The following is a 576716-nucleotide window of genomic DNA, read 5'->3' as shown; positions in this document are numbered from 1 at the left end:
TTCCCCAATTAAAATATGTACCAGCTGTCACTGAGGCTGGTACATTTGGGTGCCTGGTACCAGGCCCCATCCCCTTTTTGCTATGCTAAGTGAAAGATTTAAGCTTTGATTCAAAATATACTTGCATCTTTCACCTAGTACAGTGCGTAGTATGTCCCTGCAGCAGCATGATTGGAATTAAGCATGTGTGTTGGACCAGGCTGGCCTGGAGTGCAGCGTGGCGTTTGCTTTGTTGGCTCACGGGAGGGGGGGCTCAAATGTTGTGCTACCCCACTGGTCTTTATGAGAATGTTCTGCATTTTTCAACAGGCGTTTTTCTTTTTTTTTGGGACAGTAATGGAATATCTGAGCATAACATCTTGTGTAATTGTAGTTGACAGTGCCAGCACCTTCGAGCAGAGTTGGTATTCCCTTCATGTGCAGTACTCGATAATATAAGTAGGGCTGCAATCCCTGAAAGGATCATGTTATGCTTTCTCTGGGAAGTCGCAATCTCTTTAATAGTTTTCAGTTCCAGCATAGAGGCCAAGGACTGAATGGCTTTGGACTCCAAAATCTATTTTTTGTCTAGTGTAGGCTTAATGCACACTAGTATGGTGGTGGACACTTCCCAATTATACAAGCCTTTCACAAAAGAACTTTGTATCAGCATATTGATGCTGTACTATTTTTGCTTTCATGTGACTGTAATAAAAGGGTGAGTAGTATATTTCTCTGAGCATGCTGGATAAAACAGAGTGATTTTCCCTTTGTTATCACAGGGCTCTGCTTTTAAAACACATGGGTGATTTTGCATAGCTCTCCCTCCCAAATCTGTGCCTACGGTGGGTATTCCATTCCAGTAACTAACACAGTGCCCCACTGGCCAACATTTTTTAAGAGAAGAGCATGTGGCAAACTCCAGAAAAAGTGTATGCATTAGCAAATATCCTTAGATCACAAATACGAGTGATTACTTTTTGACCAGCAAGTTAAAGTTCCCCATCCAGATTTGAAACATTACATTCCTTTCATTGTATAGACCATAGTTCGGGGATGAATATGGGTATTGTCAGTAGCAGAGCATTTGGAGTTATGAAGAGCAGAGCTGTGAGTGATTGTGTGCATTATAACAAATAGAGGTCTGAATGGCTCATTATAGATGGAATAAAGGGCAGTGCTGAGTGTGGCTTTTTGGATATAACCTCCTAGAGTGATATACAGAAAATAGCTCTGAGTGAGCTTGCAGAAAATTAAGAGCTGTCTCTATTATCAGGAGCATAGCTCTGGGTGAGTTTGTGTGCCCTCATGAATCGAACTTTGAAACAATGCGGCTGTTATCAAGTGCAAGAGGCCTTCGCTGAATCATGACATTACAATGAACAGGGTTCAATTGACTTTGGATATTTTCAAGAACAACGATATTAGTGAGTTTTTCCTTTAGAGCAGAATTATGAAACGGTCTTGGTGTCATCATTAGCATAGCTCTGAGTACCTCTGTGTATTATATAGACTAAAGCAATTACTTCACTCGTAAAGAACCTTGAAGGGGATGACCATTTCAAATAACCTACATAGACTAGAGAGCTTTACAAAACAGTCTTTTTCAGCATCCCATATAATGTCCAAAATGCAGTATTACTCTTAGAGCATTAATGTGACAGTGGTGCTCTTTTGTGATGTATGCTCCAAGTACTGTTAAACCGTCTTTATTTGGGCAGATACCTTTGATATTTACTTACTACTGCAGAATATTACAATGCAATGCTCTTGGCATAATATTATGTGGGTATTGCCCCAGCCAGGTATTCTGAAGGGCATTATCCCATTGCAAAGTTCTGCTTTGGGTCTATGACTGTGCAAAACAGTTAAGTGATTTCAAAACATGTTGAGCACTGCAGAATGCTAATGCATCAAGGGAAGTGCTGAAAATTGGTGGGTATTAGATTAATTTATGAGATCCTAATCAGATCTGTATTTAAAAACAGACCCTTTAAAACTGAAAAGAGTGATTAACTCCTCACTCTTGAAATAGTTGTTGGTTATCCATTGGATGTTTCTGTTGAATTCCCAGCACTAAGAGTCCATTTCAATAGATATCATGCTCTCTCTAATAGGCAATAATCTACCATATCTTGTTTTACCCATAGGAATGTTGAAAGGTGCTTCAAAATACACTGGGTCCCATTTTTCAAAGATTTAATAAGGGGAATCCTTTAAGCAAATTCTTTAGTTGAAAACACTAAACTTATTTACTGCTAGCACCAGCATTGTTAACAAGCCTGTAATGTTGGTGCTGCAATGCCACTGGCCAGCACTCTCACTCTGAACAGATGAGCGACAAACGACAGAGTGGGGTATCAGGTGCTGGTCCTCTGGAATGTGTCAAGAGGCAAACTATCGAGCCCTTTTGACACCACCTCCTGGATGGTCACCTGACGAAAGGGACCATGATAACAGGTGGACGAGGCAGCAAATCCATAACAAGGAAGGCATTATGGTCCAAGAGAATTCCAACAACAGTGTGGAGAGAGAACTTGGACCGACCCGACGGAAGTGTGATGGAAGGAGAAGAAACAGTCGAAAGAGATCAGGGCCAAGAGGAAATAATGGGGTACACCCCTGGCCCGAATGGCTGGGAAGAAGAGGCAGAGCAACCTGCCCTAGCTCCAGAGGAAGCCCAGCTGACCAGCACTTCCACAGAGACAGCAACATGACAGGTACCACCTGAGGGCGGCGCCGAGGCCCCCAGGGGAGCTAAGTGGCTATGAGTGTTGATCTAGGACTATCATGTGAAAGATGTTAACTAAGGCCAATTTTTGCATATAATTGTTAAAGGGAAAGAAGAGGCAGTTTGTATTCAAATCACATCACTGCGCAGAGCGGGAGTGGATTAAACGTGACGTGGGACTCCCTCGTGGGAGGGCCGCAGTTCTGGGCTAACTTCGATCCAGGTTGGCAGTGTCTTATTTTACAGCGCATGCAGGCCGACCCCTCTCCGGGCCCTTAGATGCACACTGGCCAGAGCTGTCAGGTCAGCAGCAACTAACAGACTGCTGTTGTAATGCTGCAGAGTAAACAAGCTTGTATGTGGCTCATTCTTGGTGCATATACCTACTTATAGAGAACATCACAAAATGGTTTCTGCATTGCCTGCAAACCTGATTTTGGATTAAACATGCAAGCGCTATTGGGAAAATGTGGCACAAATCCCTGTATTCACTGTTCCCAAATGCAGAGCTGTCAAGTGACTCGCGACTCGCAGTTTTGACTCGCAAAAACACAACAAACTCTCGAGGCCTCAAACGTGTCTGGAAGTCCACAAGCAGGGCAGGCTGTTTCCAACCGATCAGATTTGACAATGCCAGCCTGATCAATTTGGACATCTTGAACCTTTAATATGCTATTAAAATGTCAGCTGTTATTTAGGTTGTTACCTACTCTATTCCCACAGTACCCAATCTAGAGGTTATCTAAACACTTGGTGATTAGTGATTTCGGATAATGTCTTAGACTGTTAAAAATCAATATCAGCGACATGTGAACATGTGAATAATGTTATGTTATGCACTTATTGTCATGAACCGTCGTCTACGTCCTTTCTGGTCCTCCTGGTCCCTGACTCGCAGAGGATTGCTTGCAGTATTCCTTCCAACATGGCCACTCGGAACGGAATGCTCCGGATCAGTCTATGCGTTCCACGCTGCTCATCGTACAAGAGAGACACTCCCCCGCGGCTCTGCGCGTCTCAACGCTACCGCTACCTGTAGTCAGACGTGCTTTGCCGGAGTTCGATCGGGGCTCTCGCTTGATTCCTTGTTCCCAGCTCCTTGATTCCCTGTCCTATTCCTACCCTCTCCAATCTCCTGGAAAACCTTCTGCCTCAAGTCACGGTCCTCCGTACCTCTGAGCGTAACTTGTTTGCTCCCTGGTGTTACCCTGGACTTTCTGAATGTTCCTGGAAACTGAACCGCTATCCTCACGCTGGACGCCGAAGATCAGCGTTCGGGCCTATACAAATCCCGGACCGCAAGAAAGAAGAAATCCCAGAAGGTCGCAAGTACTCAACAAAAACAGGTAAGACGGGGAGAGACTTGTGACACTTATGTGGCAGTTATCATCTATTTTCACATCTATTGTATTTAGCCTTATTGCCTCTCTCCTTTATTTTTAATTTACAGTTCAGAAACTGCATCTGACTCTGGAAGAAGAGAATGTTTTTCTCTAAAACGTGTCTGACATTTTTTTAGTTGAACTGTACTTTCTTTGAACTATAACTACAGTTATTTTAATAGCTGTTTTTTCTTGAACTAACAGACCAAACAGGAACTTATCAGCACATTTTTACTAATTAACGATTTAACCGTCTATTGACAGGATTGTAAGGTGTGCAGAGGACGGGGGGTTCCATCTACGGATCCTCTTTTCTTTGTGTGACAATATAGGTTATCACTTACTAAAGTGATGAGCATTTTACATGCAAAGATCCTTTCATCCCGTACACTTGCTTTACTGAGGTGTGCTTCTGCCAGTGACAGAGCCTTGACCTCCTGTGACCTCCTAAAGTTTGAAGATTTTTGTTAAGAAGCAGCTCCCAGCCTTCTTAGGTTGACTTGGCAGGTTTATTAACAGCTTCATAATTATCTTTACAGGCAGTCATTTAAGTTACTTTTAAGTTACAAGTAGGACATATAAAACATTGGCAGCCCATCACCCAGGCAGAGGGCTCACCGACTGACCAGGTTAGACCATTCACCCATGCCTTCCATCACTCAGGCATAAACACTCCACATGACATCACAACATTCCTTCTGCAAAGCCAAGCCATACACAACACATCTCTTCCCCTTACATTGCACATCACACACAGCAAAGCATTACACAACACATCTCCCCTCTTCTGACAACAGCACAGAACATTACACAACACAGCTGCACACACACCAACATAGGACATTCACACCGACTCACATCATCAGGGCTGGCACGTAACACGTGCCTTGACAAAATACCACTCACCTCATACCCGATGCACTGGCCAGGCACACCAGGGCCATCAACTAATGTCACTGTCACAGTCCGGACCCTGATGAGGGTGGAAAGAGAGTCATAGAAGCGCACACACTACAGCTAAAAACAGCCGCACCGCATGTGCACAGAGAATAGGAGAAAAATGATTTGTGGTAAATACCACAAAGTCGGGGTAATACGTGGCAATGCAATGCCTAATACACGCCCATACCAAAATCAGGGGCACTACCTCCCGTGCACACATACCCATAACCATGCATGACTTATACTGCAGTCACAGCCCTACACATACTGGGGGCGCTACCAACCAGATACCAAACTATTCACCTCGCATGACTGACCACAGTCAAACCCCAACAATTGGTGGCGCTACCACCTCACACAGACATACGTGGAATAACCATGCATAACTCATTATAATCATGCCCGACATATCTGGTGGCGCTACCACCATAAACACACGTACTCTGTCTAACCCTGCGCGACTCATCACAATCATGCCCATACTGTACTGAAGGCACTACCCCCAGACACCCCATCACGTGGCACTACCTCCCAAATGCCCTTGTGACGTACCATTCAACATTCATACTGAAATGACTGAAGGCGCTACCCCCAGAAACCAAATTTGGAAGATAATCTTGCTGACCTGGCACTCATACACCATCAGCACAGCATACTTACAGATTCGGTATAAACCTCACCCAAGATCACCAAACACATAGGAGGTGCTACCCCCGCAATAACCACATGGGATATCCAAATCTATACCATAAAGAACCAGAGGCGCTACCCCAGGCTGAACATCCCATCATGTTAGAACAAGAATCCATGTTTCACACATAGATCGTCAACCCTTTTCCATGCCATACACACCATTTGCTAAAAAACTAAACATTTACCATTTGGAATACCCCTCCATGACACTAGAGCTCATATGCCACAATCCAAGCTTGTAGTCTTGAATCAAAATGTCCATGTAGCATCCTTGCAACGTGCCCTGCAAAGCCTCCAAATAGTTAAGACTGGTTACATATCAGGCAATACCTCCTAACCATACAATACCAAACATACCATACCAAACATTGTAATTGCTAAAAGTCCATGTCGCTTTCCGTGACCCAAAGCTGCAAATCCTCAAATAGTGTTAAATCTAAAACACACTCATCACATCCAAGCCATACCCATCCATGCTCAAAAACGTATCACTGCATACCAGCTGTTAAGTGACTTCAATTCAGCAATCCCACTAAGTCAGTGCCTCGTCTGGGACGCCCAAGGGAAGCCCTTATTTATATATTTTTATGACAAGTTATACTCTGGATGATAAATCCTTATATAACGACCCTCTCTTTGAATCCCCCTGACCTCACTGAGCCAAGAAGTAGGTTTGTTTTGCAATTTAAAAGGTTTATTGAGAAAGTAAACAATATATATATATATCACACCTGTATGAATAAATTTATATTTGATAGCACTCTAAGGCATATGACAGTGATCAACAATGGATGATGTTACACTAGCACACTGATTTAATTACTTAGGAGTTAGTATCGGGAGGATGAGGTAGCTGAGAATACTTTTATGATTTCAAGGAAATGCAATGATGAATAAAACCGGGTTTCACAAGAAATAATATGTTCAGTTTGCCCCTTGTGCCAATTCACTCCGCCCTATGCAATATAAAGAGATGGAAGGAAAGCAAACAGTTTTCAGCAACACAATCAACAAGCGATACAGATTCAGTACAAATTCTAGTGATCTTGGAGCAACCGGTATGCTTCTAAAACATGCAGAAATATTTTGAATGTGATTTGTACTGAAGTGAAAAGATGCTAAAAATGATTTTAATTCCCTATAGGAGATTCGGGGTAGGTGATAGCTACTTAAGATTGGTTCAGGTCAACCCTATCAGTGATTCATAAGGGATTATCAGGTTGAAAACGAACTTCAGCAATGCAAAGCAAAAGATAGGTATTTTTGACAGGTGAAGAAGTTTGAGCTAGTTTCCAATTCACGGCACTTTTTCAGAGTGCGTCAAGCACGATTACAGAAAAACTATAAGGAAAATGTTTAGGCAAGCTTAGATTCTTAGCTTTAAAATGAAAGTTAAATCTCGTTCCTAGCACACGCAGTTCAAAAGATACGGACGGTTTTGTGGAGATAGATTTTCAGAAGTAAAATTAAAGTTTCAGAATGACAGATGCGCTGTGGAAGGTTTTGGATCAACAGGATGGACACACAATTCTATGATGCAGTTCTAGATAGGTGGAAATGGTTTGAATTAGATTATTTTAAACTAAGAGATTGGTTTTGCACAGTTCTGGCTGAGTACTCACACTATACATTTTAAATCGGCCGTCAAGGTCTGGTCAGGTTTGGACTGGACTCCTGGCGGGTGGTTCTGAAGTCACAGCTCTCTGGTCAGCTCTGCTCTGCTGGTCTGGTCTGGTACTCGGCACTGCACGCCGGTCTGGATCTCTGGTTCTGCTGGTCTAAATCAAGTGGATTCTGGATACAGCACTGCTTTCTGGGTACTGGCACAGGGTTCTAGCCAGAATCAAACAGCTCATCCCGGCTGTTTGAATAATTTGCAAAAGATTTTGAGGCCTGCTGAAAAAGGATTCAGCTGGTGGTTCAGGCCTCAATGCTACAAGTTCTGAAGTCTGGATTCTAAGTTCTGGAGATGGTCCTTCTGGATATTGTCTGGTCCGGCAAAGAGCTTCGCAAGAAAGGGGAAAGTGAAGTCTCTACCTGGGTTTCAGTGTTCCTTTTATGTCTTTTGAAAATGGGTGTGTGCGTGGGTATAACTAAGCCTGCCCCTCACAACTTATCATTGGCCAAGCTCTCCTCTCTCCCTTGATTGGGTGAAGGAATGGAGTGTCATCAGGCATCAATTTTATGGCATACAGAAAGAACACTCCCCTTGTCAATTTGCACACAAATCTATTTTTGATCCAAATACATATTTATCTATGTACCATTTTTCTAATATTATATGTTCAGTTAACATATTTTCTGTAGCACCAAACCATCCGATCCCTGTCTTTGTAAGATGTCGTGTCTACTTATAACAGAATTCTGCCCTTTTCATCAAGAACACAACCTCTAAACTTTTCCAGAATTTACACAAACCTGCACAAGGAATATGGGCATCAGATGATAAAGTGTCAGATTTTTAACTTACAGTCAATTGGAGTAATGCCTTATTTTCCGCTACTACCCCCCAGAACATACCACAGAGTCCTAACACCTCTTAAAATGTGCACAGAAAAATCACAAGAATAATGATATTAATTATATAATTTTGACAAGTCCGTACTATGAATTAGCCATCTTTTTAAAATTATTCTCTGGCCCAGTGGGGTGTGGTTTCCCAAAGCACATGGTGGAATTTCTGGTTTGTCCACTTCCTCCAACTCAGTTTGCTCACAGAGGCACTGCTCCTCCCAGTTTCTTGCAAGAGGAAGCCATTTACGACCCCCTTAATTTAACATTTGCCTGAGCCAAGGAAAGCTCATTGTTCTTTTTCCCTACTCCCAGGTGCTCCTCCCCTTATTCAATCAGAGAGGTGTAATCTCCTTTTGGTGGGAGCAGCAGAAGGCAGCCAGGCCTGCAAATGCAGTTGCTTGGGCAAGTTTCAACTCCTGTCGGGGGTAGTTGCCGGGCAGAATTCAATCTCTTCAAGCCAGGCTTCAGCTAAATGTCACTTTTGTTCCAGTTTTCTTCATTCAAATCAAACTTACAATTTTTACACATGCAGCTAGAATGCTGATTCACTCATGGCGTTTCTGGCCCATCACGCTCACACTAGTGGGTGGCATGTTAGGCGACCTTTTTGGTGTGCGCAAAACTATGCGGTTTACCGGGATTCTGGCGCAAATGTGGGCTTTTCAGCCATCTTGGATTTTCTAAACTGACACACCAAATGTTGCAGCATAATAACTTGAACGTGGGTCAAGACACCCAACAAGCCCCCCCGCCCAACTGCACTTTGATTTCGAGTCAAGGGGGAGTCGGGTGCAAAGGATGTTTTGATCCACGCGCTGGTATGTCCGCATCATCATCTTCCGATTCCGCAGATGGCACAGTTCAGCTTCTTTTCTCATTCCGCAGATGGCACAGTTCAGCATTTTTCCTTCATCAGGGTCGATCGATCAGTTCTCCTTGCTGGTTCTGATCGGAGTATTGGGCGGTCCCCCGGGCCCCTCGGATCTTTGCTCCCGGTCCCCGGGTCGTCCTCCTTGGTCAGTCTCCATGGTTTATCTCTCCTAGGATGACAAAGCAAAGCGGCAATACCTATTCGTAGACATTTCTCCCCCACTATCGATATAGTGGGGCTGCATATACATTTTATAAATCAAGAGACATTTGCATTCTCATTTTAAAAAAACAAGATATAATCAGGAGACATTTGCATTCAAGAATCATAATATTTTAGAGACTATGTGTGGGATATTTTAGGGTTGGAACTGAGTTACTCTGGAGTGGCCCCCTCTGGTATTGCAGAGGACTCCTCCAGTTGCTGCAGAGTGTGCCTGGGATGGCAACACTTTAACTGATTTATATGGACCCACTTGTCTTCCCCTTCCGCCAAACTACCTTTGGGGATGCGGATCTTGTAAGCGACTGGGGAGATCTTGTCTACAATTTCAAAAGGTCCCTTCCATGTAGGCAGAAATTTTCGCTGTTTGGCCTGGTTCCTTTGGAAATTGTATAGATAGATCCGGTCTCCCACATTGTATTCTTTCCTGGTAGTTTTCAAATCGTAATGGGTCTTCGTGCTATCAGCTGATCTTTCTAGATTCTTCTGAGCATATGCAAAAGCATGTAGTAGGTGTTTCCTTAAATTCTCCACATACTCCTGAGTTGTGGAGGCATTTATCAATGTCTGCTCTTGGGTCCTGTAAAGCAAATGCTGGGGAAGTACCATCTTGCGTCCAGTCATCAGCTCAAATGGTGACATTTTAGTTGCCGATGAAGGGCTAGATCTAATGGCCATTAGGACCAGAGGTAATCGGATATCCCAACTTGGCCCAGAATCTGCCACAAACTTTTTTAAGATGCTCACAATGGTCCTGTTGTATCTCTCCACTGCACTAGAAGAGGCTGGCCGGTAAGCAATATGTAGCTTCCTTTTATCCCCCAGTATCTCCCACATCTTAGTCATTACTTCGCTGGTAAAATGGCTACCTCTGTCTGACTCAATCCTTTGGGGTAGACCAAAACACGAAAAGATGTGGTTGATCATCAGGGCAGCTGCTGTTTCTGCCTTGCAGTTTGGGGCCGGGAGACATTCCACCCATTTAGTACATAAGCATGTCACCGTCAACATGTACTTATTTCCCCTAAAGGAGCGAATCACGGGGCCTATGAAGTCGACTTGCAAATCTGACCATGGCAGTGTCATCCCCCTCTTTTGGAGAGGCGCACGGTGTGTGAGGGATCTTAGCTGAAATTGTGCACACACAAGACACCCCTTCAAGTATTGGTCGAGGTCCTGCCCCATGTGTGGCCAGTATGCAACCTCTCTTAAGATCTCAAGTGTTGTGTGAAACCCCCTATGACTGGCGGTGACTGTATCATGGGCGCGACTTAACATCAGGCTTCAGAATGAGGTAAGGACCACCCACTGATCATGGCCAGCTTGGGATTTCCTTACCAACAAACCGTCTTGGATTCAGAACATTTTTGGACATTTCATCAACACTCTAAGGTCCTCTTTCCCAATGTATTCGGTATCCGTCAGGGGAAAGTTCTCAGGGTCCTCAATGTGTTGATAAAACTTACTAATTATTGGATCCCCCGTTCTGAGCCATAATCAAATCAGCATCTGGGGTCTCCTTTCTCCATTGTGCAGTTGAAAGATCATTGTGAGCATTCGTCTGGGACCTAGTGATATCAGTGACCTGGATCTCCCCCAACAGGGACTCAATCTCTATTAGATCCCCTTGGATGGCCCCGGTTTTGGCCAGCTGATCAGCTAAGTCATTTCCAGTTTTGTCTGGTCCCTCTACTTTGAAATGACCCTTGATCTTTTTCCAGTAGATGGTCATCCCATTCACTGTGACCAGATCATCAATGTTTTGAATTAACTTCCCCTGTTTCAAGGGTTTGTTATTAGCACATAACATGCCTCTGGTTTTCCAATTAACCAGGTGCTCCACGAACACGTTCCGTACATAATCTGAATCTGTGATTATGACCAGTTCGTGGAGTTGATGTTGGACAGCAGTGAGGATGGCTTGATACACAGCCATAAATTCTGCCACCTGACTACTTCAGGGACCAATTTTGTATCCAGCGGAGGGTTCTGGGGACTCATTCAACCATGCATTCCCTACGCCGGCCACAAGTTCTTTTTCCCTGTTGTTGTCAACATAGTAACAGCATCTGTCTACATAGGCAGTGGGCATTCCCTCACACTTGTCTTCTTCAAAGACTTTGTGTGGGAAATTAAAGTATGCCTCCATGTTGTCCTTGATTTTTAGACTTTCGTCCTCGAGACAGTTTTCTCTGGCACAGTCATGCAAGTCAGCCAGACCTTGCGCGAGGGGACTCTTCTTGTTTTGGCCATATCTGACCTCCACAGGAAAGCCTTGCATTGACAGAATTCAGGAAGTAATTTGTGAATTACTCACATTTCCGACCTGTATTCGGTCACTTTGGAGATATTGCAGAGGCTGTTGTGGAGTCTCCACTATGATGTGTTCCCCCTGGATAAACGGGCGGTAATTCTTCAATGCCCACAATATTGCCAGGAGTGCCTTCTCACAATCGTTGAATTTTTCCTCCACAGAGGTTAAAGTTTTACTCGCATAGGAGATTACTTTATTGACCTTGTCATGCTTTTGATATAATACTGCAGTCAAGCATGTATTAGAGAACCCTGTCTCCAAGAAAAACTCCTTGTTTCTGGCAGGGTAAGCAAGGCAGGGCGCTTGTGAGAGGCTTCTTTTAAGCTGTCTTGCTGCCTCGGATTGTTCTGGACCCCATTCCCACTTGACCCCCCCCTTCAAGAGATGAATCAGGGGTCTAGTGATCTCTGCGTAGCCCTCAATTAACTTTCTGCTGTAATTAGTCAGTCCAAGGAGGCTCCTTAGTTCCCGCAGAGTTGTGGGGTCTTTCAGTTTCTGGAGTGCTTCCACTTTCTTTTCCTGGGGACAGAGACCCTGAGGAGTAATCTCATGCCCCAAGAAATTAACGCGGGTTCTACACCACTGTGCTTTCTGAAAGGAAAGTTTTGCTCCGGTGGCCCTCAACTGTGTCAGAACATAACAGATCTCGCTATGTGTTCCTCCACAGATGAACCTTTGATGAGGACATCATCTACATAAGCCAGGTTACCCCTCGCACCCAGGTCGGGCATGGCCTTATGTAGGAAAATGTTGAATTCATTGCCGGAGTTGAGGTATCCGAAGGGAGTCCAGGTCCATGTGTACTGCTGGCCCCCAAAGGTAAAAGCCAGTTTGTATTGGTCCTCCCTACTGACAGGCACGGTCCAGTATCCATTGGTCAGGTCTATTGCAGTAAATACATGTGACCACTGGATCCGGGCAAGCTCTTGGTCAATGTAGGGAAGAGGCCATCGGGAAGTATGGACCCGTTTGTTGAGCTGCCTAAGGTCGGCGCAGAGTCTCCACTGGCCGTTAGGCGTCAATATTCCCAGCACCGGATTATTGAAGGTGCTGTGTACTGGACGGATTATTCTCCGGGACTCAAGGTTCTTAATTATTTCAATAAGGGACTCCATTGATGCGAGAGGCAAGCGATATGGCTTCACAAACACTGGAGTCATGCCAGGGTCTGTGGGAATTGTTGTTGTATGGATGTCGGTGCGACCACAGTCATATGAGTCTACCGCAAAGAGATCTTGGAAATCCAGAGTCACACAGGCATCAGCTAGGTTGACTCTCTCTTCCACCATCTGCCTGAAGCCTGGAAAGACTTCTGGTTTTGCTATCTCAGCGGCCTCCTCCAGCTGGGTGGAGAAGTCCCTGGTCAGAGTGCTGATTTGGACTGGAGGCTTCAGGTGGGAAAGGCAGCCCTCATGGACCTGGAAAATCACCTCATCCCTCCTGAAGTCACAAGTCACATCTTCCTTACCATAAGGGCAGGAAGTGTACACCAGGAAGTTCCCCCCTTTGACGGGTAAAGATCCTGTCTGGCGTTGTGTTGTCATCACTGTCACTGTCAAAACAGTCCTTGGGGATTGGTCCTAACAGTTCATTTCCTAAATCAATGGAGAAATGTCAGTCATCAACCGCCATTCCAATAATGGTGCCTGCGGCTAGAGTAATACTCTTTGAGTCGCTGTTGTCCACCTCTATTGGAATGGTGTCATGTTCTATGTTGACTAATGGTGTTGGGTTTACCCCCAACCCTTGCTGTTGGAGAGAAGCATTTAGATGAATATAAGCATCAGGGTTTTTCAATTTGTGTCCTCTTTTAACTTTCACTTCCAGGGAGAATTGTCGGGTCCTTTCTGGGATGGTGACTTCCTCTTTAACCTGAATTTCAACTGCATAGGGTAGCAATTGAGCTGACCTAAATGCTTTTTCTGGATAATCAAAGCCCATGGGATTATCTGCTAATCGGGACCAAGCTTTGAAGTTTATTAGGTCCAAACTAATGGCAAAGCGATTGAGAATGTCACTGTAAAAGACGGCAGTGACATCTCGCACGACCCAACAATTATGGACTATGCTCTTGTTGCCAATGGAGATTTTGAGAATACACCTGCTTGGCAGGAGATGTTTGGAATTGGGTGTTTCCAGATCCATTTCCCATTCGTCTATCAGTTCGAATGTGGGAATGGCTGGATCTTTTGGGAGTTGGCGGAACATGGCTTCGCTGATGAAGCTCTTACCGTTGTTCACACACACTCGGGCGAGAACAGAGTCCTTCCCATCATTTAACTGAACAGGGATGAACAACTGCTCTCCAATTTGCTGAATATCAGCCAGACTCTGAGCTGATTTCACATCTTTCTGGACTATCGGAGTGGGAATGTCTGATTGTGGATTAGTAAAGAATTTCAGAGTGTTTCCTTCCAGTGTGGAATACCACCTTAAACTAGAAGGAAGGTTGATTTTCAGAAATAGAGAGGACCCCCCATCACCAGTCTGTTGTCCTACTGCTATTACTGTCACGTCTGAAATTTGGTTGTTCTGGAAGTGAAATTCTACTTGGTCAGATTTTTGTTCAACCATGTGGCATGTGCCATTTAAACTAAAATAGTTGACACTCTGTTTTAATTTTATTGGTCGGCTAGTCTGGGTCCAGAGGACCTTGCTTACACAATCTATTAGGGGTGACAACCTTCTCAGGAGGTCATTCCCTAGTAAACAAGGGGTGCCCTCTGGAGTCACTACTATGACCGGGTGTTTCACCTTGTGTCGCCCAATTTTAATGTCCAAATCTGCAGTCCCCTCGATGGGAATTTCCTTCCCGTCAAAGTTCTGAAGTTGTCCAGGAAGAGAGGTGAGAGGAATTCGGTAATTCTCCCCTCTTCCTGCATTTAGTTCATCAAAGGCCATTTTGGACAGAAGGGTAGCTTGGGATCCCGTGTCGACCAGTGCCAAAATTGTAACCTGCTCCTGTACTTGTACCAGAGCATAGTATCTTCCCTCCTTCTCCTCAAGGGGGCACAGATAATGCACATTTTTGGACAACTGGTGGGCTAATTTTCTGGTTTTGGACATTGAGAGAGAAGAGATTTGGGCAGAGTTCGGCAGGGAGTTTTGGGAATCTGAAAGAAAAAGTTGGCAATTAGATATTGATGCGGTTTTGGGTTCCCCTGGTTCCGGTTCTGGGCCGCCCCCCCCCTTTTTGGAGGCAGTGACCCGGATGGGTTTGAACCAGGGGTTTTCGGTATTGTTGGTTCTGGGATAGAATGATGGGCGGCGACAGATCAATCCCAACCGCTACCCAGTATATGGATGCGGTTTTGGGTTGCCCTGGTTCCGGTTCTGGGCCACCCCCCCCTTTTTGGAGGCAGTCACCAGGATGCGTTTGAACCAGGGGTTTTCGGTATTGTTGGTTCTGGGATAAAATGATGGGCGGCGACAGCTCAATCCCCACATCTACCCAGTCTGGGTTGGAATCCCTTGGGACCCATTTTTTCTTGGGAGGAGTTCCCCCATCTCTGAAGGAGAGGATCCTTTTCCCAGGATCCTCTGAGGGTCCCTCTCCCTCAAATTGGAAGATCTGTATTTCTTCCTCAAAATGGGTCTGTTTGGGTACTTTGTTTCTCCTACCCCCTCTGCTCCTTTGGTGGAAGACTTTCAGTGGCAGGAGATTTTGTTTCCAGTTCCTGGGTTTCCAGGGGCTGTTTACAAGTGGGGAAGGAAGCTTGCTCCAAGGCTTTACACCCCCCTTCTTCTTGTGCCTCCTCCCTGGGAACCGGTGGGTTATCGGGGTGCTGCCCCCGTCATTGTTCTGGAGCACCAGGCCCAGAGTTTGGTGCATTCAGTGCCGGCATGCCCATCTGAGGGTTCTGCTGGGCCCTTAGCACGCGACCCAGCTCCTGTGCCATATTTTGGACCGGGCGCTCAAGTTGGGAAACCCGCTCAGGCTGATACGGGGTTCTGTTTTCTCCCGTGGGCTGATCCTGGGAAGGATAGCTATCCCTTCTCTGGTAGTACCCCGGGTTGGGAAGATCTGGGTATCCCTCCACCCTTGGCCTCCCCTCTCCCGGATTAGGTGGTCTGGGCTCAGGGAAGTGGGGAAAGAAGGATGGATGATTTTGGGGCTGGAAGTTGGGTGGATACCTAGGGAACAAGTTCTGCCCAGGATGTGGGGAATTTCTGCCCTCCTGTGGGAAGTTAGGAGGGAAGTTCCCTGGGTCAGGTGCTGGGCTGGAGGAGTCCACACATAACCCAGGATGGGTCGGTTTCCCTTGTAGCGGGGACTTACATAATATGGGGAGTGAGGGACCCCATTTGTGGGACTACCTCCTTGACTCCCTGTCTGTGACTGGCCCAAGGGCCTTCTGGGCTTTGAATTATTCGGTGCAGGCAGGTTTTTAGGCCCCCCCATCTCCAAATCTAAAATGGGGGCAACCTTTACCTCTGCCACCTTGGCAGCAGCAGGTGTGCTGGTTCATTTGGGGCTTTTCTGGGCGTTATTTTTATTTTCCACCGGTTTCTGCATCTCATAGATGCGGGTGGCTTGCTCAATGACCCAGTCTAAAGATCTTTTCTCGTGAAAATCTCTCACGAGCTGGGTCATTATGTATTTGGGTAAGGCATGGAAAAACGTATTAACAAATTCTTTACTGTCCGTGCACACCCTTTTTGTAGTCTGTGCAAAAGCACGCTTCAATTCCTGCACAAATTCTTGTGGAGCCTGATCCTCCCCACATTGCAAATTGTAGGCTGCCTTGCGAGCCACTTGGGGATTTCTGTTAACAGAAAAATGTTTCAAGATGGCCGCCCTGTAGGTGGACCATCTTGAATGATTTTGGTCCTCCAGCCCCGCAAAGAAACTGGAGTATTCCGGGGAGAATGTCCATTTGACATACTGGATGCAGCTACTGTCCTTCAAATGGAAAGTCTCCATCATTTACTCATAAAGCTCCAAGTGTTCCCAAACAGAATACTTGGCGTTCTTGTGATAAGGTGTGATGACATTCCTTATTGCCTTAATCTGTTTTAAGGGGTCCTTAAGCAAGGCCCTTTTTTGCCTTATTGGCCTTTTTGGTTCGGGTAACCCTGGTCCATCCATCCTCTGACTCAGAAGCACTCCTCCCAGAGGTGCCCGTCTGATCTTCCAGGCTCTCCCGGATTCTGCGAGCCTGGGAATGGCTGGCAGAATGTGGGGACCTGGTCTCCTGTGTCCTGTGACGTTCAGAGGAGTCTTCAGATTCCTCATTACTGCCAGGATTTGATGGGTACCCCCCCACTGACCTAACTGGGCAGAAGTTTTCAGGATGCCCTTAGTAGGCCTACTCTCCTGGGGTTCCCCACTAAATTGCACTGTACTTGGGTGCCCATACCCGGATGCCCGCCCATCCATTCCTGGGAGGTACTGGCCTATGAGCACCATACTTCTAGTTGGATAGTAGTCTGCCATCCCCGTGGCCCTGGGCTCATGTGCACCATGGGACATGGGGGTGGCAGAGTCCAAGTACTGGGAGAGATGAAGGCCTCTGGTACTAGGGCTCCTGAGGTTATGCTCAGGTGTTTCCCTTTCCCAGCAAACTTCATCTCTGTCAGCCCCTGATCCCTGCTGCAATGCAAGAGCCTGCGCTTGTGCCTCCTGGTTGGTCCTGGAGTACTGGGCCAGTCTTTGCTTCAGGAGGGTTACCTCCTGAGTCCCATCCCTACTGGCCTGTTCCTTTCTTGCCTAAGCCTCCTCCACCTTCCTGGTGTGCTCTAACAAGTTCTGATGCTCTTTTTGGAGGTCACCCAGTCCCTGGAGGGCCAAGTGATTTTCTTCAATTTTTTCTTTTAATCGGCAGAATTCCTGGCCTAAGGTGTCCTTTTCCTGACTAAGAGCCTGCATCTGCGCTTCCAGGTCATCCCTCTGCCTTTGAAAGGCACCAGCTTTCTGGCGTTCTTGATCAAACTCTGCCTGGGTATCCAGGTCTTTCAAAATCAGTTTATTGCTCTCTGGCTTTTCCCTATCTAGATGACTTTGCAGGGTGGCTACCTGCTCTGTGCATGCCGTGGTAAAGTCTAGTTGTTGCTCCAGCTTTTTCTGGCTCTGCAGTAGTGAGTCCAAACCTTCTTGGTACTCCTTCTGCAAGGCCAGAATTCTGGTATCCTTGTCAGACCTTTCCTGTTGCAGGATACCCATATCCTCTTTTATTTTAATGATATATTGCCTACTATCATTTTCTGACTCCTGGCTCCTCTGCAGCCTCTGCTCAGAAGAGGCCAGGTCAGATTGGGCCTTCTCTAATGCCATCAGTTGCCTATTTGCCAGCTCTTGGCCTTCAGCACATTTGTCCTGTATGGCTCCCATATATAAATACAAATATGCCGCCATCCTGGCAATCTTGTCGTGCTCACCTTGGGCTTTAGGTGCTATATGTAGTTCACTCAGGGCCACATGTAATGGACCCTGATCTCTCCATATGTCTGACCCTGTTGCAGTGATCTGGGGTGCAATTGCCTGCAACCACGCCGCCTGGTCATGTTCAGACCATTCACCTCTCACAAATAGTTTATGTAAGAGGTGCTCTCTAGCTATCTTGATGTCTACCAGTGTCGACATTCTGGAAATTGATTTCCTTCTGACTTACAGAAGTTTGTATTTTATTTTGCAAAACAGACCGTTTCCTTAGAGCGTTCCTATGAGGGGTGTTTTAACAGCATAACACAGTGTGGTGATCCAACAGGATTTATGTATCTTATCAGTTAGCACACTGTATCAAGCTGCACAAGTGATAGTTCTAAGCCAGAATCCCCGGCTCAAGGCCCCACTCTGTTAAGTGACTTCAATTCAGCAATCCCACTAAGTCAGTGCCTCTTCTGGGACGCCCAAGGGAAGCCCTTATTTATATATTTTTATGACAAGTTATACTCTGGATGATAAATCCTTATATAGCTCCCCTCTCTTTGAATCCCCCTGACCTCACTGAGCCAAGAAGTAGGTATGTTTTGCAATTTAAAAGGTTTATTGAGAAAGTAAACAATATATATATATCACACCTTTATGAATAAATTAATATTTGATAGCACACTTAGGCATATGACAGTGATCAACAATGGATGAAGTTACACTAGGACACTGATTTAATTACTTAGGAGTTAGTATAGGGAGGATGAGGTAGCTGAGAATACTTTTATGATTTCAAGGAAATGCAATGATGAATAAAAATGCAGTACAGAAATAAACTGATCGGGTTTCACAAGAAATAATATGTTCACTTTTCCCCTTGTGGCAATTCACTCCCCCTATGCAATATAAAGAGATGGAAGGAAAGCACACAGTTTTCAGGAATACAATCAACATGCGATACAGATTCAGTTCAAATTCTAGTGATCTTGAAGCAACCGGTATGCTTCTAAAACATGCAGAAATATTTTGAATGTGATTTGTACTGAAGTGAAAAGATGCTAAAAATGATTTTAATTCCCTATAGGAGATTCAGAGTAGGTGATAGCTACTTAAGATTGGTTCAGGTCAACCCTATCAGTGATTCATAAGGGATTATCAGGTTGAAAACGAATTTCAGCAATGCAAAGCAAAAGATAGGTATTTTTGACAGGTGAAGAAGTTTGAGCTAGTTTCCAATTCGCGGCACTTTTTCCAAGTGCGTCGAGCGTGATTACGGAATAAGTATAAGGTCTTTTTGGAAAGCTTAGATACTTAGCTTTAAAATGAAAGTTAAATCTCGTTCCTAGCACACGGGGTTCAAAAGATACGGACGATTTTGTGGAGATAGATTTTCAGAAGTAAAATTAAAGTTTCAGAATGACAGATGCACTGTGGAAGGTTTTGGATCAACAGGATGGACACACAATTCTATGATGCAGTTCTAGATAGGTGGAAATGGTTTGAATTAGATTATTTTAAACTAAGAGATTGGTTTTGCACAGTTCTGGCTGAGTACTCACACTATAAATTTGAAATAGGCCGTCAAGGTCTGGTCAGGTTTGGACTGGACTCCTGGTGGGTGGTTCTGAAGTCACAGCTCTCTGGGTCAGCTTTGCTGGTCTGGTCTGGCACTCGGCACTGCACGGCAGTCTGGATCTCTGGTTCTGCTGGTCTGGATCAAGTGGATTCTGGATACAGCACTGCTTTCTGGGTACTGGCACAGGGTTCTAGCCAGAATCAAACAGCTCAGCCCGGCTGTTTGAATAATTTGCAAAAGATTTTGAGGCCTGCTGAAAAAGGATTCAGCTGGTGGTTCAGGCCTCAATGCTGCAAGTTCTGAAGTCTGGATTCTAAGTTCTGGATATGGTCCTTCTGGATATTGTCTGGTCCGGCAAAGCACTTCGCAAGAAAGGGGAAAGTGAAGTCTCTACCTGAGTTTCAGTGTTCCTTTTATGTCTTTTGAAAATGGGTGTGTGCGTGGGCATAACTAAGCCTGCCACTCACAACTTATCATTGGCCAAGCTCTCCTCTCTCCCTTGATTGGGGGAAGGAATGGAGTGTCATCAGGCATCAATTTTATGGCATACAGAAAGAACACTCCCCTTGTCAATTTGCACACAAATCTATTTTTGATCCAAATACATATTTATCTATGTACCATTTTTCTAATATTATATGTCCAGTTAACATATTATCTATAGCACCAAACCATCCGATACATGTCTTTGTAAGATGTTGTGTCCACTTATGACAGAATTCTGCCCTTTTCATCAAGAACACAACCTCTAAACTTTTCCAGAATTTACACAAACATGCATAAGGAATATGGGCATCAGATGATAAAGTGTCAGATTTTTAACATACAGACATTCGGAGTAATGCCTTATTTTCCGCTACTACCCCCAGAACATACCACAGAGTCCTAACACCTCTTAAAATGTGCACAGAAAAATCACAAGAATAATGATTTTAATTATATAATTTTGACAAGTCCGTACTATGAATTATCCATCTTTTTAAAATTATGCTCTGGCTCAGAGGGGTGTGATTTCCCAAAGCACATGGTGGAATTTCTGGTTTGTCCACTTCCTCCAACTCAGGTTGCTCACAGAGGCACTGCTCCACCCAGTTTCTTCCAAGAGGAAGCCATTCACGACCACCCCTAATTTAACATTTGCCTGAGCCAAGGAAACCTCATTGTTCTGTTTCCCTGCTCTCAGGTTCTCATCCACTGATTCAATCAGAGAGGTGTAATCTCCTTTTGGTGGGAACAGCAGAAGGCAGCCAGGCCTGCAAATGCTGTTGCTTGGGCAAGTTTCAACTCCTGTCGGGGGTAGTTGCCGGGCAGAATTCAATCTCTTCAAGCCAGGCTTCAGCTAAATGTCACTTTTGTTCCAGTTTTCTTCATTCAAATCAAACTTACAATGTTTACACATGCAGCTAGAACGCTGATTCTAAGTTAAAAACTATGACCTTTAAACAGTTGCAACCTATGTGACACTCAAAAGTAGGTCACTGATTTCTTTTAAACATTTCGATTTTAGTGGTTTTAAGTCCAATTTCACTTCAACTGCTGACAGCCACAGCTCAGCCAGTTTTGTTATAAACATTGTTTTGGGCTCTTCATCTTTCCAGAGTTTGTATGCACACAAGACTACATTCTGCCAAATGTCTGCTGGTGTTCAGTGAGATTTTTGAATATCTTGCAGTGTTTAAAATAGGCATTTTTAGCTTGCATTTCAGAGAAACAAAGGTGATTTCAAAGCGCTTTTTGAGCTAACAGGCACTGCTGTTTTTCCTTTGGCACCACGTTTCACTCATGGCGCTTCTGGCCCATCACGCTCGCACTGGTGGGTGGCAGGTTAGGCAACCATTTTGGTGTGTGCAAAACTGTGCGGTTTTCCTGGATTCTGGCGCAAATGTGGGCTTTTCAGCCGTCTTGGATTTTCTAAGCCCACAGCACCAAATGTTGCAGCATAATAACTTGAACGTGGGTCAAGACACCCAACAAGCCCCCCCGCCCGACTGCACTTTGATTTCGAGTTGAGGGGGAGTCGGGTGAAAAGGATGTTTTGATCCACGCACTGGTATGTCCGCATCATCTTCTTCCGATTCTGCAGATGGCACAGTTCAGCATCTTTTCCGATTCCGCAGATGGCACAGTTCAGCATTTTTCCTTCATCAGGGTCGATCGATCAGTTCTCCTTGCCGATCCTGATGGGAGTATTGGGCGGTACCCCGTGCCCCTCGGATCTTTGCTCCCAGTCCCCGGGTCATCCTCCTTGGTCAGTCTCCATGGTTTATCTCTCCTAGGATGACAAAGCAAAGCGGCAATACCTATTCGTAGACATTTCTCCCTCACTATCGATATAGTGGGGCGGCATATACATTTTATAAATCAAGAGACATTTGCATTCTCATTTTAAAAAAACAAGATATAATCAGGAGACATTTGCATTCAAGAATCATAGTATTTTAGAGACTATATGTGGGATATTTTAGGGTTGGAACTGAATTACTCTGGAGCGGCCCCCTCTGGTATTGGAGAGGACTCCTCCAGTTGCTGCAGAGTGTGCCTGGGATGGCAACACTTTAACTGATTTATATGGACCCACTTGTCTTCCCCTTCCGCCAAACTACCTTTGGGGATGCGGATCTTGTAAGCGACTGGGGAGATCTTGTCTACAATTTCAAAAGGTCCCTTCCATGTAGGCAGAAATTTTCGCTGTTTGGCCTGGTTCCTTTGGAAATTGTATAGATAGACCTGGTCTCCCACATTCTATTCTTTCCTGGTAGTTTTCAAATCGTAATGGGTCTTCATGCTATCAGCTGATCTTTCTAGATTCCGCTGAGCATATGCAAAAGCATGTTGAAGGTGTTTCCTTAAATTCTCCACATACTCATGAGTTGTGGAGGAATTTATCAATGTCTGCTCTTGGGTCCTGTAGAGCAAATGCTGGGAAAGCACCATCTTGCGTCTAGTCATCAGCTCAAATGGTGACATTTTAGTTGCAGATGAAGGGGTAGATCTGATAGCCATTAGGACCAGAGGTAATCGGATATCCCAACTTGGCCCAGAATCTGCCACAAACTTTTTTAAGATGCTCACAATGGTCCTGTTGTATCTCTCTACTGCACCAGAAGAGGTTGGCCGATAAGCAATATGTAGCTTCCTTTCATCCCCCAGTATCTCCCACATCTTAGTCATTACTTTTCTGGTAAAATGGCTACCTCTGTCTGACTCAATCCTTTGGGGTAGACCAAAACGCAAAAAGATGTGGTTGATCATCAGGGCAGCTGCTGTTTCTGCCTTGCAGTTTGGGACCGGGAGAAATTCCACCCATTTAGTTAATAAGCATGTCACTGGCAACATGTACTTATTTCCCCTAGAGGAGCGAATCACGGGGCCTATGAAGTCGACTTGCAAATCTGACCATGGAAGTGTCATCCCCCTCTTTTGGAGAGGCGCACGGTGTGTGAGGGATGTTGGCTGAAATTGTGCACACACAAGACACCCCTTCAAGTATTGGTCGAGGTCCTGCCCCATGTGTGGCCAGTATGCAACCTCTCTTAAGATCTCAAGTGTTGTGTGAAACCCCCTATGACCGGCGGTGGCCGCATCATGGGCGTGACTTAACATCAGGCTCCGGAATGAGGTAGGGACCACCCACTGATCATGGCCAGCTTGGGATTTCCTTACCAACAAACCGTCTTGGATTCAGAACATTTTTGGACATTTCATCAACACTCTAAGGTCCTCTTTCCCAATGTATTCGGTATCCGTCAGGGGAAAGTTCTCAGGGTCCTCAATGTGTTGGTAAAACTTACTAATTATTGGATCCCCCTTCTGAGCCATAATCAAATCAGCATCTGGGGTCTCCTTACTCCATTGTGCAGTTGAAAGATCATTGTGAGCATTCGTCTGGGACCTAGTGATAGCAGTGACCTGGATCTCCCCCAACAGGGACTCAATCTCTATTAGATCCCCTTGGATGGCCCCGGTTTTGGCTAGTTGATCAGCTAAGTCATTTCCAGTTTTGTCTGGTCCCTCTACTTTGGAATGATCCTTGATCTTTTTCCAGTAGATGGTCATCCCATTCACTGTGACCAGATCATCAATGTTTTGAATTAACTTCCCATGTTTCAAGGGTTTGTTATTAGCACATAACATGCCTCTGGTTTTCCAATTAACCAGGTTCTCCACGAACCTGTTCCGTACATAATCTGAATCTGTGTTTATGACCAGCTCGTGGAGTTGATGTTGGACAGCAGTGTGGATGGCTTGATACACAGCCATCAATTCTGCCACCTGACTACTTCGGGTACCAATTTTGTAACCAGCGGAGGGTTCTGCGGACTCATTCACCCATGCATTCCCTATGCCGGCCACAAGTTCTTTTTCCCCGTTGTTGTCAACATGGTAAGAGCATCCGTCCACATAGACAGTGGGCATTCCCTCACACTTGTCTTCTTCAAAGACTTTGGGCCTCATTACGACCGTGGCGGTCCGGAAATAACGGTGGCGGTAAACCCGCCGCCACCGTTGTTTCCGGACCGCCTGATCCCGACCCCTGCAGGCGGGAGGTGATGTTCCCGCCAGGTCTGACCTGGCGGGTTTAACACCGCCCGCCTGCAGGCGGACGAGGAAACACCGGCAGCATTACAAGATGCTGCCGGTGTTTCCATGATCCTGATTCCCATTGAGTCCCATAGGACTCAATGGGAATGGGGATTTACACCATTCCGCCTCCGTGATTCCCGGAAAACCGGGGTTGTGATGCCCCGGTAATTCCGGGAATCACGGAGGCGGAATGGTAATACGAGTCCGGCGTTAACCAGGCGGTTTTACCGCCTCGGTTAACGCCGGACTCGTAATGAGGCCCTTTGTATGGGAAATTAAGGTATGCCTCCATGTTGTCCTTGATTTTTAGACTTTCATCCTCGAGACAGTTTTCTCTAGCACAATCATGCAAGTCAGCCAGACCTTGCGCGAGCGGACTCTTCTTGTTTTGGCCATATCTGACCTCCACAGGAAAGCCTTGCATTGACAGAATCCAGGAAGTAATTCGGGAATTACTCACATTTCCGGCCCGGATTCTGTCACTTTGGAGATATTACAGAGGCTGGTGTGGAGCCTCCACTATGATGTGTTCCCCCTGGATAAACAGGCGGTAATTCTTCAATTCCCACACTGTTGCCAGGAGTGCCTTCTCACAATCGTTGAATTTTTCCTCCACAGAGCATAAAGTTTTGCTCGCATAGGAGATTACTTTATTGACCTTGTCATGCTTTTGATATAATACTGCAGTCAAGCATGTATTAGAGAACCCTGTCTCCAAGAAAAACTCCTTGTTTCTGACAGGGTAAGCTAGGCAGGGCGCTTGTGAGAGGCTTCTTTTAAGCTGTCTTACTGCCTCGGATTGTTCTGGACCCCATTCCCACTTGACCCCCCCCTTCAAGAGATGAATCAGGGGTCTAGTGATCTCTGCGTAGCCCTCAATGAACCTTCTGCTGTAATTAGTCAGTCCAAGGAGGCTCCTTAGTTCCCGCACAGTTGTGGGGTCTTTCAGTTTCTGGAGTGCTTCCACTTTCTTTTCCTGGGGACAGAGACCCTGAGGAGTAATCTCATGCCCCAAGAAAGTAACACGGGTTCTACACCACTGTGCTTTTTGAAAGGAATGTTTTGCTCCGGCGGCCCTCAACTGTGTCAGAACATAACGGATCTCCGCTATGTGTTCCTCCACAGATGAACTTTTGATGAGGACATCATCTACATAAGCCAGGTTACCACTCGCACCCAGGTCGGGCATGGCCTTATGTAGGAAAATGTTGAATTCATTGCCGGAGTTGAGGTATCCGAAGGGAGTCCGGGTCCATGTGTACTGCTGGCCCCCAAAGGTAAAAGCCAGTTTGTATTGGTCCTCCCTACTGACAGTATCCATTGGTCAGGTCTATTGCAGTGAATACTTGTGACCTCTGGATCTGGGCCAGCCCTTAGTCAATGTAGGGAAGAGGCCTTCGGGAAGTATGGACCCGTTTGTTGAGCTCCCTAAGGTCGGCACAGAGTCTCCACTGGCCGTTTGGCTTCAATATTCCCAGCACCAGATTATTGAAGGTGCTGTGTACTGGACGGATTATTCCCCGGGACTCAAGGTTCTTAATTATTTCAGTAAGGGACTCCATTGATGCGAGAGGCAAGCGATATTGCTCCACAAACACTGGAGTCATGCCAGGGTCCGTGGGAATTATTGTTGTGTAGATGTCGGTGTGACCACAGTCATATGAGTCTACCGCAAAGAAATCTTGGAAATCCAAGAAAATTTGTTTCAACTTTTGCTTCTGTTCCAGAGTCACACAGGCATCAGCTAGGTTGACTCTCTCTTCCACCATCTGCCTGAAGCCTGGAAAGACTTCTGGTTTGGCTATCTCAGCGGCCTCCTCCAGTTGGGTGGAGAAGTCCCTGGTCAGAGTGCTGATTTGGACTGGAGGCCTCAGGTGGGAAAGGCAGCCCTCATGGACCTGGAAAATCACCTCATCCCCTCTGAAGTCACAAGTCACATCTTCCTTACCATAAGGGCAGGAAGTGTACACCAGGAAGTTCCCCCCATGCCGGGTAAAGATCTGTCTGGTGTTGTATTGTCATCACTGTCACTGTCAAAACAGTCCTTGGGGATTGGTCCTAACAGTTAATTTCCTAAATCAATGGAGAAATGTCGGTCATTGACCGCCATTCCAATAATGGTGCCCGCGGCTAGAGTAATACTCTCTAAGTCGCTGTTATCCACCTCTATTGGAATGGTGTCATGTTCTATGTTGACTAATGGTGTTGGGTTTACCCCCAACCCTTGCTGTTGGAGAGAAGCATTTAGATGAATATAAGCATCAGGGTTTTCCAATTTTTGTCCTCTTTTAACTTTCACTTCCAGGGAGAATTGTCGAGTCCTTTCTGGGATGGTGACTTCCTCTTTAACCTGAATTTCAACTGCATAAGGTAGCAATTGAGCTGACCTAAATGCTTTTTCTGGATCATCACAGCCCATGGGATTATCCACTAATCGGGACCAAGCTTTGAAGTTTTTTTAGGTCCAAACTAATGGCAAAGCAATTGAGAATGTCACTGCCTAAGTAAAAGGCAGCAGTGACATCTCGCACAACCCAACAATTATGGACTATGCTCTTGTTGCCAATGGAGATTTTGAGCATACACCTGCTTGGCAGGAGATGTTTGGAATTAGGTGCTTCCAGGTCCATTTCCCATTTGTCTATCAGTTTGAATGCGGGAATGGCTGGATCTTTTGGGAGTTGGCGGAACATGGCTTCGCTGATGAAGCTCTTACCATTGTTCACACACACTTGGGCGAGAACAGAGTCCTTCCCATCATTTAACTGATCAGGGATGAACAACTGCTCTCCAATTTGCTGAATATCAGCCAGGCTCTGAGCTGATTTCACCTCTTTCTGGACTATCGGAGTGGGAATGTCTGATTGTGGATTAGTAAAGAATTTCAGAGTGTTTCCTTCCAGTGCAGTGTGGAATACCACCTTAAACTGGAAGGAAGGTTGATTTTCAGAAATAGAGAGGACCCCCCATCACCAGTCTGTTGTCCTACTGCTATTACTGTCACGTCTGGAATTTGGTTGTTCTGGAAGTGAAATTCTACTTGGTCAGATTTTTGCTCAACCATGTGGCAGGTGCTGTTTAAACTAACATGGTTGACGCTCTGTTTTAATTTTATTGGTCGGCTAGTCTGGGTCCAGAGGACCTTGTTTATGCAATCTATTAGGGGTGACAACCTTCTCAGGAGTCCGGGTCCATGTGTACTGCTGGCCCCCAAAGGTAAAAGCCAGTTTGTATTGGTCCTCCCTACTGACAGTATCCATTGGTCAGGTCTATTGCAGTGAATACTTGTGACCACTGGATCCAGGCAAGCTCTTGGTCAATGTAGGGAAGAGGCCATCGGGAAGTATGGACCCATTTGTTGACCTGCCTAAGGTCGGCGCAGAGTCTCCACTGGCCGTTAGGCGTCAATATTCCCAGCACCGGATTATTGAAGGTGCTGTGTACTGGACGGATTATTCTCCGGGACTCAAGGTTCTTAATTATTTCAATAAGGGACTCCATTGATGCGAGAGGCAAGCGATATGGCTTCACAAACACTGGAGTCATGCCAGGGTCTGTGGGAATTGTTGTTGTATGGATGTCGGTGCGACCACAGTCATATGAGTCTACCGCAAAGAGATCTTGGAAATCCAAGAAAACTTGTTTCAACTTTTGCTTCTGTTCCAGAGTCACACAGGCATCAGCTAGGTTGACTCTCTCTTCCACCATCTGCCTGAAGCCTGGAAAGACTTCTGGTTTTGCTATCTCAGCGGCCTCCTCCAGCTGGGTGGAGAAGTCCCTGGTCAGAGTGCTGATTTGGACTGGAGGCTTCAGGTGGGAAAGGCAGCCCTCATGGACCTGGAAAATCACCTCATCCCTCCTGAAGTCACAAGTCACATCTTCCTTACCATAAGGGCAGGAAGTGTACACCAGGAAGTTCCCCCCATGCCGGGTAAAGATCCTGTCTGGCGTTGTGTTGTCATCACTGTCACTGTCAAAACAGTCCTTGGGGATTGGTCCTAACAGTTCATTTCTAAATCAATGGAGAAATGTCAGTCATCAACCGCCATTCCAATAATGGTGCCTCCGGCTAGAGTAATACTCTTTAAGTCGCTGTTGTCCACCTCTATTGGAATGGTGTCATGTTCTATGTTGACTAATGGTGTTGGGTTTACCCCCAACCCTTGCTGTTGGAGAGAAGCATTTAGATGAATATAAGCATGAGGGGTTTTCAAATTTGTCCTCTTTTAACTTTCACTTCAAGGGAGAATTGTCGGGTCCTTTCTGGGATGGTGACTTCCTCTTTAACCTGAATTCCAACTGCATAAGGTAGCAATTGAGCTGACCTAAATGCTTTTTCTGGATCATCAAAGCCCATGGGATTATCCGCTAATCGGGACCAAGCTATTGGCAAAGCGATTGACAATGTCACTGTAAAAGACGGTAGTGACATCTCGCACAACCCAACAATTATGGACTATGCTCTTGTTGCCAATGGAGATTTTGAGCATACACCTGCTTGGCAGGAGATGTTTGGAATTGGGTGTTTCTAGATCCATTTCCCATTTGTCTATCAGTTTGAATGTGGGAATGGCTGGATCTTTTGTGAGTTGGCGGAACGTGGCTTCGCTGATGAAGCTCTTATCGTTGTTCACACACACTCGGGCGAGAACAGAGTCCTTCCCATCATTTAACTGAACAGGGATGAACAACTGCTCTCCAATTTGCTGAATATCAGCCAGGCTCTGAGCTGATTTCACATCTTTCTGGACTATCGGAGTGGGAATGTCTGATTGTGGATTAGTAAAGAATTTCAGAGTGTTTCCTTCCAGTGTGGAATACCACCTTAAACTGGAAGGAAGGTTGATTTTCATAAATGGAGAGGACCCCCCATCACCAGTCTGTTGTCCTACTGCTATTACGGTCACGTGTGGAATTTGGTTGTTCTGGAAGTGAAATTCTACTTGGTCAGATTTTTGTTCAACCGTATGGCATGTGCCGTTTAAACTAACATAGTTGACACTCTGTTTTAATTTTATTGGTCGGCTAGTCTGGGTCCAGAGGACCTTGTTTACGCAATCTATTAGGGGTGACAACCTTCTCAGGAGGTCATTCCCTAGTAAACAAGGGGTGCCCTCTGGAGTCACTACTATGACCGGGTGTTTCACCTTGTGTCGCCCAATTTTAATGTCCAAATCTGCAGTCCCCTCGACGGGAATTTCCTTCCCGTCAAAGTTCTGAAGTTGTCCAGGAAGTGAGGTGAGAGGAATTCGGTAATTCTCCCCCTTCCTGCATTTAGTTCATCAAAGGCCCTTTTGGACAGAAGGGTAGCTTGGGATCCCGTGTCCACCAGTGCCAAAATTGTACCCTGCCCCTGTACTTGTACCGGGGCATAGTATCTTCCCTCCTTCTCCTCAAGGGGGCACAGATAATGCACATTTTTGGAAAACTGGTGGGCTAATTTTCTGGTTTTGGACATTGAGAGAGAAGAGATTTGGGCAGAGTTCGGCAGGGAGTTTTGGGAATCTGAAAGAAAAAGTTGGCAATTAGATGTTGATGCGGTTTTGGGTTCCCCTGGTTCCGGTTCTGGGCCGTCCCCCCCTTTTTGGAGACAGTCACCCAGATGGGTTTGAACCAGGGGTTTACGGTATTGTTGGTTCTGGGATAGAATGATGGGCGGCGACAGCTCAATCCCCACATCTGCCCAGTCTATGGATGCGGTTTTGGGTTCCCCTGGTCCGGTTCTGGGCCGCCTCCCCCCCCTTTTTGGAGGCAGTCACCAGGATGGGTTTGAACCAGGGGTTTTCGGTATTGTTGGTTCTGGGATAGAATGATGGGCAGCGACAGCTCAATCCCCACATCTACCCAGTCTGGGTTGGAATCCCTTGGGACCCATTTTTCCTTGGGAGGAGTTCCCCTATCTCTGAAGGAGAAGATACTTTTCCCTGGATCCTCTGAGGATCCCTCTCCCTCAAATTGGAAGATCTGTATTTGTTCCCCAAAATGGGTCTGTTTGGGTACTTTGTTTCTCCTACCCCCCTCTGCTCCTTGGGCGGCAGACTTTCCGTGCAGGAGATTTTGTTTCCGGTTCCTGGGTTTCCAGGGGCTGTTTCCAAGTGGGGAAGGAAGCTTGCTCCAAGGCTTTACACCCCCCTTCCCCTTGTGCCTCCTCCCTGGGAACCGGTGGGTTATCGGGGTGCTGCCCCCGTCATTGTTCTGGTGCACCAGGCCCAGAGTTTGGTGCATTCAGTGCCGGCATGCCCATCTGAGGGTTCTGCTGAGCCCTTAGCACGCGACCCAGCTCCTGTGCCATATTTTGGACCTGGCGCTCAAGTTGGGAAACCCTCTCAGGCTGATACGGGGTTCTGTTTTCTCCCCTGGGCTGATCCCGGGAAGGGTAGCTATCCCTTCTCTGGTAGTACCCCGGGTTGGGAAGATTTGGGTACCCCTCCACCCTTGGCCTCCCCTCTCCCGGATTCGGTGGTCTGGGCTCAGGGAAGTGGGGAAAGAAGGATGGATGATTTTGGGGCTGGAAGTTGGGTGGATACCTAGGGAACAAGTTCTGCCCAGGATTTGGGGAATTTCTGCCCTCCTGTGGGAAGTTAGGAGAAGTTCCCTGGGTCAGGTGCTTGGCTGGATCCCCCCCCCTTGGGCTGGAGGAGTCCACACATAACTCAGGATGGGTCGGTTTCCCTTGTAGCGGGGACTTACATAATCAGAGGAATGAGGGACCCCATTTGTGGGACTACCTCCTTGACTCCCTGTCTGTGACTGGCCCGAGGGCCTCCTGGGCTTTGAATTATTCGGTGCAGGCAGCTTTTTAGGCCCCCCATCTCCAAATCTAAAATGGGGGCAACCTTTACCTCTGCCACCTTGGCAGCAGCAGGTGTGCTGGTTGATTTGGGGATTTTCTGGGCGTTATTTTTATTTTCCAACGGTTTCTGCACCTCATAGATGCGGGTGGCTTGCTCAATGACCCAGTCTAAAGATCTTTTCTCGTGAAAATCTCTCACGAGCTGGTTCATTATGTATTTGGGTAAGGCATGGAAAAACGTATTAACAAATTCTTCACTGTCCGTGCGCACCCTTTTTGTAGTCTGTGCAAAAGCACGCTTCAATTCCTGCACAAATTCTTTTGGGGCCTGATCCTCCCTACATTGCAAATTGTAGGCTGCCTTGCGAGCCTCTTGGGGATTTCTGTTAACAGAAATATTTTTCAAGATGGCCGCCCTGTAGGTGGACCATCTTGAATGATTTTGGTCCTCCAGCCCCGCAAAGAAACTGGAGTATTCTGGGGAGAATGTCTATTTGACATACTGGATGCAGCTACTGCTGTCCTTCAAATGGAAAGTCTCCATCATTTTCTCATAAAGCTCCAAGTCTTACCAAACAGAATACTTGGCGTTCTTGTGATAAGGCGTGATGACACTCCTTATTGCCATAATCTGTTTTAAGGGGTCCTTAAGCAAGGCCCTTTTTGCCTTATTGGCCTTTTTGGTTCGGGTATCCCTGGTCCATTCATCCTCTGACTCAGAAGCACTGCTCCCAGAGGTGCCCTTCTGATCTTCCAGGCTCTCCCGGATTCTGCGAGCCTGGGAATGGCTGGAAAAATGTGGGGACCTGGTCTCCAGTGTCCTGTGATGTTCAGAAGCGTCTTCAGATTCCTCCTTACTGCCAGGATTTGATGGGTACCCCCCCCCCCACTGACCTAACTGGGCAGAGGTTTTCAGGATGCCCTTAGTGGGCCTACTCTCCTGGGGTTCCCCACTAAATTGCGCTGTACTTGGGTGCCCATACCCGGATGCCCGCCCATCCATTCCTGGGAGGTACTGGCCTATGAGCCCCATAATTCTGGTTGGATAGTAGTCTGCCATCCCCATGGCCCTGGGCTCATGTGCACCATGGGACATGGGGGTGGCAGAGTCCAAGGACTGGGAGAGATGAAGGCCTCTAGTACTAGGGCGCCTGAGGTTATGCTCAGGTGTTTCCCTTTCTCAGCGAACTTCATGCCCTGATCCCTGTTGCAATGCAAGAGCCTGTGCTTATGCCTCCTAGTTGGTCCTGGAGTACTGGGCCAGTCTTTGCTGCAGGAGGGTTACCTCCTGAGTCCCATCCCTACCGGCCTGTTCCTTCCTTGCCAGAGCCTCCTCCACCCTCCTGGTGTGCTCTAACAAGTTCTGATGCTCTTTTTGTAGGTCACCCAGTCCCTGGAGGGCCAAGTGATTTTCTTCAATTTTTTTCTTTCAATCGGCAGACTTCCTCGCCTACGGTGTCCCTTTCCTGACTAAGAGCCTACATCTGTGCCGCCAGGTCGTCCCTCTGCCTTTGGCGTTCTTGATCAAACTCTGCCTGAGTATCCAGGTCTTTCAAAATCAGTTTATTGCTCTCTGCCTTTTCCCTATCTACCTGCTCTGAGCATGCCTTGTTAAAGTCTAGTTTTTGCTCCAGCTTTTTCTGGCTCTGCAGTAGGGAGTCCAAACCTTCTTGGTACTCCTTCTGCAAGGCCAGAAATCTGGTATCCTGGTCAGACGTTTCCTGTTGCAGGATACACATATCCTCTTTTATTTTAATGATATACTGCCTACTATCCTTTTGTGACTCCTGGCTCCTCTGCAGCCTCTGCTCAGAAGAGGCCAGGTCAGATTGGGCCTTCTCTAATGCCATCAGTTGCCTATTTGCCAGCTCTTGGCCTTCAGCACATTTGTCCTGTATGGCTCCCATATATAAATACAAATATGCCGCTATCCTGGCAATCTTGTCGTGCTCATCTTTTGCTTTAGGGGCCATATATAGTTCACTCAGGGCCACATGTAATGGACCCTGATCTCTCCATATGTCTGACCCTGTTGCAGTGATCTGGGGTGCGATTGCCTGCAACCACGCCGCCTGGTCATGTTCAGACCATTCACCTCTCAGAAATAGTTTATGTAAGAGGTGCTCTCTAGCTATCTTGATGTCTACCAGTGTCAACATTCTGGAAATTGATTTCCATCCTGATTTACAGACGTTTGTATTTTATTTTGCAAAACAGACCGTTTCCTTAGAGCGTTCCTTTGAGGGGTGTTTTTACAGCATAACACAGTGTGGTGATCCAACAGGATTTATGTATCCTATCAGTTAGCACACTGTATCAAGCTGCACAAGTGATAGTTCTAATCCAGAATCCCCGGCTCGAGCCCCCACTCTGTTAAGTGACTTCAATTCAGCAATTCCACTTAGTCAGTGCCTCGTCTGGGACGCCCAAGGGAAGCCCTTATTTATATATTTTTATGACAAGTTATACTCTGGATGATAAATCCTTATATAGCTCCCCTCTCTTTGAATCCCCCTGACCTCACTGAGCCAAGAAGTAGGTTTGTTTTGCAATTTAAAAGGTTTATTGAGAAAGTAAACAATATACATATATCACACCTTTATGAATAAATTAATATTTGATAGCACACTTAGGCATATGACAGTGATCAACAATGGATGATGTTACACTAGCACACTGATTTAATTACTTAGGAGTTAGTATAGGAAGGATGAGGTAGCTGAGAATACTTTTATGATTTCAAGGAAATGCAATGATGAATAAAAATGCAGTACAGAAATAAACTGATCGGGTTTCACAAGAAATAATATGTTCACTTTTCCCCTTGTGGCAATTCACTCCCCCCTATGCAATATAAAGAGATGGAAGAAAAGCACACAGTTTTCAGGAATACAATCAACATGCGATACAGATTCAGTTCAAATTCTAGTGATCTTGGAGCAACCGGTATGCTTCGAAAACATGCAGAAATATTTTGAATGTGATTTGTATTCAAGTGAAAAGATGCTAAAAATGATTTTAATTCCCTATAGGAGATTCAGGGTAGGTGATAGCTACTTAGGATTGGTTCAGGTCAACCCTATCAGTGATTCATAAGGGATTATCAGGTTGAAAATGAATTTCAGCAATGCAAGCAAGATATAGGTATTTTTGACAGGTGAAGAAATTTGAGCTAGTTTCCAATACGCGGCACGTTTTCTGAGTGCGTCGAGCGTGATTACGGAAAAACTATATGGAGAAAGTCGGTTTAGGGCTTTTTGGAAAGCTTAGATAAATCTCGTTCCTAGCACACATGGTTCAAAAGATACGGACGATTTTGTGGAGATAGATTTTCAGAAGTAAAATTAAAGTTTCAGAATGACAGATGCGCTGTGGAAGGTTTTGGATCAACAGGATGGACACACAATTCTATGATGCAGTTCTAGATAGGTGGAAATGGTTTGAATTAGATTATTTTAAACTAAGAGATTGGTTTTGCAAAGTTCTGGCTCAGTACTCACACTATAAATTTGAAATAGGCCGGCAAGGTCTGGTCAGGTTTGGACTGGACTCCTGGCAGGTGGTTCTGAAGTCAGAGCTCTCTGGGTCAGCTCTGCTGGTCTGGTCTGGCCCTCGGCACTGCACGGCGGTCTGGATCTCTGGTTCTGCTGGTCTGGATCAAGTGGATTCTGGAAACAGCACTGCTTTCTGGGTACTGGCACAGGGTTCTAGCCAGAATCAAACAGCTCAGCCCGGCTGTTTGAATAATTTGCAAAGGCTTGCTGAAAAAGGATTCAGCTGGCGGTTCAGGCATCAATGCTTCAAGTTCTGAAGTCTGGATTCTAATTTCTGGAGATGGTCCTTCTGGATATTGTCAAAGCGCTTCGCAAGAAAGGGGAAAGTGAAGTCTCTACCTGGGTTTCAGTGTTACTTTTATGTCTTTTGAAAATGGGTGTGTGCGTGGTCATAACTAAGCCTGCCCCTCACAACTTATCATTGGCCAAACTCTCCTCTCTCCCTTGATTGGGGGAAGGAAGGGAGTGTCATCAGGCATCAATTTTATGGCATACAGAAAGAACACTCCCCTTGTCAATTTGCACACAAATCTATTTTTGATCCAAATACATATTTATCTATGTACCATTTTTCTAATGTTATATGTCCAGTTAACATATTTTCTGTAGCACCAAACCATCTGATCCCTGTCTTTGTAAGATGCTGTGTCCACTTATGACAGAATTCTGTCCTTTTCATCAAGAACACAACCTCTAAACTTTTCCAGAATTTACACAAACATGCACAAGGAATATGGGCATCAGATGATAAAGTGTCAGATTTTTAACATACAGACATTCGGAGTAATGACTTATTTTCCGCTACTACCCCCCAGAACATACCACAGAGTCCTAACACCTCTTAAAATGTGCACAGAAAAATCACAAGAATAATGATATTAATTATATAATTTTGACAAGTCCATACTATGAATTATCCATCTTTTTAAAATTATGCTCTGGCCCAGAGGGGTGTGGTTTCCCAAAGCACATGGTGGAATTTCTGGTTTGTCCACTTCCTCCAACTCAGGTTGCTCACAGAGGCACTGCCCCTCCCAGTTTCTTGCAAGAGGAAGCCATTTTCGACCCCCCCTAATTTAACATTTGCCTGAGCCAAGGAAAGCTCATTGTTCTGTTTCCCTGCTCCCAGGTGCTCCTCCCCTGATTCAATCAGAGAGGTGTAATCTCGTTTTGGTGGGAACAGCAGAAGGCAGCCAGGCCTGCAATTGCAGTTGCTTGGGCAAGTTTGAACTCCTGTCGGGGGTAGTTGCCAGGTAGAATTCAATCTCTTCAAGCCAGGCTTCAGCTAAATGTCACTTTTGTTCCAGTTTTCTTCATTCAAATCAAACTTACAATTTTTACACATGCAGCTAGAACGGTGATTCTAAGTTCAACACAATGACCTGTAAACAGTTGCAACCTATGTGACACTCAAAAGTAGGTCACTCCTTTATTTTAAACATTTCGATTTTAGTGGTTTGAAGTCCAATTTCACTTCAACTGCTGACATCCACAGCTCAGCCAGTTTTGGTATAAACATTGTTTTGGGCTCTTCATCTTTCCAGATTTTGTATGCACACAAGACTACATTCTGCCAAATGTCTGCTGGTGTTCAGTGAGATTTTTGAATATCTTGCTGTGTTTAAAATAGGCATTTTTAGCTTGCATTTCAGAGAAACAAAGGTGATTTCAAAGCGCTTTTTGAGCTAACAGGCACTGCTGTTTTTCCTTTGGTACCATGTTTCACTCATGGCGCTTCTGGCGCTTCTGGCCCATCACGCTCGCACTGGTGGGTGGCAGTTTAGGCGACCATTTTGGTGTGCGCAAAACTGCGCGGTTTTCCGGGATTCTGGCGCAAATGTGGGCTTTTCGGCCACCTTGGATTTTCTAAGCCCACAGCACCAAATGCTGCAGCATAATAACTTGAACGTGGGTCAAGTGTAACGCTCACCTGATTCCCGTAGAGGCGCCGGTCTTGACTGGGCGTATACCGTATCTTCAAAGGTGATGTGTAACACACGGCTGGCTCTTTGGGCTGGACCTCTGTGCACTGTATGTCTGGCTCGAAGCGGAAGATGTCTTAGGTAAGTGAACGCCGTGCTCTCCATCTGCCTCGAGGCAGGGTGCTGTAACCAGTTTCTTCACTGGATAAGGGGAGCAGGCCTCTTGACTTCAGAGGACTGCTGTCCGTCGTTTACTGCACGAACGGTAAGTTTCGAGTAATTCTAATGTCTTTAAAGTCTTTAGTAATGATGTCTCTTGTTTTGCAGGGTTCCGGCGATGGCGGATGGTGGGCTGAAGTGAGTTGAAGATGGAGCCCGTGTGATGAATAGAAGCGCCTGGAAGCACGTAAGTAAGCGCTTGTTGCCTGCTTCACGATGCGCTCTAACTCTCTTTTTATTTTGCAGGTACAAGTTCGGGGCGGCTGCAGGGTGCCGGAATACCCACTGGGTTAGATGTGGAAAGGAGTAATGGCACGTGAGTATTAAAGTTCCCCAATGTCTATAAACGCACCTTGTTTTGTCTTTCAGATGCGGGATGCAGCGCCGAAGGCCTCCGGAGCGTGCGAAGAGTTGGTAAGCTTTTGTCTTTCAGATGCCGGAATGCAGTGTGAAGACCTCCGGAGCGCACGAAGAGTAGGTAAGCCTTTGTCTTTCAGATGCCGGAATGCAGCGCGAGGCGTTGGTGACAGCCGATGGACCAGGTAAGTGAAGAGCTGTCACTGAAGACCGTAATGCTAACCTGTTCTTTCTTGTCTTTATAGGTGTTGCTGAAGACTGGATTCAGAATGGTAAGCCTTTTTCCTTAGGCCCAGGATCAGATGCAGAAGACACGATGAGCGTTCTGCTGCTGAGGATGCAGAATAACGCAAAGCAAGATTCATCCATCGGGTGTGGTTTAAATAGCCTCCTGTAGTGCTTAGGTGTCTCCTTCCACAGCCACGCCTAGGTAAGAAAAGAGTTCCTGCTTTCCAGAAGAGTTCCAGTGTTCTGAATCTAGGGAGTGGCTCCTGCCCCACCCAACAGGAAAAGTAGTTCCAAACAGAAGAGGATCAGAGACTCAACTGGCAGGCAAGTAAGCAGCATGGTCTGCTGCAGGTAAGTCCACCCAAGCATTATGAGCCCGGCGCTTCCAGCGCTGGGAGTGGGCATATTTATGAGCCTAGTGCCACTGGCGCCAGGACTGGGTCCAAAAGGTCCCAATTGGGACTGGTTGGCACTCGGAACCTGGGTTATGGATCTGCTTCCAAGGGAGTTGGGAAAACCCTGACCTTTTGGAAGCAGAGATCATGACATCAAGACACCCAACACAGCCTGCAATCCATGTATCTGCAAGTAAATGAAATACAGGTAAGCATATAAACAAAATACACACTAATGATGTTCCTCATAGAGCAAGTAACTTCAACTATTTTATCCAAAGCCATAGCTCCATAGCTTAAAACATACATAGTTTTACTTTACCCAAATCCTGGCTCCATGGATCTGTCCTACGCCGTGCCTTGTAAGCGAATTCAGTTACCTGAAGTAAACACTGGTCCGCCTCTCACCATCCCATGACCCGACCTATTCTCACACCGTTCCACCAACATGGATCTGTCCCACGCCGTCACACCATCTTGAAAAGTTCCTGACTATTCCAAACACCGGCCTGCCTCACAGCTTGCCATATCCTAGCACTGCTGTGATATTCTCATAGTTCCGGTTGCTGCGCCACACACTCCCCGTTCGTCCAATGGGGTCCGCATTGGCTGGAGTGCAGATACAACACATTCCAGCTTCCTGGACCATAACTTCCTGGTCACGTCTAGGACGTCACGGGGTCTTTTTCTTTCAAAACGTTCCTGTCCTCTTCATCAACATCACAGCGTCCGTCCACGACACCGCGCACAACACTCCACGCTGACCCGTCACAGGTAAGCGAATTGGGAGCTCTGCAGGGGTCTATGCTTCTGCCAACTCCACGCATATCACCATGACATCACCATAACCCACAAAACATCAGGCCAGAGCGGACCATGCCTCTCCCAACTGTCAGGCTGATCTGTGCCTCGCACACTCAGCGTTTAGCACAGGCAGTCCCCACACGCCGTAACCTTATCACGGCACACTAAAGACAACAGAAACGTGATCCTTGACACTTGGGACATGCTGTCACAGGAGCGTATTCCTGCTAAGGACAAATATGCCGCTCCCACGGAGAAGAGACCATAGTACCATTTCTTGCCAGTGAGGCCCTCCTTTCTCCGTATGATTGAACAAACTCCCTTCACTCCACCGGTGGGTCACCTTCCCCTTTCAGCTTAGGGACAGAGCTTCCCCTTTCAACTTCAACACAACTTCCCTCTCCAGCTTATGGGACCGAGCTGTGCCTCTCTTTCCTGCTGATGGAAACCAATTCCCTTCCTCAACATAAGGGTCAGGTTCCCTTTTTCAGCCCTGGAGTACTCTGCCTACCTGGGTGATGGGCCTTACTTCATTTGGGGGCAGTGTTGTCCTCTTCTTCCTTCCTGCATCCCCCCAGCAGGGCACCAGCTTTACATCAATTTCACGCGTAGATTCTTCTTTTAAAAGACCAACTCATCGCCAATGATAAGAAGCAGCTCCCAGCCTTCTTAGGTTGATGTTGTATTCTGCTGTAGGCACGCGTGTGGAATGTTGATCCATGCTCAGGGATTAACATTCCACACGGGTCAGTTGGTGGTCTGTGCGCTTCCTAGCGAGGTCTTGCTCGGCTGGGGTCCAGATTAAACCTGTTATATTCTTACCTGGTGTCCGCGACTTACTTCATTGGCGATGAGGTATCTGGACCCCCTACCCTACGTGTGCGACGCCGATTCTGTGATCCCGTTGAGTTCGCTGGAGCAGGACTGCGGGGAGCGTAGCCGTGTGCCCTGGGACCGACGCCGTCTTCTGTGAGCAACCCATTTCGGATGCGGCGACGTAGCTGACACTGGCGGTTCTCCTGGAGGTGCCCAGCTGCGGCTGCGTTTTAAGGCGCTGCTGGCGTGAGGTGCCCCGCCTTGCTGCTGCCTGGCCCGTTGGTCCAGGGCAATCCCAAGTGGGGACCGCTGCTGCCCCGGCGCTGCTCCTCCCTGAAGACACTGCTGGGCTGTGGCCGTCTCTGAGGCCTGGTGCGGTCGAAGCAAGGAGAAGAGGCCGTCCTGTCTGAGCCTCGCTGCTGCTTCCAGGAGGGAGCAGTGGCATGTGTTGGCTCCTCGGCTGCAGATACAGTGGTTGCTGTACGTGTGTGTGCTCCGCGGTGCTCCTGGCTGTGGGGAGCTGCGGGTAATTGAGCAGTGACGCACACGCATGAAGCCTCATTCGCCGATCCGGCATCCCCGAAGTGACTGGGCAGTGCTTACAAGCAGCATCCTTGTGGTGTTACGTCTTGCAACGTGAGGAGCGTTTTGGGAGCCAGGTGCATCTGGGCGCAACACGTTGGAGAGTTTGGTGCCCAGCAGCACAGAGGAGGTCTCCTGCCACCGGTGCTGCAAGCGTTGCAGGGTTGATTGCTCTGCAACATCCATCACCGGCATTGCAATTCGTATTCTTTTCCTTCAAGGTACTGTGAGCATTACGTGGTGGTGGGTTGACAGTGTTATATCACTACTGTGGCACAAAATCCGTACGTTGCAGAGTGTGCAGTGACTTCCTTGCTTCCAGGGTCCAGTCCAGTAGGAGTGTTTTGTGCTGTGAGACAATAATCCTGTTTGTGCCGTCAGTTGCTCCCCTTAGAAGTGCTTTGCTTCCACATCTGTTGATCTGGTTTGGAAAATATGTGGCATACCGCAGCTAGACCCCCCCCCCTGCATTCCTGCCGACCCCAGGTGAGCCAGTTGCTCTGTGGGATCAATGGATTGACTCCTTTGCAATATATTTGCGGGCGGCTGGAGGGGCAAGATTTACCGATGATGAGAAAGAAGCAGCACTGCATAACTGTATAGGTACCGAAGGTTTACTAATCTTTCGCCATTTGCCGGGGGAGGAAGTGACTGTGCCTGGCAGTGGCGAAGGTGAAAGGGTGGTGAGCGCATATGAGACTGCTTTGAAGAAATTAAAGGATAGTTTTGGTAGAAGAATAAATGTAGTTTTGGAACGTTACAAATTCTTCTCGAGAGCACAAGGTCTGGTGAATCCATAGACTCTAATGGCTACGTGCAATTTCTCAGGGATTTTAGATGAGTATATCAGGGACCAAGTTATGATGAAGTCAAGTAACCACAAGATCAGGGAAAGACTGTGGATAGAAAATAAACCCCCTTGGAGAAAGTTATTGAGATCGCTGGGACCATTGAAGCTTCCAGAGCGAGTGTGCAAATAGTTACAGAACGAGACTGTCCCAGAGATGCAGTTCAAGCTGTTATGCCACGTGGAAGAGGAGGTGGCGGAGACAATAAAAAGAAACTTAATAAGAGTGATGGTCAAAGTGGGAGGTCACTCGGTGGCAAAGAGTCATGTAGGAAGTGTGGCTGGCCTACTCATTTTGCAGGCCCCAACGAGTGTCCGGCCATAAATGTTGTGTGTAGAAAATGTAAATGTAAAGGACATTATGCCCGCATGTGCAAGTTTAACAGTATGGTTGGCGTGGTTTTGGACGGAGGTGTGTCTGATCAAGAGGGTGAGTCTGTGACTAAAATAGAGCAGGGTGTGATTTTACACGTGGAAGGTGTTTCACGGAAAGGTCTGTGGGTCTCTGTGATGGTGGATGGTCAAGCTTTGGACATGTTAGTGGATTCAGGCTCTCCTTATACCATTGTGTCCCCAGAAACGTACACAGAAAAACTTGGTAAGGAGATATCAGCATTGTGTCCGTCGGATATCAATCCCAATGCTTATGGTCAAAATCCTATTTCTGTGTTAGGCTACAGTGTATCTTGCATTGAATTCCGTGGTCGACAAGCGGTGGGTAAATTGTACGTAGCAAGGAAGGGTACGAGTGTCCTGGGATGGGACGAGCAAGCTGCTTTGTGTATAGAGATCCACCCGGGGAAGGAAGTGCCTGTGTTGAGCATTCACGAGGGTGAGGATGTGAGGGAGCCTGTAACGTCTGAATCTTTGGGAGTGGAGTTTCCTGAGGTGTTTTCGGATAAATTAGGGAAACTCAAAGCATTTGCACATCGAATCATCCTAAAAAGGGGTGTTGTGCCTAAGGTACACAAGGTGAGGGGTATTCCGGTGTTAGCAAGGGATGGTCTCAAACTAGAACTGGATAAACTAATGGCTGCAGGGGTAATTCAACCTATTGAATCCTCGGAATGGTTGTTTCCTGTGGTTTTGGTCAGGAATGGCGACGGCAACATTAGGATATGTGTGGTTTGCGGGAACTTAATTCAAGTATTTGGGTTGACCGTCATCCCTTGCCAAACATTAATGAGTTGCTTCTCACTCTAGGTGAAGCTAAATGTTTTTCTACATTTGCCTTGTCCGCGGCATACCATCAAATTGATCTACACGTTGATTCTAGGCCCCTTACATCTTTGGTGACCCCATTCGGGGCGTATCGTTTTTGCCGCATGCCTTTTGGCCTGGCGTTGGCTTCAGCTGTTGTGCCAATGTTTAATGCAAGAACTGTTTGGTGGGTTACCTGGGGTATGTTATTTCCAGGATGACATTTTGGTGTGGGGTGCTAGTAGGGAGGAACATGATGGTAGGGTGCGTGGTGTGATGAAAGTTTTAAGAGCAAAGGGTTTGACGGTGAAGCTGGCAAATTGTCATGTGGGGGTGGACAGAGTGACATATCAGGGCCATACCCTTAGTTCTCAAGGAATCAGTACCAAGGCGGAACTTGTGTATTTGTTGAGGAATACCCCAGTGCCCACCAGTAAAGATCAACTTAAGGCATTTCTGGGGCTTGCTGAATATTATGTGAAATTAATTCCAAGTTATTCTGACAGAACTGTGTCCATGAGAGCATTGTTAAAGAAAAATGTTAGATTTGAATGGTCAGACAAGTGTGGTGAGGAATTTGAAGCGTTGAAGAGTAGCATGGATCTTGCTCCATGTCTGAGGTCATTCGATCCTAAGTACAAGACCATTCTCACGGTAGACGCCAGCGAAGTGGGTTTAGGCGCAGTTTTGGAAAAAATATGTGAGGGTGAGAACAGAACCGTGGCGTTTGCGTCTAGGACCTTGAGGGGGGCTCAGCAAAGGTATTCAGTGATTGAACGTGAAGCTTTGGCGGTGACCTGGGCGTCCAAACATTTTAGGACATTCCTTTGGGGTATTCCATACGTAGTTAGGACCGACCACAAGCCCCTTGCACATGTGTTATCTACGAAGGGTGTTGGGGCAGTGTCTCCTAGGATTGTTCGGTGGTCTGTGGATTTGCAAGAATATAACTTCAGCATGGAGTATGTGCCTGGCAAACAAAATGTGGTTGTGGATTGTCTATCACGCTTGCCGACGGCAAGTTTGGGGGAGACTCAGTGCAATGATATGGAAGGGGAGGATGAGTCTCAGGTTTCATGTGTCATCCCAGCCATTGATAAATCCATGTGGGTTGTAGAGAGTGAGAACAATGCTGAGTTGGCTTGGATCAAGGAGGGCCTTAGTAAGGGTTGGGATGTGGTGAAAGAAAGGGAAGAGAGCAAAGGTTATTCCCAGGTTCTTGAGGAACTATCAGTGGGTCCTTGGGGTGTATCAAGAGGAACAAAATTGATTCCACCCGTCAGTTTGAGGGAAAAGATTGTTGCATTGGCCCATGAGGGGCATTTAGGTCATTCCCTGACCAAAAGAAGGCTTAGGGAGGAATATTGGTGGCCCGCCATGGACCGTGATGTGGAATTGGCAGTGAAGGAGTGTCACATTTGTGCCATGAGTGACAAAAGCAAAGTTGTTCGCCCCAACCTACCCACTCGGTGGATATACCCAGGAAGTGTGGTCTAAGTTGGCCTTAGACATCATGGGCCCTTTCCAATGTTTAGAACCTGAGTCCAGGTTCCTTTTGGTTTTGGTGGATTACACATCTAAATAGGTTGAGGTGGCTGCATTTAGCAACGTGACTACGGATTGTGTGATAGCCTTTATCAAGGAGGTATTTGATAGGGAAGGAATTCCTGCAAATTTAGTTACTGATAATGATGTGCAGTTTACCTCTAAGGTCATGAAGGAATTTTTGGTGCGGCATGGTATAGAACATAATCGCACTGCGTTATACAATCCAAGTGCTAACGGTCTAGTCAAAAGAGTCAATGGAATAATCAAAAATGCCATTCAATTAGCCTTGACAAGCGGGCTTGAGTGGCAAGGTGTTGTGTCAGAGTTTTTATCAGCTTATCGCAGGACTCCTTCGGCTAGCACGGGGAGGGCACCCTTCGAGTTGATGAGGGGAAGATAACCGGGGTCCACTTTGAGAACCATGGCATTGGGGGGTGGAGGCCCGTGTGAATTGAATTTGGGCAGTGTTCAGCAGAGAATCCTGGATCGCCAGGAGACGGTTAGGCGATCTCAGAGTAATAGGAAGGAGTTAAATGTGGAGGAGGGGGATTTTGTATATGTAAAGAATCCCAGGTTTGTCCAGAAAAGTGGCAGTGTGTTTCTTCCTGCTAGGAAAATGTGTCAAAAGTGGTAAAGGTTATGTGCGGTTAGAGGACGGTTCAGTTTGGAGTAAGAGGAGGGTGGTGTTGGTTAAAAGTCCCAGAACCATCCTAAGACTTCGAAGGAACAGTGATGGTTCGGATGCGGATGGATGTGATTTGTTTGACTATGTTCCAGAAGAGGGGCGTTCCAGTGTTCCAGTGAGTGATCTGGATAGCCAGCTTTTGGATTCCCAGATGGGTGAAGAGGGTCTGAGTAGGTCTGTGGGGGATAGTGTGACAAGAAGAGGAGTGGTAGAGTCTGGGAGGCCTGTGAGAAGGTGTGGACCTCCTATTAGACTCAGAGACTTTGTGTATTAATGTATACCATATATGGTGGTCATGGCAAAGGAACACGTTAGTAATGTTATTAGGTATATTTATATAATGTTGTGCTTATAACTTTGTTATGCCCCCTGGGTTATTTCCATGATGTTTATTACTCAATGTTTCAGTCTTTAATTATATTGTAAGTTGTTGCATAATAAGGGAAGGAGATATGTTGTATTCTGCTGTAGGCACGCGTGTGGAATGTTGATCCATGTTCAGGGATCAACATTCCACACGGGTCAGATGGTGGTCTGTGCGCTTCCCAGTGGACTCCTGCTCGGCTGGGGCCTAGATTAAACCTGTTATACTCTTACCTGGTGTTTGTGACTTACTTCAGTTGACTTGCCAGGTTTATTAACAGCTTCATAAGTATCTTTACAGGCAGTCATTTAAGTTACTTTTAAGTTACAAGTAGGACATATAAAACACTGGCAGCCCATCACCCAGGCAGAGGGCTCACCGACTGACCAGGTTAGAATATTCACCCATGCATTCCATCACTCAGGCATAAACACTCCACATTGCATCACAATATTCCTTCTGCAAATCCAAGCCATACACAACACATCTCGTCCCCTTACATTGCACATCACACACAGCAAAGCATTACACAACAATTTTGCAGATGGGAAGTGTGTATATATAGCCTTGTTGTCACATCACCCAAACAAAAATGCTAATTTCTGATTTCTGATAAACCATGAAGTGTTTACAAAGTGTTTACAACTGCATGAGGCTGATATTTTGAAGTGCTTGTCTTTCAAACTAATCAAAAATCACAACTGTCACCTGTATTAGGGCAAATACACTTTTCTATGCTATAAATAAATTATTAAAAAACGGTAACAAAAGAGAAGTGTATTTGTTTCAAATTCAAAGGGAATTGTCCTCAATGTGATAGCTTCACAGCACATTGTCCGTATAGTGGGGCAGGAGGTGTTATGTAAATTATGCACATGTTTGGAGGGTAGGGAATGAGCAAATCATAAGTGACCCTGAGCCCACGGTAAAAAGTTGGCATCTATGCAAACGCAATCTACAAGCAATATCATGGCTGCTATAACAATTGAGGAGTTCCAAATAAGGTCTATTTCTATTCAAGTGCAATACAATCTTACTAAAAATATAAGCGTTTGTCAGTAAATGTTTCGTTCGGATAGTTCATGGTATTTTTTGTTTCTTTAGCCACGTTTCGGACAGACACAGCTCCTCTCATCCTCTTCTGAATTGAGAGATTACACGATTCTTCTAATCCATTTAACTGAAATAGACCGTGACCGAATGGCCAGTTGCAAAAGACTTGGGTGGTTTCCCACGATTTGTTGCGACCTAAATTACCAGTCGCACACAATGAATATACACTGTGGTACTTTAACAAAATGGCGGCTCTTTCATGAGGGTTATATACATTAAAAGAAAACGCCTATCTACGGGACGTGGTAAAATATTGAGCAGTTTAGCAAACGGGTTCGGGGAAAGAAGGTATACTTTCCGAAATTAAGCTCGTAAGCCTACAGTGCAGACCTGCCAAGAGAATAATGAATAAAGAGTGATGAAGGACAACTAAACTGAGAATTTAGAAGTTTAGAAATAGAAAGAATATACTCTTTCTTGACCCTCTGCCCTTCCTTTTTACCCAATAAGTTCTCCTTTTTACACCAAATGTCTGTTTCACACTTACTCTTGTTCCAAATGTATTTACTGTCTAATATTGTTTATCTGCTAAAGTGTGATTTGGTCAAATTGTGTCAAAATATGTTTTTCTCTTTTTGAGTACCTACCCACACACATGTTGTTGATATATGTTTTTTCTTTAACCAAAAACCAATTTGTTTTCCTTATCTACAATTGAATATATTTATATATTTTACGATATAACTACTGGATGGCTTACAGAATTTTGACTTGGCCTACATCAGCACTTCAGTGAAATAACTATATACACTGTAACAAAAAGAATTACTTATGAGATTCATTTAATTTTTTCTTCATCACAGTGGAACTGTTGTTTTATTGTTTACGGCGCTTTTTCAGCCACATTTGTGACTTTTGACCTGCGTACTTGTGAGGCCGAACAGAGGGTTCTTAGGCAGCTGGCCCATGTGTCATACAGGTGACCAAATCATTTTCCTTTGAAACGGCGCTTTTTATAGCGGTCTCCCGCACGCTAAGCGAACAATTCGAGCAGTGTGCGGCCTCACACGAGCCCCCTGACCGACCCGCCTATCCGCGGAAGGGAGCGAGCCGCCATTCCGCCTGAAAGCCCCTGCGCACAATGGCAGCCTGTGGGCCGCCACATCGCGGGAGGAGACGGCTGCATTGTGGGACGCTGGGAGGCGCGATGCCGCATGCGCAGATCAGGGGCAGAGCTGTCACTTATTGTAGCGGATGTTCCTCGTTTGAAAACATCCCAGCCAATATGGATTGATTTTCTGCCCAGGGGGAGAGCGACATAAAGACTTGGGTCCATTCACATTTTCACCCTTGAAGTTGTGATTACCCCAGCAAATGGGAATTTGCATATTTTCTCACAGCCCAGATTCAACTCCTCAATACACAATGGTGGGTTCTCCTGCCAGAAAATGTCCACATGCTAAACAGTTTCTTTAATAGTTGAAACAGCGCCGTTGTCTTTTGTGTGTCACAGTGCAATATGTATAGGAACGCATTGCATCTTTCCCCGTTGCAGCATTTCTGGGTTATTAATCCGAAACAGGCGACAAATGTGTGACATAATAGAGTGTTTGAAGATGTTTATAGCAAGTGTACTGTAGCTCACACCAAATCATGTTCACTCTCAAATGCTAGCGCCAAGCATAACAGGACAGTGTGTGAGTGTGTATTTTGTGACTTATGAAAGAATGCTAAGAAGAAATATTCAAAAGAAATGAAAAAAAAAATAACCGGAAATATCAATGGGGTCCACTCCAGGAGAGCGCGCCGTGCTATATTGAGCACTGGCGCATTTTTAAAGCTTTTCAAGGATTATATTTCATTTGGCAACTTGCGATTTTATGGGAAAACGTGGCCATGGGTTACACTGATCCAGGGGTGTAGCTTAGTCAGTAATATTGGGTGCGGACTGGTTCTGAAATTTTCCAAACAAGCTATGTTGCAAGCTCGCCACAGTAGGACCAGCACAGCCTCGCGCACTTTTAAATGAAACTATAGCTATACTTGGCTGTGAGCGCTGCGCCGTCAGGTGGTTCATGTGACGCCCTGCGTTTGCAGGAGGAAGCGCAGTAATAATAACGACCTTCCTTGACTCCAGGCCAACATGCTTTATTACGATCTCTGATGCCCGCCCGTCGCACGCCCGCCTCTTGCACACATCCTTGATGAATGGACCACTGCTCACACAAGAGACACGTACGCCTGTAGCACGCACTAGATAAACGACCAATGTTATTATGATGTGCGCTGCAACATTATAGTTTATTAAACTGAACATTGCTGAATCCCTTTGTGTAGTGCCCACCCACAAGAATCACTTCTAGGTGCTCGCAATTTGGTCAGCGGAGTGAACTAAGGTACAGTGAAGTAAAATGCAAATGCAAGAATCACATGTTTTGTTTAAGTGGCAAAGCTGGGACTTTGGTCCAGTTTTCTTGGTTCTATCGTTGGCAATACAAGTAATTGACTTCTCATTCCCATCTTCGATTTTACAGTAACGTACAATGCTCTCTGCATAGTTGCCTTTCAAATGCTACATTAGTACCGTGTTTCCAATAAAGATAAGTTCATATGGATTTTAAGACAATTGTACTAGGCTGTGGGGATTTATTGGACGACCTGACTACTTCCCAGAAGAAATGGATCTTTCGTGGGGCAATGGTGGGGAAGAAACTAATTTTGAGACATTGGAAAACGTCTAACCCTATTACTATTGAGGAATGGATTTCATAAATGCATTCTCTAGCGGACATGGAGAGAGTGTTATATCAGAGAGAGAAGAAAACTACATTATTTAACAAGATTTGGGGTACATTTCTGCTATTATATTAGACCAGTTCATTGATTGTTTTGTGACTCCTGGGGGGGAGGGTTTTTTTTCGGCGGTATATAGTTTTGTTGGCTTTGTTGTCATTACTTTATGATGTAATTTTGTGTACATATTATTTCTATGTTGTGTTATTCTTGAAAATAAATAATTAAAATAAATAAATAATTAAAAAAAGGATAACTTCTAAAACCACCAAATCACACACGATTAAGCAACCTGACAATATATATGATTTTTATAATAACATGAGTATGCATTTGAGAAGGTGACAAACTTAGAAAAAAACACACATTCCATACTTCTACATATAATGTAGTGATTGCTTGTGTGTTCTTTACAGACGCGTGTACAGACGCTTGAACCATCATACACATTCAAGAAAATGGTGACAACATAGTTCAATGGGCTGAGAGCCCGCTGCTGAGTTGTGTGTGTGTGCTCTCCATGCAACAGGTTCAACATTTGGTAGGGCGGACATCATGTTTCATCCTGCTGGGTCAATAAAACAATGATCATGCCAAGTAATCACAACACCTATAGATGACAAGCAGAGATATTAAGAACTTGGCGACTGTTCATGATAATGGGCACACATTCTGCCAGTACACTCCTGCAAAAGGCTTACTGACCACAACCTTCATTCTGCTAGCTCCAATCCCTAGCTCCAATCCCCCATGTTCATTTGGATACAAGAAAGGGCAGGTCACTGGCTGGGGCATACGTTAGTCAGAAAACAAAGGGGTGTCATTATGCAGAGACTTCCCACCTAGCAAGCTGTTTATGTTCTACTGGTTACTTGTATGCATGCCAAGTAATGTCTGTGTAGGAACGTTCTAGAGGCCAATAATGTTGACAAACTACTGACCCCCCTTGCCATCTAAATTCACTCTTTAGGGCTCATCTTTGACTCCATTATCTCCTTCTCTTCTCACATCTCGGACATCTCTAAAAAAGTCCCACCACCAGCTACATCTCCTCAGAGGCATTCTGCCTTTTCTCACTTTGCCCCAGAGGCTCACCGTCTCCAGAGCCCTGGTTCTCTATAGACTGGACTTCTGCAACAGTCTTTCTCAATCTTCCTACTTCTACTCTCCAACCTCTTCAACTTATCCAGAACAGAACCGCAAGACTTATCCTTGGCTTCAAGCCCAGGGACCACATCTCTACGGGACTGAAATCTCTGCTTTGGCTCCCACTGAGTGCAAGGATCAAGTCCCTCTGCACAAGGCTTTCTGGGGCCAGGTCCCGCACTTCCTACAATGCTCTCTCCATAAATGCTCCCCTTCTAGAGCCCTCCGCTCGGCATCTTCCGACTATGCAGGTGAGCCGTTTCTCCAAACAGAGATTTAGGGGTAGAACCTTATCCTCTGCAGGTGACTCCCTCTGGAACAGCCTCGCTACCTCTCTCCGCCTTGAGCCGGATCTCCTCAAGGTCTGGAAACTCCTCAAGACCTTCCTCTTCTCTTCCTCTTTCTCTCTTCCTCTCCCCTGCTAACCCCCTTTCTCCTCTCTTCTGCTTTCCGCCCAACTCTGCTCAGTTTCGCGGACTGGTCGCCTGGTGCACCTCCAGAGCCACAAAGCTCCCAGGCTCCCCCACCAGTCCTAAACTTGCCTCCAGGCCTCTGCACTCTGCACTCTGCCTTGCACTTCTGCACTCGGAACACGTTCCATGTGAGATGCAACCTCTTCTGCACTTAACCCCTACCCCTGATGGGCATGATGCACTTGTTTCCCCCTCCCTCCACCCTCGCACATCCTGTCTGAGCACTTGCATGACCTTGATTGTATTAGGCCCAGCAGGATCGTTTTGTCTGTCCTCCCTCTGTCTTCCCTCCCTAGCTTGGCTGCACCTGAAACACCTGTGCATAGGCCTACTATTGATGATGACCTATCATCATTCAACATGAGTGTCGCCAGGCGTAGCACGGTAGTGTATTGTTATGTATGTCCTTTACTCCCTCCTCCCCCCCCTCATTCTCTGCACCCTCCTTGTCATGCACTTGTACTATCTGGCAAGTCACTTGGCCTAACAGCAGTTTATTGATGGTTTGCTCTCCCTTCTCCCCCTCCCTTCCCTCCTTCCCTGCTGTCATGCACTTGCACTAGTAGAAATGCCTTGACCTAGCATACTTGTTAATTTTGTTAGATCATTCGGATACTTCAAGGCCTAAGAATGACTATTGTTTTCCCTTGTTCCTTTCCCACCTTGAAGTGCTTTGAAGCATGTCACTTATGTATAAGCACTATATAAATATACAATTACAATTAATTTGCACAAATGTTTGAAAAATAGTTAGCACCGGAGCTACTGCATTGTCCTGTGACATGTGTACTATGCTCAGCTGTCTCTATGTTTGTATTTCCCCTCTATAAATAAAGAGCTATAAGTAGCAGATGTATAGGGTGATGTAGGTCTGGAGGTCAGTACTTCTATGCATAGTCTGTTGTGGGTTGGTTGTACCTAAGCGTTAAGTCCCAGTTCCATGGGCCGTACTGGGTGGTATGAATCTCGGGGCTCGAGTTGAAGGCCAGAGGATAGCGAGGGCATTTAACAAGGGCTCTAGGATAATACCACCCGGTACAGCCTCTGCAACAGGGACCAAACGCTATTAGCACCCAAGATTTCAATTCCAAATAACTTCTTAAGTTGGCCTCCATGAATCAGGCAGGCGGGGTCTCCACCGCATTGCCGCTCTCTGCCCCTACTTCCAGTGCTACACGGATGACACTGAACTCATTTTTAGGCTCCCTTCTGCCACCTCTTCTCCTTTTCTCCTCTCTGACTGTCTGTCTGTTATCCAGGAGTGGTGTACCACCAATGATCTCTGCCTTAATGCCAGTAAGACTGAGATTCTCCTCATCAGCACACCTGCTCCCTCCTTTCCTGTCACTCTCTGGCCAGCCTCTCTTGGCCCTCTTCCTGCTCCCACCTGTGAGGGTAAAAACCTCAGGGTCCTCTTCAACTCCACACTTACCTTCTCTCCTCACATCTCTGACATCCCTAAGAAATCACACTACCAGCAGCACCTCCTCAGAGGTATTCTCCCTTTCCTCTCCTTCCCCCTGAAGCGCACTGTCCCTAGAGCTCTGGTTCCCTCTAGGTTGGACTACTGCAACAGCCTCTTTCTAAATCTGCCTGCCTCTACTCTCGCCCTCTGCAACTCATCCAAAACAGGACTGCAAGACTTGTCCTTGGCCTCAAGCCCAGGGATAATATCTCTCCAGGACTGAAATCTCTGCACTGGCTCCCAGTGGCGGCAAAGATTAAGTTCAAAACCCTCTGCTATGTCCACAAAGTCTTCTGTGGCCTGGGGCCTCAATACCTTCAACTTTCTCTTCCTAAATATCTTCCTTCTCGAGCTCTTCGCTCATCCGCCTCCAACTCCCTCAGGGTCAGTCGCTTCTCCAAGCAACAAGTTGGTGGTAGATCTCTTTCTTCTGCTGGGGCTTCCCTCTAGAACAGCCTCCCTGGCTCTCTGAAACTTGAGGAGAATCATCTTCGGTTCCGGAAGCACCTCAAGACCTTCCTCTTTGCTTCTGCTTTCTCTGCTCCTCTCCCCTGCTGATCTCCTGGCTGAAACTGAAACTGCACTGTTTACCTGGCTACCCTCAGATCTAAGGCCCAGATCCCCTCCCCGCCAGTTGCACACCTGCACTGCCCCCCTGGCAACCCTTGCACCCGGGGACTGTTTGTATCCCTACAGTCCCCTACCAGCACTTGACACCTGATGTCTGCACTTACCCCTGCAATTGTCACCAGCTGGCCGCACTCTTATTTATTGTCTTTATTTATTTTACTGTTATTCTATGTACTGCACTGCCCCCTCACCCTTCCCCCCGCTCTTCTTCCTTCCTCCAACCCCTGCACTTGCGCGATCTCAATGTCACTTGGCCTAGTAAGATCATTGTCTCTGTCCTCCCTCTGTTCCCCCTCCCTTGCTTCGTCACACCTTGAAACACGTGTGTATCGGCACGCTATAAATGCTATATCATATCATCATATCATATCATATCATATCATACAAAGTCCCTCCACCATTTCCATGGTGGCCACACAGCAGCAGCACGGCGTCAGCAGGCGCCATCACTGCCGCTGAAGAAATTAAGTAAGTGGGGGGAGGGGTGGAAGGGACAGGAATATTGAAAGGAAAGGGAGGGTGGGAGGAAGATGGCGGTGTGGTAAAGTCACTTACTGTGTTTTGCACTATGCAAAGAAAATGCAGCTTTGCACAAAATGGAAAACAAGCAGAGAGCTTTCTAAAATATTAAAAGTATTTCTCTGATTTTTTATTTCACAAACAAACTAACCAGGCACTGTGCGCTGTGGTGGGGGACTTAGTCTTAAAATGCATATGCCCATCACAGTTAATAATCTGACAGTTGAAGCTTGCGAACACACAGAAGTTGAATAGACGTGCTCCTTCATCCAGCACAGCCACTGGATAGACCCAGATGCTCATAATTTTTAAAGGAAGAATTGTCCAGCCCTGAAGACGGACTTGTTTCCGAAATGCATTGGCTTAATTTGGACACATCTTGATTCATACTGCCTTTTATGAAAGAATAAAGAGACATTGGGTCATTTTACATGGATTGATTATTTATGACTTAAGGAAATTCAAATGAATAGGAGGCAACCTGATTGTTACAAAACTGAAAATAACGTATGGCTGGTTAAGGGGTGACCTTTAACTTCTTCCTGTGCACAATATTATAGGCACATTTAGTGAACATTTCTTGAAGTGAAATATACACATTTAATGATTTTGACCTTTCCCAATAGAAGAAAGTACACAAGAAAAATGAGCATTGGCCTTTCAAAAAATGTATCAACATCTGAAAAATAACCGGAGAGAGGGGATTTTGAAATAAATATGCTCGCAAAGTAGAAAAAGCTGCTCACCTTTTAAGCCCATAGATCTATATTGAGTTAATACCAGGAAAGCAACATTCTGGGAAACTGACGATCTGTGCTCAAATCTTGATGGCCAAACATATGAGCAAACAAACCTTTTTAATGTAGGCCTCAAAAACAGTGAAAGGGGATGACGCACACCCATTGAAAAACAGTGGGCACGATTAGAGCAACGTCCCACCTGCCCCCACGGAACTCAAAGTCATAATTGTCGGCATGAAAGAGAGCTTTACATCAATACATTCAAAACTAGATGACATTACAGCCAACATCTCTGCCACAAACTCTAAACTGGAGAAAGTGCAAAAGAGAATCACAGAATTTGAATCATCCAGAGTGGGCCTGGTGGAAGAAAGGGGAATCAGCTCAAATCACAAAAGGACTATCAGCAATACAACAAAAATGTTGATGACCTTGAATCACTGTCATGCCGAAATAATAAATGCATAATATGCATACCTGAGAGCTCAAGTGCTGGAGACCTGGAGTCGCTCATTGAAGAGACGCTTCTGACTCTACTCAGTCACCCGAAGCTATCATCAGCGTTTCAAGTTGAACAAGCACATCGACTGCTGGCAGCACCTCCCAAACCTGGTGGAATACCACAACCCATCATAGTCAGAATAGTTAATTACTGGTACAGAGCCGCTATCTGGAAAGCCGCCAGGGCCATGGGTGAAATGCGACTGGGCTTCAAAAGAATCCATATATATCAAGGTCCGATGTACTATTACCAGATATGCACTCCTGTCTGTGCCTCAGCACGTGCACGGTCTGGGTTCTCCAGGCCGAGTACAGTAGCTAGTCTTCACATTCATGCTGCTCATGGCCTGTGGGAGTGTCTTTCCGTTCCCCCTCATTGCCTCCCTCGCCATCTAGCGTCTTTGAAGCGCACTGTGCTGAGGCGCTTTGTGGATGAACCAACATATCATATCATATCACTACGCTTATTCTCTACTCAAACCATCACACAATTAGAATACAGCTATACCCCTCACATACAAACATACAAACACTACCCCATGTCCACCCACCAGACTGCACACATTCAACTGATATCATCACCACCACACCTAAATGCTAGGATGCAGCTACCATCAGACAATTGCATCAGCTGCACACATAACTGGTGCACCCACGCACCCTACATCACTTACTCTCTCTACTGACCTGGACTGCGGTCCCCGAGGGCATTCAACCTACCAGCGCTTTGAGGTCATACCAATTATATATAGAGCGCTATATAAATGCCAAATAACATAACATAACATAACATAACATAACAGTATAGCTGCGTCAGAAGTGGCCGGTATGGGGTTTAGTATGGGGGTCAGATGTGGCAGTAGCCTGTCTACTGTGATGTTCTGTTTGTTCCTGGTGAGGAGCAGAGGAGCTAATTGGTTCGTCTTAATGGTCTGTGTACTTGCTACAATCGTGAAGGACAATAGATAATGTGCTGTCCAGGTTTGCGGTTCAATGGAAGTGATAGTTGTCTCCCAATTGAGATCTGCAACCCAATTTAATGTTCTACCTTTGTTGTGGGTAGGTTGATTCACTCTATGCGTAAGGCCTAGTTCGATGAGGGTGTTTGAAAGTGCCAATGCGTGTAGACAGGAGTGCATATCTGGTAATAGTACATCGGACCTTGATATATATAGATTCTTTTGAAGCCCAGTCGCATTTCACCCATGGCCCTGGCGGCTTTCCAGATAGCGGCTCTGTACCAGTAATTAACTATTCTGACTATGATGGGTTGTGGTATTCCACCAGGTTTGGGAGGTGCTGCCAGCAGTCGATGTGCTTGTTCGACTTGAAACGCTGATGATAGCTTCGGGTGACTGAGTAGAGTCAGAAGCGTCTCTTCAATGAGCGACTCCAGGTCTCCAGCACTTGAGCTCTCAGGTATGCATATTATGCATTTATTATTTCGGCATGACAGTGATTCAAGGTCATCAACATTTTGTTGTATTGCTGATAGTCCTTTTGTCATTGGGGTCGTTTAGACCCAGGTTGAAGACCCCTAGCGCTAGTATTTGTGATGTGGGTTTGGCATTGGTCGATAGTATCATAATGATGTCACCCTCGAAAGAGCCAATGGGAAATGGAAGGTCTGTAGATAAGGTGAGCAGTTAGTGTGCAGGAGTTGCTGACAGGTAGTTTAACCGTGAGCAGTTCACATGACTGCGCGTGAGGGCATGTGGATACTCTAAGACCTAGATTGGCCTTGGCAATGAAGGCAATGCTGCCACCTCTAGAGGCTTCTCTGTCTGCTCTCAGGATAATGTAGTTGTCGGGTATAGCCAGTAAAAGAGAGGGACCAGCAGCTGCGTGGGGCCACGTCTCAGTTATTGCTAGGAAATCTAGTTTTTCTGCAATAAGCAAGTCGGCTATGTCTATGTCATGAGCTAGCATTGGTCTTGCATTGATTAGGGCGACCTTAATCAGTGGGGAAGTAGTGTTAGGGGGGATAGGACATGGTTTACTCTGAATGATGATATGTTTGTTAGTGAATTTGGTTTTGGAAGTGGAGTTATTAAGGGACTGGGTATGATTGAGTTTAGTTCGGGGTCTAGACTGTGTAGAGTAGGTTCTAGTAAGTCTAGAGCCAAGCCTGCCATTTCTCACTTCAGTAGAGCATGGTTTTTTGCTTACTGGTTTGGCGGCAAAGTGTTTAATCCATTGGACAGGCATTATGTTTGAACATGAGAGGGTCATAGCATCTATATTGGAGTGCTTGATACCTTCGTTTAGGTCTGGTAAGAAGTCGGTAGGTCTGATGTTTATCGTTTGTAGGCTATGCTTCAGTGGTGGCAAACATTTGGTAGGTTTAATCCAAAGTGGTGGTACTGTGGGAGTAGTCATGATTATAAGCTGACACTCTGAGTGTAAGGCATCTAAAGCTGTGGCATAGTGACTAGTATCCAGTAATGTAAGCATAAGTATTACAAGGATGCCGCCGGTGGCATGCATAATATGGGTGGATAAGGCAGTGGACTTTGGGAGATGGGAAAACAGTATCAGGTGAATAGATACTGTTCTAGGGAAGCTAGGTCCTAGAATGACAAATGACACAGTAGGTTGTGTGCTAGGGAGAAATGAGAAGTAGCAATGCTAGTAGTGCACCCTCAGTGGAATGGCTAAGGCGATACAACAATCATAATATCACAGAACAATAGATGGCAAAATTGGTAATGCGCACAACAATCACAATATCACAGTACAATAGGTAGCAAAATTGGTAATGGGCGGAGACTTACTAGGAGCAATACTAGTGGTGTGGCCTATGTGTCATTAAAACTGGAATAGTGCATTCAGTCACAAAGTGCAGTCAGTAGCACTGGAGGAATACTAGAGGCAATCCTGGTACTGTGTCCTATGTGGCAAGGATAATGCAGAGCAACATACAAAAACACACCATAGTGGCTATCACAGTAGGTTAGGGCTGAATGTATGAAGTACAGTTTATACGCCAATTAAGGAACAGCTAGGAGAGGTGTTCAAGTTTGGGAGTTGGGCGAAAGGGTGCAATATGAGTGGTTACGGGGGTCGAGGAACTAAAGCAAGAGTCAGCTCGGTAGGCATGAGTACAGGGCTTCCTGGCTCAGATTATTGATGGTAAGCATCGTGGTGCAGCCATGGTGTATTTAGTTATAGTCACGCGGTCTCGTGCGACCGAAAACATTTGACCTAATCATATTTGATCAAATGTATTAGACTTTTTTTCAGTCTAAAATGTGGAGGGAGACCCTTCTTAAGTTCCCCCCACCACCCCTCAACTTAATCTATACCCACACCCACCCGCATATATATATATTTAATTACATTTGACCGAAAAAAAGGTCAAAAGAATTTGATCAAATGTTTTAGGTTAAATGGTTTTAGGTTAATTATGCTAATACCCTCACTACCCCTCTATCCTGGTATGACCACTCTCTCCTCTCTTCCCACCTTCACCTCCCCTTTCCCCTGATGATGCCTACGCCTGTACTGCCAGTCTCCTTCTCCGTCATTCGACCGGTGAAGCACGTGTCAGTTGCTGCATTTACCTCTTCCTTCATCCCTCCTCCTCTATCACCAACACTCTGGACATCCTTGCCACTGTCATGAGGATTCGCATGAAGCCTGCCTCCAAATGCAATTCTTGGTATAACTCCAACCTGGCAGCTTTGAAACGCAAGTGCAAAGCTGCAGAGTGGAAGTGGCAGGCAACTAGAGTATCCGCTGACAAGCCGGTCTGCCGCCAACTCCAAAGGCAATATCATCTCACCATCTGTTCCAAGAAGAGGGCCCATGTCCAAGGCCGCATCTCTGGAGCCACCAACAACACGGCTAAACTCTTTAAAATGTGTCAGGAACTTTCCAATTCTTCTGCAGTCTCCTGCTCCCTCCCAGGCCCTCTGCACTCCACCGGCCGCCCACTTCTCCTCCAAAACTCAGGACATCCTGTCCTCTCTCTTTTCTGTTTTAGCCTCAGCCCCTCCCCCCTTCTCCTGCCTCCCTTGGTCCCTCTCACTCCCCTCCATACTCTCCTCCTTCTGTCACATTGCACCAGAAGAGATCTCTAGAATTGTCCGCTCTATGAAAGTCTCCTCTAAACAGGTGCTCCTCTGCTCGTCCAGAACCATCAAGGACAACATCACCTCTCTTGACCCAGCCTTGGCTGACCTCTGCAACCATTCCTTCACCACTGGCTCCTTCCCTCAACTCCTTAAGCACCCTCTTGAGCACCCACCCCTATATAAAGCTGTTTGCTGACCTTCTTGCCTGGCTAACTATTGCCCTATCTCTATCAACCCTTTTTTGGGCAAACTCATGGAGAAGCTGTTCATCCCCCAAATGACCCTCCACACCGAATTGGCTGGCTGCCTCCATGACCACCAGTCCAGTTTCAGGGCTTTCAGAGGAACGGAAACTGGTCTCCTGAACACCTGCGATGACCTGCTCTCTAACCTGGATTCAAACACACCCTCTGTTCTGATCCTCCTTGGTCCCTCTTCTGCCTTCGATACGGCCAACCACTCCATCCTCATAAGCCGTCTCCATGATACCCTAGGCATCGGAGACTGGGCACTGTTGTGGCTGACCTCCTTCCTTTCTAACAGACTCTCTCAAGTGCAAATGGGTCCTTTTCTTTCCTCCATCTCAACATCTACCTGGCCACTCCGGCCCACTCGGTTTCCACCTTCTCCCCCCCATTTCCAGTGTTATGCAAATGGCACTCAGCTCTCTTTCAAGCTGCCTTCCTCTACCTCCTCCCGACTGCTATCTGGGCATGGTGCTCTTCCAATTACCTATGCCTTAATGCCATTAAGACAGAGATCTTTCTCATTGGGACACCTGCTTCTTGCTCCACCATCACTCTCTGAGGCAGCCTCCTTGGGTCCCCTGCCCTCACCCGCTCGTGAGGCAAAATATGTTGGGGTTATATTGACTCCTCTCTCTTTTTCTCTCAACATATCACAAACTTCAACAAGAAGTCCAACTTTCAGCTCCACCTCCTCTGGGGCATTCTTCCTTTCCTTTCCTTCCCCCAGAAGCTCAATGTCTACAGAGCCCTGGTCCTCTCTAAGCTGGACTACTGCAACAGCCTCTTCCCCAATCTGCCTCTTTCCTCCCTTCGCACCCTTCAACTAATCCAGAACAGGACTGTGAGACTTATCCTTGGCCTCAAGCCCAGGGACTGCATCTCTCCAGCCCATAAATCAATCAACTAGCTCCCAGTGACTTCAAGGATCAGATCAAGACCGTTTGCATTATCGGTAAGGCTGTCTGGGGCCTGGAACCTCTCTACATCCAGCTTTCCCTCTCTAAATACCTCCCTGCCAGAGTCCTTCATTCATCTGGCTCCAACTATCTGCAGGTCAAACGTTTCTCCAAGCAGAGAGTGGGAGGTAGATCTCTTTCCTCGGCTGGTTCCTCCCTCTGTAACGGCCTCCCTCCCCCCTAGGACTTGAGCCAGATCTCCATAAGTTCCAGACACTACTCAAGGGTTTCCTTTTCTTCTCCTTTTTCCCTTGTCCCCTCCCGTGCTATCTTTCCCTCTGTCACTGCGACTGGAGCCTGGTCCCTTCAGGGGTCAGACCATCTCCTACCAGTCCCCCTAGCATCCCTTCCCAGCACTTGCCCTCGGCCTCTCTTCCCCAGGCTAGCTCTTACCTGCTCCACGCTGTCCACCACACTCACCCTCCCTTCCCCCACCCTTGTTCCCCGGCAATTGCCCTCTTGCCCCCTCCAACACTTGCTCACCACCCCTCCCTTTGGGCACCCGACTCCTGCACTTGTCCCTCTGCCCCCAGCCCCGCACTTTCCATCTTGTTCTTGCACTTGTACGGTAGGATTGTCACAAGGCCAATATAACTGTTTTCTGTTGTTCTACTTTCGTTCCTATGTTCCCCTCCCCAACTTCTCTTATGGTGTCTGGAAACACTTGTCTATAGGTGCCATACAAATGTCCAATTAAAAAAGAAAAAGAAATAGAGAAAGACTGTTCTTGGAACTCCTTTACACACAGCATCTGGCTAGAACTCACCCACCTGTGTTTCAGAGAACATCTCAAGACAGACCGTGATCGGGTTCCCACTGGCTCCTCGTGCTGAACAGCACCAAGAGGCCAGACAGCTCTCAGTGTATGTTTTGTAAATGATCCCACTTGCTCACTTACTCATACACATTTTTTTCTTTTTACACATGTTATTTTTTGGGCAGGATTCACCTAGTTATGTTATGTTTTTAAATGTAGACCACTAAGGTGCTGACAGGCGGACACAGAGGAAAGCTAATGAGATGCTTTGGGTATAGATGTCTTGAGTTTGAGATGGTTGTCGATAAGTCTCTGGTCACAAAGCAGGGAATTCCATAAAATGATGTAGTAAAGGAGAAACAGTATGCACTTGTGTTATGATGAGCAACCTGTTAGAAAGTGACCAAAGTTTATGCTAAGAAGCGTAATGTGAAAACATTTCTTTGAGGAAGCTGGGGCCCTCACGATGAATGGTTCTATGAACTAGACAAAGAGCCTTAAAATTAATATAAGAGGCCCCCTGGAAGCCAATGACGTTCTTTCATTGCCGGTGGTATGTGTGCTCACATATGTGGGCTACATGTGTTAGGTGCAGCCTGTTGTTAATTGCAGCGTGAGGAGTACCAGACATGTCCTCAAACCGGGCTGAGTCTCTAAGCAGAGACCCGGGGAGTAGGAGTATTTGGGGCACAACTCGGCAGGAGCAGCATACCTGTCCTGCGTATCCACCTCCCTTTACAACATTTTCATGAAACCCTTATTCGACCTCCTGGACTCCCTGAGCATAACCTATACAAACTATGCAGATGACACCCAAATCCTCCTCCCACTCTCTGGGTGCTACGAAACCGACTCGACCATGATCAACAATATTTACCAACCACTTATGCCTCAATGATGACAAAACCGAGATCCTAATAGTGGGCTCCCCAACCATGCTAAAAACACGAAATCCTAAATTCAAAGAATTCACGATAGATGGCATTCAACATTCCTGTTTTAACCACAGTAAAACGTTAGGGGTTTACTTGGATGCATCCTTCCCCCTATCCAGACAAGTGCACGGAATCGCATCATCCACTGAATATACCACCAAACTCCTCAACGCAGCAAGACAATTCCTCAAGCCAACCAACTGCCTCACCATCGCCCGAGCCTTTGTATGGGCAAGACTAGATTACTGTAATGCGCTTTTCACAGGGACATCACAACAGAGCATCCATAAACTCAAAGAAATCCAAAATAATGCCCTACGAGCAGCCCTGAACATCCCAAGAAAGAGCATATCTCAGCAGCAAGAAAAAAGGTTCCGTGGCTCCCTATTAAAGAGAGAATCATCTTCAAAACCCTATCCATTATGCATAGATGCTTAGCTAAGGTGGCCCCTGAGTACCTGTCGCAGAACTTCATGCGGACCACATACTCCAGGCCCGTAAGACCCTGCCATGCTAACCGCCTAGTGCCTCCTACCTTCAAGAAACTCACTGGAGGAGGTTCAAGCTTCCCCTCACTGGCCGTGCATCCCTGGAACGCACTCCCCCCAGCCTTAAGGGCAGAAGAATCATTCTGGCCCTTTGGGAAAGCACTAAAGACTTGGCTCTTTGCCTAACATTCACCCTAATTGACTCTCAAACTGTTTTCCATGACTATGTTTCACCCTACATGTAACTGGTTTTGCAACAGCGCCCTGATGCCTGAGGGCTGAGGCGCTTTACAAATGCAAAAAATAAATATATATATAAATAATGGGACATGTTGGGTATGGCTAAATGTTGTTTGTGGGAAGTGCAGTTTGCGCACTTTGTGTCAAGTGCCACACCATGGAGAGAGTAGTGGTGTGCAGTTAGTTTTCTTTTGGCTGTATTGATGATGGGGAAATAATAAATTAATGTGTTAATGTGTTTGAGGTCGTTCACTGAGATGTAGTGTATCGTATTGCAATAAAAGGTAGATTGCTTGTTATCCAAAATTACATCGTCCTACCGGTGTTAAATGGAGAATTAAGACTTTCATCTTACAAGAGGAGAAAGTCTGTGAGGCTATTAATGTTTCCATCTTTAATTTTTTTGAAGACAATGTGGGTCCGCGGACTGTTTGATATTGTGGGACGCGTTTAAGGCAACTATAAGAGGGGAATTGATTAATTGGACAGCTAGAGTCAGGAGGGAGGGGGAAATGAGTATTAAAGTGTTGGAATTGGAACAGCGGGAGTATGCTCTGTCTGGTAAAGAGTAGGATAGACTGAAGATGGAGGGTGCTAGGAACAAATTAAGAAAAATGGTGCAGGAACAAGCTGAGAAAGGTCTATATTTCATGAGGCATAAATATTGGGAGGAGGGGGATAAGGAAGGGCGATTGCTTGCTAGGCAATTGAAAAGTTTGTCGGATAGGTCGATTGTGCAGAAGATAGAGGATACAGTTGGGGATGTGAAGGTTAGAAGTATTGATATTTGTGAATGCTTTAGATCCTATTATGCTTCTCTCTATGCGGATGCGTCGCAAGCTGAGGATGGTAAACTAGTGGAGTTCTTTGACAGAATAGACCTTCCTTTTTTATCTGAGGAGGGTAGAGAGGTGCTTGATGCTCGGATTGTGGAAATGGAGATTGGGGATGCTATTAATTAACTTAATATGGGTAAATCTCCTGGTTCGGATGGGTTGCCCGTGGAGTTTTATAGAGCGTTTAGTTCAGTTTTGGTGCCTAGATTGTGTGTTTTATTTAATATGTTTCTTTCGGATGGAGTATTATGTCCAACGATGCAGGAGGCGATTATAACCCTCATTTCAAAACAGGGTAAAGATTTGTCAAGATGTGCTAATTATCGTTCTATTTCTTTGCTTAATGTGGATGTGAAAATCTTTGCAAAGGTTATGGCGACTAGGTTGCAAAGATTCATGGGTGAATTAATAGGCAGTTCACAAGTGGGGTTCATGGTTGATATGGCTATGATAATATTAGGACATTGCTGAATGTTATGGGGTTGTCCCGTGCTAAGGAGGAGGACTTTTTTTGATTTTCTTTGACGCTGAAAAAGCGTTTGATTGTGTGAATTGGTCGTTCCTGAATTTTACGCTGCTCCGGATGGGCTTTGGCCCACAGTTCTTGAATGCTATAGGTGCGCTGCAACATAATATTTCGGCTAAAATTTGGATAAATTATGTTTTGTCTCAGGCTTTTCGGTTGTATAGGGGAACTAGGCATGGGTGTCCTCTTTCGCCCCTTTTGTTTAATTTGGTTCTGGAGCCGCTGTTAGTATATCTTCGGCAGGAGCGGAGCATCTGTGGCTGGAAGCTGAATAATGATGAGGTGAAAGTCCTAGCATATGCTGATGATTTGATGGTGGTCTTAAGGAACCCGGAAGTGGGCGGACCTTTATTGAGAAATATGTTGCAGGAGGTGGGAGAATCGTCTGGCTATAAGGTAAATTGGGGTAAAACGGTAGTTTTTCCACTTCAGATGAATCCGTTGAATAGGAGGCTGTTGGATTGGAATTGCCAATGGGCTGATGTTTCGGTAAAGTATTTAGGAGTCTCCTTATTGCGCGATGTTAAGAGAATGGTGGAATACAATGTAGACAAATTGAAAGAAATTTTGCTGAAAGATGTACGGAGATGGGAAAGGTTAACTCTGAGTATTTAGGCAAGGATCAATACTGTTGCCAAAGGTCCTATATTTTATTCAATCACTTCCCCTTAAATTTACTAAACGAATGCTCCGGAGCATCGATAGTTTTTTTATGGACTTCCTATGGGGAAGAGTAACAAGCCGAAGTCGGCTTTGGTTGCTTGGATTCTGGGGTGTGGACAATCCTTGTACTTGTATGCTTCGGCTTCTATTTGGTTGAATCTGGGTCTAACCATTAATGATAAGATGCTTAATCGGAGGGGTTGGGCTAATAGAGGTGTTCTGAAGATCGGGGATGTATGGAGGTGGGGAAGGATGGTTCCGTTTGGAGAATTGGTTAATTGTTATGGGTTGCATAACAGGGAGGCGGGTAGGTATGGGCTTTTGGAGCAGTTACTAGTAGAAAGGATGCAAATGTTGAGTGAACCTTTGGGTGGTAGTCCTCATATTTTTGAGATCTTTGCTACATCTCCTAAGACGGTTTCTTCATAAGTTAAGTTGATGCCTCTGCAGGATTGTAAGAGGAATTCCTGTGACCAGTTGCAAATGAAGTGGGTGTTTGAATTGGGAACTGACCTTTCTGAGAATTTGTGGGATAATAGCTGGAGGGCTTCAGTGAAGGCCAAGGTTGATTTGAATCTGAGGTATGTTCACCAACGTCTTTTGGGTCGTATTATTGGACGCCGGAGAGGATGAAAGGGAGAGGTTTGACTGATGTGGACTTATGCTGGGGGTGTGGAAGCTTGAGAGGGACTTATATACATATGCTCTTGGAGTGTAGTAGAGTGGTAGATTTTTGGAGAGAGGTTTTAGATTGTATTGATATGGTAACTGGTATGTTCTTGCCTCGTACCTTTCTATCAGTTATTTTCCTTTCAACTGATGGTCGGAATGTGGAATTGTGGGACTATTCGGATTGGATTGATAGGGCATTGTTGATGGCCATAAAACAAATAATGAAGGTCTGGTAGTCTAGGAAGGAGCCGCATTGCGAGAATTGGGTGTCGGATATGCGGACACTCTTGGTATGAGAAGACTCAGGCAATTCGACATCATAGGGAAATTGAATATGAGGAAAGGTGGGGGTCATTTCGTGATCTATTTGGATAAGGTGTAGGCTATGGTTTTTCTGTTAATGGATTTTGAGATTGGGGGGTGGGTATGGGTGATTGCTTTGTGCTGTTGTTGGTTTTGTGGCTTTGTTTTGTGTTGTTCTGTCTTGTTATGGGGTAGGAGGGTGGGGATGAATTTCAATGTTTTTTGTTCTCTAGAATTCTGTTAACTTCGTGTGTCATTTAAATTATAATGAACTGCTGTATATGCTGTGTTCTTTCACTTATTCTCACTCTGATATTTCTGATGTTACTCAGTTGTGTTGTTTCATATATATTTATTCAATAAAGTTGGTAAAAAAAACAAATTTTGATGAAAGTGTGGATAATTGCTAAGAGCACACTTCTGAGCACATATGTTTCTTGAGTGTTGATATATGATATATGCTACACCGGTTTTTATCATAGCACCTGGAGGCCTTCAGTTGATACTCCATGTTAAACATATTCTACATTCATTTAAACAAATGCACTCCTCAATGGAATAAATGTAGTAATTCTGGTCCTGATATGATGCAACTTTTGTGTATTCATTAGCTTTTATTTCTTACCTTCAATGTGTTGTCAGTAAATGTAATGTAAATCGTGTTCCCCATTATCTTTCTTCTCTTATTTCACTCCTTCCCATGTCTGTTGGATCACGTTCCTTTGGACTGTATCGAGGTTTTAGTCTTTTCCTCTTTTGGCTGACAAACTACAGACTAACATACCCCTATGCTTGCCACCATCTCTCTTTATTTAAATGTTTGCCTTAACCCCTATCTTCTTTCCCAAACTTTTTATCATCCTCACTTTGACTTTACAATATGTTTACTCTTTTGCAATTTGACCCTTTTGCACTCCATGCAGAGCTTTGGATAAAAGTGTTATATCAATTAAATAAATAAGTGCATTTTAATTAGTCCCTCCTAGGTATTAAACATGTTGACAGTTGAGTTAAAGAAACTGTTATAAAGGAAAATAAAGAGATCTACCAGGCTGGCAAACTGTGGTCTTGTTCAGCATCGTGGGTAGTGCCAAGGTTAATTAATTGATCCACAGTCGCCAACTGAGTCAATAGGTCACATCTCCTGCAAAGCAGAGGCTTATTGGCTTGCAGGACAAACAGGAGTTCCTCAAATGGTGGTAACTGTGAATGTTCCTGGGGCTGAAGCAGAGTCAGTCATGTGACTGACCCACTGTGGTATAAAAGTGAGACAAAGAAGACAAAAGTACCTGCTTTTCCTCTGACCCTCCAGGCTCGCTAGGCGGCTGTCTTTCTACGGGATGCAGGCAAAACAGGCCTGGGAAATAGGGCAGAAGGAGAGAGGGGTCACTCGCTCCTCTACTGCTTCCCTATGACGTCAGCAACTATCAGGGATCTAGTATAAGTGCAATTCCTGATGTATGTACTTGGGAAATGTAATGACAATACATCCTCTCCTTTGTTAGTGTTTTTGTTTCCCTGAAGAATGCTTTGGCCAGAACGGCAGAAACCTGTTAGGTACATAGGAGCGCTTGCTTTGACACCATTACTGAGGATTGACCTCAAGGGAGAGCCATCTGTAACCGATATGGAGCATTTCTTTGGTAGAATAAATATTCCTTTTGCACATGAGCATGTGCACTTTAGGTTGTGTATATATGTACATTAACATTTCTTTTCGAATTTTTCATGAATGGCGGCTGGTCGATTGAAACTGTAGGATTGTGTCAATATGCCACCTTTATTTTGAATTGTTTTGCTCTATGAGTGTTTGCATACTGCTTTATTGTGCTGAGATATAATGTCAACAGCAGGCAACAACAAAATCATTTTCACTACACAAAATCCAAAAGAATTGGTGTTATCAGTGTTTCAATGTTTGTTTTCCGTGTGCTTTGCTCTCCTAACTTCCTTAGGATTGAATGACTGTTCAAAATTTCTCTTAAATCAGAGTTTCATGCCTCGCAGAATAATTAGCTCTTACTTAAGGTTGTGACCAATACAGCATCAGAAGCGACCACCGGATGCGGTGTAGCTTGACGTTCAATGGTGTAGGTTCCGCTCCTCTAGCGTGATCGCCACCTTCGCTGCGGTCAAGTCTGTGCTTTGCCCGGTGCTCCTGTGGCATCCAGCGTTTGCTGAGCTGATGGCCAATGGTGGCGCGGGTCTTTAGCCGCCTGTTTATTTGATGGTAAAGGGCCAGCAGCAGGCAGCAGGTCAAGAAGGCAGCACAGACTACGCACAGCGATGTGAGGTTGGGTAGACCGAGTTGCGTGGAGTGAGGAGGGGAGCAGAGGGGGCTAAAATCTGCATGATAATAGGTTATCTGATATCTGATATCTGATCTGATATGAGCAGACGACCTGATGATACTGCGCAGACCTTGTTCGTCCCTGTCAGGCTCCTTCTTTTAATGTATACACGTCTTCAAATGCATAATTGGTATAACTTGGTCGTGAGTGTTTATTTGGTGGCAGACACTGGATTTAGCTTTTCTTTATCAAGTGGGAGACAAGACAAGCAAGCAGGTGGTAAGCACACCACACAAAGTTTCTAGTCCCGGTTATATATTCGGTGACCACTAGGTCTGGGGGCCACTAGGTGACTCGTGGAATAGGTTCTCTCCATACTTTCTGTGTTGGTGTCATTGTTCATGAGGAACCTATATTACAAATTAGCATTACTACTATTTTCTTATCGGCCAGAAACACAGCCCCAAAAAAAATCAAGCAGAGCTCAATCATTGGCTTTGTTCATAATAGACCCTTGGTTGATACTAAGGTGAAGCAGCTGGCAGAACTCAATTCAGAGCACCTGCTGCCGTTGGGGTCTGCGACCTGCGGTAGCAGTAGGAGAGTAGTGGCAGTGGATGTTGGTACTGCTTCTCAAGTAACTTCACAATTGGTTAAAAGACCACTGGCGGAGCTATGCATAGCTTCAGCTTCACTATCATCACCATTGCTTGCCCAGATGCAGTAGATGCAAATGGTTCCACCAAGTCAGTTCCATCTTTCACAAATATACCATCAACAAAGTTATCCTGAGTGGCAGTGGTAGTCCATGATGGCGAAAGGATGGCAAAGGTGTCTATCGCTGATGGGTGAAGGATAAAAAGTTAACTGGATCCAGATCTAATGAATTCCCCTGATCTTTCTCCCTCCTGGCCTCACATCGTTGAAGGACTGCTTCAGTTTTGGGATTCCGGGTGCTCACGGAAGAGATCATGAGTTGTCATCTCCCCTCAACCAAATCTGCATTCTCAGTCCCGCATGAAAATTGGACGTCAATCAGGTAGCCACTGTGTCTTATACTCCTTATGTTACTTCTGACGACTTAGAGCATGGCTTAGAGCTTGGGAAGGCCCACGCATCGGATTTTCATTATGCTGAGCCAGTGGATTTTAAAACTGCCCTTATGGCCAACTGCCCTCCAACTCCGATATGTGGTGACCCTTTCGAGGAAGCAATAGACAAAAGCGGAGCTAGAATGAGAAATCTGAGCAAATACATAAATCACACTGAATCTGCAGTAGCTGCTAGCGCCCCTATTCCCTAAAGGTCTGGATCTGGCACGGGGTGTGGCACTGACTTGATTAAATCTATAGGAGCTCCAAAGCCAGGGTATGATTCCAGCACAGAAGATAAGGTTTTCCTAACCCGTGCAAGGATGCCCGCAGTGAGTGCATTGCCTCAGGTCTTACATTTTTGTGCACAAGCAGTACTGTGAGAGTGCCAGCTCTATTGATATAGTTCATTCCCATGGCATGGAGTCGCATGAGTTTCAATGTCTGATTATATTTTCTGAGGCATCTTCATGCTCCTCATAGTTTGACACCCTTAACACTTACATACTAGCGTCCAACTCTAAAATAGATCTATGGATCAAGCTCCATCTTGAGTGTCTTAATAAACTAGACTCGGGGGAGGAGCAGAAATGGGCAAGTGATCTTAGGGAAGGCCTGAGTGAAACAGTTAAAGTTATGAGAAAAAGGCCTAGCCCCTGAAGTAGACTTGTTCTCAGTGGCCTTCACAGGCCCTAATATTGCACTCCAGTCGGGGGGTTATGGAGAGAGGCAGCACTCAATATCATCCCATCCAAAAGAATCTCAGACTCTGAGGTCTCACACTACAATGGAGGTGGCAGCTGTATGTTATTAGGTCAGCCCATTTGGTCTGCCTTAGTAGGACCTCTTTTACTGTCTAATTCTACTCAGAGTAGGAGGCCTGACACAGTCCAGGCAAATAGAACAGGACTTTTTATGTGGGTCGGAAAGCAGGACTCTCCATTTATGGATTCCAAGGGTCCTTTGGATTGTCAGCCTATGTCCATCTTGGAAGCGATCGAAGAAGCAAAATTGTACAAAAATGTAGAATATTCGGGGTATTTCACTGGGGAACATGATAATGGTTGTTGTCTTCGATCTTATAGAACCGGAAAACTGGACTGGTCTGCTGAACGTGGTGTATATGTGGATAAGTGGCAAACTTGGAGATGGTACGATCATGAGATCGGATCTGAAACTTGTGAAGAGGTTGAATCTAAATGCTCCTGCAAATGCCCCATTAGCAATCTAATCCTTATTTGCTGTGAACATTCCAGCTTGATACCCTTTAGAAGAAAAGTAGATCCACTCATTAATCCTTTTTCCAACATCCAACCGATTCTACTTTTGAGGGTCACAAGCACTGATTTAAGTCAACTCAGGAGTGTTCCACCTCAAGTGCTGCTGGAAGGGTAGAGAAAGGTGCTACGGTCTACTTCAAAAACCTCCTATTCCCTACACACAAGCACCGCCAGTAGTGCTTCCTGGAGGATGATGCAAGCGGTTCTGCCTAAAGGAAATGGCCCAATCCCCCAAGCTCTAAAGCATGTGAATTTCCAACCAACCCTGCCCAAACAGCATCCAAAGGTCCTATGTCGAAAGCCTGCTTCCCAGAAATACACATTTCTTTGCGATGTTCTACGCTCGATCCAAATAGGCATGGAGCCTTTAAAACATTCGGTTTCTTCTCTAACAGACACCAAGTGACAATCGATGAGCTATTCTTCAATCACGCTTGATCATTGTGACAGGGAGCCTTTCCACGCCCCAAGGCTTGCTGTCAACCTAATGAGCTGGATTGTGGCTGACCTGCCTCAGAAATTGGGGGACCCGAATTTCAAGACCTTTGTCACCAGCTTCGATCTTTTAATACTGCAGGAAACCTGGTCGCTGGAACCATGGGCACTGGGGGATATCTACATTTCTTCAAAAGTTCAGAAAGAGGATCCTCATGAAGACATTTGGGGCGTCCTTCAGATATCCTGCAGGACCAACGTTTGCAGTCACACTTCAGAACTCCAATTGAACTCTAAATCTGTAATGGTTTATATGGTCTTCTTAGATGGGAAAAAGCGTAGAGTCGTTACTGTTTATGCATGCTGCAAAAATGCCAATGAATTTGTATCTCTCTTATCCATTGTAGAGGAGGAGGCTAGTGTTTTTTCAGATGACCAATATGAATTTATTATTTGCGGGGGCGTGAATGAGAAAATGGGATCCTGGGGAGGGATTGATGAAGCACAGGGAGAAAGACTTGCTGCACAAGGGATCGCAATCCTGAGCCTTGGCCAGTCCAAGATCGCTGCTAAAGGGAGGAGGCTGGGAAACGTTTGCACCGACTTGGACTTAGTCTCTGCTCAAAATATGCTTACATCAGTCGTGACTGTCAAGCCTACTTATGAAGCAAGAGGGGCAAGTTCCGGAACTGACTATATTTTGCCCCATATCCACAAGTGTTGTGCATCCTATAGTGATTTTGAAATCTGTCCCAGGTTATAAAGCGACCACAATGCTCTTTGTCTAACTGCATTGTAAGCAGTGATTGGGAAGGGCCTATGGAGGCAGCGGCAGTAGCGGACGTGGAAAATAAAGTAAGAGTCAGATGATGTTCCAGACTGAAGGAGTCCATGGGCCTCATTACGACCCAGGCGTTGGACCATGGTGCTAATAGCACCATGGTCCATGCCGGTAACTTACTGACTCCGCCATGGCGGAATGGGGAATTACCACCCCATTCCGAGGTTGGCGGGGCGGTAATTCCCCATGCCGCCATGGCCCTTCCCCATTCCCATTATTGGGCCATAGGGCTCAATGGGAATGGGGAAGGCGCTAATTACGGCACCGTAAATTACGGTGCCGTAATTAGCTCCTAGGTGCCTTTGCAGGTTGGTTTTTTAACGCCTGCTAAAAGCAGGCGTTAAAGTGCAACCCACAAAGGGACCTCGTAATCAGGCGTTAAGGGTTTAACGGCGCCGACACCTTTTACGGCGCCGTTAACCCCTTAACGCCTGGGTTGTAATGAGGCCCCAGTTGTTCGACAGACTATTAAAAAAGGTGGTTTGCGTGACATTTTGAATGCCCATGGGTTAGGTTCCAAGTATGGTCTATCTACTGGCGTGAATTGTATTGAGTTATATGATCAATTGACAGCTTCCCTACTACCTTGCATGACCAAAGATAAGAGAACTAATAATAACAAGAGACCCCGACAATCGAAAAATCTGGGTTGGTTTGATAAATAATGTGCAGATTTGAAGTGCCTTTTGCAATCTATGGTCAAGCAGGGTGGCGGGCGGCTATGGCGATCGGCATGATTAGGAAAACCTATAAATCCCTTATTTCCCAAAAGAAGAAAGAGTAATGGAACCATAGCTGGCAAAACCTGATAAAAGATGCAAATGAGAGAAATATGAAAATCTTCTGGAGAGCGGTGTCGCAAAGACTAGGGAAACACAAGTCCTGCTTTGGCTCAAACATCTCAGAGGTACAGTGGGTTACCCATTTTTCAGAGATTTTTGCAGGAACGGGAGAGGCGATCACATGCCCCCAAGCTGATCAGTCGGTTCAGGTTTCACCCGACCCTTTTTCCTTACCCATTGGGATGGCAAATCACCTAGTTGGTCAAATTGGACCATTTGGAACATCACTCTTCAGAGAATATATGATTTTGAAAATCCATTGACTATCTAGCATGTGGTCAAGCGCCAGGCCCTAGCATGATTACTGCTGAAGTTTTCAAGTTTTTGCGGGACTAAGCTTTTTAAAGTTGTCTTTCCCCTCTTTGTTAGGAGTGGGATATATCCATCATCCTGGTCTAACTCAACCATCATTCCACAGTATAAGAAGGGTTCCACAAATGAGGTCCTGTCTTATCATCCAATCAGTCGTATCGATATAGACTGTAAAATCTTTTCTTACATGATTTTCCAAGAACTGAATAGGTGGATTGATGAAAATGGAATTCTGGACAGGGCACAAGGCATTTTTATATCAGGTCTCTCAACTGTGGATTAGATCTTTGCACTATGGCATGTGTCATACAAATATGCCATAGCTACGAAAATGTCCCTCCATGGAGCCTTCCCACATTGTTCCTCAGCTCTGGACCGGGTGGCAAGAGAGAGGCTATGGGTGATGATGGCCACCATGGGAATAGATTAAAAAAAACTGCTTGACATCATCAAGGCCCTATAGAACAGTACAGATAAGGTATGTTTCCGAGGGTGAACTCACACAGAACATCCAAACCGTGAGATGCCCCAGCTCTCTTCGCTCCATATATAAACGATGTGCCCAAATTTGTCAAAGAAGCTGCAGGAGACATCCCTAATATCAAAGGGAGGCCTGTGCCTATGCTCCTTTACGCGGATGACTCAGCTCTTCTTGCCAGGACACCAAACACACGTAGCGCACAATTACATGCTGAATCATCCTAGTGCTACCTTAATTAACTAATCCTGAACAATTCAAAGTCCAAAGTAATGGTCTTCAACAATTTGAATATGGGTAGATTATAGCCCAGCTTCAGGTTAGATGGGTAGACCATAGACGTGGTGGACTGCTTCTCATATGTGGGTGTATTATTCACTCCAAATCTCTCTTGGAAAGCCCAAATTGAGTCAGTTTCTAGAAAAGCATCTATTGCAGGACGAGCCATTATAAACCTGGTGCGCAAACACAGGTATAATTTTCCTGCTAAAAATAGAGGCGGTTTGCTGTGGGAGGTTCAGAGTGCCGTTGCCTACGTTGTGGAGCTATGGGGTCTCCGTGAACGCCATTTTTTTGGAAGAAATTTCTGTATCTACCAAAAAGCTTTCATCAGCTGTTGTGTATGTAGATGTTGGTTTTAAGAAACATGAGCGATGGGTAATGTACAATTTGGCTAGATATGCTGTTAAGATGGTGGTCTCTCATGCAGGAAAGCTGGGAGACTTGCCGTGCCACAAACACTTTTCTCAATCCTCATCCCCCCATATAGGAAATCATTTTTGGAGGACCTCACTGTACTGGGTTCTAGCTATACTTTGGATGCTGATCATCATCCAACAGACCATTATGGGCCCCTACTGCAAGAACGTAAAGAAGCCCAAGGGGTAAGACTAGGAAGGGCGATGGAGGAAGAGTTGGCCAGCTTGGCCCTGATACATTTGGCTGACATATTTGTAGCAGGGGGAAGCCATCAATCTTATCTGTCGACTCTTGCCAATCCACAGATCGGATGCCTCCGTGCCCTTGCTTGTGCCGACATCCTACCTCTAGCCTCTATCACTAACAAATGGAAGGGTTGATCGAGCCCAAATTGTAAAATGTGAAAGCCAGAGAGGGAAGACCTGCCTCCTTTTCTCTTTAGGGAGCAATGCATCCACTCCTTAAGAAGATAAGGATTCCTGGATAGCCCTAACTCTGCTCTCTCATTTCTTTTGGGGGACTTTGTTACCAACTCAACTGCAAGTTTTATTTATGGTGCTTGGTGTCACAGGACAAAGACGTTTCGTAGCTCTTGAGTTTAAGGCCTTTGAGATATGGTAATTGTTGAGGCTGCGAGCAAGGATGTAACGCTCATTCCTACGCTCTCCCTTTCTAGAGCCCCCCCCCCCCCCCGTTTGCCAAGAGCAATCTTTGGGCCTTGTTTTAGTTCTAAGGGTGTCCCGAAGGTGTAAATTAAAGCAATCAAGGGAGAGAGAGAGAGAGAGAGAGGGGGGGAAAGAGGGAGAGAGAGAGCAAGAGAGGGAGGGAGAGAGAGAGAGAAAAAGAGAGCGAGAGGGAGAGAGAGAGGGAGAAAGAGAGATGAGAGAGAGAGAGCAAGAGAGCGAGCGAGAGAGGGAGAGAGAGAGGAAGAGAGACGGAGAGAGAAAGAGGGAGAGAGAGAGCAAGAGGAAGGGAGAGAGCGAGAGAGAGGGAGGGAGAGAGGGAGATAAAGAGAGTGAGAAAGGGGAAGAGAGAGAGAAAGAGAGAGGGAGGGAGAGAGAGCGAGAGAGGGAGAGAGAAAGAAAGAGAGGGAGAGAGAGAGAGAGAGAAAGAGAGCGAGAGTGGGAGAGAGAGAGGGGGAGGGAGAGAGACAGAGAGGGAGGGAGGGAGAGAGAGGGAGAGAGAGAGAGAGAGAGAGACAGAGACAGAGAGACAGGGAAAGACAGTGACAGAGGGACCGAGAGCTTGACAAAGCCGAATCAGAAAGCGAAAACGGGAGTGGAACTGATAAAGGAGATGAATATGTTATGTTTGTGTATCCCTTGTTATGCCTTTTATGTGCTGTTATGCCTTTCAGGCTACATTTTGCAATTTTAAGTCGTTGCGAGGAGCTACAGAATACATGGGAGCTGAACAAAGGGGTCTTAGCTTGGCCTATACTTGACGCCTTGCCTCCCCACCCCCACAACACACGTCAAACCTGGCATCCTGCTCCCTACCCCAAAAAAACCAAAAACAGACCTCACATACATCCTGCTTCCATCTCCCACTACCTGACGCCTGGCTTCCTGCCTCTGCTCCCACAGTACAAAGCATACAACCAGCATCGTTATTGTGGCTGCTGCTGCACGGTGTGCTGCAATTATTTGAGCAGGATCACACACTCTAGTAAAATAGGTGAAGCACAGTCTGTACTTCAAACACTTGACCACATATCTTCTCAGATCGAGCTGATCAAAATAGGTGTTCCGTTATTGTGTGAAAGATCTAATATGGGCAGTGTTTTACAGAGAGGGCTTGTAAAGTGCACAAAGCAAGTTAGAAACCAACCTGGCAAATATGTAACTCCTTATGTCAAGCAAACAGTGTATGCTTGCAGCTTTGCTTTCATTACTCTCAATGGAAGACGACAAGTATCAGAATGCACAGTAATGCCAGCCTAGACATCGCCTCTGTGCTTTGCAGTTGCACTTTCAATACCAAAAGATCATCATCAACAAAGAATAAAGCTCCTTGACAGGAGTGCCTTGTTCTGGTCATTGCTTCACGCAACATGTTGTCGTCATTATGCAAAGTGTGATGAAGTGTGAAGTTGCACAAAAAGCAAAGGCTGTACATTTCAAATAAGCATGAACATGTAAGATGTCTTCTTTATTTTGTGACCCTCTTTGTCTTGGAAGAAGGCACAGATTGCTGATGTAACTGGAGCTATGGAGTGCGAGGGGGGGGGCTTTCATGCACACATGGGCCCATAAGGCTCTTCTCACCCAATGCTCACACTGCGCTTGACACAGACAGTGTTCTGCTCCCATCTCACCACTGCACCTGCTGGCAAAGAGCTTCACACTGACGTGCACTGCTGATTATAATGAGAGGTGCAAAAAGGGGGGTTTCAGGGCTCTGCCAGGCGTGACTTCTCAGTGGCATACTTCTCATGAGGAAAACAAGGGCACCGAAGACGGACAGACCCCTCAGGACAGAGGTGCTCTGCCAGGGCACAGGATGGAATGTCAAGCAGATGTCGCATGATCCCACTCAGGCAAGATATTCATTCAAATGTTCGTGGGTGAAGGCAAGCACACCTTGGAGCTCATTATACTCAGTGGCGTAACATGAATGAAACGTGTAAAAGCCTTGCATAATGCGTTTATGCTGGTCATTCATGCCACGCCACATTTTAATTCATGTGTATAGTGGAGAGGATGGGTCAAACACAACTTGCATTTCCGCCGCCTCTCTTGCTCTCTGCATTACAAATGCCCTAGCATTTGCGCCAGCATGCATTTATATGCCGGCGAAAGGCTAGGGATCCGTATGGGGCCCTCTATGCACCAGCATAAAGCAGGCTGACTCCAAAGGGACCCTTTGTAAATGTTGCCTGCTATGCCTGCACGGCAGGCAGGGTTACGTTCCATCCGTGCGTGGCAGGCAGCGTTTATAGTTACAATTAAATGCTACCTACAATGCGAGCATGGTAAGCAGCATTTAATTGTAATTGTAAACGCTGCCTACCATGCGAGAACGGCAGAGTGCAAATGTGTAGGGATCAAGGCAGAGAACTTGTGTGTATGCCACTGTGCAAACGATCAAAATGTGGCTGCGAGGCAACGGCTGCCTGCCACCAAATTACAAAATGGAGCAAAATGAGCTCCCTTGTGGTTTCAGTGCCCTTGGTTAGAAACTTGAGCAGCCAGTTTCACTGAGCCAGCCTGAGGCCCTCCTGGATCGCCAACCCCTAATTTTAAGGAGTGCCACACTATATGACGTTATACTATGCCAAGGTGTGAATATGGCACACACACACAAATGTTTTTCAATTTGCTAGGGCCTCTCTTCAGTCTGCCCACTGACACCTCCCATATATTTGAACCGCAGAGCCACTCAACCTTACATGTGGTGATAGCACAATGCCGCTGGTCATGCACAATGCCAGCCATACATCATATTGTGTCCTCACACATCACATCAGCATTCCCAAGCTGACAAGTGCTGGGCATGGGTAGAGTACTGTATTCCTCTGATTTCTGATTATTTTCTCTGTGCAGTGTGATGATGTTGCTCATGTGCAGAGTATAACGTGGCAAATGCTTACTATTTATACTTGTTTTATCATTGCACTATGTTAAGTTATGCAGTGGTGGACCAGTCGGCTGGAGATCACCCACTAACAGTGCCCTCTTGCATTACATTGCCAAATGCCAATCAGAACTAGCAGCGAACCTATCATAAACCCACCGTGACCGACAACATATAGTTCCACAAAATCACATCCAAGCAGGTAGCATTCATGCACGAACCAGAGGTCTTTAGCCAAACTCAGTCCTGAAAACCCTCATACCAACCACAGGCTTAATGTGAGGCCGGGCCTTAACCAATGGGCACCAGCGAGAAAGCTACCCCCACTTAGAACACGGTTTCTTCAACCCGCGCACGTCAGCACTGCAGTAACAGCTACCTGGCTCTCCACCCCCACCCCACCCCCTTACTGCTACTAATTTCCCAAACCAGCCTGTCCCTTGCAGGTTATGTCACGCCAAGAGGCCATGAAAATAGTAGACGTTGCGCGATAGAAGACCCAGTGACATAGCATAACATAACATGTAACACACGCTCAATCTTAGTTGGAGCAGCGTAAACTCCTAAAGGTATGAATACATTTATTTCTGCGTGTTCTGCGCCGCCTCCCCCTTCTGCCCGTGATGTTGCCGTCACAGAAAGAGTAACTTTTCAGGCTTTTCATCGGCAGTTTGGAGGGGGAACAGTGACAGACATGAATGACTTGGGAGTCTCCAGAAACAGGCTCTGAAAAGTCATTGAAAGTGGACAATACAGGGTGTCTTCAGTTCCTTCGATGACGCCGATCAAGTTCCCGTTTCTACATTACAGTAGTTTTTTGTGATTAAAGGAACACAGACACAATTTATTTTTGGCAATAATAAAAGAGTGAATGAACATGATGATGGATTCAGAAAAGATTCTTTATCCAGAGGAAGATGAGGCAGATGGAGTCCAATATTTACACGAGGAATGAACACATTGGTCTATTTGCAATGCATGCTTTTAGCAGAAACATAATATTAAATTATGAAACATTTCCAAATGTCTTACCAGCGCTACGGTTAACATAAACGTACATTTCAAATAAAAGATTATTAATTTAACTATCTATACATCTGTTTGTTGAACAGTGTAATGTGACTTTTACACGAAACCTCATGTTTTTAAAGAGCGCATGACAAGATGCAATGGACCAGTACACTGCATGTGTGGCAACGTGGCATTCCCGAACTCCCTTGGGAAAGAAGGAATGTGGGTTTGGGTTTCTAAAATAACTCGGAGTGGCCATGGCTAAGCTGCCCAGCACCGGCTCAGTCCTGTTCCCAGTGGCCAGGCAGCTCTTATGGGAAGCATAATATGGCATGTGTTAGCTGGGTGGTCATTGGTATTGCAGGGTGTTAAGTTACCTGGTGGGGTTTAAATGTGCAATGGTGTCGTGCATGGCATTAGAGGGGCTTTGAACTTACCGGCTCTCCCACCCTACACAAGGTCAACGGTCAAGAAGAATAAACAGAGCCAATCTTTCTTTATTTTAGCCTTGCAGAGTCGTAGGGGATCTGTCTGTGAACCTGGGAGCTTTAGGTGGTCTGTTGTGGGAGGTTATGTTATGCGGACTTGTACCACGCACCGTTACCACCACTGGGGCGGCCTCCAGGTGCTTACGTGGCTCTGCAAGAAAGAGGACGGGGTGGGTTAGTGAGAGTAGAAGGATAGAGGAGGTGCAGAGCCAGGAGAAACTGTGTCTGTTTGTGTTGGGTTGATTGCATGCACTGGCTCAGTGTATCCGTAAGGGTCAGGCCCAATGCCTGGGTTTCTTGTATGCAAGTGTTTGTTATGTTGGGTGTGTGTTTTATGTGTAGATTGGCTGGCATTTAAGGTTGTGGTTATGCACACTGGCTTGTTGTATCTGACGGAGTAAGGTCCAGTGCCTGGGATTGTTTTTATATGCAGGTGTTACTTATGGGTGTGTGTGTTTGTGTGTAGTTTGGCTAGCCCATAGGGTGCATATAGTACTTGGGAGGTGTGTTGGAGGGGAGCAGGAGCAGGGTGGTTAGTATATTGGGTACTCTCAAAGATCTTCTAAGTGGCTAATCTTCACAATTCTATCTAGTGTGATGCATGGCTAATCTTCACAATTGTATCTAATGTGACGCATTGGCTAATCTTCATAAATCTATCTAGTGGTGATACCTGGCTAATCGTTACAATTCTATCTAATAAGATGCATTGGCTAATCTTCAAGGTGATGCATGACTAATCTTCACAAATCTATCTAGTGGTGATACCTGGCTAATCGTTACAATTCTATCTAATAAGATGCATTGGCTAATCTTCAAGGTGATGCATGACTAATCTTCACAAATCTATCTAGTGGTGATACCTGGCTAATCGTTACAATTCTATCTAATAAGATGCATTGGCTAATCTTCAAGGTGATGCATGACTAATCTTCACAAATCTATCTAGTGGTGATGCCTGGCTAATCGTTACAATTCTATCTAATATGATGCATTGGCTAATCTTCATAAATCTATCTAAAAATGACACATAGCTAATCTTCACAAAACTATCTAGATGTGACGCATAATCTTCACAATTATATCTAATTTTATAATCTTCACAAATCTATCTATAGGTGACGCATGACTAATCGTCACAAGTCTATCTAATGTGACGCATGGCTAATCTTCACAAATCTATCTATAGGTGACGCATGACTAATCGTCACAAGTCTATCTAATGTGACGCATGGCTAATCTTCACAAATCTATCTAGAGGTGACGCATGGCTAATCTTCACAAATCTATCTAGAGGTGACGCATGGCTAATCTTTACAATTCTATCTAATATGACGCATTAATAATCTTCACAAATCTATCTAGAGGTGACGCTTGGCTAATCTTCACAAATCTGTCTATTGTGATGCATGGCTAATCTTCAGAATTCTATCTAAAAGTGACGCATGGCTAATCTTCACAAATCTATCTATAGGTGACGCATGACTAATCGTCACAAGTCTATCTAATGTGACGCATGGCTAATCTTCACAAATCTATCTATAGGTGACGCATGACTAATCGTCACAAGTCTATCTAATGTGACGCATGGCTAATCTTCACAAATCTATCTAGAGGTGACGCATGGCTAATCTTCACAAATCTATCTAGAGGTGACGCATGGCTAATCTTTACAATTCTATCTAATATGACGCATTAATAATCTTCACAAATCTATCTAGAGGTGACGCTTGGCTAATCTTCACAAATCTGTCTATTGTGATGCATGGCTAATCTTCAGAATTCTATCTAAAAGTGACGCATGGTTAATCTTCACAATTCTATCTAATCTGACGCATGGCTAATCTTCACAGTTTGACTATTGTAACACGTTTCCTGCCCCCACTATACATATGAGTACTGCACATTTCCTGTCCCCCAACATACATCTAGATGTAACACATTTCTTCCCCAGTATACTGCTAAAGAGTGGTGCGCTGGCCCTAATCAGTTTAAGAAGGTAGTGAAGTGATGGGGTTTTACTGGAGTACAATAACAGCTGTACTCCCCACTCGTACCACCTGTGTGATGCGTTTCCCACCCCAACAACTCATCAAAATGTGATAGATTTCTCGCCCCAACAAACCATCTAAGTACGACACATTTCTTACCCCAGCAATCCATCCAAGTGTAATACATTTCCTACCCCCAACAATCCATCCAAGTACGATACATTTCCCACCCCCACCAATACATCTCATGGAGCAGAACCCAAAATGATTCTGATATTACACAGTGCCTACCTCAGGGCGCACTAGCGAGCATAAGGATTAGCTATACGATTAGACCAGGTGCAGAATATGGTTACCCTACAGTAACAGGGTAATTTTAAATATAGCTAAATATACAATTAGATTATATGCAAGATAAGGCTAACCTATACAAGTAGGTACATGATATTGGGTAATTGGAGTGGTGGGGTTTTACTGGAGTGCAGCAATGGCTGTACTACCCACCCACACCACACTTACCATATTAGTCGCTGCAGTTTGTCTGCGCCAAGCTTCCGCGGGCCAACAGCGGCAAACAGGGAGGTGAGTTGCTCAAATGAGTTGCCCTTTGCCTTTGGCCCTTAGCCTGCCCTGGGGCCCACTGTTAAGAGGAGGGCCTCCACAGAGGTGAGCCAAACAGTAAAGAGTGGGACCAGAAAGGGCAGGGATGGCGAACAGGTAGAGGCAGGCGTGGGCAAGAGGTGAAAAAGGTGGCGAGAGAAAAAAAGCGGCAAAAAGGCAAAGGGGAAAATCGGTAATGGGAGAGAGAAAAGAGAGAAAACGTGGCAAAGAGCGAGGATGGAAAGGACTGTTTACACTCACCTGCACCAAGGACGAAGCAACAAGACCCGCTTACAGGGGCCTGCTGCAGGATAAACACCGCCCTGACCCAGAAACCAGCGAGGGCAGTAGGCCTCCACAAAAGTGAGGGGAGTGGAGGCGGGAAACAGGTGGAGGCAGGGCTGGGCAAGAGGAAAAAAAGGCAGAAGAAAGGCAGAGACAAAATCGCTAAAGAGAGATAGAAAAGAGAGAAAAAAGCGGCAGAAAGGCAGAGGGAAAATCGGTAATGGGAGAGAGAAAAGAAAGAAAAAGCGGCAGAAAGGCAGAGGGGAAAATCGGTAATGGGAGAGAAAAAAGAGAGAAAAAGCGGCAGAAAGGCAGAGGGAAAATCGGTAATGGGAGAGAAAAAAGAGAGAAAAAGCGGCAGAAAGGCAGAGGGAAAATCGGTAATGGGAGAGAAAAAAGAGAGAAAAAGCGGCTAAGAGCGAAGATGCAGGGGAGGTCACTCACCTGCGCCAAAGACGGAGCAGCTGGACCCGCTGACACGGGCCTGCTGCAGGATCGAATCAGCGCTCCCTTACAGTAGTTCCATTTATTTATTTATTTAATTAGCGCTAGATGCTTCAGATAATGCATTTAGCTGACAAAATGAAATTGTGTTGTAGTTGTCCAAGATGGAGCTGAGCTCATGCTGGTGTATGGTGGCCTGCCAGGCTGTGCTTAAGATTACATTCACAGAGAGACAATATGAGGCCAATTACACAGAGGCGCTAAATGAGGGGTGGAGGGGGTGGCAGAAGTTGCCACCAACAGTATGAATCCGCCTACTATTAACCATCTGGACTGTGCACAACCCTCTCCACAAGTCCCCTGCTTATATTTCATGACGGGCACCATGCAGTGCATGATGGATCAGTGTGTGTATACCCTCATAGTGTGATGTGTTTATTGCATGCTTCTATATTCTAATACCGAGTGGGTTGGCCCAGCTGAGTAATGCATTAACCTCCTTCCTACAAGTGACTGGCACTTAAGGTCTGGTGCCCTCTGGCCTGTTGTCTCTTGCAGAGGTGTGGATTTACAACTTTTCACTGGGTGATTTATGTCTACCGAGGATGCAAGTGACAGTTGGTGTGATTATTAAGTAACCATGCAAATGGCTGGTTTTGCATTTGTGAGGAAGAGACCCATGATACCAACTACGAGCTGGATCCAGTAAAACTATCCAAGAAACATCCATTTTGTGGCGACAACATGTACACATCCTGCAATGAAACCCCTTCCCTGATGTGGTTCCCCATGCCCAGCATTATTGTGCTCCACGCCTTGTAAGAACAGTTGCACGTTGGTTTTTATTATTGTCCTTGTTGATTATAGAACTGCACATTGTGTCACGCTGACTAATATTACTCTAATACGATTCTCTACTGTGCAAAGCGATGCTCCCACTTCTGTGATCCGTTTCATACTGAGAAGGTGAGGTGACTGGGGGAGATAAGGAGAGGGGGGAGAGTAAAAGCAGGAAGGAGGCGGGCAATAGCATCAAAGGAGGTTCGAAGAGAGAGATGCCCTGGAGCAGGTTGTCCAACTCTAGGCCTCGAGGGCCGGAACTGTGTCAGATTTTCAGGATACCACCCATTCATATTCATGAGATCAATTTGCATGTAAAGATTCAAAATGTATGCAATTTTTTCTCTGAATATTAATGAGGGATATCCTGAAAACCCGTCAGGATTCTGGCCCCCAAGGCCTGGAGTTGGACAATCCTGCCCTAGAGGATAGGGAGAGAGATACCCCAGACATTGGTGAGAAGAAGCCCCAGATATACAGGACAAGGACACCCCAGAAGGGGGGGAGAGATAAACCCCAGAGGTTGAGAATAATGATACCACAGGGGTTGGAGAGAGAGGTCCTAGAGGTAGATGAGAGACATAACCCAGACGTTGGATAGGGGATGGCACCCGAGAATGGGGAGAGGAAGACGCTGGTGGTTAAGAAGAGAGGGTAACAACATTAGCGAAAGAAAAGGAAGGTCAAGGGAGGGGTCCTGACAGGCAGTGACAGAGAGGAAAGGACTCCCTGATATTCCTTTCATCCGTTGAACCAGAGGCAAGAGTATGCACGAGCATACAACGAAGTGTCAAAGCAGTGTATGCACTAAGCCCAAGAAAATAGATAGTGAGGGGACAAGCAAGGGGGGGCTGGGGAAAGACAACCAGGACAGTATTTTAGGAAGTGGCTAAGGATCCTCAGATCCAATGGCAGCACTCCCTCCTCCTGACACCCCAGCCATGCTGCAAAAAAACAGGAAGAGACAGACAAGACGGCCCATAACAATCTTAGCAATTCTGTCAATGGTCGCCCTGATCTGGAGAGTAGCTGGGAGTGGCCATTGGCTTCCTTGCACCCAGGCTAGGTAAGGAATAGAATGACAACAAGAGAAATGGGGTGAAGGGGCGTTTGAACAAACTCTACCTGTGAAGGGACAAACAGCCCCCGCGGATTGCTGGTGCATGGGACCGAGCATTGAGACTATGCTGAGTCTAAGGTGAGCTACTTATTTAAACCTAAGAAGATGCTAGCCAAACATTCGTTTGCCTGTTTTCTACCTTGAAAAAAAGGCATCCTAATGTGTGCCTGAATGGAGCTTTTTCTGTTTGTTAGTTATTATTAAATGTCTTAAGTGCCTCATCGATCCTCACTTGGCTCTGTGACAAGGACACACTATAGTCCTGCCAGTGCAGCTGGTGAATTTTTCAATTAGAGGGGTGTAAATATTTCCCACAAATATGCCAGAGCGAACAGGTGTAGCGAGCGAGCCTGAAACAACCAAGGCTGGTGTGGTGGAGTGGAGGGTGTTTCTGTTTTTAAATAATGGGTTAAAATGGTACATTATACAGCACACTTTCTATGAAATGAGTCAAAAGCCAGACAGTTTGCAATTGGGTTTGTAGGGTAAGTCCAATCTAAAAATGCAATATATCCAAGTCACCAACAGTGCACAGGAGCATTTCCCAATGGATGATTATGAAGCATTTGCCCACAATATATGCAAGTATAAGACATTTCCATGCTGGCTGTGCCCATAAATGTTCATGTTGACTACACCAATACATGCTAGTTTTCCTATAGAAGAACCTACTCTTGTCTGCTTTATCCATTATGCCGGTAATTATACTATAAGAAAACATATCCATGCTGGCTTTAGCAATATATGGCAGTATCACTATGTAAGAACATACTCCTTTTGGTTTTGCCTATGAAAATGCCATGCCACAATCAGAAAACAGGTCAAAACTGGCAGCAAAACGTGGGTCAATCTAGACACATAATAACACTTATCATGTTTGCTTTGCTCTTGATGCCACTGTAAGAATTAGCTAGACTGGCTGCACCAAAATGCCATTGTAGCCATGTAGTAACACTTAACAGCCTTGCTTTATCATAGGGGCCAGTAAAAAAAATGTCATGTTATAGTAGGAAATGGCTAAACTGGCTACCCCAAAATACCACTCTAGCCACATAATACCAGTTATCATTCTTGCTTTATCAAAGCTGCCCAGAAAATAATGCCATGCCACAGTACGAAATGGCTAGACTGGCTGCCCAAAAATGTCATTCTAGCAATATAATACCACTTAACATGTTTGCTTTATCACAGATGCCCAGCAAAAAAAATGTCATACCACAGTAAGAAATGGTTGGACCGGCTGCTCCAAAATGCCAGTCTAGCCACAATGTAATAGCAGAATTATGCTTACTTCTTTTTAAAGAAAAGCATTTTACTGGGCATTTATGATAGATACCCATTAAGAAAGTTGTTGTTGCTCTTCCCCCTAATTCATTCTCCCATGCCCCACCTGCCAAAATCATCTCCAGTACAAATGCACTCACAATCATTCACACAACACCCACTCGCTCATGCTCATTCACACACAGCATTCATTCGCTCATTCACTCACACACCCATACATCATACCCTCACTCATGTACACACATTATATAATTATTCTACTAGAATTCATGAAATAATCTTACCTGCATGCAGTCCCAGTCCGGACTATGCTTTGCAGGAACCAGGAAGGAAGCAGTGCTTCCTGGTCCTTGTACATGCATTAGGGAGTGCTTCTGACTTGACACCCAATCTGTTTGGGTGTGAGGAGAGGCGCAGGAGCCTAGAAATCCAATATTCCATCACCATTGACAATACTGGCTATTGTTGATGGGAGTTGTGGGGGCTGTTCATACAAACTTTGACTCATCAAATGTTTTGGGCTACAACTCATATAATTCTAACCGGCATTGTCAACGAGGAGGGATTGTGGGAGCTGAAGTACAAAACATCTGGAGAGCCACAAGTTGCTTGATGGGAGGTTGCAGGGTGGATGATTCTGTGCAGTGAACTTGCAAGTGTACCCCGTATGTTCAGTAATGTCAATTGAGGTGTGCTTTTTTTTTTACTTCCTGCAGGTCTAACCTCCCTGTTACTCGTGCTCACAGGGATGTACACTGTTTTTTTCTTTATTTGAAACAGAACGTTCACTGTAAATACGTTAATAAATAAGTAAATTAATAAATGAGTCCTGGTTCCATAGGGGTGTCCAGTTAGGGTGGTTTGTGGTGTGCCTGGGAGAGTTGGAGAGTTGAGGATTGTAGTGTGTTAGCCGAAGGTGGATGGTAGTGAGACTTACCTGATTAAGCAGCAATAAGCGGGAGAAGGGTTCCAAACACAGGCGAGGGGAGATGCAAAGATAGCCATTCATGTTGTTTTAGCATCTGAAATAACTCATGTGTCATGTCTTTAATGTGTTGGATGTCATCCCTGTGAATCTTGTTCGGACAAAGGACAGAATTGTAGTCCTCAGATTAAGGAGAAGGGATGCCTAGTTTTCCGATCCATCAAAATTAAATTTTTAATAGTGTTATTGATACTGTTCAAACATGACCAAATATTTTGCGCCATGCAGGATATCGCACAAATGCTAACAATAACCCGCGTCCATGGCAATGGCTCAAAATGGGTTGTAGGGAAACGTGATACCTGTACACTCCTTTCTTGGAACCATGGGTCAGGGAAATGTATCCGTGTTACCATGGACAGCAACTGCAGCAAGGGGTTGAAATTAGTGAACGGGATTACTGGTATGCTGATGTCCACTACACAGGATTAATCTGGTGCGGTGAGAGCTATCACAGACAATGTTATCAAGGGAATAGGCATCATGAAAGGTGACATGAGGGGAAGAACAGTCAGGTCTGGTGGGCAGGATGTTATGGAGAGAATGGGGGCACTGGGATGTTTGCTATAATCCTGGTGGGATTCTCCCACTCAGTGGTGCCAATCAGTGGAAATGCCTCGTCCAAGATGGTGCCCAGTGGTGGAAGCTAAGGTTTTGTACCTAAAGAAAAGAAAAATAGAGCATGTATGAGCATCACCTTCACAAATGGGAGTAACACAACATCCCGTACAGTACCAAACCCTTCCAATGCCAGTAGAAAATTAATGAAACCATCGTAATGCGAATAAAACACCACTCTTTGCTGTACCTCCACACAATATCCAATGCTTCCAAACACAATAGAAAAACGAATGGCCGTGCCTCACAGAACACACAGTACTGGTCCACCATATCAAACTCTTCAAAATCCAAAGGAAAATTGAATATTTTACAGTAGGGAAGAGGCTGGAAAGAGATACATTATAAGGTGCAGCAACTTCGATTCAATGGCACTGGGAATGTATCCTACACTTTCGCGCAGGAGCAAAAGCACCCTAGGGTCAACAAGTTCACCTTGACTCCCAGCACCCTGTCCAGCTGAGCAATTCGGAGCCCTGTGTTTATATCTGTCTAAAAAAAAATGAAAAAAACGGTTTGACATAACAGTGTGCAGGACCCAGAAATACATGATAATAGAGTCAAAGCTGGCAGGGGGAGGGGGTCGAACTGCGAATTCCTGCCCCCAGTTAATTGAGAGTTTCTTGGGCAATTGTCCTACCAACATGCCTATCAGAATGCTGGGACGGATGAGTGCCTCAGTGTGCTAAAAAGGACTACTATATCACATGCCTCAACCCCATACTCTCTATATAAGCGCAGTTGCCTTAGCAGTTCAGGGGTCCATGTGTTAGATTTGGTGTGTACTGTACTTATTGCCTGGAATGGAGCCCTGTGCCTACGTCCTGATTGGCTGTAGAAGCTGATGACACCATAACACAAACATTTAGATAAAAAAAATGAAATACTGTTTTACATGACTTTTTACAAACAGGACCAGCAAATTATTTAAAAAAAGAAAAATGACATGGCCAAAATAAAATAAAACACGGTCGGTAGACTCTACTGTGTGGAGTGAATCAAACCCTGGTTCCCAGGTGATTAATAGATTCACCAGGATCAAAGCCTGTTTCCTAGTTATCTGAAGGCACACCAGACAAGAGATGTTCCTCAGGTCCACCAATGTTACAGGGAATGACCGGCCCTTAAATGAATTTGTGATTCTAAAAAATGTAATCACACCTTTATCTTCACAGTGTCCATGTATTTTGTGGATAGAGCTATGTCAGGGGTCAGAAATGTGAGGTGGACAAGTACAGTTTTTCCACAAGTAGCAATGTTATTAAACAATAAGACTGTGATAAACACCTCGCTTTCCCTAACCTAACTAGGATGTCCCTGCCTATCAAACTGAGACTAATGGAAACCACACAAATAGCAAAAGGTATCTGTCCCTCACACTTACACATACCCAAAAATCATACGAGTTTCATATGGCTGTCAAACCCAACAAAATAGCAACTATATTCAAACATAAACTTAACAACCATGTATTCTTGTAACTAGAGTCGGATCCGCTTTGCCGAGATTAATGCAGGATTTTCCAAATCAAAGTCCAAAAGCAGAAAGTTACTTTCAATATCCAAGTTCTGCTTTACGTGCCACACAAAGTTTGTTTCACTCCATAAGTCTTTCACTTGGCACTTGGATTGTCTTACACTTCCAGTCAATATTTCAATATTACGTCTTCTCTTTGAAGAACAGCTACTTTCACATTTCTTCTTCATAAACAACAATGTTTTGTCTTGATGGTTATTTCACAGTTATCATAAAAACACCAGTGGATTTTCCACTCTCTTTCCACCACAACCTTCCCCACAGTGCAGCACTTCAATATCTTCTTCCTGGTCTACTAACCTGCCAGGACTACCACTAATAATCCCTTTCCTGGTACACTCGCCTACCAGGATAAAAACTCCTCCCATTACTACAAGTGCACTCTGGTGAGGCTTGATTCAAACTTTAGAAAAGGCTTTGACTTTCAACAACATTGAGATTCACAACTACTTCCATAAGGATATGCTACACAATGATGCTGTCTATTCAAATGATTTGTTTTCCACATAAAATGCAGGCTGTGTTCCTCCCCCTTTGATACTTTCTACAAGGAGAACTTCTCTCCTGCCACCTTTGGGTTCCTACTTTCACACCAGTTAAATGCTGGTAATGGCTCTTATTCCAGTTTCTCTGTTAAAGGAAAACTGTTTCCCTGTTTAGTTATAATTGTCCTTCTTTGGCTTAGGCAATGCTTGTTGTCATCTTCCCTTTCAGGTAGTGTCCTTCTTTGTAGATTATTCGGTAAATGGTATCCGCTTCTATTTCTAATTGCCTTTCTTTGGCTTAGGCAATGCTGGTTGTTGTCTTGCTCACATATTGCCTCCTCTTTACTTTGGCAATAATGGTTATAATCATGTTCACTTATTGCCCCCTCTTCACTTTGGCAATGATGGTTATAGTCTTTCTGCAATATTTCCCTCTCTTTACTTTGGCAATGGTGGTTACAGTCTTTCTTAAATATTGCCCCTTCTTTACTTTGGCAATGATAGTTGCAAATGTTCTCCTCTCGCTTCCTCTCAATAGGAGTATTACACCAACATTGGGTTCTTTTATTAGTTCAGTATTCAAAATACTTGCGAGAGGCCAACAGTCTATGCAGACCATTAATATTGAATAGGAAATATGGAAATAAATGCAGATGGTATCCTTCACGGTGGGAGCTCATTGGCTTGAAAGGCTATTTTAGCAAGGAGTGTGCAAACTTAATCATGCTACGCTTACAGTACTTGCATGCAAATTCTTTATGTATTACTTTTTTCCTAAATGTGTTTAAGGGTGCAGTGAACATTCAGGGTTTGGTGCTAGTGAGTGGGCGATGGACAGTGCAACTCTGGTACTGTTTGGATGGTGTGTATAAGTCTCCTGGTTGGTGTCTATGTTTGGGCTCAGAAGCATGCCTAGTAAGATATGCAATATGTAAAGAGTGGATATCTGCGGTTATGCACAGTGTAATCATGAAGTACTCTTCTCTGTACAGGTGAAGGATTCAGAGGTTGGTGTTGCAAATACATTAGTGTAGCCACTTAGGGCTTTTTCAGAAGCAGAGAAGAACATATAGAAAACATACCAGGTATGAGTGTCCTGTCCAAGCTGTATAAATATTTGTGTGTGCATTAGTCATATGTCCCCTGTAAACAGTCTCACTCCACTATTCTGGGAAATTAACAGACAGTGGGGCTGATTCATGGAATTATTTGCGCCGAATAACTGGGCGCAAATCCCCATTTGTTAAACAGGGATTTTTCGGGCAGAATGGCGCACAAATCCCCATTTTTCGGCGCAAATAATTCCATGAATCAGCCCCAATGTATTTTCAAAACTTGAAGGAGCTCATTTTGAGCTGGGCGTACCAGAAACAAAATGCGTAATGGCCTTGCCTAAGGTTATTACATATTTTGTTTCTGGTATGCCCCATTTTCATTCATTTGCCTGGCGAAGTGGAGGAGTGGATTATAACTATGATTTTGAACTTCCTTCGTCTCAGCCATACAAATACTAGAGCGTTTGCACCGGCATGGATTTTCATGCCGGCACAAATGCTATGGATTCCTATGGAGTCCGCCTGCTTTTACACGAGCAAAAACAAGATGGACTTCATAGGAATCAATTGTAAATGCTGCCTGCTATGCATGTATTTGCATGGCGGAGTTCAAAAGGACAGTGTACAAGCACGTAGGCAGAACTTTTCTTTTTACATTCCCTTTTGTACTCTGCTGTGCAAATGAGGAAAATTTGGCAGTTGGATCCTGTATATGCTTAGGTGTAAACCATCCCCACCGGCCAAACTACGGGACCTCCAAAATGTGCCCGATAAAAAAGAATAGAATCAACTTAAACAAATATGGTCTCTAGCTCCATTAAAACAATCAGTATCCAAAGGAGTCGGATACCCAGGTCCCCTGCCTACCTGTGTACTGGAAGAACCACTCAAACACTGTAGCTACACAAATACTGAAATACAATAAATTAAAAAAAAATTCAATCGGATTAGAATTCTTCTTTTTTTCTTTTAACCTGGTAATGTAGGCCCCATGTGTTTCGGGATGGGAATCTCTTCATCGGGATACCATTCAAAGCACTGTAAAGCAATACATATAAAGCAAACAATTAGTGATCCCACACAAATGTATATCATTTTGCAAAAGTCCTTACCATAGTGGTAAAATTAACAATATCATAGCTCATTCAAAAATGATATAAGAGGAAAAAATAACAATTCTCCTTATTCTTTAAACCTATTAATGCCAAATCTGGCAATTTCATGCCAATACAGTACAAGTATCAACTAAATAACAAAACTCTGGAAAATGTTACCTGATATCAGAAAAGAAAACTGTTCTGATATCGATAAAGAAAACAATCTGTGAACAGAACTAAAAGTAAAGGTGGGTAAGTACACTAAACAGCGTGCCCAACTCAAACCATCAAAGTGATAATCTTTGGATGAGATATTATATTGTTAATTTTACAACTATGATAAGGGCTTTCGCAAAATTATACATAGGTGTGCGTGGGACCGGGTATCCAACTCCTTTGGATTCTGATTCTTTTAGTTGACTGAGCAACCTTTGGTGTCAGGGCAGCTGTACCTCCCCTGCACCCAAGCGTCCTTTAATAGTTTTAACCACTTTTAATGATTGTTTCTGCAAATTGCGATGTGCACTAGAATACTGAAAATTGGGGTGTGCACTAGAATACTTGCCTTGTTGGTCTCCAGCTCCATGCCAGGGAGGCCACCACAATGTTGTAGGCTTAAATACAATTGGTCAATAAAGCACATTTTACCTGCATACATGCATTTCACTACTGGTTCGCATGCAAGCATTCATTTCCATATGCATCCCTATATATAATCAAGGAAAAATCTTTAGTTGCATGGACGTTAAGGTGAGAACTATATGCTATAAAACCCCTGAAATTCAGCTAAAGTCACCTTAACTTCGCTGCCCCTGCTGCGCAGCCTATGACCATGATAGATCCCATCACTGATGACATCACTAATTACCTTACAACAGTAACCGGCATTAAGGATGGCCTTCAGCCATGGTCAGTGTGTATGGCCAAATATATTTGAACACATTAATGGGTACTAATCAAGGCCTTCAGTCATGGACACTGTCCACAGTCTTCACCCATGTGCACTGTACATTTTAAAACACTAACAGGCCACCAACCATAGACTTTGGCCTCCAACAGTGGCTACAGCTTTCAGCTGTGTCCATTGTATATTATATACACAAATCTTCTACTAGCCATGCGCTTTAGCACAATACTGGCCAGTGGCCAAAATCTTTGGCTGTGCCCACTATGTATTCTAATATTTAAATGGGCCTCATTAGCCATGGCCTTTAAACATGAGCAGTTTGTATATCTTTTGGCCATGTCCACTGTATATTTTAAAATACTAACATATTACAAGCAATGGACTTTGGACATGCCCACTGTGTATGATACAACACTAACCAGCCCCTATCTATGGCGTTTGGCGGTGCTCACTGTATATTATATATATAATAACCAGCCACTAGCCATGGCCTACAACACAATACTAGCTAGTGGCCACAGCCTTTGGCTGTTCTGACTGTATATTCTAACATATTAATGGGCAGTAGCTATGGCCATTGGCTATGGCCACTGACTACAGCTTTCAACATATTTTAAAACAGTGATGGGACACTAGGCGGGGATTTTACACATGCACATTCGAATTTTGCAACACTAACTGACCACTAGCTATGTTGTTTAGTGATTGCCAGTGACCACAGCCTTTGTCACGGCCAAGTCCATGGCCTAAATTGTTCTTAAGAAAATCAATGTTTTTATGAGCTAACATATAATCATGTTATGTTTAATGTCATTATTGATGTAATCTGTTATATATAATGGAATTAGTGTTGTCACCAGTGATGTCAAAGTGATGCAATTTGTGAGGTTTTATGTGTTCTCCTACAACATGTAATTAGTGATGTCATCAGTGGTGTGATGCGTGGTGTCATCATTGTGGTCATAGTTTGTGCAAAAGGGGGCGCCAGGATAAGGTGGCTTTAGCAGAATTTCAGAGGTTTTGTTGCATTAAGTTCTCACCTTAACGTCCATGCAACTAAAGTTTTTTCCTGGAATTTCAAGGTTTTTTTTTACAATGTATTGTTCAACTTAACGTCCCTGCAACTAAAGTGTTTTCCTTGAACTTCAAGGGTTTTGTTATTCCATACATAATTGACATTAATAATAGAGACAATTGTGCTAATGAAAACAAGGTACCAATGCGTAGAAAGTAAAATAAAACGAAATTGTGCAACCACATTCCGCCCAAATAGACCTATTCTTAAAAAAAACTTTGTTTGCATAGTTAATTAACTTTTTATAAAGTGTTTACATTTATATCTACTGTTGATGAGTAGAAAGTAATTAAAGTGTTATACTAACAGTGTACAAAGACTACACTCAATGTATCCTAAAATAAAACTTTACTAGACTACTGCCCACATATATGTTTACATATGTTTTTTTTAAATGGCTTTATGACCGCAGCTACTTAGGATGCATGCGCAGCTAAATGCGGTAATGCGATGCCTGGGGGGGTTTCACCTGTGGCTTCCACAGTGGACAACTGCGGCTATAATGAAATACATAAGGATATGTCATTTTTTTGAACTCACAGACCCATTGGACCCAATGGGTTTGGGGTGTCGCTATTAGCACCATGCTAGTGGTGCCAAAATGGGTGGAAAAGGGACATTTTTACCTCCAGTAAAAAGCTGGAGGTAAAAGTCTCACTTTCTGCCCAACTCATGATTGGGCCAACCCTTAAATGCAGCGGTAATAGCGTTACAGACGCATTTAAGTGATACCACGCAACTCATGTCAAGGCCCAGTAATGTAATGAAACGATCAATTAAAGGTCTTTGATCCATATATAGAGTGTGTGTTTTTATTGTCCATTTTCATAATGGAAAGTTGGCCCTGAAAAGGATCGTTTTGGGGATAAGGAAAAAAGAAGTAGGAAATGGCAAGGTAAAAACACTAGGATTAATATATATAATAAAAGGCATTTATATTTAGTACATTTGTTTGTGTTTCTTTTCTTCTAGAGTGCAGGGTAAAAAAAATGGACGCTTAAAAACATACCTAGTGTTGGCAATTGGCAGAGCCTTTCCCAAAGCGTCTAGGGTGCCACCTCCCACCTCGATCAAGATGTGACAGGTTTTGCACATCACGATAAAGTTAGAAAGATCAGGTGCAGACAGGATGGAGTGAAGTTGGGTGCTAGTTGTTGGAAAATAGCTAGTAATCGTATTTGAAGCCTGTGGCACAGATGATAAATACTGGTATGCTGAACTTGCTCCATGTGCTTTGACCTTATGGTTCACATGAGCCGTCCTATATGATTCATCCATTTCATCCCAATGAACACGGATAAGATGTTGAATTAACATGGATGATCCCAAGCTTTGCGACGGCTTGTGAGAAGGTCCCCTCCATAAAACATTACCACAGAAATTACACAATATCTCCTGGATCTCCTTTTTTCTGTGTTGGTCCTTTATGCAGAAATATTGCCAACTGTCAGCTGTGGTTTTACACCACCTCATCATCACTGCTAGTCGTAGTCATTTTGAAATGCAGGACCGTGGAGGAAAAATAAAAACTGTAAAAATACACAACACAAAAAGCACTCTGCCACTTAATATCATAAAATTTAAACCACAAAAAACAAGATACAATAACAACAGACAAACTACAAAGCGCAAGACAAAGGACAAAAGTATAGGAAGAATAAAGGGAAAAAAGAATGGATAAATCAAGATACTGCTTTTAAGACTTCCTGAAGGCTTGCAAAGAAGTTCACCCATCAAGAGACAAACAGCAATGACAGAAAACAGGAAAGAGGTGCTTGGGAGATTGGTATAACCACGGTTATGCGATATAGCAAACCAGGAAGTTTTTTCTGTATGCGCGGGTAAACAAAAGCGCAATGACGTGTTTGTGCCTAAATTATTGACCAATCACCTCCGTGAATGAGGAAAAGGGCCTGCACATGGCTGTAGCCGCGTTGGGGGAAGGCCCAATCACTTTGAAAGCTGTGTTCACGCGGCCCCAAAACATTGTGGCTGTTTTCCACAGCCAATCGGATCATGGGCTGACCCCTGCTTAGCCACGTCAACAAATGGCCCAATCACACACTGCAGTATATTGACACGGCTACGCCCATGCTGTATGATGAAATCCAGGCATGCAAAATGACGCAATGGTACGTCGAGCTTCATCGATACAGCTAACTGTCTTCACGCCTGTGGCGCTAGCCAATCACATAAAGGACTGGAGTTGCGTGCCTGCACATGCCGTGTGATGAAATCTGCGCTTGCAAAATCACCCAATAGGACATCAAGCTTCTTCAACGCGGCTACGCATCTTCATGCCTGATGCAGCAGCCAATCATATCACACGCTGTGGCTGCGCATCTACATGTGATTCCTATGCATTCCTATGCATGTCAACAAACAGTCCAATCATACGTTTCAATGTTTTGACGCATGGCGGAATTCGCATATACGAAAGGGACCAATAAGCCCACCCACAAAAAAAAAATGTTATATGGATCACTGCTACTAGTGCTTGTTAGTGAAAGGTTTAACAAGTAAATACACAAACATTTGGCACTTTAACCCTTACATTGTACCTCATTTTTACCCCATTTGAACCTAATCATATTTTCCCTTATCTTGTCATTTGTTCAGTTGGCCTATTTTTTGTTTTTACTTACTTTCATCTTTTAAAAAACTTTTTCATTACTGTGGCATTGTCTTTTTAGTTTTGTGATTTTTGTTATTTAATATTTTCCTCCCCAGTTTGACATTTCAACGTGCCTAACCATGACAACAGCAACACCAGTGATGACAATGTCATCTGGGTCTCCAATCAATCGCCACCCAGGAAGAAAGCCACAGGAATAACAACCCCTTCAGACAGTTGGAGATATTTCAAGGAACACTGCTCTAAAAGGGTGGTGGAGGATGTACGATGCACATTGTGCATGAAGACTCTAAGAGGTGGACAATCAAATGTTCCGTTGCAAAGCCTTGGAACTTCTCTGATGATCAATCATCTGGTGAGAGTGCATTGGGATGATGTACACGAAACATATCGGAAATCGCACGAACACCACAAACTTAAAATGCATGCGGCTCATAGATTACGTGCATGTAAATGAACACCACCTCCAGAACCTGCATCCACCAGTGGGATGTCAGCGATGCTAAATGTACCCTCAATTTCTGCTACAGTGTCAACTCCACCTGTTACAATTTTACCGGCTCCCAATGTTTCAGTTATGAGAGTCATATGTAAACTATGCCTCCAATGGGTAGCCGTGGGAGGTGCCACAACTAAGGATCCAGAGAAGTTAGTATAACAACATCAGATTAACTGTCATACTTAGTTTTCTTTTAAGGTGCCATTTTCTTTCCCCCTTTTTTGTGAAAAAAATAAAAAAATCTAAAAACAAAAAAACAAACAAAAATATGTTCCTTTTATTTTCATTCCCTTTGTTATATGTTTCATCCTTATGTGTTTTCCTTCCCTGTTGCACCCGCCTCCTTCCTTCCTCCAAAACGGCCCTTCAAGGGCCACCCTTAAAGTTACAAAAATAGATGAAATTGAGCACAGACTGATAAAATATATTACAATATTTATTGTAATTTATTTTATGCAGTTTGAGTGACTAAAATCCCCCAAACATTTGCTTATAACCACGATTATAATTTTAAAGGATCGGTCTGTAGCTGCAGATATAATCACTCCAGTCATTGGTCACCTTAGCCGTGCCTGCATATATCTGCATCTCATTGGCTGGTGCTAAAGCCGCGGCAAAAAAAAAATAATATTAAAAAAACGCAAATCTGTGTGTATACATATGTGCATTGTACATATATATATATATATATATATATATGTTGAAAACCCTGAACCTAGGTCCAGGAAAGGCGGAAGGCACTTCGGGAAACAGTCTTGCTTGCAGTAATCACAGCAAAACACTGAGGCAGGACACCAAGTTATGTCAGCCAAAAATCAATACTTTCATTCATCAAATGTCCACGACAGGAGAAACAAACACGAAAAACAACGCGTTTCGCGGTAACAGACCGCTTGTTCACGTTTAGGGCAACAGACACAATCACGTTTAGGGCAACAGACACAATAGAAGGACTATTTATACAGTCATCAACTCTATGACTTCTGTGTAGAGAGTCGTGCACACTTTCTTTTTTGTCTCTTATACAAGTTTGTGATCTTGGAATGGGTTAAAGCGTGTTAGAACTCATTAAGCTTAATAGCATAGAAAAACAAAACATGCTTTTTCGAACATGCTTAGCTAACCCAGGGCGAGCGATTATAGTTATCAAAAACCGCTTTATGTGAGGTAAATTCTAGAAAAAAGAAATAAATAATTTCATGCAGTGTCTAAAATAAAGTGCGTAGTGCACACATTCTTTTAAATTCTTCGATTCAAGTGTACTTAATTTTACCCGTTCAAATACCTTTACCAGTATTCACGAGCTGTGCAAAATTTGCAAAATACAACAGATGTTGTTAAAGTGCTATGTGCATTTGATAACATGAAAATTCAATTTACAATTTATAAAGTGCCTAGTGCATTTAGCAGCCTTACGACATAATTCTATGTCGGAAAATGATAAAATGCTTAGTGCATCCTTAAAAACAAATGTATTTTACACTTGAATCATTTGTTACTTGCATGAATTAAAACCAATTTTCCAAATCATTGTTAGGGCAATTGCTTGCACATAATAAAACCTCACTTACAAAAAGCCCCATATAATGTAGATAACCCTAAAAAATAATGTAGACCAATAGGAGTAAGAGACAGATTGAAAATTAAGAAAGATGTGCAAGTAACTGTTATTCCATTGTGTTGCATTAAAACTTCAACAAAGAATATCCGTTGGTTGCCTTTACAAGAAAAAGAAGTGAAAGAGTAAAAACTAAAAGACTAGAGAGGTCTAGAATTCTTGTGGATCTCGGAATGGTAAAAAAATAAATAGACCCTCTAATCATTGTGATTGTGAGAAAACATAACACCCATGTTTGAAACAGACCAAAAACCGATAACAATCAAATACATTTTACATGTGGGTTGACGCAATCCTATAAATGCAATCTATTATAAAAAAGCAATATATTTTAAACAAAGAGGAAAGTCTTGACTACGCATAATGTTTGAGATGACAGGAACCCAACTAAGCATGCCTCAGTCTGGGATCTTCTTTGGCAGATCAATGTTTTGCTTAGATTGCTCTTGAGCCCTATCAAGTTCCTAGGAATGTGTATAATTCTTCATCTAGGTTGTGGCCCTGGGGTTTCTTTGTCTCATAGTCCAAGATGTATCTGGTTTCCATTTGTCGCAAGAGGAGTTCTCGGTTTCCCCCCCTTGCTGTTTTTTGGATAACATGTATTCCAAAATATCCAAAGCCGTCGAGTTTTCCTCCGTGGTCTTCTTGGAAATGTAGGGCCATTGGGTATGTTGGATCAACATTTTTGATTGCTCTGATGTGTTGCAAAATTATAAGTTTTAACTTGCCGATTGTACTCCCTACATACCACTTATCGCACAGGCAGGTAAGGACATACACAACGTACTCTGTTTCACAAGTGATTCTAGATTTTATGATCACATTATTTTTCAGAACCGGATGTTGGTATTGTTTGATATTTTTTGCAAATTTGCAAATCTTACATTTTGTGCATCTTTGAAAACTCTCTGGGTTGGTACTTAACCAGCTTAGAGTCACAGGTGCTGCTCTAGGGCTCATATAGCTCGATACCAAATTATCTTTCAAAGAGGCAGAACGCCGATTAAGTAATATTAATGTTGGGCCCCAAGGTACGTCCCAGATGCTCATCCTGCCTAAGTACATGCCAGTGTTTGTGTATTATTTGGCGAATGTTCTTGGAGGCTTTGCTGTATGTCAAAATGAGACGTGTGTCTTGTTCTTCTGTTTCATTTTCAATATGAACCTTGGGCATTAGCAAAATCGAGCGATCCTTTTGCCGTACTTTATGAAAGGCTCTCTCCAACACTTTTTTAGGGTAACCTCTTTGCTGGAATCTTTGTGCCATCAGTCTACACTCCTTATCATAAGCTTTCAATTGCGAGCAATTCCGTCTAATGCGGATACATTCTCCATAGGAATGCTCCATTTCAATGACGTGGGGTGGTTGCTCTTTGCATGCAATGGTGTGTTGGAGCTAGTTGGTTTTCTAAAAATTCGGTCACCAAACTGTCGTTGTCCACATTAACAAGTATGTCCAGATAGGCAATGGTGGTCTTACTGTGGCACTCGGTGAACTGGAGATTGTGTTCATTTATGTTAAGTAACTTCACAAACTCCAACCATTTGTCTGCGGGTCCATCCCATATTACAAATAAGTCATCTATATAACGCAGCCACAGGACCACCTTATCTGTTAGGTGACTATTGGAGGGGACCCACACTGCAGATTTTTCCCACCATCCCATCATTAGATTTGCATATGAGGGAGCAAACGTAGTCCCCATGGCTGTACCTTGCAATTGGGTATAAAACTTATTGTCAAATAAGAAGCTGTTATTAGTTAAGCAGAGATTGATCATTTCTAAAATCATCTTTCCATGTTCGAGATAATTCAATGATCTGGTGTTTAAGAAATGCTCACAGGACTTTAATCCATCTGTATGTCTGATCGAAGTGGACAGGGAGACAACATCTAATGTGGCTAGTAGATATGACTTTTCCCAAGGTATGCCGTCTATTTTGTTTAGAAAATCCTTTGTGTCTTGTAAATATGACGGCAAGCTTGTGACAAATTTTATCAATGTTTCATCTACTAGTTTAGACACATTTTCGAATAGTGCCCCACATAAAGTCACTATGGGTCGCCCCAGAGGTCTTGTTTTACTTTTATGAACTTTTGTCAAGAAGTAAATTGTGGGCATCATTGGAAATCTTGGATGCAAATATTTACACATATCTTCTTCCAAAAGACCTTTTTCCTTCCATTTCATCAGCAACTCAAAAAGTTGATCATTCATTTCTAATGATGGATCCTTATCCAGCAATTTATAACATTTCTGATCCCTCAGTTGTCTATTGGCCTCAGTTATGTAATCAGGCCTGTTCATAATGACAATGTTGGTACCTTTGTCAGATGGTTTGATGATATAATCATCCAGTTTTTTCATGCTCGAAAGTATCTCTTGCTCTCGTCAAGGTAAGTTATTTTTAGAAATGTTGGTTTTAGTTTTCCTTATCTTTTTGAGGTCAGTTATCAGTAGATCTTGAAAAGCCTCTATGTTGCCACCAGGGTTGAACATGGGATTAAATTGTGATTTAACTCTCAAATTGCTCTTACTACGCCAGTCAGTGCTAATGTTCATAAATTCCCACTGGGGGTCGCTTATGTCTTCATCATCCTGCCACTCGGTTTCTAGATGAACGAGATCTCGTAAAACATTCATGTCTTCTATTATCAGGGGAGTATATCCCGATCGGGGCTCCTCGTCTTTGGTCTTGGGTGGATTGACAGCAAAGAATTTCTTCAGGCAGTTCTTACGCATATATTTGTCAAAATCTATTCTTGTTTCAGTGTAATTATATGACATTGAAGGGCAAAAGTTCAATCCAAGTCTAAGCACCTCTTGTTCTTCTAACGAGAAAGTACGTGATGTTAAATTTACAATTGACATATCTGTTGATGTGTTTTGTGTCATCAATTCTTTGTCCCAGAGCGTGTCTGTCTGTCTGTTTTGTCCACTGCTCTGGTATCTGTGGCGGTTGCTCCACCTCGTTTTCTTGTGCCTCGCGACTTTGTTGACTTTCCCCGTCCTTGTCCTCTTGTCTTTTTGTTGGTTCCGCCCCTGCCATCCATCCCTAAGAGTCTCATTTCTTCTAAAAAATTTAATTTTCTTTGGGGCTGTTCATTTTCACTTTCCGTGGAATCTACATCAGAGGAAGATGGTATACTTAATGCTGCGTTTTCAACCTGAGATGTTATTGTTGGAAATGTTCTCCGCAGAGTATCAAATCTTTTGGCAAATGTGAGGACTCTGCCCTTTTCATAGTCCTCTTTGTCACAGAGAAATGTTCGTTTTTTACGCTGTTTTATCTCTTCCTCAAATGTTTTCAGTCCCTTTTCTATATTTGCTCAAATGGTTTTGCCTTCTTCACTTGGGTTGGACTTGTTAAGTTGTTCTTCAATCTCATTTATTTTAGTCAGTGCTTTTAGACGATCAATCTTTGCATATTTAATCAGAATGTTAAGGAATGTGACAGAACATCTGTTACTTGATTCACCCCACTCCTCCAGCATGGCCGGGTCCTGCTCCTCAAAAGTTGGTGTAGTTAGTATTCTTAAGCCTCTTGGAATGCGTCCCACATCGATATAATTTTGTAACGAATATTCTTCCCACCATTTACTGATCTCCTTTTTCTGGAGCTTTTCCAGCTCTCTGAGAAGTCTCACTTCCTCATTACACTGGGTGTCTGGCGGTTTGTTGTTCGGCTTGCCTGCAGCAACACAGGCTTGTGTCTTACAAAATAAAAACACTACTTGCTCTTTACGTGCGTTCTCCCTGTCCTTCTGTGTAGACATACTGTGTTATATGATGGCTGACAATGGCTTGCTGTCTCACCAGAGAAAAGATTCTCACTTCCTTTGCAAAAATGTTCAGATAGCCAAAGTGCTTTAAGAACAATCCTTCAGACGGCGGCCCAATTTAAGTGAAGCTTATTTCAATTAAAAACACAGGTAACCAAAAGTAACAGTGTTGGACCTACCATTGCGGTCGATTGCGCCTCCACCCTCCGATGGTAGGATGCCTCCGGCCACAAATGTGGCAAGTCCGTCACTGCATGCTGGAACTGATGCTTCACAGTACTTGCTTAAGTCTTGGGCAAGCCGGAGCGAAAATCCGCAGCTCCTTTATAAGAAAAAAAGCGAATGTTGCGTTTTGCTGCTGGTAAGTGGAGCGGGTGCCTTTTCCAATGCCGTTTTTCCCTCGGCGTGTTTAAATGTTGAAAACCCTGAACCTAGGTCCAGGAAAGGCGGAAGGCACACCGGGAAACAGTCTTGCTTGCAGTAATCACAGCAAAACACTGAGGCAGGAAACCAAGTTATGTCAGCCAAAAATCAATACTTTAATTCATCAAATGTCCAGGACAGGAGAAACAAACATGAAAAATGACGCGTTTCGCGGTAACAGACCGCTTGTTTGCGTTTAGGGAAACAGACACAATAGAAGGACTATTTATACAGTCATCAACTCTATGACTTCTGTGTAGAGAGTCGTGCACACTTTCTTTTTTGTCTCTTATACAAGTTTGCCATCTTGGAATGGGTTAAAGCGTGTTAGAACTCATTAAGCTTAATAGCATAGAAAAACAAAACATGCTTTTTCGAACATGCTTAGCTAACCCAGGGCGAGCGATTATAGTTATCAAAAACCGCTTTATGTGAGGTAAGTTCTAGAAAAAATAAATAAATAATTTCATGCAGTATCTAAAATAAAGTGCGTAGTGCACACATTCTTTTAAATTCTTCGATTCAAGTGCACTTAATTTTACCCGTTCAAATACCTTTACAAGTATTCACGAGCTGTGCAAAATTTGCAAAATACAACAGATGTTGTTAAAGTGCTATGTGCATTTGATAACATGAAAATTCAATTTACAATTTATAAAGTGCCTAGTGCATTTAGCAGCCTCACAACATAATTCTATGTCGGAACATGATAAAATGCTTAGTGCATCCTTAAAAACAGATGTATTTTACACTTGAATCATTGTTACTTCCATGAATTAAAAACAATTTTCCAAATCATTGTTAGGGAAATTGCCTGCACATAATAAAACCTCACTTACAAAAAGCCTCATATAATGTAGATAACCCTAAGAAAATAATGTAGACCAATAGGAGTAAGAGACAGATTGGAAATTAAGAAAGATGTGCAAGTAACTGTTATTCCATTGTGTTGCATTAATACTTCAACAAAGAATATCCGTTGGTTGCCCTTACAAGAAAAAGAAGTGAAAGAGTAAAAACTAAAAGACTAGAGAGGTCTAGAATTCTTGTGGATCTCGGAATGGTAAGAAAATAAATAGACCCTCTAATCATTGTGATTGTGAGAAAACATAACACCCATGTTTGAAACAGACCAAAAACGATAACAATCAAATACATTTTACATGTGGGTTGACGCAATCCTATAAATGCAATATATTATAAAAAAGCAATATATTTTAAACACAGAGGAAAGTCTAGAATACGCATAATGTTTGAGGTGACAGGAACCCAACTAAGCATGCCTCAGTCTGGGATCATCTTTGGCAGATCAATGTTTTGCTTAGATTGCTCTTGAGCCCTATCAAGTTCCAAGGAATTCTTCATTATATTTATGAGATGGCTTACCTAATACCTTTATATGTGTCAGCTTCTTTCTTGAATGATAGTAATTCTGAAACAGAAATAAATGTATTTCATAATAAAATAAAAAGAAGAATATTTATGTTTATTTTTCATAATGGTAAATAGTGAATACTGAATGTTTTCCTAGTACACAACCAATAAAGGTTGTATGCATTAATCATGCTACAGGGGAAAACAACTTCTCGTTGGAGATAAAAAAGACTCTATTCCCTTATTCCCTTTAAAATATTTAACAATATATATATGTATATATATATATATATATATATATATATATATATATATATATATATATATATGCTAATTATATACTATCTCACTTTCTACAAGTATATCTCTAAGACAGGTTAAATACAAGTTTTAACAATTTTATAAATGAACATTATGTCGAAATAAACTTAAAAGAATAACAATTTCAAAGAGAAGGGGTATCTACAGTATTGTATAGATAAAATAAATGCTGTATGATTACCTCAACTACACCAACCATTTAGGTAACTATGAACCTGGTTTTGCATCAGCAAATTCTAAATAGAATTGCCCACAATGTCAATGGTTTGTCACTAGTTTCTGCACCTAATGAGGCATTTCACTACAATGAAGATATGTTTCAATACTGTGCAAACATTATTTAATATTAAATGACAAACAGTCTTGACCTTCTACACTCCCTAACACTGAAAATAATGTACATGGAACCATTTATGTAACCTAGCACTTATAGCGAACACTTGTACATATTAAAATATACACTGATTTACACAATAAAACAGAAGTAGAAGATTGCAGAATGCTGTTTACTCTTTATGTAATCTTCAGAATATTACCTCTGTATTTATTTCAAACTGATTTTAAAATACATCCTAGTAACAATACTTCTACTTTACATAACACACTTATTACCCTATTTTTCCATTTCAAACTTTTATTTTGCATGTTTATTTACACGTGAGAACCTGGGCATCATGGACCAGGCCCTGGAGTGGCTGCCCTCCTTCTTCTTGGACCTCCCAACCCAGGTCCAACTTGGTCCCTTTCTCTCTGCCACCTCTTTCTCCACCTGTGGCATTCCCCAGGGCTCTATCCCCTCACCTTGGTGTTTCAATGTTTACTTATCCCCTTTGGCCCACCTGATTCTGCTCTAACTTTCAGTGTTATGCCGATGAAACTCAACTTTCCTTCAGGCTCCCCTCAGCCTCCTCTACTCTCTCGCTCATTCCTGACTGTCTATCCGCAATTCAGGATTGGTGTGCCTCCAACGATCTCTGATTAATGCCAGTAAGACGGAGAACCTTGTCATTGGGACTCCTGCCCCTGTTTTCCCTCTCTCACTCTGGCCACCCGCCTTGAGCCCTCTTCCTTTGCCTTCCTGCGAGGTAAAAAACCTTGATGTCATCTTCAACTGCACTCTCTCTTTCTCTCCTCACATCTCTGACATCGCCAAGAAGTCCCACTACCAGCTGTACCTCCTCTAAGAGACTTTTCCCTTTCCCACTTCCCCCAGAAGCTCACTGTCTCCAGAGCCCTGGTTCTCCCTAGGCTGGACTACTGCAACAGCCTCTTTCTCATTCTGCCTTCCTCTACTCTCTGCCCTCTGCAACGCATTCAGAACATGACTGCAAGACTAATCCTTGGCCTCAACGCCAGGGACCATATCTCTTCAGCCTTGAAATCCCTCCACTGGCTCCCAATGGCTGCAAGGATTAAGTTCAAGACTCTTTGCATTGTCCACAAGGCTTTCTGGGGCCGGGCCTGCACTACATCCAATGCTCTCTTCTACAATACCTTCCTTCTCGAGCCCTTCGCTCCGCTACCTCCATCTCTCTAAGGGTTAGACGCTTCACCAGACAGAGTGTGGGGGGTAGGTCTCTCTCCTCTGCAGGAGCCTCCCTCTGGAATAGTCTCCTTGCCCCTCTCAAACTTGAACCGGACCACCTGAAGTTGCGGCAGCAGCTAAAACTTTTCACTTCTCCCCTGCTTTCTCTCTCTCCCTACCCTGCTGACATACCAGACCTACCTGTCTGCTGTACTGACTGGTTGCTTGGCTACCCTCATAGTCTCAGTGGTTACCGCACTCGTTCTTTATCAGTCACCCTTGTACTGCCTCCGGACCTACCACGCACTTAGGGGCTATAACTGTCACCCTACAGCCCCTTGTTCTCCTTTCACTACTCAGTGTCGCGCTGCCATGGCTGCACTTACTCAGAGCATTGCTGCCCTGTTTTCCCCTCCCCTCTCCCTTGCAGTTCCTTCCCTCCCTTTCCCCTGGCACTCTCGTTCTTGCACTTGGACGATCTGAATGACACAAGGCCTAGTAAGATCATTTGTCTTGTCCTCCCTTTGTCTTCCCTCCATTGTCTTGTCGCACCTAGAAACACATTTGTACAGGTGATTTATAAATGACTTATATCATATCAAAGAATATAAAACATATTTTTAAACTTTGGTTCTAAAAACATTAAGTAAGCATTCTTTAAACCCTTTGGCAATCTAGCTTGTTGTGTGACTATAAAGTCATTACAAACAAGCCAATCTACGTCTGTACGCACCCTTGTGGTGAAATATCCACAGTGAATCGATCCCCTTCATGAAACATAATTTCACATGTCTGAAACGTTTTCTTACTAATAGAAACTTGACTATTTACAAAATTCATTACTGATGTATTCATTTTCCTACCATCTACACAGTATCTTTGAAACATAATCAATACATACATATTCAAATCTAGTTTGCAGTGTAGATTGTAAATTACAATCACAGTAACTGCATTGCTTGTCATGGAATACTTGAGTTAGAAGATCAGAACATTTACACTTTTCTGATCAGGGATAGGAAAATATAAACATATCCTGAGTAGTGTAATCTTTTGTACATTATGGACACATATGATTCCACTCGTAACTAATTCCTACATATCTATCTACACTGTCAGTTTTCTGTGGTAATAAATGGAAGACAGTCATTACAAATTATTGATTATCCTCCTGTGTATTATGAGAAAAATGTTGATTTCCACTTGCAACAGCTACTACATTTCGGATTGACATTGCTGAATGTGTACTGTGTGGTTTTCTATGTACAGATATTTTAAGAAATGAATGTTCCACACATAGCTGCTTGTCTGTTGTGGAAGCTATTTCTTGCATCAATTATGTCATTTGAAACAACATCCACAAAGCTGTATTAGAATAGCATTCAACTCCTTTTTCATTACTAAATCTGCAATGAGAGTATGTCATAGTTGAATGACTCTCCAACTCAGGTAGATTCTGTTGTTTTTAGTCTTAAGAGGAATCATTTTATTTGAATGTAGTTTCCTGGCTAAGTGCTTTATAGGTACAAGTACTTGTATAAGGTTCAGGTGAGGGGCATACAGTACATGTTAGCTGTTATATTCTTCAATGCAAGAAATGTCAGCTGTCACTTTTCTTTCATCAAAGTTTAAAAATAAAGCTTCAATTGTTACACACATGACAGAACTACATATGACATTCCTTCTTTAAACAATGTATGACCAATGTCAATAAGTGCTGCTTCTAAAGTCAATCCTTGTGATTTATGAATAGTAATGGCATTTTCACAAAGGTATCCTTAAAAAGCATGAAATGTGCATAGGTCAGAGAAGTTACATGAGTTTCCTTACTTCAACATGTTCAATATTTGTGCTATGAGGAAAAGTGTGAAATGCAATCATTCTTCCCATCACTCCATTGAATAGAGCAATTCTTATATTCAAGTTCCTCTTTAACATTACTTGTGCATTTTGCTTCTCTGACAGTAGTATTGTAGAGGCTGTTGCACTCTACAAGGTGCACATCAAAGCAACACTGATGATAGTACACAAGAAACGTTTCTTTCCTGAAGAGTCGACATTACATCAGATGGACTGCAATCTGCATGAAACATGTTAGAAATCAGTCGTACCTTTAAGACTGCTTTTACATTCTCCTCAAGAACATTTATACAAATCTTATTAAGCATTTCTACATGCTCTAAGTCTGCAGATTGCCTCATATTTATGGTAGGTTGCTAAAATTCAAAACAATTCCAAAGGTTAAAATTACTAATACGTCCTATAGTTTTTTGACTATCCTTAAATTGCAGCATTTTGAAAAATGGTTGACCTTTCACAGAAGTTAATTGTAACAAGTCTCCAAAAACAAGGACATGTTTCTTTCCAAACAAAACATTGTAGTCAGTCTTCAAAACCTTTTGCATTTGCAAGTGAATACAAGCTAGCATCAAGTTAGACGCCATGCATACTTAATCTACAATCAAGGTATTTCATTTTCTAATAACTTTTCCTAATTCTTGTGCTGCTCTTGATCCAAGATTTTGATACTCTAGTTTGTTGTCATGCTTTACTGGTAGCATCAACAGTCGATGTAAAGTAACACCTCCTACATTAAATGCTGCTAAACCTGTTGGAGCAGTTACAATAAATGACAAAGAGCAATAAGTTATATTTTGGATAATAGCTTTTATTGCATCGATTTAAAATGATTTACCTATTCCATCTTGTCCACTAACATACAACAGTACAAGGTTGTATTGGACATAAGAACATTCATGCGTGTCATGCTGTAAACCATGTAAGAACATATCTTTGATTTTATAATAAAAATCTTTTTGGTCTATATTAAGTTTACTAACTACATCATAATTTGCATCTGCAACTTTTGTTTGTTGCATTGCACTTTCTACTTCTTCCATGGCAAGCTCAACATCAGTTTGAATAATTGCCTTACCAAGCACATTTTGACTTCCTGCTCCAGAATCTTGTCTTCCCTCAGGAGTCTCTTTTGCCAATTCAGCTGGCAAAAGTTCTTCTTGATGTAGTTATTTCTCCAGTAACTCCAAGTACTGCTCACATTTTGGAAATTTAATTAAGCGTTTTATGTTAGAAAAAAATGATTCTTCAAAAGTTTCAAAACTTCCAAGCAGATCACTCTCTGAATGCCATGGGAAGAACAACTGCAAAAGACAAAAATGAAATAATTCCTTTTTCTGTGCAGTTTGGCAAGACAGTTTCATGTGGTTGATGAAACTTGCCTTCTCATGCCTCACTAGACAACCAGTATATCCATGTATTTTAAACCATCCTCTGTCACTGTTCGCTTCAATATTTCAATATGAGTAGCATTCTGCTACTGAATATAAAAAAGGATCCTTTAACTCTACAGATCGATTTTGATAATATGTATCAATCAAGTTGGTTTTCAGAAGCTCCGTATCGTCAGGTACTGTTTCAGCTAACTGCTGAATTTCACTCAAAGACTTCAGTACCCAATTCCTAGTACTAGCTGGGCTAAGACTTAACCAAAGTACATTTACGCTATGTTTATACAGAGACAAACTAGTTAGCCAATCTGCAGCTGCATAGCTACTAAACTCTCTATGTGAGAACATCTTCAGACCAAAGCTTACACGTTTCTGACTGACTTTTATCTGCTGATAAGTCTGCCCATACCTCAGCTGCATTGCTCATTTCAGCTTTTGTCATTTATGCTGTAACATAATAAGCAACAGCTGTTGTATCATCAGAAATATACTGTACATCAGTATTTGCATTCCAAAGCTGAGCAATGACAGGATTGTAATCATTAATGAATTAGCATTCCTTATCTCTTTTTAAATTATAGGTATTTCTTGGTGACTTCTCAGTAAAATGGTGTTGAACAGATGACATCAAACTATTCACTCAACCAACGGGTGTGACAGGCCTTGGAAATCCAAATCTGCACTGAATATAGTACTTGTCTTTACTTTTGTATTTTATGTGACAGTACTTACCACATGAGTGCCTTTGAAATCTTTCCACCTTGTTCTATAGATCAGCATTCACATGCTGAGCAGGAATGGAACAAGTAGCATATTTTTCTATGAACTCCATCACACACCCATTACCTTCTTTACCAAACTGAGGAGCATCTTTAATCCACAACAGCATAAGTATATGTCGAGCCCCACGTGCCTGGTACTCTTTCCCCCAAAACAAATATTCCACAGTGCCTAGTGGATCATTTTTCTTATTACATATAATGTGTAACATGGCTAAATATCTGTGATGAAAGAACCGCGATACACTTACAGGGTCCATGGAACACAATTCTCCTTGTGTCATGTGTTCTATGTCTTCTTTCTGTGGATTAGTTTCATGAAGATCATCCCAACCATACTCAGTGCAACTTAAAATCACAACCCAAGTTGGGGAGCCCAGGTTTCTGATCATGCATCTAACCTCAGAGTATCTCTTATACCAATATTCCTTGCTCCCTCTCATTGTAGCAAGAATATCTTTCACCTCTTGCAGCATCTCACATGTAGAAAGATTCTAAACTCTAGTTCTGGTCTGAAGTGTATGAGCAACAGCGTAACATAATGTTGAAAATTCACTTTCATACAATAAGTGAAAAATATATTCAACATTGGTGCGGAATCGGGAATCTTCAAAATACACTCTTGTACAACGATATTCTGAAGAAGAACTTGGAACCTTCCGATCATCCAATCTGCCTCATGTACCAGTAGGAAAAAGCATAGGGAAACAATGAGCTTCTACCGTCTTTTCCCAGACACTGATTGGTGCACCTTACTTTACTTTCATTTGATACAATTCTAAACTGTCTCACATGACTTCAAGTAAGTGTAGAGGATGAATAGTGTAATGTTTATACAAACTATTCCCTCTGCAGCAGATAAACATTGGAACTGGCCTTCACTGATTTTGTTTGTTGACTCAACATCAAGCAAAGACAAGTCTGGTACAGTCACACTGCCTTTGTATAAATAATTGTGCTCTGATAGAAACGCCAATGCGTTTTTCACCTTTCCAATACCTATAAATCGTAGCCAAATGTTCTTATCTTTTGTGGCAACACCCTTTACTAAAACAAACAAAGAATCTGCAATGTCATGCTTCACTCCTAGAGTGTTGACATTTTCTTCCAAATTGAGAGGTAAATACACACATTTGCCTCTTACACCTTGAACTAATGAAAATGTGTACACGGATGGATAAACTACATAGACCTGTACAAGATGTGGATAAACCACAATCACAATAAAAACAACAACAAACTGACAATAAAGGTATAAAAACGACCACTACAATAAACAAGCTGGATACATAAACTGGGTGAGAATAAACAAAGAACATTATACTGGTTGGTTGCAGGAGAGAGGAAGGGGAAGATTAAGTAAACCTGGAGAATAAGAGAGAATAGGGTGGGATAAGTAGACTTAGAGAACAAGGGATAGAAAACAATCACACAGGTAGAAATACTAGTACTATCCTTGTTTTTTGCAGTCTTTTCGCCCCCATATATAATCACCTCCAAGAAAACCACTGCAGATAGTTGGAAATATGAATGAACCCTAAACCTCAGCAGCATTGTCAATTCCACCTGTTCCAATTGTACTGCTTCCAATGCTTCAATTATGAGAGTAATGTGTTGCCTATGCCACAATTGTCTTCTCGCAGAAGATGCCACACTAGCCCATTGAGAACTGACTCTCTCCAAACCTAATGTAAATTGCCATCACCAATTTACTAACACAATAGAGGTACAGCAAAAGTATAAACACTGTTACTATAATCAATGAACATACATATATAAACTGGGTGAGAACAAACAAGGGACATTATGCTAAGGAATTACAATAGAGTTAATGTGGTAGGTTAAGTCAACTTGGAAAACAAGAGAGAATGGGGTAAGTTAAGTAAACATGCAGAACAAGAAAATATGGGGTAGGTTAAGTAAACTTGGAGAACATGGGAAACATTTTGAATACAGGTTGACCTTTCACTGGAGTTAACTGAACAACTTCTTCAGTAGCCAGAGCACCTCAAGTACTTGAATCCTATTGGCATCTGCCCACCATAGAAATAATAAAATCCCAATCAGAAAATAAATGCAAAGAATCTAACTTTCCTTCAACAGATACTAAAAAAGTCAGCCACAAGAAAATAAAAAAATAAAAATGACTACAATGAACTTGCAAAACACCATCAATTGTGCTGCCTCACAGAGAGTTCAGGCAGCGAAGAGTACTGCAAAGCTGAAAAAGAATTATAATTACAACAAATACCATCAAATATCCTTCAACCTCGCAGGGGCATGGCTTGCAGCGCGAGGGTGTGGACATGAGCTCCATCCGATCCGGCTTATATCCTGCTTAGACAGCCTGTTTTTTAAATCCTGCGGGTGCCGTAGGGACTCCGATTAGCAGCGGACATCCTGAGGCACAAGTGGATGAAAAATTGAGAGACACCATGGCCGTTAGACCATGTTTGAATCGTGTGAGAATCGGCAAGGAACTCGTAACTGCACACCCAAGATGGCCACGCGCTGAGGCTAATACGACACAGAACGCAAACAGCAGATGCCTGTGCGGACAGATATTGGTTGTCAGAAACGACTCCAATGGCCCCGATTTCAGTTCAGCCGTAGTGAACCTGGTGTAGTGCGGGGAGCGGGGTGTCGTTACACCAAGAGCTCCTGTGGCGTGTCCTGTTCCCCGTCACAGTGAGCCCACTGGACGACAGCACCAACTCAGATGTGGGAGTGCTACGCCTCATGTGCCTGGAGGCACTCTTGGGCAGATTTTGCAGCTTCCTAAACTGGGGTCTTGGACACCGCTGCAAGGCGCCCAACACAAGGCAGACATTTAGAAGGACTGGGGGCCCGGCTCAGCAGAAGCCACACTACGCGCCCAACCAGGCGCAGAGCTGCTGATCACCCCGCCGGGTGACTGAGCGGTGAGAGGTGCCCAGACAGGCATGCGCGGAGACCTGTGGGATGTTTTAACCCACTTCTGCTCTGCTATGCTGCAGCACTGTGTTATGATGGTACCAGAAAATAGCAAAATGGCCGCAGAACCATTGTGTGCGCCAAAACCTCTGAAAATTGCGCTTTGCAAAGCACAAAAAGATGGCTGCCCAATCTGCCACACATGTTGTCAGTGGTGGAACAGAGATCTCACTCCTGGAATATGAGACTGGGCTCCACAACAAGTAAAAATGGAGTACAGAAGGAAAAAGCAGTGTTGCTAAATGAAACCCCAAAATCTTGCTTTAAATCCTTTTTTTCTTTGGTGCTGAAACTGCAGAATGCCAGTACAAAACACCCTCAAACATCCAAAATTCTTGCTGGGTGCTACAATTCACTTAGTTTAAGAAATCATTGTGAACTTGCAAGGTCCTGAAAAGCTGAAAGCATAAAGTAATTTCCACAACAAAAGTGGCCTGTCTGTGGATGTCAAAAATCTCTGTGCAGCAGAAAACTGCAGAGATGAAGCTGTCAGGAGGCTGCCTGATTAAACTTTAAACATGGATAAACTGAGATCAAATGTTTGAAATCTAAGAGGCCTGTTACTGAGAGTAACCTATGTTGTAATTGTTTCGATCCTATGGTTTAAAATCTTGAATAAGTATTGTAGCTGCTATTTTGAAATCACAAGTTTGTTTTAAGCCAAGGGAAAATGCAACAAAATTAACAATTAAATCAAGCCTGGCTAAAAGCTACCAAACTGGAATAACAGGTTTCCTCACTGAAGGAAGGCCTTTCCTTCCAGCAGGAAGTCACACCAAAGAGATAATTATAGGGTTTGGAAACACCCTGGTATACAGAGGCAAAAGGGAACAATGAACAGCTGCTGCTAAGGAAAGGCGAGGTGTGAGGACAGTCGTAAATGGGGGATGGCTCCTGGGCTTCCAGGTAGAGACCAAGGGGTGGAGCTAAAACAACCATTTGTTGCTTAACAAGGGCAAAGAACACATTTTAAAAAGACGGATAACTTACTGTTTAAAATTGTGAAAAATATGAAAATAACAGATTTGTGAATCTAAATTTTGGCTGCACGTTTCAAGAGGCGGCAAAATCGGGTGACATGTTCTGGAAAGAAATGGCAGAAAATGTGATTTTACACAAAATGTATTTCTGCTAGAAGTATGAAACTTTATACACTTATGCCCATGTTAAACGCGCACACTTGTAGAAATTTGCTTAAAAATTGGACATTGTGTTCTTGATGAAAAGGGCAAAATTCTGTGAAAAGCCGAGACACAATTCCACAGCTGCGGGGTTTTGAGAGATAGCTGCTATATAAAATATGTAATCTGTATATGGGATTGTTAGAGAGGTTGCACATGTGTAAATATGTATTGTGCCAAAAGTAGATTTTGTGTTCAAGGGGATAGGGGCGGATTCTCTGCCTCATAAAATCACACCATAAAGGTGACACACTGTTTCTCTCCTCCTATCAAGGCAGAGAGGAGACTCTGACCCAATCACCTGTCAAAAGGGACAAGCTTAAGCAAAACCAGCCCACACACCCCCTTTATGACATCTGTTCATAGCATAAACAGAGACAGCTCACCACTCAAAAAGATAGACAGATTCACTCACTATCCTGATACTGGCAGAGCACCCTGCTGCTGAACTCTACATCTTTCTTGCTCCAGACTCCAGAAACTTGGCAAAGCAGAAACCCATTGCATAGCTGAACCATTTTCAGCTAGGCCTCAAATTCCAGAACCAGAACCCCACAAACCTAAGGGGCAGCATCAAAATACAGCCGGGCTGCACTGTACTGCTTGCCTGCTAAAAGAATTATCATCAAAACCAAGAATGGCAGATCCAATCCAGTCCTGTGCTGTGCTGTGACCAGAGTGCATTGCAGATCCAGTCCAGTCCTGTGCCGTGCTGTGATCAGAGCGCCTTGCGGATTGCAGATCCAATCCGATGTGCCCAGCCATCTGTCCTAGAACCAGATTCAATTCCCTGACCAGAATCCTGATGGACCAGAATCCTGACGGTTCCGTTTAAAAACATATCTAGTGAGTATCTATAGATAGAACTGTGTCACTAGCATATGTACCTTGTTTAGTTAATCCCTATCTTAAACCTATCCTATCGTGTATTCAGAACCTGCATTGTTAGAAGTATTTTTGAATTGTCTGAACTCTCTATCCAAACCATCCTATCTTCCTCCTGTACTAGTATTGCTAAAACTATCTTTGCACTGATCTTTTCTCATCTGAAGAAGGCGAGTCCTCTGCAGGCAGTCATTCTGATCAAGTGGCTGTGTTCCTGTGTGGTATTCATTTTGTTCATAGTCATCCTCTAGTGTAAGAAAACCCATTTGTCATTTTTAAAGTGCATTTCTGTTTTCCGTTCTTGCGCCTATCTCTAAAAAACGACCTCCACTAAAATGCCCATAGCTCCCTCAGTTTTCAACAAAAATGTTGACTTCTGCGTGTAGCTAACTTCCACAGCTTTAAATCGCACCCAATACCGCATCCCAAACCCACTCGGTTCTCCCGTTATCGTGATTATCGCACAGTGAAAAGTTTGCAGCGAATTTCGTTTTTTGGGAAATTCTGACACGTGTAAAACAGCTTTTGATTGCTTCCGACTTGAATTTTAAGATTTCAAATTGTCTCTTGGTATTAAATCATTGCTTGTGTTTGGGTGCAACTATCCAAAGTGGATCCCATAAGAATTTATAGCAATTTCAGCAATTTTGACCATATTTGATGTTTTTGCTCAGTCCATTCTAAGATAACTTTAAAAGCCATTCTGACATCTTGATTGTCAATTCCGTTTTTCTCTTGTGTTTGCTGGGGGAAAGTGGGCTTGATATTTTGTTTGAATTCTGCCATTCCTGAATACCTGCTCTCTCCTCCTATCTCTTTCCATTGCCTATTGGGGGTTGAGGGGTGTGCAGGGGGAACCTTTAACCACAGTGCTATCTGATCTGAATACACACACATTAAAGAGATTATTCTGTGTTACATCACTCCATTGGTGGCTATTGTGTACCCATTAAGCCATAGTGTGATTAAATTGTGAATACATGAATAAATATTTTAACTTTGCAAACAAGCCTGATTCCTGGTTCAGTGTGACCGGGGGAGTTCCAGGAGAGGGGCGTGATATGAGTGGTATCTCGTTCAGAATAAAGAACTTTTAGACAAAAATAAAAAGGATTTCAGTTGTGCATTACATGCTAGGCATTGACTTGGGTGTGTGCCAGATTTAAATTACTTACAGACCAGACACCCCCCCAATCCTCCAACACTGATCCAGTGCCGGAGGGAGCAACACCGCACAGACAAATCTGAGCTGTTGTTGGAGTCGGGCGGGGGTGTCATATTTCGGTTGTGCCGCTCGCCCGCGATAACTGAAGGCATAAAGAGAAGGAATTATGTTACGACACACGCCGAGGTGCGTGCTCCGCCCACAGGCACTGCAGTGCAGCATATCTACTGTGTAAATACGAGAAACTGTTCACGTCCCGAAGGACGAGGTGGACCACGCATCCAAACCTTTTATTAGCACGGTCCCCTGCGCAAACTGCTCACAGCACGAGGCAGAAAACGTAATAGGATCTGCTGCCCAGTATTCACCAGCCAACAGCGTGGTATTAGCTATGAGGTGTGGCAGGGCAGACCGCAGGGGCAAAGCAGAGCCACGAAGAAGGAGGCAATCAGCTGTAGTGCACAGGCTGCTGCTCACAGGTACTACCAACGGGGAAACCCAAAGAGTCTACACTGCAACCACAGTTAACAAACTGAGCTGTTCACGCTCGGCGCACTAGCACGTCCCCATACTTGGCTCACAGATCCACCTCATGTAGCGGCCAGAGCCAGATGCCTGTGCCATGCCGTCCCTAATGTGGTGCTCCACATCAACAACCTGAGGCAGAGACCGTGACTACACAGCTGGGCCCAGGTGAACAAGACTCCACCGAACCGTTGAGAGGTCACCACTGGCCAACAAGCGACAGAAACGCTGCAGATCATCTGGAAAACACTGGATCTCTGGATGGTTCTGAACTGATCACTTCCTGTAAACACTGTAGAAAGGGAGTCACATTGCTCCACAAACACCAAGAAACCTCCTGAGGGCCAGCTCACTACAGAGCCGACTACGCCGCGCACTGCACAAGCTGGGATTAATACACTCAAATCACCAGCCGATCCCGCCAGAAGACAGCACCCTCGCTGCGCCTGATTATCTCGGCCTACCGGGTGCGAGGAACTGGCAACACATATGGGCTAATACAAAACGAGGAAACAATCCACACAAAACAGAATCGACCAATACACAACATCCTCAATGCAGACACACGACACCCACTGCCTGCCTGTTGCAGCAGCTGAGGCAGAGCATACGCTATCCCTGAAGGATGTCATGGCTGCAATAGCGGATTCCCGCTCTTCTATGGAACAAAAAATGCGTGGGATAAGTATGGATGTATCCCTCCTCCGCCATGACCTACAGAAGCTAACTGCACGTACAGGAGAAGTGGAACAGCGCATCTCTGATGCAGAAGACGGAATACACAATCTGCAACAACAACTGTGCAGCGTCATGACCAAGCTGAAGATGATGGAAGAAAGGGTTGATGAGGGCGAAGGAAGATCGAAGCGCAATAATGTGCGAATACTTGGCTTGCCGGAAAAGGCAGAAGGCCTTAGCATGGAACTTTTCCTGGAGCAATGGCTCATGGACCTATTTGAACCAGATTCCTTCTCAAAATATTTCTCAAAAGAAAGGGCACACCGCATGCCAACGGGCAGACCACCCTGCTGCGCACCATCATAGCCAAACTCCTGAACTACAGGGACCGTGAAGCGCTGCTCCATGAGCGCGCGCCAAAGGCACCATAACTTTCAACTCTAAGATACCTTCTTCCCATACTACACGAGGGAGGTGCAGAAGGCCAGGCAATCATTTGACGAGCTCAAAAAGCAGCTTCAAACTTTAGATGTCAAATATGGACTGCTCTTCCCTGCCCAGCTCAAGATATACTATAAGGGCACTACGGTTCACTTCAACAACCCCAAGGAGGATGGGCGCTGGGCGGAACAGCACATAGATGGGGACTGGTCAACATCTCGAGGCAATAGGAGCAGGACTCCCCAAGCCCCTGTGGATCACCTACCGCCATCACTGCAATTGCTGGCACAGCACCCGCCAAGGGATGTAGGGGACTGATCACCAATACAGGCTCCAGCTGGTCCTTCTACACCCCAGAAGTGAGTGACAAGATGTAGAGACTGGCGTATTGTTCGACGACCCGGTAAATTGATCTGTTCAACACATGTTAACACTGTGCGGCCAGGGGAAGGCGGAATTCCCCCTCATTAGAGGGAAGCACTACACCCAAGACCCCCCGTCCCTGGTGGGTATCTGGTTACTTTGAAGTTATATTGCATGTAAGTTGTCCGTTTTGACAACTATTATTTCTGGTTCGGGTGACTGATGCTGTTGGGTGGAGTATAGGGGGGGAGGTACGGTGTTTGTTTAGTTTTGTTATCTATGTGTCTACCGAGCAAGACACATGTTTGGACTTAAAGGCAAAATACTCCACAACGACACAAAAACATGACCTCTCCAGCGGTAACGCATCGCACAACCAGGGCACTCGCTCCCTTAAGCTAACACGGTTTAGCACACTTGCGTAGGAAGCAAAGGCCCCCCTTGGCAGACACTGAGATACATAACACACCCACCTCCAGCCGTCATTGCCACATGTAACAATACCGTCAGAACCCTCCGTTCATGACATGGAATGTGAATGGTCTAGGCAATGGGATCAAAAGACACCTAGTCATGCAGCTTCTGAATAGACACAGGCCAGACGTAGTGTTGCTGGACAAAACACACCTATCAGGCACAAACTATAATTTATTCAAACGTACAAACTATCGAATAGCAGTACATACTGGTTTTAATATGGGCTCCCGTGGCGTACTCATATTAAAACATAAGAAACTCCCCTTCCGTCTAACTAATGCCACCCAAGACACGGGCGGCAGATACACTTACATAACAGGGACATTGTGGGAACAATCCATCACAATGTTGGCAGTCTATGCACCACCAGCCCTACTAACTTCACTACTCACTGACATCTCACCACTGGTCACCGGGGCCACGTCGGATATTATGATTATAGGAGGTGACTTTAATGAGGTTATGAATGTAGAATTAGACCGAAAACATCTACGCGGCAGGAATCCCACCACAAGCACTAAACTGGCTACATTTGCTGATGCCCTGGGACTGCGGGATGTGTGGCGAGATCTGAACCCTGATCACAGAGAATACTCCTATCACTCTGGGGCACACGCTTGGCTTTCAAGATTAGACTATTTTATTCTCCCATCAGTAGACATACATAAAGCACACAAGGCATACCAACTTCCCAGAGGAATTTCTGACCACTCCCCCCTGGTATTAGAATTTAGTACCTCTAGACCAACCCCCCAAACCCCTGCTGGCACATAAATAATATTATCTGGGATTCTCTGACCTAATAGACAGGATCCAGACCACAACTAAAACATATTTTGAATTGAACACGGGGACTGTGACCGACTCGGGAGTGCTATGGGAGGCTTACAAGGCAGTGCTGAGAGGTGAAATCATCTCTTGGACGACTGCACATAAAAAGGAACATCTCTCCAAGATGCACGATGCTGAAAAGTAGGTACAACATACAGAGGGGACCCATCTAGCCCAGGATACACCCCAAACACATGGGGCATTACTACTGACACAAAAACATCTCCAAAACGTAGCTCTGGACAACGCCAGACAAGCACATAGAGCGCTGCATGCTAGAGTGTATGAAACAGGGGACAAGGCTAGCAAGATGTTGGCATGGCTGGAACACAGGGACGAGGGACACAGTCAGGTCAGACGACTCAGTCCAGATGATTCAGACCCACTGGTGTCGGATCAAGACATAGCAGAAGGCTTCGCCACATACTATGCAGACCTATATAGGGCACCCGCCTCCCTCATAGACAATTAGGTCCTGATGGAAATCACCCTTCCCACTCTAAATATTGAGCAGCAAAACCTACTTGAAAAGGAGATCATGGAGGAGGAGGTGATAGCAGCTATCTGGACTCCAATCTGGGAAATCCCCGGGTCCATACGGCTTCCCAATAGAGCTATGGCGTAAGATAGGGGCAAGCAAGATTGTTCTGCACATGCTATGCATGTACCAGAATGCACGGAACCAGAGCTCCCTGTCTCTGGACCTTAGAGAGGCCACCATAATAGTACTACTTAAGGGAAATAAACCCCCTGACAAATACAGCTCATACAGACATATCTCCCTCATAAATAGTGAAACTAAAATTCTTGCAAAGGTATTATCTGATCGGCTACAACAGATCATTCCGTCTCTGATCCACCCGTATCAATGCGGCTTCATGCCACAGAGGTCAACCTGTATGAACATATACAGACTACATTCAGCTTTTGAAAGAGTCAAGACCCTTCAGAGTCCTATGGCATTGCTTGCCATTGACTTTGAAAAAGCCTTTGACTCGGTGTACTGGGAGGCAATCTGGGAAATAATGTACTGCATGGGTTTTGGTCCCCAATTTATGAACTGGGTAAAACTCCTCTATGATCTACCGAGGGCGAGGACTAGAGTTAATGGTGGCAGTCGTGTCCATTTGCTTTATGGAAGGGTACAAGGCAGGGTTGCCCCTTATCGGCCATGATCTATGCAATTGCTATCGAACCCCTTGCAATACTACTGAGGAACGCAGAGTCATGGAATGGCTTTCATTGGTCGGACGTCTGGGAAGACAAAGTCTCACTATAGGCAGACGATCTGTTGATTTACTTAAAGGACCCGATCAACTCCTGCTTCACAGTCACGCATCTGCTGGAGAGTTACTTTGCCTTCAGCGGTCTGCGCGTTAATTGGTCCAAATCTATACAATTCTCGATAGGGAGGGCGAATGATACACTACCAGCAGACTGTCCCTACCATGTTGAAACAGAACAATTCAGATATCTAGGCATACAAATCTCGAAAAACCTTATAGACTATATACCTGTGAATCTACCCCCACTCATCGCGAGCTTCACGGAGGATACCCGCCATTGGGTCTCCCTAGGCAGAGCAGCTCTTTTTAAAATGATGAACCTCCCCCGTTTCTTGTACAAACTGCAAAATGCCCTCTTACACATCCCATGGCGCGAATTTCATAAAATCGATTGCATCCTCCGGAAACTGCTGTGGTGCAGAGGTCACTCGTGTACAGCACTTGCCACGCTCCAAAGATCCATTTGGGAGAGAGGCATTGGACTTCCCAGACTACAAACATACTACTGGGCCAGCCAGATGGCAGTCGTGAACGACATGTTGCATGGGGACGCAACATTACCACACATCAAAGCGATAAACACTGACAATCAAACGCCCCCTCTAGAACTCCTAAATCGCAAGATGGGCCAGGCTGCCCCCATCCATGCTATCGCACATGTCACAAATTTGGGTGGAAACACACAAATACACGGGATGGGATGAAAAGCTGACCCCCATACAACCACTGTGGAACAAAAGATGACTCCCAGAAATAAACAAACTCCCCAGATGGCCCAACTGCATAGTACATGGGATAGCAAAAATTGTAGATGTAGTACAGGAGGGCAAGATGGTCACATTCGAAACCTTATTATACCGTTTCTCTCTCCCGCTCACAGAACAGTATCACTACACTCTGATGAAACACACAATGCAAGCTTACCTCCCAGCCATGATCAACATGCCCGAATACACCCTGGTGGAACGTAACATAGTCTCAGAGCAGATCAAACACAAGGTCACTTTGACCATGTATAACGCGATCACTTCCTTTGCCATGACTGAGCTGGCTAGCCTGAAGGCCAAATGGGAGCGGGACGTGGGAGTGACACAATCAGAGGACTGGATCGCTTCTTTAATGTACCCTTGGGAGGTAGCCATATCGTCCAGACTCAGACACATTCAGTTTAAAATCCTACATCAAACGTATTATCCAACAGTGGTACTTTTCCGATGGGGTAAAACTTTGGACCCACAATGTTTGCGTTGCAGGCGCGAGGAGGGCACCTTCTTCCACATTCAATGGGAGTGTGACCACATACGACAGTACTGGCAGGCATGCTGTGATAAGTTATCGAGGATCATGGGCAAAACAATACCCAGAAAACCAAAACAGCTATTGTTAGGAGTGGACAATGAAACCAATCTGTCATGATATGAAAAGCAGTTTCTGTCGACTGCCACAGCAGTACTCAAGAGAAACAATTCACAGCTATGGGGATCAGATATGACACCCAGTTTTGATCAATGACCCACGGATGTAGATATATGCGCTTCGATGGAGCACCGAGTGTACACAGCGAGAGGATGTCCTGAAAAAGCACATAAAATCTGGCAAAGATGGGAGGAACCCCGCTGACTTGGTTATTGTTTCGTCAAATCATTGTACCACTGGAGTGCGTAGTAACTACGAAAAAGATAGTGAAAAGTCATTTAACATTGTCGTTTGCTTTGCTTTAGTGACCCTTTTCAGTGTTGAAGGTTGGGGGTGGGTTTGGGACGCTTCTCATGAAGCCCGTTAATAGATGTACTGTTTATCTGTGTATGGAAAATCAATAAAATGTTAGATGAAATAAAAAATATAAAAAAAGTTAAATAAAAAGATCCTTCAACCTCACTAACATGAATACAAAAACTCAATGCCTGCATATGAATGCCATTGATTGACAAATCTAATTTTGTAGGTCCATGTTAGTGAAAGTTAATAAATACATACAAAAATACTTGCCATACAATCAGAGCAGATGAACAAAATTATAATGAACCTCATCTGATAGCAGTGGTTAATATAACTAACACACACAACACTGCAAATACAGCATAAAATATGTAAATATTTATTATCACTTACTTTCCCATCAGCCACACTCCACTGCAGAAAATTGTGGCTTTTATAGTTTCCAAAATGAATATAAAAAAGGACTATGTACTAATAAAACTACTAAAATGTATGACACATTTTCACTACAACCTATCAAAGAGAGCTACACAAATAGAATAGTAACAACAACCAATAACAAACAACCAAACCCACATAAATATTTGTTTTCACCACCCACCATCTTTCATAGCCACAGCTATTCGACACAGATGCAGATCTTGCTTTGTAGCCACAGTTACATGTACATTTTATGGCAAACTGAAAAACAAACTAAGCCAACCTTCTAAAATTCAAATAAAACAAAGGAACACCTAAGCACATAAAATAACACACACAAATGACATATGATTATTGTAGAGAAAATGTATGGTTTATTGGACGTGGCTATAATCATAGCCGAGCCTACAGGTACAACTAATACAATGACGAAAAGCGTTGACGCGCCTACGCATGTGCTTTTTTATAGATGTGGTTATAGAAAAGCCCTTTTATGGGCGTTTGCTGTTAGCTGCGGCTATACACAAAAAACTACAAAGAACATGTTTTATTTCCACTCCCCCAAACTCCAAACAAGTGTCCCTAACAGGCCTACCAGCCCCCCACCTCTCTCCATGGTCCTCCTCCACTCGCCTGGTCTCTCCCAATCCCCCGAAAACACTCAATGCATCTATGATGCTACTCCACCCAAAATGTCAGATAGCCACAGCTACCACACCCACAAACAAACAACATGTAATTTACCAGTATATAGCCATGGCTTCACAGAGTGCAACCTATACCTGCGGTTAGTAAAGCAACACACTAAGTGTGCGTGAGATAGCCATGGGTAAACAGACCCAGCTTTTGCTGTTGCTAGGCACGATCCTCAATACACCAATCACTCCCCTTTTTGTGTAGCCGCGGCTACAAGAATTCTTTTTTAAGAAAAAAATATGAGTATGGAATATAAATGACAAAAGAGGCAGTAGTAATACAATGGTACTGAAAGGGTGAAAATACAACGAATGACTGCTCATGGAGTTATTTAAAGTGGATGATGATAAAGTAAACATAGTAGTTAGGATATAGAAGATTGGGGTTAGGTAGGGTGGATAAGGTTCAAAAACAGGTAAAGGATGGGTTGGACACAAACAATGAGAGTATAGTGCACAGAGGGCTCTACAATCAGAAGGACAAAACTGCATAAAATGATAGCTGTTTATTAATGAAAATACTAAAATGGCCAAAACAGACAAACACAGAATTACAAAAGTAACATCAACCAATTACAAACACCAAAACATACACATCATACATACCCTACTCATACAAATTATTAGTAATTCAAACTAGGAATAATTTTCCTAGAAACAGAGAAATCATGCAGATATCATGGCTGGTTTGAAAAATGTGTGGCTGACGGAGACAGTTGGCTGTTTTGGTTACTGGCTTTTTGTGAGAAACTAAATATTAACATGGAACTATTTCAAGATTTTACAATTAAATGGTTTGGAATGCGGGGAATGTGTTGGTTCCAAGTTTTTCCAAAATTGTTCATTCTGAGAATTACAGGGCAGCCAGACGTCATACTAATTCATTACGGAAGCAATGATTTGGGGAATGTACGAGGGGTGCCCCATACTTTAATGATAAAACAAGACATGAGAAAATGAATGGAAGTTTTTCTTCACACCATCTTTATCTTTTCCAATCTGACTAAGAGGCAAAAATGGAGATAGATCACAAGATTTAATAGTAAAATTGAAAAAAATCACAGGGAAATGCTAATAAAGTAGTTTCAGCATTCATGAGAGATCACAACCAATTATGGATTTCAAACAACAACATACAGTTCTACATGGCCAATTTCTATAGACAGGATGGAGTACACCTAACAGATGAAGGAAATACAGTGTTCCTTCATAACATCAAAACAGTACTCCAAATGTGCTAAAATACTACACTCAGTGTACCCCAACTACTTATCACATATAAATATACAAATACAACAAAATAATACCCAAAAGATCTTTTTTATTATAACCGCGGCTAGAGCTCATTGAAATGTTTTATAGCCGCGGGTAAACAGGGTTAGTTAAAGGGGGGGCCCACGTAGGGTTTAATTTTATTTATTTTTAAATTTGTTTATTGGCATTTTTCAGCAATAACAATCACATGACATTCAAAAGCGCCGTGCACATATATGATTGCAATGCATTTCTAACTTAAAATTAAACATTATCGTAAACAACAACTGTCTCCATGTTCTGTTCCTACAATTTCGTACCTTCCATACTAGGGGTGAGTAGGAGGGTAGTCAGATGGTCCAAAGGGGGGTTGGGGGTGTCCTCAGAGGGCTAGCTTCATCTTTAGTGGTCTCGCCCATGTCGTTTCTGATTATACTGCGAGTATGCTTAGCCTGAGGCCTTTAGTTCATGGTGGTTTATCATCAGAGGGGTGGAACATATGTCTGGTGAGTTCTCTCCATGCCTCTAGCGCCCTGCTAGATTCATCAGTGGATCTAGCGACGCAATCCTCCCAAGCCTTGGTCTCCGCCTGCACCCACCGCTCTGCTTCACTGAGCCATATTTTGTATTGTGGTCCCGCTGGTTTTTTCCAGGACATGGCAATGGTTCTTTTGGCCAGTTTGCATACCAAGTTCATGAGTCGTACCGCTTGTTTAAGCTTGGCTAATCTGTGGTAAGTTCCTAATAGGCACTCCTCTGGTGTCCATTTGTATCTGGTCATGCCTGCTTTTTCGCACGTCTGTTTTACTTTGCCCAACAGCAAACTTGCCTTGGGGCATTCCCACAGCATATGTATCAGATCAGCCTTTTCCCCCTTACACCAGGTGCAGTTCTGTTGAGCTTGCTTGTTAAATTCGGCTATTCGGTGTGGGGTCAAGTAAGTTCGGTGCAGTACATTCATCTGTATCTGTCTGAATCTGTGGTTTCTTGAGACTTCTTTGGGGAATGTGAGCGCCCTGCCCCACTCCCTCTCCGTCGTTTCTCTGCCTATGTCCCTTTCCCATTTGTTTTTCATTTCCATACTCCAGGGGTTGGGTATGTCGCTTAAATGGCCATATATTTGTGATATTGGTCTGCTGCCCTCCCCCAGGTTGTATAGCATCATTAAGAGTGGATCTGTGTCCGGTTCTTCAGGCCACGTGCCCCACTTGCGTCGTGCAGTGGTGCGAACCCTTTGATACCATAGGAACTGGCCTGGGTGGATGCCTTCTATTTCTTGTAGTGATGCAAACTCTTTGAAGGTGCCTTCTTCGTAGAGGTCTCCCCAGGTGTAGACCCCCTCTCTTTCCCATAATCTAATTTGTTTCAGATCTGTGGCCGTTTTACAGAGGTCTGCGAGCAGTGGTACTTCTGGTGCATAGGAGTTCTGTGAATGCGTGAGCATCTTTGTTCTATGCCATATCTTTTTCCCCAGGGTGGCTAGGGGGTGTGCGTTTCCCAGTAGTTGTGAGGGTATCCAGACCAGTTCTTTCAGTTGGTACGGGAGGACCATAACCTGCAACAGGGGGATTTCAGATGTGGGCTCATTGGCTAGCCATTTGGTCACAAAGCTTAGCTGGGCTGCAAGGTAGTATTTTTCCATGTTAGGAAGCTGGATTCCTCCCTGACTATATGGTAGGGCTAATGTCGACAGCGCCAGTCTGTGTCTGTTTTTCCCCCATAGGAACTCTTTTATTAATTTCTCAAGCAGTCAGAAGAAGGGTTTGTTATGTAGTAATGCACATTCTGGAACCCGTACAAGTACCTTGGCAGTACAATCATCTTGACTATCGAGGCCCGTCCCATCATGGACAGGGGGAGTTTCACCCAGAAGTTCATTGATTTCCGCAGGGCTGGGAGTGCTGCTTTTGTGTTGTGCTCGTGCATCAGTGCGGGGGTGTGCATTATTTGGATTCCGAGGTATCGGAACGAGGTGGTCTGCCATCTTATCCCTACTGCTGGAAGTGTCTCTGTGTCCTCATGTCTCAGGGCCGCTAGGGGGAACAGGCAGGATTCTGACTTGCTGAATTGATTTCCTGAGGCCTTGGAGTAATTATCCAAGACATCTAGTATGGTGGGCGCATTGTGTTGTGGGTTCCTGACGTATATTAGTATGTCATCTGCGTAGAGTGAGATGATGTGATCTATTCCTCCCAGCCTTATACCAGCATCGAAAAATTGCTTCCTAAAGTAAATGGCCAAGGGCTCCAGTCCCAGTATGTACAGCAGTGAGGACAGTGGGGATCCCTGCCTAGTCCCCTTTGTATGTCCCAGGCCTCCGACACGTATTTCCCAGATTTCACCCTAGCTCTAGGCTTAGCGTATAATATTGTGATCCATCTAATGAACCCCGGTCCAAAGCCAAATTCCTTGAGTACAGCCACCAGCCACTCCCAATATATGGAATCGAATGCCTTTATGGCGTCTAGGGAAAGTAGTGTATACGGGTCTCCATCATTGTCAGTGTGCGCTATGATGTGCTGCAGCCTGCGCAAGTTCATGGATGTGTTGCGGCCGGGTATAAACCGCACTGGTCAGTGTGTATTATATCTCCTATGATTCTGGACAGCCGCTTAGCTAATATTGTAGTTAAGATTTTTATGTCATAATTAAGCATCGCTAGTGGGCGATACGAGTCACACCGGTCCGCCGGTTTGTTGGGCTTTAGGATCGGGACCAACAGTGTTTCTCTCATGCTCTCAGGTAGTATCCCCCTCTCGTATGCTTCCTGATATATCTCATGTAAAAGGGGCGTCAGGGAGGGCTCATAAGCTTTATAAAATTCTGGGGGCAATCCATCGGTGCCAGGTGCCTTGCACGTGGTCATGGACCTAATAGCCTCCGTTATGTCTTCTGGTGTGATGTCTGTTTCTAGTATGTTGGCCTGTTCCGGGGACATCTTGGGGAGCTCTATCTAGTCCAGTGTGTCCATTATCTGTTCCTGGGAAACCTGTTCATTATGGGAATATAGGCGTTCGTAGAAGCATTTAAAGGTATTATTTATGTCCTGCTGTATGTGATGCGTGTTCCCTTCCTCGTCCTGCAGTGTAGTGGTAGAGTGTCTGGGATGTTCCTTTTGGCAGAGCCAGGCCAGTAGCCTGCCTGGTCTGTCCGCCTCTACATGTGCTCTGTTAGTTTTGGCAGTGTAGTCAAACTTTTCTAGCCTGCTCCAAGCGGTTGCATTCTTCTCCCTGAGTTTCTGGAGTTCAATTTCTCTCTGCTGGGTGCCTGTGGGGGTGGCCTCTAGCCTTTCAATCTCCTTCTCCACCTGTTCTAGTTCCCTCCTGAGTGTTTTCCTGATTCCCCCGGCCTTTGCAATGATTTCCTCTCTTAACACTGTTATTAGGGCGTCCCATTCTGTGCTTCGGTGTTCCACGCTGCCCGTGTTGGCTTCTATGTAGTTGTCTAGAGACTCTTGTAGTTCCTCTCTAAAGGCTGGGTCATTCAGGGCATCTATGGGCATTTTCCACATGGGGATAGGGGGTCTTGGGCCACTGTGGTTCCATGTCACTAAAAGTGGGGAGTGGTCAGAGATGGTTCTCCCTAGGTACTGTGCTTCCCCCACTTGGGGTAAGTGTTCCCTGCCTATAAGGAGGTAATCTAGCCTCATGTGTAGATTATGCGGGGTCGAGTAGTATGAGTAACCTCTCGTTTCCGGGTGTGTTTCTCGCCATGCATCTGCCAGGTCCAGTCTGTCTATCATTGTGGCCAGTGCTGTTGTTGCTGCTGATGGGCCTTTCGGATTGGGTATGGACCTATCCAGTGTTGGGTCATGTATACAATTGAGATCTCCCCCCCAAATGAACAGGCCACTTCTATGTTGCGTAATCATGGGATACAGTGAGTTCAAGTGGGCCGGTATGTTGTTGTTGGGGAAATAGGAGTTCATGATGCATAATTCCGTCTGTTCTATGTGCCCTCATAGCATTACGTATCTGCCTTCCACGTCTATCTCTGATTTGGTCAGGCAGAATGGGAGCTGTGGGTGTATCCAAGTGCAAAATCCTCTTGCATATTTGGAGTAGTTGGTGCCAAATCCCTGTCCCCCCAGTGAGTGTGGAGTTTAGCCACAGAGTCTGCCGTGCAATGGGTCTCCTGTAGCAGGGCTATCATCACCCCTTTCCTGCGTAAGTAGGCCTTGATTCTGTTTCTGCGAAGGTATGTTCTCAGACCCCTCACATTCCATGTCATTATTTTGATTGCTGTTGTGGTCATGGTGGTTCAAAAGGGTTGTTACGTTTGCCTTGCTTCCCCCTCTGCTTCGCTTGTGATCGCAGCTCTGGTGTTGAGGGCCTCCCCTGTGTGAGGGCTAAGGCCCAGGTCCCCCCGTCCTCCATCCAGTTCCCCCCGTGCCTCCCAGTCCATCTGGAGACTTACCAACTATAGTAACATTCATTCTGATGAATGAGAACAGCAAACTGTGCAACTTTGACCTGCCCCCAGCAGGTGCTTCTAACTTGCAGCGCTCAGGGGCTCCCGAGCCTTTTGGGCCTTTCCAGGCCTCCGAGTGCGGGTTGTGTGTTGGCGGTCTGCCTCCCCGTTTTCTGAAGGGGTGTGTTGACGTCATTGGCGCTCGTGTGAGCCAGTTCGTCCTGCCCGATGTTGCTTTCGTATTACTGTGGTTCTTAGTGCGGTGCCGCAGATTTTTTCCCTTGTTGTGTGAGCATCTTTCGCTTCCTGTTGCTTTTGATTGTTCAGTGGCCTGTAATCTCCCTCATTGCCCCTTCATTGTCTTCTGCAAGGTTGTTGTGCTCGAGCCACATATTCGCTGCCGCAGTAGTTTCTAGATAGATAGCTTTTCCTTTGTGTATTACTTTGAGGTGCGACGGGTACATTAGCATGTACTTGAGGTTGAGCTCCCGTAGTCTTGCGTTCACTGGGATGAATGAGTTCCTTGCCCTTTGCACTATGGGAATTTAGTCCGGATACATGACTATTTTGGCATCCTGTCTCTTAATTTCCCCTCCTTCTCTCGAGAATCGCAATATTGTCTCTCTGTCGCGGAAATTTAGGACTTTTGCAATTATTGGGCACGGGTGCGAGCCCGGTGGGGGTCTTTTTTGCAGGGATCTGTGGGCTCGCTCTATCGAGAATCCCCGGGTCAGGTTGCCAGCCCCGATTTCCTGTTGTAACATGGTCTCAATGAATTCTGTAGGGTCCGGACCCTCCATTCCCTCCGGGACCCCCAGGATTCGGATGTTGTTGCGCCAGGCTTGCCCTTCCGCATCCTCCGACCTCGCTTCCAGCCGTGCTACCTTTAGTTCCAGTTCTTGGACCTTAGTTTTGAGATCTGTTGTGCTTTCTACATTGTCCTGTAGGGGAGCCTCTGCTGTAGTCACTCTCTCAGTGAGATTGCGAGCATCCTGCCTTATCAGCTGTATGTCCAATTTTACTTCGTCTATTTTTGTTTCAGGAGAGGTGCTTAACTCTTCTATGGCCTGCAGTACCTGCGCATTCGTAGGTTCTCCTTCCTGGGTTGGTAGCTCCTCTGCAGCCCTAGCCTCCTGCTGTAGTTTGGGTCTGACGGTTGTGTAGGAGTCCATCGTTGCGTTTTTTGGTTTGCCCTTGGGGGGTGACATCTCCTATCTCTTGGCACTCAGTCCGCCCCTCGTGTCGGTGGTGCTCGCCCTTCCGCCGGTTGTGGCCCCGGCAGCTGTCGTTTCAGTGTCCGGTGTGTGGGTCCTCGAATATGCGTGCCCGGGACGGTGTTATTCCGGGTTGGCAGCAATCGATTTTACTTTCTGTAGCTGGGCAGTTTTGGCATCGGCCTCTTGCTGTCTCGGCCCTTGGCTGCTGTGGGCCTGGGATGTGCCACCCCTGATGAGGTTTGACTTTCACAGTGTCTTGCCCCCTACGGTGTCTCTTTATATCTGCTCCCCGGTGGTAGTTGTTATGCCTGTGCCTTCCTGTTCCCAGGCCTTCTCAGCGTTTGTGTCGCTGGGCCACCCGTTGGACGGTGGTCAAGGTCTTGGGGTTTAGGGCGCGGGCTGCTCATGCGGCATGCAGGTTAGTGCGCGTGAGGGGCCTGCCTTTTGCCCTTGCGCTGTTGTTGCGGTGCCCCCCCAGCCTCTCCAGACTGCGCCCGGGTCTCTCCGTCCCTTCGCTCTGCTGGGCTCCCCGCTTCTCGGTAGGATGCAGCCGCGCTCAGGCTCACCGTTTTGTGTTGGGCTGCAGTCCCTGTGGGCCGTTCCGGTGCTTCTGTAGATCCGTCAGGCCCGTCGTCCCAGCGGGATTCTCCTTCCAGCCCACTCCGGGGGTTTGCAGCACTGGTTCTCTCCCCGTGCCTCGTCAGCAGGGGCCCCGCTGGGCGACGTCCATTCTCAGCGGCGGCTCTCTGCTGTCGCCTTCTTCCGCCTCTAGGTTTTGCGCCCCTTGGAGCCGTCTCCAGTTCGGCCCGTGTGGCCGGGTGCAGGGTCCCCGAATGTGTCCCTCGGTGGTCGGTGGTGCCTCTCAGGGAGCCGTAGTTGGGTAAGTTGAGGGTAGCCGCCTGCACCATCTTCCCCCCGCGGGCTGTCTGCTCCGTGTCACTGCAGTCTACAGCGGAGCCTCGGGTGCTGCCATCTTGCGGGTCAGGGGGGCTCTGCTTTGCTTTCTCCAACCGCCTGCTCCGGTTGTCCGATTTTTCATGGGAACAGCACCGGGTGTTGGGAAACGGTTGCTTTCTGTGATGCTGTAGTTTTCATGGCCGTTCGTCGAGTATTTATCGAACCATTCGGTCCGTATCAGGATCCCGGGCAGGAGCGCTGGCGAGTCTCGTCCTTACGCCATGCGCGCCGGTCACGCCCCCTGTAGGGTTTAATACATATGCATATTTCTGTAATAAATAGTTCTTAAAAAGGCCTCTTTCAAGTACAAAGAGTACTTTTGCAGCGTATTGTGCTCTAATAGTCATCGGTATGGTCATTGTACCGCGGCTACGACCCCCAGTCGTTGCTGCGATTACCCGTGCCTCCAAATTCTTGCTTTGCGCTGGATGATACGGTAGCCACGGTTATGGATCTATGTTAAAAACTGCATATATGTCAATCAGAATAAAGAGGAGGGAGTATAGTTAATCTCTAAGGTACAGAAGCTGTGAATAGATTCACTACAAAATGAACCATACAATAATATCCTTTTATCTGAAAAAAAAGAAAACATAATATTTTTTTTTAACAGTTTTTTCTTAATTTTCATTTAACACCAAACAAACACAAAACAAATGAATAACAACTCACAACATTGGTCTGGCACTTTCGGGTTTAAGTTCATATTGTTCATTATCAATTCGGGTAACGGCTAGGCTCCCTCCTCCACGATCATGATGTCCTCACGCTGGTCTCTGGGCTGCACACGGGTGCGGGTGGGTCAGTTCTCCACACCCCCCGGGTCGCTCGAGTCACTTGTGCTATTTCCATCGTCGTTTCCGAATAGGTCTTGTACGAGAGTGTTACACGCCAGTATTTTGGCCCCACTATTATTTTCTCCTCTTTGTGAGGCCCTGGTCCAGACCACTGTTTCCGCTACTGCCCATTTTTGTAGATCCGCCCACCAGTCATCTATCGAGAGTCCCGCACTTGCGTTCCATGCCATTGCGATACGGCACTTCGCCAGTATTGTCCTCAGATCTTTCATCTTTGCCACGTGCACCCTCTGCTTATCACCCCTCGGGAACAGGCCCAGTATGTAGGATGCTGGCGACCAGGTCTGCATGTGGATTCCTGCCTTCAACGCTCTTTCCTTTATCGTATTCCAGAAGACTGTTACTCTCGGGCACGTCCAGAACATGTGCACCATGTCTGCCTGTTCTTCCTGGCAGCGTGGGCAGCTCTGTGTTTGTCTGTCCCCCATGTACGACATTCTTTTAGGCGTGAGGTATGCCCTGTGCACTATGTAGAGCTGCATCTGTCTGAACATTATGTTTCTGGAAACCTTCTTCGTGTATTGGAGGGCTCTGTTCCATTCCTCATCCTTCAAGGATTGCTGAAGCTCCTCCTCCCATTTTCTTCGAGTGTTCAGTGCCCTGGTGTTGGTGGTTGGTCAACAATGGGGGTCTGTTCTGACGTGTAGCGTTTTCTGGGGACTACTATTGTACTAAAGTAGGCCTGGGTTATTTCTATTATGTCAAGAGAGGTACATAAACACTTTAAATGTGAAAATGCAGAGGAAGGAATTTCAGACACAAATAGATATTGAGCTGTCAGCTTTTTAAATTTATTTTGCTGCTGGATGCATTTATTAATCATGCATCAGTATTTATTAAGAAAAAAGGTATATTGTTAAAAAGAACAGTTGGAAACTGCAAGAGGTTCAATCACAAAAACAGAGTTTGCAAAACGGTTAATTCTTAATATTTCCTCAAGCAGCTGTTTATGGCAAAACAAATTTGCAAGACAAAATAGTGTTTAAAAAGGAACACTGTGTAACCACCACCTAAAGTGACTAGTGATTAGCATGTAAAACATACATAACATACATAACAACCAAAACAAAAGCAATAAATGGAAACACTTTGGGTTATGTGTATCCAGGCTGGAGGGTGACCTAACAAGTGGTTGACGTCTAGATATGGATCAAAGAAGATGTTAGGACCAGGCGAAGTATTGAGGTACTGGTTGAAGAGACGTTTCGGCTTAGAGCCTTCATCTAGGGGCTGGGGTAGGTCACCCTAAAAATAGAGACAGGGGGACTCCATTAGTGTACGAGTGGAAAGTTAAAAACTTTTGTTTAAAAAAACAAGACATAATATTCTCAGTGAATGTGGTACACCACTCTAAAATCAAGGACAAGGAAGACACGGGACTGACCTTGGGGGTTGCAGATCTGTCAGGATCTGAAGTTATTGTGGCACATGAATGGCAAGAGATGCTAATTAGTTTAGTCTTCTGGCAGTCGGCTGTCGATGGCTGCAAAAATCAAGGGACATGTAGTTCTGGGTAAGATTACTGTTAGTGGAGGTATGTTCTCACCTAGCTAGGTTGTAGCTGCGCGAAGAGTCTCAGGAGGTGCGCAGGGTGCCGGTTGGTTTTGCAACTGACTATTAAAGTGTGGACCAGCACGTAATGGTGGCTGGGTGATAGTTTCTGGTCTGTAGTCATCCTATGAGGGAAACGAGATGTATGCGCCCGTTAGGATGATTTGTGAGGAAAGGGTCTGTATTGTGTGACCAAGTAGGGAAAAGAATTTACCGGCTATTTAGGTCCCGGGCTCGCTACAGACTGGTGTGTGGGGCCGCGTATGCATTTTGCGACTAGCTTGCTGCGTACAGGCTGCCGAACTAAAATGAGCCGAGCACTGCACTGCTGAGCTGAATGCGCATGCGCATCAGGAGTAGTGTTGTTATGACTGGTGAGTGCGCATGTACCGGCCCGCTGTAGAGTAGCGTTGCCGTGGGTGCATGTCAATGCGAGACACTGGTCTCTTGCGCATGTCCATTATGAGACGGAGTGGCAAGTCCGTCAAAAGTTAGCCGGGATCAGTTGTGTTCAGTGTTGGCTCACCCTATATTGCTAACCTGTAGAAACTGTATAGAGGTTGTGAAATACAACTAGGGCCAATATAACCAAAAAGGTGTAAAGTGGAATTTTTTGGGCATGTATTTAAAATTAAGGAGAATCCCAATTGTTATGGATTATTCTTGGGATGTCCTAAATAAGGAAAGGTGGGTCTTGCCAGGCGACTGCGAGGAACGCACCTCAAGTAAAGGAGTGTGCTACGGAAGGGAGGTTGGGGAACTAGTTAAAGACCAGCTCCCCGTGGGCTCATAAAATGGCATGAGTGATGGAGATGAAACAGGGAGAGGAGACTAAGGAGACTAACGCTTGCGTGAAAGTGTGTAATTATCTACAAAGCGCGTGGGATCTATCTCATTCATCCCAGTTGTAGTACTTTTCAATTTAAAAATCCACCATGCTTCTTTATGGTTGAGTGAGTTGGTGGCATTGCTCGTATTAGATACTGAATCTGCTATCCACCATAGGATATCGTCTGGGCCATGGTGGTTTTCAGTGTAATGTTGTAGCATTGGGGCTGTGGCAGATTTGCACCGGATTCGAGATCTATGCTCTCCTATCCTTTTGTGGATTTGCCTAGTTGTTTGGCCCACATAGCGCAAACCACAAGGACATTCAATGATGTAGATTACATTAGCTGTTTTGCAATTTGTGAACTGTCTGAGTTCCCAGTCTTTTTCGCCAATCCTAAATGAAGACATTTTCCTAGTGAATCGAAATACTTTGCAGGTGCCACAGGGGTGATGCCCCTTTATTTCCCGCATATTCCAGAGCATTGATCTTTGTGATTTTTTCTCCAGTCTTGCATGTGATAGCATGTCCTTCAGATTCTTGTATCGTTTAAGCGCCATTCTTGGTGTTTTCTCTTCTGGCAAACTTAATTGTACCAGGGACCAGAACTTTTTCAAGCTCCTTTTTAGTTTGGTTGTATCAGGGCTGAACGTGGAGACAAATGTAAGGGTCTCATCTCGATCCAGATTTTTCATTTTGGGTGTTAATAGACTTTCCCTGGGCGTGTATTTGGCTCTTTTGATAGTCCGACTGACGAGATTTCTGGGATATCCTCTTTCTCGTAGTTTGCTCTCGAGTTTTTTTGCATGTTCTTGAAATGTATTCATTTCGGTGCAGTTACGCAATAATCGTAGGAATTGGCCATATGGGAGGTTATCCATTAGGTTCCTTGGGTGATGACTTTTGTAATGAAGTAGAGTGTTCCTCTCGGTCTCCTTTGTGAAGAGGTCGCATTGTAATTTACCATTCTTGGCTAAGATGGTTAGGTCCAAAAAGTTAATGGCACTGTTACTGTTTTGCATAGTGAATTTTATGTCTTGGGTCTGGGTATTGATCCACTCGAAAAATGAGGTGAGGCTGTTTTCATCTCCGTTCAATATAAGGATGACATCGTCAATGTACCTAAACCATGAAGAGATTTTGTTTTGGAACGGGTTGGATATGTCTATAACATGTTGCCTCTCAAATTCTGTCATAAAGATTATTGCCAGACTCGGGGCAAATACAGCTCCCATCGCCGTTCTACTTGTTTGGAGATAGTATTCGTCATCGAACGTGAAGAAGTTGTTGGTTAGTGCGAGTTCAAGTAGTTCCACTGTAAAGTTAGTGGGAACTCTTGTCTGGATCATAAAGTGAGTTAGATGTTGTCGGATACACTCCACCGCTGCTTCTTGTGGGATGTTTGTGTAAAGGCTAACAACATCCATGGTGACTAGGAGTTCCTGCTCACTGTTGAACTCGCGTCCTTCAAATTTGGAGATGGTTGACATGGTATCTCTGAGGTACTAGGTGTTTGCTGGCTGAGAGGTTTCAGAAAATGGTCTATGAATTTGCAAGTGGGCTCAAGAATAGACCCACATCCTGACACAATCGGTCTGCCTGGAGGGTTTTGGCTTTTTTAATGAAGTTTTGGTAGAGCATAGAAAGCCGGTATTCTGTTGTCTGAGGTATTAAGAAAAGTTTCTTCATGCTCTGTAATCCACTCATGCTCTAGTGCAAATCTGGTTATCTCCTGGATTTTGTGTTTTATGGCGAATGAGGGGTCCTTCCTTAGTTTTTTGTAGTTGCCTTCTTCGTTTAGTAAGTGCATCACCATTTCTTTGTATTGTGTTATACTCTGAATCACAATCCCACCCCCTTTGTCGGCTGTTTTTATAATCAAATCTTTGTTTTTAGCTATGGTGGTTAGGGCCTTGCGTCCCCCTGTGGTCAAGTTCTGTCTTAACTGCTGCTGATCAGTTTGAAGTTTCCTAATTTCTTTTGTGATGCATTTTTCAAATTTAAGCAAGGAGCTAGGTATTTCGTTTTCCATAGGGTTAAATGTGGATTTTATTCTTAGTCCGGTGTCATTTTGTTCAGGGCGAAGGTCCTTGTCCCTGAAGTACACTTTCCTTCTGATACTTCTGAAAAGATTGGATAGTTCAGAGTCCAATTTGAACCAATCAGTATGTTCTGTAGGTACAAACGATAAACCTTTGGTAAGAATGGAGGTTTCTTCTTTAGAAAGCACATGTCCTGTTAGATTGAATATTGGAATTTCCGTTATAACCTGCGATTGGCTCTCCTCCTCTGGTTGCGTGGTCCCCACTGGGGGTAGTTGAAAAATTGCATTGCCTGTGGGTGCGGAGGCGGCCCCCAGTATGCGTCTATGGGGGCCATTTGCCCTAAAAAAGGCATCTGATTAGGAGGTTTATATTGTCCCTGTTGTCTATTTCTATTCCTGTTTTGGCTGGAATCACCTGACGAGAAGTCAGAACTAGAGATGTCTGAAAAAGAGTCCCATTTGCGTCTATTTCTAGTGGCCGCAGTTTGGTTGGCCAATCTCTCCTTTTCCTTCTTGTCCTTATATTCTGCTGAGAGATATGGGTAAATTAGTTCTATTTTGAAATTGCTTATGTCTTTCGCCAATTGTTTGTGTTTTTTCTCCAAAGTGGTAGCAGTGAACTGGTCAAAGGCTTTGTTGATTTCTTTCAATTTATCTCTGGCGTTGGACAGACTATCATCATGAAGAAACTTGGCTTCTTCTTCCTTGAGGTCTTGTTGTATTTTGGTATGAATACGTTGGGCTGTTGTTATCGTCAGGGCCATTAGGTCCCTACTGCCTTTTGTTGAGATTTTACTGAAACCCAGCATATATTCCTTGTCCTCAAGGAATAAAGCTGGTTCGTTTCTGACCAGCAGACCCATTGGTACAAGGTTTACTCTCAGGTATTCCCTGAGGAAATGAGCATGGACTTCCGTACGGAAGCATTTTTTCTTTAGATTAAGTAGAACGTCTCCTGAAGCTGTGGAAGCAATATGTTGCTGTGCTCCTGCCAAGTTGAAGAGAGATGGGCCCTCTATAATGTTGTCTATTTCGTCTTCCGTAAAAGATAGCATTTGATCCATGATGTTGACGTGGGAGGTGTGACCCCTGGAGGGACAGGAACCGTGTAATTCCTTGGTGGGTGTAGGTGTATGTGGGCCTGAAAATAAGGCACCAGTGCTAAAGTTAAAAAAAGAGAATTTTAAAGAAACTCCCTATTATAGCGTGGTGCTATATCTAAATACTGGTAACTGAAGGGATAGCCCGACTACGTCAGAACAATGGGCTAGAAATGCTTGGTCAACAATGGGGGTCTGTTCTGACACCTTTTTGGTTATATTGGCCCTAGTTGTATTTCACGACCTCTATACAGTTTCTACAGGTTAGCAATATAGGGTGGGCCAACACTGAACACAACTGATCCCGGCTAACTTTTGACGGACTTGCCACTCCGTCTCATAATGACATGCGCAAGAGACCAGTGTCTCGCATTGACATGCACCCACGACAACGCTACTCTACAGCGGGCCGGCACATGCGCACTCGCCAGTCATAACAACACTACTCCTGATGCGCATGCGCACTCAGCTCAGCCGTGCAGTGCTCGGCTCATTTTAGTTCGCCAGCCTGTACGCAGCGAGCTAGTCGCAAAATGCATACGCGGCCCCACACGCCAGCCTGTAGCGAGCCCGGGACCTAAATACCAGGTAAATTCTTTTCCCTACTTGGTCACACAATACAGACCCTTTCCTCACAAATTATCCTAACGGGCGCATACATCTCGTTTCCCTCATAGGACGACTACAGACCAGAAACTATCACCCAGCCACCATTACGTGCTGGTCCACACTTTAATGATCAGTTGCAAAACCAACCGGCACCCTGCGCACCTCCTGAGACTCTTCGCGCAGCTACAAACTAACTAGGTGAGAACATGCCTTCTAGGTACACTTGGGTAAATATCTTTCTGTTATTGACCTCCACTAACAGTAATCTTACCCAGAACTACATGTTCCTTGATTTTTGCAGCCATCCACAGCCGACTGCCAGAAGACTAAACTAATTAGCATCTCTTGCCATTCATGTGCCACAATAACTTCAGATCCTGACAGATCTGCACCCCCCAAGGTCAGTCCCGTGTCTTCCTTGTCCTTGATTTTAGAGTGGTGTACCACATTCACGGAGAATATTATGTCTTGTTTTTTTAAACAAAAGTTTTTAACTTTCCACTCAGACACTAATGGAGTCCCCCTGTCTCTATTTTTAGGGAGACCTACCCCAGGCCCTAGATGAAGGCTCTAAGGGGAAATCTTCTTTGATCCATATCTAGACGTCGACCACTTGTTAGGTCACCCTCCAGCCTGGATACACATAACCCAAAGTTTTTCCATTTATTGCTTTTGTTTTGGTTGTTATGTATGTTATGTATGTTTTACATGCTAATCACTAGTCACTTTAGGTGGTGGTTACACAGTGTTCCTTTTTAAACACTATTTTGTCTTGCAAATTTGTTTTGCCATAAACAGCTGCTTGGGGAAATATTACAAATTAACCGTTTTGGAAACTCTGTTTTTGTGATTGAACCTCTTGCAGTTCCCAACTGTTCTTTTTAACAATATACCTTTTTTCTTAACAAATACTGATGCATGATTAATAAATGCATCCAGCAGCAAAATAAATTTAAAAAGCTGACAGCTCAATATCTATTTGTGTCTGAAATTCCTTCCTGTGCATTTTCACATTTAAAGTGTTTATGTACCTCCTTGACATAATAGAAATAACCCAGGCCTACTTTAGTACAATAGTAGTCCCCAGAAAACGCTACACGTCAGAACAGACCCCCATTGTTGACCAAGCATTTCTAGCCCATTGTTCTGACGTAGTTGGGCTATCCCTTCAGTTACCAGTATTTAGATATAGCACCACGCTATAATAGGGAGTTTCTTTAAATTTCTCTTTTTTTAACTTTAGCACTTGTGCCTTATTTTCAGGCCCACATACACCTACACCCACCAAGGAATTACACGGTACCTGTCCCTCCAGGGGTCACACCTCCCACGTCAACATCATGAATCAAATGCTATCTTTTACGGAAGAAGAAATAGACAACATTATAGAGGGCCCATCTCTCTTCAACTTGGCAGGAGCACAGCAACATATTGCTTCCACAGCTTCAGGAGACGTTCTATTTAATCTAAAGAAAAAATGCTTCCGTACGGAAGTCCATGCTCATTTCCTCAGGGAATACCTGAGAGTAAACCTTGTACCAATGGGTCTGCTGGTCAGAAACGAACCAGCTTTATTCCTTGAGGACAAGGAATATATGCTGGGTTTCAGTAAAATCTCAACAAAATGCAGTAGGGACCTAATGGCCCTGACGATAACAACAGCCCAACGTATTCATACCAAAATACAACAAGACCTCAAGGAAGAAGAAGCCAAGTTTCTTCATGATGATAGTCTGTCCAACGCCAGAGATAAAATGAAAGAATTCAACAAAGCCTTTGACCAGTTCACTGCTACCACTTTGGAGAAAAAACACAAAAAATTGGCAAAAGACATAAGCAATTTCAAAATAGAACTAATTTATCCATATCTCTCAGCAGAATATAAGGACAAGAAGGAAAAGGAGAGATTGGCCAACCAAACTGCGGCCACTAGAAATAGACGCAAATGGGTCTCTTTTTCAGACATCTCTAGTTCTGACTCCTCGTCAGGTGATTCCAGCCAAAACAGGAATAGAAATAGACAACAGGGACAATATCAACCTCCTAATCAGATGCCTTTTTTAGGGCAAATGGCCCCCAGAGACGCATACTGGGGGCCGCCTCCGCACCCACAGGAAATGCAATTTTTCAACTACCCCCAGTGGGGACCACGCAACCAGAGGAGGAGAGCCAATCGCAGGTTATAACGGAAATTCCAATATTCAATCTATCAGGACATGTGCTTTCTAAAGAAGAAACCTCCATTCTTACCAAAGGTATATCGTTTGTACATACAGAACATACTGATTGGTTCAAACTTGACTCTAAACTATCCAATCTTTTCAGAAGTATCAGAAGGAAAGTGTACTTCAGGGACAAGGACCTACGCCCAGAACAAAATGACACCGGACTAAGAATAAAATCCACATTTAACCCTATGGAAAACGAAGTACCTAGCTCCTTGCTTACATTTGAAAAATGCATCACGAAAGAAATAAGGAAACTTCAAACTGATCAGCAGCAGTTAAGACAGAACTTGACCACAGGGGAACGCAAGGCCCTATCTACCCTAGCTAAAAGCAAAGATTTGATTATAAAAACAGCCGACAAAAGGGGTGGGATTGTGATTCAGAGTATAACACAATACAAAGAAATGGTGATGCACTTACTAAATGAAGAAGGCAACTACAAAAAACTAAGGAAAGACCCCTCAGTCGCCATAAAACACAAAATCCAGGAGATAACCAGATTTGCACTAGAGCATGAGTGGATTACAGAGCATGAAGAAACTTTTCTTAATACCTCAGACAACAGAATACCGGTCTTCTATGCTCTACCAAAACTTCATAAAAACAGCCAAAACCCTCCAGGCAGACCGATTGTGTCAGGATGTGGGTCTATTCTTGAGCCCATTTGCAAATTCATAGACCATTTTCTGAAACCTCTCAGCCAGCAAACACCTACGTACCTCAGAGATACCATGTCAACCATCTCCAAATTTGAAGGACGCGAGTTCAACAGTGAGCAGGAACTCCTAGTCACCATGGATGTTGTTAGCCTTTACACAAACATCCCACAAGAAGCAGCGGTGGAGTGTATCCGACAACATCTAACTCACTTTATGACCCAGACAAGAGTTCCCACTAACTTTATAGTGGAATTACTTGAACTCGCACTAACCAACAACTTCTTCACGTTCGATGACGAATACTATTGCCAAACAATTGGAACGGCGATGGGAGCTGCATTTGCCCCGAGTCCGGCAATAATCTTTATGGCAGAATTTGAGAGGCAACATGTTATAGACATATCCAACGCGTTTCAAAACAAAATCTCTTCATGGTTTAGGTACAATTTGACGATGTCATCCTTATATGGAACGGAGATGAAAACAGCCTCACCTCATTTTTCGAGTGGATCAATACCCAGACCCAAGAGATAAAATTCACTATGCAAAACAGTAACAGTGCCATTAACTTTTTGGACATGACCATCCTAGCCAAGAATGGTAAATTACAATGCGACCTCTTCACAGAGGAGACCGAGAGGAACACTCTACTTCATTACAAAAGTCATCACCCAAGGAACCTAAGGGATAACCTCCCATATGGCCAATTCCTACGATTAAGGCGTAACTACACCGAAATGAATACATTTCAAGAACATGCAAAAAAACTCGAGAGCAAACTACGAGAAAGAGGATATCCCAGAAAACTGGTCAGTCGGACTATCAAAAGAGTCAAATACACGCCCAGGGAAAGTCTATTAACACCCAAAATGCGAATCCGGATCGAGATGAGACCCTTACATTTGTCTCCACGTTCAGCCCTGATACAACCAAACTAAAAAGGATCTTGAAAAAGTTCTGGCCCCTGGTACAATTAAGTTTGCCAGAAGAGAAAACACCAAGAATGGCGCTTAAACGATCCAAGAATCTGAAGGACATGCTATCACATGCAAGACTGGAGAAAAAATCACAAAGATCAATGCTCTGGAATATGCGGGAAATAAAGGGGCATCACCCCTGTGGCACCTGCACAGTATGCCAATTCACTAGGCAAATGTCTTCATTTATGATTGGCGAAAAAGACTGGGAACTCAGACAGTTCACAAATTGCAAAACAGCTAATGTAATCTACATCATTGAATGTCCTTGTGGTTTGCGCTATGTGGGCCAAACAACTAGGCAAATCCACAAAAGGATAGGAGAGCATAGATCTCGAATCCGGTGCAAATCTGCCACAGCCCCAATGCTACAACATTACACTGAAAACCACCATGGCCCAGACGATATCCTATGGTGGATAGCAGATTCAGTATCTAATACGAGCAATGCCACCAACTCCCTCAACCATAAAGAAGCATGGTGGATTTTTAAATTGAAAAGTACTACAACTGGGATGAATGAGATAGATCTCACGCGCTTTTGTAGATAATTACACACTTTCACGCAAGCGTTAGTCTCCTTAGTCTCCTCTCCCTGTTTCATCTCCATCACTCATGCCATTTTATGAGCCCACGGGGAGCTGGTCTTTAACTAGTTCCCCAACCTCCCTTCCGTAGCACACTCCTTTACTTGAGGTGCGTTCTGCGCAGTCGCCTGGCAAGACCCGCCTTTCCTTATTTAGGACATCCCAAGAATAATCCATAACAATTGGGATTCTCCTTAATTTTAAATACATGCCCAAAAAATTCCACTTTACACCTTTTTGGTTATATTGGCCCTAGTTGTATTTCACGACCTCTATACAGTTTCTACAGGTTAGCAATATAGGGTGAGCCAACACTGAACACAACTGATCCCGGCTAACTTTTGACAGACTTGCCACTCCGTCTCATAATGGACATGCGCAAGAGACCAGTGTCTCGCATTGACATGCACCCACGACAACGCTACTCTACAGCGGGCCGGCACATGCGCACTCGCCAGTCATAACAACACTACTCCTGATGCGCATGCGCACTCAGCTCAGCCGTGCAGTGCTCGTCTCATTTTAGTTTGCCAGCCTGTATGCAGCGAGCTAGTCGCAAAATGCATACGCGGCCCCACACGCCAGCCTGTAGCGAGCCCGGGACCTAAATACCAGGTAAATTCTTTTCCCTACTTGGTCACACAATACAGACCCTTTCCTCACAAATTATCCTAACGGGCGCATACATCTCGTTTCCCTCATAGGACGACTACAGACCAGAAACTATCACCCAGCCACCATTACGTGCTGGTCCACACTTTAATGATCAGTTGCAAAACCGACTGGCACCCTGCGCACCTCCTGAGACTCTTCGCGCAGCTACAAACTAACTAGGTGAGAACATGCCTTCTAGGTACACTTGGGTAAATATCTTTCTGTTATTGACCTCCACTAACAGTAATCTTACCCAGAACTACATGTTCCTTGATTTTTGCAGCCATCCACAGCCGACTGCCAGAAGACTAAACTAATTAGCATCTCTTGCCATTCATGTGTCACAATAACTTCAGATCCTGACAGATCTGCACCCCCCAAGATCAGTCCCGTGTCTTCCTTGTCCTTGATTTTAGAGTGTTGTACCACATTCACAGAGAATATTATGTCTTGTTTTTTTAAACAAAAGTTTTTAACTTTCCACTCAGACACTAATGGAGTCCCCCTGTCTCTATTTTTAGGGAGACCTACCCCAGGCCCTAGATGAAGGCTCTAAGCCGAAATCTTCTTTGATCCATATCTAGACGTCGACCACTTGTTAGGTCACCCTCCAGCCTGGATACACATAACCCAAAGTTTTTCCATTTATTGCTTTTGTTTGGTTGTTATGTATGTTATGTATGTTTTACATGCTAATCACTAGTCACTTTAGGTGGTGGTTACACAGTGTTCCTTTTTAAACACTATTTTGTCTTGCAAATTTGTTTTGCCATAAACAGCTGCTTGAGGAAATATTACAAATTAACCGTTTTGGAAACTCTGTTTTTGTGATTGAACCTCTTGCAGTTCCCAAGTTAACAAATACTGCTGCATGATTAATAAATGCATCCAGCAGCAAAATAAATTTAAAAAGCTGACAGCTCAATATCTATTTGTGTCTGAAATTCCTTCCTGTGCATTTTCACATTTAAAGGGTTTATGTACCTCTCTTGACATAATAGAAATAACCCAGGCCTACTTTAGTACAATAGTAGTCCCCAGAAAACGCTACACGTCAGAACAGACCCCCATTGTTGACCAAGCATTTCTAGCCCATTGTTCTGACGTAGTCGGGCTATCCCTTCAGTTACCAGTATTTAGATATAGCACCACGCTATAATAGGGAGTTTCTTTAAATTTCTCTTTTTTTAACTTTAGCACTTGTGCCTTATTTTCAGGCCCACATACACCTACACCCACCAAGGAATTACAAGGTACATGTCCCTCCAGGGGTCACACCTCCCACGTCAACATCATGAATCAAATGCTATCTTTTACGGAAGAAGAAATAGACAACATTATAGAGGGCCCATCTCTCTTCAACTTGGCAGGAGCACAGCAACATATTGCTTCCACAGCTTCAGGAGACGTTCTATTTAATCTAAAGAAAAAATGCTTCCGTACGGAAGTCCATGCTCATTTCCTCAGGGAATACCTGAGAGTAAACCTTGTACCAATGGGTCTGCTGGTCAGAAACGAACCAGCTTTATTCCTTGAGGACAAGGAATATATGCTGGGTTTCAGTAAAATCTCAACAAAATGCAGTAGGGACCTAATGGCCCTGACGATAACAACAGCCCAACGTATTCATACCAAAATACAACAAGACCTCAAGGAAGAAGAAGCCAAGTTTCTTCATGATGATAGTCTGTCCAACGCCAGAGATAAATTGAAAGAAATCAACAAAGCCTTTGACCAGTTCACTGCTACCACTTTGGAGAAAAAACACAAAAAATTGGCGAAAGACATAAGCAATTTCAAAATAGAACTAATTTACCCATATCTCTCAGCAGAATATAAGGACAAGAAGGAAAAGGAGAGATTGGCCAACCAAACTGCGGCCACTAGAAATAGACGCAAATGGGTCTCTTTTTCAGACATCTCTAGTTCTGACTCCTCGTCAGGTGATTCCAGCCAAAACAGGAATAGAAATAGACAACAGGGACAATATCAACCTCCTAATCAGATGCCTTTTTTATGGCAAATGGCCCCCAGAGACGCATACTGGGGCCGCCTCCGCACCCACAGGCAATGCAATTTTTCAACTACCCCCAGTGGGGACCACGCAACCAGAGGAGGAGAGCCAATCGCAGGTTATAACGGAAATTCCAATATTCAATCTATCAGGACATGTGCTTTCTAAAGAAGAAACCTCCATTCTTACCAAAGGTTTATCGTTTGTACATACAGAACATACTGATTGGTTCAAACTTGACTCTGAACTATCCAATCTTTTCAGAAGTATCAGAAGGAAAGTGTACTTCAGGGACAAGGACCTTCGCCCAGAACAAAATGACACCGGACTAAGAATAAAATCCACATTTAACCCTATGGAAAACGAAGTACCTAGCTCCTTGCTTACATTTGAAAAATGCATCACAAAAGAAATAAGGAAACTTCAAACTGATCAGCAGCAGTTAAGACAGAACTTGACCACAGGGGAACGCAAGGCCCTATCTACCCTAGCTAAAAACAAAGATTTGATTATAAAAACAGCCGACAAAAGGGGTGGGATTGTGATTCAGAGTATAACACAATACAAAGAAATGGTGATGCACTTACTAAACGAAGAAGGCAACTACAAAAAACTAAGGAAAGACCCCTCAGTCGCCATAAAACACAAAATCCAGGAGATAACCAGATTTGCACTAGAGCGTGAGTGGATTACAGAGCATGAAGAAACTTTTCTTAATACCTCAGACAACAGAATACCGGCCTTCTATGCTCTACCAAAACTTCATAAAAACAGCCAAAACCCTCCAGGCAGACCGATTGTGTCAGGATGTGGGTCTATTCTTGAGCCCATTTGCAAATTCATAGACCATTTTCTGAAACCTCTCAGCCAGCAAACACCTACGTACCTCAGAGATACCATGTCAACCATCTCCAAATTTGAAGGACGCGAGTTCAACAGTGAGCAGGAACTCCTAGTCACCTTGGATGTTGTTAGCCTTTACACAAACATCCCACAAGAAGCAGCGGTGGAGTGTATCCGACAACATCTAACTCACTTTATGACCCAGACAAGAGTTCCCACTAACTTTATAGTGGAATTACTTGAACTCGCACTAACCAACAACTTCTTCACGTTCGATGACGAATACTATCTCCAAACAAGTGGAACGGCGATGGGAGCTGCATTTCCCCGAGTCTGGCAATAATCTTTATGGCAGAATTTGAGAGGCAACATGTTATAGACATATCCAACCCGTTTCAAAACAAAATCTCTTCATGGTTTAGGTACAATTTGATGATGTCATCCTTATATGGAACGGAGATGAAAACAGCCTCACCTCATTTTACGAGTGGATCAATACCCAGACCCAAGAGATAAAATTCACTATGCAAAACAGTAACAGTGCCATTAACTTTTTGGACCTGACCATCTTAGCCAAGAATGGTAAATTACAATGCGACCTCTTCACAAAGGAGACCGAGAGGAACACTCTACTTCATTACAAAAGTCATCACCCAAGGAACCTAAGGGATAACCTCCCATATGGCCAATTCCTACGATTAAGGCGTAACTGCACCGAAATGAATACATTTCAAGAACATGCAAAAAAACTCGAGAGCAAACTACGAGAAAGAGGATATCCCAGAAAACTGGTCAGTCGGACTATCAAAAGAGCCAAATACACGCCCAGGGAAAGTCTATTAACACCCAAAATGAAAAATCCGGATCGAGATGAGACCCTTACATTTGTCTCCACGTTCAGCCCTGATACAACCAAACTAAAAAGGATCTTGAAAAAGTTCTGGCCCCTGGTACAATTAAGTTTGCCAGAAGAGAAAACACCAAGAATGGCGCTTAAACGATCCAAGAATCTGAAGGACATGCTATCACATGCAAGACTGGAGAAAAAATCACAAAGATCAATGCTCTGGAATATGCGGGAAATAAAGGGGCATCACCCCTGTGGCAGCTGCACAGTATGTCAATTCACTAGGAAAATGTCTTCATTTAGGATTGGCGAAAAAGACTGGGAACTCAGACAGTTCACAAATTGCAAAACAGCTAATGTAATCTACATCATTGAATGTCCTTGTGGTTTGCGCTATGTGGGCCAAACAACTGGGCAAATCCACAAAAGGATAGGAGAGCATAGATCTCGAATCCGGTGCAAATCTGCCACAGCCCCAATGCTACAACATTACACTGAAAACCACCATGGCCCAGACGATATCCTATGGTGGATAGCAGATTCAGTATCTAATACGAGCAATGCCACCAACTCCCTCAACCATAAAGACGCATGGTGGATTTTTAAATTGAAAAGTACTACAACTGGGATGAATGAGATAGATCCCACGCGCTTTTGTAGATAATTACACACTTTCATGCAAGCGTTAGCTCCTTAGTCTCCTCTCCCTGTTTCATCCCTATCACTCATGCCATTTTATGAGCCCACGGGGAGCTGGTCTTTAACTAGTTCCCCAACCTCCCTTCCGTAGCACACTCCTTTACTTGAGGTGCGTTCTGCGCAGTCGCCTGGCAAGACCCGCCTTTCCTTATTTAGGACATCCCAAGAATAATCCATAACAATTGGGATTCTCCTTAATTTTAAATACATGCCCAAAAAATTCCACTTTACACCTTTTTGGTTATATTGGCCCTAGTTGTATTTCACGACCTCTATACAGTTTCTACAGGTTAGCAATATAGGGTGAGCCAACACTGAACACAACTGATCCCGGCTAACTTTTGACGGACTTGCCACTCCGTCTCATAATGGACATGCGCAAGAGACCAGTGTCTCGCATTGACATGCACCCACGACAACGCTACTCTACAGCGGGCCGGCACATGCGCACTCGCCAGTCATAACAACACTACTCCTGATGCGCATGCGCACTCAGCTCAGCCGTGCAGTGCTCGGCTCATTTTAGTTCGCCAGCCTGTACGCAGCGAGCTAGTCGCAAAATGCATACGCGGCCCCACACGCCAGCCTGTAGCGAGCCCGGGACCTAAATACCAGGTAAATTCTTTTCCCTACTTGGTCACACAATACAGACCCTTTCCTCACAAATTATCCTAATGGGCGCATACATCTCGTTTCCCTCATAGGACGACTACAGACCAGAAACTATCACCCAGCCACCATTACGTGCTGGTCCACACTTTAATGATCAGTTGCAAAACCAACCGGCACCCTGCGCACCTCCTGAGACTCTTCGCGCAGCTACAAACTAACTAGGTGAGAACATGCCTTCTAGGTACACTTGGGTAAATATCTTTCTGTTATTGACCTCCACTAACAGTAATCTTACCCAGAACTACATGTTCCTTGATTTTTGCAGCCATCCACAGCCGACTGCCAGAAGACTAAACTAATTAGCATCTTTTGCCATTCATGTGCCACAATAACTTCAGATCCTGACAGATCTGCACCCCCCAAGGTCAGTCCCGTGTCTTCCTTGTCCTTGATTTTTGAGTGGTGTACCACATTCACGGAGAATATTATGTCTTGTTTTTTTAAACAAAAGTTTTTAACTTTCCACTCAGACACTAATGGAGTCCCCCTGTCTCTATTTTTAGGGAGACCTACCCCAGGCCTTAGATGAAGGCTCTAAGCCGAAATCTTCTTTGATCCATATCTAGACGTCGACCACTTGTTAGGTCACCCTCCAGCCTGGATACACATAACCCAAAGTTTTTCCATTTATTGCTTTTGTTTTGGTTGTTATGTATGTTATGTATGTTTTACATGCTAATCACTAGTCACTTTAGGTGGTGGTTACACAGTGTTCCTTTTTAAACACTATTTTGTCTTGCAAATTTGTTTTGCCATAAACAGCTGCTTGAGGAAATATTACAAATTAACCGTTTTGGAAAATCTGTTTTTGTGATTGATCCTCTTGCAGTTCCCAACTGTTCTTTTTAACAATATACCTTTTTTCTTAACAAATACTGATGCATGATTAATAAATGCATCCAGCAGCAAAATACATTTAAAAAGCTGACAGCTCAATATCTATTTGTGTCTGAAATTCCTTCCTGTGCATTTTCACATTTAAAGTGTTTATGTACCTCTCTTGACATAATAGAAATAACCCAGGCCTACTTTAGTACAATAGTAGTCCCCAGAAAACGCTACACGTCAGAACAGACCCCCATTGTTGACCAAGCATTTCTAGCCCATTGTTCTGACGTAGTCGGGCTATCCCTTCAGTTACCAGTATTTAGATATAGCACCACGCTATAATAGGGAGTTTCTTTAAATTTCTCTTTTTTTAACTTTAGCACTTGTGCCTTATTTTCAGGCCCACATACACCTACACCCACCAAGGAATTACACGGTACCTGTCCCTCCAGGGGTCACACCTCTGGATGTCCTAAATAAGGAAAGGCGGGTCTTGCCAGGCGACTGCGCAGAACGCACCTCAAGTAAAGGAGTGTGCTACGGAAGGGAGGTTGGGGAACTAGTTAAAGACCAGCTCCCCGTGGGCTCATAAAATGGCATGAGTGATGGAGATGAAACAGGGAGAGGAGACTAAGGAGACTAACGCTTGCGTGAAAGTGTGTAATTATCTACAAAAGCGCGTGGGATCTATCTCATTCATCCCAGTTGTAGTACTTTTCAATTTAAAAATCCACCATGCTTCTTTATGGTTAAGGGAGTTGGTGGCATTGCTCGTATTAGATACTGAATTTGCTATCCACCATAGGATATCGTCTGGGCCATGGTGGTTTTCAGTGTAATGTTGTAGAATTGGGGCTGTGGCAGATTTGCACCGGATTCGAGATCTATGCTCTCCTATCCTTTTGTGGATTTGCCTAGTTGTTTGGCCCACATAGCGCACACCACAAGGACATTCAATGATGTAGATTACATTAGCTGTTTTGCAATTCGTGAACTGTCTGAGTTCGCAGTCTTTTTCGCCAATCCTAAATGAAGACATTTTCCTAGTGAATTGACATACTATGCAGGTGCCACAGGGGTGATGCCCCTTTATTTCCCGCATATTCCAGAGCATTGATCTTTGTGATTTTTTCTCCAGTCTTGCATGCGATAGCATGTCCTTCAGATTCTTGGATCGTTTAAGCGCCATTCTTGGTGTTTTCTCTTCTGGCAAACTTAATTGTACCAGGGGCCAGAACTTTTTCAAGATCCTTTTTAGTTTGGTTGTATCAGGGCTGAACGTGGAGACAAATGTAAGGGTCTCATCTCGATCCGGATTTTTCATTTTGGGTGTTAATAGACTTTCCCTGGGCGTGTATTTGGCTCTTTTGATAGTCCGACTGACCAGTTTTCTGGGATATCCTCTTTCTCGTAGTTTGCTCTCGAGTTTTTTTGCATGTTCTTGAAATGTATTCATTTCGGTGCAGTTACGCCTTATTCGTAGGAATTGGCCATATGGGAGGTTATCCCTTAGGTACCTTGGGTGATGACTTTTGTAATGAAGTAGAGTGTTCCTCTCGGTCTCCTTTGTGAAGAGGTCGCATTGTAATTTACCATTCTTGGCTAGGATGGTCAGGTCCAAAAAGTTAATGGCACTGTTACTGTTTTGCATAGTGAATTTTATCTCTTGGGTCTGGGTATTGATCCACTCGAAAAATGAGGTGAGGCTGTTTTCATCTCCGTTCCATATAAGGATGACATCGTCAATGTACCTAAACCATGAAAAGATTTTGTTTTGAAACGGGTTGGATATGTCTATAACATGTTGCCTCTCAAATTCTGCCATAAAGATTATTGCCAGACTCGGGGCAAATGCAGCTCCCATCGCCGTTCCACTTGTTTGGAGATAGTATTCGTCATCGAACGTGAAGAAGTTGTTGGTTAGTGCGAGTTCAAGTAGTTCCACTATAGAGTTAGTGGGAACTCTTGTCTGGGTCATAAAGTGAGTTAGATGTTGTCGGATACACTCCACCGCTGCTTCTTGTGGGATGTTTGTGTAAAGGCTAACAACATCCATGGTGCTTAGGAGTTCCTGCTCACTGTTGAACTTGCGTCCTTCAAATTTGGAGATGGTTGACATGGTATCTCTGAGGTACGTAGGTGTTTGCTGGCTGAGAGGTTTCAGAAAATGGTCTATGAATTTGCAAATGGGCTCAGGAATAGACCCACATCCTGACACAATCGGTCTGCCTGGAGGGATTTGGCTGTTTTTATGAGGTTTTGGTATAGTATAGAAAGCCGGTATTCTGTTGTTTGAGGTATTAAGAAAAGTTTCTTCATGCTCTGTAATCCACTCATGCTCTAGTGCAAATCTGGTTATCTCCTGGATTTTGTGTTTTATGGCAACTGAGGGGTCTTTCCTTAGTTTTTTTTAGTTGCCTTCTTCGTTTAGTAAGTGCATCACCATTTGTTTGTATTGTGTTATACACTGAATCACAATCCCACCCCTTTTGTCGGCTGTTTTTATAATCAAATCTTTGTTTTTAGCTAGGGTAGATAGGGCCTTGCGTTCCCCTGTGGTCAAGTTCTGTCTTTACTGCTGCTGATCAGTTTGAAGTTTCCTTATTTCTTTCGTGATGCATTTTTCATGCATTGTTGGTGGTGCCCAACAGTTGTTCATAGAGCCTGGACACGGTGTTTCCCCCCTCGGAAGCATCATACCAAGCGTCCAGTGACCCTCCCATATCTTCCTCTTCCGGTAGAGTCTCCAACCTCCTCCTTATTGCTTGAACCATGCTATTATACAGTATGAATTGGCCACTGTGTATGTCTTGCTCCTCCGCCAGGGTCTGGAAGTCTACCCAGTGTCCTTCTTGCCACAGATCATCTATTTGGGCCACTCCTTTGTCTTCCCATTGTGTTCTGAACGTTGCCAGGCTTGCGATACGGGTGTCCACAAGTCCCTCCAGGGGGATTTGCCTTGAAAAGGGGTCTCTCATGTCCTGCGCTTTCCACGCTCTTTTCCACTGCGCTCGGCCCATTTGGGCTATGCTGGGAAGGGTTTTTGCATGGGTTGCGTTCATCCACAGGAGTTCTCTTAAGTGGTATCGCTGGAGCGATGGTCGAAATAGTATTGCGTCTATGGAGGTGTCCTCACCCAGCCACCAAACCACGAATTGAAGTTGTGCTGCCAAATAATATCGCTCCAAGTCTGGGAGCTTGATCGCTCTCCATTCATAGTCCCTTTGTAATGTGCTCAGTGCTACCCTGTTTCTCCCGCCCCCCCCACAGGAAGACCCTTGTCGTGGAGTGTAGTTGTTTAAAAAAGGTCCTAGGGATGTTGTAGGGGATGTTGGTGAAGTAGTATAGCAGTCGGGGTAAGACTATCATCTTCAACAGGGCCGCTCGGTCTATCATCCCTAGCGGTAGTGTTTTCCAGAACTTCATGGCGTTCTCTATTTTGTCCAGGGCCGCCTGTGTGTTGGCCATGTGCGTCTCCGTGGTATTGTAGTATATGTTCACCCCCAGGTATCTGAAGGTGATTGGGGTCCATGTGAGGCCCAAGTGTGGCAGCTGGTCTGATGCCGCTGTTCTCAGGTGTGCCAAGGGGAACAGTGAGTATTTTTCCTTGTTGATGATCATTCCCAATAGCCTACCAAATGCTTCCAGTGCCTCTAGTAGGTCCGGCAGGTGGGTGCGTGGGTCTTGGACATAGAGCAGTATGTGATATGCTTATATCGAGATCTGGTGTGTTTCCCCGTCTATCACTATGCTGGCGTCCCTGTACTCTGCCCTTAGGAAGGCTGTGAATGGTTCCAGGGCCAAAATATATAACAGCGGGGACAGCGGGCACCCCTTCTTCCTACCCTGCCCTATGTTCCACTCCCCTGAAACATGCCTGCCCGTGTTCCTGACCATGTTTACCCTTGCCCTCGGGTCCTTGTAGAGCAACTTTATCCAACGTAGGAACCACCTACCTATCCCAAAGTAGGCGAGTGCCCCCAAATGCCAGTCCCAGTTCACCAAATTGAATGCTTTGATTGCGCCCAATGACGCCACTACGTATTCCCCCTCTTCCTGGTCCGTTTTATCAATAACGTGATGGAGTCTCCAGAGATTCCATGCTGTGTTTCGTTCCGGTACATACCCCGTCTGGTCTGGGTGCACCAATGTGGGTATCACCCTTTTGGGCCGGTTGGCTAATGCCGGTGTTAGGATCTCGGAATCTTGATTTATCAGAGAGATCGGTCTGTAAGACCCACAATCAAGGGGCAGATTCCCTGCTTTAAGTATCAGAACTATTACAGATTCTGACATGCTACTCGGGAGTCTCCCATTCTCATATGCCTCCTCCAGCTATCTCTGTAACTTTTATAGAATTCCCCTGGTAACCCGTCGGACCCCGGGGACCTTCCTGTCGGTAACTGAGTGATAACTTCCGCCAGTTCCTCCACAGTAAGGGGGGCATCCAGCATTTGGGCCTGCTCCTCTGTCAGTCGTGGGAGTCTGATTTCCACGAATGCGTCCTCAAGGTCTCCCTCTTCCTCTTCCTGAACTTTGGTGTATAGTTTTTCATAGAATTGCGAAAACACCATATTTATACCCTCCTTCCCGTGCTGTCCACACTGCCTGTGTTATGCTCAAAATAGTGGTCTATTGTGATTTGGATATGATCCTGGAATTCCCCGTCTAGCAGGGTTTCCGCCCTTAGTATCCATGTGGGTATGGGGGCTCTCCTGTATGTGGCGCCCATGTTGCTCCCAGTGGGGCGTGGTCGGACAAGGTTCGTGCGTGAATGTGTGCCCCAGTGAATTCACCTAATGTTTCTTTGCCTGTAATTAAATAGTCTATTTGAGTGAAGGTCCCGTGTGGGGCGCTGTAGTGCGTGTATCTCCTTTCGCCCCATGTACCTTTCTCCAGCTCGAGCTGGTTCCAGTATCTTCTGTAGCACCCGTGCTGGTGGCGCGGCTCTTTTGTGTTTGTCGTCCGACCGGTCCAGCCGGGGGTCTAGTGTGCAGTTGAGATCACCGGCCCAGATGGTCGTGGTGTTCCAGTATGGGGCCAGCTGGGGTGTGAGTGATTTAAAGAAATCTGTTGCGTCGTGGTTTGGGGCTTAGGTGTTCACCAGACACACCCCCCGGTTCTCCAGCATTCCGTGAATGATCAGGACCCTGCCCACGGCGTCTCTTTCCTGTTTGATGAGCTGAAATGGGGTGCCCGGGGTGATCCAGGTCACCATCCCCCTTGCATAGTTAGAGTATGTTGAGCTATACATCTGGCCGCCCCACTTCTTGGCCACCTTGACTTGTTTTTCAGCCATCAGATGGGTCTCCTGCAGCATTGCAATGTGGACTTTTGCTTTATTTAGCCAAGCGTAGACCCTCTATCTCTTGACGTAGCCGTTTAGCCCTCTGACGTTCCATGTGACCACATTTAGTTCATCCCGGTTCTTGTGTTGGCTAATTATGGTGGCCCGCTCATTCCCATCGGCTTGTTTGATTTTTCCTTCCCTGGTATGCTGACTTGGGGAGCCTGTCCATCACCTTTTCTCTGTTATTCTTTTGGTAGTTTCAGGATCCTCTCCCTCTCTTGTCTACCCCTGACCCTACTGACTGCCCCACTACCAATGTCCATTTTTTACTGGTTCTTTTCCAAAGTATTCCTCGCCGGCTTCCCGCATTTGGGTGCAGTCTCACTTGTACTTTTTCGTTGCTTTTGCCGTGTCCCTGTTGCTCAATATGTCTGCTTCCTCTTGTGCCCTCTCTTAACAAACTTAAAGGCATACTCTAGTAAAGAATTTTATTGTCCCTATGGGTCGGCCATGTTTTTTTAAGGCTAAGTGGCTCGATTTTAGAAAACTTTCCTATGGACCTTACCCGAGTTTTCGTCCATTAAACGCACGCGAAAACAAGCACCTGGGAGCCGCCATTTTCTGATAATCCTATCTTTTCCCCGATCTCCCTGGCGGACCTGCTTTTGTGGCACTAAATCAATTCCCCCGCCCCTGAGCCTGTCATCAGCAGACTCGTACCGCCCATTTCCCAACGCCAAAGCACGTCTTGTGTCAACATTCGCTGCGCTTCAGCTAATGACGTGTCGCCATGGAAATGGCAGGACGCCTCTTTCCTCAATAAGTATAAACAGACCGTTTCACAACAAACAGCAGCCGATTATCGATTCCATTCCTCTCTCTGTGTTACTTTGAGTATTCTGTGACTCGTTTCAGTGCTCTGGTCAGCTACCTTCGCCGCTTGTAGCCCGTGTGAACACCTGTACCATCTCGGTAAATTATTTTACTCTGTTTATCACACAATGGCTACATTAATGCCCTACATGTACGAGCCTGAGTATACCGAGGAGGAACTACTGGAAAGGGAAGCACGAGAAAACGATGGGGATTCGGACGGCAGTTGGGAGGACGATTCAACAGATGAAGAGCCTGGGCCTAGTCGCATGGACGGCGTCTCCACCTGGTGCACATGCAATCGGTGCAAGCTAATGCCAACCGAGGAGGAGAACTGCTGCTGCCGAGAAAACTCAGGATGCCTGGCCTACATTTCGGAAGGCGAGCCACGACCGCAATGCATCACCGAGCTGCCAGACTTCAGGGCAGCCTGCCTCACACGGGCCGTGTTGAGATTAATGATGGTGCTTATGCACGAACTTCGAGCAACTGTTCGTCCTCGTAATCCGAGTAACGAGTAAGTATACTCTGCTTGTCATGCCACTCCTACTTCATGTTCTTCTACTATATCCAAAATTACATCTACATATCATTGTAACGCATGTAAGTCATTCAATAGTGTACATTGTCTAGATAGCATTTGTCTGTGTAAAATGCCATTAGTTACAAGAATTGTCATTGACAACAAACGTTTATTAAACTTATCTGGGTCGTTAACAGTTTGTTTCATTCCTTTTCACAGGTGGTACAGGCTGGTGGCCTATCGTTCCTATACATGGTGGCTTCACGGGAGGCTTGGACACCGCGTTCGAAGAGTGATACCCGCCTGTGCCGTTCGTGCCATTAGAGAAACGTTCCCGAGTGACAGCGGTCAGTACAGGGGATTTTCTCTCGCTGTGCTGCAACCTGACCTGTATAATCTTTAAAGTCTTTTATTTTTGTGTCATGAAAATAAGATACAAAATAAAACACCACATTTATTTTAACCACGTTTGTCTCGATTTTTTAAATGAATCACATATATCTATACTATCAATTACCATTGGATTATACAGACCTTCGGGTCTTGGCCACTATAATACACTGGTTGAAGTGTGGGTCTGTGCTTACAAGAATCTGCGGTATGTGGAATTTGTTATTGATAAGCAACGATATACTATCATTCATATAAAGGCGATATACTGTATATTAATATAAAGGCGGTTCGCGCCGGTGGATGCTCGCTGGCATGGGGGGGGGCTGTGACGGGCGCAAACGGCCAAGGTGCCAAACAGCATGTACACTTCAAAAGGTGTCCCACGCCAAGGGACCATCACATGGCCTCCTCAGACCCCGTGTCTCCAGCCAGGCCTCCCCTTGAAGCAGGCCGCCCCCCTGCAATCCACATAAGTGTGTCTCCATTCAGCAGTCTTCCTGTGCCTTATCTGCACGCCCCAGGCCCATCCATCCCACCCCCTCTATCAAAGGGGGTTCGCACCCGGGGATGAGTGCTGGCATGGGGGGCTGTGACAGGCGCAAACGGCCAAGGTGCCAAACAGCATGTACACTTCAAAAGGAGTCCCACGCCAAGGGGCCATTGGTCACATGGCCTCCTCAGACCCCGTGTCTCCAGCCAGGCCTCCCCTTGAAGCAGGCCGCCCCCCTGCAATCCACATAAGTGTGTCTCCATTCAGCAGTCTTCCTGTGCCTTATCTGCACGCCCCAGGCCCATCCATCCCACCCCCTCTATCAAAGGCGGTTCGCACCCGGGGATGAGCGCTGGCATGGGGGGCTGTGACGGGCGCAAACGGCCAAGGTGCCAAACAGCATGTACACTTCAAAAGGTGTCCCACGCCAAGGGGCCATCGGTCACATGGCCTCCTCAGACCCTGTCGGGGGGAAAATTCTGCCCGCGTCGGCCGGGCCATCCGCAGACCTCCGGGCAGGGAGGCCCCAACTCCTCCCGTGTATCCCAGAAGAGATAGAGTATGAGACACACACAAGAAGCAAGGTGACTCTGCTGTTTATTATACAAAAACGGCAGGGATGGGTCAAGGATCGTACGCGTCCGTCCTGACACACACACAATCGTGGGGCTCGCAGGCCCTTTTTACCTTAGTATGACGCGCTACTTGCGTCACCTTAGAAAGTTAGCAAAAAACCTATCGCCACTCTTAATTGGTTGCTCGAGTAGTAGGGTTAGTATAGCATACGTATAGAGAACAATATTAGTAGACAAGGGTTAGTCAGGTGATATATCTGGGTTGTCCCTACAATTAGATACATGAGAATTGTTACATGAAGACTCCTGATGATTGGTTAATGTTAATGGCGTCAGTGATAAGAGCCCCATGTTCTGATTGGTGCACCTGCGAGCTTCCCAGCCTGGGACCATCGCTGTTCCCAGCTCTCGATGTACCTGTCATTTGCAACAATGTTTCACTATGAGTACGTGCAGACAATGTGAGGACTTATTCATGAGCTAGAAAGCCGACTACTCCCACTGTCGCAGATGTCCATTGAGCCTTTTATGTGTATCTGCCTGTGTCTTGTAACGAGGGATCCAGACGCCTTCTTTCTCCTGGGCTTGGCATCCTGTCAGGTTCGGCTTGGTCACGTGAGGTGGGACCGTGTTTGAGGTAGAATTCTGCACAATTAATATTGTTTTCCACTGTGTGCCTGGTTTAATTTGCAGGTGCGACTTTAACGTTGGTGCGCGGCGTGCGAGGTTGCAACATCGTGCCCTTGATGGTCTGCCTTTGGAATGTGGGTTTGCAACATTACGACCTTGGCTGTCTGCTTTCGCCAGGCTCATTCTGCAGGATTAGCAACCTGACTCTTGTTCTTTTAACGTCCATGGGAGCTCTTGCTTGCGGCCTACTTAGGCCTGGTGTATAGGTGGAACCGTTTGGTGCACAGGCGCTTTAGCTTATAGTATCATATTGTCTTATGACCAGTATCGTGTCTTCGTTATACTTTTCATTATGGCACCTGGGTTTAGGAGAAGCGTAAGCAAGCTCTTTAGATGAGTTCATGATGCGTCTTGCGTTTCTGCATTTTGAGAGCCTATGTGAAAAATAATAAAGATGCACGTCCGTGAGTATGTCTGTTGCCTACGTCATAGCACTGAGTATATTCTTCGTGTAGATTGGTGCGGGAGTGTCCAGTGTGTATATTGGCACAGGTGTGCTGACCGTTGGCTAGGTCGACATGGCATCTCTAACGACGTGTAGGTTTTAGTCTAGTTGATCCGTGCCGCAGGTATCGGCATGGGCAGGGCGGGCTGCTGGGCAGGCAGATGGACACATCCGTATGTTCCTGTACCAGGGTATTTGGTCGTCTGGTAGACGGGCAAACTCTTCTCGTGGCGGGTGTCTGGGCCGTGATCCTTTAGGCCAGGCGTGAGAGGGGAAGGACGGGAGCCTGTTTTTCCAATTTCCCACTTCAGTCCCCCCTCTGGTCGACTTGTCGACTACAAACATATCCTTTTCGTTATCTCCTCTTACTCTCCATATCTTAGTTATTCCTCGTAAATGTCCATAGTGGTTAACATGATCTTCAAATGACCAATACATATATTCACATGTTCCTCCAGGAGTACAGTATACCCATTTCCCTATGTAACTCCTGGGGTTTCTTGGGTTCTCGATCTTCACCGATGGTGGGTCCAGGTGGTTGGTGATGATCTGGTTGCGCAATTTCTCTCTCTCTTGTATTATTATGCCTGTGTGCTGGCCGTCATCTGCTGGCATCAATGGGTGCATACCGACCATTTCAAGCAACTCGTCAGTGGTGCGTGCCTTCCGGGCCTTCCAAAATCTTATTATGATCAGTGTAGCTCCAGCCAAAATAGTACAACCAACTATAATTTTCAGTCCATCTGACAGCCAAGATGGCATCCATGACCATAATAGCGAAAACCAGCTCTCATCCTTTTTCACGCCTTTACTTTCATCCATCATTTTGGAGTGCATCTGGGCCAATTGTGAAACTGCTTCTGTCAGTGTACCGTTGTCAGCATCGTTGGCAGGAATGAACGTGCAGCATGATTGTCCTATCTTTGCGCAGACTCCTCCTTCCATGGCTGTGAGGAGGTCCAATACATATCTGTTCTGAAGTGCTACCATCCTTATAGCTCGCAGCTCCTCTTTTATTGCGTTGAATCCATTTACTGTAGAATTGATGGTCATCATTAGTTCCCATCTAGTTATCTGGAGCCATTTTGCGTTTGCGTAAGCCTGCAGTCCCGGATGGATTATTGAGGAGAAGAACATTGCTGCTCTTCTGAATAGTCTGTGTTCTGGCGGAATTGAAGTGAGTGCCGTTTCCGACCTTCCCCATAGGTAATTTCCTGTCAGAGGTTCTCCTTGTCTTTTCCTTCTATTTAGGACAGTGTTATTGCTGTTGGTCCTGTTTCCTGGCTCCTCCTGAGGTGGTGCAGATCTCTTCTTTCTCTTGTCCCCTTCATCCATTTTGGGAAAGTTCGCCACATTCACATGCTTCTGGGGTACCACTAGCGATGGTACATTGACGTGCACCATCGTGCATACACCATTCCACAGAGGGGGCAGTGTGTGGTATGCCTTTTCTCCACAGGCCCAGTAATGGTCCATTATCACTGCTGTTCCTGCTCCCCCCTCAGGTAACTCCATCACGCTTGCACAGTTGGTGTTGTATCCTACGTCCACCTCTCCTTTATGTTGGAAGCATACCTTAGGCGCAGTCAGCGGCAGTATTGTTATTGGGTCTTCATCCGTCTCTATCCACGTGAGCATGGGCACGTACTTGATCCAAGTCGTCCAACATCTGTGGTTGTGTGCATCGATAGTTGAAATAGTTTCTTTTGTTACCATGTTGCTGCTAACCACTCCTATCTCCCATTTGTTGTCCAAGTACACCTTCCCCGTTATCGTCACCAGTGGCCTCTCCCAGCATCCTGGTTTACCAGGAACTTCAGTGGCGTACCAATCACATGGTAAATACTGCAGTGTTACTTTCTTTGTTTCCCCTTTTGCAGGACCACTTGTTATGTATCTGAATGCTTCAGCATGTAAACTGCTCTTCTAGTAACTCAAATAAAACTTGAGGAAGTTGTTTTTGTATGGGTATGAGTCTCGTGTTTTCCACACCATATGCACCACTGTCCCTTGAAATCTTCCTTTCGTTTGGAACAGTGCCAAGTATATTATGCATCGTGCTGTCTTTTCATCTATTTCTGTGGCAACAAATGTTCGAGAAGCGCTCATGGCGTATGGTATTAATGAGCAAACGTAGCAGCTGTCTTCTGTTGTCTGCTTACCAATGCGGGTCATGTGTTGGTACCATATGTTGTTTGAGACGTGTGCTGAATCTTGTATATAAGTGTCAATACCTTTATTATCTGAGTATGTGCTGCATTGAACTCTATTTTGTTTGTGCGCAATTTTACTAGTATCACCTGACGTAACACCTGTTGCAGCTCGGGATGGGGGTGGATTAGGTTTGGGTACAGCAATAATATTGATAGCACAGCTGTACTGCCATACAGAGGCAGCCAAGAACCCGGTGATCATGAAAATCCCTAATATTTTTATTACACATGCTAATTTCACCGGCATTTTGCTCTTACCTTGCTGCAGTCCGGCAGCGTATTCTTGCGACGTTAGAGTTGCCCGCCTGAAAATTCTCAATATGCTGGTTATTAAATGTTAGTTGTTGTTTTTTAAGCTCTCCCTATCAAATAGTCATTCAGTGCCCAGGCGAAGAGCTGTTCCCACGCTAATCTAAGCGATCTATCTCTTAGGGCAGGCAAGTATGGGAGAGGTGGGGCATTGAGTATTCTATGGCCAAGAGGAATGCTGTGTAGTAGACACGTACCCTTTTCCTTTTCAGGTACGTTGGCCTTTTTATTTCATATACAAATTGGTGTGACAATTCTTCTGGGTAGTTATCGTCTGAGGGTACCATCTACTCCTGGGCAGTGAATTTGTTAGTTATCTATTTTCTTAGCAGTACAATAATACGCAGTTCCTGCATGTGCGAGAGAAAAGAAAAGAGAGCATTCACGTGTTTACATGTGTACGTGTGCAAGACAATGTCCTTCAATTCAGGTATTACTGCAATGGGGGTAGGGTCAGTGGCTGGTGGGCAGGGGGTTTGGGCACAACTGGCGGAAGTATCTTTACTCTTTGAGCGTGTGACCATGGGGTGGGCAGTATGGGGATCACCCCTTTCTTCTTCAGTTATTGTCTCTGGGGAGTCTGGGGAGTGACAGGGTATGGGAACACTTGGGCCGTTGGCTGTGGTAGAACTTTCTTCCTCCGTTGGTGATGTTGTTGCTGTTCTCCCAATGGACCTGTCGGTGGCGCTGGGGCGGGTCTGGGGTTTGTAGATCTTTACATCGTGTAGGTGGTTCCAGGCACGCTTGTCCTGTAACTTTACTGCTCTCGTTGATACCTCCTCTACCAGATGGGGGCCAGTGAATCGTGGACTATTCCACTTCCTGTTGAAATTGCGAAGTAGTACGTGGTCACCTTTAGCAATTTTACACAGTCCTTCCTTTTCCAGTTCTTTATCCGCGTCTTCTTGTTGATTGCTGTTAGACCCGCCCCGTGTGCGCTCGAGCTGTTGAGACACAAACACTACACTAGTAGTCAAAGAAGACACATATTGGTACATTTCATCACCAAGAACACTCGCTGTGCTTTCGTGGTCGGTAAATGCTCTTGACATTGGCGTTAGGGGAAGGCGCATTTGACGTCCAGTAACCACCTCGTGAGGGGTGAGGTGGTGGTCGGACCCTGGTCTATTCCTTAGCTCAAATAGAGCTAATGGAGGGCAATATAACCAACTCTTCTTTGTTGTTTGCTGTATCTTTGCGATTGCCTCCTTTAATAGGCCATTCAGGCGTTCACATACACCGTTGGCCTGCGGGTGGTATGCACATGCAAATTTATGCTTGATGTTCAACAAGGATGTGATGTGCTGGAACATTTCGTTTGCAAAATGTGGGCCATTGTCTGACCTTAACACCTCGCACACTCCCCACCTTGGGAAGACCTCCCTCACTAGGAATTTAGCTGCTCTAAATGCATCTGGGTGTGAACAGGGCCCTGCCTCAATCCACCTAGAGAATGGGCATACTACTACAATCATATACCTATTTCCTTGACATATGTTGATCATATCAACATAGTCAATATGGAGATGCCGGGAAGGTGCCTCTGGCCGGGGTATAGTACCTCTTATCACCTTTAGAGTATGGCCGGCCGTAAACTGTTGGCATGTGAGACAATTACTGATAAAATTTGACACATGAGAATTTAACTCGGGGCAGAACCAGTCTTCCCTAATTCGTGCTGCAATTACTTCCTTGCCTGTGTGGGCTGGATGATGTAGTTGGCTCAGGGCGGTGTTCAAAAGTGCCAATGGTATTACAACCTTTCCAGTGCCACCCTGGCGCCATAGTGCATTGGTTGGTGACATTGTACATCCTCTTTTTACCCATATTTCTTTTTCGGCCATTGGTGTAGCAGCTTGTAGCTCCATAATCTGTGTGGCTGGGAGATGGGTGTACCCTTCTCTTATCAACATCTCCTTAGCCATTCCCCTCCCTCTCCCTCTCTGTGACTCTGGGGGGTTCCATATCTCACCAAAGTATGCAGCATACTTCGCATGTGCGTCTGCTGCTGCATTCCCCTTCGAGACGTGGTCCTCACCATTGGTGTGTGCGGTGCATTTTACTAAAGCTAATTCTTGGGGGTCATTTATTACTTCAATTAGTTCAGCCAATAAGAGGGCATGTTGCACTGGAGTGCCATCAGCTCTCCAAAACCCTCTTCTTCTCCATTTCGACAGCCCTGAGTGGACAGTAGATGTAACATATGCGCTGTCGGAGTATATGGTCACCCGTTTGTCAAAGCTTTCCTTCAACGCCAAGATCAGAGCAACTAATTCCGCTGCTTGAGCGGAGTAATGCTGTGGTAATTGTACACATTTCCTTGCCACACACACCGGTACCTCCATCATTTTTACCACTGCAGCCCCAGTCCTCCTTACACCATCCCTTTGATCGATAGTTGATGACCCATCAATAAACAAGAGCTCACCTCCCTCTAGTGCGTTTTCTTCAACCTTTCTAGTACATGAGTACATTTCAGTTATTTGCGTACAGTCATGGGCATAATCTCCCTCCTCAATTACTTCTGCTAGGAACCTTGCAGGGTTGACCGTGCTACATCTAACAATTGATAGTTCAGCTCTGGATAAAATGATCTCATAACATGATGCTCTTTGCGTGGTTAGGGTGTATTTAGGTTTATTCAATATCGCAAATAGTGCATGTTCCACAAATAGTGTAGTTGGGCACCCCATGGTGATTGCTGATGCTTTTTCCACCGCAAAAGCAGCTGCGGCGAGACCTTGTTCGCAAGGGAAGTGATCTAACATCACAGGATCTAAGTGGCCGCTGTAAAATGCTACTGGTTTGTAGCCCATGCTTGTTTTTTGGGCCAACACTGCTTTCATTACTGCTGAATCGCAATGTGAAAATATAAAAAATTGTCGCTCATAGTCTGGGGATGCCAATACCGGAGCAGTTGATATCGCATCTTTCAATTCATCAAAAGCCTCTTTCATTTTCATCGTCCACCCCAGCTTTTTCTCCCCTTTATTAGCTTCCCTTAACGCCTCAAGCAGGGGTCCTATGTACGAGCTGTAATCAAATACCCATGCTCTACAGTAGTTGCACAGCCCCAGGAACTGTTGCAGTTCCCTCACAGTTTGTGGCATTGGAGTGTTTGAAATGGCCTGTGCTCTTTGTGGTGCAATCTTTCTTCCATGTTGGGATATAAATTGACCAATGTAAAGTACCTGTTCTTGACAGTACTGTATCTTTTCCATGTCTACCTTGTAACCTTTTTCAGCCAATATTGTCAACATCTTTAAGGAGTCCTCTCTGCATGTTCTTTCGTTTGTACTGCAAATTATTATGTCATCCACATACTGCAACACTGTGCTTTCCACTTCAATGTTACCCAAATCCATCTGTATGACTCTATTGAAAATTGAGGGTGATTCGCAATACACTTGTGGCAATCTGGTGTGCTTCCACTTTGTGTTTCTGTAAGTGAAGCTCGTCAGATCTTGTGAGTCTGGGTGTAGTGGTATTGAGAAAAAAGCATTTTTAAGGTCGATCACTGTAAATCGTGATGCTTCTGCTGGAATGCCACACAATATTGTGGCCGGGTTTGCTGCTACGGGATATTCCGCTTCTACTATGTTGTTCAAGGGCCTGAGATCCTGTATGAAGCGCCAAGACCCCCCTTTAGCCTTGCGCACTGGGTACACAGCCGTGTTACATGGTGATTCTGAGGGGACCAATATACCATTATTTATAAGGGCCGTTATGGTTTCATATATGCCCTCATCTGCCTCTTTTGATAGTGGGTACTGTTTTACTCTGGGGAGTATTGCACCTTTTTTCAATTTTATTCTTACTCCCCCTATACTTTTTATGCACCCCACGTCATAGGGGCCAGTAGTCCACAATGATTTGGGTACCTTTGACATATCCTCCTTAAAGAAGGGGACTGGGGTGCATGCGGGTGCCTGAAGTGCCATTGCGATTTTCTGTGCTACTTGTTTGTAAGCCACTCTTAGCCATATTTCCACGCTCATCATAAACACCATTTCACCTTCCTCCTTTTCATCTGAGAACAGCTCCTCATCTGACACCTGGGTGAGCCTACATCCTTCTGCTAATGCTATCACGGCCCTCCATGCTCTTCCTTCTCTGTCTTGGGCATGTACAGCAATGTAATCAGCTGTTGCAATAATGCTCTCAATGTCCATTAGAACCACCTTTCCTTCTGGTTCATTAACAGGTGTTTCTGGTCTGAACAGATAGGCTGCTGGCCTCCTCCATATTGTCCCTTCTATCCCTGGCATCCATGCAATTGCCATATCTGTTCCATACTGAAATAGCTCACCATCTACTGGCTCCGCCCTAATCGCTGTCGGTCCGCAGTATGCTTGCATAATCTGTCGTGCTGTGAGCATGTTAATCCCTGGAGTAGAGCAAATTATGCCGTCCTCAGTAAAGGAGATCGTCATATTCAACCTGTTCATTATGTCTCTCCCCAGTATATTTACTGGTGAGGCACTATAATATAGAGGTGGAACTGACAGATCATAATCTCCAATAGATAAGGGAATGTTATCAGTAAAGGGAACCAACCCTCTAGCCCCAGAGAATCTTTGGGTGTTCATGGCTTCGCCTGACATCTTGAATTTACCTTCCCTTATGCAAGACCGGGTCGCCCCGGTGTCAACAAGGAATGATAATTTTTTGTCACCTATCGTTACCTCTATGCGTGGTTCCTCCGCACTATTAGGTGTTACTGACAGGATGGGGCACACCAAGGCCGTCTGTGGGCTGTCCTATTGAGGGTACAATGACTGGCCATTTCCGGTATAAGGGTTGTGTCCCAAAACCGTCACCCTACCCAGTTGTGTTTGTGGTGCTTGGGGTTGTTGTGTCATCGCTACCTGTTGTTGTGGCAGTGAATATGTTTGTGGCTGTTGTTGTGTTAATTGTTGTTGTTGTTCATTTCCCTGTTGCAACGTCTGCTGTTGTGGTAGGCCCTGCTGTTCCTGTGAGGGCCTTGGTTGTCCCTGATCACTCCATGGTGATGTTCCTGGTCTAACTCTACACGTGCGTGACATGTGCTCTAATAGTCCACAGCTCCAACACACTAGTGGTTCCCTACTCTGCCATGGAAAGCTCCCTGTGTTGTCCTGGTATACTGGTTGCCCTGTGGGGTAGGAATTTCTAAGTCCTCCCACCTGCTGTTGGGTGCTATATCCGTATCCTCTCCCTCTCATAATTCCTCCTCTCCCCCTGTTATAATTATAATACCCAGCTCCTGCCATTGTATGTCCTCCCCCCATGTTGGTCGTGTATGGTTGAATTGGCGGCGCCTGTTGTGCTATAGCCGGTGAAGGTGGCATTTGGGAGGAATCTTGTGCAGCCACTACTTGTGTGGGGCTTTGGGTCATTGTTGTAGGTGTAGATATTAGTGCCCGTTCCATTGTGTATTTAGTGAGCTTTTTCTGTACTAGTTTAGCCTCTTCCGTTTTCCTGTCCTCTTCCTTTTGTTTCATTTTTCCTTGCCATGTCCTGCAATGATGCACTATAGTCAGTTGTATTTCTGGCCATGGTTTTGCTTCAATTCCCACTACTTTCTTTAGTTGTTTCTGAACTCCTTCTGGGAGCCCTTGTACCAGTATATGGTAAAATATTGCTGGTGTTTTATCCCATTGTTCTCTAGTTTCCATGCGCCACTTCTCTTGTATTTCCTGGATATAATCAACAGGATCTTCGTTCTCACGCATCTTGCGGGAGGTAATTGCTCCTATGTCTGATGTGTCTGGGTACTGTACCCTCAGTGCCTGCCATAGTGCATGTCTGCAGTTTGCGAATGGTGCCCCATCATGCGATGTGTTTGTTATTGTTACCCCATGGAATCCCGCTCTCTTCCAAATGTCATCCGCTCTATCCCCTAATATTGATATTAAAAGACCCTTTACGTCTCCTACTGCCAGTTTCTGTCCTGCGGTGTGTTTTTCCATTTCATATATCCATTTACCCGCACCTCCACTTAATGATGGGAGCCTGCATTTTATATTTTCTTTATTGGTATGCTTCCAAGGGACATACTGTGGTTTCACCCCTCCTCTCTCCAAAAGTGGCATTAAGTTATGTCTTGTTTCACCTTTTGTGTTCCATAATATCGAGTCCTCACACCCTTCCTCCTCTTCTCTTTCTTCTACATCTTCAACTTCGTCCATATTTCCCCTGCTCGTAACTCTTTCTTCTCCATCTTTTCCCCTTCTTCCATCATTTCCTGTATTTAATGTGGGCATGTGTATTCGTCTTTCCTGCCTGCGACTAGGGAGGTCTCTAAGCCGACATGCATAGGGTGTCAGTTCGTCTGTGAAGGGCGCGAGTTTTATTTTGCGTAACGAGCGTGAGGTGGTTGAACATGTAGGGTGCGATGGGGGAGGGCGTGATGGGGATGGTGCGGCCTCATGTGCCTGTCTTTCCGCTATTCCTTGCTCTCCCTCCTCACTTCTCCCCAGCTCCTCCTTTCTCCTACTGATCCATGGTGAGTCTGTGTTGGTCCGGGTGATGTATAGTTTATCGAAGCTTTCCCTTTCACTGTTTCTTCCTTCCTTTTCCACTCCTTCTTCTTCCTCACTACAAAAGCTAGTCATAAACGGCACCCCCACTCGGTCTTTTTCCCCTTGATCGTTACTGTTTGTAAGTCTATTAGGTCCAGTTCTCCTTTTCCTCCTTCATCAACCGCTCCCCTTTGTGCTGATGTTGTTGCTACTTCTGTGTTTCTACATACATCCCCCCATGCTCCACTCTCCCTTCTCCTATCTTCTCTTTCTCCTTCATTTCTTCCTCCATCTCCCTACTATTTTCCTCCCTTTTCCTTTTTAATTCCTCCATCACTTCACTTCTCATCTGTTCCAATATTCTTTCATCCTCTTTCTTCCTTTCCCATTTCACCCTTTCTCTTTCTACTATACTCTCTAGCACCCTCCCTTCTTTGTATTTCTTAGTTGTTTCTGATAGTAGCCTCCTCTTCCACATTGCCATTTCTTTTTCTTTTTCTTCTTCTTCCCTTTTCTTTTCTCGCAGCACTACTCTTGATACCCTTTCTGCTGCTGCCTTTACCCTTTCAGCTTCTCTCCTTTGCTCCTCAGTTCGTTCCCTTATTTTTTCCAATTCGTTCTTACCTTCTTTCCTTTTCCTCGCTCTCTCTCTCTCCTCCCTCTCGAGCTGCTTGATCAATTAATTCTGCTCATCCCTTAATTTTGCTAGTCGTTCCTCCAAAATCTCTTCCTTTTGTTTTAACAGCTCTTCCCCCCTCATTTCACTCTCCCTGGCATTATCCTCCTCTGTTTTCTTTACTACCTCGATCTCTTCTCCTGTTAATGAACCTCGTAATTTTAATTATATCTGTGCAGCTACCCACTCATCATTTCCTATTTCCACAGTCTGGTCTTCTCCGGTCCACCCCTCCCCTGCTGGCACCTTCCTATGAGCTACATATGGTGGAGGGCTGTATGCCGGGTTCGAGTATCCCTCAGCCGGCCTGAACTGTCCTCTTTCTATTTCTCCTAATTCTCTTAAAGGGTACAACCCCCTTCCCTCTGTTTTCACTCCCTTTGCTAGGGGTATATCGTTGCTCGTTTCCTGTTTTATTTCATCTGTTTTATTATTCTTTTCTCCTCCCTCTCCTCTGTTTCCCGTGTTCTTTTGGTCCTCACTCCCCTGTTTCCCATCCTCTCCTTCCTCCTTAATCTCTTTGTCTTCCGGTATTTCCCCCATAGTGAACATTCCATTTGGTCCTGGTCGGGACCCCTGGAACATCCTCCATAAGTTAAACACCTCCACGTGGTTTGCCAACTTCTTCCCTTAATATGTATTGTGCAGATGGTTTAATAGTGAATGTTGAACATATGGATCGAAGCTACCATTAGGCGGCCACGGTGTCAGTATTTTGTTATCCGTCCCCTGGGTCCATTCTATGCTATACTTAATCAGTTTCTCCCTATGGGGTGGCAGTGTTGTGAATATGTGTTGTAGTGGGGTAGCGAGGGTGTTCCCCCACCCTCCCGATCTTGTCCCGTATGACATAGTAGCGCTCCACTTGCTACCCTCCCCCTATCTGGTAGCAGTTTATCTCACTAGTAGTTTACAATATACATCCTTATATCGTTACCTGGCCCCATAAGTTTGGGGACTTACGATAGTCCGCTAAGGAAAATTATAAAAAATATCGTATGTTACATTTGTACATTTTGTTCTGTCTTCCTTTCTTTATACAACACCCTTACGGCCCCCTGCGGCCGAGGCGCACGTAGCCCCCTGCGGCTGCGTACCCCTTATGATGTTCTTATACAGTCGTCCTAATTTCACGTGCTCCTCCCCCTTCTACACTTGCCGTGGCCGGCGTTCTCCGTGCGCAGCCACGTTCCCTCTTTCGCCTTTCCCCGATCAACTCATTTACCGTTTATCTCCGTTTCCTCTCCCTTACCACACTTCTCTTCCCCATCACTCTCAAAACGGAGATGCCTTGTGTTTGCAATATACTATGAAAGCCCTACTGGTGACGTCACCGATCTCTTCGAGCTACTGGTAAGTTCTTCATATATTCTTTAAGTTCAAAATACACTTGCAATCTACCCCCGTTACCCTTACAGCTGTCTTCCTGTCACTCCTGGAACAAGGTAATCAAATCAATAATATAATCGGACTGCGCACGCTGCGTCGCCTCGCGTGTGATACGCCCCTCGACAGGAGGGCTTAACCAGCCAATTATCTTCCGTATTGGGCAACTAACTAGCTACCGCCTACAGGGAAACGTCATCTACCTATCGAGTGTCTTGCTCGAACAATAGGGATCCTCATCTACTCATTGATCAATAAATGCCAAATCGTAGGAAACCACACACACACACACACACACCCTTACACGTAGTCGCGACCTAGGCCAATCAGTGTCTACGAGCGGCCGCACGTGATGTTTTCGTGCTCCGCCCCTCCCTCGCGTAACGTAGCCGACTGCCCTCGCACTTGTTCGGCTACCATTCATTCCATTTCCAACACTAAATTGTCAAACCTTCGCCGCGCACCTGTGCAACACCTCCCACCTCCCATATTTAATTCCTCCCTCTCCCTCACAATTTCACATTGCTTGTTGTGCGTGGCATGCTCACCAAGTTCTCTTGATGCGGGGCCGCTCGACTGCGTGTACCCCTCCAAGCGGCTCATCCCCTCCCCTCGTCTGGACCACGTCTGGGCACTCGCAAACCGCGGGCGGGATACTTCTCAACCGGCTCCCGAGGGCCAATATCCAGATTGCGCTGTCCGGTCTTCTCGCAGCTCCGCGATGGTCCTCTAGTCCTCAGAAGGGGGCGACGGCAGAGGGGGCCGCGCCGCCGGGCCTCCTCGCAACTGGAGTGCCTGGAAAAAGCAAAAATAAAAAAAATGCCGATCTTAAACAGATCTCAGCAGTGCCTCCAACTTGTCGGGGGGAAAATTCTGCCGGGGTCGGCCGGGCCGTCCGCAGACCTCCGGGCAGGGAGGCCCCAACTCCTCCCGTGTATCCCAGAAGAGATAGAGTATGAGACACACACAAGAAGCAAGGTGACTCTGCTGTTTATTATACAAAAACGGCAGGGATGGGTCAAGGATCGTACGCGTCCGTCCTGACACACACACAATCGTGGGGCTCGCAGGCCCTTTTTACCTTAGTATGACGCGCTACTTGCGTCACGTTAAAAAGTTAGCAAAAAACCTATCGCCACTCTTAATTGGTTGCTCGAGTAGTAGGGTTAGTATAGCATACGTATAGAGAACAATATTAGTGGACAAGGGTTAGTCAGGTGATATATCTGGGTTGTCCCTACAATTAGATACATGAGAATTGTTACATGAAGACTCCTGATGATTGGTTAATGTTAATGGCGTCAGTGATAAGAGCCCCATGTTCTGATTGGTGCACCCGCGAGCTTCCCAGCCTGGGACCATCGCTGTTCCCAGCTCTCGGTGTACCTGTCATTTGCAACAATGTTTCACTATGAGTACGTGCAGACAATGTGAGGACTTATTCATGAGCTAGAAAGCCGACTACTCCCACTGTTGCAGATGTCCATTGAGCCGTTTATGTGTATCTGCCTGTGTCTTGTAACGAGGGATCCAGACGCCTTCTTTCTCCTGGGCTTGGCATCCTGTCAGGTTCGGCTTGGTCACGTGAGGAGGGACCGTGTTTGAGGCAGAATTCTGCACAATTAATATTGTTTTTCCACTGTGTGCCTGGTTTAATTTGCAGGTGCGACTTTAACGTTGGTGCGCGGCGTGCAAGGTTGCAACATCGTGCCCTTGATGGTCTGCCTTTGGAATGTGGGTTTGCAACATTACGACCTTGGCTGTCTGCTTTCACCAGGCTCATTCTGCAGGATCAGCAACCTGACTCTTGTTCTTTTAACGTCCATGGGAGCTCTTGCTTGCGGCCTACTTAGGCCTGGTGTATAGGTGGAACCGTTTGGTGCACAGGCGCTTTAGGTTATAGTATCATATTGTCTTATGACCAGTATCGTGTCTTCGTTATACTTTTCATTATGGCACCTGGGTTTAGGAGAAGCGTAAGCAAGCTCTTTAGATGAGTTCATGATGCGTCTTGCGTTTCTGCATTTTGAGAGCCTATGTGGAAAATAATAAAGATGCACGTCCGTGAGTATGTCTGTTGCCTACGTCATAGCACTGAGTATATTCTTCGTGTAGATTGGTGCGGGAGTGTCCAGTGTGTATATTGGCACAGGTGTGCTGACCGTTGGCTAGGTCGTCATGGCATCTCTAACGACGTGTAGGTTTTAGTCTAGTTGATCCGTGCCGCAGGTATCGGCATGGGCAGGGCGGGCTGCTGGGCAGGCAGATGGACACATCCGTATGTTCCTGTACCAGGGTATTTGGTCGTCTGGTAGACGGGCAAACTCTTCTCGTGGTGGGTGTCTGGGCCGTGATCCTTTAGGCCAGGCGCGAGAGGGGAAGGACGGGAGCCTGTTTTTCCATTCTCCCACTTCAACCCCGTGTCTCCAGCCAGGCCTCCCCTTGAAGCAGGCCGCCCCCCTGCAATCCACATAAGTGTGTCTCCATTCAGCAGTCTTCCTGTGCCTTTTCTGCACGCCCCAGGCCCATCCATCCCACCCCCTCTATCAAAGGCGGTTCGCACCCGGGGATGAGTGCTGGCATGGGGGGCTGTGACGGGCGCAAACGGCCAAGGTGCCAAACAGCATGTACACTTCAAAAGGTGTCCCACGCCAAGGGGCCATCGGTCACATGGCCTCCTCAGCCCCCGTGTCTCCAGCCAGGCCTCCCCTTGAAGCAGGCCGCCCCCCTGCAATCCACATAAGTGTGTCTCCATTCAGCAGTCTTCCTGTGCCTTATCTGCACGCCCCAGGCCCATCCATCCCACCCCCTCTATCAAAGGCGGTTCGCACCCGGGGATGAGCGCTGGCATGGGGGGCTGTGACGGGCGCAAACGGCCAAGGTGCCAAACAGCATGTACACTTCAAAAGGTGTCCCACGCCAAGGGGCCATCGGTCACATGGCCTCCTCAGACCCCGTGTCTCCAGCCAGGCCTCCCCTTCAAGCAGGCCGCCCCCCTAAGACCACGACATACATACGTCATTCATTCACAAACACACCCCTGTTCCAAATACTTTATAAACCACTTGATATGTCTCATGAGAACATCGTTGTGCTTTGCAAGTCAACTCCTGGACTTTTTACCTGGCAACCATTGAGATCTACGCTAATCTGGTCGTCGTCGTGCTATCCGTGAACTTCTGTGACCGCTTAGAGCAAACCCATCAGTGTGCTACCTGTGGCCACCCACCTATTCTCCTGCAACACACTGCTCTGCTTGCTGAATCCGATTGTTTGTTGGTCAAGGTAAGGCCACGTATCCTAGTCATATTTCGCAGATTTTTAAATTTCTATCTATTTGCGAGTAGAGTACACAATAGTGCTATGTTCATTGGTCTCATTGCTATTGACTATAGTTTCCATTGCTATGCTATCAATAGATCCATTTATTTTCATCTGTGTCTATTGTCATCGAATTGCATCCTTCGGGGATCCAGTCTATGATGTAAGCATGTTTCCTTCTCGTGCAATACAGAACATCCAAGGGATGAGTCACATGTTCAGATTTTAGTCTCATCATTTATACATTTCTGCAATTTATGCAAATACTAAGCTGCACATAATGAACTGGTACAGTTCCTGCGACCAAAACAAACCTTGCATTGATCATTGTATGATTCATTTACTTTTGTATCAAATCTTTATTCTTGAAGATTGTATAATAATGTCGATATTTACTTTTCAGATTTATCAACAATGCCTGCCTGTTCGATTAGCGGTTGCCCTTCGAAGACCCATGCGAAATCTGAAGGAACTACAATGCATGTATTCCTGAAAACTGTCGATCGAATAAGAGAATGGGTCAGACATTTCGGATATCCACTGGATGAGCTGGAAAGTAGAGTCCAACAAGTCTTAGAGGACAAGAGGGCCGATCGATACCGCATCTGCAGCCGGCACTTTTCCTTGGACATGTACACAACTTCTTGGGTAACAAAGAAGAATAAACGGCGAACGACACGGATATTGCTCGAAAACGCTATTCCCACTCTATTCGTCCACATTCCGCCACCGGTGAGTCAAGTGTCCGGATTTAGCTTTAGGCCTTGCGGTAGTGTGTAGGTAGCCGAATGGATTAATTGATATTGTAGGTGTTCTATCCCTTGTAATAATTTCGATATTGATATGAGTGTATAGTTTTTTGAATAATGAAATTTATCAATATATTCTTTTTCGATTTCATAACCCACAAACGCAATGTATATATATATGGGGACAGCGAACTGTGCTGTATTGAGCTTTTTTCAAGAATTCTGTCGGCTTACATGGCTATTTTTAATATTGGCATTTCATTATCAATCATTAATTGACATTTACAACTTCTTGACTATCCCTTCAATCTGAAGCAAGAACAGTCTACATCCTTGACGTGGTCGCAGTTATCAACCACTTCTAGCGCGTATCAGGTAATCTTATTAGGCTAATCCGCTACATACTTGTTTTATGCATGTCAAGTAATAGTTTTATTCTATCGTGTAATTATTTTACCGAATGTTTGGTTACTGCTTTCCAATTGATATACACCTTAGTTATCGTCCACTGGTGTTTGTTTTCAGTTATAATTAGTGTTATCCATACTAATGCAAGTACTGTCTTTCAGGGAGATGCTGAAGCGTCCGCCACATCTACAACGTTTCTAGATGTTCCTCACCAGCAGGAGGTATGGCTGGAATTCTTGTCGTTTCATTGTTCTACACAATGTTTCATTCGTGGTTAGCCGTTAATATGTACCTGTGCTGTCGACCCCAGGTGTATGTTATGTTTGCACAATTGTAATCCTCACTAATGCAAGTACTATGTTTCAGGCAGTCGATGGAGCGTCAACCCCTACACTTGTTGCAGAGCCTGACATTCAAGTATACGATTCGGCGCAACAGCTTTCGGAAGTGCGCACTACATTTGCAACATCCATAGATATTCTTCAGCAGCACGAGGTATGGATACTGACAGCTCAATCATGCGTGATCATATAACGTGATTCCATTTGCTATACTTTCTTCCCTATAAACGCAAGTGCTGTGTTTCAGGGAGACGACGGAGCTTCCACCCCAATCACAACATCTCATTGAGATGATGCAGATGTAAAGGGATCGTTGAAATAAGTTGATGAAATGTGATCATATTTGGATTTTCCTTGATTCTTTTGGACAATGCATCTTTCGCGGTTATCTCTTTATATGTACCTGTGCGTTCGACCCCAAGTGTGTGTTATGTTTCCAATATTGAAAACCATACTAATCCAAGTGCTGTGTTTCAGGGAGACGACGGAGCTTCCACCCCAATCACAACATCTCATTTAGATGATGCAGATGTAAAGGGATCGTTGAAATAAGTCGTTGAAATGTGATCATATTTGGATTTTCCTTGATTCTTTTGGACAATGCATCTTTCGCGGTTATCTCTTTATATGTACCTGTGCGTTCGACCCCAAGTGTGTGTTATGTTTCCAATATTGAAAACCATACTAATGCAAGTATTGTGTTTCAAGGAGATGCGGATGCCTCCTCTCCAATACAACCATTCATGGCTGTCCGTGCAGAGCCGGAGGTATGGATACTGACAGTTCCATCGAAATAGATCATCACTGGTCGAATACTTGTCGTTTGATTGTTGCACACAATGTTTAAATCGTATTTGGCTATTGAGATGTACCTGTGTGTTCGTCCTCACGTGTTTTATGCTAACAATATTTTGATACATAGTAATGAAAGTACTATGTTTCAGGGAGACGATGGAGCCTCATTCCTTGCTGTCTATGCGGATACAGAAAATATACTCGTTGCAGCGCAAGAGGAAGGGAGGACATGCGAAAACGAATCGGAGCTACAGCGTGCAGATGTTGAAGGTCGAGTCAAAAAAGTTGCAAAAAAAAAAACAAAAAAGGTTAGTTACAAACAGTTAATAACTTTAAAACATTTTTTGTGGTGGGGACTATTTTATGTTTTTTTCTAGTCAATTCTACTAGACTCCATCTTGTGTTTAAACTGAACATCCCTGTTCCAATCTCTCCTCCAGTTACCCGTGGGCGTCAGAACTATACACACACAGACAGTGAAGCGAATGAGAGATGTGGCTTGCCAGACCATGTACACTATGGAGGAACTATTAATTGAGGCGAGGCGTGTTCAGGCTCGAGATGCTCATGTCCAATGGCCAGAACATGAATTAGCTCTGATTGGAGACTACAGCAAAGTTGCATTGGACCATAGCTACTGTGCGACCGGACCACCACAAGAAGATGTTATTGAATGTATTGGAGATAGCTCTGAAGTAGTTTCAGATCAATTTACACAATCTACACCAGCCAAAAAATTGCCACCAAAAAACATGTCGACATTGTTGTGTTCTCCCATCAATGTTGAATTAGCAGATGTTGAAATGAGAGAGAATGAACCAGCCGCAGCATCCATAGACGCAACAATACTTGATAGCAGTGATAATACTTTCCAATGTGTTGACATCTCCACAGCGTCAACAGCTGAAACAACGTTGACGCAGGATGATAGTCTAATGAAAGAGAGCAAATACATAGTATTCGACAGTTGTTTGATGGATATTATAAGTATGCTGAAATGTGGGCATTCCGTTAGAGGGAAAGTATGTGGGAAGCCATTGATTAATGTGACTCGTAAAATGAAAGGCACTAACGTCAAAATAAATGCCGCCTGTAGATTAAATCATAGGTTCTCATGGTCTGCACAACCGATGCTGGGGAAACTGCCAGCAGGCAATCTACTGTGTGCAGCTGCATCACTTTTTAGTGGCTCCAGTTTTAGGAAGTTAGAGGCTTTCTTTCAGTTTGTGGGACTCCATTTCATTTCTAGTGCGCTGTACTACACATACCAACGTGATTATCTGTTTCCGGCCATTAGTGATGCTTGGAGAATTGAACAATTGTCTCTAGCAAGTACATTCGAAGGCAAACGATTCAGGCTAGCCGGCGATGGATAGTGTGATAGCCCTGGATTTTCTGCCAAGTACTGCACCTACCACTTTCAAGACATGGAGAGTAAGAAAATTGTGAGTTTGGTGGTCGTGCAGGTAACACAATGTACATCCTCAGTGGCCATGGAGAAACTAGGATTTATAAAATCAGTGCAAGATCTACAATCGAGGGGGATGGACATCGAGCTCATAGCCATGGATAGACACGTTTCAATTGCCAAGACAATGAGAGAGCAGTTTCCACATATTAAACATCAATTTGACGTATGGCATCTTGCTAAATCTATCAATAAGAAAATCTCGGCTGCAGGAAAACAAAAAGATTTTGAAAGTATTTTGCAGTGGTCACATTCTATCACCAACCATCTTTGGTGGAGCTCAAAAACTTGCGAGGGGTCAGTGGAAATACTACTAGAAAAATGGCGGTCACTGATGCACCACTGTACCAACGTTCACCGCTGGACAGCAAATGAACATTTCCACCAATGTGAACATGGTCCTTTGTCCCCAGAGGAGGCACGGAAGAAGAAGTGGTTGATTCCATCATCACTGACACACAAAGCCATTGAGAAGATTGTTTTCGACAAAACTCTATCAAGAGATTTGAGAGGACTGACAGAATTCTGTCACACAGGAGATTTGCAGGTGTTCCACAATATGTGCCTAAAGTACAGGCCAAAGCGCTTGCATTTTAGCTTTCGGGGCATGAAACATCGCACTCTACTAGCCGTCTTGGCCCATAACAGCAATGTCGGACGTGAACAATCTAGGACTAGGGGCAAAGTAAGGATGCCTCGCTACACCAAGGTGTTTTCAAAACGAAGTAAGCAATGGGTGATCAAACCAGTCTATGATGAAATGCAGTTCGACTTTGTGAAAGGCCTTATTGTTGCTGTGTTAGAGAAGCACAGATATGGAATTTTGGACGTTTCTGTACAGAGCAGTGATCCATTGCCACCAAACATTGCGACTGTGCCATGCCCACCCGATGCACAGCTGATTGTAAAGTACAAATCGCGGTTTAAATAATTGCAATAGGATTGTATTTTTGTAAATAAATGTTATTGTACAGTGTACCAGTAAACCTAAACCCCAACTTCACCATCATGGGTGGGGAAGGAGCTGGGTGTCATCTTTGAATTCTCTCTATTCACCTCACATATGTGTATGTATATATTTTTCTCCTGTCTCATCTCATGTAAATGTAAATTCTGCGCACTGTTAACGGAGGGGAGGCTTGCGTATTACAAAAAATAAAACAAACAAACAAACAATAAATCTCACTTTTAACTCAACTCCTGTGGTACTTTATGCTTTCCCTGACCTTCCGCAAAAAATTAAATGTTTCAATTTGGGCTGCAAAGCTCGCAGACAACGGGGACCCAATTGGGGCACTTAGAACGCGCCAGCCAAGCAGGCCGTGGCATTTGGGATAGAAGCCAGTTCGCATTTGCACATTGAGGCGCACTACATAGACGGATTCTAAACTTCAAGTTCTCACAGATGCCTATACTACGTGATGTTGCAAATAAAGAATGCGAAGGACAGTGCACACATGAGGCCCACAAGTCGCACTGGAAGTATAAGGGTCTATTGTTTTTTGACCTTGAGACAGGGACCATGCCGAAAGAACTACATTTGAAGGGAGTGCGCAATAACGTAAGACGATAAGGCAGAAAATTCAGAAACTAGAGTTTCAGTTTAGTTCAGTATACGAAAAATCGTTGTCAAGAGCACGGTCCGTTTTACAGACTGCATTACGAAGAGACACAATGGAAATTTCAAATATAATGTAAGTAAATCTCTACACGCTTTTATACCGGAATGAAGATTTAGTGAATGGATGCATGAATAAATGAATGAAGACTGTAAAAGATGTTAACACTGTTCGTAGTGGGCACATGGGCATGCAGGTTCACTGGTGTCACCGATCTCGCTACTATGGCCCAGCCACTTTTCCCTGCACTACGGGACTGTCTCTGTATCCTTCAGCCCCTTGTCCCGGCATTTACCTTGCACTTGCCAATAGCTGGCCCTATTATTTAATTTGTATTCAACTATCCTTGTACAGCCCATCCCCATGTGCGATCAGTATACACTTGACACTCAGTATCACTATACACTTGAGTATACGCGCGTTAGAAATGCCATATCATATATCATATAATTCCTCATGCATGTAGTGTGTCGTTTATCATTGTGTGTTGCCCTAGATTTATCTTGTTACTTTTCGCATTTATGTTAGAGAAGAACATACTCCATTGAACTACCCTTGCAAGAAAATAGTTTCTGATCGGCCGTAATGAATGAAATAAGTAATATTAATGAAGTTCGGCTAGCGAGACTAATTATCATTTATTTGTTTTCTTAACAGGTATTTCTGCAACTGCCACCTGTTTGAGACACCGGCGGATGGATTCTTCAGCAGACACCTGCAGCTTCGTGTCAACAACTGGAGCACGATCACCATATTATGGGGCGATCGCCAAGGGCCCACATGCCCTTACGCTGTACTAGTGGCTAGAAGCAACATACCAACCTTTAGGATGGACTAGTGCCTAGTTGATGGAACAGCCTTGCGGTTCACCGTGCTTCCAAAGTGATTCTTTTTACGAAAATGAACACCCTGTGTGCCATAATGGAACAGCGCGTGACCCAAGATGAAACGGAACAGTTGTTGCGGATACAGATAAAAGAAAATAAATGTCTTCCGGAGTTCATATGAATATTCTCTAAACATTTGATGCCAAATAAATGTACTTTACCAAATGTACCGTGTTGCTGTTTCATTGTAAATTACAGTTTCATATTCGGAATTGTGGCGCGCTGTGTTGTGAGTTGATCAGTGTTGGTTTCCGGGTTCTGTGTGGTGTCGCGCAGAAGACGACTGGGCGCGTTTGCCTACGCAGCACAGTAACGTCACGGGGAGAGGCGGGGAATATGAATGTTTTGATAATGTCAGGCTCAGGGGCGGGGGAATTGATTTAGTGCCGCAAAAGCAGGTCCGCCAGGGCGATCGGGGAAAAGATAGGATTATCAGAAAATGGCGGCTCCCAGGTGCTTGTTTTCGCGTGCGTTTAATGGACAAAAACTCGGGAAAGGTCCATAGGAAAGTTTTCTAAAATCGAGCCACTTAGCCTTAAAAAAACATGGCCAACCCATAGGGACAATAACATTTTTTACTAGAGTATGGGCCTCATTCCGAGTCCGGCGCTAATGGAAAAACGATGGCGGTAAAGTAATTCCGCCATCCTTTTCCGCCGTGGACTATTCCGACCCTTCACACCGTAATTACCGCTGCCGTAAAGTACGATGGCGTAAATAGCGGACCAGTGTCGCGCGCCCGAGACACCACGTCGGAAATAACGCTAAGGCGTAAACCAGTGCTGATCCCAAGTAAAGCGGACACGGTAAAAACGGCCTCCACAAGGGCGCAAAGTACCTTAACGCCATGGCGTAATTACCGGCATTGCAGAGAAGGTGTTAACAACCCTGAACAGTGCCAGAAAGAGGAACAGATGCACCCAATCAGCACAGGTGGAGTCCATAGAGTCAGGCACAGCACAAAAGGAGCACACCCACACACCACACCCCCTCCCACACCAAGATGATACCAATTCGCGCAGCATTCATGGAGCTGGAGGCCCTGCTTGCAAGGCAGCAACGACGACAACATCAACAACAGCAACCACAGCAACCACAGCCCCCACCACAGAGGATACACAGGAGGAGAAGGAGGCAGAGACAGGCCCAGAATGCCCTACCGGTGCAGCCACCATTACCACGCCGTCAGCCCCCAATTCCACGCATCAGACCCACCCCCTTCAACCTCACACCAGAGCAGATACACACCCTGTACCGGCTTGACCGGGACACGATAACCACCATAGTGGCCCTGATACATAACGACATAGTGAGCCTAATAGAAATCAGCACTGCCATCCCCCCTCTACTGAAGGTAGTGTCTGTGCTCCACTTCCTTGCCACAGCGACCTACCAGCATACAGTGGGGAACATGCATGGCATTTCACAGCCCATATTTTCCCGGATACTCAACCAAGTGCTCGATGCCCTCCTCAAGCACAGAAGGGACTACATATGCCTCCCCCGGGACTCCCCAGGAGACATATGATACCAAAGCTGCCTTCCATGCACTTGCAGGCATGCCAAATTGCATAGGTGCCATCGACTGCACCCACGTAGAATTGGTGGTTCCCCATGCCATGGAGGTGCCGTATCGCAACCGCAAGCAATATCACTCCATCAACGTCCAGATGGTGTGTAATGCCAGTAAAGCCATCACACAATGCAATGCCCGATACCCCGGATCAACTCATGACTCCTTGGTCCTGCGCAACTCTACACTACCACGCTACATGGAGCGACATGCTGAACGACGTACCTGGCTGCTTGGTGAGTAACCGGAATGGGCCATGGCAGTCCATTGGGGCTGTGAGTAGGCTGTCAGCATACTCCACCCGGGTGGTAAAGGGTGGGGTAGAGAGATGCATAAGGGTGGGACAGTCAACGCCATTGTACGATGTAATGGGGTGACTGTATCCTGGGACATGTGTGCATGGCCAGTGAACACCTGCTGCAATGTCAGATTAGCCCAATTCTCCACCATGATTGCACGAACACTTACCTTCATTCCACTCTCATGCAGGTGATGCTGGCTACCCATTGAAGCCGTGGCTCATGACCCCGGTCCGCAACCCACAAAACAGGCACCAGGAGGACTACAATAGATCTCATACCCGTACACGGGTGGTGATAGAGCAGACCTTCGGCCTTTTGAAGGCACGATTTCGTTGCCTCAGCCGGTCAGGTGGGGCCCTCATCTACAGCCACGAGAAGGTGGCCAAGATCACCATGGCATGTGCAATGCTGCACAACATGTGCATCCATCGGAACGTGCCACTGCCCCCTGACGTGGGTCTGCTACCACCAGAGGAGGAGGAGGAGGAGGAGGAGGAAGGAATGGCAGGACATTGGGCACTGGGTGTGGGGATACATGTACTACATGCACTGTGAGACATTAAAAGACACATGCACAATGATCAATGTCCACTCTGTTTTCCAGGATACACCAAACTGTGTATTGTATAATCATGTGAAAACGTGTACAAATAATCCTCCACCCTCCCCCCCTTCCACCCAACTCCCACGCACACCCTCACCCCCCTCCCCCCCAACTCCCACGCACACCCCCCCTCCCCCCAACTCCCACGCACACCCTCACCCCCCTCACCCTCCTCCCACAACAGCCCCACAATGGTCCCATCAATACTACATAGGCCACATGTGTGTGGCTTCATAGTCAATGGGCACGCCCCGAGCATGAGGAATCATTTTCGCATTGTGCGTTGTGACCTGCGGACCGGGCTGGTCTGCGTGGAGGAGCACTGGGAGGGTGGTTCCTCCTGCTGGGGCTGAGGTCTGGGGGTTGCTGCCTCCAGGGCATCAGCAATCCTGCCGAGCACCTCACAGAGCCGGTTTGTGGATGTAGTGATGACCTCGCCCAGAGCCTGCCAGGTCATTGTGATGCACCAACCCTGATTCACGGTTGTCCCGGAGAAACTCCTCAATCATGGCCGTGAGGTTCTGGGAGTGCACAGCTTCTGCGGCCGATGTGGGGGATGTGGTTGGCAGGCTCGGTATTGGGCCTGCAGGCCTCTCAGGTGTTTCGGCAGGGGAAGTGGGCTGATGTGAGACAGGTGTTACCCCTTCGCCTGTGAGACCTGGGCCATCACTCGACCCGGAGTCGCTGTGTGCAACCTGGCTGTATGATGGTGACTCAGGGCTGTAGACGTTGGTCTCCTCCACGTTGACCACGGAATAGGATGTGGGGCTGTCTGGCACACTAAGGAGGCACATGGCAGCATTCTCCCCTGACATGCTGGATTCCTCAGGGTGCAGCGTGGGGCATGTTTCCGGCGGAACTGCAGCCATGTCCAGGTACGCGGGTGGGGGTTGTGTACCCTCCATGGGGGTTGCTGGAGCAGGTGGTGTAGTATGGGCCTTATGTCTGCCAGCAGGTATGCGCTGTACCCTGCCCCTGTCCCGGGAGGTACTTGGCCGGGAGCCTTCCTGCTCCACACTTTCATGACCGCTACCTGTGGGGGGCAAGAGAGAGACAGCATGAAAAATGATCTGGGGGTCATCATGACTTCAAGCCTATGGTAACACATTGGGAGAGCAGCGTCTTGGTGATATTTTGGTCGGTGAGTGAACTTGGCTTGGATGGTAAAAGCATACTGTTGGCGGGGTCAATCATGTTGGCGGAGTACTGTGGTGAGTGACATTGACCAGCTTTCTGTGTGGCATGGCCAATATGGGTGTCAGCCTTGCACCTGACATCATCCTGGGTCCCACTTGTTACGACATGGTTGCATGGGGGGGGGCTACGAAGCAAACATGATGTGACTCTTTGGCCGGCCCTTTGCGGTGAATTACATTAGGGATGCATGTACTGTTTGGACCCATGACACTCACCTGCATCAGCGGATGAGGGATCACTGCAATCCATTTCGCCCACACCTTCGATGGCTTCTGTGCCCAGCATCTCCGCACATGTTTCCTCCCAGGGCATCATTTTAATGGGTGAGCCTGGACCTCCTCCTGTCTCCAGGGCCTGCTGATGGTTTGCTGACATGATGGCCCGCACCCTGAGACGGAGGTCATCCCAGCGTTTGTGGCAATGCGTTGTGCTGCGGGGGGTGTTCCCAACGGCGCTCACCCTCTGTGCGACAAACTCCCATATCTCCTTCTTTCTGAGGATGGTGGGCCTACGCATGTCGCTGCAGAATACGATATCTGCATGTTCATGCAGAGTGTCGACCAGGACCTGTAACTCATCCTGGGTGAATTTTTCTTTTCGGATGCGCGCAGCGCCCTTTTTCAGAACTTTAGGCATGATGATCTTCTCTGTTGTATATTTGGTCGATCTGAGTCCTGTATGGAGTCCTGTATGTCCTGTATGGAGAGGATTGCAATGGATTGTGATTTTAAATATGGCCGCCGTGATGCTTCCCGTTCCTGTGCGATGACGTTATTTCCGTTTCCGGTATTTAACGGTGGCCGTAATTTACAGTTAGCGTAAATTACGGTCACCGCTAATTACGGATTCCATCGAAGGCGATGGTGTTAATTACGTCTAGGTTTATGGCGGTAAGGGGTTTGACGGGACCTTTTGCGCTATGCCGCAAGGGAGTTTACCGCCATGGCGGAATACTCGTGCACGCGAAGTCGGAATATGGTGGAAATAGCGCCTTCCGACCACATCGTACATGGTATTTACGCCGTACTGTTACTTACCGCCGGACTCGGAATGAGGCCCTATGCCTTTAACCACACAACTACAACTACTATAAACCAACGCCCAGCCTCCCACCCCCTGCTCGGGCCCCGCTGCATTCCAGCTGCCGCCCTCCTTTCCGCGGGCGCACTCATCGCGGTGTAGTGCCTTAGAACTGACACTGCAAACTTTGTCTCTACTTGGGGTCCCCTCTGTGGGTCTTGGCGGTTCAGTTCCGGAGGCCTGGAGCTCCCGGTTTAAACCATTGGTTTAGGCCTTTGGTTCTCGTTCTACTGATTGTCCTACTATATCTTGTTTCAGCAAGGTGTCCCTAGTTTCTTGTTCCAGCGAGGTATTATGGCATCCGGTGGCCCACTGGAGTGCATTTTGAGTCCCTCTTTGCCCAACCATTAGTTTGTGTCTCTGGGGTATGTATTTAGTCCTCACTCTCATTCCCTGCCTCGCCGGGGTGCTTCTCGGTTCCTCCCATCCCCATCTCTTGGTTGTGGGATCCCCTGTTGGTCCATCCACTCCTGGGCGTCCGCTGTGGTCTCAAAGATCCGTGTACTGCCGTTGTGCAGGATTTTGAGCTTGGACGGGTACAGTAGCATGAATTTCACCCCTGCCACCCAAAGGCACTCTTTGGCCGGCCAGAACTGTGCTCGCTGTCTTTGCACAAGCGCAGTATAGTCTGGGTAGATGGTTATCCTGGCTCCATTGCGCGTTATCACCCCGCCCTCTCCTGAGAATGTCAAGATTTTCTCCCTGTCTTCGAAGTTCAGGATGTTTGCAATAATAGGCCTGGGTGGCGCGCCCGGGCTGGGTTTCTTGATTAGTGCTCTGTGTGCCCTCTCCACTAAGAAGCCCTGGGACAGGGTCCCTGTGCCTACTTCCTGGAGCAATAAGTTCTCTATGTAGGCTGTGGGGTGTCTGTCTTCCTCCCCCTCTGGCAGCCCCACAATGCGCACATTGTTGCATCTGGCCCGGCCTTCCGCATCTTCGGCCCTGCGTTCCAGTGTTCTGATCCGTTCCAGCGCCTCTGACATTTGTGATTGGGAGGTGGTCACGTTTGCTGTGTTGCTCTGCACTTGTTGTTCCACCGTTGTCACTCTCTCTGCTAGGTTCCATATGTCCTGCCTGAGGAGCCATACGTCCACAATCACTGCATCCAGCTTGCCCTCTATCGATGCCCTTAACGTCCCTATGGCCTCCAGGATACTGCCTTCCACCTGTCTGATCTCCCCTTGCGTGGTTCGACGTAGCCGTGTCTGTCCCAGTTGCCCAGGTTGTGGGTCTTCGTTCTTGCAGGAGAATGTCTCTATGCTTGTTTGCCTCCCTCTGCTACCTTTCTGTTTGTCGGGCATGCTGATGTCTGTGGCCTTGTGACTTTGTGCTTGGATATGGGCGGTGTGCGCCCAGATGGCCTCTTCTTTGTGGCCGGCGCTCTTTCCTTCTTGCGGGCTATCTCAGACTCAGCCCTGCTCCCCTCGAGTCTCCGTCGACTCCACCGCTCCCAAGCGCTTCCTTGGGGCTTGTTTTGTGGGGTCCGTGCTCTCTCTTGAAGGTGTGGGCTTACTGGCTCCCGTTGAGCTGAGGTCTCCTTTGTGATCCCGCCCGTATGCTGTCTGCTCGTGGGTGGCCTTTTCCACCTCTCCCTCGCTGTTGCCTGGCAGTTATGTCCGCTCAGTTCAGCTGTTTGTCAGCAACCACACCGGGGAGACTTTACTATCTTCTGTCTCCGCCGTGGAGTGGGGTTTCCCCTGGCTGTTTCATCTGCCCCGGCGTATTGGAAGAGGTCTGGTAGGTCAAGGGGCCTCTCACCGCCTTGTGTGGTGGCCATATTATGTGGGTCGGTGGTCTCCCTGCCACCCCAGGGGCTTCTGTTCACTTGTATCTCCCCCCTGCTTGTCTTCCTCCCTTTGAGAGTCTCTGTTCATTGCCCAAGTACTGTTTTAGGTGGGCTGTGTCCTCCCACGTACGCTCCGTGACTCTTGGGTTAGCCTCCGGGCCCGGGGCCAGGCACCCCTGTTGTTCCCCGGCTCCCCTGGGTCTTCTGCCCCAGTCTTGCAGGGTACCTTTTTTGGTTCTCCTGGCTGTGCCCCTGTAAGCTGCAGCACCGCCGCGGCTCCGGGCCGGTGGCCGCTTGCGTGCCTCTCGCTGTTGGGGGCCAGGTCGCACTCACCAGGCTCTGCAGGGCTCTCCCGCCGCTGCGTGGGTGTGTTCCGGCAGGGCTCCTGGGTGCTGGGGGAGCACCCTGTCGGTGCCTCGGGCCGTGGGTGCTGTCGCCTTTGTTGTTTCTCAGTCCCCCGCTCTCCTCTTCAGATGTCCTTGGCCGCCTGCTCCTCTGCCTGTCTCAGCACAGCACACACTTGTTCTTCGCCCGCGATGGAGTGGGCAGGCGGGCTTCATGCCTCTCTTGGTCTTCCGCCGGGTGGTGTGCAGGTGTCCACTGGGCCTCCCTTCTTCGTCGGTGGTCCGCGCTCCTGCGCCTGGCCATCTCGCGTCCTCGGCTTCCTCTGTCCCTCGGAGCACGGACAATCACTTAGTGGGTCGCGTCCACCATTTTGTATGTGGCAGTCCCGCTCTTCTTTCCTGCTTCATCCTGGCCTTTCCGACTTTCGAATTGGTTCGGGCTTTCGCCCGTGCACGCCCTGGACACTCTGGGTGCCTTTCCCTCAATATGTTCGTGTTCTCCTGCTGATTTTCAACCGTTTTCAAGGATCATGCGGCGGATCACCCTGGAGCTCTCTGTGACTCGCTTACTCTCGCATGGCCGCCAAGCCATGCCCCAAGGAATACATAATTAGTTACAGAACACACACACTTTAAGAAAGACAATTTAATTCTCACATTTTTATGACCATCATATTTTCTTTAACAACCTATAGCAGAATATAAACCCCAACACAATGCTTCTAAAGACTACTTTGTAGAACACGTAGAAACGCAATTAATCAAAAACATTTTTTTTAAATTACACAAATTACATAACCACGGCTATAACCCCAATTGCACTCAGAGGACCCTCCTATAGCCGCGGGCACATGTGCATTTTTCCATACATTGAAAAACACATATTGCACAGGTTTCAGATTTAAATCACACATGCCTTGAGGTGAGAACATCCAAATAGAAAGACACGCACAATTCTGTGGTAAAACATCCATAGAATAATACATTCACTGCATCAAAATACAAACAGTTGTACCGCGGGTAGGGCAGACGGGTTCATACCCGCGGCCACACCAGCCCACCAAAATGCTTGCCGTCCAATTGGAGCGCTGATAGCCACAGGTGGTGACAAACGCTGGTAGCAGCGGCTGCCCGTAACATTTTTACAGATTTAAAAAGACATACTAACAAAGTGTAAAAATTAAAACAACACAAAGGTACACATGAGGGCATAGAGTCAGAAAGACATGTAAAATTGTGTAATGTAAAATCAATGAAATATCATGATCAATGCATAAAAATTGGTATCTCTATACCCGCGGCTAAGGCGATAGTTATAGCCGCAGCTGCACCCACCAGAAATACACAACATCCCATTGGTTTAGTGGTGCCCATGGCTATAACCCCTCTGACAGGGTACAACGTTTCATTGGCTGCTGTCGTAACCGTGGCTATTTAAAAAAAAAGCATCAAAGGTATTTTACTTTTCCAATATACTTATAAATCTCTCTGGGTGGTTTTTAAAAGAGCCTTTTATGTTCTTTTACCAATATATATGTTTAAACTCTTAATATAGTGATACAACATAATCTACAGTTTTATTGGCACACATATAAATCACTCAAAAAAACAACATGCTCTGATAGGTTCAACAGTTGAACAGCATCTGGGGTACTTGACATCCTATTGGCAGCTACCCACCACACAAAGAACAAACAACCAATCAGAAAGTAAATACAAGAAATTCCACCTTACCTTCCTCCATTTCTAATTCTAATATCTGAGGTGACAAGCAGTATTTTTTCTATCACATTACAATGGAAAACTATATGGAATGGCTGGAGGAGAATTACCCTACAGAAGAAGGCATTAAAAAAGAAGTTCAAGAAAAGGAACCAGGTGAAAATACCTTGAATACACATTCAAGATTTTGTAAGTCCATTATTTGTATTTATGTAAAATGAGACTAACAATAATATTTTAAGGAACATGTATCAGTCACCAAACAGATATGATTTATCAGACTATTTTTAAAAGTATATGCAACCAGCACAAACATTCTTAAAGTTTATTAAATCTTAATAGTTTAAAAATATTTCTAATATTTTCAAACAGATGAGCAAGTCATTCAAGTAACACGAAGAATTAAACAAGAATCCCCACAAGAACTACCCACAAAACTAAATTAAAACAACTATTAATGTTCAAAAAGAAGTACAATCAATGAAAAAGGACATTGAAAATGTACTTAAGAAAAATCATGGACAGTGAGAATCCAGATAATTGGGCTAAGGAAGAAGATATATCATGTGTTAAAACTGAAAAAAAGAAAACCTGCAACCACTTCCCCCCAAATAAACAAATAAATTATGTGCGCTTATATGTATTATTAATGAATAAAAATTATAAAAAATGTTACAATAACTGTTTACACATTTTTTATTTTTTTATTTATGGCTAATTATTTATTACAAACATTTACCAACCACATGATTGACAGTGTGTCTATGGTTTCTAGTTCATATTCAGGTGGTTTACAAATACTACACTTGTCGTGACTTGCCACGTAGTGAAGAGTATTGAGCCTCTGTCCACAAATCACCCACAGGGAGAGAAAGATAAACACTCTCTGTGCGAGCTTTGAGGCCACAGGTGGTTGATGGTTCACCGAATCGGATGGCGCCGAGGACCCCAGAGGTTGTTGGGAGGAAATCAGGGTTAGTACAGGCAAAGACAGTGCTGTAGTGAAATGCAAATCGATGATACTCTCTTACCTAAGTTCCGTGGAAGGGAGCCTGAGGATTTGGTGCAGGGGAGCGCCGATGATTCCAACAGTCAAGTACCTGGGGGCAGGTACGGGCTGACCACCTGTAACCCGTAGGTTAAACGTAATGATTTTCCAAGAAAGCGGAATGAAGGTCGTAAACAATCTCAAGATCAAAATCCAGGTTGTAGAAAGCGAGCAGATAGGGAAATCCAAAGCAGTCCGTTATGCGTAAGCCAAAGGTCCAAAGTACCAGTATCTATGCAAAGTTCCAGCAAACGTATCCAAGGAGCAAGAGTTTAACCAATCCGTTAAGTGGAAGCCTGAAGTCGAAATCCGATGGGACCAAAATAACAAGAGTCGAGACGCCGAACAGTGTTGTGAAAACAGCTGTGAAGCGGCGAGTGAATCGAAGCTCCCGGCTTTTATGCGAGCCGCCTCCCAATCACGTGAGCGAGGCTCCGTGCACGTGATCGGGAAGTTGATGTGAAACCCGGAAGCAATCGCGATCGGCTGTTCCAGCCCGATCGCAATCTCCATGGCAGTTGCCATTGGAGACGAGGAAACAAACAACGCCGTCCTCTGCGTCTGATTTGAAACCATCGGTGATGGCGACTCCCCTGCACCCTAGGTGATGGGACAACTGGTGGGTTTGACTGAGACCCGGGGAGCTTGACAGTACTGTGTGTTGGAGTGTTATGCAAGGTGTTGTATGGGCGTGTAACTGACCTATTGTGCATAACAACACTCAATGCATCTTAAAAAAACTTTCCAAGATGACAACCCACACACATGTATATTTTTTTAATACATTTATATCGCCGCAGCTACACAACACATGATGTGCCAGTGGGCGCTTCCTAGCTGCGGCTGCAGGGTGTACCTGTAGGCGTGATGCTCAATACACCAATCGCTCCCCTTTTTGTAGAGCTGTAGATATAAAAAAACATTTCTTTTAAAGTTCTAAGTATGGAATATGAAAAATGAAAGTGAAAGAGACATTAGTAATACAATGGAAGTTAAAAGATCAATACAGTAAATGACTGTTCATGTAGTTGTGTAAGGTAGCAGATAAAGAAAGCAGAATATACATGACAGTAAACTAATGGGTACAATTAGACAAGATATAATGGCATGGGTGAGAATACACAGACTAAAATACAGTGGATTGGGTATATAAAATTAGAGTAGGGTGGCTCCTTTCTGTATTGATTTTTTTAAACAATTTTCTTCTTTTTTTCTCCACAGTCTCACATGTAAGAATGTCTGAAAACACACAGCAAAAATAGATAGGACTCCCAATGACCTACCGTCTCATTGACCATGGGCTATGACCATGGCAATGATTTGTCACCCCCTATGTCACTGTACCTATAAAATATCTTTTAAAAATAACACAGACACCCCAAAATGTATAACCGCGGGCATGGAACTGCTCATCTGTGCCAGCTCCCCCCACTGCCCGGATGGCCTCTTCACCTGACTTGCCCTCTCCCTTTCCCCCCACAACACACGCTGTTTCTGTGACACAGTTTGTGTTGAGATGACAGGCTATTCGTGACTATAGCCCAGGCTACAGAAAGCTTTGTGTTGCAAACTCAACCTCTAGACCCGCTCCAAATCCCAAATTTCACTCTGTAGTCCCCGCCCAACCTCTAACCTGATGGCATTTGCATTTTTATACCTGCATTTAACTTTTTTCCTGCATTTGATTTTCCCGTATCGTCAGCTGTAACCTTGAATATCTCTCACATCGAGAGAAAAACAGATGGCGTCTCTAAATACGTTTTAAATCCCTGAGATATAGCTATGTATTTTAGGGGCCCTTCCCCTTCTTAGGGGCCCCTAAAACACATAGCTCTTAGGGCCCCCGCTTCTCTGACAAATATTTAAATAACAACTGCACGGAATAACCCCAAACCACGCATGGACCGCAAGACAATGCTTCGTGCCCAAGTTGTTTCAGACCTGGTTGAAATCCATCCAGTGGTTTGGGCTGTGCACTTTGCCAAATAATTGACCTTGTTTGTCTATCGAAAAATAAAATGGAAGTAGGCCGCAACTTTGGAAAAAACAAATTTGTCTTCTTAATAACGTTCTTATTTTTTAGCATATCTTTACGAAACTTTGCAGTCTGGAGAGGTCCACGTGTCCCTAATCACTATCAGAATTTCGGTCAAATCCGTGGCTCGAATCAAAAGTTATTAACAATAGAATTGTAGGGGTTCCTATGGGAATCAGACTCACCTTAACTATAGGGCAGCAAATATACATATATGCATGTAAACTTCTTCAATGACTGATTTTATCTAGGCAACACAGTTTACTTCAATTATAACATTGGTGCTTATCAGCCAGCATGTATACATGTTTAAATTGAATTTCAACATTCTACATGATCACTTGGTTTTCTCCAGTTTCAAGACAAGTATGGTATCTGAGAAACGTTACTTGAACAATTGACATTTATCAATGAATATGCATTCCACTTGGTTCCCCTGTTTGGGTGTTGTGAATGCATTGACTATATTCAGGTCATTTAAATGTAGAAAATACCCAGCTTGCTTATAACTCCAACAGGATTGGATTCAGGAAATAATACTCTCAGGAATGTTGCACTCTGCTCTGCACACACATGTTGTCTTGCCAGAATATGTGTGTACAGCTTTCAATTAACACGTGATGACTTTCAATCAATGTTTGTGTTCTGCATTCAATCTGTGTATGTGTGTAGTTTTCAATATATTCCTATTTATTTGTCTTCATCTCTGCATCTTTGGATTGGAGAAGTAATATTCTCTAGAAAGGGTACGTTTTTACAGCACCCTGGCCCTGTCACATTACACATAGGCTTGCTTGTGCATTTAAAGATAAGGGACTGCAGGGGGTTAACACTTTGCATGATTGTCATTGAATAGAAATAACTCCTACACAGATATCTCATGTATGGCTATGGCACCCCACTGCTTTAATGCATGATATCCAATGTCATGAATACACTATGGTCCAAATAATTCTACACCAGTTTAAGGCACAGACTTTATTTTAAATGGTACTTAATTTTACGAAAGCAGTATGCATGCATTTAAGTTGTGCCAAAATTGTATTCACTTTGAATTGCATCTCTCAATACATTATGCATTGAGCTTTAAGGAAATGACATGTCACTTTATGTTCAATGTTAATGGGAGACACAGAGTAGTATATATAATACTGCACTGTGTCTTTGTCATACTAGGGTTCCCCTCTAATTCCCAGACCCTTCGATTTCTCCGATTTTAACCTGTATAATATAGGTAAAATCTGGGGTTAACTCATCATTCTAATTTCTTTTTAAATGTGGATTTTAGTTTATGGGGAATCAGCAGGGACCCCTGCAGTCTGGAATTACTCCATCAGCAAGGTCCCTTTTTAGCTGTCTGACTGGAAACCAATTGGCTGGTCATCACCTCTCAATGGCTTCTGTTTTCAGTCTGCATGGTGATAAGTCATCCAGATGGGTTCAGTGCTGGTCCCCCTGGCCACTTCCTTCAAGAACTATTCTTCAATATTCCTCTCACAATATTAACAATCAATTTTGTGTGCATGCTATTTTATAATCCTTGGCTCCACCCCAGCCTTGTGACTGGGTATTGCATCCACCAGTCTCATGGTACAGAAGGGAGGGGGAAAACTCACTCCTAAATTTATGAAGGGACATTTTGTTAATGTCAAATATTTCTGGATGTGAATATTTGAGATTAATAAAGTCAATATCATCACATTCTGTAGATCGGTATGCACAATCAAATGCAAAAAAGTTCATGGTGTGCAAAATATGTCCAGAGATACTTACTTGACATGTTAATCGCAGTTGAAGTAAACAAGTTCTTCAACTTGTGACCCGGTCTATTCACTGAATTCCTTTGGGTGGGGGCGGTAGAGGGGGGTGAATCAAGTTATTTGTTCAGAAATGTTCCATATTGGGTTAAATAATATACAGTGTGATTCAAAGTGAAAGACATGCATGGCAGAATAAAATTAGACTTCAAATGCTGCCCATTACACTTCTCAACATTTTAGTTAAACACAATAGATATCAAATAAAGTCAATGAACACAAATTGAGTTCTTTTAATACACAAGTGCAATTTCATTTCTCTCTTCTTGAGACCCAGGATATCATGGCCATGTTCTTCATTAAATGTTCTGCAGCCCATTCAATTATTTTTGATGTGGCTGCACTTCAATGTTCTGGGCCTTATCTTTTGACATCAGGCACAGTTCCTGTTTGGTTCTCGGATTGTCTTTAGCATCAACCAGCCAGTCTATATTCAATTAAAAGGCCTTATCAATGGTCACAGTTCGTAGGATTCACTTTTACGCTGTTAGAAATGTTCTTGGGTGCACACGCATTTAGCATTTTGCACTTTACAGGAACACCCTTTTAATCATGGCATCAAACCTACACAAAAACATAGAGCCCTGCTCTCATGCTCTTTTAGAAAGGCTTTCTGTAGTCAGTTTATTTGAAGAAAACTTTCTGCACTGTATTTTCTCCAACGAAGCACTCTGCCTGTCCTACCAACCCCCCCATCTCTCCTCCAGGACATGTTGCTGGAAAAGATCTGTGTGCTATTGAACACAGTTGAACCCTTTGCCGAAATGACTTGCCTCCCTCTCAGGCACTGATACAGCAGGATAGTCATCATAGCTATGACCAGTTGCAAGCAGGATATGGCAGGTGAGGACCTTATGTGGTGAGGACTGTTTTGTTGAAGACTGTGGGGTGAGCACGAGGTAAAGTAGGAAAACAAGAAAAGGGAGAGGTGCACAACTAATTCCTGATAAAGTTAACATTTTGTAAATATCACATCAAGTGCAAATGGGTGGTGTCCTAGGCTCATAGAACACAGAGATGAATGCATTAGTGAAGACGCATGTGTCACACAGGTAACCCAAAATCATGCCAACATACCTTTTTCAAGCAGTTAAGAAAAGACTTTAGAGTATTCAAATAAAAAAACCGTGAGTCTTGTTTTACATTCTCAAAATATTGTATTAAGAATAAAGGTGTTTTTGTGTTGAGAAAAAATATTAAGAAACAAACAGTAACAATGGCTTTTCATGTCAACACAATATTTTTGCCATCTTAGGCTCCAATACAACCACAATAAATCAATACATTCAGTCCACAGGAGATATAGACATTGAGTTCCCAAGAACCCCTCTAACAGCCTACGTCAGAATCACAAGTAATCAGCACTTCAATGTGATTCCCCTAGCATCCCAATGCGTTTTGGATAAATAAATATCCTTCTTCAGGGTGATACACAGCTGTTATTCCATACTGGCCTACAAAAATCATTTTCATGATTAATAAATGAGGTATTAAAATCTTAAAGATTATTTTACAACTTAACTTAACAAACCAGGTCAAACTAACTTCATCAGAGTCCAGATATCCAGAGCACAGGAACCTACAACCAAATGGTATACCAATAACCCCTTATTCTCTTTCACAGTGCATCCACATACTGTTAACAAAAAATGAGATAGCACAGCGGGTAGAGCGCTCGCTTTGACATCTATGCAGAGCCTGCTGATGTAGGTTCGAATACCGGTAGGGCCAAACTCAGCCTTTCATCCTCCCAAGGTTGATCAATGAGCACCACACATTGTGGGCAATAATAAGCAGTGCTGAGATGCCTGAGGGCTTGAAGTGCTATATAAATGCTCCATTTTTATTATTATTATTATTATCGCTTACCCCACTCACATGTACAAATGTCAAGCCATTCATTTTAGTCACAGTTGACTAATCAAGGATCTAAACAAATCACAATTCCAAATCATAACCGGCAAAGCCTCTTAATGCTACACATCCTGGTCAATATATGACTATCCTGACACTTACCTAAAATCATTTCAACACAGGCCGTTGGGCCAGAACTGGTAGCAACCTGCTCCGTGCTCCACGTCCGAGTTATACAGCCGGCTGCTTCAGATCCGCCCACTGGAACAAGACTGTTCCCGTGAGGCACTCGCAGTTGGCAGCCATCTTGGATTGGTGACAGACCCAGTGTCTCCCAATTAGTCTAGCCTGGCAGAAACCGTCACAGGTAACAATATATGTTAACATTCATTGTAGATAATTCACAAAACTAATCTCACCAGTGCCTTGAAAAATTCACTGGCTAAATCAATGTATAATACCATTTAAAACTTTTATGGGAGAATGTTCATTGTGATGGTGCTTCCCCTCTGCAACTCTCAGTAAGACTCTTAGTACAATGTTGAGTGATTTTTAGGGGCTACAACTCCAAAATCGCCCACTCTTTTAAGAGCTATTCACCTGCGGTGCCAAAATCCAGCAGCCATCTTTAAATTCAAAGAACCCAGTCTGTTACATTGAATCTCGCCTCGCGGTAACTGACACCGCTCACAATCTATGTAAACCTTTATGATGTCACAATCACAGAATGCCATTTAAGATTTTCATACATGTAAACAAGTTTACAAGTTAATAAAAATAATGGTCATATTTTTACCCTTCATGAGGCAATATTCGTAATCATGGTACTAACCCTCTATGAGACTCTGTAGATTAGTTACCCTAGTGTGTTACGATTTGTGTAGACAGCCATAAGTGATTCAAACATGTGTGCACCAACTCACAAATGAATAGACACAATGACCACGATAAAATGCTAAAATATGAATCCTGTTGTCCCAGTGAAATCTCCTTCGCAGTAAAGACCACTAACCATGGAAATGTTCATTGCAGTTAACTCATTTACTCCACAGTTACTCAGAATTCCACATATTTTTTAACAACATCAAATTAATACTTTAACAATGTCAACCACTTTTCATACAATGAATAAGCAATGTATTCCATAATGTCACCGTCAACATGTGCATCTTGGTAATACAATTACTGCATTAGTTGAAATCCAAGATTGTATGTGTGTAAATAGCCCAAAGCATTCAACAAAAATATCACCAGGTTGAAAATAACACCAGCCTGCTCACAATCTAAGAAATAACCCTAGAATACAAAACAATTACTATACACAGTCATGCTTCCTGCCAGTGCAGTATGTCGCCTAGATTACAAACCATCTCAGGATAAACAAGTGTTTTGTTCAATCATCCCTCAGTTACAATCCATAAGAAATCTAAAGAGCAATCTAAAGGAAACTTGAAAGGTATCACTCGCTATTCATGCCCTTGGGTGGCATAGCATCCATCGCATCAATCCAGAATAGCTTCCTTTGTCTTAACCTCTTCTGTAGTTCTCCTGTTTTCACAACCATTACTTGTTCTAAAATTATGCATTGCATTTGAGCAACATTGTGTCTAGCCTCGACAAAGTGCACAGCTACTGGAGACTTAAGATTTTTTAGTGTGATATTAAACTTATGCTCAGACCAACTGGTTTTTGCCTTGTGAGTTGATATCCCCACATAAAAATAGTCATATGTACAAGAATGTTTTAAGGAAATCTTTCTTCCTGAGTACAGATGAGTAACAACCTTCCCTTTGAGGATGTTACTACAATGTTGGCAGTTGAGACATGGAAGTTTGCCATTGAACCGAGATTTTAATTTCACAATTTTATCAAATTCAGCTTGTACTACAATGTTCTACAGTATTTTCTTAATTGCTTGAAAGGGGTCTGTTGGCCCTGAGTGGAGTGTATTTGGGTTACCTGTCTGACACATGGGTCTTCTCGTTTGTACCTGGAAAAGTAGCTCATAAGGTAACAATGGTTTGTGCTACTGCCAAATACTCACAGTCATTCCCAACACTGATGCTAAAGTTGTTTGTTGTTTAAGGCCATCCACTATTTATTAGACAGTATTATAAATGCAACTTGCATCCTTACTCTTTCTTTGGTGCTGTCTTACATCACCCATGATCACCGATCTGCCGTGGCACTCTGTGATCTTTGTATTGAATGAATTCTGGTCAGTTCTTGTGAATATGCATCTCTGGGGAGGAATCCTTCATTGTATAGGGGTAGACCTGGGGAAATTAGCATGCATTGGGGGTGTAATCAAGGGAGTCAGCAATAGGGCCTTGGCTCTGAGTATAGGGTAGGGTGGGTCCTGTAACTAGTCAACTACCTCAGGAACCTCAGTGGGAGGGACGCATTTTTCACGGTTTATTGGATGGGCACTCTCAACCCAGGGAGTCCCTCACTCCAAGCCAGGTGGCATACAACAAAACACTTTATAGATTCTACTTTCGTGAGGCCTCCAATCCGTATGATACCATTCAGTAAGTATCCTCTTGACCATCAACAAGCCAGGAACCAGGCTGGTGTATAGTAATAATATATATTTTTATTTTTCCATGAAGAATAATAAAACAATCAAGAAGCATCAGCCACCAATGCCGTAGCACTACACAAGGACACAATTTCAAATCATTTGCATTCAACTGGCTGGCATATATTTCAAAGGAACTTTCAGTTGCTTCAGCACACAGGTAATATTTAAATATTGGCAGTAACAACGCACAGGATTTACTTACACCTTAGCAGATAGACCACTTGAATAACACACAGTGATGGCTTAATTTATCACAATGCTCTATTCCCCGAGCAACCCCCACCCTCCAGACATCAATTATATATGACCTTTATGGTTGGAAAGCAAGGTACAGGGAGTGGAATACAATGATGGAGAAAACAAAATCATTTTATCTTTTTATTTGGAATGCAAGGTATGGAAAATTAACTTACTGGAAAAACAATTTTTTGGCTCTTTATTAGGAAGACCGGGTTTGGGAAATGAACACAGGGAAAATCGTTTGTTAACACACAAGAAATGGAAATGCAAGGCTTTAGGATTCTGCTTTGAGTATAAAAGGGAATGAGTGGGGAATTTTATTTTTCACCCCTTACATTCACATGAAATGTAAGGTTGTAGGCTCTCTTGTTTTGGAGATTAAGGACACCCCCTTCGGTACAGAAGGCTGGGGTGTCAGCAAAATAATCACCCACGTGCTTTATTGTCTATATCGGCTGTAACACGCTGGGCATGAATTTTGCTGGTTTCGAACTCCAACAATCACTCATTCTGTGATTTCTATATGGAAATTAATTGAATTAACTTTTTTTTATGAAATGTGCTTAGGGTCTACTCAATTTCACCCCCCTCCTCCACACTGAAAGGTAAAGGATTAAGGTAGGCAGTTCCCAACACAATTAAATTTAAATGGATAGGATGTTTTTATATAGGCAATTAATAGTTATATTTTTAATAAAATGTGCCAAGGGTCTATCCAGTTCCACACCCCTAGCCGTTATGCGAGATGGAGATTATGGCTAACAGATTCCTCACACACACTTTTTTTGGCATTTGGATTCATCTATTTACATGGGAGGCCTTGGTTATGGGTCATCCAGGGAGACAGCAGGGCTCCTCTGAGGACAGCACAGATATGGTCAAAGGCTTCGGTCAAGGATAGTCCCCAGCACCCAGTCCTCCTCTGGCCCCTCACATGGCAGGCCCAGCTAGCTTCTAGATTTCCCAGTCTCTGTCTCCTATGGAAGATGTAAGGCCTTTCCAGGTAAACAGCTTTTCTCCTGGCAAGGTTGACCCTGATGTCCTTGGTAGCTCTCTTTGGCTTTCTGCTAGTTGTTCCTTGCAAGAGTGCAGAGGTAGACTACGTCCAGGAATAGAGTGGAAAAAGTCCCTCTCAGATTGAAAACTGATCTCTTATGGGGCTGATGACACTCATATATTAAAATAATTCCCACAATATGGATTGGCTAGCTCTCTTACTGCCCCTCCCACCAATACGCTCACTGCCTGCTGATAGGACAAGGAGTTGGGAGGTGTGGATGATAGATGCTGAGGGAGGAGAAAGATTCATCATCCCAAATTGACAGGTGGGTTTACTTTTTCAGTGTTCTTAAAATCTCACAACATGGCAGCTACCATAATTTTTCAGATAACTTCAGACACATATATATTTTGGAGTTTTATATTTTAATGGCGAGTTGGAAAATACTAATCTTATTTCAGCATGCACTTCAAGGGAGGAGCTACTGTTCTTCAAGATTTGCGACTGCGCCACACTAGTGAAAAATAAGACACTCCACAATTCACATCTTAATCTTACAATCTAACACTCTTCCAATTTTCTAGTTCCTCAGAATTATGAGAATGTTAGAATCATAATTTTTTCAATACTCAAACTTTATACATCACACAGAATGTATATGTACATGGTACCAGTGGGCTTCTTGTCCCCTTTAATATGAGTCTGTGATGAGCTCAGTGGAACACACAATGTTCTATTTATTAAGAAAATGTAATCCTATGTTAATCCGCCAATGCTTCACATGTGCCCCTCAGTTTCACAATAGTCCCCACCTTTGATTAAGTTCCATTTCTCCATTGTCACATGACCAGGACATCTGACTGGCTCATGTTATTCTACCCTTCCCTCCGTGGCTTCAAAAGACCCTGTTCAAAGCTAGTAGACAGATAATGAGGAGGTTTGACCTAGAGGTCAATTCAGCTTGCTCTGTTATCTATGCAACCGCAATTCTGATTTCACTCTCAACATTTTTTTGTATTTTTAACTGGAACTCCAGGCCTGTCCTGCTAATGTGCCCCACCAAAGGTCCGTGGGTCATAGTTTCAGCTCCGTGAGAAAAACAAGTTGAATCCACAGTTCTGAAAGGCTAGAATTTTACATTAACAAAATATGTGTATATGTAACTTTCAGTACTGCACCTTGGCCTGTTGTTCACAATACCATCTTTCTTTACATACTGTTTGAACAGTTATAAGTTCACTTTTGGTATTATTCACACAGATAGGCCTTAGTTACATATGAAACCAGTGTTCACTTTTACACAAAACAAAATGGGCCTTTCCCTTTAAAGGTTGCCATTTTATGTGCTGAAATTAAGTCCCTTTATTCCTGATAAACACAACCTGCCACTCGACTTTATTTCTTAAATGTAAGGCACCATTCCTCCTTTTTATCTTCCAAATGCGCAGTATTTCAATGTATCTTTTCTTTCCACGTGCACTACTGCAGTTTTAAATCTGTCAAAGGTGCCTTTTCCCAGTTTACACATAGTCAGCACCTGTAGCACCACATGTTTTTTTTTTATTTGACTTTATTGTATACAGTTAACAATATTACAGTTCTAAGGCACGCTCTCCTTCAACTTGGTGCCTTTCCATTTTACAAAGTCAAAGGAGGCGCCTTTTCACGTTTCAATAGGCCATTTGTCGAAAATCAATGTTTTTAATTAGCTTGCATCTTTCAATGGATAGCAGCTGTAGCCAGTTTCATTCTTATAGTATGGCCTTGAATGGCCTCTCTATCCCTGACATTGTAGGGCTATATTTTACCCCAGAGATTCCCCCAACCCACAGGATCTTGATTCAGGTAACTCAGAGAAAAGAGCAAGAGAGAGTGGGGTTTCTGTTTTCCTTTCTCTTTGGCTAATGGCTTTCTGATTGGAGCACGCCCACTCTTTTTCCCATCCTGAGGGAGTGGTGCTCTGGTCTGCACTTCACTCTTTTTGAATTTTGAGGTCTTTGGTCCTGGCACCCCCCCCCTAAACTCCTACTACCTGGCTGTGAAGGTAAGGAGTTATTGGGCCTCATTATGAGTATTGGGGTAGCCATGCCACTTTTAGCGGCATGGCTACCCCCATACCGGGTACTGGGTACCAGGTCCCGCAAAAGGGGACCTACCGGGCCATTCTGACCTTGGAGGGCCCAGTAAATCCCTTTCGTGAGACCCGGACCCAGTACAAACCCATTCCTATTTGAGCCCCCATAGGGCTCAACGGGAATGGGGAGGATGCTAACAACGGCCCGTTAATGACGGGCCCGTTGTTAGCATCCTGGTCTGCTAGTGGGTCACACTAAGGACGCCCAGGTGTTACTTAGCCGGACCCGCTGCAGACCTCATAATAGGGTGGCCCGGAATGAATGGTGCTGGTCCCTTACCGGCAGCATTCATTCCGTGGCTGCCTGGGTCATAATGAGGCCCATTGAGTCTGTAGAGAATAAAACAGAGTTTAACTATATTATACAGACAGTACTTGTTTCCCTGGGAAATCGGTGTACAAATTGAAAACATTACAAAAGTTTATACATTGATTTTCAACCCCATGAACATTCTACAACCATTATATCTCTCTAATTTTGGTAAATTAATTGTTTTACTCCCTGTAAATATTTAATGTTCTAAATCCGGGTTTCCATTCTTTCCTTTCATTCGTCAGATCATTCCTGGGCTATACCCTCACTAGGCTCTTCAATTATTCATAGCACCTGTTTGGGGTGACAGCTCTTCAACTGATTAATATGGACCCATTTCTCTTCCGTATGTTCTCCTTTAGGGATGCAGATCTTATTGGCAACAGGTGAGATATAATCGACAATTTCAAAGGCACTGCGCCAAGAGTGAAGGAACTTCCGCTCCTTGGTCTGGAAATTGTACAGGTATACCCTATCACCTACTTCGTTCTCCTTTTTGGTAGTCTTTAAGTCATAGTAGGTTTTCATCCCTTCTGCCGACTTTTCCAAATTATATTGAGCATAGGCAAAAGCATGATGAAGGTGTTTCCTTAAATTTTCAATGTACTCATGGGTAGTGGACGCGTTGATCAGGGTTTTCTCTTGAGTTCTGTAGAGCAGATGTTGAGGTAGCACCATTTTTCATCCAGCCATGAGCTCAAATGACGACATTTTTGTTGCAAAAGATGGCGTGGACCTAATGGTCATTTGGACAAGCGGTAATCGGATTTCCCAACTAGGTCCCTAGTCCACCACAAACTTCTTCAAGATGCCCACAATTGTTTTATTGTACCTCTCAATTCCCCCGCTGCAGGTTGGGTGGTAGGCAGTGTGGAGTTTTCTTTTTACCCCTAGGATCTCCCATATCTTGGTCATCATCTCGCTGGTAAAATGACTTCCTCTCTCTAACTCAATCCTCTGTGGGGAGTCCCAAATGAGAGAAGATGTGGTTGATCATTAGTGCAGCAGCTGTCTCCCCCTTACAAACAAACATGTCACGGTCAACATGTACTTGTTTCCTCTAGAGGAGCTAATCACTAGCACGATGAAATTGACTTGCAAATCCGACCAAGGCAGTGTCATTGCCCTTTTTTGTAGGGGAGCTCAGTGTGTGAGAGGACCTGGCTGAAACTGAGCACACACAAGACACCCCTACAAGTAGATGTCGAGGTCCTGACTCATATGGGGCCAGTATGCAAACTTGCGGTCGATTTCTAATGTTGTATGAAACCCACTATGAGCAGCAGTGGCCGCATCATGGGTGTGACTTAACATCAGACTTTGGGATGAGGTAGGTTTTGGATTCGGAACATTTTGGAAAACTTCATCAACACCCAGAGATCCTCTTTCCCGGTATAATCTGATTACATCAGAGGAAGGTTCATGGGGTCTTCAATATGTTGATAAAATTTCCCAATAATTGGATCCTCTTTTTGTGCAGTAATCAAATCTGCATCTGGGGTTTCTTTACTCCACTGAGCAGTTGAAAGTTCATTGTTGACATGGGTTTTGAACCTGGTGACAGCAGTGACCTGGATTTCCCCCAACAGGGATTTGGTTTCTATGAAATCCTAGTGAGTGGCTCCTGTTTTTGCCAACTAGTCAGCCAAGTAATTTCCAGTCTTGTCTCGCTCCTGTTTTTTAGAGTGACCTCTGATCTTTTATCAATAGATAATAATCTCATTAGAGGTTACCAGATCAACAACTGATTGAATTAATTTCCCATGCTATGTTTATTGTTTGGACACAGCATGTCTCGATTTTTCCAGTTAATCAGGTGTTCCACAAATCCATTCTGGACATAATCAAAGTCAGTGATTATGACCAGTTCTTGGAGTTGGTGGTACATGGTAGTGAGGATGGCAATCAACTCTGCCACCTGACTACTTTCGAGGACCTAGTTTGTGCCCAGCAGATTGTTCCAGGGCATCTTTCTACCAGACATTCCCAATGCCCACTACTAGTTCCCTTTCCCCATGATTGTCAACATGGTAGGAGCACCCATCCACATAAATTGTGGGTATCCCCTGTCACATGTCTTCCTCATAGATTTGTGCTGGGAAGTAAGGTATGCCTCCATATTGTCTTTGGTCCTTAGACCTTCGTCTTGAGCACGGTCATGCAAGGCAGCCAATACTAGAGCTAGAGCTAGACCTAGAGCTAGAGAACTTGTCTTGTTTTGGCCATATCTGACCTCCACCGCAAAGTCTTGCTTGGACAGAATCCAGGAAGTGATTCTGGAATTACTTACGTTCCCTGTTCAGATTTGGTTGCTTTGCAAGTATTGCATGGGTTGGTGAGGAGTCTCCACTATGATGTGCTCCCCCTGGATGAATGGGTGGTAACTCTTCCATGCCCACACCATTGCCAGGAGTGCCTTTTTGCAATCAATGAATGTTTTCTCTACAGGGGACAAAGTCTTGCTCGCGTACAAGCCTGCTGCTAAGCAAGTATCTGAGAACCCTGTCTCCAAGAAGAACTCTTGTTCTTTATGGGGTAAGCCAAACGAGAGACTAAGGAAAGGCTTCTCATTAGTTGTTTTACTGCCCGGGATTGTTCCAGACCCCACTCCCACTTGACCCCAGCCTTTAATAAATGGACCAAAGGTTGAGTGACCTCTGCATAGCCTTCAATAAACTTTCTACTATAATTAGTAAGTCTTAGAAGGCTTCTTAGTTCTCACAAAGTAGTAGGGTCTTTCAATTTCAATAATGCTTCCATCTTTTTCGCCTGGGGACTGAGAAATTCAGGGGCGATTTTGTGCCCTAAAATGGTGTGGGTCTTGGACCACTCTGCCTTCTGAAAGGACAGTTTTGCACCAGCTTTCTGCAACTGGGCAGAACATAGCGTATTTCTGCAATATGTTCCTCCACAGTTGAGCTCTTGATTAAGACATCATCTACATAGGCCAGGTTTCTGTTTTGCCTCAATCGGGCATGGCCTTATGTAGGAAGATGTTAAATTTGTTGCCAGAGTTTATGTATCCAAAGGGGGTTCGGGTCCATGTCTATTGCTGCCCCGAAGGTAAAGGCAAGCTTGCACTGGTCTTCCCTACTCATGGGTACTGTCCAGTAACCGTTGGTCAGGTCAATGGCAGTGTACACCTGTGACCTTTGGATCTGGTCCAGTCCCTGATCAATGTAGGAGGGCCATCTCGACATGTGGACCCATTTGTTTAACTCCCTTAGGTCTGCACAAAGTCTCCATTGGGTTTGAGTATCCCCAGTATCGGGTTGTTAAAGGTACTGTGGATTGGATGAATTATCCCACAGGATTCTACGTTTTTAATAATCTCTGTGATTGACTCCATGGATGTGAGGGGCAACCATTTTTGCTTCAGAAATACAGGAGCCATCTCATGGTCTGTGGTTATGGTGGTTGAATGTGTATCTGTGCATCCACAGTTATATGGGTCCATTAAAAAGATATACCTAAAATATAGAAACATCTGTTTCAGCTTCTGTTTTTGCTCCTCAGTCTCACAGGCCTCCGCAAGATTGATTTGTTCTTCAACCATCTGCTTAAAGCCTGGAAAGACCTCTGGCTGGGCAATTTCAGCCAAAGACCTCTGGCTGGGCAATTTCAGCGGTATCCTCCTGTTGGGTGGAGAGATAGCTTGTTATGGTGTTGGCCTGGACAGGAGGTTTTAAGGATGGGAGGTAGTCACTGTTAACTCAGAATACCACCTCATCCTTTCTGACGTTACAGGTCACCTCTTCCACATCATAAGGACAGGAAGAGTACACCAAGAAATTCCCCCCTTGTCTGGTTAAAATGATTTCAGGAGGGATACCGTTGTTAATATTGTAGCAGTCATGTGGGATCTAATTACCTAAATAAATAGAATAATGTTGGGCATCAACCGCCATTCCAATAAAGGTGTCTGCGCCCAAAGTGATACTTCGAGGGTCGCTGTTATCCAGCAATATTAAAAGGGTGTTGTGTTCTAGATCCACTAAGGATGCCAGGTGTAAATACAAGCCTTGTTGTTGGAGATGATGATTCAAATTTATAGAGGCATCCTTATTTTTGAGGTTCTGTCATTGCTTAACTTTTAGGGCCAGGGTAAATTGTTGCAGCTGTCCTGGTATGGTGACCTTGTCTCTCACTTGAACTTCAACTGCATAAGGCAGCAATTGAGCTAACCGGAATGCTCTCTCGTTATTGTCAAAGCCCATGGGGTTACTCCCCAGTCGGGACCAGGCTTTTGTTATGAGTTAGGTCCAAATTAATTGTGAATCGATTGTGGATGTCACTACCTAAGTAAAAGGCAAAAGGGGCATCTCTCGTGACCCAACAATTATGTTGTGTGCTTTTGTCACCAATAGAAATGTTTATCATACACCTGCTAGGCAGGAGATGTTTGGAATTTGGGGGTTCCAGTCCTATGTCTCACTTACCAACCAATCTAAATGTGGGAATGGTTGGATCATTTGGGAGTTTTCTGAATAATACTTCACAGATGAAGCTTCTGAAGAACAGGCCCCTCCCCCTCATTTATATGAATGGGGAAAAACAGCTTTTCACCCTTTATCTAGAAGTCGGTCAAATTTTTAGCTGGTTTTTCACCTTCTTTCATCATGGGATTTGGGTTTTCCTCTGATTTTGGACTAGCATAACATTTCAGAGTATTCCCTTCCGGTGTCGAACGCCATTTAAAACTAGGAGGAAGGTTGATTTTCAAGAATTGAGAAGCGTTCCCACCACCAGTTTGTTCTCCTGTGGAGATGACAGTGGTGTCTGGGACCTGATTGTTCTGGAAATTAAATTCCACTTTGTCGGAAAGTTTTTGTTTGTTTGTTTGTTTATTTATTTGTATAGCGCTCCAAACCCGGGGCTAGATGGGCGCTTAAAGAAGAAGGTTACATTTTGAGGTATACAAATTGCAAAATAAAACAATTTAAGAAATTCAGGATATAGCAGTTACATATTGTGATATATACAATTGTGAAGTAAACAAAACGCAGAGCAAAATTGCAGACATGGTTAGGTAAGGGGATGTGTGCCTTCCTAATTGGGTGTTACTCTTTGTTCAGGAGCCAACCGATAACATTTTTCCTAAAAACCTGGAAGCACTCAATGGTTTTTATGTTAAAGGGTAGGGTGTTCCAGAGTTGGGCGGCAAGTACTGTGAACCTGGTTCCTCCCACTCGTTTTAATGAGAATCTGGGTACTGTTAAGCATAGGGTGTTGGATGATCTGGTGGTTCTTGTGGCAGGTTTTAAGGTAAATTTTTTGGACAGATGGGGGGGGGGCTAGGTGGTTTAGAGCCTTATATGTAAGGCAGAAGGTTTTTAAGTCTATGTTTTTGTCGAATAGAGAGCCATTTGCATGACTTCCTAGTATTGGAAATGTGCTCTTATCTGGGAATGTTGAGTGCTGCGCGAAGAGCGTTGTTTGGTAGTACCTGTAGTTTGTGAATTGTGGTTTGGTTAGCACCTAGGTACAGACTATTGCAGTAGTCTAGTTTAGACTGTATGAGGGCTCTGGCAAGCGTGAGGCAGCTGTTGGTGGAAAGGAAGGGTCTACTGGACCTAATAAACTTGCCGGTGTAAGCGGCGACAGAGGCGATCATGTTGGTCTGTTTGTGAAGGTTAGAATTGGCATCAAGATAAAATCCAAGGGTTTTCACATTTTTGGCGACGGGGATGGTGTGACCATCGATCGTGATATTGATGTAGTTGGGGTTAAGTTTGGACAGGTTGCTGGGAGAGCCGACAAGGAGGAGCTCCGTCTTCTCATCATCCAGGCAGAGGCCATGAGAGGCCATCCATGCCTGAATGATGGAGAATATTTTGTTAATCTGGGTGGCGTCTGTGTGGTAGTTGCCTGTGATAGTGAGGAGTATCTGGGTGTTGTCTGTATAGTTCGTAGAGGTGACACCCAGGCGGTCCAGTTGATCAAAGAGTGGATTTGTAAATATGTTGTACAAAGTGGGGGAGACACAGGAGCCTTGTGGGATCCCGCATGAGATAGGTATAGGGTCTGCTGCAGCTGTTGTGGAGAAGACTCGCATGGTTCTCTTCGCCAGAAATGATTGTATCCAAGCAATGGCAGGAGGGGAGAAGTGAGCTGCGGTGGCCAGGGGATTGCAGAGGATATTGTGGTCGACCAAGTCAAAGGCCGCTGAGAGGTCTAAGAGGAGAAGGAGTGAAGTCTTGCCTTTGTCTTTGATTTCATCAATCTGGCTTTTAAGATCAACAAGGGCAGTTTCTGTACCATGTTGAGGTCTAAAGCCAGATTGACGTAATCCTGTCCAGTATTTTTAATAGGAATGGGACTGTGGTGATGGGTCTGTAGTTAGTGGCTATGGTTGGGTCTAGGGATTGTTTTTTCAAGAGTGGGAGAACCCAGGATTGTTTTAGGTTGCTGGGGACAGAGTTGTTAGTGAATGATAGGTTGATAGGTTTGGTGATGAAGGGGGATAGGTCTCTGGCTGCGTCTTTTATGATCTGGGCGGGGCAGCTGTGCCCTTTGCAGCTAGAGGGTTTTAAGGAGGTGATGATTTTTTGAACTTCTACTGTGGTTACTTTCTTGAAAGTGAAGCTGGATATGGCATCGAAGGGCGTTGGTGGGTTAGGGTTAGTAGGCTTATTGTTGGCAGTTGTTGGCGTTTGTCCTTCATTTTGGTTTGGATTCCTATGATTTTATTGTTAAGGGCGTTTTGGATGCTAGTGCACCAAGGTTTGTCTTTCAGACATGTGTCCGTGGGTGGATTGGGGTATTCGAGTTCTTTTAGAATTTTGAATAGTTCTTTAGTGGAAAATCCTGCTTGATCGATTCTGACGTTGTAAACTTCTTTTTTGCTGCAAATTATTTCGTTTTTATAAAGAGTGATTATATTTGTGAAGTTTAGTTTGTTTTCTGCAGAGGGGTTGGCTTTCCAAGTGAGTTGAGCCTTAGCTTTCTTTTTCCTGAGTGCCTTAAGTTCAGTGGTGTACCATGTGTTAAGGTGCGCTCTTGGTTTATCTTTGCGCAAAGGGGGCAATGGTGTCCATTGCTTTGGCCATGGAATTGTTGAAGGTGTCGATTAGTAGGTTTAAATCAGTGTTAGCTGGGAGTGTGTTAAGGGTGGGCAGGACCAAGGGTAGAAAGGCCTCAGCAGTGATGTTGCGTGGCAATAACATGGCATGTTTGCATTCAAACTCACATAATTTGTGGTTTGTTTGATTTGCCGGTTAGCCTGAGTTCAGAGGACCTTCTTCATGCAGTCAATCAGGGGTGATAACCTCTGAAGGAGGTAATTCCCCAATAGACAAGGTATGCCCTCTGGAGCCACTGGGTGTTTCACCCTATGTCACCCAATTTTTATCTCTAGATCTGCAGTACCTTCCACGGAAATGTCATTCCCATCAAAGTTTTGGAGTTGTCCAGGAAGAGGTGTGAGGTGAATTTGGTGTCCCTCCCCCTTCCTGAGATCAGTTGATAAAGGGCCCTTTTGGAAAGGAGGGTGACTTGTGATCCAGTATCCACCACCGATGATAATGCATACTGACCCTGTACCTTGACAGGCGCATAACATCTTCCTTCCCTTTCCTCAAGGGGACAAAGAAAATGTGCATTATGTGCCAGCTTGGCAGTTAACATTTTTATATTGAACTCCAACCCTGTGTGATCTTGGACAGTGTCGGAGTCGGGGAATCTGTAAAAATGATTTTGCACAGAGAAACAGGTGGGATTTGGAAGTACACTTTCCCCTCTGATTGTTTGCTGTCACCCTTTTTTTGGAGAAAGTGCCCCAGACCTGTTTGGGGGAAGGATACCTCTGTGATTTCTGGATCCTCTGGGTGACATTGTTTGAGTTTAAGAGCTTCTTGCTCTGGGGCGGTTTCCATACTTACCCTGTCAAAATCAGAGTCTTCTTGGACCCATTTTTCCTTGTGAGTGATCCATCCATCCCTGAAAGAGAAGATTTTCTTTCCTGAATCCTCCAGGGATTCTTCTCCTTTGAAAGGGATGATGCAGACTTCTTCCACAAAGTGGGTTGTCTTTGGCTTTCGATTTCTCGTACTTAACTTCTGTTCTTTAGGTTCCAGCTTTTCGAGGTAGAAGATTCAGACTCAGAGGTTGCAAGGGGTTTTGTTCCGGTGGGAAAAGAAGCTTCCACTAGGTATTTGCATCTCCCTTCCACCCAGGCCCTCTCCTCTGGAACCTGATGGTTGTCAGAGTTTTCTTCCTGTCATTGCTCCCCCGCGACATCAGACCCGGGTTTTGAGTTATTCTAGGCAGCAGTTCCAAGTTGAGGGTTCTGCTGAACCCTCAACATGCAACCCAGGTCTTGTGTTAATTGTTGGACTTGTCGCTCCAGTTGTGGAGTAGCTTGGGTATTGGAAGTTTCCCTGATAACCTTCCATCCTAGGTCCCCCTTCTCCCGGATTCGGGAATCTATTGTCCTGAAACTGGGGAGAGAGAGGTAGATTATTCTGGAAATAAGGGTTTGAATAGTGTCTGGGAAAGAAGTTTAGGTTGGGGGGTGGAGTGTTACTTCCCTCCTGAGGGAAGTTTGGAGGGAAGTTTCCCAGGCAGCACTTACCAGGTCAGACCCCCCTTTCTGTGCAGGGGGAGTGTAGACATACCCCAGGATGGGTCTGTTACCATCACATCTCAGACTGATTTAGGTGGCAGGGTCAGGTGGTGCGTTGGTCTGGTATCCTGCGTTGCTACTAACCAATTGGGGTGGATGCAAGGGTCTCTTCTGCCTCTCGTTCTGCCTGTTGGTGGGAGGAGTGTATTTAGGCCCCTCCTTCTCCAAGTACAATGGGGGAGTATTTTTCACCTCTGCTACCTTTGCAGCTGCAGGTGTGTTTGATAGTTTTTGGGGCTTTGGGTTATTCCTATTTTCAGAGGGCTTTTGGACCTCATAGATCCTGGTGGCCTATTCAATCACCCAATCAGGGTCCTACACTCATGGAAATCCCTTACTAGTTGGGTCATTATGTATTTTGGGAGCACATGAAAATATATATTTATGAACACCCAGCCATTGGTGTGCACCCGCCTAGAACTCTGTGCAAATGCTTTTTCAGCTCCTGTATGAACGAAGCTGGAGTATTCAGGGGGGAATGTACACTTAGCAAATTCCATGAAAATTCTATAATTTATAATACCAAATGATGTCATCATTTGGTTATAATGCTCTAGATGCTTCCATAGAGAATAGTTGGCATTCTTATGGTAGGGAGCCATGAAGCTCTTTACGGCCTTTATCTGCTGAATTGGGTCTTTCACAAGACCTTTCTTCTGTTTTTCAGACTTCCTTTTCCACTGCACCTGAGTACACTCATCCTCTGACTCAGAGCTGCTACTGTTGGTGGTCCATTCCCTGTCCTCTAGGTGCTACCTACCCCTATGAGACTGGGAATATCTACCCGAATTAAGGGGTCTCGACTCTTCTCTACTTTGGTGCTGTGGGCTCTCAGGGTCATTTCCCTCGTATTCCCCTTTTTTGAGGCCCAAAATCTGTTTTTTCTCTTTCTGCAAAGTGGGCGAGGTGGTCCCTTTGTAACTTCATCTTTTGGCAGTCCAACTCCCTGATCTTTTCATCATCGAAGCCCTTTTGGTCAGAAGTACATGCTGGGGTATTTTTAAATTCCCAGAGCCCACTGGTCCAGCTATCTTCCCTTCTATTTGGTGACCCTGAACCCTCATCAATGTTGGATAAGGAATTGCCTTCTGGATCAGTTGGACTAGGCCTGGGTGAGTCCAGCTGCCTCATGTTTCCCTGTTCTTGAGAAATGGTATGCATGAAGTCGGCTGCACTCTGTACATATGAGGTGGTGAGTTGGCTTGAGGTCCCTGGTAAAGAGATCATCACTCCGTAATCTGAGGGCGCTTTTCCATACCCTGACTGGTCAGGGTGCCTTAAAGCCTGTTTATATTTGGCTATTTCCATTTCCAACCTCTCACATTTGTTTTCAGTCCCTATCTCTTGGTGGTATGCAGAGGCCTGAGTTTTCAATTCTGACACTAGTGCGTCAGTGGCTTCTAGCACTTTATTTTGTGCCATTAATCGGTCTCTTAGCCCCTTGTTCTCTTCACAATGGGATTCATTTTCTTCCTGTGAGGCTTGCATCATCTACACATATTCAGAGTGTTTCTTTTTTGGGAGACTAGTCTCTTCCCCTTGTATAATTTTGGCCTGTGGTGCCTGCTCTAGGTTAATCTCTGCTTGCTTCACACGTTCCGTCAATTGAGCATCTTGGAGCCTACTGTCAGTCAGTTCCTGAGACCATGGCTCATTTTTCTCCACGTCCATCCTTAACTGATGCACTTCCTGAAACAGGGCACTATTCTCTTAACTTAATGTGTTATTTTCTTCCCTCAACTGCTCTCTCTGCTGTTTTAAGGTGTTCAGATCTTTGTGCATCTGATAAAATTCACCTGGAGAGTTAACCCCTTTGATAATTAAATGGCCATTTTCAGCCTTCAGTTGTTTTACCTGGGATTGAAATGTGAAAATGTCCTCTCAGCATATTCTATTATGAACAACCTGATCATTTAATTTTTGTTGACTTGCGCTCAGATCTTCAACACATTCTTTATACTCCCATCTCAGTGCAGAACATTGAGTCTTGCGCTCTGCATTTGCTTGCGATTGTGCTGTTAACTCATCTTTTAGCTGTTCAATAAGATCTTCTAGTTTTGACTCTACATTTTGGCTCTGTTGCGCTTTCGCTTCTAATTGTTTCAGCACTTTCTGGCCTTCATTCAAAAGCTCAGACTGGTTTTGCAAAGAGGCCAGACTATTCTGGTGTCTTTCTTCCATGATCAGCATATGAAAATACATATATGCTGTGAGCTTAGCCATTTTAATTTGCTCATCTTTGCTGGTTTATGTCATGTAAATTTCTGTCAGGGCCTGATGTAACAGACCATTATCCTGCAAAACGTCAACATTTGGAGAGGTAAAATCTCCGGTATCATGCTGGCTTCCAACTTTTCATGTTCTTGTTCTACCCATTCACCTTTAATAAACAATTTGGATAGGAGGAGCTTCCTGGCCAAAAAATGTCTACGGTGCTCATTTTGAAGTGTGTTTTACAACCTTCTCTATGCAAGGGAAAACATCTCAACACTGTTCCTGCTTATTTTCCACCCACAATGATAACTTAAAATCAACACTGTTTTATCTATACACCGCCCTGGAACCCAGGGTACAAAACTGAATGGCACCTTAATAATGCAACACAACTTTCTATTCAATGCAATGCAATTACACTCAAATGAATAATCTGCTGCTACTGCAAATGTCACACGTGAAAACTCTACATGAAATCCCAGAACGAGCCCACAATTTCTTCACGGTTTATTGGACGGTCGCTCTTGATCCAGGAAGTCCCTAAACCCCACCCCCCAATCGAGGTGGCATACAAGAAAACGCTTTTCAGATTCTACTTTCGTGAGTCCTCCAATCCATTTAATACCATTCAGTAAGTACCCTCTTGACCATCAACAAGCCAGGAACCAGTCTGGTGTATAGTAATAATACATATTTTTACAAAGAATAATAAAACAATCAAGAAGCATCAGCCACCAATGCCGTAGCACTACACAAGGACACAATTTCAAATAATTTGCATTAAACTGGCTGACATATATTTCAAAGGAACTTTCAGTTGCTGCAACACACAGGTACTATTTAAATATTGGCAGTCACAATGCACAGGATTTACTTACACCTTAGCAGATAGACCCCTTGAATAACACACAGTGATGGCTCTATTCTCCCAGTGACCCCCACCCTCAGGCATCAATTATATATGACCCCTTTGGTTAGAATGCAAGGTACAGGGAGTGGAATACAATGATGGAGAAAACAAAATCGTTTTATCTTTTTATTTGAAATGCAAGGTATTAGGAAGATCGGGTTTGGGAAATGAACATAGGGAAACTAGTGTTTTAACACACAAGAAATGGAAATGCAAGGCTTTGGGATTCGGTTTAAAAAGGGAATAGTGGGGACTTTAATTTTTGCACCCCTTAAATTCTCATGAAATGCAGGGTTCTATGCTCTCTTGTTTTGGAGATTAAGGACACTCCCCTTATGTACTGAAGTCTGCAGTTTCACCAAAATAGTTACCCACATACTTTATTGTCTATACTGGCTCCAACACAGTGGGCATGAATTCTGTTGGTTTCAAACTCCAACAATCACCCATCCCATGAATTCTAAATGGAAATTAATTGAATTAACTTTTTTGATAAAATGTGCTTAGGGTCTACTCAATTTCACACCCTTCCCTCACAGTGAAAGGCAAAGGATTAAGGTCGGCAGTTCCCAACACAATTCAATTTAAATGGATAGGATGTTTTGCAATAGGGGAATTAATAGAGTTCTATTTTTAATAAAATGTGCCAAGGGTCTACCCAGTTCCACCCCCAACCTGCTATGCGAGATGGAGATTAAGGATGGCTGATTCCCCACGCACATGTGTTGGCATTTGGATTAATCTACTTACATGGGAGACCTTGGGTATGGGCATCCAGTGAAACAGCAGGGCTCTTCTGAGGACAGCACAGATCTGGTCAAAGGCTTTGGTCAAGGAGAGTCCCCAGCACACAGTCCTCTTCTGGCTCTTCAAATGGCAGGCTCAGCTAGCTTCTAGATTTACCAGACTCTGTCTCCTATGAAATGTTTAAGGCCTTTCCAGGTAAACAGCTTTTCTCCTGGCAAGATTTACCTTGATGGCCTTGATAGCTCTCCTTGGCTCTCTGCTAGTTGTTCCTCGCAAGAGTCCAGAAGTAGACTACATCCAGGAATAAAGAGGAAAAAGTCCCTCTCAGATTGAAAACTAATTTCTTATAGGGCTAATGACAGTCACTTATAATAATTCCCACGATAAGGATTGGCTAGCTCTCTCCCTACCCCTCCCACCAATACGCCCACTACCTGCTGATAGAACAAGAAGTTGGGAGGTGTGGATGATGGGGGCTGAGGGAGGAGAAAGATTCATCATCCAAAAATGACGGGTGGGTTTACCTTTTCAGTGTTGTTAAAATCTCACAACATGGCAGCTACCATCATTTTTCAGACAACTGCAGACACATTTTTGAGTTCTATATTTTATGGCGAGTTGGAAAATACTAATCTTATTTCGTCATACCCTTCCTGGGAGGAGCCACTGCACCGCACTAGTGAAATATATGACACTCCACAATTCACATCTTAATTTTACAATCTAACCCTCTACCAATTTTCCAGTTCCTCTGAATTATGAGAATGCCAGAATCATCATTTTTTCATAACTTAAATTGTATATAGCACACATAATTCATATTTACATGGTACAGATGGGATTCTTATCCCCTTTAATATGAGTCTGGGATGAGCTCACTGGAACATGCAATGCTCTTTTTATTAAGGAGAATGTTATCCTATGTTAATCAGCCAATGCTTCACACGTGACACTCAGTTTCACAATAGTCCCCACCTTTTCTTACATTTCTCCATTGTCACATGACCAGTACATCTGTCTGACTCATGTTATTCTACCCTTCCCCCCTTGGCTTCAAAAGAACCTGTTTGAAGCTAATGGACCTTAGGGTAAATTCTGCTTGCTTTGCTATCTGTACGATCGCAATTATGATCTCCCTCCCAACATTTCTTTGTATTTTTAACAGAACCTCCAGGGCTGTCCTGCTAATGTGCCCCACCAAACGTCCTTGTGTCATAGTTTTCGGTCAGAGAGAAAAACAAGTTGAATCCACAGTTCTGAAAGGCTAGCATTTTACATTAACAAAATGTGTGTACATGAAACTTTCAGTACTGCACCTGGGCCTGTTGTTCACAATATAATCTTTGTTTACATACTGTTTGAACAGATATGAGTTCACTTTTGGTATCATTCACACAGATAGGCCACAGTTATGTAAGAAACCAGAGTTTACTTTTATACAAAACGAAATAGGCCTTTTCCTTTGAAGGTTGCCCTTTTATGTGATGAAATTAAGTCTCTTTATTCCGGATAAACACAATCTGTCACTCGACTTTATTTCTTAAATGTAAGGCACCATTCCTCCTTTTTATCTTCTATATGCGCTGTATTTCAATTTATATTTTCTTTCCACATGCACTGCTGCAGTTTTAAATCTGTCAAAGGTGCCTTTTCCCAGTTTGCACGAAGTCAGCATCTGCAGCACCACATGTTTAGGTTTTTGTTACCATTCATTGGACACAGTTAACAATATTACAGTTCTAAGGCACACACTCCTTCAACTCAGTGCCTTTCCATTTCACTAAAGTAGATGGAGGCCTCTTTTCATATTTCAATAGCCTTTATGTTTAAAATTAATGTTTTTAATTAGCCTGCATCTTTCAACGGGTAGCACCAGTAGCCAGTTTCATTCTTATAGTATGGCCTTGGATGGCCTCTCTATCTCTGACATTCTGGGGCTATATTTTACCCCACACTTGTTCACAAAGCCTGAAACAGGAATAGCATCCCAACCCTGAATGGTTCCCCTTTGTCAAAGCATATTGTGACACATTCTTGAATGTCATCACTTCTCCCTGAGGAGGAGCCCCTTCCCATGAGGCAAAGGAGGTGAGGCTGCTACTGGATAGTCCCCCTGGGGGTGGTTCTCAGTGGGTGGATCCCATGGAGAGGAACCCCCATGGGAACAGGGACTCCAAGGAGAACGTGGGAAAACACCACTCCAACCCCCCTCACCTACCCCAACCTTACCATGTAAGCCTTGGTGCATGTGTCATGTAATCAAACCCATGTGTACTATGACAAGAAAGAATGTAGTCAACCTAAGGGAGAAGTATAGTATAAATACTGAGACGAGGAAGAGTTTAGTGTACCCAAGGAAGGAATATAGGACAGTGCAAGGAAGGCATGGTATCAACAATAAGACATACACAAGTGACGCCATTTCAAGGGTGTTTATTGAACTTCAAAAAGGGTTTGAAAAACGCCCATCTAATCATAATTCTATAGATGGGAGCAAGCTACGACCATCAAATAATAATAACACAGTTCTATTGGTGTCTTCTCAAAATAAAAGGGCCTATACAAATAAACGTATTGCCAATCCTTACCTCTAAATACAAATAGCGTGGGAAACAGTGTTACGAAAAAGAAAGAAGTGTTCACAGAATGTTATGTCAGGATGTTCAGGCCGTTGGCCTCCCTTCCCCTCATTTTCAGCACGGGACAAGGCAGGACTCTCGAGCTTAGCACAGTCTCTGGTTTTTCTAGCACAATGATACAGTTCAATCATTAGCATCAAGGCATTCTGTGCCCAAGTCTTTTTACCTTTCAAAGTCTCTTCTTTCAGAGGGCCTTATGCTACAAACAAACAATAAGTTATTTTCTTCTTAGGATTTCACAAGTACTCATTTCTCAGGCGATTCGCTATTCACCTCGGATCCCCTCAGCCGGGTTCAGATCCTCTTAACACAATGCTTGTAAAATGAAATGAAATGAAATGATATTTTATTTATATTGCGCTCGTACACAAGTGTTTCAGAGTGCGACCAGGCAAAAAGGGAGGGCAACAAGGGAGAACAAAAACAAAAACAGCAATCTTACTATGCCCAGTGACATCTAAGAAAGCACAAGTGCATGGAAAAGGAAACAGGGGGAAAGTGCATGGAAGGGGGGATTGGAAAGTACGTAGCAGAGGAGAGGAATGAGAATACATATTAAATAAATAAATAAGAGTGATAAAACCATGGTAGTGCAGTGAACAAGTGGCAGGTGAAAGTTGTTCAGATAAGGTACATCTGATAAGTGCAGAAGAAAAGTGGGAGGGGGGCTGTATGAGTACAGATACAGAACCCTAGTGCAGAGGGTGGCCTGGAGGCAGTGCGGGAGAGTGGCATGATGAGCAGGTACCTGGGCCCAAATGACAGAGGGTGGCCAGGTGCACGATGCCAAGAGAACAAACAGATCAACAGGGATGAAGGGGGGCAAAGGCAGAGGAAAAGAGGAGGGTCTATAGGTGCTTCTGGAACCAGAGATGGGTTTCCTCAAGTTTCAGAGTGGCAGGGAGGCTGTTCCAAAGGGAGGCACCAGCTGAAGACAGAGATCTACCCCCAGCTAGTTTCTTTGCAAAATGGCTGACCCTGAAGGAATTAGAAGTAGAGGAGCGAAGGACTGAAGAGGGGAGGTATTTACGGAGGGATAGGTGAAGTTATTTTGGTCCCAGCCACCAGAAGGTCTTGTGGACAATGCAGAGGGTTTTAAATTTAATCCTTGCATTCACTGGGAGCCAATGAAGGGATTTCAGGGCTGGAGAGGTACAATCCCAGGACTTGAGGCCAAGGACAAGTCTCACAGTCCTGTTCTGGATTAGATGTAAAGGGCGGAAAGTGAGTGGAGGCAGGTAGATTTAGAAAGAGGCTGTTACAGTAATCCAGTCTGAAGAGAACCAGAGCTTGGGAGACAGTGAGCTTTTGAGGGAAGGAGATGAAAGGTAGAGTACCTCTAAGGAGGTGCAATAAAAAGTTTGACTTTTTGGAGACGTCAGAGATGTGTGCGGAGAAGGAAAGTGTAGAGTCAAAGAAATCCCTGAGGTTCTTAGCTGCGCAGGTGTGGGTAGGTGGAGGGCCAAGGGAGGCCGGCCAGAGAGTGAGAGGAAAGGATGGAGATGGTTTACCAATAAGTTCTTGTTGGCATTTATACATATATCGTTGGCGGCACATCAATTTAGAATGGTGATTAGACAATCAGAGATGAAGGAATGAGATGAGGAGGCTGAAGGAAGCCTGAAAATTAGTTGGATGTCATCAGCATAGCACTGGAAAGTTGAGCAGAAAATGGAGATGCAATAGGTGAGAGTTTCCAGGTAAAAAGAATATGCCAGGATATCCATGCATCCAATTTCTTGGGGGATTCACGGTTCAACCCGGATCCCCCTCAGCCGGGTTCAGATCCTCTTATAACAATGTTCAATTAGTCTCCCTCCATCGTGCTCAAACTAATTTCAATTTAACTCAAACTTGCTGATCTCCCTCCACCGGGCTCGGACCAACTTCATTTACTTTGTCATTAACTCTCTTTACGCTATTAACATTGAAGACTTTCGATTGTGCACAGGATTTTGCTTGACCCGTTGCAGGACCACTTTGATTCACAATTTGATTTCTCAAGAGAGATTGTCACTTTTTCGCTTTTGGCACCTTTCCGTTGGATACCTTATAGAGACTTCCGAAGGAGCACGTACGCAGTGCCGGACCACTCTCTCTAAGGTATCGTATCTTGGCTTCAAAGTTCAATCACTCATCTGTTGTTCAATTTTACTCATGTTGATTATCACATACGCTTGATACACTGTTCACTTCAGCGTTCACTATACAATGTTGCTGCTTGCAACCTTGGCTTCAACTCAGACCGGTCTGGTATCAGTCTCCCCAACTCAATGGCTGTGCTGACTTCACTGACGCTGCTTTGTTATAGGAGCCAAGGACTGTACCATGGTGGCAGGTAATTCTCCTCGCCTTCACTATCAATGTGGGAGAGCCCCGGGCACCTCCGACACATAATGCAGGATTCTTCAACCTTGTTTCCTGGTCTTACGATTTCTGTTCATGAAGGTTCAGGAAAGTAACCGTTCCTCATTGAAAAGGTCATAGGCACCCTTCTGTTTTGCCATTTTTTGCCTTGCATTAAACTGCCATCTTGGAACTGCTGCTTCCTCGTGTGCTTTGCTTGCTCAGAGTGTGCTCTCCTGCTCTGCCTTTTATCCATGTGGGGAAGTGTAATGGAAGTCAGGTGTATGTAATGGTCAGTAATTCCCTGACCCTGCTTGACCATTGTATTGGGACATCTCAGGTACACGGCTCTGGCGTTAGCCCGTTTTCTCTCATAGCGGGCTGTCTGGAAGAAAGTGTTTGTGTTGGGAAAGGGTTGGGGCTGAGTTCCTAAGTATCCTACTTGGTAGTATTGGGTAAAGGTGTTACGGTGAAGGAGATACTGTGTCTTGCCATCCAGTGTCCCATTCCCACTCCCCAAAGACCCCTCACCAAGGTGATCCTCCTGTACTGGTCCACCCCCAGGAACTGGATCCAAAAGCGATAGCCACCTGGATGACAGATTCCCGGGGACTAGCAGGTGAGAAACCTTCAGGTTTCTCGCAACAGTCACTGAGACAAGGAGGCAATGGGGAACCATGAAGAGCACTCCTGGAACCACTAGTGAACATTCTAGTGGTTCCCGAATTCCGATTGGTCAAATCACATTCAAAACAGAAGACGGAAAACAGGAAAAAGAGAGCAGACCTCCTGAGAGGAACCGCGATTGTGGAGAACACTCAAGCTGCTGCCGAACAGAAGGACTTATTATTATTTTATTTTCTTGAGTGTTTGTAATGCACCTACAGAGCAAAAGGTGTTTCAAAGTGCAACAAGACAAAAAAGGTGGTGGCGGGGACAGGGTTAAAGAAAAACAAAAACAATCCTATTAGGCCTTGTGTCATTCGGATCGTGCAAGTGTAGTAACAAGAAGTGCGGGGGAGAGAGAAGGGGGAAGTGCCAGTCAGGGTGGAAGGGCCCAGGGTATGCAAGTGCCAAGGAGAGGCCAGATGGACAAGTGCCAAGGGAATGCACAGGGACAGGCTAGAAGGGCTCAATGGGGTGCAGCCATAGCCAGGCAAGTGTAGGGGGAGGGAGGCCAGAAGGGCAAGGGCAGGGAGGACATTCCAGATGGAGGCACCTGCAGAGGAGAGAGATCTATCTCCCACTCTCTGCTTGGAAAAGTGTCTGATCTACAGAGAGTTGGAGTTAGAAGACTGAATTGCTCTAGCAGGGAGGTATTTAGGGAGAGAGAGTTGGATGTAGCGGGGTCCCAGGACCCAGAAAGCCTTGTGGATGATGCAGAGGGTCTTTAACTTGATTCTCACAGCAATCAGGAGTCAGTGGAGAGATTTTAGGGCTGGAGAGATGCAGTCCCTGGGCTTGAGGCCAAGGATAAGTCTTGTAGTCCCCTTCTGGATTAGTTGAAGGGGCGATGGGAGGAATTAGGTAGATTTAGGAAGAGGCTGTTGCAGTAGTCCATCCTGGAGAGGACAGGAGCTCTGGAGACATTGAGTTTCTGGGGGAAGGTGAGGAAAGGGTGAATGCCTCTGAAGAGGTGCAGCTAAAAGTAGGCCTTCTTGGCAAGGTTCATGGTATGAGAAGAGAAGGTGAGAGAGGAGTTGAACATGACACCAAAGTTTTTTGCCTCACACGCGGGAGAGGAGAGGGGGCCAATGGAGGATTGCCAGATTGTAAGAGGGAAGGAGGAAGCTGCAGTCCCAAACAGAAGGATCTCAGTTTTACTGGCATTAAAAAAGAGATTGTTAGCAGTGCACCATGCCTTCTAAGGCAGTCCAGAGGACCAGGGGTTCGCACCACAAATCACACTTTAGCAGAGTATCCACAGCAAATCGAACTCTCCCCTGGAAATGATGGAGGACTCAGCCATGGGCCAAAGCAGAACAATCTTTTATTTTCCAAAACAGACAGGGGTTATACAGGAAACACAAAATCTCCAGCAATTACAGTCCCTGAGCTTGTGTCACAAGCTTTTATCTCATGATGACATCATAATCTTTAACCCTTCCCCAAAAACCTAACAGCCAGCTCTATTGGGTGGCTTGGGTAATAACCCCTATGGATGTCCCCTATATGGGTTGCCTAACTGGGCCATCCATGTCTGGTGGGTTCGCCTGAGATTTCCCCAAAAACTATCAATTACATTGTTGCAGGGTTGCAAGACTACCATTAGCCTTTGCCCCATTACACACCACCACAGGATTTCTGCACCCTGATTGGCTGGATCGGGTCTCCTCAGGCGCCCAGTGTACCTTTTCAAGGTAATGAGAGACTGTGTGTCCCTATTGTTGCTACTGGTATAGCCGCCTAGCCTGGGAGAGTGCCTGCATGTTGCAATGTTTGGTGGACAACACATGTAACAATTTTGTCTGTGTTCGCTGAGAACCGCTTCTTTTCCCACCCTGGGTAAATGGCCATTGTTCGGCTTGGCTGAGTCACGTGGGTGAAGACCACAAAACGGAGCTTTTCGGTCTGCAATTAGTGAGGATTTTTTCTATTATTTTAGAGGGAGCTCCCTGCCCCGGGAGCCAGGAATGTTCCACCTACCCTTGTCCTTGGCTGCGAACACTGGCCCTGTGCTTCGTGCTGCAGAGTCTGCATTTATTTCTCAGTCCCTTATTCTGAGGCCTGTGGCTTCATGTGAATTCACTACAGTCATTCTATGGTTTCCATACATATATATTGTATTATTCTCCTCAGGGGTTAGTCGTTTTCAGCTCTTCCAGGTTCCTTATGTGTCCCTGTAATTCCATATGGTTAGTTGCAATAAAGCGCTTGGAAGCCTGCTTTGTGTGACTCTTGCTTTCTTGCGTTTCTGTGTTTGGCTAGTTAAAAGGAAAGGCTTCTAACAGTATGTATATGTATCTGTCCTCTGTCTACATAGCTGTGCATGCATGTTCTTCATGTGTGCACGTGTTTATCTGTGTAACTTCATGCAGGGATGCGAGTTTACTTTGTGACTAACGTTACTATGTTGTGTTGTCCCTAGTGACACCAGCACAGCTGGATATTTATCATTAGTCCACCTTGTTCAATGATGGGGCACCTGTATCCGTGAAGACATCAGCTGGATAGAGTTTGAACGGTTGCCTAAGAGAATATCTGCTCACATACGTGGAATGCACCGGTCCACCTGGGGTTTGGCCAAACAGCGACTGGCATCTGTCATTTCTCGTCCTTCAGGCAGTCATGCAAATAGGGGGCACAAGGGCCATTCCAGGGACCCTCTCTTCAGCCTGAATAGCAGACAGTCAGGAATGAGAGGAGTTGAAGAGGAAGCAGTGGAGGGAAGCTTCGACAGGCAGACAAGTTTACCAAACAGGCAGAGGTGTCCAGTGTGAAAGGACCATTCGGCCAAGCAGAACAGCAGAGGTCTAAATGGGAGTAACACGGAAGTCGCGTGAACAGGTGAAGACGTGCATACTGTTGCCAACCAAATGCTGTAGACCCACTGCAGCATCCAAAAAGGCAAGGGAAGCCATGAGAACCCGAAAAGGGAACACAGACCAGCCCAAGACCAACCGTAGAGCGTCGGCAAGCCCCAGATAGGTACCAGGGTTGCTAGCACGCTTGGTGGGACTGTACAAGGGGGTGGAAGCAACAAAGCTCGTGTCTTGGACCCACACCCACAAGAAGGGAAGTTCAACAGTCATCTTCATAGTCACAGTACCCGGCAGGTTAGTGAGCCAAGTCTGCAACATTACTAGCAGAGAATCCTATGGGTCTGGGACCCACACCCACAAGTCTTGAAGTCATGTCTACGTTGGGGAGAAGTGTACAAAATCACAGAAATAGGCCAGGGGAAGGGAGTAATTCCTTCTGGCATTTCTGAACTGTGCCAAAGCTGAGAAAAGGCCACGGGAAGAGAGACATTCCTCCTGGTGTTGGGAACTGTGACTTAAGCCTGAGAAAAGGCCTGTGGAAGGAAGACAGTCTCCTTGGTGTTGTCAACTGTGAAAGCCAAGCCAAGAGAGCTAAAGCCAAGAGAGTGTCAAAACAAAGCCAAGAAAGGACAGGGGAGGGAGTAATTCCCCTGGCATTGTGGACACGCTGAGAGAAGGATACCTGGAGAAGGGAGGCATTCTCCAGGAACCCAATAGTGAAGAAACAAATATGGGCAATAAAAGAAAGTTCATGTTTAAACTGAAACTTTACCTTTTGAGTTTGAACTGAGAACTTTACTGCTTTACAAAATGGAACTTTATTGTGTGCCTTGAAACAGGATTAAGACCTGGGGAAAGGGGTAATTCCCCAGGTAGAGACCCCACCTAACCATGGAACTGTAGTCTGTTTTCCAGAGGAAGAGAGCCATTCTTCTGGACCAAGAAGAGCCAGTACCTCTTTAGTTTAGTTTTAAGTGTAAGGGACCGAAGAAGGGTTTTGACACCAGACTGTGGACACCTGGTTTACATGGACATCCTGACTGTATGCTTAGTATTTTGGTTGAGGTAGGGAAACCCCTCTTAGAGATAGGGAGAGGTAGGTGTTTTCTTTGTTTTTGGTATAATAAAAGTATATGCCAACAACCATGCCACATGTGTGTCGGTCTCCTCCTTCTGTACCCTTACAATATAATAATAGTGTAGCCTGGAGAGTTTATGGCCATTTGATACAAACAAATTCAATGATAAGGGGTTACTGATATGGTATCCATCACCTTTTTTGTGAACTGATGTAAGACATGTGCTCGGCACTGTTCCCAGGGTTCTGCTGCAATATGAAATAATGTATTGAACTGTTCTTTCATGGTATTCTTTGGGGGTGCCCATGTAACTTGTATGATATTATAAGGCACTCTAGCTAAACTCATTGGCTTTACCTATTAGGCAGCACTGAAAGCACCGCCTATATGCCAAAACGACTGCCATGGGAAGTGAAGATAGGGGAGAGATGTCATGTGATGTGAAGAGGGTTTGTATACTCACCCATTGACCACCCCTTGCCATGATAGTTCATGTGTTCATTCCCACCTACTACCTGTCTCTCCCTGGCCAAAAGAAACACCCCCTGGGATCTATTTGTGTCTAGCTCTAAGCAGCCTTCTGAAGGGTAATGGCTTATTTGCAGCTATAAACCAGTTGATGTAACACAACAGTTGTAATCAAGAGTGATTTCAGCCACTTGATTTATACACAGTATGTAAGTCCTTACACCTCGTCCTTGTACTGAATTCCTGTAAAAACCAAGCGTTAATGAATTCATCTTTTATAACACGTTTAAGCGCGGGGCCAGGATTTGAAAATGTTGCTCTGCATTGTTTTTCTTCCAAGACAAATGCGATGCCCCTGAGTTATCCTCCCGACTGTTGGCGATGCCAACGGTTCCGACTATTGGATAATCATTAGATAGGCAGTCGTCAGGTATTGCTATAACATGCAATGGTACTGGAACCATTTTCCAACTGTTGGCATCTTATGGCAATGTAGCACCATTATGACAGTTACAGGAAATTGTGTACCCATGCATACTCAAAAAAATGGTTGGCTTTGCCGATGCTTGTTGCTTCATGTCAGAGGCGAATGGTTAATTAATGGCATCTTTCATGTTATATTTTCTTAATGAAAGTGTCTTAAATTACAATCTTTGGGAATAGCGACCATATCTGGCGTCCAAGCATTGATGTTTTTAATGTATTTCTGTTTTTACAAGTATATTTTTCTTCTGGAAAAGGTGACAGGTTTGTTCCCTTCTGCGTACACTCATTTTACAGTGGTCCCATCCTAACTGTGAGCCTTCTTCTGCTTGCAAAGCAGTGTGTTGCAAAAGGATTCACACAGCACAGAGGGCTGTGGAGTGCATGGTATCTAAGTCAGTACCAGAGGGGAGATGTCTGCTGCCGCTATGAATGCATGTTTAACTCCACAACACAGCTTCACAATACCAGACCAATGGTGTGAGTACCTGGCCGTATGTCAGTTGGTGAATAATTGGCATATGCATTTACACAAACCCAAACAATTGACTTGATCAATACGTGTTGTAAACGGTGTTCTTTTCAAAGATCTAGCACCCTTTTTATTGTATTCAAACAATACATGAAACACAATTAGACGAAGAGCAAGAACAGAGTCGCCTAGGTTCTGCCTAGGAATGTTCTGAAGAGCAGGGTTTTCCGTTCTTTCCTGAACTGCCAGAGCACTGGAGCAGTCCTGATTGCCACCAGTATGATGCTCCAGAATGGCGGGGCAGAGCAGGTGAAGCGCTGTTACCTGGACGTTTCCCCACGGACTCGTCTATTTCCCGTCTAGCCCAGTGGTATTGAAACTGTGGGTCGCGACCCCCTAGGGGTCCGCGGGTGCATCCCAGGGGGGCCCTGAGAGCTCAGCATGAAAAAAGATTTTTTTTTTTTTTTTTTTTAGATTGGAAGAAATGGGCAGGGGTGGCCCACATGGGCGGGCTGAAGCATGAAACTGTCTCAGGCAACAATGAAAAAGTGGCCCACAGTTGTAAATGGATATTCATTCCTTTAGTCACAGACTGGGCCTCATTACTACTATGGCGGACCAGTAACAACGGTGCTGGTAAGCTACCGGCACCGTTGCTACCGTTCCGCCATAGTAAGAGTTGTGCGCGTGGGTGCTTGACAGCCCCCGCCAGGTCTGACCTCAGCTCGTCGGATGCACCGGCACCGTTATTAACGGTGCCGGTGCATCCGAGCTCCCCATTCCCATTTGAGCCATATGGGGCTCAAATGGGAATGGGGATCTACCGGCACCTTCGAAAGGGCAATTATCATGTCCGCCTAACTCGGCATGACCTAGTAATTGCCCATTCGCGGGTGCCAGACCCGGATGCAACTCCAGTGGCAGCCGTGCCGGTTTTACCGGCACAGCTACCGCCAGAGTAGTTATGAAACCCACTGTTTCAATAGTACCCAAAGGGGTGCTTTGTGTTAAAATGTAAGTAAATTGTGATATATTCAGCAACAATGGTCAACATTACTAACTGCATAGTTAAGTAACTCATCAAAATGGTCCACATTGGCCAAAATGGTGGCCCATTTTGATTGGCCCAAACTAGCATTTTACATTTTTGGTACAGGCATTGCCCTATAGGCCTGTCCGAGCCTGGCGGCTCATCCATAATGGCAAGAGGCGCCCACCCAGTGGCCCCTCACCCATTATGGAGGAGCTAAGGAGCCAGCCCAGTGAAACAGTGAGCACTCCCTCAGCTGCTTTATCCAGCTAATGGAGTGCTCCTGGGCTGGCTGAACTGTCAAAGGGAAACACTGTTTCCCTTTGACAGTTCAGTTTAGTTCCCCAGCCGCACATGCTCACTGAGCCATGCAAGTGCTGGGGCGTTTTGCTTCGCCAGCATTGCATAGCTCATTGGAAATGCTGGCTGGGGCACTGCATGTCTGTATGTCCGAGGGGGAGCTCCTGCGCCTCCTCGCACATACGGACAGAGCAGCTGGAGCAGGCCGTTTCAGCACCCACACACAGGCCAATGCAGAAGGTACGGTTATGTTCATTGTTTTTATTTAAACATGTGTATGGATGCGTTATGAGTGAGTGTATGGTGATGGATGCTCATGTGAATGATAGAGTGATTGCTGTATGAATGTGCAGTGCCTTGCATATACACATAATCATGTTCATTGTGTTAGGACCAGTGGGGCCCAGGGGACAGGGATGGTATCTTGTTACCGGACATCTATCATTCAAAACCCTCTGCCTTGTCCACAAGGCTTTCTGGGGCCTGGGTCCAAAATACCTTCAGCTATTCCTCCGCAAATACCTCCCCTCTCGAGCTCTTCACTCCTCTACCTCCAACTCCCTCAGGGTCAGTCGTTTATCAAAGAAACGAGCTGGGGGTAGATCTCCGTCTTCGGCTGGGGCCTCCCTCTGGAACAGCGCCCTGCCACTCTAAAACTTGAGGAGAACCATCTTTCTTCCTGCACTTATCAGACCTACCCTGTCTGCTGCCTTAAACGTAGCACTTGCAAATTGCTGGCTGCACTACCACTGTTTGTTGCCTTTATTATTTATTTATTGTTATTTATCTGTTTCTCCTCTGCTTCGCACTTTCCACTTCTCCCCCCTTCCATGCACTTTTCCCCTCACACTTGCGCGTTGTCAATGTCACTGGGCCTAGTAAGATTGCTGTTTTATTCTCCTCTGTTCCCCTCCCTTGCCTTGTCACGCTCTGAAACACTTGTGTACGAGCGCGATAGAAATAAAATATCAATGCCTGCCCCCTGGACTCCCAGCAACAATTGCAAACTGTTTGGCTATTTACCAATTTTTTGTTAAAAGTATGCTCTACAATGCAACATTTTAACCTATTATTTAAAAAAAAATTCACAGGGGGAAACCCCCCCGAACCTCCCCTTAATGCCCCTCCACTTAAAAAAGATTCACCAGCCGCCACTGGCCCTCAGACTGTGTTGGGAACGGGATGGGGGAACCGAGGGACTATGGTGGGAGCACAATGGGCGGGAACCATGGGATAGTGATGGGAGCAGAGTGGGGAGAGCCCTGGGTGTGTGATGGGGTGGGGAGAGACCAGCGACTGGGTAGGAGTGGGATGAGGGAGCCCAGCGACTTTGATGGGAGCAGGTGACGGCGCGCAATATATACTGTCCATTTGGCATTTCTGGGGGGTCCCGACCTGCCCAAATTTTGCTCAGGGGGGCCCTGGCCAAAAACGTTTGAAGACCACTGGTCTAGCCCCTAGGGGAGCGTGCACCACCCATGCTGCTCCGGTTGTGTGCAAGGTAGGCGGACATCAAGCATCAATAATGGCCTTGTAGATGATACAAGCAATTTTGTTCAAAGGATCATGGCAGGGGTAAGGAGCCAGTGTCTTCCGTACCTGTCACGCAAGATGAGGGTGATGTGGTTGAATTTTTTAGAACTGGTGATAAGGCGGACTGCGACATGATGAACAGCTTTGAGGGGAACCAGGTTCACCGCGGGTAGCCCGGCAAGCATTACCCGATGAATCTGTGCAATCACAAGAACCTGTACCACAGTTCAGAGGGGGGGGGAGGAGATCTCAATCTTGTGGAGCAGTGTGATCTGGTGCCAAGCGGTCTGGGCTTTCTTGTTCATTTGCTGCTCAAACTAGACGTTGCAGTCCCTGATGAACCCAAGGGCTTCGTCGCAAAGGGCAAATTGAGGGGTGAATCCGTCCAGGTGCATCTCAGTCAGCCATCCTTGGATGGTTTGCTTCTTGGAAGGGAGCATGGATTCCATTTTGGTCGGGTTGAGTTTTAGGTATGTGCTTATCATTAGTTTATGAATGGTGGCAAGGCATTTCCATAGATCGTGGAGCAGTTTACTTTCAGGTACAGCTGGGTGTCATCCTTCTACTGGTATAACACGATGTCTGGGTTGGCAAGGATTGTTCCCAGCGGTTACATCAGATCACCGAGGAGAGGACTGAACGCTGTGGCACTCTGCCGGTAACCAGGTGGTGGTCATATCTGAAGCTGCCCATCTGGACAGCCTAGTATCTTTCCGAGAGGCAGCAGGAGAACCCGATCCTGCAAAGCGCATTCTTTGTGCGCGGAGGATGATCAGCGGCTGATGGTCGACCATATCGAAGGAGGTGAATGAGCCCAGGAGGACATGGAGGCAGGAATCCCCTTTGTCCATTGATCTGGAGAGCATCTTTAATAACCTGGGTGCAAGGTGTGTTGGTGCTTCATTGAGAATGGACCCCAGTATGGTAGTCCTGGAGAAATGCTCACTGGTTGATTTGCTCGTGAAGTTGATTTGGTGCTCACTTCTCAATGTTTTTACCAAAGAATAAGGAGGCTGGTGATTGGATACTTGGACGCTGTTCCTTCAAGACTTTTGTAGGTCAGGCAGAGTACTTTGAAAGACGCTTTGGTATGCACAGGGTGACGAGTGGGGCTGTGGGGAGTCCACTGATCTGGTTTTGCCTGCAGCAATCTGTACCTTTTGCAGCCAATGCAGTTGTTCTGCAGGGAGGCTGGCATAAAGTGTGCTGGTCTATCAGAGTCCCTTTTTACTCTCTATTTCCTCGCCCGCCCAACGGCATTGGCATAAAAGTGACAGCATCCAGTGGGGGCCCACTTCCTGCTCCATTAAGCACGACTATATTCCATAGCTACGTTTTCTCAATCCCCTCGATAGCTTCCACTGGCACGAAGCTGAAGTAGCGCGCATGCGAGGGGCATAACAGTGACCACGTGTGATTCGCATTTTTACAGTGAATAACTCGGTCAATGATACTGAAGGCAAGATAGAAGGCGCGAGGCAGGTTTTAACCTCTGACCCTGACATTACTGCAGCCACTTCATACTTGGAACAGCTGGTCTCATTTGGTCAGATATGTACTGTGAGTGTCAATATACTAGGGACTCTGGGCAGCATGAGGATTGCATCACATGTTGGCATGATAGACACTTCCCTCGCACCCCATCCTCCCTGTCCCTTTCACCTGACTAGCCTATGTCTTCTTTTTTTATTTTTTTTTATTGTATATGGTTTATTTAAACCTTTACAAAATACACTTTATAGCAAAAGAGTAAAAAAATATACATATACAAAGTAAAACAGTATTGAATATGAAATAAACATTATTCTATTCTAATCAACACACAACTATACAAAAATAAGCATTTTAGACCACAAATCAAATTAACCAACATTACATAATTATTAAAATGAAAAAAAAGAAAAAAGAAAAAAAGAGAAAGAGCAAACAAAATGATAAACAAATCAAGAAAACCTAAAATCAAAACTCTTAAAGTTTCTAAGAAGACATTTCTTAAAGTTTCTAAAAAAACATTTAGGATAAACCACAAACGATTTTTAAAAAGGCAGTCACTCTAATCCTGAATGCAGTGTTATGACCATGTCTCATTTGATGCCACAGTAATTCTCTATCTGCACAGTGTAAATGTTGTACACATTGTGCAAAGTATGAGATACGATATTGGAGCAGAGCTGGACAAATGAGTAAAATGTGCTGCAATGTTTCCTCCGTACCCTCTTTCCTACAGAATCTGCACCAGACCCATGGGTCTGTCAGCAAATTCCAACTCTTGAGAATACTATTAGTTCTCATCACATTAAATCTAAATCTCATTAAGACATTTCGTAAACTTCTGCAAGGATACTTTCCTAAATAAGCTTTCACACCAGGAAACAATTTCCAGAAAGAATATGCTTGATTAAAATTACTTGAGCGCGAAACTGTACATGCAGTCTGTAACCAATCATCACTTTTTTAAATCATTTTTACCTTTTGCGGGTTAGATTGCAACATTTCAACTGAGACACCCAAATTGGTGAGACAAGCCTCTACCTTAGCTTTTAATAGATTAGTAAACAAGTTAGAAGGGTCAGTACCTGCTATAGCATAAAGATTGTCTGATGAATTTACTAAACACTTTCTCCATAGTAGGATCTTTTTCCACATGATAAACGATTGCAAGGAGTGTAAGCCCAACTCGTATCTTATAATTTCCATCGGAACACTTTTAGGTAGAAAGTATAAGATTCCTTTCCATATCAGACTTTCTAGGGACTTCACCAAATCCGTATTTTCAAAATCAAAAAATTCCATACCAAACATAAACCTTGGAATACCCTTCATGATATAGAAGGTTCTTAGCGGTATCAGGGTGAATTTACAATATTTTATCTCTAGTTTGCGCATATGCCTTAGGGCCATCTCTACCTTAGTCCTCAATTGTGTTTTTATTATGGTTGTAGAACCTGAACTAATCACATTATAACCCAAGTACTTAAAGGCAATCTGGCACTTAATACGTTTGCCCTCGCAGTGCCAAGTGTGACCAAGGATATTTTTCCCAGATTTACCCAGGCACACAATGGTAGTCTTGGATGCATTTATTTTTAAGTGTAGTTTAGATACAAATATTACAAATGCGTTTATCATTCGTTGTAAACCCACTTTGGTACAGTCCAATAGCAAAAAATCATCAGCGTACGCGAACCATTCTATCGCTTTATTACCCAGTTTTGGTGCCACCAACCGTTTTCTAACGCTTTATTGGCTCCACAGACATATAGATTAAACAACGTAGGAGCAAGCATGCAGGCTTGTCGGAGCCCATTAGGGATGTTAATCTCTGAGGTAAATTGACCTTCTGAATTTAATCTCACTTTGATTTTAGTCTCTGAGTACAATTCTATTATAATTTCCAGGAGATGTTTAGGTATATCCAGGTCTCTCAGTATAGACCATAGGGATGGGCGATCAACCATGTCGAACGCTCTACTGAGATCCATGGAGGCAACACAAATTGGAACTCCATTTTTCATTAGTGCTTTGGATTGTAGACTTTTAAGTATAAGTCCCCCGCAGTCCGTACCTATGTTTTTTTTTTAAACCAATTTGTTTGGCATCCAATATGTTATTGCACTTAATCCAGTCTTGCATTTCTTCCAGTACAATAGAAGCAAATATTTTTGACTCCGGATCCGAGATAGCTATGGGTCTGTAGCTTTCTAGAGCATACCTGGATCCTTTTTTATAGATCGGGAGTACAAGTGCTAATCTCCAAGACTCTGGTATAGTTTTAGTGCTCAAAATGTCATTATATAGGATATGCAGAACCTTAGCCCATACATCAATGTCAGTTTTTAGGATCTTATTAGACAAATTATTTGGACCAGGAGCCGCCGAATTTTTAGATTTGGTAATTAGGCGAGAAGTATTCACGACAGAGATGTTCAATTCCCATGTAGCAACCTTATTAACAGTTCCACCAAAATTGGCCATATCACAGCTATACATTTTAGAGAAATAGTCATGCCACCTTCTCTCACTAATTTGAGTAAGTAGCATTTCTTTTTGAGAAACTTCAACCTTATTAATGATTTGCCAAAAGTTAGATATGTTATTTCCTTTTAGTGCATTAATCATATTTTCCCCATCCAATTGCGCTCGCATGGCCTTAAAATTTATTAACCAATTTTTGTATTGTTGCTTGATTTTTTTAATCTGCATCAATATATAGTCTGCGGTATGGCCCATTTTTTTAATTGAGCGAATTTCACTCCTCATCAATTGCCTATGTTTGTAAACCTCCATACTGAAGCAATGTGTATGACTCCTTCTAACATTACCACCAGGTATCAAATTCACTACAGATTTCAATATTATATCATTAACATGTGTTGTAAACTTGGCCACAGACAGATTACAGACCCGATCTTCAAGATGCATCTGTTCAAAATTCTTAACCATAACAGAGGAAAATGTCTTTGTTTTAGCAAACGACCGTCTCACTCTGTTCCCTTTTTGATTCACTAACAAGCCCTGAGTATAGCATGAAGGTGGCTCAAAAGGGGCTAGATAGGGAAAATCAATATGTAGTAAATTGTGATCGCTAGTAGGCATTTTAGCTATGGTAAGTTTGGAAATAACTTTATTAAATCCAACAGACACAAAAATGTAGTCCAAAATAGAGCTGTAACATCTAGCATTCCAGGTATGGCAGTTGTTATCCATCATCGTTAATCCCATAATTTCCACAAAATTATACCATATCGCTCCCGAAACTTGGGGTTCCCTGCCGAGATTTTGGCATTACATTTATTATGCTTGTTTTCTAACAATAAGGCATCTGCCACCATAGAATCAATATTGCAATCTGAATTCAGGTCCCCTGCTATAATTATGAAACCATTCACATTATCTACTCTCCATTCATCAATTTTAGAGGTCAAGTTATTAATTTCTTTTACTAATTGAGAATCAGAATATTTTAGCGGGTTCCAATATACATTGGTGATGCAAAGTTGGATATTTGTCTCACCATATTTGATTTCATAAGTCACTGTTAGAAAGGAATTAGAACTAGACCATTCGCTCAATTTTGTAGTCCCAAGAGATTGTTTACAGACCATTAGGAGCTCGCCCATTGGTCGCCCTTTAGCCCCCTTTACGGCCTTTGTTTGAACTATATCATATCCTTCCCATAAAATATCACTGGTAGCCCAAGTTTCTTGCAAGAGTAACAAATCAAAAGATTGTAAAACATTGGTAACCTCACTATTATGGATCAAATGTAAATGTCCTCTTGCGTTCCAACTTGCCAAAGATATTTGTCTAGACTTGCTAGAGTGGTTTCCCCAGTTCCCTCAGAGAATTAATAGATTCTCTGAGGGAGAGAGCCAGCCATCTCCACTCTTGATTGTCAACATTGTCCATTGATAAATTCTTACTCCCCATGCTGGGTTCCACCCCACTCCACTTTCCGCACCATTTGTAGATTGAGAGTTACCACTCTTTGGGGGGAAGGTGTGCTCGTATTGAAGTAGGTCAAAACCCCTGCGCTGTAAAGATTCAGCCTCCTTTAACAGCAGATTTCTTACTAAAGGAGATGGAATAACAAGACGTACATAGTCTAATCTCTGTCTATGAATGAAATCCACCAAGACTATATCAGCAGATGAAATTAGTGCTAATTCCGGAATTGCCGCAAACAATGAGAGAATATGTGGACAGTTTAAAGAGATTCGATTGCCCTCACAGAACAGTGTTGTCAGTATGAGACTTGGAAGGTCACTTAAAGCAGGTCTTCTTAAATCAAGATCATTCATTGGTTTATCAAAATTGTGTGTGTTAGTACTGCACCTATTTGCACTTGTAGACTCTTTCAAATTATTGCGTGGAACATGCCACCCATTCTTATTCACCAAAAAGGTATCCTCTAAAATTTTCTTGACCATAGATGTAATTTCATCCTCTTTACTAGATGTATGAGTAACATGCTTATTCAATGGGACCTCCGGGTTAGACATATCAATGGTCGTATTCGAAAGAAGCTCATTAGCTTCAGGCAAAGGCAGCACCTCAGAACTAGTAGCAGAAGTGAGTACAGAGTCAGTTAGTGTAGTCTTGTTTTTCATGGAAGGTGCTACCCCAGTGGGGGCCAGGACAAAGCAACCAGTATGGGATAAGGTAGTACCGATCATCTTCTCCTTATTAAGCCATTCACAAAGCCCCAACCCAGTGTTAACTGAGCTCGACGGTTGACTCTTGTCTTCATTTGGGGCACAGACATTAAGGAGTGAATCCTTACCAACCTTGTTATCACATGAGTATTTCGCAGCAGTCGGCCCGCTTGCCTGATTGACCGCTTCGGTACCTATGATATTTGGAACAAGTGAGCTGTTTGCATTCAAAGAGTTAGTTTTAAAAATTTCAAAGATATCTTCTAACCCTGTTTTTAAAGATGATAGCTGTGAGGCAATCTCACACATCTCTCTTTTTTTTTCTTCATTGCATCCGAAATCGAGTTGCCAGCCTCGAAATATACTCCCAAGGGATGGCTAACCTCCTTCAGAACCCCAGGCACAGACTGGACCTCGACCCCCTCATTCGTCAGAGGTTGGTCATCAGGGCCGCCTTCCAAATCCTCCCTGGCCTCGAGTTTTTGAAGGTCGAGTCTCTCAGAAATTTACGAGAAGATTTAGCCATGTTGTTTGTACGCATCAGTTTAGTTTGACGTGCTCTTTTTTTTTCTTTTTTATTGTTTAAGATGGCTGTATTTTTGGATTTGTCAGCAACAACTCCTTCCAAAGCAGGGATGTTTGGAGTAGCCAACTGTTCCCGGGTAGCCTCCATGACAGTTTCAACCGTTTCTGTCACTCTCTTACTTGCCTGTGTATCAGAAATGACAATTACTTCTACAATTTCTTGAGCGATAACTGAGGTTTGAGCAGCCCTAGGCTCCTGATCCGGCAAGCACATTTTTGTCGCCAGTACAGACTTCAAATCACTCAGCGAATTAGACAAAAGATCATTCACTTTCGAGGGGAGCTGTTCCATGGAGGTATTGATTAAACCTAGGACATCTGTCTGTCTCCTAAGTTCATACAAAATTAGTCTGTTGAAAATTCCTAGCATCGTACCAATATCAGTATTTTTGGTCGCCTCAACTCCCTCAATGGGCGGAGTGTCATGGGTAGTTTGGTTGCCTATAAGTTCTAAGTCAGCCGTCAAGAAAACACTAGGAGGATCACAAAAGGAATCATCATTGATAATACAATTAGTCAGTTTCTCGGTAACCTCCCCCCACTGATGTTTTAGAACCTCTTTCCCCAATGGGACTGAGTATTCTTCCACATACAGTGATTGGGCAGAATCAGTAAATTCAATCGAGTTTGTAAATGATTCGGCATTGGATTTAAGCTCATTAGAGCAAGCTTGAGCACATTCAAGTAATTCATCTTCCTCAATACAAGGAGACGGCAGAGGTAAAGCCGCGGCACGCGCCAAACTAGCCCTGCGCGTTGGTACCGCCGAAAAAAAATCGGCGCTCGGGTCTTTCGTCATAGTTGTTGTTTTGACAATTTTGCCCATATTGCAAGCATAAACTTAAACCACCCCTAAAATTCTTTAGAGTACCTCTTGAGCGATAACACCGCTCCCAGCAGAGTATCCTAGTCACCTTACCAACTCACAGATAGAGAACAGTATGCAAGAAATATAATAGTTATCACCTGTACCCCACACCCCACACCCGAACAGCCAAACAGCCAGGCACTTGGTCCACTTGGGTGCGCGCGCGGAGCGCAGGCATGGGACTAGTTGTAGGCTGGCGTGGTGTGTGGGCGGGGCTTGCAGACGCAATTAACTAAAGAAAGAGTAAAAAAACAAAAAAGAGCGTAAGTAACGTTAGCCAGGAAGTCCACAAGTAAGAAGTAGGAAGTCCACAAGCTAGAGGGGTGGAACACGGTCCCAAAGTCCAAAAGCTCACTCACAGGCACAGCAGCACGTTTGAGCTCGAAAAATGAGTCGGAGCCTTCCTCTTGCCGACGGCACTTCTATCAAGTAGAACACGGGCAAAGTCTCCCCAGCCAAACAGCCAGCCACTTGATCCACTTGGGTGCGCGCGCGGTGCGCAGGCACGGGACCAGTTGTAGGCTAGCGTGGTGTGTGGGCGGGGCTTGCAGACGCAATTAAAGGCACAGCAGCACGTTTCAGCTCGAAAAATGAGTCGGAGCCTTCCTCTTGCCGACGGAACTTCTATCAAGTAGAACACGGGCAAAGTCTCCCCAGCCAAACAGCCAGCTACTTGGTCCACTTGGTGCCTATGTCTTCTATACCTTGTCATCTTTTTACCCTGCCCTTTTACACTTTCCCTTGTACTGCTCCCCAGTAGACTGCAGTTTGGGGACCCGTGCTGTAGGCATAATATGCCACTTTCCAGACAAGCCTACACACTCTGAGACCCCCAAGGGTTGTGAATTGGCACAGTACAAAAACGTTCAAAGGTAGCTTAACGTTCATTATAAATGATGTATTTGCGTAGGTATGGAATTTAAAAGTAGCTCGTAAAAGAGCGGGTGCATTGCAAATGGACATGAGTACAGTCAATAGAGTAAACGGGAAGAAGAGGGGGTCGGCGGGGGCTGGGGGTATCATCAGAACCATCGGGTAAAGCTGGGGTGACATTGGAGAGCAAGTGAAAAGTCTGGAATACATGCTCTGCCACAGAGAAAAGAAAAACAGATGCCAAAGAGGTGTCATCCCAACTTTAAGTTTCAGATGAAAAAAATTACAATAAAGTAAGCCAAACTTTTCCAGAAAAAAATGCAATGATAACCTTCAATGTTGTTTTTCATTTGAAATGTGGTTCTTAAATGTAATAATTAGGTTCTGATATTTTAAAGTTGCCTCCCGGCTGATAAAGCCTCAGACAAAAGATCGGAATTGTGTATTTTTCTTTTTAAAGAAGCACTCTCTCACTTCACAAGCAAGTTTGAAACTGTAAACAAAGCAGCCGGCAGCCATATTGAAGAAGAGATTGTGATATGTAAACTGACACCCAAATCCTTCTTCCACGTGCGTGCTGTGATGGCAGTAGCCCCTTCTGAGGAGGAGAAGCACACCTAAGGGTGCAGGGCTTGTCCCATCCCTTTCACTGAACACCAACTTCTCACGCAGATCATGTTGCCGTGGCCCATTCAGTGGAGCGCGTGCTGAGGCGCAGAATGCCAACAAGCGAGGCTCTTTCTCGCTCCGTGTGCGACAGGCAGTGAGGAATCTGGCGGGAGTCTGGAGGAGACCCGCTACTGCTACCAGCAACAGCGAAAGTGCATGGCTGTTTAATGCCTAACGAAAGCACTTGTGTTGTGCTAGGGCTGTCCAAGCTGAGGGACTTCCCCACAAGCTTTGTACTTCTCATTTCTTTGTTGTATGAAATAAGTAAGATCTACAAAGTTACATTGACAAAAGCCAAAACAATAGAACAGTGGAAAGTCAGGATTCATCTCGAGTTGGTGTTTTCCGTGTTGTTTTCTCTACACACTGCCATATGGCCATTAGAACATGTGGATATGATACACCCTTGTTTACATCTCCATTAATTTATTAAATATTTTCTTTTTTTTCTACGATTTATGATTACATGAATAGTTCACGGAAGGCTGCCACTTTAACGAAGCACGTAGAGAGGGGGGTCCGAGCAGCCGGACACAGTGATCCGGGGACGGTCTGCAGTGCTTTCACCAACACAATTTTTATAATGGGGTTTTTGTTCTTGACAGGTGGATCACCACGATATGATAGATTGATAATATATGAATGTAGATATGGGGCAGCGGGAATGGAGAAAAGTGACAAAGGGGTCACGGCGACCCCCATTATTAAAAAAAAGGAAACTGTCGACTGTGAACAATGTGAATCTGGATCCTCATAAAGTGACTGTCTCCTTCTGTTCGCTCTGAGGGATGATCAGATTGTACATTGGGGGCGGGAGGGGTGAAGAAATCTTGGCCACCCAGGGAGGGCAGCCATATTCTGGGTCATTGCACGAAGAGCTGTGCCAATGACAGAAGCGCACTGTCTGATGCATGCAAGATGGTTCAGTAAGTTGGCTTGTTGCACTAAACTTCAAAGTCGACAAAGGGCGAAGTGTTGACCCTCCAATGCAATGTGTACATTTAGTGGACCAAATGAGCGTGGCCATTTAACGAAGAACAGTGTTGTACACTCTTTGGCTGCAGGTTCATTTGTGAAAAAGGGCGCATTTCAAGGCGATTGAAGCTTAAAATCATCACATGCTGGCCTCAACCTCTTACAAGCTGCCTAACACTATGTGCCACGATTCTAATACAGAACAAAGCTGTACCTCTCTTTCACCCTAAAGTTCACATGCCTTACTTGTTGGCATAACAAACCCCAAATCTAAGACCCCACGGCCATATACTTGGATCAAAACATGCGTTTTGTTCAGGATGTCACATTCCCCATAATTCTAGGCCTGACAGCCCTCCTCCGTGGCCTAACAGCCCAACCTCGATAACACAAAGACTATACTGCTGGGCCCAACCTAACAGGCCCCATACTTCAAGGCCTGTCGGCCTTGGTCCATACCTTAATCGTTCCACCCCTATGACCCAACAGTTGTACTCCTGGACCCAACCTAACAGGCCCCATACTTCAAGGCCTGTCGGCCTTGGTCCATAGCCTAATCGATCCACCCCTGTGACCCAACAGTTGTACTCCTGGACCCAACCTAACAGGCCCCATACTTCAAGGCCTCTCGGCCTTGGTCCATAGCCTAATCACTACACCCCTATGACCCAACAGTTGTACTCCTGGACCCAACCTAACAGGCCCCATACTTCAAGGCCTGACAGTCCTGGTTCTTGGCATAATGGCTCCAGCTGCATGACCCAACCTTTATACTACTGGACCAACCTGTCTCCATCCTTCTAGAACTCCTGCTCTTCCTTGTGTCACTATCATGACCTAATGGTCCCACCCTTCCTCTTGCTGTAACAGTCTTTTGGTTAATCTGCCCACCCCAATGCAATGCCAACTAGCTCTTCACCTGATCACACCTTCAAGTAATATTTTCCTTTCACATACGAAAAATACCCAACCATCAACATTTGCATTGTACCCCAGCATTTTCAGATTCACCTGAAAATACCACAGCCCCTGACCCCATAGTCCAAACAGCTTTTCCTAAGGGTGGGTAGGAATGTGTGGGAGCCCAATGAAACATTGCCCAGTAAGTCAGCTGTAGCTCGTACATGGCACCCTGGGCATACCAAATAAGGGGCCGGGGGAGTCCATGATCTGTGCATGACCATCCCACGCTCCTAAAAGCCCAGGCGAGAGAAGGGGGTGGTCTCCCTTCTCCCATTCCCACGCCCTCCCCTCCCAATAGTTCTGTCTTCAGAATTGAACTCATTAGTACCAATCCTAGTGGACTGTTTGCTACATGGTGTGTATTGGTTCATGCAACGATATCCAGCCAATCAGAAATGTGTACAGCATCGTCTGGTGCCCTCCTTCACCACTGGCCTAGTCCGCTATTTGTTTGTTTGTTTGTTTAGTATTTATTATGCGCACCGGACCCTGGGGTATAAGGGCGCAGAAAGTAAGAATATGTACAGCTTAGAGCATAAGTTACAGGTTACAGTTACAAGTTACAGAAATTACCAGTTACAGGTGCAAGTTTACAATACAAGTTTACAATCTTATGGTGCAGATGCTGTGTAGCAAACAGGCGTAAGCATTATCATAGGTTCAATTAGCAGTTACTGTCGTTAGCCAGTTAATTACAATTTGCCTGAATTTGGAAAAAGAGTGTTCTAGCCTCGCGGTAGTGGGTAATTCGTTCCACAATTGAGCCGCTTTGACTGGGAAGCTAGCTCCGCCTATGGTGGTCAGTTTAAAGCGTGGTACTTGTAGGCGATTGGTGTAGGCAAGTCTGGTTTGTCTTGTGGGGTGTGATCTGGTGAATCTGTCCTTTAGGTATTGAGGGGCTTTGTTATGTAGAGATTTGTGTGTGAGAGATGCAGTTTTGAGTCTGATTTTCTCATGGGTGGAGAGCCATTTGTGTTTCCTTCTTATTGCTGTAATGTGTTCTCTCCTGGGGATGTTCAATGCCGCTCGGAGGGCCTTATTTTGCTGTATCTGGATTTTGTTGATGATGGATTTAGTGGCTCCTATGTATAGTGCGTTACAATAATCTAGTTTAGAGATGATAAGGGCTCTGGCTAGTGTTAGACAACTGTGCTGGGAGAGGAATTGTTTCCCTGCTCTAATGAGCTTACATGTGTAGGCTGTTGAGGAAGCTAGGGAGTTTACCTGTTTGGAGAATGATAAGGTAGAATCAAGGTAGTTCCCTAATGTTTTAACTTCTTTTGCAACTTGTATGCAGTTCCCATCTATGATAAAGGAAGAGTAATTTGTGCTTAGTTTATTGATGAGGGGTGAGGTGCCTAGGATAACAAGCTCAGTTTTATCATCGTTCAGGCATAGGCCATGGGTTGCCATCCATGCCTGAACGATGCTGTATATTTTGTTCACCATAGCTAGATCTTTTTCGTAAACCCCTGTGAGTGGGAGGAGGATCTGGATATCGTCAGCATAATTAGTATACGTGATACCCAGATGGTCCAAATCATCAAACAGGGGCTTAGTGAATATGTTATATAGCGTTGGTGAAACGCATGATCCCTGTGGCACACCGCAGGTAATAGGGATGGGGTCTGCAGCTGCTGTAGGTGAGAAAACCCTCATGGTGCGGTCACTAAGGAAGGATTGTATCCATGCTATAGCCTCAGTGGAGAAGTGTGCTGCTGAATCTAGGTGGTTACATAGGACTTTATGGTCCACTAAATCAAAAGCGGCCGATAGGTCTAGTAGTAGCAGGAGGAGTGCTGGTTTTCCAGAATCTCGTACTTTGTCTATTTGGGCTTTCAGGTCAATCAGTGCAGTTTCTGTGCCGTGAATAGGGCGGAAGCTCGATTGTCGGGAGCCTAATAGTTGGTTTTGTTCCAGGAAGTTCTGGATTTGGATATATGCCACCTTGTCCAGTATCTTCAAAAGGAACGGAACCGTAGTAATAGGTCTATAATTAGTGGGTATCGTGGGGTCTAGAGTAGCCTTTTTTAAGAGTGGGAGCACCCAGGACTCTTTTAAGTTACTGGGGATAATGCCTGTGGTAAAGGAGGTACGAGATTTACTGCCATTTTCATTAAACTAATTTCCTCAGAATCCTTTCAACATATGCTAAGGGTTTGTACGATGGACGCATATATAATTGTGACTTGTGTTTACTTTTCCTACTCGTACTTTGATTAGGGGCACCATCTTTGGCCCTCATTACGAGTGACTAGATCTGGAAAAAAGTGCCAGTAACAAGGGTTTCCGGCAACTTTTCTGGACCACGTCACTCCGAGTCTGCGGTAGGGGCTGTGAACTACCGACAGGCTGACCTGCCCGTAGTTCAGGCCCTTAACGGCATCTAATTCACTGAAGCACCGGCTCTGTTACTTACGGTGCCGGTGCTTCAGAGTTCCCATTCCCCTGGAGTCACCAGGGGCTCTATGGGAATGTGAATTTACCCTTCCGTCGCCGCCAATAATACCCCAGTATTACCGGGATATTGAGCGGTGGAAATGGTAAGCCAAGGCTGCCGGCAACCTCTTAATGAGGGCCTTTGTATCACTATATGCAGGTAAGCCGCTGGAATCCTAAAATCGAATATACCATCCCGCCTGGGATACAATCCCACTTTTCTTACGAGAATTTTCCAAAATATCACTCAATGTAAAGAAAAAGAAGGTTTGTGGTCTCCAAGCCCACAGCTTTAATAGAGATATTTGACGTGTCTAAAGTCAGTGCTGTGACGCATGCAAGGCCTGGCTCGAGGCTGTAGGCTCTCCTGCGTGGTAGGTCTCATGGTGGGCAATGCCTGAGGCATACAAGGCCTGGTTCGAGGCTGCAGGCTCTCCTGTGTGGAATGTCTCATGGCGGGCAATGCCTGAGGCATACAAGGCCTAGGCTCGAGGCTGCAGGCTCTCCTGTGTGGTAGGTCTCATGGCGGGCAATTCCTGAGGCATACAAGGCCTGGCTCGAGGCTGCAGGCTCTCCTGTGTGGAATGTCTCATGGCGGGCAATGCCTGAGGCATGCAAGGCCTAGCTCGAGGCTGCAGGCTCTCCTGTGTGGAAGGTCTCATGGCGGGCAATGCCTGTAGTGCTGGGTGCCAGTGTCGCCAGAGGGGCTAACGCCTATGGGTGCTATTTCACTCTTATGGGCTGTGGATTAAAAACGGCGAATATGCACTTGGACTGGAATTGGCACTGTTTTATTGACTATTCAACTATGTACATTGTATTCTACCAATTAAATAAAAATGTGTAACAAAAAAATAAAAATGTGTCCAGGCCCCAAATTGGTAACTTCTAATACCTGTCACAAACCTTTTCAGTAGTACCCTAGAGAAGCTTTTTGATTTTAACAAAATTGTGTCAAATGAATCATTTTAATTAATTGAGGGTCAAAACCAGTGGTTACAACTAAACAGCCGCACCGTGCACTACTTGGTCAGACTGGCTAGGACTGAGCTGCAGCAGTGGCACATGCCGGCCAGCTGTGCCAGCCGTCCGCACTTTGGCCTGTTCCCCTATGGGCCAATCTGAGTCCTTTCCAAATGATGAATGATTGCATCCCTATGAGAAGCAGGCGTGCGCATTCGCGCGAAGACACACGCGCACCCACACACCGCTCTTGTGTTGAACCAAATCACTGCACCCTGACCCACAGGGCAATTTTTTATTTTATTTATTAGCATTTAAAGAGCAACCATCAGCCCTTAGGCATTGTGGCGCTGTTACAGAAATACTTGTGAACACATAGGAAAAAGACATATCATTTGTTGTTAACAGGGTATACATAAGTACAGCACTTGGTTGCAAGATCCTGTTGTTTCATAGAGTATGCTTAGACCTAACTTGGTTACAAGTGTCAGAGGATGGGTGGAATGAGGCTGGAGGATAGGGTTGTGGGAGGGGAGAGAGGGAGAGGGTCTGAGAAGGCTGTATGAACAGGGTAGTTGTGAGGGTTTTGCAGAAGGTGGAGAGTGGGAGTTCAGCAGCTCTGAGTGCATTGGGTAGGGCATTCCATAGCTTGGGAGCTATGCGAGGGAAGCTGATGCCTCCTGCGTTGGCTCTTTTGATGAGAGGTACTCGGAGTTGATTGATGTGATTACTTCTCTTGGGGCGTGTGGGTCGGTCTCTGGTAATGGTGCCTGCTAAGAATGAAGGGGCAGTGAGGTTGATGCATTTATGTGTTAGACTAAGTATATTGAATTAATTCTTTCCTTGACTGGAAGCCAGTGGGCGGCTCGTCTAGCCTGGGTAATGTGTTCACTTTTGGGGATGCTGAGGGCTGCGCGAAGCACGTTGTTTTGTACAATTTGCAGTCTGTGGAGATTTTGGTTTGAGGTGCCTGCAAGGAGCGCATTACAGTAGTCTAGTTTTGCTCCTATTGTGGCTCGGGCGATGCAGAGGCAGTTTTGAGTGTTCAGTTATGGTTTTATGGCATTTATGAGTTTGGTGGTATGGGCAGATGCCGAGGCAATGGCGCTGACCTGACGAGTCACCGAGAGGGTTGAGTCTAGATAGACTCCTAGTGTTTTTACACTAGTGGAGACAGGAATGATGGAGCTGTCAATGGTGAAATTGTTATATTTATGATCAAGTTGGGGTAGTATTTCTTTGGGGCCTAGGATGATGATCTCGGTTGTGTCCCCATTTAAGCAGATTCTGTTGGCTGCCATCCAGGTTTGGATGGTAGTGTAGATTTGAAGGCGGGCTGCTGCATCCTGGTCATATGAGCCAGTGAAAGGGAGAAGTACTTGCGTATCGGCATAATTCGTGTAGGCGATGCCGAGCGAATCCAGTTTGTCGAAGAGAGGCTTTGTGAATAAGTTGTAAAGGGTGGGTGCGGTGCATGACCCTTGGGGCACTCCGCAGTGGATGGTGGCAGGAGGTGCATTAGCTTGGTCGGAGAAGACCTTCATGGCTCTGCCCTCTAGGAAGGAAGTTATCCAGGCGGTGGCTCTTGTTGAGAAGTGGGCTGCATTGGATAGAGGTAAGATCAGGATGTGATCAACCAGGTCAAATGAAGCGGAGAGATCCAGGAGTAACAGGAGTGCTGGTTTGCCTGTGTCCATTATTTTGGTGATTTGGTTTTTTAAATCTAAAAGGGCAGTTTCTGTGCTGTGGCCTTTGTGGAAACCTGACTGTCTTTTTCCTAGGATGGCGTTGGATTCGAGGTAGTGTTGGATTTGGGAGTGGGCAGCTTTGTCTAGGATTTTGAGAAGGATAGGGACTGTGGTGATGGGTCGGTAGTAGTTGGGTCAGGTAGGATCTAGAGACGGTGCAACGGACCGATAATCACCCTCTTTGTTGCACTATTATTAACCCTGTCCCTATCCATGATCTCGTGTGATGCTGTAATGCTTCTGAGTGAACCGAGGTGGAGGCAAGCTTAACCTGGATCTATCGACACAACCCTAAACCCCTGTGGCAAGCGGCCTGGAAACAATGGATGGCCAAGCACGAGGCAAACACCAGGAACCGTGCAGTGCACGTCGAGGGAGCAGTAGCCATCTTGCACTGCTCAGTGAGTCAGCAACCCGCCTCACTCCCGGGGTTTAACGTGGCACAATAGTGCGCGTGCGGCTTGGGATGCGGAATACACTGCTGTTGCGGATATTCTGGAAGATAACATGATCGGCGCATGGAGAGCAAAACACGGGCACGCGGATGGGGGCGAGTTTAACCAGGACAGTAACAGCAAAGTAGGTAGGAGGCAGGGCAGCGTGACAGCTGTGTGGAGTAGCAAGTTACCTGCCACCTGTCTTTGCAGCATTGTGACTAAGTGCAGAGCTAACAATTGCAAAATAAAATGCAGAGGATATTCAATGGTGAGTTCATATAATTAAATATCATTGACTTTTTTAATAATAGTTTCTAAACAAACTCAGTTCAATGGCAATAAATCAGCGATCGCCGACGGATTAAAAGGCTGAATCGACTCGCCTGTATCATGACTTGCAACATTCCTTTCCTGCAGGGTTCGCTGCAGTAAGTGCATTATCCCACTGGGGTGTTGACGGCCTTACTTCCTGTGTGTAGGTCTCGAGGTGTGTCCATATACCTACTCGCATCGCGTCATCATGCGCCCCCAATGTTTTTTTGAATCACTGGTCATTCCCCATTATTTTAGAACATTTACAGAGCAAAGTAAGTACGACTTCTACTGGTGTAGATGTGTCATTGCATGACGATCTTTCACTGAACGTGCACTCACACGCATGCTCTAACACGCACGCCTCAACTTGCATGCAGACACAAAGCGCGAACACACATGCACACGCAAACACAACCCCTCACACTTAGGAAGGGGATGCGTTAAGCTGTAGTGAGTTCAGACAGCTTGGAGGTGGGGGGGGTGGGGAGTCGTACCTATGCTAGGTTAAAAATCATGGACTCTACTCCAAAATATGCACCCTATGACCTCAACGTTGGTGTATTGTGCCCCAGCATAGGATTGGGAGGGTAGGATAAGGAAGAGTCGAAAGCGGTGGAGGAAAGAGGATAAAGATAAAACAACATGGTGGTGCAGCCAAAGCAGGTCATAGATCGGGATTACAAAAATCAGGAGTGTAAATTCTAAGGTGTCTGAAAAAGAAGGGATTGTTTATGGGAAGGCAGCTCCAATGAGATACGTACTTATTGCTAACAGCAGTGTGTGAAATGATATGATATATATCATGTCATTTATTACGCGCCTATACAAGTGTTTCTAGGCACGATAAGGGAGAGAAGACAGAGGGAGCACAAGACAGACGATCTTACTAGGCCTTGTGTCATTCAGATTGTGCAAGTGCGACAACGCAGTTTGCAGGGGGAAGGGAGAGAAGTAGTCAAGTGTAGAAGAGGTAGAGGGTACGGGTAGTGGTGGACAGAAGGAGGGTTGGAGAGGGAGAGAGAGGAGGGCTGTGAGAATTACACATTTCAGAGATTTTAGAGGAAAGGTATTGAGCAAAGTCATAAGCATAAAGGGAGAGGGCGATGGATATTGGCTTGGGAGGTGTGAGCAAAGATTGGAGGGTAGATTATGGATTGTGGGGTTGATTGCAAAGGGCAGATATTAGGTTTGTGAAGTAGGTGTCCAGTGCATAGGCTAGTACAGCGAGGGCATTTTTGTAGGCTAGGAGAGAGGTAGGTGTCTGTAATTTTCACCTGCACCATAGTACAAAGAACATGTTTGTTCTGAGGGTCTTATTTTCAGAGGTGATCCAAGGCTCAGAATAGGATCATGAAGGTGTACATGTATGAGGAGGATAGTGTAGGTGCAATGGAGTCATAAGTGCTTAGTGAAAGTCAGAGAAAGCATGAACAGGAGGAAAGAGACGGGAGAGAGGACTTCACATCATCAAGGTAAGGGGTAAGAAAGGCCTCCATGAATCCCCCGAGCTCCTCTTTTAGGGTAAACACATGATGGGCGTCTTAGCATCACCAGCGAGACAGTATCAAAGGGGACTAGATGGTCTGCCTTGGACCTTGACAACATAGACCTAAAAATGATAAAACCTTCTTGGGTACCTCAGAAAATGTATTGGACACAACCACGATGATTCCTCCATTCTTCCATATGTCTGAGGATCTCAAGGGAGGACAATGGCCCGTCCTTATTTTAGAACACCCCAGATAGTCAACCAAACCAAGTATTCACTTTGATGAAGAATGCCCAGTGGTAAAGCATGGCCTGGCAAAGGATGAACTGGGTGTGGATAAGAGTGAGCTGAAGACATGAACAGGTGACAAAAGCTAGGGTGAAGAAAGGGGTTATCTGCATGGCACGTGGCAGGGGGGTACACAATGGCTGCTGCGAAGTCCAAGGACAACAGGACATTTCAGCCCATGCTGGCATGGGGCGTTAAGAATGTTTACCCCCACCTAGAAGGCACATTAAGTGCAGTTTTCTGGCAGTACAGTTTCTCTGCTTTATACGCAACAATGGGGCCTTTAGGGCCGGACAAACCTCATTGTCCCTTTGTTGCTACTTGCAGATGATGGCCTGCTCATAGCTCACATTGAATTATCAATACATAAACTGCTGGGAGTCTTTTGTGATTGCTGTAATCACAATTCGAAATCATTGAGAAGAGGCAGGCCATGGTTTGGGGTGGACTGAAATGCCCAAAGACTGTGTTTGCCATGAAAGGTGGTCTCCCACTTCGATTACCCGGGTCTCCGCTTTGATAGTAAGCACACAGATGATGCTAGCGGTGAGATGTCTGGGTGATTCACCCTATATCTCCACTGGGGGCCCTCAACACTGGGCCATTGGTGGTTCCCAGCCACTAAGGTCACCTCAGCCCCATCCTCTAGCCTCACACACGGGACTTCATCACACCACCTAGAAGGATCTGTATAACAGGAAAGACAGTACCAAGATCAGAGGGGTCGCCATAGAGACCAAGATGAAGACGCTCGCCTCTAGGGCAACTTTCAAACGGAACTGCGGCGTACATTTACACCAATTGGGCAAATTATATGAGATGCCGTCTTTACATTTAAAAGTCAGGTGCCGTAAAAAACAAACACGTTGCTGATTGGTGCAGGGACAAGGGAATGGAGGATAAGAAAACAGCAGCGATATCCGTGTGCTTAGTTAACATAATAAAGGAGAGAGGAGTGCTGCTAGGGGGTTTAGCACGCATAAAGCAACAGCAAGAGGTGGTTTTGAGGGTGCAAGGAACATGGGCACAATCCAGAGTCGGCAAAGAGTTAAGGAAGGGAGATGATGTGTGGGAAGGGTAAGAGTAGGTGATGGCCAAGAGAGGTACTGGAGATGTCTCCTGTAATGGCTTCTTGGGGGGCAGGAGGTAACTTTCAGGAGCATAGTAGGCGGGAATGTGTAAACCAGGATTGCACATGTGAACAGGAACAGGCATATTTGTGATGATATACAGAGGTATCATTCGTGACATTGCAGTTGGGAAACTCTATATTGTGAAGTCAAAGGTCAGGTGTACCTCATAGATCTGGGAATTCATGGCAAAGATAAGAAGATGGAGATATTGGGGATCTATGCCCCTAAGAATGTTAATTTCTTGACAGTTCCCCTATCCCAGATAGAATAGAACATGAAGACAATGAGAAGCAACATGAGGCGTCCAATTGTTTGTTTGTGGAAGTGCGGTGGGGTGGGGTAGTTCTTCTGTAGTGTCTCAGGGATTGGTAAAGTTCCTCCTCTTGATCTTTCTTATGTGTGATTTGTATTATCTTATTCCAAGTTCTTGTGAACCACTTGGCATCCCCATTGGCCTGGGGCCAAGAATGATGATGCCAACCTGCCTGATGTCTAGCCTCTCTAGGGACAGAGGGAGTGCACTATTGTATTGTGAACTTAAACCTTTCAGAAAACTTTTAACATCGAAACTCATCACATAAATTATTTAAATTATTTAAATTATTTAAATCTACATATCATTTATACATCAAGTCAATTAAACTAATTGTGATTTGTCACAAAATTTAAACTCAGTTGTCTACAATCTTAAAAATCAATTGACCACATTTCAGGAGCGCAATTGATAGAGGAGTGTGGGAAGCCTCCAATACGTGGCACCAGAGATCTTAAAGACAGAGTTGGATAGTTTAAAAGCGGCCAAGAATCGTATAATGGGTAGCATTTACAAAAGGGCATGTGACCAACAAATGTTCAAAGTCTCTATATTGTTGGTGTCCCTTCAAAATCTGCATGTTCGTTGCGCGAATGAGGGCCTTGATCGAATTCCCGGAAACTTCATTGTAGGCAGAAGATTCAGTCCATATTGAAAAAAATGTTCTCGATCCTTTCTGTTAGAGATCCCTCCCTTGGAATGGCCAGTGTCACGAGAATCTTCTCTAGGTTGAGTATCGGGGTGACCAGCATGGACCTATGTGCCTCTACTTCTGGGGAACAGGATTTCACCTCAATCAGTACCAGGGGATATGTTGAAAGTGGCAGACGTCCTGCTGATAGACCTGCCCTCTTCCACCTCTACCCCCTCTGCGCCAACTCCAGTGCACACGTGGTCTCGGTTTGGGCTAAAGAGTATTTGTGTAGTTTTGAAATGCATAGTAGCAAATAAGCGTTCTTTTATTACTTGCATAAAAAAATGTACCTCAACAAAGAATTTTCTCCAAGATTTTTAAAATTGAAAATCTATCATCAATTTATAACTACATGGTACAGAACCAACACTTCAGACTCAAATAAATATAAACAGGCCAACCAAGGGTTTAACTGTGCTTGAACCCCAATAGGGCAGAGGATGCAGATTATCATGTGTATGTAAGGGGGGCTTGGACATCGTGCATTCCCAGAATAAAAGATGGACTACACAGCACTGAGCCATCCCATGAAACGTTATTGCATGAACACCAGAGTAAGCTGGTGTCTCATTTTGGTTTTGCCCCTGAATGGGGTGGGATGCAGAATATCGTGGATAAGTATTGGGCTTTGATATTGTGTAGCCCCAAAAAAGAGATATGGCAAGACGGAGGAAGGGGCTAGATTGTGTGAAGCCATCCCTTTTGGTGCAAACAAATTCAAAACATGCTAATCTGGTGATTAACTGTGCTTTGTCGTTCATAGGGCCGGGGGTGTGGACTACCATGGGTGTGGGTGGGGCAATTATATCTTGCACCCGTATATATCTTACAGCGTAGGAACATATTTTGGAACTCAAATAATTGTAAATCTAGCTAACCTGGTGGTAAAGCGTGTGCTAACCCGTATATGCGTATATGCGTATAAGGATGCTTGTGTATAGGGCTGTAATACCATGCAGTCACACAATACAAATGGTGACGCAGAGAGGGTCTACCCAGGGCAGACTCATCATTTGGGGCAGACCACCAAATTCTCACCAAGCACCTTAACATTTTCCACTAATGCATCTGACTGGGTTAAATCCTTGCTATCAAACCGGACCACCAGAGTCTTCTCCTCGTCGGACTCTGCAGATCCCACACCGATACTCTGTGGTGTCCCTCTTGGATTATGTGTGTCACCCACATTATACAAAATATTTACGAAGCTACTCTTCGACCGCCTGGACTACTTGGGTGTCATCTACGCTAACTATGCAGATGACACTCAAGTACTCATCCCCCTCACTGGCTGTTACAACCAAACTAATAAAAAATTAACCTTGAAATCCAAGCCTGGATGGTCGCGAACAGTCTTTGCCTCAGTGACGACAAGACCGAGTTAATGATCGTGGATACTCAGGCATGCTTGAATAAACTTGGCACCAGATACACATCTTTTGTCATTGACAGTAATATAATCAACGTCTCTAAAGAGATAAAAACACTGGGGGTCTATCTCGATTCAAATCTTTCTCTTAAAAAGCAGGTCAGCAGTGTGGCGTCTTCCACAGCCTACACTAATAAACTGATCTACAGCTGTAAATCTTACTTATCTACAAGCAGTTGTCTAACGCTAGCTAGAGCACTCGCTTTATCTAAACTTGACTACTGAAACACATTATTACTTGGCTCTTCTGAACACAATCCAAATAGACTCCAGGCACTCCAAAATAACTCTCTGAGAGCAGCACTTAGTCTCCCCAGATCCTGCCATATATCCAATCACAGACATAACACCAATTGGCTGCCCATCCGTGACAGAATCACACTATGCACCCTGGCCATCACGCACAAATGCCTCACAAACGCAGCCCCGAAATATCTGGCGGACAAAATTTGTAAACACCAACCAACACGCACTACCAGATCTTCTCACTCCCACAACCTAGTGGTACCAAGTTTCAATCTAAAAACAGCCAGAGGAGCCAGCTTCCCTGTCCAAGCTGCCAAATGATGGAACTCCATTCCCATCCCTCTTAGACAGGAACCCTCCTTCCCCACCTTTAAAGCCAGAATAAAAAACTGGCTGAGCAACAAGCCTCATCACTAAGGCATCATCACCATGTTATCTGAGCACTGTCTATTTATGTTACTGTTCTTCATCTTTGTTTAGTTATAATACTGTACATCATCTTCTGTCTTCTGACCCACCTGTAACCAGGGTCCCATTTGCTGTCTCCACACTTGATTTTAAATTGCTGCCTTATTATGTATGTAACCTCTAATTTTTCAAACACCAAGCTACCTCAGGGTTTGGTACATGATATAAATAATATACAAATACAAATTTGGGACTCAATTATAAAACAAGTAACCTGGTGTTAAGCTGCAGGTTAACCCCTGAAGGTCAGGGGTTGCACATAACATCTTGATATTTTGCAGCATCACAATAAAAAGTGGTGCGGCAGAAAGTGGATAAACACTGCTGATCTTTTTTCAAATTTTATCTTTTTATTTGATACAGCTGAACAAGTCAACTTTTAAATTATAGCAGATCAATTGTTTACAAACTTCAATTGTACAATCAAAGAGAAGAATCAATATACAACATGACATTTTCCCTGGGTGACAATTCTATTTCACGTTAGAGAGAAAAATACTTAAAAGGAAATGCACAACATCACAAATTTTTTGATGAGGTTATTGTAAACTAATACTTTGTGGATCCTCTGTCAAATGAATCATTCTTAAAAAGTTTTAAACCGCTAGTTGCATAGAAACGCCTGTACAATTCACAAGGATATACCATAAGGATTCTATTGTTACTAGACGATTATGTTTAAAAAAGTGAAAAAAGCAAGCAGTTCTTATTTCCAGCAACCCATAGCATTCAACTAAAAGATGTTTCAAAGTTTCCGGTTTATCTCGCTCTTTGCAGAATCTACAGTAATCATCTTTTTTAGCAATGATCTTTCGTAGGGCCAATACGTTACGTGTGTGCCACAGGTTTATCCTGAATCTCAAAACGTCATTTCTTGCATTTGCATTCGGAAATTTGACCGAACTGCTGATCTATCTCTTGCAGCTCAAATAATTATAGCACAGTCCATCCTGGTATTTAACCTCTGCAAGTCATGGGATACAGGATATCATGAGTGTGTATGAGGCTATGACATCTTCCATCCCAACAATAAAAAGATGGGGGCCAATATATGTGACCCATCTCTGGCACTCAAGTAATGAGACAACAGGCTAACCTGGCATCTCACTCTGGGTTCATCACTATAGGGAAGCGGATGCGGAGAATCAAAGGTGTGTACGGGGCCATGATAGCTGGCATCCCCACAATCAACATTAAAATGGGGGATTAAGGGAGGATCAACACAGTGTGTAACTATCTCCTGGGACTTAAATGAATGTAAAGTAGTCTAGCTAGATATTTAACTCTCGGTTAACCCCTAAAAGGCATGGATGTTAAATCTCATGGGTGTGAATGGGGCTAAGATATCTTGCAGCACCGCACAAAAAAAGGTGATGGGACAGGGATTGGCTACACAGTGCAGAACCATATCTCGAGACTCCGATAATTACAAAAGAGGCTAAGCTGATGTTAAACTGTGGTTTATCCCCTATCGGCCCAGAGATACCCGTTATTACGGGTGTTTATGTGACTATGCTATCTTGCACCCCCACAATGAAAAGGATGATGGGATGGAGGAAGGGGCTAGATGTTGCAGGAACATCCCTCCCGACACAAACATGTGTAAAACAGGGATGCTAGGAATGTGGATTTTCACGAGGGCGCCCCTTCAAATACCCAGAAATGTGTTCCCCAGAGGGGGGAGGGGAGGGGAGGAAAACTCAGGTCAGTTGAAGTGGGGGGGGGTAAACAAAGTGAGGCTATGGAGCCTGCTGGGGACAAATGTGAACATCTGTTTAAATCGAGGGAATGTGTTAACAATCTTTTCTGAGATTCCATCCTTAAGCCTACTTTCCTCCTTCGACATAGATAGAGAGGAATTTTTGAATCGCAGAGTGGTTGATAACTGTATTTTGCACTTTCGCTCAAGGATGATTCTAGACTTAGTATTGTCCAAAAGATCTAAATTCAACTCCTTGGACTTCGACATAACACACTTTGAAGTGTCAGCCCCAGTTGATGTACGGGTGAGGCCAGATAGGGACCTCAAAATCACATTGGACACGGATGGGAGAGGCTCGTTGGCTCTTAATAACTCTGATGAAGACGACTGGGGGTGAAGTGGGGGCCAAAGTAAATACTTGTTGTAAGGGGAATGGCAATGATTTAAAATTAATCTCTTGGATTTAAAGGGGACACTCTCAGCTATTAAAGAACCCTCTGCTGGTAAAATCGGTAAGGCAAGCAGATTGAATCTGGTAGCAGGAGTCCTGACTCTTGAACGATCCTTTATTGGATGGGTATGAGGTTCTGTGGCAAACTGCTAAACCCAGTATTGGAGGACGACGCTGTGGCGGGTTGATTATTGCAGTCAGATCGACCTTAGGTTTCACAGTGGTAGATTTGCTGACCTTGCCTTTTGGAGCGCTGGTGGTGGCTTCAAGCAATGAGCTGTTAGACAGCCACCTCCTTTTGATTTATGTTTATTGGCACCCCGGGGTGGCGGTGTTGGATGAGCTATTGTTGCAAATCTTGGAGTGCATCATGAATTGGAAGAGCAACCCAAATAGGGTGACTGTTGTCTTAGCAGGAGACCTGAATGCTAACTGTTTAGGAGTGGGAGTGGTTCTTTATCCAGGGGACCCAGTAGTCGAAAGAGAAAAATATGTCTCAAAGGTGAGCGCTGGTAGAAAGTGGAACCGTATGCTGAACTCATTGGGCTTGACTATGCTAAATGACACGTTAAAAGGGGCAGAAGGTGGTCTACCTACTTGGAAAAATGCTCTAAATTAAAAATTGTGAATAACGACTTTAGCAATCATAGCATGTTGGCTGCAGAGATTGGGGTAAAAAAGCTATGCCACGCTGTAGGGGGCCCGGTTGACTTGTGTACTAATGCAAGGGGGAATAGTTTGACCCGGACCTTTAAGAACACTCAGAGACTTTAAGAACACTCAGAGACTAAATCCATTTTTTTATACCCTCTAAAGGCAGTCAGATTTGTCCTGGAAAATGGAAGTATTTTGTACACAAGAGTTTGAAGAGCTCCTGAATAATTTTCAATTGGAAATAGATTAAAAAAGATCAAACAGAAGTGGAAATAAAATTCTTGTGGCCAAACATGCTTTTGATGCTGAACTTGCCAGGAAATAAACTAAGATGAGAAAGGACACCCATTTGGCACTGGACTTGTCTAGGGACTTGGAGTCTCTTTCCCGAATAGTGAAAAAAATAAAACAAACATATAAGAACTAGTGTAAGAGTCACCACAGGGCAGCTATGTGCCAGAGAGACACCAAATCTATGTTGGGTGTCATGATTAAAAAGGATTCGAGGGCCGTCTGGCATCTGGTGACCTCAGGAGAAGTGGGCATTACATTTAATCAACTCAATGCTGTGTCAGAACAAGACTGGTTTAAGTTAATTGGGAAACTCTATGGAAACACCAAAGAGCATGAGCTGGGTAATGTGGGTGGGGAGAAGCATGTGCACCACGATCATTTGTCTCTTCTGATTGACTTAGACTCCATAGTCACATTGATCAAGGCCTGCAATAACTCTAGAGCAGCGGGCTGAATGGCCTAACCAACAGTATCTTCAAAGAGGACCCTGATATGTGGGGAAGATCTTAGCCGTAAGATTTGCTGGCATTGTTAGTATTGGTGTGTTGCTTGCTCTTGGGAATTGACAGACACCAGTAATGCCCATATATAAGCGAGGGCCTCGAAATGAGCCATCAAACTATAGACCTATCTCGTTGATAGACGCAGACTGCAAATTATTCTCATCTATAATGCTGGGTCATTTAAAGCAATGAGTTGAATCGACGCACCGGACCGGTTGTCAGTGCTTCTACAGGGTTTAGAAAAGGTCACTGAACATCCTTGAATGGTATGTTCCTTCGCTTTCTCCAACAACAAGCCTGGCAGAAAATGAGGGGACAGTCTATGTGGCTTCAATTGATCACTCCAATGTTTTTGAACAAGAAAATGTAATAATCGTTATGCACCCCTATGTGGTTTGTTTTAGATTTCTGAAAAAACGTTTGGAGTACTAAAAAATAGACTTCAGGTGCAGAGGAGATAATAAACAACCCTGGCATATGGATTGTAACTTATAACAAAACACAATTAAGTTCCCAATTGTTGGAACTCCCGTCCTCTGCACACTATTAAAGGCTCAGAATGAATCCTAAAGATTCTGAAAAATACTATTTGTTGTATATATATTCATCAAAAAACACATATAAATTTATAAAGCATCAATTGAACAATTCCTGTACATTTAAGATTCATTTGACTATCCAAAAAATAGATAGAATATGATTACTTTGGTTGTTTTTAATGGTGGCCCAACGTGTTTCGTGAACAATCCCTTCTTCAGGGGCAATAAAGCAACGTTTTCAACACTTTTTATCTAGAAAAAATATTTAAATGTAATACATTAGTAAATTGGTAATGACAATTTGCACAGTATCTTGTTTACAAAAGAAAACAGAAAACAGGTTATTAAATGTTATCATTAACTTTTTTCATAACCTATCAAACACAAGGTTAATATCTCATTCAAACAAACCCTTTTGTTTTACACAAAAAAAAAACTTTTTATAAACAATAAGAGGACCTCTGAGATGTATGTTTGAGGTTTTTTAGATTCAAACGTGTTTTTTGTTATAAAGTATCAAACTTATTTAAAGAAAACTGGATGCCTACAGGCCTATTCTAAAAAATGCAGCGAAGTTTCATAGTTACACTTACCAAAATTGTATCTAGTAAGGTCCATCAATGATGGATGGAGAAAATGTAGGAGGATGAATATCCATTATGGCATTTCAAAATCTTTGCAGTCAACCCAGATGTTGATGACTGAATAGCAGGTTTCCTAAAGTATAAAGTGTCAGTGAGATTTGGAAAGTTTTGATTAATCAGAAAGAGAGATAAGTGAAGAAATGGATTTACCCATAAATGGGTTCTATTCAATAAATAAATTTGGTCAGTAGCGTCTCATGTCTGATTTGAACATCCGAGTATGGAAGACTAAGATGGGTCAGACCTTGGCAATTGGAATGCAGGTTGTATTCCTGGGTTGGAGTAAGTCCTCCTGTAGGAGGATAAATACTATCAGTTATAATAGTAGTAAAAAAACATTTCCAAAGCCTTGAAAAAGACCCCTTGATTTACTTAGTAGAATAGCTGGTGATTCTTGAGATCCGGCGCCACCATCCACAGGAACCGCTTCCTGTTGAATAATGATGCTAGCGAAGGCGGCTGCATTAATTACTTGACGTCATTATATACATGGATTGATGTCATCGCGCCTCATTGCGTGTAACGTCACAGTGTAAACACTGTGACATCACCAGGCGCATGCACACAAATGACGTACAAATAACACTCGCACACAAAGTAAGTGCGGCAGAGCGGTTTTAATTGTATTAATTTAATAGGCGTTCCAAGTGGTATGGATATTTTAGTTTATACTTTTAAGTTAAACCAAAAACTGGTCAAGGTCACTGCTAAAGTTTCTGATATTATATTGGACAATGTCCCAATTAAAATGGAGTAAAACGTACAACTGACAAATGTCAGAGTAAGAAATATATACTGACTGTGCACAAGAGAAACAGTGCAAGCGGAAACAAAACTCTAGGACAACTTAGGATCACCAACGTGAAAATGTGAGTTAATTCGCCGTTAGTATCCAGCTACAATAAGTGGATATTATGTAATTTCAGCTAGCCTTGAATGGTTTAGGGGTGTCAAAAAGACTATAGGCATGTAAAGGTTTCTATCAGTTGTGATAACATAGTTGAATGCGTACTTTTTTAGAGAAGTACTACTGACAAAGACTGTCCCAAGAGAGAGATCACATTCTGAGCATGTAAGGTTTTTTTTGTTCAGACCAGTCTGAAATACTCATTTTTTTAAAAAAACTGTAAATAGTTAATTACGTACTATTGACAAAAACTGTCTCCAGAAGAAGTTCACATTCTGAGCATATAAGGTTTTCTTGTTGTTCAGATCAGTCTAAAATACTCAAGAAATCACTCTTGAATTCAACATCTTTGACTAGTATATCCTAGATAATGATCTTAAAGAATCTTGAAGATCTATAATTATGTACCCATAGTGTAGATGGTGACTGTAGTTTGATCAAATGTCAATTATTACACATTTTTACAAAAAAGGACCCAAATAGAAATCTTCATTAAGACCTAATGGTGCCAAGGAGTCCAATTTGTGGATCCAGAATAATTCTTTCTGCGCAAGACGTTTTGGAAGGTTACCACCTCTTGGAAGTTGCTTGATAACTTCTAATACAACCGATCTTAGCTGTGAAAGATTATGTCTGTTTTCATGAAAATGTCTGAAAACCGGGGATTTGTCATTGCATGTTCTGATATTTGATTTGTGCTCATTGATCCTTTCTTTAATTTTCCTTGTGGTTTTACCGACATAGTATTTCCCACATGGGCACTTAAGGGCTTATATCAAATTTTTGCTGTCACATGTTGCATAGTCCATAAGTTGGACTTTCTTACCGCTATTGGGGTGACGAATATGATCTCCTTTTAAAATGTTTGAACAATTTTGGCAGTTCAGGAATGCAAATATTCCTTGTTTTTGTTTAGCAAGAAATGTCTGGTGTTGTTTTTTTGTTTTTTCAGCTCTGATGAGAGAATCTCTAAAAATCCTGCCCCTTTTGTTTGCTAACATGGGTGGTTCCGGGAACAATCTATTGAGGTTTGGGTCAGCTTTAATGAGATCCCAGGTTTTATTGATTATTGTTTTGATCTGGAAACTCTGACCAGAATATTTCAAAGTGTGGATCAGTCTTGGATTGTCTTTTTTATGTTTTTTTCTTTTACCAGATCTCTTCTCTCAAGCAATCTTGTACGTTCTATAGCAGTATTCATTGTCTGTTCTGGAAAACCTCTTTTCTTGAATCTTTCTTTCAAATTATGCATTTCGATTCCCAATCTTTTAGAGTCTGATGTTATTCTTTTGACCCTAAGTCACTGACTGTAGGGTAAATTATGTTTGAGGTGACTCGGATGAAAACTTGAAAAGTGTAGTGATGAGAGAATCTCTAAAATTCCTGCCCCTTTTATATGCTAACATGGGTGGTTCCGGGAACAATCTATTGAGGTTTGTGTCAGCTTTAATGAGGTCCCAGGTTTTATTGATTATTTTTTTGATCTGGAAACTCTGACCAGAATATTTCAAAGTGTGGATCAGTCTTGGATTGTCTTTTTTGGGTTTTTCTTTTAATAGATCTCCTCTCTCAAGCAATCTTGTACGTTCTATAGCAGTATTCATTGTCTGTTCTGGAAAACCTCTTTTCTTGAATCCTTCTTTCAAATTATGATTGTTCATGACACGCGTTGGGCCATTAAAAACAACTAAAGAAATCATATTCTGTCTATTTTTTGGATAGTCAAATGAATCTTAAATGTACATGAATTGTTCAATTGATGCTTTATAAATTTATATGTGTTTTTTTATGAATATATATACAACAAATAGTATTTTTCAGAATCTTTAGGACTGAGCCTTTAATAGTGTGCAGAGGACGGGAGTTCCCACAATTGGGAACTTAATTGTGTTTTACTCCAATGTTTTTGACAGGGTAGACCCTAGGAAGTTGTGGGCGAAACTCCAGGAGTGGGGCTTGACCGGGGGCCTGTTGAAAATATTGATGGGTCTTCATAGTAGGTCCGCTATACAGGTTAGAATCAATAAAGATGGTGACCTTTCTTACTGCATTGAGGTACTCAAGGGTGTAAGACAGGGGTGCGTATTGGCCGCCTGTCTTTTTAAACTCTATGTAGCTGACATCAAGGACCATCTGGATCGGTCAGCTTTTGTACCTCCGAAAATAGGGTCATTTACGGTCCCCTGTCTATCAAGATTGGGGAGAAACCATGGATCAGTTTCACAAATATTCCTCTATGAAACATCTTTCAACAAAACACAAAAAAAGAGGAACAATTGCGTTAAATGTATTTCAATTTCCAAACAATTACTGCCATCGCCTCCTGCTAAGGATGAGATGGAACTTATTGGCATCAAAGGAAGTGCTTGTAAGGGGTGGCCTAGTACAAGCAGATGACTCCATATGTAGGTTCTGCGGGACGCCTAGAAAAGTTGAAACAACAAGGCACATCATGCTGGACTGTAGTGCATTGGAATCCGAACGGAGGGCCCATAAGGGGTGTCTTTGTTCCACCTTTAGCTTGTTGCTATGGGATGATCTGTGGCATCACTGTACTTGTGTTAATAATATTAAGGCTGGGTTGGAAATTGCATCTTTTATTAAATGTTTAAACTTATCTAAACCCCAATTAATAGTATGATTATGATATTGAATTGGTCCACTGTGATGTGTTTTATTAGAAAGGTTTGCACACAATGAAGTGACATGGATTACTAATGAGGATTGTAATGTTGCATTTTAGCATATATGATGTGATGTATATTGTTTTTTTCTCGTTTTTTGTGTTCTTTGTTTCTCTTTATTTTTCATTCTTCTTTTTTTTTCCTCTTGATTTGATCTCGTTCTTGATATTGTGCATGAGAGAATTGTAAAGGTTTGAATAAACCAAAACAATACAACACAAAAACGGGGATGCAGATTATCATGGGGTCTAGGGGGCTATGATATCTTGCAGCCCCACGATAAAACCCTGCCAGGATCCAGGGTGGGTGTACATGGTACAAAACCATTGCTTGGGACCAAAATAAATATTAAACGTTTTCTCCTGCCTCAGCCACCGCCTTCAATCATTCACAGGACTAAGGGGTAGTGATCCCCACATAGGAGCCCCGCTTCCCTGGCTATTTTTCAGCCTCTGAAACTGAGCAGCCTTAGAGCTCATTAACATTTTATTATCGTCAACCTGCTGGGTGGATACATCCCATTCTGACATCCAGAACTGGCACTCCAATATGAACCTCTAGGGCTTTAACCCCCAGCTGATCACCTGCATCAAAAGAATTCTACATGCAACCTTGGGTTCTACATGATCGCACACCTCGCCATCAAGGAGCATATTGCAAGGAAAACACAAATGGCTTGGTACCAACATTCCTGCCTTTTGGAAAAGCAAGCCCTTCATTCCAGCAAACAACTTCAGAACTGCTGTCCCATTCTTGGTTCTCACCCAATTGGATGGTGGCATGTCCTCCTGAAAGTCCTTCCTGCAACCACCCTGGCACCCATCAGATGTGGACTACATGATGCAGCTTGACTCATCAAAGGACTCCGCAAATTCGACCATAGCACCCAACCCTCATAAAACTCCCAGTACAAGAACATATAACTTTCAAGTACTACTGCACCATCTACAAGGCTGTCATCCTCAAGTCCCCAAGCTGCCTCACTGAGATACCCAGCATCTCCAGGGGGATGTGATCCACCAGCAGTGGGCGCATGTACAGACTTGAACTCTGCTGATGCAGAAAGGAAAGAACCAGAAGACAGGCCTTCACTGTCTACGCTCCCAGATTCTGGGACCTCCTCCCTGTCAACACCAGCCCCCTCTTGCTTCTACATTTCAGGAAGCACCTCAAGAATCTTCTCTTCAAAGAATGGCACCTAACTCCACAAACACTGTCTACTCCCCACCTAACCTGAGACTGGGCGATCTGCTACACCTCGTTTCCTCCCCTGGTTGCTTTTAGTTCCCATGCTGCCAACTTGTCTGCCTCCCACCCCCTGTTGTTAGCCTCTGTTCTCTTGTATTGGTCCCTTGCCATGTGCTTCCCTCTCTGTGTACTTTCTTCTATGACTTGCAAAGTGCTCCATTGGTTCCCGAAACTAAGTCTGCGCTCAATAAATTCCCTAATAAAAAAATCATAAAATGTAGAAAAATCTCACAAGAACACTGATTAAGGAAATTACTTGAAAAATATGATTTTCCCCTGCTGCCCATCTTTGTTTTCTCTTCAAGATCACTGTGTTGGTCAGGCACAGTGGGTTCAGGGTTGGCCTGCGCCTTGAGATGGCAAGAAATATACTTTATATAAATATGGACCGAGTTGCGGTGTATGGCTGGAGATAATGTGGATATTTAGCTAGTCAAAAATGAGATTGGTATTTTGGTGGGTGGAGATGAGTTGAGTGTTGAGGTTGCCAAAGGTGAGGTGGCTGTGAACACACAAGTGATGGGGGTGGCCAGAGATACACTGGATGTTTAGATTGAGCTGGGTGTCATTCTGGCCAGCATTAGTCAGGTGTTAAGGTCACTGAAGATAAGTTGGTCATCAAGGTGCCCAGAGATGCTTGGCACGTGGAGGTGGCAGGGGGTTAATTGGCCACAGAGTTGATCATGGTATAAAGGTTATGATATGATAGGTTATTTATAACGCGCTTTCTCAGCGCGGATCCGTGTCGTCTTGCTTTGAAGGCGAGCAGGTTGCCCATGAGCTATCCTCCCGAGATGTGAGAGATGAGTTGGGTTTGGAGAGGAGCAGAGGTGACTTTCTTCTTTTCAGCCAGCAATATGTAGGGTGCTGCGGTGGACAAAAATAGAGTTGGACAGATGAGTTGGATGTAAAGGCGTTATGTGAGACGAGTTTTGCTATCAAATTGTCTGGAGTTTAAATGTTCTTGAGATGGTCGGAGAGGTGGTCAAGGTTGCGCTAGAAAGGCTGGGCACCCAGGAGTGGAGGCACAATTGGCATAGAAGCAGCTGAAGATGAGTCAGGTGGTAAGGGGTGGGGCGATGAGGTGAGGTGAGACCAAGGCTGACAGGGGTTGGGTGTGGAGGTCGTAGGAGATTAGCCTGCTTTCAAATTTCCCAGAAAGCTTTGCCTGTGGTGCGATGTGGCTTTTGGACAGTGCAATGAATCCCTAGAGAAGCACTTCACCCAGGATAGAGCATCAATGGGGGTTTTCTACCGGCTCACGGGTTCTACTCCCCGCAAATACACATGGGGCATCTGTACCAGCTCACGTGAGCATCTGAACCTAGTCCTTCCTGAAGACCTTTGTCCCAGCTCACTCAGGTGACTGACCCAGGTCTCTCTATAAGGCACGCAGAGACATAAGATGCCTTCTGCGCGTTATGGTACAATATGAGTGGATATCGACTTCACAGAAACTCCCCGTAGGGGTGTTGATTTGTGACGGACTAGTCATTATTTGACGCAAGAGATTTCCAGACGGACCCATACACGAGAAAGGTTGACAGGGCTGGGACATGGTCAAGTGGCATACTGCTGCCTGAGCTACACTGTTGGACTGGATGATTCAGTGACGTGTCAGACCATTGTTTCGAAAGTCTGGTAGCGCAGGGTCATTGTCACTCGGTCACGTCAAGCCAAGAGGATAGCTCAGCAAGTTTGCAAGTTGGAATCCCATCAGGGCAGCCCTTCATCCTTCTGAAGTTGATAAACTGAGTACCATTAAATTGGGTGATAGCACTTAGAAGCAGGAAGAATCTGGTCTCTAGCGCGTTAAAAAAGAGATATTAGACACATTTTGTATTCTCTCCATGGAGAGTCTCTGTTGTAGTGGACTGCTCGAGTGCAAGAAAAAAAGGTTTTTAAAACGCAAGTGATGCAGAGTAGTGTGGTGTAGCTGAGGAACCCCCCAGGGCAGCCCTATCCGTTGCCGGCTCTTTATAAAATGCATGGTCCCGGGTGCGAGCAACAGTGTCCACCCTGTCCACTTTATGGATTGTCCTGGACATGTGATCACGGAGAGCGTCGTGTCTGCGTGGGGTGTGGCGCATGGGTGTCTTGCATAAAGAGTGAAAGGCCGTATTAAGAGGGACCCTTGTCATTTGTGTTGGAGTGTCAGGCTGTGCTCGCGGCTGGGTGGGGGCTGAAGTCCGATTATTAATGGGGGTCTTAATGATTGTCCTCGAAATGACAGACTTAAGCGCTTCCAAAAATGCGGTTCCTCCAATGTGTCTCTTCTCTCAACACGCTCAGAAGTGGAGAAGAGCTGTCGAGATGGTGCGTCATTATAATGCACCTGCTGCCGAAATCCGCGTGCATGGGCCACTCCAGGGTATGACGCATGACCATGAGTAGTCCGGACACTGTCCTCATTCTGAAGTGAACAGCTCTGATGCCCTCATACTACAGTGCTGGAAATGGAAACATTGTACTGGGGGAACCCTTTCATCATAGGTGGGGCTAACCTGCAGGCAGGAGAGGGCAGGGACGTCACTTAGGGGTCTATCTTGCGACCTATGTGGTCTCCCTTACAACCTCTAAAAAAACGTGTTTTTTTGTAATGCAAGCTCCTGGGCTGTAGCCAGCACCATGTGGCTCTTTACTTTGGGAGTGGCTAGATTTCTTGTTCAGGCCCCTTACAAATGAAAAATTTGAACAGGAGTGCCCAAGTCTAACACTTTCAGCATTGACCCTAAATAAGAAAGAATAGGAATACCAAATAATGTGTCTTTCTGGAATTCTATACAACAATTGCTAGACTCATTAAAGGTTTATTTCAGGCACACTTCAGGGGGTGAGTCACTGATTTAGTCTGTTCTTAAACACCTCAACTCGGCCTTTCATCCTTCTGAGGTTGAAAAATGTGTACCAACATAGGTTGGGTGATATTGGATGTATATTTTTTCTATATAAAGTGCTTAAGCGTAAGTGCAATATAATAACATATCTTTATCATTTGGCCATGGACGCCTGCTTGCATTCACAGTAATTTGGTAATATGGGCCTATACACACTGATCTTAATGATACATATGGTGATCCATTCTTGTATAAAATGTACATCACATTATAGTGATATCGTAACCATATTTTTCGTAGTGTACAATGCTATGTGATGCCACGCCCTGTTTCGTCAACTGGTGAAAGGTCGTGTTCCATCGCTTCCCGCGATATCACTTCGGGGTGGAGTCAAATGACATCACTTCCTGTGATGTTATCAGGGGTCAAGGGTCATGTGATGTCACTTCCGCTACTCCTGGCATTTTAGTGAAATGACGTCCCTTGGAGAGGGCCGAGGAGGGCGTGGTCCTAGGCTAGCTCACCCATACATACAGTATCGCTTCGTAGAACCCAATCCTGGTACATTTGCATAAAAGCAAAGAGCATTATGTGAACATAAGAATGTCCACAATTTTAAATTTCAAACATATCTTATAGTGACCCTTAAGCGAATAATGGAAGCAGGCTCTGCAGTTGTGATTGGTCACACTGCTCACCCTAAGAAAAGCATTTCTGTACATTGCAGGGCGTATATATCCGTTTGGACTGCTGCAACAACTCTGTGAGGCGTTGGCTGTTTCTGTATTGAATTTCCCGTGAGTCTACTGAAAGTGGCTGTTGAGACCCGGGAGTTATCACATGCACAAGCAACCTGCGTTTCAATAAGCAGAGGAATCGGCAGCACTGCATGCATAGACTTCTGACAGCAGCCTGAGGTGTGGGTTGCACGTCTGTGTGAAAACGTGGCTTCAGAATCTGTGAGTGTGAGGCGCGCCCCTGGGCCTGGGGACGTGCGGGCCTGTTTCTTGTGCTATTCATACACCGAGTGGTGGGCTGTGCTGACAGCTGGGTGGGGTGGAGCTTGTGGGCTGTGGGCTGTGTGTGGGACAGGAAAATACACGATTGCATAAAAATGTGTGGAGTGCAGGAGAACCCAATAAGCATTGCCTGTGCTGGTGATTCATATTGTTAAGAGATACCCTATCAATTGTCCACAAACCTGTGCAATAACCCAGCTGGACCCTGGAGATCCCCTGTCTTCTCCAAAACTGCTGGTAAGAAGGTTTAGCAGGTGAATGCACCTGATGTTGAGATGTGTGTGCAAGTGCCACTGTGAGTGCTATGCTCACAGCTGATGGGGTGCTTAGAGGGGTGTGTAGAGGGCTGCAGTGACAGGAGAAGGCATGTGTGGAACATTCTTGAGAGACCCTAATGAATATCACCAAAATGACTCCATACCCAGCTTCCAGAAATTAGATTGCTCAAAGTGCACGTGCACCATCTCTTCAGCAGGCACTAAACCTACTGAGCCACTCTCTGCGCTTCCAGCAATCTTGAGATGCTGCCGAACCACAGTATATGATGAACATGTCCTTTGTGTTGTAAATGAATGCATGGCTATTTAGCAAGCACGCAACCCACTGAGCCACTCTAGGCTCCCAGCGCTCCAGCGATGCTGCCGAACCATCATGCCCGGAACCTGGAAGATCTCTGCAGGATGATGGCTCTGCAGGCTGATGGCTCTGCAAGCTGATGGTGCAGGACTGCAGGAGAGGAGCTCTCTGCAGGCTGATGGTGCAGGCGAGGCAGCGGAGATGACACCCTCTTGCTTGCCACTGATAGATGCGCAGAGAATCTCTGGAATAAGTAGCGTTGGCTCTGGGTGAACAGGCAGAAGACGAGCCCTTTGATTGATACAAAACACGCACTTTTAGCTGCAGGGGGGTGGCCGGGCCTCCCGGGGGCGGAGCTACGATGCTTTCAGGATTCTGTCACTGGGATGCAGGGTCGCACGCAACACCGGCACTGCTCAGTCAGTGCAACTCTGGCTCCCGTGCCCAGCACAGCTCCCTGCCCACCTGCCGGAGCCGCCGCAGCGCCCACCCCCGGGGCACCGCGCCTTCCACAAGGTAAGCAGCTCTACTCCTTCACGGCCTCCGCAACTGTGTATGTAGTTCTGGGAAAGAAGTTCAGGTTAGAGACCTCGCTGCCAGGCTTAGGCGTTCTTAGCCGCGCCACATGTTGATGGCATTCCTGCGGTGCTGGGTGCTGGCGCGTAGCTACCGCTCCAGAGTGACTGACGAGCGCCTGGGGTGGCTATTGCACGTTTAGGGGGCAATAACCCGAAAGCACCACCGCAATGCGCGTGCTGCGAGTGGGCCGGAGGCGTCCTCTGAATCGGGGGTCTGTGCGTACAGCACTCACAGGGGCCCGGACTGGCACAACACAATGCGTCCGGTGCAACAAGGAAGAAAGGTGTCCCGGCCGCTGGTTGCTGCTTTTTGTTGCAAACTGTTTCAGTAGAACCTCAGGGCACATACTTTTGATGTTTTTAGTGGCAAATTAAAAATGTCCGTGGATTTTGGATCAAAACAATTGGTCACACTAATTCGTCAAACTGGCTAGTATTGGGTGACTCCAATGGCATATGCCATCCTGTTGTGCCAGCCGTTCCAGCTTTGCACTATAAGTCAGTCTAAGTCTGCCCCAAAGTATTTATTATTTCCACATTTTGGGCCTAGCAAAATCTTGACGTACGGTCAAGGAAGTAAGAACGCACCCCTTTAGAAACCCGAGACAAACCAGGTATGAGCACACGCGTGCCACACACACTCTCCCACTGCTCTCCCGTGCAATCAGCTGCACACGCGGGCACTCACACACACTCGACCACTGCTCTCCCGTGCAATCAGCGGCACACGCGGGCACGCACACTCTCCCATTGCTCTCTCGTTCAATCAGCTGCACACGCGGGCACGCACACTCTCCCACTGCTCTCCCGTGCAAGCAGCTGCACACGCGGGCACGCACACTCTCCCACTGCTCTCCCGTGCAATCAGCTGCACACGCGGGCACGCACACTCTCCCACTGCTCTCCCGTGCAATCAGCTGCACACGCGGGCACGCACACTCTGCCACTGCTCTCCCGTGCAAGCAGCTGCACACGCGGGCACTCACACACACTCGCCCACTGCTCTCCCGTGCAAGCAACTGCACACGCAGGCACGCACACTCTCCCACTGCTCTCCCGTGCAATCAGCTGCACACGCGGGCACGCACACTCTGCCACTGCTCTCCCGTGCAAGCAGCGGCACACGCGGGCACGCACACTCTGCCACTGCTCTCCCGTGCAAGCAGCTGCACACGCGGGCACGTACACTCAACAACTTTTTCACCATTGACCCTGTCCCACCAGTGACCTCGTTTGATGCTGTATTGCTCTCAGCTGAGCTCCACAAAAGCCAATTAGTCACTTAATAAATCCGGTTGAATGGACCAGACCATGCCCGCTGCTCGGCCTGAATAGAGGCGACTCATCCCATCTGTCCCAATCTGATTCATGGAAGTGTTTTATAATGGTGCAATCCCATAGGAAAACGTTCCATGAATCAAGAGCAGCAGTCGCACGCCCCTTTTACAAGGTGATAAAAAATCAGTGCTATTTGAGGAAGCCTTATGTACAGCACTGATTCAGCTTCCAGAGACGTTTCATGAAATAACATTGAATGCGCCCGGAAGTGATGGTTACATGCACAGCAACTCTACTAGCTTTCCATAACTCTGACTTTCACATTTGCACATCAATTTCGTGCAGAGGAGGGACAATGATTTGCCCATAATCACAAAAATCGTTGGTCAGTTACCAGAGCCGGGATTCAAAGCAAAGGTCCCGTTCGGTTGACAAAATTGGCAGCTAATCACTCGTCCGCATCTTGGGTGGACCATACGCCCCTGTAGCATTGAAGCAATGGCCGGACAGGCACGAGGCCCCGTGCAGTGCACGGCGAGGGGGCGGTGGGCATCTTGCGCTGCTCAGTGACTACCCCGGGAGTCACTAGCGCGGCAGTATAGCGCGCGTGCGGCTTGGGATGCGGAATGCACTGCTGTTGCGGATATTCTGGAAGATAAGACGATCGGCGCATGGAGAGCGAAACACAGGCACGCGGATGGGGGCGAGTTTAAGCAGGTCAGTAACAGCAAAGCAGGCAGGAGGCAGGGCAGCGTGACAGCTGTGTGGGGTAGCAAGTCACCTGTGAGCAGCATTGTGACTAAGTGCAGAGCTAACAGCAAGTGTTCCTTTTTTTTACGGTGCATTTCTTTAATAGAACCTTACACATTAACATCAACTTTATTCAAAGTTATTACGAACCATACAACATTCATAAAATGTCATTCGACAAAGTTCATATATGAACTGTAACTACTAGTGCAACAGTTGCAGAACAAAAAGCACAGGATGTCAAACTCTGACTTCATATGAGCAAATATCATCTACTCGCCAGTGATAGTTGCAACTCACGCTCAGTTCCCTTGCACTTAATCATCCATCCCGCAGTGGCGGAAATGCTGAGTCAACTCACCTGTGGCGCGACTGGCCCCATTCCAGCCATGCGTGCTTCACTGCAGCAAGTGCACTATCCCACCGAGCTACTTACTGGCTCTGAATAACGCGCGCATGTATGAGGGTAAGCATGATTCCTTTGCAACAGTCCCAGGTCAGAGTAACTTCTAATTACACTGGTACAGAGGTGTCCTTGCAACGTTCCCGGGTCAGAGTAACTTCTAATTACACTGGTACAGAGGTGTCCTTGCAACGTTCCCGGGTCAGAGTAACTTCTTATTACACTGGTACAGAGGTGTCCTTGCAACGTTCCCGGGTCAGAGTAACTTCTAATTACACTGGTACAGAGGTGTCCTTGCAACGTTCCCGGGTCAGAGTAACTTCTAATTACACTGGTACAGAGGTGTCCTTGCAACGTTCCCGGGTCAGAGTAACTTCCAATTACACTGGTACAGAGGTGTCCTTGCAACGTTCCCGGGTCAGAGTAACTTCCAATTACACTGGTACAGAGGTGTCCTTGCAACGTTCCCGGGTCAGAGTAACTTCCAATTACACTGGTACAGAGGTGTCCTTGCAACGTTCCCGGGTCAGAGTAACTTCCAATTACACTGGTACAGAGGTGTCCTTGCAACGTTCCCGGGTCAGAGTAACTTCCTATTACACTGGTACAGAGGTGTCCTTGCAACGTTCCGGGGTCAGAGTAACTTCCAATTACACTGGTACAGAGGTGTCCTTGCAACATTCCGGGGTCAGAGTAACTTCTAATTACACTGGTACAGAGGTGTCCTTGCAACGTTCCGGGGTCAGAGTAACTTCTAATTACACTGGTACAGAGGTGTCCTTGCAACGTTCCGGGGTCAGAGTAACTTCTAATTACACTGGTACAGAGGTGTCCTTGCAACGTTCCGGGGTCAGAGTAACTTCTAATTACACTGGTACAGAGGTGTCCTTGCAACGTTCCCGGGTCAGAGTAACTTCTAATTACACAGGTACAGAGGTGTCCTTGCAACATTCCCGGGTCAGAGTAACTTCTAATTAGACTGGTACAGAGGTGTCCTTGCAACATTCCCGGGTCAGAGTAACTTCTAATTACACTGGTACAGAGGTGTCTTTGCAACATTCCCGGGTCAGAGTAACTTCTAATTAGACTGGTACAGAGGTGTCCTTGCAACATTCCGGGGTCAGAGTAACTTCTAATTACACTGGTACAGAGGTGTCCTTGCAACATTCCGGGGTCAGAGTAACTTCTAATTACACTGGTACAGAGGTGTCCTTGCAACATTCCGGGGTCAGAGTAACTTCTAATTACACTGGTACAGAGGTGTCCTTGCAACGTTCCGGGGTCAGAGTAACTTCTAATTACACTGGTACAGAGGTGTCCTTGCAACGTTCCGGGGTCAGAGTAACTTCTAATTACACTGGTACAGAGGTGTCCTTGCAACGTTCCCGGGTCAGAGTAACTTCTAATTACACAGGTACAGAGGTGTCCTTGCAACATTCCCGGGTCAGAGTAACTTCTAATTACACTGGTACAGAGGTGTCCTTGCAACATTCCCGGGTCAGAGTAACTTCTAATTAGACTGGTACAGAGGTGTCCTTGCAACATTCCCGGGTCAGAGTAACTTCTTATTACACTGGTACAGAGGTGTCCCTGCAACGGTGTCCTTGCAACGTTCCCGGGTCAGAGTAACTTCTAATTACACTGGTACAGAGGTGTCCTTGCAACGTTCCCGGGTCAGAGTAACTTCTAATTACACTGGTACAGAGGTGTCCTTGCAACGTTCCCGGGTCAGAGTAACTTCTAATTACACTGGTACATAGGTGTCCTTGCAACATTCCCGGGTCAGAGTAACTTCTTATTACACTGGTACAGAGGTGTCCTTGCAACGTTCCCGGGTCAGAGTAACTTCTAATTACACTGGTACAGAGGTGTCCTTGCAACGTTCCCGGGTCAGAGTAACTTCTAATTACACTGGTACAGAGGTGTCCTTGCAACGTTCCCGGGTCAGAGTAACTTCTAATTACACTGGTACAGAGGTGTCCCTGCACGAGGATCTATCACCGAGCGAGATGCCACGCACATTTCCGCGCATTCACATGCATGCTCCAACACACATGCGTGTACACAAAAAGACACATGCGCACACAAACACGCAACCAGACGTTTGTTGTTACTCATCTTGTATACTGCAGCGTAGTGGTGTTACAGCATTGCAGTTTGTGCGAAATGTGGTGTATTCGGTCCCTACTCAGGGTAACAAGACCATGATCTGAGGGGTAGTACAAAAGGTCAAAGGGCAGAGCATGAGTGAAGCTGGGGTGGGATCAATACGCTTGAAAGGTAGGAAGGGGGTGAGGAGGGGCTTATGTATGTTACGTTCAAACTCATTTATACTGCTACAAAATAAGCAGCAGGGGCCAGATTACAGAAACTTTGCTCCGGTCGGTGCAAAAGATGCACGGTATTCACGCTAGGGCAAAGTTGACCCTATTCTTAAAAACACTGGGACATATTAGAAAACCATTGCACCATGACAAGTGCAGTTTGGCATGTAACAGGGACCAAGGGAAAAATTGCACTAGGGCAAAAAGGACACAGTGTCTATGAATTTTTGAACAACAGAAAAGTTTGCCCTAGTGATATAGCTCACTACGGCAAAGTTTGCAGAGGCGTAAAAATGCATTGAGAATGTGGGCCCAATTCATGGAATTTTGTGCACGGTTCAAAGTGACTTTGCACTGCTGAAAAGTGGCTTTGCACTGCTGACACAAACCCTGATTCATGGAACTGTGCAAAGTGCATTTGTGCAGTGCAAAGTCAGTGCAAAATCATTTTTGCAGGACAAAATGAACTTTCCACTGACGTTGCCCTGCAAAAATACATTTTGCGCAGTTCCTTGAATCAGAGTGTGTGTCAGCGGTGCAAAGTCACTTTTCAGCAGTGCAAAGTCACTTTTCAACAGGGCAAAAGTATCTTTTTTGCAGTAGGGAATTTTTGCCCTGGTGCTCATGCTATGCCAAACTCCATTTGTCACGCTGCAAAGGTTTTAGAAATACTCCAAACCTTATCTTAGTGCGAATACCGAGCAAACCTGCACTTGCACTGGTGCAACGTTTCTGTAATCTGGCCCCATATGGTCTGAAAGCACTACGGCTTGTCTGGGTGCTGGCGTATTGTGCCCCGGCACAGGATATCCAGACTGTAGTCTGTGGAGGGTAGGGTAAGGGAAGGTGGAAAGCGGTGTAGGAAGGAGGGTACCAATGAAACAACCAGGGGGTGCAGGGCAAGGGAAGGATAGTGTGTGTGATACACTCTGTGCAGCCAAAGCAGGTCACATATCAGGATTGCAGAAATCAGGAGTGTATATTCGAAGGTGTCTGAAAGAGAAGGGAATGTTTACATGAAGGCAGCTCCAGCGAGATACGTACTTATTGCTAAAAGTAGTGTGTGGCTGTGTGATGGACTCCAAGTGTGCTCAAGCGGACCAGAAACACGTCTCCTAAGTCGTAAAATATTGTATTTAAAATAATCCATGTTGTAAACAAATGAACAATTCTGCCACTTCGAAATGTTGTATTTTGAGAGCCGCTGGCGCAAAGAGATCAATGGTAACAGGCGTATTGTGCAGTTGCAGGGCTTTCTCAGCCAGAGCCTGAATAACACTGAGAGGCAACCACCGAAGAGGTGCAGGTTGGCGTGCAACTTCATATATGATCTAGATGTGTTTCCTACATTGTGGAGACATAGAGAGGAGGGAGAGATGGGAGAAAATAAGGCACGAGAGGGCAAGGACAGCTAAAAAAAGAGCGAGAGACGGACTGATGGATAGATAGAAAAGCAGACACAGAGCTGGATAGCTGGGTAGATAGATAGCCTAATAGGGGAATAGACAGAAAGAGAAAGTGTAAAAGATATAGATAGCAGAACCGACAGATGGATAGAGAGAATGCAAGATAGATATGGGAATAGAGAGACTCATCGATAGAGAGAGAGTGAGAGATATAGATTGACCCATACATAGACAGACAGACATATAGATAGATCGATAGATAGCTAGATCGGCAGCTTGATAGGGCAATAGATAGAAAGAGTACAAGATATAGATAGCAAGACCAATAGATGGATAGAGAGAATGTGACATAGATATGGGAAAAGAGAGATTCATTGACAGAGCGAGAGAGTGAGAGATATAGATTGACCCACAGATAGATAGACAGACAGACATATAGATAGATTGATAGATAGATAGCTAGATCGGCAGCTTGATAGGGCAATAGATAGAAAGAGTACAAGATATAGATAGCAAGACCGATAGATGGAGAGAATGCGAGATAGATGCAGGTGGAGAGAGATTCATCGACAGAGCGAGAGTGAGGGATATAGATTGACCCACAGATAGATAGACAGACAGATATATAGATAGATCGATAGATGGCTAGATCGGCAGCCTGATAGGGCAATAGATAGAAAGAGTACAAGATATGGATAGCAAGACCGATAGATTGATAGAGAGACTGCGAGATATATATGGGAATAGAGAGATTCATCGACAGAGCGAGAGTGAGAGATATAGATTGACCCATAGATAGATAGATTGATGGCTAGATAGATAGATAGATAGATAGATAGATAGATAGATAGATAGATAGATAGGCATATTTACATAGCAGCTTCCAGACCGGCAGCAACTGTAAGTAAAGTGTTTTTCACATCAGAAATGTCATCTCCCAAGTACGCATATTTCGATAATTGAGGCAAGCATTGAAGACGCTCAGCGCTGTGCCCCAAAGCAGATCCCTTTCTAGTTTTGTCAGCAAACCTTGGCAGATGTTGCTGTGCTGTGATGTGCTTCCGCCCCAACTCACTCGTGTATGTCTTGCTTTTCAGCCATTGTTGGCACCCCGCTGAGGCCTGAGCCTTTGTGGTGGAGCCAGGTGATACCATAGCTCATTACCAGGAAGAAGGTGCCTCCAGGAGCCGCAATGACCAAAAGTAACGGCGAAGATCCAAGAGCCGGCAGCAGGATGGAGCGCTTGCAGCAGGGGGTCCGCCAGCGCACGCTGCTGGCCAAGAAGAAGGTGCAGAACATCACCAAGGACGACGTCAAGGGCTTCCTGAAACGCAACGGCTTCGTCCTCTTCACGGTTATCGCCGTTGTTGTAGGTGAGTGACACCGTTCATTGCTGTGCTCGATCACCTGTTGAAAGCAATGCACACGCCGCCTCATTACGAGTATGGTGGTAACGGTAAAACATGTGATATTTTAAGCAACTCCTATTTTAAAAATGGCCCCTAATCATGAGGCGGAGTCGCGTGGGATGAGGAACAGGGAAGGTACTGCCTGGGAAAGTGACCCGCGTTTTCACCCCGGGGTAAATATCCCACGCGATCCCCACTCATAAATGGAGGCATAGGTGGAGTAGGCCTGGGTTCCTAGGTTGCCTTCGCTTTGGTAATCAGCAGCTCCAAAGTGTGTGTAGCGAGAGGTGCAGGTGCCAAGGACCTGTCGCGCACAGCGACTCGGCGCCCCAGACACAGCGTCCCATAGATAAGGTTGCCATGGCAAATGAAACAGGCTCAGTTGAATAGCCAAGCTAAAGCAAGAGTGCTTCTACATGTTTTATAAACTTCCTTTTACTGGCCAATTTAGTAAGTGCCTTTCATTTATGCAAGGCCATTTTTAACAGAAACTGGCGATTACACAAAAAGAGTGAAGATGTGCACGCTGCCTAGCTTCTGCTTGGCATATTTGACTGTATGGCCCCAATAGTCACGTAAGCCTAAGAAGAAGAGCGCCAAATACAAAATAAGTGGATTTAATGACTACTTCAAATATTATGCCCTGAATTCTTGTAACAATCACCTAGGAAACCCCTTGTTTCATGTGGTGAATTGTACTGAAGTTCCTCCACCTGTTTTTACCTTAAAAGTGACTGTACGAGAATTTGCAAGCTTTGGGTGTCCAGGTGTTTTGGACTGCGACTCCCATGATCTTTCAACATTGACTATTCTGGCTAATGCTGATAGGAGTTGTAGTTGGAAACATTTGGACAGCTAAAGGTTGGAAACCCCACGACCCAACTGCTTCACTGCACAATAATATGCATTTGAAATTGACAGATTACAACAGAATGAAATATACGGCTTCTGTAAATTTGACGGAGTGTTATGGGTGTCGCTGCTCAATTTCTGCATTTCCGCTTTAACCCGGAGTCAGCGCTCATTTAACCCTGAAAATCCTGCATGGCTGGTTTGTGTTTCGGCTCATCACATGTAGATGATACCTTCATTCAGACCCTGTGATCGGGGCCTGGCTTGCATAGGCTGAGTAGTGTGGGCTCCCCTTTGCTCTAGTTCCTAATACCCTGGAAAATGGAAATAACATGACAGACAGGTTTCTGTTCGTGGGAAAATTATAGGCCGTAGGCTTGTTTATTTTCTACCGAAAATAACACCAAAACAATTATCACAATAACCAACAAATGACACCAACTCGCTTTTGGGCACATCGTGTCCAGGGGTAATGGATGCCCAGCCTTCTCCTCGACTAGACTTCGTTACGCTGGGGAATCCGTTCCTGGACACGTGCCGCCGCCTACGACTTTCTACCGTGTACCAAAGAGAGTACTCAGCGTTCCGGCTCCTCCTTCTTTCTTACTCTTTGTCTTTTGCTGGGTGGGTTGGGTGGCAAAACGTTTCCTTCTCCCCCTTTTCCAGGCCCTGGGAGCTTACCCGAATGAGGTGAGCTCCTTACCTGGTTGTGCTTTCCTTGGTTTCTGCTGGGGTACTTATACCCCCCTGGCCCTTTGTACCTCTGAGGGGCCAGACTTTCTCCTGCCCCCCTGTTGCTTTTCTCACACCTTTCCCTCGTTTGTGCTGTGTTCCTCTTGGGCAACGCCGGGGGTGGGGGCGCTGCTTTGGCTGCCCCTCCCCTTGTTTTTCGCGCCGTTTGTCTCCCCCACCCCGCGCCTAACCCCCCAGGCCCTCCATCGTGCCGTACTTTGTACAGCACGGGGCCTGGGGCATAGGCTGAGTAGTGTGGGCTCCCCTTTGCTCTAGTTCCTAATACCCTGGAAAATGGAAATAACATGACAGACAGGTTTCTGTTCGTGGGAAAATTATAGGCCATAGGCTTGTTTATTTTCTACAGAAAATAACACCAAAACAATGATCACAATAACCAACAAATGACACCAACTCGCTTTTGGGCACATCGTGTCCAGGGGTAGTGGATGCCCAGCCTTCTCCTCGGCTAGACTTCATTGCCCTGGGGCATCCGTTCCTGGACACGTGCCGCCACACCTGAGTGGGTGTCGCCTCGGCCACTCAGGTCCCCCCAAAAAGCACCCCTATCTGCATCCTCGCTCTGCTAAGGCTCTAAAAATGGTATCTGAAAAAATCCCCATCCCTTTGCTGGATAGGTGTACGCCGTCTTGGTGGAACATCTCTGTGTTGTTCTGCGACAAGCCATGCTTTATAAACTAGAGCCCCGTACTCCTACAGTACCTTTCTACTGCCTTGTTGAGCTTTTTTCTTGCATTTTTAATGGCATGCCTCCTGTGTGCCCCATACCAGACTCTGCGTGTAATTATCTCAGACATAAAAATTTCGGTTTTCCACCAGAAGTGTGCTATAGCCCTTAGGGACTCGCACATGTTACGCATCAGTTTGCCCCTATTTGTTTTGACCAGGTCATTACCACCCAGGTGGATTACCAGGTACTCCGGTGGGTCCCTGAACCCGATCAGGTCCGATAGCCGATCGTGAATGTCCTCCCAATGCATTCCTGGGAGGCCCCACCAGGACGTTATTGTCTTTTTAAAATGCAGACCCTCTTTGAAGTCTTTGATCCACCTGCCTGCCCGGGTCACAAGGGAATGGCCGACTATCCATGCCGACTTGTAGTGGCTCGTATCTGCATGGATGGATGGGAGAGGAGTCAAATTTTCTCTTATATATCTTTTGAAGCATTGTGACCTCCACCCCCCAATTTTCTTTACCCCTTTCGCTCCCAGGCCTCCCGCCCATGCTGACGTGGCTGCCCCTATTCTGAAAGAGTGGGTCCCAAACTCTGCTGCATCCCACCCTGCTTTTGCTATAGCTTTCTTTAGCACTGCTTGGAACTGGTATCTGCTGAGCGCTCTGCCGTCCCTGTGTATCAGTAGCTGTCCCCCGACTTCCGGCCGTACCTCGAGAAATTTTTGGGTGATGCACCTGGGACAATGCTCCCTTTCTTTAATGCAATTCAGCTCTGTTACTCTTCCCTTCCCCATTTGGTCTGTTTTTGATTTCCTCAGCAGTATTGACATGCCTTTGGACCCTATGCTGGCGTCACTTCTTGCTAGACCGTCCCCTGCAACTGTGTTGCGCGCTACTAGTTCCCCAACCCTAAAAGCCCCATAGGGACCCATGCCTTTTTTGGCGTGGGCGTCTTTAACCTTTTTGCATCCGGCCGCAGCTCTCTGAACTTGCCCCACTGGAAATGAGACAAGGCGTCAGCGACCACATTTGCTTCTCCGGCGATATGCCTCGCCCTTATGCCAACATTGTTATTCAGACAACCCAATGTTATTGCCCTCATTAATTCCACGACCAACGGGCATGATGCGCTTCCATTATTTATTGCATGCACTACTGCCATGTTGTCTGACCAAACATTTAGCTCTTTGTTATTTAGCTCTGCTTTCCATGCGCACAGCGCTACCCAAATAGGAAACAGCTCCAGTAATGTAATATTACTCCTCCATGCTGCCTCCTGCCATGCCTTTGGACACTTTTCTGTGCACCATTCTGTACCCAATATTGCGCCAAAACCAAATCCCCCGGCTGCATCTGTAACAACAACACCCTCTGGTTCTCCTCGTTTATGGGTGAGCGCCAGATCACGGATCCATTGAATGATTTAAGGAATTCACCCCACACCTCCAAATCTTTCTTGATTCCCCCACCTATTCTGACTCTGTGGTGCCCCTCCTTGGCCCCTCTTGTTCTCTGTTCAATCCTTCTTTGGAATATCTTGCCTTGCGGTATGACCCTACCAGCAAAGTTTAGTTTACCTGCTAGTGATTGTAATTCCTTTACAGTGGCCTTGTTTCTCCCTTTCAGGCTTTTGATTGTTCCTAGTAGGTCCGCCACTTTCTCCTCCGGGATCCTGCACACTCCTCTTTGTGAGTCAATTTCTATTCCTAAAAATTGGATTATTTGTGTTGGGCCCATTGTTTTTTCTTCCGCCAGCGGGAAACCCCAGTCTTCTGTTAATGCCATGAATTTGTTCAAGGTAGCCCTACACAGCTCGGAAACCCTGTGGCCCCACAAATAAGAAATCGTCCAGGTAGTGGACTACTTGTGCCTCCTCCATCACCTTTGTGAGTGCCCATTGTAAGAACGAGCTCACTTTTTCGAAATATGCACATGAGATGGCGCACCCCATTGGGAGGCATTTATCAACAAAATACTCGCCCTCCCAATGCATGCATACCCACCTCTGTGATTCCATATTGACTGGTAGCAGGCGAAATGCTGACTTTATATCGGCCTTCGCCATCCATGCCCCCTTTCCTGCCTTCCTGACCACCTGTACTGCTTCCTGAAAATCTGAATAAGTCACTGACACTGCATCTTGTGGTATGCCATCGTTCACTGATGCCCCTGGTGGGTATGATAGGTGGTGAATCAACCAGAATTCGCCTACCTCCTTCTTTGGGACCAGTCCCAATGGTGAGCATATGTACTCCAAAAATGGCGGGGATTTGTAGGGGCCCCCTATCCTCCCCAGTTCCACTTCTTTCCTGATTTTCCTGCCCACTAACTCTCTGTTCTCTAAGGCGGATTTTAGATTTTTTGGGGTATTCTGGGACCCTTGCCCTTTGAATGGAATATCGAAACCCTCCTGAAAACCTCTCCTGATTGTCTCTGCTACTTCCTGGTCTGGAAAAACCCATAGCCACTTCTCCATGTTCTCAATCTTAATTGGTGTGGCCCCTTTCACATCTCTTCTCTTAACTCCGTTTTTCCGGGACCCTGTGCGTGCTGGTTGTTGCCCTGGTGCATTTAGCGGTACTATGTCTCCCCCTACAATTCTCGCATCTGTGGCTGAATTTGCATTTCTTGCACCAGCTACATGGTATCCCATTCTCGAAATTTCGACATTGGGCTGCCTCTGTCCTTGTTGACCCATTGATCCCCCTACCACCTCTTTGGGCTGTTGGTAGTATGCTGTTCTGCCAACTTCTCTGTGAACTGTATTGCCTGCTCCGAAAACTCCGATCCCTTGCTCTGCCATAATTGCTCTCGTATCTTCTGTTATTATATTTGTAATCGTTTTGCCAATATTGCTTCCTGTGATAACCTCCCACACTACTCTGTTCCCTGGTGTCCCATTTTTCTTTTCGCACATTGAATATGTACAGGTTGAAATTTTCCTCATCCCAACCTATATCTGGGAAGCAATCAATTTCTTTCCTAAATTCATGGTCATATTCCTTCCATGCACCCCCCCCAAATGATTTGTAAACCTTCAAGACTCTCTGCTGGTATGTTACCAGTGATACACCGTCTTCTGGGTATTTTTGTAGTATAATAGTGGACATTATTTGGAAAGCCGCCGTCCAATTATCAAAATTCCTTGGTACTGGTGCCCTTTTTAATAAGCCCTTCTCATCCTCCTTTATGTCCTCTATTGATACATTCTGACCTCTCTTTTGGACATCTAGCAACGAAAAGATATCTATGAATTCTTTTCTTCATAACTTCTCCTTCACCTTTTCATTAATGTACCATGCCTGTGCCTTCATAGAGCGTCCTTGGGTGCCTTTTCCGACCGTGGGCCTGCCATATTTTTGTCATAACTGTGGCTGATTCTTGTATTGTTACAGTGGTAGGCCCTGCCGGTGTCACCGGTAAGCTGGTGGTCGTCCCCTGGGGAATAGACCATGGCGTTACCCCTTGTGCCACCTCCTGGGGTATGGAGGCCCCGATGTCTGCTGGTCCTGGTCCTCCTGCCCCCTGACTGTCACCTGCACCTTCTACCCTTGCCTTTCTCTGTTTATCTTTACTCATTACCCCCTTCCATTTCACCTATGCCTGCAAGTGGTCCCTCTCTTCGTCCTCACTATTTTCTGATTCAGATGTTTCCACCCTTTGCTCGACCCTGTGCTTTTTGTGCTTTCTCTCCTTCCCTCCACGGGTTCTGGGCGACTTACCCTGAGCCGTGATGCATATTTTCAACATTTTTACAATTGTGTCCCCAATTTTATGATCAATTTTTACAGTACCTTTTTTATTTCCTTTCTTTTGCCTCTTCCTAGGCTCCTACGGCTGCTCCTGTGATCCTCTTGTCGCCTCTCTCGCCCTTTTCTGGCCTTTTGGTATTACAGCCTCCTCTTCGCTGCTGCTGGAATCCTCTAGCAGTAAAGGCGACATTGCCCTTGCCCTTTCCTCCGTCTGCATTACATCCAGCACCCATTGTGCTCCATACTCTTTTTCTGATTTTTTGGCCCGTGCGCTGAATTCTTGCGCCCTTCTTGCCCTTTCTTCTGCCATCTCGTGCAAATTGCCTTTAATATTGTGTGGGCAACCGATTGGCCAATTAGTTCCTCTGTATCTGCCCCTACTTTGCACCCTGGTTTTGGTATTCCAGAACCCAAGCCTGCTAGTTGATCCACCGTTGATGTGCCGGCTGGCCCCAATGATTTGCTTCGTGTTTTGCTGTAGTTCGCTCAGCCGGGCCTTTCCCCTCAGTTGTAGCACACAACGCGTTAATTGTGCCTGCTTCCGTCGATCAGCTCCTTGATCTGTGCCTCGTGTGTTTGCACTCCTCCCAGCCGGGCCTTTCCCCTCCGTTTTCAGTACACCAGAAACATTACATGCCTGTCCCTTTAAGTTCCTAGTGCTCCGTCCAAGCCACGCCTCTTCTTTGTCGCTCCTTCGACTTGTTTACTTTCTTCTTCGCGGGCTTTGTACGGCGTTTATACGCACTTCTCCTTCTCACCCTACGCAGGACACGACGCAGAGACTGTCCCTGCTGCCGATGCTATCGTCCGACCTCTTCTATGGCTGGCGTTCTCTCATGGCAGCCCAGCAGCTGCTTTCCTGGTTCCGTCCGGCTGCCTCCAGTTACCGTGGCGTTCTTCCTCAACCGGCAGACGTATTCCCTTGTGCCCGCAGACCTCTGGCTTCCGCGTTGGAGACCCGCCCGCAGGGCACTCGCAGCTCCAGCTCCCCTCAGTCTTCTCCTCCCGGCTTGCTGGAATTCTTCTCTTACACCGCTCTGTCTGCAGTGGGAGGGAACAGAAAGACACGAAAAGCCCGCAGAGGCAAAACATTTCCTTCTCCCCCTTTTCCAGGCCCTGGGAGCTTACCCGAATGAGGTGAGCTCCTTACCTGGTTGTGCTTTCCTTGGTTTCTGCTGGGGTACTTATACCCCCCTGGCCCTTTGTTGTACCTCTGAGGGGCCGGACTTCCTCCTGCCCCCCTGTTGCTTTTCTCACACCTTTCCCCCGTTTGTGCTGTGTTCCTCCTGGGCAACGCTGGGGTTGGGGGCGCCACTTTGGCGGCCCCTACCCTTGTTCTTCGCCCGTTTGTCTCCCCCACCCCGCGCCTAACCCCACAGGCCCTCCATCGTGCCGTACTTTGTACAGCACAGCGCCTGGGGCATAGGAGCTTGTGGCGTGTCATTCCACTTCAATAGTGGAGCCGAATCTGGTTGTTGGCATTTGGGAGGCTCTGTTCAGCTGTGTGTGCACTTCCGAATGGCAAGCGATAGTAGTGTGCCAAAACAAGTAGTGAACTGTGACTCCACTGGGAGAGAGGGTAGGCGGGAGGGAACAAGGTGCAGCACATGTTCCAGGGTGTTGTGCATGACCAGATTGACAGCCATGTGGGTGGAACAGGCAAAGGAAGGAGGTCCTCTGTATTGTTTTTCTCTGATTTCTCTCTGTTGGTCAGTCAGTTGTAACGTTTATATATGGCCTGGTGAAATCAATCGCCTTTACTGGCTGATCTAAACTCTGCTGAACCCATACCTAACACCTACCTGAACAGCAGCTATGCCAACAGGGGCCTGCCACTGGAGGAATGTGTGCTGTCATCAATAGCATATGGTAATTTATTACAAAGCCTGGATCCAAGACTGAAAACCTTAGATCTCCTCTGGTCTGATAGAGCCTGAGGGATACATAGTCGGTGGTCCTGAAGTATCCCGAAAGAGTGCATTACAGCACTCCAAGTGACTATTCGATAAAGGCCCCTACTATAACCGCACACTTGTCCAGCGGCATGAAGTGGCAAATCCCATTTAGCCTCCTAGCGGTAACATACAATCCCACGGAAATGGTCTGGGCTTTTATCAACTGTAACATCTAAGCATTTAATCTGAGATAACAACTTCACACGCTTTCCAAAAATCAGGCGGAGATAGCCGAACCTCCTCCAACGTCCGATTGCTAAGATGAAGCCGTATAGAGTTCCTCCCGGCTGAGATGTCATTCAGACATCTTGAATGTACGGTCAAACAGATTTCTGTGTTGCTGAAACCGCTATAGGGTGGTAAACTGAAGACGTATGTTTCAACTTCAAAAAGAACCACTCTGGTGAAAATGATAAACATTGTTGTAAAAAGTAGTGGAACTGTGAACAGTAAAAAAAAACAAATGTAGGGGTACTCTGCTCCTGATAGCTCCTGCCCACTTCAACCACTGCCAATGGCCTCACCTGCAGTCACACCTTCAACGCTTCTTGCTGTGTTCTTTAGTCTGTCAAGTGCTTCCCATGAGGCAGCAGTTGATGGGAAATGACTAAGAGGGCGAGCTCATCTACAGTGACCCTTTTACATGTCGAATTTCACATCCTCCCGGAAATTGCTAATTTTCACTGTGTGATGGGTCATCTCCATTTTAAATTTACATTTCTACCACACCCTTGAGTGGATTCATTTGCAAAAGGAAATGTAAAGTAAAAAGTTGAAAAAATTCAAATAGCTTTTTACTTGGTTTAAAATAAAAAATACTTTGTGGACTTGCACTCCTTAATCACAAAACGTGCAACAACAAGCCAATGCCTGTTTCAAACAATGCTAAATGCACATTTTATTTTGATAATACAACACTAAACAGTTTACACAAATCTTAATTTGTCTCATGCTATGTGTGGGTAGAACTTCCAGCACTGCATCCTTTGCTTTCAGGTGAGACTGGATAGTTGTAGGAAAGTAGCAGCTAAGTGGCGTTTGTTGCCAACGTTTTTGGAAAAGCCAAACTACAAGTCCCAGAATGCAAAGTGCTGTTTTCTGAAAAGCCACAACTGTATGGAGTTTACATGGAGTGCTTAGTGGTGCTAAAAGTGTTTTTGAAATGTAGCCCCCTTACTGTACATCTTCAAGCTGTCCCTTGTCAGCTTGGATACCCATATTCCTCTGTAAATCTACTCCTTGTAATCCTGCATTCATCATAGGAACATTACTTTTCAATTTGTTGAGAGAGCAGAAAGACATGACCAGAGCTCAACATTTGCAGAACATTTTATGCCCTAGATGGGGAAACACAGGAGCTCTGTTTATGCATATTTTTGAGATATGAGTTTTAATGAAGGAGATATGAGTTTTAATGAAGGAGATGAGTTAGTGAGCAAAATGTTCATACTTCACATGCAGATTACTCTACTATGGCTAAGCAATCCAAAGTATATCACTGTCCCCAGATTGCTAGCTGGGGAATATATTATCTTGGCTAAAATATGCTTCTCATATGATATGATAGCTAATTTAGAAAGTGCGGAACCGGGGATCGAACCTGTGTTGTTCTGTGTCGTCTTGCTTCCAAGGTGAGCGTGTTGCCCCTGAGCTATCCCCCCGGCCACACTAGACCACCCTTTGGCTTTTCTTTTTCACATGAGCATATGGAATTGATCTAGTAGATGGCAATGTATGTAATGTAAGCCTTTTTCGGGTAGGCAGTGCTAAAATGCTTACCTCTTATAAATAGGCCCGTGTCTTAGTCTCTGCATGCCATTAATAGGCAATACTATTATCTAACATAATGGTAATCATTTTATTGACTTTGGATGATGAAACACCATGTTGGCCATACCTAGAATCAAATTTCTGATATAGAGATCACACAAATCCCTGCAGTGGGTACCCAGCCCACTGAGCTATGTTAGGATTGCTGTCCTGCACATCAGGGAACATATCCTTACATGCCCATACAACTGTATGAACCACACCAGTAAAACACTAAATCATATTTAGACAGATGTCTATTTCACCAAGTTTGTCATCTTTCAAAACACACTCACAGTAAATTAATGGAGCTCACTGATTTCAGCACGCACAACAGTTGTTTCAATCCTTGTTTTGGAAACTGTATTGTGGAGAATAACACACTTATAGTTTTGCATCACATTCATTGCTGGATTGCCTTGCAAATATTTTACAGACACACAATCTGTGTATTCCTCTGCCCTCCCATAGTGAATTACACTTACTGTGTCTAACACATTTATTCTAAGAAAACGTGTATATTGTTTGGTTGATTTACCATGTGGTTTAATGTTTTTGATGTAGCTTTGTTATACTCATGATAGCCTTGTTAAGACAATTATGCAGAATTGCATGTTGTTGCATAACTAAAGATGGGATGAGTTATAGGATGCTGCTTACATTGCAAAATTGGAATTAAGAAACGCAGGCTCATATTTCAGCTTACTCGACCGAAGTATGTGCTCCTTAAAAAACACTTTACATCACTCTGTCTTATTTTCTTTTAGCTGCCAACATTGGAGTTGTCTAGAAGTGATGTTCTTAAACGTGCACTAGTGGAAGAAGACCCACCCATGAACAGTTTATCAGACTACAGTGTTGCTCCATTTATAATAATAGTGATTGCTTATATAGGCCATACATCAGGCTGAATTGTGCCTCAGCTCACTCATGGAACAACACTAGCCATGGCTTTCTCCACATAGCTCAGTGAGTTAAATGGTACTCCCGTGTGTGTTGGGTGGGACGGGCTTGGACAGTCCCATTCCAAATTCTGTGTAGGAGCATGAATATATGTGAATAGGGTTAGGGGTGTTAGAACAGACAAGTGACCCATGAATATTTACAGTTCAAAACCTTTAAAAATCTGGTAGCCCACACATATTTGTGGATCGCTCATAGGTGGAGAGCACCATGCCTAAATTCACTTCTAACCACATTTACCTTCCCCATCCTCACTTTTTTTTCCATGCAGGGTGGTGCCAGTGCTGATCCCCAATGAGAAATCGATCCTGGGCACCCTTCCTTGAAATAGAAAAAATCGCAACTAAAAATAGAAACAATCCTTTTCCATATCTTGCATGGGCAAGTGGTGCAAACAATCAAAACAAAGTATATAAAAATGTGCTGGTTCCCCACTATCCTTTTTAGTGGAGTACCCTCCATTGTTGGGAAATCTCACAATAACACCTCACCCCAATATTACAGAGCAAGCTATGCCTTTGCTATGAATTGTACAATTAGAACTTTTACACAATCCAAATTTTCTATTAATGTAAGTGAACGCCTTCAGCTTTTGTCCAATCATTTCTCCGTGTTGGCAATTTCTTTAAAACATAGTTTTACCCATGTTTTTGTAGTTAGAACCAGATTCTGAAGCACATCTTAATATTAGAGTTTATATTGTTCAATATAAATTGCCTATGTTGAGAATCTGGCTGGACAGGAAGGTATCTACTTCACCACCAATGTCAGCAGCTATAAGATGCTACACTAACTGAATCAAAGTCAGGGGGATAGTCAGTTGCATGCAACAAAAAAGGTGCCACCATTTGACATTCTTATTAATTGTTTATAATCTAATTTAGTAAAATCTGGTATCTGGACCTGTTATCCCACTCAATGCTTTTCTGGTATGACAATCAAAAGGGACAACCAAAGCAAAACAAAACAAAGGTGTTTTGATAGTTATTGAAAAGTTGAAATAGAAGCCATATGAATTTAAACAATCTGTTTAGGACACATATATAATAATACAACATAAATCCAACATTACATGTCAAAGTACCTTGGATAGGTTCAAGAAAATAGAAAACTGAAAAGTTGTAATAGCCTTAATACCTGCAAGAGTCCCTTCATGCCAAATGGTGCAAAAATAGAGGGGCAAGGAATATAAGAAAAAAGAATGGAAAAAAAAAACTAAATCCCGGAATGGTATGGTACACAGGTACTTGTTCCCTTATTTCTCAACAATTCCATCCAGAGAAATATGATCAAATTATCCAATATTTGATTTTTCTTTTGTTATCATCATATGTAACCATTATTATTTGCATAAAAGAAATTGATGTTCGACCAAATCATTCAATTCATTGTCTGTACTGTTTGTATTTCTTTTTCTTGGCATCACCTAGGATGTCTTAAATACTCTGTTTTTCTTTTTGGGAGTTTTTTTTCTATGTGTGTGTGGCATCACAGTGGTGTACGGGGAAAACACTGAGAGCTAAGCTGAATCCACAGGTGTTACACATTTCGCCGGTCGAAAGTGGCAAACAGATCGCCTTCCTCAGGGCATGTTCAACAACCCTGTAAACACATGTATGCGCATTTTAAATCATATCTGAAACTAGCCTATAATGTTAAGAAGCCATTTTGTCACCCTACTGGACTTACCCGAAAAGAGGGATGGGGTGCTCTGGGCACTCTCTGTGGTCTGTGGCGACAGTGGCGCTAGTACTGCGTCTAGCAGCAGGAAATGGTCCTGCAGCTGTGTATTTTCCGTAGGGCGCTCTAATCGCATGAGGGAAGTCCTAAGACCTGGGGACAGAGTTAACAACAGTTATGTAACAGAGGAATAAATGCCCCCCTGGCTGGTTAATATCACAGTTAAAAGGTCTCTGTGGTCTGAGACTATGCACCCTGCTCATAGGAGTGGGCAGAGGTGATCAGGGGCCTCTCATTATTGCACCCCTTCGTCACTAACCAAACGGTTTCCAGTTTTAATACGAGCGATGAACTTTAAAAAATAAACTTCATGACAGAGCTACATGAACACTTTTCATGTGAATACTTAAAGGCCAATATTATACCAGCAGGCCTAATAGTTAGAAACACACCCTATTTGTTCTTAGGTGACAAAGAATATACCACAAATTTCAGTCACATGGCTACCAAGTGTAGTTGCGATTTAATGGTATTTACAATTACTACAGCCCAAAGAGTGAGAGCAGGGGTACAGAGAGATGTAGACATAGAAGAAGAAAATATCCTCTCAAAAACATTACTAGCCAATGCGCGCGTCCAACTGCGAGCTAGTAACAAACACTTTGATGATTTAAAACCTGCAACTATTACTAAAAAGACAAAAAACTGGCAAAGGACATTCGTGAATTCAAATCAGAGCAAATATATCCCTACACAACGGACAACTACCTGGAAACCCTGAACAGACAAGGACTTTCGTCAACACAACAGAGAACCTCTTGAAGAAGAAGGTGGGTCACTTTCTCAGATTCGAGCAGTAGCTCCCCTATAGAAGACAATACTAGGTATAACCAACAAACCACATTCAGGAATTACCCACCTTCCTCAACCCCTTTTTTAGGCAGAGGAGAATTGGGAGGAGACAACTGGGGGCCCCCTCCATTGACACAACTATACAGAACAGGGAGGAGATGAATGAGACATAGGAGATGGTCCTTGCAGCTATAAACGACCCCCAGACTATGCTGATATTCAACCTGGCCAAAATAGAACTTTCTCCCACACAGGTCTCCATACTATCGAAAGGCCTTTCATTTGTACCATCTCAACTTTAACATTCCATGTGTTCTCATTTTGCTTGATCTCTCTTCTGCCTTTGATACTGTCAACCATACCATCCTGCTCAACCATCTCCGTGATAACCTCGGTATCACTGGTCAGGCTCTGACGTGGCTGACCTCTTTCCTCTCAAATCGACCCTCCCAGGTCCAACTGGGGTCTTTCCTCTTTGACATCTTCTTCTCTACCTGTGGTGTCCCCCAGGGATCTAACCTCTCTCCCAGGCTGTTCAACCAGTATCTGGCAGTTCTCGCCCACCACATCGCCGCTCTCTGCCCCTACTTTCAGTGCTATGCGGATGATACCCAACTCATTTTCAGGCTACCCTCGGCCTCCTATTCTCCTTCCCTCATCTCTGACTGTCTTTCTGCTATCCAGGAATGGTGTGCCGCCAACGACCTCTGCCTTAATGCCAGTAAGACTGAGATTCTACTCATCGGCACTCCCACTCCCTCCTTCCCTGCTGCTCTCTGGCCGGCCTCTCTGGGCCCTCTTCCTGCTCCTACCTGCAAGGCAAAAAACCTTGGGGTCATCTTCGACTCCACACTCTCCTTCTCTCCTCACATATACGACGTATCTAAGAAGTCACACTACCAGCTACACCTCCTCAGAGGTATCCTTCCTTTCCTCTCCTTCCCCCATAAGCTCACTGTCTCTAGAGCCCTGGTTCTCTCTAAGCTGGACTACTGTAACAGCCTCTATCTTAATCTGCCCGCCTCTACTCTCCGCCCTTTGCAACTCATCCAGAACAGGACTGCAAGACTTGTCCTTGGCCTCAAGCCCAGGGACCGTATCTCTCCAGGACTGAAATCACTACACTGGCTCCCAGTGACTGCGAGGATCAAGTTCAAAACCCTCTGCATTGTCCACAAGGCCGTCTGGGGCCTTGGGCCAAAATACCTTCAACTCTCTCTTCCTAAATATCTTCCTTCTCGAGCTCTTCGCTCATCCGCCTCCAACTCCCTCAGGGTCAGCCGCTTCTCCAAACAACGAGTTGGGGGCAGATCTCTTTCCACTGCAGGGGCCTCCCTCTGGAACAGCCTTCCTACCTCCCTGAAACTTGAGGAGAACCACCTCCGGTTCCGGAAGCACCTCAAAACCTTCCTCTTTGCCTCCGCTTTCTCTCCCCCTCTCCCCTGCTAATACTACTGAAACTGCACTGAATCTGCAACTGGGCCATTCACCGTTCTCGGCCCAGCCACTCTCCCCTGCACTGCCTCCACGGCAACCCCTGCACTACGGGACAGTGTCTGTATCCATACAGCCCCCCTTCCCAGCACTTGTCTGCACTTACCTCGCACTTGCCACCAGCTGGCCCTTGTTATTTATCCTGTATGCTGTATGCTAATAACCCTGTACTGCACTTTCCCCTCTCCCTTTCCCCCATGCACTTTTCCCTTCCCCTCTACCCTTGCACTTGCGCGATCTGAATGACACCTGGCCTAGTAAGATCGTTGTCTGTCTCCCCTTGTTCCCCCCCTGCCTCGTCGCGCCTTGAAACACTTGTGTATAGGCGCGTTACAAATGCCTTATCATATCATATCATATCATAATTGGTTTGACATGGCGATGCAAGTTCTCAGATTCTTGAGAACTGTGCGACTACACACATTCTTCAAGGAACAAACGGAACACATGAGGGAACAGACTCAGGTCTCCATTTATCATCAACATTTACCCCACTTGAGAACCAAATTCCCTGAGACAGTCTCACGTTTGAAAAATGTATCTTGAGGGATCTTAATACACTCAAGCATAAAAAGACAAACCTCAAAATAAGTCGCACCTTGAAACACTTGTGTATAAGCGCGTTATAAATGCCATATCATATCATATCAAACACAATATATCGAAAGAAGGAAGGGAAGCTAGAGGGTTGTATAGTGATAATGACTGTTACTCAATACCAAGATATGGTCTATGCTCTACTGAATGATACTGACAGCTTCACAGTACTCAGAAAGGGTCCCACCAAGGATCTATGTCACAGTATCTCCGAAACTGTTGCCTATGGACTTCAACAGGGCTGGGTGTCCAACAAGGAAGAAGAATTTCTTAATAGTACACAGGGACGCATCCCCACTTTCTGTGCCCTTCCCAAAATTCATGAAGATCCTGAAAATCCTCCTGGAAGACCGATAGTGTCTGGATGTGGCTCAATTCTGGAACCCCTATGCAAATTCGTTGACACCTTCTTGAAGCCCACAAGTGTCCTGACAGAAACAAACTTAAGAGACACAATGCACACCATTCAAATATTTGAGTAGGAAAACTTGAATCCAAGAACCCAACTACTTGTCACGATGAACAAAAAAATCACTGTATACGAGTATCCCGCAAGATCAAGCTATGGAATGCATACGGGAAGACCTAAATACACATAATTTACAGATAAGTGTCCCTCAGAACTTCATTGTAGAACTTACGACTCTAGCTTTATGTAAAAACCTTTTCATGTTCAATCAACACTTCTTCTTACACACTAATGGCACCGCAATGCAGGCTGCATTTGCCCTGAGTCTGCCAATTCTATTCATGGCCAGATATGAATCTGACCACGTCCTATCAGACCAGAATCCATTAGGGAACATCACAAGTGCTGGAAAAGGTATATTTACGATGTGGTATTTATATGGAATGACTCAGAGGAAAGATTAAAATAATTTCTAACCTGGCTCAATGAGGGTAATCACAATATACAATTCACCATGTAATACAGTCCTTCAGAAATTGACTTTCTGGACCTAGTAATCAGACATTGTTATGGGACACTGGAATGTAGCCTGTTCCCGCAAACCTAGCGATAGAAACACCCTTTTGCACTTTGATAGCAATCATCCCATGCATATCAAAGAAAATCTACCATGCAGTAAATATTTAAGAATCAGGAGTAACTGCATCTCCTTAGATGAATGATACTTCCCGCAAACCTAGCGATAGAAACACCCTTTTGCACTTTGATAGCAATCATCCCATGCATATCAAAGAAAATCTACCATGCAGTAAATATTTAAGAATCAGGAGTAACTGCATCTCCTTAGATGAATTTTACAAACACGTGGAACAACTAGATGAAAGGCTTAGAGTGTGTGCCTATCCCAGAAAATTGCTCACCGGATCCCAAATATGGGAGATATTCACAGCCAGAGAAGCCCTCTTGACTCCCAAAAACTGGACAGAAGATGACATCTATAAATAAATGACATGTGTTCTCACACATGGTACACACACATTTCAGGTTAAAAAATGGATATGCAAATACTGGCCATTGGCACAGCTCAACTTAACAGTAGAACCATTACCATGCTTCATCCTTAAATGGGCAAATAATCTCTGAGAACATCTGGTGCACTCTCAGTTCATCAAAGAAGGACCTAGAACTCGTCCATGGAATCTACGAGTTATAACTGGGCACTTTCCATGTGGGAACTGTGTTGCCTGCAAATTTATGAAGAAAATGCAAACATTCAATAGGTGAGAGGATCTGGACACTCCGAAGTTTGACCAACTGAAAAACCAGTTAAGTGGTCTATTGCATTGAATGGCCATGTGGTCTTCGCTACGTGGGGTAAATTATGAGGTCAATTCACACCTTGATCTCAGAGCATGAATCAGAAATTTGGTGCAAAAATGCCATGGCACCTATGGTCAATCACTACATTGAGTTCCAACATTCACCGAATAATTTACTATGGTGGATACTTGAGGTAGTGGAAGGGATACCAAACATACAGAGAGGTCTGTTGGAGAAAGAAATCCGATGGATCCACAGACTGGATTCCTACAACCATGGACTTAATGAGGAATTCCTACCTCTCACTTAGATGAAGACAATTTCCATCAGGCATATGCCCATTAGGTATTCCCCCTGTATTTGACTGCTAGACTATGGACTCAATGAGCCATCCCCCTCACAGAAAAAGACAACACTAAACAACAGACGTTTGCCAAGTTGACATTGTCATTGCATTATCTGATGCCACAGTATGTTTTAACATGCATTGGTCGTGGGTAGTTACACACAGGTCTGCACTTGCATGCATTTCACACCTCAAAGGGACTATGTACCGTATCTCCATTTCTATGCCTTGCACACAGAGGATCTAAATTACATGCAACTTACTCTGTATTATCTTTACAAAACCGAGAGGCCGCCAGGGACAAGGACCCCACATGAGGGGTCACGGATGTCCGCTAGAGCCCCCAGACTGAGTTCACGCCTAACAAATGCCCCAAGTATTAACGGACACCTTCCTGTGGATCAAAGGAAGAGTAAATGCTCATATGAGTATGTTATGTTAGCCAAGTATATAGAGTATGACATCCATTGTATAGCCTACAAGGACTTACTCACATTGCAGCACACATTTAGATGGAGAACATTCCATCTCCTAACAAACATACTTCCACTTTTCAATTTAGTTTCACGGTCTGCTCATCAGCAGCATAAATATTCGAGGCCGCATTATTCTCTTTCGAGCACTACATGGGTTCCACAGGGAATGGAGCAGACAATGAATTGAGTGAATTGGTCGGACATCGATTTCTTTGTTGCAAATAATAATGGTTACATATGATGATAACAAAAGAAAACCCAAATGATTGGATAATTTGGTCATATTTCTCTGGATGGAATTGTTGATCTTTGTACCTTAGCATTCTCGCATTTAGTTGCTTTTCCATTCTTTTTTCTTATATTCCTTGCCTCTCTATTTTTGCACCATTTTGGCATGAAGGGACTCTTGCCGAGATTAAGGCTATTACACCTTTTGGGTCTTCCATTTTCTTGACCCTATTCGTCCAACGTACTGTCCCTTGGTACAATTTCATTTAATGTTTGATTTATGTTGTATGATTATATATTTGTCCTAAATAGATTGTTTCAATAAATACGGCTTCTATTTAAAGTTTTCAATAACTAGCAAAACACTTGTGTGCCTTTTGCTTTGTTTGTCCCTTTGATTGTTATACCAGAAAAGCAAAGTAAGAAGGTGAAATGGTGGAACCTTCATTGTTGTATAGATATATTACCCCAGCCACCATTGTTAGCAGTGGTTTACCCTGCCTATGTTAACAGGGATAGTCAGTTGGCCTTTAGTATTGGCAGGCAGTGAAGGATTGTAATAGGACAATATTATTTTGGAGCTGATAAAGTTATTTCTGGTATAAGTAAATGGAAAGAGGACTACACTTTGCTATGTTATTATGTAATACAGGATTTGATGATGTCCTCTGTGATATGGCTGCTTCTCATCTCCCTTTATCCATCCCAGAAGCTGCAGCAAGTCATGGCGCCCTGCACTCTAGAGCACAAAGGTGTACTTGAACTAGCTTGGAGAAGTTTGAGAAGGAGTTTTGTAGAAGCATGTATGCTCATGTCCCAGCCAACTCAATGGAAAGTTACTGCCTCCTCCTTCTAATTTCCCTACTTCTGGGGTTATCGATGGGTTATGTTTGAATCGTACACAAGGGCAACAGTAGTTTGTATTTGTCCCAGAAGACCAGGCCAAACCCAGGATCTTCAGCTGTGCAATAGGTAGCTATTTAAATACCCCCACAGAGATGAGCCGTTTGGGCAGCTTGAATTGTTCTTTGAGTGATTTCTATGTACAGCATATCAATTGCCTAATGTCACACATTGGGCTTCCCAGGTAAATGCAGTTTACATGGCCCTTCGTGCAGAGTAAGGGCTATGAAGACCACACTGTGATGGCAGATGGCCAGATTAGCAAAGAACAGAAACGTCCAGAATTTAACAATTGCAGGTATTTGCTTAGCAATGGACATTCCTTGATCTAACCAAGCACCCAGATTTTCAACAGTTGAAGTGTTCATAGAAGTGCCTATTATTTAAGGCACCCCTAAAACGAAGGACAGCGGACACAGAAATCAAAATTTGCATGATCTCTGTCTACATCCCATTGGATGGCAAATGCGGTCGGAACTCCTTGCAGTAATTACTTCTCCCTCCTACGACATGCTGCACCACCAGATTGGTGTAGTCAGTGAACAGTTGTAAATCCAGATTGACCCTAGCCAGCAACCTTATGTGGACATGATTAAGGAGGGAATCAGTGTACAGCCTCGAAGAACTCCACCGGTGAGTGATCGTACAGACAGAAATTGACAAAGGTGGCCTTATTGGGGACCTATCTGTAAAACATGATTTTCCCCATATTAAGCTAACATCTTTCAATCCATTGCTCTTGTGCTGCCCTGCAGCAAGCAGTCGGTTGTCTATAGTGCTGAAGAGAGAAAGGCTGGAATTATTAGTCTTTTTCACTAAAATATTGTGGGACGGTTGTGAGGAATTTGACCATCCGCCTGATGGCTGTGGGCTCGCCTGGGCTTTTTTGAAATTTTTAAGTAAATGGATAATGGTAGGCCTGCTTCATGAAAGTGTGGTGGGTAATCCACATGCATTTTACTATGCTCACACATAGGGGTCTTCAGATTTCAATTGTGCCTTTTAAAGCACACTGAGCCCATCCATTGGTTAGAACTACTAGTTGCACAGTGCCAAAATACCTTCAACACGCCACATGTACCAACATGATCCCTGTCTGCTATTTCCCTAATACCCTTTAGCCCAGTCGGGGCCTGGCTTGAATAGCAGTTCATAATGAGCGAATACTGGGAACAGAATTGACTAGAGGAGCGCCTCGCAGTTGTTATCTGCCATCAAATTTCGTGTTCCTAATTAAGGCACCATTTTTACTAGGTCAAGAGGAAAGGCTCCTATTTTACTGGGCATGCATGAAAGAACGAGAAAGAAACAGTGAATGGCGCTGTGAGAAGGCATTTCATGTGAGTCTTTTGTGTCTGTGTCGCTTTGGGACCCAAAGAGAAAACCGAGACCACATCCGAAGCGCACAATCCCCGCCTGTCAGGCCACCTTGCTGCTTTCCCAGTTCTTTTCCCAAGCACGCTGCGTCACCTGATCGCCACACGCAGAGGCAGCGCACGCGCACCAGACAGAGCTCGTGCAAAAACACTGAAAGGTGAAGAGCCTATGAGGCGCGCACCCGAGAGCGAGTATGTGTATGCCCTAAAATGCGGTGGAAAATCTAAAATAGAAGGACGATTTTTAGTCAGGATGACTTTAGAGAAGGTCTGTGCTCCACAAAATGTAAGAAAACAGGATGCATGTTGTTCTTTGACAAGACTTTTCAAAAAGCACGGCAGTGTGAAATTTAATTTGCATACTTCTATTAGGACATGTTTAATTGCACAATAAACAGATAATGTATAATAAATCTCCAATATATTTGATAGAGTATAAAAACGCAGCGCTTATGAAAAGGCTCATGTTGTAATATGGAGGACTGCGATGCGGCTTCTCTTTGTAGTCATAGCTCCCAACCTTTTTTGTCTCCAAGGCGGGTGAAAACACCCGATTTTCTTTTTGGCGGGTGAGAGGCCCATAGAAGTGAATGGGCGCCTCAGGGACTTGGCGGGTGATTCATCTGCTTTCAAGGCAGGTGACACCCGCCAAAAGCGGGTGAGTTGAGAGCTATGTTGTAGTATGCCAACTTTCTGGCGGGTTCACAAAAAATTACGTGTTTGCCGTTTGTGTGTCAAACTGCGTGTATATTTACTTTGGGATTTGCTAAGAAGAGTACGTTCCAATGGCGGGCTTTGTCAGTCCCTTGTAGTTTTCTCGTTCAGACAGGTGCATGGAGGCATTGCACACTCAAGAAAGTAATCATTTTCTACTGGGGCCTTCTTCAACACACATTGATAGCTTTGGGACAGGTGTCCTTGCACAAGGACTGGCGTACGACAGGTTTCTCCAGTCATAAATTACAGGCCCCCCTGTGTCATGGCCAGACAAACACAGCACTTTAAGAGTCTGACTTGTGGCATGGGTCACGTCACGCCTAAACACGGTCATTGGGCCATGTGTAGGTTACAGGCCTGCCCCAAGACCTAAGGCTGGTTGTTGACTCTGCAAGACTTGTTTAGAAAATGGTATCATGGACATAGCACACACGAATGCATGTTTTGTTAATATGATATGATAGGTTATTTATAATGCGCTAAATACCCAGAGGTTTCTAAGTGCCCCCCGGGGATCGAACCTGTGGTGCTGCACGGTGCCCCTGAGCTATCTGATGTATCTTCTTGCTATTAAATAAATCAATGCATACCATGAAGGACACTGATGCGAGACTGGTACCCAAATAGTATTTTGATCAACGAATGTATTACAACTGGCATCATGGAGTTTTTATTATAAAAAGAGAGCTTTGTCCCTATTGATGTGCACCGGTGTCATTTTCCGAAATTTATATGTGCACGCTTTTCAAACTGATGAGTAAATAATTTGAATTGTAATGAGTATTCTCGAGTGGTTCAGGAGATTGTAGGTGAGAATAGGAGATCAATGGGTATGCTGCCTTCACCCTTGGCTCTCTCCCTGCAAGTCCCTAACCGTCAAACCTGTAACCCTCTCACTCACCACCTTCCATGACTCACACCAACATTCCAAGCTCCACTCACAGACCCACAGCTCTCATACCAGATATAGACCATAGACTTACTAGGATACAACACTATCCTCCTGAGACAAAAGCTTCTGTGAAGGATCCCGAGCAGTAAGTTTCTGTGAAGGCACCTGTGCCTATGTGCATTGGGATGTTTTATGAAGATGGTGCATCATTTAATGTTACAATTCTCGATATGCTTCTGTTGGGACCCGTTCCCAGGTTTTCGTGAGTTAATTGAGTGTTCCTGGTACCCTACTCCTTTTGCTCCCTTTCTCTATGGCCTGTCGTGATCTCTCTCCCCCTCTCTCTCTCTCTCTGTCTCTCTCTCCCTCTCTCTCTCTCTCAGACATGCAGTGGACTTGTACCCACTGGTTTCCCATCTAGCCACTATGTTCCAGGAATAAAGAGGCTCTACTTAACACTTTTGTAAAAAGCTGATAGGTTTCTGCATTATAAGTTTCTTCTCTTTACATTGTATCCTATTATCATTCTTGTTCGGCTCTCTATGATAGTTTACTGAATGGTCCTTGTGTATGTTGACCTCAGATGATAATGCTCAACTCCATTGCCAATTATTTGCTTAAACAATCTTGTTTTTTGTTTCTATTGTTTTGGCACTACACTCCAAAGACAGCTCACATGTAAATTGTTTCTAACTCTTAAATACTTCCTTTAACTGGCTTCTCAACTCTCTTACTCTCATCCTGTTTCTTATATGATCTGATTTGAGAAGAGTCACCACTTCTCTTCTTGTGGCCTTACTGTCTGTGTTGAACAACTGGAGACCGTCCTTGTATTTCTTCATGGTTACTGGCACCGTAGGCACCTTTTTTGAGGATGTACAGGAAAGCATGATATGGCATTGGTGTTGTTAGACTAGCAGCATCAATCACGGATCTAATAACTGTTACTGTTGTGGGACATCAGTGTACTCTTAATTTGCACCCGGGTAGGAGTGTGACGAATCAGTGGTCCAGGGATAAATATTGGTTTCTAAACCATCAATCACCCCCACACCATTAGAACACCAGAAGGAATGCGAACAGATTGGAAACACAATCCAATTATAACCTTCCTTGTCCAATTTTGGTAACGTGGACGGAACGGCAGGCTTATCTCCGAAAGGTCATGGATTGTTGGTTAGTTGCAACACAGTGAAAAAACAATTATTACCCAATGATAAAAGGGACTGTCCAGTCAAGGTTGTATACACATATCTACTTTATTATTATCACAACAGACAGTTCAAGCACACTACGAAATACAGCCTACCCTGTAAAGGAATGCAGAGGACAGACAGTTACAAAGAAGGAAAAGGGATGCACTCTGGATACTGACAGGAGGGTAGCCGGTATAGTAATTAATCACAATAGTTCAAGGATCCTTGGTTTCAACACAAAGAGGGCAATGGGTCGTAAGATGCATGAGGACCTTTCTGAGAAGGACCAGGGGACAGGAACACAATGTACCTTGTGCTTGTAGACGTTCTTGGGGCTCAACAGGGTCGAGTCGGTTTCATGGCGCTTTACAGCTTCTGCAACAGAGTTCAAGATGGGAGACAGCTGCGGGTATCAGGCGGCACCCAGTTTGGCAAGCAAAGCTGGACGGGCAGCTGTAGACTGGCCTACTTGGTAGCTTGGGGTCAGGAATCGTCTCAGGGCTGGTTAGCAGTTCTGAAGCACTGGTCGATGTGTCTCAGATGGCTTTAGCCACTGCGGCATAACAACATTCAGCAGTGCAGTCGGTTTCAGCTTGAGGGGCTCGACTGGCTCGAAATTGTCCTTTAAAGTGGACGTTGGTAGATGCTTGTCGATGTACTCCTCCTAGCTTATACACTGGGCTTATGCCGTCATTTGAAGGGGACTGCCCAAAGCTGAAGATAGTTTTGCAGGCAGCTACCTTGCCCTTGGTTTGGCTCAGAGACTCTCTGGCACTTCTCACCTAGGAAGCTTGAGGCAGAGCCTAGCAGGGCATGCATGCTGTGTGCTGGCTGGGTACCAGTTCTGGAGCTGCTGGAGGGTCCTCTCTATTCAGTAACTCCCTCTGTTTCCTGGGAGATGCTTACTGGGGGATCCAGCTCCCCCCTTGGAGGTCCTGGCCTTTCTTCACTGGCTGAAGATGTAAAGCAGACTGTACCTTCAGCCAGGGTCCAATGATGAGCTCTTCTTGCTACTCCTTGCAAAGTGTTCAGATGATCTGCCAAAAGAGGGACTCAGCCCTCTTTTAAAGCCAAATACACCACAGGGATTGGTGTAGGCTAAGCCTACCTCAATGAACCATTCCTGGGTCCCTGCCAGCATGTATGCGTGCTGTCATAACCAGAGTGCTTTGCAAAAGAAAAGGTAAAGGTGTTAAAACATGTACTACTAAGTTCCACCTATCTTCCTGTCTATTGTGGATCAAAGGGTCTCTGTGGTTAATGGAGCTCTCTGTTGTTCCCGATTAAAGGGGCAGGTGTAACTTGAAACTGTGGCAAGACCAGACTTTCTGGCGACGCCAAACCACATTCTCGTGCCCTCTTAATGGGGTCCTCCTGCGGGGATGACTACTGTACACACGCAGACTCAGACATGACATTCCACTGTCAATCGATACTGAGTGTGGTAGCTGGCTTCAGGTTGACCCAGTACATATGAAATTGTGTTGGGGTTTCCTGTCTCCTTTGTTGGCCTCTGCAGTCAGGCCCCATGTGGGCCTGTTTGAATTAAACTCTGATTAGTATGAAAATGCTAACATCAGCCACATGGCTCAACAAAAGGACAAGCTGACTCCATGTTGCCTTAGCAAGTTAATTAGGATGACCTTGGCAGGGGGGCCTCCCCCTTCTGAGATGACATGGTGTACTCCTGGCTGTCATATCCCAACTAAACATGACAGGGTGGACTGCACCTGTAGGGTGTGTCCACCCAGAGTACACAGGTCTATGCGTATGTTATGCGGTGAGCATAGGAAAATGGGTCCGCACATTTTTTGAAAGTTGATCTACCATCATTCTATTTCATTTAAATTTCAACAAAGCCCAGGCGAGCGCACCCCTCCGCCCCCATGCAGATATGAGCGGAGACTGCAAGTGTCCACCTCCGTTCCACTAGCCAACCATAACTGTGCTCCGGGTGCAGTCCTCTTTTTTTTGCCATTTTGCTCCTGAGTACCACATCCGCAGCCCCCAAATCATGCGCAAGACTCCTATGGCCTACCTTCTTACCTACTCGGGAGGATAGCTCAAGGGCAACACACTCGCCTTGGAAGCAAGACAATGCGGAGCAACCAAGATTCGATCCCTGGGTCCGTGCTTAGATACCGCTCGGTATTAAGTACGTTATAAATAACCAATTACAATTACACTCCTGCTCCGCTTGACACAATCCTTCCCTTCTGCCCATGGTGACCGCAGTAGAAATATAAAAGGAGGCCATGTTTTGTTTCTTGTGTGAACAGGAGATTGAGACTCATGCAGCCTGTCTATGGTCAAAAAATAAAAACATTTAAATGTTTTCCTCCCCGAATGAAGACCCAGGGTGCAAACAACTATCCCATTGTTGGGGGGAGGGGCATACAGTAGAGATTCCCTATTGCCTCCCCACGATCAAGATGGCACCACCCAGGGAAAGGCCTCGGGTGGCTGGAAGAGCAGGCGGTATACAGTGAATTCTCGCCTGCTCTTCAAGGACACCTGATTCGAGTCATAGATTGACCCAGGAAAGCATTTCGCCAGGTGTGAATTCCATTCTTTTGACCGTCCACCAGCAGCTCAATACCACTATACGTAATCACTGTGAGCAACATTAACCTTTTGAGTCCCCCTATGATATATATTTACCAACGACGTGTATACCGAAGTTCAGGGTTCTGGTACTTGAGGGGTTGATGGGTACTGAAAAGGTGAATGCATAAAGTGTGTTTTCTATGAACACAGGAATGTTCTGCCTCTCTTGTTGCTTTAAGACCTCTGCAGCGACTGAACAATCGCCCCAATTAACAATATCTAGGGGCTATATCCTTGCTCTATTGCCCACACATGCATTGAACTCTCTGGCAAGAACAAATACTAAAAGGTTTGTATGGCATATGGAAGTTGGTTGATGTTAAATTGAAGTCTATTGAATGAAATCTGTATTTTATGGTTCTATGTGATTACAGAGAATACATAACAGAGAATGCTTTTTCAGGGAAAACCCTCCCCAAAGCCCCTCATTTCTCTATGTGCTTAAACCAACTTCAACCCGATTCCCTCCCATTTCACCCCCTTACTGCATTGCCCATGTCTATTTCTAAAAAATGCAATGTTTTATTCTCTGTTTTTGTTTCTCTGTTGTAGCATTCCGTGTAATTGTATTCTCTGTTATAACTGGATACCGTATTTTATGTATGTAGTATGAGTTGGTTATTGGAGGGTGTTTTTCTTGTCATTATGAATAATTGAAAGTATGCTAACTGTTGTTTAGATGTGGAAAGTTCTTTTGGAACTAATAACACATTAATAAAAAATGAAAAAATAAAAGTGGGTTTGATATCTTGGGCTATTTCAGTCACCTATTAGATTTATATCAGTATCTCTGAACTTGCTAGCTTCTTTGTCGACCCAATTACCTCAGACATTGTATCACATGGATTCCAAGTGAGCAGCGGAGCGGAGCACTGTACAAGTAGTGGGTAGCTAGAATTTGGGTTATATATCTTTTAACAGTACCTCAGTACTGTGAGTTGTGGTTTGTGCGTCCATTACGATTAGTCCATGGTCAGGTGCTGTTGAAAAAGCCACGTTTTGAGAGATTTGTGCGGAATTGGAGAATTGTGGGGTATTCCGAGCCGATGTTGGAATCGAGTTCTAGAGGTGGGTGCATGACAAGGGAAGGATTGTTTGCAGGTCCTCTCTTTGCTTGACTACTTGTGATTTGAGCCGGTTGATCAATTTGCGGCACAAGGAGCGTGTGCCCCCAGATATGTGGTGTTTAGGTAGCTGCCAGGTGCACTGGTGTGCTACTCATGACTGCTTTGTAGATGATACATGCAGTCTTGCTTGAACAGTATCCTGGCCTGGAGCGGAATCCCATTTAGTTTGCATAGGACTCAGTCAAATTTCTGCGCACCCATCGTAAAATGTGCTGCAGTGTGGTAGACTGCTCTTAAAGGAGCCAAATGCACAGCTGCGAACCCGGTTAGGAGGGCATTTCCCCCATCGATGTGCAGGTCCACAACTGCCTGCACTACTATCCAGAAGTCCTGCGGCAGGATTAAGGTTTAATTTTTCGAAGGGTGGAGATTAGGAGCCAGGCCTTTTGGATATGTGTTTACTTGGCTGCATACTGTGAAAGGCTTGTGATCCTTCACGTAAATGTGATCTACTCTTTTATTTTACTTTTGCTCTCTCTATTTCACACCACAGTAGCAGGGCAGCTGGCCATGGGGTCATTCATTTCAAGTATTTCATGAGAGTTATTGCCACCTCTAAATATTGGCCTCCCATCACATGTGTGCGGGACTCTGGCGTTCATATTGCCTTGTTCTCCTCCTTATTTGTTTGATCCCGCTTAAGTTCCATTGCCCATATTTTCCCCAACATCTACCGTATATTTTTCATCCCCCTTCCTATTATTAACATATTCGTTCCCCACCTTACGTCCTGCTGTTGGGCAATGCCACTCTTGGTTCCTGGTCCTCCTTTACCCTAATCACCACATTTCTATGACTGATCACCATAACTATTATTGGGAAGGAAACACATGAAGGGTGCTCAAACTACATGCACGGAGCCATTTTGGTGGTAAACAAAGGTGTAAAACCATCGCATAAAGTGTTTTATGCCTTGGTGTACACTCCAGCAAAACAAAAGAGGTGATGGCTGGAAGCTTTGGAATGAATCCTAGCCTCTGGCATTGCTCTGGCCAACCCTGCAGACCATCATTTCTTCAGCCTGCAAAGCCATTACAGAAGGGGAAAGACCATATGCAAATCAGACTTGGCCCCACCCAAAGGGGGTAGTCCAGACCAAACTGCTAGGTCACATCCCTTCTGCACAGGACCACAAGCATCCCCAGACACGTTTCGGCCTCATTTGGCATTATCTGTGAGGAACAGCTTGGGTCTCTAGGCGCAGCAGACTCGGGACCCACTTCTGGGAATACCCGTCCCACTCAGGGTGACTTATGCAAAACAAAAGAGGCGATGGCTGGAAGGTTTGGAATTAATCCTCACCTCTGGCATTGCTCTGGCAATCCTCCAGGCCATTGTTATTCAGCCTGCCAAGCCATTACAGAAGGGGAAAGACCATGTGCAAATCAGGCTTGATCCTACCCAAAAGGGGCAGTCCAGCATGAACTATTGAGTCGCATCCTTTCTGCACGAGACCACAAGCATCCCGAGACATGTTTGGCCTCATTGGGCATCAACAGTGAGGAGTAGCTTGAGTCTCTAGGCCCAGCAAGCTCGGGACCCCCAACTGACCATACCGGTCCCACTCAAGGAGACTTACGCAAAACAAAAGAGGTGATGGCTGCAAGGTTTGAAAATGTTTTGCAGGTGAAGTGGGAGACAGCATGGAGAATACGGATCCTCCTCGTCCTTCCCAAACCACCTGCAGAGCCTCTTTGTTGTCCACCTCCATGGGATTTCCATGCAGCCGAACCACAAATGGATTACTGTGGAATCCACCTGCCTTAAGCACCTGCTCAAAAACGCAGATTCCATTGTAAGTGCTGTCTGCAACATATCTTTGCAGGTGGTATTTACATTTTTTACAACACTGAAGCTTTTACTCTTTACTTTTGCACTCCATTTTGAACAAGCCAAACATTGCATGAAGGGGACGCAGCAGCATGTAAGTGCCAGCATTTGTGGCCCCTGCATGGAATTAGCATTTTTTGTATAAATCCCTTTTGTAATTTATTCTGTTATAATGGTTCTGCTACTATCCTTATTACATATAATTTTCTTCCTGCAATATAAAACTCCCAACCCTCGAGCATCTTATAATATCTGTTTTTTCCTATCTGCAAAGGCAAATACATATCAGGACCCAATATGGTACCTTGAGTTTCAAGGCCTCACTCCATTTTGCAGTGTACGCAAGTGTGTACTGATATATATTACCCCACGGCCATTGTGGTACTCAATGCAGTGGCGTAGAATTGCATCCTTGCAGCATACCTGTTTCTGAACTCAATATTCTCAGTCCCTTTGAGATTCGTATTCCAGCTTTTCTTCCACCAGTGGTGAACATTTCCTTGGGACCTTCTTTTGTTGTTCTTCGGGCCTGCAAGAAGACCCTGATAGTCCTGGGTTTCCATGTACAGAGCCAGCCAGTGTGGCCTGAATAATGCCTATCTATCCTTTGCTGATTTGCTTCCTCATGTCTACTACTGAGATATTCAAGGAGCGTGTGTGATGTACTATGCCTGTTGCACCAATGTTTCATCCATGTTTAAATGACCCTTTGCACTCATTCCTAAAGCACTGTACACAATAAGCCCTCATAAGAGCATACATCCAAGGCCCCTGATATGCTTAGTTCTTACTCCGTCCACTGAGTAGTCTTGTAATTGAAAAGACAATATTCCAAACCTACGCTTTCCCATAGTTGTATTGACATCTCAAGTAAATTGAACAGAGCCTCAGCTTGCCTGCTTCTTCCCAGCTGTTTCTCTTCATGTCAAGGGATATGTCTTCATGCCTTTGCATACGTGCCCTTCTAAGTGTGCAGTCACAGAATCCCATCAAATGCTACACCAGCTAGAGAGGTCTACACAATGGATAGCCAACCTGTTACCCTCCGGATGTTTTGTCCTGCCACTCCCCTGATCTCTGGCAATGCTGGCTGAGGATGATGGGAGTTGTAGGCCAATATATCATTAAGCTGACTCATTGGTGACACCAACAGCAAATGTCCCTTGCATCCTGTCTGTGTGTGCCTCCATGTGTCTGTGCTCTTGGTGTGTGGCCATTCATTGTGTTTGATATTCGCCTTACACAAGCATAAAAGTAATCACGTTCAGAAAGGTCCTGTGCAGCCTCAAATACAAGCACTGATGGATGAGGCCTCAGCCCATATCCCCCGGACAGTGCAGGCCCACAGGCATGGCGCTCAGTGACTGTGGGCTCCCACATGCATGGACTCTGCCACATGAATGGGGTACCACTGTGGGTTTACACAACTGATCCCTGGTGCAAGTAGTATGCTGGCAAAGTGCCGGCACGTTCCCTGCCCACACTGTTCATGGCAGGAATTCATGCCACATTTTTAGTTTCAGATTTAAGGCTGAAACCCTGGGGTTTTCAAGCATTGTGGCGCATGCCTACATGGCATGGAAAGAGGTAACAATAGAGAGGAATCGAGGGTGACTTTCTGCATATTGTACGCTGGTAAGTAACCTTCAAAGTCTGGAAGCTGGAGATGGAGAAAGTGTTGGACTTGTGTGAAGAGGCGTTAGAAATCCCAGCAGAACACATTATATGCTTCACCTGTTCATAATTCAGTTTTAGCGGCCCGGGTGGGCTCAGCAGCCAATCAGGCTGCATCTCACAGTATAGGTCTGAGTTCCGAACAAGCTGATGCTGCTGAAGCTTGCTCCACTACCACACTTAGGGCCTGATTCACAGAGCATTTTCCTATGGGATTGCGCCATTATAAAAAACCCTTCTGTGAGTCTCGCCCATAATGTAAAAAGAAAAAACAACTTTTGCCTACCGCCTTCACAAACTATACTGGCTATACAAAATGGTCTCTCCTGGGAGCTCCTTGTCCTAGGAGGCCATTTCTGGTTTTCTTAGTGCTAAAAACGATTTTCACTCTCTGTGCCAACCTTTGTTTTTCACAAAATAAAACCCAATTAGCACCTTGGACATTTCCCTGCAGTGCTAAGGGCAATACTCCTTTAGGTGGAGGGCCGTACTAGGCATTCAGGCGACACCTCCCTTAAAACTAGCAATTCCGGTGCCGGGCCTTTATCACCCAGTAGCGCCCGCCACTCAAATGTTTATTGCCTAAGCAACACACGATGACAACTGGATTTGTATAGTAGATTCTTGTCGCGAGCCAAGCTGCTTTTGGATCTGATGTAGGATTAGATGAAGCCAGAATGACAACATGTATTGGTTAAAAACACTCGGCTAATTGCAATTCGAAGTGAGGGAATGGCAAGGTGATTCAGATCAGAAATTGCTATCTGTGAACTTCGAGGACTCCGGTTATTTCTTGTACTGTAGAAGTGACGTGTCTTGGCCACTGCCTCCAGGCCTGTTGTCTCATTCCAGTCAGTTACAGCAGTGGACACAGCACAAAGCCAGAAAGCTGGGTAAAGTCGATGGATCTTTTCGGGAGAATTTTCTCTCCTTATATGATATACACCAGAGCAGAGTAACTCCATGGTCTCTTCAGAGCTAGTAAGTATACTTAAGGGACCAGCAGTGGAGTAACTTTTCTGAAAATGTTGGGGGGGGGACATCTGAAGAAAAGTTGCCCCAGCCAAATGAATGGGGACAAAATGGTGTGCCATGAAAGTTGGGGGGGACAAACACCCCTGTCCCCCCAAAAATTACGCCCATGGGGACCAGTCACACTGAGCGATACCTAAAGAGGCCACACAGTGACCCAAGGCAAAGGACGACCACAGACCAGCTGAACCAAGGAGCACACAGCAATAGGAGAATCGGGACCCATTGTAATGGTCGCAGAAGAACAATCAAGGGTTAATAAACAACACATGCCTGTGTCAGGGCCACTAGCTGGTGGCTAAGCACAATGGGGATTCGGCAGAGCAGGGAATTCAGCTAGCGACCGAGCCACTTCCACGTTAACGTTCACTGATAGCAAGTCACTGTCAGTTCTGGCCAGAAAGAAGCGGCGAGGGCCAGCCAATCAGGACCCGGAAAGCAAGGCGTTCATTGTCCACCTCGCAGAGTGAGGCGCAAGAGGATCTGGCAGCAAGAAAAAAAAATACTAAAAGAAAAAGAAAATGAAGAAATACAAAAAGACATTTTTTTGTATCAACCTGTGTTATCAAGAAAGCCTCTGGGCACAGCGACAGGGGCTTTGAGGCTCCATTGCCAGGTGCTGTGTCAGTTCTAGGCTACAATTACAGACATTTTTTTCAGTGCCTCCAGACCAGACTGTAACCCGTGCAGTTTTTTGTGCGCTCAAGTGTGCAGCTATGAGCGGCAGGACGGTTGAGCGCAATCCTAAATCAATGCCTCTGGATAAGCCTTTTTTTGTGTGCACTATTGTGTAGAGGTGAATATCGTTTCTTCCACTCGAGCACCCTCTCACAATCGGGTAACCCCACCCTCAAACCCATGCCCAGGTCAAAATGTGGACAGTAGATAGTTAGGTCCTGATTCACAGATGCAGTTTATAATGGTGCAATCCCATAGGAAAACGCTCTGTGAATCAGCCCCGTAATCAGCTTTCCATATACAAGAATTCACTTAGAATAAATGGAGCATCCTTGACACAACTACCTGCAGTGTGAGAGCAGTACAAAAGCCATAGACGGAAAGGTTATCTCCTCTTTCACACAACTACCTGCAATGAGTGGGGGCATAAAAAGCACATATATAAAGGTCATCCCCTCAAATCCCCGGAAGCAGGCCAGCCCAACAATCTAAGATATAAAGGTTCTCTCCTCAACATCCGTAACATAAGTACCTGAAACACGTGTATGGGGTTGCTGTTGGTACTCTTGTTCTTTTTTGAAATATTTGCAAGGAACCTGGGGTTGGTCACCCTGAGTTACCTGGGGGCAACCAGACGTGGACTCCCTGCTCACTGTGCTCAGAGAGGCACAGCTTCACCTCACTGATAAGGCCCAACAAGGCTGAAACACGTGTATGGGGTTGCTGTTGGTCCTCTTGTTCAGAGAGGAATTGCCATAGCATTTCGGTCCTGGACTGCCCTTGTGGGCGGGACAAAGACTGATATGCAAATGCATATTTCCCATCTGTGAAAGGTACAGTGAGCAAAAAGCGTGTGCTGCAAACTCTCATCTCAGAACAGGTTATCATGCCATGTTCTTTCTGGAGAGGAGCGCCTGCTACCTTTTCTTGAAGTACCTGCAATGTGGGGCAGTATAAAAAGCACAGATGGAAAGGTCAGCTCCTCATCAACCCACAAATAGAGCATCCTTGACTGAAACACCTGCAATGCGGAGCAGTAGAAAAACAACAGACCAAAAGGTCAGCTCCTCATCACCCCAATAATAGTGCATCCTGGACTGAAACACCTGCAATGTGGAGCAGTAGAAAAATGACAGACCTAAAGGTCAGCTCCTTATCAACCTACAAATAGAACACCCTTGACTGAAACACCTGCAATGCGGAGCAGTAGAAAAACTACAGACTTAAAGGTCAGCTCCTCATCAATCCAAAAATAGAGCATCCTTGATTGAAACACCTGCAATGCAGAGCAGTAGAAAAACTACAGACCTAAAAGTCAGCTCCTCACCCCCCCCAAAATAGTGCATCCTTGACCGAAACACCTGCAATGCGGAGCAGTAGAAAAACTACAGACTTAAAGGTCAGCTCCTCATCACCCCAAAAATAGAGCATCATTGACACAATTTCCCAGTTTCCCTGATGCAGGATGGGCTCCCTACCACCTCGTGGCCTGGAGCCCCTTGGATCTACCTTCACCATAGCACATATTGAAGGTAGGCCCTCTGGGCGAATTAGGGCGCTGCTGTTAATCAGTGGTCTAAGTGTACGAAAAGAAGAAGTTGAACTATGTTCCCTACTGGTCTGCCCCACTCCCCATAAACCCCATCGCCACGTCCCCTCCCACACACATTACAAACCTCTAAACACATGCGCCTGCTCAAACTGATTACTGAGAAGTTGAACAAGAGCAAGTTCTGGTACCGCTTGGCTTATACGCGTGGGCTGGCCTACACACGCAATAACAAAGACAAAAACATCAGCTCTGTTCAGGGAAGCTGGGAATTATTGGGGGACGATTTGACAATTATGGAAACTAAGGAAGTTCTGAGTAGGAAGAGTCTCTGGGAGGGAGTTGGGAGTTGCAATAAAGATGACACCTTGTGAAAGTCCGGCTGATGGTATGATTCTTGAACTCTATGGAGCTCCCGGGTCACTGAGCTTTTCTCTGTTTGGTCATTTTAACTTTATTTACAGAGCTTCTAGACCTAGAAGCCTGTGGTCAATCTCTTTACTAAGGTTGTGAGCATCCAGGGCAAGGCGCTCACCTATTGAATGATGATTTGCCCGGTTTCAATTCACAATGTTTTCAAACTAAGCTGTTTGGAAACTTAGAAGTGATCCCAGAACATTTGTACTCTTGTTATTATATCTCATCTGTAATTGAAAGAGCTTTGGCCAGACAGGGGGACCAGGGATATACTTCAGTTGGGAGGGATATCCATGCTCTCAGTATTATACATTGATTATTTCTTCTTGTGAAATCTAGAAAAAGAGAGGAGTTGGGAGGAAGTGGTAGAAAATGGTGTTACCTGAATTGCTGACCAGAGAGAAGAAATGTAATGAGTTCTGGGTTCACATTGAGATTGAGCTAGTTAAACTCACAATGACGGAAGGCTTACATTTGTGATGATGAATGTTCAGGGACTGAACTTTCCAAACAAAAGTTTGAGATTCTTTCATTTACTGGAGGAATAGGGGACTGGGGTGATTTTTGCTCAGGACATCAGAAGAGCCTGGGGCATAAGGATTTCCCATTGCAGTTTCTGGTGCATAGCACACAATAAAGGCGGGTGTAGTCATACGTTTCACAAAAGTTATCCTTTTTAAGATAAAAACAGAAGAAATACTCAGTTTATGCACACAATGAGAAGATCCTCAAGGACTTCTCCGTGATGGGGTTGTTGATTGTTGGGTGAGCTCAACAAACTTATGTAACAAAATGTAGATTTTCGGAAAAGCTTTGCCATCCAAGCAAGGGCAGCGTCCCGTGAGTTAATAGCTCAATTGGACTAGTTGGGGCTCAGGCATGTGTGGAGGCTCAATTTCCCTGAGTCCTGAAAAGTTGCTCAGACACAGGGCACGGGTTATGGAATATTTGCCCGGTTCAAAGTGAATTTGCAATCCTGAAAAGTGACTTTGCACTGCCAACACAAATCCTGAGTCATGGAACCGTGTAAAGTGTATTTTTGCAGTGCAAAGTCGGTGCAAAGTTATTTTGTACTGCAAAAGTGACTATGCACTGACTCTGCACGGACTTTGCACTGCAAAAATATACTTTGACTTGTTCCATGAATCAGGGTTTGCCTTGGCAGTACAAAGTCACTTTTCAGCAGTGCAAATTCACTTTGAACCAGGTAAATATTCCATGAATCGGGCCCCCAGAGTCTGTCACAGAATTATTATTATTTATTGAGCGCAGACCTAGCTTCAGGAAGCAACAGAGCGCTTTACAGTCCTAGGAAGAAGAACCAAGTGTAGATAAACAAGGGTATGGGAGCTAACAACAAGACAGGGGGAGGGCAGGAAATTTTAAAAAGTGTGTCCTACGAAGACTTCTATAATTTTTTCAGGTGTTTGCCACACATTTCCTCAAACTAGACCTGCTGAAGTTTCATAAAGATCTGGTTAAATTTGTCTGGAAAGACTGAAAACCCTCTACTAAACTGATTCTTTCAACTGCCCACTTTCATTTCACCTCCTCAGTGGTATCCTTCCTCGCCCCACTTTTCCCCAGAAGCTCAATGTCTCTAGAGCTCTGGTACTCTCTAGGCTCGGCTACTGCAACAGCCTCTTCCTCAATCTACCCTCTTCCTCCCTCGGCCCCCTCCAGCTTGTCCAGAATAGGGCTGCAAGACTTATCCTTGGCCTCAAGTCCAGGGATGTAGCTCCCCAGCCCTAGAACCCCTCCACTGATTGCTCCAAGGATCAAATTAAAATCCCTCTGCATTATCCATAAGGCTGTCTGAGGCCGAGGAACAATCTATCTACAACTTCTTCTGACCAAATACCTTCCTTCCAGATCCCTATGCTTCCCGGATCTCCTCAAATTTCAAAAGCTCCTCAAGACTCTCCTCTTTACCTTCAAATACTTACCTGTAACTAGGTTGATGTCACCTACCTAGGAGTTTATGGCTTTTGTAAGGAATTTGACTTCGTCTGCAGAACAGAGCGGGGAGGGAGCGGGAATGTGGGGCTATACTCATTTCCACCTGGTGTTTGAAGCAAGTATAAAACGTAGGCACCTACGCAGAACTTTGACACCGGTTGGTGTACTGCAAGTTCTAGATGCTGTTTTCAGTTTTGCTTCTCTTGACTCTAAGCTGCGGTATTGAATGAGGCGTGCTTCCCTTCTTGTATGTATAGATTGTTTTTCTTTGCAATTCTTGTAATGTGCAGAGTACATAACCTCTGTATTCGTTCTGCATTGTCGTGTTAATTGTCTGGGAGTGAGAAACATAAGAGAAAGGATCTAGGATGTAGGATGGGTGATGGTGCATCAAGGACCTGCTGAGATCATGGTTCCCCAGTGGTTGTTCTGATCAGGAACCAAGAATGTTGCTGCTGACCACGGGGCCAGCTTGCTCAAAGGTGGGCCTGCTTGCCTCACACTGAACAAGATGTTACTTTGGTGGCTTGACTGAAACAAGAGGTTTCCCCTCTTTCTTGTTCAGTAGGTCCACGAGGACCTGGGTGAGGTTTTTCCAAAGCTAAGAACATGGATTCATAAGCATTCAACAATGCTTCTTCAGCATGGCTGCTTGTTAGGCTGAGTGCTTTCATTCAAGATTCCCTATAGAGTATATCTTATTTCCAGCCCATGAAGGTCCTTGGATCCTTTTCCCCAGCAGGATCTGTGCTAGGTCTACTAGAGTTGATAGGTGGTCCTTTGTTCTTCTGGAAGTCAGTGTAGTACATTTGGTGCTGGAGTGGTGCGGCCCTGTCTCTGGTGGTTAAGGCACTAGGTTTCAGCTTTGATTTCTAGTCTCTGAAGTTAGATAATCATTTTCTTGGTAAGCTCTGCATATAGGAGTGTCTGCTCATCTGCTCATTGATGCGTCATGTATAGTGTTTTAACTGTGGTCATGGAAGGATATTTCTGAGTATGTTGCAATGGAAATGTGGGCCCTACCCATTTGAAGGTAGATAGTCAGGACAGAGTCCTAGGGTTTTCCCCGGCTCATAACTGTATAACAGTGGTTTGTGGGTTTTCCCCAATGTACAGAGCTACGCGATGGGTAAAGGTCCTTCTCACAAGAAGGACCTAGGGCTCTTATCCATTTAGATAGTTTTCCATCATCCATCAATGCATGTTCTCGAAGCATGCAGAGATGTTGGCATGCTTTCCCAATGCCCCGGCCAGTCCAAAGTGGATCTTATTGTCATCCACACCACTTGAAAGAGATGGTTGCACAGCTTGCGTACCTAGCCCAATGGGTGCATGTTCCTATTAAATAGTAGCAGTGAGAAGGAAGAGCCCTGAGGGACCCCACATGTAATTGCTCAGCAGTTTCAGTCAGATGTGCCAAGCCTAACCAGGTTGCTGGGATCTGTGTGAACGTTTCTAATACATTCTCACAACTTTCTACGGATTCCCATCCACTCATGTAGATGGGGGAGTAGTATCCGAATGTCCACTTTGTCATATGTAGACTAAATTGTTTTTTCTTCTAAATATAATTTTCTATAGTGCTAGGATACCCTAGATCCATTCAATTCCGTGCGCAAGAAAACATTAGAAACAAATGAATGAAAGTCAAGGGAATAATCTTTTTCCACTAAGTTATCAAACTCATGATGACCTGTTGAATGCCAGAAGCATAGGAAATACATTGGAATTTCCCAGTCATGAGCTTGTCAATAAAAGAACGAATTCAACACATCATGGAAGCATAGCTTTTTATAATGTAGCTTTTGTCCTCCTGGGTTAGACGCTTGTGATTTCTTCTGGCTCAACCTCTTGCTCTGGGGAGTCATGGTAACGGGAAGTCACTTCACCGATGGCAACGGGCATGCTCCTGGTATGCAGTTGAAGCCTCGTTCCATCATTCTGTGATTCTGCTGATGGGATGTTAGCAGCCTGCATTCCACTGAATTGTATGTATGAGTCTACGTTTTGACTGATTCATTGATTATTGGAATATTATGTATTGATTGACCTTGGTTTATTGTTTGTGACTTGTTCACTAAGAGATTAACACATTGGTGGGTTTGCTGTTTGTGTTGTACTGCATGCTCTCGCGCCAGCCTTCTGGTTCATAGCAGAACAGGGACAAGTGAGTGGACAGCAGCCATGTTGCTAGGAGCTGAACCTGGTACGCGTGGGCAAACTGGAATGCAAACTTTTTCAAAGTTTTATTTATTGGGTACTGATAATGCGCCTGTACAGCCAAATGGTGTTTCAAGGTGCATTGACTTATTTTATTGAACATTAGGACAATACAATTCCAAATTCATGAATTCAAGATACATAAATCACTAAATGCATAATACAAAAATGGTAACATCAAGAAAAGTACATGACACCAACGAAATGAATGAAGAACACCCCAAGATGAGCTACCTCTGTGCAGAGGTAATTTAGTAACCAACCAACGATTGTTAATTTACTTCCAGACAACATACATATATCCTGTACAATTTAAATAATCAGAATGGTCAGAATATATAAACATACTAAAAAGGCAAAGGTCATTTATCTTTTAAGACTGCTAGACAGGATTTGAGAGGAACAAACTGTTCCGCCAGGAATATCTTACAAGAAGCATCAATTTTCCAATTTGAAAATCACGATCAATTCAAAGCAAGAGTAAAAAGATGCATTAAAAAGTGAAAGTGTGCATGCTTAGATAGAATGTTGCATGATAACTCTGCGCGGAGCACCTCTTGTTATACACGTGCTCCCATGGGAATATTTGCTGTCAGACCTATTCCTTTATTTGAGCTCTTACAGGGCATCGTTCTTAACACTAAGGTGGACTCTTAGTGCTGGGGAAAGGTGTTGGAGAGGAACAGCAGGAGACAGAGTGGGAAGACACACGTCTTAAAGCCTGGTGTCGCAGAGGACCAGTAGGAGATAGAGTGGGAAGACACACGTCTTGAAGCCTGGTGTCACAGAGGACCTTTAGGAGACAGAGTGGGAAGACACACGTCTTGAAGCCTGGTGTCACAGAGGACCAGTAGGAGATAGAGTGGGAAGAAACACGTCTTAAAGCCTGGTGTCGCAGAGGACCAATAGGAGATAGAGTGGGAAGACACACATCTTAAAGCCTAGACCAGCAGGAGACAGAGTGGGAAGACACACGTATTGAAGCCTGGTGTTGCAGAGGACCAGTAGGAGATAGAGTGGGAAAACACACGTCTTGAAGCCTGGTGTCGCAGAGGACCAGTAGGAGATAGAGTGGGAAGACACACGTCTTGAAGCCTGGTGTCGCAGAGGACCAGTAGGAGATAGAGTGGGAAGAAACACGTCTTGAAGCCTGGTGTCGCAGAGGACCAGTAGGAGATAGAGTGGGAAGACACACGTCTTGAAGCCTGGTGTCGCAGATGACCAGTAGGAGATGGAGTGGGAAGACACACGTCTTGAAGCCTGGTGTCACAGAGGACCAGTAGGAGATGGAGTGGGAAGACACACGTCTTGAAGCCTGGTGTCGCAGAGGACCAGTAGGAGATAGAGTGGGAAGACACACGTCTTGAAGCCTGGTGTCGCAGAGGTCCAGTAGGAGATAGAGTGGGAAGACACACGTCTTGAAGCCTGGTGTCGCAGAGGACCAGTAGGAGATAGAGTGGGAAGACACACGTCTTAAAGCCTGGACCAGCAGGAGACAGAGTGGGAAGACACACGTATTGAAGCCTGGTGGCGCAGAGGACCAGTAGGAGATAGAGTGGGAAGACACACGTATTAAAGCCTGGTGTCGCAGAGGACCAGTAGGAGATAGAGTAGGAAGGCACACGTCTTGAAGCCTGGTGTCGCAGAGGACCAGTAGGAGATAGAGTGGGAAGACACACGTCTTGAAGCCTGGTGTCGCAGAGGACCAGTAGGAGATAGAGTGGGAAGACACACGTCTTAAAGCCTGGACCAGCAGGAGACAGAGTGGGAAGACACACGTATTGAAGCCTGGTGGCGCAGAGGACCAGTAGGAGATAGAGTGGGAAAACACACGTCTTGAAGCCTGGTGTCGCAGAGGACCAGTAGGAGATAGAGTGGGAAGACACACGTCTTAAAGCCTGGTGTCGCAGAGGACCAGTAGGAGACAGAGTGGGAAGACACACGTATTAAAGCCTGGTGTCGCAGAGGACCAGTAGGAGATAGAGTAGGAAGGCACACGTCTTGAAGCCTGGTGTCGCAGAGGACCAGTAGGAGATAGAGTGGGAAGACACACGTCCTGAAGCCTGGTGTCGCAGAGGACCAGTAGGAGATAGAGTGGGAAGACACACGTCTTAAAGCCTGGTGTCACAGAGGACCAGCAGGAGACAGAGTGGGAAGACACACGTCTTAAAGCCTGGTGTCGCAGAGGACCAGCAGGAGACAGAGTGGGAAGACACGTCTTAAAGCCTGGTGTCGCAGAGGGCCAGCCGGAGATAGAGTGGGAAGACACACGTCTTGAAGCCTTCCGTATGACCAGGCGATAGTGAGTGTCCAATGGCGGGCAGCGAGTGCAGAGAGGGTCAGGCTCCGGATCCGAGCTCATAGTGAGGAAGGATGTGATATAGGCTGGAAGCAGAGTATCGGACTTGCAGATCTGGAGTTGGGAAAGGGGCTCCTGATGGCCTACAGACTACAATCCTACATTGAACGAGCACTGTCAGGGGATGGTTTCTCATCAGAGTCTGTGCACTTGAAAAAGCAATACAACGGGGGCTACATATTGCCATGGTGGTGACTTTGCATACGTGCAAGCATCTGATCTCTCACCCCTTTACTTATTCTGTATGGCAAAATCACAATTCCGGAGGAATTCACTGCGAAACCAGAGCACATTACATGGAGTTGCCAGGGCCTTTCGGTCAGGTTGTCCCATGCCATGCGGGAAACCTTTAACCGGTCCTAGCTTTTCCGTTAACATCATTTTGCATTTTGAGACTTGTAGTTTCTCTTTTCCCACCATACCTGCCGGACTCTGTGTCCCAGCATGCAGAGTTCTGTGAGTCAAAAAAGCAGGACTGGATCCAGATGCCACAGTACATAGAACTGAGCCAGCAAGCCGTGTCTAGGTTCACAACGCCAAGGACAAGGCAGACACCATTGAGAGTAATGAGCTGCAGAACTATCCTTTGGTCTGGTAAGAAAGAAGGGCTGCTGCGGGACATTGCATTCTATCCTGCACCTGATTAAATACCATTGCGACTGAACTCTCCGTTTTCCTGGTGTAATATGTATATTGTAATGCCATAATGCAAATGATTGTGTTGTATTTCATTGAAGTAAAATGTGCGTTTCCCGCCTGGTAACTCTGTGCTATGTGTACCCCGCTCTAGGCTCGATCCTGGGGTTCTCGGTCCGCTCCTACCACATGACGTTTCGGGAGCTGAAGTACTTCTCCTTCCCGGGGGAGCTGCTGATGCGGATGCTGCAGATGTTGGTGTTGCCGCTCATCGTGTCCAGCTTGGTCACAGGTACTGTGCCCCCGGCCTCTCCACGGCTCGCGCCCACTGCACCGAGGGCGAACCTTTGCGCGATGTCACGTGCGCTTCTACCAGGTCACATGGCACCAATACCTACCAATGCATGACCTACCAATGCATGCGGCGATCATACAGTCACAATGTGCATTCTGCCTGCACGGTGCGCGACAAAGCCTAACTCGGCCAACTAAAGGAAGTGTGCTCGCTTCCGCGGGAGGGCTCATGAGCAGAATGTGTGCCCCCTTCAAAGTGTCCAAACTTTCCAGGATCATTCCGACCACAATGCAGCGATTCCCAGGGGTTTGAATGAGTGCCACCTTCATTTTATGTTTTATGTAAATGCATTAAATGTATACCTCCAATCAGCCTCAAGAAGTCCTGTGAAGACTGCAAGCCCCAGCCCAGCACTTCTGAGGAATAGAGACGCTCTCCAATGGCAGCATGCAATATTAAAACCAGCATTGGCAATGCTAACAGTTTGGGCTTTTGTGTAGACTTAGGGGAGGTATTTGCCAGGTATTGCCATAACGTTACTGACTGGCCATTAATAGCAGCTGCTGGAAAATGGTGCACTCACCTAGGCATAGGAGAGCAGTGCCTGGCAAATGTCTACCTAATATATGTACACTACCCGAAACTGTTGGCTGTGCCAATGCTTGTGTTCAATAGGACTTCAGTGGGGTACACGCATAGTGCTTACAAGTGAAGTGGCTGAAGGCAAGCCTGGTTAAGACATTTTTATTACACCTGTAGCGCATTTACAGCACCAGTTAAACCATTACCTCACAGAAGACTGCTTTGAAAAACCATTGGTAGGCCCCCTTCAAAGGTAAAGTTTGATTTTAAGGATTGATAAAGCTAGTTTAAGGAGATCACAGGTGTGTTTTGGGCACTGAGGGGCAGAAATCGGGTCGGAATGGCCATAGGGATTAGCATGACCATGGGCAGTCAATGAGTGGGTAAATAGCCAAACAACACCTTACAAGCATTGTGTCTCTCCTCATATGCCATCTCTTCCTAGCTATATGCCATTGCATTAGGTATGACTTATAAGTAAAGCGCCACCTTATAGCCAAAAGTAATTTTGTTCCCCTTTGTCCATTGCTGAGGGATTCTCCGATGCACCCCCCCCCCTCCCAAACCCCCACCGCTCCCCACAGTACAGCTCTGCATTTCCCTTTTTACTTGCTATTGGCAGAGAGGGTAGCTCAGGGGCAAGGCACTTGTCGTAAAGGCAAGACGATGCTGAGCCACCCAAGTTACAAACCTGGCCCCTGCTAAGTGGCATGACCCAAGATATAATAACCCCATTTTTTATGTATTTTGTATGTTTTTATTTTACCCTAAGGTTTGTTAACCCTTTAAGCCTTGCTCCTTTCTTTAGTATACTTCCTAGGTGGATGTTGTTCAGAAAGATGTTATTGAAGAAGAAACCCCTCTGAAGATGTTTTCTTTTGCTACGGATGAATTCCCACCAGAACACTTCAAACAATCTAAAAAAGTATCAATAAGAGACCATGCACCTTTAATCTAAATCTATAAGACTTTCCCGAAAGATCCCTTTTTTTAAAATAAGGTGGGTTCCCTTAGCAACTACTAAACAGCACGCAAGAAAGTATCCGAAGATGAGAGGTGGCAGGGCTTTGGTCCAAGATCTGGTCCACTTCGAAGAAGCACCATGCTGACTCAGTTCACATTGGCAGGCTGCTCCTTAATGCTGGCATTGCGAACTGTGGTAATATATGCATGCAGAATGCATGGAAGTCCAATGATTCTTGATAAGTTAAGCTTTTCATCTCTGCATGGTGATTTTAAGCAACATCTTGAATGAAACGCTTATTAAAAAATGAACATTTTATTGGTTTTACAAAGTATGCATTTTGAATTCAAAGAACATCTATTGCTCGTCCTTTGAGTAGATTCACTCCAGTTTGTAACTGCGGGAGCCAGTGTGCTCTCTTTGCCTGTGCACTACCCATGTGTAATTCCACTTTCCAATATTTCTAAATGTCATGTACAGTTCTAGGCCGGGAGGACAGCTCACGGGCAACGCGTGTGTCTTGGAAGCAAGACAATGCATCACAATACAGGTTCGAATAAAATAACAATTACAATTATACAAAGCAGCCCCACTCTGAGCCGAATGTATCCCCTTTTTTTAATCTCGTTCTGAAGGCTTGAGTGGAAAATAATAGAATCGCCATTACATTGCAAGTGGAGAACAATTGAAGATGAAAAATTGAAAGTTTAAAAAAAATAGAAAGTAAACTCTCATGTACTTTTCTTTAACACGGTTCCCCTTATCCCGGCCCTGCGTACCTACACACGTTCTGAACGTCTTTTAAAAGCCATCTTCTTCTTAATTGGGGTTAACCCTCACCCAACCTTTACCCAGCAATACTGTTGCAGTCTGCCCCACTACTTCTACCCCCTTCATAAAAAATGACTTTCTTCTTGAATCTGCATTTTGGAATTCGAGATTTTGAGTTGCCTAGATTTTTCACTTGTCCTTTTCAGCACTCTGTCTTTTGTAGTCTATTTGTGTGTAGATACCGTATTTCACAGTAACTTTTCTATTAAATAGTTAACCATTCCATGTTTAGCTGTGTGCACATCCCGAGTATCTTGCTGCTGCTTAAGGTCAAATGTAGCTGTGTGCACATCCCGAGTATCTTGCTGCTGCTTAAGGTCAAATGTAGCTGTGTGCACATCCTGAGTATCTTGCTGCTGCTTAAGGTCAAATGTAGCTGTGTGCACATCCTGAGTATCTTGCTGCTGCTTAAGGTCAAATGTAGCTGTGTGCACATCCCGAGTATCTTGCTGCTGCTTAAAGTCAAATTTAGCTGAGTGCACATCCCGAGTATCTTGCTGCTGCTTGAAGCAAAATTTAGCTGTGTGCACATCCCGAGTATCTTGCTGCTGCTTAAGGTCAAATGTAGCTGTGTGCACATCCTGAGTATCTTGCTGCTGCTTAAAGTCAAATTTAGCTGAGTGCACATCCCGAGTATCTTGCTGCTGCTTAAAGTCAAATTTAGCTGAGTGCACATCCCGAGTATCTTGCTGCTGCTTGAAGCTAAATTTAGCTGTGTGCACATCCTGAGTATCTTGCTGCTGCTTATAGTCAAATGTAGCTGTGTGCACATCCTGAGTATCTTGCTGCTGCTTATAGTCAAATGTAGCTGTGTGCACATTCTGAGTATCTTGCTGCTGCCTAAAGTCGAATTTAGCTGTGTGCACAACCTGCTTTTCATGTGAATGTGTTGACAAGTCCACCCCCTCTGTACTCTGTCTAGTCTGCTACCTGTTCCCTCACCCTCCCTCAGTTCCCTTTGTCTCTCTGTGCTGTTATTCCCCTCCCCTCTACACCCACTACCCCACTTTCCTCTGCATGTTCACTGTTTTTTCTGTGCATATTACCTCCCCCCTGCTCCCAGTGTTTTTCTCCCAGTCTCTCCCCGTGCGTCTGTGGCCTCAGCCTGGTTAAGTGTACCTCACTTTCTGCAGTTTGCTATGGCGCTCTCTATCTTCCCCCATCTTCTCAAATTGCTTCTCTATCTCTTATCCTTCACCCCTTACTAAGTCTGGCAGGAACAAACTCAAGAAGGACATACTGGGCTCTAACCCAGGCCTTTCCGATTGCAGACACCTACATCACTGCCTCTTCCAGAGAGACTCTCACTGACATCCTCTTTGTCGTTCCCTCACCCGACCTATGGACTCCCCATATGATCGCTATTCTCTCCCCTTTCTCTTCCTCACCCATCAATGGTGGCACCCGCTGGGAGGTCCTTCTTGCCCTCTTCTCCACCTCCAGGGTCATCATAATGTCTACCGTAATGGTACCATCATGGTATAGAGTCCTCAATCCAACCTTCTACTCTTTGACAGGCTCCTCCCCCGCCATATCAACCTCCCGCCTCCTTCTGCACGAGCAAGCTCATTCAGCATCCCTGACTCCCTTGCCAGCTATTCCCAGCTTGGCTCCATTGCCACCTCCTAACCACCCTTCAACCCTCGCCATGGCCTTCTTGCTGCCAACCCCCACATTGACAACCCCATCAGCCTCCTCTTTGCTGAACCTGCCACCCACTAACACCGTATCTGGGGCTCCCTTGCCGCCTGTGGCCCCTTAGGCACGGACTCCCTCCTCAACCACTAAGGTCCCGGCTCCCTTGCCGGCCTTGGCTCCTCTGCCCCCTTCTACCTCTGTCCCTCAAGCTCTCTCATCACTTATGGAGGGACCACTGTCTCCTGCCCCACCGGTAAGTCTTTCAGTGACAGCAATCTACTCCACATTGCCACGCTTAACACTCGCTCAGCTGTCAAACACTCCTCTGACATCTGCATCCTCCTTGAACTCCTGGATCTTGATGTTCTTGCTCTCACTGAAACCCGGTTCAAGGATAGCTCTGTCACAAGTTTTGGCACACTTCTCCCAGAAGGCTACAAGATACTCTCTCGGCATAGACCAAACAAACCAGGTGGGGTAGTAGCATTGATCTTCCTTGAGTGGATCTCTGTGTCTGTCATTCCCACTCAGGCCTACACATCCTTTGAGTGCCTGGTCTGCAGGCTCTCCCTCTCTCCTAGCTCCTCAGTCCTGCTGGCCACCTTCTATCGGCCACCTGGTCAGCCCTCCCTCTTCCTTTCGGAATAGGCTGACCTCTCTCCTTTATTCCTCTTCTCCACTCCTCCTATTCGGTGATCTCAACATCCATCTCGACTCACCTGATTCCTCAGGACCTTTCTGCAACCTTTGCGACTCTCTCTCTTTTCCCATCTAACCTTCTGGCCCACTGCACAGCGTTGACCACACCCTGGATGCTCTCATCTCAACTGACATTCCTCTAACTATCCCTCTCACTACTTCTCTCTCCTGGACCAATCACTCTCTCCTCTCTACTCACTTGAAGCTATCTTCTCCTCTTGCATCAGTAAGCCCGGCACTGCCTCCCGTCTACAAGGTCATCGGACCCTAGAAAAGAGTGTCAGTAGCTGCCTTTGCCTCTACCTACTCTGCTCCTTCCACACCTGCGGCTGACTCCCACCCTGACACAGTCCTCTCTGACTTTAACCTCTCCATCTCCAACACTCTTGAAATTCTTACCCCTGTCATGTGGGTACAACTGAAGCCTACCAGAAAGTGCAACTCTTGGTATAACTCGGACTGGCTGCCCTTAAATGCAAGTGCAGGGCAGCCAAATGGAAATGGGATTCCTTGGGCGCAACCTCTGAAAAACTGGACTGCCGCCTCCTCCAACGGTAGTATAGCCTCTGCATCCGCTCCAAGAAAAGAGTCTTTATTCAAGCTTGCATCTCCGTGGCATCCAACAACACGGCCAAAGTCTGCAAGGAACTAGCCAACCCCACAGCAGCTTCCTCCACCATTGCACCCACCCAGGCCCTTTGCTCGGCCCTGGTTGCACACTTCATCTCAAAAACACAGGATATCCTATCCTCTCTCTCTTCCTCACCACCTCATGTACCATGCACCAACGTCTCTTGTTCCCTTCCCCTTCTTCTCTCTTCTCTCTCCACTGTCACACATGAGGAGGTCACTAGACAAGTCTGGTCTATGAAAGCCTCCTCCAAACAGGTGGACCCCTGTCCCTCCAAAACCATCAAGGACAACATTGAATCTCTCTTCCCAGCCTTTGCAGACCTCTGCAACCTCTCCTTTGCCACTGGAGTTTTACTCACTGCTCTTAAGCACTCCCTTGTGCACCCTCTCCTCAAAAAACCTTCTGTTGATCCTTCCATTCTGGCAAACTATCACCCAATCTTTATCACTTCTTCCCTGGACAAACTTCTGGAGAAGATGGCTATTTCACAGTTTACCCTACACACTGAATCGGGTGGCTTCTTCCATGACCACCAGTCTGGCTTTAGACATCCAGAGGCACAGAAACTGCTCTTCTGAACACAAATCATGATTCTAACTCTCCTTCTGACCTCATTCTATTTGACCTCTCCTCTGCCTTCGATACAGTGAAGCAGATACAGTGAAGCAGAACACCCTGATCGCACGTGTCTATGATAACCTAGGCATCACTGATCAGGCCCTGGCGTGGCTAACCTCCTTTCTCTCCAACTGCCCGTTCCAGGTGGAATGGGGGTCTTTCCTCTCCCCTATCACTCTCTCTACTTGCAGTGTCCCCCATGGATCTAACCAATCCCCCTGGTTTTTCAAGGGCTACATGGCCCCCCTGGCCCGTATGATAGGCACCTTCACCTCCAACATTCAGTGTTACGAAGATGACACAAAGCTCTCCTTCAGGCTACCCTCGGCCTCTTCCTCACTCATGCCTGACTTTCTGTCTGTAATTCAGTCATGGGGTGCTGCAAACGATCTCTGCCTCAATGCCAGTAAGACAGAGATTGTCCTCATCGGGACCCCTGCTTCCGCCTTCCCTCTTTCTCTCTGGCCGGCCTCCCTTGGCCCTGCACCTCCACTCTCTCCTTCTCATCTCACATCGTGGACATCTCTAAAAAGTTTCACTACCAACTGCACCTTCTCAGAGGTATTCTACCTTTTCTCACCTTCCCCAGATACTCACCATCTTCAGAGCCCTGGTCCTCTCTAGGCTGGACTACTGCAACAGCCTCTTTATCAACCTCCCCTCTCCTACCCTCCGCCCTCTTGAGCTCCTCCAGAACAGAACCACAAGACTTATCCTTGGCCTGAAGCCCAGGGACCGAATCTCTCTGGTGCTGAAATCCCTTCACTGGTTTCCCTTGGCTGCAAGGATTAAGTTCAAGACCCTTTGCATTGTCCACAAGGCTTTCTGGGGTATGGGCCCACCCTATCTGCAATGCTCTCTTCCTAAATACTCGCCTTCCCGAGCCCTCCGCTCATCTTCCTCCAATTCTCTGCAGGTGAGACGCTTCTCCAAGCAGAGACTTGGGGGGAGATCTTTATCATGTGCAGGTGCCTCCCTCCGGAACAACCTCCCTGCCTCTCTCCGTCTTGAGCCCGATCTCCTTAGATTCCGGAAAGACCTTCAATAACTCTGAGCAGAACGGCACATATTCATTTATTTATTTCATTTAATGCACATAAAATAGGGGCTTGAGCGCCATTCAATGATTGAAGTGATACAAGTGCAGGCCGGATCGTAGGGCGCGCAAGTGCTGGGGGGGAGGTTGAAGGGGGGATAATGGCCTCTGGGCTCGGTGGGTACTAAGGGAAGGCCAGGTGGACAAGTGGAAAGGGAATGCACAGAGTACAGCGGACTGAAGGTCCACTTGCTAAGTGCGATGACGGGGCTGGATGGGCTCAATAGGTGTGCAAGCCCAGCCAGGCTATTGCAGGGGGAGGGAGCCTGATAGGGCAATTGCAGGTTATGGGTTGGGGGGTCAGGGGAAATGGAAGTGCTGGGGAGACTGGGCGAGGAGGGCCTGGTCCCTGTAAGAATCTGAAGGATCCAGGCAGCAAGTCAGTGCGGCAGAGGGGAACATTAGTGTGGGAAGGGGAGAGGGAAGGAAGAACAGAAAATTATGGTCTTGAGAAGCTTCCACACCTTAAGGAGGTCCGGCTCAAGTCTGAGAGGGGTAGGGAGGCCATTCCAGAGGGAGGCTCCTGCGGAAGAGCGAGATCTACCACCACTCTCTGTTTGGAAAAACATCTGATCTGCAGAGAGTTGGAGCTAGAAGACCGAAGGGCTCCAGCAGGGAGGTATTTAGGGAGATAGAGTTGGATGTAGCGGGGTCCCAGGACCCAAAAACCCTTATGGATGATGCAGAGGGTCTTGAATTTGATCCTCACAGCAACCGCATGCCAGTGGAGAGATGTTAGGGCTGGAGAGATGCAGTGCCTGGGTTTGAGGCAAAGGATAAATCTTGTAGTCCTGTTCTGGATTAGTTGAACGGGGTGAAGGGAGGACTTAGGCAGATTGAGGAAGAGGCTGTTGCAGTAGTACAGCCTAGAGAGGACCGGAGCTCTGGAGACATTGAGTTTCTGGGGGAAGGTGAGGAAAGGGAGAATGCCTCTGACAAGGTGCAGCTGAAAGTGGGCCTTCTTGGCAAGGTCCACGAACTGAGGAGAGAAGGAGAGAGAGGAGTCGAAGATGACACCTCAGGTTTTTGCCTCAAGAGGGTGAGAGGAGGAGGCCCATGGATGGTGGCCAGAGAGTAGGATGGAAGGAGGGATCTGGGGTCCCAATGAAAAGGACCTCAGTCTAACTCGCATTAAGGCAGAGACCGTTAGCAGCACACCATGGCTGAATGGCCGTCAGAAAGTCAAGAATGAGAGGAAGAAGAGGGGTAAGTAGAAGGAAGTTTGAAGGAGAGCTGCATGTCATCCGCATAACACTGGAAGGTGGAGATCCAATGGGCTAGAGGGGCAAGGTAGATGTTGAAGAGTCACGGTCAGAGGATAAACCCTGTGGGACGCCGCAGGTGGAGAGTGAGATGGAGGGGAGAAAAGGGCCCAGTTGAACCTGGCATGGTCAGACAGAGAGAAAGGAAGTCAACCAGTCCAGTGCCATGTCCGTGATGCCAAGGGTATCACAGAGCTGATTTATAAGGGTGGCATGATTGACCATATCAAAGGCAAAGGAAAGGTCAAGAAGAATGAGACTGGAAAGAGAGTTGGAATCGAGATTTCAGAGAAAATCTTCACAGGTGTTCAGGAGTGCAGTTTTCATACCTCTGGCTGCTCTGAAGCAAGACTGGTGATTGTGGAGACAACCAGCAGATTCAGTGTGGTTTGTAACATTTTATTGAGAATCCCCCCTCAACACAGGGAGTTCCTTCCCTCCCCAAGCCAAGTGTCACTCAATAAATGGTTAATGTCAGTTATTTTATTCAGCCCTATCTCAGCCTCATATCATGCCCCTTGGATCCCACTCCGTGAGCTACCAATGAGCCAAGAACCAGGCCTGTGTACAGTTAATATATTTGTATTCCTTTGAATCGTAGGTAATAGAAATCACACTAAACTACACACACCACCTTCTTTGTGGCTCACAATAAACTTCTTGTTGCACAAATAAATCACACCAATGGGTTGGGAAAAACACAAATTACAATACTTTTGTTTCGACAGATTTCACTTCAAGAAATAATTAGTTTTGGTCAGTGAACGCAATCAATTTACATATGTAGTGCTGTGTAATTCTGATTTTCCTGCTTGCTTAAAAGGCTAGCAATTTGGCTTACAAATTTGGACAAATGCATCTGGCAATTACTATTTCGCCCACAGATTTGCTTAAAATAAACAAAGGTTGATTTAGCAATGGGTTTTTTAAACCTCCCTACTTTGGTCTGTGCTGGGGAAGTCTGACAGAAAAATTCGGATGATTGAAGAATTTTGGATTTCAGAGCCCCCCTCCACCCTCCCTGCACATAAAGGCCTCTGTTGGGGAAGCTGGACAGCACAAATTAGGATGATTGAAGGATTCTGAATTTTGGATTTCAGACCCCTCCCCTCTACTTAAAGGCTACAAGTTTACAATATGGGGCAGCTCCATGCAAGAGTTCTCACACCCACGATTGGACTGTTACCCTTCTCTCTCTCCCCAAATCCAGTAACTCTCTAAGGATTGGTTTAAGAGTCTGGAACAGACATATGGCAACTTCCCTTTGACATCCCCCTTTTGTTTCTATGTCTGCTTTTGGCCAAAACTTAGTTTTGTAGCAGAACTTCATAATTCTACTAGTAACTATCATAATATACATATATTTTCCACTTCAGCTACTCATGTGGAATTTAATAAAAACGACAGCCATTTCGGCATCATGTTGCACGGCCATGTTGCAATTTTCCACCGTTTACATAAAAAGCATAACCATTTTGAATACGCAATTTATTCCCCACATTTTCAATCTTACCCTCCACCCAATTTTGCCCCTTGTCCTTGGCTGGAATGAACTCACATACTGCATTTTCTAACATCAGCCTTTTTTCTTGACACACAATCTGTTTTACTTATCAGAATTCCCTTTGCTTTTGCACTAAAAGTGCAGGGCTGTTTCTTTCATTCATTAACAAAATATACTTTTAATTACTTGTTTGTTTTTCTGCTGCAAAGATGGTCTGAATCATCACAGTGCACCCCCCTTGTGATGGGTGACAGTTTCAGTGAAGAAATTTCTGTGTTTATTTCTCAGCCCGCAATTCCAAGCCTTCTCTGGATTTCCCTTGCAGAAAGACACCCATACAGTCTGCCTAAATAGGCTCAATTGTTCAGTGTGCAGGTTTCTGAATGCTGTCAGGTCAGTTTCCCAGTAAGTCTTTAAGTTCGATTGATTCGGGCCCTTTGATTACAGCACACAGGTGGATCAGTTGGGGGATGACCAGCTTCTCCAAGAGTTAGGCCAGGAAGGGGGCAATGAGAGAGGAAGAAGAGTTGTGATTTGTTTTTGTCAGTTTTGTCATATTTATCTAGGGTCTCTTGCAGCAGAGAAATTGCTGTTCAATCCTACTTTACTCTTCAAGAGTTGTCTCTGGTTTGTGAGGCATGCAGCTGCATTTTGGATAGTTCTTTTGAGGAAGGCATGTGGCCAGTGATTGTGTGAATGGTTTGGGGCTTAGTACATTGTGAGCTGCTTAGAACATTGATTGTTTGATTTATCCACCTGCACTATGGGTCTGCCATTCTTTTTACATTTGCTCTTTGCTGTTAGTGACATCATTTTAGCTTTGTGTGCATTCACAAAATATCTGTGTCATGAAATTATATTTCTTTTCATAATGAGTGGAATCTTTCCAGGTTTTGAATTTTTTACGGTTTCCTCTTCTGTTGAGGTTCGAAGGCCTACAGTCTACATTTTGGCATTTTATGTGATTTTTAACTTCTTCACAGTGTTTAAAGCACTTAATCCAATGTCAAAATGACCTAAATGTTTTGACATTTTCCTCAATTATGACATTTCCTTTTTTTCCAGCACTCTATATATTTTTTTCATTTGCTTCATGTTCTTTCTGGATATGGAGATCTATGGAGCATCCCTAGTGTTTGGGATATTGTTATGTTTCTGTGGAAAATGTTCCGCAAGCTAGGTAACTTTGCTGCGTTGATCCGAGATCTTCTTTGCGCTGTAAGTCCTAGTTCTAAGATAATGAGATGTAAAGAATAATTCTGGCATTTCTTGTAGATTTAGGGCATTTTGGTATGCAATGTGTTAACTTTTAGCTTGTGATTTCCATGGGTCATGTTCCAGTTCTCCATTTCTCACCTTTCTTAGGTTCGGTCATCTTTTTAGCAGAATCTGACTTATTGAAATTGGCAAATGGGATAGTGGATGAATGTTTAGACATTTAGAACAGTAGCAAGGACAGCTTTTGATGCCAGGGAGGGGGATTTAGAGGGGACACCCACATTCTAAATGATTCAAGGTTAATGGTGGCTGGTGAATATTTTCAGTTAAGGGTTATTATCATCTCCCCCGAAATAGCATGAGTGACAGAGTATAAGTGGAGGTAGCCCTAAATAATATAGGGAATTTTCTCTGGGAGGGGGGGAGTTCCCTTACTGACAATAGTTTTTTTTAAATAACGGGTTGAAATGGTGCATTTTACTGCATACATTGTGAGAGAAATGTTGTTAAAAAGGCATACAGTTCTAGGTCAATGCGTGAAACTATCCAGCATGTACCAGCACACCAACAGTACACAGGAGCTTTTTACAACATATTCTACAACATATTCATGATGCCTGTGTCCACAATGTATATTACCATTTCTACTGTAAATAACTTCCATGATTGTTCACCCACAATATAAGCCTGAATTATCACTGTAAATCACTTTCATGATGCTTCACCCACAATCTATGCCATCATTGCCATGCCAAATCACTTTCATGAAGCGTCGCCAGTTTATTCCAGCCACTGTATATAACTATCAAGAAGCTGCACCCATGCTATATAACAGCATTCATCCTGTAAATCTTTTTGATGTTGGGTTAACACTACTTTCAGGCATTGCCACTGTGAATGACTTTCATGAGTCTGTGGTTACAACATGTGCCAGCATTGCCACTATGAATCATGTTTGTAAAGCTGACACAATGTATGCTAGCATTACCCTGCATATTGCTTTCATGATGCTGCAACTGCAATATATGTCAGCACCCATACCGCATATCATCATGTTGATGTTGCCCCATTAAATTCCAATATTGCCACTGTAAATCACTCTCATAATACTGCACCCATAATATATGCCGGTATTGCCACTGTAAATCAACATCATGAAGACGCAGCAACATAATGCATGTCAGTATTGCCACTATATATCAATTTCATGACAATGTGCACACACAATATATGTCTATATTGTCACTGGATATCACTTTAAGGAAATGATATGCACAATGTATGCCTGTATTACTATTATATATCACTTTCATGAAGGAAGTTATATCCACAATTTATGACAGCATTCCAATATAAATCACTTTGATGACACCCATACAATGTACATTATAATCGAAAGTGCCACTGCACATAACATTCATGATGCAGCTCCCTTTCCCCAACAAATACAGTGCACTTGTTCTAGGCGAATAGCTACAAGAGGAGTGAAACAGGGATACTTAATGGCTGCAGTAATTTTTTTGTTTGTATATAAATTATGTGGTTTCTGAAGCACTGACTGTATCCAGTGCTATCCCTCATATTGCCAGTGAACTTGTTCCTATGCTGCTATACACAGATGGCACTGTTATTATTGCTAGGACGCCCTAAAACTTTCAAAGCCAAACTAAAGGCAGTGTAGGAGTACCTTGCTCCCAATTGTTGGAGAGCTGCGATAGGCTGCAGCTTCCATCCTCATTTGGGTCCAGTTGAGGCTCAGAGGGCTGCCTAGCTCTATATTGATCCTGGTGGCCATCTTGCATATCATGGTGGTGTATGCAGGGCCAGGCAGAGCTGCTTGTCTCAGGACCAACCCGGCATGTGGTTGCTGAGCATCTGAGTATGAATGGTGTTTTTTAAAAACATTTTTTGTTTCCACCCTTGGTTGTTTCTTTTTTTGGCGTGTTAATGGTTTCACAGACTACACAAGCAGGTCCATATACCGTGCAGATCTGATGAGTTGCATGATCATGCACCAACCAGACAATGTAGTGTTTGCTACGGTTTGTTTTCATTTTGACATTGTGTGTAGATGGGCCTGTATACTAGGGAGAAGCGTCTGCTGGCTCTAATGTGACAGTTCCTTACCACGCAACGCAGACCTAGGAAGTGTGACCTTGGAAATCTGCCTACTCCACCCCTCGCACCCATCTTCCACTGGCTACGAGAGGCACCCAGCCCCTAAGCCATACCCATGGCAGTCCATGCAGCCAGGCAGGGCACATCATACCAACTCCTTTTTGGAGCAATTTCATTAAAACTTCCTCCAAGAGTTGAATAATGGAACTCCACTAACGGATCAGAGACAACTGCAAAAAGGTTCAGCAGCATCGACCTGTGATATTCTCTTGTTCATTTTTTGTGCTTCGCCAGGCATTCAACTTTAATTAAAACAAATGCAAGGTGTGTTACCCTATGGCCAGGAAGTACACTTAATAGATTTTTCATCAGCAGGAGTGTTTGAAGTATCTTTATCAAAATCCTGTAGTTGTCCTACACTTTTAAATTCTAAGTGCATTTTATTCATAGTGGTTATTTCTTGCTGTTGTCCAAAATCATCTTCATTGGGTGATGTTGCTTTTGGAAGTGTTGCGTGCCAGTTTAAGGAGCTCAGCACTTAGGCACTTAATCTAGCGGATTGATGTACAAGGGCTACGGCCCACACCTTTTCCTCATGGCTTTCTTTCCAAAGCAGCCAGCGGACATGCCTGATTTGAAAGGAAAGAGTTGCTTGTGAGATGGGGAGAGGGTTTGAACTTTTCTGCCTTAGCAGAATCTTACCTTCATCCCTGACATGAGGATCAGCAGCAGGAAATGGCATTCTTTCAACTTCCTCCTTTAGATAGGCACCTGAAATATAATCCTTCTTATCAGCTGATCTGTTCTTCTTCTGCGCCTTTGAACCATGGCAATGGTACCCAAGTGCCCACTTTTCTCAATGCCGAAATGTAAAGATCCTGTTTAGATTCAGTCAGATGCAGGCGTTGAACTTGAACAAGAATCAGGAGATCCAGAGGCCAATGAAACAATTTGATGAGCCAATAGAAAAGCTCCAAGCCAAGTTACTAACTCTAGAAGCCAAGGGCTTCAACATCGGACATTGGGCTAAGTAGTGTTATCTAGCAATACCCTGTTCATATATTTACAAAGTAGTTTATTAAGATAAATGTGCTTTCCCGTGCAGCTGTTTGGGTTTAATGGGATGAGTTCAACCTAATTAAAAAGCAAACTACTTTTTCAGCTGCGGCTGTTTGCGAGATTATGTTGCGCCATCTCCTGTATATCCCATTTCCGCGTGTACAAGAAAGAACTTTGAAATTACTTCCGCCGAGCCTGCCTTTAAGATACACAAACGTTGCCTGATACAGTGGTTTAGACTAAAATTGAGAAACCACATAACTTTATTGTCCGCTCCAGTGGACAGTTACTGAAAGAGCCGAGCCTGCTTTACCTTAGGTGGTTTTGAGTGTCTCTGTAGGGCACCACTAGCAGAGGGTCACAAGAGGCCCGCACAAGGGCCATAATAACATCACGTTTGGTCACATTGTAAGGGGGGGCGCGCCTCCCCGTGGGTATCATAATTCATGGTGCAAGCCTTGCATGAGAGATTCAATCAGTGGTGGAGGAACTTTGGTTTAATAGACTCAATTCTTTCTCAGGGGTTTGCGTTCACCTGCTGTACTCCATAGATCTATCAACGTATTGTGGTGCAAGTCATAAAACTTAACGGAGATCAGACAGGTGGGTTAACTGGATCCTAATCATGATCTTAGAGCAATTATTCTGGTAATCCAAAGTATGCTTCCAGGTTGCCTTTTTATAGGGACCTGTAGGTTTAACTCCTAGGGTTTTACCCAGATATACAAACTAACGGTCGTGCACTGCACTTTGTTGGCACTTCACTATTTGCCCAGCAATTGAAAGAACTTTGCATACTGGTAGAGAATGGCCTATTCATAGAGTGTTCTGCAGCAGATATGTACTGGGGCAATGCAGCAGATACATACTGGAGGTTTCTTCTGCACACATTTAGTGTGGGCCCTGTAGGAGATATGTACTGGGGGCTCTGCAACAGATATATACTGTGGGCTCTACAGCACAAATATATTGTGTGCCCTGCAGCAGATATGTACTGGAGACTTTGCAGCAAATAAATATTGGGGCACTGCAGCACATATTTATTGTTGGCTCTGCAGCAGATATGTGCTTGGGGTCCCGCAGCATGAGGTATAATGTGCAAGGTGTCTATTTAATATCCTGAGATATATACATGTTAGTATCATTTCAAAACACAGAAAGGAGTTCATGTCCTTGCGAGTTTCATATTACTGAAAACTGAGAGTAAATAAAGTCCCTGCACAGAGTTTTGGCTAGGATACTGTAAGATATTTCATGGAAGCCTCCCTGAAAGCCATAACTTGACGTATGTCCGTAGGACCTGCACTTTTCCAGTGGACGGGATGGCAACAGTGTTTCTTCCCAGCTATGAACTAACGACGGGTCGTTTCACATACACTGCACTGTCACAGGCTTATTCAGTACATGCTTCCCTTCGTGGTCAGCACTATTCTGCTCGAAGTGCTGGCCGGTAGAGAATGTTAAGTAGTGCTTATTTTGGACCAGAGTACTCATATTTTGCACGTTTACAGCACTGCTTGCATAGACTGATGGGAATAGTTTGCCATTAGCCAAACAGGGTCGTTTTTATGGATACATTATGCCTGTACCAGGCAGGGGGCCAAGCTTGTTTCAGCCTTGCCTTTTTCCATCCTTATTTCTCACCACTTTTGATCCTTATTGCTCTTTTTTCCTGCTTGCCTTCCATCTCTCCTTTTCTCCATTGCTTCTGGAGGGGTAGGTCCCATATTACCTTGACCCAAATCCAGCCCACCACTTAAGAAGCAAGTGCACGTTTTGTAAGTAAAGCAAGTTTATTGTTCAATCGTCCGCGGAGGAGCTAGATGACATTGTAGAGTCAAACTAACCCGAGTCTAACCGCACCACATAAGTTGACACATTATATACATGTTTGTAACAGTTAAAACACTCCCATATATTTTATTACAAGCCATCCCCCACATGTGATTGGACAAGACCTATACAAAAGCAATCCAATCTTTCTCCAATTCCTCCATTCCCATTGGTCAATGTTATCTTAACTATCATCTTTAGATCATATTCATAGCACAGCCATTTTTTAGGATTTGGGCATGGAAGGTCATGACATCATCACACAGTTAAACTTTCACCTACAAACATAATTCATTGCAAGTCGTAGCTGGTCTGAGATCTCTTAATACTAAATGTTATTGCACATCCTTTGCATGGATACGTCCAATGACACGAGAGCAGAATAAACAGGTTCCCTTTGAACTGTTGATAGTCATCTCATCCCCACGGCTTACTGGTATCACTGGAACATTCTAATTTATATGACTATAAATTTAACACTCATGACCTCTGGCCACAACCTGAAAAAACAATCGAAACATAGGGGGCATCAGTCACATTGGTCTCGAGCCTCACCTCACCTCATGTTTATTTTTGGTAAAAGCAAATGGCCGGACCCTTCTGCAAGCTCTAATGCAATTAAAAGAGATTACATCTGCTTTCTGCAAAATGATCGGGCCATAAACCCTTGGCCAGTATGCTAGCTGCCCATCTGCTCGGTTAATTGTTACTCTTCCTCTGGCCTCCAACCCTGCAGAACTAGATTTTCCTAGTCACTTAAAATTGACTGTGCAAACTCCCGTTTTAATGAATTCATAAAAGCCCACTACATATAGATTTATAAATTCCCAGGGTATGTATCTCAGTGTGCATGCATATTTAATAAATGTTGTCTCATCTTTACAGTGGGTCCTCTGTTCCCAGTCCCCTTCCTCGCATGTGCATTATGAAAGTCCTCGCCGCCCAGCCTGGAGGCCCTTCATCGCACACCATATCTGGATGGTGCTTTATATTTCATTTTGCGGTTTTGAAATTTATTTTCTACGCGTGTACAAATCCAATATGCATCAATCTTGAACACAAAGTAACACTTAAAGTAACACATCCTACTCACATTTAACTACAATGGATACATATAAAATTGTAACATCGCCTCTACTTTGTCGCACCCCCAGTCATAAATATGGCACGCACAACATGAGCCCCTCTTCATCACTGGGACCTTTCCTGACCCCTCCAACACTTCCATTCCCCGCTTTCTTTTTTATTTTTTCTATTCTTAATTTCCTTTGCTACAGTGTGTGATGAGGGGGGACCTCGGGCACAGCTATAGCTTGAATCTCCACATCTGAACATGCTCAGTCCGCCCACCCCGGATCCCGTCCCTTCTTGCCCAGATAATACAGAGGGTTGTGGGGTCCATGTTTCCATTAGTGTTGCTCGAACTTGAGAGAGACAGCAATGGATCTAAGGAAGGCCGACTTTGCTTCAGGCTTGGGAACAGGCCCGACCAAGTATCCCTCAGGCACGGCAGGGCATAGGTGCATTGTGTGCAGCAGCACCTTTTGGTGATGAGCACATTTTGTGTGAATGGGGCCGATATAAAATGCGCAAATGGGCCCAACCCGTAGAAAAACTGCCCATTTTAAGTACCCTCAGCACTAGTGTAAAAAGGGCACGCTAGCCTAGAGGGGCGTTTGCCAAAGCCTGGTACCTTTTATGATCCCATGCCGGGTGCAGTCCTGCACATAGTGGAAACCATTTTCAGTTAAGTACTGACTGAGTGGGAGTGGGACTTGTATGGGCTGCTTGCAGCCCTCTCAGTCAAAGTAAGTATTTGAACCTTTAATGTTGTTGTGAATACGTTTTCTCCATGTTTTTCGGATTTCATTTTTATTTTTTCCATGTGCCCTTGAATAAGTTTGCAAATGTGCTGGAGCTTTCTCTCCTCGGTCTTTGTAAACACTACCAGTGCTTTTCTATAACCATTTTTGAGTGTTTGTCAACTCCCTTCCTCTCATCTGCCTTATAATGCATAGTCCCCAAGCCCTGCAAGGTGTGGCAGCTATGCTCACGCTAAACCAATCTGACAATTGATGGAAATTATGTTGGACGACTTCTCAGTTGGCATGTGTACTTTCTTTTTTTAAATATATTTTTATTATTTTCAATATACATTCCTTCACTTATACATCATTACATTAAACTTCCCTAACAACCCTCCTCTGCCCCACCAATGTGGGTTTAGTCTCTTTCTCCCTTTGCCTTGTCATGGTAGTTCATAATATGTCCAAAATTAGAATCGTATGCGAGCATCATTGGATCATATTGTCACTTTGCAAGTATTTCAGAACAGGGCCCCATTCTTGTTTACATTTCTCCTGGTCTCCTTGGATTTCGTCTGTTACTCATTCCAGAACAACAAAGTTCATTCCATTTTTGTGCGATTACCAACCATGCCGCGATCAACAATGTTGTTAGTCCTCTTTTTGGAGTTTTGGTGGGAGTTTTCGATCCCGGTTCCCACATTGCACACAACCAGCTCTTATCCCCCATATGTTCCATTCCCTGGTGTATTTCTTGCATCTGTTCCTTACCCTCTTCCCAGAATGGTTGTATTATACGGCGTATGTACCTATTCATGTTGTTATTTGTTTTATCCTTATTCTACTGAACCTTAATTCCCCCTCTCAAGCTCCCTTCCTCTCCTGCTCCCTCTGTCCATCCCAGCCCTCTGCTCTCCCTGCACCCTTACTTGTAACCCCCGGGACACATCCCCTGTGTACAGCGTCCCTTTTCTTCCCAGATCGGTTCACATCTTACACATTCCTCCCACACATAATTTCACACATTGTACGTTCTTGGAAGGTCTCTCACCTCACCTAAGGTTTGCTTTCATTTACGTTGTACCCTATGGGAGTGTGCCTGGGCCTCCCCTCTATCCTAGCATCTTTATTGAGGTGACCTTCTGGAGCTGCTACACTGCGCTATTTGGTTCCTCTGCTCACAACAGGCTTTCTTCCTGGATGATCACGTAACTGATGACACGCAATGATCTCACGCTTGTCAGATGGCCCTCGTTGATTTAAGGCCTCCCTCAGACTAAGGTGGTTATGGTAATGATATGATATTATAGGTTATTTATAACGCACTTAATACCCAGAGGTTTCTAAGCGCGGACTTGGGGATCGAACCTGTGGTGCTCTGTATCGTCTTGCTTCCAAGGCGAGCACGTTGCCCCTGAGCTATCCTCCCGAAAGTAAAAACGTGTGGAATGTTAAATAGAGCCAATTTTTAAAATACCATCTAATTATGATTTCAGATTGCATGAGATATTGACTGCACGAGAAAGCACTGCCTGAGATAAATCGTGTAATTACCCGAGACAGTAATGGCCGTGTATGCCATGGAGTAACTACCCTACCAATATTGCACAAACTGAAGGTGCAACTCAATGAAACTTGCAAGTTTGATAACATTATGTACATGGCGACACAACTGGAGCATCAGTGCCCCCTGCCCCCCCCCCCCCCCCCCCCCGCGGAGACTAGCCCGGTATGAGGAGGAATATATATATCCCCTTTCACAATGTGTAGAATTCTTTCTGTTTTCAGGTCATCGTACACAGGCAACACATGCCACCTTCCTGGAGCAATTAAGGGGCTGGCTTAAAAAAAATAGAACACACAACTGATGAAGGCTGTAGAATATTTCTGTCTGTGTTCAGTGGGGCATCCACTCACCCGCGCGCGCGCACGCACGCACGCACGCACGCACCCACGCGCACACACACACACACACACACACATATTTAGATCTTATCATAAACTTTTCAACAGCAAAATGGAGCCTTTTGTGCATGCTTGCGAAATAAATTATGCCGGGTCAAAGCTCATGTTATGAATTACAATTTCAGTGGGAAAATGTTCCGAGCCTGTACTTTCCCTTATGTTGGTATAATGTATTTATCTGCATTTTGTTTTGTGGTGCATTAATCACCGAGCCTTATGAAAGCTGATTCACAATTACTTATTAACTGGCGATTTGTTTTGCACTAAGCACGAGTAATAACTTCCTTAAAAGGGGTTTCTTGAATAGGACTGAACCTCATATCTGAGCAGAAAGTCTGCAGTAAATAGAAGGACCTGTGCAGCTGGAAGGATTAGTTTAGGATCCTGGCGGGCTGGACCTGGACCAGGACGTGACATTGGACACCATTTCCTGTCGAGGGACAGGAAGCAGAAGAGGTGGAACAGACATTCCTGGGTAGACTAGAGATGGAGAACCATGGTGTACAGGAAGTAAACCTAGAGAGCAATACTAATGAGTACATACCTGTACCCAGCATTATCAATGGATGATCTAGCATTCTCTCTCTCTCTCTCTCTCTCTCTCTCTCTCTCTCTCTGTCTCTCTTTCTCTCTATCTCTTTCTCTCTCTCTCTCTCTCTGTCTTTCTCTCTCTGTCTCTTTCTCCTTTTCTCTCTCTCTCTCTCTCTCTCTTCCTCTCTCTGTCTCTCTCTTTCTCTTTCTCTCTCTCTCTCTTCTCTCTCACTGTCTCTCTCACACGTTCTCTTTCTCTCTCTTCTCTCTCGCTGTCTCTCTCACACTTGCTCTTTCGCTCTCTCTTTCTCTCTTTATTTCTCTTTCTCTCTTTCTCTCTTTCTCTCTATCTCTCTTTCTCTTTCTCTCTCTTCTCTCTCTCGCTCTCTCTCTCTCTCTCTCTCTCCTCTCTCTCTGTCTCTCTCACACTTTCTCTTTCTCTCTTTTCTCTCTCTCTGTCTCTATCACACTTTCTCCTACCCCCCTCTCTCTCACACGTTCAAACTGTATTCTCTTTCTCTCTCCGCCTTCCCCTCTCTTCTTCTCATTCTCTGCCTGTCTATGGGCAAGAGTCGCATTGTCAGGCAAAGGTTTGCTAGAGCGCCCCAGGCGTTGCTGACAGCGATGTGACTAGAGCAAGCAACATGGTAGGTCATGGTAGGTCGTTTGATCTATATCACAGGATCCCCATGTCAATTGGACAGAAGAAACTTGATTTGCTACAAAGGTAAACATTCCCTGTATGTTTCTTGATGTATATGAAAAGATTCCCATTTCAGGAGACAGACAGTAGAAGGATGCCTTGCTACAAAGGCTGAGATGCCTGTTTTACAATTAAAATGATGCTACATTTTGACATTGAAACACTCCAGGGTTAAACGATTGGCATGTTTAAATATGGGGGGTTTTGCTCCCCATACCCGACTTGTCAGTCCCTTCCACACCTTTTCACATACAACCCTAGAAACACTGAACAGGGCCCTAATACACACATGTTTAAATCTTCCCTTTCTTTCATATTGCCTTGCTCTTAGAATGAGGGATTTCACTCCACATGCCCCCTTTGTATGTCTGTCTACCCATATGCATCCGGTAAGTCCCCTCAGGCCAAGGCACATCCTGCTGGTATGATTGGGATCCGCATTGTGAACACCGGGGAGAGCCATTCCGGAGAGTCGATGGATCCTGTTTTCCGACCCTCACTGAGTTCCTCTAGTTCACTTTTCAGTTATTCCCTGACACCTATTGAGACAATCCTACCTTATGCACTATAGCCTTGGCGCTCCATTTCGGGAGGATCCTGCGTTTGAATCCCTTGAGCAGTCCAATATTGTCCCTGAATACTGCAGGAAATTCTTCTCTGAGTAGTTCTGGTTCTTGCGGGTTGGCTAGTAGCACTGTAAGAATGAGACGCACTTCCCCCCGGGTGTATTTTTGTGTTCGGTGCTGTTTGCAGTGCTGCGTGTTCATCCCGTCCAACCACAGGTGCTCTCTTCCTCATAACATTCAACCATCACGCAGCTGCACATCCTTTGAATTGCAGTATTACCTAAGTATACCCTTTAATGTGCGTGGGCCCCATCCCATCTCTCGTGGGCTTGATCAGGGTCGGACTGGCCCATAAAACTGTCTCGGGCACCAATGAAAAAGTGGCCCACAGTTGCAAATGTCTATTCATTCCTTTTGTGACACTGTCTCAATAGTAACCCAGGTTTTATCTTGATTAAGTTCAGAGGCGTTGTTGGGGGTGGGGCGGCTGAGGGGGCTATAGCCCCTGGTCTTTTGGTTGTAGCCCCGGATAGAAGGTCAGGGGCTACAGCCAAAAGGCTAGCTAGCCCCGAGTCCCAACAGCCCTGACATTACCGTAGCCGATGGCCCAAGATCTCTTCCAGATCTAGCAACACCCCTGAGTTTGATGCAAATTGTGCATTTTAAAGAACATTTATTCAGTAAAACTGGTCAAAACTACTACAGAGTGATTTAACTCATCAAACTGGGCCAAATTGGTCACAAAAGGGGCCCACTTTGATCAAAAAAACTGGCCCACATCAGCATTTTGTGTTTATTGGTTCGGCCCTGTGCCTATTGCTCTCTAGGCCAGTCCGAGCCTGGGCTTGATCTGAATTCCCTTAAATCCCCTTGATTGCAGGATATTGTGCACTGAAAAAGCTCCCAGTTTATTATTGCATAAGGTGACCTTGAGTCTAAAAGTACCTACAGTTTTGTGTCGATTTCTCTCTTACTGTTCTGAGAAGGCCATTAGCCAATCCAGGACATCCGTGCAAAATGTTATTTCCACCCACACTTGAGGCGCTCCAGCTTGTGTGCTTTACCCAACCACAATGTCAACATTTGGCTTGACCCAACAGATGTTGACATCTATTGGGCTTGTTCTTATACCCTTGTGTGCACCGCTTATCTGGTCGCCCAGGCTCGTGTTTTAATACTAATGCAAGTTCTTGTTCTTCTGACTCCCTGCTCAAGGTTTCCTCATGAGAGTCTGCAAGCTCTGTTCAGATTTCTGTGTCTGTCTTTTCATTGCCGTAGACTATTTTTAAACACTTATTTCCCAGTTTGACTGATCTGGAACCGTCCATGGCTTCTCTCAAATGAGGGTCTTTTGCCCTACATTGCTTCTGTTGGATGCCCTGGGCTGTCTGTCATGCGCATCGTCAGCTGTTTCCTCAGGTATTCATCAGCTGTGAAATTACACCTGGCTTTCAGTTCTCTGAGCACTGCCATGTACTTGTCTGCAACTCATTTTCCTTTCCTTAGTTTCTGGAAAAAACATTGTGGATCTGGTACAACTTGTAGGGGCCAACTCATCGTGGCCATTTCCCCACACTTTTCACAGCATTTTTATGACCCACTTCTCCACTCGCACCCCATCCTTAACCCCCAAAAATCCCAAGATACTAAAAAAAGTATACCCTAACCCTGCACTGCGCTATAAATGCTGAGAAAAAATGAAGCAAAATGTCCACGATGACTTGGTCCCATACGCATTGGTCCGGTACCAAAATGGCACCTTTCCACCATCACATTGTTCTTGTGTTGAGTGTGTTGCTTTAGCTTTTCCATGACTGCTCATGTTTGTTTCTGCTTCTAGCCCTATCGACATGGGCACAGCGAGGCTATGCAGAATGCAGAATCCCTCCCTTCCATGGCTGTGCAGTAATGTGGCTAGCCTTTGGTTGCCATTCCGTTTTGTTCTACTTTCTACTCAGATGTAAATTTGGAAGGCATACTGCCATAGGTTCCATGGCGTAAGGGGGTCACCCAGATACGGCAAAAATGAGGATATGTTCTGCATGTGGTCGGCTTGTTTCCTGCTACGCAACGTTAGGTGGGGAGCTGAGGAGGTATATGTTTGGATATTTGTTCATAATGGAAGGTGCCCTGAGTAAGCACCTCATTGCTTTATTGCAGGGTTGTCCAACTCCAGGCCTTAAGGGTCGTACACATGCCAGAGTTTTGGGATACCCCTTATTAATATTCATGAGGCACATTTGCATACAATGATTTTAAATGTATGCACATTTGCTCTCATGAATATGAAGGAGGGATATCCTGAAAACTCGTCAGGATTCTGGCCCTTGAACTACTAGATAAATGTGTCCCATGCTGGGATTCTGATGTATTCTCCTTACATACAAATAGTCTGGATGTCTTCGTATTGATGTCACTGCGTTTCAAAGTTTAGGTGAAGTTTTACTCCTTTGTGACATCACAATTGGTTAGTCTTTATCATGGAAACTACATTGAAAGTTTTCAGGACCATACAAGTTAAAACTATGTTTCCAAGAAGTCTCTCTCAATGAGAAGAATTATTGGTTTGGAAGGATAGCTCAGGGGCAATGCGTTTGTCTTGTAAGCAAGACAACACAGTGCAACACAGGTTCGAATCCCAATCCTGCGCTTAGAAACCCCTCGTTGGTAATAAGCATGTTATAAAAGAAAAAATATAATTAACAACCTAGCAATAATGCTAGATAAATCATACAGAAAAATACAAATAATATTTAAGTGGCATATTTAAAAATATGACCTCGCCTTTTGATCAGTTTACCTGTTGAAGCAGTGAACGGAAATAGAACAGGACTCCTCGCAAAGGAGTGATTATTGCACCAAAGTAAGCATTAAAACCAATGAGGATTGATACTCGCTGTATAGTTATACACACAGGTCTTCATGCTATGAACATGCACCCAAGGCTCAAAGCAAATAATGTATTTTAAAACGCAAAGTCAAAGGGACATGTTGGTGTAGCTTTGGCTAGTACAGACACATTAAGCAGCGTGAGACGCCACGCTGTGCGGTCATGTGACTTCATACAACTAGGACTCCAAAAGGCCTACAATCTGAGGTCTGTGCGTTACTCCACCAATTAGTTCGAGTTACGTCGGGTGGTGCCTTCAGGCGTGACCCATGTGAGAAGTGAGGAAATCCACGCGGCCTGGCTTTTGAACTTGTTTACCCTTAATTGTATTTGTGGCTTCAATGTCAAAGGTCGCAGAAACACAGGACGGGAAAGAAATGAGAACAGAAGCTCATTCACAAAACTACTGAGCCATGATGGATCAAGTCAGCCTCCGTGAATGGTCCCAATGACATTACTCGCTTGTGGCATTAATTGTGTGCAAGTGTATTCATACGTTTAACAATGTCATTCTCTTCACGTTGACTGGGGAGGCCACGTGTTAGGAAGAACTTCAATTTTTCCAAAGTAGAAAGCCATGGCAAGCATTTCCAGTACACCTATAACTAAATGGAAGGGGTAGAGGACCTTTCACCAATTTTAAATGCATACACATTTATAGAAATGTGTCCCTTTGCAGTGCAGTTGTTGTGATGTGTACTTGTCCTTGTGGGGTAGAGGGGTTAGAATGTTGAGAGCGTGCAGTGATGTAGGAGGTTCGTGAGGAGCCGTTAGAGAGAGAGATGGATACTAGCTGGATGGGACGCCGATGTATCTCGCACAGTCTATGAGCAATGGTAATAAAGGTGTATGAGCATACCGAAGACTACAGTGTGACTTGTCATCCTTAATTACCACACTGGCGACGAGGATGGGATTGCCGCTGTGGAGGGGGTGGCGGAACGTGTGAGGACATCGCCCTCCCAGAGAACTGTCCCATCCGGCAGTGCTAGGTGCAAGTGCAGGCGCCTTAGTTGAAGTTAGCGGCCGTGCCCGAGCACCAGTGGGACACCGATGTGAGCCCCGGACGAGTGGGCTGTGTCCTCGGTGGCGAGCCAGAGTGGCACTGCAGTGGGCCTGATTGAGCCTGGGGCCGGCGTCAGGAGTGGACGAGCAAGGGGTAGTGCCGAGGACCCTGCCCGTGTGAGCAACTGGCGGAGGACGTACGCAATAATTAGTAAGTGGTGCCCCGAATTAGTGGACACTGAAGCAGGTTGGATTCCCTCCTGGGGCCAGGGTCGGAAGGGGTTTTGGTGTGTTTGGGCAACGATTGGACAAGCATTGTGCCTCGAACACAGATAACTGTTTGGCTCATGGTGCCGGTCATGGTGCCGGTGTTATAGCACAGCAAGGGTGTGCTGTGTGACAAGTAGTGAACTGGCCTGGGGGCTGTCGGCTTACAACACTGGTGCTGTAACCAGGGACTGAGTGTGGACTTGGAGTACGGACTGCGTACCTGCTGCGCTTTCCGCCATGGGGGACGTTGAACGGCAGCATTTGCAGGAAGAATGCTCTGATAGTTGGCTCTGTAACCAGCCTGATTTCCCCCCAGAGCCGACGACATTATCCAGATAATGACGTCGGCAGCCGTGGAGGGGGAGTTGCAGGAAGCGATATTGGAATGCAGCGTGGCGTGCTGCGTGGAACGCAACGCGGAAGGCCGAGTGAAAGCACTGGCGGTTGGTTCGGTTTCGGGTTGTACTGGGGACGCAACTAGAAATGGTGCACAAGCATCAGGCCGTCAGTGTGAGTACTGTTCCTGCAGATCGGATAGCAGGAAACTTCCGAAGAGGAAGTTGCCGGAGTGCCTGTTGAGTCTACTTAATTAAGTGTTACTTAGGTAAGCATACATTGAGCAATGAATCATAATGTAACATAGTTCTGAATGTGGATCCAGACCAATCACAATGTTCCATTCATGTGTTTATTACAGTGTTCCACTGTGAGGTACATGTATTCTCAGAGTGTTATTATTTGTGGAGTTCTTTATGGAGTTCTGTAATCTTCAGTTGGGTTCTGCCTTCATGGGTGGTGCCTGCTGTCGCTTGAACTGGACTTAATTAAACAAGTCTGAACTACCTATACTGCCCCGCCATCTTTTTAACATTTTGCTTTTGTGCCGAGTCGCTGGCGCTGTGCCCCTTCCGCCCGCACTAGCGACAGCAGGCGAGGCAGACTGACGGAAGGCGGAGAGGAACTTTCGAACGAAGAGGCGGTCCACCCAGGCAAGTCGGTGTTGTTTGGGAAGAAGGAGAGCCGCGGGGGAGCTGCGCGAGCCACGAGGGAGCTGCGCGAGCACTGCTGTTACAGAGCAGGCCCCCGCGAGCCTTGGGGGAGCCGCGCATCACTGTTAGCGTGCAGGCCCTGCCCCTCACTGCCTGCGTGCTAGCGCACACGGCTCTCAGCTGGCTCTGGCCACGCGCAGGCACACGCGCTGTGGCACACGCTGTGGGGGGCGTGTCAGCTCGAGCCCCGGTCTCCATTGTGACGTCAGCTGACTGCCAGCAGGACTGCCACGGCTGGGAGAAATAAAAGAACGCTGGAATTGGCAACAACGAAGACACTTTGTGCCAGTGAGGCACATCAAAAAAAAAAAAAAAGGAAAATAAATAGAGCTCCATTAGTTGGAACTGAGGGGCCTGTACATCAAAGGCAATTGTTCCCACAGTGAACAGTGCACAAACCTGGTCAATTGTCTTTACACATCACAGAATTAGTATTTAAAGTCCTGCTATTACGCATCACAGCATTAGTATTTAAAGTCCTACCACTTCACAGCCACCACAGCCATCTGCACACACATAGTTGGTGCTATTCTTTATTCATCATGGCAGCATCAATTCCTCCACCCATTTCGTTCCTCAATGAACCCGGCCGCCCCCCCCTCAGGTGGGACAAGTGGAAGGACACATTTGAAAATTACTTGGTGGCAATGGGCGGAGACAGATTTTCCTCAGCTAGCAATAAAGGCTCTTTTGGTCCACAATTTGGGCGTGGAAGGACGCAGGATCTTCGATGGGCTGGCTGGAGACCAGGTTTTGGAGGCTGGTGATGCTGATGAGTATGCATTGGCCCTCAAAAAACTACAGGACCATTTTGAGCCCAGAAAAAATGTCAGCTTTGAAAGGCATACATTTTTCCAGTGAGTACAAGAACAATCAGAGTCAGTTGAATCTTATGTCGCATGCTTGAGGTCACTAAGTTACTCCTGTGAATTTGAGCATCTGACTGATTCTCTAATCAGGGATCAGTTACTCAGGTGCACCAATAACTCCAGGATCCAAGAGAAGTTACTGGCCAAAGATATGAAGCTGGATGAGGCACTCGAATTAGCCAGGAGCATCGAACAGACGTCTTTATATGTCAAGGAGCTCAAGGGTGACAAACAAAGTCCGACCACCATGTCGGTCTGTGCAATAGACCAGAAGAAGAGGACAAACACTCCCACTGGAAAGAAAGGATATTGGACTGCGAAGAATGCATGAACCAGATGTGGTAACTCCAGACATGGTGCCAACTTTCTGTCGTGCCAGATTTGCTGAATGCTTTAAGTGCAAGAATAGAGGGCACTTTGCAAATGTATGTAAAGCTACTTCCATCAATTTTCTCGAACCTAGAGTGGAGAACACGCCCAGCATTGAAGAATCGGTCAGGAGAAACTACAACATTCAAGAAGTATCGGTCACCCAGGAACCAAGCGCCAAGTTTGTTTTTGAAATTTCAGCTACTTCAAGTGAGGCCAAGGGTCCGGCAGACACCTTCCTGATTGATGGGCGCAGTCTAGTCATGAAAGTTGACACTTGCTCTCCTTGGACCATAGTCTCACGGGATACCTTAGTGAACATATTGAAGAAGAGTGAAGCCGTAATCAAACCCACTGATGTTAGAGCCTGTGGATATGGAGAATCCACGATAGAAGTTTTGGGGGAATTCTCCGCATCTGTGCATTACAAAGGAAAGGAATGCCAGGCTAACATTCTGGTAGCAAACAAGGGAGCCTCTTTATTAGGTTGGGAAGAACAGAAGAACTTGGGTGTAAGAATACAGGCAAATGCCCCTCAGCCAGTATCTATTGCTGAAGTGGAAGATGACGTCTGGACCAAAGAGTTTCCTGAGGTGTTTTCCGAGAAATTAGGGAAACTCAGAAATTTCGAACACCATATTAAACTTAAAAATGGTGCACAACCGGTGATACACAAGGTAAGGCAAGTGCCATTGAAGATGAGAAGTAAGCTTCGTGTTGAGTTAAATGACTTGGTGGACAAAGGAGTAATTGAGCCAGTAACAGCAACTGAATGGTTATCGCCTGTTGTACTAGTAGTCAAAGCAAATGGAAATCTGAGACTATGTGTAGACTTGCGCAGCCTCAATCGGAACATTGTTGTGGAGAGACATCCCCTTCCCAACATATCTGAGACTCTTTCCACCCTGGGGGAACCGAAGATATTTTCCATCATTGACTTGTCAGCAGCATATCATCAAGTTCCGTTGTCCAAGGGTTGTCAGCATCTTACGGCTTTCATCACTCCTGAGGGAGTGTTCAAATACAATCGCATGCCATTTGGATTAGCTTCCGCTGCTTCTGTTTTTCAAAGCGTGATGGAGGAAGTTCTTAGAGGGTTAAGGAAAGTAACGGTATTCCAAGATGACATACTAGTGTTCGCTGAAAATGAAGCAGAACATAATGAGATTTTGAGGGCTGTCTTAGTCAGACTTAAAGAAGCTGGATTGACTGTACAAAGAAAAAAATGCAAGATTGCTGTTAGAGAAGTAGACTATTTAGGTCATAGAATTTCTGGTGATGGTATTGCTCCGAAAAAGTCTCTTATTGATAGCATCAGCAGTGCTCCCCAGCCACAAGACAAAGATCAGTTACGTTCTTTCATGGGCTGGCGGAGTACTACCATAAATTCGTAAATGGTTTTGCCACCATCTCCACTCCGTTGAGAGAGTTGTTGAATAAGAATGTAAAGTTTGTGTGGTCGGGTGAGTGCCAAGAAGCTTTTAAGAAAATAAAAGAGTGCATAGTGCAAGCACCCTCTTTGGGAGGGTTTGTGTCAGGAAGGAAAACTGTTTTATCGGTTGATGCAAGCAATATGGGTCTAGGTGCGGCTTTGTCTCAGGTGGACTCTGGTAAGACTGAACATATAATTGCTTTTGCCTCTATACCATTGAAGGGAGCGGAAGAAAACTACTCTGTGATTGAGAGGGAGGCACTGGCAGTTTCTTGGGCTGTGGCACATTTTAAGTTCTATCTATGGGGTCAAACTTTTACTTTAAAAACTGACCACAAACCTTTAGTCCAACTACTAGGTAGTGTAGAGTGGGCCAAAGGATCACCCAGAATATCTAGATGGATGATTGAACTCCTAGCCTATGATTTCAAGATAGTGTACATAGCTGGTAGGGACAACGTAGTAGCAGACTGTCTGTCTAGGTTACCGGTGGAGGGTAAAGATACAGAGGAAGCATCCTTATAGCAAGGTTTGAGTATTTCTGAGGTTGAATACAATACCATAAGTAGAGATGAGTGGGAGATTGCTGATGGTGAGGGTCTTATATTGAAACAAGTCAAGGTGTGGACCAGGACAGGGTGGCCTCATAAAGATATTGTAGAAAAACAATTTGACTGCTTCTATTGCATAAAAGATGAGCTGAGTCTATCAGAAGACGGTCTAAAACTCAGGAAGGGTACTAAAGTGATCCCACCCAGTAATGTTAGATCCAAACTGGTCATCAAGGCCATCTGGGGATGGGAGGAACCAAGAGATACATCAGGGAGTTCTATTGGTGGCCGGCAGTTGACAGTGAAGTAGAGAGGTGTGTGAAGAACTGCAGAGAGTGCGAGAGGAGTGATAAAATTAAGGTGGTTAGGGAAGCACCCATGAGACCTGTGAGTGTTCCAGGTGAGCCCTGGAAAAAGGTGGCTGTGGATCTGATGGGCCCACTGCAGAATTTGGGGGAGAATCTCAAGTACTTAATTGTGTTAGTAGATTACCACTCAAAGTGGATAGAGTGGAAGGCAATCGGTGAGGCTACCACCGCTCAGATAATGGTGTCCAATTTTGATCTGACAAGATGGTGGAGTTTTTCAGAAAATTTGGCATAAGGCATTACAGAACGGCACTTTATCAACCCAGGGCTGGTAGAGAGGGCAAATAGATTTGTAAAGGGAGGCTTGCAGTTAGTAATGGCGGCAGGTTTGGAGTGGCAGAAAGTGTTGAGAGAGATGGTTTGGAACTACTGTACGACGCCCCACACTGTTACCAAAGTGTCACCTTTTATGTCTCTCAAGGGCAGGCAGCCGGGCACTAAACTCTGTCCAGGGTGGCTTGACTTGGCCAAGAGTGTGAATGTTGATAGGAATAAGATTGTGACACTCATTAAAGAGGCCCAAAATGTATACAAGGAAAGGTTTGACATGGAAAAGAAATCCAAGAGTTTGGTATGGAGAGAAGGTGAACTTGTGTATGTAAAAAACCCCAGGTTGTCCCCTAAATGCATCGAGAGCAAATTCATCGGACCCAAGAAAATAGCTGTAATAAGAGGAAATGTGGTCATAAAGGAAGGTGGGGAATGCTGGTCCATGTCCAAATTAGTGAAATGTAATAACAATGGTCAAGCGGTAGAGGATGGAGAAAATGGTAATGGTAATGACTATGGCAATGACAATGAGTTGGTGTATGAATCCGGAGGAGTTGATAAGAGTGTTCAACAAGACACAGACGGTAATATCAGTGCAGAAAGGAGGAGAGGTAAACCTCTTTGGTTGCGAGATTATGTATTAGAGTAACTCTGTGTCATTGAAAGGGGGAAGATATGTTGAGTCTACTTATTTAAGTGTTACTTAGGTAAGCATACATTGAGCAATGAATCATAATGTAACATAGTTCTGAATGTGGATCCAGACCAATCACAATGTTCCATTCATGTGTTTATTACAGTGTTCCACTGTGAGGTACATGTATTCTCAGAGTGTTATTATTTGTGGAGTTCTTTATGGAGTTCTGTAATCTTCAGTTGGGTTCTGCCTTCATGGGTTGTGCCTGCTGTCGCTTGAACTGGACTTAATTAAACAAGTCTGAACTACCTATACTGCCCCGAGCCATCTTTTTAACAGTGCCCCTCGCAGACCTATGGGAAGAAGCCATGTCTGCGATCGTGTGCAGTCTGCAGTGAATAAATCAACGGGGATAAGACATTCTGCCAGCGCTGCAGTGATCTGTTGACTGCCCTGAAGGAATTTGATCCTGAACTTTGGGAGTTTTACATCAGGATGAACGATCTGGTCCTGTCAGAGGACTGACCTTTGTAGTGTCAGGTGAGGCCAGTGTGTATTCAGTGTTGCTGTTTGTTGTGTCCTCCTGGTATGTCGGGTGTCGGGCCCTCTGGTATATGTGTGTGCAAATGTTCATGTTGTGGCCCATGGGTGTGAGTCTGTAATGACAACTGTTTTCAACGTTGTTCCTAAATGTGACGTTAATATATGCTAACTGTGTTTTTCCTTACAGGTGGTTGAAAATGTTTTGTGATTTATTTTGGGCACGGACGTGAGGGTGGGTGTGACCCTCGTTTCCGTATGGCATTTATAAAATTGCCGTTGTTGGGCGGACATGAGGGTGGGAGATCCCTCATCTATTAATGGTTGCCTTTGTAGCGGACAAGAGGGTGGAAGATTTCTCATTGGTTCAGGACTGTATACCGTTGGTTTCGATGTGCTTACAGTTCCGTGTTTACGACTCCATGTGTCCTGGTGTGAGAGTTTTGGGGCATAATTATTTGGAGTGTCTGTGGGTGCAGTTTGAGTGCGCTGTTCTACGTGAGGTGGAATGGTTAGTATGAGCTCTCTCATTGTTGGTGTGGTGTGAGAGTGAGTGGTTTGTTTCGGCCGGATGTGCACCAGGGTTCCGGCCGGCTCCTGTTGTTGTATCTGGGGCAATGGTATTTTAGGCTGTGACTAGGGGTCACGGATTTGTTAGTGGTGGCTGTGACCAGGGCTCACACGTGCTTAGTGGTGGCTGTGACTAGGGGCCATGTGTAGATGTGGAGGCTGTGACTAGGGGTCACACGTGGTCAGTGGTGGTGGTGACTAGGGGTCATGTGTAGTTGTGGAGGCTGTGACTAGGGGTCACACGTGCTCAGTGATGGTGGTGACTAGGGGTCACGTGTAGTTGTGGTGGCTGTGACTAGGGGTCACACGTGGTTCGTGGTGGTGGTGACTAGGGGTCAGGTGTAGTTGTGGTCTCTGTGACTAGAGGTCACACGCGGTTAGTGGTGGCTGGCGGCTGCGACTAAAGGTTTTGCTGGGGATGTATTGAGTGGAGCGTGTCTGCAGGGGTTAGCGTAAAGGTATTGGTTTGTTTGATATACTGGGAGTTCTGGATTTGGTCGGTTTCATATTAGGAATTGTTGGGCATTTTTGTTTCCAGTGTGTGGTTGCACTGGGCATCATATCGGGTTGTTGTGCTTGTTGTTGCCCTGGTCAGGGTTGGTTCGTGCTTGGGCGTGGCAGGCTCGAGGTCCCGGGGGGCAGCTCGGAGCGGAAGATGTTGGTGCACTGTCGGTTTAGGAAGTTAATTAAAGTTGTCGTTTAACTGGATAGTGGGCGTGGCAGGCCCAGTTCTGAGGGGCAGCTCGGGACCGGTGGATGTTCGTTTTATTGTTTTTCGTTCTCGTTGGTTGGTGCCCGGTTGGTTCTGTGTCTGTTCCTTGTGGGAGCTAGTTAGTGGGTATTTGGTACAGAGTTTGAGTAGGGGTTTTCTTGGTGCCTGCTATGGGGCCTCACTTGGGGCGGTTTCCGTAAATTTTTGCACGGGTAGATGGAGTGCTGATTGGTATGGTTCTGGTTGGGTTGCCATTGTTATTGGTATGGTTCTGGTTGGGTTGCCTTCTGGTGGGGTAGCTCTGTTGCCGTTATGTGTCGTTTATTTGCTTGGTAGGTGTGGTGGGCGTACCTGTCGACTGCGTGGTGGCCACACGTTGTGGGCAGGTGCAGTGGTTTGGGGAGGTACTTTTCCATTTTGGTTGTAGGTTTCCTCTTTCGTTCTGTTGTTTCCTGTGGGGTGTTTCAGGATCGCATAACGGGGTCAGGGGTGTTATAAATGTTGGTTCTTGAGGTATCCATTGGTTGTTGCTCTTCTTACGTTTCTTGCGGTTCTTACGGGGGGAGAAGTGTTGTGATGTGTACTTGTACTTGTGGGGTAGATTGGTTAGAATGTTGAGAGCGTGTAGTGATGTAGGAGGTTCGTGAGGAGCCGTTAGAGAGAGAGATGGATACTGGCTGGATGGGACATCGATGTATCTCGCACAGAGTCTATGAGCAACGGTAATAAAGGTGTATGAGCATACCGAAGACTACAGTGTGACTTGTCATCCTTAATTACCACAGAGGTCCTTGGCTTCAGACAGATGACTAGATTCTGTGATGCTGTGATGCAAATGTAATGCTTTTTGGAGTTTAGCCATTATGTGGAGTAGTGAAAGATCGGCGGCAAAGCTAACGGAGTGTATGAAATCAGAGAAGCATATGGACCAAACATCCTCTAATGCATGTATGTGTTCTGGGCATTGATGAGGTGTGAGCAAAGCCCCAAGATCCAGCCGCACTCTGTACGATGAGGGAATAAGGATGCAATAGATGGTGGTCCATAGGTATATTATGCTATGGCGATTACATCACTGTGACCATTATGGGAGAGGGGGGACAGTCATGGGGATTCAGTTTGGGGTTCCTTGCACATTCCTGGGGAAGGTACATGAATTGCCATGGGCTCGTTTCAAGCCTGCACTTCACAAGTCCTCATTCTGGCAGGGCAAACTCATCTCTTCATCCTTCCAAGGTCAATACATTGAGTACCATTAAAATGGGTAATAACAGCTATTGCTGCAGTTCATAGAAGGGGAGGAATCTGGCATGAAGCACTACATAAGAACCTGATATTAATATCATTATTATTTGTGCCATCAGTAGAAAGGACGGCATTGTCATGTGGTAGATGGTTTCCAAACAGGTGCCGCTAAAGAGGGGGGCTTTCAGTTCTCTCCTGGATTTTAGAAGAGAAGGTGCCAGTCTGTGTGGGGATGCCAGGGTGTTCCGGAATCTGAGGCATGGGCTGCAAAGAACTGCTTCCAAATCTCTATTGCAGAAGGAGCAGGGTGGCAGGTTGTTTATTCTTTCCAAAGCCTAGCTCCTTGTCAGATGGGATCCACCTGAGATGACAAGCTTGCCAACTTGGCATGGTCGTTTTTGTTGGCATATCATTGAAAACTGCATGTATGTGGGTCAGAATTCAATCAGGGTTGGGACAACATACTCAATTTTCTTTCACTGCCACTTTATGAGTGCAGCGGTAGCATGTCATGCAGCGTTCAGGTGGTCAGAGTGGACTGCAGTAGTCCCAGCATGAGGTCTCTGCTACCATCAATGTGCGATGACACTATAGCATGGGCTATGCTTTTTAAGGGATTATTTAGTTACAACATTCATTTAGGCTATTACCCATGTACGGTTGGTGAGGTGGCATCCCGTGGCCCACGTTTACAGGAGGCAGGGGAAATGGGGCAGGAAGAACCAGTCTGGGGTTGTCTTGGGGAGGCATTGTCTGTAAGAGTGTAGGCGGAGGCTTAGATTACAAGCAGGCTCTTGATTTCACGGGTCATCATTTCGCAACCCATTTGTCCACTTCCGTTATCCATTTCCCCTGTACTGTTGGGTGGGGGGGCACTTGTCACCCCTCCATCCCATGGCACAGGGACCCCGTGATGGATGCGGGAGGTGATAGTTAGTGTTGAAGGGGGGCTGAGAGTAGAGGTGTGATGTTGGTCTCGTTCTTTGAGCATAGGGCTTCTAGATCTAGCAATGCTTTCGGGCTCTCCTGCTTATCCTGACATTGCTCAGACGGGTTTGAAAGTGACCTCGTTTGGAGATTGAAGTGGATTTGGGATCAGAATGATTGATGCATTGTTACCACGTTATTTATATTAAACTTCTTGAATTCAAATAGAAAGTAGAGTCCTAGAACCGATTTTGGGATAGGCCAGTTTCATGATTTTGGTACTCAGGCATGGCACCCTGGACTGATTTAAATATTTACAAAAACACATTAGTTTCTTCATCAATAGTTGTCTAATTGCTTATTTTGGAAGTGTGCTGCCATTTATGTTTCATTATGGTTTTCTTCTGCAGGGTCAGCTTACTGTCAATTACGTTTCAGCTTGCAACCATTTATCTACTGTTCTTCCAGATGTTTCCCGAGAAACAGCTGTCTTATTTAGCAGCAGGTCCCATTGTCTGCAAGGGAGGACAGTGTTGGCATAGGCTTCCTCGTGGGCTACCTGGAATGCCTCTTGTGAAATCTTGCAGAGTGAGAGGAGGAATGGAATGGCTCTTGGGAGGCGGGATCTAGGTTTCCTATGTGGGGTGATGTTGGGGAGCTGAATGATAATCAGGGATTAGTCTGAGTTTGACCACAGGTTTGTTGGGTGGCTATTGGTGTGAGATAGTGAGAATGAAAATGGTGTGTTGCCTAATGTGTGTGTTGGCCAGATTGCAGGTTGTATGAAATAAAGAGCATAATATCTTGATCCTGGATTCTTGGGTTTCTGATTAGGATTCAATTCATAGAGTAAAATCTCTCCTGGTCAAGATTGCACTGGTAGGGATTGGAGGAGGAAAACCATGCTGGTTCTTTGATCAAAGGATAGGATTGAGCGTTGCTAGTTTTGAAGCGTCACTGCTGTTTTAAAAGTGTCCTTTACATCTAGAGTGTATCTCAGGGTCAGAGAATAGCCGACCCATTTGGGTACATTTTTGTGTATTTTCATTGTTACTATGCACGGACGCTCCTCTTTTGTACTCCCCCTTCTAGACCATGTAGTTATGTTCGTAAGTGGCTATCAGCACCTGTGATTTGTTATGGATCCTTTCTTTGTCAATCGGAATCCTCAGAATACAGTCACTAAGTGCCATTAGGACTAGGGGTGCGGGGAGCAGCCAATCATGTCCCATGAAACGAAGGCTGAAACTGCTAATCTCAGCCCGCGTTGCATGAAACCCGCAGCTGCTTCCCCCAACGCAGGGTGCCATCTTCCACCACCCTCCCTCCCCAGTCCCCAACAACCAGCACTCACCGCCGCCGCAGCAGCTTCCCTCCTCACTTTTCTGTCCGCCATGGTAATAGAAGAGGTGCTACATACGAAGCCCCACCTTCTACAACCATGGCAGTCATTTTGGATAAGTATTTTAATTCTTTCAATGGGATGCACACAGCGTCTCGTTCAATGAAAGAAAATACTTTTTTTTAGCACTGCAGGATACCGCTTTGGTAACCCAGGGTCCTAATGGCATTACTGACTGTCCAGACCATCCCTAACCTCTCACAATCAATTATACCATGATATTGTCAAACATGATACTTTATTTTTACCTTATAAGAGAAAAGATAAATTAAACGTTTTTATGTATAGAATAAGAACCACTACAGCCCCCTTTTTTACCAGGGCCTTTTTGTCTTTCGGGGTACATACAGGAGATACTTTTAATGTCAAGGGTGAACTCACTTGTGCAAGCAGTCATTAGGCAAAATAGAGAGTAGTGGTGAGAGGGGACATTTCAGAGCTGCTGCTTTGCGCAACACAAAGCCGCCCAAATTTTGATTCTTGCCTGCCTGATGCAAACACGCAAACTCCGTCTGGCACTGTGTGTTCACGTTACACACTCGGGAAACAGAATTGAGGTTGCCTATGTGCACCGCCCAAATCATGACACCCTGTTTTACATTAGGGATCGGTCGACTGTCCCTGATATGTGTTTGCAAGCTTAAACGATGCCAACAACACCAACACTGTCACCCTTAAGAGCAAAAGCCCCAAATGGCCATGTGCAGACTGCAGGCTTATCAATTGCCTGCTGAAGGAACCATCAAGTCATCAATCTTCAACACCCAAACGAAGGTTTAATCTCCAACGCCTTGCATTCAAATACAGGACCCCCTCTCTAGAATACTTTTGCCCGTTTCACATTCTACAGATTGTCAGTCCTTTTTATCAAATGTTTAACCACATCACAGTCACACATATCTGGATATCCATTGGAGCAAATAGTGCAATTATTGTTATAAAGGTTAGCAGCAATTTATGAACCCACACCGGTAAGTGCGAGTGTTATAAAGAGTCTGACTTGTGACTTTAGAAGGGTTGGCGTTCCTCTGTCTTATCTTCTTCATCCCTGATTTCTGATCTGGCACAGAATCATGAGCGCGCTTAGCGGGCATGTGCCAGATCATAGACTGTATACCAGACCCTTCAGTGGGCGCTTAATGCACATTGATGAGATAGTTTACTATTAATGAGCACATGCCTTTCAGGCCACCTGTGGCTCATGCATAGCCACCATGCCTACCATTCATTCTGCACTTTTTATTAAACCCGAGATGAGGGGTGTGAGGTGGCCAAAACAGCCAAGACATCCACCGTGGTAATTTATAACCTGCCATTCTGCCATACACCCTTACACTTTAACATCCAAGGACATTTCACAGTTTTTTCCATAGCTTGCAGCTGTGTATGTGCAGTGCTAAGCACACATATGTGTGGCAGTAACCTGATTACCACGTTACTTTGTATGTGTAGTATCTTTGTTCCCTAGGTTATTGACCCATGTGATAGACATGAAAAGTAATTAAAAAGAAAAGCCCAAGCGAGAACCTTAGGAAAGAGCCCTGCGATTTGATGTGGACATATCACGTGGACGCAGATGAAGCCACTGTCCGCGCACTCGCACCTCGCTTGATGTATTTGCAAACATATATTCTACTCACAACCTTATAAGGAGGGTCCCCAAGATCCACAAAACAAGGAACAATGGGGACTCATACTGGGCCGCGTTACTTAAGGTGAGGGTGTTAAGCTTCACCTTAAAATACAACAAAGGGATTCCACCAGTCTCTAAAATTCACGATCAATTCACTATCACAAGTATCGCCTCTTCCTTTTCCCATCTGAAGTGCTGCACCCTGACCAATTTCAAAACGATTGGGCTCAAATGTACTACCTTCATCGCTGGGATGCCCCTGCTGCTGGCCAAGGATCCTACAACCAACACTTGGAGCTCAGCTTCTCAGAAACACAAGCTGAAGGCAACGTCTCCCTGGCCAAGGTTCATCTAGTTTGTGTTTAGTTAATGGAGTAGCAAAGTCCTTCTTTACCCAGCAATCTGTCCTTCTAACGGCAGCACTGTGTGCAGGTTACCCAGCAATCCGTCCTTCTAGCGGCAGCACTGTGTGCAGGTTACCCAGCAATCAATCCTTCTAACAGCAGCACTGTGTGCAAGTTACCCAGCAATCCGTCCTTCTAACGGCAGCACTGTGTGCAAGTTACCCAGCAATCAATCCTTCTAACGGCAGCACTGTGTGCAAGTTACCCAGCAATCCGTCCTTCTAACGGCAGCACTCTGTGCAAGGTGTGCAACTTACCCAGCAATCCGTCCTTCTAGCGGCAGCACTGTGTGCAGGTTACCCAGCAATCCGTCCTTCTAGCGGCAGCACTGTGTGCAGGTTACCCAGCAATCAATCCTTCTAGCGGCAGCACTGTGTGCAGGTTACCCAGCAATCCGTCCGTCTAACGGCAGCACTGTGTGCAAGTTACCCAGCAATCCGTTCTTCTAACGGCAGCACTGTGTGCAAGGTGTGCAAGTTACCCAGCAATCCATCCTTCTAACAGCAGCACTGTGTGCAAGGTGTGCAAGTTACCCAGCAATCCGTCCTTCTAGCGGCAGCACTGTGTGCAAGGTGTGCAAGTTACCCAGCATTCCGTCCTTCCAGCGGCAGCACTGTGTGCAAGTTATCCAGCAATCAGTCTTTTTAGCGGCAGCACTGTGTGCAGGTTATCCAGCAATCCATCCTTTTAGCGGAAGAAATAGGCCAGACACCTCAAAAAAAGTAGCCCTCATCTAAAAAAAGTGGCTCACAAACCCTCATGCTTGAATCAGGTCAATTTACAACTTTACAGAAAATGCTACTTATGGAGGGTTAATGATGTTTTTTGCATGTAATGTTTTGTGTAAACGCTTGAGAAAACGAGTGATAACATTCCTTTTCCATGGCCATGGCATTTGATAATGATTTGTTATTTAAATAGCCCTTTTGTCAAAGCACTGTACATAGCACACATGTAAATACAATCATTCCCAAAGTAGTTGGTACTCACTTATCAACCTCTGATTAATGAAAGGCCGAGTTGGCCTTGCCAGAATTTGAACCTGCTACCTGCAGATCAGGCATTGATCGCAACAGCGCCAGCGAGCACTCAACCTGCTGGTCTATATTACTGGAGTAAGCTAGGAGGAGAATGCAGTTCCTTCCTCCTTCCCTCCCATCATCCATCACTCCCGTATCCCTCACTCCCTTCCTTCCTCTTGATGTTCTACTTTCTTTTTTCTTTTGTTCCTTCCTTTTTTCTTGATTCGCCTTCCATTCTCTCCCCTTTCTTTCATGGGCATATTTCCTCTCCTCCTTTCCTTCCTCTCTCACATTGTTTCCTTCCTGCATCCCTAGCGTCTTTCATGTTAACTTTCCCCCATCCTTTTACCCTCCTTGTTTTTGTCTCTTCTACCATTCCTCCTTATGTCTTTCCTTCCTCATTCTCTGTAATTCCTACCCCATTGTTACATTGGAGCATAGCAGTTAAAGGACAGTTATTGTGCATGGGTCAACAGACTAGGGTGCACTCGAGTGGAGTGCAATGATGGGCTCTGCAGCATTTTTGAATCACAGCTGATACCAAAGGGCATCTGCATCACCAAGTCCTTAGTCCAGACAACATGAGAGTGTGATAAATCCATGTTCAGACAGACGCATTTATTGTAAGCATGCATGAACCCCCCATCTGGGTTTGTCTAGGTATAGATCTCTCAAGGGATTGGGGCCAGGATTTACAATGAGTGTATGTGCTGTCTATTCCTGTGGGTAAGGTGCCAGGAAAGGGTGAACTCCGCAAACATGCAGTTTCAGCTCCCACTTAACAATGCCACAATTCACCACAACCGTGGTGCCACCACACACCTCATGCCGCTCAGACAATCCCCAGTCTAAAGCAATGCCACACTACGGTTACCACGTCCCCAATTCTACCCAATTCTACAGTGTGACAACCATCCTTCATTAAATCAGGGCAATGCACCTAAACTACCGAGGTGCGATTGGTGGCTGGAAAATTGGGAAAACCTGTCCTCAGCGCACCATGTGATGCTCATACCAGTATGACACAGCATGCTGCAGACCTGGCACTAGCGATAACCTGGCTTTAGATCGCTGTATTTAGACTTTAATGAAGTGAGGTGCTCTCTTTCCAAAACATCCTGTTTTCTGTCCAAAACCCTACACAACATGACCTACACCCGAAAACACATATTCAAAGGAAACATGGTGCAATAAATCTTATGTCCCTCAAACTCCCTCCCAAGCACACAAATGACCCAAGAAAACAGGCCTTGATGCAACTTCAGAAAGGGTCCTCAATGCAGCCACTGAATCTGAACCATACACAAACTCTGAGAGGTCCATTACTGAGGGGCCTGCAACAAAACTCCCAATGCACAGGGAAGCACGGAGAAAACATTGTTTCATATCATTGTGTGTATTGGGATTCAGCTGTGCAAGTGCACAGGCACAATAAAAGGTAGAATCTGTACATTCAACCATGCACCCAATATATATTAAAGCAGGCTGTTTGGAATAAGGGCCAGCGTTTAGATCCCAGAGACCGTGACTAATGTTGGAATAAACACAACTGAGCTTTTAAGAGAGAATGATGATTGTACGCCTCAGGTATCAGCAAATGCAATCGTCTGCCAGTACAAATGTTCTTTTTATTTCACCCACCTTTGACCTGCAAACGTAAGGAGGAAGCTGTGTGCAAGGCATTCTGGGATTTTAAGTAACATTTAAATTAAATTAATTTTGCTGATTGCTTTAATCGCCATATTCTGGATATATAGTCCATTCTGAAATACAGTCCTGGGGCTTACAGAACGCGACAGCGGTATGCTGCAAAGTTTGGAAGCAAGATCAAACACTAGGCTCCAAAGCCAACAGTTTGGACTGAGAGCGAAAGGACCCCATTATGACAAATTATAGTGCACACTTGTGCTTGTTACACTTTATACCTAATGCAGAAGTACAATTGACTGTATCCTATAATTGTACACTGGAACTTAGGAAATCAGCTCTTACAACAAGCACTGTGCATTGGACACTCCTAGACAATTGGCATGCACAAAATATACATACATGCAGCAATAATTACTACAGTTTAAGGGAAATTTCCATTTTCTGTAAACTAAAATGATGAAGCTTTGCCCTGGCCTGTAGCGGTCTGTCCATGACGAATTTCAGAAATTTTTAGAAGAGAAGAGCTTTCGCTCATGGGTTAAAAAGAGACATGTGGTGTGGTTGCAGTTTTCAGTCGTAGAGAGCTTTCAGAGAGGCTCGATCATGACCTGATAAGTGTGACATACATACATACATACATACAATCTCACTGCATGAAGGAGCCATCAGGTATGATAACATAGACCCAGGGCAGCCTAGGTCAAAACGTAGAGCTCCTGCACATATTTATTGTGACACTGGATGCCACCTAAATACTGTATCATCACCACTCCCTCCGAGGCCCACCCAATTTAAACCTTTACAATTAACCGCCTTCACTGTGCTTCTTTAACACTGACAGAGTGGGTAGCATCAAATGCCTTTACCACTGTGTTTTCATCACCACAGACCATCACATTCACATGCCTTTAACAAAAAGTAGCACTGACAGAAGCTTAGCACCTTCGATGGCAGCGTAAACATTTCTTTCGCTGTGTAGCAGCACAGAGCAGCATTAATGTTTTATACGTTTGGCTGCACATTTGGTAACTCTGTCCCAACTTTGCAGCAACAGATAACCACTTCAGAACCAATCCCCGCCTGATTCATCTAAACTGTAGTCGGACCTCCTCCATTTGTGGAGCCCTCCCACCAAGTAGCACCCCAAAGAAGTGAGGGCCCGGCCCAGGGTATCTTAAAATGGATAGACAAGTGCAGATTGTCTCAGACTTGCGACCAGAAACCCAGTGCCTACTAGCGAGCATCAGTGCGGCTGCCTCCAACAAACCAACTTAGCTGCACCAATATCGCCTTATGCACAGACGAGCAACATGGACAGCCAGGTCCCTAACACCCCCTCGGCCCACATTATGAGAAATCGGATTTCATTGAATACTTGGGGCCGGGCTTCATAGAATATGGAGGGTGGAGACAGGAAGATAAAAGTAAAAGAGGAATGGGAATTTGGAGCAGGTTGACGCTTCAATTAGAATGAAAGACTGCACAATGATGCTATTTACGAAAACTTCACAATAACCAGGATACCTAGGCCCTGCATGTGCCACCAGGACAAGACCTTTCATCTTTCCCTGCACCCGGTCTGTCCAGGGAAGCTCTTCCACGTGGGCCAAGTCCATACTACTTTAAACGTGTTGTTCTGGCATTCATTCAAACTGGCAATCCTGCACGTGCACATTTATGTACACACAAATGGGTTGTTTTAGGATTCAGCGTTCCCCTCTCCCATGGTGCACTTTTGTAAGGACTAGGACTACTACAAAGGCCGGCCCTCAACCACTGTCTAGGCCACACTGAGCCAGGTGTTGCAAGCAATGACCCATGCAGACCACGACATGGCTCCCTTCTGCACCAGCCCCAGATACAGTGCCAGGAAAGCATCAAGTGTAAGTCATCTCATGCTCCCACCACCATATGCCATTGATGGGAGGGATGCTGCTCATGCAACAGGTGTTTGAGAAAACCTGATCTTCATTCAAAAGACCCTCATTTAGTCTGATTGGAACTGTGATTTTTTTCCATATTTTTTGCCTGTGCGCAAACATCCCCCTGCGGTTTGAGTTGCATGTGTTGTTAGTCATGCTGACTCGATGATTGCATGGCCGTGACACACACTGACCGAGTGGAGGTGCTCTGGCCCGGTATGCGGTGATAAAATTGCGATAAAAATGTCACTTGTGCAAGAAATTGCGGCAAAAAGGCAGTGGTTTGACCCATTAAAGGTGTACCCCATTGCACACTTAAGGGGAGCAGGGATTGCAGGGGTGTCCCCCGCTCACCTTAAATGGTATAGATGGGAAATATCCATTTGCATATCAGTCTTTGTCCCGCCCACATGGGCAGTCCAGCACCGAAATGCTAGGTGAAGCTGTGCCTCTCTGAGCACAGTGAGCAGGGAGTCCACATCTGGTTGCCCCCAGGTAACTCAGGGTGACCAACACCAAGTTCCTTGCAAATGTTTCAAAAAAGGTAGCAGGCGCTCCTCTCCAGAAAGAACATGGCATGATAACCTGTTCTGAGATGAGAGTTTGCAGAACACGCCTTTTGCTCACTGTACCTTTCACAGACGGGAAATATTCATTTGCATATCAGTCTTTGTCCCGCCCACATGGGCAGTCCAGCACCGAAATGCTATGGCAATTCCTCTCTGAACAAGAGTACCAACAGCAACCCCATACACGTGTTTTGGCCTTGTTGGGCCTCATCAGTGAGGTGAAGCTGTGCCTCTCTGAGCACAGTGAGCAGGGAGTCCACGTCTGGTTGCCCCCAGGTAACTCAGGGTGACCAACCCCAAGTTCCTTGCAAATGTTTCAAAAAAGGTAGCAGGCGCTCCTTTCCAGAAAGAACATGGCATGATAACCTGTTCTGAGATGAGAGTTTGCAGCACACGCTTTTTGCTCACTGTACTTATCACAGATGGTAAATACCCATTTGCATATCAGTCTTTGTCCCACCCACATGGGCAGTCCAGCACCGAAATGCTATGGCAATTCCTCTCTGAACAAGAGTACCAACTGCAACTCCATAAACGTGTTTCAGCCTTGTTGGGCCTCATCAGTGAGGTGAAGCTGTGCCTCTCTGAGCACAGTGAGCAGGGAGTCCACGTCTGGTTGCCCCCAGGTAACTCAGGGTGACCAACCAAAGCAAAGTTAACACTTACTAACTGTTAACTTTTCTTTGATGATGTTCTTCGACTGACACTGTGTGCATTCTAATCATAAATACATGCATTTGCCGCTGTGCGGCGAGCTGGTGGCAGGCTGTGTGAGGCAACGTAACAAGTACAACTTTAGTTTAAAAATCCACTCCAGCTCCACGGATATTAATGTGGCTCATAAAACCGGCCCCAGAGTGGCTTATAAAATCTGCCCCAGGGCCATCCAAAGTCCATTTTGATTCTGCCGGTGGCAGATAGGCCAGTCCGCCCTTGCCAGCAATCCGTCCATCTGGAGGCAGCACTGCGTGCAAGTTAGCCAGCAATCCAATCGGCGGGGAACTGCAGGTGGGAGTTAAAGAAACGGGTAAAGAAGTAGAGGGAGTTGGAGGCAGAACATGGGGACATCACAGGACTGAACAATAGCATAGGAGACATAGCTTTACAGCTGCGCATGATTGTGCAGTCCACCAGTCACAGCGGTGCGCATCACAGGCATTAGCATATTTCCCGGGTCTCTGCATGCAGCATGACTCAGTTTTTCCGCTTGGCGGGTCCCTTGTTTTGTTTCCCAGGCATACCCTTCTTGTTCTTTTTACAGTGCTGATTTTATGATGATGCACTTCATATTATAAGGCTCAAGGGCAGAAGCCCAGCTTCCAGTGTGATCTATCAACCCTCAAATTAAGGAGAATTATGATGAATTATGCTGAGGACATAGAACCAGTGCTGGATTCACCGGCATATGGGCCCCACTCCTTTAAGGGGCCTTGCGACAGACAACAGATCAAAATAAAGCGATGCAGAAACTTAAAAACGTATTAGGAGATCATTTGCGAGGGGGCCCCCGACATTTTGGTTGCCTAGGGGCGTCCACGAGGTTTAATCCGGCAACGCATACAACTGTAAAATAGTTACCACATTTCATACTCATCGTTTACTAATAAGCGCGCTGGGGTTTATGATACAAAAGGTCAGACTGATACGTACATTTTCATAACCTGTAGAGGTCATCTTCGCCTATTTTAACCTTCTGATCAAGTTTAGATGGGAAGGAAGGAAGGAAGGAAGGAAGGAAGGAAGGAAGGAAGGAAGGAAGGAAGGAAGGAAGGAAGGAAGGAAGGAAGGAAGGAAGGAAGGAAAAGGAAGGAAGGAAGGAAGGAAGGAAGGAAGGAAGGAAGGAAGGAAGGAAGGAAGGAAGGAAGGAAGGAAGGAAGGAAGGAAGGAAGGAAGGAAGGAAGGAAGGAAGGAAGGAAGGAAGGAAGGAAGGAAGGAAGGAAGGAAGGAAGGAAGGAAGGAAGGAAGGAAGGAAGGAAGGAAGGAAGGAAGGAAGGAAGGAAGGACTCGCTGATGTTAGATGTTAGTCACTACCAAGTCAGATGCCCAAGATGTCCTCCATGATGTCCAGGGATTGGAACTCACATTTCAGTCTACATTTTCCTATAAATTACAAAGTTTATCACAAGGTATTTAATCCTGTATCTTGTATATTTCACCACCATTGCGAATGGTGAACTGGCACAAGTGTATCAAGGTCAGATGACCACTGCTGCACCAACCTTCCAATCTTTTCTTGCTTTTTTTCTGCCCTGTCCCTTTCTTTCCCTTCTTAAGCTGTCTTCCTGCCTTTTTAGTTTCGGCTCCTAGGTGGTCCTGTAAGTGATGCCTGTAATCAGGAACTATTGGTATGGGATGACAGGAGAGATATGGAATGTGAATATGGCCACAAAGCCTGTGGGTGTTATTTGGATTTGTACAAGCGCATTGACCACCCATGACCATTCTAACCCCAAAGGCCATTCCCACCCACTACATTCCCACCCGCTCAAAACCTACCATCATGGCATCTCTTTGTGCTAGCTCTGTGCGTTTAAAGTGATGCCAATGGTATTTATTAGCAGTCTGCTTAATTGCAGCTGTATAATAATCTCTGGTGTGATAAAAGATGTTAACCAAATATCCCTTCAGCCACTTAATATATAAGCAATATGCATACTTGCATCTGCTTTCATTGCACCGAATTCCTATTTAAAACATTAACTGAAGAAACACCAATTTTGGCTCTTGAATAGGCATTAGATAAACATTTTCCATTCACTGCCAAAATATGCCCAGGTGCTGACAATATTTGTCAGCTGTTGCCATTTTATGGCTAGGTAGTGCACTATTATCAGTGCCTGAAAAATCCTCTTGGCTATCCTAAGCCTACACAAAGCCACAACTGATGACTTTGCAACTGTGTGCTTATTTTGCAGTTAGTAGGCTGGTGCAAGTGGATCAAGGTCAGGTGACCACTACCCACCCACATGCTCATCACTGCAAATCTTTTTTGCATGCTTTTCGTCTGCCGCAGCCCTTTCTTTTTTTTGTTAAACTGCCTTTCCGCCTTTTTTTCTTTGACAGTTGTGTAGGTTACATGGTCCTCTGCCCGCCCTTGGATAATCACTAACAATCCTTTTGCACTCTTTATGTCTGCCCCACCACTTTATTTCTCGCCTTAACTCTTGAATTCCAGGGATTCTGTCGCCTGAGCGCCCGAAGTGAAGGACCGATGAAGACCAGGGCAACTCCAGTGTGGCCCTGTTAAGAACTTTAAAAGGCCAGAGCCCCATCTCTGTATGGCCCAGGTAGCCAGCAGCATGTGCGTCCCATTTCACTTAACCGATTCAATCCCCATCCTCAATCCCATCACACAAACACCAGGTCCTCAACTCGATCCCACGACCTCCAACCAACAAAGATTCACCCACATCCTTCTCACCACAACCCACACTCCACCACCAAAATACACATGCAACCTCATGCTCAACAATGCTCACTCTTCAGCATTACAGTCTACATGCATTGCTAACTTAATTACCACTCACAACCTAGATGCACTCTTTATCATAGAGACATGATTCAACACCACCTGCACACACATCCTGGATTTCCCTACCCCCATAGGCTACACCATCCTACACAAAGGCTGCAAATGGCAGGCTTACAATCATCCACACGACCTCCGGGACCATGGAGCTCACCACACTTGCATCCATGGAACTGATCACCTGCCACTTCCTGCTCACCCACTCTAAGGAAGACACCTTCGACTTGGTCTTCTGACCACACTATATCAACAAGGAACAAGGCTTTTGTTGATGACATCACAGAACTCATCATAACAGCATCCATCAACAACACAACTAACATCTTCCTCAGAGACCTCATCCTACCCAGAAGCCAATCCACCAAGAAAACTGGAGACACTGTACTCGAACTGCTTGACACCATGGACATCACGCAACTTGTCAAAGATCCAACCCACAACAAAGACAACACACTTGACCTAGAATTCACCACCTCTCCATCTATTGAATGACTTTCTCCTACCTTTGGACTTCACAGATCACACAGCTATGCCTGTCCTGCTCTACCACACACCGCTCCCCATCACATTGTCGCGCCTTGAAACATTTGAGTGTAGGTGCGTTATAAATGCCTTATCATATCATATCATATCATACTATGCAGCACGTAGGGCACTCATCACCACAGCAAAAGCAAACTACTTCCAAAAACCATCATGAACGCTTCCAAAAAGAGCCGAATAATCTTCCAGGCCATGAAGCACTGCATCAACCCCTGTTTACACCCTGCAGCACTGAAATTCAGTTGCTAAGCCAGCAGCAGAATGTTCTAACCTCTGTTTAGTCACCCTACTCAACCTCTCTCCCAACTTTGATACCGCTGACTAGGAAGCCTTTCTCAATATTTTCTCGCCATGTGCATTGGCTTGGACAGAACATGTCTGCAGTGGTTCACCTCCTGCCTCTCCAGCAGAGATAAGCTCAACCAGATGGACACAATACTAGCACTGCTCACTAGCCTACGGATTTCCACCTGTACATGGAACATGTAGGTGATCTATTCATCAACACCAAAACCTATGTCAAGATACGCCAGTACTCAGATGACATGCAGCATTACCTAAAGATCAATGGTATCAAGAATATCCATTGACTCAAGTTACGTCTGTCCCTCATCCAAGCCTGACTGTCAAGCACCTACCTGCAGCTCAACCCAACAAAGACTGAATTCATTCTTCTAGGAAACCTCACCAATCATGCCCAAGGCCTGTATGGGCTTCCTGACATGAGGATTGATTCGACAGATTCACACCTGCACTATCACAAAGAGCAACATCGATCAGCTATACCATCAACTGTGACCTCTTTAGATCTCACAACGCCAAGAAGACTGAAACAGCATGTACCAGCTCCCACTCATTCGCAAAATGAAAGCCTTTCATCTTCCTCCCAACTGGATGGAGGAAACGCCATACTCACATGAGTCCCATCACTCTGCAGCATGCCTCCTTACAGGTCTAAGAAAAGTTGACCACATCTGCCCATTCTCAAGAAGCTGCAATGGCTGCCACTTCAAGCATGAATCATGTTCCAGACAGCCTGTAAAACCTGCAAAGTAGGCACAACCAAAACACTGCTCTTCCTGGCTGAGAAGCTCACCATCTTCGGAGCTCAATGCACCACCAAAAGCCATGACATGGCCAGATTGGAAAGAAAGAAGTGTTAGGGAGGGAAACACTAGGAAACAAGCCTTCACCTGGGATGCACCCTATCTCTGGAAGTTACCAACGCAGAGAAGACTTGCCTCATCATTCCTATACATCAGAAAGGACCCTACTCTTCAAAGAACATATTGCCAATCACAGATCGCTCTGCTTAACCCTGCTTCTCTTCCCCCTTATCTCTCTCCTCTTCTGCTCCCCTCACGCATTCCATTCCACGGCTAGCCCTGCATCCTACCTGTAACAACTGGCTTCATGGTTTATAAATTGCATACATGCATACATCCTTGGCCATTGACATGTTCAAAACTAACCCACGAATAACCTAAATGCCACGAGGACTATTGTAGCCCTAAAGACATGCCCGGTTGCCCCATAGAACTCAGCTAAACCTCTAACGTAGCCAAACACCTCAAACCAAATACTTCTATCAGTTACTTTGGTAGGTTTTATACATGGTTTTAGACATCATATACATATTTCCTTAATCAGTAGAGCACCAATGCTAACTTGGCCCAGCACTCATGATAGTTGTGTTCAATGCATGCCTGTGCCATGATACCCCAGAACATAAGAGTTGGTGAATGACTAAGTAGTTCTGACTCACACTAAATGTAGAGGTTACTCAGTGACATTCATTTTTTTCTGACCAAAACAGGGTAACTAGCTCAACCTGGACCTAGTTTGATAGACCAATAGTCTACTGGGCAGCAATGGGCTGATCCCCAAACCAGCAGCGCAAAAATAAATTGAGCCTTAAATCCTTTTAGGTCGATCATAACTCATGGGTTATGTGAAGTAGATATTTACTCCGTGTCCAGATATCCTTGTATTATCAGTACATTGTAATTTAGAGAATGGCAAACCCTTAAGCCGCCACACTGTACTGCAAAACACTAAGGGCTTAATTCACAGAGCGTTTTCCAATGGGGTTTTGCCATTATAAAACGCTTCTGTGAATTAGGCCCTAAGAGAAGGCATGTGAGAAATACGATGATGATGGTTAGAGAGTGGTGCCAGTTTTTCTGTTGATCTACTCTGGACTGAACCAAACGAAGAGTTTTGAGCAGCTTACCTTAGACCTGCCATGTGCATATTTTCTGGTGCCGCGATCAGATCCAGCTGGCATCATTTGCAGACCTCTGACCACAAAGGGTAGGAAAAGCTGATATACCGATGCTCACAGTGAGACCACAATCTTGTGTCGCTGCTGCACAGGGACTTGCAAGCTCCCGCTATAAGCAACAGAAGCCAATACAAGACTGGGAACTACCTATGTCAGGAGAGTAAGAACATACTACTCAACATCCTTATTCAGGCAATTCATGTACACATGAATATCAACTTTGCAAACAGGTAATAACTCATTAAACTGATGCGTTGCCTATGAAACTACTTTTTTTTCGGATCTATAGCATCTATGTGGGTAACCACACCCTTGCCCTCGCTTTGTTGTGTTGACGGCACAACGGTGTCCCTTAAACTCAACTCCTTTAGTAATGTCTCCCTTCCCAAGACATCGCAGAGCATCAAATGCTTCTTTAACTCCTGGAGCAAATCTATCCAGATCCTTGAACGGCGAGTACACCACGCGCAGGCCTAACCTTGACCGAATCCCACCATGCACGCCAGCCTGAATGCCTTGAGCATGAAAAGGTGTCCCTGGGGGGGCGTGGCTTCGAGTCATGGCGGTCGGTTTGGCTCTGTAAGAGCTCCCGGCTGGCGCCACGCTACCAGCCACCATGCCCGGTGAAGTTTGAGACTTGAAGCCGAAAAATAGGGAATTCCTGCAGCGGAAACGACGGAGCACCGCCTGATGTGCCCCCGGCGCGGATCCGCGGGGGCTAGCGGCTGACTGGGTCCCGAACCCTGACGGACACAGGATCCTCCCAAGGAACAGAAGGAAAATGGCGGACTCCGTCCACATCCCGCCGATCGGAACGGTCCGATTTTAACCTGAGAAAGAGCCTGGAGGCAGCTGCGCTCCAGACCCAGCACCAGAATCGCCGACCCCTCGGCTGACTCTCGCCATCTCGCAATCTGGGGCTCGGATCGGATCGGAGCTCCCCCGGAGACCAGCGACGTCGCCCATCCCCCCCTCAGGCACATCAACAATAACCGAGCGGCAACCACCCGGCGGGCCCTTGCGGAGAAGGGCTGGGGTCAAGGGACCCCCATCGTTGCACCGGCGGCCCCTACCCGACCTTCAGTGCCCCCCCGAGGGCGTGCGGGTCTTCGTCCTCGGCTTCGGAGGCTGGGCCCCCCTTGGGTGAGGGAGCGGACTACTCGAAGCTCGACCGGAGCGTCGCCTACCCGTGCTGCTCCCGGTGGCCAGGAACAGCAAGACAACAAACCCAGCACGCCAAACCAGTCACCGGTGACCACGGCGCGACCGAGCCCAGCTGAACTCGCAGGTCCACGGGACCCCCCCACCGCCGAGGACGATCGGCGGAGGCTGAGGTCCCCATAGTACCCACTCATTGGAGCCGGTCCCTTCCTTCTCTGCTGGAGGACGCCCGCAACTATCCACCTCTGCCCCTGCCTCCTAGAGAATACCCGGGCTCATCGGAGCGGAGGGAATCCCGGAGCCCTGAGGAACATCTTCCATTGCCCCCACCCCCGCCCCCCCCCGCTACACGAAGCCATCTGGGCACGAATCCACCCCGGCTCCGAGGGGCCCCCCTCCATCGGGGGCCCACCATCGAAGGTAAGGCGGCACCTGCCGCGTCAAGCCCTGTGGGGCTACCCCGACAAACACCAGGCATCGGTGGACCCACCGTTTGAGGCCCCCCCTGGCTCTACACTAAAGCCCTGAATCCGGGACTGGGTCCCGCCTCCTGGGGGAGAGCCAACACCTCTGGACGTTCTGCAAACTGGGGTTCTGGAGCCGGTAGCGGCCGCCGAAACTCGCTTCCCACAACGGGAGCCCAGGGAGTGTCACTCGCCACCTGAATTAACCGACAGCCCCTCCCCCCCCTTTAGTGGTTACAGGACTGTGGTGGAATCTCTTGAGCTCCGGGGGGGGGCTTTTGCCGAGGCCAGGGGGCCCCCATCGCAGCGATGTCTAAAGCGAACAAATTAGCAAAGCAAGCGGACATCGCCACTATGCTGAACACGCCCTCGGGGGTGAGAAAAGCAAGAAGGGCGAGCGAAACGAGGGGGGTGCGGGGAATGTCCCCCCCGAAGATCAGGGAATGGTGGCCACTCAAGCTGTCACTAAAGCTGACTTGCACGACCTCCTGTCGGCCCTCACTAAAGAGTTCCAAAAGGGGACAGAGGAAGTAAAATCCCAAATCGCTCGACTGGACAAGAGGGTAGGGGAAATTGAGTCAAGAACCGAGGAAATTGAAACTACACTCTGTGAACAGAACTTTGAGATCGGAGAGGGGGCTGACAGAATCAGAGCTCTCGAGTGCAGATGCGAGGCACTAGAAACGAAACAGGAAGAAGCGGAAAATCGCTCTAGACGAAACAACATCAGGATTCGGGGCATCCCGCTGGCGATCCCAGATACAGACCTCCCATCTTACGTAGCGGATCTCCTCCGCCACATCATCACCCTCCCAGATGACGGCCCCCTGGAGCTGGACCGGGTGCATAGAACCAGGCCTAGACAAAATTCTAATAGCTCAGTAGATGTGCTGGTCAGAGTTCACTTCTATAAACTCAAGGAAGAGATCATGCAAGAAGCCAGGGCGATGGGCCAAATCCACTTCCGAGACGCTGAAATCTCTCTCTTTCAAGATCTTGCAGCAGCCACTCTGGCAAAACGCAGAATGCTCAAACCCATGACTGATTGGCTTCGCGAGCGCAAGATAACATACCGTTGGAGCTTTCCGTCGGGTCTTGCCTTTCTCTGGGAGGGGAAGATGCGGCAAATCCCGTCCCCCCAAGAAGCGGCCCTATTTATGAACCCGGAGGCGGAGGAGGGAGAGCCCCGGGGGAGCGCGAGTCATTCACCGGAGGGAGCTAATAGAGAGTCGCTCCGCTCGTGGTCCCGGGTGGAGGGGCGCCGCAGGAGGCGAGGTCCGCCATCCAGGGGGAAAAATATGAACAATCGCTGAAGCCCCACATCGCTGGCGACTGAAATCCACACCGAGGAGCAGGGAAGGCAAGCAGGGACGGGATCCAGAGTCTTCTGGGCCCCGAGCCGGCACAAAGCCCCATACACATAGTTACACGGTCTCACTCTCACCGGCAAAGCATGAGGCCCCATGGCCTCTCAACGAGCTGGTAGCCATGGCCCAGCCGACAGCCCCGTTGGTAGAAGGCTGGTCTGGATACCTACACTGATTTTCTGTTTGAAGTTCGGTTTTAAGTTTCGTTTGCTGGGAAATCATGGTCAGAGGAGAGAAAGGAGCGGAATTCGAGGGGAGACCCGAAGGAAGGGGCGACCCAGAGGGCAGGACACAAGCTCCAGGGACGGGGGAGCCCACAACCCGACAGATGGACCGAGGCAACGAAAAGCCACAACCTATCTCATCGACGAATGGCCCAGCCGGATAGAGAGCTAACCATGTTATCCTGGAACGTCCAGGGCCTTAACACCCCACGGAAGAGGAAAGCCATAGAGCACAGACTCGCCCAGCTGGCTCCCGATATTGTATGTCTCCAGGAGACGCACCTCCTCAAGTCAGACGAAAGCCGCATCGCAGTCCGATACTACACGAAACGCTTTTTTGCCTCGGCAGGCATCAAGAAAAGAGGAGTGGGCATCCTGATAAGCCGAGATCTCCCTTTCACGAAGGTCACAGTCAAGAGAGATCCAGAGGGGCGATACATTCTTCTTAAGGGCCGATTGGTAGAACTACCCATCACCATAGCAGCCATATACTGCCCGAACACAGCACAAAGTCTATTCCTCCGCAACCTGCTCCCCATAATTTCAACCTTCACTGAAGGGCAGCTGTTCATAGGGGGCGACTTTAACCTAACCCCGGATCCCAACCTAGATAAGACACTCCCTCCTTCCAGAGACGACTGGGGCAAAGCCCTCGCGATGGCGGAGTTCCTGAGGGAAACCGACTCCATAGATGTCTGGAGGTGGGCCAACAAGGGAACCAGGGATTACACATTTTTCTCCCACGCCCATATGGGTCACTCCAGGATCAATCTCCTGCTCCTCTCAAGCTCTCTCATTCTCTGCGTGGAATCTATCCAAATTGGACACAGAGCCCTATCCGACCACGCTCCAGTCATAATGAAATTAAGGGTTCAGAGCTTCCCCGATCCGACCCAACGCCAATGGAAACTGCAAGACCAGATCTTAACAGACATAGCGATCAGAACGGAATTAGCAGACGCACTCAAGAATTATTTCAAGGAAAACACCACCAGAGACACAACGATCTCCACGATCTGGGACGCCATGAAACTGGTAATCAGGGGTGTGGCTAATGATTGCACGGCCAGACTACGACGGCTACATAAAATACAGCAAGACAAACTAGAAGCGGAGGTAGCTGAGGCGGAACGCATCCTGAAACAAGGTCAGAACAGGAAAGCGAGTCGCATACTCCAGAAAGCAAAACGCTCCTTAGAAATGCACCTAGCGGACAAAGCGGCCAGGGCACTTACATACATCAAGCAATTTTACTATGTGCACAGCAATAAAGCAAACCGCCTCCTAGCCCACAAACTTAAAAAGCTGCACTCGAGGAACTCCATCCAATGCCTCCAAGACTCACAAGGAACACCACACTACACCAATTCAGAGAAAATTAACATCATGACGGCACACCACAGAGCAATCATGTCGGGGGCCCCTACAGCAACAGAAGCACACTCCAGATACCTAGATGGGGTCCAGTCGGGCATCCCTCACCCACACATGTCATCCCTCGAAGACCCGATCTCGTCAAAGGAAGTAAGTGAGGTCATAGCAAAATTGAAAAACTCAACACCTGGCCCGGATGGGCTCACAGCCCCTTTTTTCAAGAAATTCTCATTCATACTCGCCCCCCAACTGGCGCTCCTCTTCAATTCCTTCCTCGCCTCAGGGACAACCACCCCTTCAATGGAAGAGTCTCTAACAGTCCTGCTATTAAAACCTGGCAGAGATCGTAGTCTCTGCGCCTCGTACAGACCCATCACACTCCTGAACTATGACGCTAAAATTTTCGCTAAAATTTTAGCTAACAGACTGGCTCCCCTACTCCCGGACATTATACACCCAGACCAAACGGGATTCATACCCGGACGCCGTACTCACGACAGCATAAGAAGATCCATAAACGTCATCGAGTCGGCCAGCAGGAAAGGCCAGGAGCTGATGATGCTCTCTCTAGATGCTCACAAAGCTTTCGACATGCTGGATTGGGGATTCATACAAAAAACATTGAAGCACTATGGTTTCGGCCCTAACTTTATAAAATGGACATTAGCCAACTACCAGCACCCATCCACCAAACTGAGGCTCAACGGAACCAAATCGGATACAATTCACATCTCAAGAGGCACAAGGCAGGGATGTCCCCTCTCCCCATTGATCTTTGCCCTGTCCATGGAACCGTTTGCAAGCAGGGTCCGGCAAAACGAAGAAATACAAGGCCTGACAATCAAATCCCAAACATACAAAGCTGCCCTATACGCCGACGATGTCCTCTTATCACTAACCAACCCTAGGGACTCCATGAAAGCTCTGTGGACCGAACTGGAGGAATTCCGGGAAGCTTCGGGGTTCAAGGTCAACAGATCTAAGTCTTCTGCACTGGGCATCAACCTCCCTCAGCCTATGATCACAGACCTGGAAAAGGAATATCGAATCCCCTGGGCAGAAAAGCATCTAGCATACCTGGGGGTCCAGCTACCTAACACCCCGCACAGCTTATATAAAGCTAACTTTCCGGCGCTGTTCAAAGAACTTAAGAGCGACCTAATACGCTGGCAGAAACAGGAAATTTCCTGGTTCGGAAGAATCACAGCACTGAAAATGAATCTTATTCCAAGACTACTTTACCACTGCACGGCCCTACCAACAGCTATCCCAAGGCAAGCGACACAGAAATTACAAAAGAGCATTATGAGATACATATGGGAAGGAAAACAGCCACGAATCCCAAGGAAACTCATGCTGCGGGGCCGAGCAGTGGGAGGTCTTGGAGCACCGGATGTGGCCAGATATATCCTGGCTGCCCAGCTCTCACACGCATTTGTCTGGCCCCAGGCCTCACCTAAGCCTCGATGGCTGGATCTGGAGGAGGCCTGGAGCCCTGTCCCGATAAGTGCACTCCCGCACTTGAAAAGCTCCACGGCCCGGGCAGACACCGGACCGCTCTCAGCAACCGAAAACACGGTGATGAGTTGGAAGACAGCAGCGCGTCTATGGAAAAACCGCAGCACAACAGGTCCGCTCACCCCGATCTGGGCAAACCCAGAGTTCTCACCTGGCGCCTTTCCCAAGCACTTCGCGAAATGGAGGGAGGGTGGACTGGAGAGAGTGCAGGACTTTTTCAATGAAGGAAATCCCCTGGACTTCGAGGCCTGCAAGGCGAAATTCAGGGTGACTGAAAAGGAAAGGTTCAGATATACCCAACTTCGACACTGGCTCTCTAGCAGGAGCATGAAAACCCACGGAAGCAGAGCCCTAACAGCCCTTGAACAAACCCTCACAGCGTCTCCCCCGAAAGGCAAAATCTCTACCCTCTACAAGATCCTAGACAGAACCGACCTGACCCGCAAGGAGCCGTACATGCTCAAATGGGAGAGAGACATCGGAAGACCCATGGAGCCAGAAGAATGGGACCAGATCTGGACAAGAGCAAACAGGAGCTCGAAGTGCGTGGCCAACAAAGAGGGAGCATTTAAGGTATGCTACAGATGGTACCGAACCCCAGAATCGCTTAACAAATGCAACCCGGAGATCCCGGCGTCATGCTGGAGAGGGTGCTCAGACAAAGGCACACTATTCCACCAGCTCTGGACATGCCCCAAGGTGACTCAATTTTGGAAATCGGTACTAACACAAATCAACATGATCACGGGCCTATCAATCCCTTGGGGCCCAGGAATAGTACTACTGGGGGCTAGTGGGGAAGGCCAATTCCCACGATCAGGTCACAGTGCAGAACTGTGTTCCCATTTACTGACAGCCGCTAAAATCTCAGTGGCAAGGCTCTGGAAAAATGTGGAAGGACCATCGATCCAAATGTGGTTGACCAAATGCTGGGACATAATTGCAGCCGAAAAAATCACTGCACTTAGGTTCGGGAACAGAGACAAATTTCTGCTCACATGGGCTCCCTTCCTGGACTATGCACAGACGTATCCGGGCCTAGCCCGGCAACCCCCATCGCTGCGCTGGCTGGACAAATATGACTGAAAAATATAGCTGGGTGCCTGTCCACCGAACCTAAACCTCCCCAGACTTACAGCTGATCCTCTGACCCACAGTTATTGTTTATGTTTTCTTGTTATTTTTTGTTTAGGAACTTACAAGCTAGACAGTGCTGACTGAAGCACCTACAATGCATATGCTTGAATGCACAACATGCCTGTTTAAAACCAATAAAAACATGTTTGGAAAAAAAAAAGAAAAGGTGTCCCTGCGGCATTCCATGGTGCAGGTAGCCGCTGTGTCCTGTTACCAGAACTTTGCGCTTCTATTTTCTGTTCCTAATTCTTGGCAGCGGGACAGTGGGCCCTTTGTCCCCGGCCATCACAATGAGGTAAGGAAGAAAAAGAGTCCGGGCCGGAGACTGTCAGCTGCTACTAATCAGCGCGGCGGTGGCGCGCTGTGAGCCCCATGCCTGCCTCTCCCTCCTGCTCTGCTTAGCACACATAAAGACGACAAATCGCCCACCCGCTTCCCCCTCAGAAAGCATATTGTTTGGCACATTCCAATACTGTGAGAGAGGGATGGGCCAATGTCAAGAGTTAAATGGGGACCCGGCGACCCCACCGCAGGGTAGGAAGCGCCAGCCACAAACAAGAGAAAAGCGATCTAGCACAGTCCTGGGTTATGTGGACACTCAGAAAAATACATTTTTGTTAGATCTTAACTGTTATTTAGTTGTTTTTTTTCATTTTATTTAAAAATAAAATGTCTATTATAAAGATAGCTGAATGAGGCAACAATGACAACTATGACCACACAATTTGTAGAAATATACAGAAGATTGAAAAATGGCATTACTAGAAATGTAACTTAATATGAAGTGGTATTGTATACCTTGACCGCTCTTCTTTGGGCTGCCGCTGGGCTCTCTATGTACCCACATATGAAAGAGAATAGCGGGTGTTTACCAGCAAGAGGCCTGGAGGCTCACCAGACCCCTTGGTATTGTTCATCACTGTTGGTCTTACAAGGAAGTTATTTATCACTAATGAATGAGCACATTCAGGTCAGATGATTTTAGTTATTAATGCACGTGTTTTTTTTTGTAATTGTAGGTTTACGGGCAAGGTATAACCCACAATTTATTGAAGGGGTTACAGGGTACGCACATTTTATGTGTCTCTTGCTCTGCTTCTCACCATAAATCGGCTTCCATGTTCCAATTTTGCTTCTCTTCACCTTTAGAGTTCACCCTTTTCTTTAGCTTGCAGATGAATAAGGGGAAATAAAGCAACCGACCCCCGGCCCTTTGGGGAAAACTGACGTGGCATCGAATGATTTAGACATTAGAAAAGTGAAAGATTTGGGAGAGGTGAGCATAGCAGTGTTTCCATATGTTCTGGATTCCGATAGCATGCCGACTCCTACCATATGCGTCATGCCACGTTGGGCGTCTGCTGTGGATCAGTTTGTGTGCTGCTACATGCTTGGGGAACTTGCGGGCTTATGGAAGACATGATACAATTGTTTACTATGCAGTAAGAAATAGGTTGCTCTGACTGAGCTACATCTTCAGGGAAACCACCTTGCTTTATTTTATGTGGAGTTTTATAATGTGCTAACTTGCGAGGTTGCTGCTTCAATGTGCCAGGGAGAAACGTCACAAGCCTTCAGGTACAGTACAGGATGTGATAACTATAAGAGGAATGGACAGAATGGGGTGGGGATAGACATCCAGACAGTCTTCTTATTTCCAATGGTATGAGAGATCTGACTTTACAGGTGGATTCCATTATGTGGGTGATGCTTTTTTGTTAAAGCACCTCAAGCTACAGGTGCCTTCTTGTTATTTATAGTACTGTGACGAATCAATTTACGGGGCACCAGTGGTCCGGGGATGAATATCGGTTTCTAAACCATCAATCAACCCCACACCTCTAATAAACCAGAAGGGATCTGAACAGATTGCAATACAAGTGAATTATAAGACCTTGTTGTCCAATTTTGGTAACGTGGACGGAACAGCAGGCTTATCTCCACAAGGTCGTGAATCGTTGATTAGTTGCAACTCAGCGAACTTACAATTATATCACCCAATGATAAAAAGGACTGTCCAGTCAAGGTTGTATAAGAATATCTACTTTATTATGATTATAACAGACAGTTATAGCACACTACAAAATACAACCCACCCTGTAAAGGTACACAGAGGACAGAGACCTTCACGAAAGACAGGGAAGCACTCTGGATACTGACAGGAGTGTAGTTGGTAAAGTAATCAGTCTTACTGTTCAAGGTTATTTGGTTTCAGTACCAAGGGGCCAAAGGGTCACAACTGTCTCTAGGGGCCTTCGGAGAATGTCCACGGGGGTAGAACCCCAATGTACCTGGTGCTGAAGAAGCTCTGCTGGACAGCGTCGGGGCGGTTCCAGGGTGCTTCATAGCCCTTGAGACAGAGTTAGTGGCGAGAGACAGCTGCGGGTACCAGGCGGCAGGCAGTTCCGCAAGCGAGGCTGGACAGACGTCTTCAGGATGTCCAGCGCGGCTGCTTGGGGCCAATAATCATTGTCTCTGTGCTGGTTGGCAGATCTGGAATGCTGGTCGAGGTGGCTCAGACGGCTCTTGTGACTGCGGCGTGACAACAGTCAGCGGTGCAGCCGTATGCGGTTCACGGACTCGACTGTCTCGAAAATGTCCTTAAAAGATGGATTCTGGATGATGCTTGTGTGGCACGCCTCCTAGCTACTTCGCAGGGCTTGTATCGTCTTTTCAAGGTGGACGGCCCAAAGCTCAGCAAAAGTGTTTGCCGGCAACAGCCTTTTCCTTTGTCCAGAGACTCTCTGGCATCTCCCTCTGTTGCCTGTGAGATGTTTAGGGGAGGGATCTTGCTTCCCCCTTGGAATACCTGGCATTCCTTCACTGGCGAAGGTAGACTGTACCTTCAACCGGGTCAAAATGAGTCCTTCTTCTTACTCCTTTCAAAGTTGTTGGATGATCTGCTAAGTGAGGTATTCAGCCCGTTTTTAAAGCCAAATGGGCCTCAGTGATTGGTGCAGGCTACGCCCATCTTAATGAACCAATTCTGGGTCCCCACCAACAATCTTCTGTTATGCATGAGGTCAGGACCAAAGTGCTCTGCAGCAGGACATACAAGGGGTGATGACATATACCTAAGTCCCACCCATCTCCCTGTCTGTTGTAGATCTAAATGACTCTCTGGTTAACTGAGCTCTCTGTGACTCTTGATTAAAGCGCAGGTTTCCCTTGAAGTATGTGGCAAGATCAGACTTCTTGTCTCCCCCAAATCACAAACTTCTCTCTTCTGAAAGGGGTCTGCTCTGCAGGGACACCTGCGGTAACTGCTGGACCCAGGCGACTATTCATTGCCTTTCATACAGAGAGGTGGGAACTAGCTTCAAGTTGACACATTGTATAGCAAATGGGTGTTAGGCCCTCCTTTCATGTTGTCTGTCCGGCAGCCAAGCCCCTTCAGGCTTGCCTTAATTACCTCTCATTGGTATGCACTGCCACCAGCAGGATTAGACAAAGGGAAAGCAGGTCCATTGAGCCTTAAATATTTAAAGTAGGCTGCTCATGGCTGGAGGAAGGTGTGCCTTCCCCCTTCTTGGAATGCTTTGATGTACCCGTGGCTGTCACATTCCAGCTGAATATGACAAGAGAAGACGGCGCCTGTAGGCTGTATCTTCCCGGAGTACACGTGACTATGCGTTTTGTGCGAGAAGCAGATGAAATGGATGCGGATTTCTCAGAGGCTGATCTCCCGTCATTCATTTTCATTATTAAAAAAACAAAAAGTCAAGGTAGCACACACTCCCACTGCAGATGGTCGAATTCCTCACAAGTACAACAAACAATAAACAAGTGGTAATAAGTACAGGCCAGGTAACATGTCATAGGGCCCAGGTATGCATGTTCGAGGTGATCAGCCAATGGCTAGATGCGGTCGTGGGACAGAAGTGTTTGGCGTAAGATGTAAGTGCTGTAGAGTCATCAACAGGAGTCAAAAGGCGAGTGTGATGTTAGGTTAGTTTGTGCAAACATTTGTGAATTAGATATTTTGTTTATGGGGCCAGCCTTTCACATCCCTATTTAAACTCTTGAGGATGCATTCTGTTTTTAGTGTTGAATGGTCGATTGTTCCAGAGTTTTGAGCCTAACACTGCTAGGGGGTCCCCCTTGTGTTTCCGTCCCTTGAACCTTGGCCATTTGGTTGTTACCCTGTGAGGATCTGAGTGGAATCATAGATACATATTTGTTTATGTATGAATTCAGCTTGTTAAGAACATTGTTGTTGAGGATTCTAAAAGTAATACGGTCGTTCTGTATGTGATTCAGTTCACAGTGGGGAGACAACTGATGTTTCTCAGTTCTGGTGCGATATGGTCCAAGTGTTTGCAACCCTAAATTAGTCTAGCTGCTTTATTTTGGATAACTTGCAGCTGACTTCGTTTTTTTGTTTTTGTTTATCCCTTGATAGATACTATTAAAGTAGTTGAGGTGAGGGGGGACACGCGCTGTGGTCTCAATTATTTGTAACATTTCAAAGTAGGGTACAATTCACCTAGGGATAAAGAGATGGAAATGAGATTTTTGGGTCAAATAATCTATTTGTGTTTGTAGTGAAAGCTTGGTATTCAAAATGATGACTCAGTTCTTTACCTGGTGCGATGGAGTAGGTGCCATACACATAAGGGGGGGCCATTTGAAAGGTAATGTGACTGTATTTCAAATGCCAATCTGATCTCTGTTTTCATTAAGGCAAAGATCATTATTATGCACGGTCAAATCCTCAAGTTTTTAGAAGAGTACAATTGTTTGATGACTGTTGTAATCAGGTTCCAGGTTCAGTAGTACCTGTGGCAAACTTAATCGTCTAATCCCAGCCAAGATAGAAGTAGCTTAGAGCTTTTCTTTTGCAGTGCTTTCTAAGGTGTATACGGTGGATGTTGCAGTGCAGAAACCACACTGTTGCACATCGGACATTGAGGCCTGTGGTACAATCAATGACTATCATGATGAAAAGCAGCCTCCCGTAGACTTGAGGAGAACCATCTCTTGTTCCGGAAGCACCTCAAAACCTTTCTCTTTGCTTCTGCCTTTTCTCCTCCTCTCCTGACCTCCTAGCTGTAACTGGTACTGCACTGGCTACCTGGACACCCTATGATCTCGGGACCAGGTCCCTACCCCACCAGTGTCTCACACCTGCACTGCCCACCTGGCAACCCGCGCACTTGGGGACTGTTTCTGTATCCCTACAGTCGCCCCTCCCAGCCCTCGACACCTGATGTCTGCACTTATCCATGCACTTGCCACATGCTGGCCATTACCTACTTATTGTTATCATCTTTGCCATGTAATGCACTGTCCCTGCCCCCTTCCCACGCACTTGCGCGATCTGAATGTCACCTGGCCTTGTAGGATCGTTGTCCGTCCTCCCTTTGTGCCCCTCCCCTACCTCGTCGCGCCTTGAAACACTTGTGTATAGGCGCGTTATAAATGCCATACCATATCACATCATATCAATAGAAGGTCAGACGTGTGCATACACCTTCCCAGGTATAAGAGATGAGAACATACCACCGTGGGTACATATAACGTTGGGACAAGTGAATTCTTAAACAAACCAGATTGACTATGTCTCTGAGGAACATTGCAACATACCCAGAGAAAAACTTCTCTTAAAGTTTTCATCTTCCAAAAAGCATAGGTCAAGTGCATCAGGAAAGATGGATGCCTTTTCCTTAGCACCTAGGGATACCTTTGAATGTGCAGGCGCACATCTCAGCAAACACAAGTTTGGAGATACCTGATTAAATCAGTGTTGCATGAGAGTTTTGCATTGAACAATAAAGGAAGAACAGAGCACGTTGGAAGAATGAGACAATACAAGGCGACACAGAAGTCCGGGAAGTGACCATGGGAAGCTCTTTGCGAGCCATGTCTACTGTGGGGTGCTGGTGACTGAAGAGATTCTGTACTCACTGGTTTTTGATGGATTCTTGCAAGGCATGTCCATTGTGCGGTGGTGGTGACTGAAGAGATTCTGTACTTGCTAGTTTTTGAGGGATTCTTGCAAGTCATGTCCATTGTGGCATGGTGGTGATTGATGAGATTATTTACTTGCTTGCCGGTTTTTGAGGGATTCTTGCAAGCCATGTCCCTTGTGGGCTGCTGGTGACTGAGGAGATTCTGTACTTGCTGGTTTTTGAGGGATTCTTCCAAGCCATGTCCCTTGTGGGGTGCTGGTGACTGAAGAGATTCTGTACTTGCTGGTTTTTGAGGGATTCTTGCAAGCCGTGTCCATTGTGTCGTGGTGGTGATTGATGAGATTATTTACTTGCTTGCTGGTTTTTTAGCAAAACCAGCCGGCCTTAGTGGGAGCCGCTAAGGAACCTCGGAATGCGGCGGTACGGGGTTAACGGCACCAGCATCCTTACCGGTGCTGTTAACCCCTTACTGCCAGCCTCGTAATGAGGCCCAATGTCTGAGTCAACCTAGGTTACTCGCTGTGACAGGAGACTGCATGATAAGCATGAGGGACAGGCGTAAGCGGGACTAGCAGTGGGGGTGGGCTCATAGAACAGAAGAGATATGTGTCTGAAAGAATGAGGGCTTGTGCAGGTCGAAGGCATTGCTAACGAATGGGGCAGTGTGTTTAGTGCCCTTTGTTGAGATGCTTGCAAATGCAATTCCTAAGTTCCAGAATGCTGTGGTGGTGTCTATTTTTGACAATGAGAGGCTTATCGATTGGAGGTGAGAAGAAGGTAGAATGCAATAATGGTCAAACATAGGCTACTGTTGAATGGTATCAATGATTGGCAGTACGCCTCTTAGAGGAGCTAAGAAGGGTTTTGTGTGATTGCCAAGGTAGATTTAGGCTAGGTTGGATAGATTTGGGTGGCGCTTTCTTTTGGATATTGGAGTACCTTGTGTGGATGCCTGTGTATAGAAGTGAAGAGCATGTATATGATGGGTAATACCGCCTCTGTCCACCTCTGTTTTAGCACAACAGTAAACCTGTGCAGGAGCTTAAGCAAAAACCTATGCAATGGAGGTTCTTGCTTGTTCACCTGCCGGAGAGTGGGAGCATTATTTCCAAATGATTTATATGTTTCATATTCTCATAACCCTGTACCCGTGGGCATTATTCTCACGTGGTACCTCAGCACATCTCATCTAGGCAGGTGGAATACAAATACTGTGCTTCAAAGCCTCCTTTTCCTTGATTTAGAGCGCCTGCTTCACCCAAGCCTGCGCCACTTGCTCTACTGGCTTGTCATGTGATCAGGAGGTATTACCCAAATTGTTCGTTTACAATTGTTCGAATATATATATATATATATAGGGGTTTTGGGGGGGTTGGGTGGGGGGTTGTGGGGAATTCGAACAGTTGTAAAACGAACAATTCGTATACAACCGATCAGGAGACTGGCATCCTGACTCATTTAGCCATTGGGCTGTTGAGTGGGGCAATGAGGCAGCTGATTTGACTATGAAGACATGTTTTACTTGGGCATGTACTATGTACCATGAGACTGGACAGTGTACGGGAAGGTGGGCACCATATTTAGTCTGGCAGAAATAGCCCCCTTCGTGTAGGGCTTTTCACCAGTTGACCTTGCAATGGAATTCCTAGCAGTTACCTCGGAATTGTTAGGGAAGATGGACCTCACCAACCCCTTGGAAATTGGGGTTGTATTATAGCTACTGCAACCTGCCTGTTTCCTCTTCCCAACTCTGAAGCAAGCTGCAGTTTCTGTAGCTCGGTTTGGAGGTGGAAGGAGTGGGGTGGGACAGAGAAGGAGCCTTAGTCAGGTCTCCTGGCGATGACTCCAACTCTTCTCTGCCTCTTAATAATGGAGGGACTGCGATTATACCTGGAGGAGGGCTGCGCAGCAAGCAAACAGGCCGAGAGCAACATAAAACCATGCATTATTTACTTTGAAATAATTCTTCTATAAAATGGCGTCCCTGTGTCTTGGCGAATGCAGGTTGTTTGGGGACAGAACTGTTTGACCCTATAGGGCCAGTAACAATCGCCCACTCTGTGAAGCAGGCTTTAGAGGTGGTATATGGACGGCCCTCGAGGTCTCTAGCTCATCCTTAGGATTGTATGCACAGGAATCCCCCCTAGTGGAGAGCCAGAAACATTTCTGGAAAGCATAAGTGCAATGCTGAAAATACAGATGTCGTGATGCAGAAGCAATGTGCATGGATTCACAAGCTGCGCTGGGGCCGTTGCAAGTCAAAGTGGGAGGAGTTTGCAAACTCATACCCAGTGGCGGGGCTCCACGATTTTCAGGGGGCCATAAGGTGTTTTGTACCATGTAGTGATTGCTAAGGGATGCCCGGGCAGAAGAGAGAACCCTTAAGAGAGTGTAATGGAGGAAAGGAGAAAGAAAAATACCAGAGTAGAGGAAGAGAGGAGGAAGAGCGAGTGGAGGCATGGTGGTGAAGAGAGGAAGGGAGAGAACTGAGGAGAGGAAGCGAGGAGTAAGAGAGAGAACAGAGGAGGGGAGGAGGAAGAGGGAGTGGAGGCATGGAGGTGAAGAGAGGAAGGGAGAGAACAGAGGAGAGGAAGCTAGGAGTAAGAGAGAGAACAGAGGAGGAGAGGAGGAAGAGAGACTGGAGGCATGGAGGTGAAGAGAGGAAGGGAGAGAACAGAGGAGGGGAAGCAAGGAGTAAGAGCGAGAACAGAGGAGAGGAGGAACAGAGTGGAGGCATGGAGGTGAAGAGAGGAAGGGAGAGAACAGAGGAGAGGAAGCGAGGAGTAAGTGAGAGAACAGAGGAGAGGAAGCGATGAGTAAGAGAGAGAACAGAGGAGGAGAGGAGGTAGAGAGAGTGGCAGCATGAAGGCGAAGAGAGGGAGGGAGAGAACAGAGGAGAGGAAGCGAGGAGTAAGAGAGAAAACAGAGGAGAGGAGGAACAGAGAGTGGAGGCATGGAGGTGAAGAGTGAAGGGGGAGAACAGGGGAGAGGAAGTGAGGAGTAAGAGAGAACAGAGGAGAGCTGGAGGAAGAGAGAGTGGAGGCATGGAGGTGAAGAGAGGAAGGGAGAGAACAGAGGAGAGGAAGCGAGGAGTAAGGAAGAGAATAGAGGAGAGGAGGAACAGAGTGGGGGCATGGAGGTGAAGAGAGGAAGGGAGAGAACAGAGGAGAGGAAGTGAGAAGTAAGAGAGAGAACAGAGGAGAGGAGGAAGAAAGAGTGGATGCATGGATGTGAAGAGAGGAAGGGAGAGAACAGAGGAGAGGAAGCATGGAGAAAGAGAGAGAACAGAAGAGAGGAGGAGAGGATTAAGAGAGTGGAGGCATGTAGGTGAAGAGAGGAATGGAGAGAACAGAGGAGAGGGAGTGAGGAGTAAGAGAGAGAACAGAGGAGAGAAGGAAGAGAGACTGGAGGCATGGAGGTGAAGAGAGGGAGGGAGAGAACAGAGGAGAGGAAGCAAGGAGTAAGAGAACAGAGGAGAGGAGGAACAGAGAGTGGAGGCATGGAGGTGAAGAGAGGAAGGGAGAGAACAGAGGAGAGGAAGTGAGAAGTGAGAGAACAGAGGAGAGGAAGCGAGGAGTAAGAGAGAGAACAGAGGAGGAGAGGAGGTAGAGAGAGTGGCAGCATGAAGGCGAAGAGAGGGAGGGAGAGAACAGAGGAGAGGAAGCGAGGAGTAAGAGAGAGAACAGAAGAGAGGAGGAGAGGAGGAAGAGAGTGGAGGCATGTAGGTGAAGAGAGTGGAGGCATGTAGGTGAAGAGAGGAAGGGAGAAAACGGAGGAGAGGAAGCGAGGAGTAAGAGAGAGAACAGAGGAGAGGAGGAACAGAGAGTGGAGGCATGACAGTGAAGAGAGGGAGGGAGAGAACAGAGGAGAGGAAGCGAGGAGTAAGAGAGAGAACACAGGAGAACTGGAGGAAGAGAGAGTGGAGGCATGGAGGTGAAGAGAGGAAGGGAGAGAACAGATGAGAGGAAGCGAGAAGTAAGAGAGAGAACAGAGGAGAGGAGGAAGAAAGAGTGGATGCATGGATGTGAAGAGAGGAAGGGAGAGAACAGAGGAGAGGAAGCAAGGACTAAGAGAGAGAACAGAAGAGAGGAGGAGAGGATTAAGAGAGTGGAGGCATGTAGGTGAAGAGAGGAATGGAGAGAACAGAGGAGAGGAAGTGAGGAGTAAGAGAGAGAACAGAGGAGAGGAGGAACAGAGAGTGGAGGCATGGAGGTGAAGAGAGGAACAAAGAGAACAGAGAAGAGGAAGCGAGGAGTAAGAGAGAGAACAGAGGAGGAGAGGAGGAAGAGAGACTTCAGGCATGGATGTGAAGAGAGGAAAGGAGAGAACAAAGGAGAGGAAGCAAGGAGTAAGAGGGAACAGATGAGAGGAGGAACAGAGAGTGGCGGCATGGATGTGAAGAGAGGAAGGGAGAGAACAGAGGAGAGGAAGCGAGGAGTAAGTGAGAGAACAGAGGAGAGGAGGAAGAGAGACTGGACGCATGGAGGTGAAGAGAGGAAGGCAGAGAACAGAGGAGAGAAAGCGAGGCGTAAGAGAGAGAACCGAGCAGAGGAGGAGGAACAGAGAGTGGAGGCATGGAGGTGAAGAGAGGAAGCGAGAGAACAGAGGAGAGGAAGCGAGGAGTAAGAGAGAGAACAGAATAGAGGAGGAGAGGAGGAACAGAGAGTGGAGGCATGGAGGTGAAGAGAGGAAGGGAGAGAACAGAGGAGAGGAAGCAAGGAGTAAGAGAGAGAACAGAGGAGGGGTGGAGGAAGAGAGAGAACATAGGAGAGGAGGAAGAGAAGGGAGGGAGAGAGAGATTATAGAAGAGAAGGAGACATTCTGGGGAGAGAGCAGAGCGGAGATGGAAGAAAGTTGTGGGAAAGAATGATGGGGCTTGAAAGGAGCAAAGGAAGGGGCGCAAGAGGCTATCCCTAGAACTTCGGTCTTAATATAACTTTATATAGTTTGGGAGTACCTAAGGTTATAGTTCAAGATATTGGAGGCCCACAAGCTAATGTAGCTCATTGCCACGGGAAGGGGTGGGGAGCCTAATAACTCAAAGAGTTTTGTCATCTGTGCATTTAACTGTTGCCGGACTACCATCTGGAGACCTAAGAGAACTAGGCGGGGGCGCCTCATAGGAGAGTCCAGGTGGAACAACACACAACCTGACAACTGCAGCAACGCACAAGAAAATACAAAAAAGAAATGCGGGACATTAGACATTACACATTACAGGGTCCGTGTGTGAATGTTTGCTGCCTAGAATGTGGGCCTGATCAGTGGGGAGAGGGAGAAGGGCTGAGATCCACAGTCCTAAAAAAAATACATTCTGATTTATGAAACACAAAATCCATAAATCTAATCCCTGTTCAGTTGTTCTAAAATAAAGTGAAAGTGAACCTGTATCCGGTCTCAACTCACCTGTCCATTCTACAGCACTCGCCATGGAAATAGCAAACAGCATTGCGAGTAACCTCAAGACAATGAGCTCGGTAAGGCCATATACAGAGGGCCGGATTCACAGAAGCGTCTTATAGAACAGCACAATCCCACTGCAAAGCGCTCAGAGTGTTCTAATAAAGGGGGATTTAAATCAAATGAACTGATTCCATTCTTTTTACAATGATCCTGGCTAGACTCACGAGGATGGACCACATTCCCAGAGCCGTAGTACACCCTCAGTGAAAGGGGGGCCGAGGTTGCAGACACGCATGTGTCCATGGCTCTCAGTTTAATTTTGACTGTTTTCAGATAGGGTTGTAAAAAAAGGCACAGGAATCCAGGCAGGCACATTTTCCTGTGTCTACCTTGATCTCTGCCTGTAGATCAGTTTCGAGGTGCTCTGCGTCACAGGTATCTTGCTTACATTTTGTACATTCTGATCCTTCTTAAATTGAATCTTGCACTCCACGTATTGCTCTGCATTTGTATTGTGCCCTTCTTAACTACTAGGCCGATTTGGAATAGGCCCAGGACTGTACACTGCAGCCCCCCTTCGTTTCCTCTCTCATCTATACTCTGCTACTGAGATGGCACTCACCATCTCTCCTATCTTCTGTAACTGCCACACTATCACCTATCCCCCGTTTCACAAAATCTGGACAAAAAAAGCACAAAGAAGACCTCATGGGTGCAAATCATAGTTTTCCCATCACAGACACATATGTCAGTGCATCTTCCAGAGAGACCTTCATCAACATCCTCTTCTCTGTCCCCTCTCCGGACCTATGGAGTTCTCATCTCAACTCTACTCTCTCCCCTTTCACATCCTCTCCCATTAATGGTGGCGCCAAGTGGGAAGTCCTCTTGGCGGGCTTCACATCATCACACTGCATCTTCAATGTCTACCTCACAGGCACTATCCTGGCAACCTCCTTCTCTTTGACCAGATCCTGCCATCCCTCATTTACTTTCTTCCTTCTCCTGCCTCTCCCCCTACCTCTCTCTCCCTCTTCCTCTGACTGGAATACCACACCCCTGTACTCCCTTGCCACAAAAAAGTAGCCCACCTCTCGCCCCACAACCCTTGACCTCTGGTGACATCACTGCAAGTGATGTCATTTGACACCACCCACCAGTGACATCCCGGGAAGCAATGAAACACGACCTTTCACCCCTTGACAAAACAGGAAGTGTCATCAAATAGCATTGTTCCTAAGTACACTACGAAAAATATGGTTATGATTTCAATAATGTGATATACATTTCATACACAAATGGATCACCATATGTATCATTAATATCTGTGTATATAGACCCATATTGTCAAATTACTGTTAATGCAAACAGACGTCCACGTCCAAATGATAATATGTTATTGTATAGCACTTACGCTTAAGCTCTTTTTTATAGAACAAATATGCACACAATATCACCCAACCTGTGTTGGTACTCATTTATCGACCTCAGAAAGATGAAAGGCTGAGCTGGCCTGCAGATAACACACACATCGCAGCAGCGAGCGGTCAACCCACTGAGCTATCATATCGGCTATAGCAAAATGAGCAATTATTCTGTAGTGGATACCATTAAACTGGTAACTGAGATTTAACAGCAGACCAGTTAAATTCATCTGCAGGTCTGGTGCAAAGTTGGGCGCATGCTGCAACAGCATGTGAATAATGTGTGCATCCTAATTTAAGATGCACACATCATGCATGCAAATCAATCATCAAAGCAAGGTAACACATGTTACCTTGCTTTGATGAATGATGCCGTTGCAGGTGCTTTTTGTTTGATAAAAAAAAAGCAAACTTTTTTTATTGAAACCAGCCCAGGGGTGTGCAGAAACCGGCCCCTAGGGCCTACACATGATTTCGGGCCGGCCACGGGCCGAGTGGCAGATGGGCCAATCCGACCCTGCCTCCCTGTGAAAGCAAACATGAATGCTGGCCTACTCCGTGCACCTGGCGTCGCCCATTACAATGAATCCCTATGGGTTCTGCCTGGCCTTTCTGAGGCCTGCAGAATCTACACGGATTTAAGCCACTGTGTCTTCATTGCAAGCTGAGATGCCGGAGCATTCTTTGGACAGAGCAGAAGTAAGAGGCGAGGCAGACTTTACGCTCTGTCACCCAAATCTGCGAGGAAAATGTGAACAAAGTGGACGTGTTTACGCCTGCCAGGCTTATCTTCACCTGTAAATTGCATTCTCTCCAATTTAACACAGCCCCAGAATGAGCCATGCAGTATTTTAAATAACACTAGTTCCTGTTTTAAAATACTACATTCATAATCGTGCTTTAAGAGGCAAAGTCAGGATGTAACAAAAGTAGAAACAAGTAGGATTCAGCCAGAGGCAAGGCTGTCTTTGCTGTTTTGCCTCTAGAAGCTGTCGTGAATACCTGGCTTCATGCCTGGACAGGGGTAAGAAGGGGAAACCTCTACACACAGTCTCCCCCACTTCCATGAGCAGGCTATTGCATTACAGCGAGCAGCTGAACAAACAGGAAAGAAGGTTTGCTCAGCAGGGATCCCCCGCGATTGGCCAGCTCTTGTGTGAGGATAGCGATTGGCTCACTGATGGCTTCTGCATTATGTATAAATCAGGGCAGTTTATTTATTGTAGTCGTTCTGCAACGCCGCACAGGTAAAAACGTGCTGCTCCAATGTTGCTGGAAGGCTGAAACAGTGGGGCGGGCACATAAGTGTCTCGCTCTGAAACACATGTGTATGAGCGCGATACAAATAAAATAAATCATAAACAAAAAACAAAATAAGCAGACAAGCGTGTCCACTCTTCCCGGGAATCCCAAGTTGGTCGAGCAAGCATTGGGTTCCATTCTAAATGAGAGCCTTGCAGGGGGCGCAGGGTGGGCTTACACAAGTACTGAACAAGAGATGTGTACCTGGGAGGCTGTGCTATGCTTGTTATGGATAGAAGGGCATCTACTTGCCCCTTTAAATATGCTTTGTATATATGAATTCCTAGCGTGTTCTAAATAGTCCACTGAATAAAATCATCCAAATATCACACCATGGTGGAGTACTTAAATAAGGCTTGGCACGTGGAAGGGCTGGATCTTGCACGTAATACAGGAGTAGCCGCCAGTACAGAGCCTGCTGCTTTCCACCTACTGAACTCCAAGAGCATTAGCCCCGGGTTCAGCCTCCTGTATTATCACCATGAAACCCCGGGGTGTTATGTTATCCAACATTTATACTGCACCCTTCACCAGCGTAGCAGTCTTATGGCACCTAAACCTTGTCCAAAGTTTGGCGTATTGTGACCCCAGCCAGGTGTCCAAGACTGTAGCCTGTTGATAGTGAGGAAGAAGGTTGGGGAGGAATGAGAAAGCAGATATGCAGGTAGCCAAACCACTATACTATGGTGCAAAACGCACGGCATGAGGGGAGAGGTGATATTTATTTATTTATTTATTTGGACATTTATATAGCGAACCTAACCCCAAGATATGGTTGTGTTAGTATGAATGCATGTTTTTTTTTAAATGAGATTAGCTCTTGTTAAGCGTTAGAAAATGGCGAGAATGTGCAGCTCGTTTAAGCAAAGGCTTTATTGGGATGGCAACATCTAGACCAGGTGATGCCTGGCAAAAGATGGTGCTGGTGTGTGGTTGTGGGATGGGCTGGAGAGGTGGTCAAGCGGGCCCTAGTAATGTCGAAGCTTTCACCAGATTTCATTGAATGAAACTCACTGTAGAGTAGGCTGGTTTTGCCAAGCCAGCTGACCGAGATGTCAGCGCCAAGAGTTGGAATGAAAGGGGAGACACACTGTACGTATTTATATATATATACTCATACAAGTATAAATATATATGCAGACATGCATACACGCACTTATATACACATACACTTACATATACAAATATTCACATACCTTTGCACACCACACACGCACATTGCAAACGGGTGTGAGTAGCTTTTTTTCTTTTTACAGTAACAACAAAACATACATTCAATATGGCTGTCATGGAAATGGCAAATGGAGCTCACAGAGTCCCTCATCCCTTTCCATGAATGACTCTGAATGGCAAAGTAGATGTGGACCTGTGATTGGTTGTAGATACGTACGTTACAAATAGGGAGTTAGGAGGCGTTCAGAGGCAGATGTCATCAATGGGTTCGAAGCACAGACCTTTGTCACAGGATTTGGCCTCTGAGCAAAACAACCTGAACAACTGATCGTCGCTTAAAGGTACAAATAAACCAGGCTTCACTTTGAAAAATACTAACACCAATCTAGTCTTTAAAGTCTATTGGTTTCTATATTAACATCCAGTCTGTAAAGTACCACAGGATGAACATTCAAATTAAAGGAATGGTTCGCCCAAATTTTTTTATTTCAAAAATAGATAGGGAATATAAAAAAAAAACGATTGGCATTTTTTTTTTCGAAGTCCCTATGCTTTTAGCTCAAATATAGCACATGGGGGCATCCATTTTGTGAAATGGATGCCCGGGTCTGTGCTCGCTTTGGCTTTTGCGGCACTAATGAAGGAAAAGCTAGCTGTAGTAAACAACAGCTACCACTGGGTGGCTTTTCCTTCATTGGTGCTGTACGCGGAGGACGGGGACCGGAGACTACAGGCAGAAAAGCTGCAGCTGCATCTCGGTAAGTGCTATTTTTTTTATAAAAATAAACACTAGCTGCGGGTTTTTTTCTAAGTTTTCCGGGCTGGAGGAGCCCGGAAAACGTAGAAATAAAACCGCAGCTTTAAAAACGTTGTATTTATGTTTGCGGTAGCTTTTGAAGCGACTGCAAACATAAATACAACGTTATTGTGTTTGAAAACGCTGCAGTTTCTCAGGCTCCTCTGAGGGGAGTGGGGTACAGCCCCACTCCCCTCGAAAGTCTCCTGAAAGCCAGATGATCTTTCTAGAATATTACTTGCGAACAGAGAGCCGTACACAATGCAACTTCATTGCTCCGTTATTCCACATTCATTTGTATGTACAAGAAAACACTGTACCGCAAGTTGGTGAAGAAAAGATATTTGGAGGATTGGAACCGGGAGAAGGGGTGGGCATGGGTGCACGGCGTCTGAGTTTCCCTAGCGACATCTGAATTCCATCAGAAGGTATCCCACTGCTGTGTGTAGTCATAGAAGAAAGAGATGGCAGTAGATAGAGGGTCCCAAAACGAGCTCCAGATAGATGCTGCCCCCAAAGGCGAAGGTTGAAGTGCGGCTAGACTGCCTAGGAATGCGGGTCTCAGCGATTAGTAATGTGGGGTCCTCTTCATTCTCAGCCTGAGCAAGTTCTGGCAAGGCTTCAGTCAATGATCCTGCATAGGGTTTGCTTCTTAATACTCTCGGGCCATTGGATATTATTGGTTGGTCTCAAAGGGACTTTTGAGTTTCTTACTATTTTGCTTTGAAGGTAAAGAAGGCCCTTTTATATTGTCAGGTGTATCGACCCACGTTCAAGTTATTATGCTGCAACATTTGGTGCTGTGGGCTTAGAAAATCCAAGGTGGCCGAAAAGGCCACAATTGTGCCAGAATCCAGGAAAACCGTGCAGTTTTTGCTCACACCAAAATGGTCGCCTGACCCGCCACCCACCAGTGCGAGCGTATTGGGCCAGAAGCGCCATGAGTGAAACGTGGTGCCAAAGGAAAAACAGCAGTGCCTGTTAGCTCAAAGAGCGCTTTGAAATCACCTTTGTTTCTCTGAATGCAAGCTCAAAATGCCTATTTCAAACATTGCAAGATATTCAAAAATCTTACTGAACACCAGTAGAATGAAGTCTTGTGTGCATACAAAATTTGGAAAGATGAAGAGCCTAAAATAATGTTCATAACAAAACTGGCTGAGCTGTGGATGTCAGCAGCTTGAGTGAAATGGGATTTAAAGCCACTAAAATCGAAATGTTTAAAATAAATGAGTGACCTACTTTTGAGTTTCACATAGGTTGCAACTGTTTAAATGTCATAGTTTTGAACTTAGAATCAGCGTTCTAGCTGCATGTGTCAAAATTGTAAGTTTGATTTGAATGAAGAAAAATGGGAACAAAAGTGGCCTTTGGCTGAAGCCTGGCTTAAAGGGACTGAATTCTGCCCGGCAACTACCCCCGACAGGAGTTAAAACTTGCCCAGCAACTGCATTCACAGGCCTGGCTGTATTCTGCTGCCCCCACCAAAAGGAGATCACACCTCTCTGATTGAATCAGGGGAGGAGTACCTGGGACTGCAGGAAACAGAACAATGAACGTTCCTTGGCTCAGGCAAATGTTAAATCAGGGGGTCGTAAATGGCTTCCTCCCGGAAGGAAATGGGAGGGGCGCTGCCTCTGTGAGCCAGCTGAGCTTGGAGGCGGGGACGAACAAGGAATTCCCCATGTGCTTTAGGACCTAAACCACACCCATCTGGGCCAGAGCATAATTTTAGAAAGATGGATAATTCATAGTACATAATTGTCAAAATTATATCAATAATATCATCATTCCTGTGATTTTTCTGTGCACATTTTAAGAGGTATTAGGACTCTATGGTATGTTCTGGGGGGTAGTAGCAGAAAATAGGATATTACTCCAAATGTCTGTTTGTTAAAAATCTGACACTTCATCATCTGATGCCCATATTCCGTGCGCACATTTGTGTAAAATCTGGAAAAGTTTAGAGATTGTGTTCTGGATGAAAAGGGCAGAATTCTGTCAGAAGTGAACACAACATTTTACAAAGACAGGGATCAGATGGTTTGGCGCTACAGAAAATATGTTAACTGGACGTATAATATTAGAAAATGTGTACATAGATAAATATGCATTTAAGTCAAAAATAGATTTGTGTGCAAAGTGACAAGGGGAGTGTTCTTTCTGTATGCCATAAAAATGATGCCTGATGACATGGGATGACTCACAATTTAGTTCCCCAGTCAGGTGACAGAGAATCCTATAGCCTATCAGGATCCTCAGAGGGTTGGGCATAGAAAGTCAGCCTTCCCACCCACTTTCAAAAGACATAAAAAGAGCCACTGAGACCCAGGTAGGGACATTCACTTTCAACTTCAAACTGATTTCTTGCAAAGCGCTTTGCCAGAAGACTCCAGAGACCAGAACTTAGAATTCAGACTCCAGAACCTAAAGCAGAGGGGCCAATCCACAAGCTGAATCCTTTTCAGCAGGCCTCAAAATCTTTTGCAACCTGATATTCAACAGCCGGGCTGTGCTGTTCGCTTCTGGCTAGAACTTTTGCCGGCAGACAAGACCGCGGTGCCAGTACCAGACTCAGAAAGCAGAGCTGTATCCAAACCGCAGACCAGACCAGACCCCTGTGCAGTGCCAAGAACATTTGCCAGAACCAGAGATCCAGACCAGCAGAGCAGAGAGAACCGCAGCCAAACCTGTTGACCAGATCTGTGACGAGGCCCATTCCTTCCAAAATTAGGAGTGAGTATCCAGCCAGAGCTGTGCAAAACCAATCTCTTAGTTTAAAATAATCAAATTCAAACCATTTCAACCTATTTAGAACTGCATAGAAATCGTGTGTCCATTCTGTGATTTCAAACCTGTGAAAGTGTCATTTGTCATTTGAATCTTACTTTCTACCTCCACTAAATTGTCCGTATCTTTTGAACCGCGTCCTAGCAGCGAATCTTAAAGCTAAGAATCTAAGCTTTCCAACAAGCCCCAAACCGACTTTCTACTCCTTATAGTTTTTCCGTAATCATGCTCGATGCACTCGGAAAAAGTGCAGCGAATTGCAGTTTGACTCAAGTTTTGCCACACGTTAAAAATAGCTGTCTCTTGCTTCCATTGCTGAAATTAGTTTTCAACCTGATAATCCCTCATGAATCATTGCTAGTGTTGACTTGAACTAATTCAAAGTAGCTGTCACCCACCCTGAATCACCTATAGGGAATTAAAATAATTTTTAGCATATTTTCACTTCATTGCAAATCACATTAAAAGTATTTCTGCATGTTTTAAAAGCATACCGGTTGCTCCAAGCTTGCTAGGGGGGAACTAGAATTTGTATTGCTTTTGATTGTATTCCTGAAAACCTGTGTGCTTTTTTTTTCATCTCTTTATATTGCATAGGGGGAAATGAATTGTCAATAGAAAAAGTGATCATATTATCTCTTGTTGAAACCATATCAGTTTATTTCTGTGCTGCATTCTTTCTATCATTACCTTTCCTTGAAACCATAAAAGTATTCTCTGCTACCTTATCCTTTCTATACCAACTCATTCAAGAAGTGTGCTAGTGTAGTATTATCCATTGTTGATCACTGTCATATTCATAAGTGCGATATCAAATATAATATATTCATAAAAGTGTGATATATCTATATTGTTTAATTTTTTCAAATAAATCTTTTAATTTGCAAAACAAACCTACTTCCTGGCTCAGTGAGGTCAGGGGGATTCAAAGAGAGGGGCGTTATACAAGGGTGTATCATCCAGATCTATGAACTTGTCATACAAATATATAAATAAGGGCTTCCCTTGGGCATCCCAGACTAGGCATTGACTTAGTTGGAGTGCTGAATTGAAGTCACTTAACAATATGTTATTCTTTGTTTAATGAAAGCCAGAGCAGAGAAGCCTGGGAGGCTTTGAATTGTTTAACAGTATTCTGTTGTAGACAGGCTATTGATCAATTGAACATGTGTGTTGTGAATATCTATGTTCCCTCTAAGCACTGCGCATGCCCAGTCTCTCTCTGGGTGCCGCTTAGAAGAGCATTAACATTGCAACCAGACATTTGCAAACCTCTAAATCATAATGGTGGAGTCACAGCAGTTAGCTGCCATTTCCTTTGTTTGTTAAGAAAACTAAATTATATTAACTAGTCCCTGGTCTGTCTGAATACCTAACATTGAGACAATAGGTAATCTAAAACCTACAATGCTTTTTAAGCAGTCTGCATACTGTCCAAGTTTTCATATTAATTTTATGGTAACTCAGATCTCACATCAAGGTTTCACTGAGTACTTAACAATGATACCCAAGAATAGTAGAGGGAGGAGAGAATACAATCTAGTTTAACCTGCAATACAATTGTGCGTATGCAGATTCATGACTTTTTTTGCTCTTCTCAAACTACCTCCTGGTGAGGCCTTAAAAATGTGTTTGCATGCAAAGCATTGTGGGAATGTAAATATCTCAGTAGGTATTGTACTGCTAGTGTCAACTAGTATTGGAGGCCAGCACAGGAACAGAGAATAGGGAGCATGGAGGGGAGGGGATGTCATGGGAGGGACAGGAGCACAATTCTTGGAGGTGTAGGAGGCTTTCAAAATCCAAGTCAGATGTTTCAGCAGTACAGTACAGTGAACGAAGAATGTGGGTTGTTTGCACTGGCGTAACAGGGGCCCCCGCACCTCCCGCGGTGCGGGTGGCCCAGTGACCACATGTTCTGGATGGGGGCCCCACTTGGAGTAAAAAAAAATATATTATGAAGGCAGAATGAATACAAACAGTCCAGTAGCTACACCCACCCCATGACGAGAAGACCCTAGGCTGGAGTCCTCCATGTCATGGGGTGGGGGAAGCCCTATGACTTCATAAATAAATAGTTTATTTTTGAAGTCACTCTGCCTTCATAAAGAAATTATTTCCGTTATGGTTCAGTCCTTAACGGAAATATTTTCTTTATGAAGTAAGAGTGACTTCAAAAAGAAACAATGGGCCTCATTACGAGCATGACGGTAGCCATGCCTGTATGGCAGGCACGGCTACCGCCATGCTCACTACCGGCACCACCTCCCGTGATTGGGCAATAACCGGCCCATTACAAGATGAATGGTCCGGTAATTGCCCATTCGCGGATGGTGGTATTGTCGGGCTCCCGATCCCCATTCTGCCCAATAGGGCAGAATGAGGGTGGGGAGCATGGTTGCGCCGGCACCGTTGACAACGGTGCCGGCGCAATTACAAGTTATGCTCGCGGGTGCCGCACAGCCCGCCAGGTAAGACCTGGCGAGCTGTCAGGAACCCGCGAGCAGAACTTGTAATGCAGCGGGGCGGTATGAACGGTGCCAGTGCCTTACCGGCACCGTTCATACCGTCACCGCCAGGGTCCTAATGAGGCCCAATGTATTTTTTAAGTATTATGGCTCCCCTCAACCCATGACGTGTGCGCGTGTGAGTGTATGGTGAAAGGATGCACACTGAAATGTATGGGTGGCTGCCTGGGTGTGCCTGTATGGTGAAAATGTCCACACTTAAGTGTATAGGTGACTCTCTGTGTGAGGGTATGGTGAAAGGGTGCACACAAATGTATGGGTGGCTGGGTGTGCGTGTACGGTGAAAGGATGCACACTTAAATGTGTGGGTGGCTGCCTGGGTGTGCCTGTATGGTGAAAATGTCCACATTTAAATGTATAGGTGACAGCCTGTGTGAGTATATGGTGAAAGGGTGCACACAAATGTATGGGTGGCTGGGTGTGCGTGTACGGTGAAAGGATGCGCACTTAAATGTGTGGGTGGCTGCCTGGGTGTGCCTGTATGGTGAAAGGGTGCACACTTAAATGTATGGGTAGGTGCCTGGGTGTGTGTGTCTGTGTGGTGAAAGGTTGCACACTTAAATGTACGGGTAGCTGCCTGGGTGTGCCTGTATGGTGAAAGGGTGCACACTTAAATATATGGATGGCTGGGTGTGCGTGGGTATATATGGTTAATGGTGTGTTTGCTTGTGTTCAGGGGCGCAACAAAACCTACATTTCAGGGGGACTAACTTTTCAAATGTTGGGAGAGGTGCTAACTTCACGTGTGGTGGGGAGGAGCAAACTTATTTGTGTGGGGGCATCGAACTTCTTTACGCATTTTAATGAGACTATTCTAGTGCAGCTTCAATGTTACAAGCAGTTAACTCTCTCCTATAGGTCTGAATGCACCCACCTATGGGCTGCTGTGAGAATGACTGGTCTCCTGCTTCCGCTCTACCCTTCCAATTACTCCCCTGGCATGCAAGTACTAAACCCACATCACAATTTCAATTGTTTAAAAAATGTGGCATTTGAATGCAGGTACTAACAGTGAAATGATGTACATTAGTAATTGCTGGGCTGGGCCCTTGTTAATGGCAAAATCCAGGTGCTGTTTAACAGCTGTGTCCTTTTCTGTCCGGCAACTGCTCTGAAGGTCAGCCAGGTCAAGTCAACATAGCCCACAATTTCAGTGGGGGGAGCCGTGGGGGGGGATTGCTGAAGCCCAGTCAGCTCAATGGTGTTCCACCACTACTTGTGTTTAATGCCTTGATTAATTATTGGTAATCTTCTTTAAACCTAGCCCTATTCTTCCTCATCCCAGTACTTGTGTATGAGGCAATATGCCTCATACACAAGTACTGGGATAAGGTAGAGGTACATGAAGGTAATGCCTGATTTAGCTACCTGGAATCTTCATTACTCCTAGTCCCACTCTTCCTCCAGTACTTACCAGTGAGGCAAGGAGCCTCATAAGTAAGCACTGGGACAAGGAAGAGGGACGTGGAGGTAATTCTGGGCCAATGAGCTGATTTTGGAGGTTGGGGTAGGGGATGGCAGGGAGAAGAGATGTGTGGGGGGTGTAGGGTTGTGCAATAAATCATAATGGTCGTCCATGTCCATGCTAAGCAGGCATGATATGTGGTATTAGTGGCTAGAGAGGCATTTTGGTGCAGCCAGTCTAGTCATTCCTCAGTTTGGTATGACTTTCTTTAACTGGGCATTTCTGATAAAGCAGTCCTGCTAAGTGTAATTACCTGGCTAGAGTGGCATTTGGGTTCTGCCAGTCTCGCCGTTTCTTACTGTGGCACTATATATTGTTCTGGGCATCTGTGATAAAATGATATGTTATGATATAATAAGTCATATATAACGCACCTGTACACAAGTGTTTTTAGTCACGACAATACAAGAGAAGGAAAACTGAGGGAGGACAAGACAAATGATCTTACTAAGCCTTGTGTCATTCAGATCGAGAACGAGAAGTGCAAGGGGAAAGGGAGGGGGGAAGTGCAAGGGAGAGGGGAGGGGAAAACAGGACAGCAATGCACTGAGTAAGTGCCGCCAGGGCAGCGCGGCTCTGGGTATTGAAAGGAGAACAAGGGACTGTAGGGTTACAGTTACAGCCCCTAACTGCGTGGTAGGCCTGGAGGCAGTGCAAGGGTGACTGAGCAAGAAAGAGCCTGGACTCAGTGAGACAGAGGGTAGCCAAGCAACCAGTTGCTACAGCGGACAGGTAGGTCAGCAGGGGAGAGAGAGAGAGGAAGCAGAGGAGAAGAGGAACGTTTTGAGCTGCTTCCGGAACTTCAGGTGATCCGGCTCAAGTTTGGGAGTGTCAGGGAGGCCATTTCAGAGGGAGGCGCCTGCAGGGGAGAAGGATCTACCCCCCACTCTCTGCCTGGAGAAGTATCTTACCCTTAGGGCTCGAGAAGCAAGGTATTTTGGAAGATAGCGTTGGATGTAGTGCAGATACCAGCGCCAGAAAGCCTTGTGGACAATGAAAAAGGTCTTGAACTTGATCCTTGCAGCCACCGAGAGCCAGTGGGGAGATTTCATGGCTGGAGAGATACAGTTCCTGGGCTTGAGGCCAAGGATAAGTCTTGCAGTCCTGTTCTGGATTAGTTGCAGAGGGTGCAGAGTAGAGGAAGGCAGATTGAGAAAGTGGCTGTTGCATTAGTCCAGCCTAGAGAGAACCAGAGCTCTGGAGACAGTGAGCTTCTGGGGGAAAGTGAGAAATGGAAGACTCCCTTTGAGGAGGTGCAGCTGGTAGTGGGATTTCTTGGGGATGTCCGAGATGTGAGGAGAGAAAGAAAAAGTGGAGTTGAAGATGACTGATGGTCATTGATACAACCAACAGATTCAGTGTGGAGTGTAAGTAGGCAGTTGGCCAGCTTTTCCAAGAATTTGGGAGAGGGGAAGTTCCAGTGCCAAAAGAATGATTACAGAAATCGGACAAGGCTGGATCGTGTCAATGTGGTCCTTGATGGTTCTGGAGGAGCAGGCGAGCACCTGTTTCGACGACACTTCCATGGATGGGACTTGTCTAGAAACCTTGTCAGGTGTTAGAGAGAAAGAGGAGAAAGGAGGAGGAGAGGGAGAGATGCAGATTTTAAAGAGTTTGGCTGTGTTGTTAGAGGCCGTAGAGACGCAGGCTTGAATGTGTGCTGTGTTCTTGATGAGTCTTATTGCTTCGACTGGCATTTTTGTGCAACCAGTCTAGGTATGTCTAAATGTTACTGTAATGTTATTATGTGTCTACACTGGTCTACATTGTGCAGCCAGTTGGACATGTTTTTTTATTGTGGCATGGCATTTTTAATAGCAAAGCATTAATGTTCATGTGCACTGTTGGTGACTTGCATGTTTTGGATTGCTGTTACCCTACACAACTGTAGCAAACACTGTGGATTTTTAGTCAATGTTTCTCAGATAGTGTGCTGTATAATGCATTAAAACACATATTTATATCTTTCTCCTAGTGCAGTGTGTGGCATACCCCTTCAGCAACACATTTGTGCGTATTGCGCAAGCGTGGTAATCTAGAGCGGCCCAGAGTGTGGCGCACTCGTGATTTGTTGCCGAGTTGGGGGGGGGCCTCAGCATTGCTTGCAGGGGGGCCTCCAGAGCTTGTGTTACGCCACTGGTTGTTTGCAAACATAACTGAATGCAGGTTTTAAGATCACAAGGGGGACTGGGAGAAAACAATGAGCACACTCGCTGGCTCCAACACGTGCACAGGACGGGATGTAAGTTCAACCTGTGTCCAGAAACCTATCGAAGGCCACCCGCGGACCGTTTGGGATATCAAAACTGGCAAGGAAATTGGGAAGGAATGAAGGACAAAGTATGACATATCACGTCATGCAGTAATGTGGAGCAGTTTAATCCGCCAGGAGTTACAGACAAGTGGACAGATCCTCACCATCATGCATTCAAGGACACCAAATCAATCAATCAATGAATCAGGGGTCCAGATAAGATTCTGAAGTTGGAGTATTGTACCCCCTATTTTTACATTTGAAGTAAAATGATTGCTCAGGGAGTAAAATATAATTCATATTGCCAATGTGGGTACTTTATAAGCAGGCAGAAATATAGTTCACTCTAAAACAGAGAACCTTTTTGTAATCCATGCTTCTTTGCATCTAATAATTCATGCTATTAAACAATGATTTTTCTTCTTCCTCAGATCAGACAGTCATTTTATTAGCGCTCCTTCATGTGCCAATGCTCTGTTGGTACCGCTGATCTGAAAATATTAGTGGAACTTTGTGAACGTAGCCAGGGTTAAGCACCTGTCTCCATTGTTTCCTCTTTTTGTTAGACATATTTGTGCTCCCTATTTCATTTATGTCAATATTTGCCTGTTTTAGGGGGTAAAGATGTCCGCTTCTCCACTTGCCTGTAGGGCTAGTCATGTCTAAGTGTGCCATAGCTCTGCTCGCAAGGCAATGGCAATGCTGATGGTAAGCAGTGGCCCGGGTATTCTCTTTATCATACACTATGGTGCAGAAATTCAGATATAATTAATGCCCCCTTCCCTCGAATCATAGATTGCAAGAGGCATGTTCCCCAGGCCCCTGAATAACTTCATTCAAGCGGCACATGTACTATTATTGCCATTTTTTCTGGCACACACTAGTCAGTTGCCATAATTCCGTCTGCCAAATAATGCAATTTGTCTACATTTTGTATAATGTGTATTATGTAAAGGGTACCTGGTATGGTCTCGGTCCTCCAAGCAATGAGCAAATATAGACAAAATAGTGGACCGAGATAAGAGGGTGGTGAGGAACTAACAAAATCTTGGCCAAGAATAATCAGAATAAAATATACATTTATTCTCATGCAGTATTCATACTTAATAGCAATGTTGTGAACAATACATCTACAATAAAACATACACAATTAATACATCTGTGATGACTCCTACTCTATATATTCTACTCCCTCATACCTTCAATCACAACACTCATTCAATGCATACTCCCTATAGCGTACTCATTACATGCATGGCCTCTTGACAATGATTCACCAATGTTCATACACCCCATGAGTTTACTGGTGTGTCTTTCTATTACACAACAACTGTCAGTTGTCAAGGGTTGTCGACATGTGTTTCAGTCGGAATTAGCGAGACTTAATACTGTGGCCCTTAATTTTCTCCAACCTTCTTCAGGACAGAAATGGGTGCCTTGCTGTGCCCCACTCCTACGCATTATGGAGTCGATGTCACATCTAAATCAACATATAAACAATCCTATTACCAACACTGTTGTACCCACCCTCGTTTATTCTACAAGCAAGCATATTTACTTATGCGTGAAACCAAACAATAATTACATGTCCCAGACTTACCCCCAGAGGATTCTGGATGCAGCCCGATACCGTGGTATCACTCCGAAATGCTCATGTGACTCCATCACTTCTGGCGGAGCCTGTCCGAAAGACTTTAGAGTGAGGAAATAGACAGTCCTGTACTTCCCTGACTATGTCTAGGGCTGTAGCTATCTGCCTCCATAATGGGATTGAGTTGATTACTATACTTACTCCCATCGCATTGGGCAGGTTACTGAAAACAAGGTCCCCGTTGCTTCCTCTTTGCTAGTCGTGGATGCCTGTAACACAAGTCCACAAAGCTGGGGGTCACGGGTAATCTTAACCTTTGCTATCGTGTACAAATCACTTACCAATCGATATCTGACACCATCTCAGGATATGAGACTAAAGAAAAACAAAAGACTGATGTTCTAATTTGGCGTGATGAGATGACATAACCGCAACTCATCTGACCACTGTTGTTTGTCAATAATCTGGAATTAGCCGCTAGCACTCTGTAATGCCATGTCCTGAGTACCAACCCCCATCGTGTATATAGCGGTACCCTATACTCACTTAAAAACATAATCTCATTTACATAACTGAAGTGTATACTGGCGTCCCGCATGTCATGCGATAACACACGTGATAACACAGTGGCTCTTTGTTTCATAATCGAACCTGTCAATTCACCTCGCCACACGTAACATACACCCACAGTGTTCTTATCTGCAGAACAGTGTCCTCTTCCTGTTGTATCCCGGGTTCTCTGGGCATCTACTAGACGTGCCCGTGGTTACCCGTTAAAGAAACAGCCCCTGAGTTTCATAGCCATAGAAACAGGACTATGTGCACAATCGCATTGACTAATGATCAGCGCTTTGGCGTAACGCGCTTAATAAATCAATAAATCAAATCAATCAATGCTACTGCATGGGCGCTGAGTGGAAAACAACCGCTTAAGTGAGAGACACCCAGTGAACTCTATCCACCCCTGGTAAGTATATACTCAATCACTCTACTATCCACAGCGGGGTCATCCAGTAGGTCGATGATCGTTGTTCCCATATTGAAGCTACATTGTTCCCATATTGTATCGAGTTTAAAGTACAATTCCAGTAAATGACACGTGGATCGGTAGACACGTAAGTCCATAAGTAGGGCAGTGCCTACGAGTAAAATCGAAACAGGAATGGCAGTTCCTATGCAAGTTACATCCCAAGGTAGCTGCATTTTACACGCTTCCGAAAGTGCATAAGAATAGAAATGGAAATTATAGTGAAAGCAATACATTTTTGGCACACAAAAGCATACACCTTTCTTTTAACTACAAACTGCCTAGGCTTAACAACTTGCGATCTTACCCAGAAAAAGATGCTAGGGATACCAATCGAATGGAGATTTCAGGTTGGTGCCAAAAAGTATAACTACTGTACAATCTCTTTTAAAACTCTGCTGGTAGACAAATGGCAAATTGCCCATACCTTCTCAACCATGGGGTTTCAGTGTCATTCATGTCTCCTTTCCCAACTATGTGCCCGATTCATGGAAAAGTGCACATCGATCCCGTGAAGTCCCTGCGCCGAGAAAGGCTTTGCGCGTCCCTGCGCACATAACATTTTGTGCACGCTCTGCATATTCATGGAATGATTCCCGGGAAGTAACCCAATGTGCTAGTAGCAGGCGGAGCACTCCAATATGCCCCCATGCAAAGCAAATCCAGCCACATACACCTTCCTTTGTGGGCTACTTGGCCACAAACTCATTCACCCAGATAATACTGTGGGGGGGGGTCCCCTGTAACCAAAACCAGCACCCTGGCAACACTGCATGGGGGCCCCCGTAACATGCATACTATTATCCGTAACTCTGGTAATTCTCTGGTCAATCTGCATGTGAACCCCCTTAAAGCACGGCTGAAACCCGCTACTCTGCATACACGCACCCCTAACTGCGAACGGAACCCCAACTGCATGTACGCACCCCTACATTCCCAATCGGACCTTATCTTTGTGTAGTGATTCTTATGCGAATGTGGCCTTGCGCCTGCTTACACGTGGCGGTGTGATCGGGAGCTTTGCAAGCAGATTTCCCCGACATGATTTTGCACGGTCAAATTCATGAATGCACTTGGTTTTGCGTGATGCTGGGCATGCGATTTATTTGCGTGATGCTGGGCATGCGATTTCTTTGCACAGGTTGTCCCTCGACACGCCCACATAATTCCTTGTTCTTGATTCGGAACGGAGAATGGGGAATATGCATGTTCCACCACCTATTTATTTCTGTGCACAGGCCCCGCCCACACTCTGCGTGGAGTCTCGCGCAAAGAGCTCGATTGCCCGCAGAGGCATGCCGGACTTGCACAGAGTTCCGGAAAAGTCCTTCAAAGTCGGTTCCATGAATCGACAGAGGGGGGTTTGCATGCAGAATGGCCTGCAATGTCTCTATTTAGCATGCAAAATGTTCCATGAATCAGGCCCTATGACTCCAACAGAGACCTGGTGAACTCAGAATGGTTCATAGCCCACTGAAGCAGGGAGAGTTCTCACCACATAAAATCTATAGAATCGTTTGTCGAATATAGCGACTTGGGGCAGATTCTGCAGTAAAGGATTTCTAATCCTATTAAAATGAATAGCGGTCCCAAGGATGTCCCTTGTGCAATGGAAGGCAAGACAGACAGGCCACACTCCCCTCAAACAGAATTTGCGTTAGTGGAAAAGTGTCCAACAGAAATAGTGACCCAATCCACCCTTGTTAACAATAATCGTCACTTTCAATGAAAGGCAATTCCAGGAGCTTTGTAGACGGTTTGTTTGTTTATTCATTTGGTAATGCGCACCAAACGCTTAGGTAGCTGGGCGCAGCAGTTACAAGAATACTTGAGGCTTAGTTGCAGAATAAGGATAGGTACATACATCATAGAAGCATATTACATACAGTTTGGAGGACTCCTTAGATCCAAAATTGTTCAGGGCCTTACTAGTGTCCAGGATAGGGCTTTGCTTACTCAAAGAGAAAATAAATGTCATTTATTTTGCCATACAGTTGTGGTTGCCTGCAATTGGCCAGCCGGCGGTGGGAGAGGAAGCACTTTGAGAGCTTGGCTTGGGCCAATGGGCATTTTCCTATGTTTCGTATCTGACTTAATGTGCTTACTGTATGTGATGATATTCAACAGTTCTACTTTAGCTGAACAGGAAATCATGATTATCACACTTCTCATTACTGTGTACATGTGCCCTTGCCACTACTGGTTGCGATTGTCACGATTGATGTCCAAGTATGCAACCACATTAAACCCTCCATTGCTTACACACTCAAAGCTTCCGATGCAGTATACTACCATATAATGACGAGAAAAACATGTGATCTCTCTTTCATGCCCTCATCTGCATCTGTAGTTCCTGCCCACCTGCTTTTAGCATCCACCCCTTTGTCCTAGTTGGGTAGCGTGTATGTGTGTTCTGCGCATCGCATGCTGAATTCTCCACCAATGTAAGCAAGTGCAGGAAGTGAAAAACATACTGGCTTACATTTCCTTCTGAAGATTTGGTTACTTTGATAAGAATTATGAAATCGGTATGCAACCCAAAATATACAATGTCACTCATGAAAACAAGGGTTTGGTGCTTATTCATATGTACAGGAATCCTCTCAGTCCTTCTTAGATCTGGTGGATTACCTGATAACCTTGGAATTCCCTGGGTGATCGCAACAGAAGGGCCCCTGCTGTAGCCGGAGAAGGGGAGAGTGGAGATGGGGAACTCGGGCAATTAACTGAAGGCATTCATGGTTGTTTCACAGAGCCTTTACGGTCCCTCATTGGGCTGGGCCTTCATTCCCAGATAATTGTAGCATTCGCAACTAATGACCATGTTTTGATATCATGTTAAAGTTGGTTTTGATTTCAAATGTTTCTTTAGAAATCGAGAATGAAAAGCGCGTACTTTCAAACACTTTTCAGGCCCTTGCTGGTCCCGTCTGACAGTGTAAACAGGTTACATCATGCAAGAGATTGTATTAAAGTAAAATAAAAATATTTGGTTGTGAAAATTTGATTTGAGAAACAAATTGTATACTAGTTATACATATAAAAATCACCATCACAAAACCATCCAGACATTCTGAACAATATTTTGGATAAATGCAAATTAAAATGTACAGTGTGTACAGTTACACGTATGTGCACATCGTGCAATGAAAGGCAGCTTGAGTATTCGCTGGCCATCAGCCCATCCTTTGTAAACCACGCCTGTGGGGAAGATCCTTGCTGCACGCATCCGCTGCCCATCCTTTGTAAACCACGCCTGTGAAGATTATCATCATCCATGCGTGCAGCAAGGATCTTCCCTACCAGCCTTTCAGATCCTCCAGCCTTTCAAACGCCACTGGAAGACAGATGGAGACCATTTGAATATCTGTTCTTCTATCCTTCCAGTGACTGGTGCCCGTCAAGTGACCAGAGGACCACCGCATTCATCTGGTCTTGTGTAACCCTAGGCATCCTCCACACCAGGCGTTTTAGGGAACGGGCATGGTGTTAGATGAGGCATGACACCAGGAATGGGTTTGAAGAAGTTTAAGTAAATATGCCGCAACAGGCAGCAGACACACCCGTGTAAGACAGATGCAAATCTCAACTGACATTCTAAATGGAACACATGCAAACTACGTGGTAACAAATGTGATTACATCAAATGGAACTGTGAGTGAGAGAGGCTCTGCACTCACTAAGAATTAACTACAAACCTAACACAAGGTACTTGACTGCGCAATTGCCCTGATTACTGTACGCATCTTTATACTTGTTCCTATTTCGAACACATTGCTCCAAATAAATACAAAATGCTAATATATTGTATTTGTTTTGTTGGGACACTAGCAGCCAATTGCACATGGTCTTGTGCATATGTCTTGGTCATTTGGGGCTCCCAAATCACGTCACAAAGCTGCAGTATGATTCAGTAAAACAAAAGAGGTGATGGCTGGAAGGTTTGGAATTAATCCTCCCCTCTGGAATTGCTCTGGCAACCCTCCAGGCCATTGTTCTTCAGCCGGCCAAGCCATTACAGAAGGGGAAAGACCATATTCAAATCAGGCTTGGTCCCACCCCAAAAGGGGCACTCTAGCCCGAACTGCTAGGTCACATCCCTTCTGCATAAGACCACAAGCATCCCCAAACATGTTTCAGGCCTTGTTGGGACTCATCAGTGAGCAGCAGACACACCCGTGTAAGACAGATGCAAATCTCAACTGACAAATCTCAAAGTAAACATTCTAAATGGAACACATGCAAACTACGTGTTAACGAATGTGATTACATCATATGGAACAGTGAGTGAGAGAGGCTCTGCACTCACTAAGAATTAACTACAAACCTAACACGCCTTCCTCCTTACATGTGAGAAATGAAACAATACTAAGACTACTCAAGATAAAAGTCTTTGAAACGATATGGCATTTCTTTTGCTCTTTTGCTTTGTCCTTCAATACTGGGGTCTGAATTTTCTGAGTAACTCTTGTCTGATTGCAATGCCACTTGTGATTCTCTCTCTCTGTTCATCATTTGTGTCACAATCCATGTTGCTTTCCACACTGCTTTCACCACCAGAGTTGATAGTGTTCTTGACCAATCTGGATTTTGACCAGCATTCACCCCCTTCAATTATAGCCACACTACCTCGAATAGCTATTACTTTTCTTGGGCCAAGAAACTTACTGTCTGTGCATTTTACTCCAAAACGTGGATTTTATATCAGTACTAGATCTCCTTAAAAAAACTCCACATCTTTGACACAGAAAGTAGTGTTAAATCTTTGTCTATATTCGTTCTGAGCATCAGATCTTAAACTCATTATTTTCTGCCTGTCTACCTCTACACAACCAGCCAACTCTAGCCATCCTGGGCATAATCTGGTGGCAGGTTGTCACCCTTTCAAAGACACAAATGGTGAGACTTTGGTAGTGAAACGTGGCATGGTGCGATAGCTCCAGACCATTTCTTTTAACAAATCTGACCACTCTAATCTGGAATTAAACTAAAATTGAATGCCACTTTTGATAAAGCTATTAGCTCTTTCCACTAATCCATTTGCCCTTGGATGGTACAGTGCAGTTCTTAAATGTTTAATTCCATAACACACTAAGAACTCCTTCATCTTTTGAGAGCAGAATTGCACCCCATTATCGGTAATGATTTCTGTGGGAAAACCTTCTCTATAGAAGACTTCCTCGAAGAATCCAATTAATTTATTTGTAGTGGCTTCCCTTAGGGCTTTCCATTCTAACCACTTGGTGTGATAATCTACTAACACAACCATGAACCTGAACACATCACCCAAACCTTGGACAGGGCCAATAATGTCAACTGCAAGTTTCTTCCAGGGTTCACTAGGGACTTGAACAGGACTAAGAGGAACTTCCCTAACAATTTTTCCTTTGTCTGCACTTTCACACTCCAAACAACCCCTCACTTTCTTCTCCACCACACTGTCCATACCTGGCCACCAATATGATTGTCTCAGAAGCCTTTTTGTGCCATGTATCCCTAAATGACCCTGATGAGCCAGGTCAACTGAACGGGATCTAATGCTTAAAGGAGGAACTATCTTGGAACCTCTTCTCACTTTTACTCCATCTTCAGACAAGCTTAATTCTAACTTTACTTCATAGAAGCGATCAAAGTTTCTGTCTAATGTATCCCTGCTAGGCCATCCATTCTTTGTCCACTCTTTCACTCTGGTCAGTAAAGTGTCATCTGCATCAGCCTCAAACCATTCTTCCTTGCCCACTGCACATGCTGCCATATCAGAAATAGTTTTCCTCATTGACCATTTTTGGAATATTTTCAGCCTGTTCTGAAGGAAGTCTGGATAGGCAATCAGCAACCACATTGTCTTGCCTGGTATGTAGCTCAACTTAAAATTATAACCTTGCAACCCAACCATCCGTCTGGCGATCCTTGGGGAACCCTGTGCCCAATTGCAACTACTCAAAAGTTGTACCAGTGGTTTGTGATTTGATTTTATAAGAAACTCCTGTCCCAAAAGAAAGAATTTGAAGTGTAAAATGGCCCAGTAGACAGCCAAAGCTTCCTCTCAATTACCAAGTAGTTACACTCAGCTCCTCTTAAGGGCCTGGAAGCAAATGCAATTATTTGAGATTCCGTTCCTGAGTCTACTTGGCACAGTGAGGCTCCTAAACCAAACAGACTGGCATCCACCATGAGAACTGTCCTCCTACCACTCACAAAACCACCCAACGAGGGGGCTTTTGATATGCTCTCTTTTATGGCGGTAAATGCTTCTTGCACTCGGTAGACCATCTGAAGCTTACTCCTTTTTTTAGTAGATTCCTTAGAGGTGAAGAGATAGTAGCAAACCTTTCTACAAATTTGTGGTAGAACTTTGCCATACCCATAAAAGATCCAATCTGATCTTTATCGGTAGGGGCAGGAACTCCACAAATATTCTCCACCAAATTGTTTTTTGGGTACACGCCTTGGCCAGACACCTTGTGTCCTAAATATTCCACCTCTCTGAGAGCAATGCAGCATTTCTCCCTCTGTACCGTAAGACCCGACACTTTCAGCCTTTGTAAAAAACTCCTCAACACACAATCATGTTCACTTTCAGACCCAGCATAGATTAATATATCATCCTGGCATACAGTAACATTCTTGAGACCCTTCAGCACTTCTTCCATGACTCTCTGGAACACTGAGGCAGCTGATGCCAATCCAAAAGGCATTCGTAAGTATTTGCAGGTGCCCTCCGGTGTTACGAATGTGGTAACATGTTGACAGCTGTCCGACAGAGGCACTTGATGATAGGCTGCAGATAGATCGATTACCGAGAACCAACTAGGTTCTCCTCGAGTAGCAAGATTCTCTGATATTACAGGTAGCAGGTGTCTCTCAATGAAGATGTTCTTGTTGAGGTCTCTAATATCGACACAGAGTTTCAAACTCCCATTGCTTTTTGTGCCAAGGACAACGGGAGAAAGACATTCAGTCCCTTCAATACGCTCAATTAAACCTTTCTGGGTCAAGCTCTTCACGAAGCTGCTGGCGTAGTTTCAGTGGGACCGGTCTCACTTTGTGTACTACTGGTTTAGAATTTGGTTTCAGTCTTATATTGTTCTCAAAATTGTTCAATTTTCCCAGTTTTGAGTTAAAGACTTCAGGAAACTCCTTTGACCATTTGTCTTCAACTTCCGCAATTGTCACTGGTTTTGCAGTACTGGCTTGAATGCGGACGCCCAATTCTCTCTGTTCGTCCCAACCCAAAAGCGACGCTCCCTTCTTGGCAACCAATATCTTCGCAGAGCATTCTCTTCCCTTGTACGACACTCTTCCACAGAATTCACCAATTAGATTAATGGCAAATTCTCCATAGCCACATGGTTGAACACCAGCTTGAACCAGACTGTTGGGATCTTTACCCAGCACATTTCTGAAGGTATCCTCAGATATTATGGTCCACGGGAAGCCGAATCGACTTTCATTTTGAGATGACACCCGTCAATTAAGAAATGATCAATCGGTCCCTTGAAATCACCTGACACGGCATAAATGTGGAAAATATGCCTCATATTCTTCTCTTGAACTGGTAGTTCATCTGGCATCCTGTTTGAAGGCTGGCTTGTGGCTTGGTTTTCAGGGTCCCTTTGTTCGATAACATTAATGGAGGATTCTCTCCACATGTTCGCAAAATGACCTCTTCACTTGTATTTGTAACACTCCGCAAATCTTGACGGGCATGTGGGATAATTCGCTGAGTGCATGGAGGTGCCGCACCTGGAACACTTTTGATGCCACCACTCTTTTCTTGTGGTTGTCTTTCTTTTGGGTAACACAGCACATACACCTTGCGCCATGCTTTGAGTCGATTGCTTATCAATTTTCATGACTCTCATGTATTGGAATGTCTGTTCGATGCTGCGCGTCAATTCCACGGCTTGCTCCAACGAAACATCTTTGGCGAGTAGTTTCTCCTGTACTCTGAGACTGTTTGTGCATCGCACCAACTGATCTCTAATGAGAGAATCAGCGAGATTCCCAAAATCGCAAGTATGACTCAGGGTCCTCATGCCACATAGGATTGAACTGATTCAGTGTTTTCTTGAGCTGAAAGAACTTGTGCCTCTCGAAGGTTACATTTCTTTTTGGTTCGACATTTTCCTCAATTTTCTTTATTGCTATGAGATACTCATCAGCATCACCAGCACCCTCTTCAACACCATATGTGAGACCATCAAATACGATGCGTCCTTCAGGTCCTAGATTGTGAAGGATCAGCGCTTTTTTCCTTGCAGAGCTATATCTGTCACCCCCAATGGCCACAATGTAATTCTCAAACATTTTAATCCATCTGTCCCACCTCACAGGGGGGCGGCCAGGTTCAGAAAGAAATGGGGCGGGTGGTGAAATTGCGGCAGCCATTATGTCAATTACAAACAATAGGTCTTGTGTACACAGTGTCCAGCAGTCTTGTGGAGACCAGGGATGTGCTCAACCAGTCTCTGGAATGTCCATATGTAAGAATTAGTGACTCGTAATTTCACTCGGTGTGTAAATTCTGAAAACTGTGTTCACGTCACAATGGCATGGTGTTGTGACCTCACAATGAGGCCTCAGCGCTAAACAAAAACGTTCTTCCAAGCTTCAAGTGGAACGTGCTCTGTGAGATCCTCTGTCACGTCACAATGGGCCTACAATGAGTGCCTTCCATCTGCCGTGGCAGGCAGCGTCAATTGCTAGGCAACAATGTAGAAGTTCTCCAAAACAACAACAGTCTTGGAGGCTAACGAACAAGGCCCGCCCAGGGGGTGCGCAATAACAAGGAGAGTGCCGGGCTTCCCAAAACAGGTGTGCCCAGTCACAAGCACAGCGTGAAACACACGCACGGGCACATGCGCAGTATTGAGGCCTGCACCCCCCAATCGCGGGCCCCCGCTCTGCCGGGGAAGGCGGGGCCGCGGCGTCTGCTGTCTGGTGTGCGGAGCGGGGCCAGGCTGGATCAGCTGTTGATGCGCCGCTCAAAACTCCCACAGACAGGGAGGAGCGGCGGCTCCAAATCGTGGCAGGGCGGTGTCAGAGTCCTACTCTGGAGCTTCCTCGGGAGAACACGGTGTGCCTCAATAAAATGAGCGAGGGTGGGCAGTCAGGACACCTGGGTCATCCTCGTTGCCAGTGTTAGATGAGGCATGACACCAGGAATGGGTTTGAAGAAGTTTAATTAAATATGCCACAACAGGCAGCAGACGCACCCGTGTAAGACAGATGCAAATCTCAACTGACATTCTAAATGGAACACATGCAAACTACGTGGTAACAAATGTGATTACATCAAATGGAACTGTGAGTGAGAGAGGCTCTGCACTCACTAAGAATTAACTACAAACCTAACACAAGGTACTTGACTGCGCAATTGCCCTGATTACTGTACGCATCTTTATACTTGTTCCTATTTCGAACACATTGCTCCAAATAAATACAAAATGCTAATATATTGTATTTGTTTTGTTGGGACACTAGCAGCCAATTGCACATGGTCTTGTGCATATGTCTTGGTCATTTGGGGCTCCCAAATCACGTCACAAAGCTGCAGTATGATTCAGTAAAACAAAAGAGGTGATGGCTGGAAGGTTTGGAATTAATCCTCCCCTCTGGAATTGCTCTGGCAACCCTCCAGGCCATTGTTCTTCAGCCGGCCAAGCCATTACAGAAGGGGAAAGACCATATTCAAATCAGGCTTGGTCCCACCCCAAAAGGGGCACTCTAGCCCGAACTGCTAGGTCACATCCCTTCTGCATAAGACCACAAGCATCCCCAAACATGTTTCAGGCCTTGTTGGGACTCATCAGTGAGGAGTAGCTTGGGTCTCTAAGTCCAGCAGGCACGGGACCCACGTCTTGTTGATTCAGTGGCCTCAGAATCTTTTTAAAACATATTTTCAATGGCTTACAGTGATTTTCTGACACACGTCACACAGTGCAACATTTGTATTACATATGCAAGGAGGAAAGAACTGGCAGTGACGCATTATAATAAAAAGAAATCTGTTTTGAAATAGCAACAGTAAGAGATTACCTTTATCTTTGTCTATAACATATATACTGAACAAGGTGGTCTTTCTTCCTTGTCTAAATGGAAGAAAGACCGACTTCAGCTATCAGTTATACAGTCTCTGTCCAGCAGAGGGAGCATGAAACGCGCTATGAACATATTTCGTAGCTAAAGCCTGGCCTGGAGTGCAGTGCATTCCAGCTCTGCTCAGTGCACACAGTAAAAGGGCCACTATGTCTGAAGCAGAGATAGCAAAAGCACGGGATTGGTGGAAATATGTTTACAAGTAAAGGATGAGCTGCCCTATTTGGCCAACTCCCCTTATAGGGCCTTGCATAATAAAACATGCTGCACTGCATTTAAGACAACATGAAATCCCAGCCGCACATTAGAATTACCTAAATGTTCAGGTGATTCAAACAAATCGCAATGATCAGATACATGGGGTGATTTGGAGTTTGTTCTAACGAGTTCGCCCGGGACTAGCAGCGAGTCAGAGGCTCATTAGGTAGGATGGGCCTATGCTCTTGTAGATTGGACCTTGTCACTTCCCACTCAGCAAGAGTGATAATCAGGGGACTAGCAGGCACACCTTCAGTAAGGTTGTGGATTGCATCGTGGTGGCATAGAGGCCAAAGTCCAGCAAAACACTAATTCATAGATCGGTGCTCTTTCCAAGGAATGTCTATCATGTTTGGCCTTGTATCTGGATCTTGGGACCGCCGGTAGATTGGGGCTTGCTGGGCCTAGTGTATGGTTGCGTTACTGGGTGTGGCTTTGCTTGTGGAGGGCGCGGCATGCCTTCCTTGATCAGGCAGGGAATTGAAGCTTACTCAGAGCCATGCAAGCCGTCAGAGACAGGCCAGACTGAATGATGTTTCTTCCAGAAGCAGTGCAACAATCTTGGTGGTTTAAGTCCTTAGTGTAGTCTTTGTGGTTGGCACTCTGGCTCCCCCATAGGGCGCATTGGTATCATCTAGACACACAGGTCCATTGTGACATCCCCTACCATAGAATGGTTTTTATCGTGTGTGAATTTTAGGACCTTTCTCGGCAGTGCTAGTTGAAGAGAAATATCATTTACCCTTTACGAGTTCAGACTGAGATCAGGATCCCATGATATGACACATAGATTGAACCACTATTGCCCCCTATGCGGAGGTGGGGCATAATGTTCCTTTATTCTGGAGGTGTGGAAGCATTTGAGAGCATCAAAATCCGGGACATTCTTTGTAGGAAGCCCAGAACATTTGTACGGAGTTCTGCTACATTTTACTCTTTTTCTGGGGCTTGAGTTCTCTGTGGCTGCCTCACAATTGTATACGGTCGACATATGACACTAGGTTCTGTTACAAATTCAGGTTGTGGTGCACTAATGCCTCCTTTGTTTGATGCAGCACTCTGAAACATTTGCATAGGCTTTGCTGCATGCTGCCATGTCTCAACGCTCTGGAAGCACATGTAAGGCAGCATGATAGCACTACATACAGCACTAAAACAATTCCATGTTCTGCAAGCCACTGTTTCTCTCAAAGTATCACACGTGCCCCAGTTGCCAGATTGCTCTTTTCACAGAGTAGGAAAAGACCACCAAATGTTTCCCTGTAGGCAGGGTGTAACACTTCACCTTTGAGTGTCAAAGGCAGAGACCCTTTCTGCTGGCATTCACTGTGTGAACAGTGGCAAACCTGGTGTCAGCACCCTTCTCACCAAAAGGCATGGGCAGAGCTCAGAGAAGCCCACTGGCTGTGCCTCCATGGCATTCATCCTGACAGAATCCAGGTCATCTGAGACTTTAGTTTGTGCCTGGGCAGTGGAGCCTTCTCACCAATTCTTATCAGGAGTGCCCTTCTTCATCCGGACAGATTGTAATACGCTTCTTAAGGTTTTATATATAAGCAGTATGGAAAAGGTGTCCCAGAGACTGTTTTTTTTGTATTTCATTTAGATTTATAAAGCGCTTTATGCCAAAGTGCTTAACAAGAAAATCACAGAGCGGTACAATTTAAATCATAAAATAACCAGAAAACCAAAAAATGACCGAGAAAGTAAAGGGGCCTTAAGGCCAGCACGAGAGAGAGGATGGGGTAAGAATGAAAGAGAGGATGGGGGAAAGAGAGTGAAGGGAGAGAGGAAGTGTTAAATGTTAAATGTTAAAGGTATTTGTACCGTGCACCGTCACCAACGGAGTTGGTCCCCAGGCGCTTTGGCGGATCCGGATGTGGTACAGGCCGGGAAGCTATGGATGAGTCATCTAAGTGCTTCCGTTTGGTCTGAGTTTGTGTTCAGTCTTTAGTGTCCTCCTTTTGTGGCTATTTCTCGTAATGTCTTATGGTTTGTCGTGCGGTCCGTTCCTTGGGTTCTTTTTGTGTCCTTTTTTTGGTAGCGACCGAGATCGGTATCTTTATTCATCATTGTTTAGCATTGTGGGCATTCTTGTGTGTCTGTGTTGTAGTTATGCAGAGAAGAGCCAGGATTTGAGGAGTTTCCTGAATGCTAGGTGGTTTCTTGTGTTCCGTATATTCTTTGGTAGGTCATTCCAGGTTTTCGTGCTTGGTGAGAGAAAGAGGATCCTCCGGGTTTTCTTCTGTTATAGGGTTTCGGTTCCAGGCGGATGTCGTTGCTTGATCTGAGCGTTCTTGTCGGCTGGTGTAAGCATAATTTAGCTCTCAGACATTCTGTGCCTTGTTTGTGTATTGCTGTGTTCCATTGAAGAGGGGCCAAGTGAGAGAAGAAACAAAACTGGGATGGTGCACAAAGAGGGCAGGGAACTGATAGAAGGAATTGAGACTGGGAACAGAGAGATTGTGCAGGTGAATACCATGAGAACAAGAAGGAGAGAGAAGGAGGGCACGATTAAGGAGAGATTTAAAGAAATTATGCTGCTTGACCTTTCCTCAGCTTTTGATCTTATAGACCATGATTGGCTGAGAGATCGAAATCTATTGGCAGATGTTCCCCCCTAGCAATAAATTGCTTTAAATCTTTCCTAGGTCCAAGAATGGCCGCAGTCGCAAAGGGCAATTTCAGCTCCCTAAAAACACTGCTGACCTGTGGTGTACCGCAGGGTTCATGCCTGTCGCCTCTGCTCTTTAACATTTTCTCAAAACTCCTATGCGATATGTTTAAAGACTTGGATGTTCAATTCACAAATGACGCTGATGATACCCAGCTGGTCTTTGAATTGTCAGGTTCCTATGAAAAGGACGTGGAAAGAATAAACAAAGTGTTCAATGCTATCCAAAAGTGGATGGCAAACAACTCTTTACCCCTCAATGAGGCAAAAACAGAACTCTTGGTTCTTGGCACACCTCAAAAAATAGGGAAACTAAATCAACAATACAAAAAAATCAAGATAAACAATAGCTTCATCGAAGTTTCTAAGCATGTTAAGACCTTGGACATTTTTATGGACTCGCATCTCTCGTATAAGAGACAGGTCTCCTATCTTAAATCCACATGCGCCTTTTACATCAATCTCATACGGCAAATGCAACCATATCTATCACAACAAAATCTTGCACTGATTGCAGGAGCTATAATTAAAACCAAACTGGACTACTGTAATAGTCTATTGATGGGTACCTCTAAGGCTAACATCAAGAGATTGCAGACCATTCAGAATGGTGCAGTTAGGGCGGTCTGGAGCTTGAGCCAGCGGGAGAAAACATCAGTTGCCAGGAAAAAACTTCACTGGCTACCAGTTCAACAGCGAATAAAATTTAAATGCTCAGTTATGACCTTCAAATGTCAGACAGGGATCGCTCATAATTATCTCACTAAGAGCTAATTAAGGCCCCGTCTCAAAGAACTCTACAATCTAATGGAAAAAATAATCTGCAGCAACCACGGATACCTTGAAAAGAGTTGGTGGCACAAAATTTACTCACTGGGCTCCGATGATTTGGAATGCTATGCCATCTCCCATAAAAAAACAGCACGTCTCTTACCATCTTTAAGAAACTGCTTAAGGCATATCTGTTTGACGAAGGAGAAGTCTAATAAAATCTCGTTCTCTTTTTAGTCTTGTGTTTTACGTTGTTCCTGTCTCTGTTGTGAGTGCTCTGAGGCCTATGGGCGATAGGGCTCTATATAAAAACCAGAATAGATAGATAGATAGATAGATAGATAGATAGATAGATAGATAGATAGATAGATAGATAGATAGATAGATGTCTCTGTTGTGAGTGCTCTGAGGCCTATGGGCGATAGGGCTCTATATAAAAACCAGAATAGATAGATAGATAGATAGATAGATAGATAGATAGATAGATAGATAGATAGATAGATAGATAGATAGATAGATAGATAGATAGATAGATAGATAGATAGATAGATAGATAGATAGAACAGAGGAAGTTGAACTTGAGGCGAAAATGAAAAGGTAGCCAATGAAGGGAAGAAGAAGTTAGAGAGATTGGGTCACGAGGGGAAAGTGACAAGAGAAGACAAATAGAGAAGTTATAAATAAATTTGAGAGGGCCTAGGCAAGAGATAGGAAGTCCAAAGAGAAGACAAGAGCAATAGAAAAGACGGAAAAGATAAGGGACGAGATTAAGAGCTTGGAGGCATAGAAAGTGAGAAACGTTTGGGCATTACGAATATTAAACAGGTGGGACCTGTCGGAGCCAGAGAAAGATGAGATGTGGGAGGAAAAGGAAAAAGAAGAATCAAGGTAGACTCATAGTTTGTGAGCTGAAACAGAGATGGGAAGCAAGGAGGGGTGGGGAGAAATGGTAGCAGGGTACAGTGGAGGAGGAATGGTTGAGGCAGGAATGAAAATATCCTCAGTCTTAGAGTAGTTAAGAACAAGGTAGTGGTCTGACATCCATGATTGGATGGCCAGAAGGCAGGAGGTCAGAGTAGCATGGATAGGGAGAATGCAGAAAAGGATAGAAACAAAGAGCTGAGTGTCGTCAGTGTAGAAATGGTGAGACCGACCAAAAGAAGAAATAATAGAGGCAAGAGGAAAGGTATAGAGGGAGAAAAGAAGCGGGCCAAAAACAGAGCGTTAGGGGACACCATGGTAGAGAGTGAGAAGATTTGCCAGCCCAGCAGACAGAATAAGTGCGATCAGACAGGCAAAACTGGAGCCAACGGAAGACAGCCCAAGAAAATCCAAGAGAGGAGAGAGAAGAAAGAAAAAGAGAGTGTTCTACAGTGTCAAATGCATCTGACAAGTCACGAAGGTTCAAGAAGGAAGAATGTTTTGCATAGCGTGCAGAGAGGAGTGAGTCTCAAACAGAGAGGCGTGCAGTCTCAGTGTAGTTACCGGGCAGAACCTGGATTGAAAGCGAGGAAGAATTGAGTTAGAAGTAATAAAAGAGGGAAGTTGAGAGTAAACAAGGTGTTCCCAAAGTTTAGTAAGCAGTGATATTGATGTAAGTTGGTAGGGAGCAAAGGGTCAAAAGAGGATTTTGCGAGGACAGGGAGAAATGGTCGCATGTTAAAACGAGGAAGGGCAGGATGAGGTTAGAAGTGAGACATTAAACAATGCAGTAAGATAAGGCAATAGAGAAGGACAGATTTTAGCGATGAGAGAAGAAGGAGTTCAGGTCAGAAAGTGCAGATGTAGGATGGGCTCTATAGAGAGAAAGAGCAGTGTCAGCATCAGAGATAGTATGGAATGGGGACAGAGAAGCAGAGGGAGAGGTTATCGGGGAGATTTGGTCATGGGCTTTCTAGTATAGATCTTCCGTAGGGAGGACGTTCCCAGCACCATTGTGATGCAGTTGGTGTGAGACAATATGCAGAAATTCCTAAGTAAGTGTGACATAAAGCTTTTCACCACTTCAATGTACCACCCCAAGTTAATGAGTTAGTGGAACGTTTCAACAGGGCGATCAGAGACACAGTACAACTGATTAGAAATGCATAGCTAGATCTCGTGGAAGAAATATGGTCTCTGTTCCATTGTGGTTGGATGCACTGATGGGAATGGCTGGCAGGGAGATGTCCACCTAAATATCACTCCACATCATGGAAAAGAGACCACCAGGGGCGAGAGGGTTTTCTAAACAAATAAAGTGGCCAAGAATCTTAGATTGAACCTGGGGACATGGTTAAGATCAGATTGCCTTATTCATGAACAAAGGTCAGTCTAAGTACAGCAATACGATCAGGGTGGCTGTCTATTCAGTGAGGGCAGAGTAGAGTACATTGGCCCTCATTACGACCCTGGCGGTAAGTAACGGTCATTACCAGCATGGCGCAATTAAAGTGTCCGTGCTGGCCAGATACCGCTAAAAGCGGCACATTACGACATCTCGGGCACGAGCATTGCGCCATGCCGGTAATGCAATCACCGCCATGCCGCTAAAGTCCTTAAAACGCCACTTACCGGCATCGTATACCGTGCAAATAGCACGTCCGCCACCCTAGCTATCGATATTAGCGGTCACCGCTAATAGCGGTGACCGCAAATAGCGTGAACCGCAATTAGCGGTGACCGCAAATAAGCGGATCTGGAAGTTGCGTCACCGCACAGGAACGGGAAAGAGCACGGCAGCCATCTTTAAAAACACAATCCATTGCCATCCTCTTCAACCAGTGGACACCTGACCCCCACAACCTCCACAAACCTTCTCCTACACCCATTAATCATCAGAATGCCCAAAGTTCTGAAAAGAAACGGAGATCGGCTGCGGCATGAGTGCTTTTCTAGGGAGGAGTTAAATATGTTGGCTGAAACCCTACAAGAGCATGCCGATGTAGTCTTCTCAACAGAGATGACCAGACCGGCGATCATGAGAAAGAAGGCCATATGGGCCATGGTAGCCCAGAGGGTCAGTGCAGTCGGCACAACACCCCGAAATGCCAGACAGTGCAGAAAAAGGTGGGACGATCTACGTCTCTGCGTCAGGAGTATACAGGCAGCAAATAAAAATCTTGGCATGGCGACTGACGGAGGAGCTGAGTCGCCCATCAAAATGCAGCCGTGGGAGGAGATATGTGCCTCAACCATAGGCACAGAGAGCATAGATGGGGTCGGAGATATGGAGAGAGGAGCCCCGACATCAGGTGACGCAGGTAGGTGCCTTAAATCCACCCGTGCAAAACTCACTGAAGTCCAGATTTTTGGGAAGTGCAATGATGCCTAACGGTCAACACGACACATTAGCAGAAGACTGCCTACAGGCAGTGCTGACCTCCACCTTTTACACATGCATTATGCACACCCTTTCTGTAGCCACCCACATGCCTCCATGCTTCTACCACCTAAGAGGGAGACAACTTGTATGTCACTGCCTCCAATATGAACCATCTAGTAATCAAAATGAATGCAGCCATCTCAATGCCTGCTCAATGTCCGCAGACCCATCACTAACCCTTTCCCTCCATTGGTCTACCACAGGCTCTCATTCGGACAGTGCCGAGGAAGACACTGGCACTACACCTGCCAAGAAGGCCAGGCCCGAAGACCCAAAACACTGTCCCTCCACCTCTGGTGCAAAAATCAAACCCCCACAGCAGCCAAAATCCACAAGCACATCACAGTCCACGGCACTGATGTGTAGCAAGTCAGGCGCAACGGCACCACTAATGACAACCATCCACCCAGTGGTGTCTACTGAAGGCACTGGGTCTGCAGGAAGCAGCACGATTGGTGAGACTGCTGCCACCGCTGCCAGCTCAGACAATGATGAAGGGGATGTTGATGTTGTTGTGGGTGCCCCCACTGCCCACCTTCATTCCCCCTACCTGTCCCCATGTAGCCAGCATGACAATGGCATACAGGGGCAATCTCCTGATAACTCTTGGCCGGCCACTCCATGCCCAGTGGCAGATGTGCAGGAGGGGAGCAGCTCAATGGACACGCCAGTAGTTTCATCCACAGGCAAAAAAAACCCAGGACCCGATGCATGAAATCATCACGCGGCAACAACAACTGGCCTCCCTCTTGACACAGCATGTGGCAGAATGCACCAGCGCAAGGGGGGAAATGCCCGAATGTGCAGAAACTGTAAAGGCTGCCATAGAGTGCACCTCCAAGGATATTTGTGCTGAACTAGCCGCGGTGCGGCACATACTCTCAGAGCTTGTCCAAACTATGAGGGACATGCGTCCTTGTGAGCAGCCCAGTTCCTCCTCAGCTGCCTGCCAGTTCTACCCGAACCAGCCCCGTCCGCAGATCGGGCAGGAACCTGCGGCGTACAGACAGGGGTGCACCGGGTGCCGGGAGAGGGGCGTGCCAATAGAGGCCACCCTGTGGAACGATCCCACATGATGCACTTGAGCACAGACATCCACACCATGTTATGGGGAGTTGAGAGGGGAGGGGAGAGTGGGTGTGTTCACTTAAATATTCCATTTCAATACACTTTTTGGTTATGCACAAATCAAATGTGTGGACATTGTTCATTGTGTACGTGTGCTTTATTGGTGAAGAGGCCACAGTGTGCATGTCCCAGACACACCCAGTGGCCCAAGTGCCATCTCCATGTGACACCCCCGTCCATGTGTGCTAGAAGCATTGGTTAATCAGAGTCTGACGCATGGCACGTCCCTCCTGTGCATTGCTTCCTCCCTGAGGTGCTGCACCATCCCCACCCTCCTCATCCTCTTCGTCAGGTGGTTGCAGTTCAGCGTCAGGGGGCAGGGCCACATTCCGTCTGATGCACATATTGTGTAGCAGTACACAGGCCATGAATATCTTTCCCACCTTCTCATGGCGGTACAGGAGTGCGCCACCAGACCTGCTGAGGTACTGAAACCATGCCTTCAAGAGGCCAAATGTCTGCTCAATCACCACACGGGTTTGTGTATGTGCACGATATTAGTCCTCCTAGTGCCGGTTTTGTGGGTTCCGGACTGGGTTAAGGAGCCACCTCTTCAAGAGATAGCCTGCATCACCTGTATGTGGGCAACAATGTATGTGTTAGTTATAACATCAGATTTTACTTCATCAAGTGACACCATGGCATGCATTCATCTCTTACTTTGAACCCCATTTCAATGCATGAATGGAGTCACACGATGTGACTGCTATATGTGTATTCCTCTTATAGACTGTTTTGCATGCCATCAACTAGTGTACGCAGGGGGATCCAGTACTTTGTGAGTGCCCATGCACTGTGTTAGTCCACAGTGGTTGTTTTGGTGATCTGGCAGATGTCCAGTGATATTAATGCTTTCATCCTGGCACCATTGCTGTCAGCCTCATGATGATCTCTCTGAGCACTTCAAATGGTGTTATGCTATTTAGTTGGGCCTCTGTGTCAGTGTAGTGGTGTATTGATGTTTATGACCGTCATGTGACTTCTTTGTACGCAGTGATGGGGGACTGGCCTTTCAGTAGATGGTGTTTGGTGCTGTGTATTGGCTAAAGTCATTGCATGTAGCTGCATTTCGTTGAGGGTGGATGCGGTCTGATTTGGTATAGTGCACATGCAGATGGCTGTGGAATGGTTGGGACACAGCTTCATTCACATGGTAGGGCTGCTTACATCTAGCATTATGTGGTCAGGTGTCAGCTCCAGTCTGGGCTGCTTTGGGGTATGAGCTTGCTCCATTCCCTCTGGTACTCGCAGCCAGGTGAAGTATGCATCTCTCCCCCCCATATCAGCCAGGTAAAGTATGCATCTCTTCCCCCCCATATCAGCCAGGTAAAGTATGCATCTGTACCTCAATCACCTACACACTTCACATTACCATGGCCATGACATGCGACTCACTGAGTAGCCAGGATCTCTGCCCTGCATGTTGCTCCATGTAGCGTGGTATTGAGGAGTTCCGCAGGACCATTGAATCATGGGTTGATCCGGGGAATCGGGCACAACAATGTGTGATGATCCTGTTCGAGTCACATACCATTTGCACGTTGATTGAGTAGTATAGCTTACGGTTGCGGTACGCTACCTCCATGGCATGTGGGAACACCAATTCAACATGGGTGCAGTCGATGGCACCAATGCAACCAGGTATGCCGGCCAGTACATGGAAACCCACTTTGGTGTTTGAGATCTCCTGGGCAGACCGTGGTAAGGTAATGTGGTCGTCTGTGTGCTTGAGGAGGGCATCAAGCACTTGGTTCAGCGTACGTGAGAATAATGGTTGTGAAATGCCATGCAAGTGCCCCACTGTGTGCTGGTAGGTGCCTGTGGCCAGGAAGTGGAGCACGGACATTACCTTCAGTAGGGGAGGTGGCGGTGCGTGTTTCAATCATGCTGACGATGTCGTCGTGTATCATGTCCACGATGGTGGTGATGGTGTCCCGGTCCAAACGGTACAGGGTGTGGATCTGCTCAGCAGTGAGGTTGAATGGACTGGCTCTGATGCGTGGGAGTGGGGGCTGCCTGCGTGGTGGCACTGGCTGTGCTGGTGGTGCTTGCCGGCCCTGCCTTGCCCTCCTTCTCCTCCTGCATCTCATCTGAGCTGCCTGTTGTGCTTGTTGTTGTTGTTGTAGCACTTCCATTACAATCAGGTCCTCCAGCTCCAACATTGCTAGTCCTATTGGAATCATTGTGAAGTGTGACTGGGTGTGGGAAGGGGTGGGGTGTGCTCCTTTTGTGCTTGGCCAGTCTGTATTGCCTCCACCTGTGCTGATTATGTGCACCTGTGTGACTTTGGAACACAGCACATGGGCGTTTACGGTTGGTCCGTGATGGCGGTATTAGCACCATGGCGGTAAGGTACTTTACGGCCTTCGCAAGGGCGTTAAGAGCATGTCCGCTTGACTCACACTCATCCCCCCTTTGCGCCATGCCGGTATTTACGGCATGGGAGGTTGCGTGTGTGATGCTGGAAATGCATCTGAGGGACAGGGCCTCTGAATCCTTGTCCTTTTTCTGTTTTTACCGTGTGTTCTGTTATGTTTTCTGCCCCGGAGTCCATGTGGGACTCCTGGCAGTGCAGCTCTCTCTTTTGGTTTGGTGAACAGACCCATGGGATACCCTTATGGCACCCCTGGGTAGGGGTACAACCCTGTGCCCCTAGTGTATGTTTTTGGGCACCTGTGGGTGGCCCACAGAGCAGGGTATGGGCTGGTGGCAGCTCCATGCTGAATTTGACAGGTGCTCTGGGTGTCCTCCATTTTGGGATACCCAGGCCCTGCCATTGGGATCAGTTGATTCCTGATAGGAAACAAGATGGCCCCTGTGGCCTCTTGCTTTCTATGGCCTGTTATCTTGTTTTCCCAAAGTCCTGGGAAGCCCTGCCTCTGTCCCTTCCCCCTGACTGGCTGTTGGGTGGAAGTTCCATATATGGTGTTGTTGTGAAGGCCCAGCTAGACTGGCTGGAGCCTTCCCAGTGACTGTATGTTGTGGGTACCTCCTGTGGGTGGGACCTGGGTGAATGGAGTGTGTGACCAATATACACTCCTTGTTGTGGTTGTCTGGTTTCTGGCATGAGAGACAAAGACTGAGACAGCCCTGCCCGAAACTGGCCTGAATGCAGTGTGTAGTGTTGAATGGCTGGGTACTTGTCCCAATCCACATTTCTTGTTGTGAGTGTCTGGAAGGGAGGAGTGTGGCCTGAATGCACTGTGTGCCTGATTGGCTGACTGACTGCATGAATGCCCTGCAGTATGATTGGCTGCTGAGTGTGTGCCAGTAGCGTGGATGAGAGTGAGAATAGTATATCTGGGGACCTCTCACCACTGGAAAAGTGTTCAGTGTTCAGAAGGAACCATTGGTTCAGAAGGGACCTTTGTGCTCCTAAAGCAGCCAGGGAGCTGAGTCTCCACTCTACGAGTAACTGGAACTGCTGATCCTCGACGTCCAGCTGGAAGAAGAAGACTTGCTGTGGCATTTGCTTCGACCGATCCGAAGGCTGACGAATTCGTCGAGGGCTGACCCGAGAGAGGACCTGGTAAGGCGCCCTCTTCCCGTGCTCCGAGGGACCATCGAGCACCGCTCCATCTTCGCCGAAGCGCCCTGGAAGACAGACCCCTGAAAGGTTGTCGACCTGAGACGGGACCGCTGAGGAGATCGAAGTGAAGCACCCGGACCTCGACGCCGTCGAAGTCCATTGCCGTCGACCAGGGTTCGCATCAGGGTTCGCAGGTTTGTGGAACTGCTGGAGGCCCGTCGAAGTTGTGTTGCCCAGCCGTGGGAACCACTTGACGCCGTGCCGCCGACGACCGGAGCCGTCCGCTCCTTGCCTAAGAACATTCAATCGAAGGACTCTCTCGACCACTTCGTCGACCGCTTATCCTGCCGGAGAAAGTCGAGGACGACCAACGCGCCGAGGAGAAACCTGCCGGTGGGTTTCCCGCCACCCGACGACCTCAAAGACTCGGACGACTCGACGCCCTTGCTGGGCTCCCGTCTCTACAATCTTTGCGGTCCAGAACTATTGTCGTCGAGGTGCCCCGCACACCTCCGCCTTGCAGGACGCCGACGCCCCGACGCCGACGAGCACCGCTCGGACGAAGCTGCTGCCTCTTCGACATCGTTCCACCTCGTTCGTCGACGGACGTTCGACGCCCCGTGCCTCCCGCTTGAAAGGGAAGGCATTCAAGAAGGGCCGTCGATTCCCCGTCGCCGAACAGCGAGTCCCTCGACGTTTGTCGACGCCTCTTCGAGGAACTCGACTCCACCAGGTACATTGGGGGGGTAAAAACATTATAGGAGAGAATAAGACTTGCAGAGCAACATATGGACTGGGCTGGTACTATATCTTTCTTTACAGGTTGCCCAGGTGGGGGGATCTCCACACAGAACTGTGCCTAGTGGTAGGGGTCAGTATTCTGCCTATTGCTCAACCATCTTATTTTCTCTCCTCTCTCTATTGCTGGTTTCACTCTATTGGTCTATGTGATATTGTACAGTATTGTTCATGCACTTCAATGAGATCTAGGGTGGTACCACTTTAGGATTGTAAATATTTGTCATTGTAGATTTTTCCAGAGTACAAAGTGAGTTATCATGATAAATGTACATAACCTTAACTTTTGATTATATAAAGTCTGTGTTCTAACCAATACAGAGTGTGGATATTCCTTTGTGGGGGCTTGGGGGATACACTGTACTTAAGAACCAGCCTGCATCACCTCCTGAGAAGCTAGGCCTTGATTGCTCGACCATTGCTACCGAATAGAGAATCTTGGCTGGGGTCTCCTGTGCCTCTCCTCCACCATATAGGGAGTGGGAGTACAGACACCCCCCACCGGTCGTTGAGATCCGTTCTCTCACACTGGTGGCAAGCGGTGGGATGCTTATGGTTTTAAGAATCAGGGTATAACCGTGCCACTTACAAAGGATATTTGCCCTTTATTGAATTAAGGTTTAGTTGTGTACAAGGTAACTGCATTACAAACAATGGAGTCTATTGCAAATGGCAAATTGACTCGGATGAGCTTGGAGGCTCTCCAGAGTGCTTGTGAAGCCAGGGAGTTAGACTTTGTGGATAAGTCTAGGGCTGAGCTTATAGCTGCCCTGGTGGACTACCAGACTGATAGTGAAACTCTTGATGAGGGGGGGAATGCAACGAATGAGGACTCTGCCCCTGGGGTTTCTGCTGAATCTGTTTCTGGGAATGCCGCCATTCCTGCTGCCTCTGTTCCAAACTCCAGCAATTGCTTAGAACTTGAGTTATTAAGGATGAAATTGGCCTTTGAATACCGCAAGTTGGAAATAGATGCTGAGCTTAAGAAAGAGGAGTTGGCTCAACAAGTTGCACTCAAAAATAAGGACCTTGAACTCAAGAGCCAGGACACTGAATGTCAGAGGATCCAGCTAGAGAAAGCTAGAGTGGAGACTTCAGCTAGATCCAGTGAGAGTGTCAGGTCCCCAGCCACCAAGTTTATGAAAGATTTGGTTGGTGTATTTGTGGAGGGTTCGGATATCCTCCAATGGATTGAAGCGTTTGAAATGGCTTGTGAGATTCATGATGTGGATAAAAGAGATTGGGCAAAGTGTTTGTTAAGCAGAGTGCCTCAAACCGGGTATGACTGTATTCTGAAGCTGAGTGTGGAAGAAAGGGGTCAGTACGAGTGTATGAAGTCTGCTTTGATTGCCAAGTTCGGCAAGACACCTACCCAATACCTTAGAAGGTTCAGGGATTTTAAGAAAAAGGAGAATATGTCTTGGGTTGACTGGGTGAGTGCTGCGCACATGAACATGATGGGGTGGATCGATGGATACAAGGTTAAGACTTTTGTTGAATTGTCCCACCTCTTGTTTTTTGAGCATTTCTCTGAAGCCTGTTCACCGGAGCTGTGTCAGTATGTGGCTGACCAGAACATTTTGGACCCCTTTAAGCTGGCTAGGTTGGCTGACAAGTGGGTCTCCCACCGGGTGTCCCCTAAGGACTCCAGTGGGAAGGACAAGGACAAAGAGAAGGGGGCCTCTCAGAAAGCTGAGGAGTCCTCCAAGCAGTCACAGTCGGGTAAACCAAAACCTTCCTCTCCTAAGACCCAAAAATCTAGTGGGGATAAGTCATCTGGGGGTGGGAATAAGAGTAGTGGTCCACCTGCTGCAAAGCAGGCTCCCAGTGGTTCCAGTACTGTACCCCGCACTCCTGGCGCTTGTTGGGACTGTGGGGCTCTGGATCACAAAAGGGGTGACCCCAAGTGTAAAGGTAAGGCACTTGGAGTACAGGCTGTCAGCCTGACCTACCCTTACCCCGTGTCTGAGGTGGAGGCCACTGTCCTCCCCTCCTCTGCCGGTATCACATTTGGTGCTCCGGTGGAGATTTCCTTAGTGTCCCTTGGGGCCTGGGACCAGTACGCAGAAGTACTGGCGACTATCCCACAGAACACCCGTAGATTTTTGAGAAGTGTCCTCTTGAATGGCCAGCCTTCTACTGGTTTGAGAGACACTGGGGCAAGCATGACAGTGGTGGACAGGACCCTGCTCAGGCCAGAGGACTATGAAGGTGCTCCTCTGCAAACCACCAGGTTAGCTGGTGGGCCTCCCAAATTATCACCTGTAGCCTTAGTCACACTCATGATTGGCGACAAGACAGCGAAGCTTCCTGTCCTGGTTCAGGACAATGTCCCTGCTAACATTTTGTTAGGGAATGATCTAGTAGAGTTGGGGTTGATCTCGGATGGTCTTCCCATGACTGCTGCTGCCGTCACTAGATCACAGGTGACACCGGGTCTGGCTGTGGGTCAGATACCCAAGCCAAAGGCGAGGCCTAAGGCAAGAAGGAGGAAGACCAAGAAGGCCACCTCTGTGGAGGGAGCGCCTTCTCTTCCTGCTGCACCCATTGGGATCCATGCTCCGGACGGGCTGGGTCCAGTGGAAAACCCAAACTCAACTCCTTTGGGAGAAGAGGCAGAAGACTCTCCTGTGGGAGAGGTTCTCAACCCGGAGGATCATCCCGACCGTCAATGCTTGTTAGCTGACGGGGGACCCTCCCGGGCGGACTTCTGTAAGGGACAGAGAGAGTGCCACTCTCTCGAGGGACTGAGGAAACAGGCCCTGGCCCAGGCACAAGGAGAGGTGCCTAGGAACTTCCGGATTTATTGGGAGGGTGAGCTCCTTGTTAGTGAGCCCACTAAGCCTGAACCTGGTGCCCGCAAGAGGTTGGTGGTACCCCAGGTTTACAGGCCCTTCCTACTGCAGTTGGCGCATGAGGTGCCCTTGGCTGGTCATCTTGGGACCAAGAAGACTAAGCAGAGGCTCTCTGCCCATTTCTACTGGCCACGGATGGGAGTAGAGGTGGAGTCCCACTGCAGGACCTGCCCAACTTGTCAGTTGTCTGGCAAGACTGGAGGCAGTGTCATTGCCCCACTGCAGCCGTTGCCAGTGGTTGGCACCCCATTTGAGAGGGTGGGCATCGACATCGTCGGTCCCCTTGACCCTCCCACTTCAGGTGGACATCGGTTCATCCTGGTCTTGGTAGATCATGCCACCAGGTACCCTGAGGCGATACCCCTTCGGACTGTTACTGCCAAGGTGGTTGCCCGGGCTCTCCTGGGCATTTTCACCCGTGTTGGATTCCCCAAGGAGGTTGTCTCTGACAGAGGATCCAACTTCATGTCTAGTTACATGAAAACCATGTGGAAAGAGTGCGGGGTAACCTACAAGTTCTCCACCTCTTACCACCCCCAGACCAATGGTTTGGTTGAGAGATTTAATAAAACTCTCAAGGGCATGCTAGGGGCTTTGGAAGAACCCCTAAGGAGGAAATGGGAGATCCTCCTGCCATGCCTGCTGTTTGCTTACAGAGAGGTACCTCAAGAGGGTGTTGGTTTCAGCCCCTTTGAGTTACTCTTTGGACATCCCGTGAGGGGGCCCCTCGCCTTGATCAGAGAAGGCTTGGAAGCCACCCCTCCAGGTCCCGCCAAGCAAGTGGGGGACTATGTGTTAGGCCTCAGACGGAGGATGACACAGATGATGGGTCAGGCAACAGCAAATCTCAAGGCCAGCCAGGAATTGAATAAGTACTGGCATGACCTTAAAGCCTCGCAAGTGGATTGGACTCCGGGACAGGAAATCCTTGTGATGGAGCCTACCAAGCCTAGGGCTCTGGCAGACAAGTGGACTGGACCCTTCAGGATCATCTCCAAGATGGGCGAAGTCAATTATCTGGTTGACATGGGAGCCCCTGGGGTAGCCCCTCAGCTATTCCATGTCAACAGGCTCAAGCCTTTCCACAGGCGAGCGGAAGTCTCATGTCTCTTGCTAGCTTCTGGGCAAGAAGAGGATGAGAGTGAGCCCCTTCCTGATTTGCTGCATAGCAACCCTCAGGATGGCTCAGTGGAGGGAGTACATCTCTCTCCAGATTTGACAACAGAGCAACAGAGGGCCTGTAGGGCTTTGCTCCAACAGTATGCCTCTCTGTTTTCACCGAAGCCAGGCCTTACACCGTGGTGTAAGCACGAAATTGACGCTGGTGACAGTGTGCCTGTCAAAAGCAGGTGCTACCGTATGTCAGATACCGTTAAGAACCACATCCAGGCTGAGGTCGCCAAGATGTTGGATCTGGGTGTTATTGAACCCTCAACCAGTACCTGGTCCAGTCCAGTGGTCCTTGTCCCCAAGGCAAGTTCACAGGTGGGTACCAAGGATTGGAGGTTCTGTGTGGACTACCGAGGAGTCAATGCCGTCACCAAAACTGACGCACACCCATTGCCCAGGGCTGATGAGCTCGTGGACACCATAGGTGCTGCCAAGTTTGTGAGCACCTTTGACCTCACTTCAGGCTATTGGCAAATAGCTCTGACGGACCATGCCAAGGAAAAGACGGCCTTCTCAACACCTGAGGGACTCTACCAGTTTAGAGTCATGCCTTTTGGGTTGAAGAATGCCCCTGCCACCTTCCAGAGATTGGTCAACCATGCGCTCAGTGGGCTGGAAGCCTTTTGTGTGGCTTACTTAGACGACATTGCCGTCTACAGTTCCACCTGGGAAGAGCATTTGACACATCTGGATAAGGTGTTGCAGGCCTTGAAAAGGGCTAACCTCACTATCAAGGCCACCAAGTGCCAGATAGCTCAGGGGAAAGTTACCTATCTTGGTCATGAGGTAGGAGGGGGTCAAATCCAACCTCTCGCCAGTAAAGTACAGGATGTACAGAACTGGGAGACTCCAACTACTCAAACCCAGGTGAGAGCCTTTTTGGGCCTCACTGGGTACTATCGCAATTTCATGGCAGACTATGGAACTAGAGCTGCACCTCTGACAGCTCTAACGTCACCCAAGCAGCCTAGGAAGGTTACTTGGACCGAAGACTGTCAGAGGGCCTTTGATGGCTTGAAAGAAAGTCTGTGTAGGGCACCTGTGTTGAGTGCACCTGACTACAGCCGACCCTTTATCGTCCAGACGGATGCCTGCGACACCGGAATTGGAGCTGTCTTGTCCCAGTTAGATGACAAAGGGAGAGAACACCCTATCATATTCATCAGTAGACAACTCAAGGGTAGAGAACTTAGGTGGGCTACTGTTGAAAAGGAGTGTTTTAGTATAGTTTGGAGCCTTAGGCGTTTTAGGCCCTACCTTACGGGGTCTACCTTCAAGGTCCAAACAGATCATAAGCCCCTGAAGTGGCTTATGCAGATGAAGGGTGAGAACCCGAAATTGCTCAGGTGGTCCATTAGCCTGCAAGGGCTAGACTTCACCATAGAGCACAGACCAGGGAAGAGTCACGATAATGCAGATGGCCTTTCCAGAAGGTATGTTGACCGTCTGGATGAGGGTGTCTATCCCGTGGGAGATTAGACACCCTCCACCTCAGTCTGGGGGGGGCGACTGTGATGCTGGAAATGCATCTGAGGGACAGGGCCTCTGAATCCTTGTCCTTTTCTGTTTTTACCGTGTGTTCTGTTATGTTTTCTGCACCGGAGTCCATGTGGGACTCCTGGCAGTGCAGCTCTCTCTTTTGGTTTGGTGAACAGACCCATGGGATACCCTTATGGCACCCATGGGTAGGGGTACAACCCTGTGCCCCTAGTGTATGTTTTTGGGCACCTGTGGGTGGCCCACAGAGCAGGGTATGGGCTGGTGGCAGCTCCATGCTGAATTTGACATGTGCTCTGGGTGTCCTCCATTTTGGGATACCCAGGCCCTGCCATTGGGATCAGTTGATTCCTGATAGGAAACAAGATGGCCCCTGTGGCCTCTTGCTTTCTATGGCCTGTTATCTTGTTTTCCCAAAGTCCTGGGAAGCCCTGCCTCTGTCCCTTCCCCCTGACTGGCTGTTGGGTGGAAGTTCCATATATGGTGTTGTTGTGAAGGCCCAGCTAGACTGGCTGGAGCCTTCCCAGTGACTGTATGTTGTGGGTACCTCCTGTGGGTGGGACCTGGGTGAATGGAGTGTGTGACCAATATACACTCCTTGTTGTGGTTGTCTGGTTTCTGGCATGAGAGACAAAGACTGAGACAGCCCTGCCCGAAACTGGCCTGAATGCAGTGTGTAGTGTTGAATGGCTGGGTACTTGTCCCAATCCACATTTCTTGTTGTGAGTGTCTGGAAGGGAGGAGTGTGGCCTGAATGCACTGTGTGCCTGATTGGCTGACTGACTGCATGAATGCCCTGCAGTATGATTGGCTGCTGAGTGTGTGCCAGCAGCGTGGATGAGAGTGAGGATAGTATATCTGGGGACCTCACACCACTGGAAAAGTGTTCAGTGTTCAGAAGGAACCATTGGTTCAGAAGGGACCTTTGTGCTCCTAAAGCAGCCAGGGAGCTGAGTCTCCACTCTACGAGTAACTGGAACTGCTGATCCTCGACGTCCAGCTGGAAGAAGAAGACTTGCTGTGGCATTTGCTTCGACCGATCCGAAGGCTGACGAATTCGTCGAGGGCTGACCCGAGAGAGGACCTGGTAAGGCGCCCTCTTCCCGTGCTCCGAGGGACCATCGAGCACCGCTCCATCTTCGCCGAAGCGCCCTGGAAGACAGACCCCTGAAAGGTTGTCGACCCGAGACGGGACCGCTGAGGACATCGAAGTGAAGCACCCGGACCTCGACGCCGTTGAAGTCCATTGCCGTCGACCAGGGTTCGCAGGTTTGTGGAACCGCTGGAGGCCCGTCAAAGTTGTGTTGCCCAGCCGTGGGAACCACTTGACGCCGTGCCGCCGACGACCGGAGCCGTCCGCTCCTTGCCTAAGAACATTCAATCGAAGGACTCTCTCGACCGCTTCGTCGACCGCTTATCCTGCCGGAGAAAGTCGAGGACGACCAACGCGCCGAGGAGAAACCTGCCGGTGGGTCTCCCGCCACCCGACGACCTCAAAGACTCGGACGACTCGACGCCCTTGCTGGGCTCCCGTCTCTACAATCTTTGCGGTCCAGAACTATTGTCGTCGAGGTGCCCCGCACACCTCCGCCTTGCAGGACGCCGACGCCCCGACGCCGACGAGCACCGCTCGGACGAAGCTGCCGCCTCTTCGACATCGTTCCACCTTGTTCGTCGACGGACGTTCGACGCCCCGTGCCTCCCGCTTGAAAGGGAAGGCATTCAAGAAGGGCCGTCGATTCCCCGTCGCCGAACAGCGAGTCCCTCGACGTTTGTCGACGCCTCTTCGAGGAACTCGACTCCATCAGGTACATTGGGGGGGTAAAAACATTATAGGAGAGAATAAGACTTGCAGAGCAACATATGGACTGGGCTGGTACTATATCTTTCTTTACAGGTTGCCCAGGTGGGGGGATCTCCACACAGAACTGTGCCTAGTGGTAGGGGTCAGTATTCTGCCTATTGCTCAACCATCTTATTTTCTCTCCTCTCTCTATTGCTGGTTTCACTCTATTGGTCTATGTGATATTGTACAGTATTGTTCATGCACTTCAATGAGATCTAGGGTGGTACCACTTTAGGATTGTAAATATTTGTCATTGTAGATTTTTCCAGAGTACAAAGTGAGTTATCATGATAAATGTACATAACCTTAACTTTTGATTATATAAAGTCTGTGTTCTAACCAATACAGAGTGTGGATATTCCTTTGTGGGGGCTTGGGGGATACACTGTACTTAAGAACCAGCCTGCATCACCTCCTGAGAAGCTGGGCCTTGATTGCTCGACCATTGCTACCGAATAGAGAATCTTGGCTGGGGTCTCCTGTGCCTCTCCTCCACCATATAGGGAGTGGGAGTACAGACACCCCCCACCGGTCGTTGAGATCCGTTCTCTCTCTCATAGCACTATCTAGGGTCATAATCGGCCCTATCGGTAAGGGATGCCGGTAATCCTTTACCGGCATCGTTTTTAACTTACCGCCGGGGTCGTAATGAGGGCCATAGTCTTTGTCTGTAGATGCTCATCAAATAATTTTCATTTCCAATCAGGTGCCTCGGAATGCAGGCTTGAACCGCTGCTGCAAGCCTGCGTTCCAGCCTGTCTGACGGCCGGCTCCCCCACCGCCATCTTCCTGACCTCCGTCGTCCCTTTTTTTTTAACACCCTTCCCACTCACTTTGTTTTGGCTGCGGCAGCACTCGCCACCGCAGCCGCTCCTTCTTCCTGGCTCCAGCTAGTACCACAGAAAGGGAAGAGGGGCTCCATACAGAGCCCCGCCTTCCCTTTTCCATGGCAGCCATCTTTCTAAAGGATTTTCCTTCATTCAACGGGATGTGTACCGTGTCCCATTGAATGATGGAAAATCCTTTTTTTATCACTCCGGGTTACTGCTTTGGTGCTGATAGTCTTAAGCCTCTATTCCAAGGGCTGGAACAGGGTTATCGGATTGGAGCCCTAGTTATCTGCCATTGCTACGCTCAGGCCGATAACTTGAGCTGCCGGCCCATTAACCCCTGTTCCAGCCCTTGGAGCAGTGGCTTAATGCCATATTAAGAGAAGTAAACCCAACCTGCTTTATTGTGCACTGTTGAAGGCCAGCTCCGTGACAGGAATGTAGTATATTTCTGACATCAGTTTTGTCTAATATTTATCATATTATTTCAGGTGCGTTCGGATGGGACTTGTTGGATACTCAAGTCCATGAAATATATACAATACACAAAAAGTCCTCATTTAGCCTAATGAGGAGACAAATCGACACTCAACTAGAGTTAAATCCCTTTTTATATTCACATAAATCTCAAATTTACATATACAAAACAATCTTTTCTCACTGGTAACTTGGAAGTTGCTGCAACAGAATTGTGTGAGCAGATTCACTCTATCAGAATAGAAGACATCGTTGATTTTGAGATTGAATTGATTTTCCCAACTTTACAAAGAAAAGAGGCAGACATGCCGATAAATGATCTGTTGTTCAGTGGCGCTTTAACCGGGAGTGAAAGATGAAGAGAACTATATAAGCGTCAAAGGAGGAAGACAGAGTTAAGCATCTCCCGAGGAAGGAGATCCTTAGTCAGAAATGTGTAGAGAGCAAGCAGTAGCTGGAACTGTAGTCTACAGCTAGTAAATCAAACATGTCGAGCCTTTAACAACATTAAATTGGGACTTTGTGGGGTGTTAAGTAACACTGAATTGAATGTTCTTTAATCTGTGAACAACTCAGTAAGATAATTTGAATGCAAATTTTTTCTACTCCAATATATTCTGACTTTGTCAATGTGTGTTGCAAATTGTAATTAAGTGATATTAGATAATTTGATAAATTAATCTTTTTATATAAATAAATTCAATTGCATGCACATATAAGAGGGGATTTAACGCTAGTGGAGTAGTACACTTTGGATCCTCATTAGGTTAGATGAGACATTTTTGTGTGTATAGTTTTTTAACTACTTACCATCAAGAGCTATTTTTCTACGAACGTCCTTCGAGGACAAGATGGACTTGTCTCCAGCCCGTATGAGGTGGCACATTCCAATATACGTTGGGGGGTTGACAGTCCTGGGTCAAGTGTGTCCACTAAGGTTGTGATGGCAGCATTAGGAAGACCTGCATGGTATCCCTTTGATATACCAGCCATTCCAATGCAGTGTTGCGACTTTGAAAATAATAAAGCAACTCTTCACGCTTGATCCCCCATTAGCACCCTGCAGGGGGCTCAGAACTTGAGCTGCACTGTATGGAACAAGCCCATGTTCGGAGCTGCCTGGTGAGCCAGCGCCTCCTTCCTGGCACGAGCAGTATAGCCAGTGGCAACACGCTCTTCTTGGAAGCCAGACACTGCGAGAATCCTGGGTCTGTGCTTTGAAACCTATTAAGTGTGTTATAAAAAAAACAATTATAATTCGCTTCCCCTCCCACGTCATCTCTTATCACCCGCGTAGTTTTCCACACAGGTTCTAAGAGTGTGTGTTTTTTTTTAATACAAATAAGAAACATACCTTTAAAGCATGCCTGGCTCCACACAGTGCTATCATTCAGGAAACCCATTTTCAATGTTGATGACATCCAACGTCATCAACATTGAAAATGGACTTCCTGTCCAACAGAACTGTGCGGTATGTGGCCATTCTTCAAAGGTGTTTTTTTTTATATAAACACCATTATTAGATAACTACATGGGTGCTAATGGCGATATGCCTGTCTGTACCATGCTGCCCCCTTCGGTAACGGCACCACTGCCCTCGTTAAGGGACCCTGACTGCGCTCAGGCCTTTAACTTGGACAGCAGGCTGTTACCTACAGGGTGGACCCGCCACATCGGGGCATATCACCTCAGTTTTCCTGGAACACAGGTTTGATGTACTTAAGATTATTTCATAAGCACTGGAATCAATGTATGCCCCAAAACAATCACTAATAACCGAATACTCTACCCCGGAGAGCATGGCAGATTGAAAGCACTAGCAGTCAAAGTGTTTATAATATTTTCAGGGACATTATGGGACTGAGGTTATCTTTAACCACCTCAATGAATGTCTCATAGCTCCGATCACCAAGATCCAATGTAACCTTACGCATTCATAGTTGGTTACTGAGTTCTAGGTTTAATAATTAAGTTAGTATAAATGCACAAGGGAATACATACATTTTTATAAAAGCACTAAGATCACTCCCAGTACAATTTTTTACTGTTTATTAAAAATGAATTGGTAATGATTACTGTGCCCCAAAATGACACCCATTACAGAACACAAGGGAGCCGAAATATCTGTTATTTGGTAATTGCAGCACTTGCCGCTTCTTTGGCCTCTCTGGGCCCAAAAACATTCTGTTCAGTTTACTCCCATGGTGCTCTTGTTGGGAACTAGTGCAGGACTCTTTGTATGCAACGCTCCGGAGAACGGCTCGTTATGTCTTTATTTCAGCCCCAGTGTGACTCATTCACGCTCCCAATGGGGGCACACAGAGGGAGGAAGAAGGAGAAAAAGGATTTGGGGAAGTTTTGTTTTTGTCCTCAAGGCCTCTTCCCCAAAACGTCATTCCTTTCAGCATGTGTGTGTGCAGAGAGGGATTACGGGCGCGCTGCTTGCCGTCGCCGTGACAACAGGCGAGGTGTCCTTGTTTGTAGTGCCCGTCGCCGCTGTAAGTTTCCCAGGACCGTCAGGAACAAGGCGAGGGGAAGACTAAGCGGGTTAGACGAATGGGATGGCCACGACGTGAGAGAGCCGTGTGGGAGAGGGAGCTGCAGCTAGATTAAAGGGGCACATACATCTCCCCAGAACAATGGCTGCTTTGCTCGCTCTCTGTGAAAGCAGAGAATATGTGCACAATGGCCGCTGACACATGAAAGCCACTGGACTAACTTTATTGCTTTGCCATAAAGCTTCTTGCCAGGGTCCATTCATCTCCCGGGTGGGAAGGCCTCGCCGAACCTTTCGAAACCCAAGCACAACTCTCTTCTTCATTAATGGGCTCTGTGTAACCAACACCACCCACGCAAAGTAGGCCTCGAGACGATGGTGCCTCCAAGCAGCACGCTCGATCCTCCCTCAGACGGTTGGGCCCACTCAGCTCTCTGGTAGAGGGGACGCTGACACCAGTTCACCTGGCCCATGACACCACAGAAGTATGGTGACCCAGCGCGTTAGACTGACTACAAAACCTAGACTGATTGACGTCATTAAAGACAAAAGAGCAGAGCAAAGGCACAGATGCATGGTTTGAAGGCTACGCATAATTTGAGCTTTTCCTTTAAAAACCATTCCGGTTTTCATTTGAAATATGGCTCCTTTTACATTTACTGTAGCATGCTAAACAATATTTCAGAGTTGCTGCTATGAATGAAAGGAGAATGACATTTTCAAAAAAGGCAAACTACTGCCTTTAAATACTCTAAGAGCGAGTGCGCATTCTTATGTCTCAGTGAAACCGTGCTTTATGACTCGCATCCGCGTCACAGTGCCTAAAGTATTTTGACAGCAAGTAAAAGTCCTTTAAGAGGTGAAACTCTTGGAGGCTGGAAGGGCATCGGAACATATCTAAACAGCTAAATGCACATTTACTTTGACTAACATTTAGGAACTAGCACAACACATTTCGGGGTCGATAGTATGGATTACTCATATAGAATTCTTCTCTGGGAGTCAAGTGGGGTCTTTCTGAACCAAAATATATCCTGCTGAGCCACCCATTACCAATGTGAGCAGCTGGGTCCCTATCCTGTGACTTGCCGCGCTGCTCTGTATGTCTAGTTGCACATTGCAACTCCTCACACTTGATCTATTGTCTATTGCGTCTGTTGGAGCCTGTCTCCGCCTTCTAATGTCTGTCTCCGTGTCCGCCTGATTGTACGTTCTGGTGTCTGACTGTAACTCTGGTCGTTAATCTGCACCTTCTGTTTGACCATGTGCGCCACTGGATGGCTATTGGTGCAGCACCGCATAGCTCTGGATCCCACATATATCCACAACACCAAGAAAGTTATCGTGGCTTTAAAAAGGCTTGAAAAAAACCCTTTCACCTGAAATGTGAAAGTATGAAAGTTCATTTGAGCCAAGTCACACATTCCAAAACGCCACCTAGTAGCCATCGCTGAAAGTTTGCATTTGAGTTAATTTGCATACCCACAATGCCTTGCTGTTGTGAAGCAGAACTGGAGGTGAACTTTTCAGTGAAAAAACTTTGTTAAAGGGCCGTTATGGTTAAGTTGCACTAAGAAAAACCTATCAAATTCAGGGAAAAAATGTTGTTAATGGGACGTTGTGGTTACAAGTAAAATAAAAAAAACAAAGAAATTCGCCAGTTATGGTAATCTATGCAACCATAACTCGCACCACCGCCATGCACTGCTAACACAAACTTCAGGTGGTCCCCGATAAATCGCCTTGTCTATATCTACTAGTGCCTCCTGGAGTCTTTTTCTTGCCTCCTATATCCTGTACCTTCAGGTGGTCCCTGATTACGCACAGTGTCTATGGGCCTCATTACGACCCAGGCGGTAAGTTACCGCCTGGGCCGTCACTTTACCACCATGGCGTAAACTACGTTTACGCCATGGTGGTTGGCGGACTTACCGCCCCATTCCGACCTTGGCGGGGCGGTAAGTCCCCAATCCCCATTTACCCTTCCCCATTCCCATTTTTGCCCCATAGGGCATAATGGGAGTGGGGAAGGCGTTAATTACGCCACCGTAAATTACGGTGGCGTAATTAACTCCATGGTCCCTTAGCGCCATGGATTTTAACACCCGCTAAAAGCGGGTGTTAAAAGCTCCATGGCGCTAAGGGACCTCGTAATTGGCGGTAAGGGGTCGGCGCAGCTAACGCTGGCGTAAACCCCTTACCGCCAGGGTCGTAATGAGGCCCTATGTCTAACAGTGCCTCCTGGAGTCTTTTCTTGCTTTTGTTATCACAACTGCACCTTCAGGTGGTCACCGATAACTCGCAGTGTCTACATCTTCCACACAGAGTCTGCTGACTATCTGTGTATCCTGATGTCCATGCGCTCCTACCACCCTGCCATACAGTGAAGTTTCCATTGTCTTCTAAGCAACTAACATTTGCCACCCAATGTCTCTATCAATGTGTGTCCTCCTGGTGCATAGCTGTGGCCCAGTTGTTTATTCCTAACCTAGTGTTTATGCAGGTATTCTGACCCTTATGGACTTACCTGTATTCCAATACATTACATGTATTCCAATAGGTTTGTATACCTACCAGTGCATTTTAGGGCATTCAACAAAGTTGTCGGTCCCTTCTAGTAAACTGGTATGCTTCCCGCTTCTGTTTCTACAGCTCGCTGTACCCTGTCACTGCTTCCCTTACCCCCTTACCCGTATGTTTGTTTGTGATTTCATGTGATCCACAATGGAATGGCAACATTGTAAAGACATGCCTTTGAAGTGCCACCAATGATAATGCATGTCACCGAAAATAGGCACCGCAGAAGCTATACAGCAGGCTTTTCCACTGAGCAACACAACATTGCAATTTACATAATCCATAAAGAGCATTTCCCACGGTCAATATGCACTTCATGGGCACACACCTTTATGAGCAAATCATCTCTACAGGGCTGCAGTAAGGGGTTAGACAGCACATATATGAGAGCATCCTTGATCCACAGAGGAATGCAGTCACATGTCTGTGTTCTATATGCCTAGTCTGGCCAGGTGCAGACTAAGCACCAAGGTGGACCGGTGTCACTTCTGACTCTTGAGTGCCCTGCGGTGCCCTATTCAACCATGCTAATGCACACCATAGTTGTTTCTCTACTGTTTTCAATGTCCACCCCTTTTTTCAGGGTGGTAAAATGAAAAAGCAATCATTACAGCACTTTAAGAGCTTTAAGTAAGGAAACCATTAGACACCTATCTGAACCCCACAGCCTTCTCCTTGCGTTGTTTTTAGTTTTAATTTTAATATATATATTATTACACTGCACACCTCTTTTTGAGAAGTAACAGAACACCAAAATACATGAAATAAATAGGAAAAGAGATTAAAGGGCCCTGAATTGATGATAACTTGCAGGAAGGGGTTTGCACAGCTGAGCTGTTCACGAAGAATGGAAGGTACGAATGGAAGGTACAGCATGAGCTTTTTTTATTTTATTTTTTTAACATTTTTATTTTTTATTGTGGTATGGTTTTCATTGTCGTTCACAATTAATTTAAAAGAACATAAGACATAAAGTTACAAACAGCATATATAAAGATAAAACAATTTACACGTTGGCCAACAACATTTTTTGACACAAGAAACGAATGCAAAGACAATACATAGTTTAGTTTGCTAAAGAAAAGGATCAACATTTAAATCATTTATCAAGAAGCTTAAGCACCTCACAAAGGAATCGTCAAAAGGCAAGTATCAAAGAAACATTCTCAGCCCACATCAATCGTGCCCAGAATAGATCCCGAGAGGATTCAAGGTTAAGCGGGATGGTTCCCTTAAAGTGCAGAATTCTGACGAATGTAAAGTTGAACATAAGGTTACCCAATGTCTCAAAGTTTTCATCGTATCTGGACACTTACAGAACCTAAAATTAGTATCTTGCACCAAAGAGGATTTCCAAAGCCTGGTTCGTTCCATTGTTCGTAGCTGGTTCAATCAAAAACGTAAATACATTGTACAGGCCTTATTACAAGGGAAATGATTTAAGTACAGTAGCAAGGTATCCCTGGGGAAACGTAGCACATTCCCTGAACGAGCTATAGGAATTAATTTGCTCAAGAGTTACCATCCAATCATACCTGAACAGTTTGGTTTTAGCAGACCCAGGACGATTAATGAGTTTCTCCTGTGATGAACCAAAGCACTGTAGAAGATCTAACAGTTTGCAACCTGAATATATTTTTCGATTCAACTGAAAATTCAGCAGCCATCTTACCAAGATCGCAATAAAGAGAGTTCAGAGGAGGAGAAATTATTTTACCATAATTTGGTAACTGTCTCCAAAGGTGCTGAAGTTGAAGGGAAATTGAAACCAACTCATGTCTCATAATGACATTAGGTACAGAGGAAGCAAGACCAAACACCTCTTTCCACAACTGGCCTTGTAGAATATTGAAGTAAAGGTTTAGATGCAATAGAGACATATCAAGACTGTAAAGAAAAATTGGTTCGATCTTCATGATGTAATAACTAAGTGTTGGCAAGATGGTAAATTTACATAGTTTAGAATATAAACATTTCAGTTGGGAAATGAGGCGACAAACCTTGTCCATCAACAATGCCTTCCACAGATACAAGGAAGATGTGTTAGTAAGATTGTAACCAGGATATCGCAGAGAAGAAACTCTGTCCACTCTATGGTTACCCAAAACTCAGTACATGATCTTTAGTTTGAAAAAATAAAAATATTTGACTTGGGACCATTAACCTGTAAATTATTTGTGGAGGCATATTGAGAGATCAGGTTAAGTTTCCTCTGTAAAATCAAGGCTGTCCTATTGAGAAAAAAAAGCAGGTTGTCTGCAAAGGCAATCCAATGCAACTTTAGATGTCCCAATTTGACAGGAAAGGTGTTACTGCCTTGCCACAGCTGATCGATGTCGCTAACATAGATGTTGAATAACATTGGTGCCAATACACAACCTTGCTTTAATCCAATTGAAGTTTCAATTGGCCTGGGCAGGGTACCCTCTTTGGCAAGTCTGATCTTCACTGATGTGTTTCTATGTAACAAAGCCGTAAGCTGAACCAAAACTCAGGGGAACCCTGTAAGTGAATAATCTTATTGAAAGAATGGATCTAATATCACCATCAAAAGCACAGGGCATGTCTAAAGATGCCATATAGAATTGCCCTGCTTGGTTTGTCTTGACAAGTTGTTGTAAATGAGCCATCACTGTGGCGTTAAGGGCAGTCCCCATTTTCGGTCTAAATCCCACCTGAAAAGGGGTCAAGATACCAAGTTCATTAAGGGAGACATTCAGATCTCTTAAGAAGATTGTAGCACAAGTTTTACTTGCGGGATCAAGTAAGACTACTGGAACCCCCTTTTTTAAAGATGGGAATAATAATGGATTACGACCACGTAGTAGGTAGAATTAGGGTCGCAAAAATGTGGTCAAAAAGAATTTTCAGAAACAGAGTCCAAATTATCAGGGCGCTCTTTATGACCATCAGGGTCAGGAGCCTGTGAGGCCTTTGATTTTGCCATGGCCCAGGCTATGTTATCCTCGGTTAATGGAAACAGACCTAAGGTAGCTACTCCTACAGTCAAATCTTGAAACCCAGAAAAGGCATTGGGCATTGCATATTTCTCTTGATAGAACTCAGCCCAAGTTTAATCGGTTATCAGGAAGTCCATATGTGGTCTAACAACACCCGTGGTTTTATTTACAGTGGTCCAGAACTGCCCTGCATTAGTGCCCATATGTTGTTGTAGAACCAATTGGTTGATCTTTATGTGCATTTCGATTTTCAGAGATTTCACAAGATTTGTATGGGCTTGAAGGATGGCGTTATTAGAAATCCTGTAATCCCTGGAACAAAGACCCTGGACCTGTAGATTTTGGTATTGACTACATTTATGTATCCCACCAATTAGGGAAACAATGTAGTCCACTAAGGTTGTACGAACCATGCCTAGGAGAGAAAGTGTGCTGCACTTTATTTTCTAGTTTGAAGTGCCCATACACAATTCAAATCCAGCAATGGCTTGTGTAACCCTGGACAGATGAAGTTCAATTCTCAAGTGGAACAATATATCATGTTCTAAATTCACACACCTTTTGGCTGATGCTGTTAATAACTCCAGAGTGCTTAACAATAACTCACCGTGTTCCTATTTAGTGGTTGAAAAGTTCAACAAGATTGTTTTACAATGCTTAAAATGATTAAGCACTGAAAATAGGATTGTCAACTATAAGTTGTCTGTTCATTGGTTTGACTCTAGAATTGCAGCCTCAAAAGGCATGAATGAATGAGTCTTAAAAATGTGAATGAGAAAAAAAAGCAGGTTGTCTGCAAAGGCAATCCAATGCAACTTTAGATGTCCCAATTTGACAGGAAAGGTGTTACTGCCTTGCCACAGCTGATCGATGTCGCTAACATAGATGTTGAATAACATTGGTGCCAATACACAACCTTGCTTTAATCCAATTGAAGTTTCAATTGGCCTGGGCAGGGTACCCTCTTTGGCAAGTCTGATCTTCACTGATGTGTTTCTATGTAACAAAGCCGTAAGCTGAACCAAAACTCAGGGGAACCCTGTGAGTGAATAATCTTATTGAAAGAATGGATCTAATATCACCATCAAAAGCACAGGGCATGTCTAAAGATGCCATATAGAATTGCCCTGCTTGGTTTGTCTTGACAAGTTGTTGTAAATGAGCCATCACTGTGGCGTTAAGGGCAGTCCCCATTTTTGGTCTAAATCCCACCTGAAAAGGGGTCAAGATACCAAGTTCATTAAGGGAGACATTCAGATCTCTTAAGAAGATTGTAGCACAAGTTTTACTTGCGGGATCAAGTAAGACTACTGGAAACCCCTTTTTTAAAGATGGGAATAATAATGGAGTTGGGCAGTTGAACAGTAGTTGAGGGTGGAGAATGAACTACAGCCCTTGGCATCTCTGGATGAACCACCACTATCTGCTACCCCTACCCCTGAGGTACCACAGACAGAAAGACCAATGCATCGTCTACGGAATTGAGCTCATATAAACCATAACCCAGTGAACTCAATATGAGTCGTTGATCCCAAGCCATACTTGAAATCAAAGTAACCAAGCACTCATTTTCTGTGTTGGTAATGCTACAAAATCAATATCACCACTATGTAAGATTCTCAGGAAGTTGTCCATTAGTTTACCTCGGTTCAAACACAGAGAACCGTTCATCTGAGTAATATTTTCCCATCTCATGATCTTAGAGAAATACTGTGTAGAGGTAGATGATTTAGGTAAGTTAGAACAATATGGACCCGTAGGAATCGACAAACACCCATGTGAGTTTATTTGATCCTGTACCAGTGTGATCACCGAGCCAGTAACAGGTAATGTTATATTTGTAGAATGGACCTGCTCTCCCCCGGCTATGACAGTATTAGCTACTACATCGGCAGTTAAGGGATCACAAGTTGCAACTTTGGTTGAATGCAAGTAAGCAGTGATCTTAGTTTGTGTACCCCCTATGTGCCTGTAATCAGATGAACTGATTTGGGGTACGTTTTTCAAGGGTAGATTAGTTGACAAAAGGGCCCTCCCACTTGCATTAGTTGGCAAGGGAACTGTACAGGGATCGGAACCCACATCTTTCATAATGGGAGGTGGTGTGATTATTTTTAAGGGCAATAACACCCAAAAACCACAGAGCCATAGATGATCTACTAGTCACAACCAACATCTCTGGCAATACATCGCCTGTATTGGACCCCTGTTCCAACGTTTTCTGTAGGTAGATGTCGTAGACATTTTAAGGAAGATTTACGCCTATTAAAATTGACTGCAGGAAGATTTTTCGATTTTTGCCTGAAACCATTTACTTCCTCTAAGATTCTAGGTTCATGTGGAGAGCCAAATAGTGCTGGGGATACACTTAATCTAGTACCATAGTCCACCAGAGATGTTGGTCTATTGGGCATCTTGCTAATCGCTATGGGGACTGGTGAAGTTATTTCCCTTTGCACAGGAGTATAATTGATTGAGACTAATGACAAATTGGCACCACTCTCCGTATAGACAATTATACCGCCCCCGTTTATGAAGATCAGTACGTTTTGAATTTGTCCATCCACAGAGGAGAGTTGCATATCCTTGTCCCTTACTGTGCCCTTATTATTGTCATAGAGTCGCAATAAAGACTGAAGGACTAGATGCAACGCTGGTGTATTTATTTATTTATTTATTGCACATGTATATGGCACCTATACAGCAGAAAGTGCTATGGAGGCTGGGCCTACAGAGCCAATATTGGGCAAGATCTTTGATTGCCTTCTAGTGTGGATGTTCTTTGTGGTGAAAAAGTCCACGTTAGGATGGTCTTAATCAAATCACCCTTTGTCATGCTGTAATTCAGTAATAATAGTCCCGCCAGCCGAGTTGTCCAAAAACAGAGTTTGTTCATTAATAGTGGCAAAGACCCCATGTCTCTACATAATGTTAAAAATGGTTCATCCAGTATGATGGAGTGATCAATAGTCGAAGAAGGACCGCTGACTATCACCTCCACTTGCCCAGTAGATGTTCAGTTGTTCTCTAGTGTTGCCTTGGTTATAAGAGTTTGATGCTCAAGGCTAGGCTCCAACAGGCCAATTGCAGTATAATTTAAACAAAGAACTTGAGCATTCGTTGTGACTAGAATGTTAATTGCAGATGGTAAGCTAGGCAGCACAATTCTCCCCTTGTCCAATGTTTCGACCGTTTGGCAAAAAGTCATAATTCTGATTTGCTTAGTCACTTTGCGGGTAATAATCACTTCATTTGACAAGTCCAGTAGATTGCAATTATTTGTGTCTGTAGAAAAAGCAGCAAGCGGTTTGCTTGAAGCAACGGGCCTTGGCGCCCAAAACTTACTTTGTAGCGCTGCTGTCATTTCCTGCACTCCTGGACACGAGCTATCACAACAATAATTCAGGACAGATTAAGAAAAAGCAATCGGCACACTGCCATAAGTGAAGATAGCGGCTGAACAAAAGCGTGTTGATTTGGCAATAAACCCCGAGCCGGCGGACCATTACCGTCCAAGGTAATGCCCCCGGGGCCCATAGTTAACAAAGGCTTCAGGGGCATTACCGTAGGCAGCAATGGCCTGCTGGCGAGGGGCTTATTGCCATTAGTATTCTGGGGTTTAAAGCCCCAGGATACTAATGGTATTGTTTTTTTTCATCCAGCATTTGTTTGTGCCGTTTAAAAAGGCGCCCCCAGCAGTACGCGTTGGTTCTAGACAGACTAGAACGCGCGTATTACTTCATTACAAGGAATCAACAGGGCGCCATTTTGGGCTAAGTTGATCCGTAGTAATGATTTAACAAATAATGGACTCGCTGGTTATGTGAGTTCATCTGAGGAAATGGCGGCAGATCATGGCGAGCAAACAAGGTAAGGTACCAGGCGCTAGATGCGCGCAGTCGTGTGAAAGAGATTACACTGTGGTAAGGCTGGCAATTGAGCTGGCATTCATTGTTCCCGTGGTATTGGCACGCCGGGTACTAATATATAATGTTATCCCGAACCAACGCTGCAGGAGGCTTTACCGTAGCTTTGATGTTGGACGCCCATAGGTGAATTACCAGTCTATATAAGACATTAACCTTTGTGAATTCAGATAGATTGACAGGTACCTTAAATCAATATGAGTTCTGTCATAACAGGTCCTGTTCCTCCGCTCCCGAGCCCACGAGTACACAGAACAATTGTCTGCACTCCGCTACTCCCCACTTGAAAAGGAGCTTTTAAAGTCAGGCTAGTGATCCATCGGGGAAAGTGATGACAGACTCGAAGAGTAGGCAATGCACGCAAAATCTAACAATGTCGTAGAACACTCGTTCGCACTCCACTTCAAAAGAAGCGTTTAAAGGCAGGCAGGCACGTGATCCACAGGGGGAGGTGATGACAGACTCGAAAAGAAGGCAATGCAGGCAACACGTAACAATGTGGCAGAACACTCGTCTGCACTCCCTTGAGCTTTTCCTTGACTGTTCCGGTGAGACCAGGCTATCAGTGACAGTAGAAGGCGCATGAAGATTTGAAGAACTCTTCTGAACTGTACTGTGTTGTAATCTGCCTTGGAGAGCAGCTGTGTGTGTGTGATGTCATGAGCTGGTGGAATATCAGTGTTGGAGGTTCTACTGGGGACCGTTAGAGACAGAGAGAGAGAGAGAGAGAGAGAGAGAGAGAGAGAGAGAGCTGAGAAGAATGGGTGTGGGGCTGAGCCTGGTGTTTCCCTAATGATGTTGTGTCATCTGTGTCCCCTACAATCCCCGTGTTTGACTGATGGAGTACAGGACAAGGACAGCTGAGAGCTGAGAAGATGGGTGTGGGGGTGAGCCCGGTGTTTCCCTTGTGAAGCTGTGTCTTCTGTGTCCCCTACCATCCCTGTGTTTGACTGATGGAGTATAGGACCAGGACAATAAATCACCATAACTTACCTTTGGTGTCCTGGACATCCACTTTGTTACACTTGCGACAAGGATGGGATGGTAGGTGGATTGTCTCTCCAAAGGCGCTGCTGGGGGGGTGTGCAGCTCTTGTGGAACACTGCCCCCGTGAGGTTCCTCCCACACCCACGCGGATCCGTGTACGTTGGCCCGTCATGAGAAGTTTGTGCCCCCCTGACATGTTGTCAGGGGCACTCTGCTTGCTGCCGCAGCCTTTGGAGTTTGACGGCCCTCCCCTGTCCATTAGGGGTTGGACGATGTGGCTTTACAGTGATCCTAAGTCTCAAGGCAGCCCTGTGGTAGCTGTATTTCCTGTACATCGGAGTGCCCAGCAATGCGGCATTGGGCAAGTTCCGTTGTGGTGCCGTGCCTTTGGAAGTCCAGCGCAGGTGAGACCCGACCATGTGTTCAGCGGTGCGGAGAGCCGACGGTCTCTATGGTGCCCATGGTCAGTGGGGGGACACGCGCAGTCTTGCCAGTAGCGTGTTTCATCCCTGTCACCGGGCGGACCTGCGTCGCCCATTTTCTCTGTCTGGAAGCAGTCCGTGCAAGGCGGCGGCTGTGGAAAAAAAATAGGGTCTGCACTCCTGTTTAAGGGGTCTGTGCGCAGCCGCGCCTGAGCAGAGAGTCTGCACTGCTGCATGGGAGGATACATGCCATGGACTGGTGTGTTTCTGGCCGTTCGTTTGTCATACCATTTCAACGTGTGCTGTAGGAAAGGATCGTGGAAGTTGCCTACGGACAGTTCCGGGGAAAGTTGCGGGGACGGTGGTGTTAGGCGAAGTGGTGACGTCACTACTGTGATGGGCATTTCCAGTGGGTCACGTGAGCAGTGGCCATTGTTTTTCCTGCATTCTAAGCCTCGTTTTCGGTGTGTTGCAAGTGATAAGCAACGCGCCGGAGAGGGAGATGTTGTCACCTCACCATTTTGAGCCAGCCAAAGGATCTTGGTTCATTGTTCCTTTAAACAGGTGCTTATTCCGGACTGGGCGATATTTTCTGATTTTACCATATTTTCTGATTTTACCAGGTTCTGGTTATGATGTGGGTCTTCTGGTCAGGTCGTTGTTACGGGCCGTATGTGTGGGTGAGTGGGTTGAGTTAGTTTTGTTGTGGCCCATGTTAGGGGAATAAGTTCACGGCGTCCCCATTTTAGGTCCCCAGGAGTAATGTCAGGGGTGTTATTGAAGACTGTTGTCTTGTCCATGAGAGTGGTTTTGTTGTGGCCTCCGTGGAGCACAATGCCCTGGTCTTGAGTTAGATTTAAGATGTTCCAACCTCTTCCCTTAGGAATGGGAGGGGCGGTTGGGGTTTAGGGGAGTGTTCAATGCTGTAATTACTCAATGGCATCATTTTCGTGTTTTGTACTATTGAGAAAGACTGACTCTCTCCCACCAGAAGCGTTCATATAGAGGGTTGAATGCATAGCCACGCTTGATTGATTGTTCAGGGACATATGTTTTTTCGGTGTGGAACATTTATTTCTATGCAATGTGCTCTTTCAGATCAACCGGCGCATGAACATTCCAGTACCTTCATGACATTTCTGATTTATCTGCACCTATATTGTTTTTCCATTCACTATGTAATGTTATTAATCTCATTGTTTTGTATGCTTGTTGTGTGGGTGAGGGTACAATGAGTGGTGCACGTGTGGGGTTACGTGGTGCACGTGTGGGGTTGCGTGCTTATTACTGCATGGGGATTCCTAGTGCCTGGTCTGTGCCAGGGTAGGTCGCTATGTCTGTCTGTGGAGGAGTGTGTTGCAGTAGTCAGGGTGAGTGAGTGTAAGTTTTGTCTCTATCCATAGTGCCCGGTTTGAATTCTGGGGTGGGTCGCTATGTGTATTGGTGTGCGGGTCGAGAGTATTGCTCCGTGTGTGTGTGTTTAGGGTATTTTTGGGTGCATGTTCCTTCAGTGATGTCCTGTTTACATAATGCCTGGTCTAGTGCCAGGGCAGGTCTCATTCTGTGATGTCTCAGGGCAATTTTTCTGCTGTTCCATAGTTCCTGGTTTGGTGCTGGGGTAGGTCGCTATGGTCTTTCTGATCTCGGTAGTGTGATATTCCTGAGTGTTGTGGTTGGAGTTGGTGTGGTGTTGTTGTGGTCATAGTGCCTGATTGGTTATCAGGTTAGGTCACTATGGGTGTTGTTCTCAGGACAGTGTTTTGCTGTAGTACATTTCATAGCGTTTGTTTTAAATTCCAGTTTGGTTGCTATACCTGAGGTGTATTTGAATTTCATGTTGTTCCGTAGTATTTGGTTCAAGGGCCAAGGGAGGTCCCTATGGGCAAGTGTTTATTTGGCTTTGCCAATGTTTTCATAGTACCCGGTTTTGAACTGGGGTAGGTTACTATGTTGGATCTGTTGTTGTACAGTTTACCTCCGGATTCCTAGTTTGGTAAATCAGGTTGTCTTACTGATGTGTAGAGGAGGTGTGGATTAGGATAGTGAAAATGGCCAATGGTTTAGTGGTAGTGGAGCAGTATTGTGGGTGAGGTTCTTCGTGGTACTGCAGTGTGAGTTGTGCTTTGTGGGTCCCTCGGTTTATGTTGGGCATTTGTTGTTGCCCCGTTTAGGGAGCGGTTGGTATGTGCTCAGAGGGGCAGCTCTGATACTCCGGGGGGGCAGACCGGAGTGGAAGGTGTTTTGTGCAAAGGAGGCTAGTTGTGTTAGTGTTAGCTAGCAATAGTGTGGCTAGGGCGGCAGCCCTAGGTTCTGAGGGGCAGCTCAGGACAGGCGTAAGTGCACTGTTTATTGTTTTTAGTCCTCGAGGGTGTGAATCGAGGGACTTGGGAAGTTAGGTCGAAGGTCGTGGCATGTTTTTGTCATGGAGTTAGTGCGCCGTTGGCATTTTCTATGAGGTCCGGTTTGGCCTGTGAATGGTTTCCTTGTGTGTGGTTCCTATTAGTTGAGGTTGGCAGGGGTTCTGGGCATAGGCGGCCGCTGTGTGCAGAATTTCTGGTACTGTGTTGTGTTTGGATGATTAGGGTTTGGTGCTGGTCGCGTTACCTTAGTCATTCTTTTGTGTTTCCCTAGGGAGGGCGAGGTGTTGTAATGTGACTTGGAGAGCAGCAGTGTGTGTGATGTCATCAGCTGGTGGAATGTTTGTGTCGGAGTGTTCTGCTGGGTGACGGTTAGTGAGAGAGAAAGCTGAGAGCTGAGAAGATGGGTGTGGGGGTGAGCCCTGTGTTTCCCTTGTGAAGCTGTGTCTTCTGTTTCCCCTAACATCCCTGTGTTTGATTGATGGAGTACAGGACCAGGACAATAAATCACCATAACTTACCTTTGGTGTTCTGGACATCCACTTTGTTACATACTGCAGAGGGGACAGTGGTTATTGTAAGGGGAAGACTGTTCCAAAGTCTAATGGCGTGTAGTACGTAGAATGCTTGTTTCTAAATCGCTTCTTTACAGTGGTGGACTGGCCTGCAGGGATCCCTGGAGATTTCTGTGTGGCTTTCCCGGCGCTCTGCTCCGCCCACTCTTTCGCTCCAAGCAGCCACGCCCCTTCCTTCCATCTCTCATCCCCTGTCACATCTCATTGAAGCAAACGACGTGGTATGAAGATTGCAGTATCTTGTTCCTCACTCTTAAATATTTTATGTCCGTTTTTCTGTTACATTTAACTACTTGTAATACCTGTATAGGGCCAAATGTGCTTTATAATTCACTATTTGGAACCATTTTCTTGGACGAACAATCCCATTCTCTCACACGGCGTAATGTGTGGCCACTTTGAAAAACGTTTCCAGGCCCACTTGGTTCACAGTCCACCACTGCTTCGTTCTACCATTCACAGAATTTGAGTCTGAAAGGTCATTGTCTTCAGATGGTGCGCCTACTCGCAGAAATGTGCGTTTTTCAGCACGCTAAGCAGGTGCTTTCGTGATAAGATAATGGAGCAAGTCATGAGCATGATTCAGACTGAAGGTGGAAATTGTGAAAATTGACTAAGCTTGGGGGGGATGCTCAGTTTCTCTTTGTCAAATACACCACTGTGTTCAGAATTAACTTTAGGGTTAAGAGAGAGGAGTCTATCAGGAGAGCACTTTGCCCCATCAAAATGTGACAGCACACAATCTTGCACAGAGGTTTTGAACATAGTATGGGAGAGGTAGGGCGTTATTTTCCAGAGGGAGGCTGGGCCCCGAGGGATACGGTTATTGATGCTGGGTGACTGGAAATGTGGAAGCCAAGTACATGTGTTCAAGGCGTAAAGGAAGGATTTGGGACCTTCTGTGTCAAGTTCAAAGCCCAGGAATGTCGTTAGGTGTGTGTCTTAAAAGGACAAATCAGTTTTTAATGGGGTTTAACTTGAGATAGGGAGTTAACATCGAAGGTGTGTGTGCGAAAAAGGCATGGTTTCCTGTAGAAGTGCTCGTTTGCAGGGGGCACCTCCAGGTAGGCTTAATGATGTGTGGTAGTACTGTGGCGAGTTAGGAGGTTAGCAGGGGTTGCATGTACAGGATGGAAACACTGATAAGGCCACGAAAGATGCCGCCTGCATAGGCAGTTGGGGGGTGGTTGAAGATTTCACCTGAAGGAAACATGGTGGGATAAAGTTGAACACCATAGCCCTTAAGTCCACGCCTGACAAGCGATAGGAACGGGAGCTTGAAGATGCACAGCTCCGAAGGCCACAGATAGGCAGACTGTAGTAAGGATGCTTCTGATGATGGCCACGTCTGTAACAATAGCACAAATGGCCAGAACTGCAGCAGATGATGCTATTTATACTCGATGTAGTTTGCGAGCAGTTGCTTTCTACAGACCCATAACATGCAATGGTAGGTGGGGGCTGCGGTAGCACCTGCCCATACTGCTAGGCGTCCAGGTTTGATCTTCTAATGAGGGACCGAATTTGAGCACTGTTTAAGGTAAACGGAAAGGTGCCATACGAATGGGAAGAGAGTCCAGGTGGCTTCAGAAAGAATGCGCTGATAATGGATGACTTGAGTTTGTTTTGTTACTTTGTGGCAACTTTGTTGCTGTTGCTGGTGATTGGGAATGGCAGAAGCATCATGTGCGGATGTATCAGGGTGGAATGTGGGGGTCTGTATTATGATTGCTGCTTCATCTCTATTCTGTTTTTACATTGTGTTGTTCTTATCACTGAAAAATGTATTGATGGCTGGGCATTGTATATCAATTGAATATGGGTATTTAGGCATTAGCAGGTTGCCTTTAATACTACTTTGTATTCTTTGTTAGCATAGTAGATGCTTGTCAAGTAGTGGTTGGCCATGGATTTTGTCGTTATGCATACCGAGCAGTGAATTTTTGGAAGGCAGGATTCCAACAATTGTTCGAGCCTAAGGGATTATGTGATTTGTGTGCTACTTAATTTAACGCATAAGCTTACCTTGGAGCAAATAGAAGAAGCCTGAAGGTTAGCAAGCTGCTGTTGCGTCTTTTGAGGGTATTATCCTTGGGGTTAATGTCTATGCTGGCCTTGGTTGCAGTTGATAGGTTGATTGGGTCCTAGTTATTAGAGTAGCAGAACAAAATGGGAGGAGCCCAAGGAGCTGCAAACTCCACCAAATGCTCCATATAGTATCACACAAAGAGGTGGCAATTATATAAGATTCTATTCCAGACTTCTAAAACAGCGGGCTACAGCCTGCTAGATCTCCCTCACGGAAAGTCTTTCTATCCCGATAACAAGAGGTTATTGCGCACTAGCTGGCGCTGGTGGGCCGCCTATCTATGACGGGGGATAGAGGAGAGACTTTCCCTAATCTGACTCACTATTTTACCAGCATTAGTATTTCTATACAAAAAACACATTTGGGGGAGCGTGATATGATTTGTTTCTCCCTCACTCTTTTGTGTGTCCAATAAAAGGCAGATTTTACTACATAAAATATAATATCTAATTAGTTTTTCTATCTCGGGTTTTCATTAATCAGAATGTCCTGGCTCTCTCAATAAGGTCTTTTGGGCATGCCCTCCTTCTGTACTTCTCAGTCATAGTTTAGTTCTCATCCCTTAATGTTTCTGCCGATGATACCATTAGTTTCAGGCATAAAAATTGGCTCTAAGGTAAATCATTTTTCAAATGTTCAGGGTGATGTCTCAAGTATTGTAGTGAATTCTTGACGTCAGTTTTCTTATGGTAGATGTTGGTTATTATACCTTCTGATCCAATCTCCAATTACACGTCCAGAAAATGTAGTTTGGGGTGCCCACTTCCATCATGAATTTAATTCTTTGATGCAATGAGTTTAGGAATTCCAACAATAAATCCAAATCTGTTTGGGTACCTCTCCAAATTACAAAAGCATCATCTATAAATCTTGTCCAGATGATTAGATTTCGTCTGCCACCTTGGTTCTGTCAATATCCATGTACTTTCCAAATGGAACATAAACAGGTTAGCGTATGCTGGGGCCATTGAAGAGCCCACAGAAGTTCTGGAGGCTTGTAAGTAAAACTGGGTTTTATGCCTAAATTAATTGTTTACCAATATGATCTTGCTCAATTCTAATGTGAATATTGTATTGGCCTCGCAATTGTTATTCCTCAAGAGTGTCCATTCTAATGCCTCCAATCCATCCTGATGGGGGATCGAAGTGTACAGACTCTGCACATCAAATGATACAAGGAGATCATTTTTGAAGATGTCCGGTAGATTTTCTAGGTTGTTTAGAAAATCCACAGTGTCTTTAAGATATGTGGATGTGCCCAACCACCCTCCTACACCTACTGCACATCTACACCAGTCGGTGGAAATCCCAGTCTCACTTACATACTGGCCACTACACGTCCCCCTCACTCCTAAGGTAACTAACACTCACACCTCGTGGATTAATACTATGGTCTGTGCTAACCCCTATTTGGATGATCCTGCACTCTGGATACACCACTTTGCTACCAGACCAGCACCGAATCAACCTTGCTCTACTACTAATAGAAACCTTAGACTAAACTCGAGAACCACCCCTCTAAAACGCTGCTCATACTCGAAGCCCCATAATAGCTCACCTCCACCGTGCAACAACATCATAAGCAACCCTGCTCAACCCACACCATGTTCCTACCACCCTAACATCATAGCTAGAAATCTAAGATTAGGAGCCCGACTTTGCACTAAAACTCAGCCTCACCCCTACAAGATTAATAAACACTTGCGCAGGCCCAACAACCTAGCCAATCAGACTAACGACCTGGACACTATCCCGACTCCTATCACTCTACAAAACTCACCTGCCCCACCACAGAAAACCTCTGCAAAAAACATCTTTATCAAAGTAGCATTGGTGAATGTTAGGTCCCTCCCGGCCCACGCATTGGATATTGCTGACTTTATAACCTCCGAAAATCTGGATCTCCTTGCAGTTACTGAAACTTGGCTAAATGCAGCTTCTGGCCCTTCCTTGACCTTAACCTAACCAGGTGAAGGGAGGCGGTCTCGCCTTCATCTTTAAAAACACCTTTGACATTAGAGTCATTCAAGATCTACAAATCCCTTCTGCTGAATCCTTGTCCATCAAATTACCGTTATCACCCAACCACACAGCAACAGTGCACCTCATTTACCGTCCGCCTGGACCCATCTCCACATTCACTGAGGATATTGCCTCCCTTATATCCACAAATGCCAAACCCAACTCCCAAAGCATCCTACTTGGGGATTTTAATCTTGGTCTAAATGACCCTTTGAACACAAACGCCCTTGACCTAGCCAACACCTTATCCAACCTTGGTCACACCCATATCATTCATGAGCCCACACACATTAAAGGAAGAACACTGGACTGGCTCACCAACTTTAATTGCACTCTTAAACTTCTATCTAATGAACCATGTATTTAGTCTGATCACCATAAAATAACCTACCTTCTCCATCAAAGCCACCACACAATGACTGGCACCTATCATTGCTCCATCCATTTACACCAGGAACAAGAAAGACACTACTTCTGATAAACTCCTTCCTTTATTACTCCCCCTACTCAACAATACCGCCACCTCTGACCCCACAGCCCTAGTGGACACTTACAATCAGGATATACTTAAAGCTCTGAATACCATCGCCCCTTTAAAATTGCGGAAACCTAAACCTCAACGTCATCTGAATTCGTGGTTCACGCCACATCTAAGAGAACTACGTAAAATGAAAAGAACTGCAGAAGCACACTGGAAGAAGTGCCCCTCAGCAGCTAATAAGAACGAGCTAACCCTAGCATCATCTAATTACAAAGAGGCCATTATACTTGCTAAAAAAGACACCTACAACAATAGAATCTGTCAAGCTGAATCAAATACAAAAGAACTCTTTAAGATCCTAAAAGAAATGGAATCCCCTATCGCCCCTGTTGACAAATGTATCACAGATGCCTCATGGTGCACTAACATTCAGAAGGCGCTATTAGATAAAATCGCTCTGCTACAATCTAAAATCAACGTGAAAAAATGTTTGCACTTTTCTGACCCAAATTACAAACAATATCCTAACAAGACATCCACCATTGAGCCTACCTGTAAACCATTCAGCTTCTCACCCTTATCTATTTGGGAAGTGGAAAACATCATTAGGAAACTCAAACCCTCAAATTGCCAAGGGGACGCCTACCCTGCCCCAATCATCAAAGCAGCAGCACATGAACTCACCCCATTTATTACTAACCTTATCAATGCCTCCTTTAAAACTGGGGTAGTGCCTGATAACTTAAAAGACGCATGGGTCATTCCTCTAATTAAAAAACCGACCCTTGACCCAGCCAACCCGTCCAACTATAGGCCGATAACAACGGTACCCTTTTTACTACAAATATTGGACAGAGCAGCCTACCTGCAAATACAGGCATACCTAGAATCCAACAATCTATTGGGTCTAAGGCAATCCGGTTTCCGACCAAGACACGGCACGGAAACTGCTTTGATAGATCTCACCACCCAAATTCAAGTACTAAAAGATAATGGTAAACTAGCACTCCTCCTACTGCTTGACCTGTCAGCAGCTTTTGACTTGGTGAACCACCAAACGCTATATCATCAACTGAAATCTGCAGCACATTTCTCTGACTCACAGAACTATGAGGGTCTTCTCTCCAACTGACTCTGCCGCACCTTCCCCGGTACTCTGCGGGGTTCCGCAAGGCTCCTGTGTGTCCCCCACACTCTATAATGTCTTTCCGAAGCCCCTATTCGATATTCTTGATTATCTGGGTGTCACATATGCTAACTATGTGGACGACACCCAGATACTCATTCCTATCTCTGGAGACTATGCAACTGACAGCAAAACCCTAAACGAAATCTACGCAGTAATACAAGCATGGATGGCACAACATGGTCTTTGTCTTAATGATGAAAAAACTGAGCTGCTCATCCTCGGCACTCACGCTAAACTAAAAAAACTAAATACTGCATTCAAATGGTGTCTAGTCAAAGGATCAAATTAATTTTTTTAATTATATATATTTTTTTAGGTTTTCGTTTAGGGAAAAAAGTGGTTTTTAGCAAAAAAAAGAGGGTTCGGGGGACCCCCCACCAAAAAATAAAAAAATATGTGGAAAAAAAAAATATATTGATCCTTTGACCTGTCGCCCCTTGGGTGTCGATCCTTTGACCTGTCGACTCTTTTGATTCGATCCTTTGACTGGCAACCCATTCAAATCATTTACTATAGATGGCAATCCCATCACCGTATCAAACAATACTAAAACCCTTGGCATTTACCTGGATGCCACCTTATCCTTCTCCAAAGAAACGAATGCGGTAGCATCATCATCCGCTTATACTTGCAAACTTATCACGGCCTGCAGGCCATTCATTTCCACAACCAACTGCATTACACTTGCTAGAACGCTAATTCTGTCCAAAATAGATTAGTGTAACGCCCTCTATTTAGGTAATAGCCACAAAACCATTAACAAGTTACAAGTAATTCAAAATAACGCCACCAGGGCAGCCCTCAACATCCCTAAGAAGTCTCATATCTCTGAGACTAGACGCAATCTGCATTGGCTCCCGGTTGAGCATAGAATATCTTTCAAAACCCTTGCCCTAACACACAAAGCCAGGGCCAACCTTGCACCAACCTACCTGACCAACCAACTCACCCCACATAGGTCCACAAGACAACTTAGAGCAGCTCAAGCAAACACTATGTCCATACCAAGATTCAAACTCCATAACTCGGGAGGAGCTAGCTTCCCTGTACAGGCCTCTAAGCTATGGAACACACTCCCCGCGCCCCTCAGATCTGAACCCTCATTCCACTTATTCAAGCGCAACACTAAGCAATGGCTTCAGGACTTGGATACTATGAAAGCCTAACCTCCTGGATTTCAGACTTGTTGCCCGCCTTATTGTATCTATTGTAAATACTAAACTTTATTATTAACGGTAGCTTCTACTGTCTACTATATGTAACTGCAACATGTATGTATCTGTATCACTAATGTATCTTCTTACCTATATCTAACTGTAATGTTCTGTAACCTGACTCAGACTTACGCGCCCATATGCCCCTGGGCCTGGCTATGCTTTATAAATAAATAAATACAAATACAAGTGGCTGTAGGGCTCTATTGACATAGATTGCTAAAGGGTTAAAAATGCTGTCAGTCCCTGCAACTATGGGTCTTAATGGCAGTGTTGGTAAATTTTTATGGATTTTGGGCAATCCATGAGAAACTGGTGTTACGGGATTGTACTTTGTCAGGTATCTCTGTGTCTTCTCCGATATCCACCTCTGTTCTGATGCTTTATCCAGAGTTTTATTTATAATCTCGGCAATCTGTATCGTAGGGTCCTGATCGATCCTGATATAAGCCCCTTCATCTTCTAACAACTCCCTGATCTTACTGTCATAATAAATAGTGTCCATTATGATGATCAGTCCTCCCTTATCAGCCGGCTTCAAGGTTATACTGTTGTCATCCGCTAGTTCTATGATAATCTGACTCTGCTGTCTTCTGACTTTATAGCTTTTAATTTTGGAAAAATGCACTTTCAGCATCTGTTCCTCAAACATTTTAATCCCAATGTTATTTACTTGAGGATCTAATTGACTTCTAGGTTTAATCGCTAAGTACTCATGTTGTGTCTCCCACGTAACTTGTGTGCTAAAGAAGACCTTAAGTCTCATTTTACTTGTTAATCTATGATTATTCACCTTTTCTTCAAGTAAATTGTAATTTTGTGTCGGTATGAGGCATAGTCCCAGATTTAGTGTGTCCAATTGGTCTTTAGATAGAATTTTCATGGAGATATTGACTACCAGCTGCTCTGCTTGTTTTTGGACCTTAGACTTCTTGTTACCTCATCTTGCTGTCTTTTTTCTAAAAAAGAGATAGGCTGGGCATTTGATGTTGAGGCTTACTGCGATGTGTGTAGACTAGGGGTTCTTAGTTGGATGATGTCTATGTTTGTCCCGTCTTCCCCACTGGTTGGTGCTTTGCTACTAGGGTCACTTGTATATTGTCCTGGTCCTCTTCGATTTGATGTTGGTCATCTACTGGGCACCGGTCTTGTTTGAGCGTAATGCACCCGCCATGTGTAGACTATATCCTGTGAATAATCTAATGTATCCCTGTCTGAAAGCAATTACATTCTTCAATAAGCAGAGGTGTGCACTAAGCTAAATATAACATAGGCATACTGAAGTCATTCCCCAAGGACATTGAAGTGACTCACCATCGCACATCGTTATACCACCCTGAGACCAATGGTGTTGTTCAGCGGTTTAATCACACACTATTGCGGGGGATCAGGATGGCTGCCAAAGCTGGTCAGAATTGGGAGAATCTGGCAGGGAAGAGGGTTTGAGCTTACAGGTTAGCACCACATGCTACCACAGGTCTGATTCTGTTTGAGGTTCTGAGCAGAAGATAGCTGTAGGCGATTACTAACCCACTGTGGTTGGGTAGGTCAGGATTTGTTGAGTGGAATGATAGGGAGTTGCAGGAAAGGGGGCGTGCCAGTGGGGTGCGCATGAAGGAGAGGTATGACAGAGAGATTAATATAAGGAGTAGTAAGTTCGGTGTGGGGAGCAGAGTGTTCGTGAGGAGGCCAGGAAGGGTGCCAAAGTGTAAGCCGAGGTTCTGGGGCTCACAGAGAGTGAAAACATAATTTGTCAACCCAGTGGATTTGGATGATGGGTGTGTTTGGAACAAAGGAAGATTGGCTGGAAGGGAGGATGTACACTTTCATAGAGGGATGCAGTCTTCACGTGTTGGGACATCGTCTCAATAGTTTTTGCATTTTGATTGTTCAATGGGGAAAGGAGGAGGTGTGTTATATTGTAGATTATTGTTTCTTATTCTTATACAATTTTACCTTGCATGATGTCATGGGGAATGGAGTGCACCTGAGTTCTCAGGTGGAATTGTTGGGGGGTTGAGATGCTGGGGAGTTTCTAGAGTGGGAAACAGTTGGAGATGTGTGCAGAGAGGCGAAGAAGGCTGGGGGCCCCATGTACTGCACCTTTGTCCAATATCAATAAAGTGGTGTAAGATTTAGCCCTGCAGTGCTTGCATTATTATACTCCCTCATCCCCCAAAATATCATGTGCTTTGAGATCACTCTGCTACAATAGTACCTTAAAACATGCTAAGAATATTGCTAATAACTTTTATATATTATTATTATTATTATTATTATTATTATTATTATTATTATTATTAACAATTATTATTATTATTATTAACAATAATAATAATAATAATAATACTGATAAGAATATTTTCACTTTCTTACACATCAACAGGGAGAAACACTCTTGCCAGAATTCCAGCCACTCCCCTGGCCCTCCTCAATGCAGCCACCATGCTGCAGCCCGCCTCATCACAGGCTCATTCAAATTCAACCGTATCTCTCCTACACTGCACAAGGTTCACTGACTCCCCCTCTCCACCAGGATCATATCCAAAACTCCAAGTTTCACCTACAAAGCAGTCCAGAATGGAACACACATACTTGGTGGCTAAACCCCACACCTGTGGGGGCTCTCGATTCTGAACTACCAAAACCGTCAAAAGGCTGGAATCTAAGCTAGCCCATTAAGAGAAGACTTGCAAGCATCTGGAACTCAATCTCGGCAGTGAATCAAAGTGCCCCCACCATCCTCTGGTACCATTAAGAGAAGACTTGCAAGCATATGGAACTCAATCTCGGCAGAGAATCAAAGTGCCCCCACCATCCTCTGGTACCATTAAGAGAAGACTTGCAAGCATCTGGAACTCAATCTCGGCAGAGAATCAAAGTGCCCCCACCATCCTCCGGTACTATTAAGAGAAGACTTGCAAGCATCTGGAACTCAATCTTGTCAGAGAATCAAAGTGCCCCCACCATCCTCCGGTACCACAAAACACTAAAACGTGTCTCTTTCGGCATTACTGTTGGGATGCATACAAATCCTGCACTCTCTTCACCAACAGCACTGTTCTGCTTTATAGAATACCAAGCTCAATTCTGGCACCATCCCATTGTAAAAGTGCTCTGCTGCCTTACAGCTAGGTCAGAATTATAAGCAATAAAACACATTAAAATAAAAAATAGAAAATCGAAAAACAATGCATGACTAATTGGTTTGGTTCATTCTGTGCAGTATCTTTAAATTGTCACTTTATATTAGTGTGGGCTGAGAGATTTCATTAAATTGGCTGATGGATGGTCTTTCCCTTTGCATGTCTCCTTCGTATGATATGGGTTATTCATTTTCAGATTGTAAATGTATGTTTGCGACTTAGAAATCACTAACCTAGTTCGGATTTTCGTCACCTGTTTCCCCGTCTTGTACAACTCATGAAAAAAATCTAGCATCCAACTAAAGATAATTGTTGCACAGAGAACAAGAGGGACTTTGAAATGCATGTACAAATAGAGAGACTATACGATTCATGATTAAAAGTACATGGAATACATATGGAGACAAGAAACTGCCATAAAAACTAATAATTTGTACCAAAGCCAGATTTTGGATACAAGAATCTGGCATCAAAATAAACACAATTGGCGCCACACAATAAGACCCGTTTCCTTTTTCTTCTAGTGTATTCTAGGCACTGGACTGCCTCAGTGGCACAGGGTCAGATATTGCAGCCTTTTCAGTACAGTCATAATTTTCAAATGCATAAACCAATCAATTAGGATTCACCAACAGTTGTAAAAAGGCTATATTTGCACAAGATAGTTCAAGCATACGAGCCTTAGAGCCTATATAATCATTAAGCCTCACAACATTCTTGTTACTCCAAGTAATACGATTCCCTGGAGTGATCAGAACAACATTAGAATCAATATAATTGATTCGTCTGGTTATATTCAGACCGTGCGACCAAATCAATAACGTGTGATCACTTATCCCAGTATGCAGCATTGAAATAGGGATTCAGCGCTCCCAAAATGCCACATCCAGGACACATAATCTAAACAGGAGGAAGCTCTACCGTTTGTCCAAGTGGTACAAGGCTCCTTAGTTATCCGGTTCTTATTATTCAAACAGAATTAGTCAAATGTATTGGCTAGTTGTTCCCAGTCTGATAGATTCCCATAATGGGCCATATTTGCTTCCCAATATGTGTCATGTGAATTAATATCCACCAATGAAGATACACGACATTGTACACATGGTGCATTGAGGTCGCCAGCTACAACAACATTGCCACTGGGGCAAAAGCCAATCCACCAATACCGAATGTTTTCAATAATCTTACATATTGCCATAGTGGGAAACCCCCCAGAGGGTCGTATACATTAATGATCGATATTTGAGTGGAAGTATGAGGGAAATCATGAACAGCAGACAAGACATAGGGAGACAGAGGGCCAAATAAAAAGGGTTTCAAACTAAAGTGGGATTGCTCCTCAATAGCTAGACGACTAACTAATTGTTTAATACCTGTGAACTAACACATGTCCAGATACATAGCTGTGGGGAATCTACATCCCATACATAAAAGGGGGCTCCGGCTGACCTTTGGGGTGCTGCAACAAGCAGGTCGAATAACAAAAGAAATAGGATGGTTAATTCTCCCAAAAATGGAATTCCATAGCCCACGTTTGCATGTGCCATATCTGATGCCACCCATTATCCCTCATACGTTTCCCACTATCACACTTCTGAGTCATGACCATGCTGTCCCTTTGATATGATATGTATCTGAGGCTCCCTACCCCATGATTCTTAGTTCCTGGGTTGTGAGAATTCTAAAACAGAGTGAGTGAGTGAGTGAGTGAGTGAGTGAGTGAGTGAGTGAGTGAGTGAGTGAGTGAGTGAGTGAGTGAGTGAGTGAGTGAGTGAGTGAGTGAGCGAGAACAAGTAAGTGAGTGAATGAAAATAAGAATGAATGTGTTGACACATTTTATAGTAGATGCTACAGGCCTTTACCTCTCCAGGCACTGAGGTACCAGTCTCATACTGCATGTGAATGTCCTCTAGACAAACACATCAGCCATCCATGATTGTGTGGGAGAGCATGTTCCACTGATCAGTAGATGTATAAGGCATTGATACACCATGATACAGCAGCCTTTTTACTTTGCGATAAAGGAAAATGGTGCCCCCGTTCCTAGCATCAAGGATATTATAGTATAATAGCATGGTCCGCAGCTAATCAAATCCTTCAAGAGCAACAAAGCCTTGTATCCTACCAAGCTATGCTGGAAATTAATCACAAACCGTTTGGATTATTGGTTTGCTGTCTTAGAATCCTACGACAATTCCTTTGCAACAAACTAGCGTTTCCACCCTAATGAACAGGTTACATTAAAATTACATTTGATAAGAAAGGTCAACAGTCCAACCCAGTATCATGCTAGCCCATTATGATCAATCTAGATTTTAATATATTTAGTAAGGCCAGTGCATCCCAACTTCAAGAGAAGAGAACAATACAAGGATTACAAGGATTGACAATCAACAAGGTTTTCTTTCTGATTTAGAACTCCCAAGACCTTGTTGTGGGGTGATAACTTTATCTATTCTGCCTCAACATTCATCTGATTTATTATAGCATGTGTATGTACTACATAACCAACCAAGTTAAAGCCTTGTCAACGCAAACATTAGTGGCAGTGTTCGTTATGGCACTACACCCTGGAATTTCAGTTGCTTGGTCATTTGTAAATACATTTTAAGATAAGAAAAAAAACCTGCATGCTCTCAGCAACCATATCATCTTCTGTGGCTTATATTTCACCAAAGAAGGGAGCAGATAATATAGCGAGATTATAGGCGCTTACAAGTGACTTAGACACTTCCTCTAACTCCATCCACATATGCTAGAAAGCATTTCAAACCTCCTCTCTCTTAAATGATCATGCAAATCATCATGTGACACATGCCACCAGTATAGGCACTGGGCACTGAAGAATCCCTCTCCAACAACTGTAGCAGTGTCACGAGTAAAGGAACAGCGGCAGAGTAGTAGAAGCAATGGCTTTAGGAACAAAATACCTTAAGGAAAAAGCATTGATGAAGCGACTCACAAGGTTCCACACAAATTTGTTTGGTACACCTCAAATGGAAATTAGCAATATCTTAATAGTAATGATAAAACCCAGTAGAGAGGATTTATTTGGGGATTAAACAACACACTTTAGGTAAAATCAATAGAAATGGAAGCAATCAAACGCAAAGCAACGGCTGTAACTGTCTGCAAAATGCCAAAGAGCCTCACGTTGGTCAACTCAAGAGTTGGCACGATCAGAATGAGAAAATCATGGAAAATCACGCAGAACAGGGCAATCCCAGATACAAGAAATAAGAGGGCCTACTTGTTTGATGAATGGGAAGATATCCCTGGGATGGCTGTCATGTCTCACTCAGCAAACTAGAAGACCACTCATACAAATCATTCACCACAGAGGGCAATCCCATCCTGGTATCCACCAACATCAAGACCATGGTCCCTATCCAGACAGGTCAACACAATTGCTTCCTCCGCTGCATACACCGCTAAACTAATCAATGCATGCAGACCTTATCTAACTCCTGACAACTGTGTCACAATTGCCAGAGCGCTCATTGGGTCTAAGTTGGATTACTGCAATGACTTATTCGCTGGCACCTCTTCGCGCAACATCTACAAGCTCCAAATGATCTAAAATAATGCCCTCAGAGCAGCACTCAACATTCGGAAGCATGAACATATATCAGCAGCTAGAAAAGTGGGCACTGGCTGCTTATTGGAGAGCATGTTGCCTTCAAAACACTTGCAATTACTCACAAATACAATTCCAAATCAGTGCCAAAATACCTATCACAAAAACTATCGAAAACGCAATCCTCCAGACCATCACGTCACACCTACTTGCACCAACTGACCATACCATGATTTAAATGCAAGAAAGCGGGGGGAGGCAGCTTCTACGTCATTGCTTCCAAGTCCTGGAACTCCTTACCCCTGTAACTGAGATTCGAACAATCATAATGGATGTTCCGAAGACAACTCAAAACGCTACTCTTCTCTATGAACTCACCAATTGACTGACCACATCCATGCCATCTTTGCCGGCTCCTAAGCTATAGTGTTCAAACGCATACAACCTGCAAGGTAGCTTATGTTCTGTGTCTGTTTTATCTTTTTATCTATGATATGTAACCAGCACCTTCATGTCTCTGGGCTTAGTGCGCTTAACAAATGCACAAAAAAAAAAATAAAAATTGATAAGTAAGAAAATAATTGCGTGCAGGATCATGAGAGTTTTACCGAATGAAGAAAGATGTGCAACCTAAGTGGTACAAGGGAAGTAACAAGCCTTATGCACTTCTGTAAAGGTTGGATGAAAAATCAAGAGAGGGCAACTCTGTGGTGTACTTTAATTAAACCTTTGTGTGGGGTCATGCAGTATAAGCTTTGAGAGGACCTGGCAGACTAAGCGGCAGTAAGAGAGGAATTCACCTTTTTTCCATTGTAGTTTATCCTTGAATATGTTACAGGGCGCAACATGTTCAAGGGAAATTTAAATTGAAATGGAAGTGATGACATGCAAATTTGCTTTATCAGTGTGTTTTCTCTTGTGACTACAACATTTACTTACATTTTTCAATAAGGTCAAGGAGGACTGTTTGCTAGCTTTCACTAGGACAACTATCGCCTTGTATTCTGAATCACCCTCTTCAATATCACTGAGGGCTTTCTATTTCTCTTTCATAGGAATGGCTGCTCTCGACAGCAAGGCCTCGGGCAAGATGGGCCTCCGTGCTGTGGTTTACTACATGACAACGACGGTTATCGCTGTGTTTATCGGGATAGTGATTGTGATCATCGTTCACCCTGGCAAGGGCACAAAGGAACATATGCACAGAGAAGGGAAAATTGAGCCAGTAACTGCAGCGGATGCGTTCCTTGATTTGATTAGGTAGGTCATATCCATAAGTAGCTATTGTGTGCCCTAATGTGCTGCTGGTATCATTTAAATAATATCACATGGTGTACTCTTGAATGTTTGTGTGACCTGCCCAAATACTTTTCATCTACCTAGAGCAGGGTGTTGAAACCTGAAGCTAGGCAGATGTTTTGCATGACTACAATGATGGCTCACTATTGGGTATGCTGGATAGGGCAGATGGGAGTTGTAGTCCAACACGTGAAGAGAACCAAATGTTGCAGACACAGAGAGAGGAAGGGTAATGATGGGTTTGCTCGAAACCTGATTCACTACATGCTTTCTTTAAACTAACTGAATGATCGAAGTGAGGCGGAACAGGAGAAAAGTTACAAAGCTTTTATTTATAACTGTTAACAGTTCCACTACTTTTTTCCACCATGGTCACCATTCCTGAACTGTACTTTTTGAAGTTAGCGCATACCTCTTCCAACTATCATCGTGTGTTACGATGCCTGCCCCCGGAAAGCCAGACCAGGCCCAGCAACCCCGGAAGCAGGCATCATGCCACTTGAAGCATGCCCAAAAACCCCAGTTAGGGGCTCTTTGGCTACAGTCCTGGCATCTATGGTGCCAGGCTCATAAGAATAAAGTCAGTCCTGGCGCCATGGGCGCCAGGCTCATTACAGAAATCTTACCTGTTGCAGACCATGCTGCATACCTACCTGATGCAAACCATGCTGCACGAAGCCACAAGCCAAATGAGGCTTAAAGGGACTACTTTACCTCAGGGACTCCTTTCCTCTCGGGTGGGGCTGTAGAAGAATACTTACCTGGGACTTCTTCCAAGGCTATTTAAGCCACACCCGGACAGCCACACGTGCTTCGCGTTATTCTGCTTGCTGCAGCGTAACGCTCACCGTGTCTTCAGCAGCTCCAGTCATCAGCCACGCCCTGAAAAACCTGAAACAAGAAAAGGAGAAGGAGAAGAGGTCAGAACAAAACCCTTACCTGAATCCTTGATCCAGCACATCGTTGATCTGGAAGAAAGAGGCCTTCTCAGGTGCATTGCCACGCACCTCGCAGAGCCGCGCTGAACTCACCAACCGAGGCTGCATTCCTTTACTCCATCGCGAATCCAGCATCTCCAGGCCATTCTTCAACACCTGGGGGAGACAAGAACAGATAGGTGAGCATGGGCAATACAAACCACCCCCAAAGACTTACCTGATTTACCATAGGGGGGTACTCACCTCATCTCGGGTCGGCGCAGTCAATTCCGCATCTCCGCCGCACCCCAGCCCCTAAGGGGAAAAAACAAGGACAATACAACCTAACCCCAAAGACTTACCTGATTTACCACAGGGGGGTACTCACCTCATTTCGGGTCGGCGCAGTTAATTCTGCATCATCGCTGTACCCCGGCCCCAAAGGGGAGAACCACAATAGACTTACCAGGATCTTACCAATTGCCACTTGGAACTCTTCTGGTGGTTTAAATCCGCAACCTGCAAGGAATCTGGCAGAGTGAAGATCAGACTTTTGAACTCTCACGAACAATTGGACTTAGAGTCAATACTGGAACTCACCAATTCCTCTACGCCAGTGAAGTAACTGGTCGTCTACGCGCCCCTGCGCTCGACTCAGGATGGAGAGCTCATCTTTCCAAATCTTCAGGTGAGATTAAGAGGGAACTTCAGGAGTGTTCTGTGGGCAGACAAGGGGAGTGGGAAGGCGGGTTAACGCTCAGATTACGGGAGGTTAATTCCCTTTCTCCATTGCAGAAAGATATTCGTACGAGTCCAACAAACGAAGCTAAGTGGGTCTGTCCAGTCTGTCATCTCGGCTCTACGTGTTACTCTTGGGGAAGCAACAGCGGGCCAGTCCAGATCGACGCCCCCGTGGGAATCAGGTGAGCGTAACAGAACGCGAAGCCTACCCACAAATACCCTCCTGGGCGTCATGGAGACCTCGGAAACCAATCAGTTGGCTCAATTATTAGGGGAACTAAGGGCCGAAGTGCATTCCGCCCGCCAGGAAACCAATGCCCTCAGGAGGGAATTGATAGTGTCAAAAGAACAAACAGATGATTTGGCCAGACAGCTATTACAAAACCAGGCTGGACAAACACCTCTATCTAGACTCGGGGCCAGCCCAGGTCCGGTGCCACCGAGTAACCCTGTGCAGATAAACCTTCCTGGAGCCGTTCCCTTGGCTCCGCCTGAATGCTTTGCCGGAGACCCTAAAAGGTTTGCTATATTCATGAATCAATGTCGTTTACACTTTTTATGTAGACCTGGAGCTTTCCCAAACGATCAAGCCAAGGTAGCTTTTGTACTGTCATATCTCAGCGGCAGTGCAGCGGACTGGTCCATTCCGCTAGTAAATCAGGATGACCCGATTCTTCGAGATTTCAAAGGTTTTTGAACTAGCATGGAAAGACTGTTCGCCCGACATTCCCAAGGACAGGCTTTGGATAACGAACTTTTATCCTTACGGCAAGGTAATCAGGATCTTTTATCTTACATTGCAACTTTCAATAGATTAGTTGTGGAAACCGAATGGCCTGAAGCCAAGCGAATTACATTATTCCATCAAGGGCTTCGGGGAGAACTCAAGGATGTTTTAGCCCAAGTCGTGAACCCGCCTTTAGACTGTGCTGAATATATAGATTTTGTGGTCCAGTTAGATCAAAGACTTCAAACCAGAAAGGCTGATCGAACCAAGTTTGAAAACAAGGTCTTGGTTAAAACCTACGTACCTTCGAAGGGGGTAGATGCCTCAGAACCCATGCAAATCGGGGGGGGTTAGAGGACCCTTAACCCAGAAGGAAAGGGAAAGAAGACGGCAACAGCAATTATGTTTATATTGCGGAGCTACTGGTCATTTCCTTCGGAACTGCCCTGTAAAACCACCCAAGAAAACTATAGGAGCAGCAGACGAAAACCACTTGAAACCTGACTCGGGAAATGATCATGCTCGGCAAGCCTAGAGGTCAGCTTGCTGAGCTTAAAGAAGGACACTCTGACCTCGCATTTCACCATACCCATGGTCCTTATAGATCCAGAGCAGCCATCACGCATGCACGCGGTAAAGGCGTACGTAGATAGTGGAGCCATAGGAAACTATTTGGACTACGGATTGGCTTCCAGGATGAATCTACCTCTCACCCGAAAGACCACTACCGATGTCGTCACCACTGTTGATGGAACTGAAATTGCCTCTGGGCCCGTAACTCATTCCACTGCAGAGATGACTTTGCTGGGTCAGGATGGACACCGAGAGGTTATGGTGTTTGATTTAATCACGGCTCCACAGTTTCAACTGATACTGGGAATCCCTTGGTTGGAAAAACACAATCCCTGTATTGATTGGCGAGAGAAGAGACTAACTTTCCCAGAATGTGCTAACACCTGTTACCCAAAGAGAACTCTAAATTCAGTACTGGCCCCAATAATCCCAACTGCCATACAATTACCTGCTGAATACCAAGACTTTCAGGATGTCTTTCAAAAGGAGCAGGCAAACACCTTACCGCCGCACAGATCGTATGATTGTCAAATAGATCTCATACCAGGAGCACAACCACCTTGCAGCAGAATCTATGCCCTCACGGAACCTGAAAATCTCCACTTGTGCCAGTACCTAGACCAGTATCTTGCTAATGGCTTCATCCGCCCGTCCAAGTCCCCTGCATCTTCCGCTTTGTTCTTCGTGCCAAAAAAGGAAGGCGACCTTAGAACATGCCTTGACTACCGCGCGCTGAATCAGATAACTATCAAGAATCGGTACCCATTGCCTTTGATCCCTGAACTACTAGACCAGGTAAAGAACGCTTGTATATACACAAAACTAGACCTTCAGGGGGCATATCATCTGGTACGCGTCAAAGAGGGTGACGAATGGAAGACTGCTTTTCGCACCAAGTACGGATTATTTGAGTACCAGGTGATGCCTTTTGGACTGTGTAACGCACCAGCAGCCTTACAGTTCTTCATGAACGATGTCTTCCGAGAGCTCATCGATGTTTGTGTAGTCGTTTACATCGACGATATCTTAGTATACTCCCTATCAGAATCCGATCATGTAAAGCACGTCCGAGCAGTCCTAGAAAAGTTACGCCAGTATAAGTTATACGCTAAACTGGAAAAGTGCATTTTTCACACTACGGAAGTAGAGTTTCTTAGATTTATTCTGACCCCGAAAGGAATCCGGATGGATACACGGAAGGTGGACGCAATTCTTAATTGGCCTTCGCCAAGCTCAGTCAAAGGAGTGCAAAGCATGCTCGGCTTTGCCAATTTCTACCGTAGGTTTATCCCGGACTTCTCACACATTGTACATCCCATTACAACACTATTGCGAAAGAATAAACGCTTTACATGGACAGAAGAAGCCGAGAACGCCTTCCAAGAGTTAAAAAAGAAATTCACGTCCGCTCCTGTATTACGACACCCGCGCCCAGAGCTTCCCTACATAGTGGAAAAAGATGCATCTAGTTCAGCTATGGGAGCAGTGCTCTCTCAAAAGGATCCCGAAACTAACCAGCTGCACCCAGTGGCGTTTTGGTCAAGAAAGTTTTCGGCTCCCGAATTAAATTAGGCTGTAACCGACAAGGAACTGTTGGCCATCAAGTCTGCCTTCAAGGCTTGGCGGCACTATCTGCTGGGTGCCAGGCATACCATTACGGTCATCACTGATCACCGCAACTTACAATACCTAAAGGTAGCCAAGGCCAAATCTTCACGCCAACTCCGTTGAGCACTGTTCTTCGCCGAGTTTGATTTTGTAATAACCTATCGACCAGGTTGTAAAAATGGAAAAGCTGACGCCCTGTCCCGAATAGGAATGGGAGAAACAGAAAGAGCTTTAGAACCTGTAACCATAATTCCTGAACAGAGGATCCTTGGTCTGACATCCATACACTCTCTGGAGGACATTCAAGAAAAGGTCCATCAACTCTTTGATTCCGATGCCTTACAGGGCTGGGCAAGGAAAGGCCCAGAGTATTCTATCACCAACAATCTACCTTATTACCAAGGCCGGCTATTTCTGCCACTAGAGGAACTACAGAAACTTGTCATTTCTCATTACCACGACACCTTGATGGAAGGACATCCTGGCATTGCTAAAACTGAAGCCAAAATCAAGAAACAGTTTTGGTGGTCCACCTGGCGAAAAGATGTCAAGTTGTTTGTCATGTCTTGTGGCATTTGCGCTCAAAATAAAGGGGAAAAGAAAAAACCCGCTGGATTATTACAACCATTAGACATACCACCTACTCCTTGGCATACCTTGTCATTAGACTTTATCACGGATTTACCCGCATGCAAAGGTTATAACACCATTCTAGTTATTGTAGATCTTTTTTCTAAAATGGCCCATTTCATTCCTTTAAAAGGAATACCTTCAGCTTCAATCCTGGCCAAGGAGTTCCTTGAAAATGTTGTACGTCTACATGGTTTTCCTTCCGTGTTAATTTCAGACCGGGGAAGTCAATTTATTTCACATTTTTGGAGGAAGTGCTGCCAGCTGGCACAAATTGATGTTAGGCTTTCAACCAGCCACCATCCCCAGACCGACGGTCAAACGGAGAAAACCAACCAGACTCTTGAGCAATACCTACGTTGTATGCTACATCAATCTGAGGAGGATTGGAAAGACATTCTTTGGATCGCCGAGTATGCATACAATAATTCAGTACACTCAGGAACTAAACAAAGCCCTTTTTTTTACCATATATGGTCACCATCCTCGAACCTCAGACTTAGGGCCTCATTACACGGTAGGCGGTGAGCCATGGCGCTATTAGCGCCATGGCTCATGCCGGTAAAATACCGGCACCGCCTTGGCGGAGAGGGGATTTACCGCCCCATTCCAAGGTTGGAGGGGCGGTAAATCCCCCTTCCGCCATTGCCCTTCCCCATTCCCATTTCTGCCCCATAGGGCTCTATGGGAATGGGGAAGGCGCTAATTACGGCACCGCAATTTTGCGGTGCCGTAATTAGCTCTGAGGTCCCTTAGTGGGTTGGATTTTAACGCCTGCAAAAAGCAGGCGTTAAATCCCCCAACCCGCAAAGGGACCTCGTAGTAAGACGGTAGGGATTTACCGGTACCGGTATTTTACCGGTACCGGTAAATCCCTACCGCCATCCGTGTAATGAGGCCCTTAGATTCTCCCCAGCATTTAGAGATGCCTGCGGTGGACCATCTCCACGCTGTTATCACACAAGCCTTTAAAGAAGCGACTGCACATTTACAAAAGGCTAAGGATAAATACAAGAAGGATGCTGATCAACACAGGAGTGAAGCACCGCAATACCAAGTAGGGGACCAAGTATGGTTAGCACCAAGTACTTACCACTCAAGGGAACACAGACTTTTAACCCCAGGTACTTGGGACCTTATTCTATTAAGGCTATTATTAACCCAGTGGCCGTCAAGTTGGACCTGCCTGGTCATATGCGTGTTCATCCTGTTTTTCACGTGTCTCTTTTGAAGCCTGTGCAACCAGGAACTAGACTAACCACCCCACCTGAACCTATCCTCATAGACGGGGAACCCGAATTCGAAGTCACAAATATTTTGGACTCTAAAAGAGTGAGATCAAAACTCTTCTATCTCATTGATTGGAAAGGGTATGGTCCACAAGAAAGATCTTGGGAGCCTAGTGACCATGTGCATGCACCTCAATTAGTGAAAAGGTTCCACCAAGAATTTCCAGACAAACCAAGGCCGAGAGGGAGAACAGCTTTAGGAGGGGCCTTGAGGGGGAGTGCTGTCACGATGCCTGCCCCCGGAAAGCGAGACCAGGCCCAGCAACCCCGGAAGCAGGCATCATGCCACTTGAAGCATGCCCAGAAACCCCAGTTAGGGGCTCTTTGGCTACAGTCCAGGCGCCTATGGCGCCAGGCTCATAAGAATAAAGTCAGTCCTGGCACCATGGGCGCCAGGCTCATTACAGAAATCTTACCTGTTGCAGACCATGCTGCATACCTACCTGATGCAGACCATGCTGCACGAAGCCACAAGCCAAATGAGGCTTAAAGGGACTACTTTACCTCAGGGACTCCTTTCCTCTCGGGTGGGGCTGTGGAAGAATACTTACCTGGGACTTCTTCCAAGGCTATTTAAGCCACACCCGGACAGCCACACGTGCTTCGCGTTATTCTGCTTGCTGCAGCGTAACGCTCACCGTGTCTTCAGCAGCTCCAGTCTTCAGCCACGCCCGCTTCAGCCCTGAAAAACCTGAAACAAGAAAAGGAGGAGGAGAAGAGGTCAGAACAAAACCCTTACCTGAATCCTTGATCCAGCACATCGTCGATCTGGAAGAAAGAGGCATTCTCAGGTGCATTGCCACGCACCTCGCAGAGCCGCGCTGAACTCGCCAACCGAGGCTGCATTCCTTTACTCCATCGCGAATCCAGCATCTCCAGGCCATTCTTCAACACCTGGGGGAGACAAGAACAGATAGGTGAGCAAGGGCAATACAAACCACCCCCAAAGACTTACCTGATTTACCATAGGGGGGTACTCACCTCATCTCGGGTCGGCGCAGTCAATTCCGCATCTCTGCCGCACCCCGGCCCCTAAGGAGAAAAAACAAGGACAATACAACCTAACCCCAAAGACTTACCTGATTTACCACAGGGGGGTACTCACCTCATTTCGGGTCGGCGCAGTTAATTCTGCATCATCGCTGTACCCCGGCCCCAAAGGGGAGAACCACAATAGACTTACCAGGATCTTACCAATTGCCACTTGGAACTCTTCTGGTGGTTTAAATCCGCAACCTGCAAGGAATCTGGCAGAGTGAAGATCAGACTTTTGAACTCTCACGAACAATTGGACTTAGAGTCAATACTGGAACTCACCAATTCCTCTACGCCAGTGAAGTAACTGGTCGTCTACGCGCCCCTGCGCTCGACGCAGGATGGAGAGCTCATCTTTCCAAATCTTCAGGTGAGATTAAGAGGGAACTTCAGGAGTGTTCTGTGGGCAGACAAGCGGAGTGGGAAGGCGGGTTAACGCTCAGATTACGGGAGGTTAATTCCCTTTCTCCATTGCAGAAAGATATTCGTACGAGTCCAACAAACGAAGCTAAGTGGGTCTGTCCAGTCTGTCATCTCGGCTCTACGTGTTACTCTTGTGGAAGCAACAGCGGGCCAGTCCAGATCGACGCCCCCGTGGGAATCAGGTGAGCGTAACATCGTGTAGCAGTTGCAGCTAAACTGAAATCTGACGGTACCGTTATGAAACCTATGTGACATAGCCTGGATGCATTCTAGTTGGCTCCATTTTAGCCAGGGAAAGATGGGGAAGTCCTGGTAACACTAAGAAGGAAGGAATCTCTCCTCACGCTCCATAGCCTCTGATTTTTGGAAAACATGTCAGGTTGTTATCTCAGGTAAAATGCTAAGACAATATTGTTTCTAAAGGGCCATGCCATTCACAAGGGATACATTTTTTAATGTCAGGTGACTATAGAGGATTATTCCATTCATGCCCGGGGCAAGTAGGAGCCTTCGTGTCTATGGGGGTGACTTCCATTAAACCTGTTAGCAGAAAAGTGATCATATCTAAGCTTTTCACGGGAACCACGTGTGGCTTCCAGCTGAGAAGAATGTTCACCTTAAAAATATTTGCATCCTTTTCAAATGTCTTCAATGAGGCTGATCCTACCTACCTTTAGGATAGCATCACAGGGTTATATCCCAGGATGGAACCTTTGGTTTATGAAGGATCACAGAATATTCATCCCTAAATCTCTGTCAGGTCAGAGAAGATAAGACTTTCATTCTTGGGACACAGGATTCAGAGTAATTTACCAAATTCCATTCATGACAACGCAAGCTTCTTCTAATTACAGGCCCCTGTTGAAGCAGCATCTGTTCTTATAGATGTTAGGTATAGGTTCTAGTGGAGATACGAATGAGAAAAAAAAAGAAAAGCAATAAAGAGGCACCCCCTTCTTTCGCCCATTCCTGCACTTTGCTGTCAGCCCGCACCGGCCACAACACCTTGTCACATCTTGCATCATGCTCCCGGCCACCTCGTCCCCCGCCAAGTCACAGTCAACTACTTTTTTTCGATACACTTCTACCACTGCCGGGGGTCGTAATTTAATACAATGGAAAGGGCACTGATAAAAGACACAATCACTTGCAGAGTATTCCTTTCTGATTGATTATCAGATGTTAGCGAAACACACCATACAAGGTATTGATGAACACTTTAAGATCGAATGCAGAACGTGCCGCTGCCCCACCTGATTAAATAATAGCTGACCCACTGCTCCTTTGCAACTTGCTGATTTCTTCTGATATCAACATTTTACACCAGCATAGCATCTCTGGCAGAGAGCCACACCATTGCAACACATACATATCACTAAGATACATTTTTATGATCAATTACTGGCCTCGTGATGAGGGCAAGAATCTGTTTTCTAAGAATATTGATTAATGGTTTGGGCTTAGACAAATGGATCCTCCACTCCATCCTCTTTTAAGGCAGGGAAACATATTTGAAGCTTTTGGGGATTAATATGGAATCATGGATTCAATTTGTATTGCTTTTAGGGGAGATTTGGCTCCCGCTGTGCCCAGAAGGTGATCTATTCTTACCTCACCCAAAACGATCCCCCGTAGAATGCCAGGGCATGTTTGGAAGTCACTTTGTGGTACATTGAATTGAAACAAGACAAAACAAGACATCATCATCCTTTTATATGTTTGTGTCGTCTCCCCTAGCCACATTGAGCAAAACCTTTGCATGGGAATGAGGTATGGAATCATACTGACATGCTCCCAGACACCTCAACACAGTACCATCCCACTACTTCTTCAGCTTTGCACCACTGAATGCATACATATGCCTTTGTAGAAGACTGGCAAATAAGGATTACAAATAATAACATTTGTTTGTATAGTTGAAATGTTTTTTTTAGCTAAATTAGTTTTTGAATGGTGGGTCAGGCATAAATAATCTGCAGGCCTAATTGAAGACGGTGTACTGCAAAGGTAAAGCATCAACAGCATTTTAATTCTTCCTACTTAAAAGCCATTGGCCTGAAATATCGACATAGTGTCGACCTTGTCACTCCTTTGTTTATTTTCTTGGGATATCATTGCTTGAGCCGCAACAATAGGTGCAAAGTGCATACACTCCTAAGAGGAGGACATTTTCATACACTGGTAGCGTGCCCGAAACAAAAAGCGCTCAGTTTTTATTTCAAGAGGTTACCTAAATGTAGGATTGATGCAATGAAAAAGAGACTGCTAAGGATACTAAAAGAGAGAAGACACATTTACAGACATACCACTTTCTTTAAAGCCGCATACTCTGTACCTACTTAGTTGAAAAAAAAAGGTTCAGGTCTGTGAACCATGTTTCCTGGGCCTCCCACAAAAAAGACTGCAGGAAATACTGCCCATAGAAGCCCGCCAACACGGAAGAGGAGGGAGCAGGAGGCACAAGAAGGTAAGCGGTTTGGGCATGTGGTAGTGCCGGAAGGACACGGTCACAAACAAAGGGGTAAGAGGAGGGGAGGGAAGATGGGAGGCAGGTAACCCTTGAATGAGAGATACTTTTGGGTGGGGACACCTGAGCAAGGAGGCAAGGAGAAGGTGCAGCGCGACGGGTCGGGGTAACATAGGCTGGCGAGTTTGGGATTTGAAGCCCCAAGATATGGTAACGGTTCTATGGATCGTGGTGGTCACCTTCAGGCCTTTCCGGGTGTCCACAAACGAGTCATAACTATAGAACCCACAAAAAAGTGGGTGAAAGTAGTTTCAAATTATTATGTAGTGCTGAATGAACACATTCTCCTGATTCTAAATTCTGTCATATTAGTATTGTTGTTACTTTGATTGTTAGTATTACTCAATTTACTGACACTGAAGTAGGTGCAACTAACCTTTCATATCTTGTTTGTACTTCGAAGCTGTAAATCACACAAAAAACACAGATGGAGATCACGTCAGGTCTTCCTTTTATTGTCATTACATTACAGCAGGTTAAATACGAACGGATAAAAGGGACAGTCTGCCTCATTACTAGTTTGGTGGTAAATGCATCAGAATTGCCTGCAAACTCGTTTAGCGGTACCGCTGCTTGGTCCAGTGACGTTGGCGCCGGAAATATAAGTGGCAGTGACCGTGTTAATCCCCATTCCATGATACTTTGGACTCCATGGGGGATTTGGAGGAATTACTCCAGTCGCTCCTTCTGGCCATGGTAATTCCACCGGTTTTTAGTTAAAGCAGTGGACTTAACAGCAGCAACTTGGTAGGTGGTAAATCCTCCATTTTAACACCAAACTCATAATTTGGCAGTGTGATAAAACCAGCAGTAATTCTGTTAGCACCCGAAAACTAGCAGTAGTGGAATTACTGCCACGTTAATACGGATCTTTGTGATCACTGCGCTGCCCGCAACTGCGATGCTGAAAATGCTGATGGCAGTTAGAGCGCAGCGCAGTGATCATATGGATCACGGTGCCTGCTTCCCCTGGCCTGCATTACCCCGCCCAACCCCCCACCCGACTTACCTTTAGGGCGGCACACTTCTGTGTGTGCCGCCCGCACTCTGTGATCTCTGCGGTGTCAGCTCTTCCCACTAACGTGGGTTGGAGCTGACGCCGCTGGGTGCTTTTTTTTCTTCTTTTTTTTACGTGTCCTCCGCTTTCCTAAATGGTAAGCGGGGGACACCCCTGCAACCCGCGACCCCCATTACTGCGCCCAGAAAGAGCGGGGGACACCCCCGCAACCCCTGCTCTGCTTGGGCGCAGTAAATGTCACCCTCATTTTGTGCGCCTCCAAAGTCGCAGTGACTGCGGGGTGCACAAATGAGGGTGACATTTTTGTGTGATACCGTTTCTACTGCACCCCTAAAGTTGGAATGAAGCCCATTGTCCTATGCCAAGAGAAAAGAACCTTCAACATCACAAACTTGATATGAACGTCAATCGTTCATTTGAATTCGAGACACTGATGGAAACATTGTGACTCAAAATGCGAATGCCATCTATCAGGGCCATAGTCAACGAGTTGTTTTTTTTTTTGGATTGGCCTACACAAATGGAACTCGCAAGCCTTCTGTGTAAATGGGAATTGTGGCAAGAGATGCACTTAGATGAACTTTCCATAAACACTGGCACGTATTGATTAACGTGATTTAAATTCAGAAAAATCGCACATTTTGATTTTCTACTCATGTTTTTTAATAACAAAAAGGAATGTTAAACGTGCCTCATAACAGGAAATACTTCATTTTCAAAAGGTGTTTTGACTCTTAATTTCCCATGCGTAAGGCTGCTGCCACGAATGTTATTTTTACACATTTTTTTTATCTGTTTGCCAGTGATGTTTTCTACTCTGTTTAGAAATGCAATCTAAACATCAGATTGAATTGTACTATGAAGAGTGACAGCAAGGAATTGGCTCTTATGCTGTGGTGCACAAACCTAGCCTGCATTTTACCAACTGCGTCATCAACTCGCCCACCTAGAAAAGTGCTCTCCTGAACGATGACAAGCACCTAGCAATATCTCACCTGTAAATAAGTAGAACTATCTCACTGGCGCACTCATCTGCCGCAACAAGCTGTGCGTTAACAAGTGTGCTAGGGCTGCTCTGTATTGTCACTGGCAAGCAATCTCACACTCAAAGTGTCTTCTATTTTACAGAAATATGTTCCCTCCAAATATGGTGGAAGCGTGCTTTAAACAGGTAAGGCCACAGCTGCACTACCTTTTCCACTAAATTCCAGTATTTTTATGTAAATGGAAAATGCTGATAAATATAGAGGGCAAAACAAGTACAATAAACAGGATTTGAGAAAATAAAAAATCTTAATTTTGCATGCTTATCTAATTTTCTAACATGTATTAAATCTTGTTGTTATGCAGATGTGACAGCAGTTGATACATGTACTTTGTGCACGCCCTTTCATTTATCTTCATAGTATGATGACAGTCTTTAATGGAACAGGGGTTTCAATAAAAAGGTCTTGTTCATCAATATCACACCAAAAATGAAAATACAGTGAATCATGACGTGCATTTTATTATCTGCTCGATAACAGTGTGGTCTAGAGCCATATTTTTGTTGTGTTCACTGTTTTACATTGTTATTCAGTTCTAGCAGAATACTGTGTTATTACTACAGACTGTTTAACTCCCACATAATGTCTGGTAACATTTCTGGGCCGCGTATAGATGATATATCAGTATATACCGCCCAGCCACCTCCCATACCTGCCAGATTGCAGCCAAACACACCCTTTCCAATGTATCTCCCAACACACCATCAGTTGCCTGCTCAGGCATCACCAGACTCCAACGTCTCAGCTCATGCACCATGGCCTCATCAGTTGCCTGCTCAGGCATAACCAGGCTCCAACATCACAGATCACGCACCATGGCCTCCTTACCGCCCAACGACCATTACAGCCCCACCACCTCCACATCATTTGTACCTCCTCCACTCGTCAAAGTACATTGCCCCCACCCCTCGAAGCCACTGGCCTGTGCCCTCATCAACACTCGCTCAATCTGCGCCCATGCAGTGGATATGCATGATCTCCTACTACTACACAACCTTGACCTGCTCGCTGTCACAGTGACTTGGGTACACGAAGCAGCTGAACCCAACCTATCGCTTACCCTCCCTCCCAACTACTCCATCCTCCGTTCTGACAGATCAGTCAACCAACGCTGTGGAGCCGCCATCATCTCCAAAACCCCCCTGCCCAACAGAACCCTCCCCCTGCCCTCTGTGGTTACAAAATCCTACTCACCAAAATCAATCCGAGCCCACAAAGCACCACAAACGTCCTGCTCATTTACTGCCAGCGCAACAGCTCTGGCACTCCAGACTCTGACATACCCCTCCTCATCACCCCACTCCTGAAGCCAAACACCAAATTCCTGCTTCTAGGTGACTTCAAACTCAGATTCATGGACCCCACTGATCACTTGGCTTCCGCCCTCGCCACAACCCTCCAAGAGATGAATTTGACACAAGCCATCAAAGTCCCCACCCACAGCAAAGGCCAGACGCTCGACTGGATCCTATCCCTAAGCACCCCCACCCAAATCCTAGCCATCATCCCTGTACCCTGGACAGACCACTCTCTGATTCTATTTGCCCTAGACCTCAATGTCGCCACCAACTATTTGCTCTCCACCCACCAACCTATCACAGCTAGACACACAAAAAAGCTCACAAAGGAACTTCTAGAGCCAACCATCCTGGCCTCCCTCGAGGCATGTCCTGACAACAACAACCATAAGGCCATCCTTTTAGCATATAACTCTGTCCAGAGTTACACCCTGGATCTCCACGCCCCATTCTAAATGACCGCTTGGAAAAAAGACCACCACCACAACTGGTTCACCAAAGAATTAGCTACTCTCCACAAAGTCAAGCTCTCTAAAGAACACATCTGGGGCAAGAAGCCCTCTCCCTCCAACAAAGATGCCTTCAGCATTTGTGCCACCTCCTACAAAGTGGCTATCATCAACATCAAAGCTAGCATCTACAACACCCGCATTCTGGAAACATGTTCCAACACTAAAGAGTTGTTCAAAATACTCAAAGAACTGGAAACCCCCGTCCCGCCCATCTCAAACTTTCCCAAGGACAAAGCCTGGTGTTCCCTGGTACAATCCACCCTAGCCAACAAAATCCAGAGACTCAGATAAAAGCCATTCTCAAGAAATCAAAGACCCAGCAAGTCAAACCTGACCCCCATCACTTCCCTCACCACAAACAACACTCCTCCCTTCCAGTTTAGCCCTGTCACCCCAGCAGAAACGCATGCCATCATCCATTGCCTCAAAGCATCCAACTGCAGTGGCAATCTCTGCCCCGCCCACATCATCAAGCTCTGTGCTGGACCCTTGGCCCCACCATTGCCAAATGTATCGATGCCTCCTTCAGCACCTGCACCATACCCAGCTCCATCAAAGAAGCCTGGGTCACACCCCTGCAGAAAAAACCCTCCCTCGATCCCACCCTGCCCACTAACTACCACCCCATCACTCCAGTCTCCTCTCCTCTTGAATATTCTCAACCGCACCACCTACCTCCAAACCCACCTTGAGACCCACTCCCTACTCTGCCTACGCCAATCTGGTTTTTGACCTAGACATAGCACTGGATCCGACCCCCTCAACCTCAAGATACAACTTGATCACATCTGTGACAAGGGAGACCTCGCCATCCTCATGCTGCTCGACCTCTCAATGGCATTCGATCTTGTGAACCATGATATCCTCTACCACTGCCTCACCACCTCCTTCAACTTTTCCCCAGAAGATGCCAATTGGGTTAAATTATTCCTGAGCGACCGAACCTCTAGGGTCTTCGCTGGTACTGAAGCAGCAGATGCCAGCCCTGTCCCCTATGGGGTCCCACAAGGCTACTGCATCTCCCCCACGCTCTATAACACGAACACCAAAGACCTGTTTGATCACCTTGACAACCTCAATATTCCTTACACAAATTTTGCAGATGACACCCAGATTCTCCACAAACTCTAGGGCTCATACAAGCGTGATTCCACCAGCATCAACCACATCTACAACCTCATTCAAGCCTGGATGGCAAACCACCACCTTTGCCTAAAGGATGACAAAACTGAGCTACTCATTGTCGGCTCCCCTCACCATCTCAAACACCTTGAACCTGCCTACTCCTCCTTTGTCATAGACGGAAACAGTATCCCTATCTCTCCTCATGTCAACACTCTGGGAGTCTACCTAGACGCTGAACTCAATCTGAATAAACATGTGAAGGCTGTGGCTTCTTCCACGGCATATCCTACTAAGCTCATCAATCTCTCTAGAAAATTCCTCACTCCGAGCAACTGCCTCATTCTAGCCAGAGCAACCATCGACAGAAAACTTGACTACTGTAATGCCATCCTTGCAGAGACCTCCACCAAAAATCTCAAAAAACTACAACTAACACAGAGCAATGCCCTTAGAGCAGTTTGGGGCCTCAAATGCTCAGAGCAGATCTCCCAAATCAGACGTGAAGCCCATTGGCTCCCCGTCAAAGCCTGCATTGAATTCAAAGACTATCCACCACTCATCACTGCCTCTACAACACAGCCACCCTTATCTTACCCACTGCATCTCCAAAAACCCAACCTGCGTTCCATCTCCGCCATCTCACTTAATACCCTCAGATTCCCTAGAAAATGATCAGGGGCTCCTGCGTCACTGTCATCGCTCCCACATTATGGAACACGCTTCCCCCTCAATCAGAAATGAACTATTCTACCTTGCGTTCTGCAATCAAATCAAAACCTCTCTATTCAACAAATATGCATGATTCCCTCCTGAACCACTGTGAATGTCAAATACTGATACTGTGTACTGTTCTTACTTATGCTTTACTATGTATGTTATCTAGCGCTTTGATACCTCAGGGACCTGGGCACGTATAACAAATGACATAAATAAATACAATAATAATTCTTAGATTGTATTCTCCTGGGGGTTTTTGGACCTGAGGGATAGAACTCCAGGAATGTCAACTGTAGAGTTGCCAATTAAAGAAACCCAGTTTTGATCATGTTTTCATGTTCAGAAATGTTTTTATTTAACTCCAAAATCTGTAGTAGACCAAACATAGAGTTGCGATGGGAAGATTAATTTAGGGCATTGAGAATGCCATGGAAAGTTGCTTATGATGTATCTTGGCTTGCTCTTTCACCTTTCTATGCGTGGCCCCACCACAGAGCAATGGTATGTAGTAGTTCTGTTATGGGCGACGCTGGGTTATTCGTCTATCAGAGATGCACTTCTAATAGCATTTTACATTAACCCAAAAGCTGACTCCAACTTCCGACTTCCGAGAAGAGAAACAACTACTCCCTTTAAGGTCATTCATAGATTTTTCTTTTTCTTTTTTCTTGTATTTGGTTAGTTCAGACCTTTACAAAAAACTATTTCAAGTAATCACATAATACACATAATTAAAAAGAAGAAGATGCTAAGAGAAAATTAAAATAGTACACACATAGTTACTAAAGGGTAATCTCCAATACATCAACAGAAGTTCTCCAGCAGGTTTATTGAAATTTCTGTAGTAAAAACGAAATACAAGCACATCAAGGGAAAAAGAATTACAGACTCTCCTGTTTAGTATAAAAGCCAATGCATGCAGGCAATGCGGCACAAGGGGAGAAACACAGGCACAATCCTTAGGACAGATTTCAGTGGTAATAAAGGAAATTTCGAAGAGTTCCAAAACTTCAGTTAAATCCTATGATACCAATTTCAGAAGGTGGCAGTGTAATTTCAAGTCATAATTTGGTGTGGCTTGCACAAGAGTTACATTTACTCAAGGTTGGTGCGGGAGGTTACAGTCCTGAACCGACGGGGAGCCCGTATTTCAGTCTGGTCACCAATTTCCTGCATTTTAAATTCAGAAGATGTTGACAATTATTCATGCATCACTTTTAAATTGGGCCATAACTCCTTCACCTCCATGTAGTAATTCATATGCAGGGTTTAAACGTTTTGGCTTATTGGACTGTATAAGGGGCTGGTCCTCTAAACTTCATCCATAAAGTCCTCGTGGTTGGTGACAGTCTCCCGCATATTTATGTTTCTTCCAAAAGCATGCCTTTCTTAGGGTATCCCAATTAACGCCATGCTAGGGACTAAATAACATCCACATTTTTTTAATTTAGCAACAAATCTTTTTTTCTTTGTACAAGACAGAAAACAAATTTGTTATTTTTTCTCACCTACAATATTTGGGAGAATTTAAATATATACAAACAATGACATCCCCTCACCGAGAGAGTGTTAAGGCACCATCTGTCATCAGTTCCTAAAGCCCAGTACTCTGGGCACACCAAGCAACAATTTATATTAAACCATCATAAATTGATTGCATAGAAACCTTGTAAAAATATACATTCCTCATCACACAAAGCATTTTTTATATAGTAACACAGCACACATAATGCACATAAAATGCAGCATAAACTTAATGTACAATAACACCAAAAGTTAAAAGTGTATTACATTGACGACCACCACTCCCAGTGACAAAGTGCTTATACAATCACAATCCTAAACCAAAAAAAAAGACTCATATGTATCTCAGGACAGTATATATTAATTTCTTCATACTGCCATTTTTCCACAACATGTTTCTGTTCTTCCTATTTTAGAACATTCTTCAGGGGGAAATTAAAACTTCATAACTTGCAACGCAATTTAAATGGATATGTTCTTTCAAATTGTATATATGCAGCACGTTATCAGATATATCCTGTAAACAAAAATGTGTACATCACTCTCTTGATACAGCCCAATAGCCTCATTGTATGTTTATTTCTTCATTTCTTAATTTTTTTAGTTCAAGACAAGCTATGAGAAGAAGATTTTCAAAGTAACCATGCCCGCCAATGAAACAGCGGTTATGACATCAGTCTTAAACAATGTCTCAGAGGCCATGGAAACGCTGACCAAGATGAGGGAGGAGATGATCCCTGTGCCGGGAGCTGTGAACGGTGTCAATGCCCTGGGTCTCGTGGTCTTCTCCATGTGCTTTGGCCTGGTCATTGGGAACATGAAGGAGCAAGGGAAGGCACTGAAGGACTTCTTTGACAGTCTCAATGAAGCCATCATGAGACTAGTGGCGGTAATCATGTGGTAAGGGGAAACATGCTTACTTATATTTTGCTCTTAATCATGATTTAATTATTGATTTATGTTATGCTGTGCTATATTAGAAATAAGAAATCTTTTGTCTTGCAGCATCTCAGAGAGATTGGTTTATTGTACCCCTGCAACGGGTATCCATACCTTAGTCTGTGGAGGAAAGTAAAAGGGGAAAAGGAGAGGTGAAATAAAAAGAGGTATATTTCAAATATAATGATGCGTTACAGCTCAAGTGTACAGTCTGTAACGTGTCCTAATGACCCACCTCCATAATGTGAGCAAGGGGCAAAGCTGCAGGCTCATACATGGATAATGGGTGTTAACACCCCAACAGCCTGAATGCTTGAGCTATAGTGACATTATAACAGTTGTTCTGGCCCTACCCTATGCCCTGCCCGCCAAATGTGACGCTTGCACAAGTATTTGTCTGACACAGTACATGTGTGGTGGTCGAGGGCAAATCACAAAAACAAAGCAATATAAGACTCTAGGAGTGACAAGTAGAACACCCTCAGTTGCCTCCTGCACCCATTCAGGCCATAGCCAGAGGCCATGGGGAGCACATCAAGGCAGACGTTATCATTAGGAGCAGGTGAAGAGATACTATGGCAACAGTGAATCATTAGAGTGTTGGAGGGGAACACGGAGTGCGCATTCTGTGTCAGTGTTTAACGTCAGCCCCAGCTACATGGTTCACAATTGGACTGCCAACATTCCACTCTTAAAATAAGAATAGATTCTGCAGTTACTCAAGCGCTGGCATCTTCTTAAACAAATGTCCACTCAAGGACACCCAAACCTATGCAGTTTAACCACTCACAAAGCAAATTAAAACACGTCAGGCAATAATAAAAACCATCAACATCTAAGTGTTTCAGCAATCTATCGGCAACTGTTTCTGTTAGTTCACCCCACAGAGAACATAACAAAACATCAAACATTATTAAGGTCACCCTAAATTGGCTGAGAAGTGCAATAAAACCTCACATCTCACATCTTATCCCAGTGGCTAAAGATTGACTTCGCAGAAAAGGCCGTCTAAGCAATTAATAATGTCTACGCAATCAAGATCCCACAACCATATGCAGCTCGTCGACCTCAGAAATGGCCTACCTGCTGCTTAATGAGAGCAGAAAAAAATGATGACATAAATTCGTACAACTTAATCTAAGAGGAAGAATTGCCACACGATCAGGCTGCCAAGCCTGCTGCTGGGGATATTTTCTGGTAAAATTAATTATTTGCTAAATGGACTTTAAGCAAAAGAGGATGTGGCAGGGTTGGACACCACAGCTTCTATCTACATTCTGCTCATTATCTGCTTGCAATAGTGGAGAGAACATCTGTCACTCGCGCATGTAAAATAAGCATGCCTCTAGTGGAGAAACCTACTACAGAAAAATAAATAAAGTATTGCATTAATCTGCCTAACATGGTCGATCAGAGTAGAATTAAGTGATCAAGTGATGGTAACTGTAAAGATGTTTCTTCTTCTGGTGCAGTCTAGAAGAAATTAAGGAACTGAAGCGCTCCAAAAAACAGAATCCAGATAACCCCAAAATCTGTTTAGATACCACAAAGTCTGCACAGATGATCCTTAGCGTCCCTGAGCTGCTTACCTTTGGAAGAAGACCGGGAGCAAGGCTTCAGTCATAATAAAATTGGGAAAGATTATAAAGACAATCCAATTAAATATCATTATTATTATTATTACTAGGGGGACTCTGTCCCACTGGTGCCTTTGGAGCTTGGTCACTTGTAAGAATACTCCACCAAGGACTTGCTTTGTTCCCACCACCCCCTCCCTTTGGGGAATTGGAAAGTTGGACAGTATACCAGCAAAGTTGGAGAAATGTGGGTCTGAATGACAGCAGACCCATATCTTTAGGGCATACAATGGCCCCAATTCAAAGCATTACGGTACCGTCACCTATCACTTACACAAGTTCATCGCACAAGTTCATCAGTTAATGTCAGTTAATAAACTTCAGACGCCTTAGGAATTTTAGATTTGGATAGTATACCATCAAAATTGGATGCTTGCGGAATGGAATGCCACCAGACTCATTTGAAACGTTACATGAAATCGTCACTTATACACAACTTCATCAGTGAATGAACTCCAGTGAATGGACTTCAAATGCCTTAAGAATTGCAGTTTGAACCTCATGCCATTAAAATGAGATAAATGTGAAACGGAATGACACAGGTACCATGTCTGTATGGCATATGATAACCCCTAATTTCAAGCATTACAAAAAATCATTAAATAAAAACGTGACACCAAAAGCATCACTTATGATTTTATATTATAGAGTTGATTAAGATTATCATTAATATTAGGGAATTTATTGAGCGCGGACCTAGTTTCGGGAAGCAATGGAGCACTTTACAATTATAGGAGGAGGAACACAGTGAGGGAAGCAGCTAACCGGTGGGGGGTGCAATTGGCAGCAAGGGATCTACAAACAACCAGGGGGGAGACAGTGGGGAGCAGATCACTGAGTCTCAAGTAACGTGGGGAGTGCGTGTGTGTAGACCTAGGTGTTAAGGAGGAGACATTCCTTGAAGAGGAAGGTCTTGAGCTCTTTCCTGAACTGTAGAAGTGATGGGGCAGGTCTGATGTTGACTGGGAGGAGGTTCTAGAGTCTTAGAGGATAGACAGAAAAGGCCTGTCTTCTGGTTCTTTCCTTCCTGCACTGTCATAATTCAAGTCTGCACATTTCTTACTTCTGGTGGATCAGAGGCCTCCAGAGATGATGAATTTCTCAGTGAGGTAGCATAGGGACTTTATAATGCCAGCCTTGTAGATGATGCAAAACAGGATTTAAAGATGATACAGGCGGCAGTTGGAGCCAGGGCAGTGCAATTCAATGCAGAGTGAATGAGCAAACAATGGAAAGACCAACGTAGATACCTTTACAAATAGGAGAGTGTAACCTCTGCCGTAAATGTTGGGTATAACAAACAGCAACCAGCGTGAAAAATAACATCTAGGCATGAGCAAAAACACATGATTGGCGAGAAGCTGTGAAAATACAGTATTCTAAAACAATTGTCATAATAGTCTAAACAGTTGTTGCAGTAACATGATTTGAAGAAGCCTGCTCTTCATTACCTTGCATTGATAATGGCTAGCCACTGACATGTGTTGAACGTCCCCAGGCAGACGTAGAAGAGACCTGAGTGAACAAAGCCCACATGGAGACTCCATCATAATGCACATGACCAGATAACTACTGGTGACTAAACTCCCTCTCGAGTGAAGAGGATACATTGATTTATAAGAGATCTGGACAACGTTTCATTGGCAACATTCCTTTGCTGGATTTTCACCGGATAGTCTTGTTTTAGAGGAACCAAGTGGGACTAACTACAGATAGGGCTACTGCAGCAATACATGTTGCAGGTCCTGGCACTCTGGCTTGTATCTCCCTTTCAGTGACAGGAATTTCTGTGATAAGGGATCCTGCAATTCCCAAAGACAGCCAATGCTGTGTAGAGCAGGTCTTCACATCTCTGGAAGGGCACCATCTCAGGGGAAGATGATTGGCTCATCCTATTCCAAACAAGCTGATGGTGATTCCAGATTTCCCAACATAATTAGCCGGTGAGAAGATGCTATGTCCCCTTAAGAACACCTCCTGTAAGTGTCCACAAAATACCTCTACGGTCTTGTTGCCAACATGCAGAGACCCCCTGAATGTTAAGTAGAGAAATGTTTTTGTATTTTGTTTTGCTTTTGTATATATTTATTAAAAACTCACACTCCTTCAGTGGGATGCACTGTGCAAAGGGGTATCCCTACAAAATATCTCCACCAAAAATATCGCCGTACATATGGCTGTTTGTCTCGCCATAGGCGATATTTTTGGGGGGAATAATTTGTGGGAGCGGGGGTTGCAGAGGTGTCCCCCGCACATTTAAAAATAATGTGAGGGTTGCGGGGCTGTCCCCCGCAGGGTTCATGGGTCAATATCGCTGCAATAATATGGCGATATTTTTGTATCACGATATTTTTTCCGGGATATTAACACATGGAACCTGCAAAGGGCACCAAAATGGAAGAAGAGGCTATGGTGAAGGTGGTGCAGCATGAGCGGCATGATGCTGTGCGTGCATCCAAATGGCAAGTGTGATTGTTGAGCAGGTTTGGGGTAGAGGCACAAACGGAGAGTGTACCAGAGCACTGCCTGCCAGGGCACGAGTCACGTGATCAAGTGTGGCACGGGAAAGAGACATCCAGGTGCCACATCTCTGGGCCCTCATGCCAGAGAGCAGAGAGTAAAGTGCCAGCTGAAAGCTAGTGCAGACTTAGTTGCCATGGGAGACAAATCCTCTGAATGCATGCCAGCAGACTGAAATAAAGGAGGTAATCAAAATGGCCAGCACTGTGCATCATGGAACTATGGCTGCTGGTATGTTGGTTTTTGCACAGCATGTATAAACAAGGGCTTTGATGCCACGCAATTGTTTTTTACTGTAGGTCTGTCTGAGAACTGTACCCTCATGTATTGATCTTGCGGTCCTGCTCCCTGTTTACAGGGAGGCCTGTTGCGGGGCAATAAGCTGGTGGCTACTTCCAGTTCACCTGCACCCACGGGCTAGTGAACGCAGTGCCTTTGTAGGGCCTCTGGTCTATTGTGGCCATATTGTTAGGCTTTTAATTCTATCCTTGAATCTTCTACTGGACATTTCTGCTAAGTGGCCAGAGCAGACATATTGTTCGCCAAGTTGACTTGGTGTGACTGTACAAGTTACCCAAGCTGTTATTGGGCGCTGCCCCAAACAAGTCTTTTCTCGTTTCTTTTTCTGTTTCATGTCATGGTTTCCATCCTGGTGTTTGCTGATATGATTGCTGCGTTTTTATATTTTGCCAGCTTTTACTTCATACTATGATAATATGTCTTCTACACAACCTCTCAGCACCGACATGCCTCTGTGGAGGTGAAAGTGAGCTGTGTAAAATATTGCTGGAACGAGCAGGTCCATTCCTGTGTGCTTTACATTGTCATGAGACCAGATGGTGGCGGGGAAGCAGCTGGAAACAGTACCGACATTAAATACAAATTAAGTAATGCCAGGATTTACCTATATACAGATATGCCATTCCCCCAAACCCCAAACCGGACCAGGAGGTACTGGAATCTTGGGAGGCGTGTGAGGCACTAATACATTCTTTACCAAACAATCAATACCATCATGCACCACATCCAGCAACTCCAAATCCAGTGACTCACCCTATATTCCCCAGGGGTCATTCAGCCCTGAACGGACTTCTCTCCCCTCTCCTTCAGTAGCTGACCTCTAACACCCTCCAACATCCTCCCAGCCGCCATCCTTAAGACATTTACCAGTCCTGCCAATACCGCTCTTCTTAGGAGTCGTTCCAAGGCGTCCTTTTAACAGGGCGTATGCGCACAATCCTGAAAAAACCCTATTATCCGGAAGACCTAGTGTGTGGCAGACAACCAGAGACAGAGGAAATGCAATCCTCTAAGGAAGGACGTACAAGGCACCTTTTGCAAGGATAACACGGTCTTTACTCCCAAAAAGAGAAATACATGTCAGCAGGGCCAATCAAACCCTAATGCCACAGAGCGCACTGACTGATTCAAAGCAAACAGCACATTTTAAAGTACATCAACGTCACTCATGATAAATACAATATACAGTGAAATCTCTGGATTATTATTGGCGGGCCCTTTTGTCTATAAAATCGATCCCTCATAGACCTCCTGATGATTGACTGGTGTTGTAGGTGCTGATCCTCCATGTGGGACTTGGCATCAATAGGTTCACACCCTAGTACCTCAATTGGCTCACTTAGATGAATGGACCTTTCTTTTGCAGTTAGATCACATGACGTGCACCTGGTAATTGCATATGAGCGCAGTGGATACTCTCGGTGTCAAGAGAGCCCTCAGAAAGGTGAGAAGCTCTGCTTGATCCCAGACTCTCTGGTGCCTCTACCATGCCTCCCCCATCAGTGGCCTAGATTTGTGATTCTCACAGCGCGCACCTCACAGTACAAATTACGGGACATGGTCTTTGGACTCCCCCCCCGTGGCATTTTCCCCCTCCCAGGGGTTATATACTACGGGCACACCAATCAGTCATCAATTGAGGGATTTAGGGCCCTAAATAGTGGGTCCTTGGTAGTTCAATACAAAGGGGCTGGGGTTTGGGGCACATGGGTGCTCTAAATCTGGGATCCCAGTTTCGACAGCTTCAGACCTCTGCCGTGCTTCTCGTGAGATTGTCCTTCACAGGGCACATTCCTTTTGACTTACATGGGCCTGCATTGTGAGACCGACAAGGGATCTTAGCCGTAATTAATAAAATAACCTTCTACACTCTAGCCTGGGAGGGGAGCAAGGATGGGGTGGATGTTCTTATTGGGGCCTGCAATTGCTATTTGCTGGTGCTGGGCCATGATCGTGCAAGGCCTAACTTCCAAGATGGCAGTGGGTCAGTATCCCCCTACAATTTCGATAATCTAACCAGGGCCATCTTAAGCTTTTTTGGGCCCTGGGCATGGACATCTTTGGGGCCCCCTCAATCAAACCAAAGTAATTAAGTGATCAAGTATATCTGGTGGCACCCCCATTCCCCCACTGTGAGCGAAACCCTGCCTCGCAGCATTCAAAATAAGCATGTTTACTCCCTTTGAGTCCCCTTACCCTCTTCATTCTTGCTCTAATTAGATTGTACAAGTAGCATTTGAAGGCCAGGATTAGCAGTCTACAAGAGGTTACTTCTGTTCTAGTATAGAAACAGGATACCTTTTATCAATAGCATCCGGGAAGGTATGCAGCCTGTAGTATTAATGCAGGACTATATTTAAACATTACATGTAACCCAGAATAGGCGGATAACTCAATTTAGCTGCCTCAGAGAATGCAAAAGTGTTCAAGCATGGATAGAATAGACCAATGGTAAGGAAGGGGAAAGCTACACATACCATAGCATGGATAGTGGAGGCAGATTAGAAGCTACCAGGAAGTTGCCTCTATCCAGACAGACTGAGATTAGAAGTGGGACATGGTTTTCAAATAGCGTTGCCATTAGAGATCAAGGGAACAGGTGCCTGTGGTGTGCAGTATATCAATGCTCACTATTATAGTGGAAGCAACCCTATAGCCAGTGAAACCATGAGTGAGGCTTTTATGAAGATCATCCCCTGAGATGGAAATCACACTGAGGGGCTGACTATTTTGAAAGGTTTAGGGACTGTTAACACTGAGAGGTTAGGCAATACAAGATTAAATGAGATGCACAGGATCAAATATTGCTTAAGGGGTGAAGCTGGGATTTGTGCCAACTCTGGAAATTTTCTTGATTTGAACACTTTCTTTTCCAGCTCTTACCATGTACTAAAACAGTCTAATTTTATAAAACTGACTTGCAAAGTACACAAATCACATTTCCAAACCTGACAATTTTTAAAACCAAAATATTACAGAAGGGTGTTACGCAAAATGGAAATTATTCTAGCTACATTCTATCCATCATCAAGGGAAGTATATAAGTACCAGAATACCAATCAATGTGATTGTCTTTTGTACTTTTAAGCTTTAAATACTTCCAAAACAATGGCTTGTGAAATTGTCATTCATAAACGTGCAGAAAAACCTTTGACTTTTATACAAAAAGCAAAACATTGTTTGTGTCAAAAAAACAGACCTTAAAAGATGCTTGCCCAATGCCCACACCATCTGGTCTGCTCTCTCCTGTCTACAACCCCTTCCACTCAAATTGCCTACATAAGAAGAAAGATCAAGTAATGAGCTAAACAATGCCACCAGCATGCAAGAAGGCAAACCTCACAGAAGACAGCACAGTAAAGCAAGATATATATGATTTGACCAGGATCACTGTATCATCTGCTGGCAAAGCATTACATGATTAATTGATCAAGGCAGAATGTACTTGTCAAAACAGACAGACAATAGGTTTAGCGCCTCAGGAGCATGCCATAAAATCTCCTGGCATGTGCTATTTAAGTCTGGTGAACAATGGAATCTTACTTTAGATCAGGCAGCCTTGTGGGGGCCCCCTCCAAGGTGGGGGCCCTGGGCAAGTGCCCCTTTTGCCCTCCCATAAAGACGTCTCTGAATCTAACGTCTACAACTTGTATATGTCCTGCAGATGCTATTCTCCATAGGTCGCTAGATATGCATGCTTTCAGGGTATTGCTCTCAGTCTAAACCGCCTGGGGAACAGGGGAGCTGGGCATGCATGTAACAAACTACTGTCAGATCACAAACCTCCAATGTATCAGCAAAGTCATTGAGAAGGTAGTTGCTAAACAACTATTTATTAAAAATCAAGGCACTATGTCTGCTCCATGATTACCACTCTGGGTTCCACCCCAAATGCAGCACTGAAACAGCCACCATCTAGGTTGTCGACAACACCCTTAGATCATCAAAAAATGGGACTCATGCCTGCTAGTCCTCTTGGACCTCTAGCAATGTTTGACATCGTCGACCATCACACACTACTCACCCGTCTTACAAACAGGATGGGCCTCTTTGGCCCCGTCCTGCAATGGTTCACATCCTACCTATCTATCAGACACCAGGCTATCCAGACCGAATCTCTCATGTCTGAAAATTGGCCCACCACCCGTGGGGTTCCTCAGGGTTCCATTATCTGCCCAGTCATCTTTAACGGTTACATGTGATTTTAACGAATCACAAAACACCGAATTAATTTTTAACGGGACCAAAATATCTAAAAAAATTAATCGCTAATTTGTTTTTGTTGTTGTTGAGTGGGTGGGTGTGGCCCTTCTCACACGCTAGGCCCCCTTTTTTTAATTCATACTTTTCCCCACCCCCAAAACCACTATTCCCATTCCCAACTAGATATATATAGCTTTAAAATATTCGTTATTTTTTTAGGTGTTTTGGGTATATACCCAATCTTTAACCTCTACTTGGACCCACTGGGCTCACTTCTAGATAACCCCACCTTGTGATACACCACTATGCAGATGATATGCAGTTTTCCCTAAAGGTCAGGGGCCCACACAATATCATTAACCTTTGCACACGCCTTGCAATGCTTCAAACGTGGATACAAAGTGCCCACTTAAAGCTTACCCAACCAAGACCAAATTTGTACTCCTGGGCCACCCCTCCAGGCAGGAACCGACTCAAAGGTTGTTGGATGAAAATGTGTTTGTATGGGAACCGTACCCTAATTCACTCATCAATCCCTAGGCTTCGTTGTGGATAGCAATCTATCTTTCCAACAACACATTGCAAAAAAGGCTCAAAGAGCTTGGTTTCAGATCTCTCTACTCCACAAGATCACGCTTTCCTCCTGTCCCTGGCCTCCTGAACAGTGCTGCAGGCCCTAATGATCTCACACATTGACAGAGCAAACATAATCCTCAGCTATCCCCCATCAAAACAGCCCACCATGCTATGGCTTTCCTCATCACTCCAACCTTTCGCGATTTACACTGGCTCCCCATCCTGTTAGGATGTGGTTAACAACCAAGTGCCTCACCTACAAGGCAACCATAACTGGCCTACTGGATGGCCAAACTAAAAACAGTGGGTGGCAAACAGTCATCTCACAGTAAGACCATCACCAGACTGGAACCTTGTCTGGTTCCCAAAGAGAAAATGAGGAGACCATCCTTATCATGCTACACTCTGGTCCTCTGTAACACCATCCTAGTCCAGTGGAAAAGCAGACTGTTTAAGTATGAGTTGATTTGCTTAGAAGATGCTATGTATATGAATCCATGTATCATGCACTAGGTGTAAATAGTGATATTCTCACCTCGCTTACACAGCAAACTGCTGGCAGCTGCACTCAATGCAGCACTCCGTGTGGCGCTCCACGCCCAGCCGTAGTATTAGACAGGAAACAATGTTGCACTTCGAAAAGTACTCCCTGCAGGAAACACTGTACTCTCTCAGCAATGTGCCGCCAACTGCACTCAATGCAGACCTCTGCACAGTAATTATCTCCCTGGTGTGACATTTACATGTGTGAACTATACTTTTGAGCATGGCGAATTTTGAAAGTGAAGTCTGTTCAGCAAGGGCAGCTTTCTGAGAGAAAGACACCATCATTTTACATCGAAAAAATAAAAAACCCGAGAATTGTGCACCTCGCAGACTTTCATTCTGTTACAGGGCCCTAAGTTATTGCTGTGTTTTCATTAAAATGTGATTAATTTCACAAGTAGACAATCCACAACTGAAACACACAGAGCCAAATAGTCAGCGAAGTCTGAATCAGAGGCCTGAGAGAACTGTTTACACAACAATAACATGTGCCTCTTAATTTGGTTCACTCTTTTCATGCTACTCAGCACATTAAAGCATGGAAAACAATTGTACACCTTCAACCTGAAGCAAAGCCAGTATTTGTGTTATTAGATTCGCACAAAACAATACAGTTGTCAGTTGGACAACTCCTCTCTCTCTTGCTATTGAAATATTTGAATTATTGGTCAACAACTATCCTGAAAAAGCCCCTGCTGATTAGATCAGGTTGAGTGGAGTAGGGGGATTTCACTGTGATTAATGCTGGGGGGGAGTTTCTATGTTTAATGTTCTTGTGAGGGGGTTACTGGGTTTCTTGCATGCCGGGAAAGCTCTTGAAGAAACGCCAGGAAAGTGTCATCTACACCAAAGCTCCATGGGTACCTCTGTTGGTGGTTATGTCGACAAGATACTCTAGTGCTCCTTTGGTGGTTCTTTGGAATTGTGCTTCTTTGGCTACATGCACTGGAAGCTTCTCTGCTGGTTGCAGCTTTCCAGTAATTGCCTGCTTGTCTCATCACGGTCGTTTCACTCTCTCTTTTCCAGCTGTATTTGTAATGTTCTTGTAATACTATCTTTCCTATCCAGGAAGATGCTCTGGTATGTGATGTGAAATTGTACCCTTTCCTGCAGCCTTAAGTGGTTGCACTGAAATTTCAGCGCATTACAAAACTAAAAAGAAATAGATGGACTCGTTGATATGGAAAAAAGGGTATATATTAACATGGTCGCCGAAAAATGTGCGTTTTTACATAAAATCCCGGCAAAAAGACTGTGGTGTCACCCGGTAAAAGTGTTTGCATTATACCACAGAAGGTAAGCTGGGGTTGCGGGGCGTCCCCTGCTCCCTTTGTGCGGTACAATGGGTCTGGGGGTTGCAGGGGTGTCCCTCTCATTCATTAAATTGATGGCGGGGGCCACACAACAGTCTTTTTGCAGCGATTTATTTTTAAACGCCCATTCTCGCAGCGACTCTATTACATGAAACCGAAAAGAGATGGTTTCTTGTCAAACTGGACCTTGGATGGCCTATCAAACAGCAATTTGTGGTCAGATAGTCTGATACGTGAACCTTCTGCCCCTGCCCTAGCATACTTCCAGAGAACCCTTCCTACGATTAAACCTCTGGCTTTCCACTGCCCTGGCAGCTTCTCCAAGGCAAAAGCATGTTAGAAAATCCCTCAAATTCAGCTAGGCTGGGCTGTTTTTGATGGACAGCTACAAGAGCCAATCAGGGTCAATATTACCTAACTTTTCAGCAGGCACTGTTTCAATTAATGTATTCATTGAGGAAGACTTGAAAACTCGTCCTACTTCCCCTGACATGAATTCTACAGTTATGCACCTGGTTAAGCCTGCGTGTTGCTCTCCTTGTAGGTACGCACCCATTGGAATCCTCTTCCTGATTGCTGGAAAGATTGCTGAGATGGAGGACATGGGTGTGGTCGGTGGGCAGCTGGGCATGTACACGGTGACGGTCATCATTGGTCTACTCATCCATGCTGTTATTGTCCTACCACTGCTTTACTTCGCTGTTACTCGGAAGAATCCCTGGGTTTTCATTGGAGGAATCCTACAGGCCCTCATCACAGCTCTTGGCACATCCTCAAGGTAGGAGTACACCAATCACACCAAATGCATGAACAAGCATTTTTCCAGTTATGAAATGCGGGTGGCCTGGAGAATGTTTTTGTACGTGACACAAGTTACCCAAATAACTAATAAAAGAAAATACTTAGAAAATGAGACTGGGTTTATGATATTGTATCCTTGACAGTTACAGTAACATCCCAAAAAGTGATAGCTTCGAACATGCCCTAGGAAAGGTTTCAGAAACATCCCAGAGCAGATCAGACCTAGTTAGTCATAGCAAATTCTGGCACGCCTGAACAAACTGGTGCATGTCCACAGAACTGGACCATTCTGGATGGTGCATGCTTCAGTGGTGGCAGGCTGCTGTGCCAACGGTAGGCTATGCCAAGACTGTAGTCCAACCAAGCGAAAAAACATATAGCATGATAAATGATGGAGACCACATGCCAACAGCAAACCTTATGTTTCCTGACAGCAAAATAAAGTGCACTTGACAAAAATGCTAGAATTTACAGTCCAGGTAAAAACAACCCCAGACAAGGTAAGGCCAGTGTGAGCATTTTGTTTACACAACACCAAAACAATGTTCAAACGGACGCATTGTGCTATTCATTCTTTGTAAGTGTTCAGAGCAGGACCAAGCAGTTTTTCAGGAAAGAAAAATGGCGTAAGAGAATGACCACCTCTGTTACCCCATTAGCATACTGTTAGCACTTGGAGTTACTGCTACGGAATCGCAGGGTTTCGCAGGGCACTCCATGAAGGAGGAGGTGAGGAGCAAGACTGTCACTCATAATTTGTCAGATTTACATGTCAGACCGAGTTGGGGAACAGTAATTTGTTTTGGGAGTAATTCTAGAGGGACTCACCACCAGGCTCGTAATGAGTCCTATGATGTTAATGAGTCCTATGATGTTCGTCGTTGGGTCTGAATCAGATACCCCTCAGGAGGCACATCATGTAATACTCAGATCATTCTAGAACTCCTGTATGTGCAATGCTGCTGGAACTCCGTTCTCCCTGTGTGACTCTGATGTTTGTTTGTGTTTTGTCCAGCTCTGCCACACTGCCCATCACATTTAAGTGCTTGGAAGAGAACAATAAAGTTGATAAGCGCGTCACCCGATTTGTCCTGCCAGTCGGAGCTACAATTAACATGGACGGTACCGCCCTGTACGAGGCGTTGGCTGCCATTTTCATTGCGCAAGTGAACAACTACGACCTCAACTTTGGCCAGATTCTTACAATCAGGTAAAGTAATATTGTTTTCCACACACTGTCTACATGAGCCAAACTAATTTTAACAATCGTAGAGAAAGCCAATATGTGTGACTGCGATATTTCAAGAGCTGCCTCACGCGCCCCAATAGACCCCATGCCGTGACTAACGGACAGCACTAAAGTTCACACCGTTACAAGCAATGGAAATTGGCAGAGCATTTGACCTGAATTAGGCACACACTACACAACAAACACAGTTCTGTCAAGTCTGGGACATCTGAAACTCTTTCCATTAAACTGACAGCAGAGGCAACCAACTGCAGCTAAGACAGACATGGAATGTTCACTTTCAGTAAGTTAAAAGGCAAGATGTTTAGCTGGCTGGGATATTGAGGCTTGGATATCTGCATGTCAGAAGATTCATGTCGCCAGGTTAAATTTATCATGTTATGATCACTGTCCATGAATACAAAATCAATTATGGAGGATTTGTTTCCTCTTGACCATGTGTGTGGCGGTGGGCAATCTCCAGGAAGTGCACCATTTGCTAAATACAGGGAATGGGCCTTTACAAAGAATGTCCACTGTTGGATAATTTGGTTATCATGAGTCCGTGTATCGTCAAATAAGTGAAGATTTGGATCACTGATTAAAATGGTTGCTGAGATATTGGGTGTGGATGTGATCAATGTCATTAGAGTAGTTAGATCTTCAATGAAGCATTCATCTGAGATTTTTGAGTGGTTCCAATATAGATTGATGAGTGCTACAGTGTAAGACCCTTGTATAATATTGACAAGCTACTCATCAGAATTTCTTAATTACATAGGGTGTGCTCTCTCTGAATTTTTGTCTAGCTTTGTAGGGATACACCTTTAGGGTTGGCTCATAGTGGTTGCTGACATAAGGACACTTCAGGTAGTCTAAAACTATTTCAAGAACAGTGCTAGATAGCAAATATGCATGAATACACATCTGTCGTAGTAGTGTTTTGTTATTCCCTTCGTTTCTATGTTTATCCTGTTGCAATTTGAGCAGCTACGAGTAATCCGTCAGAAGGGCGTCCTTGCCTGATGTCATAGCTTTTACAGTAAATATCTGGTACCCATCCCGTATAGGATCTTCTAGTAGCCACGCTTGTTGAAGTGCAACGATGTGGCAGTTGTTAAGGCCGTTCTGTATGTTATTCATCAAGTGCGCATGCCATCTGGTGTTCCAGCTGGCTAAAATGGTCGAATTTAATTACCGCCCCATTCATAATGTCCCTTTTTCATTAAAGATTCTGGACACAGCGGTATATCTGCAGCTTCAGGATCACATAGATAAATACAGACTTCTGAGCACCTGAGTCTAGTTTATGTGCAATAAATTGTACGGAAACTGCTATGCTCGATTTATGGACAAATCTTGCAAATATTGTGAATTCTGGCCAGGTTGCTCTACTAATGCTTCATGACCTTGCAGCAGCATTCGTTCTTGTTGATCATGTCTTGCTGCTCGAGAGGTTGGAAAAAATCGTTAATTGCTCTGAATCTGCCATATCTTGGATGACCACTTTCCTAGGTCCACAGACGCCAGAGTGGCCAGTGATGGTTTCCAAGTGCCTCCTGAATTGTTATCCTGTGAAGTTCCTCAAGGGGCTTGTCTCACCTTCTCCCTTCCTCTCTTTGAACTCCTAGATAGCATTGCCGTTAAATACACAAACTATGCCGACGGCACCCAAGGAATGAACTATTTTGGTGATGTGAGGCAACAAACAACCAACAGCATCCTTAATGATGCTAGCTGGGCACACATCTCCAACACAGACAGAGGGCTTCAGACAATGTTTGTCAAATCATCCGCAGAAATGTGTTTGATCCTAAATTCGGGAGTTACACTGTGATGCTCATTCAGGCAGTTCTTGTTATTAACCACATAATTAACCAACTAAGATGGGTTCATACGATGAGCATCAATGGTAGCTCAATGAGATTTTATTTTTATTTTGAATCCAAGTTGGATTTAAATGCATCATATTTCGCTTTTTAATGTAACGAGACCAGTACTTTTTTCCCCCTCAATCTCTCTAAGAATAGAGAACAATACTCTTTGATTTGGCCTTGGATATCCTGCTTTCAAAGTGACATCTTTTGGCTGCAAGGATAGCGTTTTTATATTTGGCTGCACCACCGCGATACGTGGAAATGGTTTCCTGCCACGGTTGTATCTGCCATAACCTTTGGCAGAGTCTTTTGATTCTCCTACAATCTATTATGTTCTCAGAAACTCAGGTGTTACCAAAAGGTCTCCATCTTTACCTCTTTGAAAGTGACGGGTGCCAATGTGTCGATAACCGAAGTAGTGATATCTCGAAAATGTTTCACAAGGACACATGTTTCATTTGCCTGAACTATGTTTTTTAATTATTGGACAAGCCAATTACGCAAAGCTTTCAGGGGAGACCCTGCAGGTATTTCTTACTTTGGTTTCCCTTGAGGCTTAGGATGCCACTTGTCCATTGTGCTTCGTCTCTTTTCATCATCTCAGATCATTATATCTTCTATATGTGAGTCAGTCCGGGTTCTTATGACATCATCTTTCGTCTTCCTTCAGCATCTTCTTAGCTTCTTCAGGTATTGCATTCTAACAATCGTCATTCTGTCTCACTTGTCGATATGGTTTTCTCAATGGGTACCTCACTGTCCAGGTTTTCTTAGGTGTCGGTACTTCAATAGGTGCTGTTATTCTGATAGGTACTGGACAGAGACCCACTGCGGCTCTCTGCTGGTGTATTTGTTCATCATACGTCACATATTTCGGTGTGAACGCTCCTGGTACTTCAAACTGGGCGGCAGCAGTGCGAATCGTGCTTGGCAATTCCTCTTCACTTGTAACAATATCATTGACCCCCGCCGGGTACTAATATTAAACATGGAACTTGCATGTAGTAGACCATCAATGTGGTCTCCTGCATTCAATTTGCAACTTTCAAAAAACAAAGTGCAAAAGGAAAAAGTAAAGGCATTTTTCTTTAGTCATGATAAAATCTGTGGCATAAAGCAAGCTAATGTAGAAACCTCTGTTCCGACCCTCTCATCCCCTGGGCTAAATAAGCTGCAAATATGATGTCTAGTGAAAGTCCTCCTTCCGTTGATGGCAGCTCCTTAAGGAAGCAGAGGGCATCTCCAGACGACACAGAAACCAATGAGCACTGCTTTATCGCCTGCTCAAATGGACCCTTCTCTAACACTTATATCTTAGTGGCGTTCCCATTAATTTGAAATAAAACGATTCATTAATAACTGCTTGAAGCATTTGGTGGGTAGCCCCCTGAGTCAACTGTAGCGGGTGCAGATGGCTCAGAATGCAGCAAGGGTCCTAAGCACACACGTGTCCGCTGTTAAAAACGACCTTCATTGTGTGTCAGCAACCACATTACATTTAAGGCAGCATTTCTTTGTTAATGAAATTCTATATGGGCTTCTACAAAGAGGGTTACATGAAGGTTAACAGCGTATTTGTAGAGTGATGGGTTGGAAAGACAGGGTAAGCGCCATCCTAGAGAAGACAGCGTCGGATCCAGAGACCCTGATTACCAACCCGCTGAAGGTTAAACGAGATCTAGAACGCATGGATTGGATTGACAATATAGCCATGGTGAGAAATTCAACCCCACGTAATTCGTTCTTGAAGGCGGAAATAAATGTAGGTTTTCTCCCCCTCTACCTAGAAAAATATCCGGAGCCAAGAGTAAGGTCCAACTTTTTGCGGGCAAGACTGAATCTTCTCCCTACTGGAGAGATCCTGACCATACGAAGTCAGGAGAAGAGTGCAGTCAAAATATGTAAATTCTGTGCCAACCCAAGATTACAATCACTCCGCCACATCTTGATGGAGTGTGAAGGAACTTGGACCTTTAGGTTGGCCAAGTTAAGAAGGTTTATGGGTAGGGAGGAGGGACTCCTATCAGAACACTTCTGGGAGAGATTGATCTCAGGGCAAGAAATACAATTGACCGTAATGGTGGTGGAAATCCTGAAGAATCGGAACCTGTTCAATTAGGGTGAAAGGGAAGCAGTTAACAGCGGGTAAGCCAATGTAAGGAACAAGAAGTTAAACCATCCCCTCAGGTAACAGTGTGTGAGGCACCCCTGATATGAAGAACCTAAAACGGACTTAAGGTGTTATATCTCCACAGTAACCAGGGAAATCTGCAAAGGAACAAGAACGGGTGGAATGGTTGAGTCCTCACAGTGATACTAGGAATCAGAGACATTGTTTTATGGAAGATTTTAGGGGGAATGACACTATCAAATTAAATTTACTTTTTCTTTGGTGACTCCTTTTTATGTAAGCATTGTTTTGTAAGAGTAAAAATTGGAAAGGTTCTAACAATGTAGCCTTTGAATCATGTACAATAAACAATAAAAAATATTTTAAAAAATGTGTAGAGTGAAACGTTCGCCCGCAGGGGGTTTCTTGGTGCTACAGACAGATAGCAGATGAATGTTGCAACCTAACTCAATATTACTCGCTGGAGTGAGTACAGAAATCAATATTTTATCGGCCCTTTAGGACATCATCATCCTCTCGGGCACTCTTTCTTTCAACCCGCAAGGTTCAAGTCATTTAGGACATTATCCTGGTATGCTGTGATTATATTGAATCCAAATAATGAATGAAACAATAACTAATAAAAAAACAACTAATTCCAAAATAACAAATTTAGAAATAAACTTAAAAAGGGGTTGTGAGAGGGAGTCGTGGATTTAGCGGTGGGATACAAGTATTATTATTTTAAGAAAGGGGGGCTTTGGGAGGGGAAACCCCCCCCCCACCCAAACAATGAAAAATGGATTAGTTATTTTGGAATTCGTTATTTTGTATCGTTATTTTTTTAATTAGTTATTATTTCATTAGTTATAATTACATGTAACCCATTATCATCCTCTCTGTCACTCTTTCTTTCAACCCGTAAGGTCCAAGTCGCCTCCATGAGAAACTTGGTTTTTCTAGAAGGTCACCAGGCCGGGTCTGGCCCATAAGTCATTAGGATATTGCCCGAGGGGGTGGTCCAAAAAGCCATTGTGGCCAAGTTTTTCTAGCAAATATTTCTCCAGTTTGATTACAGTGCTGTGTGCTCCTACTAACTTTGACCACTGTAACTGCCCAGCGTGGTTTAAAATTCACCATTTGCCAGACACTTTCTTGAAAGAATACCTCCATGTACCATTTAAACATTTTGTTGTTAAAGGCAGCACAAATATGGGTCCCCTTTTTTGGGCACTCTGGTCTGCTTTGGTCATAGTCCTACACTGCAAGTCACACTAATATGGCACAGCCACCCGCCCAAGCAATGAATGAAAACCGTCCACTAGCCTTCAAGAAACTAATCATGCCTTTCCTCTTTGGTTAAGCCTAGTCCTCTTCTCAGTAGTTTGACACAGTTAGCACTTGTTTGAAGAGTAGTGCCTACAGACAGGTTTTTGTTGTTGTAAATGCACTGCAGTCATATGTTGATAATAGTTTTTCAAACACATTAATCGCCATCACTAAACTTCTAATAACTTATTTGCTTCACGGTAATTGTGAATGACTGCACTAGACGTGTTTCCAGAAGGCAGAACGACGTGTTTTTTTTTTCTGAATGGGATGTTTCTTTTATATCTTTCCACAGCATCACCGCCACAGCTGCCAGTATCGGGGCAGCAGGAATCCCCCAAGCTGGACTGGTCACCATGGTGATCGTGCTGACCTCTGTCGGCCTCCCCACCGATGACATCACGCTCATTATTGCGGTGGACTGGTTCCTGTGAGTATTTCTTACCAGCGTGGGTGATATCCAAGCTTCATTGACAAGCATTGCTCTCTTCATTCATGCATGCAGCAGAAACACTGACACGTCTTATAAATGCACGCCACTCGAAACACCAACATTGGAGTGTTTTTTCTAAATGTGTTTCCAATTTTACTTTCTCGTTATTGAAAATCGTACTGACACACCAATGATTGGAAAAATAGAAGCAACAGCCATTCTGGTAAGGGGGCATCTGGTATAGCTATTGATTTGAAAGGAGAGGTCGTTTCTGTTTACTCTTCTAATCATTCTGCCAGCATAGATTGCCTTATCATGCAAAGGGATAGGGCCATCCAAAGAAGACCCATTCTATGGTATCAAGTCCCTGCTTCACAGAGTTCTCTAACTGAGTGTTTAGTCAACAGCAGGTCCCATTAGATAGTGTGGGGCGCTAGCTCCCGAGTTAACCATTCAACGCTGACCTGGGGCCAGCATGCACGTCGCCGTTTTGAAACCCAGCAGGGCCAACAGATCCCTTCATTCTTCCAAGGCCAATGCATTGGGCACCGTTAAATAGGGTGATAATAACACCTCTTATTATAGTGCTCAGAAGGCAGAGGAATCCGACATGAAGCGCTGCTATATAATAGAACGTGCACTTATTAGTGCAGCTCTATAGTATTCTTTCTTAGCTTCATTCATTATATGGCGAATTGTAACCTTTCCTCCAGCAACTTCCCCAAATGTTGGAACAAATGACAAGGGCCTATTGTTGTGGTATTATTTATTTTCTGCATATTTACGGAACCTGGTTATTGTGACGTAATATAATGTCTTTTATCGAAATCTCAGCTAAGAGATCTATGCCTTCTTGTGGTTTTTTTAATAATTGATTTGGAACGAGTGTCTTTCGATTTCTTCCAAAGATTTCCTGTGAAAGTCACACATCTCACAGTTCAACGCGATTGAGATCAAGTTTCTTCTTCCGCACACCCTGGCCATTCACCAGCAGTTCCCTACTCATGCCCCTCTCCTCCCAGGTTTATTACTCTTATCCTGCACTCTCCCTTTGAATCTGTTGGTTTTCATTTAGTTTCTTTTCCTTTAAAATTCATGTTTCTCATTTACTAAAATCATGTGCCTATCAATGGGCTTCGTTATGAGTTTGGCGGTGTGGCCAAAAACGGTGGTAATGCAGTGGTAATAGAGTTTTAACTGCATTACCGCTGCATTACCCCACCGCCGAACTATGGGTTTGGAGGTAAGGTGTAGGAAAAACCTACAGCAAAATGGCAGAAAAATGCTGGCAATGATTCTGCCACCTTACTGCCAGACAATGGCCATTTCGGCGTAATTACCTCCAGTGGTAATTCTGCCGAAATCCCCATGGAGTTGGATAAAGGGGGACTAACACTGCCATACCGCCACTTGTAATCCAGCGCTAGTTCCGCCAGACCAAGTGACTGTAACTGTAAATCCGTTTGGTGGTATCTCAGAGGATTTACCACTGAGATACCACCAAACTTGTAATGAGGCCCAGTGTTTTTATTATTTAGGAAAATTACACATTCGTAACTCTTCTAACAATCGTTCAACTTTTAGACCTCCTTTTACAGTTTGAATGAAGGCATGTCCTTTTGTTGCTATTTTGATGGTAATGTTTTCTTTAGAATGATTCATCAATGATACCAGCCAATATGATAGCATCACTCTGTTTGGTTTCTTTCACAAGGGCCCTTCTCTTTTCCAAATTTTGTTAAGCACTTTTGGCATTCCATTTCTGGGGCAGGCTAATAAACTGAAAACTTACCTGTTCAGAAAGCGCCACGTCTTTGGAGCCCTGCTTTCATCTAGGAGTAATGAATCGCTGAACCGCAAGACTTTCACAGTCAGAAAATCTAGCTTTCAATTGGGCCCCTTTGCTGATATTCCACATCATTGAAATGCTGTAATTCTTAATAGAAGACAGTCTTCTGGCTTCTTATCTTTTCAAGAAACCTTAAGGGCCTGAATTACAAAGTCTTCTATAAGGTGTTTACAAGTGCGTTTATAAGTGCTCTGCAGTCAGGCAGAGAGGACTTCCCTCTTCATGTGGTGGACCGGGTTCGCACTCTACTCGTTACGGATGGAGTGGTGATCAACTCACTTGCCTGATTCAGTGGATGATTGAAAAACCCAAACGCAGCACGTAGCGTGTGCGCCTACAAGTGCCCTGCAGTCAAGCAGTCTGCGGTTCGGTGGCGAGGCAGAAACACATCCTTTGATCCAGCTGGTGTTGTCAGGAAAGCAAATCTCTCTGATTTTAGAAATTTGGTTGCATAATCAATTGGAGTCCTGCGTTAATTTTTGGGGTGGACTGAAACGTTAAAACGTTAAAAAAAAGTTAAAGGCATGAAAATAAATCATAATGTGCGTTATCAAGACACCATGGTCTCCAGTGCTTCTGACAGGGCTATGAGCACCTCTAGAAATACGAACATTGGACCTGGTAATGTGCAACCGTCCCAGCACGAGGAACATATCAATCCTTCCACTCACCGGAAAATGACAGCGTACTTCCAAGCTGGGGAAATGCAAGAGAAGGTGGAAAGAAGGCTGTATTAGGACTGGAACTCCGTGAGCATAATAATACCAATTCATCAATCATCGATAACAACTCATTGCTTAATTTATGTTATTCTCTACAGTCAGAACCCAGGGCCCTTACTGGACCGGGAAGCGATGCAGCAGTGAGTCCTGTGGATGAAAGAGTGGAAGAAGGGCCATTAGTTGAAAGGCAGGAGCTGAGCCATAGCCTGACCGTAACGCCTGAGCTGCTTGTGGGAAGTGCTGAGGCGGAAGCTTTCCACGCTGCAAAGGATAACTCTGTAGACACACTGACTATTATATCAACTTTACAGTTTGCCACCAAAGTTGTATTAAAGCTCCCTGGCAAGATGTACGAAGACGTTCGTGAACAGGGGGAAATCCTGCAGCATCTTGACCAGGGTTACCCATTGGTCAGCAGCCATCAAGATGTACATCCTACCCATTATCAGCAGGGAGATCGCTAGCGTCAGCATCGAACCAGGCACACAAAAGGTGCTGCTCATAGTGCTGAATGAAGCTGGTATAGAAGCAGCCACCATTGGCACTTAGGGGGCCAGCGATGAGTCGCATGAGATCTGCTCAACTCAAAACAGAGAAGGAAGAGAAAGCAACTGTGTTCCGAAATCGAAAAGAGGTCCTTCTTGGTGCTTCATCTGACACTCGGAATGGAGTAACACCGGTTTTTGCAAAAACCAAAAAGGCTAGGAAAAAAGCCAATAGAAAGAAGAAAAGAGCTTGCAAAACCACCAGAACTTTCACCAGTTGGGTATTAAAAGATAATAACACAGAAGACAAGGATATGACATTTGAAACATCTGAAATGTAACATACGGATTCCGAGTTAAATACCAGCCGAGTGATATCTGTGGGTAGGTGCTCCACCCTTGAACAACACAAAACAGATCTAGTAGCAGAGAAGAAAGTTACTTTTCAGGTGGAGGGGTCTGAGAACAAGTGATATTGACTATGTTGAGCTTCTTGAAAATGTTAGTTTTAATGTTTCTAGGATCCATTGTTACTGCAGATACAGTTGAGATGATCACATTGCACGAAGTGAATTTTTTTAACCTGGTATTTGCTCCGGAGACCCAGTGTGAGAACTATGAAAAGTGTTGGAATGTAGTTATGATGAGGCAGCTTGCTGATCTGAGAATTGTTACTAATACAGCAGGTCGATGCGTTGCAAGAGCAACCCCATGTTAAAATGGTACACATGAGTGGAACTGGCTATCAGCGTTTTTGCCTCTTAGACCTTTAGCACGACCATGACCTTGTAGTATATTGTTATGGAATACTCAAGGCCACGCCCATTTCATTGATGTAGCTGGCTCTCCTGACTTATTGATACAAAGTGAGGTTTTTATGATACAAGAGAGTTGGCTAGTCTCTAGCATACTCGTTGATGGGTATCGAATTTCTCAGAGTTCTACAAGGAAAGGCTCATTGGGACGTCCTTATGGGGAGTTGTTGACGGCGTACATGGCACAATAAAAGCCACCGAAGTGCCTATTCCATAGAATGAAGTAAATGCGCTTGCAGTGGAAATTATGTTATATATTGAAAACAGTTAACACAGACTGTTAGTCCTAAATGTTTATGATCCCCCAGGAGGTACTTTCATTGAGGGAATATTTGAATGTATTATGGAGGTAGTGGTTGAGTGGTATAGTTACGAGGACGAGGATATGGTTTTGCTGGGGGGCAACCTGGATGCGCATTGTGTAGATAAGGACGTAGTTATGGGAACTGAAAGTGTGAATGCGAAAAGCAAGACGTGTCAGGAAGTTACAAATAGACAAAGTAGGTTGCGGATTCATTTTTCAGCCGAATGGGTGATGATCATGCTTAATGGACGTATAGATGGTGATTAACCCAGTAATTATACCTGGTTCAGCAGTAATAAAAAGGCAACCCTTGATTATTTCTTTGGCAGCAGAGGGCTTGTGAACTGTGTAAAAAATCTCACAGTAATGCAAAACCAGTCTAGTGACCATGCAGCATTAGTGATGCAAACCTACCTAGCAATGAAAACTGATTTTGCGCTAGGAATCGGTGATGTGGGTGTAAATAAAGGAGGAAACAGGATTTGCTGGACTGTACACATTCTAGAAAAAGCAAGTAAGCATTTAGTCGGAGTGGAATACAAGTGGCTGCCACTATTGGACAACATAACGGCTGAAATTGAGGCTTGGATAAAGCAGTTTTCTGCTGATCCTGCGGCCTCTGGTGGGACTTAGGTTGTAAAAGAGGGACAAAACGAGGATAAAACCATTTACGAAGAAATACTCAAAGCCAATCGTGAGGTCAGAATAGAGATTAGGAAGGTTAAAGGGTGGAGTGTGGAAGAGAAAGAGATTATTTGTGCTATGAAGAAAATCAAAATCAGGTACTCCAACTGGGTAAAGCGACGGAGACATGCGCTCAATAACGCTCAGTGGCAAAAAATGCTGAAGGTGTTATGACATGGGGATATTAGACGTATTTGGCAAGTTTTGGGGGCATTTAAAGGAAATAAAGCAAAAATGGTGGCAACCACTATTATTGAAGATCAATAGAGAAAATATATTGTAGAAAATTATAGTATTGAGAGTAGTCAGCATTATAGTGTTAAACAGTTTTAAACTTTGCATTGATAAAGACAGCATTGATTAATGATCAGAAATGTGAAAGGTTCAAAATATCCTGGCCCTGAAGGCCTAGCAGATATAATGCTGAGGAAAGACCCCGAGAATTGGGCATCTATATTGGCGTTCTTATTTTAAAATGTATGTGCAGAGGGGGATATACCTGACTCATGGAAACAATCGATACTCGTTTCTGTATATAAAGAAAAGGCTCCAGGATGTCTCCGTCTAACTATCGATTGCTCTCCGCGTTAGACGTGTCGAGTAAGATCTTTGAGGTCTTCAGGCTAAGAAAGCTCTAGTCTGGGGTTGGAACGGAACAACTGCTGGGCACCTTTCAGACAGGTTTTAGAGCTGGATCTGCTACCTCACACAACATCATGCTCTTAAATGCATTAACAAGAAATGTGTTACACAAAGGTAGACCCTGTGATGGGCGCACCCGTGCCTCGGGCCGCCCTGTACTGATACAAGCACGCATGCACACACTGACACAATGAGCCACACGTCTGTACGTTCCAGGGTCCCAGCGGCAACTGCCACATGGACCGTCTTTATTCCAAACGCGCATGCGTGGCCAGAACGAGGCTTGCGCATGCGCATTGTTAACTTAAAGACGTAACAGACCCCACTGGTACGTATTGCATGTCGATTTTAGAGCCGCTTTTGATTCCGTTGATAGAACTAAATTGTGGCAGAAGTTGACTAAGTAAAAAATATTCCCGGATGGTTGCTGCAACTGCTGGCGCAATTGCATGAAAACACTCATGTCCAGGTGTCGCTGAGTAGTGGAGCGGCTGGTCCTGCGTCCATTCCCACGATCAAAGGAGCAAGACAGGGCTGCGTATTAGGCCCTCTGCTTTTCAACCTTTGGCTGGCCGACTTCCCCCTCAGGCTTCATCATTTTTTTTAATTGGCCCCCTGAGATAGGTCGTGTGCACGTTGAATGGTTGTCATATGCTCACAACGTTATTCTTTTATGCCACACATATATTGCTATGTTAAGAACAGTCATAGAATTATGCGGTTATGCAATGGAAAATCACCTGACACTAAATATTGACAAAACCAAAATGTATGTGTTATGGTGGAAAACGCTGTAAAAACTGCCTGTTTAATCTTGTAGAGGGTTGTTAGGAAAGATTTTATCAATGTGTAGTTTCCAATCCATTTGTGAACCCCCCAAACCTTTTGCTTTTGTGTAGCTATCCTATCCTGACTTTTACCAGTGGAGCACAACCTTCAGCTACGCTCCGTAGGGCTTTTGCTAACTTGTTATGGGGAAACTGACACATCCTTCAGACTGTCAGTACGGGGAAACTATTATTTCCCTTAGTCTTCGACTATGTTGCCATAGCTTGGTAACTTTTTAACAGTTCACAATGTACCTTCCAGTACCGTGCGCTGGTGTGCTTTTTGTTTTATGGCCATAGACTCCTTCAAAGGATTTTTTGGTGATTGTACGAATGTGCCTGGGATGAACTTGTGGCAGCACTTACTTTTTATATGTGTTTTACTTCTTTGTACTGGATCACATCGTGTTTACTTACTGTGGCCAGGTTTGAAAATGACTGAGCCACAAAGTATTTTGTTCTGTCCCATGGCCATTTTGTCCCTTGCCTTCACCCAGGTCGAGTAACCCGGGTTTTCCTTATTTGGGCATGCAGTCTCCCATGAAAAACAATCTCTTTCGCGGGCTTCTGCATGTCACGTGTGTGTGCCCAGGAAGCGGATTGGGACTGTCTGGTCCCAATCCACACTACTGGTGCCAGAATGTCTAGAGGGCTGGAATGACTGGGACTACCGTGGGCCATGATTGGTCCACGACTGGGAGACCTGCATGAGAGCAGTTCTTCGATTGGAAGTCTGTGATTTTGGCACTAATCTAATCTTGCATAAGAGAAGGGGCCCTACATCCATTGCATGTCTATCAGCTGAGTTCTCCCCGAACTACAGAAGGAGCCAAGCATCCTGTACGAAGAAACATATTCCTAAAACCGCCAGAGACGTACTAGAAGGTTTTGGCTCTCTTCACCCTCTGCTATCCCGTCAGTCCCCTGTTTTCTTCATCAATCAATAAGGCCTGCCAGGGTGCTTCGCCCCTTTGGAGCAGTGGGAACAACTACACTCAGCGTCCCCTGCTTACCCGTCAAATTAACCCCTCCGGAACTGTTCCTGGGCCATCCAGTGAACTGTAAAGCTCTACCTCGGGGTATCCCACTGAATCACTGCCATCTCAAGTTGAAACCCCAAACTTGGTACATTGCTTGCTTGTGGTCCCGTGCCCTTCCTCGCCAAATTCCGTAGGCCTAGGTCCTCTAAGTTCCGAATTAGGAGAGTGTGTAATGCTGAACACATCTGTGATTCGAACGTCACTACCTGCCCTGAAGCCTGTTGCACCAGAATTTTCTTTGAATCTCCTTCGGAAGCTGAGAAAAGGAAACTGTCCCATCACGAACAATCGTTCGATCCCGCAGCTGCTGAGAGCCGGAGTGCCATGAAACTATTGTACTCAAACCTACTAGCAGCCTTGACTAAACTGGGAAAGTTTGGTCCGGACTGTTCCGAGATTCGGTGAGTACTTGCATCACTTACCGGTGGCCCCCTGGCACAACAAATCTCTTTTACGCACGAATATCCCTAAAAAGGTATTCACTTTTGGCCGGGTTAGCCTGCGTTGCGTCTTTATTCTCACCTTTTGAAAACTGCTCTGCCGGCAAGGGCAGATCCTAATCCAATAGTGGGAACCAATTCTGCATCGCCACAGAGCCCTTCCTGACTTGCTACAGCTCTCCCAAGAAGGCCCGCTTTTTGTTCATCCTGCACAATCGTGCATTTTCCTGCACTAATGCACTGTTGAGTACAAGACTCCCCTCTTCTTAGGGCTGGACTCAAAGTTAGGGAACGACTCAGGAGAATTGTCTAATGCTCCTAGTGTGGTAGCTCACCCTTCTCTTCATAGGTTGTGGTTGGGATTTACTCCTTTGTCGCATTAGGAAACGCATTGTATATATATATAATTCGTGTGACACCTGTTTTTATATAACTGAAGCTTACTTGTGTCAATTGGAAAAGATGACAATACATGTATAGATATTTTCATTTACACTTGTATAGGGGTAATTTGTGGTTTGCTACTGTGTGTGCTCATTCTGGGCTTCTGATCACTCTCACCCCTCCTGAGACTTAGTCTTGACTGCCTGCCAGGCTACCTAGATTGGTCTGGCTTTTCCAGAAGTTTTCCCTGTTTCACTAAACCACGGGTGGCCTCCTAAACCAATGGCCACCAGGTCAGAGTTTAGAAATACATCTTAACAAGTGGCAAATTGAACAAGAAGATGTGTACAAATACTTGGATATGCCATTTGGTACAAGTAAATATTATTCTGAATTGACTGCTGATAAAAACAGAAAAGCTTCTCTGTTAACAACCTTGATTAAAGGATTTTTAAACGGGATGGCCGGGTTTTGTTTGCAAGGTATTATATTACTTTACAAGCAAAGCTTTTGCCTAGCCATCCTGTACAGCTAAGATGCTCTAGCAATGGATAATTACCAATGACTGAAAGTATTGGAAGGAACATTTTGGAGGTGAGTGTTGGTCCTACAAAAATGTGTTCCAGTGTGTTCTGATGGAAGTGCTTAGGCTGGAGTTGGGACTAACCTCGTTGGTAGGTCTGGCTCAAAAGAGGCAGATGACACATAACTTAAAAGCTATTAAAGACCCTAAATGTCCCCTGTTAAATTTTATGGGGAAGGACATAAAGAATTATATTGACAGATGACCCTCGAAAGCTAAACATTAAGCTGTTTGAAGCCATATATTTAAATGTATTTCATTTGTTTATAGCGTCCAAACCCAGAAGTATCACAGCGCTAGAATAGATTACAGAACAGTCAATACAGTATGAATGGTAGGACAACAGTCAGGCACATTTGTTAAACATAACAGTTTTAGGTTTTTTTCTGAAGATCAGGTAGGAGGAATACAAGGAGGGAGAACATTCCAGAGAGTAGGAGCTATGACGGTGAAGCTTGCTCCGCCTGCTCTTTGTCTGGTGAATCGCGGTGTCTCTAGGGAGGTGGGCGTGGATGATCGCAGGCTGCATAGTTTGGGCTTTTTGGAAATGCGCTGGGTGAGGTAGGTGGGTGTAGTGTTGTGAATGTATCAGTGTGTAATTGAGAGGATTTTAAACTCAATATGTGCCTTAATTGGTAGCCAGTGAGCTTTGAGTATCACTGGAGAGATATGGCCAGATCGTTTTACGCCCCACACTGCCAGAAGGGCGTTGTTTTGGATCAGATGTAGTTTAATACGATTTTTGATAGAGGTTCCTTCAAGGATGGCATTGCAGTAATCCAGTTTACTGCCAAAGATGGCCCTGGCCAGCATTATGCAGTTGTCAGGGGAGAGGAATTTTCTGCAGAGGTTACTGAGTTTAGTAGAGTAGGCTGTGGAGGATGCAACGGCTTTAACATGTTTGTGCATGGTAAGTTCTGAATCAAGATAGACTCCCAAGGTTTTTACATGGCTAGATACTCTGTCTTGTCATCATTAAAGCATAGGTGGTGGTTAGCCATCCAGGCCTGAATGATGCTATAGCTCCGGGTGATGTTAGCAGAGTCTATGCTGTGGTTTCCGGTGTGTTTTAAGAGTACTTGCGTGTCATCTGCAAAGTTAGTGTAGGGGATTTCAAGGCTGTCAGGATGATCAAAGACTGGATTTCTGTACATGTTGTACAGTTTGGGTGAGAGACATGACCTTGGCGGACCCGATATGTGACGAGGATGGGGTCAGCTGCTCCCGACCCAGCGAATATCCTGAAGGATCGCTCAGGAAGGAAGGAGTTGATCCATTTGGTGGCTTTTTTGGAGAGGGTAAAAGTGGAAGGGAGGTGGTGACATAGGAAATTGTGGTCCACTTGATCAAATGTGGCAGAAAGGTCAAGTAAGAGGAGACTGGCGTCACAAATGCTGTTAAGCTGAATCGCAGTTGTGTAGGACTTGGTTGTAGCGAGGAGGGCTTCTTTGTGGGTAGGGGTCGAGTTTTTTCTCCACAAGTGTTCCTGGGCATGTTTCTGTTTGCGGAGGGTGGTTAGTTCCTCTGTGAACCAGTTGTGGTTGCTACTTTTTTGTGTCTTGGTTTTAAGGGAAGCATGCAGGTCAAGTGCGTTTCGGAGTGTGGAGTCGTAGGCAGTGAGGATGGTTTCTGGGTCGGTACCGTCAGGCAGCAGTGCAAAGGAAGCACAAATAGTGGGTTCCAACATCTCCTTGGTGTATTTGTGGGTGTGTCTCACAGTGATAGTTGCTCGCTGTATGGGCTGCGGTTGATTTAAGGTACAAGTTAAAGAGGATCAAGGAATGGTCTGTCTAGGGCAAGGGGTCAATGGATGTGACCTTGATGGGTGGGTTGACATTCAAGTTCCAGTGAAGAATCTGGCCTTTCGTGTGAGTGGGGGTGGAGATAGCTCGTGTAAGGTTCATCTCTTGAAGTGTAGTACTGAGGGCAGTGACTTTCTAGTCAGAAGAGTCTTTGAAGAGACAGTGGCCTTCTGGTCAGAAGAGTCTTTGAACCCTAGGTTGTAGTTCCCCAGGAGTATAGTTTGGTGTTGGGTTTAAGGATCAGTGCGATGAGAAGGGGGATGTCAGTGTCTGGGGCGTAAAGGTTGTTAGTTTGGCGATAGAGGAGAATTATGTTAACGGTGGTTTGGGGGATTGGTTCAGTTTTGTCGACCAGGAGTTCGTAAACGGGCAAGGTAGGGAGGGTGGAGGTTCTGATGGGAAGAGAGGATTTAGAGATAATAGTAACTCCTCTGCCTGGATTAGCCAGTTTGTCTGCTCTGACAATGGAATAGCCTATGTGTGTGGCAAGAGACAGTGATGGACCTGGTACATCATGCAGCCAGGATTCAGTAATGGCGAGTAGGTTGAGGTAATTTTCCAGTATCTGGTCATGTATGTCCGGGGAATGGGCACAGAGAGAAAGTGCGTTTATGAGGGCATAGGTGAGGTGATCTTGTTTAGTGGTGGTAGGAGGGGTGGTGGAGGGTGTAGGTGGGATGGCTTGGCTGGGTAGCAACATTTTAGCAAGATGTGTGGTTGACATGGTCATTCTGGAGTATTTGGTGGGTAAGCAACTCCTTCTCTGGGAGCCAGTACATGGTAGGTGTTATGGGGCCTGTACTCATCTGGGTGGTTTCAGTACTGGATGTCAGGGGTATAGAATCCTTGGTAGCGGGTATCGTGCGCCCTAGGGAGTGGTGATGTGGTCGTGGAGAGCAATGGGGGGTGCGAAGGGGTCCGCACACATCAAGGCTTGTTTCTAGGTGGCATCTAGCGATAGGGACCAGGGCAACAGGTGCCATCAGGTGGAGAGGGGGACGAAAAGGTGTGTTGGGAGTAAGGTGGTGCGGGATGAGCAATAGCAAAAGATAGCCTTATGTTTGGGCTCAGGAGTCCTGACTGGGAGCTGGAATTCTACCAGATGAAATCACAGTTTGAAACTAAGAATAATCTTTGTGATTCAAAAAAATATTAGGTCCTGGTCTACTTCAAGTTATTTCCTGGATGATTTTCCTTGGTCATGTTTTTTATTCAATCAGGATGGCGCCGTTCCACATGTTCTCGAGAACGCTACCGTCCTGATTAAATAAAAACATGACCAAGAATAAACATCCAAGATATAATTTGAAGTAGATCAGGACCTACCGCTACATACCATTATACGGCTGTGCATAGAAACCTATAACACAGAAAATTATTGAAAAAGAAACACGCATGGCAAACAGAACTGACTGAATCTTAATTTGAACCTCTTATGTAAGGGGATACTTAGTGTCGTGGTTCAGTAATAATTGTGAGTGAAAATAATCTTGGAAGCGCTATATACAAGTGAATTGAATAAACTTGGATCAAGGTGAAGTGAACCTTGATATAATACATGTAGAGAAAACATTTTTGTTTTTGAGAATACAAGGTCAATTGAAAATTGGAATTGTAAATTGGATGAAACCTGATGAAATTGCAGAATTGTAAATTGGATGAAACTTGATAAAATTGTAAAAGCATAACCATTTTTTTGCGCCTTGAGAAGACCTAGGTGGGTGAAATATGCACGTGCCCCATTAAGTTAATGTTAGCATAATGACAAAGGTGGCATAATAACAAAAGCACACTGAATAATTAAAAAGATTGAAGGTGTAAGAATGGATATAGACTCTGAGAAAAGAAAAAAAAACAATCACGTCTCTTGTGAGCATTCAATAATTAATCCAGGATTTGGCACAGTGTTACCCGACTATCTATGTTATACATCAATGAATGTATCATTGATACATTGTACACTAGTGCATGGCCCACTTTTAAGATATTAGACCTTAGCCATCGGGCTAGAGTGGACTTTAAAATGTTGAAAAGTAAAATGTACGAAATACATTATAAGCATGTCATCTTGCTCAACCAGAAAGCTGATGATGCACAGCATACCTTAGGTGGTCATAAAGAGAACACATACTCAGATTGATGTTCTCTAATCAAAACATTGACTACTACAAACCTTTGTACATTTTACCCAAGAAAAACATAGAGATTCTCTTGGACTCCATCGAAAAGGTGATATTTAAACACAAAGCGAAATCCTAACTTATTCCTATATAGCTCATTAATAAAACAGACCACACATTCCTGTTATGTTATGTACACTCCAGCTTCTCCTAGGAAAGAATTGGAAACCCAAATGATCAAGTGAGAAATAAGACTGTTATTGCAGTCCGTCATGGTCCCTGGTTTAGACTTGGACAATTACTTGAGGTTGATTTCCATAAATAATATGAAGACACCCTCAGCAAATTTATATAAAATCTTCAAGGTTAACCTTGGAACAAATTCTTCTACTCATGTTTTGTCAAAACATTTGTTCTTAATGCAGACCAGCATTATTTAAAAGTGTGTTGCATTGTTTTTAAAGTGATTCAGACTTACACTCTTTCACCTCCAAATGTGTACCTTTGTGCATGCACCATTCTGCTCCAGAAATGAAATTTGATTAGTCTACTCAGAAAATAAACTGATCAAAATGCAAGAAGCAGACATTTCTGAGCAGTTTATGAACCACCTTCCAAAATACCATTACGCTATAGGATAGTTTTCTCCATTCACAATGGTTCAACCGGTGGCAATCATGTGCTTACAGAAATCTGGCTGATGAAAGTAATCACTAGACACCTGGTTATCACAATTATGTACTTTGTATGGAAATAAAGCATCTGAAATGAAGGACAAATGCTAAAGATATATCAATAATCTCTAAGTAGCAGCCTGCATGTAACACTTATCTCATGATTGTGAGACTGTTATCCAGATTAGTAATCTTAGTAAAATGCTCCATGTATCAGTCCTGCTACAAAGGCACATGCTGTAACTAGGGATGTTACAGTGGAATCTGGCCAGCAGGAGCAACATGGATGAGTAAGCATGGGGAATTGTGGGGAGCAATCTGAGTAAGAGTGAAATGGATGATCTCCCGAGAGCTCCTGTAACATTGAGTGCCTTTTCACCATCTGCAATTATTTTTCCAGTGGGGGGCATTAGAACACCAGTTATATGTGTATACTGACCCAGCTGAACTCTGCTCTGTGATCTTTTGCCTGATGACCTCGCTTTCCACAGCCACATAACTATTAATCAGTGCATAGACAGTGGAAGTGGTTCTAGTGTCAGAGGGCTGTAAACATCACTCAGTGCGCAATCTCCCAGCACAGTACACCATTGCAAACAGGGGCTGTATTGAAGGCCACAGGTAGATGGTTGTTACATTGTGGAGCAGGCAGCATTGCATGCATCCTATTCCCCATCACCAGTAGGTACTGAGTTGTATTTCCTACACAGGATAGAGGATTAAGAAGGGCAGAGGAACCTAGGATTTAATGGCAACCTAGACCCCAAAGCAGAAGACCTTCACTCATCCCTTATGGATATGAGCTTCACACAACTAGTGCATGCCCCCACTCGCATTAAAGGAAGAACATTAGATTGGATCCTCTCACTCAACACCATCATAACTATTAACTCTATTTCACCGTTAGACTGGGCGGATCACCACAATATCAAGTTCACCCTATTCTCAAATTAACCCCTGCCCACCAAACCTAAAGTTACTGACACTAATGAAACCAGAAATCTTCGCAAACTCACACCAGAGAATCTCACCCCTATGCTCAATAAAGCTTTAGACTCCATGCTGATATCCAGCGACAACCCCTGCCAACTCACAGACACTTACCACAACTTCCTCACATCCACTGTCAATGCTATAGCTCCACTAACAACTAAAACTAAATGCACTGAAAAACGTTTGTGCTTTTGGTTTAATGATGACCTTGTATTACTTAGCAGAACTAAGCACGCCCTCGAACATGCCCATAGAAAACACCCTACCATAGAGTCTGGCATAGCCTTCTAGGCGGCTAATAAAATGTATAAAACAGCTATCATCACTCCCAAAGCCAATGTTTTTAATGACCGAATCAGCAACGCTACATCTGATTCTGAAGAATTGTTCTCGATTTTGAGAGAACTGGAAACTCCCACACCAACATCCAACACATTGATCGCTAGTAAAGAGTGGTGCACCACCATTCAAGAGGCACTAGCTGCCAAGATTGATCTTCTACAAAACAGAATTATATCCAAAAGGCAACTATTAGCTGATAAAACCTCCACCGATAACCATATCCCGAATGCAAACGTAAACTCCAACCCCCTCTTCTCCTTTACACCAGTCTCCCAAGAAACAGTACTTGATACTATCTTCAAACTCAAAGCCTCGAATTGCAAAGGAGATTCCGTCCCAGCGCAAGAAGTCAAATCCTGAACCCATACTCTCACACCCATCATTACTAACTTTGTCAATGCCTCTTTTAATGCCAATCTAGTCCCAGCCAGTATTAAAGAAGCCTGGGTCACACCGCTACTAAAAAAAACCTCTCTAGATCCTACTGTACCCACCAATTACCGGCCAATAAACACAGTTCAATTTTTACTTAAAATCCTCGACAAAATAGCCTACAATCAAGTCCAAACCCATATGGAACACAACCAGCTCCTTGGTACCAGACAATCTGGTTTTAGGCCTAATCACAGCACGGAAACAGCCCTTCTGAACCTGGAAATCCAGATGGATACTATCAGGGACAAAGGAAAACTCTGCATTCTCCTCCTACTGGACCTATCCGCAGCGGTTGTCCTTGTGGACCCTTGTTTTACCCTAGTTAAAGATTTAAATTTCTCTACTGACGCCACCATGTGGATAAAATCTTTACTAGCTGAACAAACCTCCAGAGTTTCCATCGTCAAAGAAGCTGCAGGCCCCATCCCAGTCCCCATTGGAGTACCCCAAGTCTCGTGCCTCTCATCAACTCTTTATAATGCATAAATTAAACTCCTGTTGGCAGCTCTAGACGATATGGGTGTCATCTACACAAACTTCGCAGATGACACCCAGATCATCATTACACTCTCAGGGAATTACACCCAAGATACTTTGACCATCAACATAATCTATGCCATAATACAAAACTGGATGGCGCTAAACAGTCTCTGCCTCAACGATGAAAAGACAGAGATTCTCATTGTAGGCTCCCAGTCTAAAATTAGGTCACTCCACTCAGATTATTCCTTCATCAATATTGACGGCACAATGATAACTGTACTGAAGCAAGTAAAAACTTTAGGAGTCTATCTAGATGCGAACCTTACAATGACTAAACACATTAGCAACCTCTCATCAACTACATCCTACAGCACCAAACTAATTGCCCTAAGCCGCCAGTTTCTAACCCCCATCAATTGTATCACGCTGGCCAGGGCTTTGATCCTATCTAGACTTGACTATTGCAATGTGTTACTACTCTGTACATCTTCTACTAATATTAAAAAGCTACAACTAATTCAAAATAAGGCTCTACGGGCTGCCTTAGGAATAAGGAAATCCGATCACATATTCCAAGATCAGAAGAGACACGCACTGGCTTCCTATCGAAGCGAGAGTCATATTCAAAACTCTATGCATCACCTACAAACGCCTTCATAAAAAAGCCCCCATCTACCTGCATAATGGCATAACTGAGAAGAAATACACAAGAACACTAAGCTCTAATAACCACCCACTGTTAACCACGCCCCGCTTCAGAAAAACCAAAGCAGGGGCAGTAGTTTCAAATACCTAGCTCCCAAACATTGGAACTCCCTTCCATGCAGTATCAAAAAACAGGACACATTCACCGGCTTTAAAAAACGGTTAAAATCTTTTTTATTTAACCAATATTAAGAAAGCCGCTACCTCCTTACTTGTAAATAATTCCTGTATGTGTACTGTACTCTTGTTGCTATGTAAATTCTTTGTATGTATTCCTGTATCCATGCTATAATTGTGTTTCAACTTTTGCTATTGTTGTGCTTTAACTATTGTTCTTAACAAGCTGTCTGTAACATCACTGTGATACCTAAGGGTCCGGGCGTGTAACAAATGTAATAAATAAATAAATAAGGAAAAGATTATTGATGCTGTTTTAAAATTACGTCCAATAGAAATCATGACTGTAATACTTCAGAGAACCTAAAATAAAGGTTACTACATGATGGCCAACCTAGTGATCTTCATTGCACCACCGTCAGTTCTAGTAAGAATTAAAGATCGGAATGACTTGTCCATGTGAGCTTCAATCCCAAAGACCAATTGATTGGGAATTATAGCTAAGAAGATGGAGGTGGGGGGTGTGGCTTGGCATGAACCAAGATGGCTGCAAGACTGCTCATCTCCCACCCATAATAATATTAACAGCTTCGTTGCAATGCTTAAATCTGGACGAAATATAATGAAAAGTCTATGAATACCTTCTCTTATACTCAGAGCCTGGGTATATCTAAATTGGAACAAAGAAGGTGAACCTTGAATGCTGTTATATGACAGAGAATTTCTGAGGTGGCTGTGGTGCTCATCAGTGATCTGAGCTAAATGAGGAGCCTACGTGAAACCGAGGTGTGCTGCTCCACAGTACGTATACAGGCCACTCTGTGTTACTTCACCTTACTATATTGATTTTTACACTTCGGAACTCCCTCTGGTGGGTCTCTTGAAAATCTCTACAACTGTCTCTTGCTGTTTACATGAGCCTTTCCGTTTCCAAGTGGTACTCTTCATACCAGTTGTCCATAAGGGACCTGTGAGGTAAAAAGACGTACGGGGTGACATTGCCTTTCTCAGTCATTATGTCCTCACATAAAAGCTCCCGAAAGCGGTTGAATAATAAGGAGCCTGCTAACCTTCCCTCCAAATTTGAAAAGACCAACAATTGACCACACCCCCTATTCAGCACCCTTTGGACCCTGCAATGGAAACTATTCTCTCAGAATTGAGAGCTTTAAAGCCCTTTATGGAAGTAACCAATCATAAACTACAGAAACTTGATGACAGATGGGCTTCCCTCATAGCTAGAATTGGGGGGGGTTTTGAAGTGAATCACTGGTACAGAAGATGTGCTGATTGAGAAATCAGTTCTACAACTCCAAAAGCAAAATAAAGAGTTAGAGAACAGAGGATGTAGGAACAATATCAGTATTCACGGCCTTCCGGAGGGTATTGAGGGTAATGACCAAGTTTTGCTCCTTAAAAATATGTTGCCTCAGGTTGCCTCAGGTTCTTAAAGTACAAAAATCAACTGTCCTTAATGTTCTAAGAGTACACCAAATTGGCTCCAAAGATCACATTAAGTCATCGAGGAACTCTGCACCACGAACTCTAATTTTTTTACCTTCTAGACTACACCCACTTTCAAATGATTATTAGTAAAGTTAGAGAAGCTAACCAACTTTTATGGGAATTGTTATATCACAAGATATGTCCAAAATTACAGTCTAACGCAGGAGCAAAGTTTTGTCATACAGACCAGTTCTTTGTCAACTGAATGCAAGATTTGGTCTCAAACCAAAAGTGACTATGAAAGACAGAACCCCAGTGTTCAAACATCTAGCTGATTTAAAGGCATTTATTAGGTCTGCTAAAATGGAGGACTGTGAGAAACCAAAGGGTCTCTCACTGCTCAGTCCCCAGGGAACTATCATCCAGGTGGCCAGGACACGGCCATCGTCTTTGGATCCAGTTCCTGCGGGTGGACAAGTGCGGGAGGATCACATGGATGGGGGTGTCCCTGGGCAGTGAGAGTGGGGCACCTGGAGGAGAGACGCAGTAGGCATGTACCCATTTCCCTGTGGAACACCCTCATTCCATTTACTACCTAGGAACTTTATCACCCCACCCCTTTCCTACAAACCCTCTGCTGCTCGGACAAAATGCTTCAGGGAAAGACAGACTCACACAACCAGTCCGATTGACATGTCCCAACATCAGGGTCAGGCAGAGTCAGGCACTTAACCGTGATTACCCGCACTAGAATACTGTTGCCTTTCCCCTCTGGGATAAAAGGTGGAACATGAGAGCACCCAAAGAGCAAGGCGGCAAAGGTAACCGAAACGAGCAAGACCATCAGAACAGAAGCTCAGGAGATTCCGGGAAGGCAACGCGAATATGGAAGCAGAGTAGACGGGACCAGGAGGCCGTAGTCATACCATCTGCGAGGTGAAAGTCGCTACATAATCCAGGAGGGACAACTCCCTGCCACTGCAGAAGGTCATATTGGTACCTCCTTCATGTACAGCGGGAGGGCTTGAAAGGAGGTGAGGCACACTGGACCAAAAGCCTTGACTCAACGTAGGTCTTGAATAGCTGTATCAGCCGCTGCGTGAAAGGGAGACCAGCTTGTGATAGTGACTGAAAACAACATTAACATTTGAAGTGCTCGTTAGGTTGTCGAGGAACCACGAGCGAAAGCACATTGTATTAAGAATGGAGATTGCCGAGATTGTGCATGTGAGAGAAGCCGTGAGAGAAAATAATTAAGAAAGCGTGAAAATCAAAGTGGTCATACGAGGAGAAAATCAATGGTACAAACCCTCTCATACATTCGAAGGTCTTTGACAAGAAGTGAAAGGAACTGCAGATACCAGAAGGCCTCCGAAGAGGAGGACGGAATAAACCTTTTGAACTGTATCCAGTATGATGGGTTGCACGTAGAACGGCAGCCATGAGAAACAGAAGCTTGATTGTGAAAAGTATAATGATCTTGCTACAATATAACAGAGTGGCCCCGTGAGACGCGATCGCCTATCGGAGGTTTCTGTATCAAACTGGCAAGTAGGCAAAAGTGAAAGCGTGAAAGATTTAAAGAAACAGGTGTGATATTAATGGTTTGAAGGCTTCCCCCTAATCGAGGGAAGCCAGAACTGTCTCCAGGGGACCTGAGTAAACTGGTGAAAGTGAACCAAATACTTGTTTAAAAAGACATTAAGAGTTCCTGAATGCTATAAGCTAATTGAACTGGTAAAGTTAGTTGAACTGTGATTTGAAGGCTACAGTGAACCCGACGGAGGTAAATCCTGCAATTTTTATAAAGTGACTGTACCATGGGGTAAAGTCGAAGGTGAACCCAACTAAGGGGTATCCCGAGAAAGCCGCAGAAGAGGGGAATCCCACATTGTGAGAGCTTGAGAAAAGTTTTGCACTGCCAGGCAAAAGACATTGATTCGAGAGATCCTGCCTTTTCGGAAGAAACGGCCTATAGACACAAGGTGTGCTCACAGCCATGCCGCTGTTCCGCCTTGTCCCGTGATGCAACGTGGGGAAGGGAATGTATTAGTTCAGCAGTCCTGAACTGCCAAAACCCTTTTGGACATTTTAATTTGCATTACTCCCTTTTGTTATACATATAATTGTCCCGCACCCTTTTCTTATATAAGAGTAAGAATTTGGCAATAGGTCTTTTAGTATAGGCCATTTTGTTTTGACACCACACCACTGGGACAGCGTTTTCTTTACTTTGATGATCGTAGGTTGCTCCCATCTTAGATTTAGGTTTAGAGTATGCCTTTTTCTCACCCTTATACTGTTTAATAAAAACCCTTGGGTTGTACTCCTTGTGTCTGTAATGCTTCTGATAACCATGTCTTCCTTACAGGACATGCACACATCCATTCCAAAACCTAATCTGCAGTCATTGCACTCATCGTCTAATGGATCTACCTAATGGCTGCAGACGCAGTGACCCGACAAAGTCTGTTCTATCACAGATGTCTTTAAGGGGGCCTGGGCACCATTTTCCATCTTTTTTTTTTGTGCTCTGTTCTCTGTTCTCAAGCATCTGCAAATGAGATTGTTGTGCCTCCAGTGAGGCGCCTGTCTTTTTATGGTTATAGTAGACAGCTGGATAGCCATGTATAGTTTCTTTTTTAACAACATGGCTATGCTATATTTAAATCATGCTGTGCAGTTATGTGTATTCTCCCTAACCTCTTCTGTTTTCCTTTGTTGTTTTGTCATGATATATTGTCCTACATGTTATCATTTCAACACAGAGTTTGCTTAATATACTATGGATATGATCTTCTACTTGCTTTTTACACAGTCTAAACCAATGCAAAAATTGCTCAAGATTTTGGAATAAAATTTTATGTATAATATGGAATGTGAAATGCCTAAATAACCCAAATAAATGGCAAAATGTGTTATCCTATTTGAATAGATTCAACCCCTCGGCTGCTTTTATTCAAGAGACACATTTCTCCACACAGGAGTCCAATAAATTAAAGAAATTGTGGGTTGGGAAGGTGATAGCAAGTCAAGCGGATGGTAACAATAAATGTCGTTGTTAGCCTGATTAACATAAAACTAAATGCTAAAATCTTGCATACATTAAGATGTGGATGGACAAATGAGATGGGCTTCGATTAAGATTTAAATTGAGTCTCAAGTTCTATAACTTTCTAATATATATATTCCTATAAATCCTATCCCTGACTTTTGGAAAGATATCCAAAATACTATTATACAATTTAACATCCAGAATTATATTGTATGTGGTGACATTAATAATGTAATTGACCCCTTTTTAGATAGATCGAGCTGTACTTTCAAACAAAATAGAACACATAAAGAATTTGTATGCTGCATCTCTGAGGTGGGTCTACTGGATACATGGAGGCTTACTCACTCTCCCGAACTTGATTTTACATTCCACTCAATCCCTCACAATACCCAATCATGTATTGACTACATTTGCTGTTCTGGGTCACTATCACCATTAATTGTTCACTCCAGGATTGAAAATACAATAATTTCTGACCATGCCCCAGTTATCTCTACACTGGATCTTGATGTCACTCCAAAACATGCTAATGGATGTAGATTCTAGAATGGTTTATTTAAGCAACAATCCCTAATCCGGTGGGGGGGGGGGCATTACTGAGTCACATGGGGACCATAGTTAACGAAGTGCCCGGGGCATTACTTGACTCGGTAGTGCCACCCTAGTGAGGCGATTCTTGCTATTAGTACTAAAACCTTGTTTCTTCCTTTCTGAAATGCTGTGGCATTTCTGAAAGGAAGAAAAAAACAAAAAGAAGGAAATGCCCACGGGAGAAGGGAAAACTAAGTCAATTTTCCCTTTTCATGGCGCCCATTGAAAATAATTTAAAAAAGTATACAAACAAAATGGCTTCCATGGAAATGGAGAAGAGAATACGTGTAGTCCCTTCTTCCTTTCCATTGCGGCCTGTTGCAGCTCGGGAGCGGACATGCGGGAGACAGAAGTGTTTCCAGCACATCCTCTTCCGAAGAGGAGCCAAAAAGCAGGTAAGTAGAGGGAAGGGGGGGTGGGAAATCTGTGGAGGGGGAATGGAGTGAAGCACTTACCTGAAACCCTGAATCCCCGGCGGGGGAAGATGGCAGCCTCCAGCTGTGAGGAGGCTCAGTGTGGGGAATTACTATGTGGTAATTACCCCTTTCCGAGCCTCCTCATTGGCTGGGAGGCTGGCAACCCTTTTGCCCCTGCCGGGTACTAAAAGTGGATAATGAATTTGAGCAATCGTGTATCAATTTTCATCAGAATTATTTTGAAGTGAATAACGATCAGGATACATCACTGGTTAATAATTGGGACATGTATAAGGCTGTAATGTGGGGACATATGATTTCATATGTTAGGAGGAAAAAGAAATACATGCAAAAATAAATAGATGCCCTCTTTGGAAAGCATAACAAATTACAAAAAAGTCTATAACAGTAAGCCTGATGGGGCTTTCTATCGAAGTATCCTAGCATTATGATATGCAATTAATAAAAACATTTCGGAACAAGCTTGTGGTGTTATTCTCAAATACAAATCTAAAATGTATCAGACATCAAACAAAACAAGCAGAGCCCTTGCCTCATATCTTAAAATAATAAAGGTAGATCCAGAATGACATTGATTAGAAATTATCAGAATACAGTGTTTCTTCAGACAAAGCTATCTTAGAAACGTTCACGAAATGTTATAAAAATCTATATGAATCTGAACATACAAATAATAAATAGAATTTTAAATCCTTTTTTCAATCTATGGGTAGGAACTCTTATCCACAGCTGGACTTATGTGCTTTAGAATCACCCATTTAGATGAAATAAACAAGGCAATTAAGGATTTGTGCAAAGGTAAAGCACCCGGACGGAATGGTTTTTCCATTGACTTCTTTAGTCATTTCACTCCCTATCTCGACCCAAAACTATGCAATTAATTTTCATATTTCCAAGACAAGGAACACACAACTGGGTCTTTTTCTGAAGCGTTGCTTACACTTTTTCCTGAAGAAGGTAAAGATATTCTGAGTCCTAAAAATTGTAGGCCGATTTTGCTAATTAATAGTGACTGTAAAATATAAGTGAACATGTTAGCCATTAGAATTGAACAGTTTGTATCAAAATTAATAAAATCTGATCAAGTTGGATTTCTTAAGGGGCGAGTGATAGCTGCTAATAACTAGGCAATTTTTTTATATGCTACATGTTATCAAAAAAATGCATAATTCAAAAGGATAGTTATGCTGCTGTGGCATTAGACACCGAAAAGCCTTTGACGGGGATGAGTGTGACTTCCTAATTGATGCACTCCAATGGCATGGGTTGGGCCCAAATTATCTCTCCTTAATTGAACTATTATATTCAAATCCAGGGACATCAATCTTTTCCTCCAGCTGATTAGACAATCCACATGAATTCCGGGTATATTATATGAACAATTAGAAGTTACAATTGCAGCACATGCAGATGACAGTCTAATTCTCATTAAAGATTCTAATAATAACCTTAAAAATCTATTAGAAAGCATCCATTCTTTTTTGGATGTTTCAGTTTATAAACTTAATAAGGAAAAATCAAAAATGTTACCTCTAAATTCACTCTGTGCAAACATGAATTTACATCTTTGGGACTCAAATGATGCCAAACACATATCAAGTACTTGGGTTCACACCTCATCTATTGTAAAATCCATTCAATCTAATGTAGATAATTACTGAATAGGATTAGGGGCTCGATAGCCACCTGGTCTCCACTTTATCTTACTGGGTGGGGTAGACTTGAATCTATTAAAATTATGTTATCTCCGGTCTGTCTTGGTTTATTTACGAATGCCCCTCTTCCACTACCACCCTCCTTTTTTAAATCTAAGAACTCTATATTAATCACTTTTCTTTGGGGTACCAAAAACAAAAAAAGAATCTCTGTAGCTAAATTGTGTTATACTCACGGAAATGGAGTAGTGAGGTTCCCAAACTTTAAATACTATCATAAGGCATTAATGCTCAAACAGGCTCAATGGTGCTTTCCGAACAGTAACTCTGCGGATATCCCTGTTTGACTAGCTGCTGGAAAGCAGCCAGCTCATCCAATCACTGTTTCTGATTTTGTTTTCTGTTTAACAATGTTAAATCTGCTTATTCTAAATCAATGAACTTTACAATTTTGGTACTCAAGGAGTTTCTGTTTGCACATATAGATGATGTCTCAACCCTCTAATCACCATGGCTTTGGCGTAACAGCAAGATCAAAGTCAATGGTAGATCTCTATTATGGGCACGCTGGTTGAGTTAAGGGGTGAGGTATATATATATATATATATCAGATTTTCCTTGGTCCTGATCCCCTCTAGTGAACTGGGAATTAAATTCTCTCTGTCACATGCAGAATTTCCAGAATATTGCAAACTCATGGACGCATGTATTGATAATAAGCCACTTTTTAAGAATAACTTCCAGAAAGATCACAATTAAAATATCTTGAATCAATATCGATATTCAGTGCATCAAGCTTTTATAAACTGATTGTTCATGCTAAACATATAGCTAGCAAATGACCAATTGAAGTACAATGGGAAATTGACCAGCAGGGAATTCAAATGCTCGGAATAGTTAGTTTGCTCAGAATAGTTAGTTATTTGAAAGAAAATTAAGCAAGTATCTACATCCTCAAATATAACACAAACATCATTTTGTCTTCTCCTACAGAGCTCTCATTACTCCTTCAAAACCTTTTGAAAGAAAACGTGTTAATGATAATAAATGCTGGTCTTGCTATGCTAGTTTTGGTTAATTCGTACATAATTCTGGATTCTATTGTGGAACTATTTAGTGTCCATATTTAATGTTGATATTACTCTTTTATTGGGCAGTTTGTCTTTCAATCTCATGATTTTGGACCAGCCATTCATCTTGTATGACCTGTTCATCGCAATGGCAATTTGTATGATTACGTCAAATTTGAAACATTCTCAAAATATTACTATGCTGGGTTGGTGGAATAATATTTGTAATGTGCATAGAATGGAATATTCCAACTGCTAATAGTCCAACTGCATATAACAAATACAAACGGAAATGGTTTTATTTAATTAATTACTTAACAATTAATTGTACCTTTGCCATCAAATAAGATTTTCTTTTTGCCCTGAGGTATCACTTGGTGTTATGAACTATATGTGTCTGCCACTTTTATGTCTCCCCAGTTATGTCCTACCCCTCTTTGTGCTCTGATAAACCTTTATTGTCAATGTAGTGTTGCATAATTATATAGTTATTTATTTGTCTATAGAGTATATAATGATATTCAGTTCATATATTATAACTAGGTAGATAGCTGCCTATCCAAATAATATCCAAATGATTTACATGTGATTTTACCGACCACAATTACAGAGTAGTAAATTTAATTGTGGACAAAATACCAAAAAACACTGAATATATATATGTAGATATATACATTTATTTATTTATTTTTATTTTTATTTGGGGGTCCTCATTTTATACCCCACATTTTTATACCCTTGTAACGCCACCCCAACCCCATCCCGAACCATTTTAACCCCTTTACCCCACTACTCTTTACTTATTTAAATAATGTTTGCAGTGTTTTTCAGTATTACGGTCCACTCTGACATTTACCAATCTGTAATGTTTCGATATATTGACTGGATACTCTTAATCCCATCTATATGAAATTGTATGAATGTATACAATTTCACACCATTTCACCAATCTGCACCAAATGTGGCATAGTTGCCTCTTAGGACCATACACACATTACTGGCTACATGACATTTGAATACCCTACCCTTTCCCCAGATTTCAGCAGAAGTCAAAATGTGTTTGTGGGCTTGTGGCAAAGCGGCAAAGCATTGTTCCTTTTACAATTCCACACCGTTTCACCAATCAGGACCACATTTTGCATAGTTACCTGTTAGGACCCTCCGTACATTACTAGCTACATGGCATTTGACCACCCCACTTCTTTCTCTGGATTACAGCAAAAGTCAACATTTGTTTGTGGGTGTATGGGTTTGTGGATTGGTAAAGCGTTGTTCCTGATACAATTCCACACTGTTTCACCAATCTGCACCCAATTGTGCATAGTTGCCTGTTAGGACCCTCCAGACATTACTGGCTACACAATATTTTGACATCCCACCCTGTTCCCTCAGATTTCGGGACAATTAAACATTTGTGTGTGGGCTTGTGGCTTGATGAAGCATTTATTCTTATACATTTCCACACCGTTTCACCAATCTGCACCAAATTTTGCGTAGTTACCCATTAGGACCCTCCACACTTTGCTAGCTACTTGACTCTTGGACACCCCACCAATTTCCCTGGATTTCAGCACCTTCACACATTAGACAGTTGCCTGAAATCAGCGAGACATCAATGTGGTCATAGAAGGACCGATCCCAGCGCAAGGAACAAAACTCGAAGTCCATACCCTAGGATCAGATTCAGGATATGCTTCCGAGCACAGTTACTGAGTAGAACTCTATTGATACAGTGGTGGATGCCAACAAAGCCGTAAACTATCCAACAGAGTTCCTGAACTCACGGGACACCGCGGGAATGCCACCACATTATCTTCGACTGAAAGTTGGGGCACCCATCATACTGCTTCGCAATCTCGACTGACCTAGGCTGTGTAATGGCACAAGACCATACGTTAAAATATTGCTGCCCAACGTAATTGAAGTGACAGTGCTCATCAGGAAGGGAAACAAAAAAAGTTGCTTATAAACAAGCCTTACAATGAACATGTACTTTAGTAATATTGAACTTTAGGTCCATAGTTGTTGGCACCGTTGGCAGCATGTCACCCATTATGCTGCTCAAAAATATCCATGTTGTTCTCACGTACAGTTATACATTTCAGAATGACTTTCTAAGAAGAACAATACATTGTGTTGTGTAGTCTTTATGAGAAAACATTTTTAAAAAGAGAAATAATCCCAAAAAAATAATTGTGAATTCTTCTCTTTCACCTTTCTTATGGAGCCTTTCCGAAAAGCGTAAAGCTGCCTTAAGGTATTCCTAACAAATAGCACCCACAAGAAAATAAAATCCTGGGCAACGCCGGGCATATCAGTTAGTGTTCAATAAAATCAGTTAACTAAAGAAAAAAAGGAGAGAGCTAAGAAGATAGCCATTTTGTGATTGAAAGACCAGAGCCTCTCATTGGGGAATTTTACATTGCACTTCCTTATGTTGCAAATATACCACAATATGTATCCACATATTTATTTAAAGAAAATTAACAGCCTAATTATATTAGTTAAAGTGATCAAAGACAGCAGACCGTAAAGACATGCAAAAAAAAATAGATCACATGTTATGCGTGCAATGTTAGATACATCAATTATCCTAATGGTACACAATTCCCTCTTTAAAAAACATACTGCAATCAAAATATTCCTGGCTACCACATGCTAAGGAACAACTACACTTCACGCAGCCCCCAACTGGAATATAAACACCATTCCACTCACTGCCAAGGACCAAGTAACAGAGAAGGGCTAATTAAATGTGTTAATGTGTATCCTATATGCAGACAGGGCCTTCTAATCTGTTTAGAGTCACAGGAGGCCAGGGAGTGAAAACATGCCACGTACCACTTTGGTGGGCTCATCATGAAAAGGGGCCATTCCTAAACACCTCCTCCTCTCAGTAAAATGATAACATGCCTTTGTCTAACTTCAAAAAAGTACAACTGTTATGTAAATATTCTCTTGTTACATTGGTTCTGCTGGCTAGTGACTCGTTTGTTGTTAAGGATGCAAAGTATTCTTTATATCAAAATCACTTGAAAATTGGCTATTACTTTGCACACGTTAACCAGTTTGCAAGAAGCTTCATTCTTCAACAGCTTGCAGATGTGTTTCATGTTTGGGAAGTGCACACATGTGGATGCTTTCAATAGTGGCCTATGCTTATTGTATTGATGTGGATAACCTTTAGAACAGAGGTCATCTGCTTTCTGCCCACAGCTCATGTTTGGCTGCTTGGTCTGGCACATGGGTGCTTCAGTGACAGAGGCAGCTGTTGATGTGAGTGGCTCCTGAGCGCGCACCTGTCTTCTAAATGAGTTAAGGCCTTCGGCGGCAGGTCATTATTTCCAGTAGAGAGGCAGTCATATTTCTCCCGAATCAGTGACCAAATGTTGCAATGGTATCTGAATATAATGTAGAGGGTTTCAAGGAGGTGCGCCACCCAAGAAGGTTTTCAAAACAATGGTTTGTAATGTGGTATTGTTGAAATTTATTTTAGAAAAAAGGCATAAAAACCCTTGCAATTTAGAATCAGTTCTCTAGGGTTGCGCATGAAAAATCTGATGGACTCCTGGTTACCAACAGTACACCAGAGCATTTTACAACACTTTCCTGATGTCTGTGTCCATATATGCCAGCAGCATTGTCATTCTCATTGTGAATCATTTTTATGATGTTGTGCCTACAATATATGCAGGCATTGCCACGCTAAATCACTTTCATGATAGCTTGTTTTCAACATTTGGCAGTATTCCCACTATAAATCAGTTTCATGATGATAAAGCCACACTATATGCAGACAATGAAAATTTAAACCCCTTTGTGGATATTGTGTCCACATGTTATGGCAGCAAGCGCTGTATAGGGTGTGGGTAGCCAGTTTTTATGCTGGCATCTTTTGGTCTGGCATTGTTTAATATTAGCATAGTACTGTGGGTTTCAGTTTTTGCATACATTTGGGATTAGTCCTTGGTCAGATGTTTTTGAGAAAATTTACAAAACTGGAGAATTGTGGGGGCATTCTGTACCGATTCTGGGATCGAGTTCCAGAGGGTGGGTGCATGACAAGAGAAGGAATGTTTTTTGCAAGTCTACTTTCATGGTTCTGGGCCCTCAATATATGCAGGCATTGCCATTGTAAATCACCTTGATGATGTTGCACTCATAATATATGTCAGCATTACCACTGTAAATCACTTTAATTATATTGTCCCCTTCACATGTGGCAGCATTCCTACAATAAATCAATGTCATGATGCTAAAGCCACAATATATACAGGCATTGAGACATTAAATCCCGTTGATGATATTGCGCTACAATGTATGGCAGCACTCCTACTATAAACCACTTTCATGATTCTGGGCCCACAAGATATTCAGGCATTTCCACTGTAAATCACTTTCATGATGCTGCACCCACAATATATGCCAACATTGCCAGTGTAAATCATGTTCAAGATAGTACTCCCTCACATATGTTATGTTATGTTATCTTGATTTACACCATGCACCGCTACCCTTTCTACGGTCTCCAGGCTCATTTGTGGATGTATCTCTGGGTCTGGGTGCGACATATAAATAAAAGAAATAAAAATGAATAAATAAAAGGATAAGGGACTGGGATTGGTTAGGGGAGAATACGGAAAAGACAAAGGGCCTCATTGGGAGTATGGCGCTAAGGGAACAATGGCGCTGGTATCGCTACCGGCACCGTTGGTACCGTACCGCCATACTAGGACTTCTGCTTGCGGGTGCCCTTGCAGCCACCTGGTCTGACCAGGTGGCCGTACCGGGACCCATGAGCAGAACATGATGGTAGTAACGGTACCGTTATAAACGGTACCGCTGCTACCATCCCCCTCATTCCCATTGAGCCCTATGGGGCTCTATGGGGCTCAAATGGGAATGGGGACGTACCGGAACCCGCGCAAGGGGAATTACTGGGTCTGCCGAGGTCGGAATGGCCCGGTGATTTCCCTTTCACGGGTGCCGGAGCCAGATGCGAGTTTGGGGGTAGCCTTGCTGGTAAAACCGGCAAGGCTACCTCCAACCTCGTAATGAGGCCCAAGGTGTTATACTTAGCTGTTTGGGTGTGTAGAACCAGGAGTAATTGGGTTGTGCAGGTGTGATTTCTGGGTTGGTGTTGATGTGTATATTGAGGTGGAGTTATTCTGATTGGTATATCCAGTGTTAGAGTTTTTGAGTTGTTTGAATCGGTCAGTGTGCTTTGCATGGTGGTTAGAGAGATGTGTGATTCTGGCCATTTGTATTGGCCCAGTTGGTCAGTATGTTGTGAGTGAGGGTAGTTTAGAAAGGAGCTTGTTGGCAGGTTTTCGGGATGCCTGATTGAGAGATAATACTGGAAACAGTACAAATGGCGTGGTTTGCCTTTGCGGCAACTCCTTCATATAAACACAATAGAGCGCATTTCTGATCAAGTGCATGGATTCTGCGTGAACCCAGAAGGGGAGCCACTGGCATGGTGCAACGATGCAAGTCTTTCATACAAACCGATATAAGAGAATGCACCCACCATGGTCTACTCCTGAATCAACAACATATTTGATTATATTTCAGTAATTCAGACCAGCATCAATTGTTCATTTGATGATTTGAAAGAGTTTGCATGAAAAATCTGTGTTTCTAGATGAGGGGCCCTAGGGACTTGAGTGTCGGTTTCTCCTGTTGTTTCTGTGTTACTCTCTTCAAGAAGTGTAAGTGGATTCTTTTTCTTATTTCGTTATGGCCTTTGACTGGTTGAAGGTGTGTACTTGAGTTGTGGGTTGTTCAGAAGAGGGACTTTCTTTTGTGTGGTTTTGCTATTGTGTGTGTGTGTGTGTGGTGATGTGGTTGTGTAAACATTGTTGTAATCTGTATCACAATATATGGCAGCATTCCTTCTATACATCAATTTCAGTATGCTAATGCCACAATATATGCATGTATTGAGACTATAAATCCATTTGATGATATTCCTCCCAACATTTATGGCAGAAATTTTACTATAAACCAATTGCATTATACTTTCAATCACTTTGATATAACAGTAGCAACAATATAGGTTAGCAATTCTACATAAAAACACATTATTATAAATCACTTTCATGATGCAGCACCTACAATATATACAATATATAGCAACATTCCCACTGTAAATCCCTGCTGTAAATCACTTTCATGTTGTGCCTACAATATATGCTGTTATTACCGCTGTAAATCACTTTGAAGATTTTGTGCCAACAATATAGTGCAGCATTTGTACTAGAATTCACTTTCATGATGATAGGCAAACAATATACAGAGGCATTGACACTGCAAATCACTTTTATGATATTGTGTTCTCATCATATGACAGCATACATGCTATAAATTAATTTCATGATACTGTACGTCACATTCATAATGCTAATATATGTTAATATTGCCACTGCAAATCATTTGGATGATGATGCCAGCATTGTAACTATAAATCACTTTCGAGATATTACACCCTCACATGTGGCTCCATTCCTTGTATAAATCAATGCCATGATGCTGAGGCCACAATATATGTAGGCATTGAGAAATTAAATCCCTTCGTTTTTATTTATTTATTTTATTGGTCATTTATAAGGTACTTATACAGCAAGACAGTGTATCAAAGTGCCACAAGGCACAGAGAAAGCAACAAGGGAGAAAAATAAACAATGGAAATAACAATGAATAAATAGAAAGAAACAGCAGTCGTACTAAATCTTGTGATATTCGGAGCTTGCAAGTGCAGTGAAAGAAAAGGGGGGAAAAGGGAGTGCTATTTGGGTATCCTAGGGAGGCAATTCCAGAGGTGCTGGTTAGGGGGGCCCAGGTAGGTGCATAGGTGGAGACAACTCGACAACTCGTGGGAAGAGGTCTACCAACAGATAAGTGCGGGACGGAGGCAAAACCACCCGACAGGCAGATGTCAGCCCTTGTCAGCATTGCATGGGGATTGTGGGGGCAATTGGGAAGAAGGCCAGGACCCTATTGGACTCTTGAGGGACCAGGCCACCAATCTCAGTGACAGAGGGGATGGTTTGCATGGGAGAGTGAGAGGGAAGGAGGAATGAGAAGAGAAAGGACTTTAGTTGTTTGCAGAACTTCAAGTGCTCCAGTTCAAGATGGAGAGAGAGGGAGCCAGCTTAGGAGAGAGTTATGCCCTCAACTCTCTGCTTGGAGTAGCGTTTGATCAGCATAGAGTTAGAGCCAGAAGATCGGAGGGATCTGGAGGGAGAGTATTTAGTAAGAGAGGGTTGCAGGTAGCGTGGTCCCAGGCCCCAGACAGCCTTGTGGATGATGCAGAGGGTCTTGGATTTGATCCTTGCAACAACCGGGAGCCAATGGAGAGATTTTATGCCGGGAGAGCTACGGTCCCAGGGCTTGAGGCCAAGGTTAAGTCTTGCAGCCCTATTTGGGATTAGTTAAAGAGGACGGAGTGAAGAAAGAGGCAGGCTGTTACAGTAATCTTGCCTGGAGAGGACCAGAGCTCTTCTGACATTGAGCTTCTGGGGGAAGGTTTCACCACAGCAAACATTATTGTTGACATACACCTTCTCCATCTCCTGGGCTGGCCAGATCTCTTCACCTCTCTCCCTTGAGCACAGAGTTACCCAAGGTTCAGTCTTGGGTCCGTTTCTCTTCTCCCACTACACCTCTCAAGTTGCAGCTATAATCTCCTCATTTGTTCTCTCTCATCACTTTTGCCGCCAACGACACTCCACTTTTTCTATCTTTCTCATCTTTCACTCCTGAAATCCATCATACCCTTACAGCCATTCTTTCTGCTATCAAATCTTGGATGGCCTCTCACATCCTTACTTTAAAAGCAGAGAAGAACGAGGTTCTATTCTTCCCTGCTAACACTCTGCCTCCTCATCCACCACCTCCATTCGTCTCCTCTCCACCCTCTAATCTCTCTATTTCTTCCATAGCCTGCAACCTTGGCCTCTACTTTGACTCCAATCTTACTTTTGCTCATCACATCTCTCTCACTTCTCATTCCTGTGGCTTTCACCTTCAAAACATTCGTAAAGTTTGTCCTTACCTCGTCTTTCAAGCCAGTAAACTTCAAATTTCTGCTTTAATCTTCTCACGTCTCTTCTGTTGATTTGTCACTCTCTTTGGTCTTCCGTGCTCTCGTCTTGCTCCCTTGAAATCAATCTATAATTCTTCTTTTCGCCTACTCTGTCTTCTATCCTATCGAGATTCTATCTCCTCTTCCCTGGCCTCACTTGACTGGTTACCCTTTCACTCTCAACTCAAATTTCACTTTCTCGCACCTGACTATTTTGCTGCACTCTTATCCTTCCATTATCCATCTCGTTCACTTCGCTCTCCTTCTCTCTTTAGGCTGAATGTCCTTCGTACTCCATGTGCTCATTCCCAGTTCCGATCTTTTCAGCGCCTCGCTAATTTACACTGGAACGCTCTCCCACTCTCCATCCGCTCTATCACTGACTATTCTCTCTTCCGTCTTTCTTTAAAAACTCATCTTCTTCATTGCCCCTGATTGCATGCTACCAGTAAGAATTGATATTCTGATTTATTTCCCATTATTTTTGTACTGTACCCTGTGATAATGTGAAGCGCTTTGGCTTAAGGGGCTGTATAAAATACGATACAATACAATACAAATACAATACAGGAATTCTCTGGTCAAGGTGCAGTTTCAGACAACATGGTCCACCCATTGCAGGTCACACAACCAAGAACGTAGCATTCGCTTTTCCATCATCCTTGGTTCAAAAGTGGCAGTTCTCTGGTCTTGGCGCAGTTTCAGACCACACGTTCCACCTATTACAGGTCACGCAACCAGGAACTTTCAGGTTTCCTTCAAAGTTCAATATTAGACTTAATGGCCAATTTCTTAAATTGCAGCTTCAATTTTAACACACTGGTATCTTGCCTTCCATTTAGCTTCCTTTTGATTTTGAAAAGTGGCATAGAAAGGGAAAGACCGAGATTGGCTCAAGAGGGACAGGTCTTATCATATGTATACCTAGGGGAAAGCCCCTGGTATATCAGGAAGGCATTGAAATAAGTGAGTTTTCAGTAGTTTCCTGAAATTACTATAATTTTCTTTCCAGTCTTAAATTCCCTGGGAGGCTGTTCCAAAACTTGGCTGCTCCAATCGGGAAGGCTCTGCCGTCCCCTGCTGCTCATTTAACCATTGGGACAGCCAGGAGGCCTATGTCGGCTGATCTGAGGTTTCTCCTGGGTATGTAGAGTGAGAATTTCTCTTTAAAGTATATTGGCGCCTTGCCAAGTTTGGTATTTGCTAGGAGTAACGTGTTCAGTTCCATTCAATGCACGACATTACTGTCACTCAGTTTGTGCGCTTCCGTCAAAATACATGGACCATTATTATCTGCACCGCCTCATTTGAGAGGCCCGGGTATTATAAGTGTCCGACACTTACCCAGTTTCAGCAGTTCCTCCGGCAGCTCCTTTGCTTTGCTTCCTCCTCCCGAGGGGCTGCCAAATAGCCGGGCGTTCTCTTCGCACTTGCCAGCTAATGAATGGAGCTTCGCCTGCGCCTGCATGCAGAGCCTGCTTCTCACCATGTGTGGGACCTCCAACCCTCATTCCCAGTCCAGAGGGATCCCAAAGGTTTCCTCTGGCGTGCTGGCATCTCGGCTTCTCCTTTCTTTTGGTGTCCACTCTGGTTCTCTTGCTCTGATTGTGACTCTCGCCCCAACCCGTGCTCTGACCCCTGCTCTTCCTTCTGCCTGCTGCCACGGCTTTTATACACCTGTGTTGGGCTAACAGGATAAAGGTGGTTGTCACGAGTTTGCCTTGCATGACCATAATGAAATGAATTAGTGGGACATGCCTGACCTTCAGGCCTCTTCTTCATCCCAGTATTGTCATACAGTTTAAATGGGGAAAGAAGTGGAATACATTTACAGTGACCCATAAATGTTGGGGGAAGATCAGGTTGACTATCCTGAGGAAAAGGGGGATACCATGTCTTGCCCAAAGGTGCCTCACTCTCTCTCGGCACGTGTACCCCGGACACGGAATGGTGCTCAAATATTCAAAAAGCTTTGCTGGACAAAATTGCCATGCTCCAAGCTAGAATTAATGCAAAAAAAACTACCTTTTAGACTCAACCAGCGCCACCCCGAACTACAAAATTCAGTCGCCTAAACACAACCTTAAACCATTCAGTTTCTCACCCCTTACTATCAAGGAAGTAGAAAACATCATAACTAAGCTCAAGCCCTCCAAACGCCAAGGTGATGCCTGCCCTGCCGCCATCATTAAGAAGGTCGCACCCGATCTCGCCCCATTTATTACCACTTTCATAAATGCATCCTTTGAATCAGGCACTGTGCCCGACAACCTCAAGGATGTGTGGGTCATACCTTTAATTAAAAAACCTAATCTGGACCCCAGCAATCCTTCCAATTATAGGCCCATCACCACTGTGCCATATCTGCTCAAAATCCTCGATCGCGCAGCCTATCTCCAAATCCAGGAGTATCTCGAACGCAACAATCTACTAGGGCTTAGACAATCTGGTTTCCGTCCCAGGCATGGCACTGAGACAGCGTTATTAGATCTAAAAACCCAAATCGAGGACCTGAAAGACAAGGGCAAACTGGCGCTCCTGCTCCTCCTTGAACTTTCAGCAGCCTTTGATTTGGTCGACCACCAAATCCTCTGTCACCATCTCAAAATTGCCGCCCACTTTTCTGATACAGCTACATCCTGGATCAGCTCATTCCTTGCTAACAGAACCATGAGGGTTTTCTCCCCACTAGCGGCAGCCGATCCATCCCACGTCCCGTGTGGAGTCCCTCAAGAATCCTGTGTATCTCCCACACTATATAACGTGTTTACTAAACCACTCTTTGATATACTCGACTATCTGGGTGTCTCATACACTAATTATGCGGATGACACCCAGATACTCATCCCTATCACTGGTGATTACGTAATCGACTCAAACTCTCTTAATACAGTCTACACCGTCATCCAGGCCTGGATGATTAATCATGGGCTCTGCCTTAATGACGAAAAAACTGAGTTAATCATCCTTAGCTCACAAACTAAACTTACAAAACTCGACTCCAACTACAAGTCCTTCTCTATTGACGGGAATGTTATCAAAGTTGCCAATGTCACCAAAACTCTAGGAATATACCTTGACTCCACCCTGTCCCTCAATCGACAAACTAATGCAGTTGTCTCTGCATCATCTTACACCTGCAAATTTATTACAGCCTGCAGGCCCCTCCTGACACCGGACAACTGCCTGATACTCGCGAGAACCCTCATCCTGTCTAAAATCGACTATTGTAACGTCCTTTACCTAGGGATCAGCCAAAGAAACCTGGACAAACTCCAGATCACGCAAAACAACGCCATAAGGGCAGCACTCAACATACCTAGACGGAATCACATCTCCAATACTAGACGTAACATTCAGTGGTTACCTATCTCTCACCGCATATCAGTCAAATCACTTGTGCTTACCCACAAGGCACAGAACAATGTAGCTCCTGCCGACCTAGCATCACGCTTCACGCAACACACAGCCACCAGACCATTGAGATCCGTCCAGGCTCACACACTGGACATCCCCAGCTTCAAGTTACAATCTGCTGGAGGGTCGAGCTTCCCTGTCCTTGCCGCCAAGCTTTGGAACTCCCTTCCCAATGTCCTAAGGAACATTCCGCACTGCCACGCCTTTAAATCCAAAACCAAACTATGGTTACTTGAACAAGATACCTCAGCATCCACCCCTGCATCCATCAGCTGCTAGTGCTGTTTTTGCACGGCTGACTGCTCTCTCTTGAACACCCCTGTACTTATATTTGCTTAATATGCATAGGTTCGCTACCCTGTCGACCTTGCTGTAATATAAATTGACCTTGATGTAAATATATCTTGTAACTTGTAACTGCATACTGCTTTAACCCTCTGCTGTAACCTGTTACCTTGACTTTGATGTTACTATAACCTGTAACTGTATACTGTTTTACCCCTACTGTAACCTGTAACTTCCCCCAAACATGCGCCCGCAAGCCTCTGGGCAAGGCGCGCAATACAAATAAATAAATACAAAATACAAATACAACTACAAAATACAAATCCCCATGACTCCTCCACCCAGGTGAGCATCCCTCACTTGTCCATCCCCAGGGTCAGGATCCAATAGCAATGGCCTTTCCCTGGCCATCTACATAGGGATGCAAGGGGAGTAGGAGTGAGAGAACCCTTAGGTTTCTCACACTACCTGGTGGGAGACATGAGCTGAATCCTGCAGTCAGTACTTCCAATACCCACATTGACCGGGATTTTGAAGAATGTGAACTTCATTCAAATAATTAAATGGTGATACCATGGGATCCTGCTCATAAAGCAATGATACAGAACACACGTTGACATTGTGCAGGGACTCATTGACATAGATAGCTGGTCACAAAGGCCTGGTGAAAGCCGCAAAGACATTAGCATATAACAAATTGACACAAACGTATCCCAAAAAAAGAAATGACTGAACTGAAAGTCAAACAATTTGAGTGTTATATGAGGCATACATAAGAGGTAGAAGACACACACATATGCAGGCAGCACTTATGAAATTACAAAAAAAACCTGCCATAAAGACCAAGCAACACCACTATGTTGATTTCATTTCTGATGCACACATAAATCAAAAAACATTTTTTTCATCTTACAGAATCTGCCAATATCTGCATGCCCAGAGTTTAGAGTAAAAGGAAATCTATGCCAAAAACAAGCCATGCTTATTTACGCTTAGATATGTAACTGCTGGTCTGACATTGTGGATAGAAGCCTTGTTGTGAATCCAGCTTGAATAAAGTGGAAGGCAACAGAGGTGACATGATTGGTTTTTTCCCCCGATCCTGTCTATTTTAGAACTTGATATTGAAATGTTGTTAAAAAAGTAGCATACTCTTTGCTCACCAATTGATCCCTGCCCCCAATGGTATTAAACCAATTAAGATAGCCATTAAGTAATCGGTTAAGGAATACAATTATTGCCACCTTTTTCAATGGAAATGATGGTCTTTGAACTTAACAAGGTAATTGCATGTACCCTGCATTGATAATTTATCAGTTGCTTTTACCAGCATACTAATAGAACATATATCATTCCCCAAACTCCACTATATTTATGAACTGACATGAAAACTTTTATTATTGCCAGGCAGACTTCAGGCCCAGGAGAGCGGTATAGTCTGTACTAGTGTCTGCATTAGATGACCTGTGTAGGCTAGCAGATGTCAGAGGCCCAGATCTACTAACCTTGTGTGTATTGACATTGTGGATAATATGATCCTAATGTCCAGATTATATGAAAGGAATCTGTGACAAAGCCCTAGTTAGGATCTTACATTGTTGACTGAAAACGAACATTGGCTGCATTGCCATTCAAATCAGCATCCAGCAAACTGACATGGGGGTCACAAGGTCCTTCATTTTCTCCACTGTTTTTCAACCTTTCCATGAAGACCTCTGAAAGCCTCATCATTGGAGTTGGGTCAAATTTTCAGATGATTACAAACAACACTGAGGCGAGTCTCCATTTGGAACCTGCTGAGTGATTTAGAACTTGCTTGTCGGTGGTGGACCAGTGGATGAACCTCGACATGTTAAAACTGATCCCAGAGAAGATAGATCTGATTAGTCATCTAATCAAAGGGAATATGCCCCCCCCCCTATCCTGTCCAGAAACAATGAGCTCTTGTCCCAGAGGAGTTATCTCTTCAGCATCAGATGGCAGCCATCATTAAGAGCTGTTTCTGTCAGCTGAAGGTCCTGCTCAGAATTCCTTTAACCTAACATTCCGAACACAACTCTTGTGAATGGTTTTGTAGCATCACATGTGGAGAGCTGCAACAGTTTTCCTCTTAGTTTATGAAACTTTGACATGGCTAGACTGCTTGGGTGCTTCAAAAAGTAAATAGTTTGAGCATCCAAAGTTTCAGTTTCTCCATACATCCCCGAACTGCACCAGTTGTGAAAGTGAAACGTATCAGCCAAAAGCCATGTCTATAGATCCCATAGCTTTCTTTTACCTGGGACCTCTATTCTACCTAGAAATGTATTAGCACAGTCATCAGTGAGGACGTTTAAAAAGATAATCAAGTCAAGTGGATCTAATTACTCCACAGATCAAACATAGCCCCAGGGGGTGGTTTTAAATATCTAGCAGCCAAAATGTGGAACCATTACCCACAAAAAGCACAGAGAACTAACTACACTTAATGTGCAGTCAGAATGTTTTTAATGTGCTTATTTTAATGAAAATTACAAGGGAAACAATGCATTTTTGGCACAATCATGCGTGCAAAACTTTTTAACATTGATTGCGGAGGACCAGTGTCCTTGACAATGGTAAGATTATGTGGAAATAAGACCAGATGATGCATGGGAGGTAGAAACATGAAACACGGATGAGGATAGTAGAGCATGATATAGGAACGGGATAGTGGAGGAAGTGGTACGTTTTAGGATGAAGGGGTGAGAGATAAGTGCTGTGGGTTTTTTCTGCAAGGGGTTGCGGGAGAGGAGAGCAGGGCGATGTGGTGGCATAGGATGCTATGCAAGTGGTTCTTCTGAAAAGTGGAGAGCTATGAGGTTGGATTTAAATAGAGATAAAGTGTGAGAGGTAGAGGAAGAGCATTCCAGAGTTAGTGAGCAGGAGAGGGACAGAGCGGAAATGAGAGAGAATGCAAGGGGCTCAAGAGGTGGCAACGAAGTGAGACGAGGATGATCGGAAGGAGCAGGGGAAGAGTAGGGAGTGAGATGGACTGATAGTTAGGGTGGGGCAAGTCTGTGTATAGTTTTGAAGATGATGAGAATGTGATTATACATTGCCCACTGTCTCATAGTTGACCGGCCTAACTGGCAATGGGCCAGCGAGGTGGAGGTGAAGCAGGGAAGGTTGAAGAGTGAACAGACATTAAAGCTGAGGACTTTATTGAGAGGTGAAAAAACATATTTGGGAAGGCCATAGAGTAGACTGGCAAAGTAGTCAGATTGAGAGGTACTAAACGGGAAATAGGTGCTTAGCAATGTTGAAGAAAAGAAGATGTATTTTTCTGATGTTGAGGAGTTTAAGTCTGTCCGTAATGGCCGCAGTGGCAGATTTGGAGATGAAGAGTGAGAGGTTGCGAGATGGGTCTAAGATGACACCAAGTTTGCAAGCAGAAGCAGATTAGGGACGGTAGTCAGGAGAGGAGAATAGAAGAGGGGTAGAGGAAGAGATAGCCTGTTTGGATGGGAAGTAGGGAACGTCAGTGTTAGTGGAGTTGAGCATGAGCAAGTGAGATACCATCCAATATTTGATGGTGGAGAGGCAGTTGGACATTTTTGACAGTTGATAGGGGAGGCCATAGGAGGAGATCAAGGGTCCAAGAGCAGGGGTATAGAGCGTGAAGAGAAGTGGACCCAAGACTGACCCTTGGGGAACACCAACTCTAAGGGGGTGAGTGGGGAGGTAAGGCTATTCCAGTGGGGAGGTAAGGCTATTCCAGGACATCTGGTAGTGTCTGGGGGTCAGATACGAAGCAGATCAAGCAAGGGTCTTGTCCTGATGCCTCAGAGATATAATGTTGAGAGAAGGTCAGAATGGTTGACAGTATCGAAGGCCGCAGAGAGGTCGAGAAGAATAAGAATAGATGAATGATTAGCATGACAAGCGGAAGAGATGTAGTTCCTGACATTGACGAGAGCTGACCTAGTAGAGTGCAGAGGTCAGAAGCTAGATTGAAGAGGATCCCAGGGGTTGTGTGTGTCAAGGAAATCAGTGAGTCAGTTCAAAACAACACACTTTAGGATTTTGGAAAAGTGAGGTAGAAGAGAGACAGGATAAAAGTTGGCAGGACAGTTAGTATCTAGGCCAGGTTTCTTGAGGATAGGGATGACAGTAGTCAGCTTGTAGGAAAAGTGGCACTGTCAAGAGGGGAGTTGATGTGGGAAGTAAGATATGGAGTAACACTGGGAGCTATACGTTTCACTCTGAGTGGGGATAGGAGGTCTGTGGAGAGCATTAAGTGTTCCCTGAGGAGAAGGTCATGAATCTTTTCAGGGTTAGTGAGAGTGAAGGAAGTCATTGTTGCCGGAGAGAGGGGGTAGAGGTTGTGGAGAAAAGTGAGCAGGTGGGAGATAGAAGGTAATTTGAATATTGGAACTGTTTGACGCAAAGTAGAGAGGTAGATCATTAGCAGAAAGAGTAAAGGAGGTAGAGGAGGGTTTAGGAGGTGAGAGAAGACCTGCATTTAGTTTATCATCTGCTTTACTCTTTTGTGCAGTCCTTAAGTACACACTGTGCAGCTTTGTTACAATATAATAGACGAGATCCACCGACTCCTGCTGATTTAGGATGGACGAAGGTTGTATGGGAACCATAGATTGGAAATGTCCTTATTTTTTAGGTTTTGTTTAATTAGCCTTAATACTACTTCATAAGAGGTTTACGCTGAATGTCAATTTCATTTGATCATGGATCTTAAACCTAGAGCTCATTTTACGAATACTGTTTTCTGTATGTTACATTTTATAGATTTTCCTAACTTATACAATTTAGCAGGGCTGAAATGAATGATCATGTTCTTGTTTGCCATCCCCTTGTACTAGGGGAGGGTGTTTATACCTTTTATAGGATTGCATATTTTATCCCAAATGTTGGTTTGCAGCAACGCACAGTGCCACCACTGTCAACATATCGTTTTTTTAACATGTGCGGTATTCCCCTATTGGTTAGGAGCCAGATTCTTTAGAGATGTTTCACAAAAGGTTTGTAATGCTCCTAACTACAGGTCTTCAAAAGACTACTTATATTAGTTAACATTTTGAAAAAACATGCAAGTATAACACAATGAAAATTTTCAACTTCAATTTTGATATAAAATTGTATTGTAATTGTGATACAAAAATGATCCAACACAAGGGAGACAATTTCAACACACATTTGATTCATATCTCATTCACCACTGTGAACATATTGCAGACAAAAAAACACTGCAAATCAAAAAATATTGTTTGCCATCCTTAAAGTACATTAATGGTAATGCACAATGTTCTGCTTTGCAGGGATCGCCTCCGTACTACCACCAACGTGCTGGGAGATTCCCTAGGCGCAGGAATTGTCGAACACTTGTCGCGGCATGAACTGCAAAGTGGGGACGCCGAAATGGGCAACTCAGTCATCGAAGAGAATGAAATGAAGAAACCCTATCAGCTGGTCTCCCAGGAGAATGAGCTCGAAAAGCCCATAGACAGCGAGACTAAGATGTGAGCGAATGGCCGACGTGTTCTCAGAGGTTTCGGGCCTGAAAACCCCCATCCATCAAAGCAAATGTTTTCCAATGGCAGCACCATTGTAGACAAAATATAAAATTAGAAAACGATGCCAGCCCTATCAAACTATAGGTATTAGAAAAAATCAAAATGTGTCTGTTTCCACCCAGATATAAATGTAAAGAAAATAGCAATGCTATTGGTCATGCTAGTACTGATTGAGGGAAAAAGAGTGTTGATGAAATCAATAAGAATGTATCATACGCCAAACTAAAACTAGTCATGTGACCAAACGAAACCGGGATGTTGTCACTACTATCTGAGCCTTTAAGATGTCTTCGTTTTTTAACCCCTAAGTGAGCAAGGCAATCAAATGTAAGCCATTGCACGTAATCCCTGTGCAAGGTCAAGGGTTCTTTACAGGGCATGGCATGTTTCTGTGAGTCAGGGGTGTAGTAAAAAAATGGTGCATTTCCATTACTTGTGACCCGTGCAAAGGGATGACATTTTATACTTGTGCAGGGAAATTTGATGGTCACTACTAGGGGTACTCTAGGTAACCTGGCCTTAGAATCGACTCTGCATGCAAAGGAATACCCGTAATCCGAATTCACTAATTAGCCGTTGCTGACTTGCTAACTTGCTAATAACTCATAGTAATAGACAATTGAAACAGGGGGGGCATGTGATGGTTACAGTTCATTAAAAGGAGCCAATGGTGTCTCATCATTCTCTTCCGTCACTTATCCACTGAAAGTCGCATTTTCATTGGCCAAATGGTCCTGTGGGAAGTGCGGGAGGGCATGGCCAAGGTATGAAACGTGAGAAGTGATCTAAGTATGCTCAACAAAGGCGTGACACTTATTTCTCCCCCATGCCCACCTATCCATCGATGGATTTAATTCTATAATTAAGGGACTTGTGTCTAGGTCCCCTCAAGAGTGATGTAGGCCAAAGGACAGGGCATTAGTATAAGTGCAGTAGCAGCCATGTTACTCACGCCCCACCCCCACTGACTTGGATACAGTAAGAACCAACAAGTATGTGATGATTTTGTAATCAAAACCAGGGGCAAATAATTATACTGGTATCAGGGGATTTATTGGGGGTAGTGGAAGTTAAGTAGTGGAAGTTAAGCGAAACAATTAAAAACAACTGCAAGCAGAACATCAGATTCATTTTTAATCATATGAAAACAAGGAGGAATGTGTTCAAATTTGCCACAGATGTTGTGGAATCGAGTCCTACAGTTTTTAACAAATTATATTTTATATATGTATATATATGTTACTTTTTTGTTTGCGTTGTTCTACAAAGTCAAGCAAGAAAAATGAGTTTTGGTCCAGTTAAAGGATTCAGAGGGAACACTAAAGCACAAAACATGTCTTTGGGTGTTTTTTTGTTTGTTTTGTTACTATGAAATGTACAGAAAAGTGTAAGGTGGAGAGGAATCAAACGCCACTAAGGCCCCTGGCTAAATGTGACTGGCTGACATGGCCTTTGATTCTAGAAGTAGTGTTACAATACACAAAGTATGCTGTACAGTACTTACAGGGGTCTCCAAGGGGACCCCAGGCTGGACATTTGTCTCTGTATGTGTATTGTGACCAGTGATAAGAAGGACGACATGTATCCAGCAGCTTTCCGGCTGTCTGTCTGATAAATTGTCTGTATTGTGTTCATGCAGTGATGTTTAGAAACAGACTGAGTTCAGTCAAGTGTGGGTCGTTTTATTTTGATAACAGAGCAAACCTTTAGGATGCAGGCCTACAACCACTAGCTAGTTATAGATATTTTTTATATAGATGAAAGATGTGTATTTGTATACAAATGTTAACTTTAGAAGCTATGGATTACCAATGTAATATTTCTGATGCTCTACATGGAAGTATACAGTATACAACTTGTACATTGATGTCCTTTTGTGGCATCGGTTGAAAAAAAAAATGAATTATGTCACAGATTTGTGTGTGATCTTTTTCCTTCATTTTTTAACTAACGTTGTTTCTTACAGAAATCAGGTATTTTAGAAGAATCTCTCCTCCAAAAACTGCTTCACTGGCTCTGTGTATAGATGTGCCTGTGTAAAATTGAGAAACATTACTTTGTAGATGTATTTTCAATAAAAAAGAAGTAGTTTACAAGTTTGCCTTGTGGGTGTGCTTACTAATATTGTAATATAATAATTTGACATGTGCAACCCTGGGGGTTGATGGACGCAAAGACCACACACAATTGATTAAGAAAATGAACAGATTTAAAGTGCTTGGTGTGACCTTGTTTCCTAGAAATCCCTTTTTATAGATGAAAGATACAGGTTACTACTTGGAGCTAATTAAAGTTTATCTTTCCTTGTTGTATGCTTTAATCACACAATCAAAAGTCCACCAGAGTAGCAAAGTGGCACTAAATGGTAATTTTACATTCTATGAATGTAGAGCACAATCTGTGCACCATGACACACAGATCCTACTACGCATGTGCTTGCACTCGGGTAGCTGCAGAAGCGTCCAATGTGGGCGCATGCGTAGAAGATACTTCAGTGCAATTGAGAGGGTTTGAGGGGCAACCCCATTGCAAATTAGCATGTTGACCACTGATGAAGTTCTGCGAGGGGTGATTAGGGATGATGACAATGAGACAAACTAGTCCAGGAGTAATGGGTTTTATAAGAACTAAAAATTTGCACACCTTTGAGTCTGAAAAAAATGTAAAGGGAGTAAACAATAACACCAAAACATTCCCTGATTCAAAAAGTACGCTATTTGCCATCAACGTTCAGCCAAGACGTTTAAGAACAAAACATATGCATAGTATCATGTGCAGTACGTGCTTCTTCACTTGTGTAGCATGTGTCCCAGAACGTGCCTCTTCAAATATAACAAGCTCTCCACAGATCGCCTACTCAGGAGCTGGTAAGCAGCATGCTAGAAAGCCTTGCACAATGTCGTACTGCTTACCAACTAAACAGGGGCCAAAGTGAAGTCATTTGCTATGAAGTAACTTTCATGTAAGATAAAGTTCCTTGATTTCACCACAAAAAAACTGTTCTAGAACTTTGACATAACAGTTGTCCAACACAGTTCCCATTAGTTGCTGCTCACCTCGATCTGTGCTCTTAGCTACATTTTCATGTTTAGCCTACATAATGTCAATGCAAAAGGGAACATTACAAGGCAGTTCTAAGGTTGCTGTGTCTATTGTTGAAAGATGTTTGACTTCTTTTTTGGTAGCTCCTAACCAGTGGGCATTGGTCAGCTAGGCCTTGCCCGTAAGCATCACTATGACAAGGTAATATGCAGAATAAACCATCAAATGGGTCCCAGTGAAGGGTTGTGCACTCTTCGGGAATCCACACAAAGGAAGAAGGAATAGAACAGGAGGAGGAGAAGAGGAGAGAGTTGACGTGAGACTGGAATTCTCCCAAGATGTGAAGCACCAGAACTGATTAGTCGGACATTTGTACACTTTCAAAAGGTATACATGGAAATCAAGGAGGCCAAAATAGAGGTGTGATAAACATCTTGCAGCAGCTCGCCCCATTGACAGTTGAAAGTTTTATTTCTACATTTGTATTGTTTTTATCTTCAAATACTTCTTCCACATTCAAGCTCCACAGGGATAGCTGGCCCACGTGTGGGGCTTTGTGTAGTGCACTCACGAGAAGCAGAAGGGCAGATTAAACATGTGCAGCACCAATGTATGAATAAAGTATGAACAATTATATATCATTCATAAAAATGAGTATTGAAAGGCTACGACCTCAAAGATATTAATATTCATTTTTCAAATGATCACATATTCAGCAGAGGATATCTCCTTAATTATTTCAATTCTGAGAATCCGACCCCATGCCATTTCCTGCTGCTCCCCTATGTAACATGGATGTTTCGCTCTGTTTTGTTTACATTATGTAAAGGGTGACATGCAAAAAAAAGCAAGCAACAGGACAATGGTAGAAAAATGAGCCCCAACACGAACTAGTTTCAATCTGATTACTCATATTGAACTCACTCACTCGGACTGATTCCTATGGACTTTCATTCATTTGAAGTTACATCAAATGCGTTAATTGCTGCATTTTAATTTATGAATTTATTTTATATATGTTATCTATGGGAAGCTGATATATACTAATTAATTTAGTAAATTTGCAAACTGAACATCCGGATTCTAATCCCGGCTGCTACAGTTGACCATGCGTTTCTTGGCAAATCACTTTATCTTCCCATAGTGCACATACATTTTAACATCTGTGAGGTAAGCATGTTAAAGCTACATGTACCTATTCTTACCAAGCATCCCATCACACCCTGGCTTCCTTAATCCGATCTCTACTCAATCCCTCTAGGCCATACCATACTGCTCTCTGTACAGTACCTGAAGTCCGACCTGCTGTTCTCCGTTGTTAAATCAAGTACCTAGAAAAGAATTGTAGCACAAACGGCAAACATTTGCCACTAACCAAATGTGTATGTTCTCAGGAAGCTGCTGTAAAAACCTGTCCAATCAACATCGAGGAACATACTAAAAGGAACAATGGCTTAAGCGTTGTGATAGGCAGGTGATGGGGACCATTGGAGCCAACATCTGCACCTGGTTCTTGTACTTTGAAATGCAGATTCTGTAAATACTGGCTCCTTTTTACTCATGGCAGGCAGTATTTACACTAGTTTCCTATGAAATCTGCCTGCTTTTAGCAGGTCAAAGGCGCAGGCAGATTCCATAGGAACCCAATGCATTACCACCAGCGGGAAAATCAGATGCTGGCAGTGCTGCATGTGCAGACTTCTAAGGCAGAGAGAAGGGGGAGGTTGAGGCGGTAATTCCACTCCGTGCCCATGCTCCTCTATACAACTCAATAATCATGTGGAGGAGAGGTAAAAGCAAGTAGGGCCGTGAGCGGGCTGTTTGCCCACTGCTTTTTTTGTAATCTGCGATGTTCCCTCTGCCCCGCTCCCTTTTCTCCTACTCCCCCATACTCACTGTCACCCCCCCATTCAAACCTCATTCCTGAGTCCTTCCTCCCTGCAACATTGTGTTATACAATAGTTCTAATAAGACTTCAGACAACATGAAAGAAAAGTCATTTAAAGACCTGCATTATTGTGTCATTGACACCCTCAACATGCACCTTTACGCAGCCTCCCATTCACCACCCTCCATTTGCACCTCTTAAAGAACATGGCCAGCTACACACACCCCTTTCATTGCCTGCAAACAAGGTTGGGCCCACAGCTATTCATACACAGATTGCTGTAATGCAGTGCTTGCTGGCTGCCTGGGAATGGGTTTTACATCCCAAGTAGTCGATTAAAGAGAATAAAGAGATATTGAGTGTAATATCACACTGGCTTGATATCAGCAGCGCTCAGGTTCAAGTCCCCTGTAGGAGTGAAGATGATTTTTTTTTTATTGTCTTCCTGGAACGGTATTTTCGGTTGCATAAAGTAAGGGAAAAATGAAGGATTGATGCGGAAAGCTAGGGAACGTTGTACCCTTTAGTTCCCGCCCTTTAGTTCCCGACCTCTGCATATTATGGATTTGCATATGATTTCACAAGAATGGAAGTCTGAACCTTAAAGCTTGAAGCTGGAGTCTTGAACCCAGACCTCAGAATAGTCGGGTGAGTCAGCACTGGCTATCAAACCGAACCGTCTTTTTCATGGTGTTTTCTGCAAGCGAGAACAGCACTGGAGGTTGGACTGGTGTCGTGGGATGGAGCCCTCTGCGACACCTCCAAGCTAGACTTCATTATTTACTGATGTTTTACATATGGGGGGACTGCCACGGTTGTTTTCAAACTAAAGGGGCGATTTGCCTCTCTCATTAGCATGTGAACTTGCACGCAACACTACTGTTGGTTGCCATGTGAGCCCCCCGGCCCGCACACGCATGCACACACGCACACTGAAGAGAAGCACGGGCGTGTGTTGCTGGTACGGGGTCCCAGCGGCAACTGCCTCTCTGGGACCTCCTTTATTCAAAAGCGCATGCACAAGCCGGAACGAGGCTCGCGCATGCTCACAACTATTGCGTACTACGCAACATTCCTCCTTTTTTCCAAACAATGAACGCACATAAACATTAACCATAACAAAACATAACCTGAGTGCACGTGAACAGTTCTCGACCTCCTAGGAGACCGGGTCCAAAATAAAGTCTTGGAACCTTGACGGGCGTTGGCGCCCCTCCCTGCTCGGGTACCTTCTGCCCTCCTCTCGAGGTGGACCCAGTGTCCCCGGAACGTCTGGGGGCCCTCCATCTTCCGGTGGTGCTGCTGGACGGGGCCCTTGGGAGGACGCCTCTTCTGGCGCCCTCGTTTTTGCTTCCGGCGGACCGGCCTCGATCCTCTTGAGTAGGATATATTTCTCGTGATCGTTCCTCACTCGTTGGCTGCCGTGACCATAGACCCCTTTACATGGGTCACTCCTAGTGGTTGGGCCTCATACGTGAGGGACAGCTTCCCCTCCGGGCGCCTGTTTCTGACCAGTACAGTGTACCCTACTCCAATAGTCTTTTCCTGGAGGTTCCTGCGTACACTTTCCCGCTCATTCTTGACCCTTCATTCTAGGCGGACGCGGTTGTTGTTGATCATCCCTGGGTGGCACCCCTCTACCTCTGGCAGCTGTCCTCTGAGGCAGCGGCTGAATAGTGCCTCAGCTGGCGCGACCCCGGTGGACTGATGGGGCGTCGTCCGATACTCTCGGAGGTATTCGAAAATTCTGACGCAGTTCGCCTCTTCCATCCAACTAGATTCTGAAGATCTTGTTGAGCGTTCTCATGAACCGCTCGGCTTCTCTGTTTGCTCTGGGCCAGAGCGGGGTGACACGAATTGCTGTCCCTGGAACGGCGGGCCATTGTCGGAGCATAGTTCCATGGGGAAACCGTGGGTGGCGAACATCTTCTCCAGTGCCAAGATGGTGTGGTCACTGGTCGTAGACTCTACCAGTTCCACCTCTGGGTACCGTAACCACTGGTCCACAACCGCCAGAAAATACATGCTTCAACCCGTGGAGCCAAAGTCAGCGTGCACTGTGCCCCACGGCTGCTCACTCCTCTCCATGGCTCTAATCGGTGGCCCTCTCTCTGCCGGACTGGCCGGCTGACAGGAATTTGCAGGCACGCACAAACTCAGCCACCCTTTGCTCCAGGTCCGGGAACCAAACTTTCAGTCTTAAGCGCGCCTTAGTCTTGGCGGCTCCTTGATGTCCCTTGTGCGCCAGATAAGGCACCTTGGTCAATAAGGCTCGCGGGATGACAATCTGGCGGCCCCGTAACAGAAGGCCATCCTCCGTCAACAAGAGCTGTGTGCCTTCCACAGTGCTTGGAGGTTCCTTTGAGCTCCGGCCTCTCGCCTGGCATTGTTGGGGAGGACTTCTCTCCACTCCCCGTTGTCCATCGCACCTTTGATGACCAGAAATATCTCGTCTTCCTCAGATGCATCGGCAATTTCCTGGCGTGACAGGGCCACAGGCAGAGCCGCCTCCATGACATTGCGTACCATGTCAATGCAGTCCACCACCTCAGCAGTGTCTTGGTCGCCCCTGGATGCCTGGACAGGTAATCTGCTCGGTTATGGGTGCCCGGACGATATTGCAATTTGACACCAATTTGACACGCAATTTGACACCATACTCTATCAGCGACAGCATCCACCGTTCGATGCGTGGGGATGATTTGGAGGAGGCGCCCGCCATGATCGGAATGAGTGTCTTGTGATCGGTGATGACAACAGGCTGTCCCAAGATATATAGCCTAAAGTGTTTGCAGCCCCACAGAATGGCCAGAGCCTCCCGCTCAATCTGCGAGTACCTTTTCTCGGTCTCTGTGAGCGCCTTGCTGGCGTACGCTATAGGGCGCATGAGTCCATGTAAGTCCGCTTGCATCAGAACTGCACCCAGCCCCACCGGGCTGGCATCCATGACAATTTCTGACTCCCTGTCCGGGCTAAAGTATGCTATAGTCTCCTGGCCTGACAGTGCATTCTTAATCTCAGTGAATGCCCTTTGTTCCTTGGATGTCCATGCCCATGCAATGTCGTTTCTCGTCAATGCTCGTAAGGGCTCTGACAACGATGCCAGATCGCAAATAAACCTCCCGCAGTAATTCACCATGCCAAGAAAACTTCTTATCTCAGCCGGTGATTCTGGGGGGCCGCCTTGCAGATGGCTTGCACCTTCTCCAGGTTGGGCGAGATGCCTCCCGCGTGGAATACAAACCCGAAGAACTCAATGCGGTCCTTGAGTAACTCGCACTTCTTCCTGTGTAGTGTGAGCCCTAGACTCTTGAGTCTTTCCATTGCACGTTCCAGCCTTTTAAGGTGTTCAGATTACGACTTGACCGAAGACCAGGATGTCGTCTGACATATTAATGACACCTTTTAGTCCCGCCAGGGCTCCACGGATGACGTTCTGGAAAACTTCCGCCGCTAACGAGACACCAAAACAGAGTCTTTTAAATTGATACAGCCCTTCGTGGGTGGTAAACATTGTTATATAATGTGATTCCGGGTGGAGTTCCAGCTGGTGATACCCAGATCTTAAATCGAGCTTTCGAAAATACTTTTGCCCCCTGCAGCTCATCCAGTATATCATCCAGCGTGGGCGTGAGGTGACATTCCCTCTTTATGGCGGCATTCGGCAGCCTCATGTCCACACAGGTGCAGAGAGCCCCGGGTTGTTTGAGCTTGGGTGCCACCACTATGGGGGAGACCCACGGTGTCGGGCCATCCACCCTCTCGATGATGTCCAAGTCGATGAGTGATTGGAGTTTTCTTCTCCACCTGCGCCCTAACATGGAACGGAATCCTTCAGTGCTTGAGAGCTGTCGGCCTCACAGACCCATCAATGTGAAGTCTTATAGGGTCACCTTTCAGCTTGCCCACACCCTGAAAGACACTTTCAAACTGATTCAGCAGGCGGTCAATGTCTGTGTGGTACACTGCCAAGGTAAAGTGTACGATGTCCAGGGCCTCGGAGACGGCGCAGCTCAACAGGGAATGCGGGGTTACATGAGTCACAAAATATCTGGCCTTGATCTTGTTCAGCCCGTGTGAGACTGGGGCCACAAAGACTCCCTGAATTGGCAGCGGCGTCTCCCCCCCAAAAGAGTATATTCGGGCCTTGGACTCTTCCAACTTGGGAGGGCCTGGGAGGGCTTCATAGTGTTCAGCTGCCAGGACGCAGACCGACGCCCCTGTGTCGATCAAGACAGGAGTTGGCACATCGCCAATGTTCACTGTGCATGTTGGTTGCCTACTCTGCTTCGCCCCTGTGGCAATGTTTGAGATGAAGAAGACCTCCTCTTCATCTTCCTCCTCGCCGGCAATGTCCATATCTTGCACACCCTGCTCGATCGCCGACACACTCCTGAAGGATCTGGGGTTTCCCCCACTCGACCTTGCCGGCCCTCTAGATGCTGCCACTGGAGTTGTGGCCCTGCACACCCTTGCATAGTGTCCAGGCGTGTTACACCTTCCGCAGACTCTTGTCTTCGCAGGGCACTCCCCAGCGTGTGGCAGATCGTACCCGCAGTACAGACAGGACTGTGGGCTCATGGGCGATGAGGGACTGTCCCCTTTTTTTAGACCCCAACGTGTCTTCCCCGGGGCTGAACGTCCAATGGCAAAGGCATCCTCACTCTTCCCTGGATGCACTGCCGCGTCCATCTTCGCGCCTCTGTTCTCTGCCAGTTCATACGCGCGCCCTGTGTCCAGGATTTGCGTGAGCGTCAGGCCTGGCTCCCTAAGCACCTGCCTCCGCAACTTCCCTGAGCTGCACCCTTGTATCAACTGATTCCGCACCATCTCCTCTTCATTCACCCACCTGCAGGTACTTGTGAGGTGCCTCAGCCTTGCAGAAAACTGATCCAAGGACTCCTCACCCAGCTGCTTCTCCGCACACATCACAAATCTGTCAAAGTCGACGTTCGCCATGGGAGTGGTTCTGGAGGGCCTGTTTCACAGCATCATAGGTGACCACCTGAAAGTTCAGTGAGTCAAATATCCTGTGAACTTCTGTGCCAGCCGAGTACACCATCGTGGCCTCCTTCGCATCGTCATCAGTCTCACCAGTGGCCCTGAAAAACATTTCCAGTTTCTTCACTCACAGCAGCCATTTCGGCCCCAGTTTGGATGGTGGGCCTGATGTGTGGAATTCAGGCATGGGTGCCAGGTGCTGTTGAGCCTGTGTGGTACTGGCATAGGGGCACCATCCTCCCCATCCTGTTCACCCATGGTGGTGATTGGTGTGAGGTTATGAAAGAGGGGTCTTCCCAAATAAGTCTCTCACTGACCTTCCCCTTGCTGGGAGATTAATCCAGGATCTGGTTGATCCGCTTGATGATGTGGCATGTACCCGCTGCAGGTCGTCTTTCAGCACACTTAGTGTGCCATCAGCCTCAGCCTCTTCGAAAGGCAGTAACCACGCCCCTTAGTCCATTAAGGGCCATGGAATGTCCAAAAATTATTTTTCTGGGGGTGGATCACGGATGGCGCATGAGCACCTGTGTGGGCCGGAACCGCTGTGATCCGCATGTTCAAGATGGCCACTGGCCGACTGCGTCGGGTACGTTAACGCACAGGGAAACAAACACTTTTCTCCGACATGCAATGCTGCCGGAGCAATGTTGCGTTCCCCCCCTCACTGTACTTCGTCGCAAGTGTTGGTTGCCACGTGAGCCCCCAGCCCCCACACGCATGAACACACGCACACTGAAGAGAAGCACGGGACGCGTGTTGCTGGTACGGGGTCCCAGCGGCAACTGCCTCTCTGGGACCTCCTTTATTCAAAACGCACATGTGCGAGCCGGAACGAGGCTTGCGCATCCTCACAACTATTGCGTACTATGCAACAACTACCAGCTCTTAACATATATAACTTTACGGACCTTTGGTGCTATATAGGGGGAGACCGCAGACCTTTGAGCCCCCTTTGCTTTGTAACTGTCCTGTCTTGGTTCATCCTCCTGGGACGGTTTTCTGGCAACCTTTTCTATTTGCACGGCAGAGACAATTTTTAGACTCAGAATAAATCCTGAATTCCTAATCTCTGCATAATTAAACAGGTGAAGGAATCACAATGGGCAAACGGAAGGTGGCATCTCTCCATGATGCTCTACCTGGACAAAAACAAAAAAAGTCAGGCGGTAGTAACCCCCTGAGGCTTAAGACCTCTCTGATTCTTATTTAAAAGAGGTTGCAGGCACGTTGGATAAACAGATCCTAATGGTGGCGGGCTCTTATCTATGTTGATTACTGATGAAGGTGCTGTGCAGGTGACACCCCAATATGAGCCGCAAGAGTGTCGGCTGGAAAGAGCACAAGATGTAGCGATTATGGAATCCTCTGCAGATAAAGATGCAGCCTCTGTTTATTTTAAATTTTATTTTATATGGTTTTATTACAAGCCGAAAACCTGACAGGCATCAAAGCGTGAGAACACAAAAAACACACAAAACAATACAGATTACACATAGCCTAAGGTGGTATGTCAATTAAGCGTATGTTAAAGAGTATTCCAACTCGTGCATTTTCAGTCCCTTTCGAAATGAAGCTAGGTTGCCGTCTGCCGTGGGTTCATTGGAGGGGTATTCCAGAGGGAAGGTGCAATATGCGGGAATGATTTCCCATTAGCTTTCATCCGTTTGGATCGTGGGCAGTTTAGCAGCATAATGCTGCTTGAGCGCAGTGTTTTAACTGGTTGGTAAATAGTGATTCTTTTCTTTAGATATTCTGGAGCACTACCATATGCGGCTTTATGAGTAAGGACCGCTATTTTAAATTGAATTCTGTCTTTAGCAGGAAGCCAGTGAAGATTCCTTTCATGAGATGTAATATGTTCACCTCAAGGTACTTTTTTAATAATGCGCACTGCATTATTTTGTACCACTTGAAGTGCATACAGATTTTTTTTAGATGCACCTCCCAATAGGACATTACAGTAATACATTCTTGAAAGAATGATATCCCTAGCCACTGTTTTACAATTTTTCCAAGAGGTCTAATTTTTCTAAGGAGTTTCAGATGATATTATGTGTTATGGATGATGTTGTTCACCTGGGCATCTGTGCTAACATTACAATGAACATGACCTTAGACCTCGGTGTATCTTTGCTCTAATTTGGATCTCTGTGGGGGTGACATGAATATCAATAACTGATTTAGCATCCTTCAGACACATTCAGTGCTCCACCAGCCACCGTTTTACAGTTTTAAAAACATCATTCAATTTCACAGAGTCCTGTTCATGGTATTCGTCCAAACTCAGCAGGAGCTGTGTATCATCAGCATAATTAGTCAAACGAATATTCAAGTCCTCCAATAGATCACACAAAGGATTGATATAGAGGTTGAAAAGGGCAGGGTAAAGAGAAGCCCTCTGGGGTACTCCAAAAGAGATTGGAACATAATCAGACAAATCCTCCCCCAAATGAACAGCTGAGACTCTTCCAGACAAAAATGAGTGGATCCATTTGCTAGCCCTAGAGAACACTTTCCTGTCTTTTGCAAGGCTGCCATTAGTGTGCCGCGATCCATCAAATGCCACTGATAAGTCCAAAAGGACCAGCATTGTGCATCCTCCAGAGTCAAAAATGTTCAGCATGTTTGACTGTAGGTCCACAAGTGCACTTTCAGTACTAAAGTGGGGCCTAAAGCCTGACTGTTTTCGATAAAGAACATTATGTTCCAAAAATTCTTGAAATTGTTTCATAGCAACTTTATGAAGAACTTTGAGGAAAAAGAGGGTGTTTGTGATCGGTCTAAGATTGGTTATGTCATTGGGGTCTTTCCTCACTTTTTGGCTAAAGGTGTAACCATAACTCACTTTATATATCTGGGAACCTCTTCATGTCTAAAGGAGGAGTTCATAAATCGAGTGAGAAATGGGACAAAAGTGTTAGCATTAGCTAAAATGATCTTAGATGTAAGAACGTCCCCAGCGCAGCATGTAGGATGCATGCTTTTCATAATTTCCAGGATTCCTGCTGTGTTTCTATCTTGAAAGGTACAATTCTGTGTTTCTTGTAGACATAAGGTTGTCTTTAGGGATAACTGCTAGTGGTATTTTCATTTTGTCTCTGGCCCTTAATATTTTTTCAGCAAAAGCTTTTTGGATTCGATTACAATCATTTTTTGAAGGTGTGAATAAAATAGTCTGTGGTGTAGGGTTTTCAATTTTCTCTAAAATTAAAAAAAAGATTTTTAGTTCCATTATTGGACTTGATCATTTGATTCTCGTAATAAGCTTTCTTCGCACTGTATGAAGCATTTTTATAGGTTTTCTTTAGTTCATTCCAGACTTTACTATGGTGGTCAGATTTTGTCTTCATCCAAAGACATTCAGCCTGCCTTTTTGCTCTCTTAATTTATTTTAAATCTTTAGTGAACCAGTCGTTATAATGGTTTTTATTTCTCACAATCGAATTCTTTATAAGGGCAACCTGGTCTAGCATATTGGTCATAGAATGCTCAACGACATTAATTAGGAGTTAATTTAGGAGATGACAGGTCCAGCATTGGATTGGGCATTTCAACACCATTACCTGTGGTGGGGGCTCGTTCTTTAGTTAGTATTTCTGTAACTCTACTCGAACCGCAACAGCTCCTACTGCCACAGGATAAATTAGCCAGAAACAACAACCCCATGCTTAACTTACATTTTAACGTGGAATCATCATTCAATTACCGCATGGGAAAGCTATCCAAAGATCTTTTAAATTTTATGGCAAATTTAAATGACAAATTGCAACATAGTAAAAATTTTATAATGAATTTTAAACAGAAAATGTTTAATACCCTTGTGATTATGGATAACCTGATTAGATCTCTCAGAAACAAAGTTTTAGATACTGTCCGCCTAAGGCAGCCCACGGCGCACAACATTCTCAAGGCATCAATCAATTCAAAGACTATTGGACAGGAATATGTGAGAGAGTCCTCTACCAAGCGTTCAGTGGACACAAATGTAGAGATACATCTGCCTCTTTCAGCGAACAAGTGTGCAATGCCTCAAGCATTACCTAGTAGGATCACTCATAACTTTAGTTATGATAAAAAGCACTCGCTGTTTCTTCCACCACCGGCACTCCCTTTGGCTGAGGGCGTTCACAAATCTACTACTGTTCCTGTAAATAAGGCCTCCCATTGGATAAATACTAATTTGGTTCCCCATACCATCAATCCGCAACTTATCAAGATGGCAAGAACAGTTCCTTGTGTGGGCCGCACCACTACGTCCCTCAAGGGGGACTGCATTGTGGTTGACTTTAACATAGTGCAGTGTATCATAAACTCCAACTTAAGCTTCTCTTCTCAGAAAAGTTGGCTTAGAATTCTCCCGCAGTCCTTTTTTTATCCATTAGATTTCTTTAACCCACCACCTCCCCATGACAGACAGAGTCAGTGTCCTGTTGATACGTTGGCCCTCAAAGAGGACATATCTCTGCACGTCCCCATGTCCTTAGTCCATCAGGTTAATACTCCATACTCTGGCCCAACTGCCAGTTGTAACTCCCTGGTCCAACAATCTCTTTTGGAGGGCCCCACAATTCCCAGTAGAAATTGTTTCAATTGCCCCAGCTAGTGCTGATTTGCTTGATGTGGTTCCCTCATCGAGTCCACTATTTTCATTGTCCCAATCCTTAGCTTTGGATCACTTAGACATGTTTGAGACAGTGCATGGTCAGGAGATGTTAACAATGTTAACATTGACTTCATGACTTCATGGAACATATCAGGGGCAAGGTATATGTTTGAACGTCCAGCTATTATGGAGTCCCTGACTCCGTAGATATCATTCTTTTAAACGAGGCATGGAGGCATGGGCTATTGATTATATTTTAATAATGGCTATAACTACTTTTTAAGTCTGGCACACACTATTGGAGGAATGGTGATATGTGTTAAAACATTATTCGAATCACATGTAATTGGCATTGATCAACCTCTATTGTTCCTGCAAATGGTAAAGATTAGAGTAGCAAACTCAGAGGACCTAATCATTCTTAACATTTATGATAGACCCCATAAAGCCAATGGTAAAAGCTGCTTGTCTTTGCTTAAACAATCCTTTGTAAACACAATAGCCACCTCACTAAGTAAAAACCATATTTTAATCTTTGCAGGAGATTTTAACTTAACAATGGTAATAGCCCACCTTCAGACTTCTTAGATGACACTGAGGATCAGCTATTGGGCATATTAGAACCCTTTATGGGGATCCTAGAATATATGAGGCGGGCCTTCAGCTTTACACCTGGTTGTATGAATGGGGCCTCAAATCCATAAATGATAGATTTCATAAAGATAGATCTGGGAAATACACATTCATGAGTACCCAGGGTCAGTCCTCAATAGATTACTGCTGCTTCTCTGCATTGCAGTGGGGACTAATAACAGACTACAGTGCAGAGGAGGTCCCAAATAAAGCCTGCACTCCAGTCACCCATTTTGAAGTACCAGGAATGTTCACACCAAATTATGTGACGTATGATGAGCAAATAAACCAGCAGAGAGCCGCAGTAGGACTATGCCCAGTACCTATCAGAAGAGCAACACCTATTGAAGTACCGATACCCAGAAAACCATGGGCAGTTAGGTATCCATCGAGAAAACTCTACCAACAAATGAGACGAAACGAAGATTGCCTAAGTACCGTCCCGGAAGAAACCAAAAAGGCCTTAATGAAAGATGAATGGTGACGTCACGAGGGCCCGGACAGACTCACAGATAAAAGATATGACGACCCAAGGATGACACACAGAGACGAAATGCCATGAATAAGGATACCGTGGACCTAAAAGAAGAGAAGGATGTTGAAGTATAAAGAAGCTTAAGCTGTTAGCAGAATGAAGACATTCAGCCAGCTATCGCCTGTACATATGCTTTTAACCGCAAGAAAGCTAAGAAAACAATGCGGCTTGCTATGCTAAGTAGAAGAATAGAGCGGCAAGTGCCATTATACATAATCTACCTCAAACGAAGCACAGTATTGTAAGTGCTAGTCCACTTTACACAAAAAGCAGAATCAACTCAGGTTACTAGAGGCCAAACAGGACAAGATTCGTATTCTAGTTAAACGAGAAGAGACGGCTAAATCAAAACTCAGCAGATGCAACTTGTGCCAGGAAGAGCCAAGGTCAGACCAATAGAAGGAATGAACAGTAGCTTCACATAATTGAAACTTAAGAACAAAATATCCTGTCTTTGAAAGTTGGAGATAAGGAGGCGTAGGCAGGTGGCAAGCTGAATAAGAATTAAATGCACAAATTGAGAAAAATTAGACAAATTCATGGTGTGAGCAGCATGTGACCAGCCTAGCGAGAAGGAGCACGGGTCCACACCTATGCTTGGCATCTGCCCAGACCGAGATATCAGAACTTTTCCAGATAGAAAATGCAGTTTCGAGGCCAACCAAAGTAAAATAATTGACATATAGTTGCTAAAGCAATGATTGATTGTAGCCTTAATTGGAGGGAGGCCGGGTAGCTCGGGGGCACCCTGCACCTGGCTGGCCGTTCTGCGTGCTGCTAAGTAAAGTAGAAATTTATGCATGGGGTTGATGCCAACCCAATCACAATGGACAAATATTCTAGGGTCCTATAGATAGCAGAACCAATGGGACGCCGTACTCTTAGTGGTGTCTACAATAGTAATGTTTGAAGGTAGGGCTTAGACGCCCACCTGATAGTGTTTATCCAATCCCCTCACTCCGTTATCATATACAGATATAGTACCTATATTAAAGTTACCTTTTCCTAACCAATAGAAATGCATATGAACTTTTGAGCGTTACATGTCAATTATGACGAGTTTTGATTATAAATGTTACTGTTTGTATGAAGTTTGTTGGAGTTTAGGCGAGACGGACTATCGCATCACTGTTGATTTTCATGACTCCCCGTTTTTTGTACTTGTCATTAATCGGACTCCCTTTGCCAAACCATTGAGTTGTCCTTACTGATTTTTGTTGGAGTAATAAATATGCACCCCCATCCATCTCAAAGGTGCAGCTATCTCGTCTTAAAGTACTCCAGAGCAAACCTTGGCTCTATGGGCTGGCCGGGGGTCTGCCCAGTACACTTGGTAGCAAAAATTTGATGGTTATCGACTATCGATTATTGATTAAATTAAAACACCTATTGACCGTCGACATAAAGTAACTCTAGGTCTTCGGCAATATCACAAGTCCTTTGCCATTCGGCTGAGTAGACGGTGAAGCTCCCCGTAGACAGTGGTAGTTTAGAAAGAACCTGCAGAAAGGGCCTGAAGGGACTCGTGTTCCCCACACTTCCCTTGCCATTCCTAGGGGCAGCTGAGCGGGTGAAAAGCTGAAGAAGGCGGTAACAAAGGCGGTGATCCCGAGGGTCCAGAGAGGAACCTTGCGAACGGTGAGTGAAGCAAAAAATTGAATGTTTTGGCAAATAGTGCATGCCTTAGAACAAGTAAAGGGAAAAGGTAATGGAGGGAGGAGGGAAAACAAAATATAGTTAGAAGTAGAGAAGACTGTATATGTATAAGGGGATAATGACTCGAGAACAATAAAAGTAAATAAAAGGTTACCGGGGTAGACATCTGAGAAGAGAGAGGTTACCGGGGCAGACACCCGAGAAATGAGAGGATTCGCCTTATTCCTACGCTTTAATATAGCAGCTAGAAGAAACGTGTACCCAGAGTCCCACATAATGGGGAACAAATGGACTACCACAACGTTTAAAGACGTCGTGAAAGGGGTACGTTTACACTCCATGAAGGGTTAATGATTAGAGGCAGAGATATCTTTGTCCTGCTGGTGTCCGTCTAGTCTGTCAAGCGTCTGCCTTATATGTTTTGTTGTGACGTCATATGTAAAAAAAAATCTTACAGAAAATGGATTTACATTTTATGCGATTTAATAGTTGAGACAAAATCGCATATGAATTGATGTTTTTGAGTAAATCAGAAGGTATCAAAAAAATTGTGGAAATTTGGATCAGAGCTTGCCATATTTGGTGCTCGCTCATATTGTTAGAAGTATTTAAGTCACACGAAAGTGTTGACAAGTGTCATATAAGAGGAAAGGGAACAGATTTAAGCATGGAAGACATAACTCCATTGGCACACTTATGCAAACAGTTGCCAAAGCACGCACCCAAGCTAAAGAAATATAGTACCGAGTGGGTTAAAGGTACCGCCCACAAGATGTTTATGCCATGGCCACAAAATGGGTCTTTATCTAAAGCCGTCTTACAACATATGACGACATATTTGCATGCCACATATATAGGCAAGAAGTTAGAAAAACGCCTTGCTGATCGCGAGTTATGGAAAATGTATGAACAGGGAAAGGAGGTAGAGCCGCCAACGGATTGGATACTTAATGTATGCACAGAGGGGGGTGTGACGCCTACCGTGCCACCTGCCCCACCTGAAACGAAAGTTGAAGAAAGTAAGGACGAAGGATTATACCCGTTGAGGGAACTTAAAGCAGCCACGGGGTACAGCAACCGAGCATATGAGTCACCTACACATAGTAGTGACGAAAATCAAGGGAAAGATAAGGACAAGAATATTACCTCCGCAGTCCCAAGGGACAAGGGGAGACGTGATGACTAAAGAAGAGATCAGGCACACACAAGTACATCTCTCGACAAAGAGAGAGAAGGAAAGAGATGGAAAGGAAGCGAAGATAGAACTGATGAGATAGCATTTGCAAAAGACAAATTTTACTAAAACTCGATGGAAAAGGCATTGATGACGCGAAACAAAAGGAGAGGTTAGATGAGACACAGAGGAAGGGGAAAGAGAAGGAGTTAAGAGACGAAAGGATAAGAAGGAAAGACAGACAAAGGCGAGAACAGCTACATTGTGAAGAGCAAGAAAGACAGCTCAATCGCAACACAAGAGCAGCCTACGATCAAGACAGACAGAAACAGCAAAGGTTAGAAGAAGAACAAAGGATACGTGAGAAAAGAATAAGAAGATGAAGAGATGAGGAAATTCAGAGGGCAAATGGACGTAGAAACAAAAAGAGAAAGGAAGAAGATAGGGTCAGAGAAGAGGCGGGGAAACACAAGGAATTTAATAACGATGTAGAGCGTAAGCGAAGACAGAGAGCACGGGATATTGAATATCTGGGGAGAGAGGTTAAAAAACCTGCTCCAGTTGTAGACTGGGAAGACATCGAAGAATTCTTTCCTGCGTATGATTCAGTACCAGGCACATCTAGGGCAAATATTGACGATGACTTCGACACCAGAAGATCGGAGAAACGATCGATAGAATATATGATGAAATGGGGTTAGAACAAATACCCCAAGGGGATGGGGAAGACGAGCGCCTAGAGAGCACCCAGCTCTACGACACTGAGGCTGTCACCTGAAGTAGTGGGAATAGGGAACTATCCCTGGATAGATTAGAAATCAGTAGAAACAATGAAGATGCAAGAAGTTGCATGAATTGGGTGCAGACAATGTCCGGCTCCGAAAGGGAAGAGTGTGAGGAAAATGAAGAAGGGCGGCAAAATGAAAGACGACTCCCAAGGGAGAAGGAAATAAGATAGTCAGACACTAGTGAGTCTGCACCAAGAGCATCAGAATCAGCCACACAGTCAGACCGGCATGGAAAGTATCTCATGGTCAGAGGGGGGTGTCTTCACTGCCCTACATAGATAGACCCAGATCCCTACCAGGCAGGTGACGATGTGGGAATATTACCCCTGCCTTAGATAGGAGGACCATGAGGGAAGAAAGAGAGGGCTACACATTCCAATTTCCGTTGCTCGAGAAAGGGGGAATAAGACCGCAATATATTCCATGGCCACACATGGATCAAGAAAATCTGAACAACAAACTTCCAATGCTGACATCGGGAGCCGGAAATGGATATTTGAGTTAGTAAAAATAACACGCTAGCTATAGGGGACATCAAAAGTCTCCTGATCGCCATACTTGGTGAGAGAGCAGATGATGTGTGGGCACGAGCAGGCTACCTTGGCATGACCACAATGAATACCTCGCATGACGAAGCTCCATTCAACAATTGTAGAGCCGCAGTATGGAAAGCTCTATGAGTACTATACCCAGATACTTCTGATATGGGAGCTATAATGACACCGAAAGATGAAGGAGTGTGAAGATCCGTTAATTTATACACAGAATTTCCAAGATGCATGGGTGCTCGAGACACATGAATCTTGGACGAAATCTATACCTGTGTTTTACCATATACTGTGCCAAGGGCTGCCAGAGCGGGTGCAGAAACAACTCACGAAATTGGTGGGAATTGAAGCCAAGCCTTGGGCTGAAATACAGTTGACCATCGCACATTATTGTAGACTGCTGCAAGAAAAGAATTGCAAAAAGGAAGCAACTCATAAGGGTGAGGAAACGAAATTGGTGTAAAGGAAATTGTTAAAATATGCTCTTGAGGGAGCCATGATAACTAGCACAGTTGAACCAAGCATGCAGCAGGTGGCTAGGCCACAGCAAAATAATCAGGGCAATACAGGATTTTACCCCAGGGGAAGAGGATTTCGGGGAAGAGGATGGCAGAGCAATCACTGAGGTTTCCAAAATAATCAAGGAGGTTTTCAAAATATGCAGAATGGTAACCAAGATATGTCAAATGAGCAAATGATCTGACCACTGCCAGTTTGTTGGCTGTGTGAAATGACAGGGCATTTGGCGCGCACATGCAGAAATCAAGGCATGATGCAGAACGGCCAAGGAACAGGGGAAGGCATGGCAAATCCAACTGCGGTTTTAGAGCAGGGTGGTGCACAGAATCAAACGGTGCAACAACAAGCACAAGGAGCGCAACAAGGGGTGCAACCGCAAAGCATGGGGAATTTTCCACAAGGACAATCCCAACAGGTACCGCTGCAACTATCGCAGACCATGAACCCTGGAATGGCAAGTAACAATGTGAATGGGGGAAATCCACCAACACACAGTGGGCCAAATTTGTATATAAACTAGGACAGCTCACTGGGAACCCTGATGTATTCTATCCTATCAGTGACTCCAGACCCTCACAGGGAACCTAGGGTGGATGTGGTTATAGGGGATAAAGAATATTCCTTCTTAGTTGACACAGGTGCAACACACTCGTGCATACTTGAAGGCAAGTTTTCCTTGGCAGGCGAGGCCATATATTTTATTTTTAGGTTTTACAGGAGCTACCAGTCATGTTCCCTTCACAAATGCACTACCAGTCTCCATAGGAGAGTGTGAAATGAATGTGCCTTTATTATATTCTCGGCAGACCCCAGTAAATATTTTGGGTCGAGATTTAATGACAAAATTGAACATGACAATCTCGTTCACGGAGGAGGGCATAGTATGTTCCACTCCAGGAATGCACTACTCAAATGTATGGGAAATGATTAGAGCATACTCAGGACACATAGCCATGAGGGCCATACCATTAGAGCCAGAAATATTCGCATATGGTATGCATGTGCTTATGGTAGGATTGCCAGGCCTTGCAGACAAAATCATGAGAACCCCTGATGAGTTCCTATTCAGACCCAGAATACCGATGCACGAGGAGGAGGGACAAGTATTTCCCTTGGTGATACATACAGCTGCAATACTAGGGAAAGTGACCTTGGTTGACGGTACGATGAAGAGGGCCAACAATGGTGCGCGATAATTGTCATTGAAGGATATCGAGTGACTGACGTCACCAATGACGATCTGTTTGAAGAACAAGCAGAGATGGGAGGGACAATGGTGGAAGTGAGTCTCACTTTTTGGCTTAAGATGATTAAAAGAGTAGTACCTCAGAGAATGAGGTTGGCACTAAATCGTCCTGAATATTTTGATGACGACGTAGCCAAGGTGCCTGTCTCAGTATGTACTACAGGCCCCTATGACGTAGGCTTCTTGAAGGGGGTTGGAGAAGTGAAGATTTAACTGAAACCAGGAGCAATTCTACCAAGAGCACGACAATATCCCATGTCCAGACAGGCAGATGAGGGGATTTTCAAGACAATTTCTGCCATGATGGGCCAGGGCATCTTAGTGATGTCAGAGTCACCATGTAATACGTCAGTGTCTCCTTTGAAAAAAAGTAAAGGGGGGGGTCTTGGAGGCTAGTGCAAGAACTAAGGCCAATAAACGACATTGTTTAGGCCTAGTTCCCTCTAGTCCCTTACCCGTCTATAATCCTACGTAATATACCTGTTGAGGCAAAATATTTCACAGTGATTGACTTGAAAAATGCATTTTCTCAATCCCGTTCCACCGAGACTCACAAGATCTGATGTCATTAACACAGCTAAGCCTCACACGATAAAGCAGATGCAGAGCTTTCTAGGCCTATGCAACTATGTCAGGGCATATAGGAGACTACAGCTCCTATACTAAGCCTTTACTTCAGGCCCTAAAGAAGGCCCAAGTAACTAAAGAAAAGATCGAATGGTCTGAGACCATGGAGGAAGGGTTTGCTGAACTCAAAAGAGCTACTTGCACAGCACCAGTTCTCGGGATTCCCAATTATGCAGAGGAATTCTACCTGTTTTCACACACGAATGGCAGCGTTATGACAGCAGTACTCACACAGAGAACCACGTTGGGGTATAAGCCCCAGGCATACCACAATAGGAATTTGGACCCAGTAATGAAAGCTCATTTTCCTTGCGAACAAAGTTTAGCTGTTGCAGCGTTCGCCTTAGAGAAGACTACAACCATTGTGATGGGATGCTCCATGACATTGTACGTCGAACACTCACTATTTGCCATTCTAGAGCAACCAAAGGGCACACTGACATCTCAAAGAGCTTCTGCTTATGAAGTGATCATATCAAACCCATCGATTAAAATAGTCTGATGTAAAATAGTAAACCCAGCTATGTTTATAGCAGAGCCAGTCACTGAAGGAGAGGCGATACATGACTGTGCAAATGATGAAGAATTCTATGATGAAATCCCCAAGGTGAAAGAAAATGCCTTGGCAGAAGGAGAGATCGTCTTTATTGACGGGTCTTCGAGGATCGATCAAAGTGACAGACAAATATATACAGGCATTGCTGTAATGAAACACACAGCAAATGGAGAATTTCGAGTGCTTCTTAGTGCACGAAAACCATCTCATTACTCAGCATAGGCTGCAGAATTATTGGCATTGATACACGCCATTGAGAATTACGCAGACCAGGAAGTAACGGTGTACAGCGACTCCGCCTATGTGACATCGACTGTGCACGCAGGCTTAGCGCGGTGGAAAAGGAGGGTCTACCTCCGAGCAGAGGGCACGCCGGTGCAGCACGCAGCCTTATTGGACAGGCTGATTAAGGGACTACAGCTTCCAGTGGGCATAGCAGTCGTGAAATGCGCCGCCCACACGAAAGGGACAGATTTAATCTCACGCGGAAATCAAGCAGCAGACACGGAAGCCAAGCGTATGGCATCCAAAGGTGAAACGATCATGGCAGTGGAAGTTGTCCATGCCAACGAACGAATGATGGTTACACGAACTACACCTGAAAGTTAAAGTGATCTGGGACAAACGCAGCTAATGGAACTCCAAGTGGAGGCACCAAGAGGAAGAGAATAAGCTGTGGAAACGTCAAGGGTGTTCTTTAAACCCCTCTGACAGCTTGTGGCAACAAGACAGCACTGGTAAACCGGTGATGCCTGTAGTCCTATTGAAAATAGCGCTGGAGCAGTTACATTATCCAGCGCATATGACAAAAGACAATCTTACAGCAATGCTCGCGGAAGACTGTTTCATACCGAATTTAGCAGAGCATGTTGCATTCTTTATGGTGAACTGCACAATCTGTCAGCAATTCACAGCTGGGCACACATTAAAAGTAATAAGAGGAGTCATCCGAAGGCCAAATGGGCCTTTTCAGCACTTGCATGTCGACTACATCGACATGAATCAAGTATGTAACGGGTACAGATATTTAATTGTTGTGGTGTGTCCATTCTCTAGATGGATAGAGGCAGGTCCATGTACACATCCAGACTCTACCTGTGCGGCCACATTTTTAGTGAGGGAAGTGTTCCCAAGGTGGGGGGTATGCGAAGTCATGAGATCAGATAATGGCCCTCACTTTGTTAATTCAATATTTGTGCAGATTAGCTTGCTGCTTGGTATAAAGCACAAGTTCTCTTTGGCTTATCATCTGCAAGGTAATGGGATCTGTGACAAGCTCAACGGCTTGTTAAAGGAAAGGATAGCCAAGTTGAAGCTTACTCTAAGGAAGGGATGGTTGCACTGCCTTCCACTGGCACTGAATGCACTTTGAAACCAACCAGGCTCCGACCATCATTTTACGCCACACGAGAAGAATGAGAACTCCCCTGGCACCCCGAGATAGAGCTAGATGTGATGCCCAGTCAACAGGAGAGGTTTTAGGGTCTGAAATGCAAAACTATCTGAACTGCATGACATCTTGCCTTACTGTAATTTCAGACCAGCGATGACGAAAAGGGTACAGCGCAGCACAGAACACAGAAGGAGACACTGCAACAGACCAAGTTCAAGGTCTATGTGTTCCACTCGTCTTCCCTGGAGACGCCGTCCTTGTGAAGAGTCATACAAGGAAAAAGTGGGATGAGCCAAGATTAAACGGTCCTTTTATAGTGGAGGACTGCATTCCATCCGCATTGAAGTTACAAGGCAGGAGAGCGTGGATATTTCTCAGTGATATCAAACCCTACATCGGAGAAGGCCCCCTGCCTGCACCCTAATGAGAGGAAACGACGAGCGACGTGCAAGAACCACAGCACGTGTAGACGAGATCCATGACGAGGAAGAAGGACGCATGACCAGCAAGACAAAGACAAAGAACTTTTTTGCAAGTTGTGGCTTAAATTGGATACTTCCTCTAAGCAGAAGAGGGGATAAGAACATAAAAACGGACACTCTGTGCATCCTAGTTGCAGGGTGAAGAAAAATTGCATGTATTAAGCCACAGCATAGTCTGTTGACTTTGAACTTTGAACTGAGGCACACTTAAGCCTTGACGAGAAAAAGACTATGGCAAATTCCGACCAAGGACATTTACATTGGAAGCAAATACAGTATCCTGACTCATTCCACACAGAGACCCTATTCGGAATCACTTATGGTGTCCCACAGTAGAGACATCATAAAGGACCTAGTCACCTATTTTGATCTAGTGCTAAGATTATACCCGTCATTGGTAGGGAGGCTCACCAGTGTCACAGACATTTTACAAGATCCTGAAAATGAAAAGACAATAAGACAACTCCTCACTTTCATTGCCGAACAACTTATCCTACTCCCTGAGTACAGTGAGAAAGAATAAAATGTTCCCAACACAGGCGGAAATAGATGAGCTTATCAACACACTGTTCTTTCGCATAATCGAAGACTGTCCAACTCTTATCGGGAGAATAACAGATACACTCACGTTTCTTCTACGCAGTAAAACAGAACATTTAAGCCATCTTTTGAATAAGATCGTAATTCTAGTCGCACTCCATGTGACCGGACAGTGCAGACATTGTTCACATTTAGGAGAAAACATATAATCCTGAACCTCAACAAGGACAGGACAGATGTCCCTGTCACCAGAAGACAGCAGATTGGCACACAATGTCCTTTTTCGTCTAGTCACTGACTTTCCACAGCTAGTGGGGAGACCGATCGATGTTGACGTCCTCACTTCCATCAGAGACCCAACCAATGTTGCACAGATGGGAATGCTCCTGCATGGAATCATGCTTCAAGTGGAACTCTCCAACCATCAGAGGAGCTATCTGAGGAGATTCTAAAAAAAACTTCCGCCGATGGACAGATCCAGGAAGCAGAGTAAAGAACTTCCCTTGCTATACCTGTTGTTATTTTTCCCTATTTCGTCATACTGATCAGCGTCTAACATGTCCTCAGGACTGAAGCAAATCCGAGGAGTGGATTGGGAGCTACCTACTTTGAACATGCACAGTAAAAGAGAGTCACTGAAATGTTATTTAATTTGATTTTTTCCATAGTCTAGCAAAGGAACTGTATCCTGAAATAAGAGACAATTTGTCACGCACAAGAGGGAGGACACTTGTGGAGCACCTGACACTCTTAACACTGAACTCGAAGGACGATATTGGGTGAGGGCATAATAACATTGACATTTGGCGAATGATCAAGATGGGGGTCCAGAGCAGCAACCTGGTCCTCCCACAAGAAGAGAGTCACCCCCGCTTCTCTGGAAGAAAATAATGCCGCCTAACATATAGAACCATAATGTACCTATGCATCATATTCATCATTAATTTATTGTCATTAACGAACTGCATTCTTTATTGGTGCACAAAGCTTCCAATTTCAGTACATCCACCTAATGATGTACGCATGAAAACCACAAAAGCCCCCATACCTTATATAGTCATTCCAGTCCCTAGAAGATCTGATGGTGGAGTGAATGAACTTGAGATGGATGTGATTACCAATGATACACACACACCTGTGGTAACAAACGAAAAGGAAAGCCGGAGACAGGGCCGGCACAGAATGAATGAAGTAAAATCACTGACAACTACACGCACGCAAACACTGAATGTACACGGAACAGGCCTAGTGTCAATGACTACAGACCACAAACCAAAACAGTAGAAAAGAAAAGACTGTCTGCCCTAAGAAACTTCACAGAAGATGTTGTGAGAAAACAAGAAGAGTTAAAAGGAAAACCAACAGAAGCAGTCCTATCAGAGACTATCATGAAACTAAGGGCCTACTCAGACAAACTCTCTGCAATTACACAACTAATAGTAGACTCATTATTTCCAAACATAGCCAGAGCAAGGAAGCTGCATGAGGAACTGAAAAACAAAACCACAGAGACTGTATTGCCAAGCATATATGTTCCCACACAAGAGACAAGTACCAGTTCCACAATACAGCCATATACCAGACCAGCGTCAGGCTGGTTGGCATGGGTGTTTGCATCCAGTAGGGAAAAGATGTATAAAGAGAAGGTAAGAGCTGCCAGACTCTTGTCCACTCAAATGGCGCAGATGAGGAGGCCTGCACCATGGACCGGGATACCTGAAACTCCCCCAGCAAGAAAAAGCCATACAGACATATTCAGAGATTTAGTAATAGCAAACTACATGAAAACCTTAAGAATCAAGAGAAGCATGCATGGAGATGACAATGAACTGAATGACTACCTGGATAGTACAGCACATCTGGGAAACAACATTTGGTCCCAGCACATGAAGGAAGTTGGAAGACGAAATTCCGAAGGGGAATGCTTCGTTTGTGCACTCCTACCATACAGCATGGGGAAGTCCGAGATCTTTGTAGCAGTAGAAATTGATGTCCCGACAGCACACTGTCTCTCACACGTAGCAATGTGTAAGACCAGAGGCCAGTTCATGGGAAGAGATGCTTCATTGATATGGCCAACTGAAACAGCTTATCCTGATGAAGACAATTATGTTCAAGACATTATGACAAGAAACAGAGCTCATACTAGGAATCATGTGATCAGGTACGAGAAGCTTGTAGTTAAAGAATCAGGAATAAGATGGGAAGTAAACCCGAGACTAAATGTCCAAGGAAAAACCCCAGAGGAGGCTAAAATCTGGAAAAACAGAGGCCAAATGCAAATTTGGGGAACAGTGCTTTCACCAGACGGATAGGAGAAAGGAGTAGTGCTCTGCAGAGCATGGATGGTCCTCAGAGCCTGCAAAGAAGCAATTGAAAATTCACAAAGACTGTGCAGGTCATTTTGACCGAAACTTGCAAAACTGCTGACATGGGTCGAAGAGAGAGGAGGACCCTTGCAGATAGTGCCACTAGAAATCCCAATATTGTGCTTCAGGAACAATGGCACAAGGAAGATGGGAGAGAATCAGAACTGTGGACGAATCTTTGACGCTTCAGGAATGGTACATTGAACTGCAGTGATCATGGATCATTATTGGGCATGTAGATCCAAAGCATACATCAGACTGCTGAAAAACTGGGGAGGCATATGCACCATAGTGAATGTCCACGTTACAGCATTGGTGATCCCGAAAAGAGACCTGAATATTGACAGCTGCTAACTCGAATGAAGAGAGAAAATTACTTCTCTGCTAAATCAGAAGAAGCATTTCATGCAATCCCACATGAACACATGCTGTTTAGCTTCACCTCATCAGTGTTCACGACGCTCTTCGTGCCAAGAATCCAAGTTGGAGTAAATACTAAATGGTTGCAGATAACCAGATGGGAATTGCTACAGACGATCAACACGACCATAAAAGGATTCAATGCGATTAAGGAAGAGTTAAGAGCAATCTGACTGATGACTCTCCAGAACAGATATGTCCTTGACATGATCACAGCTATGGATGGAGGAGTTTGTGCAAAAATTGGAGAATCATGTTGCACATTTATACCATCTCATGACGAGGAAAATTGAAATTTAACAGAAGCCATAGGTATGCTGACGAAGCTACAGAACCAGATGATCAATGAAACAGACGGAGTTGACAATGACAGCTGGTTTGGATCACTGTTCTCATGGGTTCCACGATGGATTGCAGATGCATTCAAGTTCTTAGGAGCCCTGCTAGTGATGATATTACTAGGAGTTTGTGTTATCAAGATAATAATCTCGCAATGCTAGAAAATTGCAAAGAAAGCAATAGGGATGAAGATCATGATTGATGTCAAGCCAGATGGAAGCCCAAAGATCTAACTGATGATGAAATAAGAGACTTTGTGAAGGCCAGCAGGCATGCACCAGAAGGTACAAAGTTTCTTTACCCCAGGAAACGCAGAAATTATGTGGGTAGATGGATTTGCTGCAGCCCAAATGGACAATGTCAACTGATGACATGGAATAAAGATGAACATGTAAGGACAGCAGCAAACCTAAAAGGAGTAATAAAGATATGGACTCCAAAGAGACACTTCTTCAAACCATCATGTACATACCCAGAAGATGGAATGAACCCAGACGACGAAGTGAAGATGAATACAGAGGAGCAAAGTAAGATGAATCCAAAGGAGGAGGTGAAAGTGGTCGATGAATCGCCCAGAGGGGGGAGTGTAGAGGAGGTCCCAAATAAAGCCTGCACCCCAATCGCCCATTTTGAAGTACCAGGAATGTTCACACCAAATTAGGTGACGTATGATGAGCAAATAAACCAGCAGATAGCTGCAGTAGGACTCGGCCCAATACCTATCAGAAGAGCAACACCTACTGAAGTACCAATACCCAGAAAACCATGGGCAATTAGGTATCCATTGAGAAAACCCTACGAACAAATGAGACGTAATGAAGATTGCCTAAGTACCATCCCGGAAGAAACCAAAAAGGCCTTAATGAAAGACGAATGGTGATGCCACGAGGGCCCGGACAAACTCACAGATAGAAGATATGACGACTCAAGGATGACACACAGAGACGAAATGCCATGAATAAGGATATCGTGGACCTAGAAGAAGAGAACGATGTTGAAGTATAAAGAAGCTTAAGCTGTAAGCAGAATGAAGACATTCAACCAGCTAACGCCTGTACATAAGCTGTAACCGCAAGAAAGCTAAGAAAACAGTGCAGCTTGCTATGCTAAGTAGAAGAATAGAGTGGCAAGCGCCATTATACATAATCTACCTCAAAATGAAGCACAGTATTATAAGTGCGAGTCCACTTGACACAGAAAGCAGAATCAACTCAGGTTACTAGAGGCCAAACAGGACAAGATTTGTATTATAGTTAAACGAGAAGAGATGGCTGAATCGAAACTCAGCAGATGCAACTTGCACCAGGAAGAGTCAAGGTCAGACCAATAGAAGGAACGAACAGTAGCTTCACATAAGTGAAACTTAAGAACAGAATATTCTGTCTTTGAAAGGTTGAGATAAGGAGGCGCAGGCAGGTGGCAAGCCGAATAAGAATTAAATGCACAAATTGAGAGAAACTAGACAAATTCACAGTTTGAGCAGCATGTGACCAGCCTAGCGAGAAGGAGCACGGGTCCACACCTACGCTTGGCATCCGCCCAGACCGAGATATCAGAACTTTTCCAGATAGAAGATGCAGTTTCCAGGCCAACCAAAGTAAAATAATTGACACATAGTTGCTAAACACCTGATAGTGTTTATCCAATCCCCTCATTCCGTTATCATATACAGATATAGTACCTATATTAAAGTTACCTTTTCCTAACCAATAGAAATGCATATTAACTTTTGAGTGTTACACGTCAATTATGACGAGTTTTGAGTATAAATGTTACTGTTTGTATGAGGTTCGTTGGAGTTGAAGCCAGACGGACTATCGCATCACTGTTGATTTCCATGACTCCCCGTTTTTTGTACTTCTCATTAAATGGACTCCATTTGCCAAAGAATTGAGTTGTCCTTATTGATTGGTGTTGGAGTAATAAATCTGCACCCCCATCCATCTCAAAGGTGCAGCTATCTCGTCTTAAAGTACTCCAGAGCAAACCTCGGCTCTATGGGCTGGCCGGGGGTCTCCCCAGTACAACTATGTAGCAGAGGATGTTCTAAGCGACCATCACGCCTTAGCCTTGAAATTCAAATAGGTAACTAAAATAATTATACTTGAGATAGGTGGGCACTACCCTTAATTTAAGAAAAACCGTAATTGTGTACATGAATGCCTAAGGGAGCACTAGGGAGAACATCAAGCACAAAGGTTTGAAATGCACACACACATCCTAGGACATCAGTCCTTAGAAACCCAGTGCAAAACCAATCAGCCGTAGACTGTTCAAATAATAATTAATGTGTATTACAATGTCAAAATCACATAAATAACACTGAAAAATATAGCCCAATTTAGGAAAATGGATCAGAATGTATTGCACAGATAAGGAGGACAATCCACAAATGGAATGGTCTGCCAATGCATTTCGGAACTAGTCTGTCTTCAGGGTGACCTTACCACAACAATACAACATCCATATGTCAATGTATGTTAAAAATCAGCAAATCATAATTCAACAGTCCAAAGTACTATTCAAAATTAATGGTATATATATCACGACATGAATGAATGGGAAAAACAAAAAGAAAAAAATCAATTTGAATAATGAAAGCAAAAATTATTATTTGTATTTGAAGTGGACAAACTTGTCAAAAATATGACTACCTCCTCAATCCCCCAAAAACCATGCATTCTGGGTGAAAGAAAACACATAAAAAATATATTTTAGCCGCCTGTATAGTAAAATATATCTCCTGTTAATGTTGGTGTTTAAAAGAGAAATATAACAAAAAATGTACCTGTGCGCATGTCAAGCTTTTCAATGAATAGTCAAAAATGCAGCTGCCTAGAACCCAAAAAGAGAGATAGCATAACATCAGCACAGTGGGTAATCAGAATAACCAGCAATCTAGTACTTTTAAAACAAAACAATTGAAAGAATTTACAAAGAATCAACGTGTGCACAATATAATGAGTGCTTGTTCAACTGCTAAAAAAGGAGCCAATTTACTCACTCGTTAAATGCTCACTAGGTGTATGTGCATAAGGAGACTGCCCACGTGGCAGCGGAAACATACCTCGTGAAGACAACAGCAATGTAATTGTCGTAGAGCCGTGTAGTCGCAAAAATAAAATAGAAATAAAAAGGATACAAAACCTTCTCGGACATGTCTCCTTCAAAAAGAATTGCATCATCGGCTGTGTGTCCTGATCCAGTGGAGGAATCACCACTGAACTACTGTTCGTTTTTTGAAGCTTAGGGGTATGAACTGTAGACCGAAGACAAAATAAACCTTGCCCCCAAGATCACAGCTTGCAGGACTAAAAACACCTGACAGGCTGAGCTTTTGGGTGAAAAGTCAGGAGCAGCAACAGAGCTAAGGAGAAAACACAAAGATTACAAATACTATAAATGACGGTTCAAACCAATGTCTCCTAGCTGCACCGCCCTCAGAAACCCCACTCTTACCTGCAGTGGTTGTGAAAAGAATGGAGAACCTACTGAATTCCAGAAGTGTAGAAAGCAACAATGGTATAAAAAAACAATGAGCACGCTATTTCAGCATGGGTCCTCTTTTTTTTAATTTATTTATTTATTTATTTATTCGCATTTGTGGCGCTTGTTACAGAGATGACTTGTTATACATACAAAGAAGTCATTACTTAGTTACAAGAGAGTAGTAAGGAGAAGATAGGAAAGGAAGAGGAGATGGAGTTGTACGACGAGCTAGTTGAACAAGGTGGTTTTCAGTTTTTTTCGGAAGGCAATGAGAGATGTTTCTGCTCTGAGTGTGCTAGGAAGTGCGTTCCATAGCTTCGGTGCAATGTAAGGGAAGCTTATTCCACCTGCTCTGGCTCGTTTGATGCGTGGACCCTAAGCTGGTTGGTGTGGCATTGTCTGGTTGGTCTAGTGGAGTGCGATCTGACTAGCGTGTCAGACAGGTAGGAAGGTGCAGATAGGTGAATACATTTATGTGCAGTGGTAAGTATTTTGAATGTGATGCGCTCTTTGACAGGTAGCCAGTGTGCTGCCTTTCTGGCTTGCGCGATGTGGTCCCGTTTAGGTATATTGAGGGCTGCTCTTAGTGCATTATTTTGTGTTGTTTGGAGTTTATTGAGATTAGCGATGGAGGTACCAGCCAGTAGTGCATTACAATAATCTATCTTGGCTCCTATGGTGGCTCTTGCAATAGATAAGCAATTATCTTTGGTTAGGAATGGTTTAATGGCATTAATGAGCTTAGTGCTCAGAGCGGAGGCAGAGACAATGGAGTTGACTTGCTTGTCCATGGATAGTGATGCGTCAATGTGGACTCCTAGTGTTTTTACAGAAGGTAGAACTGGGATGACACAATTGTCTATGCAGAAGTTTGTGTAGAGAGGGTCGAGATTCTTGAGAGTGGATTTTTGGCCAAGGATGAGAATTTCGGTCTTGTCACCGTTAAGACATAGGCCATTCGTGGCCATCCATGCTTGGATGGTGGCGTATATATTCTGGAGGGTGGTTGCGTCCTGGAGGTAGTGTCCTGTGAGCGGGAGGAGTACTTGGGTATCGTCAGCGTAGTTGGTGTATGTGATCCCAAGTGCGTCCAATTTGTCAAAGAGAGGTTTGGTGAAAAGATTATAGAGAGTGGGAGCGGTACATGAACCCTGAGGGACTCCATACCTGATGGTGGTAGGCGCTGCGTTGGCTATATTGGAGAACACTTTCATCACTCTGCCTTTGAGGAAAGAGGTAATCCAATTTGTGGCTTTTTTGGAGAAATGAGCGGCCTGAGTTAGGTGGTTCGTGAGAATGGCATGATCGACTAAATCAAAAGCCGCTGAAAGGTCTAGGAGGAGCAGGAGGGCCGGCTTACCTTTATCTAGGATTAGGGTGATTTGATTCTTCAGATCTAGTAACGCAGTTTCAGTTCCATGACCTTTACAGAATCCGGACTGCCTTTTGCCTAGGACAGAGTTGTTTTCCAGGTAGGCCTGTATCTGCATATGTGCAGCTTTATCTAGGATTTTTAAGAGAAATGGAACCGTTGTAATGGGCCGGTAATTGTTAGGTTGGGCGGGGTCCAAGGTTGGTTTCTTTAAGAGCGGGCGTACCCACGCCTCTTTAAGGCTGTCCGGGACTTTACCCGTCTTGAATGAGGCATTAATGAAAGCTGTGATGATCGGTGCGAGGGGTGCAGCACACTCTTTGATTATGTTGGGGGGCAAATGTCGCCTTTGCATTGAGATGGTTTGAGCTGTTTAAGGATGTGGAGAGTGTCCGACTCGGTGATTGGCGAAAAATTGAATTTTGAGGTGTGCTTATCTTTGGCGGTATTGACGGAGAGGGTCTGTTGGGGGTGTAGAGCCCTATAGTGTTCTGCTATTTTAGTTTGGAGAAGGTCTATTTTATTTAACATCGCTGTTTGGATGCTATTGCACCAGGCTTCATCCTTAACAATCTCATCTGTGCAGATAGGGGGGATAGTGAGCTCTTTAAAGATGGTGAAGAGCTCTTTTGAGTGGGAGTTGGCTTCCAGGATACGTTTATTGTAGGTTTCTGACTTTGCCTTGAATATGGCATTTTTGTATTTTTTAGAGATACAAAGGAAGTCTACTTTGGTGGCCTCACAGGGATTTGCCTGCCATGTTTTGAGGGCTTGGCGCTTACGTTGGCGCAGATTTAGTAAGTCATCCGTGAACCATGAGTTAGAATGAAACGATTTTTTTTCTTTTTTGTTTTCAAGAGGGGCTGCGGTATTGATGGCCATGGTGAGCGTGTTTTTGAAGATCTCTGCTAGAGTGTTGGGGTTGGAGGAAAACGGGGGTGCTAGGCATGGGGTGTTAAGGAAGGGACATATATTGTCTGCTGTGAGTTTTTTGGCACTTCTGGTTAGCGTGGCCGGTGCAGGTTTTAGAGGTTTGGAGTAAGATGATATGGGGATGCAGAATTGGAGGCAGTTGTGATCAGACCATGGGAGGGCTGTGTTAGAGTTGAGGGTGGATTGACAGTTGTGATCTGCCACCCAGTCTAAGATGCAGCCTTTATTATGGGTCGGGGCAGTGATTAATTGTGTGAATCCTAAATCTGTGAGGTTTCTTGCGAGGGTGGCAGCTTCTTTGTCGAGTTTATCATTAAATCCAAGATTGAGGTCTCCTAGAAACAGTGTTTTGGAAGTTTGTTTGAGGTTTTTTCCAAGAAGATGGTTGACTATGCTTTTGAAGTTATTAGCCGGGCCTGGGGGTCTATATATGACGTGAATGTTTACCGTATTTTTGGGAGAGAGGGTAAGTTTGGCTGAGAGGATGTCAGTGGTGTCTTCCTCGGGGGTGGGAGTCTGTCTTAAGGCTAAGGTGTCTTTAAAAATCAGTGCAACTCCGCCTCCTATTTTAGTTAATCTATCCTGTCTTAGGATCGAATATCCTAATGGTACAGCTAAGCTGATGGTCGGTCCAGCGGCAGAGTGCAGCCAAGTTTCTGTTATGGCTAACATATCTAGGTCCTGATTGGTAATAATGTCATTAACTTCTATAGCGTGGGCGTTGAGTGAGCGAACATTTAATAACGCACATCTGAGGTGTTGGATCTTTTTTGGTTGTGGTGGCTTGAGGAGTGTGCTAGTGATGGACTTTTTGGTAATGTGTGTAGGCTTGCTAGTCAAGTGGTGTCCGACTTTACGCTGGTCATGTGGGGTTTGATCAGGGTTTTTTTCTTTCTAGGAGCTTGTTGGCGGAGGACTAAGTACACAGAGAAACAAGGGGGAAATACCAACAAGCTACCTTTCAATATCCTCACCAGAGGTTACAAAACTGGATCTCAAAACATGTCCATGTATTCCTAAACCATCAGTCTTTTAGCAAATATAAAGAGATGGAGGGCTCACTTTTAACAAAAATATCTCATATATTTATTATATTTTGTAATAAAACCGACCATTCGGTCACATTTGCAAATCTCATCAAACATAAAACATAAAAAGAGACAATGAATCAATAGTTTGGATCTTTGTGTTCATTCACATGATACGTTGTAACAAAACGTGATGTTAGTAGCACATGGGTGACTTTGAATTAGCTTATTAATATTTGAGCTAAACAATCCCCATTTTCCTTGTGTCGACGTAAGCAAATTCGTTTCCAGCCTTAATGTTTTAATTCCATCCCATTCCTGTGGGATTCTAATCTACATAATGCAGAAGTGGAAAAATAACTTGGTGATACATCAGTATATAAACGGATACCAACTGACCCGACTCCCGATATTTTGGAAGAAATAACAAGCCTGATGACACATGCCTTACAACAAGGGTGGATAAATGATGACGAAAAGAGATTTCTTATTAATAGACAATCAGTCATTCCAGCTTTCTATTGTCTACCGTAAGTCCATAAAAATCTGAATGCTCCACCTGGTCGCCCTATTGTCTCGGCTATTGGTTCATTGCTTGACCCACTATCAGTCTATGTAGATGTATTTCTCAGGCCTTTTGTTAACAAGATGAAATCGTTTGTACAGGACTCCACTTCGATGATAAAAATTCTTGATGAGCTAAAAATTGAATCACAAGATTTGTTGGTTACATTAGATGTGACGTCCCTCTACACTAATATACCACAGAAAAAATGTGTGGAGGTGATTCAAAACTTGTTGGAAACTCGCGAGGATAAACATCCACCATCAGCATTCCTTGCTGAGTGCATTCATCTTGCACTAACTAGGAATTTTTTCATATGTAAGGGGGTCTTTTTTCAACAACTGTATGGCACCAGTATGGGGGCAACATTTGCCCCAGACCTGGCCAATCTGTACATGAACAATTTTGAAATCATGAACATCTATGCCAATGACAACCCATATCAGGAAAACATCAAGGCCTGGTATCGCTACATAGATGATATTTTCATGATCTGGCGAGGCACTAAGGATGATCTCGGTTTGTTCACCTCATGGCTGAACACAAGAGAAGCTTCAATACGATTTACATGTGAATCGAATTGTAGTGAAATCCCATTTTTAGATTTATCAATCTACCGTATGCCGGATAACAAGATTGGCACGAGTCTTTACAAAAATCCCACCCAGAAGAATACTTTACTAGAATTCCACAGCTACCATCCGCAATTACTGAGGGAAAACTTACCCTTTGGCCAGTTTCTCCGTATTAGGCGCAACTGCTCTGATAAAGCTGATTTCAAAAATCATAGTCAGAGTCTGAAAACCAATCTAAAAGAGAGGATATCCTTCGTATATTATCAGAAGAGCCTCTAAAAAGGCTGCTAACATATCAAGGACAGATTGTCTATCTAAACAAGATAAAACTACGCTAGACAAAATTACCTGTGTGTC

General features: G+C 45.0%; 1 protein-coding gene across 2 annotated transcripts; it reads left to right on the top strand.

Moving 5' to 3' along the window:
• The first annotated feature begins 263238 nt into the window (after window positions 1-263238).
• SLC1A3 (solute carrier family 1 member 3) lies at window positions 263239-542131 on the top strand. Of its 2 annotated transcripts, none has more exons than XM_069627140.1 (10): window positions 263239-263396; window positions 270717-270992; window positions 312516-312653; window positions 460227-460431; window positions 473087-473129; window positions 478785-479080; window positions 490759-490992; window positions 492031-492225; window positions 497855-497989; window positions 539781-542131. In XM_069627140.1, the coding sequence occupies exons 2-10, from the start codon at window positions 270812-270814 to the stop codon at window positions 539983-539985; spliced, it is 1632 nt and encodes a 543-aa protein (XP_069483241.1). In that variant the 5' UTR covers window positions 263239-263396; window positions 270717-270811; the 3' UTR covers window positions 539986-542131. The 2 variants fall into 2 exon arrangements, with proteins under 2 accessions (XP_069483241.1, XP_069483242.1); XM_069627141.1 differs by lacking the exon at window positions 263239-263396 and adding an exon at window positions 265432-265453.
• Window positions 542132-576716: the final 34585 nt, after the last annotated feature.

This window comes from Ambystoma mexicanum, chromosome 6p, assembly GCF_040938575.1.
Source record: "Ambystoma mexicanum isolate Mex_15411 chromosome 6p, UKY_AmexF1_1, whole genome shotgun sequence".
NCBI classification, from domain to species: Eukaryota; Metazoa; Chordata; class Amphibia; order Caudata; family Ambystomatidae; genus Ambystoma; species Ambystoma mexicanum.
This window is presented reverse-complemented; position numbering and strand designations above follow the sequence as displayed.

Coding starts and splice junctions, on each gene's coding strand:
- SLC1A3 (XM_069627140.1), top strand. CDS start 270,812: ATGACCAAAAGTAACGGCGAAGATCCAAGAGCCGGCAGCAGGATGGAG. Junction 460,432..473,086: donor GCGTTCCTTGATTTGATTAG/GTAGGTCATATC, acceptor TCTATTTTACAG/AAATATGTTCCCTCCAAATA. Junction 492,226..497,854: donor GGCCAGATTCTTACAATCAG/GTAAAGTAATAT, acceptor ATCTTTCCACAG/CATCACCGCCACAGCTGCCA.